Source organism: Acinonyx jubatus, chromosome C2 (genome assembly GCF_027475565.1).
Source record: "Acinonyx jubatus isolate Ajub_Pintada_27869175 chromosome C2, VMU_Ajub_asm_v1.0, whole genome shotgun sequence".
Lineage (NCBI taxonomy): Eukaryota > Metazoa > Chordata > Mammalia > Carnivora > Felidae > Acinonyx > Acinonyx jubatus.
Window position 1 is genome coordinate 53482123 of NC_069384.1, and position 576716 is coordinate 54058838.

The following is a 576716-nucleotide window of genomic DNA, read 5'->3' on the forward strand; positions in this document are numbered from 1 at the left end:
ATACAAATACCTGGGGTCGCCTGGATGGCTCAGTTCGTTGGGCATCTGACTTCAGCTCGGGTCATGGTCTCATGGTTTGTGGGTTCAGGCCCCCTGTCGGGCTCTGTGGTGTCAGTACAGGGCCTGTTTCAGATCTTCTGTTTCCCTCTCTCTCTCTGCCCCTTGCCTGCTCGAGCTCTCTCTGTCTCAAAAATAAATGAATAAACATTTAAAAAGTGTAAAATCAAAGTTAATAAACGTTTAAAAAAAAACAAACCCCTGCCCCCAAATACCTGTATAAGAATTAAGCAACAAGAGGATCATAAAACGATACCCATTTCCTTCAGTTAAATTTTCTTAAGACGTGTGCTTTATTTTTCACCTCTATCTTCCCCTATGAGTTTGGTGATTAATGATTAAAATATATATCCTTTTCATAATAATTGCATCAATATGCCTCTCCCTTTCATCCTACCTACTGGAAAAAAAATGGAGGAAAAAATATTGCAAAATAAAAATATAAAAAAAGTTTGATTCAAAACATTTTTTTTTACCTTGGGTAAGAAAGGAGAAAATTGAGCATCACTGCCCTAAATAAATTATGTAAGAATTACATGTTATATTAAGTTCCTTACATCTTTTAAATCTTACAAGGTTTTAACCATCCCGAATGACTTCCTGAATTGAGCTCCTTTTTAACAGGTAAAGAAACCAGGTTTGACATGATTCGGGGTATCTATACAGCTGGGGTGGGGGGCAATGACCGGCAATTCCCATCTCTTCGCAAATAAGAAGTGATGTTCACTGGAGGTTTCCCTGGAAAGGCCGAGTAGTGAGTAATGATCAGATACAGGGTTGCAGAGGTGTCCAGGGGTTTATAGTATGAATATCTGTATGTGTGGGCATGGTGAAGAGACTTCTCAGAGGCCAATGTTCAAAAACACTAGAAAACACCCACTAGAATTATTACTGCCTCTTCAGTTTTAGGGCTGTATTTTCCTGATTAACTTGGTAAATTAAACTGTTCTTAAGTGAGCAGAATAGAAGATAGGTCCATGACTACACATAGTTCTTTTGTGTTACAGAAACAAAAGAAGGGGTTTCATGATCCACTGTGCCAATGAGTGGATTCATGAGGAGAATTAGTCTAAGTATCACAAGAAAAGGAAGGGAAGACTAGGAAAACCCTCACAACATCTCCACGGCTCCAGTTCATTTTATACTCTCTTCTATTTCCAATCTTCCTTGAAGAACAAAGGACCTGATTTCTTGTTTTTCCTTAGGTCCATTTTCGGTATTTGAGAGACATGGGTTTGCCAGCAAGAGCTCTGCAGTCACCATGTTATATTGAATTCAGCAGTGTGACCCAAAACTGGCGTCAATAGACTTGACTATGTGACTGGCTTGGAACAGTGTCCCTGGTCTCAGGGCTTTGAACTTCTCTCTGACTCTAGGTGTGTAAACCTTCACAAGGGTATCATTTGGTGTACAAACTTCCAAAGAATGTACAGTGTGTGTGTGTGTGTGTGTGTGTGTGTGTGTATAAATTTTTTAATGTTTGTTTTGAGAGAGAGAGACAGAGCACAAGTGAGGCAGGGGCAAAGAGAGAGGGAGACACAGAATCCGAAGCAGGCTCCAGGCTCTGAGCTGTCAGCACAGAGCCTGATGTGGGGCTCAAACTTGTGAACCACGAGATCATGACCTGAGCCTAAGTTGGACGCTTAACCAACTGAGCCACCCAGGATCCCCACAAAATTTATATTTTAATAACTCTATACAAAAGTTCTAGAATAGGGCTGTGAAAAACCAGCTGCTCTGCTTTTAGAGACTTTTCCCATAGATATTAATTAATAGGAAAATTTAATAATGGCAAAACTTTTTGAGAAATTTAAAAATTAGCAAATAATATTTGACATTTTTTTCTAATTGTGGATTCATCTAACAATTAATTCCTGAGTACCCACTATACAGCAAACATTCTTCTAGACCCTAAGGTGACAGCAAGTGATACAGACAGAATTGTGTCCCTCCACTCCATTCATATGCTGAAGCCCTAACCCCCAAATAACGGTATTTGGAGATGGGACCTTTGGAAAGTATTTAGGGTTAGATAAGGTCATGAGGGGGGGACCCTCATGATGGGATTAGTACCCTTATAAGAGACAGCAGACGGCTTGCTCTCTCTCCCTCTCTCCATGGGCGCCTGCACAAACAAGTCACACGAACACACAGAGAGATGGCAGCCCCCTATAAGCCAAAAGAAGAGGCATCAGAATGAAATTTGCCAGCACCTGCTCTCAGACTTCCAGCTTCCGAACTATGAGAAATAAATTGATGTTGTATAAGCCAGCTAGCCTGTAGTGTTTTGTTGTGGTAGCACAGGCAGACTAAGACAGCCAGGAACAAAACTGACAAATAACACAGAAGTAAAATCTGTAATGTGTCAGGTGGTTATAAGTGCTGTGGACAAAAATAAAGCAAGGAAAGGCAACGGGGCAGGTGTTATAATTTGTTAAAGAAGACTTCACTGAGAGGGTGACCTTTAATTAATGACCTGAAAGAGGTTAAGAAGCCAGCTCTGTGCCGCATGGGGAAAGAGCAGGCCGGGCAGGGAGAGAGACAGCAAGTGCCCAGGTTCTGAAGCAAGGGTGTGCCTGGCAGGGAAAAGCAGGGGGTGAGTGTGGCTGGAGTGGATGGAGGAGATGGGGTCAGACGTAATGAGTGGGCAATGTGGATCAGACGTATAGGACCTTGAGGCCATTTGTTGTAAGGGCTTGGCTTTATTCGGAGAGCCCTAAGAAGGTTCTGGTCTTCTGTTTTATAAGGAGCACTGTGTCTGTGGAGTTGAACTAGAGAGGGCAAGGGTGGAAGCAGGGAGACAGGAGCCACCGCAGTGGTCAAGGTGAGAAATGATGGTGAAAAGCGGTAGCAGGAGAGGGAGTGACAAGTGGCATAGGTATTTGGAAGGTGGAGCTCACAGTATTTGCTGATAGCTTGCATGTGGGTGTGAACAAGAGGAGTTAGAAAAGACCCTGAACTTGAGAGGCAGAGCAACTGAAAGGATGAAGTTGGCATTACCTGAACTGAGGAAGACTGTATGAGGGGCAGGTTGGGAGGGGAAATTTGGGATTTTTTTTTTATTTTATTTATTTGAGACAGCATGAGTAGGGGGAGGGACAGAGGAAGAGGGTAGGAGACAGAGAATCCCAAGCAGGCCCTGAGCTGCCAGCGCAGAGCCTGATGTGAGGCTCATGAACTGTGAGATCATGACCTGAGCCAAAACCAAGAGTCAGACATTCAACCGACTGAACCACCCAGGTGCCCCCAAATTTGGGATGTTTTAGGTTCAAAATGTCCCTTACGTAATTTAACTAGAGATATTGGAGAGGCGATGGGATAAACAAGTTTTGGAATTCAGGGGAAGTTTTCTGATCTGAGCTGGAGAAATAAATTTAGGAGTTCATTTAAAGCCCTGTAAATGAATGTAAGGATGGTATTCAAGATATTTAACAACCGGTATGCTGCTGGATGGAGCTAACCAGTCAGAAGATGCTGCTGTTCTAAAAGGTCAAGCGTTTACATTTTAGAAACTAGATCACCGGTAGGTGTGAGGGTTCCTGAGTGAGGCCAGAGCCGTGGAAGCAGGCAGGGTAGAATCAGAGAGCCAGAGAGCAGCTCTTTACTAACTTGAGTGGAAATATTTCAACATTTCATCAAGCTGTATAGCATACCAGTGTGAGACAGGTGGAAAGTAGACCTGAAGGAATATAGGGAAGGAGGAGGAGAAGGACGAGGAGAAGAGCAAGAACAAGAAGAGGTTCGAGGATGCCCTGGAAAGTCCAATATCTAGAGGTGGGGCGAAGGGGAGGACAGCAAAGGGGACTGAGGAGGAAGGGTCAGTGAAATCCAGGAAACGCAGGAGGGTGTGGTGTCCTAGAAGCACAGTGTCCGCATGGTCCAGTTTGCCTAAGCTGGCCCAAGTTGCTATCTGTGTCAGTGTGATTACTTGTTGTGCTCATCATTCATTCTCAAAAATGCCTCTATCCTGAAAAACAGCTACATGGCCTCCCTGCAAAGAAGCAGTTTAAGTGAAGGAATCGTCCGCTATTTAAAGTGCTGCCAGGTGAAGTAAGAGGACAGAGAACTGGTTCCTGCATTTAGGCTCATATTGGCCACCGGGACCTCATCAGGAAAGAAGTTCCAGTGGTGCAGCATGCATGAAAACTGGGAATCAGGGGAGAGGAGGAGGAGAGTGACTGATGACAGTAAACAGAGACAAATCTCCTAAGAAGTTTTGCTGCTAAGAAAAGAAGGAGAAAATTTATGGGGAGCAGGGTGGTTGGAAGGGAAGGTGAGTCAAGACAGGGTTTAGATGATGCTATGGACTGAATGTTTGCATGTCCCCAAATCCAAATGTTAAAGCCTAACCCCCAAGGTGATGGTATTAGGAGCTGGGGCCTCTGGGAGGTGATTAGATCCTGAGAGTAAAGCTTTCATGATGGGATCCGTGCCCTTAGAAAAGGCCCTAGATGTTCTTACTGTATAAGAATGAATATATTAACATTATGTATTAAAACCTTTTCTTTGACCTAAAAGTTCCTATTTGTCTTTTGACTTTAAAGGGAATTAAACATTTTCATGGGCCCATCAAAGTAAAATGGGTCGCAGGTACTGTGATGGCTGTGCCTGCAGATCGATGGCCCTGGATGCTAAGTAGATAAGGGGATGGGGTTAGTGCTCAATAGAGTGCTAGCCTAGGAAGAAGTCCTTGCTGCTCATCCACAGAAACAGGAAAGAAGGCAGAGAACAGGGATGCAGAAAGTAGGTAGATACAGGGCTGGGAATTTGTGCAGGGTGGGTTGTTTTAATTTTTGTGTTTTTCCCCTGGACTGTTTCCATTTCTCAATGAAGTAGTAAGCATAATCATAAGTTAAGAGTGAGGATGGAGGAGGAGGAGGCCTGGAGGTTTGAAGAGAGAAGGAAAGAAGAAAACAGCCACAAAGGAGTGTGGGAAAGAGGCCAAACTGGGGAATGCATGGTAGAGTTCCAGGGCAGTGCTAGAGGCCCCCTAAGGTTAGGTGAGGAATTGAGAAAGACACCAGGCAGCATGAGTTGTGTGGTTTTCCTCCAGCCACATTCAGCTGCCAAGTGCAGGGGTGAGGTGTAGGAGGAGAGCTGGATTCAAGCAGGGATGGAGTTTACCAAGTAAGTATGGAAAAGAGAGAACTGGCAGGGCAGTTAAGGTACAAGCACAAGAGTGATTATGATAATGCACCTTGGAATTGAAGCTGGGTAAGTGTGGAAGTGGGGACAGGAAGGGAGGGGAGACATTGAATGATGGGGATCTTGACTGTAGCTCCTGGTGGGTCAAAAATAGAGTTAAGCTCTAGAGGAAGTGAATTGGAAAGGTGGCCAATGATGGTGTGAGAACTGGATGCTTGAAATACAGATTATGAAGGGATGTGCAGTTATCATTAATGAGGAGGACTACATATAACACATGACTATCTATCATGCAAAATTTAAGTATCTCGCATCTCCACACATTCTCCAAATGTGACCACTGTTAACAATTTGGTATGTATCAAATGTATGTGACATTTACATATTACATACAAATACACATTGCTTCAGTGTTGGTTGGTTTGTTGTTGCTGTTTTAAGATTTTAAGTACTCTCTATACCGAACATGGGGCTCAAACTCACAACCCCAAGATCAAGTCACATGCTCCACCAACTGAGCTAGCCAGGTGCCCCTATTTGTTTTTTGTTTTGTTTTTTTACATAAATGGGATCATGCTATGTTATCCCATTCCTTATTTGTTTTGCTTAACAATATATTCTGGCATTTTCGTCATTGTTTACATAAATCTATCTCATTTTTTAATGGCTTTTTTTTTCTTTTTTATTGGAATATTCTAGATATGTTTCATGTTTATAGTGGCTGATGGAATGTGAAATTCAGGTTTCTGGGTTCCCTTTTACAGACCCTTTCCAAGACCTTTGTAGGGGTTAACAACATGTCACAGGGCCATAGATTTTTGTAAAATTTGCAAATGTGATTCCTTAAGACTACAGTCTCTGTTCGGATTTCCTCCGTGGTACCTTCCCTGTTTTGGGTGGTATTAGAGAGGCTATGAACATTAAAATAAATATTCACTTCCAAATGAATTCAAATCTGAATAAATCTGCATTTTCATAACTAATTTTGAATTCTTCTTAAAGAGCATCTTTCAGATTGCATAAGCTGTAGGTCCTTGGAGCCTAGCTCTGCCCCTACAGGTTAGCAATTCTTCTTTAACAGCCTATTTCCTCAGTGTTGTCTAGATTCCTGGATACTTCCTGGGGCCCCAAACATGTATTGCTGAACTACGGAGCAAAAGTTCTCTCCCTCCCCACCTCTCTGAAAGCCTATCCTGAGGTGACCAGAGGGGTCTCACTTCCCTGGATCAAGTTAGTGACCCTCAAACCAAGTTTAGGAAATTATGAAAATATACAAGTAATTCTGATTGTCTTGAATGCTATAATTTGGGGTATTTCTGTCATTGTTGCCTTTATCTCTGTATCAAAGCAGATCATAATTAACTGAGAATTTTGATATATAAGATCATTTCAAGATCATCTAATCCTGTCCTCTCATTTTACAACTTTGAGCGCCAAGGCCCAGAAAAGAAGGACCATGACGGTTTATAATTTTATAGTGAAGGCAAATCATTTCTTAAGTAAGGCCAGGCCCTGGGTTAAGTGGGAGGTGTGAAGATCAAGGAGGCAGGTCCCAGCTCAGAGACAGAAAACTGTTGGCCACACACCCTTGTAAACTTCAAGCACATTCTCCCTTGCTAGCTAGCAGGCACTAATGACTATAATAAATTAAGAGGGATTAAGTTAGGCAATAAACAATTACACTTGACAACAGAGTGTAAACCTGATGCCTTAATTAATGTATTGACCCATAGCTCTTTCTAGGTTAAGAACCCTGGTACTAATTCAGCCATAATATCTGTTCTTTCTTTCTTTCATCTTTCTTTCATCTTTCTTTCTTTCTTTCTTTCTTTCTTTCTTTCTTTCTTTCTTTCTTCCTATGCACTAGGACTACACTATATTCAATTTTCAAATAATAATTGCACAGAGCAACATATTAGAAAAATACAGAGACTCAAAATAAACCCGGGTTTGGCCACCCTTTCCTCTAAGAGTGATGATACTTTGACTTACCTCACAGTATTATGAAGATTAACAAGATTATGCCTGTAAGTATTCTAAGCTCTTTGGATTTAAAAACTGCAGTTGGCTGGCAGCAACATTTTCTTTATGTCTAGTCTGCTTGGTTGGTAATGAGATATGACTTTAAAGAGAGTAATGTTGGACAGGCATATCCCATCAAGACTTATGCATCCAAACCTGCTTTGTCCCGTTATATGGTCACCGTGGGAGACTACTTATTTTGATGAGGCTGACGTTGCTTAAAACATTTTCTGAACTGCTCCTTAGGAACCGCTTTGGAGGCAGCTTGTAACACATAAGAGAAAAACAGCCTGCTCATGGTTTAGGGCAATTGTGGAAATACAGAAAGGTCTTTATAAACAACAACAATTCAGGTAGTGGGTAACTGAGTAGCCCACACAGATAAAGTTATGTATGTCTAGCAAAGTAGCAATTTCATAAGAAGATGAGTGTCAGGTTAAAATTCCTCAGCAGTTGTTATAAGGCTCATCAAAAGCAGTTTTAAGCACATCCAGGCATGTGACATTCTCCCGGAAGATAGGAAGAGGAATTTTTTGAATATGAAAAGTCAGACATCTAGCGTTCAGTGATTTGACAGATCATATGCTGGCCAATGATTTTAGTAACAGTGAACATCTGAGTAGTAGTACATTATAATTATTTAAGCATTTTTATGTACATTGGTTCATTTTATCTCCACAACAACCCTAAGATATTGCAAAAATAGACAGTATTATCATTTTCATTTTACTTATGTAAAAAATCAAGCTCAAAAAGTTAAGAGATAAGCCCAAGTTGGCCAATTCAATAAATGAGGCAGACCTCAGATCCACCTCTAGTAACTTCCACTCCGAATTCTTTCAACATTATAATTACTGTTCTCTAAAGTGTGTTATAAAGGATTCTGGACCTCAGTATGGTCCTTGTAGTGATTTGAAAACAGGCCCACAAATCCTTTGACATTGTTCTCTTCAAAAGTTGGAGCCTAAAAAAAGACTGGAACCTAAGTCATCTGCCCACTGAGTGTGGGGTAAATTTGGTAACTCAAGGGTAGGTGTGACAGTGTGTGACCTCTGAGACGAGGTCATAGAAGACATTATACCTTTCTCCTTGCTCTCATGGATCATTCACTCTGGGGGCAGCCAGCTGCCATCTTGTGAGGGTATTCCACCAGCCTACTGAGAATGTGAAGAACTAAGGGCTCCTGGGGTGCCTGGGGGGCTCAGCTGGTTCAGCCTCCAACTTCAGCTCAGGTCCTGATCTCACACCTGAGCATTGGGTTCTCTGCTGTCCGCTCAGAGCCAGCTTTGGATCCTTTGTTTCCTTCTCTCTCTACCTGTCCCCACCCTCCATCTTCTCTTTCTCTCTCAAAAATAAATAAACATAAAAAAAAAAAAAAAAAAGAACTAAGGCCTCCCACCAACAGCCATGTGAGTAAGACATCTTGAAAGCAGATCTTTCAGGCCTGCTCAAGCCTTCATATGACTGCCCCAGCCAACATCTCTGCTGCAACCTGAAGAGAGACTCTGACCTGGAACCATATAGCTAAGCCACTTCCTGATTCCTGATTCTCAAAAACTGTATAAGATAATAAATGCTTGTGACTTTAAGTCCATGTTTTGGATAATTTGTTATATAGCAATAAATAACCAATATATTTCTAGGATCAATTAAGTTTGGGAAACCCTCTAAAATCCTCTTAAATATTCATAATGTCTATTAATATACAAAGGTTCTTGAGAGTCCTGCAGCAGAGAAACCTGTTTTTACTTTTTTTATAATATAGTTCCAAGTCCCCTTTAATAAAATATCTTTCACAGAATTGGTTTGGGATACTTTGAACTGCAACAGCTATTTCAGTTAGTTGTAAATTTCCAAGTGAGCATTTAGACCAAATACCAAAAACTGCTACAAATCTTGTAGATGTTTGGGCCTCTATTGGACATTCTACAAAGCAATGGCTTAAACTCTTTAAAAATGTCAATATCCTTGAGGCGCCTGGGTGGCTCAGTCGGTTGAGCATCCAACTTCGGCTCAGGTCATGATCTCACGGTCCGTGAGTTCGAGCCCCGCATCGGGCTCTGTGCTGATCGCTCAGAGCCTGGAGCCTGTTTCAGATTCTGTGTCTCCCTGTCTCTCTGACCCTCCCCCGTTCATGCTCTGTCTCTCTCTGTCTCAAAAATAAATAAACGTTAAAAAAAAAATTAAAAAAAAAGTCAATATCCTCAAAGACAAAGAAATTTAAGAAATTGTTGTAGATTAAAAGGAGACATAAAAAAAAAAACGTGTCAGTTAAATGCAATCCATGATTCCTCATTGGATTTTGGATCAGAACAAAAAAATAGTTATAAAGGACATTATTGAGACAATTCGGGGAATTTAAGTTATAGACTGTATATTAGATAATATAATTGTATTAATGTTAAATTGTCCAGTTATAAGAATTATACTCTGGGCGTGCCTGGGTGGCTCAGTCAGTTTAAGTGTCCAACTCTTGATTTCTGCTCAGGTCATGATCTCATGGTTTGTGAGTTCATACCTCATGTTGGGCTGCGCTGACAGCACAGAGCCTGCTTGGGATTCTCTCTCTCTGCCTCTCCCCTACTCACACCCTCTCTCTCTCAAAATAAATAAATAAAAATTAAAAAAAATTTAACGGTTAGTCATTTTTGAAAGACAGAGTGCAAGCAGGGGTGGGGCAGAGAGAGAGGGAGACACAGAATCCGAAGCTGGATCCACACTCTGAGCTATCAGCACAAAGCCAGATGTGGGGCTTGAACTCATGAACTGTGAGATCATAAGTTGAGCCGAAGTCAGACACTTAACTGACTGAGCCACCCAAGTACCCCAAATAAACAAAACTAAAAAAAACAAAAAAGAATTCTACTGTGGTTATGTAGGGAAATGTCATTTTCCTTAGGTGATAAATGTTAAAATGTATAGGGCTACAATATCAAAATATAACTCTCAAATGATTCAGACAAAAAGTGGGTGTGTATTTGCATGTGTGCATACAGGAAGTGTGAAGATGAGTATAGGGCAAATGTGAGCAGAAAAATATCAAGGCCTGTATCTGGAGGTACAGCTCAGTGTTAAGATAGGGCAGAAGACATGAAGGCCCTCATCATGATTGCTGAGTTTCGGGGTCTCTGCTCTGAGGCAGCCCTGAAAAACCGGTGAGGGAAGTGAAACACCTGTTCTCTTCTTTTTCCAATACCGAATCCTCCTAAACCTTCTGGTTACAGCAGAAATGTTTCTTCCTGACCATCCTATCTGAAAAGGTTCTTCTCAGTCATTATCACAAAGAACTTTAAATCTCATAACACTTTCTGTTTTTAAATTTCAGATTTATTTATTCTATACGTCTTCATTGCTCATCTTGTCCTACTAGACCATAGGACATGAATAATGCCTCTTACACTTACCCTTCTTCCAGTGCCCTGCCCAAAGCCTGGCCCATAATATGACTCACAATATTTTTTAGAGTAAATTAACGTTCTTGTCACTTTCTTTTCTACTGCATGGTAATCCTGGGTTACTTCTCATATTCAGTGGACACCAAGTGCTTTTATGCTACTTGTGGAAACACAAGTGGAAACACGTGTACACACACACACACATACACACACACACACACACACACACACACACACACACACCAGTATCAGTGTCTCCTATCATATGATGATTTGTTGTCTCCACAACCAGATCTTTTATAGAGGTCAGCTGAGCATCTAACCTTAATCCATAATGTACTGATTGAATAGTGTTCCCCAGAAATTCATGACTACCTGGACCTCAGAATGCAACCTTATTTGAAAATAGGGTGTTTGCAGATGTAATTAGTTAAGTTCAAATGAAGTCATACTGGGTTAAGGTGTGCACTAATCCAATGACTTGTGTCCTTATGAAAAGAGAAAACAGAGACACACAGAGACACAGACACAAAGAAGAGAATTGCACATGATAATGAGGGTAGAAATTAGAGTGCTACATCAACAAGACATGGAACACCCAAGGTTCTTGGCAACCACTAGAAGCTAGGAAGAGGCAAGAAAGGATTCTCCCCTAGAACTTTCAGTGAGGGCATGGTCCTATTGACACCTTGATTTCAGGTACGTAGCTTCCAGAACTGTGAGACAATAAATTTCTGTTATTCTAAGCCACCTGGTTTGTGGTGATTTCTTATGGCAGCCAAGGAAATGAAAACAGATGGTTTGCACAGATAGTTGTAAAACTGAACTAATGTGCTCTGATATACCCTTCCCAGGTAAGCCTCCACTCTAGGTCTATAAACCTACCACAATAACTGGCCCTATGAGTCAAGTGCACAGAGACTGACCACAATGTAAAGAATTTTGATAATAAATCCCCAGCCTACCAACTTGTTAAATAGGGGTTGACAATTTATTTGCCATTCCTCTCAGAATACTTGCATTTTAATAGGATACTCAATCATTCAATATTCATGGATCCATTTACTCACAAGGGTTTACCGAGTGTACCCTACGTCAGGCATTGCTACAGGTCAGCCAGAAAACTATTTTAGGATACACAAACAGCTTTCCTTGAATGCTTAAAATCACACCCTGGAGATCTCTACCTACTCATTCAATGAGCTCGAAGAACTTATTGGATATTCTACCTGGGGAGTACAGCATGTATATCTTCTGCTGAAGAAGAACATGCTCTATATTCTATCAAAGTGTCTCTGTGTGAGCACAGTTTGGGGAGATATAAACAGAGTAAAGCAGATGAAAAGCCACTAGTCATATAACCAGTCGAGCACGGTTAGGCTAATCAACACTGGAGAATCTCACAACACATTCTTTCTTGGCTTTGTTCTTAGCTCTTTGGCCTCTTGTTTTGCACCTTCTTTAAATGCCCATCTTCTTCTATCCATTCTGAAAATGTTGATGTTCTTCACCATTTTGTCCTGGGCCCTCAATCTTCTCCCTGGATCTGACATACTCTCCCTGGATTTTTGCATCCGGCTCCACTGGTCTCAATTAGCATGCATTATATGCTTATGTCTCCCCAATCTTTAACTCTAAACCAGAACTTCCTCCTAAGCTACACCCCATTAAATTCAACTGCTTACTAGGTAGCTCCCCTTGGATATTCCACAAATATCTCGAATTAAACATCTCCAGAACCCAACCAATTGCTTTCACCACCAAATCTGCTCTTCTGTCACTATCCACCATGTTGCTTAAGCGAGAAACCTCAGTGTAATGAGCTCCATACTGTTTAGCATTGTATTTCCTTTATTTGTCCTAAATTTAGTTCTTCCAAGCTTTGAGGGTAACCCAAATTCTAGTTCTCTCTGATTTTGTGAATATGTTTTTGTTTACCCTTTAACTGATCCACCATTTCTCCTTTCATAATCTAATCTTAATTTCCAAAAAGCCCATCTCCATTTTTTTTTTGAGAGCTTTAATAATCACCTGCATCCACCCCAACTCTATGTAAAAGACTAGGAACAACCTAAATTGCTAATAAGTCTGGCTACCCAAATTATGATACGTCAATATGACGAAGTATTAAAAAAATATTCTAGATATATACTTTATACTCTAAGAAATGCTTGTGACTTAACATTATAAAAGTAGGTTTTTAAATGACACAGAACACGGTGATAACTTTTGTTCCAAAAAAATGTATGACCACAATAGCCAGGTAAATATTGCAGACTGAACAACATTTTCCTTTATTCCTTCTTAAAACCACACTAAAATGACAATTCCATGAAGAAAATAAAGAGGATGATAAGAGAGTAACTGCAGGTGGCAACCTAACACATGAGGTCAGGGAAGACCTCTCTGAGACAGCGATCTGTTATGAAAAGGATGCGAATGAGCAGCTGTCTGTGTGAAGAACTGAAGAGAAGCATGCCAGAACTAGGGAACAAGTGCAAAGGTCCGGAGTTGGGAAAGGGCTTTCATTTTTGAAAAATAAAAACTAGGAGAAGGCTTTGCGGAATTTTAATTTGGGGAGTGACGTGATCTGATTTATGTCTTTATCTCTTGCTGTGGTGAGGAAATCTAATGAAGCATAGTAAGAATGATGGCAGCTGGGTGGTAAGGAAGCCATTCATGTTGTCCAAGTGAGAGTCATAATATTGTTTGCACTTTGGGGTGGCTATTGAGATAGAGAAATCTGAGATAGTTTTTCGGCGGTATCTTTTGATGATATTGAGACATTTTATGCTGTATTTAGATATATTTTGCTAGTATAGCCTATTTGGTCAATAGGACTTGGAGTTGGATGTTGAAGAAAATAAGCATCTTTAGCTTAAGCAGTGTGGTGAAAGTTATGCCATTTGCTGGGATGATATTTGTATATCGAAGATATCTATTATGATTGAGCATAAATGAAGCGCCCCTTGGTGGAGATGAAGAAGTTCTTAATTGCTTTTATTGCTACATGTATAGACTACAAATTATCTGCACAAATCTTCTAGTTCAGGGAAGAATTATTTTAAAGGAAATTCTTAGTTATGGAAATAACTAAGTAGCCAAGGTTTTAAAAGGAGGGTGTAATAACAACTTTCAAAAAATGTTTCAATACCATCTGCCTCATTGCTTCATAAAGAAAACTTGTCCTTGGAAGGTGATGGATTGTTTTGCAAAAGGAAACCAGACCTTCTGCAGCAATGGGTCCAACTTGTCGAACTCTGCTCCTCGAAATTCAAAGTGAAGTAGACTTGGAAGGTGGACAGGGTGGTCCTGACCAAGGCTCAGGAACTGACACTCTCAAGGCGGCCCCTGAAATAACCTTGAGAAAAGGGCAACTTGAGGGTAGTATCCCAGGCTACACTTGTGGAGTAGTCTCCACAAGTGTGTGACTAAGGCTAGCTATAATGACATAGTGACACATAGAATGTTTTGTTGTGATGAACAATGGCAGAAAATCCGAGTGCAAACTGAGAGAGCCGTAAGTTCCAAGCACAAGTTTAGAACCCCATTGTGAGGCTGACAGGCATCCAGACCAGCAAGGACATCAAGCAGAGCAGACAGGCAACTGTTAGACTTTGGGCACAGTCCTAATAATGACACTAAACACCAACCAGAAGCATTGGCAATTCTGAGCTAATCAGTCATCCCAGATCTCTCTCTCTCTTTTTAATATTTTTTTAAGTTTATGTATTTATTTGGGGGGGAGGTGAGTAGAGAATGCATGGGGGAGGGGCAGAGACAGAGGGAGAGAGATAATCCCAAGCAGGTTCTGCGCTGATAGTGTGGGCCTATATCTCAAGAACCTAGAGATCACGACCTGAGCCGAAGTCAAGGGTTGGACACTTAACCGACTGAGCCACCCAGGCACCACCTAGACCTCTTTATACCTAGCACTAGGAGCAGGAATGGCCCTGCCCATCAATGCATCCTCTGCCCTGAGTTCATTTTATCCCTTGTATTCTTGGGAAATTGGCCAGAAGAAAGGAGAGGGGAGGGTGGGTGGAGAAAGCTTCCAAAGGGCAATATTCACTCTCAATGACAATAAGCTCTGTAGATATATTCAGTCAAACTGGTTCCAAGCCTGCATAGACCATAGACCAGCCTCTCTTCACCTGGGTACATGCACCTCTGAGCCAGCATTTCTGGAAGAGTAGGTAAAATCCTTATAATATTGGTTCTCATGTTCCACCAAATAGAGGGCTTTGGTTTCTAGTATCTTAGTGACAAGCTTTTAATTCACTTTAAAAATGTTAATAACCATTTATATTATTAGCAAGATCTTTTTCTTAAAAGTTTCCAAATGTCTAACCTTTTTTGTAAGAAAAATAGACCCTTTTTTTTCAGGAAAGAAGGAAAATTTTACTTTGCCATAATACATGGCATGAGTCATGGAAAGGGCTTGAATAATTTGTAGACACATTGCTATTGAGTCATCATGAATGATACAAGACCACTTGAATACTGATGAAGTCAAACTCTTTATAATCTGTAAGAAATAAAAATACTACTACTTTATTTCACAAAGCTCAATTTCAGTTTTACCCTAGATAAGACTCTGGGGCTAGATTGCAACAAATCTCATTCATAGATGAGCAAGCTTGTTCCCTAAGAAGCCAAGCAAGATCTTCAGCAAAGAGAAAGAATCAATGTATCATGCAGAGTTTAACGCAATAAACTCTCCTTGTCCAATAGGCTCCTTTCCTTTATAATAGGTAAAATATTATATTTAAAAACAAACTGGCCTAATTGTGACTAAAATACTCAGAGATCTTGTAATTTTAAATGTTTTAAACACTATAACTGATGGGTTTGATGGGTACATTGGAATGCTGGTGATTTATTATATAATTTAAGTGCCCATCTGTGCAGCTCGGCAAAGACATAGCTGATGAAAATATCAGCTGTCCAGCTGTTTTCTCTGCTCAACAGAGGTCATGAGGATTGCTTCTCTGGCTGCCATCACCACTCCAACAAACTCATCTCTGTCAGGAGGGCTCTTCATTTCCATATTCTCTTGAAAAAGCTAGCCAACAACACTGGTCCTTAATCCTGAAGAATATCCCAGCTATTTTTGAAGCTAGTTGCAACTAAATGAGCCTTGACAATGGTTAAGGAAGTCATTTTCTCAAACTTTGTGTCACTGTGCTTCATCTCTCAGCTAGCTGGCCTGGAATATGGAGGAGCTATGGTCTGACTTAGTTTCCTGGGTTGAATTTCTGGCTCTTTACATTTGTTTTTCAACCCTTAAAAAAAAAAAAGAATGAATTATGCAATACCAACAACAATCTATACCACATTACCTTCCCACCTTTCATGTGCTGCTTAGATACTTCATCCATTCTCCATGGCTCTGGGACTAATGACAAGTTTGGGGACTGTAAGAAGTGGAACAGCAAACCTAGAGATAATTTCCAGTGGATCCTGCTTTGTTTTAACATCATTTACTTGAGCCATATGGACCTAAGTGACTCTACTTATCATCCTTTCCATTGAGATAGTTACTAAGTGGCAGGTGTTATGGTTGGTATCCAGTATACAGGTATGAACAAGATAGAAAGGTGAAGAAGATAGTGAGTTGTTTGTGACTGGTAAACAGGACTAGAAGAAAGGACTGAAAATATATAAAGTGTTTCTATACTATGTTATAGACCCAGTGGGTATTAAAAATTCTTACTACATTGATTGCCTTTAATAGTAATTTGGATACACACTGGAAAATTGAGGAGTTATGATTAAGCAGTCATTGATTTCATAGCTAATGAGCCTTTTATATGCCTTTCAGAGCCCTAAGTAGCAAATCTGCCCCAAGTACAAGGAGTTCAACAGTATCCTCAAATCAGTAGTGTGGGGAAGAAAAGAGAAAGAGGAGAGGCATCCTAAAGGCACTAATAAGATTCCTAATCTTGATCTCTGGTCTCCTGCTCCATCATCTTAGCTTGCTGCCAAGGGTGCTGGCCCAGGGCCCAAAACATTTGCCACCTTGAGTAGCAATTCAGGAGAGGCCAAGTAGAACTGGCTTAAAATTTTGCGTATCTTTAAGAAGCATTATTTAAATACAGAGAGAGTCTTTCAATATCAGTGCTTTGGGAAAAGGCCTGGTTATCCCACTCTAGTTTTGGTTTCTGAGACGTGTGTGTGTGTGTGTGTGTGTGTGTGTGTGTGTGAACAGATAACATGAAATCTATTCCCTTAACAATTTTTTTGAGTGCACAATAAAGTATTGTTGACTATAATCACAATGTTGTAGAGCAAATCTCTAGAATTTACTCATCTTGTATGACTGAAACTTTATACTCACTGAACAGCAACAACCCGTTTTCCCCTGCCCCCTGCCACTGGCATCCACCATTCTAATCTTGGTTCTATGAGTGACTATTCCACACACTTCATACAAGTGGAATCACAAAGTTATTTGACCTAGGACTGGCCACTCAGCACAATGTCTAGGTTCATCCATGTTGTCACATATAGTAGGTAGATTCTGACATTTTACCTTCACTGCTTAGAACGCAGCCCCCAAATACTATGCATCTTGTAAGTATATGCACAAAGCATTCCTCAACATCGAATTAATTCCTAGTAATCATAGGAATTGTTAATGATAAAGATTCTTCTATGTAACTCATTCAGAACAAACATATATAAATGTGATGGGAAGATTATAGTAAAGCAACAGAAGACAGCTAGATTTTATTTGGAGCATTTTGCTCTCAGTTTCTCTGAACCTCTGTTAACTGCTTGTTTGAGGCGGAGCGGGGTGGGGGGGGATGATACAGTTCTAGAGGTTTCTCTCGAAATTTCTCCCTAGCTTGTCACAATAATAATGAATAATATTTGAATGGTGCTTTACAATTTGCAAAGGATTTTAACATTAATTTTCTCATCCTACCTTCAGTGATGAAGGAGTTGACATCCCTTTTCACAGATGATGAGACAAAGGCTCAGAAAAGTAGTGATTTACCCAAAGTCATCCTCTAAATCCTAGCTGGTTTTAACTATATCCTAAAGCCTTTTATGCTCTGTCATTTTAACTTCAGGTATTTCTATTGCTTGAAAAGTAAACTCTGATGTGGGCAATTATAAGTCAAAAACTTTCTAAGTAATATCAATAAAATTAATTAAAATTAATAAGTTCATAATTGCTTATCCTCTCTCACCTGCAGGCTTATTCATAGAATTGTCATTCAAAGCAAAATTAATAGGGGCATCTGAGTGGCTCAGTTGGCTAAGTGTCCAACTTTGACTCAGGTCATGATCTCACAGTTCATGAGTTCAAGCCCCACAACAGGCTCTTTGCTGTCAGTGTGGGGCCTGCTTCAGATTCTCTGTCCCCCTGTCTCTCTGCCTCTCCCCCACTTATTCTCCCTCCCTCTCTCTCTCTCTCTAAAATAAACATTTTTAAAAAAGCAAAATTATAAGCATGGCCATAAAACACATGTATAGCACTAAGTAGGTATCTCTGTTATTTATTTTCAGTGTGCTAAAATTTACATACAGTCCTGACATATAAGGCATGCAATAATGTGGCAAGATATTGTTGTAGGCTGAATTTTATCACCTCAAAACTCATATATTGAAATCCTAACACCCAAGTACCTCAGAATGCAACTGTATTTGGAGATGGGGTCTTTAAAGAGGCAATTAAGTTAAAATGAGGTCATTAGGTAGTTCCTAATCCAATCTGACTGGTGTCCTCCTAAGAGGAGGAAATTTGGAGATGGACCACACACAGAGGGAAGACCATGTGAAGACACAGGGAGAAGACAACCATCTACAATCCAAGAAAAGAGTCCTCAGAAGAAAGCAAGCCTGTGGACACCCTGATCCCAGACTTCTAGCCTCTAGAACTGTTAAGAAAACAAACTCCTGTTTCTTCACCACCATTCCGTGGTACTTTGTTATGGCCCTAGCAAACAAATACAATAGCTAAAACTTAGTTGCTTGTATAGGTTAATAACATTACTGTCTTTCAATGTAATGTATGGATGTTCAAATGCCATCGTCCTCAATTTTCAAAAAAATGACTATATTTGTTAATGACAGGGATATGTCTATTATGTTTTGAAGAGAGGCACTGCTCATTCGGCACTCACAATCAATGCATAAATAAGCACATGCAAGTTAAAGTGACACATACAATGATAATGTTATATTCAGATTTTCAGATCAATTCTAGATGAGATGTAAGAGAAGTTTTCACTAAAGTGGTGTGATTTACACTGAATATTAAGATTAGATAAGGTTTTGACGTAAGTAGCTAAGGAACAGGATAAAGGAAAGGGTATAAAAATGAAAATCATAGAGAACACTAAATAGGCCAGTTTCGCTGGGGCAGAAGAGATTGAGGAGACTAAGTTTGGTTTCTGGGAAGAGAATTGACAGTGACAAATAATCTCCTGATGAGGGGATGGTGTGAGGATGCGCTGAGCATATCCACTAGCCTCAACTTAGAAGTCAGTCTACCACTCTATAAGAACAACTTGCTGGTCATATAATGCTCCATCTTGTCACTGCCTTAGTCATGTATTGAATCCTTTTCCAGAAATATCCAGAGAAACAGATGCTTCTATTTATGGCAGTGACTCCCAGAATTTCATGGAGGGGTTTTATTCATTATCCCCACCTTAGATATAGTCAAACCAACCCCCTAGAGCAATGTTCTCAACCTTGGCTGCATAATAAAATCATCTGAAGAACTTTGAGGAAATGCTGATGCCCAGGCTATAGTCAAGACCAATTAAATCAGATAATGGTGGTAGAAGACAGGCATCAGTATGTTTCTTAAGCTCCCAGGTGATTCCAATGTGTAGCCAAGTTGGAGACTCACTGCCATAGGCAATAGAGCCGTGGTATCAGTGCTTTTAGTAGACTCCCCAAGTGATTCTTTCTAGCCAACCTATGGGAAACATTTGATCCTCAGCACTAAGCATACATCTCCCATTCCTCAGTTAGCTTTCTTTAATCCTCTAAGAGAAAACAAGCATGTCACCTCTTTTTTTCTCTTCTCTTTCCTACCAATAATCTCATTTGCTAAACTTACTTCCCAATTTGATAGGATTAAAAGGGGGTGTTATACATAGAACTTACAACATAGGAACATAGGGATGGGGTTCCACATTCAAGTTGATATCAAGACTGCAGTAGCTATATTATGAAGCAATGAGTTTAGAAAATACAGTATTGAAAAATAAGATGGGGCACCTGGCTGGCTCAGCAGAGCATGTGACTCTTGATCTTGAGGTCGTGATTTCAAGCCCCATCATGGGCACAGAGCTTAAGAAAGAAAGAAGAAAAGAAAGAAAGAAAGAAAGAAAGAAAGAAAGAAAGAAAGAAAGAAAGAAAGAAAGAAAGAAAGAAGGAAAGAAGAGAAAAGAAAAGAAAAGAAAAGAAAAGAAAAGAAAAGAAAAGAAAAGAAAAAAGAAAGAGGAGCACCTGGGTAGCTTAGTCAGTTAAGTATCCAACTCCTGATTTCAGTTCACGTCACGATCTCACAGTTTGTGAGACTGAGCTCTGTGTTGGGCTCTGTGTGAACAGCGCAGAGACTGCTTATATTCTATCTCTGTCTGTCTCTCTGCCCCTCCCCCGTTCACCATGTGCTCTTGCTCTCTCTTTCTCAAAGTAAATAAACATAAAAAAAAAAGAAGAAGAAGAAGGGTGCCTGGGTGGCTTTGTCGGTTAAGCGTCTAACCACTGATTTTGGATTCAAGTCATGATCTCGCAGTTCATGGGTTCGAGCCCTACATTGGGCTCTGCACTGATGGTGTGGAGCCTGCTTGGGATTCTCTCTCTGCCCTCCCCCACTTTCTCTCTCTCTCAAAAAAAAAAATAATAAACTTAAAAAAAATTTTTTTTTAAAGAAAAAAGAGAAAGAAAGACAAGAAAGACATGGCCCAGATTACAGAGGGGCTAGTCTTTCAGCTGCAAAGCCAATGGTCTTGAAAAAAATAACTCAACAGGAGAGTAACAAGATTAACACCAGAATTCAAGGAAATTATAAAGAAGAGAACAATGGGACAGAAAAATATGAAAGAATGTAAAGGAGGAAAATTAACTAATAGATTAAGTATATGAGAAAGCTGGGAATGAATTGAAGATGTAATTCTGAGGTTGTAAGCCTGGGTAATAGAAATTACAAAAATGGGGAAATGATGAGAAGATGCTGAATTTTCTCTGAAAGAAAGCGGAAAAGGGAAGTTGAATTGGGTTCTTGGACTCATCTGAGATAACATGACATTTAGAAAGAAAGGCCAGTCTAGAGACAGAGATTTGAAATCTTCTGCCAAGAAATCTCAGTTGCAGCCAAAAGAGAACATTGGGAAAGATGAGATGAGAACCAAGGATGGAAAGTTAGGAAATACCATTGTGGAGATGATGAAGCCAAAAAGAGGTGTCTTATTAGAGACACAGGAGGGGAACCTGGGTAGGGCTACAGAAGAGGAAGAGAAAGGGGAAGAAGGAAGTGATCAGCGGTGTTAAATGGCTAAGGAGAAAGAGGGCCTAAGATAACACATATGATGACTGCTCATTTCATGGCAGTGCCTGAGAGCCACTATTGGCTCTCCATCACCTACAGAATATTAGCCCGGCAAGAAAAAGCCTTTATACATCGGCTGTAATATACTTTTGTGGTGCCTCATCTCTCAACCTTCACTGCACTATATACTATTCTCCATGAAATATGCTCTTTTAGGCTTCTTTATGTTTATATAAGCTACTTTCTTCCCTTGAAAAAATTCTACTCATTACTCAAGACCCAGCTCATAACACCATTTTCTCTGTGAATCCCTGTGCACCCTTAGTTCATAGGCTAATGCTGTATACTCAATGCTTCCTCGATGCTACTTCAGTTTGTATATAGTTCATTGATAGCACTTACTACAGGCATCATAATTTCTTTTTTACCCACCTGTTTCAGTTTTCTATTGCTATGCAAACATCCACTCTAAAATAGAATAGTGTAAACAACAGCTAATTTTTTATCCCTAGAAACTCTGAGGCTTGACTAGGATCAGCTGCACAGTTCTTCTGTCCCATTGATGTGAGCTGGTGTTACAGTCAACTGCAGGTTCACCTAAGCTGAGGTTCCAAGACTGTACACCCATATGTCTGATGCCCTGGCTGACATAGCTGGAAGAGTGGACTCAAGTTGGGATGCTGAGAAAATGGGACTTCTTTGTTTATATGAGTTCTCTCCACACGGTCTTTCCACATGGTCTCTTCACCAAGGTAGCCCAACTTCTTACACAGCAGTCCACTACTCCCAAAGAAGAGCATTCCAATGGAGGGAATCAAGAACTATAGGTTCTCTTAAATTCTAGTCTCATAATTCCACTACTATTAACACAAGTCATGGGCCCAGAGCTACTCAAAGGTATGAATACCAGAAGGCACAGTTGTGTGGGGGCCACCTTTGGGGCTATATCCCTTATTAGTCTGCCATTTGTCTGAGGGGCAAAGATTAAGTTTGTTTTTTTTAATCTTTGTGGCCCCAATACGTAGCATGGAACTTAACACACAGTGGACATTCATTGAATGATGGTTGAGTGGGAGAACAGAGGTGGAAATGGGGAACTGAGGACTAAGCCAGGTTAAGAAAAGTCAGAGACAGGGTGCCAGGCTGGCTCAATTGGTAGAGCATGAGCCTCTTGATCTTGGGGTCGTGAGTTTGAGCCCCACGTTGGGCATGTAGATTATTTAAAAAAAAAGAAAAGAAAAGAAAAGAAAAGGAGCGATATAAATTCAGGGGTGGGAGTGAAGCGCCTCATAGTTAAACTTCTGATGTTATGTCAAAATGAGGTCACACACATGGTCATCAATTCTGTGTCTGAGTTTAACGTGTTAAACTGTTAGTATAAACCTTTAAAATATATCATAATTCGCACAACCCTGTTTGGCCTTTCCATATTTCTTATATGGAAGTGGCCTGTTAAGTATCTCCTGACATTTGAGAGTCCTCAGGAATAACCAGTTAAGTGTATGTGCTAGGTAGTCACTTTTAAATTGTGTTGCTAAGAGATGCCGTAATATTTCAAGTGGAACTCCCTCAGGAACCACTTCAGTAGGGATGGGAGAGAAGGGTCAGAACTGAGCCTGTAGGCTGTGGGCCCACAACCGGATCCCTATTCCAACCAGGGAAGATTTCATTGGTCTCATTCATTGGCACAAGAAAGGCTTTATTTGGAAAAGTAAATAAAGGCAGAGTTGTTTTTTTTTTTCCCTTTTTCCCTACTAAATAAATTGAGAAAATTACATGTGAAGAAAGAGGAAATGAATAAAAAGATTAACCATGAAGACTTAGTTAAAGCTGGACAGCCTAAATTGGCAGCAAGCCAGCTCAACGTGGTCCTATATGGCCGGGCAGGTGTAAGAGACATTGAGGTGACCAGGGAGTCTGGAGAGACAGTTTAGAGGAGGGACAGTGACATACCTTGAGTGTGGGGTCCAGATTTTAGTCCATCTCTGTCACTAACTGGCCCTATAGCTGGGGTAAGACACTTAGCCCTTTTGGGCCTCAATTGCAAAAGGTCACTAGTTTAAATGACTTCCAAAGTCTGGGGTTCGTACTCTACAACTGTGATTCCATGGAGTTAATGAAGCAGTGCAGGTGACTGACAATGATTTCCAGACTGCACATATTATCAAAGAAACCATTGGTTCCACTTGCTAGTTACATCACCCAACACATTATAACCAAAGAAAGCTCATTATTTGCAGGGTATGGAGACCAAAAGGGAGAAGTGAAAGGTTGCAGAGTTTGATAGTGGAGTATAGAGTACTCAACTCGGAAAAATACCTGTTAAATTAACTAAACAAGTGAGATATCAGACTAACTGGCTCTAATGCCTTAGGTAACGTACAAAAGCAAACCAAAATATAAACCCGTAAATGCCTCCAGGTTACAAAACTGAAATCTAAGGACAACCAATTACAGCCAAGTAGCCTTTAAACCCACAGCCAATCAATAATTTCCTTACTTTGCTGCTGTCTTTTCTCTAGAAGTCTTTCCCCGAATATCTGTAACCACTTCCGGTTTACCTCTGCCAAATTTGATCTACTTTTGCTCTAATGAACTCAAACTATGCTTCAGTTTATCCTCTAACATACTTAACTAATATAGGCTGTGCATGAAGTACTGATATTGTACTCAGGACTTCGCGGGAAAGATAGCATTTCATTCCCACATCTCCATCAGATAGGTAAATTGTTACCACCATTTTAAAATTGAGGAAATTGAAATTAAAGAGATTGCCATTTGCCTAGAGTCACTCAACTATGTAAGGGACAGAAGAGGGATTCAAATGTAGTCATTTAAGTGAATATCTTTATTTTCCCCTATTCATACAAAATCTGCCTGTATTATGCCCTAAAGAACTAGAATTGTTATCAGCTTAACTCACTTTGTATAACCATAGCTCATGCCTTCAGGCAGACAGACACCTAGTGAGTGTCCTTTTATAATGATGATGCTTGGAGTACTGACAATGTTCTTGCTGGTTGAAGAGAATTTGTCTTTGAAACGCAAGTTAACAAACCAAATCTAGTATTTTATTATCATTTCTACCACAGCATTGTTACAGAATTCTACCGGAAGCTCAACCCTTAAGAAGAAACTATGAAAAGAATGAAAGCATTTTCACAGAAGCTAACAAACTCTGGGTGCTGCTCTATCAAGTAGCTAAATGTGTAGGTGGCAGAAATATTTCGCATGTTCTCGTCTTGACTTATAAATTTGTAAAATAGGTATCAAAAATAATAATAATAACATCTTATATTTGTAAAACATTTAACCAACTACAGAGGACCTTCCTTCATAGACATTATTTCAGCTGATTCTCACAACTCCTTGAACATTATCATACCCATTTTAGAGATCTCAAACCTGAGGTTTATAGAAGTTAAACTTTTTCTCTAGGGTGATGTAACTAGCAAGTGGAACCAAATTTTAATCTTCGGACTCCAAGTCTGGTACACTTTCCAGTACACTACAATCTATTTTATTAAAGCAAACATTTTATATTATAGTAAAATATAGTAGATGTTATCGGCTACATAGAGTAGAATTAGGGGCACCTGGGTGGCTCAGTGGGTTAAGTGTTGGACATTGGCTCAGGTCATGCTCTCCAGGTTCTGAGTTTGAGCCCCCATCGGGCTCTGTGCTGACAGGTCAGAGCCTGGAGCGTGCTTCAGACTCTGTGTCTCCCTCTCTCTCTGCCCCTCCCCTGCTCACTCTGTCTCCCTCTGTCTCTCAACAATAAATAAATGTTAATTTTTTTTTTTTAATAGAGTAGAATTGTCTGGTTTCGCCCTCTAGAGGAGGGACCTTCCAAAGACTTGGTCGCTAGAGGTAACAATGTATAATCACAATATTTATAATCATAGTATTACTATTGTGATAGATATTGATTAAAATATGTGGCTATTTTATTTTTTAATGTTTATTTATTTTTGAGAGAGAGAGAGAAACAAAGTACGAGAAGAGTAAGTGCACAGAGAGAGGGAGACCCAGAATCTGAAGCAGGCTCCAGGCTCTGAGGTGTTAGCACAGAGACCTTATGTGGTGCTCCTGAACCACGAGATTATGGCCTGAGCGAAGTTGGATGTTCAACCAACTGAGCCACCCAAGCACCCCATCTGGCTAACAATTTAAAAGAAGCAAATAAATATAAATCCAAATGTAAGATGATTTTTATTTTATTAAGTAAGTTTTATGCCCCTATGGAGCTTGAACTCACAACCCCAAGATCCAGAGTCCCCATGCTCTGCTGACTGAGTCAGCCAGAGGCCCCCTAAACAAAAGAATACTTTTTAACTTAGGACTGTGAGCACAATTAGTGCTTTTAGTGTACATAGGTTTGGGTCATCTGTTGATATCTGAATGTCTTTTGGTGTAAACTTATTCATAAATTAGCCCAAGGGATCAATAGCTTATGGTTGAGCTTCTGGTAGTTACAATGTTTAAAGAGCTTAATTTCCTTGATCTCAGGGAGAAAGCCTGTATGGGGCACATTCCTCAAAACCAATGCAGGTCTAGAATTTCCTGTAGTTCTGTGGCCAGCCATAGGTGTGACCTTGAGGAAATGCATTCACCTCTGATTCTCAGTTTCCTCAACTGTAAATGGAGTAATCATTCTTATATCATCGAATTGGCTTGAAAATTAAACCTGAAGGTGTAAATAAACAATATAGCAAAGGATCTAGCACTTGACAAACATTAATTCTCTTGACAGACTTGGAAGTGTTGGTATATTGGGCTTCATATGTCTGAAAACAAAACAAAGAAACAAACCCCCCAAATAGAAACAAAACCCCTTCATCTCTACTTAGATCTGACACTAAAGACAGGGCTACTTAGTAGCTCTCCTGTTCGTGCTCACAGCCAGGAACTTGGTAGATGCCCGGGAAATGTTTGAATTAAACTGAAATCGAATTACCACCCGCCCACCTCCAGGGTCTCCAGTGTGTAATCAGAAGCCCGCCATAGACCGAATCTCAGCGCCAGGACTGGCCCATATACAAAAGGACGCTGTCCTTTCAGCAACCCTCCTCGGTCTCTGGGCCTTGCTTTTTTTGTCATGGCTCATTCCAGCTGAACTAAGATTTCCCCAAACATGACTGGAGCGACGGGCCGAATCTAACAAGATTAAGTTTAATAGGGATAAATGTAAAGACTTATACTTCAGTCCAAAAAGAATCCTGTACAAGTACTAGATAGGGAATATGGGGATTAGTAGCAACATGTGTGAAAAAGACTTAGGGGTTTTAGTTGATATTAAGCTCAATTAGTCAACAGTGTGCATTTGCTAACAGGGAAGTTGATGTGAACTGAGCTTGCATTAACTCCTGCCCAAGCCTGGTGATTACCCTACTGCTCCAGTTCTTTAGCTTCAGCAGAATCACCAGGAAGGCTCATTAAAACCCAGATTGTGGGCCCCATCCCCCAGAGTCCCTGATTCAGTTGGTCTAGGGTGAGGCTGGAGAATCTGCATGTCTAACGGGTCCGGTTGCACTCCCCAGGTCCCTGCATCACACTCAAAGGACTGCCTGCCTCTGTTCTGCCTGGTCAGGTACTCCTGGGAGTGCTAGTAACAAGGACAGTGAAAAAACCAAAAACATAAAAGCGACAAGAAAAGAAAGAGAATCACTGGTTGTCAGGCACCGTAGTCATATTAGTAAAATTAATAGTAATAGTTAACTTTACTTAAGGGTTTATTGCAGGTTGGAAGTTCTACCAAACATGTTATACAGAATTAATAATAGTAATAATAACAATAGGAATCACTATAACAACCAACACCCAAAAGCATTTACTATGTGTCAAATTTTATTCTGTGTGTTTTACATATTTAACCCTTACAATAATCCTATGAGGTACAGATTACTATACTCATTTTGCAGATGAGGAAATAGTTTGCAAGAAACATAGCTGAGATTTGGATCTAGATATGCTGACAACAAAATTCCTGTGATATCATGAGGCCTCCCTGGAGGCATGAGTGAAGAAAGATTGACTTTAGCCTAAAGAAGACAAGAATAAGAGAGAAAGATAAAACATTTGGTAGTGAATGAATGAATAGAATAGGGTGTATCTAAACAATAGAATACTACTCAGCAATCAAAAATGACTATTGAGGGGTGCCTGGGTGGCTCAGCCAGTTGAGTATATCACTTTGCCTCAGGTCATGATCTCACAGCTCATGAGTTAGAGCCCCGCATCAAGCTCTGCGCTGACAGCTCAGAGCTGGGAGCCTGCTTCTGATTCTGTCTCCTCTCTCTCTGCCCCTTCTCAGCTTGTGCTCTCTCTCTGTCTCTCTCAAAAAATAAATAAACTAAAAAAAAAAAAAATGAACTATTGAAAACAACATGCAGCGTGAATAAATCTCAAGATAATTATGGTGAGTCAAAGAAGCCAGACAAGAAAAAAATCAGAAAATGGTAACTAATCTACAGTGACAAAAAGCGGATCAGTGGTTGGCTAGAGATGGCTGGAAGGGAACCTTGAGAAGATGTGGGAGGGAAGGATTACAAATGGGCACAAGGAAATTTTTGGAGGCGATACATTCCCTATCTTGACAATGGTGATGCTTTCAAGGGAGTTTGTTAAAATTTATCAAACTGTACAGTTTAAATATACACAGTTTCTTATATGTTGATTGTAGTGCAATAGAACAATAAAAAAAACATATTTGGGCTTAAATGTATTAATTAAAATCCACAAATCCAATATTTGGATTTGGAAGTAGACCATTATTATTCTTCTAATAACTGATGGAAGAATGTGTTTGCTATAATTCCACACCTATAAAACACCTTTTTAATGTTTATTTATTTTTGAGAGAGAGACACACACAGAGTGCAAGTGGGGGAGGGGCAGAGAGAGAAGGAGACACAGAATCCAAAGCAGGCTCCAGGCTCTGAGCTGTCAGCACAGAGCCTGATGCAGGGCTCCAACCCACAAACTGTGAGATAATGACCTGAGCTGAAGTCAGAGGTTTAACCAACTGAGCCACCCACGTGCCCCCCTTCAGCATTTCTAATGTAGACCCAATATGTCTTACCAATGTCTAAGTAGAAATATCAATTAAATAATAATTTAGGTTCTATGAAAATCTAACTCAATGGAAAAATCTATTATTAAATTCTAGTTCATTAAAAAACAATTGGGCCTTAAGAAGTCATGGATTCTAAAAACCAAAATAATACATAAACATAATTACATAGTAGAAATAATACCTTCTTATTAAATTTCCCATTTAAAAAAATTGGCATTTTTCTTCTAAAATAAAAAGATAGATAAGATTATTCCCATTTAATAGATGTTACTATTTAAGTTGTCCCCAAAATGGCTTTTAATAACTTTTTTCTTAACCACTTTTAAAAAAATTCTTTTATTTGAACAGTTTTTAAAAGTAATCTCTCTGCCTAATGTGGGGCTCACTCACAAGCCCTCAGATCAAGAATTGCATGCCCTACCAACTGAGCCAGCCAGGTGCTCCTCTTCACCACTTTTGGGAACAAGAATCACAATGTGTTTGGAAGTTGGCTTTGCTCAGTGTCATAAAATGACACTGGTTTAAAATTCACTTGAATGTCTTGGTTTGTCAGAGGAGCTCACCAATATGCATAATAGCCCATTAATGAAAAAAATTACAATAAAATTAATTCACGCAGCCCATGTGTTTTTAAGACTTTGAAGAAATATGATGGCAGTGAACAAAGATTTCTAATCAAATTTGGAGTCATTCCTATAGAACTATTCTTGGAATTTTTCAGGATTACTAATACATGTTGTTCTCAAATTATCTGTGACTTAGTAGATACATGAAACCCACTTGGCTCAGGAACACAAAACTGACTGTACAGCAGAGGCAGATCATGTACCCACTACATCGTTATTCTAATTCCAAAAGAAAACATAAATTGTTCAATTCCCTCACTCTATTCCCAGGGAGAGTAATAATACAAGCCAAGGATAAACTCAAGGATACAACTGGGCCTCCAAGATAAGGAGAGGAGTGGAGTTTGGGTCAGGAGGAGAAAGGAAGACCAAGTTCTCTAACTCATGAAACTGTTCTCATCCCTCTACCCCACACCTGGGAGTGAGGTGGGAAGGAGGAGAAGGTCTAAAAGAGACTGCTCCAACCTCCCTGGTGCATGGCCCTGAAAAAGAGAGGTTTAAGGGCTCAGTTTCAGCAAGAGAGATCAGGGAGGGATTTGTGAGAAAGACCACAGTGAAATAACAACATGGGTGCATTTGCCATTTACCCTTTGTTCCCAATCACTGTGGGAGCAGGTGATTGCCTAAAACCTCAGGATTCCAAGACTGGGGACTGGGCTTTAACAGGTGACAATCAAGTGCGAAGAAAGGAGAGAATATCCTTCTAAGATGAATTATTGAGGTTCTATAAGAACGAGCCCTACCCAACAAATCTCTGATGTTTTTCAGTATGGTATGGATAGGTAGAAATTACAGAATCATGCTTACGCAGCCCTTCTCTAGGTTCAAGGATACTTTATTATAATTCTTTTTTTTAATCTTTATTTATCTTTGAGACAGGGAGAGACAGAGTTTAAGCAGGAGAGGGGCAGAGAGAGAGGGAGACACAGAATCAGAAGTAGGCTCCAGGCTCTGAGCTGTCAGCACAGAGCCCAACCAGGGGCTCAAACCCATAAACAATGAGATCATAACCTGAGCCAATGTCGGATGCTTAAGCAACTGAGCCACCCAGGTGCCGCCCCCCACCTTTTTTTGAGAAAGAGTGACAGAGCACTCAAGCTGGGGACAGGGACAGAGGGAAGGAGAAGGAGGATCCTAAGCAAGCTCAATGCTCAGCATGGAGCCCAAAGGGGGATGGATGCCATGACTCTGAGATCATGACCTGAGTCAAAACCAAGAGTCAGATGCTCAACCAATTGAGCCACCCAGGTGACCCTCAGGTGTACTCAGATTTCAATGTGTGCCCAGGAACACTTTATTTGGTCAAGAACCACTGTGAATGGCTTGTGGAGAAGGATTTTGATAAATGGAAGGTAACGAGGACTAGCCCTGTGGGCACAGGACATGCGTGTTCATACAGGCTCTTCTCCCACAACTTGGCTTAAATATCTGCTGCTGCTGCTGCCCTGAAATTCTGAAATTCTTATTTGTTTGTTTGTTTGTTTGTTTATATTTTAGAGACAGAGAGAGCACATGTGAGCAGGGGACAGGAGCAGAGAGAGAGAGAGAGAGAGAGAGAGAGAGAGAGAGAGAATCCCAGGCAAGCTCCATGCTCAGCACAGAGCCCAAAGGGGGCTGGATCCCAGGACCCTGATATCATGACCTAAGCTGAAATCAAGAGTCAACTGGCTGAGCCACCCAGGAACCCCTGTCCTGAAATTCTTGATAAGTTCTGAACAAAGACCTCTGGGTTTCCATTTTGTATCAGGCATCAGATGATATAGCCAGTCCTAAGTGTAACAATGTAATATCTGGATGGCAGATTTCTCCCTGTTGGCAAATCTCTTCTGCCTGGGCACCCTCCTCTTGGTTGAGATATTTGTCAAAAGAGACATCATTGAATGCAACTGCTACTCCCTGATGACCTCTGTGTTCTATTGTTCTTTAGCAATAATTTTTTAAACCTTTTGGAGTTCAAATTTATTTAATCTAAAGTTTCTTTTACATTAAAAAAGAATGCTAGAAGGGTAATCCTGTGAGTATAGTTTCATGCAGAATGTTTTTTTCTTTATATATATCTGCATCATATCTGCATTCCTACTCCAGAATCACTGCTTATGAACTACCACTACATCCACAAACCTTCTGCCCATATCCACATGCACAATACATTAAAAAATGTCTGACTTTGTCTTTTTATGTAAAGTCATGCAGATTTGTAGATCATCCAGGGACGTAAAGTGAGTACTGACTGACCCCTAATTTGTCCCTTCTTGGCTGCAAATGCCACTGGCAGAGGAACCTCTGACACTATTTCCTAAGGGATGAGGCCCAAGTGAAATTATGACCTCTCAGGACTTGCTGATGATTAAAGAAAGCTGAAATCCCAAACACAGAAAGAGTTGCTTTATAAGGAAGATACAACTGGGTCCAGGACATACAACAGTGATTTCCTCCCTCCCCCCGTCCCATTGTTTTGTGTTCTTTTATTTCTTTTAACTAAGCTAACTTTTAAAGGGTTATGTCTACAGCAGCCTAGGGAACACACACAGCTGTGTCTGTTATGGTGAATTAGATTTTCTGGCTGCAGGAAAAGTTACAAGATCTGTAGACTGCCTCTTTGGAGTGGAGAGAGAGCTCAATGTGAACAAATGCTGCATTAGAGATGACAGCAAAAACAAAGAAGCTGAAGGATGAAGCGTACAAAATTAGGATCTTCAGAGACCATTTTTTTGTATCACACACTCTTTCTACAAGACTCATTTCAATAATTGTTACTGTAATTTCATAAGTACAGTAAAACCCCATTAATTTGGAGGCTTTCAACTTAAAATTTATATAAGTAATATGATAGAACTCTGCTGGTTTACTTTTCTATAGTGGGCATAAAAATGACTAGTATAAAGATGATTATTGAAAAAAAACTATGTTAAAAAACATTTTAAAACACTCTTAGTGCATTTTTTTTTATTTGAAAGAGAGAGAGAGAGAGAGAGAGTGCATGCAAACAGGGAGAGGGGCAGAGGGAGAGAGAATCTTAAGCAGGCTCCATGCTCAGTGCAGAGCCCAACTGAGGGCTCGCTGGGATCATGACCTGAGCTGAAATCAAGAGTCAGATGCTTAACTGACTGAGCCACAAAAGCACCCCTGAAAACCCTCTTAAGTGCTTTATAACCCATGACTTTATTTAAAAATGTTTTTGGAGGACACATCCAGCTGGCTCAGTAGAGACAGCATGTGACTCTTGGACTCAAGGTCATGAGTTCAGGCCCCATGCTGGGTGCAGAGATAACTAAAAAAAAATAAAAAAATAAATAAATAAATAAATAAATAAATAAATAAATAAATAAATAAATAAATAAAAATAAACTGGGGCGCTTCGGTGGCTCAGTTGGTTAAGCATCTGTCTTGATTTCAGCTCAGGTCATGATCTCATGGTTTATGAGATTGAGCCCCCCCACTGGACTCCCACAGTGCAGAGCCTATTTAGGATTCTCCCTCTCCATCTGCCCTTCCCCTGTTCAAGCAGGCTCTCTCTCTGTCTCTGTCTCTCTCTCTCTCAAAGTAAATCAACATTAAAAAAAAAGTTAAAAAAATTTTGGAGTTGACTACATACTGTGTGTACAACATCAGGCTAGGTAGGGCCAGTACTTTACAGAAGCATAAAGCAAAGGCCTGTTTTCAGTAAGCTTTGAGGCCAGGGGTTGAAACAGGAAAGGTATAAGGAAATATGATTCCCAATGTCAAGTAAGTTGAAGAGTATGGAATAAAGGCAACAAATAATTTGCTCATTTGTTAGAGCAAAGCTCCTAAGGTGTGAATGGTCATTGCTCTGTTACAGAGCTCTGTTAAATACTTGAAATTTTTAACTTTAGTTCCGTAATGCAGACTTTCCTCTTTATTCAGACACTTCCACTCAACTTTTAGTTGTTGAGCACCTACTTCAAGTAAGAGATGATACTAGATGTTGAAAGGAACATACAAGGAAGATATCATTCCTAACATCAAGGATTCTGATAGATTCCCAAATGAGTATTTCCCAAGGTAAATAGCCCAGGAAGCCTACTAAATGCTTCCTGTGTGTTACTGTTGGACCCCACCAGGAGTGGACCCTGAGACAAGACTGTGTGTGCAAATGGTCTATTTGGGAGGTGACAGAAAGCACCAGCTGGGGAGCAGGGAAGTTAGGCAAGGAAGCAAGGTAGCAATAATAAAAGGTGATTGCTCAGCAGATTCCTACTGTGAGCAACTGGGTTCAGTCTTGCTGGGGAATTCTGGAGACAGTACAGAAAGAAGATGTCTCAGTTATCTGAGGACACCTGGGTTTGTATCCTTCAGCTTGCTTCATTCATTGGTTGAGAACTACTCTTGGGAGAATAAAGGAACACCAGCTCTTATGGCCTGCCCAGCTCCGGGAACAAGAGGGAGGTCCTCAGGCAGCTGGTCACAGCTGGAAGCCCATTTGCTTGGGGTGTGTGGAAATGATGTTCCCAGGGTTAAAGGCAAGGGTGCTAGTGGCACTTGCTCTCCAAGGGGAAAATATGATTCTACATGTGATTAAGAGAGAAGGGGTGTTTTAGTAAGGCCACCCAAGATGAGGGTGGAGGGTGGAGGAACAGCAGCACTGACAATCTAAGGGCAGACTATAAGACTAAAGGCACAGGGGCACCTGGGTGGCTCAGGCGGTCAAGCGTCTGAGTCTGGATTTCGGTTGAGCTAATGTTCTCAGAATTTATGGGTTTGAGCCCAATACTCGGCTCTGGTCTGACAGTGCAGAGCCTGCTTAGGATTCTCTCTCTCCCTTTGTCTCTGGTCCTCTCCCACTTGTTCGCTCTCTCTCTCTCTTTCTCTCTCAAAACAAATAAATTAACTTAAAAGGAAAAAAAGATTAAAGGCACAGAGATGGAGAGGGGCCACTAAAGAGTATAGCAGCCATTAAAGATAAACAGCCCTGGGTACACCAAGTTTAGGTTCACAAGGAAAGAGAGATAAAGGGAACTGTGACTAAAAAGGCCAACAATAATCAGAACAATAAGGTCTCCTTAAATGTTTAATGTCTTGTCTAGCAAGTTTCAACTCTTTCCCGGCAGGTCTCAAGGAGACCGAATGTTTGATTACTGAAGTGACATGATTAAATTCTTATTTTAGCAAGACTGCTCCAGAAACGTTGTCACAATGTTCAAAATGGCATGGAGAAGGTAGACAGGAGACTACTGTTATAGCCAGGGTGAGACATAATCAGCGATGGTACAAGGAAACTGACAGTAAGAGCAGAGAAGGGGAATAGGCAGGAGGTTCTCTGAGAGAAGTTCCCAGGGCTGCGTGCCAGAGAGGAAGATGGAAGGGCAGAGGACCTTCTCACAAATGAAGCCTAATGACTCATGGGATTCACATCTTTAAGTGAGATAATACATGAGAGCAGGAAGAGGAGGTTTTGTGGTTGGAATTTGGATTCACTGAACTCACAGTAGGCGGCTAATCTGGAGAGATCCAGCAGACAGTTAGAAAGATGCATCCAGAGCCTCAAGAAAGAGCTGGAGCCAGAGGTATATATTTTGGATTCATCCAAAGGAATTTGCCAAGGGGTGCCTGGTGGCTCAAGCGGTTGAGTGTCTGACTCTTGATTTTGGCTTAGGTCATGTTCTCATGGATATGAGATCAAGCCCCACATTGGGCTTGGTGCTGGGTGTGGGGCCTGCTTAAGATTCTCTCTCTCTTGCTCTGCCCCTCCCCTGCTCATGCTCTCTCTCTCTGAATGAATGAATGAATGAATGAATGAATAAATAAATAAATAAACAACAACAAAAGACAAAAGAATTTACCAGGGAAGAGGATAAAGTAAGACAGTTCCAGGTTGACAACTCCCACATACTCAGAATTAGTGATCCTCTGTAAGTACAATCTGGGATAATCATTTCAGAATACTCACTAATTAGGATATAGAATTCACCTTTCCAATTTTTCTTTTAAATATGAAGGTAAAAAGCTATGGAGCCATCAAATATAAAAGCTTCCTTCTCTTACCAAATCAAATTTTCTCTATGAATCAGAATATAGAATTTACAAGTATAAATTGAGGATAAATTGTGAATGCACTGTTCACATCTTTGGGTAATGGCTGAAAGTACCTGAAGCACTACATCCTGACAGGAGTGACTGGCTGATTCTAGAAACATTCTAATTGTGTTCCAGGAGGGGAGCTACTAATTTTAAAGTATAAAATAAAGCAGTCACCCACTTCATATTTGCCAAGCTCTTCAAATATTCTAAATTGGCCACTTGACTTCCTTTTCCAAAGGCTATGTAACTGGTGATCTGCACCTCCAAAGGCTCTGAAGAATATGTCCTGAGCAACTGTAGGCCATCTTTCTGCTGTTTTCCTTACTAAAGCCCAGTAGACATTTTTTTTTGAGAGAGAGAAAGAGCGTGCAAGTGGAGGAGAGGGGCAGAGGGAGAGAGAGACAGAAAGAATCTTGAGCATACTCCATGCTCACTGCTGAGCCCAATGCAGAGCTAGATTCCATGACTCTGAGGTCATGACCTAAGCTGAAATTAAGAGTCAGATGCTCAACCCACTGAGCCATGTAAGCACCCCTAAAGACCAGTAGACAATTGGTGAAGAAGACCTGTGTTTAAGTTTGTGTGAAGACAATTAATAGCACTACTTACTTGAGTTCTGGGTCAAAAGATATCAGCCCAATGGAGAACAACATACTACCTTTATTATTATCATAATCATGATCATTATCACTACCATCATAAACATCATCATTGATAAAGACCAAGTTAGAAGATGTGGCTTACATGAAGAACAACAATGGGCATCCTAAGGCTGAACCTCTGAATTAGAAAGGTTTATCCATCAACTTATAATCAAAAGTGGACAGCCAAAGGCCTCCCCAGGTGCTAATCTCCCTTGTAAAACAAACTTAAGGCATGAAAAAGTTGACCAGAATGGATGCTCCCAGCAATTTATTCTCAAAAGTAAAAGAGAATGAAAGGGGTAGAGCCATGCATGCCCCATTCTTTAACCCATACTCACCAACAGTTTAATTTGTTCTTCAATCACTTTATGTACTCGAATGTCCCATATCCTGAAAACATAAAGCCATCTGAAAGAGATTCCTCTCTTCTTTGTCACATCCCTCCCTTCTCTACCACTCACAAACTCATAATCCAAAAACTTAGGAAGATGTAGAAAATAGAATTTACAGTCAGAAAAGTCCTCTGAAATCACCTAGCCTGACATGTCAGTGCAGGGAGATGAAGTGACTTGCCCAAGGTCACACAGTTAATTAGGGAAAGGTCTTAAGATAGTATCCCTTAAGTTTAAAGAAGAGATCTGGAAAAACACAATGTTACTTGATTCCATAACTTTTTGTACCATTCAGAGGTATCTTTGAGCAGAAACATAAGCCAAACGGTGATAACTTTTTCAAAGAATCTCTATCCCAGGAAGGGAACTTACTGAAGTAGCAAATGTTCACATGGCCCTTATTTATCCTGATCCGAGCAATATTTTCTGAGGCCACTAGTTGTGTTCCTTCTCACTCTTGAAAGACAGTCTTTTCTACCTAGAAAATGGCAAAAGACTTATTCTGTCCATTGGTTGTGGAATCACCTCCCAACTAGCACAGGGCCTGGCAGATAGTAGACACTCAATAAATGGGAAAAGGTGAATGAATGAATAAATGAACAAGTGAATGAATAAAGTTTCCCTCTCATTCAAAAAGAGTGTAAGATAAAAAATATTAATGCTGTTCCACAGGCAATAAAAAACTCAATAGGGAAATGCATCAGTTTACTTTCTAAAAGCTTTTGCCTGAAAAAACTCAAATATGAACAGTTATCATTCATATTGACTTAAGTGGAGAAAATGGAAAAGAAAACTGAGAGAAAGGAAACAGCAAGAGAAAGATCCAACTTAAAAAAAAAAGTAGTCAGGAGAGCTTCAATATGTATGAAGGACAATCCTGACAACCTCACGATTTCCAAGATTGACAAGAAAACAGTAAGCACTAGACCAACTTTACTCTTGAGCAAATACTTCCCTTCTGAATACTAGCCCTAGAGCATTTGAAGTCTGTATTTGTGCCAGGAACTTTACATATGCTATTCTATTCCAACTTTACAAACACTCCATGAGGTAGGGATTATAAACTCTGTCACAAACTACACATGTCATGGACCTTCTCAAATGTTAAATTGAAATACCAAGCTTATGCTGTATAAATCTATCCTTAAGCTCACCTCCTTCTCTCTCCTTTGGCTAAAATTTTTTTTCTTGCTCATTCACATGTCAATTCACTAATTTCAAAGGTATTTATTACACAAAAAGTGGGATAATAACTTGTATACACAGGAAATTAACAATTCAGTAATGACATTGAGATACAATTCTATTCAAAATAGCATCACAAGGAAAAATACTTTGGAATAAATTAACAAAAGAAATGCAAGGCTTGTGCACTGAAAAATTTAAAGTTTGCTAAAGAAGATCTAAATAAATAGAGATATTTCATGTTAATTGAAAGAAAGTCTTAATATTGCCAAAATGACAATTCTCTTCAAATTGATCTATAAATTCAATGCAATTTTTATCAAAGTTCCAGCAGGCCTTTTTACAGAAATTGGCAAGCAGATCCAGAAATTTATATTGAAATACAAAACATCTAGAATAGACAAAACAGTTTTGGAAGCAAACAAACAAGTTGCAGGACTTTCACTTCCTGATTGAAAACCATAGCATAAAGCTACAGTTATCAAGACAGTGTGGTAGTGGTATAAAGACAAATAGAGATCAGTGGAACAGAATTGAGAGTCCAGAAATAAATTCTTATAGTCAATTGAGTTTTGTTTTATTTTATTTTTGAGAGACAGAGAGAGTGCACATGCATATGCACAAGCACAAGTGGGGAGGGGCAGAGAGAGAGACAGAGGATTGGAAGCAGGCTTCACACTGACAGCAGAGAGCCTGATGTGGGGTTTGAACCCACTAACCACGAGATCATACCCTGAGCTGATGTTGGACCCTTAACCAAAAAGCCACCCAGGCACCCCCCCCGCCCCCCCGCCAATTGAGTTTTGACAAACGTGACAAGACAATTCATTGGGGAAAGGATTCTGTTCAACAAATGGTGCTAAGGACACAAGCAATATCCACAAGCAAACAATTAACTTATATCTTCACCTTACACTATGCACAAAACCTAACTAAAATACAGGAGAAAATCTTTGAGATCTTGGGTTAGGCAAAGATTTCAAACATGACACCAAAAGCACATATGTGAAAAATATACATATAAATGGGACTTCATCAAAATTCAAAACTTTTGCACTTTAAAGTACATCATTAAGAAAATGAAAAGACAAGCAACAGGAACTCCTGGGTGGCTCAGTCAGTCAAGTGTCCAACTCTTGATTTCAGCTTGGGTCATGATCTCGCTGTTCATGAGTTTGAGCCCTGCACTGGGCTCTGCACTGACAGTGCAGAGCCGGCTTGGGATTCTCTCTCTCTCCCTCTCTCTCTCCCCCTCCCCCACTCTGCTGTCTCTCACTCTCTCAAAATAAATAAATAAACTTAAAAAAAAGACAAGCAACAGACTAGGAAGAAATATTTGCAAAACTCATGTCAGATTAAGGACTTGTATTCAGGATATATAAAGAACTCTTACAACTCAGTAAAAAGAAGACAACTCAATCAAAGAATGGGCAAAGGCATGAACACATAGAGTTCATCAAAGAAGGCATATGAATTGATAATGGCCATATGAGAAGATGTAATAACACTATTCCTTAGGGAAATTCAAATTCAAACCACAATGAGATATCATTTTACACAACAGAATTGCCAGAAGACATAATATAACAAATGTTGGCAAGGATGTAGAGAAATGGGATCCCTCATCCACTGCTAGTGAGAATATACATGGTACAGCCCCTTTATATATGTACTGCCAAAGCAAGCATGGGATAGCCCCTTAGTAAAACAATTTGGCAGTTTCTTAAAGAGTTGAATATAAAATTCCCATGCAACCCAACAAGTATACTACTAGGTATCTACTTCTACTCAAGAGAAATTAAAATATGTCCACAGAAAGACTTGAACTAGAATATTCATACCAACAAATACTGGAAACAACCCCAATATCCATCAACTGGTGATGGATACATAAAATGTGGTCTACCTGTACAATGAAATACTATTCAGCAATAAAAAGGAACTATGTGATGGATGAACTTCAAAAATATGTGAAAAATAAGACAGACACAAGAGACAACATACTGTGTGATTCCATTTATATAGCATTTCCAAAAAAAGAAAAATTGATACAGAAAGTAGAACAGTGGTTGCCTGGAGCTGGGGTCTGAGCTGGGATTAACTAAAAGGGCAAGAGGGATTTTATTAGAGGGATGACCATGTTCTAAAATCTATTTATGTTGATGAAATAGATTTTTATCACAACACTTGATAGTTACTACAAATCACTGAATTTTATACTTCATATAGGTGAATTATGTATGCAAGATATACCTCAAAGAAGTTGCTAAATAGAAAAACCCCTAAATTTAAAAATAATAACAGCCAATGTATCATTTGGATGCAATACACATTATTTACTTAAGCTCAAATCTTAAAGTCATTACAGAAACATTCCTCTTTTTCAAGGTCATAAAAGTCAGATATCTAAGGCCTTCCTTGTTTTTATGATCTTTACTGCATGAACCCATCCCTTTATTTTTTTTCCTGAAGCCATCCTACTAATCCAGATTTCCCTCACTTTCTTACTTAATTTTGTTATAATTGTAGGTGGTTTCCCTAACTCTATTTACTCCCTGTAGGTTAAACAGCATTAATTGCTAGATTAACTCTCCGGTAACATTGGTTTTATCAGGTTGTATTTTCAATCCCCAGACCTCTAATTGTTTTCATTGTAGGCAGTACACTATGCAAACAATGGCTTTCCTATTTGGACCCACCATATATTTCCAATTTTATTTTTCACTCTTACTGCAATACCTTTACTCTATCAGATTGGTTTCCTCACTGTCCCCTATATTAGTTTCCTAGGGATGCCATAACAAACTGCTACAAATTAGGTGGCTTACAATAACAGAAATTTGTTCTCCTATAGTTCTGAAGTCCAGAAGTCTGAAATCAAATTATCAGCAGAGCCATGTTCCCTCTTAAGAGTCCAGGAGAGAATCCTTCATTGCTTTTTCCAGCTTCTGATGTTGCTGGCAATCCTTAATATTTTTTGGGTTGTATACACATCTCTCCCATTTCTGCCTCTGTCTTTACATGAACTTCTGCTCTAGGTGTTGTGTCTCTTCTCTTTTCTTCTAAGGTCACTTGTCATTAGGCCAACCATAATTTGGGATGATCTCATCTCAAGATCCTTAATTCAATGATATCGGCAGGACCCTTTATTCGAATAAGGTCACATTCACAGGTTCTGGGTGGACATACATTTTGGAGTGCTACCATTCAATCCACTACATCCTATGTCCTTTATATACCTTTGGCCATGTTATTTCCACGTTTGAAATTTCTCTTCTATTGTCTATTCCAGATTCTGCTCAGAGTCTGAGTATAGCTCACAAAGCTTCTCCTAATCAGAACACCTGATTGGCTTCTCCTTTTTCTGAATTTCTGTGGCATTCACTGTTTCCTTCATTTCTGCACTGTTTATGTTTATGCTTGTAGGTCCCATTTGCCAACCAGATTTTAATCTCCTGTAAGAGGATCTCAAATTCTATAGCAGTGCATCTCAGCTTTGGCTGCATACTGGACTCATGGGGATCTTTAAAAAGATAGTCTTATTTGTGTCCCACTCTCAGAGGTTCTAATTTAACAGATCTGGGGGTGTGGCCCAGGCATGGGTATTTTTTAAAAGCTTCCTTCTTTCATTTACTATGTAGCCAAGACTGAGAACCCATTGTTTTAAAGCCTATGCTCTCAGTTGGTTAAGCATCTGACTCTTGATTTCCTCTCAGGTCATGATTTCACGGTTTGTGGGATGAAGCCCTGTGTTGGGCTCTGTGCTGACAGCACAGAGTCAGCTTGGGATTCTCTCTCTCTCCCCCTCCCTCCCTCTCTGCGTCTCTCCCTCTCTCTCTGTTCCTCCTCCGTTCACATGCGTGAGTGCTCTCTCTCTCGCTCAAAATAAATAAATAATCTTTCAAATAAAATTTTTAAAAAGCATGTGATCTCAATAGGGAAGGCTAAAATTGGTTCATGGGGCGGGGGTTCCAAAATCTTAGGTATTACAATGGTTTGTAATCCTTGCAAGCACCCAAGTATAGAAACAGATATATAGTACATATACCTATGGTACTAAAATTTTATGAAGGGGGGGGGTAATTAGAGAAAAATGTCTAACATGGCTTCTTAGAGGGGCTAAAATGAAAACTATTGGGAAGCTCTGCTCTAAAGTATATCACCTGTGGACCTTGAAAAACTGCATGTGGCCAAGCCCCGAGAGATTCTGATTCAGGAGTTTGGGTTGTGGCCCAGAATTTTATGTATCAAGTAACAAGTAACATTCATTATGTGCTTACCATATACCAAGTTTTCTCCTGACTGCATCCACACATAATTTCATTTTACAGATGAAGAAACAGAGGCACAGAGAACAATTTATCCAAAGTCACTCAGCTAGTAAGTGACAGGAAAGATATGAATCCAGGCATTTATGCTCATGTAGTTAACCCCTAATCATACACCCTCAAATACCAGAGTTGGAGAATCACTGTGCTAGAGGGTAGGACACATGCTTCATAGTTCTCTATTTCCTTCCACTAGAAACAGAGAACTTCATATATAGAAGAGGCTGAAGAGCATTTGTTGAGTTAATGACTGAGACACAAATAAAGAACCATAGAACTGCCAACCAGACAACAGTTGGGCACCTAGATCAAGATCATCAGTCAGGACCACAAGGGATTGGATTCCTTTGGCTGCCTGGGTTAGTTATTGTAACACTGGTTAAATGGTAAAGGATGAAGAAGCCTCTGTCCTTAGTCTGAAAGGTTTAGGTAGTACTTAGGTAGTAATCTCCAGTGTATTATGATGATTATTAACACAGTTAAACCAACACAAATCTCAAAATCTTCATTCTCATTGTTTCAAAGCCACTTGATGGTTTGAGATTCCTTCTTAACTTTTTGTAAGTTTTATGGACTCCTGTAGCAATCATATGTGAAATCATATAACATATATCTAGAAAATTATTCTGAGAAAGGCTTATAGACCACTTCTCAGAATACTGTTTCTAATGTATAAAATAAAGTCATGAGATTACAAAGGTAACCAACTAATCGAATTACATTTATCAAACTATCTAAAAAATGCGTGATGGGAGGCACTTGGGTGGCTCAGTGGGTTAAGTGTCTGACTCTCGATATCAACTCAGGTCATGATCTCTCAGTATGTGAGTTCGAGACAGTGTCGAATTGGGATTTTCTCTCCATCCCTCTCTATCTGCCCCTCCCCCATTCTCTCCTTCTCTCTCAAGGTAAATAAACTTCTAAAAAATGTGTGAGAGGGTAATATCTGTGTTTCCTTATTAACATAAAAAATATCTAGTGACAAGTCTAAAAACAACTGTAATTTGAAGTTGTGATGAGTGTAAATAATATTTCAGGATATCCATGACTAAAATGTGACACAGGACTAGCTAATTTCTACTGGTGACAAAGAGTTACAGGTACTGCTAACACTCATGCACTTTGTTGCTAAATTCATAGTTGAAAGACATGCTAATTTTCAGTTAAAAGTTAGTGAAAATAAATGTGCAAATGTTTTCCCATGCATGGACAACACAGGGAGACTACTGGATCCCATGTTAAAATCCCTGCTATAGAACTCAGTAGCCTAGCCCTATCTGTTTAATCCTGTCCAACTTTGCCTGCCTTGATTTAAGGAAATGCCATCGACCAGCTCCATCACTGTCAAAATCTTTTGGCCATGAAAGTTCTTCCAGAAGTTCAGCATACAGTCTCTTGACACAGCAGCAGCTTTGGACACAGTGACCCTTACAATGACAAGAATTGAGGTGTGTTGTGGGGAAGGATTAGTTAGAAACGTGTTTCTGGAAAGCAGGCTTTATCTTTGCTGAACAGTCAACTGGAGGATACAGAAAAAATGCAGATTCTTGGACACTTCCATACCCCCTTCCAAACACCCCTTGAGCTAGCTTCTAATTCAGTGGGTTTGGGGGAGGCCCTGGAATCTGCATTTTAAATTATCCTGCCAGATGATTAAGCTGTTGCTGATTAGGTACATTAGCTTATAGTCTAGCTTACCAGATACCTCTTGTGAGAGCAATTTGTGTTTCCAAATGGAAAAGAAAGAAGCAAGCAGTGAAGCCTTTCAGACTATTTCCCAGCAGCTGCCAGGCCAACGGCTCAGGTGGCTGGTTTAGAGCAGCCAGCGGCCTAACTAAAGATTCAACACCAGGGCAGAGCAGTTTATGGTTTCTATAGAATGAATATCATGTGACTAAATTTTCCTCTTTTGAGAAAAGGAAATATTCATCCTCTTCCCCACCTCCTATTTTTCTCCCCGCAGGATGGTGCAAAGACTAAAGGATTCACAGAGAGGCTTGAACTTTTAACAAAGGTGCCAAAGAAACACACTGATGTTTCAGGAACCCCATAACTCTGGAGCACACAGGGTAAGGATTTCTTGGACGCAGAAGCTTGCTGTTCCGCAGCATATGGGATATAGCCTTTATCTTACCTGCAATAATTTTCTCTGCAATCTGGAAGACAGCTTCAGACTGGGTTAAGAGAACAATGATATAAACCTCTCTCTGTCATTCAACCCTTGACCTTTCTCTGGAAGAAACACGGGAGGGAGGGTTGTGGCTTCCTGATCCTTTCATATCTTCAACCTCACCAGTCAAGACTCCATTAGAAACTTAACTAAAGCCACATAGACTCTATCTAGCAAACAAATGGTGAAAGTCTTCATTTAAGACCAAATTAACCCAAACTGAAAGGTTGGAATAGTAGTTTTTTGTTGTTGTTAATAAAGAAGCTATTAAAATAGCCTATTTTCCCAACATACTGAACACATCTTTTATATATAACACGATGCTAAATTATATTTAGCAATTACAGTGTGATTTATTTCCCCCCTCTTGTTATAGGGCTATTTATAGCTCCTGGCAGTTAATTTATCACTGTTTTAAATTTTTAAAAGCTTCCTATTTAATAGATAGATTGGTCAGTGAAATGTATACAGAGTTTATGGACTTCTCTCCAGTGTTCCATTCACCTTCCATAAATAACAACAGCACTTATTACTACTTTTGTGTCCCCCCTCCACCTCAGTATATCTCCAATGCTTACAACAAAGTCTGACACAGAACACAGACAGTATTTGTTGAATAAATTGAGCCAGGCACTGTATTTACTACTTTACTATAGTTAATTTCATTTAATCTGATTAATCAAATATTCCTCATTAAATTCTATGAGGCCAATTAGAATTTTTATCACAACTTCGTATTATAAACTAAAAAACAGGAGACTGAAAAACATCAAATGAGTTTCTAAGATTTCAGAGAATCACTGGAAAAACTACCACCAAAACTTGAAGGTGGGTAGGCCCAGGGTTTTGTAACTGTTTAGTCCAGGGGTCAGCAAATTATGATTGAAGGCCAAATCTGGCCCACTGCCTGCTTTTTTGGAACACAGCTCACTCATTTCCAAGTCTGAAAGGTAATCTGAAATAAGGAATACTACAACTCCAAATCTTTATTTCCCAAATTTCAGAAAAGAATATACATGTTGAAACTATTTGGCAATCTTATTAACAGCATTTTAATAGTAAACTGTGTTTATATCTGTCAGATTAACTTTTTTTTTTAATTTTTAAAGTTTATTTATTTTGAGAGGGAGGGAGGGAGGAAGGGAGGGAGGGAGAGAGAGAGAGAGAGAGAGAGAGAGAATCCCAAGCAGGCTCCATGCTGTCAGCGTAGAGCCTGATGCAGGGCTCGAATTTATGAACCATGAGATCATGACCTGAGCCAAAATCAACGAGCCACCCAGGCTCCCCTTGTCAGATTAATCTTAGGCATCTTAAAACATTAAAACATATGGACACTTACTAATTTATTTAACTCTCTGTCCTGATGTTCAAGGATCATTTGATGATAAGAAAAAGCAGCACACTGGAGAAAGCTTAAGTAAAGACTGAATACAAGGAAATTGCAGAATCCAAGGGCAGGAAGGATCACTGAGTCTCACAGCTGGAATGGACTAAGAACTAGAACCCTATCAGAGCCCATGGCCACTTACTGCTCCAGCTCTCCCTCTTTCCAAAAGCATATTAATGCTCCTTGCCTGTTTATCAACACACATGGCCCACAATGAGTGCCCCTAAGTGGTGGCCTCAATGCAAATGACCTTATACACTTAGCTTTTGTGGCCATTAACACAGTCTCTGTGTCATATCCCTTATTCAAACATCTAATGCACTATTGCTGGGGAAATATGTGATATAAAGATCTCTCTCTTCCTGGGGCACCTGGGTGGCTCAGTTGGTTGAGTGTCTGACTTCAGCTCAGGTCACGGTCTTGCAGTTTGTGAGTTCGAGCCCCGCATTGGCTCTGTGCTAACAAACAGCCTGGAGACTACTTCAGATTCTCTCTCTCTCTCTCTCTCTCTCTCTCTCTCTCTCTCTCCCCCTCCCCTGCTCATGCTCTGCCTCTCTCTGTCTCTCAAAAAGAAATAAATGTTAAAAAAAAAAAAAGATCTGTCTTTTCCCATGTTATGGAGGGTCAAATTCTCCAAAAAGACTGTATAGAAGAGAATAAATGGTTGACATCGCTAACATGCCCTATTAAAATGATTCACAATATGGAAGGGTGGATGGCTACCTTTCAGATGGCATTATAACACTGTAATGAACTAGTATTACTCATAGGAATATATCAGGTCCTTTAGTTTTGCTTCTCTGGATAAAAAGGTAGAAAACCATGCCCTAGTGTGATTTATAATAATGTACTATGTTAAAGAGAAAAGGCTTTGTTATTTGCAGAAATATTATATTTAGAACTAATGTAAACATGATGAATGTCATTCCTTAAAACAATGAACCTGGTATATATTCTTAAACATAAACAACTTACAGTTAAATGGAGTTGAGATGAAGATTTGTATTACTTCTAGATATGCTTGTGTCACTGTTTTTTGCTTCTTAATCTGACCTATATATTTGCTTCTCTTCTGTATATTTCTTGTAATATTTATGCTTAGAAAATAGGAATACCAATAAGTATCACAATTTTATAGGCCTATCAACAGCATATTGGCAGACTTTAATGATATTACCATGTCTCTGTCCCAGTACACCTTGTGGTGATTTTCCAGCACATTCTTAAGTTTACCTTAATAATGCAGTATTAATCAATTGACAAACTCAGATCTGAGGTCATTATGCTGACCTACAAAATTAACAGTATACTAGTGTTATTCATCCAGCAGCTAAGTATAACCTTCAATTATTTTATAATTGTTTTGATGAGTGTAGTTTCTCTCGTTCATGAAAATGATAATCCTTTTAGGGATTGTTCCCCCATGTGAGACAAAGATTCACATTTGGAAATTAGTTGATCCATATTGGTGGTGTTTTCACAGACCAAATTATAGTATCTTCCTCTATAAAATTCTAATTTATTCTAGGAATGAAACTGTGATTTTGGACTGGATTATCATGTGTCTTTGCATCACATGAAATTTACTGAGTACCTATAATATTCAAAGCATTTTGCTAGAAGTTTGAGGTACAAAAATGAATAAGATAGTCACTGCCCTCAAAGAGCTTCTCTTTGTTAGAGAACAGCCACTAAATCCTCTAAGCCTGATTAACTGTAGCATGTGTTATAATAGTCTGGGGATAGGAACAAATGCCTCAGGGGAAAAAGAAAAAGACTATTAATCTGGGAGTGAGACAAGAAAATAATGAATGTGACATGAACTTTGAGTTTGGCCTTAAAAGATAAAAGAAAACCTCAGGCACAACGTGAGAAAGTATGGTGATGTAAGGTAAAATTAGTAAAAGGATTGTGTCTAGGATGACTGCACTATATTGGGGAAAGAGGCAATATATAAGGCTGGATAAATAAGATGGAACCATGGTATAAAAAGCCTTGCATGCCACTGTGAGGCATTGGAATCAATAATAAGGACAATGAAAAATCACTGAAATTTTTTCATTTGGGGATTTATAAAAACGTATTTATGTTTTAGAAACTAATATGGCATTGTGGATGACTGAACAAATTGCAATAATTTCCATAAATATTCATCTAGTATCAATCAAGTTTTCCTTCATTTTGCAATAAAGATATTTACCCAATTACTCAATTAACAGCTATCATATGCCAAGAATCCTATTTTAAGTTATCTTGACCAAATTCGTATTAATACCATTGATTGTCTAATGGCTAATTTTTTTAACTTTAAGACACCCTAATATTCTTAGATTTTCTTTGTACAGATTTTCAGTAGTAGTCAATCTTCATTTATATCAAGTTTGCTTCCTGCCATTTATAATTATGCAATATGGAGGTTATACAATATTAATCATTATTCACATTTTAAAACTTTCAAAAAGAGAAAAGACAAATTACCAATATCAAAAATGAAAGAGGAAACATCATTATAGATTTTATATATATTAGGAAAATATAAAGAAAATTTATCAACAACTTCATGCCAATAATTCCAACAACTTACATGCAATGAACAGGTACAAATGATCAAAACTAACAAGAGAAGAAACAGAAAATCTGAATCATCCTATTAAACAACTAGAATAACATAATTCAAAAGTATTTCACAAAGAAAACTCCAAGTCCAGATGTCTTCACTGGTAAATTCTACTCAATACTTTGAAAATGATAACAAATGTACACAAATTCTTTAAGAAAATAAAGTAAGAGGAGTGTTACTTTCCAACTCCTTTATGAGGATAGCATTACTATGATACCAAAACTAGACAGGAATAATACAAAAACAAAAACAAAACTACAAACCAATATCCCTACAAACTCAAAAGTTCTCAGCAAAATATTGGCAAGTTGAGGGGTGCTTGGTTGGCTCAGTTGGTAGAGCACATGGCTGGTTCTTCATCTCAGGGTTATAAGTTTGAGCCCCACGTTGGGTGCAGAGATTACTGAAAAATAAAATCTTAAAAAAATATTAAGAAGTTGCATGCACCCATGAATGTGATATTATATCATGACATAATGTGGTTTATTCCAGAATGTGAGTTTGGTTTAATATTCAAATTATTTTAAAAGTTTAAAAGCTGAGATTTTAAAGCTTCAATAAGCATGCATAGGGTAAATGACTGATAGAGGGACACAAATCCTCAAAACTGATGTCTTATTTTCTTATTTTCTGAATGGACTCAGACCCAGTGAGACACATAGTAAGGGCTGAAGAACCCAGGCTAAGAGTCTGTGCATGACCCTCCCCTGGCCAAATGATTGGTTTATATGTGAGTCCAGTTAGAGTGAAGTCTAAGAGTTCTGTGTGTTAGCTAAGCAAAGAGAAGTCTTCTCTGATTCTGGAATCTGAGTCACACCTCCGTTATCTCTAGAACTGCTGCAGCCATCTCGTTGAAAGACTGAAGCTGACATATAAAGGCCAGTGACAGAATCATAAAAAGAAATTATAGAGATGAAGCCCAGATCAAACCCTTTTCACAAAGCCCTTTTACATCTGAACTTTTTCACAAGAAGCCAATTAATCCCAATCATAGCTGGTTGGATTATTTATTATTAGCTAAAGTAATAAATAACCATAGAAGAAAAATGTGAAAATACAGATAAGCCTACTCTATTTCCATTACTTTTGCACTTACCATAGAAAGTTTCTTTTCTTTTTTTTTGAGAGAGAGTGTGCAAGTGGGGGAGGGGCAGAGAGAGAGAGAGAGAGAGAGAGAGAGAGAGAAAGGAAGAGAGAGAGAAAATCACAAACAAACTCCATGCTCAGAGCAGAGCCCAACAGGGGGCTAGATCCCATGACCTTTGAAATCATGACCTGAACTAAAATCGAGTTGGACACCTTAACTGACTGACCCACACAGGAATCCTTAACCGTAGAAATTTGACCATAATATTTAACTTATAAAACCTAAAATTAAGCTCCTCAACAATACAACGTCTCTAGAACACTTTAACTCTGACAATCTCTTATGATTTATAGCTTTTTATATTAGGTATGTCTTTCTCTAGCCTCTCAAAATTATTTTTTGACATGTTTGCTTACATTTACCCATGTTTTTACATTTTGTTTTATCATCTCTTGACTCACAGATCACCAATTTAGAATCACTTTCTTCCATGTAAAACACATATTTTAGAATTTTCTTAGGTTAGGGATTGGTGATTGCAAACTCAATTTTTTTGGTCTGAAATGTCTTCATTTTGCCCTTGTTTTGAAGTACAGTTTTTAAAACATTTATTTATTTTTAAGATTTTATCTATCTATTTATTTTTAATATTTTTAATGTTTATTTATTTTGGGGGGGGGGGGCAGAGAGAGAGGGAGACACAGAGCTCAAAGCAGGCTCCAGGCTCCAACCTGTCAGCACAGAGCCCGATGCTGGGCTTGAACTCACAAAGTGTGAGATCATGACCTGAGCCGAAGTCAGATGCTTAACTGACTGAGCCACCCAGGCACCCCAATTTTTAAGATTTTATGTTTAAGTGATTTCTACACTCAACGTGGGACCTGAGATTACAACCCCAAGATCCAGAGTTACATGCTCTACTGAATGAGCCAGCCAGCCACCCTGAAATATATTTTTGAATGGTATGCAATTCCAGGGTAAGACTTATTTTCATTCAGCACATTAAAATTATTCTTTCTTTTGTCTTCCATGGTTGCCCTCATTTTAGTGATCTTTTCTTAGTTATTTGCTTTTTTTCTTTTAAGAGCTTTCTTGCTGCTGGTATTCCTCATTTATCTACAAGGTGGCTGGGTGTTCTGTTGTTTTAAAAGTTTATTCTATTTGGGAATTGATGTGCATTTTGAATATCTGGATACAGAGTTTTCATTAGTTCTGGAAAGTTTTCTACCATTAACTCTTCCAATATTTCCCCTGAGCATTCCACCTTTTATCTCTTTCTGGAGTTCCAATTTGATGTATGTAAAATCTTGACACCCTATCATTTATGTCTCAATGTCTCTTCATATTTTCTGCCTCTTTAGATCTCTGTACTACATTCTGCATAATTTTCAGTACTATCTTCCAGTTCACTAATTCTGACTTCAGCAGTATCTAATCTGCTTTTAAACAAACCTATTGGATTTTTTTTTCAAGTACTTCATTACACTTCATTTCTAGACATTCTATGTGGTTCATTTTCCAATTATATCGGTTATTCTTTAGTCTTTTATTTCTTTAAATGTATTAAATATACCAACTGTGTTGTTAATTCAAATAGTTAAAGCTTTTGTAGGTTTATTGATTCTGCTGGTTCTTGCATATTTTGTCCATATTTCCTGGTGTATTTTGTGATTTTTGATGGTGACCTAGTAATTGTTGGGATTTATCTGTAGGACTTTTTTTTTTTTAATTTCTGGATTGAAAATACCTTCCTTCTATAAGGATTTGTGTTTACTTTTTCCAAACCCTACAGGAACACTACTAACTCTAATTGGGCATCACTTTATTATTTTTTTTAATATTTATTTATTTAAGTAATCTCTACACCCAACATGGGACTTGAACTCATGACCTTGAGATCAAGAGTCACACACTCTTCCAAATGAGCCATGCAGGTGTTACAGGCATCACTTTAAACTTAATATTCACCTTGAATTTCTTCAGACCATGTGGGTGGTATGAATTCAGGCTGTAATCCCTAGGGCCTGGCTTGTGGTTATGAATTCTGAGGAGAAAATTTTCATCCTTCAACCAGTGCCAAAGTTTGAACATTACAATTTTACTTGCAGTCTTCTTAGGAAATGGGTAATAGGATGGGTTTATTTCACTGTCACACTGAATAAGGGTACAGATTCACTACCAGTGTCTAGTTTACTTTTACACCGAGTATCCTGGATCCTAATGAAATGCAAATCTCAAAATTAGATTCTCCATTTTGGGAGGACTTTGGAATAAATCATGTGTCCCTTGTACTCAACACCCAAAAGTGAGATTCAAGTTCAAAAGATTCAGCTATTGCCACCAAAATGAAAGATATTTTCAGTGTTCATCTTTTCACTTAGGTTTGGCATCTATGTATCCCATTACTTGCCATCTCACTGATGTATTTAAACATAAGTTTCTTATTTTTCAATCCAGCATATTTAGGAGTTTCTCTTTACTTGTGTTATAGTGGGAATGCCAGTCTGGGTATCTGGTCCATCGTACTGCCAGATATAAAAGTCCTCTCTACATGTCTTCTCTCATGCTCTTCTGCTAGGTAGAGGACTTTCTTTCCACACTGTGCCAGTTACCAATTTATCACCTCCATTCAAAATTCATTCTTCATTGCCTGCTGTGCAAAAATTCAGGTGGACCTTTCAAAATAGTTGCTATTGGGGCGCCTGGGTGGTGCAGTCGGTTAAGCGTCCGACTTCAGCCAGGTCACGATCTCGCGGTCCGTGAGTTCGAGCCCCGCGTCAGGCTCTGGGCTGATGGCTCAGAGCCTGGAGCCCACTTCGGATTCTGTGTCTCCCTCTCTCTCTGCCCCTCCCCCGTTCATGCTCTGTCTCTCTCTGTCCCAAAAATAAATAAACGTTGAAAAAAAATAAAAAAAAATAGTTGTTATTTTCCAGCTGACATAATGCTAAGCTTCATTAATAGATGGAGATGGAGAAACACTGCAGGAAGGGAATTTCTTCCTGTTCTTGATATGCTTCTTCAGTAGCCTTCCGCAGCATGTGCAGCTTCTCCAGCCCTGGCTCCCATAGCACTCATGGCTTCCCCATTGCCTGGATCCTGTGGTGCACATGGCTTCCTGGGCACCCACTTCCTGCAGTATGTACAGCTTTGCCAACAGCAGGTTCCTGAAGCCCAGGCACCTTCTCCAGTACAGGGCAGCCAGCGGCAAGAAGCAGCCAGTAACCTTCCCCTGCACCTGCTTGGGCTGTTTCTTAGCAAAGTGTCTTCAGTGAGATACCTTCTTGTGATCAGCTTTCCCCTGCACTGCAGAGGGTGTATTTCCAGGACTTCCACCCCAGCAACTTCTCTGCCATGCAGCAAGTCATGGATGTAACCTTTTCTGGATGTCAGATCTGGAGTGGAAGGGAGGAGTTCTTCCTTGGGTATTCCATATCAGTGCCAGGGTTGGATCATTACATTTGCAAATTCTATCTGTGGTCTGTAGAACTCTCTTTACTTCTTACTAGTTAGTTCCTCCTTAGTCAGATACCCAGTTTCTTTACATTAAATTTTTCTTGTGCAGCTCACTGTCTAGTTTTTGTTTCCTGATTCAACCCTAACTGATAAAAACACCTTTATATGTGTATGTGTTTTTTATTTCCCTCCTCCTCAACATTCACCATCACCATTCTGGTTCGGTTATATTAGAATGAATCATGTAAAAATGCCATTTCTGTTATATTATTACTTTTTTATCTTAGAGAGAGAGAGAGAGAGAGAGAGAAAACACAAGCAGAGGGGGGAGGAGCAGAGGGATACAGAGAGAATCCCAAGCAGGCTCCACAGTCAGCACAGAGCCTGATATGGGGCTCAATCTTATGACCCTGGGATCATGACCTCAGCTGAAATCAAGAGTCGGATGTTCAACTGACTGAGCCACCCAGGTGCCCCCAAAATGTCATTTTTGTAGATCAACAATAGTATTGGCCATTCCAAGTGATTCAAATGAATATTTTCTCTGTAGTTCCCACTGCATACCTCTGCCAGCACTTATCCTATTAGTTGAAAATATCAATTTTTTAATGTAATGTCACCTACTATAAGAATATGTACTTCTGGGAGTAGTTTTTAGTCTTTTATTCCTAATGCTCAAATGCTTAATCCAACTCATGGTAATTACTATATGCTCAAAAAGAAAAAAAAAATGGGCTTGTTGAATGAACTGAATACTGATAAATCATTTAGGCTCTCTAATCTTCAATTTTTTCCTCTTCTAACTAGAATCATTAACACTTGCTCTATTTAATTCAAAAGTTCTTACAATGTACTAAATGAATATTTGTTCCTATTTCTTAGTACAACTGAGGGTAGATCATGTTGCTGACTGTGTCATGTCATGCGAGAAAAATAATTGAAGAATTACTCCTTAAGAATATTTTATTTTTTTAATATTCCATTTAAATTGTAGAGTTATTTTAAAAACATAAAAAATGCAAAGAAAATAAAAATTATTCAAAGTCCTACTAACTAGAGATAAAATTGTCAATACTTTCATGTAGTTATTTCTAGTACTTTTTCTAGGAACATTTTAAAAGCTAAAATTGAGACTACATATATGGTTTTTTACCCTGTTTTTGTTTTTATTCAGTGTAATGTTGTGAGCATTCTCCTGTGTCATTAGTCCTTTAAAAATATGTATTTATTGGCTGAGTTATATATCATATGAATAACTCATCAATCATTTATCAAGTTATTGGGACAATTATGTTTTAATTTTTTTGTAATTAAAACAGTATTAAATTTGTATTAAGTATACAAACGTTTACACACATCTCTCATGGTTTCCTTAAAGTAAACTAGTGGGAGGACATACTGGGTCAAAGCAAGCAAATATTTCCATGATTTTTTTAAACTATTGCCAAATTTCCTTTCAAATACTATGCACTAATTTGCACTCCAACATAAGAATTGCATTTCAACGCACACTCAGCAACACAAAGGTTTGGGGAAAAAATGCCAATTTCATTGTTGAAAATACTATTTACTTACATTTGTATTTATTTTATTTTTAGCATGGTTGTACATGTTTTCATATTCATTCCTTTTGATGTTAACTACCTATTTATATACACCTTGTTTGTTTGTTTGTTTGTTTGTTTGAAGTAATCTCTATGCCCAAAGTGGGGCTTAAACTCTCAACCCTGAAATCAGGAGTCACATGCTCCACTGATGGAGCCAGCCAAATGCCTTATACTTTGACATTTTTTTTTATTAAGGTCAATATATTTTTACTAGTTTTTAAAAGTCCTTTATAGCTACTAATCAATTTTTCATATATTTTGAAAGTGTTTATTTCTTTTCATTTTAGTTATGATAGGTTTGTGAAATTTTAATTTTTTATAGTCTGGTATCTTGATTATGTATCAAATATGTAATTATTCCTTCTCCTAGTGTTTCTTGCATTGATTTTATGTTAAAAGGATTCTTCACCATCCCAATATGAGAGTGTCACCTCTATCCTATCCTTTTTTATCCAGTCCTAGCTTTTATTATTTCAATTTTTGTGAACCACTTGAGGCAGAGTACAACTTTTTTTCTAAAAATCTAACATATTCATTATTTGATGATTTGAAAGTTAACCTTAATATATTTGCAAAATCTATAAACAATTCCAGGCATTTTATAGGGGTAGGGATTTAGAGAAACTGAGCTATGTGCTTTACGAGAAGCTAATATAGTAATAAATATGGTTTTGCTTTATTTGTTTTATGATTGTCTGATAAAGTATATAGTGCCCATAATGGGCCAGCCTTTACAGGTCTTTTATTATTTATGGTTTTCATTAAAGATATCATTCTTCTCAATATGTGAGTGAATCTTGTTTGCTAAAGTGAATTTTCCTAGCTTATTATCAAGGTAGGTATGTTGATAGTCAATTGTCTTTAGAATTTGAAATACTATCTTTGCTGAAGAAACGTGTATGTGTGTGCACATACTCACACACACATGTCTTATGTTTGTGAAATATCTGACAGCAATTCCAGTGGAGCCAAAGGAAATGAATGGTAGCTTTACAGAGTGCAAAGTGCTTCTCCCTACCCCATTCTGGCTTTCAATACATTCTGCGTTGCTTGTTTGCCACAACTGATGGCCCTCTTGCATTAGTTTCTTCCTCTCAACCAGCATCTCAGACATCCAAAGTCCTCGGGTTAGGTAGTAGGAGGACAAAGGAGGTTTCTGGGGTGTTCTACTTGGGTATGACATACACTTTCATGTAATGTATTAGAATTCCCCAGGTTTTGGATCCCCCAACCCTGACACTGGAGTTTGCTATATATTTCCCACAAGCAACCCAAAATAATTATCCTCAAGTCTACTTGGAAATCCAGAATGGATCAAAGGTCTTATTGAAAACAATAAACTGCCATTCTGGCTAACTTACTCAGAAAAAAGACCTTCACTTAGAAAATATTTAATAGCTCATGGAATCCCCAAAAGGCCTGATGAACCAGGAGTAGAAGCTATCCTGCCAGGCACAGTGCCCCAAAACATGCCACAGAACTAGCATCATGATGTGGTTGCCACTGCCACTGCCACTACCCACTACCAGGATGGATTCTGAGTAGTTCCTGTTTCTTTGACTCAGAGACCAGAGCGGGTGAATCTGATCAGTGGACTTAATGACAGCTGCAAGGGAGGCTTGGAAAGTGAGTTGCTGGTATTTTCAGTGTTTAAGATGAGGGCTGCCCATTTTTATGCAAAAGGAGTTCCCATGCTGGGTAGATATGAAGAATGTCAAATGTCCATTCCCTAGACTAATGCGGATGAACACCCAGTGTTCTTAAAAGACTCTGGACATTGGGTGACTAGAAGTTCTCAAAGGGACTGATAGCCTCTCCATATACCATCTTGAGTTTGAGATTTACTAATAGAAATCTACCATGTGCCAGACATGATATAACACATAAACAATTCTTGCTATCCTCAACAGACTATAATCTAGATGTGGAAGTAAGACTTATATCAACAAAGTTTTAAAAGGCCTATTTAGTTAAACAAGGGCAATAAAAAGTAGTGCATAACTGTTGCCTTAGTTTGGACTTCTCTCAAAGCAGAAGCAGAAGCAGAAGCAAGAACTTGGGTCCCAGTCCCCAGGACTTGGTCCCAGGAAACAGGAGTGAAGGAATATAGAAAGTGGCGCATGGGAAAAAGAGGAAAAGCCAATATAATAGTGCTGTTTAAAGGTCATTATTGTAGACAATGGCAGCTCAGTTCTGACAGTATCTTTAAGAAACATATAGACTAGAAATGGTCACCTAAAAACAGCAGATGAAAATATTTATCCACAGGTTCCCACACCCTGTGGATGGAGGGTTTTCCCCAGAAACAATAACTCCCCCACGCTGCCAGGCTGGGCTTATCCACGGCACCAGTTCCCCTGTGTTGGAGAAAGACCCCAGTGAGCAAGTGCCTCAGGTGTGTGAAATGGGATGCCCACTGAGTGAAGTGAGAGTGGGCTTCCATAGGGCTCTTCTACCAGTTCTGCAGCTGAAATCAGAGGTGGGTCAAAGGGATGTGACAAGGGACCTAGGGATAACTGTTATAACTGTCAACCTACAGAAACACTTAATTGGGGTGATGCATTCAAATGAGTGCAAGGTCACCGTAGGCTGCAGTGTTTGGGGAGGCTTCCTTAAGGAGGTTGGATTCCAACTGAGCCTGGAAAGAATTGACAGAATTACTCATGCCAGATATTTTTGCAGCACATCAGGATCTGGCTGTGCTGAAGGCACCAGTTACATATTCCAGTACACCATGCCTCTGTGATTCAGTCTATATTCTATTTGCAATACGGAATTTGCAGTAACATTACACTGAGGTTATAGCATTTAGGCATCTTTCAAATGCTTGTCCAGGCTTTGACACCAAAATATATTCCCCCCATTTCAAGTGATTTTAGAGTACTAGAAATTCTGATAAAGTTAATAGGGGTTATTTTAAGACTCTTTATGTACAGAAAATACAGGCTATGATAATTTAACTTAGTGATGATTCTGGTAAAATAAGCTATTTCTACTGAGTAAAATAGGTAACGTATTTTTTCCCCTTTGAATTTTTGTAATCTTTTAAGGTATCTGTAAGATAAAAAATAAAAATAAAATAAAGAACTTGTGTTATATTTAGGAGCCAGCAATTATATCAAAGTGTATATATTAAAAAAGCATTTGTAATCTGAATATAAAATATTGGCCTATCAAGAGTTATATTTTTTTCATCATTCACCTGATCTTACTTATTGCTGTCAATATGTTCTACTCATTATATTGGAAGACATAAAACTCCATTTCTCTTACAATTTGTACAGTAGAGACTTTACCTCAACCTGTCTTGCATAGTCCTCAATTATTTCTAAGCCAAGTGTTTTCAGACTTACAAGTGACTGATTTACAAACAGTCCTGGCATAAGGCTGATTGGTTGTCTGCTTTCTTCCATTCCTCACACTGAGTCACTCCTCTTTCTCCTCCTGTGACCAATCTCTTCACAGATAACCGCTAATCTGACCTAAGTTGATGATACCGTTGAATGGCATAGAAATATGTATAAAAATCCCATACACCAAACCCCATTCATTCCTCTTTTTTCCTCAGGTCAGTGGTGGTCCTGAGTGACTGCTCTGAGGTCTTCCTGCCCTCCTCCCTCACTACTTCATCACCTCAGATGAGGGGTTTTCCCCACAGAGATAACTGCTTACACATACAGGTTCTTTTAAAACACCTTTCTGTTTTCCTTGGCTTCTCCAACTTTTAACAATTTCCTCATGAAATCCCTACCTCTTTGCTCGATGAAATGAGATCATGCTCTTGAATGTAATTTGTAAACTATAAAACAGTGTACAAAGGCAGTTTATTGTTGTCACTGAAGATCTCCCAAGTAACCGAAGTCAGGTCTGATGAGTAGTGTTCATGATGTGTGTTTCAGAAAGCAGAGTAAAGTCCAAAGTTTTATAAATAATATTTCCTTTTTCATTCTGAAAGTATACATGCTGAGGAATGTAATATTCTATAAAAATGGAAAATAAATATTTAACCTAAATCTGACCATCCAACATTAGCCATTTTGTCTTCCTTTTTGTCTTTGCCTATTTTCTTACAGGTGTGGTCATATTATATTTACAATTTTGGATCCTGGACTTGTCCATTAACATTATAATAGAAAAACTTTTAATGTTATTATATATCCCATAACATCCTATAAAATGTAATATTTTATTGAAATTCTACACACAAAAATGCCAGTACCATTAACCTCTTAAACCTTTGAAGGTATTCAGAAGTTTCCCTTAAAACACCCATAAATTTTTCCAGCTATTCCCTCTAATTAAACTTGCCTTTACTCAAACTTACTATTAAAAATACATACATGCACATTAAATAGGTTAATTGCATGGTATATAAGTTATATCTCAATACAGCTGTTATTTCACAAACATTACAATAAAAAACAAATACTAATCCATTCCTTCCTAAATGTGATTACATTTTAATTACTTGATAGTGTAGCCAGATAATTTATTGAAATATTAATTTGTGTTTTGGCCTGTGTATTTTTCTCTGCCCTCGATCCCAAATGTTAGTCTAGGATTTTGTATGTCTTTTCTTCAGAGGTAGAAGCTATATGAAGTAAATTTTCCTTCCAACTTCAATAAAAATCTAAATTCACTGAAGAGTTTCTGCAAGATTTCCAAGAGAGGGAAGGGAGAAAGGGAAGACCATTTGAAAGGACCAAGACAGGAAAAATAAGTGCTGTTCTCAACTCTTGGAGAAGCCAAGGGTAGAGAGGGAACAGGATTCTGGGTAGGTGGCCTGGGACTGGGATACCTGGCAGGGCCAGATCCCAGGTGTCAACATAATCAGCCTCACCCAAACTTGCCTTGCCTTGGCAGTGTCAGCAAAACATCAGAATTCCTGAGGCAATAGGTCCTCATGGATCGGCACAGGTCCCAGGGGAAACAAAGGCTGACCCTAGGGTAATCAGAACCATTTTCCAGAAGCTCTGTGAGAAAATTCAAGAGAATCTGGCAATTGTGCATGAAACCTTTCACGGATAGGAAGTCCCCACAATCACAGACTGGATCTTTCACCAGCCTAGAGGCCAATGATGTGGGCTCAGATTTAAACTGGTTTACAGGATGGAAAGAAATGGAATGATTTTTTACTAAGAACATTCATAATCACTATACTCTAGTGCTGCAATTGTATAGACTGCAATTATTTTGTAAATATCACTTCAGGTATGATATTACTAATCAGTTTCTTAAAGGGAGGATTTTTTTCTCCCACAGTGGAGTAGTACTGCTCTATTTTAAATCTGAAAGAGGGGCAGCTGGGTGGCTCTGTCGGGTAAGTGTCCAACTGTGGATTTCGGCTCAGGTCATGATCTCATGGTTTGTGGGATTGGGCCCCATGTTGGGCTCTGTGCTGATGGCAAGGAGCCTGCTTGGGATTCTCTCTCTCTCTCTCTCTCTCTCTCTCTGCTCCTCCCCCATTTGCACACGCTCTCTCTCTCTCTCTCTAAATAAATAAATAAACATGAAAAAAATAAATTGAAACCTGAACGTGATCTTGTAGATCCATCCCTGTCATTTTATAGATTAAAAACTTGAACCCACAGGTTTGATGAATTCCCCAGAATCACAGAGGTAAACCTGAGCTCGAATCAAGTATCCTCACTCCTAGGCACATATCCTCCACTTTCTCAGAATAGTTGCAGTCTCCACATTCTGGCACTGGCAGGCATTACCAAGTCCTGTCAGAGTAATTATTTACTCTATGGATACAGATTTTGAGTTGGATAATCATCCTATGTTGACTTATAAATCTTGGCTTTTCTGTGATTCACCTGAGAAGGGTGGGCTTTCAAATTTGTATATATCACCAGAATAATGCCATTGCCACCTAAGTCACACATTTTTCCATGGCCTTTCTCCTAAGAACAGTGGCGAACACCTGTCATCGTTATATATTGTATAAGAAAAGCACATTATTCCAAGATTTGTCTCTTTTAGAGTTCCTACAGTGATTTCCAAAAGACACACTCTGACCTACATTTTTACTACTTCTTTTTTTCTTATGTTTATTTATTTATTTTGAGAGACCAAGAGAGCACGAGCAGGGGAGGGGCAGAGAGACAGAGAGAGAGAATCCCAAGCAGGCTCTGTACTATCGGTGCAGAGCCCTTTGTGGGGCTCGATCTCATACACTGTGAGATCATGACCTGAGCCAAACTCAAGAGTTGGACATTTAACCGATTTGAGCCACCCAGGCACCCCTATGTTTTTATTACTTCTATAACATGACAATGAGGTAATTCGCAAGTAAGAACTAGCAGAAATGACAGCATAACGTGTAAAAGGTCAGAAATACTGTGAAGCAAAAGAATGATATGCTGAGCAAGGGTGAGTTTTACATAAAGATATGCAAATAACACAAGAGTAAAATGAAATAGATGCTTTCACTTATTGTACATGAGCTAGAAACATCAGTATGGAGTGGCACGAGTATGCACAGTTTATTATGACACTTGCAGAACTGTTCCCTTCACTGTCATCCCTTGCATACTGGTTAAACATTTGTTACACATTTTATCACCATTTAAGCGCTTTTCCTACTCACTAGCTTAGAAGCAATTTAAGCAATTTTAAATTCCTGCTCTGAGAAAATAAAACTGCCATTAGAAGAAAACACATTTACTTTGATTTATTCCTATCAATACTTTTTAATTCAAAAATATATTTTCTGGTTCCACCTTTGTTTGATAATTGCAACTACACATTATGGTTTTTGTTGAAGGCATCAACAGATAATTTTTTTATGTGGTAACCTCACTAAATTTTGTACTCTAAGGTTTGGGCTTTATTTATGAGAGTGGTTTTCTTCGTTATATAAATATGTTAACAGTTCTCTCTGGTAAACAGATTATGTTGTCATATTACCAGGTCACCAAATGCTGAAGTTAAAGTTCAGAAATAGGGATGTCAGGGCACCCGGGTGGCTCAGTAAGTTTGGTGTCTGACTCTTGATATCAGCTCTGGTTGTGATCCCAGGGTCATGGGATCGAGCCCTGTGATGGGCTCTGCACTGAGTGTGGAGCCTGCTTGGAATTCTCTCTCTCTCTCTCTCTCTCTTCCCCTGCCCCTCTGAAGTGTGCTCTCTCTCTCTCTCTCTCTCAAATGAAAGAAAAAAAAAAGAAGAAATAGGGATGTCATGTGGACAACCTGACAGCTCTGACAAGAACTTATAGGATCAACAACTTTTGAGAAGTTTCCTCAGCCAGTATCGGGTCCTAAGTATTCTGAGACTAGAAATGATACTGTGAACATACTCAGATTTAATCAATTCAAGTAAGTAATTCATATTTAAGAAATTTAAAAAATGTAATAAATATAAAACTAATCTGGGGCACCTGGGTGGCTCAGTCAGTTGAGTCTCTGATTCTTGATTTTGGTTCAGGTCATGATTTCACGGTTCGTGGGTTTGAGCCCCGCATAGGGCTCCATGCTGACAGCACACAGCTTGCTTGGGATTCTCTCTCTCCCTCTCTCTACCCCTCCTCTGCTCATAACTCTCTTTCTCTCTCTCTAAATAAATAAAAATTAATGAAAAAGTAAATAAAACTAACCTATAAAACCAGATTTACTCCTTTATAATGGTAGGAAGAACTTGGGTGATGAAGTCAGCATAACTGGGTTCTGATCCAGCCTCACCACTACTAACTGTGAAGGCAAGTTACTGAGTATCTCTGAGACTCAGTGTTTGCATCTGTGAAATGCAACATCATGAGGATTAAAAGAAATATATAAAGTACCTAGCACAATGCCCAGTATTAGCGCATGGTGGCTGGCTATTATGATGAGCATGATGATGATAATAACAATGAGGAGGAGGGGTTGGGGGGAGGAGAAGGAGGAGGGGGTGGCTGTAGGAATCACAGGGATTAAAGACTCTGTTGGCTCATCTGCATATTTTCTTCTTAAGTTCAAAGACACTCAAGACAGAATTAGAAGGCACTTGTGTACAAGACAACCAGAGCAAAGTGAATTAAATGGAATATTACAAAAGCTTAAACCTTCATGCCATCAGGATCTGGTAGATTCATCTGTACTCTAGGTCCTTACCCATTTGGCAGATAGGATAAGTTTTTTTTTCTATTCCAGTGCCTAGAACACTGCTTGGCAAATGGCACTTGACTAATAGTTAATGAATAAATACGTTCAGTACCCCAGTCCCAACAGTGCAAGAGATAGTGATAATTCCTTTATCTTTGGTTCACCTATTTCTGAATTCAACAAAGGTATTGCTCACTTCTATTTCTCTCCAATCCCCACACTATATGAACACAGAATTTCTTCAGTAATACAATCAAGGGATCCACAGATTTCTCTGTTACATCAATCACATTTAGACATTGTCTAATTAAACTCAAATCACTTTGTCATTCACTGCAATCATATTTCCAAATTCTGCAAGTTCTGCCTTATAACCTAACATAAACTTATGATAGAGACTGGCTAGATGCTCCTGAAACTCATATTTTCTTTGTTCTGGAACACAGCTAGATTACATTTCTCATGACCAATTCAGTTATGTGTGGCTACATTATGGAGCTCTAACCAGTGGAATGTGTGCACAAGTGATTTACATTTCCAAGCTTGGCCCTTAAAAGTACCTATTTGCAATTCAGTTCTCTATCTTCCTTTGTCCAAATGAATGTAGAGAATCTAGTGGCCCTAGAAGATGGTGGAGTCAATGAAAGGAAAAGCCCTGGTTCCCAGAAAAGTCACATGGAGCACAGATTTCCTTCCTCCTCACCATCACATGTATACATGTCTACCCTCATTGGATTGTGACATGAATGAGAAATATATTTTTATACTATTAAGTCACTGAGCTTTGGGGGGTTATTTTTTATGGTGGTTAGCCTGTCCTGAGTAATTAGAACTATACTTATATCACTCTACTGACTTTATTTTAAATATATATACACCTTGAGTACTTGGAATGGTTCATTTTTGTCCTGTAGTCCATATTTACATGGTTACCTAAACATAGCCTTTTTCTTCTGTTCTCCTAGTCACCCATATAACCAAATTGATCTATAAGCAATCAATTTTTCCCCTAAAATTCCATTTGTCTTCCTTCCCATTACCTATGTTTTGTTTAATAGAACTCTGATTTTCCCACCTGGATCACTAAAACAGCCCCCTATATTTTCTGCTTGTCCCGAGTCTTTCATTCCTTCAATTCATCTCCAAGTCCTTGCCAGAGTGATCTTTCTGACACGAAAATCTGATTTGGTCATTCTTTTGCTAGGAATTCCATAAGTCCCCATCACCTCTTGATTAATATCTAACTAAATGAGCCTTCTTTTAGAGTCTTTTTGCTTGTTTCTCCTTCATCATACACCCTGAATATTATGGCTCAATGGTTCCCAAGTGTGAATCTAAAATACCTAGGTTCTGGGGCACCTGGGTGGCTCAGTGGGTGAAGTGTTTCGGCTCAGGTCATGATCTCATGGTTCATGAGTTCGAGGACTGCATCAGGCTGTCTGCTGAAAGCACAAAGCCCACTTTGGATCTTCTATCCCCGTCTCTCTGCCCCTCCCCTACTTATGCTCTCTGTTTCACCCAAAATAAATAAATAAACTTAAAAAAATAATAATAAAATAAAATACCTAGGTCCCCAGACATCATGGAAGAGTTCTGGAACACACAAAAAAAGTGGTCTAGGCCATTATTTGTTGATTGAACAAATGATACAGCTTGAATATATATGCATTACAATTAAATTAGTTAATGTACATAATGCATGCAATAGAGATCAGCTATTGTTAACACCGTCATCTTCCAAATGTATGTATTTGCTACTGTGATTAACAAAATAAAAATTTACTTAAATGTAACTATTTGCAATATATTTCTCAATCATAGGATGTTAAAATATAACTACTGTCATGTGCATTAGGGGCTCAACATTTTGAAGTTAAAACACACTTGACTGTTTGGGAACTACTACTCTAGCCATCCCAAGCTATTTGCAATTCCTTGAACGGACAGTGACATTGATTCTAAAAATGTGGTGGATTCTGTGGCTTGGCTTGCTCAACTTCTCTAGAAAGCTGATGCTACTTTTCTCAACTTTTTTTCTAAGTTTTATTTATTTATTTATTTATTTATTTATTTATTTTTAAATAATCTCTATACCCAACATGGGGCTTGAACTCACGTGCCCAAGATCAAGAGTAACATACTCTACTGACTGAGCCAGCTAGGCATCCCTTGACTTCTTTTGCAGCAAGAGTTTTAAATGTATAAAATAGATGTACCCCTGTGAGATGTAGATATTTAAAACAGAGCTGAGGCCATGGTCCTGCTCTCCTGCCTGTTTTTCTACTGGCTAGCAATTTTGTAGAGATCCTTTTCCCTGGCAGAGTTCCAGCAGCAGCATCAGTGGATGGCAATGTGTTCTTGGACTGAATAATTCCAGTCATGGCCTCAGTATGACAGTACTGTAGTCTTTTGGGAATCAGTCCTGGTGGGCCAGCCCGTAGCCTATTTTTCTGGCCCTTCCATAATTTTGTCCTAATTATCCATGCATCCTAAGTCCTTTCCTTCTTAAAATGACTACTTTGGTTTCTCTTTCCTACATTGAACCCTGACAAATACAGATCTTGGAAAGTACAGTAGTTTCCCTCCCCCCCCACACCCCCCCCGACTGCTTATCCATGGGGGATACATTCCAAGACCTCTAGTGGATGCCTGAAACCATAGATAGTACCAAACCACCAAACCCTATATACATGCATATATGTATATATGACTTTTATGTATATATGTTTTTACCTACACATATACACGTATGATAAATTTTAATGTGCAAATCAGGCACAGTTAGAGATCAACAATAATAATAAAATAGAACAATTGTAACAATATACTGTAATAGAAGTTGCATGAATGTGGGCTTTCTCTCTCAAAAGATCTTATTGCATTGTACTCACCCTTCCTGTGATGATGTGGGATGATAAAATGCTTACGTAATGAGAGAAAGTGAGGCGAATAACACAGGATTGTGACGTAGCATTAGGCTACTACTGACCTTCTGATGATACATTAGAAGGAGGATCATCTGCTTCCGGACTACGGTTGACTGAAGGTAACTGAAACCACAGAAAGCAAGGCCACAGATAAGGGTGGACTACTGTATTGCTCTAATATGAAATGTATGTTCCCTCCCCAAACTTCATCCTCTTCCCGTCCTCAGTTCAAGTGTCTTCCTAGGAAGCCTCACCAACCCCCTCAGCTGAGCCAAATACTTTCCTTTTTGCCCCAGTCATAATCTTAGGGTGGTGCTTCTCACTACTATAGAATAATGGTTTATATTTGCCTATTACTTGTCTCTAAAAATGAACTAGTCAAGCTACTTTTCATTAGTTATGCTTTCCCAGGCAGGTGCGCCATAAGGACTTGTGGAGTGAATGAATGAACAAATGAACAAATAGGAATGTCCAAAAATAACAAGAACCAACGAGTAACCAATCCATAAAGGAGGAAATGCAGCAACATGGGAGAAGACATGTGTAGTTTTCTTGGTACCCTGTGCAAGTATATGTAAAATAAGGCAGAGCTGAAATGCCATGAGTCTACATATGTTCTCCTTAGACCCCTAACAAAGACACCCATATGGTCTGGACCAGGGATTGGCAACTTTTTCTGTAAAGGGACAGACAGTAAATATTTTAGGCTTTGTGGGCCATATGATTTCTGTCACAACTACGCAACTTGGCTATTTTTGAGAGAAAGTGGTCATATACATAAGCAGATAATATATAAGTAATGGGAGTAGGTGTGTTCCACTAAACCTTTATCTATGAACATTGAACTAGAAGTTTCAAATAATTTTCACGTGTCACAAAATATTACTCTTTTGATTTTTCTCAACTGTTAACAAATGTAAAAACCATATAAAAACAGGTTTGGGGGGAAGGAGGGAAGGGAAAGCAGATTTGGCCTCCAGGCAGATCCTTAGTTTGCCAATCCCTAGTTCAGAAGATTAAGGAAAGGTGTGGGTTTGCGGAATGGAGTCACTTTGATATTTTTTTAGTAGACTTTTGTGTGCATTTCAATTTCTTGCCATGTAAAATGGAGGTTATAATATATACTTATATTACTAATATAATTAACTCTGATATAAAAATAATGATGATAAGTAAAAATGGGGGCTTTGAGACCTTGAGGGCATGCCTTTGTCACTTGTAGGTCTCTCTAGGTTTATAAATACTGAAATATTTTAAGTGTTTGATAGATAACATCTGATGGTAAGGCCCTGAAATTCCATGTATATGGCAAAAATGCTGATGAGCAGGGGCGCCTGGCTGGCTCAGTCAGTAGAGCATGCGACTCTTGGTCTCAGGGTCATGAGTCCAAACCCCAAATTGAGAAGAGAGGTTACTTAAAAAACTAAAGAAATCAAATAAATGTAGGATCTCTTTTTTAAAAAAATACTGATGATGGTATTTTTAAAAAAAAATTTTTTTTAAAAAAAATACTGATGATGTAAAAAATACAGTATGTGGTAAGAAAGCATTCTTCCCTTCATTTATACCATGAAAAGTAAAGAGGCACAAATAGTATGAGGAAGATTACCACTCCACTTTTGTTCCTATCCAAAAATGGACAAATCACCTTAATTGCAGTTTTCAATAAAGTAGATGTCAAGAGATTAGAGGCCCACACATTATACCTGTTTTAGTTTCTAGGAGAGAAATTTTCTTGGAGCTTTTCAAAGACTCACAAAATTAGAGAGGTGGAGGAGATACCTCCTCCCACCTGCAATTCCCAGCTAAGAAAGTCTTGGACACAGAACTGTCTCATGATAGCTAGTGGGCAGACCCCAGACTCTGAATTCCACTGCAGGGATCTTCCTCCATTATTAGCCTTAAGAAAAAATTATGCTACTTTGTTTTAATAAAAATTGTCTGAAGTTAAACCCAATCATGGCTTTATAACTAAATCACAAATGTTTCCCTGAGTTGCAAAGGATTTCTGTTACATAAAACACAGAGATGTAGCATAAGAAGCCCTAATTTCTCCTCTTTTACTGATAATATTTCCTAAGGTGTTGAGACATGAAACCAAAGGGAGAAAGGGAAGAACATTCTATGGCCTTAGAGACAACAGGTGAGTCAGGTCAAAAAGAAAATCAACAAAAACAGTTCTTGCCACCGAATGGGCGAGCATTACTAAATTCCTTCTGCTGGCTTTGCTGCTGTGTTTGAAAAATTAAAGAATGAGGCTCCACTTCCTTTAGGCATTCCAGCCTCTCACGTTTACCTAGTTACCCAAGGATAGTGAAATCTGTATGACTTCATGGCATTTCCCATTCCTTCTGTGTTTAAACAATAGAGTAAGGCCTATCCTGATCATCCCCATTTAAAATTGGAACACCTCTACGCTCACACATAGTCTCCCTTCCCCTGTTCTCTCTTTTTCCATAACACTTATTCTGTTGGCATATTACGTAATTAGCTTATTTACTCTGTCGTCTATTATATTGCTCCCCTCAATTAGAATGTAAGCTCCATAAGGGCAAGTATTTTTATCTGTTTTGTTCTCTGATTTGACTAGTGCACCTTGCACAGAGCATGCACTCAGGAAATATTTGCTGAAAAAAAGAAACTGAGAAAATGAAGAATAGGAAGTTAGGCACATCTTGACATATCACATGGTTACATTCAAAAAAGTCTTGCACAAGGTGCAAAGCAAAGATGGAGACAATAGAATCCTAAGAAGACAGAAGAAAGAAGTCTGAGTGAGAGCTACCGCATGCCAGGCATAACACAAAGAGCTTTCTATCCATCATCTTACTCTTCTCCCCACAGCTACGATCAATCTACCTTACAGTTGATGAAACTGAGGCTATAGAACTTGTATGGGTTCACACATCGGGTGAGGGGTGGACCCAAGACTAAAAAACCCACATCTGACTCCAAAGCCCATGTGTGTAACACTGTTTGGTGCAGACTATGTAATTCTATCCCGTGGAGTGTGGATGCGGCCGTCTTAGCACATAGGCCAAATTTTACTAAAGTGGCTAAGTGGACAGGTTTCTTTTGTAGGACACTAGCTGATTCATGTGCAAGAGATTTTGCTTTCCTGAGTTGCAATCTCCAAATTTACTACCTAAAGAATGTCTATTTAGGAGGTGCCTGGCTGGCTCAGTTGGTAGAGCATGTGAATCTTGATCTCAGGGTTGTAAGTTCGAGCTCCACATTGGGTGTAGAGATTACTTAAAAATAAAATCTTAAAAAAAAAAAATCTAGGAGGATCTCCTAAAAGTATTCTCTTTTTTTTTAAAGTTTATTCATTTATTCATTTTGAGAGCGAGACAGACACAGAGCACGTGAGTGGGGGAGGGTCAGAGAGAGAAGGAGAGAGCGAGAATCCCAAGCAGAGCCAGTGCAGAGCCTAACATGGGGCTCGAATCCATTAATTCATGGTTTGTGGGTTTGAGCCTTGCATGGGGCTCTGTGCTGACATCTCGGAGCCTGGAGCCTGGAGCCTGGAACCTGGAGCCTGAAGCCTGCTTCAGATTCTGTGTGTCTCTCTCTGCCCCTCCCCTGCTCGCACTCTGTCTCTCTCTCTCTCAAAAATAAACATTAAAAAAAAATTAAGGGGCCATTGGGTAGCTCAGTCAGTTAAGCCTCTGACTTTAGCTCAGGTCATGATATTGCGATTCCTGAGTTCGAGCCCTATGTCGGGCTCTGTGCTGACAGCTCAGAGCTTGGAGCCTGCTTCAGATTCTGTATTTCCCTTTCTCTCTCTGCCTCTCCCCTGCTTGCAGACACACACACACACACACACACACACTGTCTCTTTCTCAAAAATAATTAAACGTCAAAAAAATTTTTTTTTAAGGTAAATCACCATTGTTTCACCAACCAATCACTGAAACCACAGAACTTCAAATATCCAAATCTGTCATGTTGTCTGGGCAGTAGAAAATGGCTTAGCAAGCTCAGTGTTCACAGATTCAACATACTGGGGGCAGCAGGCATCAGATCTGCCTCCATGGCTCATGCGTCTCTTTGCCTGTAACCATGTAGGTCAGGCAATGTAAAGGTAGAGATCTTGCCCCTGCCTTCATAGGTGTCTTTCCCTCCCTCTCCTCCACCCCGAAACTCCCATTGACACTTTTACACGTACACAGTATTTCTTTTCTGTTTACAAACTGGAACGTGGAAATATAATTTTTTACTGCCTTCATGGCTAACAAATTTCTTCTAGAAGCAGAGTCAGGGAGCAAGTGCAGGTATCTGGCCTGACATGATCAAAATGGATCTTGAGTAGTGATCAGGACAGAAGGGTCAGGGATATGTAGGTTGGGGATAGCGTGGGACTATATGCCAGGAGTATATAAGACTTTAAGGATTGGGGAAAGAAAGGCCAGATTTAGCAAGTTCAACTATGGAGAAGTTTGTGTAAACCAGGGGTTCCCCATGGACTCCAATCATACATCTAGTACATTTGCCCCACCCTCAGCCCTACCACAGTAACAAAGATAAGGTAATAGTTTAGCTGTTACCACCACAAGCAGGGAAAGGCAAATGTTTCTGAAGGCTATGAGAGAAAGTAAATCATTATTAATCAAGTGATTTGGAATGGTGGTTAAGGCATAGAGAACAAAAAGCTTTATGTCCTGTGAAGATGTTAGGGTGTGTCCCATAAATGTTTCACACAAGTTACTATTTAAAGAAGAAGCACAACCTGACAGAAGGAGCTTCCAGAGTACAGCTCACATGTGTGTGGTCTAGTCATTCTTAAACTGAGGTGTTGATAAAATTCAGCTGGGTTGGTATATTTATTTGAAATTCAGAGACTTCTTCACACGTCAGGGCCAGGAATCTGAATTTTAAACAAGTCACCTGGGTGATTCTGATGAACCACATTTTGAAAAATGCTATCATAAGACTGCTGAGTGCTAAGGGTGCAGCGGTAATGTGGAGCTAAAAACGAATTCTTGTTCTACTACTGACACATGTTAAGAATCCTAAACAAGTTAAGCCAGAAGTGCATAAATACTCTGAAATTCTTCAGTGTTACCTAAATAATTGTGAACACCACTATGTTGTAAAAAAACAAAAACAAAAACCAAGAAACCAGAAGGAAATATTTAGTTTTTTCCATCCATTGCAATTACTGTGCCACCATATTAAATTTTAGCAATCTTCAAAGAATAGCCCACCCAAATTTCTCAAGCATTTCAATGATCACCCCATGGGAAATAAAATTTCTATTTATCTTCCAGTGCTCCATATCATTGGACACAAAACATTCCTCTATATAACAATCCTTAGTTAAACAAAAGCTACTATTTATCGTCAGGGATTGTTTTTACATGCAGCATCTTGTTTAATCCCCACAACAAGCTGTAGAGGTAGGAATCACACTAATCCCCATCTTCCAGTTTAGGAAACTGAGGCCTCAGGCTTGGTAGGTTTAGGAAGTTTGTCCAACGTCATACAACTAACTAGTAAGTAGCAGAAGCAGTGTTCGGATTCAGATCTTTCTGACTCCAGAAGCCCCAGCTCTTAAGCTCTAAGCAATTCTGCCTCCACTGGGAGCCTCAGTTCACACACACACTATGAACATGCACAGATAAAGCAAATATCAATACAAATTGCAAAGCTTACTGAGGATACACGATCCCAGTAGAGTAACAGGTCTCTTCCATAAGAAATGACATAAAATCAAAATGTAATTATGCCTCTCCAAAATATAAAAAAATCTAAAATCTACATCAATATCCAGTGTTTGTTATTCTTACCAAACATGATTTAACTATGGAAATAGTCATTCTTATTGCCAGCACATAAACTTTCTTTTTTGTTCAATGTAGCTGCCACCTGAAATCTCCCATGTGTAGTATTTCCTAACATACCTTCTTATAATTACTAATACTTCTAAACTTTTTTTTTCCTGAATATTCCTAATACCTTTAGCCTTTTATTGAAATTTCTGAAGCAAACAAAATAATCTTGGGGCGCCTGGGTGGCTCAGTTGGTTAAACATCTGACTTCAGTCATGTCATGATCTCACAGTTCGTGGGTTCTAGCCCAGTGTTGGGCTCTGTGCTGACAGCTAGGAACCTGGAGCCTGCTTTGAGTTCTGTGTCTCCCTCTCTCTCTCTGCCCTTCCCCCACTCACTCTGTCTCCCTCAAAAGTAAAATAAACATTAAAAAAAATAATAATAATCTCTCCCAACCATTCACTACTACACACAAACCCTAGAATTTAAAAACGAATAAAACTGACCACAAAAATTATAAAAAGGACATGTCCAAAAGTGCCATTTTCTTTCACTTAGAATATAAAGCCAACTTAAGAATCTATATATCTCATAATTCAGCCTTTTTCCTTCCCTGACTAAAGAAAACCTCTTTACTCTTTAAAACAGCTAAACCTTGGGCAGCCTCAGATCCTGCAATTGTTCCTTCAGTTTTAGATTCTTCCAGCACTGCGAACTGGTTGTTCTGTCTCTCTTTCTGAATCCAAGGAGCATTGTTTTAAATGTTTATTTTATTTTTGAGAGAGAGAGTGAGAGTGCACATGCACGCGTGTGTTAGGGGGAAGGGCTGAGAGACAGGGAGACAGAAAATCCCAAGCCGACTTCATGCTGTCAGTGCAGAGCCCAACGCCGGGCTCGAACTTGTGAGATCATGACCAGAGCTGGAATCAAGAGTCTGATGCTTAACTGACTGAGCCACCTAGGCGCCCCCCAAGGAATGTTTTTTATTGTGTTGTATATCATATCTGTCTCCACTGCTAGAACATAAGCAGGAACTGCATCTGCCTGGTGTCTCTTGCAAGAGCCACCGTACCTGGCAAAGAGAAGGCACTTAGTAAATGTTGAATGAATTAATGAATGATTGACCCCATGAAACTAGTGGCTCCTAGAGCTTGGTTCTTTCTTCCAACCTCACCGGAATAATAGGTGCGCTTTACTGAATGCCTCTTTCTTTACTTCGCTCAGGATTGCAAAGCCATGATTTCTCAGATGACCACCAAGACCATGGACCAACACTTCTCCATTCATCACTTTGAGATAACTTTCCAATTGGTGGCTCCCATTCTTTTGGAGTGCTAGAGACCACTCCAATCTGTGAAGGTTGGGAGATCCAGCCCCCAAATTAGGAAGGGAAGCCTTGATGGAGTGGTGGAGGATGAAAAAGTGAAGGCTTTCTGCTGCCTGTTTTTCTCCTCTAAACAGAACCAAGTCTGCCTGGAGAGAAGGAACTCTGGGACTCTACTTCGCAATTAAGGCTCGGTAGGAAGGACACACATTGTCTAAGTCAGGATGACGACAGGATACCTGTTCGTGTGCAGCCACTGACTTGGTGATGTCTACAGTAGTTGGGCACTTAGAAGGCAGACAGACCCTTATCCCTCTGTCCAAGGCTAGGGACCCAGGTACTGCTGAAGAGGCTTTCTGTCTCTAATTCAGAATTATCTACTTAGAGAAAGGTTTTCTTGGTATTTACTGCCTCCACCTCCCCAACCCTTCTCGGGTCACATCTGAATGCAAAGTCAGAGCCAAGGGTGGGTGGCTTCTGAACTCATCTCAGCCTTACTTCCTCAATTAAGTCTTTCTTCCTTCCCTTCCTGTTTCTTTCCTTCTTTTCTCTTTTTTCTCCCTTCTCCTTCAATGTGGTGACAAGCAAAGTAACTCATTTCAGTTTTTCTTTTTTTGAATACATCTGGCCAAAGGGCAGTACTTTAACAAACTTACAAGAGTCAATCTGAAATTCAGAAAGACAACTTCAGCAATTCAGCAGATTAGAAAGTTTGTTTTTAAATGAGGAAGAAGATAGTATTGTAAGAAAAAGTGTCAAGCGAGAGAAAAGGAAACCATCACTTTCCAAATAGCAAAGTACTCCTAAAACCTGGACTCAATTCTTTGGTAAAGAGACTTCAGCCTAATTTGAGGAAGTGTATTTAATGCCGCCTTTTCAAGCACCATCACACTGTTCTTTTTAAAGCTGTCCTTTCTGGTAGGTCAACTTCAATATATTTGCTTGTTTGTTTTCAGGAACTCCCATATGGTGAAGGTGAGCCTAGAGGTGAATTCACACAAAACCCTTCATTCAACACAACCCTTCCCCTTCCCTTAGTTTTATCTCTTTTAGCTCAAGAAATCACTGTTTTAGTTAACTTCTCCATTGTATGCCTCTCCTGTCAGTCCTATTCCACTTCAGGAAAAAGCAACCTTTCTGCCAGCTGTACTTCCGGCATTGCAGCTGGACCTTCAATGTCCCCGGCCTAATGCCTACCTCCACTTCTTTTGGGGTTTAAATTATAGCTGTTGTCCCTTGCTGTAACCTTACCTGTGCAGTGAATCTAACAAATCCTCCTTTCTTCAGCTAGTTTGAGTAGCTTGCTACAGAATGTAACAAAGTAAAAAATATGTTAAAAAAAATTAAGAGACCACCTAGGCACTCTAAATGAGTTGAGAGATCCAAGATCTATTGAATAATATCTGAGAGTCTAGGGAAAACATGTAGTAAAATTTGAACTGTTGAAGACCAACTGAAATCCTCTCTGGAAGGAATCAAGGAATATAACAAATAAATGTACAGTATTAAGAAATCACTTACTTCTGAACATTATGTGGGTATGAAAACCAGGCCATAAACATTCTGAATAACTGCACTGAAATTTCTTAGGATTAAGAGGAAAAAGGTGGATTCTGCAAATTATAGGTGGTAAATGAGACACTGGGTCTAGATAAGATTCTAGAAAGTTCTAGGTAACAGAATTACTCCTTATAGCCTCCCATTCTGGTATTTACTTAAGAAAACTGTTTCTGTCCATAAACACCAAAAGGGCAGCCCTCTGAAACAGGTGAATACTTGCCCCTGACCTGGGGACAAAGACAGCAATTAAGGTAATGCACTTTTGTTTCCAAGCCTGATTATTCTTATTGCCCTTGAGTTCTGCGAGAGACCCCAATATTTGCACAATTAACTTCCCCTTTTTCTTAAGCTTATCTGAGTGGCTTTATGGTCCTTGAAATGAAATGAAATGAAATCTAGGGTAGGTAAAGGAAGGAAGAAAATCTGGGCACACTTAGACTCGGCATACGGTCACTGAGACTAGCCTAAGCCTATTTTTCTATTCTAACAGGGTTCATAACTTGATAGCTTAGTTGCACTGTGGCTGTTGGAGATGTTACAAATCTGTTTTCATCTGCCCAGCATCTATTTGCCTTCTCTTACTAGTGCTACATTTTTACTTTGGGAAACGAAAAGCCTTCTTCATATGCAAGCTTCTCCCCGCCACCCCCCCCCACCCCCCCACCCCCCGCTTTTCTTTTTTTAAAGTTTACTTTTACTTTCAAAATATATTTGCTACATGCAAAAGAATAATGTAACATCTATGTAAGTTATCAAACCAACACCTGTGAGTCCACCAAGAACAAGAATGTTACCAATATGTTGCATCCACCTAAATTTTTCTCTCCAAACTCAACTCCCTGAAGCCTCCACCACTGGCCTATCTTCTCTACCCCAAGTAAACATGCAATCTGGTTGGGAGAGTCAAGCAAAATGTCATCTTCTATTTAACAGTTCTTTTTTGTTTTTAATGTTTATTTATTTTTGAGAGAGAGACAGAGAGAGAGAAAGAGATCAAGTGAGGGAGGGGCAGAGAGAGAGGGAGACACAGAATCTGAAGCAGGCTCCAGGCTCTGAGCAGTCAGCACAGAGTCAAACGCAGGGCTTGACCTTGTGTGGCTCAAACTCACCAAGCTCTAGATCATGACCTGAGCAGAAGTCAGACGCTTAACTGACTGAGCCACCCAGGTGCTCTGCAAAATGTCCTCTTCTAACTGGACAAAGGGTGAACTTAAAACTTGGGTAAAGGTGATTGGACTCTTCCATTCTATTCTCTTTGGTGACATAAAGAAAGGATGGAAGGAGTTTGAGCAAATTCATCATAATGAGAACAAAGATATTCTCACCTTAAAGTGCTCTCCTTGAGTTGACAGTATTCTTGGGCTTTCTGGGATAAGTTCCCTAGCTTTTTTTTTATTTCTAAGAGCCATTCCATATCCTTCCAAAATTACCTGTTTTCACTGTAATTAATCAGTTAGTATACCCCATTCACCAAAGAATTCTTCTCTAACTAACATTAGTGAATGAAAATTATGAAAATTTCATAAAGCCTTTTCTTTGATAAAGCCACATCAGGTATTATCATGAGTGGGCTGCAAAAAAAAAAAAAAAAAAAAAAAAAGAAAGAAAAAAGGTAGGATGAGAGTGAAATTGAAAAATAATGGTCACCTCTGGGGAGAAATGGAGAGGAATTGGAACACAGAAAGGGGCTTCAGTTGTATATAAAATGTTTTATTTCTTTTTTCTTTCTTTTTTTTTTTTTTTTTTTTTTTGCAAAGTAGGCTCCACTCCCAGCATGTAGCCCCGCACAGGGCTTGAACTCATGACCCTGGGATCAAGACCTGACCTGAGATCAAGACCTGAGCTGAGATCAAGAGTTGGACGCTTAACTAACTGAGTCACCCATATGTCCCTAAAATGTTTTATTTCTTATAAAGAAATCTAAGGCAATTAATAATATGTTAAGAAATAAAGTGTCTACGTTATCACCATATTAATCTTTATACATTTATTTAGGCTTAAACTTTTTTTTTAAGTCTTATTGTTTATTTTGAGAGACAGGCAGCAAGTGGGGGGTGAGACAGAGACAGAGTGAGAATCCCAAGTAGGCTCTGCACTGTCTGATACAGGGCTCCATCTCACAAAGTAGAGACCATGACCTGAGCAGAAATCAAGAGTCAGACGCTTAACCAACTGAGCCACCCAGGCGTCCCTTTAGTTTTAAATTTTTTAAATTTAGGTGAAATTAGGTGGCTCTATCACAGGTTCAAGAATTGTGGTCATGGGAGTGCCAATAAATAAATAATGTTAACCTTTTGGGAGATACGTGCTCTGGGTTCTGCCTTAGACAGTGCTTTAAACATGACTTGGAAAAATGTAGAGAAGGCATCAGATTTGTGAGTGGATGAAAGACGGTGAGATCAATAGCAAACATGTTGAATGAAATCGTCAGCACACAAAAAAAAAGTTAGCAAAAAAAAGTTAGTAAGTGCTGAGCAAAGCTTTAACCCATGTTGTTATAAATCCTGAGCCTCAGTTTTTAACCACTGTATAACATCAGGGTTATACAGGCTTATGCCTCAGTTTCCCCAAAATAAATTATATGATACAGAATGGAGGAGGCATGGCTTAACAGCCCACATTTAAAAAAACATTTATTTTTCTTTTGTGAATAAGCACAATATCAGTTAGCAGAGAGATGTGACTGCCAAAAAAGCAAGTTCCATCTTAGGCTGCAGTAATAGAAATTTTGTATCAATGATAAGGGAGTCATGGTCATGCTGTACTCTACACTGCCTCAGTCTTCCCACCCCCACCCCCACCCCCCACCTGCTCTAGATGTCCCACTTGAAGGAACACCAACAAAGACAATAGGCAGTGTTTGAGAGGAGACCAAGAATTGAAAATGGTGACCTACGAAGAATGTTCTAAGGAAATAAGACTGTCTGAAAAAGACACAACTCAAGGCAGGAGGGGACCATGATAGCTGTGTTCACATATTTCAAGTGCTACATGGAAGAGGGATTAGATTGTTCTGTGTGGTAACAAAGGAATAGGAAAAAGAACAATGGATAATACTTAGAGGAGAGAATTTATGTTCAATATCAGGAAGAACTCTGTGGTGGTCAAAACTGTTAGAAAATGAAATAGATGGTTTTGGGAAGAAGGGAGTTCCCAGGAGTTGGATTTGTCATATTAAATGGTCCTCGTTGGGGGTATTGTTGAAGCTTGTCATGAGATGCTGGCTAGAAAGACCATCTAATGCTAATGTCAGTGCTTACTGGTTTTATTATCAAATCCATTAGTGTAAAATCTTCATCCACTTAGAGACCTATTTTTATAGTATGATCCTTAAGAGACTCCTTGGTGACTTCCCCTCCTTCTCTCTCCCGGGGCAGAGGGTTTGCAGAACTAGCTGTCTAGAACCTTAGTACTAATTCAGCTTTGCTACTAGTTGTATAATACTGAGGGAATCATTTACACATTACTTGCTTTAATTTTCTTCATCTTTAAAAAGAAAGTCCCTTTCTCTGTCTCACCTAGCTCATGTGGATATTAGTGAATATGCTAGGCCATCTCACATGTATCTAAGATATCTCAGATGGGTAACTCCCCATTTTGTGAGATACCCAACTTTCTCTGGCACCACTCTCATCTCTTTGTTCTCTTTGATCCTTCTTATAATTTATAGACTTTTAGTTTGTTTTTACTTCCTTTGTTCTTTGTTTTGCAAATCTTCCTTGAGTTACTGTTACATGTTAGGCAATGTGCACGTTATTATGCTAGCCACTGTTGTAAAATAAAACGATCAGCAAGACATCATCATTTCTTTAGGTGTTTCTTTTCTTTACCCACAAATAATGTAATACAAGGCAAGGCATTTGAATGCCTTAAGAGTAATCTAGATCAAATGCCATAGAAGATCACAGGAGAGAGGGAATTCCAAGATACTTTGCCAAAAATCACTCTAGGAAAGCTGGATAATCTCTTCCTTCATTGCTATCTTCAACTCTGCTGGGATCTAGTATAAGGTGGTTCTCTTCACAATTAGGAATTTTTGCATTGGTGCTAAAAAGTGGTTCAACCGCCCGTTTCAATTTTTAGTCCCTTTGATTTGGCCTTGAGGAGAGAGGTATGCTCTATTTTTTTTTCTTATAGAGGAAAAAAAAGGGAAGCTAGCAAGGTCAAGTACAAGTCAAAAACTGTTATTTAAGGCAGACCCTCATCACTGTAACGACCTAAAGTTTCCAAGGGCAAAACAAAGCTGGTCTCAAAAAGGGATTTATTACAAGTTTGCCTTTTTAGGTGCCTAGTAATGCTCACTCAATGGGATGTTTGCTTTAACCTGGGATCTGTCTGACATCCCTTTAAAGTACAGAGATGCTGGAATTGGCAGAATGGAGGCTAAAGGGAAATTACAAACACTGGGTGAGTAAGTTGCAACAGGTTCCATGAACTCTATTTGATATTCTGATTAAGTCTTAGAAAACTTTCTGTAAAGCAGCTGTCATTGGCTGTTTCTGTGTGAAATATAAATAAAATTAATATTTACTGAATGTTCAGTAGGTTCCAGGCTTCAGTATTCTACATGGATTATTTCATTTATGGTTAGTCTTACCATCCCTATTTTACAAATAAGAAAACAGAGTCTTAGAGTGATTAAGGAATTTTTCCAAGGTTACAGAGTTAGGAAGTGGTGAAATCAGGATTTCAATTAGGACTGTATAAAGAAGCAGTGTATAAATAAGGAAATAAGGGTGCCTGGTTGGCTCAGTTGGTTGAGCGCCACACTCTTGATTCTGGCTCAGGTCATGATCTCATGGGAGATTAAGCCTTACATTGGGCTCTGCACTGACAGCGAGGAGGCTGCGTGGAATTCTCTGTCTCTCTCCTCCTGCTTGTATGCATGAGCACATGTGCACACGGACGCTCTCTCTCAAATATAAAAACTTAAAACATTTTTTAAAATAAGGAAATGAATGTTATTTATAGACATGTTTACATAAATATATACTTATACATATGTGTATACACACATATTTAAATTTAGTCTCCCAAAATTACTTTGTAATAGAAGATTCCTATCAAATACGATTAAGAAAATGGACAATCAAGGCCATGAGGAGAAGTGTGCTAACCTTGTAAACTCCACTTTTGTTTGATCATCAAATCTGAAAACAAGAAAGGAAAAATGTAGACCTTTTTATTTTTAAAATTTTTTATAGAACCTTTTAAATGTCCTTTTACAGAGACAACAATCAGTTGTTTTTATTTTAATAACCTTCTATTATGAAAATTGAATAAACTCTATAAAAGTTATTATTTTTCTGGATCATATTAAAAAATGTTTCATTTATTTTTGAGAAAGTGTGAGCAGGGAGGGGCGGGGCAGTGTGGGGGGAGACAGAGGATCTCAAGCAGTCTGAAGCTCTGCTGTCAGAACAGAGCCTTATATGGGGCCCAAACTCAGGAACTGTGAGATCATGACCTGAGCCAAAGTTGGAGGCTCAACCAACTGATCCACCCAGGCACCCCTTTCTTGATCATATTTTCAATTTTTGAGTATCACTGCCATTTAAAATGTCTTAATATTTATTCTCAAATGAGAGTATAAAAATATAAAAAGTATTTCCTAAATGGTAAAATACCATATTATATTAAGTTCTAAGCCTCTTTTCCTTAGCGGTGAGGTCTTATCTATTATACAGGAGACTGATAGTCCATTCCATTGCTTCTCCTAAGAGCAGGCAATTTTCCTTTTCCAGAATCTGGCATACACAAGTGTCTAACACATAGATCCCTCTCAATAAAGGATCTGCAAAAGAATATTGAATGATAGCTTATACTGCCATATGATGCCTAATACACCACCAATATATAAAATGCATCTTAAAAAATGTGTCATTCTCCCAACTGAAAGCCTCTGTAGACTCACCAGTTTTCCAGTAACAGTAATGTCTTGCAGTGAGATATTTCTATGCACTTCTATATGCTCTCTTGCATCAGTCCTGATCAACATCTTGCACTATCAGAGGTCTCTAAAGTTGAATGCAAAACTTAGGGGCATGTGCTAAGACTGTATCACAGGAGTGTAGGAAGAAAATGAAACTCTTAATTTTATTTTTCAGTTCATGCCTTTTCATTTTGTTTTCGTGAGGATATGCTTTGTATTGGTAAATATTATATCCATGTAGTGGTGCACTTTAAAGACACAAAGAGGGAGAGACAGAGATAGAGAGAGAGAGAGAGAGAGAGAGAGAGATGGAGAGAGAGAACATGCTCAAACACTTTGCTGATAGCAACATGTGATCTAAAAGTTTGAAAAGTGTATCTGTAAATAATTCTGCTAAGCTAAGCATCATTCAGCCAAAAACAAAACAAAACAAAACAAAACAAAAAACAAAAACAAAACACAACCCAATCTTTGCAACCATAAAGAAATAAAGGATGTTTTCCTATGGTTGGGGTTGGGGGTTAGGGGTTAGGGGTAGGCTGGTCTTTTATATTTTTCATAAAATAAATACCCTAGCAAATAATCACAACATTTAACTCAGCAATTAAATACAGCAGCTTGTTTTGACTGTTTTTTTCCTCCTCAGAAAAGAGCACAGTGAAATCCTGAGAAAGTTTTTCAGATTTTCCTCCATTTGCCTCTTATCCCTGAAGTTTGTCATTTGGAAGGAAGGAGTATCAAGTTACTCAAAACTAAAGTCCTGGGTTTACGTTCCTTCTTCACTGCTATTCTATGTAATATGGAGGAGGTTATATAATTTGTCTCTGTCTCATTTCTCTGATGGGTAAAATAGAGATAATAATGCTGAGCACCTACCTCATTGCAGTGTAGTGTGGATAAAGAACACTTTGTTCCATCTTTCAAATAAATGCAAAGTGTCATTAATACAGTTTTTAATATTATCAGTTTAAAATGCAGTGGTTTCATGTACTTTTTTCATTTTAAAAGTTATTTTCCTTTAAAAAATAAACGAAATAGCACATTTCTAAATACCACTATTTGTTTTCTAAACTTCATAAACTTAAATGTTCTCTCTGTTTCTCTTTTCCACTCTTACACACACTCATATATACACACGCTCATTTGATAACTTTATGGAAGTGAGAGAAAAACCTTAAGATGGCATCAAGGAAATAAAAGGAATTTGAAGTAAGTTCTCTTCAGTTTTCCTTTAAGTTTTAAAGCTATGCATCTAGGCCATAAAATCGTTGTGTTTATTTAATCTTCAAAATGTTTGTGTTTAAGAATAATTCACAGACTCTTAAATCAGAAGGAATCTTAAGAAAACATCTGGGGTCTATGATAATGTCTGGCACATAGTAGATGCTGAATAAACATTTAATGAAGGGAACTGGGGGGAGCTTCTTATTTTAATCTTAAAAGAAAAAGAAAAAAGTAACCCCAAACCAACTCCAAGCGTTAAAGATGTAAGTTAGTTGCTCTAGATTGTTCATCTAGTTTAAGCATGGGGTCTAGAATTTATTCCTCTTAATTTCCAGCTTTGTTACCCCCCCCCCCGCCCCCCAACCACCCAGCAGTCTGTTGACTTGTTTATATAGGACTGCCAAATGTAATCTGCCAAAGATGGATCACAGAAAAAAAAAAATCAGAAAGAACAGTCTTCTTTGCCTTCACCATGCCCAAAAGTCATCCAGCATGTGATGTTCACGTAGGATATGAAATATGTAAAGTAAATATCATATACAATATGCAAAATATAAATCATATATCGAGCGACTCGAAACGTCTATTTTTAAGGGAAGGGGTCAATAGACAATCTTCCAGGACTTATTCTACCTTATAGCACCGTTTGTATACCCACGCAGGTGATTTGTGGTAGTCTGACTAGCTATAAGTAGACAGGTTTTTTCAGCAAAACGTTTATCTTTGTCTCTGTGTATTGTTGTATTGATTTTTCTGAATTTACCTACGAACGAGGCATTAACAATCTCAATGCATTATAGCCCCAATAAACTTATCTTGCACTATTTTGGCCTAAGTGATAGCTAACCCATTGACCAAAGAAATCCAGGCTGCTAAAAGCCTTTCTTGGCCACTTGTTAGCCAGGTCAGGCTGTAAAATCATAACACAATGCACGCCTCTTCCATGGGGCACCACACGGCAGCGATTAAAAAAAAAAAAAAAAACCCTCACTTCCATATCCAGTGGAGTTGTAGTTTATTACTATAACCCTCCCAAGTCAAAAGGACACCAGTTTCAAGCCTAGCAACTTGGTGCAGACAAGGTTTTTCCTCCTTACCCTACTCTGCTGGGCCTCTGTACCTGTCCTCTCCTACTGTCTACAGGTCCCGAACATTAGAAAATAGAAAATGTGATGATCTTTGTGTGTCTCTGTAAAATGTGTGTATGTGTGCGTGTGTTTGGGTGTAACGGGCCTTCTGTTTGGCCGCGCGGCCTGTCTGTCAGGCCGCGGGCCAATGGCAGGCTGCCTTATATAAAATGAGTGTTTTCAGTCTCTCCGGGTTGCATGTACTGTATGTGGAGCAGTGTACAGTGAAGCGGAGGCAGAGCGGCTCCGCGAGCTCCTCTCCACTTTCCCATAGAGGAACCCTGACTGGCCGCTGAGGGCAAGCCACACACACGCCCTCACGCCCGGCGAGCCCGCGAGGTAAGCGCCCCCCATCCCCAGCCCTTCCCGGGCGCTCTCCCCGCACTTTCTGTTTTCCTACTCACTTGCGAGCCGCCGGGCTGCAGCCCCAAGGACTCCGCGGCAGGAGCAGCGGCGGCGGCGGCGGCGGCGGCGGCAGCCGGTAGGGTGGACTTGAGGAAGACGGAGGGAACCCCGCGCGACCGGAGCCGCCGCTGGCCGCTCCGCTCCCCGGGCACTTTCCCCCTCCGCCAAAACTTTGGGTCGGGAGAGGTCGGGGGCGAGGGTCGCGGCGGCCGCGCCGGCGGGGGGCGGGGGGCGCGGAGGCAGTGCCCTGCGGGCGGGAGGCTGGGGGCCGGGCTGGGGAGTAGTAGGCCAGCCGGTGCCAGGCTGCGTTTGCAACCAGCACCTCTCGACACACAGGCAGCGCCGCCCGAGAGGGGCACGGGAGCCGGGGCGCGGGCAGAAGCAGCCCGAGGAAAACAACAACAGAGCCAGCCCTCACGCCGGCGGGCGGCTCGTGGCCGCCCGGGGAGCCCCAAACTTCATCTCGGCGAAAGTACGTGGATCCCAGCCTGCCGGGGAGGTGGGGCCTGGGGAGCTGGGGCAGGGGAGGAAGGTACGAGGAGCCAGCCCTCGGTGGATTTATTGAACGTTTCGTGTGCGTCGGTGACCGGGAACAGCAGCCCAGTTGCTCGTTCATCTGGAGAGTTGGGATTTGGGTGTTCCGGCCCCGCAGATCGGTGCCCTCTCACCCCCCACCCCTAACCAAATGCGCGGCGAGTAGAGAAAGTGCTGTTTTAGTGCCAGAGTAGCCAGGAGGAAGAATAGGGGGAGAGGGGGAAGAGGGCGAGGGAGAAGGGGAGAGAGAAGAGGGAGGGAAAGCGGGAGGGGGGGGGGACGAGAGCGAGAGAGAGAGAGAGAGAGAGAGGAGAGAGGAGAGAACGGGAGGGAAGAGAGGAGGGGGAAGAGGAGGAGGGAGGCTGTGTCAGGATTTTGCTTGAATGTGGGATTATGTTGTGTCAATAAGTTTAAGGTGGAGAGAGCGAGGCTGGGGGTGGTGGTGGAGGGGAGGAGGAAGGCCTTCGCTGTTTAAAGTCTTATTTCTGAAGGTAAGTTATGGCATTGCATGGTCGCGATGACAGAAAACTTGCAGATCCTTTATCCGGGGATGGGGTCGATGCCTCTAGAAAGAGCTCCCCAGTCGTCTTAAGCCACACTCGTGTTACACTGTTATTTGCTGCGATCCGGGTCGCTAGTAAATTACAGAAATCAGACTCGAGGTTTCTTTTCCTCCTCCACCTCGTCTCGTTCGCTTACCCTCAGAAATTTATTATTTTTTTTTAATTTCTTGGTATTGTATGAAACTTAACGTAACTGTGACCAAACCCGAGTCCAGTAATTTACAAGGACCCTAAATCCAAGAATCTGGAACACGTTTATGTGTGAAATATCCGCGATCATTTCTGCTAAATGAGGAAGGTAAAACGAAACGATGCAAAAAGCTAAGACACAACATGTACGACAGAGGGGGGGGGGGGGAGAGACGGAGAGAGAAGCTATTTTTTGCTTTCCTTTCTGTAGAAAGGAAAATAAAGCGTGCATTCCCCTTCCCTCCCGGTGTGTAGGGTCTAGTCAATATTTTAACTGTCTGAGGACAAATTAGTCCAGGTGGATCTTGTTGAAAAGTTTTCGCGAGGTGGGGTGGAGGTGGGGGCGGTACGAAGGGGAAGGTGGGTGGAGGTTGTGGGGGATGGGGACGGAGCGAGCTCTGCCACTGCTAATGGTCATTGGCCTGGGGCTTTGAAACCATTGCCTGTCCTGCTAATGACACGTCCAGTTCTCGTCTCCAGGCCGCCGACGCCGGGCTGCCGGCGACTGGGGTACTTTCCCCACGCGGGGAGGGGCTTTCTTCGCCATCCCCTGGGGTTGCCCACTCGCGGCGTGGGGGCCCCACGCGCGCCCCCTCTCCTGCGCGCCGCCGCCACCTCTGCTCGCGCGACTTTTGTAGCTAGCCCGCGGCGAGGGGGCGCGGGGGTCCCCAGCGCGGACGTCCCCGCGCGGCCACCCCGCGTCGGGCCCCACGCGCGCCGCGCGGTCCAGGCTCGGAATGGCAGCGCCTGGCCGGGCGGCGGTGCCTCCCCGGGGGGCAGCGGAGGCAGCGGCGGTGGCGGCGGGATCTTCGCCGGGGCCCGCGGGAGGAGGAGGAGGAGGAGAGGGAGGAGGAGGAGGAGGAGGGGAAGGAGGAGGAAGAGGAGGAGAGGGAGGCGTTTTCTGCCCAGACCGCCGCCAGTTCGAGCGGGCACGGGGACGGGGACACCCCACTCGTTGCTCCTCTGTTATGGAAAGGTGTTTAGCAGACTTTTACGCCCGGAGTGTGGGATTTGTACTTCATTTTTTCTCTCCCCCCTCTTCCCCAAAGCAAGATGGACTCTATTCCCTTTCTCTTTCTCCCTGTGCCTCTGCCTCTGTCTTGTCAGCCTTTAAGATCGACATTTTGTACTAAGATGCAAACTTGATGGTGACCAGCAACAAAGGCGGGGTGGGATCCCTCGCTCCCTTCCTCCCTCTCGGTTTCCTAGCTACCCCCACCCCGACCTCCAAGACCTGGTGGCCCTGCACTTGGCGCCCGGGCTCTGGCGAATGTGTTTCCAGGCTCGGTTCCGATCTCCAATCTCGGGATTGTGACTGGGGCCGGGCGTTTGGGCGACGGCTGTGGCCGCCCCAGGTCTGCAGGGCTGAGGGCTGCGCTACCTGGACCCGCTGCCGTCGCCGTGCTACCTCCAGCCGGCTCCTGGGCACCGTGGAGGCTCGGGCTGCCTATCGATTGCTATGATTTGGTTACTGGTGTATTTGTCCTGGGGGCGGTGATCACTTGTGCAAGTTGATGAATGATCGCGGTGTGGGTTTTGGGTTTGCAGACAGGATTAACTTTCAGCTTTGTGCATACGGGGAGTAGGGAGTGAGGGTGCTGGAGACACCCTGGAATGCCAGCTGGGCTACCCTCAGCTCTTTGAATACAGGGAGCTTCTTTGCTTGTATTGCTCCACAGTTCGCGCGTGGGGGTGGGAGGTAGACGGGGGGGGGGGAGGGGTTGGTGGGGAGCTGAACTCCTGGGTTTTGAGGACCTTCCTTCAGAGGTGTTGCAGGAGTTGGGACTCTATTGTAAAGCTCTACCATACTGATGATGTACCTTTATTTGATACTTTATAGGTCACTATCATATGACAAAGGCTTTGCTGCAGTTCATCTTCCTCCCTGTGTACTTTCCATTTGCCTTCCCGGGTAAGTAAGCAAACTCTTTCTACAGGGAAGCTGGATGGCTATTAGCAATGACCTGAGGGTCCTTACTGTTCACATAAGAAGGTGGCTTATTGGGGTTGCAACACCCCAGAAAGCTTGTCTCCCTGAGTTTCCCACAGCAGAAATCAACTTATGATACTTAGTATTTAGAATTCAGTTGCTGTTATTATTAAGATAGTTGAAATGTTTATTTCACATTTATCTGCAAGTGTCATTTGAAAACTTATTTTCAAATAGTCATTTAGTTGATAATGAAATTTTACAGAGTTGAAGGCCTAGGAAATTTAATACTAGATAATATTGTAGAAAGAATGCAGCCTATGAGTGGAGAGAATTATTAAAAACCCAAAGAAGCATTGTGCAGAATGCCTCTCTAATTATAGTGACTGACATTTGCTTACTCTTTCTTAGGTGCTCTGTCTTGGGTAACTTGTGCTGTTTGCGACAGTTATTTTTGTGGTGGGGAAGGGTGGACTAGGCAGTATAGTAAATCTAGTATTTAGATATAAAAGGCCTGATACAAAAGGCAAATAAACATTTCCAAATTAATCATAATTTTCTGCAAAATTTATATACTTAGAGAAATTGGGTATATTTTAGCAGCCTATATATGCAATAAACAACGACTCAGAAGTCCCTTAAGTGCCTTTTTCAGACGTATGCCCCCAAATGGAAAAATTGCTGAAATAATGTGTGGGGCAGCAAGTGCCTGAAAAATTAGTTTGTGAGAAGTAACAGTGTAGGTGAGGGTTTACAGAACATGCGAAGGTAGCACGGTGAGCCCCAATTGTTTGCAATTTGCCCCTCAATTGTAAAGAACACCTCAGGTATTCCAAATTGCTGATAAATTCAGAAAACTGGTTGTACTAAATGTGTAAATCAGTTGTAATACTTAATCATGTTACTGTAGTGAAGATGGAGTTTGTATTTTGTGAATGAAAATAGACTTGAACTCAGTTTTCCATAAAAGAAAAAGGAAAGGGGCCTTATCTCTTTGGGATATTATATTACTATTATATTTGTTGCTAAAATGTGGTTTTAATATTAAGAGGAACTGAGGACCATGCCTCTCTGGTAGTTTCCGTATAGTAGCAAAATGTACTTTGACATTGCTGAGAACCTTAGGTGATTAGAAGCTTGGTGTCCAACATCTTTCATGGAATGTAAATATCACATTATTTCAGATAGTTAAGAGAACCTCTTAATGTGTCACATACATAACAGTCTGATTGGAACAATCAGAATGAGATGGTTCTGTAAGATGAATTTAGTGCACACCAAAATATGTGGATTTCAGTGTCTTTGATTTTTTTTTTAAGCTTGTTTGCAAGAGAAGTTTTTCATTTTTGAACATATGGCAAGAGTATTCAAAATGCATTCCTGATTTACTAAAGAACACCACATTTATACATGTGAGGCACATTATTTTGTTCACTGGAGCAAACTTTTAATGTCAGTTTTTTTCCCCATGGAAATATGTTTGACCAATTCAAAATTTAAAATGGGAATCAGTAATTTCCAGAATAAAAGCGATCTGATGAGCTCTTGAATTTCTTTGAGATATCAAACAACTGCTTCATTAAAACAATATTTTCAAGAACTGGTTTGGTCTTTGAAGTCAGAGTAGTTTTTGTAGTGTAAAACTTGTAATAGTGATCTCAAAGAAGTCACCCTGACAATGAATTACCAGATATTTGCATCTAAAACATATTTATTTGATTTGAAGCTAATTATCAAAATAAGAACTTAGATAGAGGTTTTGCTATTTTATTGCCAAGAGTTTTCAAACTTCTCATTTTATTATTCCGCATATCTATATTAAGTTTTGAAACTGAAGTCTTAATTTGCACTTCACATTTAATGCTAGCTATTGAAAAAGGGGTTCATATATGTTGTTTCTTAGTGCTACGTCCTTTAAAGGTACCCTGGTGGGTTAAGTCCACTAGAGACTTCGATATTAACAAAAACTTGCAATTTTGACACCTTCCTTTTTTTTAATTCATCTGATCTTTGCGTCTAAATTAAAAAATAAAGTTCTGGGTTTAGGAATTTGTGAGATGGTTTTGCCTTACACATATAGCTGTGCTATACAACTTGGAAAGTGTATACCTTTGACCTACAGATCTGATCTTTATGCTTAATCCATTGAAACAGAGATTTGTTTAGACATTGGAATTAAAACACAGCTTTGAGTGAAAGCTAATATGAACAGGTAATTATGGTTTGCTTATGCTGTAACTATGTAATTGATAAGGCTTTTTGTATGTAATTAAAAAAGAAGGAATAGTCTCAAAACAATGTGGCACAATTCATGAAAATCTAACTCAGCAACTAAAGTATAAAGTCATACTTTTCAGTAAAATTACAAACATAATTTCTAATTAATCATCAGCCAACATGCTAAAAGTTTACATTTTCCTAGATTTTATAGAGCATGGGTAAAACAGGGACCATACTTTTAACTGGATCTTAACATGAGTATCAACTACTTTTATATTAGAAATCTTTAATGGAAGTAATAAAGACTTCATAGTTTAACCCTACTAAAAAAAGTCTTTGAAAATAGCCTCGTTATCGACATACTTGTACTAAAGGAAATCCTTGATATTATTAATGTCTTAAAAAGTGCAGAAATGTTTAAAATTGTGATATTTAAATGTTTTAAGTTACTAAATTTTTTTAGGCAATTAATTTTGGCATATTGCATCATGACCAGTATGGCACACCTGTATTTTGAGATTTAATCTCTTTTTTTTTTTTAAATGCTTATTTATTTTTGAGAGAGAGAGAGGGGCAGAGTGTGAGCAGGGGAGGGGCAGAGAGAGGGAGACACAGAATCCAGAGCAGGCTCCAGGCTCTGAGCTGTCAACACAGAGCCCAACGTGTTGGGCTCCCAACTCACAAACCACGAGATCATGACCTGAGCTGAAGTTGGATGCTCTACCTACTGAGCCACCCAGGCACCCCAAGACTTAATCTTAAGCAGTGCTTAAGAAAGAGACACTTTTCTTGAATTTGCAGCGTGAAGTCCACCTCATTTTTTAACATTTTACCAGAGGGCATCTTTTAAAATAGGTCCGAGTGATAGCTTTTTTATATTTTTCATCAACTTTCTTCCTCTCACTGAGAAATGAAAACAAACCCAAATTATAAAAACATTGTAATTTTATTGTTTGGTTTTTATCACGTGCCCCAGGTATACTGGATACAGGTGGTCCTCAGGCTATACTTTGAGAAGCACTGCTCTGGAGGTACTAAGGATTGAAGCTAAAGATTGAATGAATCTTCCGGCTAGAAGATTCTGTGACCGTAATTCAGTCAGTGGGTTTGTACTACCTCAGGGGCAGTCATCACATACTGTATCGAATTGTAGGGATTTCTATATATTAAGTTACACCTGAGGAAAGCACTTTTTGAGTACAGCTTCACTCAACATTCATATGTGTTCATATTATCCTTTAGAAGGCAATTACAGTTTCTTGAAATGCCAGGACATCATGTTAAAACTGTAAGGATATATGCAGAAAATCCTCATGTATTAATGGGGATTGTTTACATTTTTTTTTCTTTCAAAGGAAAAGATGAGATGAGAGAACTGGAATAAGTATCAGTTACACAATGGAAATACAAAAGAAGGCAAACCAATAACAAATTCTACCTAAAAGTTATAAATACAAAGATGAAAGACAAAGGGAGTGAAAGACGTAAAGGATTGATTATAGACAATGAAGCATTGACACACCTACCAAAATATAAACTTAATAAGTTAAAATATGTGAGTCACTTCAAGGATCTAGATAATGAAATAACTTCAGGTTCTGAGAAGGTTGTATAGAATACAAAGTAAAAAGAATGAGTTGGATTTTCTCAAGTCTTAGAAAAATAAAATGACACTGTAAAATATTGATTAAATAATTAAACCAATAGTTAAACATGGCCCTTAGGTGAAGATTAGGGAATAAAACAGAAGTTCCTAGAATGGAGTAACTGAGATCATAAAATGGACACAGAATGTTGGGTTTCTGGTAAAGGGAATAACTAAAAAAAACCATCGATAACTTATTTCAAAGGAGAAATAAGAATGAGGGTAAAATTGTTTAAAGCAGTTGTATTAAATGTTTTTCACTGAGATGTATGGTAAGAAATACCTTTTATATCCTAATCCATGTATAAAAACTGTAACAAAAGTTTCCTTGAACAGTATTAAGGGCAGTGCACTCTGATATTTTTTATTCCTATCTAATCTTTATAAATCTGATGTGTTCCAAACTATTTTATTTAAAAAAATCATGATGTTATTCACTAAATTAATCTTAAGATTTACATTTTGAAAAACACAAACCTGGAGGACTTGTTAAAAATGGAGGTCCCCAGGAGTGCCTGGCTGGCTCAGTTGGTGAGTGTGCAACTCTTTATCTTGGCGTTGTAGGCTCGTGCCCCACACTGGGTGTAAAGATTACTTATTATTATTATTATCATTATTTTTAACATTTATTCACCTTAGCGCACGTGCAAGAGAAAACCACAGAGTGTGAGCAGGGGAGGGGCAGAGAGAGAGGGAGACACAGAATCCGAAGCAGGCTCCAGGCTCTGAGCTGTCAGCACAGAACCCAGGTGCCCCGGGTGTAAAGACTACTTAAAAATAAAATCTTAAAAAAAAATGGAGGTCCCATATCTAGATAAGTGTGAGAGGTGGGGCCCAGGAATCTGCATTTTAACTAGTGCTTCAGTGATTCTGAAGCAAGTATAAGGCACTCTAACACACTTTGAGAACTCTGGTGTAGGGGACAGGTGGCTAAAGAGTGAATAGGAAGGAGTCATGCACTGAATGTGGGGTTAACGTTCTTTGATGAGTTCTCTTCCAGCTTCAGTCTGTGACTGTATTTCAGTCAGCACGTTTGCAATATTGAGAGAGCCCCTGTCACCCTCTGTTGATATTCCTAGAGTAGCAGGTGTAGTACAAGGAACAGAGGCTTTGAAGCCAAAGATCCCTGAATTCCACTACTGTTGCCCCTCTTGCGTACTGACTGAGGGAAGTTAAGCATGTCACTACAAAATAAGCTTCCATTATTATGTGCAAAAGCACGTATTAATATTTACCATGTAACAGAAGGAGAATTACTGTAGACAGTAATGTCTGCTATGACCCTTATTTACAGACAGCACTCAATATGTATATTTTTATAGTTGTATCTCACCTCATCCCAACTTCCACTAAGTTTGAAGTTTCTTGAAGCTGTGCCTTTTAGTTTTTTTTAACATCCTTCTCTTTCTTTTTCTTTCTTTCTTTCTTTCTTTCTTTCTTTCTTTCTTTCTTTCTTTCTTTCTTTCTTTCTTTCTTTCTTTCTTTCGTAAACTCTATTCCCATCATGGGGCTCGAACTCACGGCCTCAAGATCAAGAGTTGCATGCTCTACCAACTGACCAAGCCTGTGCCTTTTAATTTTTGTTTTCTATAAAGTACAATTGACCATTGAACATTGGGGTGCTAATCACACCCCACTCCTGTGCAGTCAAAAATCTGCACAGAACTTTTGGTTCCCCAAGAACTTAACTACTAATAACCTATTGTTGACCAGAAGCCTTACTGATAACATGATCACATAAACAGTCGATTAACACATAATTTGTATGTTATATGTATTATATGCTATATTACAATAAAGTAAGCTAGAGAAAAGAAAATGTTATTAGGAAAAGCATAAGGAAGAGAAAATACATTTATAGTACTGTACTGTAAATATCCATGTATAAGTGGACTTAGTGTTCAAGGGCCAACTGTAATTCTCAACCCTGGTGTCAAGAAACACTGGTGCATTTTTAACTGGATGTGAGGTGTTAGATAAGCACTTTATTACTGAAGAAGGAAATAGTAAGAATAACAAGGATAAAAGATAAAAGGGTAAAAGTGACGAATAACTGAGGCATGCCATAGTTAAGTATGGTGCCCCTTCTAATTTGGGGAATGATTTCCCTGCCTCTTTAAAAAGACAGCACAGGACAGGAGGATAGCTCTTTTCATATTTCAAAGTGGTTAGTCAACAGCACTGGGCATTCTCTCTGGTGACTTTAGCCCATCTTAGAATGTCTTAGAGCATCAGTTCTCAAATTTTCTTCTGCTAAGACACATGTGACTGATGTTTAACATAGGGTGTTCTAATGTCCCTGGTTATAGACTTAGATAAATTATGTGGTAGTTCTCAGTGTGAGAAAGTCACTTCATTCCTTATCAAGAAAATATATCAGAATATAAGTGAGAGTGATACATTATAATGAAAACTTTGAATACACCCATATGCAAACATGTCAATTTCTTTATAAACTGTGGTACTTTGTTCATAACTAATTACTTGAGCATTCCTCACAACCAATTAAAACTTACTCTTGTGTCAAGGCATGAAGATTGAGAAGCGTTACATCCGGAGTGCGTAACAAATTACATTGCACAGAATAGGCACTTAAATAAAAAAGAGGGGCAAGCTAAGGAGAAGATGAATGGGAAATACACAAAATCCCTGAAATCTCAAACAATGTGAAAACCAAAAGCTAGGAAAAATGCAACATGTGGTTAAATGCAAAGGAAGTACAAAAGACTATGAGTATCAGGGTTCTCAGACTTTCCTATCATACTCAAGTACTCATTGCCTCTAACATAGACATTCATTTAATTTATTTGAATAAATTAAAGTTAAATAACTTTGTATTTCCTAATTTTTAAGGTTACATTTGCCAGGAACATCTTTTTACTTTGCTATATTTTAATTTAGCTTACTTTTTTTTTAATCTCTAATACATTAATAAACTATATATTTTGCAAATGTCTTTATACTTTGATGTGTAATGATATTGGATATACATTCACAGTCCTTTATCTAAAAAAAATCTCTGAAAAACTAATTTTTTTTTTCCTCCAAAAGTTTGGCTTCAAAACTCATTTGGTGGTAGAACCTGACCCAAACCGTCATGGCCTTGTTTGAAGTAGTTGTAAAGCCTACTTAGAAAGGATGTTTGCATATTCTGCTCTAGAAATAGTAATGTATTTGGCTATGAGGTGCTATCGTAGATCTAGCTAGGAATGTTACGTAATATATGCTGTCCTCTCCATCTGACCTTTAAGACTCACAAAAATCTGAAGCATACCTGGACCTAAGGGTTTCAGATAAGGGACTGTGATCCTATTGTATTAGCTTTCTTAGTTCACAGAGTGAAATTGTCTGGTATTTCTACCCATTAACTCCGTGAATATCGTTTTGCTGATTTTGATCACTGGTCATCTGAACATGTTGAGTTCATTGTAAGCTGGTGAATCATGTAAGATAGCTTAACAAGACATCCAAACATTATATATTAACTTAGTCAAACTGTCTTTTGAAACCCTGTGGCTTCAGTCATGAGGGTGGAAGGCATCAGAGGTTATAAAGTCAGCTAACCAAAATGGTAGTTGACGTTTGTACCTCCTAAGTTGAGTAAAGCGAAGGGCTCCTAGGTAAGGAAAGATTAAACACACACACACACCCACCCCACTCCACCCCACCTGTTAGTTGAACTTCACCTGTCCATTTTGACATTGTGATTCCTCTTTTGTATTTGTTGTAGTTGTTAGTTTATTAAACACACACACTGAAATCTGTACTTGAAACTTTTACTTTGTTGGACGTTTCTCATATAATGGTGAACAAAATTTAGGCTACTTTCATTATGGTTTACTGTTATGAGAGGTTTCATGAAAGGTTATATTTCCTTTATTATATTGCCACTTGCACATTTCTTCTATCAGAAAAGTAAAAAACAAAGTGTTTTATGCAAATTTAGTCTAAGGTGAGAAGGCCTTTGAATTATATCGTTTCATATTGGTTCTAGATACCTTTATTTTCAATAATTAACCGTGAAACGCTAAGTAAGATTTTTCCTTTGTACTTTTTTTTTTTTTAAGTAATCTCTGTGCCCAATGTGAGGCTTGAACTCACAGCCCCAAGATCAAGTCAGATGGTCTACTGATAGAGCCAGCCAGGCACCTATTTTTAATTTCCTATAAAACTACTATAGAAAAACGTAAAGTGTGATGTGAGGAAGAGTACACAGGACACTCTGGGAATAAAGTTAATAGCTGGATCATGATAAAACTTCAATCAGTCTTCATTTATTATGGACTGAGATGGTTAATGGCCAAAGAAGGTTTTTCTTCTTTAATTATTTTTTGATACAACTATATCCTTTGGGGTAGGAAAACCACAGGTTGAGTAATTCAGAGGGAGTCTTATTAGCAATGCTGATTCTTTTAATCTTAAAAAAATGCTGAGTTGTTTTTCAGCTTCTGGTGCACCTCCTAAAACTCACCCAAGTGTTGAGTTCTCAGTGACTGCAAAGGGAATGTGGTAGAGCATGGAACAAAATAAGAAATTAATTCTCTACATCCAGCTGTCAAATTTTGATTATCTTTTGAGTTACTGAAGTTACATATTTTTTCTTTCTGATCCCCCCTCCCTTCTTGTTCCTGCCCTTTTTTTCCCTTCTTTCTTCTCCCTCCTTCTCTTTTCTCTCATCCAAGTACTAACTAGGACCAATCCTGCTTAGCTTTTGAGATAGGTGGCCATGGACTCTTCTCTCCTTTCTGTCCTCCCTGATGTCTATTTTTCTGTCTTTTCTTTTTCTTTCAGCCTTTTATTGTATTCACTCATGTGCAATCTGTGATACTACCTACAAATATTTGAGAATGAGAGTATGGAATTGAACTTTTTTTCTTTTTACCATTTGATTTTAAAGATTTTTTTTGTAGTTTTGAGTTACTTTAGTAATCATCACTACTCATGTAATAAAGTTGTTAACATATGAATTTGAGACTTACACAGTTCCCTACATAGAAATGTCAATTAGGAAGGGATTATGTGAGTCAAAGTCACCTGTTATTATTATGAAATAAATTGAAGTAAACTCCTTATCCAATCATTTTTGTGTTTTAGGGTGGTAGGATGACTATATAGCTTCATTTATATTTAAGGGAAAGTTAAAAGCAGATTTTTAGCAGAGTTTCCCACATACTATTTTACTTTGGGAGGAATTGAGAAAGATAATCTGGCCTGAGGGTGTTCTTATGAAGCACAAGTTTTATTTTTACTACTTTGCTTTTCACAACAGTTTTCTGATGAGAGGTAATCCTATTTTAGTGGCAAAGAAACTAAGTGTCAGGTTAAGTAACTTGTCTGAGGTCACACAGGTAGCAAGACACTGTCAGGATTAGGAGGGCTGTAGTCTCCTGGGCTTTTTCTGTATTTGCCTCCTTTAGGGCCACATTCCAAGAGGTTAGAACTGAAAGGTTTGGGCAATTTTAGCCAAGAATTCCTCCCAATTTTTCTTTTTCCCCAAAAGTAAAATCTTCATTTTGAAGTCATCGGGTTGGAACACTACTTTTTTTTTTTTTTTTTTTACGTTTTTTAAAGTTTTATTTGTCAGCCAGGAGCCTGCCTTGGGGCTGGAACTCATGAACTGTGAGGTTATGACCTGGGCAGAAATCAAGAGTGGGACACTTCACCAACTGAGCCAGCCCATTTATCCCCACTACTTTATCATTCTTAAGGGAGAGATAGATGAGAAAGTTTCTGAACTGGGGCCTACTGTCAGTTCTCCTCAGTGAGATCACAGTCAAAGACTAAACCAGCCCCAAACTGTGTTTATAAATTGACATTTAGTGAACTTTCTTCCTGGTTGATCTATCTGTTATAGAAGTGTCTAATAACAAGTTACTGATTTTACTGTTTATTAATTCCTCTGGTACATCAGTAGAAATCATTTATTCTTTCATGAAAAGGTGAGTTTTCCAAGCTGAATGTTCTGTGATGTTTTTACTCTGGTACTTATTTATTTTATTTTAAGCAAATATATACATTTATCTGTATAGATATAGGTACCTTACATACTTTTTTTGTTATTGACTTGACAGTTCTATGCATTACTTAGTGCTCATGATAAGTATAGTCATCATATGTCACTATACGATGTTATTACAGTATTATTGACTATATTTCCTATGCTGTACTTTTCATCTTGGTGGCTTATATATTTTATAACTGGAAGTTTATACCTGTTAATTGCCTTTACCTGTTTTGCCCATTTTCCCATTCCCCTTCATCTGGCAACCACCAGGTTATTCTCTGTATTTAAGAGTCTGGTTTTGATTGGTTCATTGGTTTGGTTTGGTTTGGTTTTTTAGATTCCACATATAAGTAAAATCATACGGTATTTCTCTTTGATATATTTCACTTAGCACAATACCTTGTAGGTACATACATATTGTTTCAAATGGCAAGATCTCATTCTTTTTCATGGCCGAGTAATATTCTGTAGCGGTGGTAATGGTGATGTGTGTGACGTCTTTATCCATTCATCTATTGATGGACACTTGGGTTGCTTTCATATCTTGGCTAGTGTAAATAATGCTGCAGTAAACATAGGGGTGCGTCTATCTTTTTGAATTAGTGTTCTCTTTAGGTAAATACCCAATAGTGGAATTATTGGATCATATGGTAGTTCTATTTTCAATTTTTTGAGGAACCCCCATACTGTTTTGCAGAGTGGCTGCACCAGTTTGCATTCCTGTCGAGTCAACAGTGCATGAGGGTTCACATCTGTCCACGTCCACGCCGACACTTGTTATTTCATGTGTTTTTGATACTAGCCATTCTGACTGGTGTGAGACTCTGGAACTTTTTAATACAGTAGAACTTGGTTTGCAAACATAATTCATTCTGGAAATATGCTTGTAATCCAAAACACTTGTATATCAAAGTGAACTTCCCCCTCAGAAATAATGGAAACTCAGATGATTCTTTCTACAACCCAAAAATATTTATATAAAAATGATTACAATACTGTAATACAATACAAAATAATAAAGAAAATATAAAGAAAATTTTTTTTTTCAACGTTTATTTATTTTTGGGTCAGAGAGAGACAGAGCATGAACGGGGGAGGGGCAGAGAGAGAGGGAGACACAGAATCGGAAACAGGCTCCAGGCTCTGAGCCATCAGCCCAGAGCCCGATGCGGGGCTCGAACTCACGGACCGCGAGATCGTAACCTGGCTGAAGTCTGACGCTTAACCGACTGTGCCACCCAGGCGCCCCTACACTTACCTTTGAAAACCTTCATGGCTGATGTGAGGGAGATGAGAGAGGAGGGTTTTTTTTTTTTTTTATGTTTGTTTATTCTTTGAGAGAGAGAGCGAAGAGGGGCAGAGGGAGACGTAGAATCCGAAGCAGGCTCCCGATTCTGAGCTGTCAGCACAGAGCCCGACTTGAGGCTCAAACTCAAAAACCACGAGATCATGACCTGGACCAAAGTTGGTTGCTTAACCTGCTAAGCCACCCAAGTGCCCTGAGAGGAAGGTTATTGGACAGGATGACTTTCACTGTCACTAATGGAATCATTACTATCTATTGGCTCAATGGATCTTTTTCTTATGGGGACCAGTGAATACACCTGCATGGATGTTGACTACAGTACAGTATTAATAAACTCTTATCGTATACTGTATTTAATGTAATTGACAATAAGGCAGCAGAGGAAAGGGTCTCTCTGCAGGCAGCCTGACCTAAAATGAAGCAGAGCATTCCTAAGCTTACTCTTGTATGGAAAAGCAAAGGACTGTCCATAGATGCTTTGAAGTGACAAAAAATACATGAGTGCCAGTTGTGGGCACCTTTCAACGTTCTGAAAAATCACTTATTTCTGCCAAACACCACAGCCTGAGACCGAGCATCCAAGCATGAGAGATGATCGCCCACAATCCCAGAGAGAAAGGGGGGGGGGGGAGAGAGAGAAAGGAACCATTGGCTCAGTTGTGATCATGTGATGTACAGCATCACATACTACTCATATTGCAAGACATTGTTCATTTATCTAGTTAAAATTTATTAGAAATGTTTGCTTGTCTCTAATACTCGCAAAACAAGTTACTCTCAATCCAAGGTTTTACTGTACATTTACCAATATAACACGGATGGTGTTACAAAATAGTTTATGTCATTTGTTTTGAAAATAAGTTCAATATGAGTAGAAAACTTAAGCACATTCATGGACTTTATCATTTCAGAGTATCTGATGATCAAACATGAATTAGATATAGAGTTAGTCAAAAGTTATCCTGTTTTTAATTTTTTTTTAATGTTTATTTTTGGGAGAGACAGAGCGTGAGTGGGGGAGGGCAGAGTGGCGGAGACACAGAATTCAAAACAGGCTCCAGTCTCTGAGTTGTCCTTATAGAGCCTGACTCCGGGCTTGAACTCACGAGCCGCGATACCATGACCTGAGCCATGACCAGCGCTTAACTGACTTGAGCCACCCAGGTGCCCCAAAAGTTGTCCTTTTTGAAGTGGCTTATGGGTGCTTTGATTTATTTTTACCGAAGAAACTTATTTCTCCTGTGATTAAGAAGAGATCTGATAAATTACACATTTATATACAAGAAGCAAATCATTTAGAAAATACAAAGTAACTTGTTACTTTTTTTTTGTACGCCAAGCCCTATTCATCTGAAATTAGTAAATTCTATCTTTGCAAATTCAGCAAAATCAGAGATATACAGATATAGAAGATAAAAAAATTGTCATTCTTGTTGTTTTTTTACTGACTTGTCTTTTTGCCTGATCTGTGAAACATGTAAAGAGGATACTTACCTATTTTGGCAGGGTAATTTTTGTCAATGATAATCTTACTAAGGATGTGCCCTTGAATTGTTTTAGCCACATGATACTTTTTCAAAGGTGGTGGACTTCCATTTCTTGTGTTTCATTCCCCTCCCCCACATAAACTACTTCTATACTGTTCTTTTTCAAGTAGGTGGGTTTTCTGGCACTTGACACCCTTCTTTCTACTTGTTTTCTTAGGTCATGTTCAAAAAAACAGTTTGCACATTAAGAAATTTGATCAAGTATTGGTGAGATTCAGGTAGCAAAACAACTATCGGTTTAATTAGCTGTTTATGGATCGAGTGCCTGTGGTGTGTTGATGCTGACTTCGACTTTGAGAATATAAAGATGAATATGGAATAGCCCTGTCCTTAAAGCACATGAAGTCTAACGGCTGGAAAATTCCAGTAGGTGTAAATATCTATCATACAAGTTATTCTGTGTTAATTGTTTTAACAGATACTGCATAAAATAGTATGGGATCAAATACCCTGAAAAACTAGCTAATTGCAACATAGGAGCTGAGCATTGAAATATGGGGGGAGTTTCTTGCCTGTTACAGTGTTTGTCCTAATTGTTATTGAGGTTGTAAAACTAATTTGGTCCAAGCACTAGAGTGGATTTAAAAAAATTAGGCCTCTAACCTTCATTTGGCTTTTATTTAAATATTAGTGCATCATTTTGTCTTTTGGTCTGTTTTTAAAAGGCCAACTACTTTGTTTTTTGTTAAGGCTTTCAATTTATATTAGAAAGTTAAGTTTCAGTCTCAAGTATTTTGGACTTCCTTTTAAATTATTTTTCCTTAAAAAAATGTTTTTTTCTTAATGTTTATTCATTTTTGAAAGACAGAGAGAGACAGAGCACAAGCAGGGGTGGGCAGAGAGAAAGGGGGACACGGAATCCGAAACAGGCTCCAGGCTCTGAGCTGTCAGCACCAGAGCCCGATGCGGGGCTCGAACTCACGAACTGTAACATCATGACCTGAGCTGAAGTCAGACGCTCAACCAGCTGAGCCACTCAGGCGTCCCAAGTTATTTTTCCTTTTTTTATTTATTGCTATTAATGTCACAATCTGTGATGACAACACTTTTGAAGTGAAAGGAAATGGTTGAGGATTCCAAATTATGTTAAAAGCACCTTACCTGGAGTAAGTTTGAACTAGACATCTGAACTAGGAGTCCAAACACATGCCAATAAAAATAGTATAAACTGCAATACCTGAGACTTATTTTACTAGTTAGGAGTGTATTAATAAGATCTGTAGCCCACATATTAAACACAAAATGAGATTTTTCTAGAGAGAGAAAAAAGTGCTTTTCTATTCATGAGAGATTATAGATTAAAAGTGATGCCCAGATTTTCCAGTATGTTTTCTTTTTTTTTTTACGTTTATTTATTTTGAAAGAGAGATGAGCATAGTAGAGGGGCAGCGAGAGAGGGAGAGAGAATCTTAAGCAGGTTCCGCACTGTCAGCCCAGAGCCTGACACAGGACTCAATCCCACAAACTGTGAGATCATGACCTAAGCTGAAATCAAGAGTCAAAGCTCAACCAACTGAGCCACCTATGTGCCCCTAGTGTGTTTTCAACCTGTGTTTGTAACTGCAGTTTCTCTCGTGGTTTAGTAAGCCATGGCCTGGAGGGTACCCATAAGTTTGGCTTTTTTTGATCTGCTTTATGCTTGGTGATCTAGATCTGGTCTTTGGAGTCCCCTTTGACTTATCAGACTTTCAGTATCACTTCTTAATCATCATTTTTGTGTTTATTTCACCTCAGAATTATATGCATTTTCACCTATTTTTATTTGTGGCACTCTTTTGACTGGTCATTTCACAATATCAGCCCAGTTTAGATTAAAACTGTTTCTGAAATATTCTGCTCAGTGTTCCAGTTGCCAACCTTGGGTGCTTTAATACCAAAGAAAAGACATTCATAAAGAAGAAGCTCATCTGGGAAAATATTTCTTCATAGGCTCACAACATTGATAATGACCCTAATGTTTACATTAAAGCAGCAAAGAGGAACAGAGATACACAGAATAGTAACTTGTGAGTCCTTTCTTCTATTCTCTTTCTGTTTGGCATCACGGAAGTACAACTATTTAGATCTCATTATTTATCAGTCCTCGTGGTAATAATGAGCTTCTTTGTAAGTTTTGTGTATGGATATGCGTTCTCGTCTCATTTGGTGCCATATTTTAGCTGGCCCTTGAATAACATGGGGGTTAGTGGCGCTGATGCCTGTGCAGACAAAAATCTGAGTATAACTTGTGACTGTCCCAAAACTTAACCTAATAGGTTACTGTTGACCAGAAGCCTCACTGAAAACCAACAATTAGCACATTTTGTATATGTATTATATACTGTATTCTTAGAATAAAGTAGAGAAAAAAAAGTTAAGAAAATAAAAAATACATTTACAGTACTGTACTGTAAAAAATCTGTGCATAAGTGGACCCGTGCAATTCAAACTTATGTTTAAGGGTCAGCTGTAGTCCCAGAGAACATGCTCAGGTTTGTTGTCAGTCCAGAGTTTTGTTTTATTTTAATAAGTTTTCACATATAGTCTCTACATGAATAAGGCAAATCCATGCAAAATTTCTTATAGCTTGAAAGGGTTTAAGGAATGGGATCACAGGTGAGGACAGAGTTATATGTGTGAGGACCCGATCTCACATACAGTGATGAGTTTACTGCATAAGGAATTATGATCATGAGTCAGTTGTTAGGAAGTGAATGTCCTTTACTTTAATTTTTTTTAATGTAACTGTATATGTCATTCCTGACATATTTCAAATACAGCTAGATGACCTTAAAGTCTAATATGTAGGTCTTAAGAATTTGGATAATTGGAACTTCATTAAAGATGTTTTCCTTGAAGTTTTGACTTAATCAGTTTTTCAAAACTATGTATTTTTATTGAGAAACTATAATCTCAGAATGCTTCATGTGTGTTTCTAATTGATCTTCAATTAGCAGTGGCTACTGATTTTACAGATTGAGCAAGTTTTACTATTCCCAGGTCCCTATGTAAGTAATTAATGATCTGTAAAGTACACATGGGGGTGCATAAAGGAGTACAGTACTAATCATTTTATGAAGAAAAGCAATCAAAGAATTGTTCTCTGTCATATCTGTTTGGTAATTCTGGGTTCCATATTTGAATTGTCATTATTTTTTGCAACAGGTATTTATTGAGTTACCCCCAATACATAGGAATTCTGGGGTTTGCAGGATAAAAGGATAATGGCTTTGGTCTCAGGATGTTTCTAGCATAGTAATGATGCACGTGTCCCAAATGTGAATGGCTAGTAAGAATGCTGTACTATGTATGACACACAGGGATGGGAGAGTATAGGCAGTAGGAGTTGATTAGGGAGGAGAAGTTGGGATGGACTTGAACTTTGGTTGTATAGCTTAATGTTTAGACATCCTTGCAAAATGCTTATTTGGGTCTATCAGAGAGAAGATTAATCTAGTGGACAACCCAGGCTAATCCCACCTTAGCCAGACAGTTCACTCCAAATGTGTCATCATCAGTCAAGCCCACTAGTGGCCCATGGGCTTTTAAAAATGCTATTTCCCTCTGCAAAAGAATTTGAGCATGTATCCTTGCTGTGTGTACATTTATTTATAAATTATATTTACTGGGTTATTCATATATTGTGTTTTAAAAATATAGATAGCTTAGAAATAAAAAAAAACATGAACATAAAGAAAAATGCTAGTATTATCTACTCTAGTGGACTTTTTCTTGCTCATCTTGGAGTCCAGGAACCCCACTTTGGAGACTATTGGTTAAATTTGGCAGTATCACCTCAAATTTAGGTTACTGTGAGATCATGGTCTTCTTGATTCGCTCACGTCTGTTTCCTCAGCCCCTAGAACATGGTAGAGCTCAGTAAATACTGTTGAACGAATAGGCAGAATTAGGCTGGTTGGTAGGGGTGACAGTCTAGCTCAAGCATGAGGGATCTGGCAAAAATAGAGACCATTTCTGCGCATAGCATCATCTCCCATACCTATAAAAGTGCTTGCTACATAGTAGGGATTAAATAAATACTAGTTGACCAAGTACGGGTGTGGACAAGCATGCAGCTCAGCATGAGGGATCTGGCAGAGGCTATAGATCCACCGGCATGAAAAGGTTAAGATCCAGGAGGTCCCTTCAGCAGGGAAGAATATGGAGATGGACTACATATAGGTAGGCAGAAGGGGCACAGCCCCTGAGGAGGACACAGTGTTCACAAGAACAACTCTGAGGAATGGCTTCGATGGCCTCAGATGTGATAGCAAAAACTATGACCTTTGTAAGCATTAAAATCTGGATTTTACTCCTGCCTGTGTCCATGGCATCTAGGACATAGCTGGTAAGTGATTAATTTTTATTGAATTGCTCTGTTTTATACTATCTGTGTGCTGGATATGGGAGACTCTGAGCCTTCAAGCATGGGTCACCATCAAGATCAGAGGCCTGTAAATGAATCCTGCCCTCATTGAAGCAAAGTCAGCGATTCTGGGTTTGCCTCATACACAGATGTGTTTGTTTGTTTTTTTTAATTTTATTTTTCATTTTTTAAAATTTACATCCAAATTAGTTAGCATATAGTGGAACAATGATTTCAGGAGTAGATTCCTTAATGCCCCTTACCCACTTAGTCTATACCCCCTCCCACAACCCCTCCAGTAACCCTCAGTTTGTTCTCCATATGTATGAGTCTCTTCTGTTTTGTCCCCCTCCCTGTTTTTATGTCTTTTTGTTTCCCTTATGTTCATCTGTTTTGTCTCTTAAAGTCCTTATATGAGTGAAGTCATATGATATTTGTCTTTCTCTGACTAATTTCACTTAGCATAATACCCTCCAGTTCCATCCACGTTGTTGCAAATGGCAAGATGTCATTCCTTTTTGATTGCTGAGTAATACTCCATTGTATACATATACCACATCTTCTTTATCCATTCATCCATCAGTGGACCTTTGGGCTCTTTCCACACTTTGGCTATTGTTGACAGTTTTTGCTAATAAACATGGGGGTGCATGTGTCCCTTCGAAACAGCACCCCTGTATCCCGTGGATAAATGCCTAGTAGTGCAACTGCTGGGTCGCAGGGTAGTTCTATTTTTAGTTTTTTGAGGAACCTCCATACTGTTCTCCAGAGTGGCTGCATCAGCTTGCATTCCCAACAGATGTGTTTTTAAGCATTGGCAGTGTTGCCTCCACAGAGGTGTGCTCTGGTGACCACAACTACCAGATCACATTTAGTTGTTCATTTAAACATCATTTTTAACATGTTGCTCACATACTGTCAAGGAAGAAAATGGAGCTTATGATGGAATTCTTTCTTTTCTTTTTACTTATTTTGGGGGAGAGAGTGTGAGCGGGGAAGACAGAGAGAGAGAGAGAGAGAGAGAGAGAGAGAGAGAGAGAGAATCCCAAGCAGACTCTGTGCTGTCAGCACAGATCTTGACATGGGGCTAGATCTCACGAATAGTGAGGTCATGGCCTGAACCGAAATCAAGAACCGGTTGAGTCACCCAGGCACCCCCAATAGAATTATTTCTTATATGCTATCATCCCATTCCTTCTGTCCTCATCACTAAAGCTGGGATATGTCGTGGCACCTGCGTGGCTCAGTCAGTTGAGTGTCTGAATTCAGCTCAGGTCATGATTTCACAGTCCGTGAGTTCGAGCCCCGCGTCGGGTTCCGTGCCGACAGCTCAGAGCCTGGAGCCTGTTTCAGATTCTGTGTCTCCCTCTCTCTGCCCCTTTCCCGCTCATGCTCTGTCTCTCTCTGTCTCTCAAAAATGAATAAAAGTTAAAAAAAAATTAAAAAAAAAGCTGGGATATTTCATGGATCACCCCAATATATACTTTTAAAATTAGTACTGAATTTATTTGCAAATAAATAAAACAAAGTAGTTTGCATTTTTTCTCTTCCTTTTGGAATTTTATTATTTAGACTTTCTCTTTAAAAGGTGGTAAAAATTCCAGTTTTGTGGTCATAAAATAAACCTGTCATGCATTTTATTTAGCGTTGTCTGAGTGGGGAGAGCAAACATTTCCTCCTTGACAAGAAGCTGGCCAGACAGCCTTATTTTGGCTCTGCCACACCAGTCAAGGCAGGTACTCGCTGGTCCTTTGACAGTTTAATCTCATTTGGGACATGTTTATTTAAAGCACTTTTAAATCTACACAATTAATAAATGACTATGCTGTAATTCCCATTTCTGATGTCTTGCAGTAAACATAGGAAGTTCCCCTTTGCCCTGACAAAACAGTTTAGTCGCCCCAGCTTCCTAGAGGTGGACAAAAATTTCTTCAGAGAGCACTCCTGAGTCTGTAGCATGGTCTCCAGATAAAAGCTTAAATAGTTAAAAACTTTTTGCTCACATCCTTTTCCTCGTTAAACCATCAAATCTTTCTTTATTGCAAGGCTGTTACTGTTAAGACACAGCAACTGTAAAATAGGTCTTGCGCTTGTTACTGCTATCTAGAGTTTACACTGTGATTTCACTGACCTCTTACTTGATCTTTCTAACTATGCCGTGAGGTAGATGGTAGGGTATCCTTATTCCCATTTTACAGATGAAGCAGCAGCCTGGGTCAAGCGGTTTTACCCAGGTCACTCAGTTTGCACTGACTCCCCTCAGAACAGAACCCAGTATTCTGGCCACTCCTCCGGAGACCTGCCCACTGTGCAGAGCAGAATTTATTTTCTTTGAACTAAGATTTATTTTTTTTCTCTTTTCCTTATTTTCAGCCTGAAAAGTAACTGTAAATAAATGGAAGAGCAGTGGCGTAGACAACATGGTTGTTTAATTAGTGAAATGGGCCTTAAATTTCTGGTGTACTTAAATCTCTGTATTTAAATAAGTGTTCTCAGATCATATGGAACAACCGTCCATTTGACGATAACTTTTTTACAGCTTGTAATGGAAAATTAAATGCATAGGGAACACACACTGACAAAGAATGTGCTTTGAAGTGTATATTAGGATTCTTAAGTGAGATTTGGATTATGTATCGGGGCCATTTTTTTTTCCTGCAAGATTTATTTCTGAAATTATAAGAAAATTAATTGGAAAATATGAATTGATATCTAGATATCTGAGCTACACCCATTTCTGGAACACATTCATATTATAATTTGAAATCAACTGGTGTTTTGAAAGAAGTGGAGGTAGGTGCTGAGGGTTTTTTCTTTTTAACTTTAAAAGGCATTTAAATTTGGCACTCTAGGGAAGGAATGCTTCACAGGCCAGTTAGAGAATTCAATATAGCACCACTGCCAACTACAAAAGAGAAGATCTTTCTATTCAAAAATTACTATAAGATCAATTATTCAATTAATGTTTTACATAGTAGAAAAGTTTTATTTGTTAGGATCTTATCTCAAAGGTCCCCAAGAGTAAAGAGGCCCACTAATTATCTTACCATGCTGAATGATAAAATATTGATTGTGTTAGAGTTACAGAACATTTTTACTTAAAAGATTTAAGTTCTGGGGCACCTTTGTGGCTCAGTCAGTTAAGCATCCTACTTCGGCTCAGGTCATGATCTCACATTTTGTGAGATCGAGTCCCGCATCGGGCACTCTGCTCTCAGTCCAGAGCCTGCTTTGGATCCTCTGTCTCCCTCTCTCTCTGCCCTCCCCTGCTTTCTCTTTGTCTCTGTCTCTTCCTCTCTCTCAAAAATAAGTACACATTTAAAAGACTTAAGTTCTGACCCAAAAGCAATTTATTTAGCATATTTATTTGTATAGGTTCCCTTCAATTTTTTATAATTTGTATTTGAATATTTATACTAGCTTTGGCACATGGTGTAGTATTGATGGCTGAAGAAGAGGTTTGTTAAAGAATTGCAATTTGAAAAAAAGCCAGAATGTGTGTGTTTACTGAAGGCGTATTAAGAAGGAAGGAGTTAATAACTATGAACTTTCTTTTCTTTCGTTTGACTTTTCATTTAAAATAGAGTATGGAAATAAAAGTCATGAGGATAATTAGGTGCAATTCCTCCTTACCCTCAGCTGTTAAGCAGTGGAATGCAGTGGTCTTTCTTTACCTTGAAACAGCCTGTGAGGAAAGAATTATCATCTCCATTTTAGATGAGGGAATTGAGTCTCAGAAGCTAGGCAGTTTGCCCAAGGTCATTCTTCCGGTAAGTGGTGGAGCTGGCATTCCATTCCAGCTCCTTCTGTCTAAGGAGGCCATGCTCCTACTCACTCCCTTACACTGCCACACTGCCTTTTGTGCTGCCCGCATGGCATTGTGCCACTCTATAGTGCCATGTACCTGTTTTGACTCCCACTGAGTTGTAATGCTGAGGTGCTGGCTCAGGATAAAAGTACCTTTTCTCTATTTGTGTTCCTACATTGTCACACAGATAGCCATAAACAGACTTGCTTGTTAATAACTATTTCTTGAGTCATTCTAAGCATATGGTAAACCTCTACAGTTTAAAAAATTAGTATTATTAAATAGCATTCTAAGTGATGAAATACCTGATTTTTTTTTAATAAATATTGTGCCATCACATAGAAAAGAAAATAAGTTTTGGAATTCAGAAAACTTAAACCAAAAGAGAGTAATAGAATTTTAGCTCTAAAAGGGATATTGTAAATGGTCTTAGCATAGTCTAATCCATCATTTTAAATTCGAAGGAAGTAAGGCACAGAGGAAGGATCCTGGCCATGTGAGTGGCAGAACTGGAACCAAACCTAAGACTGCTTCGTTTGGTGTTTTGCTCTAGAAATCTGTTTAGCACCAAAATGATGTAGAAAATATTGTTTGTCAATTGATGGCACCATTTTCACAGCAGGAATATGTGACTTTTCTTTGTGCTGTTGTTTATATAAATGGTAAAAAAGATCAAAGAACTAAAATGTTATTGTTAGCATAAAGCTGTATGTAATGCATTATACATACTAACTTCGAAATCATGTTATTATCTGACTAGTTGACTTCTAATTTATTTAGTAGTATAACATAATTTTGGTAGCTAATAGATAATAAACTGAAACATGGCTTTGGTGTAGCTCCCTGTGTCCTGAAAACAGAGGAAGAATTTGCAAAACAATAACACATTGTTAAATGGCATGCCAGTTTATCAAATGCCATAAGTTTATTACAGTGTGGTCTTAGGAAAAACCATCCCAGCCTTAACAGCAGCTCATCCTAATCTTAAAGGAAAAGGACTTTTAAAGTTATTCTAGGGCTGTTAGCTTTTGTTCCATCCATGAAAATATAAACTGTTCATAACTGTTGATTAGGAGAAATAAGTTTGTAAAACCACAACAGATGTAGTTGTGAGTGATTGAGCTGATTTGTGTCCTGGAACGCCTCATGGTGGCCTTGTTAAGAAACTGCTGTAGTGAAACATAGTGACCACATACCTTGTAACTGACCAAACCCACTCAAATGTATGTGGACTAAACATGAGTGAGTTAGGACCCTGGATGATATTTTCAAGGCTGGTATTTTTAAGTTTCATTTGGGAGAAATTAACCTCTCCTCTGCAGGGAGGAAGCCTGGTATGTCTTATCAGAGCTCTGCTTCTGGGAGATCCCCTTGGGGACTGGTCATCATCTAACCCTGACCTTCTAGAGAATAAGGACCAGGTAGTCCCGGAAGCTGCTGGCCTACTTTGCTTGTGTTAGAAAGTTAGGAAAAAAGGTACCCTTTTCTTGAGATATTCTAGTTCCAAATGTTGAAAAATTGTAACAATAGATTGATTTACTTAGAACAAGACACTTTATTGCCTTCTGGCAGGAAGCCAGAGCATAGATCTGTGCTCTGTGATGTAAGTGGCGCCCCCTAGGGTTGTGCATAGCACAACTCGCCCAGCTTTTCACAGAGACCCTGCATTTCTATCCAGGGAAATCATCTGTTTAGATCTCAGATATTAAGACATCACATCAAATCTAGAAATCTATAAATACAGTAATTGAGTATAAAATGCTAGTTATTTAGGAAACCATTACTTTTTAAATCATAAACATACTAGAAATGGAATTAAAAGACTGGATAGTGGAGACATTTCTTTACTTCTGCAGTGCACAACAGAAAGCTCTGTATTACACATACCTTGGCCCATGCAATCTATTTTCAAAGTTCGTCTGTCTTTTAGAGTTCTGATTAAAGAACAAAATTTTCTGACCTTTATAGAGGAGCTTTCCTTTATTAGATAGGTGCAGTAATAGAATGCAGAATGACTTTATGCATCCACCTCTTTTATCCATCATTAAAAGTTAATTGTCACATCATGTAAGTGCAACTTGATGGGATTTTTACCGTACCAAAAATTGGCAACCTGCGATAAAGAAAGCATGCTCTGTGAGGACTTGAGAATGAAAGGGAAAATGAACCTTTTATAAATCTTAAGTGGCAGCTAAGTGGAAATAAAAGCTTTTATTTATTTTTAATTTTTAATTTTTTTTTTTTTTTTTTTTTTTTGAGAATGGTGATAGCAGATCAGTACCTTATGTTTCGTTGGAAGAAGGTTTCAGAATGCAGCTTGTCTGACTACAGGGTGGTGGCTTGGGTGACTAGGGACTGTAGACGTTTAGTCTTCTATACATTTGGAAGGATAATAATGCATTCACTGTCTTCGTTCTGGTCCATGGAATTATTTTAACAGGAGCAATAATTACCTTTCTCATTCTTATTTAAGGAGTGGCAATTGGTGAGATATTCAGCAGGAAATCCATTACCCTACTTGTAGTCTGGTGCTTCCCTGGTTGAGTTTAAGTCTTGCCCAGTAGGTAGTGATGATGCATTAAGTAGTTAAAACCATGGTTGTACTGGGTCATTCATTCAGCTCAGTGACATGTGATTGTAAAATAAAGGAGGCCAAAAAAGATTTTGAAATGGTGCTGTCTTACCAATCCTCACGGTTTGGGAGAAAGGGCAGTAAAGTGTTGCTGGTTTGTAAGAAGGAGACTGCTTATTTACAGTAGCTCAAAGGTGTTAATTATTTCTAGTAGGAATATTTCACCTGAAACCTCAAGGTAATCCTTAACCTTTTACTCTTATTTGGGTCCTGCTGGGCAGTGACGGGTTTTCCCACACTATGGCACCTCACCTGTCTAGAGCTTTCCTGCTGGATTCCTGGCTCACAGCAGACTGATTAAATAATAAGTTTGTTTGAATCAGCGCCCTTTTCTGTACCCTCTGAAAGTCAGTTCTATTTAAGACTTGGGAGCCACTGACCATTCATATTTTGATTCTTCAGTTCTTCAGACTTTGCTGAGATAACACTGGTTCTCTAGCCATTCCTGCCCATAAATTACTAGTGTTTACATTTTAATTTTACCATTGTCATAATTTTAGGAAATGTTAGTATTAATAACTTAACAACTTTTAAAGTTCTTTGTAAAGTACTGGTTATTTTCTTACTTTATTGATTAAATAAAATCCGGATTTCTTAGATTACATGCCACATTAAATAAAGCATTAACAAATAGTTTAAGTCACAAATCATTTTAGGAAACGTAACAAAATCATTTTTTCTCACATGAGACAGATAATTGTTCAAGAAACTTGTATCCTGTCTTGGTGTTTTGTTGTTGTTGTTGTTTTTTAACCTTTTAGGTTACGAAAAGGATCAGAACTTCTGGAATTAAGTAACAGAAAAATGTATTTTATCTTCATAAGAATCCATAGTAATCATAACATTAATATGAGGAAATTTTTTTTGTTAAATATGTCTTATTAATTTAAAATGTATAAATTAGATAGATTTGATCATGATATTTGGAAAATGGGGTGTCCTGCCCAGCCTTTCATTTAGCATACTTAGAAAACTATCTTTATTTTATTATAAATGTGGTACAGTTATTGAAACTGAAAGTAATGTATGCGTCCTTTATATCCCCCCAACTCCTGCTGTATTTTCAGAAGGAAAAGTAATTCTATTGGTTTGCCGAGTAGCTTCTTACCCAACCAGTTTCTGGGATGGTCTATTAATGTAACTGCTCTGTGGGTTCATTTAATCTGACTTGTGGGCAATGAGTGTTTTAGGTAAACATCATAATGTTCAGGATAGTTTACTTATTTCCTTGCTTTAAAAATGTGTAAATGCTATGTAAGTAACAATTATCTAAATAATCTGTTTTATATTATGAGAGAATGCTAGAAGAGTATTCGTTCTGACAACATGAAATAAAATTCAAACATTCTCAGATTTTTTCTGTTAAGATTTGTACCTTTAAATCTTAGCTATAGTTAGGATGATGGCATAATTTATAGTTATCCTGCAGAACTTTAAGAAAAGTTTGAAAGAGTTTATGATGGTTCTAAACATCTTTAGTAAATTAATGGTATTGGGGATAATTTACTAAATAACCTGTTCAGTGAATGAAATTATTGAACTTGCTCTTATTTGTATAAGTTATGATTGTGCCTTACATGCTTGACAGTACCTGGTTCAATACCTGTCAAGTCAAGAGGCATTCAGGAGTTACTGAACACATGAATGAAACGTAAGACTGAATTTAGCGTCTGCAGGCTCTTCTGACATAGAATTTTAAGATCTGATCGGTTTTTTTCTCAGATTCTCATGAATCTTGGTTTTCTTTTTGTTTTGCATGTGTCCTACCCTTCAGGAAATGAGTAAAATATGATGTTAAACATAACACATATTTACTATCCCTTGTATGTTAAGTGCTCTTCTGTGTACTTGCAAATAATCTTACTTAAGTTAAAAATGATAACAAATCTTGCTGATAGATATAACTCATCCAACCTCTCCCACTTCTTTTTTTCCCTTTCCTTTCTCTTCTCTCACAGATCTTGAAACTGAGGTTCTAAGAGGGTGAATAACTTAGCTAGGAACATACACAAGGCACCAGCATCTAAGTCCAAAGCCAGTTTCCTTTCTAGTGTCCTCACTCATCCAGGGAATCTTAACACCTGGACTCTTAATTTCGGATTCCTGGAACAACTATTTTTTTTTGTTTGTTTTTCATCTGCTGGGCTCTTCTTTTCTGTGATTTAAAGCTGAGTTCTAGGCCTAGCCACTCTCTTAGACACCTAATTAAGTTGGTCTTTTAATATCTACCTGAGAGGCAGCCTGATGTCAAAGTATTACCGTGTGTCAGACGAACCCCATTTGAATGTCATCTGTGCTACCTCTTAGCTGTGTGACTTTGGGCCCTGCCGTTAACCTCTTGGAACTCTGTTTTTCTCATCTCTACACAAGAAAAATATTTTTATTTATAAATAAATAAGAAAGTCATTTTGAAAGTCATTTTGAAAAATAAAAGCTACAACCTATGTAAAGGAGTCAGCTGCTTTGCACAGACTCAGCAGCTATAAATTTATACTCCTTTGTAGAAAAGACACTCCTGCCTCTGTTAGTTATATTCAGTGTGTCCGTGTTTATGTCTGTTCATTTGTCTGTTAGTAAGCCTAACGTGTAATGTTACAGTTTTGCTCACTTACGTATTAAAAAAAAAATGGTTTGGAAAACAAGTGGTTTCCTCAGGGGTTGGAGGGAATCCTGAATAGGCAATGGAACACATTTAAGGACCTGTGAAGGCTAGTTGGCCTGCAGAGAGAGCACTGGAGGAGGCTTGGGTGGGCAGTAGTAGCATCAGGTGAGGAGACTCTTCCAGCATCAGAGGACGGAAATAATTAGGAACTCATCTAGAGCGGCCACAGGATCGATGAGGCGCAAAGGGAGCCGAGCGATATTTTACAGGCCCAGTTGACAGCACACTGAAGTACTTCATCTGTAGCTCAATAGAATGATGGTGAATGCCTCCTTTTGCTACGGGAACTCCTTCTGAGAAAATGAAAGCATCAAATCAGATTCACTGGAACAACTTTTCTAAGAGTGTAGCACTATCTAAGTCATGCTCGCAAGAGCCCTTCTAAACACTGTGAAAGCAAAAAAATGTTAAGTAAAGTTAATATGTCAACGTTTAGGTAATTTACAGTGGAGTTCAATTTTTATATACTGTAAATATATTTTTATAGTTCTTTGGGGCCCTTTGTATATTCTGTATTATAAATACACACACATCGGGAAAGGAGAGAGGAAATACAGAAATAACCACATATCAGTTTCTTATTTGATGATGCATCTTGAATCAGTAATGCAGCCCAGTGATAACACTGTTGATTTTTATGTGAAAATTCTTTATGATCATCAGTTTTATAAAGTAGTTTCCAAGAAAGCATTTCAGGGAGGTTTCTTTTTTTTTTCCTTCCCCCCCTTCACCCATTTAAAGAAACATTTAGAATGATAATGGTATTTAAGTTTATTTAGTACAATACATTTTTGTTAGGAAAAGCATTCTTCAGAAAAATCATATCAGCTTTTGCTTTCACATCTAGCATAAATGTAGAAGGCTGTGAGAAGAGACCATATAAAATTTAATATGTATGATTTTTTTTTCCTTCCAGCATCATAGACCTCAGTAATACACTTGTGTGTTAGAGTGTAAGCCCCGAAAATTGATAAACCCAGATTCCAGCCCTGGCTTTTGCACCACCGAAATGTGTGCATTTCAGTGCCAGACATTTTATTTCAACAGGCCTCAGTTTTCTTACCAATGAAATAGGGACTGGCTTGGAGTGATTAGGAAAGGTCCTTACCAGGATAACTGCTAGTGACTCTGACCTGTTAGAGCTGCAAGGGAAGAATCTCCCATAAATGCTGACAAATTGTAATTCAGATTATTATTCAGTATTCTTCAGAAGTTTTCCTGACCTGCATCTGTTTTCATGTTAGGAGGCTGAAATGCCCGTGGTTACCTGTGTTGGAGAACGTTGTCCTTTTCTGAGTAGAGTGCAAGGCATGTGAAAGGATGCCCCCAATTAATAACTGCTGGATTTCTTTCCTTTGTGAGAGATATCAGACTTGATCTGATCCTCTGCCAATGTTAGAGAAGCAGTTGAAACAACTCTTGCTATATTCAGAAGTAAACTTTTTAGTGGACAATCACAGAAATCTTTATGTTCACTCAGTGAACATTTACAGGGGTCCTTCCTTTTGCCTGGCTGGCATAGTATTAAGCTCCAAGAATATAAAGTAAACACAAATAAGTTCCTGCAGGGCCAGCTTCTATAGTAATAGAGAATATAGGCAGTAAGGACTTAATACAAATTGGTATGAGTACAGTATTACAGATGGAAAAGTGTGAAAACTGAGTGACTAGTCTCTAAATTGTTGTTAAAACTAAGATTGTATTAAAAAAAAAAGTCAAATCAGTAAAAGTGCTTGAAAAAATTAAAAGAGAGTAGGACTCTTTCCAGCTTCTCCTCCCCCAGCTAAAGGGTCTTTATCTTGAAGTGAGTTGATGAATTCTCATCTGGGTTTCTTCATATTTCCCTTGTTCAGGTCTGAAAACAGGGACATTTCAGCTAGTCTGAACAACCATGACAAGAGGCAGGGAGATGTGCAATCTCTAAGGACATTGCAGCTCCAATTATTTAGGGATTTATAGATCAAAGCCATTTATAGTCATTTTTGCTGAGGTGGCAAAGACCTCATTTTACTCACCCTTTAACTTCTCTATTTCATTTGACTTCATAAGGAGAAAAAAATCTTTATTCCAAAAATTTTGTTTTGAAGTAACAGTAACCTTAGGTTGGTAAGGATCTGCTAAATTTGCTGAGTTTGAAAGGACTGGCCGGTAGTGAAAAGTTTGACTTAATTGATACTTAGATATCCCATTAAAATGAATGATGAAAATTCTCACTGTATTATATCAATGGATTAACAATTTTTATAAATTCTTCTCTATTTATAATAGTAATTGCTACTGTCTTATTGAGTATTATGTACTGGATAATGTGATAGGTATTTTAAATCACTTTATTTAATCTTTATAGGAATATTAGGAGATAGGTATTATTTTTCTCTGTTTTACCTGTGAAGAACCTAGGACTCCTGGTAGTTAAATATCTTTTCCACTCAATGGTTTCTGTGCTTCAGGATGTGAATTCTGGTCATTTGGACTCTAGGTTTTAAGTCCAATCTGCCTCAAGTATTTACAGCTGATGTCTAGGCCTGTGCTTTTTAATGCATGTGCTAAAGGACATATTTTGGGTGGATGAGCTTTTTGCCTGTGAGGGCAGCATGAGGAAGGAGAGACTGGTGTTTAAACAGGAGAGGTGCATTGTAATGTTTTTTATTTTTATTTTTGAGAGAGTGCAAGCTGGGGAGGGCCTGAGAGAGAGAGGGGGACAGAAGATCTGAAGATCTGAAGGGACAGAAGCTCTGTGCTGACAGCGAGCCTGATGCGGGGCTTGAACTCACCACAAGATCATGACCTGAGCCGAAGTTGGATGCTCAACTGACTGAGTCACCCACGTGCTCCAAGAGAGGTGCATTTTACAGGCTGAGATTACAATAAGATTGCCATAAGTAGCCAGCAGTAGAACCCAAGACAGCAACTGAAAGATACTTCTCATACACTAAAGGGAAAGGTGAAGAGGTAGGTGAAGGGTAGGTGAAGAGGTAGATAGATGAGGCCTTCAGATGTAGCTATTACTGCCCCAACTAATGCCTCCCAGGTTTACTTCTGAACAATTGGAGTCTTCCGAGTAGGATCTGAGAATTTGTATTGTTCACATGTCCTGCAGATGACTCTGATCTGCGCAGATGCTAGTGGTGTACCAAATAGGTACCTGCGAGCCTAAAGTGGATGAAATATGGGGGATGTGGGATCTGAACCCAGGAGTGCTGTCTATGTAAATGGCTGTTTCTTTTCTGAAGAACAGAAGCTGAGGATCAAAGAATAAAAATAGACAGCGGTGAGGAACTATTGATTACAGATTTGGAGTATTATTCATTCTTAATTTTTAAACCCTTTTGTGGCTATTATTTGTAGAAAATAAATTGATATTTTTCTCTCACATTTTCTGTATTTAAAGTGGGTCTATTTTTTTTTTAATTTTTTTTCAACGTTTATTTATTTTTGCGACAGAGAGAGACAGAGCATGAACGGGGGAGGGGCAGAGAGAGAGGGAGACACAGAATCGGAAACAGGCTCCAGGCTCTGAGCCATCAGCCCAGAGCCTGACGCGGGGCTCAAACTCCCGGACCGCGAGATCGTGACCTGGCTGAAGTCGGACGCTTAACTGACTGCGCCACCCAGGCACCCCAAAAGTGGGTCTATCTTAAATGATGTGGTACCCAAAGAGATTTTGTTGCAAATAGACTGATACCATTTCACTTCTCTTTTTTGCACAATATTAATTTTAAGCAAAAGACACGGTTTACTTACTGAGCTTAACATGTACATACTTTATTACTTAACTTTTCTAATTATTGTGTGTATTTGCATTATGTCTTCAACTGTGGAACATTTATTTTCTAGGTTTCTAACAATAGTGGACTGTGTTATTTCAGGAAGATGGTAATATTTTAGGCTTGTTTTGTGATCTTTTTTTTTTTTTTTTTTTTTTTTTTCAGTGCTCCAGACACACAGTACTATGAGTGATTCTGGATGTGTGGTTATATCTTATGGTTTGTAAATACATTAAACTTGGTAACAATAATTTTTTTTTCTTTAAAATCTGGGGTAATTAACAAAGATGATATGGAAGTAAATCTATGGTAAGAAAATTGAAATGTAATATCGAATTTACTGATAGGCCTATCTTCAGGCCTTTTTATCCACAGCAATGATTATATCATCATTTTTTGCCTCTTCCATATTCTGTAAGGCTCTCTACCACATAAAGAATATTTTTTTTAGCAAGAAATAAATCCGTACAGATAACTGAGAATGGCTTTATCTTAACATGGAAATCCAATTAAAAAAATACCTTTGTTTTCTGCTTTCTTTTCAGAGTATTTATTTATACTAGAACAAAGCCTGTTTGAGGTTCAGTTGCTCAGTTTCCCACCCCCTGCGCTACTCTCTCTACTTGCTTGCAGACTAACAGTTTTGAGTATGAGAGGTTGAAAACAGGATGATTTGACCAAACAGTTGGAATACGTCTGTTGTTTAAGGCTTTAGATGCGTCCAACTCGACAAAGGAATTTGTAGATTGCCAAGGGCACTTTAGCAAAGGAAAAGTGATGTACAGAGGTCAAAATAATCCACATAGATCATGAAAAAAGCTTGGGGAATGCTTAACTTTTTCAAGAAGACGTTGACTGCTATGATCATACCATTGCAATGATCATAAAAGTTCAACAACAAAAATACTCATCAAACGGCAGAAACTGAACCAAAAATACTGTCCTGCTCACATTTAAGAACACGACCCCCAACTTCTGGAAATACACTATTCATCTCTAGGTTAGAAAGATGTGAATTAAAGAAGCCTCAAGAAAGGACATCTGAGACACCATGGGGATAGAGAGCCCTAGTTGAAGGAGGCTCTCCTTTCAAATGCTGAAAGCATCTCTGGTTTAAACCTGTGAAATCATGGATAAAACCAGAAAAGAACTGTCCTCCCAAATTCTCGTGAATTTGAATGAGTAGTAATTTCTTAGAGTCCATAAAAATTTCTGGACAAGTAACGACCCCCACATGCATGACTGTCATAAACATTAGCACAGAAATGTTATAAAACTGTTGTCCCTAGAGAAGATAAAAATAGCAAATACAAAATATAATTTTAAAAAAGTTATGATAGAAAAATAATGGGGCATTATAGCAAGTAGGAGGTTTTGGAGTTCATCCATAATCTTGTGGGGTTGATGTCAGGGGAGAAGCCATATCCTGCCACAACAAGCCCTTGTCTCTACTGTCGGATCGAGTGCCGGCCTGGGTGGCTCAGGGCCTGCTTGGCTCTGTTATTCACGTGCTCTGATGTTCTATCACTCTTGATTGCTATCCTGCCAAGTTCCTTCAAGATACTAGGATTTTGCTTTCCAGTTTAGAAAATTATTGGTTAATAGAATTCATTGCCTATGAAGCTCTGATTCAATAGATATTTATTGAACAAGTTTATGTGCTTCTTATTATATATAAAATGTCTTATATTAGAAAGTTTGGAGGTGTGTGTATATATTATTTTACTTTTTTGGATTAGATGTTGTAGTTTCGGGCCTTGAGCCAGACCATTTTGCTGAGCAAACTTTCAGAGCCCTTCTCTCTGTAGGGAAGTATTACATGTAAATGCTGGGTGTTAAACAGCTTTAATAGGTATCTGGTAACTTTCTGCTGTTGTAATTTTAATTAACAGAACCAGTGTGACCGTCCCCCTGGACCTACTGTGATTTTGGTGATTTTCTGGCATTTCTTTTGAAGAGATTGCTTTAGGAAATGTGTGTTAAGGCACAGACAAATCTTATGTGGTAATCCTACCATGTCACCCATTTAAATTTCCAGAAAAGGCTCCTACATATTTTAACCCAGAAGTGCTGTTTGAAATTATTTTCCATTAAGAAAATTGATACCCTAAGAATATTTACCTTTTTTAAAAAAATTTATTTATTTTGAGAGACAGAGAGAAATTGCAAGTGGGGGAGGGGCACAGCGAGGAGAGAGTGAGAACCCCAAGCAGGTTGTATGCTGTCAGTGCAGAGCCTGATACCAGGCTCAGACTCACAAACCTTGAGATCATGACCTGAGCCAAAGTCAGATGCTTAACCAACTGAGCTACCCAGGCTCTCCGAATATTTACCTTTTTTTATTTTGTGGCTTCTACTTGTTATACCATTTTGTGTAATACCACTACCCCTGAAATGGTGGTAGTGGACATGGTATGGTTATTTCATTTTAAGAACTGCAGGCTTCGTCACGACAGCTGTGCAAAATGGTTGTACGTCTTAGTGGACTTTAAAGTCTACCTTCAGCTAGAGAAGTTGATTAATGCCTATTGTTCACCTAAATACCAAAAAATTCCTACTGCTCTAGTTGCGAATAGTTTATCAAGTCAAGCAGTAGGTCTATGGCTAAGAAATTGAATATCCCTTCACATGCACTGTTTTGCTGGTACTCTTAGAGTAAGGCCTATTCACATATATATGATCTCCCATTTAGTTCCTTTAATATCCTTTTAGGATAACAGCTGACACTTTCCTTTGCAGTAGTCACCCTCCAGGAATCTGACTGATGACCCGCTCTCTGTGTTTTATTCCCATTTCTTGAATTCTTTCTTGAGCATTGCCTGCAACTATAACTGCAGATTTCTTCACTCAGATTTTTTCAGAGAGGAGATATTAAAGCTTCCTTTCAGTAGAGAGCAAATTTTAGTTATTATATCTAGTGCAACACACAATATATCAAGCCCACTAGATTGATTTCAGTTGTAGGTTTTGCTGTTAGGTAATATAAGAGATACATAGGGATAGGGCCAATGGTCAAGGAATGTTTAATAGTATTAGGGGAGCTGATGGTGATTACTAATATTTATTCAGAGCTTTTTATGCACTAGGTAGTAGTCTAAGCCTATTGAATGTATTATCTGATTGTATCTCCACAATAATCATTTGATTATTAATAATAGACCCATTTTATATGTTAAGAAGCTACGTGTCTTAGGACAGGTTTCCTAGAAGTAGAGCCTGATACGCAGATTTTTATGCAAGTGATTCACTTGGGGAGGGCCCTCGGGCTCTCAGGAGGAACCTGAGCAAGGAAGGGAAGCGGGATGCTGAGGGCAGTGGTCCCTGGACCTGCAGTGTCAGCATCACCTGTTAGAGATACATATTCTCAGATCTCACTCAGTAACCCTGGCACAGCAACTCAGGAGTTGGGAAGTAACCTGTGGTTTAACTACTCTTCCAGGTGTTTCTGATTGATTGTAAACTTTAAGAACCACTCTGGTAGAGGAAGAAGCCAGGTAAAGATACAAGTTTTGCAAAAATGTAGCCTCGGTGGGATCCTTTGAGGAGTTTTGGAGCATGAATGGCACTGTGAATGGCACTATAGGGCTGCCGTTGAGAAGAAAGTTACTTTGGTACTTTGATCTGTCAGACATTGACTGTGGGGGACTTCCCTGGGGAACAGCCAGTGAGGGAGGGGTATAATTTCCCAAAGTCTCTGGAAGAGGTAGCCCTTGTGTAGCTGTGAGCCATTAGCATCCAACACCCTTGGCAGCTGGGTATGCCCACTCAGAGGAATCTGGATGGGGCATCCTAGCTTCTGCTACACTGAGGCACAGGGAAGTTATGTAAATAGTTTAAATTCTCAAAGCTAGTGATGGGATTTGAACTCAGGCACTCTGACTCCAGAGTCCATTTTCCTAGTCATTAGGTTTACTCTCTCCCATGGTTGGAAAAGTAATACCAATAACAACATGAACATAAATGCTCAAGAGACAATTTAGAGAAAGAAGTTGGTTCTGACTGGGGAAAACAGAAGCCCTCAGGAAAGAGGTGTCATATGATGTTTGCCTTGAAGTTGGATAAGGTCTGGACATGTAAAAATGTATGTAAGAGCTTCCTAGGTGGAAGGAATAGCCTAAGAAAAGGCACAGTAGCATGCAAATGTGGGTTTGTTACAGAAAACCAGTTATTCTGTTTGACTGCAGTTTGGCTTATTAAAGAGTTCTGGGAGAAAAGTCTTCAACCTTGATTTGAGGCCAGGTTGCAGAGATCCTTAGATGCCAGGCAAGTGAAGATTTTTAATCTGGGAAGCAGTGTAGTCAGAACTATCCTTTAGGAAGATTAATAGGACAACAGGTGTGTAGGTTGAATTTTAGCATGAGAAATGGGATAAGCTGAAAGGAAACAATTCTGGAAGCAATCAATGTAGATGATGAACTAAGACCTGCTCTTGGCTGTGGCAATTAAACCGGAAGAGAAATGGGTAGAAAGGATACTACAGAAGAAGTGGTATGGGTGTTGAGGGAATAAAGCAGAGCAAGCCATTGGAGAAGCTCCCTGCCTAAGAGAATGCTAGTCCTTCCACCCAGGGGTGGAGCTTCTGCAGTGGAGGGTGTTTAAGAGTGTGCAAAGTACAGTTCAGGTTCAGGGGTGTGAATTTGGTAGGGGGCAGCCCATGTGGAGACGTCAAGCAAGTAGCTGGACTGCTGAAATAAAACTCAGGGGTGCATATGTAGATTTAGAAGACTTCATTGTAGTAGCAATTATTGAAAGCCACAAGGTCTGATAATAAAATTGCTAAGGATGGGAGTCATAAGAGAGGGTCAATGTCATTTAGGATTAAAATTCTTGGTCCCTTCTTGTTCAGTTTTTTCATCCATTGACTCATGTGGCCTCCAAATGAATAATGAAATTAAATTACATTTTGCGTGTTAAATCAAGAGAAAGTCAAACACCTAATGCTTTCTAACTCAGGGTAGGGAATATAATGGGAAAAACAATGGAAAAAGAGTCTTCCCAGGTGAAGGGAAACCTGTCTTTTCAGCTCTTCCTAGGTAGTATCTTGACCCTTTATCTCCTTTTTTTTCCCTTTTTTTTCCTTTATCTCCTTTTTTTTTCTTTTGTTAATTAGAGGTAATTAAATAGTTTGGCTTTAAAAAATCTTTCTTGTTTGCTTGCTCTTGCTATAGGCTTATATTTGTAAATAAAAGAAAAGGCAAAAATATCAGCCAATTACTAGGTAAAGTCAACTGGGAAGTAAGAGTAAGATTTCTTTCTTTTTTAAAAAATATTTTTTACGTTTATTTATTTTGAGAGAGAGACAGTGAGCAGGGGAGAGGCAGAGAGAGAGGGAAAGAGAATCTCAAGCAGGCTCCATGTGGTCAGCACAGAGCCCGATGCGAGGCACGAACTCACGAACTATGAGATCATAATCTGAACCAAAATCAAGAGTCTGATGCTTAACTGACTGAGCTACCCAGGCACCCCAGATTTCTTTCTGATAAGTCATGAGACTCCGATTTAGTTGTATTTCCAGTTGTTTCAGTTTAGATATGTATAGTCAGTTATTTCAGAAAGAAATGTTTAAGTACTCTTGATTAATGGGGCTTGGAATGGCATTTTGTGCTGTAGCTCATTCTTATTCTGAGTCCAGCTGTTAGTGATGTCAGAAGATGCTTCCACTTCGGGTGTCCACTTATTATTATCTAGAGAACGATTTCGTAGACCACAAGTTTCTGGAATTTGTAGTTGGCCAAGGAGTGAAAGTGAATTTTTGCCAGAACAAACTAGGTGGACATTGTCTTCTTCAAAGGTAATCCTGGGGAAAGTGAGACCTCCCTGGCCTCCAACCACTAGTCATGGCATTCCCCTAGTCATGACCATCAGAATGCCTCCGAGGGGGCAAAATCACTTTTCGTTGGAACCACTGTGCTAACTGACCTAAGTGGATCAGACAAGAACATGGAAGTCTGTATGCTCTGAATCTTAAGTGTTGCAAGGTGTGGAATAAATGAAGTTTTGCATTTTAGAAACTGATTCCTTGAACACTGTGCTTGGGACAGATTTTCCTGGTTATGTAGAACCCATTCCAAATCCATACAATTTGATACAACTGTTAGAGGAGCAGTCTGTCGATATCAAACAAAAAATGAGAAATACAGCAATTTTACATCTACTCATACCTTAGAGATACTCAAACATCTGCACAAGGGCACATGTTTAAGGACATTTATGGCAGAGTTGTTTTGTAGTGGAAAACTGGAAATGGCATCATTGACCACCAAATAAGGAAACAACATACATGGTGGGGTAACTGTGAACCAGTAACAATGAATGAAGTGAATTAGTGTGGATCAATCTCAAAAACAGTGTTGACAGATGGAAAGCAAATTGCAGAATATTTTTTTATATCTTCTGTATACATTTTAGAAAACACACAATGCTATACATTGTTTAGCTCAAATTATGACAGTGTCCATTTCTGAGGAGGAAGGGATGAAGATAAATGGGATCAGGGAGAGAAAAATGGAAGATGTCAATTTTATTTACATTGTTTTGTTTATTTTTTTTAAGTCAAGTATGTGCTGCAGAATGTTAAGTTTTGGTGATACACCCGTGCAATTTATAATTAATCATTCTTTGCATTTAAAAATTTTTTTTCAAATGAAATATAAAAGAAACACTTCAATATTTGATGGGCTTAAATTGATATTCTCAAGTTCATTGTGGGATATATTAAATTGTACCTTTTCCCGCAATACCTTTTAGATTTAATGTTCAGCAATGTGTTTGAAGAAAGTGATTGTTCTGTGTGCTATTTCCTTGTCACATTTCCATGCACTAAGCCATGGATGGTTTCATGATTCATTCTTGCACAAACACATGTAGATCTGGATTCTCACACGTTGAAATAAACGCAGCTGTGTTTATTTCAGTGAGATTACATTCAAATAAACACACATGTGATCCCTTATGAGCGTGAACCCGTAAAACACTTGTTGATTTGGTTCTGAAATTGTATGTTCAAATAAACACACTTGTTTTAAGGGAAGTTTCATTTTACTCAAGTGTTCATGCCTTGAACATGTGTTTTATAGTAGGCAGATGCAGACAATGAGTGTCTTAAAAGAATAAATAGTTCTTTAGAGTCTGTCATTGCTTTAGACAAATGCAGGTTCATTTAATGGGATGTTTAGGTTTTTTTTTAACATGTTGGTAGTTGTCCTATATAAGTAATTAATTAAAAATAGTCTTTGAATAGCACAGTTTATATAATCCATTTATTCTTGACAGGTTAACTGAGTGGAATAGATTTTGAACAAATTAAATAATACATAAAATCTATTTATGAGTATAGTTTTAAGAAGTATTAATGATAAATTGAAAAGTGAAGGAGCTTTTTAAATTTTGGAAACTGCTTCTTCGTTAACCAGACTTGTAAATCTGTGTTTTTATATTTCAAATTTTAGAATAAAAATAGAGATAAGTTCCAAACCTGGAAGAATACTATTCACATTTATATTAATGCTGAAATGACTGTAGGTAACCCGAAAATAAATGAGTTAACATGCTTCAGCCTTCCAGAAAATATTTTAATCAAATAGAATACAATGTAAAAAATACCAATACTATCTTTTTTTTTTTTTTTTTTACCATATGAACCACAAGACTATAGCAGTCAGAGGTCTTTTTTTCCCCTTACAAAATATGGGGTAAATTTTTCTGTGATATTGGGCAGATATTTAGGAAGTAGACAAACCGATATCTGTTTTTAGCCTGGAATCCTGAAAGGTACTTTGCTGCTATGTAAGGTTCTTTAGTTTAGAAGTCCTGTCAGTCTCATAGCCTTGGGCTCTCTGATGGCTGGAAGGAGCTCCCGGCAAGGGTATGTGGGGGAGGGGATGAATGGGAGCGTAGGAGTGGCAGGTTTTTAATGGAGGGACATCTTCAGACAGTCTCCTTTGCCCACTTAGGGCTTGAGTATGGCATCTGGGCTCTTCCCAGCCTTTTCCTCAAGACCTGTCTAGCTTGCTCACCATCTCCGTGAAGCTCAGTGTAGCTTTTAGCTCCATGTCTCTGGAGCAGATATGAGGTACAGCCTTCTGCTTGCTGCCACGTACCTTGCCACAAAGTCTGTATTCCTTTTATTAAACTCTCTTTCCTGGTCACTCATTGCTTTGCTGGATTTGGCCTTTTAGGAACTTTTATTCAGGCATTTCAGAAGGTTAAATATTGTTATGTGCATAAATTCCCTAAATGTAAACTATTATACAGAAAATAAACTTACAAAGTTTAAAAAATTAATGTTTCTGTTTCACAGGTAATGCATGAATACATCTTTTTTCATTTATTTATTTTACTGCTTATATATTTTTGAGAGACAGCGCATGGGCGGGGGGGGGGGGGGGCAGAGAGAGAGGGAGACACAGAATCCGAAGCAGGCTCCAGGCTCTGAGCTGTCCGCACAGAGCCCAATGCGGGGCTCGAACTCACAAACCGTGAGATCATGACCTGAGCCAAAGTCGGCACTCAATCGACTGAGCCACCCAAGGCCCCCCTCCTCCCCTGCCTTTTTTTTTCTGGTCAGAGACCAATACATTCCATAATAAATAGTTTTATTTTTTTTTAGTATTTACTCATTTCTGAAATTAATATAAAAAGTTTTTTAATTATTTGTTGGCTTACATGTATAGAGCCTATCTTCCTTCTCCCTGTAGAAAAGAAGCTTCATGAAAACAGGGCCTATGACTCTTTTGTTTGCTGTATATATATAGTACTTAGACTAGGGCCTGGCACATACCAAACACACAATAAAGGTTTGTGAATTAATGCTGTATGAAGAACAGATACAAACTTCCTTTTGACTTTTATTCCCAGTGTTTTGCCACTTACCCCACCAGTCCCTCAGCTTGAGCTTTGATCAGTTAGGTGTGTAGCCTTTAGAACCCTTCAGTGCATTCACTTATATGTAAATTTTCATAGAAGAAAGCAGAGCATGGTCCCTATTTTCCTATACCTTTACAAAACTTGGTATTATTGAACTTCTAAGATTTTTCAAGTCTAATATGTGAAAATGTTATCTTGTTTTACTTTGAATTTTCCATGAAATCAAGCATACTTTCATCTGTTTATTCATTTTTTCTTTCCTGAAATTACCTGCTTATATATCCTTTGCCCATTTTGTTATTGGGCTTTCCTTTTTTTTTTTTTTTATTTTTGGTATTGCTTTTGGATGAACTTTATATATGTAACTTATATATTAATGTATTGTTTCTTTCTCTAATATATGTTAATACATATGACAAATATTTCTCACAGTTTGTTTTTTTTTTAACTTTGTTTATAGTGTCATTTCTCCTGGGGATATTGACATTTTTTACGTAGTCAACTTCATCAATCTTTTCCTTCTTGTCTTTTCTTTTTGTGCTTTGTTCAAGAAGGCCTCTCCTACCCCAGTGTCAGTAGCACTCCCTTGTGTATTCTCTTATACATTTATCTCTTTCATTCTCATGTTTAAACCTTTTTTTATTCCTTTTTTTTTTTTTCAGTTTATTTATTTACAGAGAGGAGCAGAGAGATAGGGAGAGAGAGAATCCCAAGCAGGCTGTGCACTGACAGTGCAGAGCCCCATGTGGGGCTTGATCTCACGAAATGCGAGATCATGACCTGAGCTGAAATCAAAGGCCAGATGCTTAGTGGACTGAGCCACCCTGGCTCCCCATGTTTAAAACTTTTAAAAAATCTACTTACAAGGTAGAGGAGAATCTTTTTACCCCTCCCATCCCTCACCCCTACACAAAGGGGCAGCCAGATGTTCCAGCTCTGTCTGTAGAGTAAGTGTGTGCTTTCAAATACTTTTATGATGTACCAATGTTTTGGGGTTGATTTTTGAACTTACATACTGTGTTCTCTTGATGTATTTTTCTATTTCTTTGGAAATAGAAGATGGAATTGTAAAGCTTCATAATGTCCGTCTTACTAGTTTTACTAGTTTGTCAGTTGATTCTCTTGCAGAAAATCAAGTCATGTGTATTTTCTTACAGAAAATCAAGTCGTAGGTAACTAATGATAGTTTGTCACTTTGTTCAGTCTTTTACCTTTTCTATTTTTCTTTATTTCTGTTTCTACTTTTGGTTAATGCATTGACTAATACCTGTGGTATAATATTGATTATAACTCCTAGTGGTAGCATACACCCTTTTTTGTGTATATTTTTCACGTACTTTAATGTAGCCAATATTTATTTCACTACTCCTAGATCCTGTTTATCATAGGTTAAGGAAATCCTCTCCTATTCTTGGCTAAGAAGTTTTATTATGAATGTGTGGTAAAATAGTTTGTTGACTGAATTGTGTCATTTTCTTCTTTTACACTATTAGTGTAGTGAATTGAATTGACATTTTCTGATGATCATCCTTGTATCTGTGAGATTAATGCTACTTGATGTCACTCTTTTTATACATTGTTTTATTATATATTTTTTAAATTTTACATAAGAATTCTACATCCATGTTAAAGTGTGATTAGACTTTTTTTTTTTTTTCTTTTTTGCTATTTTTACCTGGTTCTAACATGAGGTTAAATGAACCTAAGCTTACATAGTTTTTTATACCTTTAGATGCTAGGAAACAGTTTGTTTCAGGTGAAAATTTATTTTGAATGTTTATTAGAATTCATACAAAACTGCCTCAAGCTAGTTCCTTTTTTGAGGATGTAGATCTTTGGAAACCTTTTAAGAGGTTTCTCTTCTTTTCTTTTTTTTTTTTTTTTTTTTTTGACTTTGGTTGTTGTGTTGTTTTCTGCTTGTTCTTTGGGAAGTTTTGATAACTTGTATTATGTTAGCCAGCTGTTCATTTCATGTAGGCTTTAAAGTTTGTGGTATAAAGTTGTTCTTAGTCTTCTTTTAAAAATTTTTTTAAAGTGTTTATTTTTCAGAGAGAGAGAGAGACAGAGACAGAGACAGAACATAAGTGGGGGAAGGGGAGAGAAAGGGAGACACAGAATCTGAAGCAGGCTGCAGGTTCCTAGCTGTCAGCACAGAGCCCTATGCGGGGCTCGAACCCACAAACCATGGGGTCATGACCTGAGTCCGAAGTTGGATGCTTAACCAACTGAGCCACCCAGGCACCCCTATTCTTAGTCTTCTAAAGCTTAATCTTTTCTCTGTCTTTAGTTTTTCTCAAGTATTTATGAATTTGTTTATCCTAATTAAATTTCTCTTTTTATCCTTTTTTTCCTTGTTCTCTTTTTCTAGTTCTTTTGAAACATTTCATCTGTTTTTGAACTTTTATTCTGACATGTCACTTGTTGCACTGTTTCCTAGGAGTACCGTTTTGATGACATCTCACAAGTTTTCTGATAGTGTGTCATTGCCAGTTTGAAATATTTAAAAACTGCACTTTGATTTATTCTTTTATCATTATATCACTTAGAAATGAGGCTTAAAATTTGCAGTTAAATATTTGGGGGGGGCTGTCATTTTCTCATTGATTTCCTATTCTCATTTGTTAGTGGATGGCTTATAGGACAGCAATATTTAGGAATTTGTTAATATGATCATTCTCTGAGTATTTCAAATGTCTTTGAAAAGAATGTGATTTCTTCACATGTGGAGTTCAGAGTGCTACATATTTATGTCTGTTAGGTTAATATTATCTTTTAGGTTAATTTGAATGTGTTATTTGTATCCTTCATGGCATTACCTATTCTGCTTTGAATTTACCTGTTATTTTCTGAGTGTGCCTGTGATTTGTCATCTTCTGTTATCTGAATTGTTTTTTCGGTATATATTTTCCAGCTGTGTTGTTAAATGTGTAAGAATCAATGACTGTTACTCACTCTTGGAATATTATTCTTTTGGCCAAATAAATACTTCTTTATCCCTTTTAATGATTTTCTCCTGGATTTCTTCTTTGTCTGTTGTTACTATTGTTATATGTACTTTCTCTTTCCATTTGCCTGCTGCATAGTTTCACATCCCTGAATTTTAAAACCTCTGTGTGTCATTTTGTTTTAGGTGTGTCTCTAATGGATACGAACATAACTAGATTTTACTTTTTATTTTAATTTAGCCTGAACATATCTCTGATTTTTTTTATTACTCTCTCTTTATTTCTATTTTCTAGACATTTTTTGGAATGATCGGTTTTCTCTATTCTTTCTTTGCTCTGCTGGTTTGAATAGTATACATTTATTTCCTATTTTGTGGTTACTGCTATTTATTTTTTCTTTGAGTTTTAATGAGATACAATTGACACACAACACTGTATAAAGTTTAAGTTGTACAGCATAATGACTTGACTTACATGTATTGTGAAACGTCCATTACCTCATAGAGATACAAATATATATACATATATATTTTTTTTAACTTGAGATGAGAACTTTTATGATTTACTCTCTTAGCAGCTTTCAAATACCACAGCAATATAATATAGTCATTGTGTTATACATTACATCCTCACCACTTATGTATCTTACACTGGAAGCTTGTGCCTTTTGACTACATTTATCCAGTTTTCTTGCCCCCTAATATATTTTTAACATGCATATTTAAGCATGTTTTTCTAACATTGGTAGCTTCTCTCTAAACAACAGAATTTGGATGTGCTCTTACTCTCCTTCGATTCTGTCTCTTGGACCTCGTAGGTTGATAAAGAGATTTCCCCTGGGATTATTGTTATAAGTTTGGTATCTCTTTTGTGGATTATCCTTTCTCTAGTTTTCTGATAATTTTGAATATTTTTGGTTTATTTTCTTTACTCAAAATTTCTCTTTGATACATTTTAAGCGTTTTGTTTTTAATTTATCCCTGTTGGCACTCAGTGGCTCCTTTCATTGTGAGGCTCTGTGCCCTGGGAATCATGTTCTTCAGTTATGTCAAATTCTCAAATACATTATTTTCATATATTGCCTCTCCTCTACTCTCTGTTCTCACCTCTTGGAATTGCTAATAGATAGATGCAAAATAGATCTATCCTCTCTAACTTACATCTCATAACTTTTTATTTCTTTTTCCCTTTCTGTTGTGTTCTGGAGAAGTCTTTGGCTCAGGTTCAAGCTCAAGAACTCATTCTTCAGGGGCATCCTTTTAATGATGCCCTACTATTCAGTCTTTTAGTTCAGTAAATGCATTTTTTCATTTTCAAGCTTTCCATAGTTTTGAATCTAGGATTCAAGATTCCTTTTATATACAGCCAGAAGATTTTGAAGTGCATGTAAAGTATAAGGCTGATGGGAGCATATAGATTCCAGCAATAACACAGACCGGTGTTCAGATCTTGTCTCACTACCCCTTAACTGTGTTATGCTGGTTACTTGATGCCTTTGTTTAAGCTTCAGTTTTTTAGCAAAATTTGATTAGAAATGCCACTGTGCTGTGTGGTTATAAGGATGAAATTCTGTACCTATAATATTAGCTAATTTAAGTCACTGTGTGCTAAGAACTGTACTAGGAACTTTACCTCCTTTAATTCAGCAATTCCTTTACAACAAGCCCCTGAAAATATCCATGGTAGTTTCTTGATACCTTATTCCCCTGAAAGCAACCAGTCCTGTCCCTCTGGTTGTTGAAATGTATTACAGAAGCACACCTCTCTCCATCTCCTACTTACTGGCTTCTCAAACTTCCTCAGTTACACAGTATTTTCAAGAGAGGTGTGTTTGGCCTGTCCTTGACAGTTTTTCTTATTTAGTGTTTCTTACTTAGAGTAATTTCTTTCTATCCTTGTTTTTCTGCTCAGTGTTTGGTCCTTGTGTGTACACGTGTGCACTTATGCATCATTTAATCCACTTACTGAGATTCACTAGTTGAGTTAGGTACCACTGGCGTGTGTTCTCTCCTGCTTGCCATTGTCTCTGTAGGGGATTTACCCTTTTTGAAAGGATAATATACTTATTTTGTGAAGAAATCATTTAGCAACTCAATATGAAAAAGTAAATAAAGGTTATGGGAAATTAGTATCATTCTAGACTGAGACCGAAAATGTTTCCTAGAAAGTACACTACTTTTTTTTTTTTTAAAGGTAGTTGGGGATGGTATAGTTATTTCTAACATAATCACTCTGTGCCTGGTGACCAGATCTGAAACTCTGTGTCTCCTAAACTTTTCGGAAATGCTATAGTCAGATGATTTTTTTCTTGTCAGAAATTAATAGTGAAAAGATTTGTAACAGTCATTTATGTTTTTAAGTAAGAGCAAAAAGTTAAAACTCATTACATTCTCTTGAGACAATTGGTGCCTATCAAAGGGTTATTTTATCGGTTTTGTTACTTTTTAGAGAAGCCCAAAATGTCTGAAATGGATTGGGGATTGTCATGTGTTGAAAGTAGTTGCATGTTAGTTTGTCTTTGTATCTAAATGGTTTATAATTACAAGTAAACTCTCAACATATTACCTCCATTCTTCATAGCCTCATTATTATTAGTTTGTTTACGAATTCTTTTTAAAAGTTGAAATTACCATCAATATAGTATAATCATTTTAGTATTTATTGTTACAGATGTGGAAACAAGGTGATTTTATTTTATTTTTAAAATTTATTTATTTACTCTGAGAGAGAAAGTGGGGAGGAGCAGAGAGAGAGAGAGAGAGAGAGAGAATCCCAAGCAGGCTCTGCACTATCAGTGCAGAGGGGCTCGAACCCACAAACCTTAGTGAGATCATGACCTGACCTGAAATCGAGAATTGGACACTTAACTGACTGAGCCACCCCGACGGCGCAACAAGATGATTTTAAAAAGTAGCATTTACACTATCAGTCATTTAAGTGAAAGATTATCTATTGAAGTATGACTAACAAAGTTAAGGGTTTTTTTTTGAAATATACTGATTTACCTTTGTTTTATTAAGAGGTCCATTAAATGATGTTATATGAGCCACCCCGTTTGTTATTTTGTCTTCAAAAAAAGTTAACACCTTTAATTTACTACCAGGGTACCAATACATGTGTTTTCTGGCTTTTTATAATTTTAAATTTGTAATTTATATATTAATTTTTAATGTTACCCTAATTTAGTAATAAACAGGTTAACAAAGTAAAAACAATGAAAAAATCTTAACACTCATTACTGGAATAAGGTCGTATTCATAATAACTAAACTACATTAGTGAAACTTTTTCAGTGTTTTACAATTATGATTCTTTAATATGTACATAGATTAAAGAACAACAAAAAGTATCAAGTAAGTTATGTTTAATGGAAATTAAAAGTATTCTTGAAGATACACTAAAATCATCTGGTACCTTGTATAAACCCAAAGTTTCTTGAGGTACAAATAATAAAATGTTTATGAAAATATGTAGGCTTTAAAAATGAAACTAAATTAGACATAGTTCTTGCTTTGTTGACTATTTTCAATAGATTTTAGGGGAAAAACACAGTTTTGGTTTTTCAGGACTGTTCTTATATAAAATCTCTCTTGTTTTCGTAAGTACACTAACATTTTTCATACCAGGTGTCTCCAGTTTTGGTTGTAATGTATACATTGGCAATAAAAATAATTTCATAACTATCATTTATTGAACTCTTACTATGATAAGGCAATATAGTGTCAAGGATTATATCACTTCTTCTTCCCCAAAACTGGTGGTAAGAATTATAAACGTCCCCATTTTATAAATGAGAAAATTGAGATCTAGGAAAGTTAGGTAACTTATCCATGATCACACAGCTAACAGGACTCCACATTCAAACCCAAGATAACATTGTGTTAAATTATATATGGGTACAGGTTGTTTTACTCTTCTTTGCAATATAACAGCTTTAGATCTTTTAATAAATATAATTTCAAGTACATATTTTTTATTATCTATTAAAGATTAGGCTACTCTTTGGAAATTATGAAGGATAAAGGATCATATCATATATGTATTTTGGTACTCTATAACACTTAGCACAGTGTCATGCATGATAATAAGCACTTAATTATTTGTTAAAATGAAGTTCCTCATTACGAGATTAATGAATGAAATGGCTAAAAAAGTGTGTAACAATATTTAAAAATCCAGCTTCGAAGTCCCCATTATTAATTTGATTTAGAGATGAAGCCAAATGCCAAAAAGAGTATCTCTTGACTCTTTGTTTGGTGTTGTCCTTCCACATTACGCAAATACAGATTTATTTTTCAGAGGGATGCCTCAAGGCTGTAGAGGGCAGTGTAAACCAACTCAAGTAGACTTTCTGGGCTAGTGAGGTGTTATCATAGTTGCTGTTGTCCAAATGTCCAGTTAGATTTTAATACCCCAGTGATCTGATCACTGACTATTAGAATTGTTCTCAGATTTAAAAACAGAGAAGGATAAATAAAAGGTGTAATAGAACCACAGAGTTACACAAACCCACAAATGAAGTTAGCAATTAAACATACGCTGTTTCTACCCATACAAAGTCTAGTGACAAAGCCAATACCATTACTTAGATAATCTAGGCCTAACAGCATTTTTGTCTTCATGAACTAGAGGATAAAGTTTCTTGTAAAGAATTTTCTCTTCTCTTTAGTTGTCAAATTGTAAACTTTAATTAAAAATAGTAAAACCCTCAGTTGTCTTTCCCTTTTCTCTTTCCTCCCTCATCACCTTATGAAGGCATAGACTATTTAGTTGTGTATCAAATTATAAGCCATACTAAATTTAGAAAGCATTTAATACTGTCAATGCAAGTTTACTTGACATTCTCTCATTCTGTTGTCTGTATTCATAGACAGTTTGATTATCAAGGATTTGTATGATTGTGTCACTTTTCTGGTGAATAAGATGCTTTTGGACTATATTTCACAGTCAGTGGTATAGGTTTTCATGTAGGGGAAAAAACCCTCAAAACTTACCAGCTCACAAATATTTCAGTTCTGGCAAAATTGCCACCTGTGTTGTTCACACTGGTCATTTGATGGAAATGGATATCTGTGGTCTAAAGAAGTAATGGAAGTAATGGAGAGGATTGTGTTAGTTATAATATTAATTTTTATTATGTACCACATTATCCATTCATTTCTTTTAGGTTTTTGGTTTTGGCTTAAGATAAACATAATTTCCATCACTGAAAATTTCATAAGTAAAAATCACATCTTTGGTAATTGCTGATAAAGTACTGGTCATTGGCCTGATTTCCGTGGGCAATCATTTGTACTTGAAATAATCTTAAATAGGCATGTCCCTGAGTAATAATAAAGTTTTAATAAATGTGTTTTATTAAAGTCCTTAAGTAAAAACAAAGTTTTTTTTTTCTTTTTAAAGTTTATTTATTTATTTTGAGAGAGACAGAGGCAGCGAGAGTTAGGGAGCAGAGAGAAAGGGAGACGGAGAATCTCAAGCAGGCTCTGTGCTGCGAGCACAGAACCCGAACCCACGAAATCGCGAGATCATGACCTGAGCCAAAACCAAGAGTCGGATGCTTAACCGACTGAGCCACCCAGGTACCCCCCTAAAACAAAGTTTTAATAAAAACGAAAAAAAAGGTTTTTTAAATGTAGATAAGTGAAGCACGTATGCCAGAAATTGTAGGAGTGCTGACTTCAAGTCTGACTTTTTAAAATGTGATAAGAACCAATGAATATATAGTTCAGAAGAACTGACTTTATATTTTTATATCCTGTCCATATTCTCATTTGATTTTCAGTACCACCTATTGGTACAGTCAGGGCCGCCTTTATTATCTTTGCAGATGCGGAAAAACTGGGTCTCAGGCAACATGAGGGATACACTGGCATTGAGGTGGCTGGGAAATCACAGCACTCCAACTGGAATCCAGTCATTCCTACGGTGTTTGCTTAGAATGAAATGGCTATTTTATGATTTTGTTGGCACAAACATTACCTATATTTTGTACCAGAGAATGTTATCTGGTAATTCTTGATGACAATGTATAACTTCAGTTTATTGACCTCACCAACTCACTAACTGTAGGTCAATTTTCAGTTTTTGGTTTTGCTTAGAGGTCTTCTTTTGTTTGATCTAAAGTATAGTTTGAAGCTTGTTTGTGTATTTCATGCATACTAAGGCCAGAATTTAAGAGGATTCATAGAACTATGAGCAAGGATGTGTTAACAGGACAACATTATAAGCTGAATAAATTTGTGATGCAGATTTACTTTCTGACATTCAGTATTCCTTAGGTACAAGTTTACATTCTGAGGATTGATCTCTCTGGTTAGTTAATTTTTACCTTGTGAATTTTGTAGTAGCATTAGGGGCTTGTGTCTTTGGCTACAAGAGACTGACCAAAACTTTTCTTAGGACTTTTTGTTTTTCCCCCAAAGCTCTTTATAAACATTAAATCACAAGAAATTTATTTTTTACTGCATCTCTAAAAAGACACATAAAATTTGTTTCCATAAATCCTATTAATTAAAATCCTAAAAAGGATCCCTAAAACACCTGTTCCTCTCTAAAGGGAGGGAGGGGGTGGACCAGTGTGTGGTACGGTTGGTGAGTGTGAAGCAGAATGTGATTCACCTAGCAAGGAAGTAGATGCACATTTGTGGTTTTAAATTTATCAAAACACCGTTTCCAAAGAGAAAAATTAGTAGGAATAGAAGGAACGATTAGAAGATGAAGATATCTGCTTCTGTCTTCGGAGGAGGAGAGTTTGAGGCTTGCTTTAAGTGTATATGACTGTGTAAGTTAATTAAAGTCCAAGTCTCAGTTTCCTCATCTGTAAAGCAGGATAATAAGTACCTGTCTCACTGACTATTGAAAGGAACAGTGAGCTAAAATATACAAATGCCTTCTCTACCTCTTAGCATATGGTACTCCCTAAGTAACTGATAGTAATAGCAGTAGCTCTTGTTGTTGCAGCAATCTTCAGTAAAAATTGGTACCTGAAGTTCAGTGGAAGCAAAAGGAGTGGACAGGAAAGGTTAAGTGAGTAGAATAAATAACTAGACTCCATAAGGGCTTAGCAACTGGTATGATGTGGGAGTGGAAGTAAAGGGGTACCAAGGTGACTATGGTGGTTCAGGCATGGGGGCTGTTAAAGAGATGGTGTCCTCCCTGACCCAAAGAAAGTAGGGCTTTCAAAGAAATATCAGTGAGGTAAAGCAGTAGCTTAAAAAACTCAAGATAAGTTTTGTTTTTATTTGACACACTTGTAGTAAATTTGTGTTTAACATTCACCATTTTTAAATGCTTTTAATTAAAATGCCTTTTGCAGGGATGGGGGGAATAAGAGGGTGGTGTTCTCCTGCCTGAGTTTTCGGGACTAATTTGTTTGGCTAGTGAATGTTCTGCCTAAGCAGTCAAATGGCAAAATTTCTATTTAAAATAATCAGATCTTCTTTAAGACAAATAGTATCTAGAAGTGTGGCCAGGTACATTCGTTGCACTGTAAGAGGGAGATCGTGGGGGGTTGGGGGGAGTAGTCAGGAAGCATGTAGGTGGGAAGGGTTTCCTGTTTCCAGGCAACAGCGAGGAGCTCCAGAGAGAAAGCAACTTGAATATAAATTCATTCAGGAGAGGACATTTTACCACTCTGCCTTCTAGCCGGTGGGGACACAGACTTGATTCTGGAAGATAGGGTGGAGTTTAAACTTCATTTGTCAATGGGTAAAGTTATTGGAAGCCTATTTCTCATCAGGTTTTGTGTGTACAAAAAATACCACACACCAGTGGCCCGGTTAGAATTTTACAGTATTTTGAAAACAGTAGCACCTGCGTGTTCAACTCCCTTCTCCTTTTCCAGAAGCACGGGGCTTTCTGTGGCCTCATTTTCCCCTGTCTGCTTAGAGAGCAGAGGGGCTGTTGGCCTTAGAGCTGGCTCTTTCCCTGACTGCCTCCATCTGCAGGAAGGAGGGAGAAACACAGCACACACAGCACGCTGGGAGCTGCTTCCTCCTCCGGAGAGGCCAGCCCCACAGTTTCACGGTGAGCAGATGGGAGAAGAATCCCTCCCGCCCCCTGGGCCATGGAGAGTGTGGGCCGGTCACCTCCCAGGGACATTGTCCCTGTCCCATGAAATTCAGGAGAGTGGTGGATTTGGAAGAGTGGAAGAAGACATTTGCAGGAGGTAGCTACCTGATCGGGGTGGGTAAATCTTGAGGCTTTTGAGATAACAAGAAAGGCAGTTGTTTAAATATTGGTCCCTCAAAGATTTTATAATTGATACAGTGACTCTGTGAGCCCTGAAGGACCCTCTTATTTTATATTCCAGCCCTCGAGGACGTGGGTAGTCATAAGCAGTTGGACACTGGGGAAGGATTACACAGGCTGGGAAGAGTTGCCTGTGTAGAGTGCATGGGTTCTCTTTTCTCACTTACACGTTGTGTTCCCTCTAGAGTTGTTGAAGTGAGCTACTTTGCTTTTAAAATCGGCTTTTCTTTGTTTCACTATACAGCTTATGTTTAAGAGTTTTCTTCAAAATCTAAATCCAGTGATAGGTCTTGTAAAAAGGGGTAAGTACCCTGGCAGATCTTGCACTGGATTTGTCCTCTGCTTCAACCAGAGGAGAAAAGCAGGTGCTCTTGTTTGAGGAAGAGTTGTTGGTTTTATGGCTCAGTCTGGAGCCTCCTTTAGTAACTTACCCTGGGACTGTAGGTGGCTTTTGCACACTGGTTAGTTACAGGGCTTCACCATGAGCTGCCCAGACGCTTAAGCAAACATGCAGAATCCAAGCTTTATATTGGATCCCCCTCTCGCCATGTGTCGGAAGATGAATCATCCCTTGAAGGGTCTAATCTGTCTCCTTATTGTCCTTTCTGGAAGGGTCACATTATTTAAGTGTAACTCCTGAAAGCCTGGCAGGTCTTTTCAAACAAATGTTGATGGATACTCTGCAGTCCCTCCCATCTCAACAGACTTCTTTATGCTTCTTTCTACATAGACACTTAACCTATGTTGAGGGTGCCTCTTTTATGACCAGAGAGAAGAAATTAAAGGAGGTTAATCCTCATGGTTTATACAGTTTGTTCTTCTTCAGTTTTGCACCAGCTTTTAGTCAGATGTTGAGACATATCCCTCTTTTTACCTCTGTCTTCATTCTGAGAACATTAAGAAAGAACCTATATGGGTTGAATATCTTTTAAGTTTTACTATCATTTTCTATAGAGTTAAGTTTTAAATCTAGTTTTAAGGCAAGAGTTGGTAACTTCTAGGGTATTTTTGTTAGTTGCATAATATAATTATATATTTATGGCAGTGGGTTTTCCCAAGTAACTTTGCATTGTATTTGAGAAGGTCATTTTCAATCAGTGCAGCAGATTTTAAAAAGCCAATGATCTTTTATGTAAAATTTGAGTTACTTGTGGCATTATTGTAGGTAATTAATTGCATCTAGTTCATTTTAACTGTTTGACACCATCTATAGAGTTCTAGTTCAGATATAGGAAATTATGAAAGATTAATGTAATAGACTATCCATCATTCTTGTTTAAAAATGAAAAAATAAAACATTTAGTTTACCACAAGTTTATGTTGACTGTTTATCTGATTTTGAAAGACAGTGCTTCTGTTGTGCTAGTATTTTGGCAGAAGATGTCTCAAATCCAAAGGTTTTTTTGTTGTTAATTTTTCCCCTTATTATTCTTGTCACTGTTCTTCAGTGTTGTCACCCTTGCTATTTTTTTGATGTCCAGTATTGTTGTGTTATGCTGGCACATTCACGTAATTAACACATATTAACAATTTGTTTTATTTACTGAAGAGTCAGAAGTAACATATCCACATGGGATTTGGTTTAGGAAAAGAACATTACCTTTTGATGTCAGTTACACTAAACTTTAGTTGAATTCTTAATAGTTAAGTATTTACCAAAAATATGACTGATACAGGTATGCTATCAGGAAAAAAAATCCCATGTTTTTAAAATATTAAACAGTCAATATTTTAAAGAGAAATACTGAATTTCATGATTTAGTCTTCTGTAATTATGCAAATAAAATGTTTAAAATATAGAAGACCTAGGGGTGCCTGGGTGGCTCAGTTGGTTAAGCGTCTGGCTCTTTACTTCGGCTCAGGTCATGATCTCATGGTTCGTGGGTTTGAGCCTCACATCGGGCTCTGCACTGGCAGTGCGGAGCCTGCTTAGGATTCTCCCTCTGTCCCCTTCTCTCTGCCCCTCACATGCTCTCTCTGTCAAAATAAATAAATAAACTTTAAAAAAAATATGGAAGACCTAAACTCTTCCTGATCTGAGGCTGACCTTTTTAATTGTTACTCATAAATAAATTCCTGAATGAATTTTGCTTAAAGATTAGTCTATATTTAGGAGCAAATGTAAACCAACTTTTTAATTTCTCCTGGAAGCTGCTAGTTTTGCCTTAAAATATCTTTAATCAGACTTTTACTTAGCTTTTATTGAGTAATCACACTTAAGTTCTGAAGTGTGGAATGAATAAAAGAGACATCTAAGACATTTCCCCTGCACCCTGGGAAAGGAGTAGTAGCCTTTTCTCTATTTCTGCTGAATCTCTTTTGGTGATACAGGCTGGTCTCTTTCAGGATTCCAAAATTTGGGGATTTCCCTTCTGTGATCCTCTATTAGCCAAGTATGAAGTGAAGGGGGACCTTTTTCCCTTTATTTTTCTGTCTTGCAGGGCCTAGCAGTGCTTTTGTACATACTACACAGATAATAATTGTGGAATTAAGCAGAGATTTTAAAAAAGCAGCTTTGAGAATGGAATTATATGCCATATTATAATTAGTTTGCTAATTGGACCCCTCTGCTATGGGCATGAGCTGATGTTGTTCCATTTTTATACATTGCATACATCCTTGGTACTTAATATCCTTGAGTTGGCTATTTGCAAACAGAAATTTAAGATAATAAAACTTACTTGAGTTATACATAAAGAATGCACTTTATCAGCAAAAAGGAAGAATTTGTAGAGTTCATTAAATCGAATACTTATGTACTATTCTCTCGAAGAGTAGTTGTCTGAATGTTTTTAAAAAAAGAATTCTACATCATTATTACTACTGTTAAACATTTTAGAGTTTAGATTCTATCAATTTGTATACAGTATTAATCTATAGTGGCACTTAGTTATTTTAGTACAATATGTTTATATATGAGCCAAAGTATTTTTTTTTTAAAGAAAAAAAAATCTCTAACTTAAAATTCTTTCAAAGATTTAGGCAGAAGCAATAATTTCTTCTTAGCTTGTTAGGGCATCAGATATTTGGGCAAACTTTGTGTTTAATAAAATATTCACATTAACCTGGCAAAAGTATTTTTAAAGTACTTTCTGTAGCTAGCAATTGTTTTGCAAAATTGTATGCTTTTGGAAACATTGGGCAAAAATTTGTGCAGTTTTAACTTAAAGAATTTTCATCTCTTCTGTTTCTAAGTCACATTGTATTTAGTTTTATACAGGTGTTCAGACAATGTTTATAAAACTAACATTTTTTTTAAAGTGTTGATTTTGTTTACAAAAATATTGAAGGTTATGTCTTTGTGATTGAAAAGTTATTTTCGTCTGTCAGTTAAGTAGCCATCTTAAAGATGGCTTAAAACCCACAGCCACCCAAATGCCAAACTAATTTTAATACTGATTTCAGGACAGCCTCCAGATATGAATTTCAACAAAGGAGAGGACTTTTCTCTCTGTTTTTTCATTGTTTTCTTGTTCGTTTTCAATCTTCGATGAATAGTTCTTTGCTTACTAGTGTCTTACTAGTATTAGTATCACTATTACTGCCTTACTAGCATTGTCCTACTTTAAAGCCACTGGCATAGAAATAAGGTAGTACTTCCTGTGCTAAGGTTTTGTCACTGGGACTATAAGGCCAGTTAAAGTATAATACTTGCGAGTTTAAGTTCTAGAGTCTTTTGTTTTTTATTTATTTTATTTTATTTATTTATTTATTTATGTATTTATTTATTTATTTATTTATTTTTTAACGTTTATTTATTTTTGAGACAGAGAGAGACAGAGCATGAACGGGGGAGGGGCAGAGAGAGAGGGAGACACAGAACTGGAAGCAGGCTCCAGGCTCTGAGCCATCAGCCCAGAGCCCGACGCGGGGCTCGAACTCATGGACTCACGGACCGTGAGATCGTGACCTGAGCTGAAGTCGGACGCTTAACCGACTGAGCCACCCAGGCGCCCCGAGTCTTTTGTTTTTTAATAGTTTTTAACTCTTAGAAGTTTAAATTTAAATGTTAAACTTTCAATGATGATGTATTTTCCTGCCTTACTAAATAGAATTTAATAAACATAATTTTACTTTCTTTGATAATTCATAATCACTGTTATTACTGTTAGGATTAATGGAATGAGTTATGGAGATCTGTTGTGCACTTTGCCTCACTACATGCTCTATGTTGCTGTTCTTTAGAGAATGATCTGTGCTTTAATCTTTTCTCCTATTGCCTTTTTCTTATCCTGTTTCCTTTTTGACTCTTCTCAGTACTGTTAGCATTCTAGTTCTATGATTTGCTACTAAGATAATGAACTATGTATCGCAACAGTTATCAAAATAAAAATGAACATGTTGTGAAGCTTAAAGGCCTGTCTTTAAATATGGGACTTGTTGGGTATTAATAAAATAAATGAGGGCTTTCTGTGCTTTTTTAGGCTTATAATTATTTGTATTTTGAATAGTCAATGGTCTCAGAAGCAGAGTTTTTGATTAACTTGAGTGTTATTGTGTTAAGTTTCTGGTGTAACTCTTAAACTTTCCAAAGACTCGGGAAAAACCTCACTCATCAGGTACTCAACTGCTTATTTTATGAATAAGGAAACAGAATGAATGAATGATTTGCAGCAGCAAATAGGCATATATAGGATAGGCATATATAGGATAGGATAGGCAGCATATAGGATACTAGATGTTTGGAGTAATTAATGCTTTATCATTTTAAGAGCAAACTGGAGTCATTGAGAGTAGTTTGAAAATGTTGATTCATGTTTTAAAAATATTAATTCTAAGGTTTATGCTTTCCTTCATTATAGCCTGATTTCTGCTAAGCCTGAGTAGACTAATGATTCTGCAAAATAGTCTTCAGTTTTGATTTCTGGAACTATTTTTTCATAAAGCTGTTTTGTTTTACAAATGTGCTAGTCATTTCAATTTTCAGGATAAATTGTACTTTTAAATTACATATAGTATCTCTAATATTATTAGTTCTGAACTTCAGCTAATTTTGCAGCTGGTTTGTTTTTAACATCTGAATCCAATTACTGAAGCTATACTATTTTTTTTCTTTAGTTTTACACACCTTTTAGAGTCAAAGTTAATGGTTATTAATTTAACTGGGGTGCCTGGGTGACTCAGTCTGTTGAGCATCCGACTTTTGATTTTGGCTCAGGTCACGATCCCAGGGTCAAGGGATCGAGCCCCATGTTGGGCTCTGTAGTGAGCATGGAGCCTGCTTCAGATTCTCTCTCACTCTCCTTCTGCCCCTCTCCCCCATCCCCTGCTCCCACACACTCTCTCTCTGTCTTAAAAAAAAAAAGTTACCTATTTAGTGATCAGTTACCAAAACACACTTTTCCCTTTCGCTCTGCCTTCCTTTCTCTGTTTCTTCATTTCTTCCTTCAAAAGTTCATTTATAGACTGCTATGTGGTGAACACCAGCGAGCACAAGCCCCTTAACCTTACATTCTACTGAAGACCGTTGATGTCAAATAATTACTTATGCATTACACTAAAACCTTGGTTTGGGAGCATAATTCATTTCGGAAACATGCTTGTAATCCAAAGTTCTTTTATATTATACCACATTTCAAGAACCAGATGTGATCGTGTGACTTTCAGCGTCAAGTATTGCAAGACATGCTCGTTTTTCAAGTTAAAATTTATTAGAAATGTTTGCTCACCTTGCAGAACACTCGCAGAAGTTACTCGCAGTCCAAGGTTTTTAATTCAGATTGTCATAAATGCTTAAAAGCATAAAAGTGGGGTGGGTAGTAAGAGAATTAGTGTAAGTGAGGAGCTGACCAGGTTGTTAGGAGCAGGGCATGCTTCTTTGAGGAAATGATGTTTCAATTGAAATCTTAATTTAGTAGGCTTTTGAGAGACAAAACTGCAGGGGAGAGTATAGGAACAAGGTTGAGCAGAGGGCAGATGGGGTGGCATGAGCCAGTACAGGAGCTGAGAGCAGGCCAGGAGGCAGGAGAGAATGTCTAGTCAGTAACCCAAGAGGGGGAAACAAAAAAGTGTGTGTGTAAACCCACCAATTCATTTAGCAATCTGTAGGCCACTGGTGGTCTTACAGAAAGTCATTTTTGAAAAATGGAGGGGGTGAGAGCCACCATAGAGCAGCGGATTGAGGGGCAAGTAAAAAGGGAGAAAAAGGTGATAGTTGCTGTTGACAATTTTTTTGAAAAGTTTCACTTGGAAAAGAAGAAGAGGGAGCGCATAGAACCTGGAGATGGAATTTGGAGCTGATTATTTATGCTAAGGTAAAAAGGAAATATCTATATTTCAAAGTGGAAAAAAATAGCTTTTCAAAAGGCCCATACTGTACATGTAAAAGCAAATACAGTTAAAAGCTCTTGAAATTATTATGTTTTTAGTAATGTGGATGTTTATAAGAAACCTTTTTTTTTTTCCAATTATGGGGCTAAAAAGTTAACTCAGTACTGCAGAAATATGATTCTGCTTCTTTTTCTGTGGTTCTTTATTTTCAGTGGAACATATTTTATCAAAATTTATCATTTTTAGTGATGCTACGTTGGCATGAGCACTTGAAATAATAAGAGAAATATTTCCACAGTAGGAAGCCTATGTAGATACGTGAGACTCTTTGGAAAACTAAAAATTGAACTTATTTTACTTATGTTATTAAAACACAGTAGGGGATGCAAGAAAACAAGATATTTGGTTATATTTATTTCACAAAGGAGGCCAATAACTCATAAGCTAACAGGTTCCAGAATCTTCAGATTTCAGTCTATGATTACTTTTATTGGTTATGTTTACACTTTATTTACAGTTTTTGGACATTTCTGTGAAGGAACAATAAAATATCAAGTCTCAGATATATTTTCTGAGCTTGTCCTTATAACTTAAATGTTAAACAAAGGTTTCATTTTAAGAAAACTTAATGTAAAATCAGAAATGTTAATAATAAGTAGAGGATAAATAAATAGAGGATATTTCCTTGGCCAAAATAACTCATCCACATGGTTCTCTTAAATATCAGTAATCTATTTAAAGAGTTTACTTATATATTATTAACTATTTTTCTATCAGAGAATGCTAGCTGTTAGGCAGAGAAATTTAAAATTTTAAAGTTTTAAGAATCACTACTATTTGAATATTAATCAGGAATGAACTTTGATTAAAATAGTCAGTCTGGGGGCACCTGGGTAGCTCAATGGGTTAAGCTTTCAACTCTTGATTTAGGCTCAGGTCATGATGTCACGGCTCTTGAGATCCAGTCCTGCTTAGGGCTCTCCACTGATAGTGTGGAGCCTGCTTGGGATTCTCTCTCTGCCCTTCCCCTGCTCACCATCTTTCTCTCTCTCTCTCTCTCTCTCTCTCTCTCTCTCTCTCTCAAAAAATAAGTAAATATTTAGAAAAATAGTCTGTTATGTATATATCTCCCCACAAATATACATGAATTCATTTCTTAAGAGATACCTTTCATTGTGTGTGTGTGGTTTTTTTTTATGTTTGCTTATTTTTGAGAACATGAGCGGAGAGGAGCAGAGAGAGGGAGACGCAGAATCAGAAGCAGGCTCTAGGCTCTGAGCTGTCAGCACAGAGCCAAGTGCAGGGCTCTAATTCACCAGCCCTGAGTTTATGACCTGAGCCGAAGTCTGAGCTTAACCCACTGAGCCACCCAGGAGGCCTTTCATTGTGTTTTTTTAGATCTGGTTTCTTAAACTTGAGTCAGGTAATAGACATATCCTCAGGTGTTAGCCAATTCTTTTACTTTTTTTCTGTTTATTTATTTTTAATGTTTGTTTATTTTTGAGAGAGAGAGAGAGACAGAGAGACTGAATGTGAGCGGGGGAGGAGCAGAGAGAGGGAGACAGAGAATCTGAAGCAGGCTCCAGGCTCTGCTCTGAGCTGTCAGCACAGAGCCCCATGTGGAGCTTGAACTCCGGAACTGTGATATCATGATCTGAGCCAAAGTTCAACTCTTAACTGACTGAGCCACTCAGGTGCCCCCCACTTTTTTCTAATGTTTACTTTTGAGAGAGAGCACGTGTGCAAGAATGTGCTTGGGGGAGGGGCAGAGAAAGGGGGACAGAAGATCTGAAGCTGACATCAGAGAGCCTGATGTGGGCTTGAACTTAAGAACCATGAGATCACAACTTGAGCCAAAGTCAGAAGCTTAACTGACTGAGCCAGGTGTTAGCTAGTTCTTAATGAGAATTAAAAAAATTTTTAATGTTTTATTTAGATGATAGATACAAAATAAATAATGTGTTTTCTAGGTGTTTTGATTACTTACCTTATAACCGAAATTACTATTGGATTTTTGTCACAAAGTTTGCATTTGTGTTTATGATACTGTTGACAATTAAATGTGCACCCAAAGTGAATTTTTTTAACTATTAAGACCATATTCCTTAGACTGGAGTCCACAGTGTTGTTTGTGGATTTATGTTTGTTGTCAAGGCTAAGTAAGTTTGAGAAATGGTGTCCTTAATTATGGCCTGTGATTACGGTGTCCAGTGATACAGGCAGGTGATTTCACACTGTTGAGGGCTTTGCCACTTTATCTTGCTTTATTTAAAAATATATTCCACCACTTTTTCTGAATGTTTTGAAATCTTTCACATTTTTACAGATAAATGAGATTGTTGTAAGCTATTGAGATTTTAGTCCCATTAACTGGAATGATTTGGATCTCCTTGCAATTTTATGTAATCTAGACTAGAAATTGCTATTATCAGAATTGCTAAAAAAGTAGTGAAGAATATGTTACAAAGCTTTTCAAGTTGCTATCTACTGTTATTAAATGTTCGGACCCTGTCCTAAAGGAGAACTTATATTGAGGCAGATGCTTGCAGGAGGCGGGTGGAGAGGGTGACTGTGGGACCTGGGTATGGCTAAGCTGATAGGAGATGGGGGGATCATGCCTTAACTGGAGGTGCCTGCTCTAAAATCACTCAGGTTCATTTTCATCCTCCCTGGTCAGACCAGACCAACACAGATTTGTGGGCTATTGATCCTCAACCTAATTGGGGGAACAACTTGGTTGGGGAAAGCAAAACTTAGAGATAAAATAGTTCTTTTACAGTTTGAGTCGAATATTAGTTCATTCATTCATTCATTCATTCATTCATTCATTCATCCTCCTGCCCATTTATCATTTCATCCATCCTCTTCATTTATTCATGTATTAATTTACTGATTATTGAAGTACCTATTATATGCTGGGCTTTAGACATAAAACAGAATCCTTGCCTTTTGTAATTCATAGTTTTACAACAAGTTGGCAGGAAGCCAACCTGAAATAGTACAAGAAATCACCTTGTTTTAATAATACATATCACTGCCAAATTATTATTATCTTTTTCCTTATCTTCTCTTCTTCCTAGGAGATTAGAAGCCTTATCTATTTTGTTCTTTTTATCCCAGTGCTCAGAACAGTGCCTGGTATATAGTAGATATTAAGTAATTATTGAATGAATAGAATGAATGAATGAATGTTTCGATTGTTTAGTAAGACCTTATGGGAGGGGAGGGGACATGAGCCAGATTACTAAAAGATAGTGTTGAATAGGTGGAAAAAGAAGTAAGTAACCCACAGACAGAGCCATGTGAACAACAGGTCACAAAGTAAGAAGAGGGGCCTGGAGCCATGGGGGGGAGGGGATGGAAGGGGAGAGAGTAGGATTAGTAAGGAAGCCAGCCTGCATTGAGCAGCCATTTCACCTTGGAGAGAAGCCAGGAGCTAATGTGGTTGAATGAGATGTATGGGGAAGGAGTGTGCACTCAGAGAAGTAATTTGGTTACTACTATGGAATCACACATTTCAGGTTCAGATCCTAGTTTGCCACCTGTAAACTGGGTAACTTTGTTCAAGATGCTTTATTTCTCTGTGCCTGAGTTTCTCAATTGCAGTAAAAAAATTAATTTGGCTATTAAGATTATGTCCATCAATATTTTTAATAACATCAGGAAATGCTTATGTTATTTTTCCTAAAAGTAACATAAGTGAATAAAAAAAGATGGAGTAAGAATTGAACATACAGCATGTTCTAAAGGCAAAGTAACTACGTGCCAGGCTTTGCGGTTACAAAAAAAAAAAAAGACTGGGAGTCAAAAATGTCAAAGGTAGTATAATTATAGTTAATATTTACTTTAACTTAAAAATCACATACATAGGCTACTTGGGAGCATTCATGAATGTGAGAAGTTAAATCTTCCAGATTAGGTAGGAAATAACATAAATGATGTTTAAAAACATGTGTATTGTCTGAGTTAGTGATGATGTATTATCACTAACCCATTTATCCTGCCCCGCGAAACTTCCATTTGGCCTTTTTGAAAAATCCACTTAGAACCATTAGACACCATGTTATCCTCTTTCTCCGATTTAAAAAAAAATTTTTTTTAACGTTTATTTATGTTTATTTATTTTTGAGACAGAGAGAGACAGAGTATGAATGGAGGAGGGTCCAAGAGGGAGGGAGACACAGAATCTGAAACAGGCTCCAGGCTCTGAGCTGTCAGCACAGAGCCCGACGCGGGGCTCGAACTCACGGACAGCAAGATCATGACCTGAGCCGAAGTTGGATGCTTAACCGACTGAGCCACCCAGGCGCCCCAATTTCTCCGATTTTTAATGCAAACTTGATTTTATGGGGAAAACGTGAGGAACCACTTCATTTTATTATTTGAGTTTATTAATTATACTCGAGTAAATATCTTTGAACACGTACCATTTGACAAATTATCTTGTATGTGTTCTTAGAAGATAAAGAAATGCACTTGGTGTTTTACCCTCCAAAAACTTATAAAAAGAACTGCTAAAACAAAACTATTAGGTAGAAGAAATAATTAGAGAACATTTGAAGTCAAAGCTGTTTAATCCTAATTCAGAGCTGTTCTCCAGGTTTTCTGCTCCCTAATCCGGTGGTCTTTCCCTTGTTTCCAGAGAGCCTTCTTGATCAAGCTCCTTGGTTCTCTAGATAATTATTTGAAAACAAAAATACAGCAGAGAACACTAATTCATGTACTCCAGCTGCTTCCCCCTCATCAGCGCTGGTTGAAGCGATCAAATGGTTCTTGGCACTGTTTCAAGAAGTTGCACTGGAGGAAGTAGGGAAGCCCAAGTGGTGACTTAGTTTTTGTGAAGTGCCACATAGTAGTTCTACTTTTTCAGAGTTTTAGAAGTGGAATTCTGCTCTTCATTTTCTGCGGGAAGATATCTCAGAAGGCAGTTGAACCTGACCATCGCTCCAGTACAGAAATATTTTGGTATTTCTATATGCCTTTTTGAGACACTTGACCTTCTTAATCATGGAAAAGGCACACAGATGTATTTAGAGAAAGGGCAGGATCTAGCAAAATTTGTTTTAAAAGAATGATTTCCACAGTTTGGCTAGAGATTTTGCATCACACTCCATGAATTTTGATTAGTTCTTTCATGTCTTTGTTTTAGTGCTTTCCATCATTTTTCATTTTCCCCCCCAGGACCGTATAGCTTCATGTATAGTACAGAGTTTATAGACATAATATATAGAGTATAATCTAGAGTTTTACAGTTTCAAATATACAGTATTTAAAGTAAACCTTTGTAAACGCTTTCGGAAAGATTTTCATCAATAACCATTCTGTGGGACCGGTGTGTTGTACCAGCTCTAAGCATGAAGAGTTTATAAATCAAATAATTAGTTACATGCTTTATAATATGATTAAGCAGAAAATTATTTACATAATGTTTATGTATATGCATCTATTTACTTCAGTTTTCTAAATGTTCACCCCTTTTATTTTACCAGTTGCTCTTTTATTTAAGTGACTTTAAACTTTAAGCTCCGTCCAGAGCACCCCCTACTTACATAGGTGACTCCCTCTGCTTGTTTCTCCCTCTCACTTCTGAGATCTTGTTTACTCACTATTTACTCCATCATCAAAAGCCACACCAATGGGCCTGTGACCAGCATTCGATTTGGAAGAGAGTAGGAGGTCAGGGGCTTCACTTCTTAATAACAGCACAGCTTGTGTGTGGTCCCAGCAGAAGTCAGGGCTTTGCCTGCCCCACTATTACCGGAAACTTTGTTACTGACCCTTCATGACCTTGCCTCCTTAACACAACCCGTAATACCTCCAGCTTCCAGGCATTATCTACTCTTGGGAATTGGCCAATTTCCTAAAGGTTAATGCCTTTCTGGAGAGATTTTTTTTATTTTCCCATAGTCTTAAGGACAGAATCAGAGATTAAGTATAGAATCCTATCATTAGCTTTCAAGGTATATATATTCCTTCTTCTTTGGTGCTTCTAAAAGAAGACTTTTTTTTTTTTTTAACTATAACACCCATCTAAAAAAAAAGCGAACTTAAATAATTTTCCAGTGATCTTCTTAACATTCTTTATTTTTCATAGGACAGTGAGGAAAGTCATAAAAATAGTGAAAGAGTAAAAGGGATCAAAACAATGGTTAGAGAAGTCAGGGAGCTCTGCAAGTCCAATAAAAGGCTTAAAAAGATTTGGTTTAAGATGCAGAAATAATCAGGGGCTCAAAGTGGGTAGGAGGGGAAGGAGGCATTTTGGAAGCAGGTAGGCTTCCCCCTCCCTCACAAATTTTACACTACATTGGTGAATGAATATATTTCTACACTTCCCAGTATATGCCAAAAGCTCCTGATTTCAAATAAGAAAACCTAGTTCAAGTCTTAGTTTTACATCTCATTAACTAGGTGAGATGCTTGATTTCTCTTGATCTAAGGTTATTACTCCATGAAATGGAAATAATATTTATTTCAGTAGTTTTCTCTCAATTGAAAATGTATTGTAAAATATGTTTGCTAAATTTTCATCAGTAAAATGTTAGTGTATTATAGACCCATCTTAGATGTCTGTGTAACTAGAAGGGGCTTGCTTAAGCATTGACAAATGATGACTTTCAAATAGGACACATCTTAGAGCTAAAGAGATGTTAGAGTACAGGAGAAATAAACCTTTGAGGGGAAAAGTTGTCAGGTTAAAAAGAAAACCCAAATAATCTGATTTGAGGGAATATATTTCACCAAATATGATTTATTTATTTGTAAGGGACTATAAAAACAAATGTTAACAATTTTAAGTAATAATACACAGTTAAAAGGAGTACTGAAATCTTATGCTTGATAATATTATATTTATTTTAAAGGGTCTTAATACTAATAAGAATGTTTCCGGGGCACCTGGGTGGCGCAGTCAGTTAACAGTTAAGCGTTCGACTTCAGCCAGGTCACGATCTCGCGGTCCGTGAGTTCGAGCCCCACGTCAGGCTCTGGGCTGATGGCTCAGAGCCTGGAGCCTGTTTCCGATTCTGTGTCTCCCTCTCTCTCTGCCCCTCGCCCGTTCATGCTCTGTCTCTCTCTGTCCCAAAAATAAATAAACGTTGAAAAAAAAAAAAAAAAAAAAGAATGTTTCCTTGAGACAGAATACTTAACTCTAGGTAATTGAAATGTCTTTCACGTATGTGGTGAGGAGAAATTGTAACTTGCTAGTTAAATTACGTTGTTTTAACCTTGCTAATCATTGTGGTACCTCGAATTTGTTTTGCATCCAGTTTGCATCCAGTTTAGTATGACTTTGAGATTTGGGGAAATGTGTAAGCCTGTCGGCCTGCAAAGTGTAATCTATTTACAATTCCTTGTTTGTTTGTTTGTTTAATTTTTTTAATGTTTATTTTTGAGAGAGAGAGAGAGACAGAGACTGAGCATGAGTGGAGGAGGGGCAGAGACAGAGGGAGACACAGGATCTGAGCAGGCTCCAGGCTCCCAACCATCAGCAGAGTCTGATGTGGGCCTTGAACCCATGAACTGTAAGATCATGACCTGAGCTGCAGTTGGACACTTAACCTACTGAGCCACCCAGGCGCCCCATACAATTCCTTGTGTTGTTTTAAAGATGTTTTGGGTTTAAAAAACGTGTATTAAGATCACCAGGTGTTCTTTATGAGATTGTTGATTTTTAAAAACATCTTAAATTGAGTTTTAGTATAATAACAGCCTTAGCATTGAACAGAATGCTCAATCTTTAGTCTCTAGGAGTCTAATAATGCAAAGAGATCTCAGGGAAATTTGAAACATTTAAAAATAGATCTCTGGAACAACCTGAAGTTTTCAAGTTTATGTGTTTGTTTATTTTGCTGTGTGTGCCAGGACACAAACAGGTTTTATTAATAAAAGGGGCATGTGCAATTTTGGGGAGCCTTCAGGTAACTTCTTTAAATAAGTATGTTTAGATTTATCAAAATAGTAATCGGGTTTGGTGAATTTAAGAAATACTGGATGATTATTGATCCTAAATTTCTCTCCCCCATTCACATACCTTAAGGACCAACAGTTTCTGTTAGATTGTGCCATTTAGTTTATGGGAGAGTGTTTTGTTTGGTTTTTAGGTTAAGCTAAAAGGTTCTCTTAACCTTACATTTTTGAAAGACCTTCATATGGAAAAAAGTAGAAGTATGATATTGGGTGGATTTTTTTGATGTCTGACTACGTTTAATTACAATTTTACTTTTCTATACAGTGAATTATTTGATCTTAGAGACTAACTGATGTTTTGTTAAATCTTTTAACATACTTGTTGTACTTCAAGGATGGTCTACATTTGGCCTGTGGCAGGTCTAATAGCAGCAGTCAATTAATCAAGCAATATAAAAGTGTTTATCTGACACTGACCTTGTGCCGGATATTATGGGATTAACAAAGCCCCTTGAGCTGGTCAATAAATTTTAAGTGATTATGACCCTGAGGCCTCTCTTTTGTCTGAAAACTGAATGCTGGGCATAGGTTCAGCAAAATGGATATTGAAACATCAACCCAAGGGTGCTCCCTTCTAATTTCCCCAACCAATTGCCAGAAAAGTCATCACTAATCCACTAAATCCTAATCAGTTTTGGTGATTTAAGATTATCACTATCTAAAGAGATAGACTCCTAGAGTAGTTCAGTGGCAAAAGAAACTCTGGAGTCAGAAAACAGGCTTGAAAGTTTTCAACTAATGTTTTAACATTTATTGGTGCAACATAGTGTAGTAGGTGCTGGGGTTCTAAAGATGAACAAAAACAAGATTCTCTTCTGTGGGATCTTACAGGATAATGGGGAAACCAGGTCTGTATTCAAAATGAGAGCCATCAAGACTACCAGTGGCACACACAGAGCTTTTGGGAACACATAGGATGCAGTCTAACTGTGCATGAAGGAAATGGACAAACTGATTATTTCTAGTCCCTTTAAATGAAGAAATGAAACAGAACAAAACAAAGAGCCTTTAGATTTAGACAGTAGCTATAGAGGAGAATAATATGGACTCAAAGACCGAAACCCAGTTATCCAAAGAAACTCAGAAGTAACATTGCATGAGCTTATGATTTTAAGATTTGCCAAAGGAATAGAATTGCAATTTAGTAGTTGAAAGGGACATTTTGCTGAGCTCTGATACTTTTTGATGTAAATACTTTTCATTATACTTCTATCAGGTCGTCAATGAGAGTTGATTAAAATCATCACATTTCCCCTCTGGGTCAGATAACAATTATTAAATAGATAGGGAGTAGACCCCAAATTCTATCACAGGCCAGGTTTTTGACATTTTTCTTCTTAGTGTTCCTTTAGGCACCTGATAAAATTTTATAAATTTGTGTTTCTTTCTTTTTTTTTTTTTAAGTTTATTTATTTTGAGAGAGAGAGTGTGAGGGAGGGAAAGGGCAGAGAGGGCGGAGGGAGAGAATCCCAAGCAGTGTCTGCCCTATCTGTAGGATTGCATTCTAGTTTTGGCTTTCTTGCCTGTTTTTGTTACCTTGAGCAAGTCACTTAAATATTTTTGTGGCTCAGATTCAGGGTCAAGTGAGACTATAATAATAGTAGTAACCAAATAATAATTCATAGAATTAGGTGCCTAGCCTACCATATGGACATTTAAAATAGAACAGGTAGTATTAGTTAATTTTTAGAAAACCTTATCTTCTTTTTGATGTTGTTTGAATGCTGTTTGCTACTTTTGAAAGTGAAAAGTGGTTCCATCGTGTAATGGTTAGCACTCTGGACTCTGAAAGTGAAAAGTGTATTTTGTGCTTCTGGAAATGAAGCTAAGATTCTTGGGCACTAGATGGACTAGTAGCTTGGAAACTGAAGCTTTGGAGTACCAAATACCTAATAAACAAAAACATTTAGTGAATAGTTAGTAAAAGCAACATGCACCTGCGTGTTGGTGATTGGGAGTAAGATGGGTTTGACACCAAAATGAATGAGGGTCACAACTTAAGAATGTTAAGCCTTACTCTTCAATGAAACTGCTGTTATATCAGAGCAGACTGAGTTTTTGGAACATATATAGAGTTAAATCTGTGTATACATTATTCAGCCATCCAGCCGTGTTAGTGATCCAGAAACTATATGATCTCTCAAAGTAAAGTCACAAACTTGATATGTTTAATAAAAGATCTCCATTGTTGACTTAAGCAGTTTTCATCAGAATTAAACAGATCTAGTTAGCTTTTTGCTGATTTCCACACTTTATAGCAAAGGATAGAAAGGGGAGCTTCATGCAGACACTCAGTGGTGAGAAGTGATAGGCAGAGCCTGACTAAAAGGGAAAAACATCCCTTTAAGTAAAGTGTATTCACTTCTGTGAACTCATCTCAGTTTTGTGAGGTAGTTTAGGAAGGTGAAATTAACTTCTTTTTATAGGGAAAAAAGTTGGAGCTCAGAGAGTTTCAGTACTTCAGCTCATGGGCTGGCAGGTTATGATTGGTGGGCCAAGAATTGAACCCACATCTCCCAATTTGCTGGCAGGAATCCAGAAAGGCATCCAGGAGGAGCATCCATAGGTCTCAGGGGCACTATATGAACAGTCCGCAGGATTAGAGTTAGTGAAAACTGTGTGGGAAACATTACTAAAAGGTTAAATCATGTTGGTGTGGTCTAAGAAGATGAGAATGAGTTCCCCATTTTGAGAAGAATTTCGTTTATAGTGGTTTAAAATTAGGAGACAAAACTGTTGCGGTATTAAAAGAAGAACCATGGGTAACTGGGAAGCTTAGTTGCTTGTTTCCTGAGGTTCATTCTTCTCTTCACTTGTTTTTTTTTTTTTTTTTTTTTTTTAATACTCTGTAGTGACCCTTGAAAGGTGCTTTGGAATGAAAGAAGGGTGACCAGCATAGTGGTCTTCAAACATTTTCACTCCAGTAAAAGAATTTTGAAAACTGTGGATTCCCTCATGTATTTCTTCATTGACACTTGAAATTTTTGTCATAAGTTTAAATCATTTGCTAAAGTAAAATTGTTGTTGAGTGTAATTATTGAATTTCTTAATAAAATTGTTCTATCCTTCTTAAACATATTTATTTGAACCAAAAGCCAAAACTATGTAAAACTACCACTATCCATTTACAGCTACTCTTCAGCAGTCTGAAATTTTAGACTGTTAATTCTTCTCCTTGAGGTCTTTGTTATTACACTTTTGTCACTAAATTTTTATCCTTATGTATTATTATGTTTAAAAATCGACCTTTGATCACCTTATCATACTTATGGTAATGAAATTTAATTTACTGTTACCATAAGACTAATATTTTTTTAAGTTATTGCAATGATTTTTAGTACACAGTTGATCAGAATAACGTGGTGAATTAGAAATTTTGATAAGTAATAATAGAAGGACATTTGTATCAGTGCTTTATTGGTGCATTCCTTTTAATTCATGTATCAATGAGATTATTCATTGCAGAAAGTTTAGTATGTTTTTCAGTCTTTTTAATGTATATATTATGAAAATTTGTTTACATAAATAAGTTGAAGAAGATGTAAGAGTATTAATATAGCAGTGTCACATAATTCTTTGAACTTATGGGTTCTTATTCAAAATCTCAGAGATCTGTCATTTAAAGTTATGATTAATGATTTCTCCGCTGACAACCAAATTAGGTCTTGCTACAAGTTTATTCCAAGCAAAGAATTGGCAAAGCCACCTGAGTTGTCAAAGGACCCCGATTAGGGCTGTATACTTTTTCACCACCAGTATTTCAATGTCCCCTTGCGTCCTGCCCAGAGGTTTTTCCTACCCCAGCATGAGATTTGTGATGGGTGAGCTGTGTGCCTTGATTTTGTAAAGGGGGATTAGGGGGATTGGAAAAAGGAAAGTGGAAAGGGGCAGGGGAACCTACTCTCTAGGGAATTCTCAGCACATCAGTTCTAGGAAAGCGTACTTAGAAACATTGGTCTGGAAATTGTTTTATCATCTTTGTGCCTGAGTATTCTTCATACCCTTTGGCAGCTCTCATGAATGTACTTCCAGGAGTTTGCCCACCCTAATTTGAATACTGTGGTGCTAGTAACCAGTGTATTGTGTGTTCATAATTAAAAATTTTTTTTCTCTCTGGTGTGTGTGTGTGTGTGTGTGCGTGTGTGTCTCCTTTAAACTTAGAACATTGCTGACTCAGGTAAATAGTTTATGTTGTTTAGGTAATGTCCTAGTATTAACTGCTTCCATGCATCAGCTTATAAGTTGTCCTGTCCTTAGCGCGAATCTTCGAGATCCTAATGCTCTATAATTCTCCAGATCAGGATTAACACTTGAACTGCCTGTAACTTTTTTCCCTATAAATCTTTTGCTAGTCCTATTCACATTTACTAGTACCTGGGTAAAGCATATCTTAAATAGCTTAACAGAAGGAGTTGCTTGCAATTTTTAGTAAACAGCAAATAGTTGACCACATTAGATTGCTTTTTTGCTCTCGGCTTATTTCTTTTGGGTATCAGTTCATAAAATTACAGCAGTACAAGAGACCTCAGATATAATTTATATTAACTCTTTCCTTTTACAGAAAATGAAACCAGAGAGATGAAGCCAATCGTCCAAGGTCACAGAGGTGGTATTAGAATAGCAGAACCTGTCTCCTAACTCCCATTATTAAACCCTTAGCTACATCACACCTTCTGCTGCCTTTGGCTAAATTGCATTTCTCACCTCAGTCCTATTTAATATTATTTCTCCTGGGGACTGACTAGCTTTTTGTCGACTCAGCATTATTTTCTAAATAGGCATTTGCTTTTTCATGGAAGACTTTTCTGAAAACAAAAATACTCCTTATCCTCTGGCAAATACTTTCTGGTGCACGTAGGACATAGCTAGGCAAGCCTGGGGCCCCGCAGCCCCCTGGCAGTGGCACCGGAGGAGGGAGGGGATGTTAACAGGTCAGAGTAGAGGTGGATTGGCAGAGCTGGGGCTGGTGGGAGGTGGGAAGCTTACATCATTTCCCTGCAACTGGGCTCTGGCGAGGCTGTAAGGCCTCACTTTCCCCTGTGCAATAGTTTACCAGATTGACAGAGATTTGTAAAAGAAAGAAAAGGTACGGTGGGACGGACGCTCCCCATTCATAAATCTGTGCTCTAAGATGAAACTGTCAATAAGTAACTCGAAGCAGCAAGAACTGTCTGTGCTTCGCTCTCCCCCAGCTCAGTTCCTTTCTGCTCCGCCCCATCCCTGCTCTCTCTGCTGCTCAGATCAGCTTCCTGCTTCTCATGAAAGCTGTTCTCCTATAAAGCTGGTCTGCTTTCACTGAAAGCATTATATTCATAAGTCTGAGTCAGGTTTTGTGGAAGTATTGTTGGTTTGGTTTTCTTTAGGGGGACGGAAAGGGAGGGAAGAATGTAAAAAAAGGAGGGGGGCAGACTGAAAAAGCAAAATCATCATGAATTTTGTTGTTACATCGTGTCGGTGTTATAACCAGCTCTGTAGACTGCCGCACTGAAAACATTTCTGTGAGAGGTATGTGCTTGAAAAATGGAAAGGTGACTGTTGGCCGTGGTGCAGACTATCCACCCAGCAGCTGCTCAGATGTCTGTGAGGCTGTTATTTTCTAGTGTTTTGATACAGAAAGAGCAGTCGTTACATGAGACAAGGTACAGTTAGCAGCTATTGATAAGATGTTAAATCTTTGCTGCGTCCCCACATCAGGACTCCTGAAATGCTTCTTCGGGCTGCTTACGTCCAGTCAGATCCACAGTGTTCTTCCAGGCTCCTTTTGGTGGTGATTGTAAACAAGATGATGATCTTTAATACCTCTCTCATTATTTATGAGCCACATGACAAAGATTAACGAGTGAGACTTCCAGGAGCCTAGAAGAAGCTTCGGATTCATTAGGAGCTTTTTTTTTTTTGCATTGGCAGATAACAAAAGTAAAAGGAAATGGTTGATGATTTACCGTAACTCAAAGTGAAAGTTTTTTTTAAAGTTTAGAGGGTGTGTTATGTTTAAGTGGAAAAATCTGGAGGGGTCACTGTGAAATTTAGAAGCATAACGCCACCCACTACAGTGGGTGCCTGACCTATATTAAGGCCAGAAGGTTTGGGAACACATATGGATGTATCTTTTCAAAGGAGATTAGGAAATGTGTATGAACATTTCTATTCAGTGGTCCTATTCAGAGGAATAGGATTAAGAATTAAGAATGTAACTAACACTGAAGGAAATCTATATTTGTTATGAAAAATCCAGGCTTTTCTGTTAGGAAAAGTTTTAGATAATATTTAAAGTAGAAAAAATAAAATATTTTATCATGTACATTGGCTCAGCTACTAGTGACAGAGACCATTCAAACACCAAAGGACTTTCTGCCTGATTTTAAGAGTTCCTTTATCACGGGAAAAACTTGAAGTCTTGAATGTCAGCATGCTTTAAATTTATTTTACAACACTTCGGAGTTAAATTGTTTAAGTTTACCGACATATGAATGTGCCAGGACTATTGTCCTTTTCCCCACTACTTTAAGTAGTGCTTAAATTGTAGAAAGCTCTTATTCATGAATAGAATAGGCTAGCTATTATAACTCAACCTGAATTCTTCCCTTTAAGAGACTGTGCCATTTAAACTTCACTTCTTTTCAGATATTTGCAACAAGCGCTAATCTTCATGATCACAGAGGATGTTGTTAACAAGTTAAAAGTATAAAAGGTTCTAGAACAGAAACAATTTGGGAAATAAAAGGCTTCTGAGAAGGAATCCCCTCTATACCACACACAGACAGGTAGCCACCCTGATTGTATTTACCTTGGTCATTGTCAAGTGTAGCTGCACATTAGAAACCCCTGGAGAGCTTTTAATATCTACCATTGCCCAGGCCCTTCCCCAGAGATTCTAATTTAATTGGTTGGGGGTGGGGCCTGAGCTTTGATAGATTTAAAACATCCCCAGGTGTTTCTAAGGTGTAGTCAGAGTTGACAATAGTTGCATTACCTGAACATCCTGAGTGCTGAAGCATCCCATTCAGTTTGGGGTTCTGTATGTATTGACGCCAGATCTGCTTTGGTTTGTGTCCTTTTACGTCTGAACTTTGTCACTAGCTGCTCATTAGATATTGAATATCATCTCTCCCCTAAGACTTAGCTTTCCCAGGCTAAACAGTCATTTCTCCAGTCTTCAGGACTAGTTTCTCATCCAGAAAGGACCCTTTCCCTTTCTGGTCACTGCCTGTCCTGGAATCACTCTTGTTTATCAGTATCACCCTTAAATAGGGTACCCTTGGGACAGAGCCCATAACTCTAGATGCGAGGTGCCCAGCACAGGGTGCAGAGAGTACAGGAAAGCTGTAACCCTCTCAGTCTGGACACTGCACTTCTGTTATCGGTGGCGAAGATTACGTTAGCTTTTTTGGCAGTCATGTCACACTGTTGACTCATGTTGAGCTCGAAGTCAGCTCAAGCTTTTAGTTCTTTTTCGCATGAACTGTACTTAAGTCAGGCCTTTCCTACTCCATGCTTGCAGGGTTTTTTTCCCCCCACTGTATTGCCAGGGTTTACATTTATATAAGTGAAACATAAGAGGAAAACCCACTGAATCAGTTGTTCCACACAGGGAGAGTGATGTATTCAGACTGAATGCCAGAAGTTTATGATGTGCATAGAGCAGCAATTTTAAAAAGTGATCTAGACCATTCATTCGGATCCACCATTAAATTTAATCTTAATTCAACCCATCTTTGTAGCGTTCCTTCTGATTTATTACTCAGTGCTTGCTGTTCAAAGTTAAGAACCCATTTGAATATGCAGACTGTTTTAATGTTTGCATTCAATAGTTAGTCAAATGCCTTTACAAAATCAAAATATATTATATGCATGGCACTCCTATGAACTGTTTGTGTAATGTCTTTATTTTAAAAGGAAATGTGTTGAATTTGTTATGGTATTCTTGTTTAATGACAGAAATGGAAGAAAATATTTTGCAGATGATCAGGTGACTTGTCTAAGATCATACATTTTGCTCCTGTCAAGACTAGATGCTGATGCCCACTCCAGACCACAAATGCTGATGCCATCTGTCATTTAGGATAAGACTTCAAAGGAAACCTAAAGGAATTCAAGCCTCTGAATGCTTCACTGTTTCTTTTGGGGTATTTAATATTTAATCCCTTAACATGTAACTCAGTCAACTCCTGATTTGTTATTCATTTAGTGTCCTGCCCAAAGCAATAAAAAGAGGAGTAAAATGACTAGCCAGCATTCCTCAGTTAACTGAGGAATAGTATTCTTAGGAGTTTGCACATCCTGCGTCCCCTTGGAAAGTTATTTCTCCTAACCTCCCTCGCCCAACACACACACACACACACACACACACACACACACACACAGTTGTTGGTAGAGTAATATCCGTTTGCTCATAATGAATCACAGCATGGGAAGCTTTTGTATATTAAGGAGAGGTATATATGGACATTCTTTGAATTTTGCAGATAAGGAAACTGAGGCACAAAGCAGAAAAGGCTTCTGTAGCCCTGGTGCTTAGCAGCATATATACGCGTATATGCATACCTAGTAAGTACCTGGATACTGCACAGCACTCTTCAGTATTGGTTTCTTCTCCACATAGGAATTGGATTTTACCTTTCTTTTCCCCCCAGCTGTGCCCTTAGGCACTCATTTCCTTAAAAGTGTTGAAATGGAAGAGATTTTTCAAGAATATCTATTACTTTAGAAAAGCTCCAGTGATATAGTAAAAGCTCAGATAACCAGGTTTATTTTTCCTGCCTTTGACACACAGGAAAATAACCTTCTTTCCTCCCCTTTAAAAAATTGATTCTAAACAATTTAGTTTAAAAAAAAAAAGATCTTCAAAGAATGAATAGCCGAGGGCCAGTCTGTATACGTCTGGCCCAAATGTCCACATTGTCATTAGGATCCAGCGAAACTGATACTTCCAAGACTGACCCTAATGTATGATAAGCCCTGCAGTCACCAGTGACTTAATTACATTCACTATACTGTACTTACTAAAGCAAGAAAGTATACTTTAATACATTCTAGGAAGGGTTTCAATAGCAGTAGTTGAAATAAAAAGGCTTTGTAAGTAAATGTAGTCAGTCAGACTAGACTACTGCTTCAGCCTTTTGGTTAATATAGGTTTGATTGTATGTCTTCCTTCACACTTTGAAAATACCTGGCTTTATTAACTTGAGGCTGGCAAAATATGACCAGTAATATTCTCTGAAACTGCACTTTTAGAGCATCCACTCTTCTTTTCCAGAGTAGTCCCAAATGTCTATTTTCTATTTTGGAAGCATATTTTGCATTACTTCAGTTAATACTGGTTATATCTTTTGCTTGGCTATTCTTCTTATCTCACGTCCTGAAATCCATTCTTAGGAATCCTTCCGTATTTTTATGCTTCATAATGATGCTTTTAACCAGATGGTTTTAACAGTAAATGAAGATTAAATGTACACAGAACCATGAACCATGTACACATGAGCCATACAGAAGCATACATTTGGAAACTAATATGACAAATGGATGAAGGTATGATTATTACTGGAATCCATTAATTCTTGAGTAGTACTCAGTACAAAGTATCCATACTTAATTTGGAATCAAAGATGGGATATCAGAAAAAATGAGATTGGGAAGCACAGATTCATCACAATTACTTTTTGTTGTAGAATTCTAAAATGTAAAGATGTAAAACTCTAATCTCTCTAAATTACTGTTCAGAGAGTGCTTATGTAGACATGTCTTCCAAAGCTTCAGACAAATTACCTAAAATATTTTTTTCTTTGTTTGTTTTAAATAAGCTTTACTCCCAAAATGGGACTTGAACTCGTGACCTGGTGATCAATAGTTGCATGCTCTACTGACTGAGCAAGCTAGGCATCCCTGCCTCAGACAAATTCCTTTTTTTTTTTTTTTCTTGTTAAATGTTTATTTTGAGAGAAAAAGAGAGAGAGAGCACTGGATGCATACGTTCCCATGAGCAGGGAAGGGGCAGAGAGAGAATCCCAACCAGCCTCAACACTGTGAGCACAGAGCCCTACCACGGGGCTCAATCCCACAAACCATGATCAGATCATGACCTGAGCTGAAATCAAGAGTCGAGCAGTTAACTGCCTGAGCCACCCAGGTGCCCCAAAATTAGTTTTTATAAGGCACATCCCAACAGTCATTTTCCTATGTGTGTTTTTCTTTTTTATTATTTTTATAACTTTTAAGACTGGGTGAAACTCATCAGACTTTCTTTAAAAATAACAACTTATTTCTCTTAGTTCTGGAGGCTGGAAGTCTGAGATCAGGGTGCCATCATGGCCAGGTGAGGTCCCTCAGCTGGACTGCAGACTTCTTGTATCTTCACATGATAGAAGGGCCAGGGGAACTCTCTTTTTTTTTTTTTTTTTTAAATGTTTATTTATTTTTGAGACAGACAGAGACAGAGCATGAATGGGGGAGGGGCAGAGAGAGAGGGAGACACAGAATCGGAAGCAAGCTCCAGGCTCTGAGCCATCAGCCCAGAGCCTGACGCGGGGCTCGAACTCACAAACCCTGAGATCGTGACCTGAGCTGAAGTCGGAAGCTCAACCGACTGAGCCACCCAGGCGCCCCCAGGGGAACTCTCTTTTAAAGGACACTGATCCCATTCATGAAGGTGCCACCCTCATAACCTAAGCAACCTCTCAAAGGCCCTACCTTCTGTTTTCAGCATGGATTTTGAGAGGGCACAAACATACAGACCTTAGCATTCCACCCTTGCCCCCCACCCTCCAATCATGTCCTCAAATTCAAAATGCATTCATACCAAAGCATTGCTTCCAAAGTCTTATTAGTTCTAGCATCAACTCCAAAGTTTGTCTAAATATAATTTATGTCAGATATGGATGAGACTCCAGCTATGATTCATCCTGAGGCAAATTCCTCTCTAGCTATGAACATGTGAACTCAAACAGGTTATGTGCTTCCAAAATGCAATGGTGGTAAAGTCATAGACTTAAAACACTCCTGTTCCAAAACAGAGAAATAAGAAAGGAAGGGTTGATAGGTCTCAGGAAACTTAAAACCCAACAGAACAAACAACATCAAATCTTAAGACTCAAGAATAATCTTTACTTTGATGCTGTGCCTGCCAGGCCCGTTGTGGCAGGGGTCCCACCTTCCAGACACACTAGATAGAGTATTCCTGTCCCCATGGCTTAGTTGGGTGCAGTCTGCACAACATCCCTCCTGGGCTGGAGTGGTATGATGGTATGCCTGTCACTCTACTGGTTGGAGGTTATGCAGTGCCTGCAGCCTCTCCCCCACCCCCACATCTTGGCTGAGCTTTGCCCTTGTAGGGATCTCTCTGGAAGCCTTGCTCTCACTCTGCTTCTGTCCTAGCTCCTCATGGCTCTATCCTTTGAAATTTAAGTGAGATAGCTGCTCCCCCTGCTTTGGGTGGGGTCTTCTGGTTTGTTGAAACCCAAGTGATGTACTCCTCCTTTGGAAACCAAGGAAGAAATCCTGATAAGCTCTGAATTGCCTTTGGAATTCTTTCCTTGTCCAGAAAAATGTTGCACATTTGAAGCAGTGTGGCTCTGTGGTCCCCGATTATGAATTCTAAGAAGTTATAAAACCAGCTTTCATTCCTGTTTTCTCCTTTAGTTCCAGTTGCTCTTTTCTCTCTGGGGTGGCTGATAAAATCCCTAGTTCACACCCATACTAATCTCCTTATCAAAAGATCTCTTAGCCACACCCTTAATGGTCTCTTCCAAATGTGCTTGCTCGCTTTTTGTAGTAGGGATGAGCGGAGACTTCTCCAAATTTTAAACTTATGCTTCCCTTTTAAAAATTCTGTCGTTTCTTTCTTTTTGCATTTTACTATAAGTATTCAAGAGAATTGAAGCTGCATCTTCAACACTTTGGTTAGAAAAAGTTCAGCCCAGTGTCCAATTTCATTGCCCACAAGTTCTATCTTCCATAAAATACTAGGACATGAGCATAATTCAGCCACATCCTTTGCTACTTTATAGCAAAGATGGCCTTTCCTCAAGTTTCCAATAACATGTTTCCCATTTCCAATGAAGCCCTCATCAGAATGGCCTTCTTGTCCATATTTCCACAAATTTTCTGTTCAAGACCACTTAGGTTATTCTCTAGGAAAATTGAGGCTTTCTCTATTATCTCTTCCCCTTCTGAGCCGTCACGGGAGTTGTTTTTAATGCTCTGTTCAAGGTATTGTAGACTTTCCCTGGCATGCACTTCAGAGCTCTTCCAGCCTCTGCCCATTACTCAGTTCCAAAGCTACCTTACGTTTGTAGGTATTTGTTGTAGCGGAACCACAAGTTTGGTACCCGTTTTCTGTCTCAGTCAGTTAAGGCTGCTATGACAAAAATCACAGACCAGATGGCTTACCAGTAACAAATACACATTTCTCACAGTTCAGGAGACTGCAAATTCAAGATCACGGTCCTAGTTTGTGAATCACAAAACGTCTTACTAGGATAATTATTATTATTGTACTTCGTATTTAGAAAGCTCCGAAGGAAAAAAAAAAAGACAAAGAAAATGGATGTCAAATGTTTTATCGAGTAGGCCCAAATTAACCTAAATCACCAAAACAAGTATGTATGACTTCTGTATTGAAATATATTGATTTATACTTTTCGATATTACCTTTGTATGAATCTTAGAATTATTTGATTGTTTTTATTAAAATACTTTAATTAGATGTCTTTGAAGTTGTATAGGTGTCCCTTTCTTTATTTAACAAGGGCTTTCCTTCATCTGGGAGCTCAGAAAAACCCATCTTGGAGAAGATGATGGATTAGATAAGAGCTGATCAGTAGATCTGAGGAAGATTGGACTGGGAGTGGTGGGAGGAAATGCAGAGGCTGTGAGGTGCGGAAGGGCAGGATACCTAGGAGAACTGGAAGACTCTAATATGGCTTGAGTTGGCAAACAAAAAGGGCAGGAGCATGCAGGTGGAAACCAGAATATGTGGGAGTTTGCTTTGATTAAATTATGACAAGCATGGTGGGAACATTGGAAAATTTACAGCTGGGGAGTGAGGTATTTGGATTCGCATTTTGTGAAGATCAGTCTGGTTGCCTCAGGAGGTGATGCTTTTAAGGAAGGCACAAAAGGGAATGCAGAAACCATTAAAGACATTATAATAGTGGTAGCTAAATAGGTGGTGGCAGTGGAATGGGAAGAACATACACTTAGGGACTTGAATTAGTGGTGTTTTACGATTGACCAGTTGTGTACATGAGATGGGAAACCACTCCATGTTAGCATCTGAGTGCCTTAGACAATACAGTGGCAACTGCCAAAATGGGGAAAGCCCCAAGAGAAGCAAATTTGGGGGCTGTAGGGAAAGATGAGGTGTTTAAGTGTACACCTGTTGAGATTGAAGTGCCTGTACCTAGATTGAATAGTCATTTATCAGTAAAATATGTTTGGACTTCAGAAGAGAGGAAGTGGTTTGAGATTCAAATTTGGCAATCATTGGCATATGGTGATTGAAGCCTCCAGAATGAATGAGGTCAGCCAAGGAGGAGTATGGAATGAGAATATAACCTGATTTGATAACCCTAACCCAAGGCCCTGCAGACGAGACAAGGAGTGAGAACAGGAAAGGAAAACATACATTACTCACCTGCTTTTTATTTTGAGATAATCATGAATCTATTTGCAGTTATCAGAAGTAATACAAACACTTCATCCATGTTCCCCCATGATAACTTCTTGAAAACTATGGCGAACTATCCACAAGAGTATTTACCTATATACAGTCATCTGCAGAACATTTCCTTCACCTCAGTGTCCCTCGTGTTGCCATTTTTATAATCCTATTCACTTTCCTCTTGTTCCACCCCTTTATAATTCTCTGTAACCACAAATCTCTTTCCATTTCTATAGTTTTGTCTTTTTAAGAATGTGACAGAAATAAAGTCATATAGTATGTAGTCTTTTGAGATTGGCTTTCTCAGCAAAATTCTCCAGAGGTGCATGCAAGTTGTATCATTAGTTCTTTTTTACTGCCAAATAGTATTCTGTGGTGTAGAGATACAACAGTTTATGTAACCACTCACTTGTTGAAAGACATCTGGGTTTCCAGTTTGGGGCTATTGTGAATAAAGCTGCTGTGAACATTCATGTACCTGTTTTTGTATGAATAATTTTTTGTTTCAACTGGATAAATGCCGAGGAATGCAATTGCTAGGCTGTATGATAGTTGTGTGTTTAGTTTTTAAAAGAAACTGACAAATGTGTTCTCAGAAAGTCATTATTTTACATTCCTGTCAGCAATGTAGAATAGTCTAGTTTCTCTGTATCATCACCAGCATTTGGTGTTGTCACTTTTTTAAAAAGCTGTTTCAATAAATGTATAGTGATTGGAATTTGCATTTCTTTGGTGACTAATAATAATTGAATATCTTTTCATGCATTTACTTGCCATTTATAGTCTTTGGTAAAATATCTTTTCGTGTACTTTGCCCATTTTCTAATTGGATTGTTTTATTATGGTTGTGTGGTGAAGTCTTTTTTTCTTTGTCTGTGGATGTCTTGCACTCATTGAGTTGCTTTTGTGCCTTGGTCAAAAATAAGATGGCATATTTTTATACAGGTTTATTTCTGGATTTGCTGTTCTCTTTCATTGATCTATGTGTGTGCTTCTCCACCAATATCCTACATTCTTGATTAACTGTAGCTATATTAAACCTTGAAATCAGGTAGACTGTTTCCTCACACTTCATTCTTTTTCAGAATTGCTTTAACTCTTCTAGTTCCTTTGCCTTTTCATATAAAATCTAGAATGAACTTGTTTACAACTATTGTATCTACAAAAAATTTGCTGGAAATTTTTAGCAGTTGTGTTAAATCTGTACATTTTGAGGAGAATTGACATCTTTATTATGTTTAGATTTATTTATTTATTTAATTTGAGAAACAGAGCAAGTACATGAGCAGGGGAGGGATGGAGAAAGAAGGAGAGGGAGAATCCCAAACAGGCTCCACACTACCAGTGCAGAGCTGAACATGGGGCTCTAACCCACGAACCATGACATCATGACCTGAGCCAAAATCAAGAGTCGGACGTTAACCGACTGAGCCACTTAGGCACCCCTAGTCTTCCAGTTCTTGAACACAGTAAGTTCCCTCATTTATTTACATCTTCTTTGCATCTTTTCTTTAACATTTTGTCAGCACACAAGCATTGGACATGTTTTATTAGATTTATAAGTTAACTATTTCATTTAAAAAATATTGTAAGTGATATTGTATTCTTAATTTTGGTGTCTACACATTCATTGCTAGTGTATTAAAATTTTGATGTCCACGTGTTCATTGCTTATATATAAAAATATAATTGATTTTTGTGTGTTTCACTTATATCTTTTGACCTTATAAACTCACTCATTTTAGGAGTTGTTTTGTAGATTCCTTTGAATTTTCTACATAGACAATCATGACATCAGCAAATAGAGATAGTTTTATTTCTTCCTTTCAGATCTATTTGCCTTTTATTGCCCTTGATAGAACTTCCAGCACTAGAACTTTCAGTTCTAGTCCAGAACTATTGCAGTGCTAATAAGAGTCATGATAGTGGACATCTCTGTCTTGTTCCTAATGTTAGGGAAGAGGCATTCAGTACTTTACTGGTACAATTTAAGCTGTAAGTTATTTTTAGATACTCTTTATCAAGTTGAAGAAATTCCCTTCAGTCCCTCTTACTGAAATGGATGTTGAACTTTGTTACTTTATCTGAGTCAATGGATATGATCATATGATTTTTCTTCTGTTACTTGTTAATATGGTAGATTGTATTAGTTGATTTTTGAATATTGGACCATCCTTGCATTCCTGAAATAAATCCCTGGTTATGTTGTATGGTTCTTTACATTGTTGAATTCTTTCACCAATATTTTATTAGAGATTCTTGCATCTATTCTAATGAGAGATACTGGTGTGTAGCTTTTTTTTTCCGTGCTATTTTGTTTGGTTTTGGTGTCAGAGTAAATACCAAAATCATTTTTCTGTTTTCAGTTTTATTGATTTCATTATTATTTCTGTAATTTCTGCTTATTTGAGTTTATTTTGACCTTTTTTCCAGCTTTTCAAATTGAGTTTTAATTATTGATTTGTAAGATTGCCTTTTTCAAAAACAAAGCATTTAGTGCTACACATTTCCCTCTAAGTACTGCTTTTGCTGTGTCCCCAAAATTTTGATAGGCTGTATTTTCATTTTTATTCAGTTCAATGTAAAAAGAAAAAAAATTCCCTTGAGACTTTTGATCTGTGGATTAATTATAAGTATACTGTTTAGTTTCTAAGTGTTAGGGAGTTTTCCTGTAATCTTTCTGTGTATGATTTTAAATTTGACTCCATTGTGATTAGAGAACTCATTCTGTATGATTTCAATTGAAAAAAAAAGTTGTTGATGAACTTGTTTTATAGCCTAGCATATAGGCTTTCTTGGTTTGTATTCCATGAACACTTGAAAAAGAATGTTTTTCTTCTGTTGTTGGGTTAAGTGTTCTATAAATATTTAGATCCTGTTGGTAATATTGTTGAGTTCTTGTATATCCTTTCTGATTTTTTCCTCTAATCATTCCATCAGTTGCTGAGAGGATTGTTGATGTCTTTCACTTTAATTGTGGATTTACCTATGTCTCATAAGTTTTTACTTCTATATTTTGTAGATCTGTTATTAGTTAATACACATTTAGTGTTTCTATATCTTCTTGGTGGCATGGCCCTTTTATCATGATGTAATGTCTCTCCCTGTGTCTGGTAATACTCTTAGCTCTGATGTCTACTTTTTCTGATAAATACAGCTCTCTTTCTTTATTTTGATTACTATTTCTGTGATATTCCATTTTCATTTTTTTTTACTTTCAACCTACCTTATTTTTGAAGTGGGGTTCTTATATACGGCATATAGCTATATGATGTTTTTTAATCCACTGCTAATTTGTCCTTTTAATTAGTGCATTATTTTCCTTTTCTTTATATTCCTTTACTTCCTCCATCTACAATACAATTGTCTAAAATACTTCACATACATTTAAAACCACATCAGACACTTATTTGTTTAAACCATCAGACATAATTTAGAAAACTCGAGAAGAAGGAAAGCCTATTGTATTTACCATATCTTTGTTTATCGTGTTTTTTCTTTCTGATATTCCAAGGTTCTTTTTTTTTCTTTTTGTTTATTGAACTTCTTTAGCTATTTCTTTATTTAGATCTGCTATTGAAAATTTTCTCAGTTTTTCTTCATGTGATAATATATTCTATTTTCTTGTCCTTCCTGGAAGATTTTCACTGGGTGTAGGATTCTAGGTTGACAGTTCTTTTCTTTTAGTACTTGAGAAATGTGTCACTGTCTTCTGCTCTCATGGTTTCTGATGAGAAATCTGCTGTGATTTGAATTGTTTTTCCTCATGTAGGTGAAGGTCTCTTTTTTCTCTTGCTGTGTTTAAGATTTAAGATGGAGGTGGGGGTAAGATAATTGCTTTTCAGAAGTTTGACTATGATGTGTCTTTCTTGATATATGTCTCTTGCCAAATTTGGAAGTTTTTAGCCACGCTTTCTTTGAGTAGTTTTTCAGCCCTACCCACCCCCCCCTTTTTTTTTTTGGATCGTAAAGAGAGCAAGCGCAAGTGGGGGAAGGGCAGAGAGAAAAGGAGAGAGGAATTTAAAAAAAATTTTTTTTTTAACGTTTATTTATTTTTGAGACAGGGAGAGACAGCATGAACGGGGGGAGGGTCAGAGAGAGAGGGAGGCACAGAATCTGAAACAGGCTCCAGGCTCTGAGCTGTCAGCACAGAGCCTGACGCGGGGCTCAAACTCACGGACCGCAAGATCATGACCTGAGCCAAAGTCAGACGCTTAACTGACTGAGTCAGGTGCCCCCCCTTTTTTTTAACATTTATTTCTGAGAGACAAAAAGAGACAGAGCATGAGTGGGTTAGGGGCAGAGAAAGAGGGAGACAGAATCCGATGCAGGCTCCAGGCTCAGAGCTGTCACAATAGAGCCTGATACGGACCTCAAACCCATGAACCATGGGATCACGACCTGAGCCAAAGTTGATGTTTAACTGACTGAGCCACCCAGGAGCCCCAAGGGAGACAGGAATCTTAAGCAGCCTCCATGTTCTGTATAGAGTCTGATGTGGGGCTCCATCTCATGACTGAGATCATGACCTAAGCCAGAATCAAGAGTGGACAGATTGAGCCACCCAGGCACGTCTGCAATGACATATTTAGATCTTTGGTTATTATTCCATAGATCCCTGAGCTCTGTTTAATTTTTTCAGAATGTTTTTTTGTTGTTGTTGTTCAAATTGGATGATTTCTATTCAGTTTTCTCTTTTAGTTCATTTATTCTTTCCTTTTCCCCCTCTGTTCTGCTGTTGAGCTCATTCATTAAGTTTTTTCATTTGGTTATTGCGTTTTCAGCTCCAAAATCCATTTGGTCATCTTTTGTATCTTCTACTTTTTGTGGAGACATTTTGTTTTCATTTGTTTCATGCATGTTTGCAGCTGTTCATTGAAGCGTTTTTATGAGGGTTGCTTTAAAAATCTTTGTCAGATAATTCTAACATCTCATCTTTTATTTATCACCTACTGATTGTCTTTTTTCATTCAAGTTGAGATATTCCTGGCTTTGATAGGAGAAGTGACTTTCCATTGGAACCTGGATATTTTGGGCATTATGTTGGAAACTGTGGATCTAATTAACCTGTTGTAGCTGACTTCCTTTGACAATGCTGTAGCAGGGGGCAGGGATGTGGGACCATTTTATTGCTGGCAGATGGGAAGAGAAGTCTAGGTTCCCTGCTTGGCCTCCATTAACACCAAGGGAGAAGGTGTTTCCTGGGTATTTCGGGCAGAGGTGGGAGTTGGGTAGTGTGTCTCCCTGCCCCCCCCCCCCCCCATCCCAGGTCTATGCCAGTATCACACTAGCTTGAAGAGACAGGAGTGTCTCATTACTGTTTTATACATGGCATCCACTGATGCAAAGGGCTAGAGTGGTGAAGTGGTCTTATTACAGTGGTCAAATCTTGATACTCCACTAGCCCTCCTCTCATACCACCTGAGTGGGGGAAGGAGGCAGACATTTTTACTGCTAGATGGAGGATGGAAATCCTGTGTCTGCACATGATGTCCACTGACTCTCCCTATTAGTCCACCTTATTGTGGAGGTTGTGGCTCCTCTTTACATCCTGGTGAGGGTGGAAGTTTAGGAGATTTACTCAGCATTAGCTGGCGTTGGTGGGTGCGAGGCCACTTTTTAACATCATGTTTGGCAGGTGGAGGGCAGTTATTGTCTAAAAGTTTTCTGTCTTCCTAGACTGACCTTTTCCTGATACTTTGTCTAGAGAGAGCTGGCTTTTTTGTTGGGACTTTTTTGTCTGTGTCTTATTGGCATTTCTGGGTTGCTGGCTTCTTTAGTTCCAAGTTTAAGATGTGGGGCAAAAAGAAAGTCTAGGGAATTCACCACAGAGTTGTTCCTTGGGTCACAGAGTCCCTACCTAGTCTGCGTTTTCTCTATTTTTCAGAGTTTTCTTATGATTGTTTTATATATATATATATATATATATATATATATATATATATATATATATATTTTTTTTTTTTTTTTTTTTTTTTTACATATGTATATATATATGTAAAATGTTCTGTGCTTTTAGTTGTACTTAGTGAGAGCATTATGGGCAAGTATGTATGTACCATCTGGAAGTGGTATTCCTTCACCTGCTTGTCATTGTGGCAATAAATAAAAATAAAAACACTCCGTAAATGGTATTATGGAGAACATACCCTAGAATTTCAGGGAGAATTATTAACATTGGATTAGGTCTTCCAAAGACAGAGAGATTCTTATCTCAGGTAATTCAGATATCATTCAATTTGAAGACCTGAGTTGCTGCCTGGTGACTGACAGTGACACAATGTTCTTTGATTTTCTTTCCATGTGCTATTTTAGTCTTGGTTTTGTATATGCAGTACAGCAGGAAGCATATTGGGTAGGATTACACCGTTGTAAGTCATTTTCAGTTCTGATGTGATTTAGGTTGATTCCACTGGCCTTTGGTACAATGGGCCAAATGCCCTTTCAAATCAAATTGATAAAACTTATCTCTTGTAAATACTTTTAATTGTAAATACTCCAGCAATTTATTTTTGTCTCTCTTTTTTAAGCTTTGGGCTTAAACTTTTTTTTTTTTTTTTTTTTTTTTTTTACTTTTTAGATTAATTAGCAAAAAAACTGGCTTTTTTGCACAGTCCTGTGAACTTTAACACATGATAGATTTTGTATACAGTTCAGTGTTAAAAATTTAGAAAGTTGCATCACCTCAAAAAATTTCCTTATACTGTTTATTTGTAGTCCTATCCTCCTCCCAACCCTAACCACTATTCTTTCACTCATGACTATACTTTTGTCCTTTGGTGCATTTAGTATAAAAGGGATCATATGGTGTGTTACCTTTTGGAGGCTGGCTGTTCTTGCTTCCTATAATTCCTGATACTCACCCAAATAGCATCAGTAGTCCATTCTTTTTTTTTTCCTCTTTCTGCTGAATGGTATCCTACTATATACATGTGTCTGTATTATAGTTGATTTATTTGTCCATTGGGTTGTTTTCAATTTATAGCAGTTACAAATAAAGTTGCTTTAAACATTAGTATCCAGATCTTTGTGTGCGTATAAGTTTTGATTGGAGTGAGATAGAATGGTTATATTCTAAGTCCATGTTTATGTAAGATACATCCAAACTGTTTCTAGAACAGTTGTATCATTTTATGTCCCACCTCCAAATCCTACCTTTTCATCCTTTTCAAAAGTGTTTGCCTTTACTTGTTGGAGGATTTTTATAAATCTTCTTTAAAAATTTTGTCTGGTAATTCTATTTATTTTTTATTTTTTTAAATGTTTATTTATTTTGAGAGAGAGAGAGTGCAAGCAGGGGAGGGACAGAAAGAGTTCAGGACAGAAGATCTGAGGTGGACTCTGTGCTGACAGCAGAGAGCCTGATGCGGGGCTTGAACTCCTCAACCATGAGATCATGACCTGAGCCAAAGTCAGACATTTAACACACTGAGGAACCCAGGCACCCCTGTCTGGTAATTCTAACATTTTCATCATTTCAGAGTTGGTGTCTATTGCCTTTTTCTATGCCAGTTGAGATTTTTCCTATTTCTTTATATGCTGACTAATTTTAGATTTTATCCTGGACAGTTTGGTTATTATGAAAGACGAAATCTTTTAAAAATTCTATGGAAAATATTGATAGTTTGATTGTAATAGGCAATTGATTCAGCTAGCTTCAGGATTAAAGTTCCAGCTAGACCTCTGTGAATTGTGGTTCCTATGTCCATGTAGTTTTCAAAGCCGTTACAGGGTTACTTGGATTTGTCCCACTTATTTGCCACCCAGTGGCTAATCTGGGAAATTATCAGAGCTCTATCTAGTAGTTCAGTTCTAAGTGTCCATGTATACTGTTTAGCGTCAGATTTATGCATGTGTAGGTTGGGGTGAAACCAAGAGTTCTTTTAAAGAACTCCTGTCTCAGGGTGCCTGGGGGGCTCAATTGGATAGGCGACCTGCTTCAGCTCAGGTCATGATCTCAAGGTTTGTGAGTTCAAGGCCTGCTTCCGGCCCTCTGCTGTTAGCACAGAGTCTGCTTTGGATCCTCTGTGTCCCCACATTCTCACGCTCTCTTTCTCTCAAAAATAAATAAACATTAAATAAAGTAATAAAGAACTTCTCTCTCTGCCCTCTCCCACTTTTGTTTTGGTTCTCTGGCTGGGCAGCTGGGGCTTTAGTTTACTCTGCTCTGCTGTGCAGTTCCCATGATTGTGCCCATTCACTGGAGATAAGTGATTGGAGGATAAAATGACAATAAAAGTTACAGTGGTTTGTCCCACACTCTTGGGACCAGTATTCCTCCAATCAGAAATGAAGATTCCCTCTTGCTCAGAGTTTTTGCTCCTGTGGGCTCCTGTTTTTACTGCCTCCTTCTATCCTAGAAATGCTTGGGGGCTAGCAACATGAGAGAATGGAGAAAATGGTACTCATAATTTATTGTTCTTCCTCTATTTCCCTGCTGCTTAAGTAACTGCAACATACATCCTGTCCAGGTTTTGTAGCTACATTTAGTGAGACTGACAAAATGGAGTATATTTACTCCCTCTTACCGAGACTGGAATCCATTGGGCTTCCTTATCTATTGGGTTTGAAATAATTAATGGGAAGAGAAAACGTACATCTAGGTTTTGTGGAGTCTTAAGGTCATACAGTGGGGAAGTCCTCTGTAAGAAAAGGAATACAAGTTATGAATTCAAAATTAGGCACAGTGTTTTGGATGGGGCTATGAAAGCAGAGGACCCTAGAGCTTAAGCTTCGTTGGCTTTAATAAAAATCTGACTCTGGGGAACAGATAAAACATAAATGAATATTGATTATCGGTTGGGCATTTTTTTTTTAAATTTTTTTTAACGTTTATTCATTTTTGAGACAGAGAGAGACAGAGCATGAACAGGGGAGGGGCAGAGAGAGAGGGAGACACAGAATCTGAAACAGGCTCCAGGCTCTGAGCTGTCAGCACAGAGCCCGACGCGGGGCTTGAACTCACGGACCATGAGATCATGACCTGAGCTGAAGTCCGACGCTTAACCGACCAAGCCACCCAGGCGCCCCTCGGTTGGGCATTTTAAGGACATTTTTTATTCATGTTTTCACTTAATATTCATTAAAATAAAAACACAACCTATTTTATCCCCACCTTATGGATGAAAAAAAAAAGATTTAAAAGGTTAAATCATGCAGATATAAGGGGTTTTATAACTCAGATATTCTAATTCCAAAGCATTTGGTATTTCTCCTACCTGTCGAACTTCATTAAATAAACAAATCAGGGATTAGGAGAGACATATAGGCTGTCAGTTAAGAGCATAAGCTCAGAAGCCAGACTGCTGGGGTTTAGTTTGGCTCTGCCATTGATTATGTGTGACCTCAGAAAACTTCCCTAACTTTTCCTTAACCTTCCTCTAGATGTCTGTAAAATGGGGAGAATAGAACCTACCTTCATAAGGTTGTTATGAGGATTAAATAAATGATTACTATAAAGCATTTAGAATAGCTTCTGGCATATAATGACTGCTTTTTAACCACTGTGTGCAACTGTGCATTCAGATAAATCAAATTTTATTTGCTTTGTTAGCAGCCTTCTTGAGCTACAAAGACAAGTAACAAGGAAAGGGGATTTTTTTTTCACTTACACATAAGTCATATTATGTATTTGGAATATATACTGAGAAATAGGTTACATATTATGTAATTAGTAATAATTGTACTTTCTGTTAAGAATTAATTATTTTTTTTTTAAGTTTGGCGATGTTATTCTGTTTAACACACAAAGCTAGAAGAAATTTTGTTCTATATGTTTGGTTGGAAAATCTGGACGATTACAGGTTAAATGTTTTGGGGAAATGGCCAATTAATAGCACAGAGAGGTAGAATAGTTAAACAAAAAGAAAAATATACTTTTTCTTAGAGATAAAGTCTTACACACTCCCAGACTCTTTGTAAAATGGAGACAGTAATATCAATCTGCATTAGTTATCTTATTGAAGTGTTAACAAACCGTCATGAAATGTAAAACAATAAACATTTATTATCTCACAGTTTCCATGGATCAGGAATTTGGGAGTAGCTTTCCCGTGTGACTCTGGCTACAGTCAAGATGTCGGCTTTGGCTGTGTTCACGCGAAGCCTTGATTGGGGCTGGAGTATCAGTGCAAGGTGGTTCCCTCACATACTTGGCAAGATGGTGGTTCATGGGGTTCCTGTCAGGTCATCCCTATTCAGTGTGGAAGGGGGCTACTAGGAGGGGCCATCGTGGAGACTGGCAGTCACCGTATGTTCTAAAATTACTTTAACATTTAAATGAGATCGTTCTAGGAAAGCCTTTGGAAACTAGTAGGAGCTACCTGTTTGATTAGTGTGTTTTTCACCATTGGTCTGTCAGTAGAAATCAGTTTCTGGTTGTTTCCAAAATACAGAGGAAGATGTATGTGTCTCTGTGGAAAAGAGATGAACACTGCTAAGGAAAGTGTGGGTTGTTCTTGTAATTGATCGTTTGTTTAGAAGCTGTGCTGGTTTTTACTTCAGTATCAAGTGATGGTAGCAATTAGAATTTGAGACCAGAATATTGATAAATGCTATAAGCAACAATTCTGACCCACAGTGAACTCATTTAATTACTACCATGATCATTGTGTTGAAACAATGTGTTTCAAGTCTGATACATTCTTTGTGTGTGATGGAGTGTCATTTAACTTCTACTTTCTCCAGGGTTAAGCATGTTAAGCAGAAAAGAATTTTTTTTTCTTTTCTAAGTAGATTGGATCTTAGTATTGCTAATGATAGAAGGATGGCTTATTTTGAAGAGGACACTTATTAAATTATTTAGAAAATGACACATTACAAGCATGTATAATCGTTATTTCCAGTTGTGAAAAAGAAAGAGAACTCTTTTTTCTTTAAATGGTAATATATAAATATTTGGCCACTGGAGGGCTCCATATTTTAAAAACTTATATGAAAGATATAAGTGCTCACTATAACAATTTTAAACAGTATTGAAAGATATAAAGGACTCCATATTATTTGGCAGAGATAATAAATCAAGTAGTTGCTGATTATAAATAGTTATGTGCATATATAAAGTGTAGGTGTTTGCTTCCTTTTCTTACATTGGAATGAAAATAAAACACATTACATAATTTCTTCATAAATAAAATATCTGACAACTCTGGTGTCAAAATACGAAACTAGTTATTTGAACGCCGCTCAGTAAACAAAGAAGTTGAGAGATTACTTTTTTTCTCATCTTTTTTCTACAGGTACTATTTTTATGTGAGGAAACTTCTTGTTTTAGGATTCATTGAGGTTATTTCCATTTAGTTTAATAAACTCTATAGTTATTTCAGTGAATACTGTGACATAATTAATAAAATTCACAGAACAACAGGAGACATTTTGAAATTGAGCCCAAAACAAAAGTAGATGTTACATAAAACAGTTGGCAGTCACTGGTTTTTATGCTTAATACTAGCATTTCTTTGGTCCAGATGTGTACTTTACATTGTTTTGCACTGAACTCTGAGCATCAGGGTTTGTTTTCCAGTTTTAAAGTAAAATGGAAACTTAAAAAAATTGAGAAATTAGAAACACTTATAACAGGTACCAGTACCTGAGGGAAGTTCTCCTTTTCTTTCGAAAAATTCTAGATAGGAAACTACTGTGTTCCTCAAAAACAGCAATTTTACTTCCTTGATCTTTCCCACTTGAAAGAAGTGTTTTGATTTCTTTATAATTCTGAAGTGTTTACTTTTTAAATGTTTGATCTGAGCTCAGGGAAGCCTGCAATTTCTAGAATAGTTCAGCATTTTTTTCCCCTGATAAGATGTAGGTCTCTTTGTACTGAGCTTGCAGAGCTGAGGCTGTGTGTTTTGGATGATCTGAGTAGTTAAATTCCCCAGTTAGTCAGTAGCCTTGTCCTTGGCATCTCCTCTTCACAAAGGAAGCAGTATTGCAAATTAATTGCTAATGACGAGGAAACAAACCAAAACCAAAATGAAAAAACAAACAAACATCTTTTATACCTGTTCATTTGAAAACTGTAGTTTTCAAAGAATATATATATCTAAGGGGTCTAAGAATATATAAATCCCTACTGATTTCTACATATGAGGCCCAACTATTACTATAGGGACAAAGATGCCAAAAACTCATGAAGGATGCAGTCTCCAGGTTAGTACTAATTATGCACACGATACTAAGTATCATTATGGAATGATTTTTTAAAATAAAATTAATATATTAATTGTCAAGTGACAAACTGTGAAACTGTCAAATTTGGCAATTTCACCAGGGGTAATAACCTTCTCTCACTACCTACTTCTTCCTATTCTGCCCACCATCCATTCACACTGCTTCTTAGAATGTTAGACAAAAACCAATGTCCTCAACTTTGGGCTGTGAGCTGTTAGCTACATTTTTTCTTTCTTTCTTTCTTTCTTTCTTTCTTTCTTTCTTTCTTTCTTTCTTTCTTTCTCTGTTTCTTTTCTTTTCTTTTCTTTTCTTTTCTTTTCTTTTCTTTTCTTTTCTTTTCTTTTCTTTTCTCTTTCTCGAGAGGGAGAGAAAGCATGTGTGCGGGGGTAGGGCAAAGGGAGAGGGAGAGAGAGAATCCTAGAACAGGGGCTAGATCTCTACCTTGAGATCATGACCTGAGCTCAAATCAAGAGTTGGACGCTTAACCCAGTGAGCCACCCAGGCGCCCCTACAGTTTTTGTTTCTACAGACATACTGCTTAGTGTCTAATGTGTTGTATCTATTTAAGTAGTAATCATAGCGCGTATCTGATTGTAGCCTGCTGGCATGTCGAAAATTTCTGCCCTTCTACTCTTGTAGCCACAGAATGCATCTTTGATAATAGCTATGTCGCAAAACATGTTTCTGGCTAAAAGGTATGAGAGAGGACATGGGACAGAGCATGACTGACACACACACCACAGTATCTCCTTCGTTGCTGCCTCATGAATGTGAAAACAGCTCTCGTTGCTTGTGTTGAGAAACTTGGTTTCAATGCCTTTTTCACACAGATCCATTCGTATTATTAATGGAATAAACTGGTGAGATGCCTGTCAGGGTAAAGATAACAAGCCTAATTGGTCTGATTCGTTATTACCTGTGACCATTTTAGCCCTGTGCTGTAACCACCAGAGCTCACAAGCACTGTTAGTTTTTAATGCTTAATTTATAGCACTCAGTCCTTAAAAAAATAAAAAATAAAACTGTTTTTAAAAAAAAGAGCAACTGGCTGGCTTAGTTGGTAGAACATGCAACTTTTGATCTCAGGGTTGTGACTTTGAGCCCCACTGATGGGTGTAGATATTATTTAAAAAATTAAAAAATTAAAAAATTAGAAAGAATGTATATACGTTACTCAGTCCTTATATATATATGTATATATATGTGTGTGTGCGTGTGTATATATGTATATATATACATGCACACACATATATATTGTAATATTTATATTTATTTATTTATCCATAGTTCTCATACGTGGCTGCACCTTGGAATCACCTGGGAAGCATTTAGTCTTCTGGATTTCTGATATGGACCCTACACACTATTCTCACTTAAGTGCTTTAGGATAGGAAGTGCCTGCGCATCTGCATTTTTAAAAGTCCTGTGTTTTTGCTTCGTTGTCTGGGTTGAGAGTGATTGATTCAAAAGGAAGCTGCATTGTAGAAGCTTTTTGAGGCCCCTACAAGTTCTGATTAAACAAATGCCTCAGAGGAAATACAGCTATTCTTTATAATTGAATGTACTCTCTCCCCACCACCCTACCCCTGAAGAAAAAAGCCAACCTGGTATAATTTTGGTTGCTGACAGTGCCTAAATTATTTTGAACTGAACCACTTAAATTTCTGGGGTGAGGAACTGGGAAAGTGAAGATCTAACTTCAGATAGGGTTGGCCCCATCCTGATGAGTTTGTCATTTCTGTCCCCCCACCAAAGCAGTCAGCACTATCCTTTCACTTTTAAACCAGTTCTAATAGAAAATAGGATAGGGGTGCCTGGCTGGGTCAGTTCTGTAGAGCATGCAACTCTTGATCTCCAGGTTGAGTTCAAACCCCACGTTGGGGATTGAGATTACTTTAAAAAAAAAAAAATATATATATATATACACACACACACACACACACACACACACACACACATACACAACATATATTTATATTAATTGTTTACATATATATAAGTAATCTGGCTAAGGGAGCATAATTCAGTGAGTGAAATATGCTTCGATGTATAGAGATCTTTTGAAATATTGGGGATTGTAAACGTAAGGAAAAGTCATGGAAGAGCAGTATATGCTACAGGCAGGCCGTAGCGTGTTCCCATAGGGAGTGGGAGCTTCAGGATTAGCACATCCTGACAACAAGTCACACCAACTCCTGAAAATACTCCACAGTGGCAAAAGAAAGACTTCTTCCCTTCCTCTTCTCTCAGTGCTGAGGCGAAGGAACTGTTGAGAGATCAGACTGTGAGGGTTCCCTGCGACTTCAGTCCTTGAGCTCCTGTTCTCCTCATTCTCAGACGACCTCTTTTGTTTAGACCATGGGTTTTAACCTGTGTGGATTTGGATGATTCACAAATCCTGCTGTCCACTCAGCTGTTTTCTGGTTCATTCCATGGTAACACTACATGTAAAAGAAAAGAGGACAAACTGGATCTCTGCCAACTAGAACAAAGTGTTTAGCTACCTTCTTACTCTTAACCACCTGGACATCCAGGCTTTTCCATGATAGTAGGGTATTACCAACTTGTCACTCTGTTCAGGACTAAGCCCTTGGGCTCAGTTTTGGGCTCATCTCCCTCCTCCCCCCATTTCACTCAGCACAACTGAATGTTGCCTAATCACATCTACCTCACAAAGTGCCCCAGGCCAGCAGTGCTGATAGTAAACCACTTAGATGAAAATAGTGAAGATATTTAGATGGAAAGAAGGAATGAGATGGTCACCACAGAGTATCTGTGCAGTGGAAGACTTCAAATAAGTCTCCTGGCTTATGCTATCTGGAAGATTTTAAGCAAGCATTGCGTTTGCTACATAGTATTTAAATTTCATTCTCCCATGTTTGGACTAACACCATTCTCCTTGCTTAGAATTAGCTCAAAACAAAACAAAAAACCTAAAAAGAAAAAGCTAGTAATTTAAGGCAAGTTTAGGTGTTCTGTTTTGTTTTTAAATACAATGCCTTTATTAAAAATGAGGGTCTCTTGCATATAAATATTACCAGTGCATGCATTTCTTTTGATATTTGTGCATTGTCCTGATGACATTTCAATCTCAAGTCAGTTTCCCTTAGCTACTAAAGACCCTTTTACTTCTCTCCAGTTGCCACTTGTCTCACCTGTACCTACAAAATAAAAACTTTACTTTTAACCATCATAAATAGCATCAGTAATTATTTAAAATTTTATGTATTTAAAAACTTTAAAAATTATGTTTGCATATATCCTATTATTTTAAGAAAAATCATTTATGGGAAGAGATCCTTTGCTCAATTCCAAACTGAATCGAAAATGTTTTTTGGAATACTTAATTAGTTGCCTTCCATTAGCACTGGCAGTCAAGAGCCTGTCCCTTTTACAGATCCTAGTAGGAACCCTTCATGAAGTCTTAGAAATACTTGTTTTCACTTATTTATTTGTCCTTTTCACTTTCTCGAAGCATCTAAGTCTACATACCTGTAATTTTTTTGAAGTTCATTTTTATTGAGGAAATATGATTTGAAAAGTTAGGGTTATGGGATTTTGTGTTTTTGCTCTTATGTTAGATATTTGGGATAACCTTCAGATAAGGGTTCACATAATAAAAATGTTCAGTTACAGAAAGAGCTCACCAGGCGGGTATTAAGTAGTTATCTGTACAATGGAATTCTAACTGAAAGGGAATGGCCTCTGGCGGGGAACAATGGCAAAATCCCTCAGGAAGTCAATTATAAGGTATGTTAATCCTACCAAAATATTAACCTCATGATCTTCAATCCCAGAGTGCCTTCTCCACCCTGCAAGTTCAGTTAAAAATATGCTGAAAGGCAAATTTCCTAAGATAATGAAATAAAAATGTGGACCTAAGTCTGTAAGATACAAATTAGAAAATAAGATCCCTAGCCAAACGTGAATATCTGACAAATTCTTTGCTTTCTTACAATTATTAGCCTAGTCTTTTGGGATGTTAATAAAGTAATGATTAAAAATGCGCCTAGAGAAGCCTTGTGGTTGAATGATTTACCCATCTGATAATTTTTACTCTGGGAATTTTTTTTTTTTTCTTGTGAAGTTGATAAGTCTAACTAACTATTATCTTCTTAACATATAAAATAGGAAAAAAAAACTTGTTATATCAATTACTAGAATAATTTTTTTTTTTTGTAGATTTAAATGTCCATAAAGTGTTTTGGATTCCAAAGAACATTTCTGTGAATATAGATAATACTGTTTTCTTTGAGTTTCTTTTATTAATCAGTTTCAATTCATTGTAACAATATGAACATAAGTTTAGGAGGTGGTAATTGAATTGTATTAATATTAAATCTTTGATTATATGAAAAGATCTATATTGTCTTTTAATTAGAAACTCACATATGATCAATTTCTAGTTGTTTAAACAGTTTGATTGCTACTAGCATTCATTGTGGTTTAAAGTGCAAATAACTAAACTTTCCTTTGATATGTTATTGTACTAGCACATTCGGTAGTTGGAGCAAGGGGATAGAGCTCTAGTTGCTGGGCACCATGACTGCGGAGCATAATGGATGTCAAGCCTCATGGCTTCCCGCTCTCATCTGCTTTGATTTCAGAAAGCTAGAGAATCTTGGAATGCTTGAATCTTAGACTAATGCATAGAGATCAGCCCTCAGTGCCCTGTACAAATCCCCATACAAGAACTCCTACTAAAGTTTCTGCTTGAACATCTCCATAGATGGGACAATATCCAAGAGGAACTCACTCAATTTTTGGATCAATCTGAGGGTTGGAAAGTGTTTCCTCATACTGAACACCCCAAACTGCCTCTTGGAAACATCTTTTAATTGATTACAGTTTTAAACTCTGAAACCACCCCGTAAAATGATGCCTCTTCCTTATGAGACTCCAAAAGGATATGAAAACAGCACTTCTTCTTTTCCAGAGTAACATTTTTATTTCCTTTAGCCATTCTGCCCCCAAACAGGGTTGCTTAGCCTCTGTCCATAATCTGGCAATGATCTGGTCCAGAATCTCTTTGAGTTCTTTCTGTCCTCACCTGAATATAGACAGCACTGGCTAGAGTGGCCTCCCAACCCTTCTTGCTGGATGGTGTAGTTCTTCTTGTTTTTTTCTTTTTCTTTTTCTTTTTTAAATGTTTATGTATTTTGAGAGAGAGAGAGAGAGAGAGAGAGAGAGAGAGAGAGAGAATGCATGCATGCGTGAGCAAGGGAGGGAGAGAGAGAATCCCAAGCAGGCTCCATGCTGTGAACACGGAGCTTGATCCCATTAATCCTGAGATAATGACCTTGAGCCAAAATCAAGAGTTGGATTTGAGCCACCCAGGCGTCCTGAAGGTGTAGTTCTTCTAAGTCCAGTTTTGTTCTGAGTACTTCACACTGCCATCTTATATTGCAGTTGTCATTTTACATGCTTTTCAGTTCAGGCAGGCATCTTCTGTTCTCTGCTTTCAGACTTTTATTGGTGACAATTGATGCTATAAGTTTAGACTATAGGTTTTATTTTTCAGTGATATAAACAAAGATGACAATGCTTAGTTACAAATCTATGGGTGTGCTTTCATGTAACTTAGTACTTTTATTACTCCACATTTAGAGATTTTTAAAAAATATATTCTTTTAAATTTTTTTTATTTTTTTATTTTTTAAAATTTACATCCAAATTAGTTAGCATATAGTGCAACAATGATTTCAGGAGTAGATTCCTTAGTGTCCCTTACCCATTTAGCCCATCCCCCCTCCCACACCGCCTGCAGTAACCCTTTGTTTGTTCGCCATATTTATGAGTCTCTTATGCTTTGTCCCCCTCCCTGTTTTTATATTCTTTTTCTTTCCCTTCCCTTATGTTCATCTGTTTTGTCTCTTAAAGTCCTCATATGAGTGAAGTCGTGTGATTTTTGTTTTTCTCTGACTGACTAATTTCACTTAGCATAATACCCTCCAGTTCCATCCACGTAGTTGCAAATGGCAAGAGTTCTTTCTTTCTGATTGCCAAGTAATACTCCATTGTATATATTTACCACATCTTCTTTATCCATTCATCCATCGATGGACATTTGGGCTCTTTTCGTACTTTGGCTATTGTTGATAGTGCTGCTATAAACATGGGGGTGCTTGTGTCTCTTCAAAGCAGCACACCTGTATCCCTTGGATAAATGCCTAGAAGTGCAATTGCTGGGCCGGAGGGTAGTTCTATTTTTAGTTTTTTGAGGAACCTCCATACTCTTTTCCAGAGTGGCGGCACCAGCTTGCATTGCCACCAACAGTGCAAAAGAGATCCTCTTTCTCCACATCCTGGCCAATATCTGTTGTTGCCTGAGTTGTTAATGTTAGCCATTCTGACAGGTGTCAGGTGGTATCTCATTGTAGTTTTGATTTGTATTTCCCTGATGATGAGTGATGTTGAGGATTTTTTTCATGTGTCAGTTGGCCATCTGGATGTCTTCTTTGGAGAAGTGTCTATTCATGTCTTTTGCCCGTTTCTTCACTGGATTCTTTTTTTTTTGGGTGTTGAGTTTGAGAAGTTCTTTATAGATTTTGGATACTAACCCTTTATCTGATATGTCATTTGCAAATATCTTCTCCCATTCTGTCAGTTGCCTTTTAGTTTTGCTTATTGTTTCCTTCTCTGTGCAGAAGCCTTTTATTTTGATGAAGTCCCAGTAGTTCATTTTTGCTTTTGTTTCCCTTGCCTCCAGAGACGCGTTGAGTAAGAAGTAGGTGCGGCCAAGATCAAAGAGGTTTTTGCCTGCTTTCTCTTCAAGGATTTTGATGGCTCCCTGTCTTACATTGAGGTCTTTCATCCATTTTGAGTTTATTTTTGTGTATGGTGTAAGAAAGTGTTCCAGGTTCATTCTTCTGCACGTTGCTTTCCAGTTTTCCCAGCACTGCTTACTGAAGAGACATTGGATATTCTTTCGTGCTTTGTCAAAGATTAGTCGCCCATACATTTGTGGGTCCATTTCTGGGTTAGAGATTTTTTTTTTCACTTAAACTTAATATGTATTAGCATTGCAAATTATACTCCTCAGTTTATATTGTAAATACTCTCAGTCATTCATGTAAGAGCAGGTTTTGATGTAGAGGATGGTAGAGTGAAACTTACTGGTACCTGTGATGAGGTGAAGACTCTTTGGGAGAAAGTAGATTTGTGAAGAAAGTTTGAAGACCCCAAACCTCAGCGTTAATGTTGCTTAGGATCAATTCTATAGTACTTTTCTTCTAATTTCACATCATCGCGTCACACATAAGCAAACAGTTGTATGTTTGTTGAGACTCTTTGCTGGGTAGTTGAGGGTTCATAGGACAGAAACTATGGTGCTTTCTTGGAACCTTACAGTGAAATTTACGATGAAATTTAGATGGTGATAGCTGCTTTGTAGTCTTCCTGAAACAAAAGTCATATGGTATGTTGGGTATTGTCAGATTTACATTAGCCTTATCATTTCCATCTCTCTTCCTGCTCTAATTCCCACCATCCTCTTTACTAAGAGTTAGGAGACCCCAGTTCAAGGTGGTGGTGAAGGTAAAGTGGGCAGAGAGTTGAATCTTCAACTCCATTTTGCTCTGGAGAAAGAAACATAGCTCAGAAAATAAGTGCAGTTGTTATTTAAGTTCTCATATTGGAACTTTAAAATTTCCCTTGTAATAGCATCTGTCCTCTCCTCTACCTTTGTGTATCTAATATACCATTCTCTGTGTAAAATTACCACACATTCAAAATACTCAGTAAGCATATTAAAATGGTAGCTTTGGAGGGGGGGAAGGGCACTGGGAGTGGAGTATGTAATAAAAGGAACCTAATTCGTTAATTAAAATTATCTTGTTGGCAATAGTATTTAACTGTGTTGCAGATTTTACTATAAACAAATAGACTTGGTTTCTAGTCTATTCAAGTCGGTATCCTAGACTATATCCTAAAGTTTTCTCAAAATTCATTATACAGAACTCTTGATGCCTACTAGATTCCTTGAAGACTATGAACTACCTGCCCGAATGAGAATCCACAATGTATTACTAGTCTTCCTGTTACTGTTCACCTCCAAAGTAGAATAATTGATGTTGAGTTTTAACTGTGTTGTTGACACAGGTTTTGACATTTTCAAAAAATGTAAAAATATTGTTGAAATAGCTGGTGTTTAGAAGTATATCCTAGGTCTGAATTTGCATTTAAATTGTATTGCTTTCTTTGTATCTATCTTATCTCCAAAGTAAGAAACAAGTATTTGTGTTGTTGCTTTTAAATTATAGCAAGCACTGTCTGGAATCTGAGTAACTATAGAACTCAGCACTTTGAAGTTGAGACTTTTGGTTGTGTGTGTATGTTCATAGGTAAACACACCACATATATTTTCAACTTTTTTTTTCTTTAAGTTTATTAATTTTGAGAGAGAGAGAGAGAGAGAGAGGGAGGGAGGGAGAAAAAGAATGCAAAGCAGGGTCTGCACTGTCAGCATGTAGCCTGAAGTGGGCTCGAACCTATGAACTGTGAGATCATGACCTGAACAGAAACCAAGAGTCGGATGCTTAACCCACTGAGCCACCCAGTTGCTCCCATTATGTTCAATTTCTATGAAAGAGGCCTGGGTCAAATAAGCTGATATGAGAGATTTTGTGAAGGAAATAATATGATACCCAAATCTTTGGATCTTTATTGACTATGACTATAAACACAAGTCAAGTTACAAAGAAGATTCCCTTTAAAACATTATATTCACAACAGTTTTGGTGTCATATTTTAATTCTTCAAAAATTGATTACATTTTTTTCCCCAGAAACATGTATGGTAACTATGACAAAGCAAAACACTGTATTCCCAGCTATTCCAAGTTATGTTTTTACCCTTTCCTCCTAAATCTGAGAGAATATATCTTCAGGCATGGAAAATGAATTATGTGCCACTATCTACTTAAGTGTAAAGCACACATAACAAATTTCAAGACATTAGAAATGTCCTTAGAATTGGTTTTAGATGTTAGATTAACATTAGCCACTTTTTCAGTGTTTTTGTTGAAACCTGAAGCTTGTCTTATAGGAAATAGAAATTGAAACAGAAATTGGTGTTGCAGGAGTACAGATTGAAATTTAAATATCTCAAACTATTATATTTGAATGGCATTATGTGCCAAGAAATTGGAATTAATTTGTTGAAATTAGGATTTGAACTAAAGTAAAATAAATCCATGCTCCCTTTCATTTCTTTTCAGGAGGTAAGTATGTGGTCCAATCCTTTTATGTTCTCTTTCTCTTATTGCAACAAAAATGTAAACCATTCTACTTTCTTTTCTCCTTTCACTTCAGGTGCTAGTAATAATAGAGTGTAACACATCTGTTATTTTGTGTGTTGTGCCCTGATGCAGGTTTCATACCCAGTTTTCACCCAACCATACTGTCCAAGAAGATAGAATAAGCTGATTAGTGAGCCTGGGTAGTATTTCTGTTCTGAAGCTTAGGTGGAATTAGATCAGTCCCACACAGTGTACATGGTCCATGAGTAAGGAGGAGTATTTTCCCAAAATCAGAGTGCTTTTATCAGATAATGGGAGATACATGTATACTGGTCAGGCAAAAACATTTGTGTCTCTCATAATCTACTTAAGAAAAGCCAGTATAGAAAAATGCACTTATGTGCCTGATTATTTTCTTATTTAAAAAATGCTCTACAGGGGGCATGAGGGTGGCTCAGTCACTTAAGCATCTGACTTCGGCTCAGGTCATGATCTCCTTTGTGAGTTCAAGCCCTGCGTTGGGCTCTGTGCTGACAGCTCAGAGCCTGGAGCCTGCTTTGGATTCTGTGTCTTCCTCTCTCTCTCTGCCCCTCCCTGCTCACGCTTGCTCTCTCTCTCAAAAATAAATAAACATTAAAAAATGCTCTACAGTGCATTTCCTTTGTAGCTTGGAAGGTTACACAATCTGATTTTTGTTAATTATAAAAAAGTTAAAATTTCAAAATATTTCCTAGCAGTTTTGTAAAGCATAGCTATTACAGATGTCTCTTGGGCTGCTTCAGGATAGCCTTTTACTATTCACTTGGTATTCCCTGTAATTGGTGGCCCCTGGGTTGTAGAACACTGAGCTCTGAAGGGTTGCTATACTAGAATTAGTAACAAAAGGTGGCTTTGTGTCTACCAGTGGGAATATTTGGAGACTATTTTCTTTGTGTTTTTTTTTTTAATTGGCTTAATTTGAACCAAATATTATATATTACTATTTTATTTTATTTAAGATTTTATTTTTGAGTAATCTCTACACCCAACATGGGGCTTGAACTCACAACCCCAAGATCAAGAGTCGCATGCTCCTCTGACTGAGCCAGCCAGGCACTCCTATATTTCTTTAAATATTGACTGCCATAAGAGCAGTAGCAACTAATGCAGAGACATTTAAGGATTAGTGACCAGTGGAGTATTTGTACTATATAGCGGCTGTTTTAGGGCATGTGCTTAGTTTTAATGGAGGGCATAGTTGGTACTGGGTGTTTCTAGTAGGAGTGAGCATATTTAAAGGAGAATTGCTCTTTATATATTCTCAACTGTCATTACCTTGGCATTTTTAGTCCATATTTAATTTTAATATTGTTAGAACGAAATACACTGACATTTGCTTTTTTTTTTAAGTTTAATAAACTATTTTTTTAGGGCAGGTTTAGGTTCACAGCAAAGCTGAGTGGAAAGTACAGAGTTCCTCTAGACTCCCTTCCTCCATGCATGTAAACCAACTTTAACGCTTAACTCCAACGTATTTTTATAAAAATATTTAAAAAGACAAATATTTTAAATGCTCATTTCTACAACTAAAACAGTGTTGTTCTCTGTCTTCAAACTGGGAGGGGGAATGTGTTCTAGAGCCAAGAAGCAGTCTCTGACCCTCTAACCTTGCGAGTGAGAAGTTAGGCCATGTTTTATGATCCTTTTCCAGTTGAATGTTGCTTCTCTGAAGACTACAGGGAGAATAAGGATCTCTAATGTAACTTGATCTGGAGCATCCTGTTGTTCTGTGAATGGCAAACTGGAGCCCTGGGTTCTGGCCTAGCTCTGACTCTAGCTTGTTGTGGTCAGAGGGGTTGAATGCAGGAGACTCCAGCTCTCATCTGCCTCCAGCATTTTGTGATTCCATGATTTATTGGAATCTCTAGTGGGGAGGACATCAAATCCTGCAGGTTAGCAGCATGGAATCATGGGAAAAGCACTGTGGTGACCTGAGGTATTTATTGGTCACAAACCAGCTGAATGCCTTTTGTCCCATCACTTTACCTTTTTGGGTCTGCCCTAGTTTCAGCTGTGGAAATGTGATTGGACTTCTCTGTGTCCCTCTAAGAAAAGTTTCTTGGATCTTTCTGATAACACAGTAATCACTGTGTGGTATTGTTTGTCCCAGGAACAACTGTTGGGTGAATAAATAACTTCAAAATGGAGTGTATTGACACTGACTGTGGATCACTGATGAGCAGATTCTTTCTGTCTTCATATCAGGAATATTCTTGCAATTAACATATTTGAAGCAAGAGTCTCTCTGCAGCTAAGCTTTTACTAGATATGCATTAGGTACTTGAAAAGGACAGGGATTATTTCCTGAATAGTAGTTTCTCTTAAACAAACAAACAAAAAAAAAACACAATGTAAAATATCAATAGAAATGTACTTTTTCATAACATCACACGATTTTAAATTGTTTTTATGATTTCTTTAAATTGTGCTATTTAATTAATTAGTTAATTAAGGGAAAAAAAGGGAAAGGCTAGTGCCCTTTACTTCTCAGAACAGAATATTTTCCATTTAAAATTTATGTAAATTGCAAATGACTGACTTCCTAAAACTGAATGACTTTGGACTAAATTGTTTAAGTAAATGTGACTTTCTGTATATTGCGAATTACTGCTGAAGTGAAAGCAGGTTTAAAGGAACCCTTTCTTACCTCAAAGGACAAGGTGGTTCTAAGGCTTCTCCAGTGGGTTTTATTCACAGAACGCCTCCCTAAAGGTTCAGGCTAATTCCTGAAGTGTGTAGGGCAGGGTTTATTTGGTCTAACCTACCTAAAGTATGGCAGGTTATCCCACAGGGCTGGGATTATCCTAACCTTAAATTTTCCAGCTCGGTGCTCAGTGGCTTGATAGAGCTAATGAATCTTCCCAAAGTACCTGGGGTTTCCCTGTTGGTATTCCTGATGTAGCTGCTAGCAAGCGTGTTTTTATACTCTTCCTGGAAGTGAAACTCCTTCTGCCTTAAATGTGCAATTTCCCCTGCCTGAGAAGGTCAAAGGCACATTTATGTAGTTCACAAGAGTATAAAAGAGGCATTCACTGCTTCCCTGCCAAGCCATCTGACGGGACTAATGCCTACTCATTTTCCACCTCTACTTATGGAAACTGCAGAAATTCATGGTTCCACCATGGTCTTTGAAACAACATTCTTATGGCAAATGAGCATTATAATGAAATACCCATATTATCAAATCAGCAAATGTACCTCGAAATTGGTAGGAGTAAAAAGTGGCTTCTCAGACGGTCAGAGTTAAAAGTATGTTAAAACCACCTAAATTAAAACAGAATCTACAGTGAAATCCCACTGGAAAAACTGGCAATTTACTAGCATCCAAATGCTGAGAATATTCAAGGCAAATTTCAGTGTGTTCACAATGTAACTTTATTAAATGCTTTTCTGTCATTTAGTTTTAACTCCAGTGAGATTACGGACATTTATTGAGTATTTACTGTATGCCAAGCCCTGAATATCTGTATCTTCTAATAATTTAAGGCAACCTTTAGAAGTGGAGGGATTGTTATCTTCATTTTGAAGGTGAGGAATGGAGGCTCAGAGAGTCCCAGGAATTGACCCACAATTGCAGGGTGGTAAATGGTAGATGCAGGGTTTGGCCCTAACTAAGGCCAGTGTGCTTTGCAGAACACCATGCTGGTAACTGTACTCTATTCTTTGAGACGATGGAGAGGGAAAAAAAAAAAAGCAAATTGCATTACTTTCTCATCGGCCCACGTTTCATGTTCCACTTTCTGATATGAACCCTGCACTTCAGCTAGATCTGCTTCCTGTCCCTTCCAGCATGCTTCTTCCCAGTACTGAACTTTGGCTCATCCCGTGCCTGTAACACACCCCTCATCTGCTGTCTCCCCATATCCCAAATTGCCACGCTTCAGCTTCAGGTGCCAGCTTTAGTCACTTCCCGCGTAGATTCCCTTGTGCATCCTAACTGGTTTGAATTCTTTGTTTACCATTTTGGCATGCATTTTTCTCTACTATTATTTAACATTGTGTGTGTGTGTGCGCGCGCGTGTGCATGTGTGAGAGAGAGAGAAAAAGAGAAAGAGAGAGAGAGAGAGAGAGAGAGAGAGAGATTACCCGACTAGATCATCAGTTTCTAAAAACCAGCAACTAACACACTACTATTTGCAGTGTTAATACGTGGTAAGTCATTAATAATTTCTCAAACTATAAAAGGTTATATCATTTGTATCTGTGTGCTGTTGGCATATAGATAGATGGTAGGTAGTTTTTAAAGCATAATTTTATAATTGGTCAGTATTGAGTCCTGAAAAGGAGAGGATTTCCAAACCTTTCATCTTTTTTTTTTAAGTTTATTTATTTTGAGAGAAAGACAGAGCACAAGTAGGGGAGGGGCAGAAAGAGAGGGAGAGAGAGAATCCCAAGCAGGCCCTGTACTGTCAGTGTCGAGCCCAACATAGGGTTCTATCTCACAAACTGTGAGATCATGACCTGAACTGAAATCAGGAATGGGAAGCTTAACTGACTGAACCGGCCACCCAGGTGTCCTCCAAATATTTCATCTTGCTATCATAAGAGGTCCGTGTCAAACAATGATTGCTAGAACGTTTTGTTTCTGCCTGCTAGTGTTTTCTAACAGCTTACTGGGAATTCCAAACAGATGGACAAATCTGTAATGACTTAGATATCTAGAGAACTCTTGTTTTGCCTGTATTACTATACTATATGTAAAGTTCCTTACCCTAAAGGCCCTGGGTCATGAGGAAATGCAAGGGCCTACGTGGGAAGATGACAGAGAGGTACTTCAAATTTGCATTTTCTCTTAAGAGATTTCCATTTTCAGTATAGCTGACAGTTGTAATTTCTGTTAAAGATTGGTGCCTGGCCAAAAATGCCTGTGAAATAGCTGTGGTTTAAGCTTCAAGTATAAAGATTTTAACGAAAGTGTTGGCAATATATTGTATGAATAAAGACGGCACTTGTTAAAAAGCATATATATGTGTGTATGTGTAGATTTGTATGTATGTATATGTGTGTGTGTAAGTATATATCTGCAGTTATCTTTGTCTATGTGAAGATATTTTATTTCAGGAAGTGATTTAACTGGAGGTCAGACTATCAGCTTATTATTTCTAGGAAAAGCATCCTTTGGCCTATGGGTGAACCACAGTGACCTAAAGCATGGAATTCATTGCCCAAAATTGCAAAACAGCTAATGTGCATTTTCAGTACTGTACTATTGAATAATGTGTGTGATGCCACTATTGAGGAGATTGGGTGAAGACCTCAGGCACACACAGGACAGGGAAGGCTTTTGTTAAATCAGTGAGAATCTTTTATTTATTTATTTTTAATTTTTTTTTTAAATGTTTATTCCTTTAGAGAGAGAGAGAGAGAGATCATGAGTGGGGAAGGGGCAGAGAGAGAGGGAGACACAGATTCTGAAGCAGGCTCCAGGCTCTGAGCTGTGAGCACAGAGCCTGATGTGGGGCTCAAACCCACCAACTTCGAGGTCATGACCTGAGCAGAAGCCAGATGCTTAACCAACTGAGCCACCCAGGCACCCCAGTGAGAATCTTTTAGACTACAAATAATGATATATTACACAGAAGTAATAGCTTGGAGTTTGTATTTAAGTTTTATTTGTAAGCATGTAGTATATAAAAGAGTGAATTGAGGAAAATATAAGAATTGTACTCATGTAAAGAAGTAGTTTTAAGACAGAAAAAATCTTTTAAGAAAACCTACATCATAACCTATGGGGAGTGGAATACATGTTGCTGGGGAAATGGAGGAAACCAGTGAAAGATTTAGCAAAAGAGTGAGTATTAAGACCATTTTTTGTGACTTGGACTTGTTTTGGCTTTCAGAGGTCATGCTGACTCTCAGATTAGAAATGCAGTCTCAAAGCATAAACATTGGAAGTAATAATTTTCAATTGTGCTTTCTTGGGTTCTCCATTTTGTTTTCTTCAGGTGTAAAACCAAGAGTATTCTATTTTTCAGGAGAATGAGGAAAAATCTATTTCCTTTTCAATTAGTTTGGCTATTTTTGTTGTTGTTGTTTATGGTACCATAAATGGAGAGACATCTGTACCATGCATTGTATCATGACTAACAATTTTTTTTTCATTTGAATGTAATTGTTCTTTAGCAAATAATTGCAGTCCAGAATGACTTTTATTGAGCTTGATTGAATTAAGGTTATGTATGAAAATGAGTTAGTTAAAGCTTAATCTATTATCCAGAGAATTGATGAAAACATCAGAAAAGCAGTCATTCGTGGGGATTAAATATTCTTCCATATAAGTGGGCAACATGGTTGCCTTGGAGTCTCTTCTGAACTGACGGGCTAGTAATGACATCAGGGTGCAAAACACCCAGTGTTGGCATAGAAGGGGATTTTACCATGATGTGCCTTTGAATGTTATACTGTACATTAACACTAATTGGGAGTCTGTCTCATTGTAAGAAGTGGCACCTCACCTTATTTTAGTATAATAAGCTTTTCAAAACATAGCACCCCAAGGGGCAGTGTGTAAGCCGTGCCAGAAAGCCAGTTGCTTTGGGATCTTTCAGTGGTTGCTGAGGCCCATTCTTTAAGATAGGTTTTTCAAATGCCAAGTCAGATGCCCAATTTGCAGTAAGAGGTAAATAATAGATATTTAATAGATAGTTCTCCCACCTGCCATGAAGTTTCTCAGGGGGAATCCTGAGCTGTGCCTGATCAGTCCTGCTAGGTATGCATCCCCTGGGGGTGGCGGGGTCACTGGGAGGAAACAGGTCTTGAAAAGGAGAAGAGAACAGATTCTTAACGAGGCAGTGTGAGCTAAGGATGAGAGTGAGCGTTGAGAAGAAGCCAAAGTGGAACTCAGAAAACACAGGCATGAGCTGGCTGAGGTGAAAATCTGCCCTGGCTGTGGAAGAAGGGCACCTTCAAGCCCCCAATCTGCAGGGTTGTGTTCGCACCTTGGGCATTTCTCCCTGCTCGCCCCGCTCTGTCCTCTGACACCTCACACAGCCATCCATTTCCATCACATGATAACACTTTGTGAAGTATTTGTAACTTTACATGTAGAGCAGCTTATGCTGAAACTGCTTTTTCTGAAGCTACTCATGTGGGCATTCATAAGAACCAGATAAAATCTGGAGGCTCTAAGGTTGGCTATCAGAGAACTCAAAGGGAGTCTGTCTCAGGCAGAAGCTTCAGCCTTGAAATTGACCTCTACTTCGTGGCTGATTCCCTGGCTTCTCTCTCCCAGTCAGTTAAGTCCAACAACATTTCTCTGTTACCCTAAGAGTTTTAAAACCCCTACTGGCCACAGCATAGTCCGCCTCCTTACTGTCCCTCCCCACTTATCCACAGATAGATGCATCACAGTTGATAAATTATGGAATAATCATCAAAATAAGGTGTAAAACTAGAGTCCATTTTTTGATATGTATATGTGTATTTGATTATATGAACAAACACATCGACAAGGGTACCCAAAGATTAGGGAAAGTTTATTTTTTGGCTCCTAAAAGAAGTTATGTGTATAGGATATATTAACATATTTTATTTCTCACATAGCATGTGCCCACTTCTTAAACCAAAAAGAACACAATTCTTTAAACCAAAATAAGAATTAAATCCACACTGTTAATTAATATTGGACCCTCCTTTCCCATTTTTGGCAGTATAATTTTTTTTTCATTTATACCAATTTATTTACCTAACAGTTTTTTATAATTATTTATTAACGATTTTTACCTATTTTTACAGTGTTTTTCTTTTCTTTTTTTTTTTAACAGTGTTTATTTTAATGTTTCTTTTCTATATTGACTTTTGGGTTTATATGAAAAAAATTAGGTGATTAAATATATGAGATAATGAATTTTTTTAAATAGTATTTTTAAAAATGTCAGTTGTCTATTTTATGATAGCTAATAATAGACTCTACACCACTACTTGGTTTTGGAATTGTACACTTAGTAAAAACACAGTCATTTAATTTGAAAGTATTCATATGGGTCCTTTGTAGTTTGCTTCAAAGATCTGGATTTATCGTTTCATCCATACTCTTGTTTTAAAAAATATGGGTGTATGAGTAGTAACTTGTATGAAGCCACATGAGACCATTTAATATTTTGTTCATTGTTTGCAGCTGTTTTCTTCAATAGCACTGGGTGGTAACTGAATTGTCTTAAGTCTAGATAGGATTACTCAGATGAATCATTACATATTTTTGGTATTTAATGTAAGTGCTTCCATGTCATAGTGGCTGATTCGGTAAAAAGCTTGAGTTATGTCACAAAATGACTAATAATATTGATAGAGCTATAAGCCAGTACATGATATCCAGTTTCTAGAGTACAGAGTAGCTTGCTGATTGTAAAGAAATACAACCGGCAAAGGGGTAGGAAATTCTGTCTTAGTTGAATGTGAATTTAGTATTACCATTAGAGCATCCTAGCAACTAAACAAATGTATCTCACCTAGAAACTGAAATAACTGAATTCTTAAAAGTGATACAACTTAGGTATATGTCTATATTTGCAGTATTATTAATGTCAAATGTTCCATTTAGTTTTTGTGAACAACCTTTTGCTGATTTTGATCCTCTTTCCTATGTTTACTTCATCACTTTTAGCTAGAAAGTAATTTTTTTGGTAACATTTTTTTCTCTGTGGACGTCTCCCCTTACTCCTCACCTTAAAAAAAAAAAAAAAAAACAAAATAAGACAAAACTGTGTTGCTTCACTCATCTTTAAAACATTTAAAAGAAAAATTATAAGATTAATACCTGAACCACAGTTTATCTGGTTGGATTGGACCAGTCATTTAAAATAACTTGTATCTAGTTAGAATGTCAGTTTAATGTCATGTTTTTCCAGTGGATTTGTATGTAATTCTACACTTATTTTAGCCAAAAACCTGACAAGTTATTGCCTATCTATAACTTTAATCTCAGAATTTCCGTTGAATAATTTTAGTGACTGTCTTTTGTTAAATTAAAATTGACCATAAACATTTTAGGCCACTTTCTCTAAATCGTGTTAGCATAGGAATTTTTATTAATTTGCCTGTTTTGGTTGTTTGGCCATTACTCATTTTGGGGGTATAATTTTGCTAAAGGACAAGAAGTGTCAGCTTTTTTGAAAGTCCTTCACGACTCACCATTTGCTTTTGGTCTTTCACAGAATCCTGCTGCATCACAGAAGCTGGAAATTCTGATGTTCCATTCAAATCACAATGGAAAGTCTTGACTTGACCGGTAAGAGCAGCATCACAGGTACATCATACTTAGCTGGAAGCAGTGAAGCCGGCAAGAACTATGTGCTGTCCAAGCTGGTCTCCGCTTTTTCCTATCTGATACGTTCACCTTCCATGGTGATCAGGGAAGGGTGATACCTTTGTGTGGTTTTTGTCTTTTTTAGTGAGTCACTTTTTTTTAAAGTGACATTTTAATCTCCATCAAGTAAGTTAAATTTTCCTTTAAAATCATGAATTTAAAAAAATTGTGTCAAAATCTCTGATTAGTTTCCCCACAATGACCTGTTGGCGGAACGTCCAATTTATTCAAGTCCTGAATATGTAGAGGTTATGTACCTAAATAAGTATTAAATGGGTCTAGTCCCCATAAGTTATTTTTGTTTGCACTGCCTTTGGCTTTAATTGAAAAATGAATTTGTATCAGAGCATTATGGAGTATTTTTTTGATCTGTTAAAAATAATAGAGGCAGGTGTAGCAGCATTATGAAACTATTTGAATATGAAAACCACACAGCGAAGAAAAACTTGAGATTGTAAAATATATATGTGACAAATTATACCAAACTCTAAAACTCACAGATACTATAACTCTGTCCTCTTGTATATAAGTTACTTTCAGAGGAGAAGAGTTTTTTTTCAAGGGGTTTAAGATATGGCAATAGTATTTTAAGATTAATCTTAATAATGGCTACTTAAATGCATAGAGTTGTCTCTTTCTGTGACTCGAAGGTGTGATTGCTGATGTCTGAACACTTTGTGGTGAACTGATGTTTTAAAGACAGGAATTTGATGTAAATTAAAATGAACAAATCTAGTAGATATTGTTTAGTTGTAGTTTTTAGGGTTTATTTTATGAACTTATTCTTTAATTTTCTGATTAATAGAAAATCTTAAATCTTTTCCTGTTTTTAATTATTTTGATTTGTTAGCTTTTCAAATCTGTCTAGAATATCTGTGGCTACCTTCATGTTTTAGTAAGTATATGATTGAATATTGCTTTTATGACGTGGGTATAAATGTAAGGCTTCTGAGCCCTTCTGCTAAATGTCATTGTCTAAGATTGTACATGCAGTAACCCATGTACACCTTAGCTTGAATGTCTATTTACTTGGATATTTAAACGCCAGCAAAATCTTAAATGCCATTGAGAAGTTGGGACTTGGTTATCATTTTTCCTCCTTTCTGTGCTATCCTTGAAGGCACAATTAAGTTTCAAATACAGATTCTGGATTTAAGACTGCCAGTTTAGTGCACAGTTGATTTTGGTTTTACTGGGTCAGCAGAATAGACTATAGATATTTGAATATTGATACTAAAATTTTAAATTTGTTCTTCTCCATTGTTAATCCTGAAGGGAGTTGAATATAGTGAGGCCTAACGAAAATTAAATTTGTGGCAATATTCTGAATTTGCTAAATATGAATACATATCTAGAAAGTAAAGCTGGAAACTTTATCTGATCTGTTCAGGAAACTAAATTGTTCATCAGCATTAGTATGGTGGTCTTGACTTAAGTAGCCCTCTGATCTGTGATTTCTGAATGTTAATCAGATAATTTCAATAAAATGTTTTTTATTGACTATAAGAAACTGACATAAATTCAAATTGCTGATAAAATTTAAGAAGCCTAAATGAAGATGACTAACACTATATACTTCTTTCTAGCTTACATTTATGATCATCTTAAATACAGTATTAACTAAGTAACAGAAAAGATGCCGTGTGAAACCAAGAGTAATTTAGGAAGCAGATCCTGGAAGATGTTACATGGCAAAAAGATGCTAGAGTCCAATAAATGTAGGAAACATGATGTATCATTCAGTTTAGGCAAAGTTATGTTTCATTATCCAAAGAATTCCCAAATCTGAGTGGTTTATAGCAGTAAAAATTTATTTCTCACTCTTGTTCATGTTCTTGATGAATCAGCTGCCACTGTGCTCAATGTCCTCTTTGTCCCTGGACCAAACCTAAAGAAGCAACCTTTCTGGGATACAGAACTTTCTTTCTTTTCTTTCCTTTTCTTTTCCTTCTCCTTCGTTTATTTATTTATTTTGAGAGAGAGAGCACGAGCAGGGAAGGGGCAGAGAGAGAGAGAGAGAGAGAGAGAGAGAGAGAGAGAATCCCAAGCAGTCTCTGTGCTGTCAACCTGGAGCCCAAGGCGGGGCTCAAACTCATGAACCGTGAGATCATGACATGAGCCAAAATCAAGAGTCAGACACTTAACTGACAGAGCCACCCAGGTGCCCCTGGGATGCATAACTCTTAAAGTGGAAGAAAAAAAAGAAATGATCGTGGAAATGTGAAAAACTGTTGGTTGTAAGTGGTACATGTCACTACCTCTCATTTCACTAGCCAAAACATGTCCCATGGTCAAGGAAAGGCTGATTGGGATGCACAGTGCATATTTTACCTGTAATATCTGAACCTATGGCTCTTTTGGAGAGACAGAGTGCATGTAGTATTTTAAGCTTCCAAATGTCCATTCATTCTTTATAATGAATCTCTTTAACATGTCAAATTATTTGACCATGAATCCCTTCATTTTTATTAATCCAAAAAGAATACAGTGAACTATGGTACCCTATCTGTGACAAGTTCTAAGGAGTTTATTGATGTTTCAAGCGTTGGAACTTGTCCCATCATAGAGTAAGGGGTTCTAGTATATTTAATAGACTTATTTGTATTGATCTCTACCTTGTAGGACTGTGAGAATTAAAAGAAGTATGCCAAGTGCCTGATGTAGCACCTGGCACATAGGAAGCACTCAAGAAATGGTAGTTAAAAAAAGAAAATTTTGGTCAGAGTTTAAGAATCTTGAATGCACTATAAAATACCTTTCACAGACATCTGACAGTGTATGTATATGTAAAATGTGTGTATATTTATATATAAACACAGAAGCATACCTCCAAGGTGTTTTAATATATTGTCCTTAATGTGTAAGAACCTATATATTCTCCTACAGTTCTACTGAAAGTACAGAGTCGTTTTGGCTTTATTACTATTATTTTTTGAAGTTCATTTATTTTGAGAGAGAGAAAGAGCAAGTGTGTGAGTGGGGGAGGGGCAGAGAGAGGAAGAAAGAGAGCATCCTAAGCAGGCTCTGTGCTATCAGTGTGGAGCCTGACCTGGGGCTTGATATCAGGACCATGAGATCACGACCTGAACTGATGTCAGGAGTCAGACGCTTAACCTACTGAGCCATCCACGTGTCCCAGAGTGGCTTTATTCTTAACAGCAAGAGAAAGAGTAAATCCTGCAGAAATATTAGCCCACCCTATGATCTAATAATTCACTTCTTACACTGAAAATACAGGAGTTTTAAGGACAGTGTGACTGCCAAATGTAGATATGTGCCTTTCACTCTGAATAGTAATAAGGTCCGGATTAAATCACATTTGATGAAATCTTGATGCAAGGTACAAGAACAGGAGAGAGTTCCAATGAAATTTTCTTTACCATGTAGAGTAAATGCCGTTTGGTGTCAAAAGAATCAACATTTCTATCAAGATTTTATGTAACAATTTACCTTTTTTTGTTTGTTTCAGTGGAAAAATGTATTTTTATTAAAACATGGGGACAGCACCCAAGGGCAGAGAGAGCTTCCTGTTTCTATTTTCTAATGAGGGTTAAATTATTTAGACTCCTTCAAGACCTTCTCTATTGATATTATCCCCTCCTACTCTCAGAATCAGGTACACCATAGTTGATACCTCTTATGGGTCAAAGCTGCATGCTGTCTCTAAAATGACAGTTTCATTTGTTTAATTTAGGAAAACATGTAAAATAATTTGAGGGAGTAAATTACTCTTCAAATTGTTCCAAATTCTTCACTTTATAAATGGGTTGTCTTTTTTTTTTTTTTTTTGTCGTTTTAATTTAGAGGGAGAGTGTGTGCATGCAGGTGGGGAGAGGGGTAGAAGGAGAGAGAGAATCCTAAGTAGGCTCCCCACTTGGCACAGTGCCTAACATGGGGCTCCATCCCACGACTCTATGATCATGACCTGAGCTGAAATCAAGAGTGGACACTCAGTTGACTGAACCACCCAGGTGCCTGTATAAACGGATCATCATTGTAACTGTCTGTTATTCGACTGGATTATCAGTAAAAACTACCTAAAAATTGTAAGCTCTTTAGTTTTAGAGATGATCTAGTCTTCTTGTGCTGCCATAATAAAATACCACAGACTGGGTGGCTCAGACAACAGGGTTTTATTTTCTCACAGTTCTGTGGTCTAAAGTCCATCATGAACAGGATACAGGCAAATTCTGTTTTTGCTGAGGTCTCCCTTCCTGGCTTGTAGATGGTCACCTTCTTGCTGTGTACCACATGGACTTTTCTCTGTGTGTGTGGAGTAGCAAGCTCTGGGGTCTCTTCCTCTTAACAGGACACTAGTTCTGTTGGATAGTGGTCCTACTCTATGATCTTACTTGACCTTTACCTACTTTTCAGGCCTATCTCCAAGTACAGTCACATTAGGATGTGGGGCTTCACCCTCTGAATTTGAGGGCTATTAAGTCAGTTCATAACAGAAGTAATCACTTTTTTGTACCGAAGAGTGAAGTGAAGGTTAAAAAAAATACTTTCTATGAATCTATAAACAAGAAAACCTCACTTATTACAGTTTAAAATTCTAAAAATATCATTGTATCTTTGAGGTGGGAGACATTTGGAATCACTAATTCATATTTCTTCCACTTTGAAGTCACCATGCATGAAAATGAGTTTCTTACAAGTGAAAGAATCAAGTCTAAGAACTGAAAATCAGAGTGATTTGTATAATGGAGGAATTACATCATTGAAAAGTTGATTTCCATGTGTATTCATTGCTTATAGGAATAGAATATATTTGAAAATTAGTATGAAGAGTAATTCAGTTACTCTTTTGGGTTATACCTTTTTCTGTTTACTATAATCAAGCCAATTCACATTTTTCTAGGCAGTGTTCTTTTACTTTGAGTTGTTTGTGAACTCAAACAGGGAAATGGCATGTAGAGTTGTCCTTTGAATAACGCCGTTATTAGGAGCACCAACCGCTTACAGGTTGAAAATCTGTGTGTAACTTTTGACTACACAAAAACTTGCCTACTAACAGCCCACTGTTGACCAGAAACTTAACCTGTAACATAAAGTCAATTAACACATATTTTGTGTGTTTTATGTATTATATGGCATAATAAATTTTAACTTATTAAAATTTAATAATAAATATATTAATAAATTATTATCTGCCATAATAAAGCAAGCTAGTGAAAAGAAAATGTTATTAGGAAAATCATAAGGGAGAGAAAATATATTTCCAGTACTGCACTGTATTTATCAAAACAATTTTGTGTATATGTGGACACACATATTGATCAAGAGTCAGCTATACTTAAGATTTTGGCAAATGGAAAGAAAAGATTATGTATTTAAAGTAATGCCAACAGAAGTCAAGAAGTCCTAAATCTGTTATGTCTCCCTGTTATATCTACCTATTTACCTCCCTCACTCCCTTTTTTATCCCTTTTTTCCTTCTTCTTCTCCCCTTTTCTCTGATATCAGCTCATAAGTCAGGTAATGATTGCTAGGATTTCTCAAATAATAGTCTAAATATAATTCATTGACCATCTGTGTAGTACTTCTTTCTTTCTATATGTAGTGTACCTTTTCTATTAGATAAATCAATTGGTGGATGTTTGAGATTCGTTATGGGTTAATAGTACATTTACTTGTTGGATATTGATATAGACTCCACCTAAGTCTCTTAGTTTTATCTTTGAATTATTGTAAGTGTACCTATTGTATCTCTTGAATAATTTCAGTTTCTGATGATTTGATGCCTGTCTAAAACAGAAAATTTAATCAAAAGAAACAAAATTCGGAGACTTAAACATCTTCGTGTAAAAATAATTTTAAATTGATTTATAAAATTTATCATCTCACCTTTTGTATTTATAGACTAAAGGATAAGCCATTGAGCAGTGGTCTAATTTTGTGGATGTTAGTTTAATTGGTTGAAAGGTATTTTAACTCTTATTTACTTTTTATTAAGGTTGTTTTTTTTTAATGTTTGTTTTTGAGAGAGACAGAGCGTGAGCAGGGGAGGGGTGGAGACACACACACACACACACACACACACACACACACACAGAATCAGAAACAGGTTCCAGGCTCTAAGCTGTCAGCACAGAGCCTGACGTGGGGCTCAAACTCATGAACTGTGAGATCATGACTCGAGTCGAAGTTGGACATTCAACTGACTGAGCTATCCAGGTGCCCCATTTTTTAAAAGTTTTTAAAAAATGTTTGTTTATGAGAGACTACATGGCACATGTGCAAGTAAGCAGGGGAGAGGCAGAAAGAGAGGGAGAGAAAGAATCACAAGTAGGCTCTGTACTGTCAGCACAGAGCCCACTTGGGGCTTGATCTCATGAATATGAGATCATGACATGAGCAGAAATCAAGGTTTAGATGCTTAACTGACTGACCTTCCAGGTGCCCCTTGATTCTTATCTACTTTTGATTTCAATTTCACTCTAAAACTATTTACAAGAATGACTCAAACTCAAAAGCCTTGTATATAGTACATTTTAGTAGAATATTTCTTCTGAACAATAAAATTAGTCTACTGATTATGGTATTTACTAGTTAAGGACAGTATAAATTCAGGCATGACTTCATTCCATGCATTAATACTTCCCTGAAATGTCAGGAATAAATTAAATTTTTATTTTTTTCATTTAATTTTTGTTTGTTTTAGAGAGAGAAGGTGGGGAAAAGAGGGGCAGAGGGAGGGGGAGAGAGAGAGAGAGAGAGAGAGAGAGAGAGAGAGAGAGAGAGAGAGAGAGAATCCCAAGCAGGCTCCATGCCTTGTGGGGCTGAATCCCCACGATCCTAGGATCATGACCTGAGCCAAAATCAAGAGGCTGATGTTCAACCAACTAAGCCACCCAGACACCCCTAAATTAAGTATTTTTATCCTGACATTGGTATTCCCTTTGATCTCTATTATAGAGAAATGTGTTTTCCCAGGAAAATAAATGGATCTAATGGCGCCAAATTTCTCATAACATACTTGTCAAAATTTCCGTGTATTTTAGTGTAAAATATATACTGCATTTACTGGATATTCTGTACGTACACATTTAAGTGTAAGTAGTAAGTATATATGAGTGTACGCATATAGTTTCTTCATATAACCTCTTCAAGAAACTAAGGAACTTAGTTTTACACTGGAGTCTTTTTGTTCATGGCTGCATCCCCCAAATCTGGAAACAGTGTTTGGCATATGGAAGTTGTTTTGTTTAGTAAACATTTGATAAAGTAGTATTACCAGAATTCATGTTTCGTTGACCCTATATTCATTGAACTTGGTGTTAATATGCATCCCCTGGTCTACCTGCAGATAATTATTTTTCCCAGTCTGAATTGAGGGAGAATTAAGCCATTCTTCAAAAGTAAAAGTCTCTCTGTGCTTTTCAGTTGGCAGTTAGTCCTATAATCAATAAATGTTAAAAGGGCTGAAGAACTTAAAATGAGCAGCAGAAAGTTTCTGGGTGCCTATTGACTCCTTTATAGCATGCATCGAGTCAACAAGGTTTATTAAGACCTTTGCCAAGTACTTCCCTAACAGTCAATCAGCAGCCCTGCGAGTGGAATGCATGTGAATGTCTGAGATTTAGGGGAGGGAAGTTGGTTCAACGGGGCTTGAAGAGATGCTGTGTGTATGGTACCTGGATTCAGTTAATACATACCAAAAATGTAAGCTGAAGTCCACAGTTAGGTGTTTTATTCTTGCAGGGCGGGGGGAGGGCAGTGGTGGTGTTTATCTTTAGGGCATTTCTGTATTTGAGTTAATCCGTGAAGATGATGGATAAGAATGTTGTGTCTTGGTTTTATATAGACTTGTACAATTTGCTTAGTTTAGTTTGCAGTTCTGCCTCTGCCATTACTATTCTTAAAAAGCAGCTAAATCATGTAACTATTTCAGGGTTCCTTAACATTTACTGTAAGACCATTTATTATCAAGTGTCTCTTCATGGCCGAAGTGGTCCACTTCAGGTGATGTTTTAAGGCACTAAACATTGCCATTAGGCACTTACAGTGCACAGGTTTCTTGAGAGAGCCAGCTGCATGGGGAGGAAGTGGCTCTAAAGAAGGCTTAAATAATAAAAGGCTACCGTTTATCTGATGAACACTGTCCTAAAACATTCTCAGTTCTGCCACACTAATTCCAATGAAGAATTGCCAAATTAGAGAGACACTGAAACCTACCAAATGTGAGGTGCATGCATGCACAGAGTAGTGTATGTCCTTCTGTCCATCCAGGCACCACCTGGATGGACACATACATGAAACTCTGAACCATGCCCTCAAAATAGTTTTGAATACCTACTGTGTTTTCAGCATTATTAGAGTCCCCAAGTCTTCACATTAGGTACATGATAATGTAAAAGAGACAATGGTAAAGTTTGAAATCAGTAGCCGCAGACCATCTCCTTGTGAAATAACAAAGCTCTTGCTGTAGCAGTGGTTTTGTCTCACTGTTTGAGGAAGCATATGACTCATGGTTCAATTCATTTGGTGATGTGAACCCTTTTTAAAGGAATGATAGCTTTCAGGTTTGAAACGTTAGTTTTTTCTCTTAAAATGGTAGGTGTTGCCTTTAGTAGTCACTGAAGAGTTTCGCTTTTTAGAGAACATAAGATAAATCTCTCTAATAAGGCTTTTATAATCTATCTTGTTCATGGTAAAGGTGTACCAGTTTTGTCTCTTTTTATGAGTTTTAATCATCACAATCCTAGAATTTTTTATGGATTATTTCTATTGTAATAAAATATTTCATACATTAGAATTTATAATGTGCCTAAGAAAAAAATACTCTAGAAGTTTTACTTCATATTGCTTATACACATTCTTATTCTTGCCTCTAGATTGTCAACTGCATAAATACTCACTATTGCTTCCTGGAGATTAATATGGATAGGCAAAAACGTAAAGGTTTTCTTATGGAAGACAGATTTAAATGTGTCACTTTTGTTTGTTTGAGCTGTAGCTTGATCCTTAGAAATGAGGGCTGTGGATTCAGATGGTCTCAAGACTAACCTGAGTCTGCTTTTACTGTGATTGGGTTGTGGGAAAGTTACCTAGGTTCATCTGTGAAATGGAGGGAATACTGATCATATAAGGTTGTTGTGAGGATTAAAAATGCCAGAAGATGCAATGCCAATCCAGAACTTGACAGGCACTGTTGAGAAAATGTGTTTGTTCTCAAAATGGACAGTAAGTAAAAAGTGGAATTTGACTTTTTGGCTTCTTAACCATTCCTTGAAATTGAATTTCAGGCATTTTATTGTCTCCATTCACAATAAAAGAAATGTCCAGCTTCATCGTGTACGCATCTTTATTCCATTGGAAGTCTTTATTGAATACAGGATGGACTTGATTTGAATCATTAGGAAAGAATAATGTTTGTGCTTTATATGGTTAGATACTTTAAAATATTTTCTACACAGTCATATGTGATAGAGGTTTGATTTTTAGATTTCCCCCAGTTTGTTTTGCAATTTATTAAAACCTAATCAAAACTCAAGCATATGAAAATATTGATGTCATCTATCATTAAGTGGATTGTAGTTACTTTAGGATTATTATTGCTTTATATTCTTGGTATTAACAATTATTACCTGAAACAAATTAAGTATTACAGTAAAGTTTTATAAACTTTTTTTTTCAAATACTATTTTAGCAAGACAACGAAATGTATTATGAGTTCTTAATGGCTTTTAAAGTGTGACAGCCATTTCATAAATTGGTTCTCTGAACCTGATAACTATAAAACATTTAAAAAATTTAAATACCTAATTCAGTCATGAGTTAACTCTACTAGTTTATTCATAAATTAGAGAAGCAAAATTTCCCTTCATTTTTAGGTCACTGGTTTAACATTTCACAATTAATTGATCCAAGAGAAGCAAGTATTTTTCTACATTTGCAGAAAATGCTAACTCTGTGAAAGTACTTACTTCATAATAATTTTCATGCACATGAGCATGAACTAATACAACTTGGTCTTTGTCACTAATATCAGTAGGTATACTAATTAATTTTGAATATAATTGATATATTTATTAATTTTGAATATTTCTGTAGTTGATGTATCTAAGCTTGTTTTGAAGATAATTTAGTATCTGTGAAAATACCTGATTCCTTCTAAAAGCTGTTCTGTAAGCTAGCATGAATGTATTAGGTGTTTGTGGTCTTTTATAGCAATTTTGCCTTTTCCTAGTTGATTATGTGTACATTCTAACCATAAAAACCATGAATTTTATAGACTTATTATATACTTTTCCAATTATTAGTGTATATTAAAATTCTAAACCTTTCTAGCCCATCTATGAGCATGTTTGCATTCTTCAGCTCTGTCTTATTTCTTTAATTTTTTTAAAAGTATATTTATTTTTGAGAGAGAGGAAGAGAGAGAGAAGCAGGGGGAGAGGGGAAAGAGAGAGAATCCCAAGCAGGCTCCACACTGTCCACGCAGAGCCCAATACAGGACTCAAACTCATGAACTGTGAGATCATGACCTGTGAGATCATGACCTGAGCCGAAACCCAAGAGTCAGACGCTTAACCAACTGAGCCACACAGATGCCCTGTTTTGTTTCTTTTTAGAGCCTGAACGGTCTTCAGTAATTTTACTGGAAAAAATGTTTTGTGTAAAAGATAAAGTAATATATTTTCTGTTCCTCTGTTTAATAAATATTTAGTGCTATGTGGAACTATTTAGTATTTAGGAACTACTACGTGCAAGTTATTGTTTTAGACAATGTCAGAGTTACAATATGATAATAGGGGAAATCTAAGCAGGAAAGAGAGACAAACCTCATTAAGAATTGAGGAAGGTCTTAAATCTCAGGTAGAAAAACTAAGTAAGACAGGGGAAAATACTAAAGTCTGGACAAAGCTAATAGACCCCTTTTGCCATTTGGGATGGGCTGTGTATAAAGGTAAAATGGAAAACCTAGAAAAGCCAAATGTAAGAGAACCTTGAATGTCAGGGTAAGTTTACTGTTTTTTCTCCTTAAAAGCAAATGGGCCACTGGAAAATTTTGAGCAGGTGATATTTAAAAGGGATGGATTGGAAGGGAAAAGAGGTAGGCATTGGAAAGATTGGTTTAAGGGACTTAGCAAATCCTAGGTAAGAAGAAGTTGTTCTTCTGATAGGGTTTGCATGTTGTAAATGGAATCACTGTGAGAGACATGAAGGTTATACCCTGTCTGGATGTAGTTCAAAATGTTAAATTGAAGTATTCAGCTCACAAAATCAAATAAGTCTTTTTTTCCAATTTGCAGGGCAAATATTAATAGATACTCAGTTTTAAGGATTCCTTCAATGAAGATTTTCTCAAACGCTTGGTACCAACTATTCAACTTGTGTATGTGTGTCTGTGTGTATTTCATGATTATAAATTCAGCTTTCACTGTGTTTCTCAAAGAATACACATCCTGTCTTGTCACTTGAACCAAATTACTAATCTGTAGGATTTGGCAACAGACAGAACTTGTGCTGAGGCTGCAGAGGGTATCATAAGAGGGAAGGAAGCAGTGGGGGTGTTGAGATAGGTTTTTAATTTAAGCGTAGGTGTTCAGACAGTACTGCTACCAGGAGAGAGATGGTGGTAGAAACTGATTTGGGGAAGGGGGTGGGTACAGTATAGAATGGATTGGATTTGAAATGCAGAGAGGATATGCATGGGATTATGTATAGGATGTAGTTATAAATTGGTAAGAGTTTGGGAGAGAGTCAGGCTAAAGATAAATGTAGCTTAGGAGAGGTAGAGCTTGAAACTGAGTATTGGTGAAAGTAAGAAATATGGCTGGTTAAGACAGAACGTTGGAAAACACCCACCTATTCTCTGTTAAGAGAAGTCTAAAGGAAAGAAAAGCAATCAGATCTGTGGTGGGAAAAGCAAGAGTATAGTACCAAAGAAGATGGGGAAGAGTTTCCAACAAAAATGTTGGAAAATGTAGAGTGCTAACTGCCCCAAACAGTGTTTGGGTTAGGGTGATTCAGGAGCCCTTGGGGGAAAGCAGTTTTTGTAGATTGGTCAAGGCAGCAGAAGCCACTTGTATAGTGTTTCCAGTATTCCCTGTTTTACATGTTCTTGATTGTCTTTTTAGCTGAAACTATATGTTGAGCCACTGTTTTCATGGAGTAATCTATAATGACTTACAATTCTGCTCCCTGGGAGCATGGAACTCCTCTTCTGTAAATGTAGTTTTAATATTCTTTCCTTTAAATATGTTGCCTTAGACTCTTTCAAATCAAAACTTATCCAGGTGCTAATATCATTTCCTCAAATGCACTGAAGTGACTTTGTTTAAAATATCAGCAAACTACTTTATAAATGCCTCTCCTGTAGGACTTATATTATAATTGACATTACAGAGGGATGAATAATGAATTCCCTGTCATTGCCAGCTCTTCTTTTACACTAAGTACAGTGATGCTTTAAATAAGGCCCACCGGTTTAATAAAGATCCTGTCGAAAGCTCTTCAGAGTAGTAGGCCACCTGCATATGAAATTTCTGGGTTAGAATCTGATATGTAACCACTTTTGTTTCCATCTGCAGAAAATAGACTCACCCTAATTGCTAGTAATGATTTAATGATGAAAACTCCACTTGTCATCATTTGCATTTTTCCTTCTGTTGTGTGTGTGTGTGAGAGAGAGAATATAGTTTTTCTAGTCTTCACAGTGACTCTAGACATGTGTAGTTATCATTATTCCTATTTTCTATAGAAGGGAACTGAGGCTTAGAATCTTGAAATTGTCTGAGCTTTTTGGCTAATTAAAAACAGAGCCAAGATTCAAATCAGCATTTTCTGACTTTCAAGACCATGTTCTCTACGTGGCCCATGCAGTTTTGTGAATTACTTCAAAGTTGAGCTATATTTAACACCCTTGATGGCAACAATTCATTCTGGTGTGGGGGCTCAACTTCTCATTATTTTCTTAGCCTTTTCCTCCAAGTAGGGAAGAAGAGATCACTTTCATTTGCTTGAACATATTGCCATTTGCCATTATTGGTTATCAGGTACTTTTCTGTGTATTTAATGCCATTATGTATATATGTTAATTTTCACATCAGCTCTATGAGAGGTGGATTTATTTCCTCCAACATTTTATTATGAACATTTTTATTATGAACTTTTATTATGAAACATCATTATACACTCATATACTCACCATTTAGATTTGACTGTTAATATTTTAATTATACTTATTTTATTACATATCTGTAACCTATCCATCATCAGTTCATTTTTGACTTAGTTGCAAGTAAACTAAAGATATCACTACACCTCTGTAAATACTTCAGCATACCTATTATGGAATACAGTTCAATATTTACAACTTGTTAATACAAAATTTACATTTAGTGAAGTGCACAAATCTTAAATGTACATTCTCTGAGTTTTGATAAATGCATACACCTGTGTAACCCAAGTACCTATCAAGATATAAAACATTGCTATTGGTAGGTGTCTCTTCTATTCACATTTTGTAGATAAGGAAACTGAAACACAGAGAGGTTAGTGATCTGCCTGAGGTCACACTGCTAATAAGTTGCAGAGTGGGAATTCAGACTCTGGCAGTCTGGCTGCAGGGTTTGTGTCTTAAGCACACCACCATACTGTCTGGGGATTATTCTCACATACTCAGGTATCCTTTTACATTTATGTGTACAGATGTAATATTTATTTTTTACATAGGTGTGTAGAAGTAGTATGTTTGGGATTAGAATAGAAATGCTGTTCTAGAAATGCATCATTTCTTTGCAAGCAGTTTATAGCAAGAGAATCTAAGAGGGAAAAATACCTACTTTCATTGAAATATTTGGGTGAATTGAGAATACAGAGTGTGTATAACTCTGTCTTACCTGGATCCTTGATTAATGTTTCCATGTAAAGTGATAGTCAGTTTCCTAATGACAACACTGAAATTCAGGAAAATCCTAAAGTGTCACTTGAACAATGAAGGGTAAATGATGTTCAGTATAGTTTTTTCTTCAGCATATTTTTGCCCTATTATAATTAGTAGAAAATTGTTCATCTATGTGTGGTGTATGTAGTACTACTCACGTTGATATCTCAGTCTCCCCAATAATGAAATTAACCAATTTGGGATTTATAGTTATGAAATTTGTGAAGTTTCTGACAGGAGTATAATTTTCTGACTTTTCTAAATAAATTACATAAAAATCTGAATAAGGACTGGAATAGATTATATTAATGTATGTGTGGTTTTTGTTTTTGTGTTTTTTTGGTTGGCAATGCTTAGGTGTATCGTCCCTATGAAAATAAATGGTATCTCTTTCCTACATTGTGTTCAAAGCACAAGCTGTATCTGAAACGTTGACTAGTACTCTTTATTCACTGTCCATGTTATGAAAAAGCAGCCGTTATATGTATTAAAAAATTCTAAGTATTGCTTAGAAAGCAAATTAAAAAATAAATAAAAGCATGTAGTCAGCAAAACCTAGCCAGTCACTAGAGGGCAGAGCAGCACTATATTTTAGGCCTCATTTGAAAATTTCTGGTTTAAAAATTGCTGAACATAGAAAAATATATTGATGCACAATTAAATAGAAATTTCTTTGTATTCTTATTATCTTGTCTTGCTGTGAAATCCAATAACATGCTTACCCTTGTATCAGAGGAGCTTTCTGGCAATTACATTGCTTTCAAAAGCAATGATTATTTAGAAGAGTGTAAGTATCCCTCAAGAGAAAATACTAAAGCAATAGTAATAGAAAGAATAATGCATTAAGTGATTTCTTTTTTTAATTAAAAAAACATTTTTAATGTGTATTTATTTTTGAGAGAGAGAGAGAGAGTGTGAGTAGAGGAGGGGCAGAAAGAGAGAAAGACACAGAGTCCAAAGCAGGATCCAGGCCCTTGAGCTGTCAGCACAGAGCCTGACACGGGGCTCGAATTCACAAACCGTGAGATCATGACCTGAGCCAAAGTTGGACACTTAACCAACTGAGCCACCCAGATGCCCCTAAATCATTTCTACTATAGTACCCTGAAATCGAATTGCATGCAGTATAGACTTCAGTTGAGACATGAGAGAATAAGTTTGAGACAAGCTTACTAGTATTTAAATCTAAGAATTCATTGAAACATGGAGCATTTTTTGATCTTTCAGCTGAAATGTGTTGAATCATTAAGACTTTGAAATTACCAAGTTATAAAAGCAATGAACTAACTCTAGCTTCTTTTTTAAATGTTAAAATTTTATCAAGTGGCCATTCACTTAATTCACTTAATTCGTTTGAAATTTTCTATCATTCTGATATAGTTTCATCTTGACTTACTTTTTCTGATAGATTTTTAAAATAAATGAAGCACTGAGGTAGTGTCCTAGTGAGTAAACTGAGTAGTTCAGTGTCTCAAAAGAAAATTTTATTTTGAATGTGTAGTTTGGATTTATATGATTTATACAGGATTTTTTTTTTGAAGTTTATTTATTTATTTCAAGAGAGATAGAGATATTGTAAGCGGGAGAGGGGCAGAGAGAAGAGAGGGCGAGAGAACATCCCAAGCAAGCTCCATGCTGTCAGCACAGAGCCTGAAATGGGGCTTGAACTCATGAAACTGCGAGATCATGACCTGAGCTGAAACCAAAAGTCAGATGCCTAACTGACTGAGCCACCCAGGCACCCCTATACAGGATTCATTTCTAATAGAGAATGTGGGATATCAGAAAAAGCATTGGATTTTGGAATCAGAAGAATTGGGGCTCCAATTATCATCTTGCTTATGACCTTAAACAAGTCACTTTAGCCCTCTGGAGTAAACATTTTCTAAGTTGGAGATTTGGAAAAAGTAAATATATATATTATTTACAGCTGGGTCATTTTGAGGATTAGGTGTTTGTGTCTGTGTATGTGTGTCTCCAAAGATGATATTGTAAAGACAAATTTTAATAGATAATGATGTAAGCTCAGAAAAACCTTAGAAATGACTTTGAAATGATTATCTTATAAATGTAGTAACACGAGGGCACCTATTACACACTGTAGAGTACCAAAAATGTAGTTTCCAATCCAAAGTGAGATTGCTGACTTCCTCCCTGTCTCTCGAGTGTCTCTGGCTGCTTAGCTTCTCTGTAACTCTTGACTCTCGCTCCTCTTACACCGTGCTCTGTTTGTTTCCGTGTTTCCTCTCTCTGTGTTTCTCCTGACTGTCTTTGGTCTCTCTCTGTGTTTTTCTTGTCCCAGGCACCCTCAGGACGACCCCAAGCCTCTAGCAGTACCTGGTATCATCTCCAGCATGTTTATAGATGTGGAGGATTCACTGGGATATTGAGAAATACCAGAGGCGAGTTGTTCTACTGTAGTAAGTCAATCAGCATTTACTAAGTGACTACTGTTTACAGAGCACAGTCGGTGATGCATTGGGCAAAGAAGAATGAGTTAGGGCATAGCTGAGAAAAAATAAATCTGTAATCTCTTCTAAGTGGTCCTTGCAGGCTAGACACACATGCAAATGAAAACAGCAAAATAAAAAGCTGACAAATAATTGCATAGCTGAGTGGTGTGGTATGTGTGCTGCACAGGCCCAGAGTTGATGGAGTAGAGAAAACCAGGTGGTACTATTCAGGTTTCCTGCATGAGTTTAAAGTAGGATTGGAAGAAAGATACAGGAAGAGAGGGTGGAAGTGAGTAATTTCTGTGAGGTTTGGCCAGCCTGTTGGATTGCCTGTGAGTGAATTCCTGATGGGAGGGTAGTAAAATAAAGAGTGCTAAGCTATAGCCTACCAACAGCTGACTTGCCTTAAACTTCTTAGAGAAATTCAAGTTATGAAAAGAAGTACAGCCTAGTTGAGACTTCCCATAAACATAAGTGGTATCTGTTGCCAGTTTTAGAATTTATAGAGTTTAAGGGTAAATTGTGACTATGAAATAATAAAGAGGTACCCTATGACATAAAATGACTACATGCCATTAGAATGTAATCTAGGGATGCATTTAATTTTTTATTTTTATTTTTATTTATTTTTTATTTTGAGAGAGAGTGTGTGAGTAAGGGAGAGGGGCAGAGGGGGAGACAGAGAAAATCTTAAGCAGGCTCCACGCTCAGTGTGGAACCTGATGCGGGGCTTAGTCCCACAACCCTGGGATCATGACCTGAGCTGAAATCAGGAATCGGAGCCTTAATCGACTGAGCCACCCTAGGCACTTCTAGGGATGCATTTTAAACATGAAGATGAAATAAAACAGTAAACCCTTATAACAAGTTGTTTTTGTATTAAAATTTAATTTTTGCCCATATATTTTAGACAGTCTTACCTACAGACACACCATGATTTTCAAAACTGGATATGGTTTGAATACCACCCCTGCTAGCTGTGTAATATTGGGCAGTTTTCATAACTCTGGATACCAGTTTCCTCATATGTAAGCTAAGGATGAAAATATTTACCTCAGAGCTATTGTGTGAATTAAATAATTTTATAAATTCTTGAATGCATGTTAGGTTCTTGTTACTTACACTTAAAAAGCATCTTTAAAAGTTTCTTTTTTTTTATTTAAAAAAATTTTTTTTAATGTTTATGTTTATTTTTGAGACAGAGAAAGAGCATGAACAGGGGAGGGGCAGAGAGAGAGGGAGACACAGAATCGGAAGTGGGCTCCAGGCTCTGAGCCATCAGCCCAGAGCCTGACGTGGAGCTCGAACTCACGGACCGCGAGATCGTGACCTGAGCCGAAGTCGGACGCTCAACCGACTGAGCCACCCAGGCGCCCCTAAAATAGTTTCTTAAATATAGTGTTATTTCTGAGAACTTTTAAAAAATAGAAGCAACCCCATAGTATTCAGAAATGCTATATATACAGGGAATATTTATAACATTGGGAGAAGATACAGACAATAACATTAACATGAATAGCTGAGTACTACCTACTACCAACTTAGGAGACAGAGCTGCTCGCCTGGATGGATTCCATTACTTCTCTTTAAGATCACGCCCCTCCCCCTGCCCTCCCAGTCCTGAATGTTGACTTTATTACTTCCTTGTTTTTCCTTACAGTTATTTCACATATTTACGTATCCCCTACATTGTTTTCCTTGTTTTTGAATTTTATATCAGTAATACAATATCCTGTTTTCTGATGGAACATGTATTTTTGCCGCCCAGCATCATGTTTGAGTCCTCCTTGCTTATGCTTGTAATTCACTTATGATCACAGTTGTATTTCATTGTCAGAAAATAATACAATTTATTTATCCACTTTCTTTTGATGGTCATTTTATTTTTTATTTTTTTGTTTATTTATTTTGAGAGGGTAAGAGAGAGAGTGCATGTGAGTAGGGGAGGGACAGAGAGAGAGGGAGAGAGAGAAGGCTCTGTGCTGTCTGCATGGAGCCAACATGGGACTCAAATCTCACAAACTGTGAGATGATGACCTGAGCCACAATCAAGAGTCGTATGCTCAACTGACTGAGCCACCCAGGCACCAGCCTCCCTTCTTAATTAGTTTTATCCTTCGTGGCAGCTGCTTTTATTTGTCACAGTTTTCCACTTGTACCTTCTCTCAAACCCACTTGAATCAGACACCCTGAAATAGCTGGGTGTGTTTGCTAGCTAAGTAATTCTCCCAAGAAAACCACATCATAATAGTGTTGTGTTCTCTTACATTAAATGAAAATTGTTAGCTGTTCTTGACTTCTGAAGACAGTTGGGGCAGAGAAATAAACGTACACATCTTTTACTGATTTCTTTTTTCCTTAATTCGAGTTGAGATAGAGAAAGAGTAACCCACAGAGACTGTATGCAAGCTGCAGTGACTTAACCTGTTTGGTTCTGCATTGCAAAAGTCCCCAAAGCTCAGGGACTTGGCTCTACTTGTACTGGCCACTCTTTCCCCTTTTCTGTCCCTCATCCACTTCTGTTTTTCTCAGCCAGTGGTTCTTTTGGTATCTGATTATACTTCTCCACTCCATTCCTGTTTTCATATTATAGTTCTTCCAACCTTATACTTTGCACTTAGTGGTCTGTAATTTTAGTTGGTTGAGTTCCATATTTTGCCTGTTGTCAGACTGGTTGCTCTATCAGCCACATTCATTTTCTGAGGTTTTCCAGGAGTGTACCAGGATCTAGCCAAGTGCCTAGTGTTTATTATTCATTAAATATTTATTGAATGAAGAAAGGAATGGTGTAAATGCCTGAAAAGCACTGAAATGCCATTTCCTTGCTTACCAATAATAATTTCCCCAAAAGCAGTGGGCAAAAATCATGCATACTGAAAACAGTTCTGCCCTTGGGTAGCTTTCTAGACCATAAGTAGTTTTTCCTTGAGTTTCACTCTGGTTTTTTGGAAAAATGAGAATGGTAGACCAGTGATCTGTAAGATTCCTTTTGACTCCAGCATTTTGTATTCTCTCTTCAATTGAAATGGAAATTAGTTTCTCTCTGGATGTCTAGGCACTACTACCAAAGCCTGAATCCATCTACCTTACTGGGCTTTAGGCCCATGACTGTGTCACAGCAACCTGGCAGTTATTGTCTCCCATAACCACAGCAGGTGGGGCATATGTCGAACTTTCCTTTCCTCTCTTTGTTATTTAGGGTTGATTTGTTCTAAAGAAAGACTACATTTATCATTCTTTGTAAGAGTATATTGAATGCCTTTGACTTCCCAGGTTCATTCACCAGGCTGCCCAGGCATTGTTCAGTGTACAACCTAGACTTTTGCACACTCTTACTCTTCCTCCCCTTCCTTCAACCCCCAAACCGTGTCCAGGGCAGTTTGTCCTACCCTTTGTTATTTGCTGTACAACTTAACCCCATGTCTTTTCTCATATAGTTCAGTTACCATTTTTGAGTCAGTGTTGATTTTTACTGTTGGGCCTTTCCTTGGAGGCAGTGAGTGTGTATTCATCTGGTGCTAGCAGAAGCGTTGTCCGTTCCTTTCTCCTGTGGCTTCTCTGCTAGGGATGTCCCAACTTCCCATAGATGGCAAGTGAGGGCCTGAACTCATCCCCTCACTACTTTCACTCGGACTTCCCATAGCTCTTGCAGGGACTCTAAATGTATTACTTGTCCAGATTTCATTTTGTGACTGCCTCTGAACTCCATGGATCAAAGGCCAGGGGCACCAGAGAGCAGACTACATGGAGAAGGGCACAAATTCTGTCTTTGCTTTCTATAAATTGTAAGTAAACATTGCCCAGTCCCTCCTGAGGGTTCTGGTCTTGGACCTGTGTGTTTGACTATGAACTAAAATTAAGCAGGTTCCTTCTGACTTTTATTCAGGAACACAAAATAATGTAATACTTCCACAATGTCATGAATCTGCTTTGTGAAAAATCCCGCATAATTCTGGCAAATTTTAAGAAGAGAATGGGCCAGAGAAGAATCTAACCAAAAAAAAAAAAAAAAAAAGGAAAAAGGAGGAAAACTTCTTTAATGAAGGATTTACTTTTAACAGCATTAACATAATTAGAAATCAGATTTGGAATTTAGAAAATCTTTGTAGGGTGTTTTTTTTTTTAATGTTAAATTACTTATTACTGAGAGCCCAGTGGTTAACCGCCTGCCTCCAGCCTCCATACACATAAAAGATTCGAGATTTACTGGGCTCTCCAGCCATGAAAAATAAGAAGCCAGACTATCTGTGATAATTCATCCCTCCTAACTGCTTACTTGACAAAACTCTACAAAAACATATTATGCCAGATGTCCTATTCTCAAAAGAAGCAGTTAATACCATCCTATCTCTAGAGGAACAGATTATGTTTTGTTCCTCAGGAATGCAAGGAAGCATCCTTTTATGCTTATAAGGGAAAAATGGGAGAAATTACCTGACGTGAAGACTTTACTGACAGGAGAATACTCATTCTAAACTAGTCTTAAATTGTGTCTTTGATTAATGTAAAAGGTTTGACCTATTAAGTATTCACATTAATATTTTAAACAATCAGCTATAAAAGTCTCTTTTGTAATACTAATTCACTTAGTATTTTATTAATTTAGACAGGCTTGAAAGTGCTTCAGGAAACCTACAGTACTTATTCAGTATTCTTGTTTTACTTTAAAATCACTTGAAAGAGAACTGTATATTCTCTAATAATTAAGTTCCAGCAAATACTAATAATACACTATTGTGTTAATAATGGATTGTCCTTTAGTACAGTAAAAAGTGTATAAATACATATAAACATCTGATATAAAATTTCCCTTCAGAAGCTAGGAAGTACATTTATTACAGATTTTGCATTGAATGGGCTTAACTTGAAAGAGGCATTTTTAGATGCTGCATTAAGAATAAACTTTAAACTAAATATTTAAGTTTTACTGTTGTGTTTTATCTGTTATACAGCAAAGTTAGTAATTCATGTAAAAGTAAGCTCAAAGTTGGGCTTTGTGTAATTAAACATGTAATTATACAAAATATCAACTTTAAAAATAGTTTTGAATAACTTCACTCAAATGTAGGTGTTGCTGGAATAACAATATTCATTTTGCCTGGTAGTTTATATCTGGCTAACAAAACAGTGAAATGTTCAGATGGGTCTGTAATTTTGAGGAAGCAGAGGTGGTCTGTTTTCCTGAAGTTAATTTCCCAGTATATTACCATTCGTTTTCTTAGTTGCAAAATTCACATTTCTAAAGGGCTTTTACTAGGTTTTATTAAACCCGAAAAATAAATCACCAAGTTTTTTTTGTAAAAATAGTGGAGAAGGAAGTGGAGCACCTGCACTTTTTTTGTTTCTTCTTGCCTTGAGGAATCAGGACTCCTCCAGGAAGCTCACCTGACATCATAGTGTTGTTAAAGATCACTAAATGTGGTTTTCTTTTGTGTGTATTTGTCCCACCAAATCTTACTCAAAATCTGTGTTTCTTTTGTGCTTAGCCAGTGGACACTTCACTCCCTTTCCCTGTGCTAGCCAAGCACCTTGTCTCACTTGAATGATGGCATCATTGCCCTTAGGTTAAGGTTTGTTTTGAGCTTAGAGGAATCTTGGCTGCTCTTTTCATCCATTTATAGTTATTTGCTGTTACTTAACCCTTAACACTGGTCAGATGGCAGTGTTACTTTCTGTGAGTCTCAAGCTGCCCTGTATTGTGTGTTCATCAATTAATAACCTGCCAATTACTAAGAACCACTAGGGACCTAGGGAAGGTGGTGCTTGGGACCTCTTGAGTCAGAGAGGTAAATCTCCACACTCAGGAGGGGTGGGTCTGATTTTCGCTAAATGGAGTCTCCCTCCCAGTCAGCTGTTCTCGCCGGATTAAAGCTCATGAAGACGCCTTTCTTCTCTTACTGGAGCTTACTCAAGGATCGATTTGAGTACGTTTCTTTTTGCTTCAAACTTCTAAAACTGTGCCAGAGATTTTGTTGATTTGTTGGTAATTATTTGCATTTAAATGATCTCAAAGACCCTTTTCATTAAAGGGTCCTGGCTCTTTTCTCTTAGTTGTTAGTAAGGATGGTGAAATCGTGATGGATTGTTTTCTCCTATTTATTCCTGTACATTTTTCTGGAACTTCAAAGACCAATAAGGGATACCCACCCTTTCTCACCCCCTCATTTTCAGTGAGAGTTTATAGTTACAGGGAGGATGAACTGTGGACCAGTTATAGGATTTAAATCTGATTTTCAGTAGACTTTATATTGAAGACTAATTGTCTATAATTAACAGGTTGCTGATGATTGATGATGATGTGGAAGTGTCTGGAGTGGAGGTTAAAACATTAAGAGCTCAAGAGTCATGGATTTACTACAATCATTTGAGGCACTAATAGAAGAGGGTCACTAGAAAGTTACGGTTCATGCTGTAGGAAATTAAGAAATTTGGAGGAAGTAGGTATTATTCTGCCCAGGATCATGGAGAGGGAGAGAGAAGGAGCATTTTAAATAAGGTGCTCTGGGCAAGCAATGAGATGCAAAGAAGTACCCAAATGCCAGTAGCTGGGCCCTGAATGCATCTTACAGGACATAGAGAAGGCAAAGGAAGTTTGGAGCCAGATTTTGCATGTGTCTCTGTGTGTATGTGTGTCTTTGTGTGTGTCTGTGCTGAAGAGAGAGAGTGAGGAGAGGCAGGGAGGGGGCAAAAAAGATGTCAGTGCCAACCTAAACAATTACATTCTGAGAGTAGACTATGAAGTGCCATTGAAGAGTCTGGATCCAGAGAGTGAGAGGCTCAAAGCATGATTGTGTTTAAATCTACTGATAGAGGTTAGTTTGGAAATGGGGATTATCATTTAGAAGCTACTGTAATCATCTCTTGGGGGTGAGGTGGTACCAAAGGACTTAAAGAAGGAAGAAAATACATTCATTTATGTTTTTTTTAAAAAATATTTACTAAGTATATGTAAAATATATTTTATTTACAGCATGTGTGAGGCACTCTGAAGGGGTTTCCCGTATTATCTGTGTCTATTCTTCCATCCTAGGAAGTAGGTACTAGCTTCCTTTTATAGATGAATGAACAGACGCCCTTGAATTAGACAGCAAGTAGTGGTAAAAATCCATGGCCAGGCCTATCCGGCCACTAATACTCTTTGCTCTGGCTCATGAAGCATGGAAATAGAGAACAGATGAATGTTTTATCCCTGATTTGATTTTTATCCTTTATTTGGAATTATTAGATGGATCCAAATTAGGACTCTATTCATGCATATTCTTATATACATAATTGTATGTCAATACACTGGAGTTTGGATTTGATACAGATATTATTATATATTTGGCTCAGCTATGTCTCTCTCACAGCCTGTAGGAAAATTCTCTTTCCTGATAATTTATTTCACTTTATTTTATTTTGTTTTATTTTTATTTTCTTTAATGTTTATTTTTGAGAGAGAGAGAGACAGTGTGAGCAGGGGAGGGGCAGAGAAAGGGGGAGATACCAGAATCCAAAGCAGGCTCCAGGCTCCAAGCCATCAGCCCAGAGCCCCACATGGGGCTCGAACTCACAGTCTGTGAGATCATGACCTGAGCCGAAGTCTGACGCTTAACCGACTGAGCCACCCAGGCGCCCTGATTTTTTTTAATTTTTATTAAAATTATTTTTTTAATGTTTATTTTGAGAGAGAGAGTGAAAGAGACAGAGTGTAAGTGGGAGAGGGGCAGAGAGAGACACACACACAGAATCTGAAGCAGGCTCCAGCCTCTGAGCTGTCAGCACAGAGCCCAACGTGGGGCTTGAACTCACTTGCTGTGAGATCATGACCTGAGCTGAAGTCGGACGCTTAACTGACTGAGCCACCCAGGCGCCCCTCTACTCTGATAATTTAGAGAAAAATGTCAGTTGACAAAACTTGGGTCCATATTATGTTTTATACCAATGAATAACAAATAGCAAGAGATTATATTTCCTACCAAATAGTAATTTTAGTCTACAAGAAATGAAATCAATGTCCCACTTTCCTAGAATAAAAATTATAGGATAAACTGGAATATTTAGAAAAAGAATTGTGGTTAATTTGTTTGCAATGAAAGTTAACTAGAAAATTTTTAATATCTGTAGATCATTGCAGAAATGTTAGTACACAACTGAATTTCTTGTTAATAGTAGACTGAAGTTTATTTTTTCTTTAAAGTTTATTTATTTTGAGAGAGAGAGAGGGAGAGAGAGAGAGCACAGGAGGGGCAGAGAGAGGGGGAGAGAGAGAATCCAAAGCAGGCTCCGTGCTGTCAGTGCAGAGTCCAGTGCGGGGCTTGAACTCAGTAACTGAGATCATGATCTGAGCCAAAACGAAGGCTCAGACGCTTTTAACTGGCTGAGCCACCAAGGTGCCCTGAGTGGAAGTTTATTTTTTAATGAGAGGATGATCTTGGAGTCATCACTCTAGTGATTAATAACTGTTTTATGGTTTAAGATATACTATGTGGATGAGGTTGGAGATTTGAAGAATTGTAGGTACTGACAGCCAATGAATTGCCCACTGTCAACACCAACAATCTTTCTGCCTCCTGCCTAACATTTTCCGGGAGGTTATTTTATTTTATTAATTTTTTTTTAATTTTTATTTTTGAGAAAGAGAGAGACAGAGTGTGAGCAGGGGAGGGGCAGAGGGAGATGGAGACACAGAATCTGAAGCAGGCTCCAGGCTCCGAGCTGTCAGCACAGAGCCCGACTCAGGGCTCGTACTCATGAAACGTGAGTTCATGACCTGAGCCGAAGTTAAATGCTCAACCGACTGAGCCACCCAGGCGCCCCATCTGAGAGTTTTTGTTAAATTGATGTTAGTTTGTTTTTATAATTTGTTACTTTATGCTAATTGCCCAAAATGTGGTTGAGGAACATCTATTAGTTTTATTTTGGCTAAATGAGATTGTATACATATTTTAAGTTACTGTTTTATCCTCGAACTGTGCTAAAAATAAAAAGTGAGGGCTTCTGGGAGGTTTTTTTTGTTTTTTGGGGTTTTTTTTTTTGTTTGTTTGAATCCTGATTCTTATTTCTCTTTGTGTAACCTGCATTTTCTTAAAGCAAAAATAGTTTTAGGTTCACAAATAGGAAGCAGCTGTCTGAAATATGTTCATTGACTCAGCTGAATGTCTTTGTTGCCCAACAAAAGTTATTTGATTTGGGTAGTGTAAAGAAATAAAAATAAGCATTCAGATTCGATTTTGGCTGCTGTAATAAAAACTTCTGTCTGTAACTTGAAGTCTTAAAATCTACATGTAGTGTAATCTTACATTGCAATTTGGAGAGATTTGAGTCTAAACACTACTGAGACTGCTAATAAGAGTAAATGATAATATACCTACCATTTCTTTTAACTTATTTCCTTGATCCTCAGAGGAAGACAAATCGTCATCTGAAGATTGGCCTGACAAGGGATACATCTCAATTTTGTTCACAATATGAAAAAAAAAAAGTAATTTTCCGTGTGTGTGGTGTTTGGCGAAAAGCAATGAACTTCAGTCCAAAGAAAAAAATCAGTCCAAAGAATGAAATGGACATAGCCAGAAGCATATGGAGAATGATGTCCCAAAACACTTTTAGGAACTGTAAAATTGAGTGCAGTGGTATAAAACTATTCACACATTTTATTAGGTCCATATAGGACTGCAAACTGATTGTCTTCTTGAGATACTGTTGCTGTAAATATTTTTTGAGAAAAAGAGTGTTGATAAGTCTCTGGCATTAACTAAATATTCACAGTGGAACAGTGTCTTAAAGAATACATTTTATTGCACTTACAAATCCAGGTTAATTTTATGATTCTGTCTTCTGAGATCCTTTTCTTGAAAATCATGTGTCTGCAAAGTTGCTACTTGTGACTTGTTCATCCTTGATAGGTACAGAAGATTAATATGGTTGGGGAATGTCCTAAAGACCAAATTATGACCATTAATAAAACCCATTATTAACTTGGCGAGTTGGAAATGCTACCTCCTGTTTGATGACTTTCAGACGAAATGTTGTCTCTTGTTCGGAATGTTGAATTGAGAATGAGAGCAGATGTCTTGGAGTTATTTGTTTGAGACTGTAAAGATCTCTTCACCTTAGATCTCCAAGTATAAAATAGTGTATTAATTATTTTATATATTCTTATATAACTCTTAACATTGGCTACGTAAGAAAGATTGTTCTTATTCCAAAGTCACAATCTGAAAAGTAAGTACTGGGAGAATTTGACCTGTTGATAGCAAGGTTCTAGCTACTTTATGTAGACATATGACAAAAAATGGTATTTTGAGTTAAAGGAGAGCTAAGATAATGGGACTGCAGTTCTCAAGCATAATTGAATATTTTGTAGACCAGGTAGAAACTTCTTGGATAGTTTACAGTGTTTTTGTATCTGTGTTGTGCTGTGTTGTCACCCATTTCTCAAGCTAGCATCCTCTAAGTGTAAGGTGTGAATTGTTTAGAGGTTGAAATTGGGGATGATATGAAAGGACAGCTGGGAAAGAGGAAGAATGTAGACTATGGTATTTTTAGTAAGCACTGTAGTCTGTTGGAATTGGGGTGACCAGTTAATTAAACCTTTCCAGGAAAATACTATGATCTTGTGACAAATTCTCTCATATGTCTGAATGCCTTCTTAGTTCTCATATATTGTTTGGCCTTTTTTTTCAAGGTACCTGTCAAGGCAGTGGGTGCTCAGTATATTTATGTTGAATGGTGAATGACTGTTGGTCATTTTAATGAAATGAATTTAATGACATGAATTTTAATGAAATGAAATTTTTATATTTTGTCAAGGGTGTCAATGATTTGCTCTGTGTTTTAAAAATGTTAAATGAATAAACTTCAGTTGCCTTCAGAAATGTTACCTTTTAGACTTTCTCAGTGATGAATGAAAATGAAAAATTAACACAGGGACACCTTTGTACTGGTGTCAGCCCTTTAAGCTTTTTTTTATGTTTGAGAGTGTTTTATTTTATTTATGTATTTATTTTATATATGTTTTATTTATTTATGTATTATTTATTTTGAGAGAGAGACAGTGCAGGGGAGGTGCAGAGAGAGAGAGACAGACAGAGACAGAGACAGAGAGAATACCAAGCATGCTCCTTGCTTTTGGTGCAGAGCCTGAGGCCTGGCTTGATCTCACAAACCAAGAAGAGATCATGACCTGAGCTAAAACCAAGAGTTGGAAGCTTAATGGACTCAGCCACCCAGGCACCCCTCAGCTCTTTTATCTTGAACAAGTTCTGCGACCTTGAGCCAGTTTCCTAATTTGGACTTCCAATTTCCTCCTCTTTGAATGAGAGAGTTAAATTAGATAACCTTTATAGTTTGTTCTAACTCTATAAATCTGTGATTTTGAATGAAGAACAAAGTAGAAGAGTGCAAAATGAGTACGAGTATTCCTAAATCAAGTTAGAAGTGTTTAATAAGAGAAGCAGGCACATTCAAAAAGTTTTTAGCAGAATTTTGATGAGGCAGAAAAGTGAACAAGTTGGTAGAGAAAACCTTCCTTATAGGAGAAATGGTGCAAGGATTTGCATAGTAGCAAAAGCTTGCGGGAGATGTCAAGACAATGAGATTTGTTTGCTTAGAACGAAGAGTTTTTCTTGGGGTAAGATGTGAGTTTTCATATTCTCTGTCTAAAAGGTCCATTTCTGATAAAACGGCCATTTAAAATCCGTTTTTAATAAAGTTTTATTCAACATTTTTTTAAAAGTCAGGATTTTTGCTACAGTACCCACCTACCATCCCACCCGCTGCCTCTCCAAACCACAGGAATCCTATTATTCATTTCCTCTTTAACTGAGTTGTATAGCTTCCTCACAAAATTCAAAGTATAGCCAAAAGTTAAAAATTCATTAGGCTGTTGGAGAATGAAAATAATACTGATAAAGGTCAAAATGTGTCTCCTTTATATTTTCCTTTTTACAAATTGCTCTTGATAAGAATAGATTATTTTAACCGTTTGACCCATGTCAAATTTTGTTTTCCTTACAAATATCTCTTATTCAGGATAATGTGTGTCTAATCTAAACTTTCAGACATTAGCATAGCATATTGCATGCAGAATTCCTTAAATTCAAGGAGCCTATTTAGAAACACATTTCTTCTAAACATGTAACTTTTCTTTTTATTGGTGGTTTCTTCTCATCTGAAAGACTCATAGAACATTTTGTGTAAAAAAGCAACTATCTTCAGTGAGTCCTCAAGTATTTAATTTATGTTGGAGTAACAAAATGAATTCAGAGTGGTCAGACCCCAAAATGTAAAGTTCATCATTCTTTTTTTTGGGGGAAAAAATGCATTCAAATTTATAGATGATGTAATTTGACCAAAACCATTAATAATACTTATAATGATATATTTTTTAAGGGAAGCAGTCTGCAAGTAAATCTATCTATAATGCCTTAAAAAATTGGAAATAATGGGGCGCCTGGGTGGCTCAGTCGGTTAAGCGGCCGACTTCGGCTCAGGTCATGATCTCTCGGTCCATGAGTTCGAGCCCCGCATCGGGCTCTGTGCTGACAGCTCAGAGCCTGGAGCCTGTTTCAGATTCTGTGTCTCTCTCTCTCTCTGACCCTCCCCTGTTCATGCTCTGTCTCTCCCTGTCTCAAAAATAAATAAAATGTTAAAAAAAATTTTTTTTAAATTGGAAATAAGTGTTAGAGGAGCCTGAAAATAAGCATTTTTATGTAAATATCTTTGAAAATTCTGACTGTAAGTAGTATTAAAAAGTATGCCTGTTGATTTTACTTGATTCTTTTCTTTTAATAATTCCCAGTAGTGCCTTTGATCTGAGAAGGTGTCATCTGAATGTTCTTTCAAATACACACATTGTGTAATTCCTAAGTCATTATCTCACTACCCTTTTTCATTTTTCTCAAATTATTCCAAGCTTATAATAATAAGGTAAAAAGATCTCCTTTGTAACAATTTTAAAGCTAAATCATTGTGGAAGTTTCATACTGGAAACCTTTGCACTAGTAATGACTTCGGGACTCTTGACATTTAGCTGGATGACTGATCCTAGTGTATAGCTGCCAAGTAGAGGGAAGACATTGAGGCATGCGATGCGCAGAATTGCTTTGACTCACTCCCGTCCCCTGGCAGCGGTTGCAGCCTGGAGGCAGCAATACCAAATCTGTACACTTGCATGTCTGAAAGCTGCTTTTCTTAGGCTCCCACAGCAGTTTGTATAGACGAGGAGCCAAAGTAAGATGTCTACAGAGACTTTCTCAAAAGCAATTCACTTAAAACCTACAAAGAACTCCTTTGAGATTTGGTCCTATCACTACGCCCCTCAGACTTGTATTAAAGCCTTTGCTGGAGAAGTAGTGTTAGGAACAGGCCTGCTAAGTTCTGTTGTGTTGAAATCTGTTGTAGAATGTTTCAAGAAATATAGCTTAGAATAATTTAGAGCTGGAAGGCCCTCTCCAGGCACAGATGGAGGGAACCAGAGATTCAGAGGTTAGATGATTTAGTTAAGGCATGCTTCTGCTTTGACTCGATATTTGAGTCCAAGTTTTCAGACTTTCTCTTATGGGTGTTTTTACCATTTCGGAAATACGTTCTGATGAGTAGGAAGAAGTAAATACCAAAACAACAACAAAAAGGACACTTTTAACTGTAGCTTAAAAATTAAGGAGAAGTGCTTTGCCTCAAATTTGACAGGAGGACACAGATAAAAGTTTCAGACCCTGGAAATGGGAACTGATTCAGAGCTAAATATGTGGTGCATCTGTACTTACTCTGTGAGATGAGAAGTAAAAGATGGCAGTTCTGAGGGAAATCAGAACTTTTCCTCTCTATTAAATTCTAAAGGTTGACTTGTGAACTTCTACGTATGGGTCGTCACTTTTTTGGCACTTGTTGAGGAAATGGTGTCTCCTCAGCTAATGCAAGCTGAAGGACAATACTGGTGGGAAGCAGAAATGGCTCCTTTTACCCTGTCTATGAACAGTAACGGTTTCCACTTTAGTAACTGCTAGGTCTGTTCCCTTCTCAAAATCACTGATGTAAATTGCTCCACAGAAGCTGCGTTGTCCCCATTCCACTAGATTTTCTTTGATGATCTAGAAGAAACTCAAAGCTTTAATAACACCTCTGTTTGTCTTTCATGCATATGTGGGCAGTAGTTACCCACATAGACCTTTAAAATTTCAAAATAAAAATGCAGCTGTAGTATCTAAGAATAATTTAATGGAAGCATCCCATTTCTACTTAGAGAAGAATAAAAAAGTAGTATCAGATAGTGGAAAGGGTTCTAATTTTGTGGTCAAGAAACCTGGATCTTACCTCTGCCACTAACTTGTTTGGTGAACTTGAGCTAACCTTTGATCCCTATGGGTCTTGGTTTTTTCCTCACCTGTAAATTGGAGGACACAGTGACCTGCAAAGACTAGATTTCCAATTCCTATCAATTCTACAAAATGGAGCATTTCATTTTAGGAGAGTAGCTCCTTAAACAGATATTATCCTATAAATTAAATACGACACCCAGGAACAGCAGTAAAACATGCATAGTTTCCTAAGAAAGTCCATTATGTTGGGTTTCAGGCAACTCTTTTCAAAGTCAGAACTTTTCATTTCTTCAGTGGGTAGGAAGCTCTCCAAATAAATTGATCATTTCTTCTTACAACGTGGGAATCTGGAAATATCTAGATAATTGGAAGCTTTTAAAAATATTTATAGACTCTGCTTCTGAAGGCAAAATATTGAGTCTATATCTAGGAAGATTTAGGTAGATGTAGATTTCATCTGAGTATGTCTGGGCCTACACTTTTATCTGAATTATCACAGACTGAAACTATAAATATCTGGTTGGATAACTCAGCCTTCTGCTTTGCCTTATGTATTTATTCCACATTAAAGAATTCTTCTCGTTAATTTCATTTTAACTGGTCATAACTTGTGTTATTGCCACCCCTAATGGTAAAAAAAAGTCCTTCGCAGCTTGGACCTACAGGAACATGGTGCTACTTTGAAGGTTTTGCTAGAAACTCTACTGATTTTCAGATATCAGATGTAGCTTATTTAGGCCAGTGAATTTGTTTTCTATAGGATTGAGCAGTGGTAATAATAATTACTGTCCTAATATAATGATGTTTACCTTTGATTATCAAATGAAGTGAAGGATAAAAGCACATTTGTGAAATTGGACTTTCTTTCTAACTCGTGTAGGCTGTCCTTGTAGGTCCTGGACCACTTAAGAGGTAATTGGGCTCTTCCTTATTCTCTGTGGTGGTGGCAGAGGTTCAACTTGAGAATCAAAATCAGTGTTATCAGTCAGAGGTGTATTTTTTTTTGAAAGCTTAAAATGAAATGTAATTGACAAAATAATAGTTTCAGTTGTGCAAACATTTATATACATTATGAAATGCTCACCATGATAGTTTCCATCTGTCACTATAGAAAGTTATTACAGTATCATTGGCTGTATTTCCTGTGTTGCACTATTTTATCCCCATGACTTATAACTGGAAGTTTGTACCTCTTTTTAAAAAATGTTTGTTTATTTTGAGAGAGAGAGAGAGAACAAGCAAGCAGGAACAGAGGAGGGGAAGAGGGAGAGAATCCCAAACAGGCTCCCTGCTGTCAGCACAGAGCCTGACATGCTCTACCCCACAAATTGTGAGATCGTGACCTGAGCCGAAATCAAGAGTTGGGACACTTAACCAACTGAGACACCCAGATGCCCCTGGAAGTTTGTACCTCTTAATCCCCGTCACCTATTTTACTCCCCTCCCCTCATATACCCACCAGTTTGTTCTCGTATTAATGAGTCTGTTTCTGTTTTGTTTGTTCACTTTGTTTTTTAGATTCCACATATAGGTAAAGTTATATGTATTTGTGTTTCTTTGTCTGACTTTATTACTTAGCATAAAACCCTCTAGGTCTATCCAGGCTGTCAGAGATGGCAAAATTTCCTTTTTAATGGTTGAGTGATCTTCGCGCGTGCGTGTGTGTGTACCATAACTTTTTTATCTATTCATCTGTCAGTGGACATTTGTGTTGTTTCCATATCTTTCTTATTATAAATCATGCTGCAAAAAACATGGGGTGCATATGCGTATCTTTTCAAATGAGTGTTTTTGTTTTCTTCAGGCAAATACCCAGAAGTGGAGTTACTGGATTATATGGTAGTTCTATTTTTAACTTTTTGAGGAAACTCCAAACTGTTTGCTACAGTGGCTGTTCCAATTTACATTCCCACCAATAGTGCACAGGGGTTCCCTTTTTTCTACATCTTCACCAGCAATTATTATTTCTTGTCTTTTTTTTTTAAGTTTATTTATTTTGAGAGAGAGAGAAAAAGCACAAGCAGAGGAGGGGGGAGAGAGAGAGAGAGACAGAGAGAGACAGAGAGAGACAGAGAGAATGAATCCCAAGTAGGCTCTGTGCTGTTAGCACAGAGCTCGACATGGGGCTCCATCTCACAAACCACATGATCAAGATCTGAGCCGAGATCAAGAGTCAGATGCCTAACCCACTGAGCTAGCAGGTGCCCCTCTTGTCCTTTTGATACTAGCCATTCTGACTGGTATGAGGTGATATCTCACTGTGGTTTTGACTTGCATTTCCCTGAGGATTAGTGACATCGAGCATCTTTTCATGTGTCTGTTGGCCGTCTGTGTGTCTTTTTTGGAAAAATGTTCAGGTCCTCTGCCTATTTTTTAATTGCATTGATGTGCTTTTTTTTTCTATGTTTAGTTGGATGAGTTCTTCATGTATTTTGAATACTAAGCACTTATCAGAAATATTTTGGCAGATTTTTTTTTTTTTAATTTTGATGTAGTCCCGATTGTTTGTTTTTGCTTCTGTTTTCCTTGCATGAGAGTATAGCCATAAAACTCTTTCTGGAGTTTTACGGTTTTGAGTCTTAGATTTAGGTCTTTAATCCATTTTGAGTTTATTTTCATGTAGAGTGTAAGCAAGTAGCCTGGTTTCATTCTTTAACATGTAGCTGTCCAGTTTTCCCAACACCAAACAGGTGTGGTCTTTTAAAAATGAACTGATGTCCAACAGCTCAGATCAGAAATGGTAAGGAAATGCTGTAAAGGATAGCTATTTCCTCATACAGATTTGCTGTCTATTTATCTACTTAATTTTATTCACATATGATTGACTGATTACATTGGTTTCAGGATGTGATATTTGTAAATACTGGGAAATGGTCCCCACACTTAGTATAGTTACCTTCCATCACCACACAGAAGTTTTTTGTGTGTGTGATGAGACTCTTAAGATCTACTCTTAGTAACTTTTTACAGATATACAATACATTAGTATTAACCATAGCCACCAGTCTGTGTATTACATTCCAGGACTTTATTTTTTAACTGGAAGTTTGTGCCTTTTATCCACCTAGAGTAGTTTTTCTAACGACTATTCCATAACATTGAAGTGTAAGCAGAGAAACCTTATGAAAACATCCACTAGATGGCACTTTATAATTATGTTTAGAATCAGCCCTCCAGCATTCTTGGCTAGAGAGTATAATTGAAAAGGAGTAGATCTTTCTCTGAAAGAAAGATGGTTGTTGGTGACTACCTTGGACTCATATAAATCTTAAAATCTTCAAGTGAAAAGTTTTTAATCTGGCATTTTGTTGTATCTCTCATTTATTGTACAGAACATATCTACAGCATCCCTGACATGTTCCCAAACACAACATACCTTGTAACCTATATCAGCATCACTGAGAAGCCTGCTTTCCTAATCATTTAAAATTAATATGGCAAGTATAGAAAGAAAGTGGTTTTCGTTAGCCATCAATTAGAAAATAGCACATGTTTTCTGCTAGGTGTCACACATTGATAGAGATTATATATTTTGTATGGTTCCAAAGTTCCTTTTAAGGTTCTAAGCATCACTGACTTCATCCTGTGGAGCATTTTTAGCATTTGAGTTTATTTTCCAAATAGTTAATTATTAACATGTTAATAATGTTATTCTTCTTGGGGCGCCTGGATGGCTCAGTTGGTTAAGCGACCGACTTCGGCTCAGGTCATGATTTCACAGTCCTTGAGTTCGAGCCCCACGTCAGGCTCTGTGCTGACAGCTCAGAGCCTGGAGCCTGCTTCAGATTCTGTGTCTCCCTCTCTCTCTGCCCCTCTCCTGCTTACGCTCTGTCTCTCTCTCCGTCAAAAATAAATTAAAAAAAACATTTAAAAAATTAAAAAAAAAATCTTATTCTTCATAGTGCATATAAGTATGTGAATGATTTGGTTAATCTGTGTTTAGCCAATTAACATTTTAAAAAGCTTTTTGTTGCGGTGCCTGGGTGACTCAATTGGTTAAGCATCTGACTCTTGATCTCAGCTCAGGTCATGATCTCATGGTTTATGGGATCAAGCCCCATGTCAGTCTCTGCTCTGACAGTGTGGAACCTGCTTGAGATTCTTTCTCTCTTTCTCTTTCTCTCTTTGCCCTCTCCCCCTGCTCTCTCTAAAAAATAAAATAAAAAGCTTATTGTTTATGAAAGCCTACAGCATACCCCAATGTTTTCTTATTTTTTTGGTTTTTGAATGATTTGTATTTTAAGTTAGAATTACAATATAAAATTTCCAAAAACAAGAAGAACTCATCCATAATCTTGTCATATAGAATTAATGTTGTGAATAATTTAACGTTCATTCTTCCAGGTTTTTTATTTTATGGTTGTGCATATATTAGCACATATTTATACTGTCTTTTCATAAAAAAAGAAATTCTTTTTTTATGTCCCATTTAACCTGTCCCCCATTTTTTTTTACCTAAACATCTTTTCAATGCCAATAAAAGTATTTACACAGAATTCTTAGTCACTTAAATTGTGTCTTTTAAACTGTTCTCTCACTGTTTATATTTAGGCTTTTCCCCATTCATTCTACCAATAGAAATTTGGAATGCAGAGATATTCCTTTACTTGTAATATTTACTAACGAGAGCACTGGATTAAAGTGGCATAGATGAGGGGCACCTGGGCGGCTCAGTCAGTTAAGCATCTGACTTCAGCTCAGGTAATGATTTCACAGTTCGTGGGTTCAAGCCTGGGGTTGGGCTCTGTGCTGACAGCCCAGAGTCTGGAGCCTGCTTCCGATTCTGTGTCTCCCTCCCTCTCTCTCTGCCCTTCCCCCACTACTGCTCTGTCTCTCAAAAATAAATAAATGTTAAAAAAAATTTTTTTAAGTGGCATAAATGAACTTTATATTCTGTGATTAATCATTGCGATAGTAACAGCAAACCTTCAAGGTGCATATACACTTTTTATATGCAAGGCAGTACTCTAAGCAGTTTCTGTATATATAATCCTCACCATGTGGTAGACACTGCTACTATTCCTTTCTAATAGATGAGATGCCAAGGCACAGAAAAGTTAGGTTACTTTTTTGCCCCAGGGCACACAGTTAATCATCTGTTGATCCAGGTTTATTAATCCAGGAAAAAAAAGAGAGTCCACACTGTTAACCTTTATACCAAACCACACAAAGCACTAGATACAGACAAAGTAGAGTTTAGCAGGGTAGTATGGGATTTCTTTCAAAGCTGAATTTATTTTTAAGGTTAAAAAAAATAATGACTATAGATTTATATGGTTCCTGTAAAATCAGTATTACCAGAATTTCTTACTGAATGCACTCCTGCAAGTTTTTTAAAGTTTATATAGATTGTAGTCTTGCTACACAGCAGATGTCTTATTTTGTAAGGATGACTCAAGAGATACATAGTTTTTTAATTTGTATGGAATTTACAGACCATGGTAATAATTTGATCTTACTTGGAATTTAGGCTCCAGGAGTTTTCTGGGGTTTGATTCAGAGCAGGCTTCTCTGAAAGTGGAAGGTCCATGGCTCCCTCGCTCCGGATGGATTTATTTCATGAACATTTATTAAGTACCTAATATGTGGCAGGCACAGTAATGCCACTGGGCATATGCAGATGAATACAGTGTAGCCTCTTTAAGAAGTACCTAATATGTGGGGCCTGGGTGGCTCAGTTGGTTAAGAGTCAGACTCCAGATCTCAGCTCAGGTCATGATCTCATGGTTCTTGAAATTGAGTCCCCCATTGGGCTCTCTGCTGACAGCACAGAGACTGCTTAAGATTCTCTCTCTCCTTTCTCTCTGCAACTTCCCCACTCATGCACTCACTTTCTCTCAAAATAAATTATTAAAAAAAAGAAGTACCTGATGTATGGCCAGCAGCATTGAAAAGATCCCAGGAGCAACAGACTTCTTGATTACTTGCTTTTGGATTGTGTCTTTATGAAATGGAAAAACTAAACCAAACAGGTTAATAAATGAACAAACAAAAACAAGATATCAGTACAGTCCATGCTTTCTCTTTCCTTTGAACTTGTCATGAGGGAAATCTATAAAAGCCCTTATCTTGATGTCACATGCTTAAAATTCCTCCATGAAAAATCAGCCATTAAAAACTACTCTTTCCTGGGGCACCTGGATGGCTCGGTCAGTTGACGGTCTGACTTCAGCTCAGGTCGTGATGTCATAGTTGGTGAGTTTCAGCCCCACTTCGGGCTCTGTGCTGACAGCTCAGAGCCTGGAGCCTGCTCCGGATTCTGTGTCTCCCTGTCTCTCTGCCCCTCCCCAGCTCACGCTCTGTCTCTCAAAAATAAATAAAAATGTTAAAAAAAATTACTCTTTCCCAAAACCATTTTTTAAAGAATGAGTGTTAATTTATTGTGACTTGATCCCATTGTCTCATGGAACAGCCCAGTCTATGACAGCCTGGAGGAGCTGGAATGAGCATTTTATTTTTTTATTTTTTATTATTTTGTTATGTTTAGTTTTGAGAGAGAGAGAGAGAGAGAGAGAGCGCACGCGCGCGAGCGAGCGGGGGAGGGGCAGAGAGAGAGAGACACACAGAATCTGAAGCAGGCTCCAGGCTCTGAGCTGTCAGCACAGAGCCCAGCGTGAGGCTAGAACCCACAAACTATGACATCCTGACCTGAGTTGAAGTCGGATGCTCAACCGATTGAGCCACCTAAGTGTGGAATGGGCATTTTAAAGGAGAGAGTCTGGTAGCAATGAAAAGTTCCAGTGAGAAAGTCAAGCCCAAATCCCAGGGGTCAAGGAGGGCTGGAAGGAACAAGTCTGTACCAGAACATAGTTCAGGATTTCAGGTGCGTTTGGCTGAGCCCATAAGTATGGCTGTGGCCAGAAGGCAGTCAGACATTGACAAGTGAGTCCCAATTTTTGATGATGGAGGACGGAAGAGGCCAAACCTTGCTCACTGGCCACGTGGGCAGTTTGGATTGTAGAAAGGTCTGGAAAAGTTGTTTACAGTGCACAGTTGAAGGGTGGCATAAATGAGCACATCTGACTTCCCTGTTTAACTAGATCTATCTCTGAGTGGACTTATTTACCATCTCAAAGAGTATCTCTTCCCAAATTTTCAGAAGCCTAGGCTTTCTAAAAAGAAGATGAGGAGTACAAGAGGCAGGAGACACACAAAAAGCAAGGGTGAAGTGGTTTCCAGTTAAAATGAGAATGTTGATTGGCTTGACTGGTTACAGAGCCAAATGATGACAGCTTTAGGACATGTTGCACCTGCCAGCAGGAGGGTGGGTTTTCTTTCAGAAACCACTAAAACGATGATTTGTGTAATATTTACAGGAGACATTTGTGATTCTATTGAATTCCTAGAACTTGCTATTCCAGTTTTTTAAAGGCCCCTTCAGGTGTTGGTGGGTCCTACAGAACATGCTGCACAGGTAAATAAGGGACGCACTCACGGCTCAGCTTCCTCGCTAAGTGATTATTCAGCTCTTATATCTAATTTAAAAAAGTACAGGTTTACAGTTCCAGATAATCTTTCATTAATTGAACAAGTTGGATCTTTGTTGCTCTTCTGGAAGTTTTAGATTTGCACCTCATGTTTTATAGGTGCCTGTCAGCTCTGCTTTGCTTGGCTGACCAGAAGGCCCTAAACTTGCAAAACTATTTCATACTTAGTTTTGGAGTGTGTATCTATACATGATTCCTCCCTTATTGTAGTACTTTTTTAAAGTAACTAAGTAGTGGAAGCATGATGGTATTACAAATAAATAAGGTTTTAGAAACCTATTTTTTAAAGTATTTTGAGAGAGAGTGTGTGTGCAGGCATGAGTGGGGAAGGGGCAGAGAGCATGGGGGAGAGAGAATCCCAAGCAGGCTCTGTGCTGTCAGTGTCAGCGCAGAGCCCAACACGGGGCTCGGTGTCACCAACCATGAGATCACGACCTGAGCCAAAATCAAGAGTTGGATGCTTGACCAGCTGAGCCACCCAGGTGCCCCTAGAAACCAGTTTTAATAAGGCAAACTGATTTAGATAGTTCATAGGTAATCAACGCAAACAAGACCTCGAATATTAACAGGAATAGAAGTTTTATGGCATTAGGATTATAAATGACCAGAGGTCACATAGAAAGTATTCAGTTGGGGGCACCTGGGTGGCTCAGTCGGTTGAGCGTCTGACTCTTGATTTCAGCTCAGGTCATGATCCCAGGGTTGTGGGATCGAGCTTCACATTGGACTCTGCACTGAATATGAAACCTGCTTAAGATTCTCTGTCTCTCCTTCTGTCCCTCTCTCATGCTCTCTCTCAAATAAAAAAAAAGAGAAAAAATATTCAGGCTAGTCAAGAATACCTTATGAATACAGTGTAGGCAAGCCTTTCACATTCCTGGGAATGGGAGGCTTGCCTTGGGGTGATGGTGGTGTTGGTTAATGTAGTCATTGAGGGATAAACCCTGTGAAGCTGGTTTTTCTGGGAGTTTAAATTACCTTTAAAATGTGATTTTTAAAAATTGATTGATTGATTCATTCATTCATTTTGAGAGAAGGAGAGAGACAGAGAGAGATCGTGGGGAGGGGCAGAGAGAGAGGAAGACAGAGAATCCCAAGCAGGCTGTGCACAGTCACACACACACATGATCTGTGACCTGAGCTGAAATCAAGAGTTGGATGCTTCACCAGCTGAGCCACCCAGGTGCCCCTATGTGATTTTTTAAATATATTGGGCTCATTTAGAGGACTGATTCTTAACTAGGGAGTCATACCACCTCCCAGGGAGTATATGGAATTTGTGAGACATCATTTATCTCAGATTGGGGGATGCTACCCCCTGGGGTTGAGGGTTGGGGTGACAGGAAGGGGTAGGAACTTGAGATGTATGTTGACTCAGCAGTGAGTGAAACGGTCTTGCCTAGTAAAGAATGGTCTCACCTGGAGTCTCAAGAACTTCCTCACTAAGAAATGCTGATTTAGAGTATAGGATATTCCTGCAAGTTAAACAGAACAAGATTAGTAACTGGAAGTCTCTGCTCTTTGGGCTCTGAGGATGCATGCCCCATGCATAAAGAATAAGAGAGGTGGTACTGCAGTCCTGTAGAAATTCTGGAGATCTCTGCACTCACTGTTTTGTTAAGGTAAATCGTCTTATGGGTAGTTTTACTCATTTGCTTAAGTGAGGGTAAATTTTATTTCCTTAGTCACAGTGTAAAACTAGCAACAGGGGGGCTATAGGTATAAATTTCCAGAGTCTAACACCTGCTGGCCATAAACGGCAGTCTAGATCATAGAAGAAGCTACACCTAAAGCATGTTCTCAGCAGCTACTGGTAACGTAATAAAAAGACAAAATAAAATGATAGACATTCATCATTCTTTGCAACAGTACAGTGTCATGAAATCCAAAAGATAATTAGTAGTTAGGGAGGAAAAATGAGGTTTTAGATAGATAATAGGTACACACACACACACACACACACACACATTTGGTTTATTTTTATTTTGTTTTATTTTTTTATGGTGAAAAAAAATACATGTTTAGATTTAGCCAGCTGGACTCAGTTTAGATTATCCCAATTTTGTTGGCAACATCCAAAGCATCATAGTTGGGAGCCAGTTGAACATATGCTTTCTTTTCTCCATTGGGCCTGATGAGAGTGTTGACCTTGGCCATGTCAATATCTTAGAGCTTCTTTACAGCCTGTTTGATCTGGTGCTTGTTGGCTTTGACATCCACAATGAACACAAGTGTGTTGTTGTCTTGTATTTTCTTCATGGCTGACTTGGTAGTCAGGGGGAACTTAATGATGGCATATTGGTCAAGCTTGTTTCTCCTGGGGATGCTTTTTTGAGGATACTTGGACTGCCTTCGGAGACACAGTGTTTGGGGCTGTCGGAATGTGGGTGACGTGCAGATCTTTTTTTTTTTTTTTTTTTATGATTGTGGATGCCTTTCAGCACTGCTTTCTTGGCCTTCAAAGCCTTTGCTTTGGCTTCAGCTTTGGGAGGGGCAGGGGCTTCCTTCTTTGCCTTTGGTGCCATCTTCGTGAAAGGGCTATGAGTTTTTCTTTTATTTTTTATTTATTTATTTATTTATTTTTTTTAGTTTTTTCTTGAGAGACAGACAGAGACATAGCACAAGTAAGAGAGGGCAAGAGGGAGAGGGAGACACAGAATCCAAAAGCAGGCTCCAGGCCCCGAGCTGTCAGCACAGAGCCTGACGCAGGGCTCCAAGTCACACACTGTGAGACCATGACCTGAGCCGAAGTCGGACGCTCAACCGAATGGGCCACCCAGGCGCCCTGAGGGTTTTTTTTTTTAAGACAGATGTTGAATAAATTCATGAAGATGTTAGGAACATGGGTGGATTGGAATAGAGTTGAAGGAAGGAAATGATTTCAGGTGTTAGCAGTCTTAAGGAAGGAACACTTACTGGTTTTCTTTCAGTGTTTTGCATTCTTGATAGATTACAGATCATTCCCTCTGATTTCTCAGATATTTGTCTCCAAGGTTAGTTATTTCTAGAACAGTTCATTCATGTATTTATCACTTATTGAATGCATTCTTAGTAGTAAACATGCGAATCAAGTGTGAAAGACAAACCTGCAAACATAAAAATTTCAATCCAAGGTGAAAATGTCATAGTAGCTATATGAATAAAATACTACGGGGGCCAAGGAATGCACTCTAGCAAATCAACTTTTAGCCTTTGATCACAATATGGAAATCACGTAAGTTACCTGCAAATGAGACAGAGCAATGTTTCTACTGTCTCACTAGACCCAGAACATTGACTAATGAGTCAGGATAACTGGTATAAACAGAGAATGGAATTTGTAGATTCACTTTTAATTTGGATATGATATGTGGAGAGTCTGCTTTGTTTCTGTGTATGTAGTCAAGCATATGCTTCACTTCTTAATACTCAAACTATAAAACCTTCTACAGTAATTGAATTACAGTCCAAAAAGGCCCATTTGCTATAGTTGCAGTTATTATGTAGTGAAGCAGTTAATTTTGAGCAAGTGTGAAAAAATGTCACATGGTCACAGACAGGATGAGAAAGAGAAAATGGCTTTCCACTGCAGTGTATTGATTGGGTACCTCAGAAGCCTGCCACTTTGTTCTCTATTAAATTACACTTAACATATTTGATTTTAAAATAACTCATACTGGCTTTCTTTTTTGTTTATAAAATTAACATGTCAAAAACACTGAAAAACACAATGTCAAAATAAAAATCCCCCTCAATGCATATACAGCTCCATATCCGTTGTGAACATTTTGCTCCTTATTCTTCCAATATTTTTTCTAGGCATGGATACAGTTTCACAGTTTTGTTTTCTTCTAAATTAGAATTGTGGAGTATAAATCTTACTCTGGGTGTATTTAAGGAAAATGTTTTTTCACTCATTGATTTTATGATCTTAATTCCCAATGTCCTTTCTTGTTAGTGTTTCCTTCCTATTAAAAAATTTTTTTTTAATGTTTATTTTTGAGAGAGAGAGAGCGAGAATGAGTCAGGAGGGCAGAGACAGAGACAAAATTCAAAGCAGCCTCTGTGCTGTCAGTGCAAAGCCCGACATGGGGTTTGAACCCCCATGAACAGTGAGATCATGACCTGAGCTGAAGTCAGACGGTCAACCCGTCAAGCCTCCCAGGCACCCAGTTTCCTTCATATTGTAGTGTTTCATATGTATTTCACAAAAATGGCGCGATTCAGGGTTTGGTATCCTGTGGAGTTGTACGTTTTATGAATGTATACTTCTTTATGTGTTCCCTATATGTCTGTAAAATCACTGCCATTTGATAAGGTTTCCTCTTTCAGGGAAAAGAAAATACCTCTTTTGTTAGAGTGGAAAATCTTCAGAGTATTTATAAGGATTTATTTATGCCAACATTTGCCTGATGCTGACAGCGTGACACTTTGGGTTATCATTCTTTCCTTCTGCTTCCTAGGACATCACTGCAGATGCTGTGAGTGTCCACGTGTTCACATGCCCAGGTGGTTCATGCTCCTTTTTGAAGCTAAGCTAGCATTCGACCAGCCAAGAATATACTAAGTGCTGGCTCTATGGATCAGCTTCAGAAGTTAGATTTGGCTTTTGGGGACATGTTCAAACAAAACTGTATTTTCCGAGAGCATGAAATACTGTACTGTCCGAGTGCAGATCCAGTTTTCTAATACCTATCAGTCTGTCAGCTCTGAACTTAAAGAGAGTCTGGGTATGTGCATGTGTGTGCACACATATACATGTGTTAACTTTAAAAGCATAGTTCTTTTCCATGGAGGATTTTCTTTTCCTTATTGCCCAGGAAAATTCTAATACCATAAAGGGGGCTTTTCACCTAGGATTACAAATCTTCCTTAGGATTCAGTTAGACGCTACTGTTAGTCTTTACCTATTGAGCTTTAAGGACTTCGTTATTGAAGACCAGAGCTTCCCCCATAATTTTGTCATGTCTGTGTTTCTTATTTTCTTTTTGTATTAAAAGACCCACAAGCAATAGCTGTGGAAATTAAGGAAAATATTTTTTGAATAAACGATATAATGCTGTGCTGTTCATCTTCCCTATTTGTTTAAAATGGAACAGAGGAGACACTAGGGATATTTTTAATGTCTTAAAAATAGGCTTGTTTCATTATCAGAGCTACGTATTATTATTAGATTTTTGTTGTAATAGGAAATGGTGAAAGGTCAAGAGTAGATCTCTATTTTAAAATATGAAACTTCAACTCTGTTTAGGTTTAAGGTCCTCAAAAATATCTCTTACAGTTGCAGTATACTTTCAGTGAGATAATAGAACAGTTCCTGTTTCAGGAGCTGCTGAATGACTCTCCAGGACTGTGTGACATCACACAGTCGGAATTGAGAGGCTCTGCCAGGGGGTCAGATGGGTGCTGTGGCTGAGAAGTTCTTACCTCGTCATAGCCGGCAGCAGCGGTGGCAGAGCCTAAGCAGTTACTTCTAGGCTGACAAATAAAGCTAATAATTCATGATTGAATTTTAGGGAACATTTTTTCCCCATAGTTGGGAGTGGGGTGCCTAACTGAACTATTAATGTCTGCTGTGAACAGTGAGAAAAATGCTTTTCTGAGATCAAAGACAGATACTGTATTTGGAATTTGTTCAAGAAGAATAACTTTGCAAGTACAAATATACTTTTAACTGCAGAATTTTGTTATCTGTCTTCAAAGGAGAACTGCTTGTTGATAGTTAGGCCACTTCCTGCCTTTCATCTTTTTTTCTGTCTGTGGACAAAGGAAAAAAAAAAAAGCAGCTCTGTAGTAATGACAGTCCTTTTTTATGAGTTGTTTTAAAACAGAGGCAACTGAATTAGCTATTTTAGAAAGTACAGTTGGCTCTTGTAGAAATGCAGTCCTAATTCTGTGGTAGGGTCACTACAAATGGCTTTCAGATAACTTCCTGTCAGATCAGTAGACGAGGTCAGCAGTATAATCTATAGAGAAACTGGAGAGTGGAAAATAAGAATTTATAAGCTTTCGGAGCCAGGACCTTCGGTAGACTGACAGGAGGCTGCCAGAATGGAGAAGCAAGTTTTAAGAAATAAGAAACCCTTCTAACGGGAGACAATATCTGACAGAAAATAGACACTGATTTGTCAGCTTGACAGGTTCTTGTTCTTGGAATCAGCATGAAGCTACCTTGAACCACGTAACTAGAGGGTATTTAATCTGGTATTTGCTGAAAGGGATGTCAAGGGCCGCAGTTTGCGGCAACATTAGGCTAGTTGCAGCGTCACACTTGAACAGCCTAAGCAAGATGATTTTTCTGAATAAAATGGAAGGAAGGGAGGAAAGGAGGGAAAACCCATCCAGGGTTGAAACTCATCTGCGTTTACTGAAAATTACATGTAAAAGACACACCATTCCTTCTCTTCCTCAGTCTTCATTTTTCTTCATCAACTCCTGCCAATGCTGCATCTGTAAGAGGATAATACAGGCTACCATGCCTGAGTAATGGACCCTGATTTCCACCCTTCTGATTGCCCACTGTCTGCTCCAAGTAATGCCTTGCAGGAATTCTCGGTGTCCTTGAGCACTCTAATGTTGTGTTTGGGCAAAAGTTCCAATAACCAGAGAATCCTTCATTCAACTTTTCTGATTTTTATCTTTACTGATTTTCAGTTGAAACTCTCAATGCATGATTTTGCTCTCCTACATTTTGTGGCCATAAGGCCTCTTGTTGGTATGCATTTTTTTCCCCTTGAGATATTATATTCTTTAAAATAGTAAGGAACCTGGAGAATTGTAAATTGCCCTCAAAATAGATCATTTTTTGCCTTCTCCATTCTTCAGTGACTTCTCTCATTAGGATAATAGAATAAAATTGCCTTCTAGAAGCTTTTCCTATATTGATCTAGTTCATTTCAGAGGCTGAAAGTGGAGGAGAAGAAAGAAACCGAGAGGTCATTCTGTATCTTATTGTAAATAAATGTGGCAATTTTGAATTTTAAAAAGAGCAGTTTATCCATTTGTCTTAATAATACAACTTCAAAGCAATCAGATGTTTGTAATTTAGTACAAAAAAAAAAGTAATGAAACAACACCAATAATTATTTGCTCAAAAGGGACCCAAACTTTATACCAACTCAGAGAGTAAGAACATTTTAGTTTTAAACTTAAGCTCTTGTGGACTTAGTTTTATAGATCTTTAAATTGATGGGGTTGCACTCTGATTTCTAAGTCCCTTTCATCTCTGACATTGTGCAGTTTCATTAGTGAACACAAATTTATATTTCATAGAATTCCAATATCTAGAAATAGCCATAAGAACCCTTCTGGTTTGCTTCTCTTTGTTTTAGAAATAGTAGAGTCCAATTTTAATATACGAATAACTGATGATGCTTTTCCCCCCTTTTTTTAATGCATTCTGAAGAATTTCATCTTTTTGGTGTTTGGTACTAGGCCAGTGACTTCTGACTGCAGGATGTTTAGGGAGCATTCCAAACAGGTACTAGAGTTACAGAATCCCCAAAGCTAGCTAGTGGTAGTTGCTCAGATCCTGTTATGTTTATGAAAGAAGTAGTTAAAGCCGCTGCATACTCCTCTCCACCCCCAATACACTTTGCTTTATCCCACCCAGTTCAGGGGATTTGAAATAATAGAGGAGAAGTTAGAATTTAGGGTTCCATGTAGCTGTTTGGTTAAATGAATTATGAAATTTTGGAAACTTAGTATAACATGTACTCCAGTATATTATTTGGGGAATACTAAACAAAGCAAAGCTCGGTTGTAAAATACTTAACCAATCGGCCAAAGAGTGGAGAAAAAAATCACCCAACAAAATATGTACCTGGTTTCTGTTTGTTAATATTTACTTGTTACATAGAAGTCATTAAATGAACTCAAGGATATGTAATACTATGACCCTTATAAACTACCAGTGCAATGATTTAATTGTAGTTCAGGCTCATAATGCTAATTAAAATGAAGTTAAACCCTGCTGAGTCACTTTAGCAGTCCATGGTGCATGGCACTTGAAAAAGAAAATCACAAGTTAAAGCTGACAAAGGTAATCGTAATGTGTTTTACCTCTGAGCCCCCTGATCTTCAGAAGACTTAACAGGAGACTTTTTCATTGAATCCCATTTTTAAAAAAAGTACTGCAGCAATTGCCAGGTTTACTATTAGCCCGCCTGCTTCTGTAGCCACCCACATGTAGCCAAGAAGCATTGAACATTAGTGTACTATGGCAGCCGGCCCACTCGAGTCTGAGCCCTGGTGTCCAGTGTACTAGTTCCTTAGGTGTGTTACCGCAGGCAGTCTCCCCACCAAGCCTCAGTCGCCTTACCTGTAAAATGTGCATTATTTTGGTTCCTACTCCGCAGAGTTGTTTTGAGGATTAAGTGAATTAATGATTATAGTTAGAATAGGACCTTAAGTCAAGAAATCAAAACATAAAAGGCATATTTAGCCTCACTATTCTCTGTGCTTTGTTCTACGTGAAAATTCTATTTTCAGTTTTAAACTACAAGTCTTACAATCAAAATGCACTTCACTAAATTGAAATTAAATTTCTGAAAAAGAAGTGTTTATTATTGTTTCTTTAAATGGCGTTTTTAACTTTGTAAATCCAAAATATGAAGTATAACGTATTATGATGATGACTTCTAATACTATAAATATGTAATTTTTAGGTAGAAAAGTTTTTTTGAAGTGTTCTGGAAGATAGGTGTTGAAAGCATAGTAACAGTAGTTGGCTGGACTTGGTGCAGTGAATAATTGAGCACTTTGATTTGTCAAGGACAGACCCCTTTGTCTGCTCTTCAGGTGTGGGGCGCTTGGAAGTCCCCATTTATCTTTCCATCATGAAGGAGCTCCGCAGTGGTCCAGCTAGTTCCCCTCTTGGCACATGAATGGTTTGGATTGATGTAAAGTGGCCAGGATTTAAAGGCCCACGTTTGGCCACATTTATTACCTGTCTGAGCTGAAGATTGTAGTGTTCAGATTTTTCAGTGTCCTAGGCAGAGTTTTGCTCCAGGTGTGGCTCCTGTGATTCCTAATAAATGCAAAAGTAGGGCAAGGTGGTTTGATCCTGTCAACCTGTTATCAGCCTGTTAGTGATGTGAACCTTTTACTCTCCGAAAATTTAACTCCTTCGTTATAAAAAACACACTGAATTATTTATAAAGTAATTACTAGGGGGCTTCATGGCCTTGATTTGAAGCTATTAGAAATTGACTTTTTCTTTTAAGGAAAAAATACTTATCCCGTACACTTTCTAAAAAGATATTGGTAGAGTTTTATTGAAACATTAGAAAATTTAATTTTTTCTTATTGTGGGATTCTAAGAAAGTGCATAAAAAGTGTTTAAAATATTGGGGCTCCTGGGTGGCTCAGTCTGTTAAGCGTCTGACTTCTACTCAGGTCATGATCTCACCGTCCATGAGTTCGGGCCCTGTGTTGGACTCTGTGTGGACAGCTCAGAGCCTGGAGCCTGTTTCATATTCTGTGTCTCCCTCTCTCTCTGCCCCTACCCCACTCACTCTCTGTCTCTCTCTGTCTCTGAAAAATGAATAAACCTTAAAAAAAAAAAAAAAGAAAGTTTTTAAAATATTAATAGTTAAAAAACAACATAGTGAAGATACACAAAATTCGAATTGTATTCAATTTCTAAAGTATAGAATTTATACTATATATCATATAGGTATATATATGTTAATGAATGGTGGAAGGGGATTGGCATAAACTGAGAAAAACAACGTAGGGGGAAATGCATAAAACAGCCGTTGAAACTTTTTTAAGCCCACAGATACTAGCGAGAAATTGTCATCAGTGTAAAGGCTGTGTGAGGGCTGTGAAAGCTGATTTATTGTGTCTTCCTGGTAGGAGGTGAGAAGGGGGAACGGAGGCCCATGTACAGGAGGGAGGTGGTGGGCTCTGTGCTACAGGCTGGCCACAGCTGAAGATACAAGGTAAAATCAGCAGAGTGGTATAATGGGCCTTCAGGGTCATCTAGAACAACTTTCCGATGCTGAAGGCCTTCCACGGTTTTCCTACTCCGTCAATTGCTAATTTTGTCCTTAAATAGACCTGGTATTAGAAGGTTCTCTTTTTGCAAGGTGAAAGCCAGGGCTCGATGCTGGGTACCTTCAGTCCCAATCAGTTACTGTCATTGGTCTTCTAGTTCCCTGCTTCTCTCCATGTAGAACGAGTATGAGAAGCATGAGAAGCACGGTTTTACACCACACCTCTCTCAGATCATCTTTGACCAGTTCCTTATGAATACCAACACCATTCCAGTTCTGTTCTCCTGTAAGCATCATTTTCCCATAAAGTCCCACCAATTCTTCTTAAGTCAAACCTGAGATTTCAGGAATGGCCGGCCACCTGACTTCCTCCCAGCTGTGTCATCCTCTGGTACATTGCAGACCCTACCCTGGCCTTAAATCATGGCAAGGATCTGACTAATTTTTTTCAGGAGCTTTTCAAATGGCTATTTCTGTGGTGCCCAGAGTAAGAGAAGCCAGGTCAGAGTTGACCAAAGGTGCAGTGACAGGAAGCTCCCCAAACCTGGAGTTCACCCCTGGCTGTGTCCTTGTTGATGGGAATGAGTTCAGCCATTAGTTTAAAGTTAACAGTGGGACAAATTGGGGTCACCAAAGTGAGTTAAGAGAATTGCCTCAATTCTTAAATGGCTTTTGTAATTGCCAAGAATCTGAGTGTTAAGAATGTCTTATTATTATTATATACTGTCTATTCCCTGATGGTTTGGACTGCATTTGTTGCACTCTATTACATGCTGTCTAACTCCCAAATTGTTTCATTATTATATAGACTCTACCTTGCCAATAAGTCCTTTATTGGCCCAACTCATCTTTCATAATCAGTGTCATCTCTCTTAATACTAGTCCATTAATAGGTCCTTAAAAGATTGACTTAGGATCAGGAAGTCTCCTTCTGGCAGCTATATAAGAGCTGTAGGAATCTGCCCACCTCTCAAGTACTGATTTGGTAGTTCTCAAATCCCAACTGATTTGGTAGTTCTTGCTGGGAGAGCTCAGCAAGCAGAATTTTTTCAATGAGCCTTGCCTTCCAGTTTGAGAAATGCTATAATGGGATATAGATAATGTGTCTGACATTTGCTGTTCAATTGTGATTTTTAATATGCACCAGACAGTGACAGGTTTTATTTACCTTTTTCCTAAAATCAGGGTGATAAAGCATATTTTATTTATTCCAGTTGGTTCTTTTTCAAATTCTTGCCCAAACTTTTTTCTCAAAGTATATTATTACATATATTATTACATATTTTTAAAATATATATTATTACATATTTTTTAAAAACCAGTAAATACTTGGGCATATGCATAAGGACTTTTTTTTGTTCTAAATATGTTCTGAATTACTGCTTGTGCTTAAAAATCTGTGTGGCAAACATGGGAAGTTGTGTGCTGCTCTGGGATTATATGGCAGATTTGTAGTACCCTTCTGTTACATGTGTTGCATATGGAAATGACAAGCTTTCATGATACCCGTGAAACTGTAACCTGACTATTGTATTCAGTGCAAAATGCTGAAGTTAGTTGGAAATCATGTTGTTTGTTTCACCCTGTCTTTCAGAGTAATTTGATGGAGTTGCATGTGCTGTCCATCAATAAAGCATATTTGTTTTGAAAGACACAGCACTTAGGGCTGTCAGTCATAACGACGTCTGAGAGCCCGTTAGGAGCTGTAACAACAATATTTACAAAATGCAAAGTGAAGAAAAGTACATTGAGTCACAGATACACATGCTTTCTTGTGCCCTGATTCTCCCCTCCCACAATGTATTTAGTGTGGCTAAATCCATATGAAAGACGATTTGGAAATATGAATGGAAATTTGGGAATTCTCTAGCTAAAGTAAATACCAAGAGACTAATTAAATGCTAAAAAGGTTTGTAAATCAATTACCTTTCCTTCTATATAAATATATTGATTAAAAAATAAAATCAGTGATACAGTTAGATGGAAGAAAATACCTTATTTTGGGATTAAAGTTCAGAGTTCTTAGGCTTGTCCTTGGTTTACCCCTTAATGGCATTGGGAAGATTATGTAAGTATCTCTGAGGCTCCTCTCACTGAGCTGTAAAATGGGCATAATTATACTCACTTCTTAAGACTGTAGAATGTTAAATAAATGAATGTGTATAGTAAAAGCTTTGCAAATCACAAAGTGATACATAATGAGAGGTAGCAATTAAAGTAGATTAGGAGGTTTTAATAACTACCAATTTTTCTTACTAGAAAATGTTTAGAACTTATTAATGCAATGTACTCAAATTCCATATTGTAAAGCACTTTATTATAAAAATCAAAACGGAATTTTTTAGATATGTCAGTAAAACAACTGCCATCTGGGAAAAAAAAAAAAAAAAGGTGGGGAGGAAAGCAGTGTGGGCTCATGGGTAGCAGTGTAGCCCCTGGCCAGCTCATAGAGCATGCAACTCTGATCTTGGGGTCATGAGTTCGGCCCCATGTTGGAGGTAGAGTTTACTTAAAAAAAAATTTTTTTTAATTAAGAAAAAGAACTTAATGAGAAATGGTCTTAGTAGAATTAAGAATCTTGCTCAGGGGGGAAAAGATACTAAATTTGAAATGTTCTTTGTTTAAACTCAGTACTTTACTTCTCTCTGAAATCAGCAAACACAATCCTTAATGATGTAGAAAAGATTTTTAAATGACTTGTCAGGTTTATATAGTTTATAATTCTTTATAGAGGAGCTTTTGTTTATACTATAAAGCATTACCTTTGTATTTAAATAGGATGCCAAAAGATAAAAATTCGGCCAGCAGAGGGAGATTTATGTAAATTGGGCTGTAGGAAAAATACTCCAAGGTGCCTCAGTAAACATGTATCTTGTGGGTAATAATGCCCACTCTCACACTGTGAATAAGAGGAAAACAGAAGGAAGGAGGATACTAAAACGACTCATACTAAAATTTCTGTTTGTATTCTTTCTTGGGTGAATGATAGAAAAATAGAAAAGGAAAAAAGGCAAATGATATACAAATAGAAACTTCTTTTTTGTGTGTGCTAATTCTGTGGTGTGAAGAACTTTTTGAAACAAATGTCATAAAGTTAATACATTTTTTAAAATAAAAACAAGCTTTCAGTACTTGGCACTGAGGTCAGAGCACATTCAGCCCAAACACGTTAAAAGAATACCACCTGAAATGAATGTAAAGGGAATGGCTAATGTTCTGAACAGGACTTAGCAAGCAAGTCTTTTGTATCATGCACATTATGTCAGAAAATTGGAATATATTTAAGAAAAAAATTTCACCAGTAGTGAAACAAGTATAAAACACAGTTTTCTTCTTAACTCCAAACAGAAAATATAAATGTATCAAAGTTCCCTATGCATTCTAATTAATTTCCTTAACAAATGTGCAGTTTGATACAGTATCATTAAATTCACAAATTTTAAGCAATATTTATTAAATACATATTATATTAAAGGCAGTATTCTGAGTATTTGGGAATTTATTATTTTTTAATTACTTTTTAAGTTTATTTATTTATTTTGAGACAGAGAGCGTGTGTACTAGCGAGTGAGCAGGGGAGGGGCAGAGAGAGAATCCCAAGCAGGCTGTGTGCTGTCAGCACAGAATCCCACATGGGGCTCAATCTCCTGAATCGCAAGATCATGACCTGAGCCGAAATCAAGAGTCTTCGCTTAACCAACTGAGCCAGCCAGGCTCCCCTAAAGTATTTGGGAATTTAAGGATCAGCGACATCCTACATCCTTGTAATGTGTAATCTAGTAAATAATGAGTTACCTCAATTCTAGCATGCCAAAGTGTAACGCAGGTAGGCATTGCAGAAGCTAGGATAAGCTCTTTCAATAAATACTATCTATGACTACTAGCATAAGATATATCAATGTTTTTTTTTACTTTGGGAAAAATTAAGATTTTTGTTTCATAGCCATTAAAACAAGAGGTTTTGCTTTATTAAGTAAAATAAGTTTAACTGTAACTTAAGTTGTTTGCTGTCTTTTTAGAATAAAGAGCAGTAGCTTAGGAAAAAGAAATTCCAAATAGAGATATCACAGATTGTTGATTTTTTGCTGAATCACAGTTTCTGGGTTTTTTTGGTTTTTGTTATTTTTTATGTTATATTTAGAGAGCAGGATGATGGAAGACATCCAGACTGATTATTATTTTTAAATGAAAAAAAAAAAAACAAAAACTAAGTCATATAAACCAAAGTGAGTCAATCATTTTAGATGAAGTATAATACATTTAATTTTTTTAAAGTTTATTTATTTTTGAGAGAGAGAGCGAGCACGAGCGAGGAAGGGGCAGAGAAAAAGGGGAGACACAGAATCCAAAACAGACTCCAAGCTTCGAGCTGTCAGCACCGAGCCTGATGTGGGGCTTGAACTCATGAACTGTGAGATCATGACCTGAGCCCAAATCAGACGCTTAACCTACTAAGCCACCCAGGTGCCCCTACTACATTTACTTTTTAAGAATACATGCGATCATTCTTAAAATTTAAAGGGCTGTCTGTAAACTGATGCACAGAAGATTAATCAGTGTTCAGCAATGGGTACAAGAGAATAGGGAATGGATAATTATTTCTCTTGTGAGGTCAAATTATTACGAGTCATTTTGACATCTGAATAGAAACTATTTCTGAGCAAGTAAAATTGCCAGGTTTTATGGTTTGGCAGTTTGAGTATGTTAGTTGATTGGGTGCTGGGAATTTTGGAGCTGGAAGATCTCAGCAGGAAAAAAGAGCAGGGCATACTGAGGATGAAGTAGAAAAAGAAGCGGTAACAATGAGGAGAGGGGACAGAATGATAGGAATAGACTGCAGGGAATAGTCCTGGAGCTCATTCATTGAATCAGTATTTGCCCACAATGTGCCTGGCTCTGTGTCAGGCCCTGAGATGCCATGGTGAACATTATATAGCCTCTGTTCTCTGTTACAGTCATTTGGGATATAAAGAAGAAAACAGGCGCCTTCATTGTGGCTTATTGAGTGTAAGGTGTTTGAGGACTCACGGGGAGCATCTCTCTCAGACTAGAAAGGGCCAACAGGCCTGAGGTAAGATCCAACCTAAGCCCCGAAGCAGGATTGAGTCCCATTGCAAGGAGACACTTGTGCGCACGCTGAGAGGTCAGAGGCCATGGCAAATTCCAAGTGATGGCATGTGGCTCCATGTAGGCAGAGCTTTTAAAGTGATAACAGAGCAGAGAAACCTGAGCCATAAAAGCAAGCAGGGACCAAGACAGGAACAGTCTTGTGTGTTAAATGAAGGAAGAAGGTTGGACTTTTTCCTGAGAACATTAAAGTACTGTTGAAGAGATTCATGCAGAGCCTGAGCAGACATTTGTGGTGTGGAGAATTGAAGTCAGCACAGCTATAGTCCGGAAGAGCTGACTGCTGAATCAATGTGGTAGGGCTGAATGAGGAGTGGACCACATACATGAGGCAGAAGGGGCAGAACTTGGTGAGAGGGTATCAGGGCAAGAAGGCACTCCAAAGATTTGAATTTATGGTGAGGAAAAAGAGAAATGTCTGTGTGTTCTGGAGGTTTATGTCAAGGGGATGGAATGTCCAGTTCTGTGCACCAGGCTCTGGCATTCTTCCCAGGTGTATATGGTGGAGTCGGAAGCCTGCCCCAGATAAGGTATTTTCTCTGAGAGGCTCAAAATCAAAGGTGTGAGTGCGAATAATAGTGAGGTAGAGAAGCCAGAGCGTGTCTTGAGTTGAAATGAGTTGGAGAGCTTTCTAGGAAATTAATCCTGGGGTTTAGAACCAAGAAGATTAGGAGCCCAGTCAGAAAATAAGGTGCAAGGTCAAGCCCGTGAACAATGTTAGCACCAGGCAAGCCAGTTCTTGGCTGCTAGCTACATGGCCTGGAGTTAGGCAGTCTTCCTGGCTTGATGGCTGGAGGCCACTTTGTACAAACTAAAGAGGACTAGCCAAAGGGAGGAGGGGGATTCAAAGAGTGTTTTAGTCTTGAGATTGTCTAGGAGAAGGTATTAACTAGAAGGAACTGTTGACAGTTTATCAATAGTTCATCAAAGAAAGAAACTGAAAGACTAGTGGCCCAAGGTAGCAGGATAAGAGATTAAAAAGCACATAATGAGAATGAGAGAAGTTGACCTTGAATCTCTGCCTTTGAGAGAAAATGGAAGAAGAAAGATGCAAGTTTTGGAATTGGTAGACTGAGAGCTTGTGGAGCTTTGGGAGAGCTCACACAAAGACGACCTTCCTGTGAACCAGAAGGCGAAAGCATTTTCTTAGAATGGCTAGCATTGTGGTGGGAAGGACAATAGGGAAAAGTGATGGAATGCTCTGAGGGCAGAAATCCCAGGTTTGAAACCCGGCCCCTCCTCCACGTGCTGACAGAGTGGCTCAAGCATGTTGCTGAAGCTTTGTCATTCTTAATTGCTTCATATATAGTACCTTTCTCTCAGAGTTGTATTGAGGATTAAAGAAGTTATTTAATGTAAAGTGTTTATTAGCCTGTAGCAAACATTCAATAAATTTGGTTATTAGAAGGCAATGTTGTATAATGGGCAGGAACAAGAGACTCTGAAGCTAGACCTCCTGAGTTCAAATACTGGCTCTACCAGTTATGTGCTAACATTGGGATCTTGGACATCATATAATTTACAAACAATGTATGGCTCATTAGATGATCAGTAAATATGTGTCCAACTGCACTGACAGCAAATGAGACTCCAGGAGTTTGTCCTCTTGTGACTCAACTTCTTGCCAGTGTGATTATGTCCTACCCATGTGACAAATGCATATAATAAAAAATCTCGTTAATTTGTAAACAAAAGAGGCAAATTATATGTTCTATGTGATTCAGTTTTCTCATCTGTAAAGAGGAGATAATAATAGTACCTACCTCTTAGGCTTGTTGTGAGTTAAGAGAATTAATATAAAGCTCTTAGTTTCTGGTCTGTAGGAAGCAACATATACAGAAGCATTATGTATATAGAAGCATTTTATATATGCATATATATCTCATTATTACTGTTATCTTCACTCATCATTAATAGGGGTTGAGGAAAACCTGAGAATTCATAATGGGAACTGTGGGTTGGTTAAGACTGAATAAGACGAGTGAGAAAGGGTTGCCGATGAGCCTGAAGATCAACTTGGGATTGGAAACTGTGTGGTAGTGTCAGACCAGGGGAGCAGCCAGCAACCTGGGGCAGACCTAGGGAAGAGAAATGGAGGGGTTCAGAGTTGGGGTTTATTACCATCCAGTTCTGAAAGGAAAAGAGAGCTATTGAGCTGAAGGTACTATGATCTGCTGTTTGAGAGAGTAATAAGAGTCATTGACAAATAACCAGAGATGGGAATAAGGCTACTTAGAACGTGTCTTTAGACTAGTATCAACAGCTGTTTGGTAGTGACTTAGATTTCATTATATTTATTACATCTCCTTGTCAATTTGCCTATTTCTTCTGGTCTCTCCCTTTCCCTTCTGAACAGCCTTTCCTGGGGCTTTACTTTTCCTTCTCTATTTCCTGTTCAAGTCTTACATAACTCTTCTTTTTTTAGTAAAACAATGTAAAGGCAAGCATAATTAGAAAGGTTAAAAGTATCATTTCTGTGTTTGCTTCTTCATGTATTCTCCGAGCATCTCCCTGTCTAGTATGGGGATGTTTGCTCTGACAGATCCAGAAAAAAAGCATCTGGCATGTTCATTACCTTCAAGGGTCTTTGTGGGAGGAATTCACATGAAATCATTATGCTGTACAGAAAAAAATGATAATTGTTATATAATCAAGTGTCCAAAAATATGGCACAGCCATTAAATGTGGTGGGTCAAAAAGGTGCTTAGGAAAGAAAGAAATAGGAATTGGGGCAAATAAAGACAGCTTTTTAGAAATGGCAGTTCAGAGAGGCTTGTAGAATAGTGAGTCCAGGGTGTCTGGTGTGCAGGTCTGGGAGAGCAGAGGAAGTGCAGTTCAGAAGCACCAGGTGGGTGTGGCGAACAGGACAGATACCTACAGGCAGGAGGGCAGTGGGGGGTGGTGAGCTGAATGGGAGGTAAGGCTAAACACTTAACTCCCACAATGCATAGCTCACCAGGTGATCAATAAATAATGTGTTCAGCTCCACTTAGAATACATGAGGAGGACACTCAAGAACTTGTCATCTTGTGCTTTAGATTCTTGTCAGTGTGATAATTATGTCCTAACCTTTGTTAATTTAGAAGGGAGGCAAATGTGTTATGCTAGGCCTGTTGAGCAATAGAAATTTGGTGACTTTCTGATTAAGGATGTAAACAACATAAAATTATAGGAAAACAAAGTTAGGCTTCTTGAGGTACATGTATGTACCTGTTGAATTCTGTATGTAAATAGCTTTTTCTCCGTAAGTCACCCCTTTTGATACTTTATCTCTTTTAAGGTAGCTATTGTCTGTCTCTGCAGCCTAGAGCAGTGTGTTAAATTAAGCTCTTCTAAGGATAAATGTCATGGAGAGGAAGTGTAGTAGGGATCTTAAAATACATACTCCTTCATGAAGTAAGGGCACAGGGACCCGAACTACCAGTACAGCTAAGCCCTTTAAATAGGGGGTGCCTTATTAGTATTCATGAAGAGCATATAGATAACATCTTGACAGAGTTAAAGTTTCAACCTGAAGAGCTACTGCTTTTCAATAAGGAGTGCCTTTAAAGATACTCTTTGCATGAATAGAGTAACTGAATTGCTTCTATAATGAGAGTATTACTTTATTGAGTGAGGTATTTTTCATTTAATCTGTCTACAGTTAAGAAGAATTGTCATTAGAATTATAATAGTAAAGATGAGCACTTGTAAGGCTTTTATCTTCAAAGAACTTGAGTTAATCTAATTTGTCACTTAGAGTCATCAGAGATGTGCACTCACTTTTCTGCTGTGAAGCCTGGAAGTGTTCACTTTCCATCCCCTCGGCGCTCCCTTTTGGTATTTCCATGGCCCATTAGCTACTTTGTCCTATGGAAAGTGCCCCGAGAGTCAACAGATGGAAGGCTTTCCGTTAGATCCGTTTCCTGTGTAAGTGTTTGGGCTCTTGAGTTAGGCTTCCTGGTTCTGATGCCATCTTCTCCGTGGCTAACTGTGGGACCCTAGGCAAGTTACTTAGCCCTCAGCTTCTCTAGCTGGGATTCATAGTAGTACCTGCCTCAGAGGTTTCTTGTGAGGACTAAATGAGATAATGAACATTAAGTACATAGGAACTATAAATAGTAGCTGCATACTAGTATTGTTTTAAAAATTATTGCTAGGAACACATCGTTCTGGGCAGTTGTTATATGTGGTTAAGTGTTAGGTGCGGAAATGATTAGCAGTACTTTTTCAGGGCCTGCTGTGTACCAGGCTCAGTGCCACTCCCTGGGACTGAAAAGGAAGAAACCATGGCACCTCCCCTGTAGAAGTTTGCATCCTGGGTTTTTTGGGGAGTGGGTAGGAGGTCGGCACAGGCAAAACAAACTGTAAAACACTGGTGTGCTTGACCTAATAAGATCAAGTACAATCAAAGAGCAGAGAATGATGGATTTTTAAGATTTTTTATAGAAAGCCTTAGAGAGGAAGGGATATGTGACCTGGGCCTTGGAGGATGAGAAGAACTTTGACAGAAAATGGGAGAATGTTGCGGGGAGCAAGGGCTTCAGAGTTGGTGTGTTTGCCAGCTTCTCTGTCAGCAGGACCCCATGGAAAGACAGAAGCAAGGTGTGTCTTGAAAGCAGCAGGGCTCCCTGTAAGGAAGATTTTAAGCAGGTCAATCTAGTTTGCATGGAACTCTGCAGCCACCATTTGTCGCTGTCTCTTTGGGTGGTTTTTCCTCTTCTCTGTAGACATGAGAGAATTGTGAAGGTTTGCCGTCCTAGTTGGACCTAGGGGAGGCCTTATTTGTTGTTGGAATGTGTGGTGTCCAACACTGAGATTTCATGGGCCTCTTTTACCTTCCCCTGTCTCACTGGGTCTGAATTTCCGTTAATATGATTTGGATGGGATTTTACTGGGACATTTAGGAAACAGTTTAAACTCTAAAATGCCCGTGACAGCATTCAGTTCACACAGTGTTTTAAAGACTGAAGTGTACTGATTGCCGACGTTGTAAGACAAGATGATAGAAAGACTAAGAGGATCTCATTCACAAAATGTATGACTGTGCCAAGAAACTGTTTCTGACTGTATATCACACAGACAAAGGAAAGGAAACTTTCCATCTTTCTTTTTCAGTTTTGGAGTCTCGGGACTCTATCATCTGGGAAGCACGTGGGCTATGGTTAAATGGAAGACATGTGTTCTCTTTGAACAGTATCTTCGGCTGAGTTTAAGCAAGCCGAGGCTGTCAGTTAAAACCCATACTCCCTCTAAAAAGCCTGTGGGAAAAGGGAGGATTTACTAACACAGAGTGAGAGCTTTCTGGGTGCCAGATTCTGTGCTGGGTATTATACATAAAGTGTTCTCACAGTAGTGCTATTATTCAGTTTCAACATATGGGGAAAGGTTAGCAAGATTAATAACTTTATAACAAGTAGTTAGTGGCAGACGCAGGATTCCAAATGAAACCTGCCAGGCTTCAGTGTCCATTGTTTTCTTTTGTGAAGTGTGGTGTTTGGTTTGTACCGTTTCTTTTGTGACATTTCTTCTTTAAAATCCTCATGAAGGATTTTGACCTCAGTAAAGTCTTCATGAGTGAGCTTACTTTTGAGTAATACAGTTAAGGGGCGCCTTGGTGGCTCAGTTGGTTAAGTGTCCGACTTGGGCTCAGGTCATGATCCCATGCTTTGGGAATTCGAGACCTGCATCAGGTTCTCTGCTATCAGAGAATCAGAGCCTGCTTCAGATCCTCTGTCCTCCTCCCTCTCTGCCCCTCCACTGCTCATGCTTTCTTTCTGTCAAAAGTAAATAAACATTTAAAAATAAATAAAATGAAAACCTGAATAATAGTTAAATTAACTTTTTTAAAATTTATCACCAAGTTGGCTTGTATTTAGTTAAACAGTGATTATCTAATTAGAGTCACTCATCTTGGCATAGGAAGGCACACACAGATTGGTTTGTTATTACAAGATAAATAATATTCAGGATTTTGGATCAGGACCTTTAGCTTCTGTGATTTGACCATCTCAGCAGCATAATTTGATGGTACTGAGTCTTTCAAGTAGAGTCCACTGATAGTTAAATAATCTGATTTCAGTTATTCTGGAGTTGCAGTGCAGAATGGAAAATGACCCCTTTTAAATAAAGTCTGCCCGTTGCTTCGTTTGTTGTGTATAGATGGTTAGCTTAATTTGTTCTTGTTCAAGAACAGGAAGTCAAACTTTATAATACATGGGGTTTTTAGTGGCAAAATAATTACAAGTGTAAGCCTCTGTTACTGTCAGAAATTAACAGTTTTCTCTTTATTGTTGAAATAAGAAGAGTAATGGGCTTAAGTCTCAAAAGTCTGCCTTCTTTGTCTCTTCTACTTTTTCTTCATCCTTTCTTTCATTGTCCTTTCTTATTTTCTCATTACTTCTGACTGATCATCAGGAGCATCATTTCCCCCCACTCTTTTGCTTCCTTTCAACCATTTGAAAACTGATCTGTAAGAAATTAAAAAGTAATCAGATAACTATCAATTATTAAAGTATCCAGTTTATAGTTTGAGGTATTTCACAGTCATTACATCAGTTACACGTTTCCTGACTATTTTGTCCAAAGTATATCATGTCCAGTTCATTTGTTCACGTTTTCATCTGTAATGAATGGTAAAAGTATTTCTGTCCGTCTTCCTTTGTTCTTCTTCCACAGCTCAGGTGGCCGATGTCTCTTACACACCACATGCCACCGCAGCTCGCATGTCACAGTTACACGCAGTTTTCAGTCACCCTTTTTTTCCCAATCAAGAGAAAATATCTGAATTCAGGGGAATGAGAGATACGGGGGTTAATTTTTAAGCCATTTGGATGTATGAAAACAATGAATTATTACCATTTAGTGCAGGGATTCATATGGTTGCTTGTAACAACTCTCACAACTGTCTGAGCCAGGATGCTTCTGAGCACATAAAGGTAAATAGTCTTGGATCATTAATAAAAGGCCTAGTGAGGGAGGTAGGATGTATCCATATAATTGTAATAAAGGGAAAATGTGGTGTCGTTAGCCGTGCAAAGTCTAGTGGATTTCTGGGGAAGGAGAGATTAACTTGCGGATTATCAGAAAAGACATACAGTATCTATAGTGGCATGTCCACTACATGGGAAAGAAATCACATGTGAATGTGATTATTCTGAACCCCAAAGCCACATGTACCGTCCATTAATTTAATTCTTGATATATACTATTTTGTCTTTGAATATTAAAATTATATATACACACACACACACAGGCACATGTACTTAAACACAGTCACACATAATTAAATAGCATAATTAATTAGTCTCCCATTGATTTATTTTATTATTTAAAAAGTGTGTTACAGGGGCGCCTGGGTGGCTCAGTCGGTTGAGCATCCGACTTCGGCTCAGGTCATGATCTCACAGTCTGTGAGTTCGAGCCCCGCGTCGGGCTCTGTGCTGATGGCTCAGAGCCTGGAGGCTGCTTCCGATTCTGTGTCTCCCTCTCTCTCTGCCCCTTCCCTGCTCATGCTCTGTCTTTCTCTGTCTCAAAAATAAATAAAAACATTAAGAAAAAAAATTTTTTAAATAAAATAAATAAATAAATAAAAAGTGGGTTACATAAACAAAGATAGGATTAAGATGCAGAGTAGGATGATTCTGAGCTGACCTCCTCCCACAGACCACGTACTCAGACTACAACTATATATGGAACAACTCTCTCTGAAGACTAGCAGAACAGGTCTTCCACAACTAAAGATAAAAAGAAAAAGCCACACCGAGAAGGGTCGGAGGGGCAGACACAGTAGGGATATCACCAACACAGAGGTTCTCTCTGAGGAGTAAGGAGGTCCAGCCCCACATCGGGCAGTCCCCTACTCCAGGAAGATGAGCCCCCATAATGTCTGGCTTTGAAAGTCAGCAGGGCTTAACAACAGGTGAGCAGAGGGCTATGGGAAACTAGGACTCTGCTGTTAAAGGACTCACGCACAGTCTCACTTGCGCTAAGACCCAGCAGAGAGCAGTTTGAAAAACACCTGGGCCATACATGAAGAATGTTTTTTGACTAATTTTTAGGGTATATGCCAGAGCAGCAGGGATCTGTAGGAAATTTCTCTGGGAATGGAAGCACTCACTGGAAGGCACCATTTTTCTTTCCTTTGACCTAGCTAGCCTGTCGCTTGTGGGAGCCATTTCTGATACTCTCCATCTACCTTGTTAGCACTGCTCATTCCTCCGCCTGCATTCCTCTGCTGACTCACCCCAGAAGGCATCCCTCCAAAGGGGCTCCTGCCCTGGTGGGCAGCCTTCGCTGAGACTGCAACCCAGCAAAGTGGCTCCCACTCTCCTGCCACTCCCCACCACCAGGCAGCCTCTGTCCCAGCAAGTTACCTTGGCCAGGACTAGCACCCCCAGCCTCCCCCAGAGTGGGTCTACCTCACTACACTCAGCAGGAGCCCTTGGCTGAAACCTCTGTGTGTGTGTCCCTTCCCCCCCCCCCCCCCTGCAAAAGATCCTGCCCCACTGCACCCAGCCTACAGCCTCAGCCTGGATTAGAGTCCCCACAAAGCAGCTGGCATTCAGGGAGGGAGGCAGTCCCATTCACTAGCATGACCACAATAATCATACCCAAGCTTCCCAGCCAGCCACACAAGGGGCCAGCCCTGCTCAGCAATACCACAATAGCCAGGCCTCTCAGCCAGCTACACTGGAGTCCAGGCCCACCTATTAGTGCTACCATAGCATGGCCAGACACTGCAGCCAACCAGGCTGGGGGCCAGCCCTTTGACTAGAGCACCTGCACCTATTCCAATCTAGCCACTACGGGAGGTTGTACACCACCCACTCGGGAGACACCCCTGGAACACTTGGTCCTGGTGACCAGGGGGCATTGCACTTCTAGGCCCCACAGGAAACTTTCTATGTAAGGCCACTCCTTCAAGACCAGGAGACTTAGCTGGCCTACTAATACATACAAACAAACACAGAAAGTCAGGCAAAGTTATATGTTCCAAATGAAAGACAAAACCTCAGAAAAGGAACTAAATGAAACAAAGTGTGCCTGATAAATAATAGTTCAAAATAATGGTCATAAAGATGCTCACCACACTTGGGAGACGAATGAATGAGCCCAGTGAGAACTTCAACAAAGAGAAGGAAAATATAGAAAAGAACCAGTCAGAGCTGAATACAATAACCAAAATGAAAAATATACTGAAGGGAATCAACAGCAAAGTAGATGATGCAGAACAGAACAGACATCTAAAAGGCAGGGTAGTGGAAATCACCCCAGATGAACAGCAAAAAGAAAACAATTAAAAAAAATAAGGATGCAGTAAGGAGAGCACTTGTTGGGATGAGCACTGGGTGTTATATGTAAGTGATGAGTCACTACTCCTGAAATCATTTTGTAAAAAATAAGGTTTAAGGAACCTTTGGGACAGTAACAGGATGCTAACATTCACATTATAGGGGTGCCAGGAGGAGAAGAGAGAGGGAAAAACTTCTTGAAGAAGTAATAGCTGAAAACTTCACTAACATGGAGAAGAAAACAGACACACAGAGAGCACCTGACCAGATGCATTCAAAAGAGATCCACACCAAGACACATCATAATTAAAATGTCAAAAATTGAAGAGAATCTTTTCTTTTTTTAATTTTTTTTTCAACGTTTATTTATTTTTTTGGGACAGAGAGAGACAGAGCATGAACGGGGGAGGGGCAGAGAGAGAGGGAGACACAGAATCGGAAACAGGCTCCAGGCTCTGAGCCATCAGCCCAGAGCCTGACGCGGGGCTCGAACTCCCAGACCGCGAGATCGTGACCTGGCTGAAGTCGGACGCTTAACCGACTGTGCCACCCAGGCGCCCCCAAAATTAAAGAGAATCTTAAAAGCAGCAAGAGAAAAGCAACTAGTTACATACAAGGGTACCCCTATAACACCCATCAAATATTTAGCAGCAATATTTGTAGGCCAGAAGGGAGGGAGTGGCATGATACATTCAAAGGATTGAAAGGGCGGCGGGGGAACCTACAACTAAGAATAATCTACCTGGCAAGATTATTCTGAATTAAAGGAGAGATAAAGTTTCCCAAACAAACAAAAATTAAAGGAGTTCATAACCACTAAATCGGCCTTATAAGAAATGTTAAAAGGATTTTTTTAAGTGGAAAACAAAAGGCCATAAAAATGTTATACCTCCGAAAATATTGGGGCCACCATATGGGTTTACTTGCCACTCAAGCAGCTCATCCTGAAGTGATTAATAAGCCACAAAAATAACGGCTTCCTCTTCTCTCTACATAGCATTGGTATTTTTGGAAATTGGGTTGCCTGTGCCAAATTTTATTTGTAGATAGAATGAGAATTGTTAAATGGTCTATGGTCTATCAGTTCACGAGAAACCTTTGTTGCTTTTTAAGAGCATAGCAGATAACTAATTCCATTTAGAGTTTTCAGTAACTTTTTACACTCTTGAGGCAGCCACATGAATCATATAATTGCTTCAGAGACTCAGCAGAAGTTTCTTGCTAAAAAGGCCATAGGAACATGTTTTTCTTTTCCTCTTCCTCCTTCTTTTGACTAAACATAGCTTTTAATAAATTGAAGATTTTTATAAAGATGGAGATTTAAAAAATTTTATTAAAATAAACATTTTACTGCAGCAGAAGAAATAATCTGATTATCAATACTGGAATGATTGAATAAATTGCAATACATTTTTATTTTGGAATATTCTGTAGTTATTACAAAACGAGGACGGTAAAGATGTATTGGCTTAGATGAGCATGATCTGTGCAAATTAAAATTTCTAAATGGCTGTGTTTACTGCTGTATTTGTATATAAAAGAAGATACAGAATGATGTAGTCCCTAAGGTTTTTAAAATTGGTCAAAGGATAGGCAAACAGGTTAGAGGCAAATTATCATTGACAGAAGAGAATCCAGAAATAGATAGTAATTTAGTGTAGGATAAAAGGGTCATTTCAAAGGAATGAGAAAAAGCTGGATTAGTTAACAAATGCTGTTGGGAGAGTTGGCTAGTTATTTGGGAAAAAAAGAATAAGATCCTTATTTCCTTTATCAGAATGAATTACAGATTGGTCCAGTATTAAAATTCTTTTTTATAATGAAATCATGCCAGTTCTAGAGAGAAATATTAATGATTTTTTTTGTTTTGTTTTGAAATGAGGAAGACCTAAGCATGAAACATGAAACAATGACAGACAGGATAAATTTGCCTATGCCATGTTGTTTCAAAGGCTTCAGAACAGAATGAATCTTGAAACTTTATGAAAATCTAGTTTTAGCAACATGGCATTAGAAGTTTATTGATACCACTTTGCAAGCATTTGGACCAATGCACACTTTTACTGACCAAAAAGGCTATACTTTTCTGTGATATCAGCAACTGTGTTTGTGTTTGTAATCGTCAACATGAACCATTTAAGTTGATAGCATTTGGATATTTGAATTTTTGCATGAGTACATATGGACAATAATTTGTATATTGTTACTTAAAATGAATGAATGAGAACTGTTGAACTAGGAAAATACTGTGAGAATGCATATAAGAAATTGACATGTGTGATTTACCTCTCGGCTGTGGTGCTGGGTGTGATGGAGAATGCAAACCTCATTTTGTGCTATTTTTAGTGCTATTTTAGAATGTGTGTTGTTTTTATCTTTAAGAAAAAATGTTTTTCAAGTCATCCAAAAGTAACTTAGTTTCTAGGCTTCTGAAAAGATTTTGTCACATCATAGGCTGGTCATTGCTTAGCTATTTTAGCCAATCACCTTTTAGGGGAAGAGCAAGAACAAAAAGCCTAGGGAGCAAAACTTGGTTACTGGATTCGGGTGCATATGTAATGAAGAGATGCAAAATATTTGATTATGTGTGTCACAGATGGGAGAGAGGGTGCTCATCTTGCTAAGTGACCTACAGTGACTTCATGCACTGGGTCCTTGGAGGCTGCACACAGCTACTTTTTAAAAATTGTGTGTCATCTTGTGAAATAGTTTTATTTTAATCCAAACATTTGATTCTTACAGAGTATTTTTTCTGCTTACTAACCCTCCAGGCTCAGATTTATCTTATGGTAGAGTGCAAAACGTAAATTATTACAATAAAATGGGAGCCATTGGAGAATGTGTGGAGGGCCACCTCTGTGAGCACCTCTTCTCTCTATCTTTTCACAGTGTTCTGATGCACAGCTTTGAGAAACACTACCCTGAGTAAGTGTGAACAGGTGACAGTAACTTGTAGGCATCCTACTGCTGTATTCGGGTTTTGAGTTCTGAAGTTAGGGAGTGGAAGGAAGTAGATTTCACAAAAGGCAAATTTTATTAGCTCCATTCAGCCAACTAAAATGAATGTTTGATTATGTACTTAGAATTCTTACTGAATCCAGTAAATGCCTGAGCTGGTAGATACTTTAGTCATTAAAACTATAATCCAATTAAAGCTAAGGAAGCTAAATAAACAAATTTTAATCAAATTTACTTTGATTTCTCTCTGTTTCTCTCCTTTTTTTCCTTACCACAGGTCACAGTAATGAAAGGCAGTAATAGAAATAAAGATCACTCAGCAGACGGAGAAGGGGCTGGAAAACGACCAAAACGAAAGTGTCTTCAGTGGCATCCATTGCTAGCAAAGAAACTGCTTGACTTTTCAGAAGAGGAGGAAGAGGAAGACGAAGAGGAGGATATTGATAAGGTAATTCTTCTGTTTAACATAGAAGTTTTGAATATTCATTCCAGAAACTACAGTGATTGGTGAGAAAGATGCATTTCTAAAAGTCTGTATAACTTGAATCCTATTTACTTAATGTATATGTTTATTCCAGATATTGAGGGTTCCTAAAGTATCTGTACTTCCTAATCATTTAGACAGAAACAGATCTTCTTCAGTGGTATTTCTGTCTATTAACTAATGATTTTCAGGTAATATGGTAGCACTCCAATGCAGTGGAGATGGGGGTATTTATAAAATTTGATGCACTTGCCTGGCACCCACCTCGTTGCCCCTCTGGCCTCTCTCTACTTCAGCCTAGCCCTGCCTCTGTGGACAGTCTTGCAGCTGCTCCAGCCCTCATCTCCACTGCCTTCATGACATCTGGCTGTTTTCACCCCCACCAGTCCTCCGTGGTCAGTCAGTCCTCTCCGTCCCCTTCTCTGGTCTCATGCTTAAGCAGCCAGCTCTCATTTAGAAGGTCACACAGCCATGCAGGTGACTTTAGAAAGCCACACATTCCTCCAAGTCTACGCGGAACTGGTTCCTCCTCCTCCTCATTCAGCTCTCAGCACAAGGACTACCTCCCCAAGAGATGGGGCTTCATCATCTCAGGTGACCCTCCCACCCAACTCATTCTATGTCCAAGGATTTCCTTCCTGGCATTTCTTACCATTTAACTTGCGCTTAGCTGTATACCTGTGTATGTCTGTCTTGCCAGACTAGAATATAAGCTCAGTAAGAGCAGAGGTATTGCCCCACATATCCTCCTCTTACTCCTTGGAACCTAGAATGATGCCTGGCACATAGCAAGTATTGAAAAGATGTATGTTCAATGGAAGAATAAATGAGTACATATTTCGTGTCACTACAACTTTTATAAGCCTGTTTTTAGTATCCTGCAGACCTTTGACATCCATTCAGTCTTTTGTTCTAGGCTTGGGTCAGCTTACATTTTTTTCTGTTTTTCCTGTTTCTCAGACATCTTATCTGGATCCTCTTTATAGTCCCTCTCACTGTTGATCTTTTTCTCCTCTTTTACAGAGAAAATAGAGGCCGCCAGAAACGATTCCTTCAGCTTCCTGTACTCATCTGTATACTTATTTCACTCACCCATCTTTTCCTTCCCCTTCTCTTTTCAGAGAGACCACTGTTACTCATTCTATTTGAGGACATTGCCAAGTTGATACTGATTTGATCTTTCTGACATATTTGTGCCTGTAGATCACTTGGTCCTGGAGGCTGCCTTCTGTTACTGTTTCTACTCCCAGCCTCACCTTCCTACCTTCATTCTCTTGATGCCCCTCCATTATTCTGCCCTCAAATATTGGTGTTCTCTGGGCTTGTTTTAAGAAAAAATTAATTTTTGTTTCTTTATTTTTTGAGAGAAAGAGAAAGAGTGAGCAGGGGAGGGGCAGAGAGAGAGAGAGAATCCCAAACAGGCTCCTCACTGTCCATGCAGAGCCCAGTGTAGGACTCAAACTCATGCACCGTGAGATCACAACCTGATCAGACGCCCAGACGCTTAACCCTACTGAGCCACCCAGGTGGCCCACTGTGGGCTTCTTAATTTCTTTCTCAATCCTTAAATTCTACACTGATATTTTTGACTGTTTTCTTAACATATCCACTTAGATCTCCAATCAGAACCTCCGTCTGAATGTGTTCAAAATGAAACTTTGAACCCCATCATCCTGTATCTTCCCTTTCTCAGTAAATGGGAGCCCCCAACTTTCTGGTTGGTGAGATCAGAAAGCTTATCTGTTTTCTTTTGCTCATGTCTCATATGCATCCATCCATCTATTTGCATATTCTCAAGCCATACCTTCTACATATGTTCTCAGTTTGACTCCTCCTTAGTAAGGTCACCACAGCCTCCTTGGTCCAAACCACCACCATTTCTAGTGCAGATTAGCATATACTCTGCTGCTCTGCCTGCCTCTGCTCTTGCTTTTCCAGTCTTTGCTCAACAGAGCAGCCAGAGGGATCTGTTCAGAATGAAAGCCTGGCTGTGCTGTTCTTCTGCTTCATGAAGGCAGGGAATTCATATGCTCATGGATTTACCCGCACCACCTAGAACAGTGCCTGGTCCCTATCAGTTGCCCAGTACGCAGTTACTGAGAGAAAGAATGGAATCATTGAATTCCCTTCTCTTTTCAGTCCACACCTGGTGATCTCATCCACTTTTCTAGTCTTGCCTTCTTTGTATTCTTACCTCAGTTCATAATCCCAGCCAAGACTTCTCTGCTGAGAACCACCTGACATTTTGCCTACCCGATACCGATCTTTCTGCTCCCAACCCTATCTGATTTCTCTCATTTGAGAAAAAGCATTCTCTGGTGTGTATGAAGGAATCTTGCCACTAAAGGTAGAAGCACTCTTCCTTTTTTAACCGTTAAATCCAATTGGATACCAACTGTCTTGGCTCTACCTCATAAATAAATACTGTCTGTGTTCTCACTTCTCCATTCTTATCATTACGGCCTTAATTCAGCCCTGTCTCCTTTCTCACCTGGACAGCTGAAACAAACTTTGAAATGGTTTCTCTAGTTTGGATTGCTTCTCGTTTTGATATTATAATTCATGCTTTACACTGCTGATAGGAGTTATCCTAAAGTACAAATCTGGTGATGTCTCTTCTATGCTGAAAACCACTCATGGCTCTCTATTGCATCCAGCTGTGGTTTCCATATCCTGGTCTGGTACAAGTGTTGATTTGTTACAAAGTATTACTGGGCCCTGGTGAAAGAAAAATTTAAGTCCAGATAGAGAGTTTTTCACTTTTATATAATTTTATCTATTTATTCATTTGTTTATTCGTTTTGGGGGTTAATTTAATGAGATAATTGTGACATTAAATAGTAGTTGCCAACATTTTTTAATATTCATATTTGGCAAAATAAATAATCTAGTAAAATATGATAACCTATGTTGTTCCCCCTAAGGTGTTTTTTGTTTTGTTTTGTTTTGTTTTGTTTTGTTTTGTTTTGTTTGTTTTGTTTTGTTTTGTTTTTTACAGTCTGCAACTACTTATTTATAGGATTAAATGCATGTTATTTTAGATGACAGAGCACATTCTTCATGAAGTACGTCCGTCCATACCTACTTCTACAACCTCATGTCCTGGGTCCATGTTCTAGTCTTATATCTACCAGTGCTATTGAACTGTACATCAGTCAGTCATCGAGCCTTAATCCTTTTTCGGTTTCCGTGTCTCTCCATTGACTACCTGACACATTCTGATTCATCTTTCAGAATCTAGCTCAGACAACACGGTTTCTAGGGAGACTTTGGTGAGCTTCCACCCTTCCACTAGTGCTTCACTATAACACTGGCTCCTTGTAATAGTCATCATACTGCTTTTTAATTAATTTGCTTTTCTCTCTTTCTCCCCCCCCACCCCCACCCTCCACAAACAGTAAGTTCCTTGGTCCAGGATCTTGTCTTATTTATCTTTTTTTCCAGCTCTTGGCTTGAGTTTTATAACTTAGTAACTGAATCAAAAGTTATTCTTTTCTGAAGGGAAAATGTAATTACTTCTTCAACCTACGTAATATACTTTTTATGTCTTGATTTTTCGTAGCTTCTTAGTTTTGAAAGCTAACTAAATATCCCTTTTTATTTAGCATTCAGAATGCTAAATAAATATTCCTTAAAAATGCAAATCATTGTTAATGATTGTATACATAATGAGGAAGTGAAATCTATAGCCTTCACTCCCAATAATAATCTCTAATGTATTTCCAAATCAGATAGCTATGACTTCAAGATTGTTCCACCATATTATTTTGTTTGAAGATAATTGATGGTTAATTAAATGCATTTGCAATATTTAATTTAAACTTACAAGACTTTAAAAATACCAAATTGGATTAAGCTAGTGATTCATACTAGAGTAGCTGTCGCAGTTTCCCAATAAACATGATGTAGAAGAACACCGTTGCCTTACAGTAGTGGTTCTCGGAGTGTGATCTTCAGACCAACAGCATCAATATCACCTGTGAACTTTTACAGATATGAATTCTGGAGGCCCACTCCAGACCTACAGAATTGGAAACTCTGGGAATGGGACCCAACAACCTGTGTTTCATTTAACAAGACCTCCAGGGATTCCACTGCCCACTCAAATTGAAGAAGTAATGCTCTACTATATGATGCAGATTAACAACTACCTTAGTCCTTCTTGATTTTAACTATGAAACAAGAAATTAAAGACATAGCTTTAGTAAGCCTTCTGGACTTCTGTTTGTGGTTGTACTGTTTTCAAGAAATCTCATAGAATCATATTTTAGCCTTAGAAGATATTTAACAGTCCTAATATATTCTGAGATTCTGTGATCAGAGGTATCTGCAGCCATGTGCAAGAAGTACCGAAAGAGATTAGAAGCAGAAAGACTAGGCCTGGGGCACTTGCATGGCTCAGTCTTTTGAGTGTCCAACTTCGGCTCAGGTCACAAACTCATGGTTCATGAGTTTGAGCCCCAAATCAGTCTGGCTGCTGTCAGTGCAGAGCCTGCTTTGGATCCCCTGCCCCCCCCTTCTCTCTTCCCCTACCCAACTTGTTCTCTCTCTCTGTCTCTCTCTCTCAAAAATAATAAGCATTTTTAAAAATTAAAAAAAAAAGGAAGTAGAGAGACTAGGTCATAGGCTCAGGCAGCGGGATTGACAGTTACACAGATGGGATGGGTGGGATCAGAGCTTTGTGGAAGTCCTTGAAGACCAGGAATTGAATGAAATGCTGAGCGAAAGGGGGGATTCAGAATCTATTTTGAAGGTTTAAGCCCAAGTGAATTTACTCCTGTCATCATAGCATTTCACTAAGTGATATTTACAGGCTTGAAAATTTACTACATGGTTCCTCCTTCAAATAATGTTAAATGTCTATTTTGATTTTTACAATAGGAGGCTCCACTTGTGATGTGCATACATTACATTTTTTTACCTACTTTTATGTTAAACACTTTCATATTATTAGCTGTAGAAAAGCACTTTCCAAACAGGAGAAACAACTAATATTCATATATTTTTGTGTGTGTGTAAATGTTGTTAATCTTGAAATGCATATATCACAGCATGAGTTTATTTATTTATTGAGCAGTTAGTTAGGTACTGATGTTGTACTAGCCATTGAACTAGATGCCGTGGTTGTAAAGGTAAATAACTTTTGTCCTCAAAGAGTTCACTGTTTAGTGAGGGGGAAAATGTTAGCAATTATAACATGATATATTCTGTAATAGAGACATGCACAGGTTGCTATAGAAACTAAGCAGAAGGCATTGTAAGTTGGTTATCAACCACTAATAGTGGCTGATGATTAATTTTTTTCCAATTTGTAAGTTGTTTAAATGAAGGTAAAAAAATACAATTTGAAAGCCAAACTGATTGTTAAAGCAAAATTGTCCAGCATGTGTTAAACATCTGGCTTTTGTTTTGGTTGGTAATAGGTTCAACTTCTTGGGGCCGATGGCCTAGAGCAAGATGTTGGTGAGACTGATGATGAATCACCAGAACAACGAGCCCGGAGACCAATGAATGCATTTCTCTTATTTTGCAAACGTCATCGCTCCCTTGTACGACAGGAACACCCCCGGCTTGATAACCGAGGTGCTACCAAGATACTGGCTGATTGGTGGGCTGTTCTAGATCCAAAGGAAAAGCAGAAATACACAGACATGGCCAAGGAGGTAGGTTACAATGACAAGGTTTAATGGTGGCTGTGAGCAACCAATCCCATACCCCTGTCAGCAAATGTGGAGTCTCTGCCGAAGGTCTAGCAGCACAAAGGTGAATCCTGAAGCAAGTGTTCAGTGAAAACATAAGAGCTTTGTTCCTATTCCTGAATTCCAAGTCCACCTTGCAAATGCTGGTGGAGGTGCCAAGAACAATTAATTACCAAGTTTTTTCATTGCATATACTTCACGGATTGATGTAGAGGGTTGATTTTTATGAATGGTTATTTATTATGAATGATGGGTTTAAAAATTTTTTTCTAGGAACCCAGCTTCCGCTCTCAGAATGCCCATGGTAAAGATAATAATCTTAGGTTACTCTAGTTGTGTCATGGGAAAAAGTCTTGATCTAGTCCTAATGCTAAATAACCTTGTGACAGTATCTAAGTCAATTTCTGGGTCTCAGCCCCCTTCTTTTTTTAATGTTCTTAGAATGAGGAAATTGGACACCAATTTATATCCTTTCCACCTCCTTTTTTTGTAATAAGCACCATTATTGTGCCTTTGACTTATTTCTGTTCTGTAGGTATTGCAGCATGCATATTTAAAACCAGTAAAGGAATGCATGACAGTGAAACATGATAAATTGTGGTATGTGCAGGCATGTAAACACTGTATACACAGAAACACTTCCTTGCAGGAAGGCTGTTTCGAGAGGTGGGACATTAATCAATTCTGAAACCCTATCAGTGACTAAATTCCTTCAAAAACTGTATACCAGTCTGTTGTTAAATTACTCGGAAATTAATGTGAATTCATCATGCTTTTTAAATGTATTATGTAATGGATTTAGCAAGTGAAGGAAAAGCAAAGCAATGTGGTTGTTAGGTTAAACTTGAAAGGAGTAATTCTCACAGTGTTCCTTCAACCTTGTAGCTTGCTAACAATCTTGATTCATGAAAACCCCTGCCACCCAAACATTTGGTTAAGTTCTATGAAAAGTTGAACCAGCAGGGGACAAAAATACAGAGTTTCAAGTGACACATTTTATTAGACATCTCAGTATGTGGGAAAATAATTCTTCCAATTGCTGTGGTTTTATTGAGTTGTTTATCAGGCTAACATGTAACATAAATATTTCTTATGCAATGTTAAAGGATATTTGAATCCAGAGTATATGATTAGCATAGTTGTTATGTAATTAATGATCGCACAGACTTTGTCAATTGGCTGTTGTTAAAGGCAGGATTTCAACTATGTGGGGCACCTGGAAAATTAAAATCAATTCCAGTAGCCCACATGATTTTAAATGTTTCAGTAGATTTCAGCTAGTATAACAGTAATTAACAGTAGCACTTTCCCAGTAAATGGCCTTAGATTTTTTTTATAGTCATGTTTATATGGTAAAATAAACAATTATCTAAAACCTCATAGGGAACCGCATTAGCTTGCTATAATTAAACACTTGAGTTTGTTTTTGGATTGCTGTTTTTTGATAACATGCAGCCTATCCTAAGTATATTGTTTGCCTTTTCTTAAATACCGCTAATTTACAAACCCAATAGGTGGCCATTTTTAAGAGGAGGAAGTATTATTTTCATACAGGAAATCTCTTGCTAATTACTTACTTAGGTTCACAATATTTGTCCTGGTGGCACTGTAATGAAATCTGTTAGGGTGGCCTCCTGCAATCTACTACAGGTGGGGGTGGATCTTCCACCTTGCAATTTGCCTCGTTTCCAGTTGCTCTTACAAACTGCTCTCATTTGTAGTTAAAAGTGTGGAAGGTTCAGCTACTTTCTGAATTATTATATAATTGGTTTCTAGCCATAAGTGATACTGACTTGTTTCAATTTATTTACTAAATGGTTTTGAAATTACATTAAAGTGCACGTAATTGTGCTGGTGCTTTTTTGTGTGTTAATATTGCAGCCTTAACTGCAATGTCAGCTTAAGCAACAAAAGCTTATCGAGTGACTTGAGTATACCAGGTCTTGTGGTGGTTGCTAGTGACGAATAAGGTCTCCGTTCCTCAAGGCCCTCACGCCCAGGCAGGCATTTTTAAAAGTTTCATATGTGTAACCTCTTCATTTTAAACACCAAATTTTAAATGTGTTCTCTAAAGGAAGAAGACATATTCTATCAGTATGGTTTTTATGTGAATGTGAATACTTAAAAAGGGATATATTTTTAAAACAGAAGTGATTAGTAAGTAATACAGCTTTGGAGAGTTTGTTTTTTTTATCTGTTAAAACTTTCTCTGACGCTTTGCTTGCTCCTGATTATCTTCTATTTTAGTGCATCTGGTGAGAGGAAACACCCATTGTGGGATTTGTTTTCAGTTTCTTGAATTACTGCCCGGTACTAGTTTGCGTTGTTGAAAAAAAAACGGGGGGGGGGAGGGAAAGGGTTGAATGAGGGTTTCATGTTCTCTGATGAATCTCATTAGAGCAATAACTGGTTATAAGTAATTTTAAAAAATACTATCTTAAGGATATAACCTGGGTTGTTTTCTTCAATTCAGCAGTGTGCATGATGGTACAGTGTTGTGGATGCTCCCAAGCTCTAACTTCTGACTGTGTGACTGACTGCTTGTTAGGGACACAGAAACAGCCTTCCTTTTCCTTTTCACATCTTTATGTCCATACTCTTACAAATACAGAACTACAAGTCTGCATTTTTGCCCAAAGAATTGCTGGAACCTTCCACTTGTCACTTAAACTAATGATCATAATTAATTAATTTACATTCATTTTAGAAGATTGCATACTAGACCTTCAGGAAGAGCAGAGTGAGTGCAAAGAAGAGGAGAGGATTTGGAAAGTTAAAAATAGTTTTGAGAAAAAAAAATAGTTTTGAGTGACTTTGTAATACCCCCTCCCTTCTTTTTTGTAGGATCAGGGGCATGAGGCAAAATGCATGCATTTATTGATTAATTGGTTCATTCCAAGCTTGATGTTTTACATAAACACAAGCCTGTTAAGTCAGAAATGATTTTCCCCATTCTTCAGAGCAGGGATCTAAGGCTCTTGGGAGTTAATATCTTCATCAGTCATGCACTGTGGAGCTGGGATACTCTTGACTGTTTGACTCCCATACTCTTCATATATCTTGCTCACTTAGATGCCTATGAGATAAGAGGTTTGAGTAATTATGGCAAAAAAAGGTAACAATAGAGTGCATGGGCTCAATTGGTTAAACATCTGACTCGGTTTCATCTTAAGTCATGGTCTTGTGGTTTGTGTGTTCGAGCCCTGCTGATAGCACAGAGCCTGCTTGGAATTCTCTCTCTCTCTTTCTGTCTGCCCCTTCTCCATTCGTGCTATCTCTGTCTCTCTCAAAATAAATAAATAAACTTAAAACAATGGGAGTAATAAAATGTCACAGTTGTAATGGGAAAAGTCTGCTTGTGCTGGGGGCAGTAGGGATATTTCAGAAAAGGCTTTATGGAATTGATGGAATCTGTCGTAGGATTTAGTATAGGATTCAGAGAGAAAGGCAGGGATAAAAGCAGATGTGGGATAGTAAGAACAGTTTCAGGAACAAGAAAGGTTGTTTTACCCCTGAGCTTAGAATATGTGCAACTAACAGGAAATGATGATGTAAAGACATAAAGCATGAGACCAGGCTGACAAGTTTGAAGGTTCAGTTGTATGTCAATAAAACAGTGATGGAATTAAATGCAATAAAATGCAACGTGAAGGTAAACTATAATAGCCTTTTGTAAATGTTGGTATCCGTTGCCATCGGTACTCTAGCAAAGATTCTTGTCACTATAAAACTCCATGGAGTTTTTAGCAATTAGTTCTTGCTTCATATTTAAGATAAAACTAACCTACTTATTCCCTTGCTTGGCTTTATTAGAAATGGATTCTTCTCCAAAGAAGGTAGACTCTCATTTTCTCGTACATTATAATTGTGGAGAGAATTTTTGTTTACTATCACATATCATGTACTGCACAGTGTCTGAATTCTTAGAAGCATGCTGTGGCACCTTGCATACTACTAAACTAGAGTGGAACCTCATTTTTCCAGCATCCTTGAAAAACTGGTGTTACACATAAGTGATTTCCAGGGGGATGAAACTTTGCTGTTCCCTTAAACACTTTATCTTATATATTTATTCTGGAAACTTTATTTAAAATTTTGTTTATATGTGTCCTTACTTAAAGCATTCAGAATGCCTTTTGAATTTTTTTGAAAATTCAACACATTTATCCCAAACAACAATTACTTTATAATTTGTAATTTGGTGAGACCTATGTGAACAGTTAAGTTACAGTCACATTTTTCTCCATCTGTTAAATGATTCTTTTTTTTTTTAAGTTTATTTATTTATATTGAGAGAGAGAGAGAGAGAGAGCGAGCGTGTGGCGAGAGGGAGAGAGAGAATCCCAAGCGGGCTCCTCGCTGTCAGCATGGAGCCCACCTTAGGGCTCAATCTCAGGAACTGTGAGATCATGACCTGAGCTGAGATCAAGAGTCCAGACACTTAACTGACTAAGCCTCCCCGGTGCCCATGTGTATTAAATAATTCTTAACTCTTCTTTTGAATTTCCTCTTTGCTTTTCCATGAGAAAGCTTTTGGGTCCACCCTCAGCGGCCAATTGACATTTCTCTCCTCTGCCAGTCACTTTTGGCTATGTCTAATGAAATGACTTATTTTATAGAGGATTTTCTGAGTAATTAGGGTCCCCACTACTTTTGGGGGATGTGGGTAATTAACCCAAAGACATGGGACTCCATGCTTCACAATAGGCCTTGTTTCTGAGACCTTTGCCATTCCTATGTTCCAGATATCAGGACTTTCTCACTGCATTAGAAAAAAATATTTGAATGTTTATTTTTGAGATGATAATAATCAACTTTTGAATATTGCTTTATTCTTCCCAGAGTTCTTTTATAAATATTTAACTTAGAATAATCCCAGAAGGTAGGTGTTTTTTGGGGGGGAGGGGGAGAGGTTGTTTGCAAAAGCTAAAGATGACACTGAGATCCAGAACACTTGTGTGATTTATCCAAGGATGCAAGTTAGTAGTAATAGAGCTTGAGCTCTCATACTTGGCTTTCTCCCTTCTCAGACCTTTCTGAGTTTCCAGCTCTGTAAAAGGTCAATAAAGATGCCCGCCCTCATAGGGTTGAGTAAAATGCAAATAAAGCGTGTACATACAAGCATTCTGTTGTAGAGCTTAAAATGCTATAAATGGTAGTTTTTTGTTTTAAGTTTATTTATTTTGAGAGAGAGAGAGAAAATGCACAACTGAGGGAGGAGCAGAGAGAGAGAGAGAGAGAGAGAGAGAGAGAGAGAGAGAGAGAGGGAGAATCCCAAGCAGGCTCCACACTGTCAGCATAGAGCCCAATGTGGGGGTTCACCCACAAACTGAGATTGTGACCTGAGCCGAAACCAAGAGTCAGATGCTTAACCCACTGAGCCATCTGGGCACCTCTAAAATGGTAGTATAGTTTTTATTCCTGATAAGAAAACTTAAGTTTGTCTGTATTTGATACTTCTTTACAAAGTAATTATTTACTATTTTTATCAGGGCATGTTAACACAATGAAAGCCTACTAAAACACAAAGCTAAAACACAAGAACCAACAAAACTAATTATATCATTTGCTCAACTTGCAGGTACTATTCAGTGTGATTGATAGCCTCTAACCAGATAGATAAGTTAAGATAGTTAAGTGAGCTAACTACTTGATTTTGGAAATATCAGTCCTTTTAGTTAGTAAACACTAACAGTTAAATATTCAAATAAAATAAAATTATAAAAACTTTATAAGGAACCCATGACTAGTGACAAAAAATAGATCCCACAGCAAGTGATATACTGAGAATTTAAACTGAGTCTCTTAGAACTCATTTTGGTATTGGTTTCAGATATTAATTTTTAGATTGATGGAGGGACCTCATACTCCAATATCCTGTAAGATGTTACTATAGTAACTCTTGATTACTTTGAAATTGATGATCATTCAAGGGATGTAGATAAAAATTAATTTTTGTACTGTTTGAAAAATTAAAATTCATGCTGCAAATTGTTTTGTAAAGAGAAAATCTAGGGGCACCTGGGTGGCTCAGTCGGTTAAGCGTCCGACTTCAGCTCAGGTCACGATCTCGTGGTCCGTGAGTTCGAGCCCGGCGTCGGGCTCTGGGCAGATGGCTCAGAGCCTGGAGCCTGCTTCAGATTCTGTGTCTCCCTCTCTCTCTGCCCCTCCCCCGTTCATGCTCTGTCTTTCTCTGTCTCAAAAATAAATAAAATGTTAAAAAAATATTAAAAAAAAAAAGAGAAAATCTAAATTAGTATGCCTTAGTGAGCACATATTTTAGAAGAAAACTCACATTTTACAATTCAAATTAGTTAATGTATGAATTGAGTAATACATTTTCAGAAATCAAATAATGTTTTCTTTACCCAGATCCCTATCTACTTTTTAAAAATTAGCAAAATTACACTTTATTTAATTCATTTATTTTAAAAGTTTATGTATTTATTTCCAGAGGTGGGGAGGAACATAAGCAGGAGAAGGGCAGAGACTGAGAGGGAGAGAGAGAGAATGCCAAGCAGGCCTGACGCAGGGCCCAATCTCATGAACCAGGAGATCATGACCTGAGCCAAGGTCAAGAGTCAGACACTTAACCTACTGAGCCACCCAGCTGTCCCTAAAAAAATTATATTTAAAAGAAATTCTGAAATTTGTGCTAATTAAATGTACTTTTCCCCTGATTTACCTACATTGGAGTAAAGTAGTCCTTTTAAAATTTTATATATGAAAATGAACTAATCTTGCCATGATAATCTTTACAGCCAATTTAGGTAACCATATCCACAGCCAACTCAGTTTTTCCTTTATAACTTTCCTATAGTAGAACCAAACAATTCCCTGGTCACTTATTCAAGTCACTTTTTGACGTATATAATTTTTATTGGAGTGGCTTTATCATGAAAGTCTTACAGGTTAATGTATGACTTAAAATATTTTTATTCTGTCAAAACCATAAACTTAATTCAGTGTTCTGTCACATAATATAGTCTAGTTTTCTCCCTATTAAAAATACCTAGTAAAAATAATTCAGGTCACATAGTGCTGTTGAGTTTTATTATCTAAGTGAACAATTTTGTAATTTTTTTTTAACGTTTATTTATTTTTGAGACAGAGAGAGACAGAGCATGAACGGGGGAGGGTCAGAGAGAGGGAGACACAGAATCTGAAACAGGCTGCAGGCTCTGAGCTGTCAGCACAGAGCCCGATGCAGGGCTTGAACTCACGGACCGCGAGATCATGACCTGAGCCGAAGTCGGCCGCTTAACCGACTGAGCCACCCAGGCGCCCCTAAGTGAACAATTTTAGAGTTAGAACTCCTGGAACTAAGACCGTACAGATTGGTGCCACTTCTCAAGTATCTCCCTTCCCTCTTCCACCCTTGTGTAATGTGATTTCTGCTGCCCCCTTGAAGAGATACAACTGTTTCAAAATTTATTATGCTGGGGGTCACTTAGACCCCTGCAGTGTTATAAAATAAAAAAATATGTTCTATCTCTTTTTTAAAAAATCAGATAATTTTTATCTCCACGGTTCTGGTAGGTTTGTTTTTGTTTGTTTGTTGTTTTTGTTTGTTTGTTTTTTGTTTTGTTTTGTTTTTTTATCATAGTGGTATTTCTCATATTTGCACCAGAATCAGCTGTCTTTGTTATTTGTTTGTTTGTTTATTTGGGGGGGGGGGGTAGAGGAGCAGAGAGAGAGAGAGAGAGAGAGAGAGAGAGAGAGAATCCCAAGTAGGTTCCGCACTGTCAGCCCTGAGCCTCAAGTGGGGCTCAATCCCATGAACTGTGAGATCATGACCTGAGCCGAAATCAAGAGTCAGACCCTCAAACCACTGAGCCACCCAGGTGCCTCTCAGCTGTCTTTATTTGTATAGACATTTACAGGATTCTTTATTCCTGGACCTCACCAAGGTTGCCATTCTCTTTTCACTGTGCTGAAGAAAATCTAGACGGCAATAATAGCTAGAAATATTACTGGATTTTAGATGGCACCTCTCCCAACCACCATTAAAAACAAATAATTGGAGAACAGTTAGTACAGTTTTCATTAACATTAAGGTGCTTTTTAGGGTCAAATTTCCTTTCTTATAAATGATCCAGAAAAATACTTAATGTTGTGACCCAATTTTTAAAATATTAACATAGAGTATCGTTTTTTGGTATATGAAAATGTCATTGTCATATATGAAGTTGGCAAAATACCATGACAAAGGGTATGTATTTAATACCACTCTGAATAACAGTGATTTGTTACTACTGCTAATACAGTGTTGTGGTGGTTGGGGTCAGAGAGAAGAGAGCCCGCATTTGCTGAGGATCATGTATATATAAATAATAAACTGTGTCTGTAAAGTAGATGCACTTAGGTTATCTAATCAATTGGAAATTTAAAGAAAAAAATTGGAAGCCATGATGTGAATTTTTATTTTAATGGGAAATTTTTGAAAATCGGTATTTTAGCAAGAGGTTAGTTATCTGCGAGATTAGACCAATAGCCTGTGTGATTGATGTTCTTGGATGAAAACAGGTCTCCCTCCCATGCCCAGCATGAAGAACCCTGTCCCAAAGATCCAGATGGATGGGGCGTATCTCTTTGACCCTTTAAATCCTGTAATGATGGATTTTTGTCAAAGAGTTGACCAGAATGCGAAGTTTCACTCAGCTGTTTGCTTCATACTGTATACAGTCTTCCTTCATTTTGCCGTTACTCAACCTTCTCTGTAATCCCTTTCTTGATAACCTCACCACAACAAATGATTAAGCCTTTCTGTTGTTTCTTATAGTTGAATCAGAGCAAGTGATTAATGAGGTGCCCAGTTCCAAGGACAGAGAGACATCCTCATACCCCAGGGCTCTTTCTGCCTCTGCCTTTATTTGGTGTTCAAGTGTGTCTTTACATGAATTTATGACATCTCCATGTAAGCTTTAAATTCCTAAAGACAAGGAATGTGTGTTCTTTTCTCTGTCCCCCACATTCTTAATGCTTTTGCTCAGTATATTTCTGATTGAGCTAATGAATGTTGTCTTGTTACTGCTCATTTACATCAAGTATCTGCAAGCTTAATATGGTGTTACCAGAGTATTGACCCTCCTAGTAAATTCTCAGTTACCATTTTCCATAAAACCCCACATGCTCCATGCCTTTCTCTTGCCTTCTGTTCTTCAACCCATAGGCCACTTCCCCTTTTACAGATCCTGTTACAGAACCAGGGGAATGCTTACAAACCACATGTAAAAAGAAATAGTATGTTTGTGTGACTAATTGTGGATTGTAAACAGTTTGAAGGCAGAGACTTTAATTCATGCTTTTAACCAGTGTCTGTCATCTAGTCCAGCATTTTTCACAACTGGGAATTTTTTTCTTTAAAAACTACATTTTTTTTTCCCCTCATGGCAAATGTGTTAATTTGTTTGAAAGTCTTTTGTCATTTTATGGAGTGGTGACCTTTGTCCAGATGACTGTTCATCTGACAAACCCAGCCCATGTGCCTTTTACTTGGACACAGTAATGATGCATGTGTCTGCTACTTCCATTTGCACCTCACCCTACCATTTGTCACTTTCCACCTTCAGATGGGAGGCAAGGCTATTTGTCTGCCTCAGCCTAAAATGTGAATCCCCCATGCAGGTGAGTGCAGTAGAGTAGGGTGTCTCTCAGATCACATTTGATTCCTCCAAATCTATTCTGCTGTTGGTGGTAAATTCTAGTTTCGTTCGCCTTGCATCCTATTTTAATTATTTTTGTAAGAAACGTGGAACTGTATTTTTCCATTATTTTGTGTCTGCCTTCCTTCTGCATGTACCCGTGTATCAATGTGCAAATGTACAGCTTTTAAGTTTAAAAAAAGAAAGTTTATTCGGAAAACTTGACTTAAGGTAATTTGGGAATAATTCTAAACCATTGATTATTAACATACGAACACTTACATTGTATTACCTACAGTACAGTTTTTGTTCATATGATCTAAAGTGAAAAGATAGAAAAAGGTTATTGGGATTATATACACTTTCTTATACCAAGGATAAAAGAACCATTTTTCCTGTTGGGTTAAATAAAAAGCTGTTGGGAGTGCATACTAAATTAGTTTACTTTACACATGGTGTGACCATTTCAAAAGGCAAGCTTATGGGATTGTAGCAGTTGTATTGATTTAGTAAAGTTTCCAGCAGTTAGTCACATATAATTGAATACATGTAAAATACATTTTTATTAGTTGATATGACTTTTAGCACTATATAATGAATAGCAGTGAATGTATTTCATTTAGTTCTATGGTCACAGAAGGGGAAAGAAGCATCAGAGTTGGGAGAGTTATAGGAGGCAGTCACAGAAAAGTAAAGGGGAAGGGAGGAAGGGAGGATATTGTCAGTGAAGGTTGAAACCTCCAAGACATAGAGTCTGATGGATTAACTGCAACACCACACATCGCAGCTCTTAGCCTGCTCACACTTGCAGTCGAAATCCTGCTATGTTGATACTTCACACATATTTCATTTTTTACCAAATGACGTTTTATGGCATTGCTCTTTACAGCAAGACTGTCGGCACCTTTTTTTCCAACAGCATTTGCTCACTTCATGTCTCTGCCACCCTTTGGTAATTCTTGCAATATTTCAAACTTCTTCATTATTATGTTTGTTGTGGTGATCTGTGATCAGTGATTGATTACAGTTTGCTGAAAGCTCAGATGATGGTTAGCATTTCTTAGCAACAAAGTACTTTTAATTAAGATATTTCATTGTTGAGGAGCCTGGGTAGCTCTGTCGGTTGAGCTTCTGACTCCTGATTTCAGCTCAGGTCATGATCCCAGCGTCGTGGGATCAAGTCCCACATTGGGTTCTATGCTGAGCATTGAGCCTCCATAACACACACTCACTCTCTCGCTCTCTGTCTCTGTCTCTCTGTCTCTCTCCCTCTCTCCCTCTGCCCCTCTCCCCTGCTTGCTCTTTCTCTATCTATTAAAAGAAAGGCGGGGGGGGCACCTGGGCAGCTCAGTTGGTTAAGCGTCCAGCTTGGACTCAGGTCATGATCTCACAGTTTGTGAATTCAAGCCCACCTCAGGCTCTCTCCTGTCAGCTCAGAGCCCACTTCAGATCCTCTGTCTCCCTCTCTCTCTGCCCCTCCCCTGCTCTCTCTCTCTCTCAAAAAGAATAAACGTGAAAAAATATATATTATTTTTTAAAATAATGCTACTGTACACCTAATAGACTGTAGTATAGTGTAAACATAACCTTTATACACATTGGGAAACCAAAAAATCCATTTGACTGGCTCTATTGGGACACTCCCTTTATTGTGGTAGTCTGGAAGCAAACCCACAGTACCTTTGAGGTATGCTTGTGCTCTTTCCTCTACATGGCCCAGCGTCTTCAAATAACTAAAAAGCTATACATCAGTTTTCCCTACCTTGTTCCCCTTCTCCCACTCTTGATCTCAGCTTGTTTATCCCCAAACTGGTCACTTTGCTCTGTTAAGTGTGCCTGTATTTACCTTACCCGTATGTCAAAGCACAGATTTAATTTTTGCCATACTTACCAAATTAAGCAGTGAACAGAATCTGGTTTCTGGCTCTGGTATTGACTAACAGTTTGTAATGTGTACCTGATACCCACTTTGAAGTTGGTGCCATGCTGTACACCCTTGTTTACAATGACCCTACATATTGGTGATATTGTTCTCAATTTATGGAAACTTAAGGGTGAGACCCAGAGAGGTATGTTCTGCTTCTTTGGTCACATAGTGCTAGGGTTTGAACTCTGATGTTTCAGTCTTTACCTTACAAATAACTCCCTCTTAATCATGGTAAGACATCTTTTTGGATGCTTAAAAAAAAAATGTGGGGGGCGCCTGGGTGGCTTGGTCGGTTAAGCATCCGACTTCGGCTCAGGTCACGATCTCGCGGTCCGTGAGTTCGAGCCCCACGTCGGGCTCTGTGCTGACTGCTCAGAGCCTGGAGCCTGTTTCAGATTCTGTGTCTTCCTCTCTCTCTGACCCTCCCCTGTTCATGCTCTATCTCTCTCTGTCTCAAAAATAAATAAATGTTAAAAAAAAATTAAAAAAAAAAAATGTGGGTCGAAAGAAACAAATGTGCTGCCTCTGTACCCTTCTTCCACAAATGAACTTTCTAGTAGTTAAATGCATGCTGAGATTGCCATTCAATAAGTAAAACCACAGAAGTTATTGAAAGTAATTTTTCCTTCATTTTGTAATGGAGGGGGGATGAGATATGAAGTCTGTTAAAACTTTCAATGTATATATTAATTAAAATCTTATCTGTTCTTTATTTATAGTATAAAGATGCATTTATGAAAGCGAATCCTGGCTATAAATGGTGTCCTACCACAAACAAGCCTGTGAAATCCCCAACACCCACTGTTAATCCACGAAAGAAACTGTGGGCCTTCCCATCTGAGTCTTCAAGAGATTTGCCAAGCCCCAAGAAAGCAAAGACCGAAGAAATGCCTCAGCTAAACTTTGGAATGGCTGGTGAGTTTAGACATTATTTCTATCTTCTACCTGTTCTTTTTTTTTTTTTTTCCTTTCTTTCTTTTTTAGGGAGAGAGCTCAAGCAAGGGAGAAGGGCAGAGGGAGAGAGAGACAGAATCCCAGCAGTCTCTGTGCTGTAAGCACAGAGCCTACCATAGGGCCCAATCCTACAAACTGTGGGATCGTGACCTCAGCTGTAATCAAGAGTCAGACACCCAACTTACAGAGCCACCAGGTGCTCCTCTACCTGTTTTTTTTTTTTTTTTTTTTTTTTTTTTTTTTAAGGATAAGGCAATACATTTAGGTAGTACTTTTAATAAATAATCTATAGAGAGAAAGAGAGTGAAGGAAGTAAAATTTATAACCAGTGTGCAGCATTGCAAATATAGCATATCTGAAAGCTTTGGAACATGATATACATAGAATGTGTATGTATAACTAAAGGAAGTGTGAACCAAGTAGTAGAGTCATACATATATGTGAATTTCTGGCATTGACATTATGGAAAGCAGACCGCAAGGTGGAGATTAAGAGCTCAGGGCATTTTATAATGTAACAAGGTAGCTTAAACATACATACACACTATTAGCTATCCTAGTAAGTATCTTAGTTATCATGGGTTCTTATAAAGCCATAATTAATGTTGATCATTTGAGGATCTGAAACCTCAAGGGCAAGAATATAAACAGTTCCATCACAAGTCTGAGATGAATCTGACAGCTGTTTCTTAGAGGGAATTCCCATTCTACCCGCCATCCCCCTTCTGCCCCCATTCCTGTATGACCCAGGCAAATGAAAACTTCCAGATGGCCCCATTTGTTATGGGGCCTTTAATACTCTTTGGGTGGTAAGGAATGCTAGAGCATTTATTACCATGAAATAAAGTACTTACATTCATTCTGCACATGGCTCTGTCTTCCCTGCCTGTTGCAGTGCAGTAATCAAGAGAGAAATTTTCCAGGATGAAGTTGGGAGATTGAGCAGGGTGGAAACTATGAAGTTGGTATAAAGCTATATGGTTCCTATTTCATTATTCATTATAAACAAATTTTCTTCAAAATGAGAGCATGAACCATTTACAGTATGGGGAACCTGGGAAAGCAGGATGAACAATATTGGGATTAACACCTTTTTAATCCAGTTTTATTGAGCAATAATTGACCTACATTAATGTATAAGTTTAAGACCTACAGACTGATGGTTTGATTTGCATATATTGTGAAATGATTACAGTAGGTTCAGCTAACATCTATCTCCTCCTATAGATAGAATAAAAAAAGAAAAGGGAAAAGAGGGAAAAAATTTCTCCTTGTGATTAGAACTCTTACAATTAACTCTCTTAACAATTTTCCTGTATGTCATATAGCAGTGTCAGCTGTACGTATAATGTTGTACATTATATCCATAGTACTTTCTTATCTTGTAATTGGAAACCTGTGACCACCTTTCCTCCAATTCTTCCTTCCTCCACGCTGTTTCTCTGCCAATCACAGGTCTGATTTCTTTCTGTGATTTTTTTTTTTAAGATTCCACATATAACTAGGATCATATAGCATTTATCTTTCTTTGACTTATGTCACTTAGCATAATGCCTTCAGTGTGCATCCATTTCTTCACAAATGGTAGGATTCCCTCATTTTTTATGGCAGAATAATATATCATTGTGTATATATGTGTATATTAAATCGCATCTTCTTTATTCATTCATCCATCAGTGGACACGTAGGTTGTTTCTATGTAAACATGGAACATTTTCTACAATAGACCATGTGTTGCCACAGAACAAGTCTTAGTGAATTCAAGAAAATTAAAACCATACCAAATGTCTTCTGACCACAATGGCATGAAACTAGAAATCAAAAGCAAGAGGAAACCTGGAAAATTGAAAAACTCATGAAAATTAAACAACAGTCTATAGAACAATCGATGGATCAAAGAAGAAATTAAAGGAGAAATAAAAAAGTTTCTTGAGATGAACGAAAAATGGAGACCTAACACTGCAGAATTTGCAGTTCTAAGTGAGAAGTTTATAGCAACAAATGCCCACATTAAGAGGCAAGAAAGATCCCCAGAACAACCTAACTCTGTGCCTTAAGAAACTAGAGAAAGAAAAACAGAGCTCAGGCTAGTGGAAAAAGGGAAATAAGACAGATTTGATCATAAATAAATGAAATAGAGAACAGAAAAACAAGAGAAAAAGTTAATGAGACTAAGAGTTCATTCTTTGAAAAAATAAACCTATAGCCAGACTAACCACAGAAAAAATATAAAGGACTCAAATTTAAAAAAATTATAAATGAAAAAGACATTGCAACTGATACCACAGAAATACAAAGGATCAGTAGAGGCTACTATGAACAACTATATGCCAACAAACTGGACAACCTAGGAGAAATGGAGAAATGTTTAGAAACCTACAACATACCAGCACTGAATTAGGAAAAAATAGAAAATCTTAATAAACCAATTATGAGTAAGGAGATTGAGTTAGTAATAAAAAATTTCCCAATGAAGGAAAGCCCAGGATCAGATGGCTTACCTGGTAAATTTTACCAAACATTTAAAGAATTAACACTAGTTCTTCTCAAACTCTCCCAAAAATATCAAAGAGGAGAGACAATTCCCAAACTCATTTTATGATAGCCAGCATTATTCTGATACCAAAATCAGAAAGGGACACTACTAGGAAAGAAAACTACAAACCAATATTCCTGACAAATAATAGATTCAAAAATTCTCAAAATACTAGCAAACTGAATCCAGCAGCACATTAAAAAGATCATTCACTATGATCAAGTGGGATTTATCCTGGGGATGCAGGGATAGTTCAACACCTATGTGACCATCTCAATAAATACAGAAAAAGCACTTGACAAAATCCAACATCCATTCATGATAAACACTCTTAACAAATTAGTCACAGAAGAAAGGTATCTTAACATGATAAAGGCCATATAGAGAAAGCCCACAGGTGCCTCATAATAGTGAAAGGCTGGAAGCTTTTCCTTTAAGGTCAGGAATAAGACAACTGTGTCTACTCATCACTCTTATTCATCATCATACTAGAAGTGCTAGCTAGAGCAATAGGCAAGAAGAAGAAATAAAGAAAAAAAAAGTTTTGAAAAAAAGTAAAATTTTCTGTTTGGAGATGACATGACTTAATATTTGGAAAATCCTAAAGACTTAACCAAGAAACTATTGGATCTAATCAATGAATTCAGTAAAGTTGCAGGATATGAGGTTAACATATAAAGATAAGTAGTGTTTCTATACACTAACAACAGATATTCTGAAAAAGGACTAAATCGATCCTATTTACAATAGCATTAAAACAATAAAATAGTAATAAATTTAAATAGGTAAAAGATCTTCAAAAACTACAAGAAACTGATGAAAGAAATTGAAGAAGACACAAATAAATGGAAAGGTTTTCTGTGTTTATGGATTGAAAGAATTAATATTGTTAAAACAGTACAACCAAAAGCCATCTATAAAGAAATCCCTACCAAGATTCCAATGGCAGTTTTTACAGAAATAGAAAGGACACCCCTACAATTTATATGGAGCCACAAAAGACCCTGAATAGCCGAAGAAATCCTGAGAAATGAGAACAAAGGAGGAGGCCTCATACTTTCTGATTTCAAGCTATAAACCCATAGTCATTAAGACATAAAAACAGACATATAGACCAATGGAAGAGAATCAGGATCCCATAAGTAAACCCAAACTTACACAGTCAACCAATATCTGACAAGGGAACCAAGAATACTAAATGGAAAAAAGATCGTCTTTTCAATAAATGGTGCTGGAGTAATTGGATATTCACATGTAAAAATAAATGAAACTGGACCCATATCTTAAACCATAAAAAATTAATTTGAAATGGATTAAAGACTTAAATACGAAATTTGAGACTATGGAAATCCTAGAAGAAAACATAGGAATAAAGCTCCTTGACATAGGTCTTGGTAATGGTCTCTTTTGGATGTGGCACCTAAAGCACAAGCAACAAAATTAAAAATCCAAATATCCAAAAATCTGTAAGTAATTCCTACAAGTCAGTAGTAAAAAACAGAAACAAAACCCAAGTAAAAAGTGGGCAGAGGACCTGAATAGACATTGATCCAAAGAAGATGTACAAATGACCAACTAGGTACTTCAAAAAACACTCAACATCACTAATCAATAGGAAAATGCAAATTAAAAAGCCACAATGAGATACCACCTCAGCTTCTTAGAATGAACATCATCAGAAAGACCAGCAAGAACAAGTGCTGGTGAACAGGTAGAGAAAAGGGAACCCTTGTGCACTGTTGTAAATTGGTGCACCCACTAAGGGAAAAGTGTATGCAGGATCCTTAAAAAATAAAAGAAAGAACTTAGTGATTCAGTGTGTGATTCATGGTATAACAAAGTATGTGGTGTTGTCATATATGAACACTAAAAAATGCAGTCTGACGGGCACCTGGGTGGCTCAGTTGGTTAAGCATCCAACTTTGGCTCAGGTCATGATCTCACGGTTCATGGGTTCGAGCCCTGTGTCGGGCTCTGTGCTGACAGCTCAGAGCCTGGAGCCTGCTTCCGATTCTGTGTCTCCCTCTCTCTCTGCCTCTCCCGTGGTCATGCTCTGTCTCTCGCTCTCAAAAATAAATAAACATTAAATAAAGGGGGGGGGGGGGGAAGAAATGCAGTCTGACATAATAGCATCCTGAGGAAACAAAATCTTCAGGTAGTTGTCATGTAGGTGTCTATGGTATAATTCTAGGTAAACCACCAAAATGATCCTCCTATGTATCCCAGAAGAATCAAAATGCAGGGCTCTTACTTTTAGCTGTCATTGTACAACTGTAGTTTCATTCTCCTTCCAGCAGTCTTGGTGAGCCCTGTGGACTTTCCAGATTAAATCAGTTGCAGTGTTTCATAATAAAACATTTTATCATCAGGATCATAAAAGACTATATGGATAATTGGCTGGCAACGGAATTCCTTTAATTATCGTTTGTCTTCCACAGCTTTTGCTCCCAGTTCTAAATCAACAACAGTAGGTGTTTTTCATACAATGGCTCTTCACAAACCAATAATTGTAGATAAAGCTATGAAACCTTCGAAAACTATGAAAGATGTCTGTTTTTTATACCATTTTTGACAGTTTATTTATCTGCCTTTCATGCCTACAAATCGAACTGTCTGAGACCTAGACATCAACCAAGATTTTTACAGGTCAGCTTTACAAAAACAATGTTCTTTTAAAGTAAAATAAGGACAGAAAACACCTTCTTGAGTTTGTGTCATTCTGTGAGGGTCAGTGACATATGTTGGTACTCCATGGTCATGGCCTTGTTGAGTTGATGTATGTATAGTGGATAACACTGTTGTGATATTTCCAGTGGTATCTCTCACAACACAATGAAAGCAAATAGATTTGCCTTTAATTAAAACATGGTGCCTAGGGCTGCCTGGGTGGCTCAGTCGGTTAAGTGTCCGACTTCGGCTCAGGTCATGATCTCAACGGTTCGTGGGTTCAGGCCCCACGTCGGGCTCTGTGCTGACAGCTCAGAGCCTGGACCCTGCTTTGAATTCTGTGTCTCCCTCTCTCTCTGCTTTTCTCTCTCTCTCTCCCTCTGTCTCTCTCTCAAAAATAAATAAACATTAAAAAAATTTTTTTTTAAACATGGTGCCTAGCTGTTTGAATCTGAGGGATCCTTACAGGGCCTTTAAAGGACAATTTAAGCTTTTCCTCAACATGGAGCCTCTTCTGTTTTTCCATTAGTCCTTGTCACATGAGATTTTGCTATTTTCAATAATCCCAAAGCAGCTAAATGTATGATTTCCAAGAAGGGAAAGTGCTATAGAATTTAATTGAGTACAGGCCTTGTTGGTAAAGGGAAAGCATGCTATCTGTATATTTTTGATGTTCTAGATAACATTATGTAAGTGTAAATTAATGTAAAGGATGATGGCAATTTTTTGGTCTGTGTTTTATTATCTGTACAGCAAACTTCTTGAAAAGTTACATTGGTACATAACTGAAATAAATCGTCAGGTGAGCATGTTCCTATTTTACTTTATATTTGAACTAAAACATTTTTATTTCTATTAGAAAGCAATCAACCAGTCCTCCTGATCCCTAGAATGACAGCTGTAAAAGTATTTAGCTGCCCTGAAGAACCAAATTAAAATTTTACTTTCTGCTGAATTTATTTCCCCCTCCTTATTTTAATTTTAAACAGATTTAAGTGTCTAGTTTAACAAAGCACAGTTCTTAAACTCAACATTTAATTAAAAGTGGAATCTTAAAACAACAGCAAAGTGCCTTGTTTCATCATAAAAGCTAGAGTTCCTGTGTTTTCTGTATGTGTATCTTCCTGTGTGGCTACTTTCCAACACTGAGCTATTTCTAGACCACCTGATAATTTGGTGGCCTGTTTTCCCCTATGATAACCTTTTTCTTTTTTTTTTTTTTAATAACCTCAGATTATTTTTTCAATTTTTAAAAAAATTTGTATACAAGATGTGGTCAGAGTTGCTTCATGAGTAAGACAGATTATATACAAGGATATACTTAAGGTCATATCTTTAAACAGAAAAGAAAAACACCTCAGTGTCTTCACGCAAGAGTATGCCTGATTCTCTTTAAAAAAAAAAAAATGTTTGTTTATTTTTTAGGGGGAGGGGCAAAGAGAAATAATCTCAAGGAGGCTCCATGCTTAGCATGAAGCCCAGTGTGGGACTTGATCTCACAACTCTGAGGTCATGACCTGAGCCGAAATCAAGAGTTGGAGGCTTAACCAACTGAGCCACCCAGGCGCCTCTGATTCTCATTTTTAATTTAGGAGAGATTCCTAAAAATAAAAACGTATTTATTTAGGACCTATATGCACTAGGACAGGCACTGAGTTAGGCACTGTCATATATGTTATTTCATTGCAGATCTAAAACTTAATTCATTTAAGATAATCTTAAAGGATATAGGTTTGTTATTGTTTTTAATCCTTTACTTGTTTAGGGGCGCCTGGGTGCTCTGTCCGTTGGGCATCTGATTCTTGATCACAGCTCAGGTCTTGATGTCATGAGTTTAAGCCCCACGTTGGGCTTTGCACGGGGCATGAGGTCTACTTAAAAAACAAAACAAAACAAAACTTGTTTAATTATACCTCTGGATTGTAGATCTACCACATTGCTGTTTTTATTTTGTCCTTTTGTTTCCGTTGGTTATTGAAGGAAGAGAATAAAGACCTTCACTAATATAAAAAGGATTCATTTAAAATCTTAAAAGTATTTCAAAGAAGGGCCTGACTATACTCCTAAGATTTAAAATATCAAAAATACATCATTATCTAGTGTAAATTTGTTTTTGAAAGTTTTAGAGAAAGATTATTTCAACGAAGCCCACTAGTAGATTTTGGAAGGCCCATTTATAAAATTTGTCTCTGTTCTGTAGTTTCTCATATAGTCTGGTTTTTGTATCAGCCCTAATTTTACATGGTAGAAATAGTTTGAGAATGACAATATCAAACTTCTTAGACATTAAGTATAAGTACTCTTTTGGTTTGTTTTTTTTAATCCATCTAAATTCCCCATTCAGTAAGGCATGAAGCATCACATGAGAAGATAATTCATTTTCTAAACAACTATGGAACTGAAGAACAGGTTATGTTGGAATGGTGGGACAATAGTTGAATTTAAAAGGCTCACAAAAGTATGAGTACATACTTAAGCACATATGCTAGGTTATTGCTATATAAAGAGTTTTGAAAGTTTTCTATAAAAAGTTATATATGGTTCTGTTGGATTCTGAGTCTTTGTTAGTATTCCCTTTCGACTCTGTGGATTGTATGTACCTCATGCTTGTGGATTGATGATTTATTTCTTGTTGACTTTTTTAGATCCTACTCAGATGGGAGGCCTGAGCATGCTACTTTTAGCTGGAGAACATGCTCTTGGAACATCAGAGGTAAGGTGGTCCTCATCCCTGACCGCTCTGCTCACGCTGGGGCTTGAAAACACAGACATCTGTATTCTGTTCACAATGTTTTGTAGTTTCACTGTTTATAGCTCATAAGCAAACTTTACTTCTCTTTTTCTTTTCTTTTTGTCAAGATCTATTTGTGCTTTGTATTGTGCCTTGAGTATAACAGTAGTGGTATAAATAAGTCCAAGAGGACACAAACAAGAAGTCAGGTGCAGATTTTTGAGGTTCTGTGAACCTGAGAGAAAGAAACGGAATATACCGAATGTTAGCATCTGCCATGATTGTGTCATGGTCTGTAGGGCAGGTCCTAGGACTCATTCCATCTACTCATAACATACCCTGTTTTTTGTGATGTTCTCATGTAGACTTGCTAGTGAAAAAATGAGAGTTTAATTGTCAATCTCTCTGGTACCTGAATAAATCCAGACTCCTGTGTATGAAACATGGCACTCCAAGATTGCTTTATTCTTTAAAATGGAAAACAAAAAGGACCCAGGCCCTCATGACCTTGGTTTTATGATCTCTTATTTTCTTGCAGTTTCTGGACTGCTTTTACAAAACATTTTTAGGTATGGTTTTGATGGGCAGGTAGTAGCAGTTAAGCATGCATAGTTTGCATTTGTGAAATTTCTTGCTTTTCCAGGGCCATTTAACAGAGGCCAGACAAATTAACCTGCAGGTCATATTGTTTTACCAACATCAGCTACTTGAGATGGAGATTTTTCAAGCCCGACCAGAATCGCTATTTACAGCAACATAGCAGTCATCTCATTCTACTGCAGATGCATGTATTTTCTACTTTTTTAAAAAGTTACCAGTATGCCATACAGTGGATACTTATATCACAAAGGCCATTATTATGTGTTGTTTACATTTGTGATCCATAGTTGGTGACCGTATATTCAGTTTAACATAATTATTTTGATTCCATTCAATTCAGTGTAGCAAAAGAATATGTAAATTGGTATTCTGGTAGTTACTTACGTGGTACTAATCCCTAGCTGAAAAAAATAGACATGTCACTTTGTGCCTTTTCATACTTGTTATTCAGCATGTTTTTACTTCCTGACACACTAGAATTCTCAAGAAGTCATTTCCCTTTCTGACACATGGCTGCTACCTAATAGGAACCAGACTGACTCTCACTTAGGTGTAGAGTATCCCAAGCATGAATCCCAAGCTGAATTTTGGAATACTAATGCACACTTGACCTTTCAAGACAGTATGACTCATGATTCCCAAGAATGTGCTGTATTGTTAAAGTTGGCATCACCTTTTCTAACAGACTATACTATAATGATGTTTTCTTCCCAACTTCTGTTACCATTCTTTCTAACTCTCAGGAACATGTTTAAGTAAATAAACATCCATCCATAGAACTTACAGATAGATAAAAATAGTAAAGACTGCTTCCTCCCCCCCCCCCCCCCCCACACACACACACTTTTGATTAAAGTTTACCTCTTGGGCTCTTCTCAGTGAGAAGTTCTCCTCCCTTTTAAGAAGAGCAGGCTTTTGACACAAGTAATTTAAACAGTGCATTGGTCAACCTTTTATTTCTGAGGAATGGGAGCTATTTTGAGAATTCTCAAGCTAAAGAAATTTAAAAAGGTAAATTACTTGAAGAAGTGAACCATGTAGGAGAAGGGAATCTGTGCTCCTTGGGAGGAAGTTGCCAGCAGTTAGGTCTTTAAGAACCACTTCTAAGAATACAGCTCCTTCTTCATATTTCCTACTTCTCATCTCAGAGATATATTTAGGTCATTATTGAAACTAGTCTTGAGATACTGAAACAATTAAGCAGTGAGTATTGTACAAAATTAACCTATGTCTAAATATGATTCATTCTGAGAGTTCCTATCCTATATATCCGTGTACTCCATTTAGCACCTATTTTCTGTGCAAAGACTAGTCTTATTCCAGATATACAAATGTAGTTGTACAACTTTAGGGGCTCTATGTATATACAACTCTATGTACATAGACAGATGATGACCGTAAGACAAATGTAGTAAATATGTACTTACATTTTCCTAAGAAAATTATCAGGATAATGAGATAAGGAGAGAGTTCCAGAAATTTCATACTGCTGACATTTGGAACAATTACTGTGATGTCTGTTTACACTATGAGGTAAGACCAGTCAAATAAAGTGACATTTTACAAAAATTCTGCCACAGGAAAAGTCTAATCATAATGGCTTTTTAAAATGCCATGACAGAATTCTTATTCTGAAATATTATTCTTAGAGGGAGGAGAGTTTCCTTTGTTCATTATCCTGAAACCTAACTACATAGAAAAAATCCTCAAAAGTCTATATTTTTAAATGTGGAAATTTTAATATACTAATAGTCGTTTTTAAAAAAATAATTTTAGAAGGTATCAAGGCTTCTTATAAATAATAATTTTTCAGATGTAAATGATATATCTGAATATCTTCCAATATCTGAAGTAATAAAATTCCAGATTAAAAGCTTCTTTGGCCTGTAATATTTTCTACATCTATCTGAAGTAGTCTTAGAGTTTTAGAGAGAAATTATAGGTTCTTGAGATATCAGTGGGGAAATAATGACAAAGAAAATGTTTGAATTTTCTCTTTTTCCTGAGTCTCCTGATTAACTCTGAATTTGCCAGAATAAGTTTATTGCATTCTGAGGTATACATTTTTACATGCTGCTGTGATTGAGGCAGGCTTTCTTCTGCAGTTTCAATTGTGGTAACTTTTCTGACAAGTAAAAGGGATGAAATTTGTATTTACAGTTATTTTTCACATAAATGATTAGCTCTCTACTTCCTTTATATCCAGAGCACATTGAAATGCATTAAGTAACTTTTTTAAGTGTTTGTCATTAATTTATGGATGAGGAAAGAAAATAGATATATTAACAGGAAAGACACTAAGGAGTGACCCGTGGCTCAGAATGCCAGACTGAGCTTGTCTGTGTTGAGATCCACTGAAATGTAAGCATAGAAGTCTCATTAGGAAATAATCCTGTAAGAGGGAAGGAAACGGAAAAGGATGGTACCAGTGAATATGAGATTTAAGCAAACATATTTAAATCAGAAACCAAACCCAAGTTGTTTTATCAATAAAACACAATATAATGATCAGCTGAAAATAGGCCTACAAAGAAAGGGCTGCAGAGGAGCCCATCTGTTCAACATCAAAGTAACATTCACATTAGGAGCACCTGGGTGGCTCAGTCAGTTAAGCATCTGACTTCCACTCAGGTCATGATCTCGGGTTCTTGTGTTCGAACCTCACATCAGGCTCTGGAGCCTTCTTCGGATACTGTGTCTTCCACTCTCTCTCTTAAAATAAAATTAACATTTAAAAAAAAGTAACATTCACATCAGACTCTGGGAAGAGCTAAAGAAAAGGCAGTTACATAAAGAGAGTTAAACCCTTACATTTTATATCAGGGAGTTATTATCTAAAGATGAAAATGCAATAAATAAAGTTTATAATGATTATTTGATCTAGAGTTTGTAGAAGTGATCTCCAGGACTAAAAGTCTTCTATACTTTTTTATATTTGTTACTTTAATAAAAATGCAAAGCTGAATTAAATTACAAAATAAAGGCAGAGAGTGCTGCATTTCAGAGAGTGTGAAAGGGACTGTTAGTCAACACATTATATATAGAACAGCTTGGATTAGTATTGGAAAAGACAACACTCAGTATTGGACCTAACTCAGCGCCAAAAAGTCAGAAAGTCATCTTAACTAGAACAGAAGGGATAGTTTGGGGAGTAATGGAAAATTTTAAAAGTGAGGCACGATAATCATAGCTGATAAAAAGGTTTGAAGGCATCATTATCCTTTTAGTTGTAACTGAAGGCAGACTTTTTTTTTTTTTAACATTAATTTTTGAGAGACAGAGCGTGAATGGGGGAGGGGCAGAGAGAGAAGGAGACAGAATCTGAAGCAGGCTCCAGGCTCTGAGCTGTCAGCACAGAGCCGGACTGGGGCTCCAACCTACAATTGGTAAGATCATGACCTGAGCCGAAGTCAGACACTTAACCCCAGGCAGACTTTCAAATGTGTGGGAAATGTATCAGATTTTAGGTCTGTGATTTTATTTTATTTAAAAAAAATGTTTATTTATTTTGAGAGAGAGCGGGTGCGTGAACTGGGAAGGGGCAGAGAGAGAGAGGGAGAGAGAGAACCCCAAGCAGGCTCCAGGCTGCCAGCACAGAGATCTATGCGGGGATCAGTCCTAAGAACCGTGAAATCATGACCTGAAATCAAGAATCGGAGCCTCAACGGACTGAGCCACCCAGGCGCCCCTAGCTCTGTGATTTTAGAAAGCCTAGTTCTTTTGTTAGAAGTGTAAAGTTCTGATCAAGCCACTTTTTTCTTTGCCTTCCATCCTGTAAAATGGAACTAATAATAATACCCACTTACCTCTAACCCTCAAGACATCTATGAAGATTAATGAAATAAAACCTGTAAGGTAGTTTTAACTCTGAAAACTCCTGAAAAGCATTACTGCAGGCACCTAATATTATCACCCTATGTTATTCTAGGCCTTTCATACTTAACTTGAAAGTTTAAGTTATGTCGTGCATCGCTTCTACAGGATGTTGTGTGCGTTACCAACAGCGCATGCATATGCGCATGCACATATGCAGGTGTGTGCGCACACATGCAGTTCTTTGTCCATTAAAAACTTGTAGGAAAGTACAGTTGTGATTTACTCTCTATCACTAGGTGCTCAAGAAGGAGACAACTTTTTAATACCTGGGAAGAAATCACTGTGTAGGAAGTATGACTTCAGCAGAGTAGCTGAGTTAGCCTGGAAGTTAGTGGAGGAGATGCTAGCAAATGATGGTACACCTCCATTATGAAGGGACTGTACAGGTCACACGTAAGAATTGAACAGTGTAGGAACTGTGTGCCATCTTTGCACACATTCAGTCCTATGACAGTTATTTGCCTATGCTTACTTTGTGCCAGTCGCGTCAGGAAACAAACCCAGACACAAGTCTCTGCCCTCGTGGAACTAATGATATAAAAAGATACAGGGGCTTATTCTTCACATGGTATTTCTGGCTTCAGAGGAAATCTGAGTGATTTTTTTGATCACCATCTGCCTGTTCAAAAGTAAAACAGTTTATCCAAATTTATATATGATTGAACTTTGAAAATATTCAATAGATTTTGCTTCATGTTTGTAATATCAATCTCTCACTTCCTCCAAGGGGCCGTTCCTGATTTGTTGAGCCAGATTTGATTCCTCTCGTTCCTGATAATTGCTCTGTCAGTGTTAAAGCATTATAGCTCTTGATTATATTTAGTTATATTCTTTATTATAAACTATAATAAAATTCTTAAAAAAATTTTTTTTTCTCATTGTATTCTATGTTTAAGTCTTGATTCATCAGAAGACTTCAAACAACTGAGATAGGAGCAAAGATAGAATTTAAACTGCAGGACTCCTCGCTTGCAGAGTAGTTACAAAACTATCACTTACTGAGCACTTCCTTCATTCCCGGTACTGTTCTTAAATGCATTACTTAAGAGTAACTCTTGATCTTCACAACAATCCTGTGAGTTAAGTCTTGCTTCACAAGTAAATATTAAACCATTAAATGAGGAAGTGGAAGCAGAAGGGCTAAATAACCTGCTCAGAGTTGTGCAACTTGAAGTGCAGAACTGAGATCTGAACCCAGGAGGACTGGCTTCATGCAGGATACGGGGCCTTCAGCCCCCCACCCACCTGACCTCTGCTCAGGCCACTTCTGCTGTGGTGTCCTGTGCTGGACCTTTACAGGGGTATTTCAGGAATGCTTTCTGGCCCAGGCACTATGCTAAGCACTTAGGCTGATTATCTCATTTCACTCCAAACAAGCCCTTTGAGGTTGGTGTATTATTCTTATCCCCATTTCATAAATGAGGAAACTAGGCTAGAGAGGTTAAATAGCCTCTCCAAGATCGTAGAGCCAGGAAGTCACAGTGCTAGGATTTACATTATGTGTAAGGTTTCTGGTCAACAGTAGGCTATTAGTAATTAAGGTTTTGTGGAGTCAGAAGTTACACATGGATTTTTGACTGCTGTTGGCCCCCCTAACCCTCATGTTATTCAAGGATCAAGTGTATTTGTTATGTGAATGAAAGATTATGTCCATGTTTTAAACACTGTGAGTTTTAAGTTTTTAAAACCTATAGATTTTGATAAAATTGAAAGTTCTCACCTGTCTTTATTATAATTTCTGACATCAGTGAAGTAGGCGAAATTATTTTCATACCTGTTGGTACATTTGAGCTCGTTTGATATGTGCCTTCCTTAGGCTGCTAATTAGACTATTCCACTATACTTAGATGCATTGAATTCCACAACCTCCCCCAACTCTTACCCCTTCCCATCAAAGCTTTTATTCCCTTCTCACAGTTTCATAGCTTCTAAACCGATCTGATGAGGAAATACACTATATTTAAATTTTACATTAAATAGCAAATGGGCTTTTTGAGCTTGCTTTCTCTTCTTTCTTTCTTTCTTTCTTTCTTAGTAAAGTCACTGTTCACTGCCCATTTTGGCTGGAACTGTTGTCTGGTCTCTCTTTCCTTCCTTCTTTCTCTTTCTTTCTTTCTTTCTTTCTTTCTTTCTTTCTTTCTTTCTTTCCTTCTTTCTTTCTGTGTTTCTTTCTGTCTTTCTGTCTTTCCTCCCTTCCTTCCTTCCTCCCTTCCTCCCTCCCTCCCTCCCTCCCTCCTTCCTTCCTTCCTTCCTTCCTCCCTCCCTCCCTCCCTCCCTCCCTCCCTACTTCCTTCCTTCCTCCCTTCCTTCTTTCCTCCCTCCCTCCCTCCCTCCCTCCCTCCCTCCCTTCCTTCCTTCCTTCCTTCCTTCCTTCCTTCCTTCCTTCCTTCCTTCCTTCCTTGTTAAGTCACTGTTCACTGCCCATTTTGCCCAGCCTCTTCCATATGTCAGCAGTGTGGGCTTGAGGCCCAAAGAAGCATCTACCCTTGCTGAGTTCCCAGGCCACACTGCTCAAGACAGTGATGAAACTGCATGGGCTCTTTAGTCTCCCAGAGGTGGTAGGAAGGGGTGGTGGGGAAGGTGGGCCGCAAGTGAGCTGGGATAGAAAGAGGAGGATGCAGAACACGAGGATAAAAGGGAAGGGCGGTTGTGGGCACTGTGCTGTTGAGAGCATGTTTTTATACACTGCTGCGTTCTGGTTTCACATTGTCCATGGAAGAAGGCAGAGTAGTACTGTTAACTACGTTATCATGTGAAGAAACTGAGGCAGGAGAGATGCTGCTGTCTCAGTTGCTATGGCAGTGATTTGTAGAAGTGGCCCAGAGTCTGTTCCGGACTCCATAGTAGTGCTCTGCCACATGGCTTATAATGATAGGCGAACTTCACTCAATGGTGCTGGATGAATACCCCGGTAGCCCTGGTGCCCTGAGTGAAACCACAGACTTATTCTTCCTTTCAGCCACATGACGTGTACTCTCAATTTTGGGAGCGTGCAGGTCTATGCGTTGTTATCTGGTTATGCTCCCCAGGGTAACCCAGTGTTCTCAGCTGTGGCTCATTCCTGGGATCAGCTCGCCAGGTGCAGTGCTTCACTACTCAGGTTCTCTTTAACCTAATTTAGGTTTAATTAAGAGTGGCTTTATTTTAATCCTCAAAAACGTTTTGAAGGGACTAACTTGGAAGTAATATGCTTACATTTAATTCACCTGTGTTTAAGCTCAAGTCCATTTCAGAACTTCATTTAACATCTCATATTAAATGCAAATTAAATGATCACTCAGGTACTCTGTTATAGAATACTTGGCCAAAGAAAGCCTCCAATTGTAGGAAAGACTGGGTCATGCTGAATGAGGGTGAGAATCAGATCACTGGCCCTTGGCATCACAAGGGATCTTTATACTTAAACTCTGAAATGGAATCCTCTACTCCCAAACCCTCTCCCGTAGAAGACAACCCCCTACACCCCACCCCCAAACCTTTCTTCTTCAAATTCCCTCTTTCAGTGAAAGGCTTTGTCCGACCCCTTTCCCTCAGCCCTGACATCTTTCCAGGCAATTACTGGGGCCTGGCAAATACCATCTCTGATTTAATTGGAACCCCACATCTCAGCTAGTTTATTTTTTTAACCTTCTAATTGGTCTCCTGCCTCCAGTCGCTTCCCAGCCAAGGTCATCCTGCACTCCACTGACAGAATTATCTAACTATGTATCTCTCATCATGCTGCTCCACTGAGTGAAAACTTTGGCTGGTTCCCCAATGCCTTCAGCCTAATTTTCAAACTTTGTAACATGGAATTCAAATTTCTCTCAGTTCGATTCATCTCCCACTACACTCCCAGGCTTCTACTCTTCATCCATACTGAGAAAGTCATTGTTTCGCAAACACACAGGGCAACTGCCTCCATACTTTTCCTTCTGCTGTTGTCACATCATTTCCGCAATTCTGGTGCTGCTTCTTGGGATATCTCAGACATTACTATCTTGACGTCTCCCTGTCCTAGAAGGAGTGAAGGCTGCTTCTCTGTGGCAGTTCACCAGTGTGCACATACCTCTTAACTGTGTAGCTGCCGCCTGTACTTGGATCACAAGCCACATTCCCTTAGTTACCATTTTATTCCCTATCATGTAATGTGTACTAGTGGAATGTAAGCTTCTTAAAAGCAGTCAGCAGTCTTTGTGGCTGGCACATCGTAGGTTTTTATTGTGTATTTGTCGAAGGAGTGACTATCAACAAATGTTTGGATTAGCAAGGGAAGAAATGTATGGTTCAAATAGAACCGGTGCACTTACCCCTTTTGTTGACCATATGTGTGCATCAGAATCCCACTGTGTGTAGCTGTGGTCTTGTGCCTTGTGAAGTGGGAACAGGCTCTTGCTAATATCTAGCTTTCCAAAGCACTTACAATGCATCTAACTGGTGTGATCTTGTTTTATATCGGGAGGCTGGATCACATTTCTGTATCTACTGGTTTCACACTATGAAGTATACTTATGAAAGAAGATACTACTTTGTTGTAATTCTTCATTTGCTAATAATTCCCCTTAGTTATTAAGAATTATAGCTAAATCATAGAGAAGATTGAATTTAAGAGAAGTTAACAAAATTTTGCTTTTAAAAATCCCATTAGCTGTTTCTTTCTTGGGCAGATAGCTACACCTAGTGGCTTTGTGGATTATTTCAGAGACTCTAGGAACAACTTTTTGGGTATTTTTTTCTCCCTTTATTTAACCTCTGCTTATTTGGTATCTTTTATTTCCTTTTAATTGGTGAAAAGATGTTTTTAACTCTCTTTTATTCTGTTATTTTTAGAAGGTAAGCTGATTCTAGCATAGGAATGGAGATAGAGGAATTCATGTTTGTCCATAAAAAGCATGTCCCATGTCATAAGTAGAGTACTGTAAATACAAATAGCAAGGCAATTAGGCCCAGGACCCTCTGATACTTAAATAGGAGCCTTTTGTGCAAAGTACTCTCTTTCTGTTATGTGGATATTTCCCAGATTTCTTTGCCAGATGTGTATATTAATCAGTATATGCACAAATATACACTCTTGCATTGGATGCCGTATTTATCAAGCACACAAGAATAAATTCTACCCACATACATTTTCCGTGTCATTGTACCATATTTGTATTTTGAGATTTTTGATGGAAATATGCCTAGCATGTATCACACACATTTCTGCCTTTTAATAAAGGCTATGTTTTATAATTATCCTTATCTTGACAACTTAGAACCATAGTTAATAAATATTAATTGCTGCAGTGAACTGAAGCCTTCAGGAGACACTTAGAAACTCTTTGCTCTAATTTCTTTTAGATAGACTACAGTGCTTTACAAAACATTTGTGTCTATTCTTTACAGTTTTTCTGTCTTCTCCTTGTGTCTCTTTGCTACTGGTATTGTTTCTTTTGCAACTCTCCTTCTTTTGCAATTCTATTGCTATTTCTCCTACTCCTGTCCCCTTCTGAATTGTGTCTTCTAATTCTGCTGTGGACTGGAGAGGCAACTAACCACATAGCTTAGTAGTAACTCAATTCTCCTGGCTTCTACTTTTGTGCCCTTACAGTAGCCTGAAAATATATACTAAATCCACAGTGCTTTAAAGTCAAGAGTAACTAACGCCTTAAACTCGTGAGTAAAATTAAGAGTAACTAGATTTTGAGATATTGTCCACTAGAGTAAGTTGCATAGCCTTAGAGATTCTGTTACTACTATTTTAACCATTGGTCAGTCTTTGTTGTGTGATTCCTGGCCAGGTCACTGAGTTCTTTGTATCTATACACGCACAGAATTAAGTCAGAGTCTTCGTTGTACTTTTAGTATGCATCAGGTACATGGTGGGCACAAACTTGCATCTGTAGACTTCTTTGATAGCATAGCACAATTGATACAACATTCAGGATTACAGTGCCTTGATAATTATTTACATTTGAATTCTCTATTCAAATTTGTTTAAGACTGTCCATAATAATGATTTGCAGAGGTTCTCACTTAACTTTAAAACTTTGTGACTTATGTAATTATGGCCAGATAATTTATAAACAGAACTTGAAGAGAAAGTTGACTTTTCTTTTTACAGTTCATATGATCTCTAAGCCACAGGGTATCTAATCTCCTCACGAATGGTACCTGCATGCAGTGTAGCTACCCTAAATCTATTAGATTCCAAATATCTTTTGAAAATTCTGTCACCTGTGTAACCTATATTATTAAATTTTAAGACTCTTTATAATCTTAATTTAGTCCTAGGGTTGATTTTAAATAAAATTTTGATTATTTACCAAGATATCTAGGAGCTAGACTTAAAGGATTTCTTTATAAACCAAGAGAGTATTGATTTTTTTTCATCATTCCTAAATAAAACTATTTTTTGTCCAAGTATTCTTTTCAATGAAGAAATTCTTTGTGGCCAGTAATTTTGGGATTCATTGGCTTTCTTTTTGATGCATTTTTTGTCTCCTTGACTTCAAATTCTTGGGGAGTAGGACTGGGCCATTTGGCATACAATTTGTCAAATAGTCAAGTGGCAGTGAGAGAACCAGGCTTTGGCATCCAGACCACAGGTGGAAAATTAACAAAAGGTTCTGCACTCTTCTCTGGAGTTTAATATCATTAGAAGAAGGTGACCATTACTCTTTCAAATCCAAAGGTGACAAATAAAATTTCAAATGCTGGTTCCTGCCCGGTGACCTGTGACACGATTCGAGAAACACATCTTCAGTGTCTAATGAAGAGCTTCATTGAGAGACTCCATTTTTAGAAACGAAATCTGGGTGGCTGTCAGGTGTTTCCACAGGATTCAACCACCTAACATAATCACATGCCACTATTAAAATACATTGGAAAAGGTTTGATAACACAGGAAAAATAATGTATTGTTTAAAAAAGAGCATTCTTTAACTGTATTACAGTACCTCATTTTAGTTGAAAAATTATCTTATACAATTAGAAGAATATATATGAGTATTAATAGTGCTTATCTTTTGTAGATAGCATTGCAGATGATTTTTCTTCTGTATTTTTTTTTCAGATTTGCAACAATGAACTTGGATTATTTTATTGTCTGCAACATGTTATTAAAAACTGTTTTTAACTTGTTTTCCCTTTATAGTGAAAGAAACTTTTCCCCTAAGGCTTCCTAACATTGTCATTTCGAAAAGGGGGACAGGGTACACTGATTTAGCATTTAGAAGACGTGTCAACTTTTATTTAATTTATTCAAAAAATACTTGTTGACATTGTGAGCAGGCAGTGTTGAGGATTCTTTATTAAACTAGGGCCCCAGGAGAAGATGGACAATAAACAAATATTTATGTCTTGTGGTAAGTGCTAAAGATAGGGAATAAAGGGACTACTGAATGTTGCGGAGGGGAGGTGTCTTTTATTTTTCTGGTCCTAAGTTTCTTAATCTGTAAAAAGGGTCAGATCAGAAGAATAACAATATCCTTCTCTCAACATTCTGTGACTTTCCTGACTTTTGAATTACACTTGGCTTCCTAAGCAATTATATCACCCAAATACAGAAATAGGTCCTTTTTAGCAATGCGATAAAAGAGGAAGTATGTGTCTGGACAAGAGTACTGAATAAATAGCAAAAAAAAAAATTTTTAATCCAGTGGTATTTCTATAACTTATTAATAATAAAGATGGCAAGTGAAGATTGCAGAACATTAAATGTGTATGTAGTGAGTAGTGCAAAAGAAAACATGTTTTAAAAGAAATTACTCTTAGGTAAGTAGTAACTTTTCTGTGATTAACATTTGTGTATAGACACACGAACACCTAGAAAACAATTTGACTTTAGTTTTGCTTTCCCAGAAGGTTCATATCATCAAATCTCATTTGCATTTTCATGCAGTTAGGTGATATAAAATATTGGGGAAACAAACAACATGAAAGAAGTAGAGTTCTTTTGGAGTTGGTGGCAGAAAGCCAAAAGATGAAATGGACATCATTGGAGAAATTCTCTTTGATGAATATGAACTTTTCTAAAATGCATTGTCTTATCCATCTCCTGTTTTACTGCATTTAGCTGTTGGATGGCACCTTGTATAAAACTTTGCAGACTAGAACTACTTTTTTGTCATTGTTCGCCTCAAATTAGGGGAATGAAAACTTCTTTCCTCAAATAGGAATGATATAGGTGGCACTTGTCATCTCTTGTCTTCCAGAAACTATTCCTGTGATGCCTCACACCATCTTTTCTTTGTTTCAGATATCCTCTGGCAGTTGTAGGCAGGATGTTTCAGAATCCCCTGAATTGCGTCAGAAATCACCATTATTTCAGTTTGCTGAGGTAATATGTTACAATTTATACTTAATGAGATTATATTGTGAGCTTAAATTTAGGTTGATGGCAGTAACTTAAAGCAATGAAGAATTCTCCTTAGCTCAATTAACCATAGATAGGAAAATAGAATCAAATTTTGGAACTCCACAGTCTGTCAATTAAGGAATAACTTTATGTTTATAGAAGCTTCTCATTAAGTCGTAGTAAATATTACATTTAAACCACATCACTAATTTTTATTCATGGATAATAAAGTTAAGAATACAATTAAACTATTGTTAGAACTTAGTCATTTATTAGCTGTTAATTTATCAGTTGTTAAATCAGAAGATGGAATCAACTCATGGTTATTGGCTATGCATTACTTTCTTTTAAAAAAAAGAAAGTGCACTTTGCTCTTAATTGAAACTTTAGCATGCTGTTGGCATTTTTCAAGGTCTTATGTCTTGTGTCAAACTTGTTTGATTCCATGTGTTTCCAATGTTGCTTCAGAGATGATGTAGAAAAGCACATTGTCCTTACGATCAAATGTATAAAGTTAAGACAACTTCCCCAAATATCTTCATTTGCCCTAGAACTCAGTACGGAGCCATCATTGATTAATTTTTTCTAAACATTAAAGTGGTTTTCCCTTGATCATTTGAATTGTCTTTTACTAGACCTTCTCTTGCACTGTCATCCTTCCTAACATATGCCATTGTGTTAGGTGTTGTCCAAAGAGAACATATTTTTAGTTTCAGATTCTTTTCTTCTCTAGTGCCTTTTCCTGGTGGATCTCAACATTTCCTTGGCAAAACTACAATTCACAAAGGCAGAGGCCATTCCTTTTGAGACATTGTTTATAATATACATAAATGCCTTGCTAATACACCAGAATGTTATTGTACATATTTGCTCACATGATATTCCTTACCTATCACTTTCCTTTCTATATGTTTGAGATACGCTGTGTGAATTCCAATTGTTTTATATATTATTTCCTCAAGAATTTAAGGTTACAGAGGATTCACTCTGCACTCAACTTTTAAACAGTAGTTATAGACATGTTAAATAATGTTGGTCCCAATTTTGAAAGCATAGATGCATGGCCAGTGATCCCTGAATCTAAAGATCTAATGAAAACCCTAAAATTTCACATGAAATTTTGTATTGACATATGCGCATTTTTGTGGGCTCTATAGCATACCTAAGAGATCCCTGACTCTGTTAATTTATAGAAAGGGTCCCTATTCCTGATCTGATATTTCTTCAGGAACTCCCTATTCATGTCATTGCCTGAGTGTCTCTATCCCAATAATAATTTATAAAGAAATTCCCTTGTTTAGAAACTTGTGAAATGGCTTTCAAAAATCTGAGGGGTTGATGTCAGTGGTTTCTGCATTTCCTTCATTGTCTTATTTAATTTTCAAAGAAATATAGGCTAGGCAATTTCCCTTACATAAACTGACTATTTTCTTTAACTTTTATAGAGGGTTGATAGGAATGAAAAGTGCTCTCTGAAGTTAGACCTACTCAATTCATAATTCCCAGGACTTTAGGAAAGTCCTTGTGGACTCATACATGCAGTCTGTCACACTTGTACATGTTGTTCGTTTGAAATGATAACATTTCATGATTTGACCAAGAAGCATACAATTTTTCCTTCAAATGTCTTTAAAACACTTGGTTAAATTTTATTCACTCACAATGATGGTTTTATATCTACTTTATTAAATAGGATCTGGATCTTTTTTTCTTTTTACTGATGTTTATTCTAAAGATGCTTCTATGTCTGATTATAGTGGCATTAAAATTTTCTTAATGGCCTCAGCAGTGAATAAAGTCAATAATTCCATCAGTCACTTTACTAATTCTTTCTCATCCCTAAACATTACTTTGATACTGTATCACCAACTGCCTCCATGGTTTTTCTAACCAGCTTAATTTAATTAAGATGAAAAAAATTGACTTCTCTGGTTGAAGGATTATAATTAAGGTGCATTTTATTGCTTAGTAAGTACCCTTTGATGGAGTTCATGAGCACAGTTAATTGAAGAACAATACTTTTATGGGACTGGGAATGGGCTGAATTCATAATGCCTAAGCTTTTTGCTCTTGTGAGTCACTTTCACCCTATTTTGTAGCTGGATGGAAGTATTGTTCACTTTGGAACCAAAATTAGTAACTGACATTGTTCTCAAAAGATCTTTGAGAAGTACTTCCAAGGGCCATCAGAGCAAACTTAATAAGGCTACCATATACTAAGTGGAAAAGAAAGGTCTCCTAGTTGAATCAAGTATAGTATGGCAGAGTCCTCCATCCACTGTCCGATGCCTGTAGAGTGAGAGGAAGAGGGAGAAAGAGAGGTGTGTGTGTATGTGTGCACATGGATGGTGTTATAAAAGAAATGCTGTTCCTCTTCAGTGAATAATTTATTGGGTGCTGGTACTATGCCAGGCAGTGTATTCTGTAGCTTGTTTTCTTTTCACTGTAATCCTGTAAAATGGGGATTATTCTCTTCATCATCATTGTCAGTTTACAGTTGGGAAAAATAAGTCTTAGAAGGATTAGCTGAACTGCCCAAGGTCATGTAGCTAGCGAGCAGCAAGCTAAGATTCAGTCCCAGATACCCTGAGCCACATCCATATGCTTCTCAAACACTGTTTCCCAGCTGCCTCTAAGCAGAGAACAGCTTGAGGGGAGTGATATAGGAAAGAGAGTGACTGACTTTCCTGCAGCTTCCAGCTTTTAATAATATTTTAAAAAATATATTGAAATAAAGCAGTTCATCTCAACGCTCCTCAACTGCTGTTTGCAACATACCTGATACCCTACAAGAGACATGGCAAATGAGCCAGTCGTGGTCTTTTGTTCTTCCAATCATCTGTTTTTAGACACATGGCCTTTGTCTTCCTTTATCATTTATACTGTTCTTCTAAAAGGCATTAAGGGTGATGATTCATGTCTTAATCTTTATCAGTGTGTACAGTGGAAATACATGGCTGAATCTATTAGTCTGATATGGGAAAATGTCCTTGTGCGTTAAAGATTACTTGTTTCCTTTCAGATATCTTCAAGTACGTCTCACCCTGATGCTTCTTCAAAGCAGTGTCAAGCCTCAGCCTTGTTTCAGTTTGCAGAGGTATGACCTCTTTTTGTCGTTGTTGTTGTTAATGATTATTGGGCTCAGAAACTTACTGAGCTCAGGAAATATTAGAATAGAGTTTTAATAACATATAGCGAACTTTAGGCATGCCTTTCGCCATTACGAACATAATGCACGTAAGGGAATACTTCATGCTTTTTGCTGCCTTTGCTATAATCATAGATCAGCTCCATATTTTGTATTCATTTTATAAACATTCATTAAGGAGTTCATTTAGAATAGACCCTTTCCACTAATTCATTTATTTAATTTTACCTTGTTTTTATTTTAAAAGCTTGAAAAAAACTGCTGTCCACATGAAGGCCTTAGGATTCCAATTTATTAAATTTTTCCAGTAGTAACATTAGATGCTGTAATTTATGAATAACTCACAGTGGATGCAGTGGTGAATACAACCTGTTAAATCATCAGCACTTAGCTTTCTATGTGATGTAGCTTTAACCAGCGTTTTTATTAGTGTTTAATCCCAGGCTTAGATCAGGTCAGCTCTTACAGGATCTCAGATTTCTTTGGTTTGTCAGCCAGAGAGAGAGCACACACTAGAGAGTGCTTACTTAGTGTGAAGAGGCACATCGGATATGCTTGATTTTACCACAAAAGCCCTGGCCTCAACCATATGCTGCTCATTCCTAATGAGCCTGTATGACAAATAATAAAATGCAGATTGATCGTGAAAATAATATGGTGTCTGCTTTCGGTCTTTCCCCTCTTTCCTCTTTTATTAATTCCGACCAAAAATACATATCCTAAACTAAGCAGTTTTTTAAAGGGTTGAGAGAAAATGACAAGCAGGACTGTTCTGTTTAATATTGATGTATTGAATCACTTTGATTCATTTGAATAAAGAGTGCTGCATAAATGAAATGTAAAATGATATCCTTTTGGCAAGAGAAAACTCAGCATCTTACTTTGAAAATGAGGAAAAATTACTTTCAGCTTTTACATTAAAAAAAGAAATCCTGCTTCCTCTTGGGACACTTATCTCAACCACTGTGACTTTATACCACCAGTTGGCCTGCTTATCTGTTAGGCTTCTCTGACACAGTATTTGCTTTAGTTGTTGAGGGCTATTCTATCGACTGGTAACGAAAATATCATATGATGCTACTACCATTTATGAAGAACAATTTGCTTGATGAATCTGAATAAATTAGGATTTTATTATAATTTTTCATTATGATAAGCAGACTGTTATTTCCAGTCTGGGGAAATCGTTTTGTTTACTTTCTTGCTTTCCTTTAGTTGTTGGCATCCATTTATTTGATACGAATACTTTTTTTAAGAGTTTAAAAAAAAATTGTGGTAGTGACTAAATTTGTTTTTAATTTTGATGCCCGAGCCAGTCCCATGCAACTTTTTAGAAATATTTTCCTCAAAACAGAATGTATTTGCCATATATTCTGTTTGATTAAATTTTACACTCTCTAGCAGGAATATAGTGGCTCATCTTTGACACACCTGACAATGCATTAACTACCAACAGTATTCAGCTTCATTTAAAATGTCAGTATGGGATATCACAGCTGGTGTTTCCAACAGTTATCTTCACTCAGAACGTGATTGTTATTTAAGTGAAACTATTATCATATTTATGAGGAGTTCCCTGAAGCCCTGGGCAGCTTTGAGGAACCAGTTTGCTGATGTAACAGGGGCTGTCCTGTGCTTGTGGAGAATGAGATCCCAGCCTCTCTTAAAATAGTCCTTGCTACTCAGTATGCTCACTCCTTAAAGCAATGAGAAGTTTTTTCTTTTTTAATATTTTTTTAATGTTTATTTTTGAGAGAGATAGAGCACGAGCAGAGGAGGAGCTGAGAGAGAGGGAGACACAGAATCAGAAGCAAGCTCCAGACTCTGAGCTGTCAGCACAAAGCCCAACGCAGGGCTCTAACTCACGAGCCCTGAGTTCATGACCTGAGCGGAAGTCTTGAGGCTTAACCAACTGAGCCACCCAGGTGCCCCAAGAAGGGTTTGTTTGTTTGTTTTCCAAGAAAGAAAAGAAACTTTTCTCTCTTGGGAGTTGTGCAGGGATATGTTTGCAGATTTCACTCCTCTGCTCAGTAGCATCAGGAGACATAAAAAGTGTTAATTTGAAAATGATTAGAGTTACTGCAAGACCTCATAAGAGAGGAAGGTATGCATTGTGGCAAAATCAAAATATTTTGCCCTAGAATCAAATGCAATTCCCTCTGTCAATCAGTGTATTATTTTTGCTAGTTATATTTTGCTTAGATTGGTAATATTAACACTTTTCATTCCTAAGTAAATTAAATTATTGCGTGCTTGTTTATTACTTGTAACTGTTATATATGATTATACAAGAGAAGCACACGGTTCCCTAAGGATATGTAACTTCTCTGGTCAGTTGCCTCAGCTGGCCCAAGAGAACCCTAAGTTTCAATCTCTGACATCTTATGATCTGACCACATTGTTGGCCTCATTTGAGGCTGGTTTAATTCAAAGCTAAACAAGATCTAACTACATAAACTGATAAAATTATCTACTAAAATCTGCTATGAGCACAGGTATTGCAGAAGAAATAGAATAGGTTATAATTACTAACTGTAATCGTATCCCTAAAACTTTTATAATTATTTTGTATAACACTCATCACCTTTGAGAAAACATAAAGACTCTTGAATTCTTGTTTTAATTAGTCTACAGCAGAGGTTCTCAAACTTTAAAATGCATCAGAGTTCCCTCAGAGGCTTGTTCAAACAGATTGCTGGGCTCTACTCCCAGGGCTCTGATTTATTAAGTCTGGGGGCAGGGGTGGGGAAAGGTGCCTGGCAATTTGCATTTCTAACAAATTTCCTGTTAGAAAACCGCAGTTCAAGGTCACTGCTCTGTAGTTTGTAATTGTTACCGTGAGTTATTGAATCGTCATTGTTGAGGCACTTCCTAGTATGTCTGGGACCTCATAGGGAAAGGGTGAATTGAAAAGGGGATGGACATGTAATGGAAATCTATTCAATGGCCCACTTACAGCCCCACCTCTTTTCAGAGGGATTTCCATCCTATTATGTGCACTTAGAGAAAAATGGGGGTTTATGTGATTTAGGAAACAATTTACTCCTTAAAACTGTTTAGCTTTGTGATGTTATTTTAAGGTCGGGCAGGCAAAATGCTTAGAGACCATTCCTGCTAATTTGATTTACAAACATTCATAACTTTGAGAAGAGATTAGTTAGATCTTCTCTTGGCAGTGGGTCATTTATTGTGTCAAATAATTATCCTAGGAACACATTGTTTAAGAAACCGTAAGCCCTGGGCAGTTCTTTAAGTTGAAGTTTTTTCTTTCACACTAAGTCCTGGGTTTCTGCTTTGCAGGCTTAGAAGGATGTTTTTCTTTCTTAATCAAATCTGATAGTTTGAAAACTCGTTGAAGTGAACCTGCATAGTCATGAAACTGAATAAAGAACATTTTGTTTGTAGATTCCCCACGAAAGCTTACGTTTAAAGAAAAATATACCTGCTTTGCAAGATCTAGGAAGAAATACAGAGTGTAAAGCCTGTTCACCGCCACCCCCCTCCATTTCAGCCTGTCTCCATTCCTTGCTGATACCCCTAATTCATCTGTGTTCACCTTGGCCCATCTGAAGAGCCATCACTCTGTTTCCTGGCTCTGATCCATTACATTGGTCAGAATGAGTTTCCTATCTGCATCTTCTGTTGTTTACAGGTAGAGTGACACATCCATCACATTTTAGATCTCATTTACTGAAGACTAATGACCACATGTAATGCCAGAAGGGAGCTATTGTCTTCTATCATTTAACAGGTCTGGAAGCCATGACCAGTTCACATACTCTCTTTTCCGTTGTGTGGCTGACTCTTACACCTACAATATATCTTTGCATTGAAATATATTTACTTTGAAGACAGAGAACTAATCTAGATGATTTAGACCAATAAATTTGGACATTAAAACTTCCCTTAGAAGGTATTTACTTTGCCAATATAAATACAGCCATAATCTCCTCAAATTTAAAGCAATGCCACAATTGGATAGATGCAATAGGTGCAAATTTAAAGCATTCATTTTCATCATGGACTGTTCAATATGTTACAGAATATTACACTCGACAAAAACTGCATACTCACACTGCAGCTAATCAGTGTGAAAGTATCACGTGTTTTTATTGGAAGCATTAATATTTCTTTTAAGGTAAGAAAGACCAATCATCCCATGTTGTTCATTTGGGTTTTTAAAATTTTTTTTATTCATTCAATAATTATCAGTCATTTCCTCCCAGACTACAGTGTTTTATGATACCCCTCATAACTCCAGAACACTTCCTCCATTACCTATTTTACTTTTAATCTTTACTACCTGTTTCCGTGGTATGCTTCCCTACCTCAGGCAGCTATAAAATTAACAGTTTAACATCCAGGGTGATCATTTTCCTTAGCACATTTGCTCTGCGTCTTGTGCTATTACACGCACTCTGTTTATCAGAACAGTACATGCTGCCAAAGGAGAGACTATGGAGTTAACAGATTGGCAAGCACCATCTAATTTGAGGAAAATAAAAAGCAAAGCCAGGAATGTACTATGCAGTATGGCCCACTAGGGTCCCCTACCCATAAGTATAACATAACCTGCCCTTCCTCCACTAGCCGACCAGACTTTGAAGAACATATTACTGTGATGTTCATACTTGAAAGGATGCGTAAGTCTCTTAAATAGGAAAACAATGGGGGAAATGAACAGTGGTATAAACAGTGGTATAACAAATCAGCATTGTAGAAGCTCTAACAAAGCTATCAGAAGAGATCAGATTACTGAAAGAAATGTATAAATAAAAAGAGAGAAGGCCCTAAGACAAAACCCTGAAGAAAAGCATTTAAGGGGTCACCAGAGAAAGGAGAGCCAGCAGAGGAGAACAACAAGGAGTGGCTTGGGGGATAAGAGGGAAATAAGACAGACCCTCCAGTAATGGAAGTCCAGAGAAGAGTTTCCCAAAAAAAAGGTTAGCCATATCAAACGTTGCCAAGAAATCAAGATAAGGACCAGCCACAGATGTTAACATATGTCTAAAAATTAAGAAGCCCAAAGATGCTTTTAGAAAGCATATCTCCCTGGGAAAGCAAGCTGGTGCAGCCACTCTGGAAAACTGTATGGAGGCTCCTCAAAAAACTAAAAATAGAACTACCCTGTGACCCAGCAATTGCACTACTAGGCATTTATCCACGGGATACAAGTGTGCTGTTTCGAAGGGACACATGTACCCCTGTGTTTATAGCAGCACTATCAACAATAGCCAAAGTATGGAAAGAGCCCAAATGTCCACTGATGGATGAATGGATAAAGAAGATGTGGCACATATATATATATATATATATATATATATATATATACACACACACACACAATGGAGTATTACTCGGCAGTCAAAAAGAATGAAATCTTGCCATTTGCAACTATGTGGATGGAACTGGAGGGTATTATGCTAAGTGAAATTAGCCAGAGAAAGCAAAAATTATATTACTTCATTCATATGAGGACTTTAAGAGACAAAACAGATGAACATAAGGGAAGGGAAACAAAAAGAATATAAAAACAGGGAGGGGGACAAAACAGAAGAGACTCATAAATATGGGGAACAAACTGAGGGTTACTGGAGGGGTTGTGGGAAGGGGGATGAGCTAAATGGGTAAGGGACACTAAGGAATCTACCGAAATCATTGTTGTACTGTATGCTAACTAATTTGGATGTAAATTTTAAAAAATAAAAAAATTTAAAGAATAAAATAAAAAGAAAGCATATCTCCCCACAGTCATTCCAGGAAAACCATACTGGTTGGTAATTATAGAAATGTTGGGCTACTGGGGCGCCTGGGTGGCTCAGTTAGTTGGACTTCTGGCTTCAGCTCAGGTCATGATCTCATGGTTGGTGAGTTCGAGCCCCATGTTGGGCTCTGTGCTGACAGCTCAGAGCCTGGAGCCTGCTTTGGATTCTGTGTCTCCTTCTCTCTCTCTCTCTGCCCGTCCCTCACTCACTCTCTGTCTCTCACAAATGAATAAACATTAAAAAAAAATTAACAAAAAAAAAGAAATGTTGGGCTGCTAAAGTACATTGACCCTCCCCCCACACAAGCTCCTTTGGAAATCTTTCTTATACCTACAGATAGGTCAAAGTCCTCCCATGGGTGATGAGGGAACTAGTTCTTACTAGACATAAGTAGTAGTTCCTTTTGAAAGGTAAAGAACCATTCTCAGTTCTCTACTTAGACAACTGTGCATTATCTCAAATGGCAGATAATGCATCCACACAGTCCGAAGTTCTTCATTGAGCCCCGCAGCCTTCCGTGCACAGAGTGTGTGGTAGTGAACAAATACTTAGTGTCGAGGAGCATAAACCTACAACAAAAGGAACAGCAGAGGGAGTCAGTGTAAGAACTAGAACCACTCCGCGTTGTGGCTGTGTGGTGTGGGATTACCCAGCCTGTCCTCTAGTGATTCTTAAGAGTGTCATGTGATTATGTGATAAATTTAATATTCTACGAATTACTAAATTTCATGATTATCCTTTAACATTGCAATTTTAGTGTGTAACTAATTTTTGGACTATACTAAGAGAGCTTTATGTTTATTCAAGTTACTGTTGATAAATTCTTGTTGATAATCATTGTACCACTTATTGAGAACACAATATGGGCTCAGCACTGTGCCAGACTCAGTGTCACTGACATAACATCTAATCTTGACAACAATAATATGGGGCAGGTATTATTGTTTCTGTTTTGAAGATGAGGTAGATGAGACTCAATTTGCTTAAGTTGACAGAGCAAAAAGTAATGAAGGTGTGTCTGACACAAAAGTCATGTTCTTTCTTTTATACAGCCTGGGTTCGAGACGCTGGCAATTCTGTATGTTTGGTACTTCATTCCCTCAAGTAATTGGGAGGTGGTGATTATGTGTCCATTTCTCATAGTTCAGTGATAAGGTGATTTATTAAATTCATCTTGTCTAGAAAAAGTAGAAGTGGCGTATATCAGAGAAAAATTAGGTAGAAGAAAATATTCCAGACTTAGAAAGATTGAGCCCCATTTAGTTAATTTTCTTTAAAAAGAAAAGTGGTTTGGCGGTGCCTGGGTAGCTCAGTCAATTGGTTGAGGTCATGATCTCACAGTTTTGGTTTGTGAGTTCGAGCCTCACATCAGGCTTTCTGCTGTCATTGCAGAGCCCACTTCGGATCCTCTGTCCCCCTCTGTCCCCCTCTCCAACACTTGTGTGTGCTCTCTCAAAAATAAATAAAACATAAAAATTTAGTTGGGATAAATTGGAAAGAACTGTTAAAAATGATAGTACCTAGGAAGAAAAAGTGCCTAAAATTTCCATAAACTAAATTCTTCTAAATGGCCCAGGTAGCTTGTTAAACATTTTCCTCGACAAAAGCCTCTCGTTCAGCCGGTATTCTAGGAAGAATTCCATTCAGCAGCAAGCTCCCAGTCTCTCCCAGAGCTGATGGCTCCACAGAATCCCCTGTGGGACTTGGGGTCACCTGTGAGTATACACTCAGCAGGCAGGAGTGCCTGTTAAACTGAACTGAGAAATACTTCTATCTTAAACTGAGAAAGAATTCAGAATCATGAGGAATATGAAATGCTTAAGCCATAGCTAGCTGCTGTAATGACAGAACTTCTCCAGGAAGAAGAATATTTGTAAAGTTCCTTAAGAATGTATGTTCTCAGCTTTTTTTTTTTTTTTTACTGAGTTAGGCTAGAAGTTGAAAATGAAGTTTTCATATAAAAATGAAAAAGGACATTGCAGTTCGTTGTTACCAGTGCCTGGCCACTGTTTGGCCAAATTTGCAGAAGAACATGCAGTTGATATAATGTTGGATATGTTGTGCCTCAGCATAGGCCTTAACTGCATAACTTATTTAGATTTGTGGTCTTGATTTTCAATCTTTGTGTGCACTTTAGAGTAGCCTCTCAAAGCCAGGGCTAGTGTTTTCTGTAAAATTCTTGGCTTCCCCAGTTCCTATCGTATTGCCTACGACATTTATATTGGATTCTTAAAAAAATATTTGTTGAGGGACACCTGGGTGGCTCAGTCGGTTAAGTATCCGACTCCGGCTCAGGTCATGATCTCACCATTCCCGAGTTCGAGCCCTGCGTCAGGTTCTGTGCTGGCAGCTCAGAGCCTGGAGCCTGTTTCAGATTCTGTGTTTCCCTCTCTGTTTCTGCTCTTCCCCCACTCTGCGCGCTCGCGCTCTCTCTCTCTCTCTCTCTCTCTCAAAAATAAATAAACATTAAAAATAATTATATAAAAAAAAATTTGTTGACTAATGATGCTATCTTTCCCAAATAATTTTAGAGATCCTAAATATATTCCTTAAAAAAATTAGTCACTTCGGTGCATACAAAATGACTCTAAATCCCTCATATTTGGTCAGTTGATGAGTTGGTGTTTATATGGAAATGGAAATGCAAATCTTGTTTTAAGTGGTAGAGTTTAAAGCCTGGAGTGTACAAGACAATACTTCTGTCATTAAACAGCTGTCCAAGCCACACCTGGTTTTTGTTACTGTTTTTGAGGTTGTTCACCAAAGTTGGTTTCAAAATTATAATCCCAAGTATGACATCTTTAAAGTTACTTGGTACTTGGGAACAATGATGTTCTCGTAAACTAAAGAAAGTTCCTGAATGTGTATGAATGAGAAGCAAAGATTCTGATGACACAATTAATATCCTTTATGTGAATTATTTTCAATACAGATTTCTTCAAACACTTCGCAGCTGGGTGGTGTGGAACCTGTGAAACGCTATGGAAAATCTGCACTCTTTCAACTGGCAGAGGCAAGTTTCTAAGAGTATATGGAGATAAGATCTGCAGAGGTGGAAAAAGTTCATAATAACAATGTTCTTTAAACTGTACCCTATCCCCTGTGACCATAAAGTGTGTTGTTATATCTCATTTTCAACCATGAGAGGGTAAAAAAGGAGTTTTGCTACTAAAAGTCATTAAGCATTGGAAAAGGGTACTCAAGAAAATGATACAATCTTTTTCCACAGGTTAGTATTGCCAAATAAGGTCAGTTTTTGTCTCAGACTGGTGATGTAAGTCTAGCCTAAACCCAGAAGAATGGCCTGGGTCATTTTTCTCTTCTCTGATTCTCTTACAGTGTCTATAAATTCCTAGAAGACACTACTTTTAAACTAGGTCATGGATGTTTTAATTTGGGGGTGTTTTTTTAGTGAAGAACTCAAATGACTCCAAATCTGGTTTTGTAACACCTATTGGCTGTACATGTGTTGTGACATGGGTATAAAATGCTGCTGTTCCTTTGGTAAATGTGCTTTCGTAAATCTGTGAGGGCCAGAACCCTCGCTTGGTGGGGGATGGGTTGGCAAGAAAGGTGCCAGAAGCAGTTGTTGCTGGGGTGGGCACCTACCAGGCTTGCCTCCGCCTACCTGTGACCGCTCTGCCTTTCTTTTGTGAAAGAAATGTCGTCAGTGCTGGGACACTGCAGTAGCCGTTTTCTCTTTTGGTGAGACAAATTAGGAGGGACAAGATGGGTGACCAGAAATCTCTTACATTAAACTTTTTCTTTTCTCTCATTTTTCTGGCTTCCTTCCAATGAGTTCCTTCTGAATTGTTTTTTTTTTTTTTTTCATTGTATGTGAGTGATACCTTCTTTTTATAAATCCTTTGTAGTTTGTTAAATTTAATGGGGCAGCCTATCTTCTAAATTTTATGGTAGCTTATATCATTAAAATCTAGGAGTTCTAAACATGTTTAAATTAAGCTTTTAATGTCTACCCATCTCCACATTAGAAATAGAAAAACACAAAGGCCAATGGCCTAAGAGAGTAAAGAAGTATATTAACAGTGGGACACATGAACCCTTTGTTGTCTGACATTAAGCTGACATGCTTCTTATAGGACAAAATCAGATGCAGATAGAGGTCTCCAAATGACTAGAGAACGTCCAGAGACCACAGGGAATAGTTCAAAAAGAACTGAGTGAGTCAGTGGCAAGTACTACTTCAGATAGAACTGAAATGATAATGACCTGGCAACACACGTATGCCTTTGGAGTTAGAGCAAACAAATCTTAGTAAACAGAGGCACTACGAGGTATGAATTTATCTGGTATTTTTAAGACCCTATAGATTGGCAAGACAATGTTTTTGAAAGAAGTGATTATTTTTCTTGAATAATAAGAATGTGTGGCCCTCTCTGCATTTCCTGGTGTGTGTGTGAGCACACGCATGTGCACTTTCATATGCATATATCTTCATGAAAGAGTTTTATATTTGAAATGTATGGACCTTTGAGGTACTTTAGTATGGAGGGTGCAAGAGATGATTTTTGTCTTCTCATTTCCTTTCTTTCACATAACAGTTATATAAAAAAAAGGATTCCCTATTAAATCAGAGCTCATTAAAAAGAACATTCTTCTAATTTGTAGGGATGCATCCCAAATATGAAACAGATGCTATGGTTTAACAGATGTTTGAATGCTGGTATCATAATTTTAAAGGGGTAAAATGACTGCAATAAGCCTATTCCAATTATAGCAAATCAGCTTATACTCAGACTTAGTTTCTTATAACATCCGAGTAAAAATATATGCTTTTGATAAAACAGGGTCGCTAAAAAATAGTTTACCAAGAAAATCCTCTCACATTATTATTTGCACTACATGAATATGATGCCATAATGCTAATAGACTGTGTTTTAGAATAACATTCTAAATCCTACCCAGTTTCTAATTAAACATAAATATATGCACAATGGATTAATCAGCATCTCCAAATAATCACCAATAGAAATATGCTTCCTCAATTTTTTATACCATGTATATTTGATATTCATTTTTCTTAAACTGCATATAATATTTAATTATTTTGGGTGCCTCTTCAAATAAGTATAACAGGATACAGAGGAAGATTTTTCCTCTTGCCCAGAATTGGTGCTACTGTCTGAACTATGAAAGAACAGCTTTAAATTTATGCATTTCAAAAGGAAATCTACCAGGAAGCCATCTTCAATTTGGGCCAGATCCTTCTCTTGGGATTTCTAAAGAGATGGTCCAATCCAGCTACTATCCCATGTACCCCTCCAGGGGTTCTCTCATTCCCATCCCAGCCCGTAAGTTGTCAGTGCGCAGGTGGCTATCAAAAACTATCCAGTCATCTGGAATATTTTGATTTTCCTCCCTGTCCTGAAGAGAGAAGAAAGGAATTGCTTTTCACTCTTCATCCCTGCTCCCTGTCAAACAAAGTGAAGGCAGCTCTAAGAGAAAATTTGTTCCCAATTGGGGTGTATCTGTAAGAGGTGTCTTCTCATTCTTTGGTGAGAAGCTAGAAGTGTTTTAGACATAGACTTATTGCTGTGCCCTTCACCTATCTGACCAGGTGAAGAAAAGAGCTGGAGGAAGTTGGCAGCAAGGAGAGGTTTGGAATACCCTGCTGTACTCTCTGTTTGGGCATTGTAAAAATGCATGAGTTTCCACAGGTCATGTGACCAAATAGAAAATAGTTCAGTGTGATCAGGCAAGAGGCCGTGGGACAGTCATGGGGGGGAGGGGTTGCAGAGAGCAGGCCTGGGGCAGCCTCTCTCATTAGGAAATACACACTTAGAGACAGCTTCGCTCAGGACACTGAAGAGCTCCCACAGGTAGGAATGATGTTCAGTCAGTTTCCATCAGTACAGCTGTCCTGGTACTAACATTACCAAGCACTTCCCATCGTCAATAAAAGGACCCAAACCCCCTAGCACCCTTGCTGCAATTTCCCCAGCATCCCTGGGCTCCCCTGATCCTTCCAGCAACTGGAGGACACTGCGAGGGGTCTGCAGGACCTGTTCCAGGCCCTGGACCACATCCCTTCTGATCAGTTTGCATCCCTGCCTCTTAAATAATTTGTATATCATCCCTGCCCTTGGCATCCCCTGACAAGGTCATTCAGTCTTTTGTAGTGTTAGCAGGAACAGATAGAAAAAGACAGGAATAACCATGGGCAGTGAGTTTTGCCTCCACTATTGCTTCTCCTGTTTTTTACAGAAGCTTTAGAACTCGTGAAGGGAAGGGCCAGCAACCAGCCCAGGAACTAACTTCTCCCCCTACCCCACCTCTATTCCTACAAGCTGACACAAGGGGAGAGCTGAATAGTAGACCTCCCAAAAGTATAGGGGCTGTTGCTTGCAAGAAGTGTCTTCTTGGTGAGAAGCAAGAAATATTTTAGGCATGTTCTTATTGCTGTGTCCTACACCCACGTGAGCCGGCAAAAAGAAAATTGGAGGAAGCTGTCAACAGACACAAAGAGACTTGGGTTGGCCTGCACTCTTGGTTTTGGCATTGTTTTATTTCTTTGGACCCCGTAGCCGGGAGATGCCCTGGGGAAGGCCCTGCTTCAGGCATTTGATTGGCATTTTAAGCTGGGTGGATTTTTAATAGCTGAGAGGGACCTGACAATTCTGGGATCTGTTCCAGGTATTTTTCAGGAATCCACTCCAGCTAAGAACGGAGTTGGTATAGTGCTGCTGAGGTCAGGGGATTGAGAAAAAAAATACAGTCCTCTATGTGTGAACCTCCATGAGGTTCGTACTGTTCAGTTAATCAGTTGTTTAATTGGTGCAGGTACTATAATGTGTTTCCTTTCATTTTGAAATTAATTAGGTCAGATCATACAAAGAGTTGCAAAGTATCTCCCTGGAGATGATTGTGTATTATAGCTGCTATATAGTTGGAGGACACACAGACACATCTTTCCCTGTATATTTTAGGAAAGAAAATTCTACACTTAAAAGATCTCTGGTATCAAAATTGCCTAGTATAATAAAATGCACAGTTGATTCATTTATTCCAATAAGCAGTAATTATTAAGGGTCCATTCCATGTCCATAACCGTGAGGCTGCTGAAGTTACCTGCATATGGATGTACAAATACTGTTTCTTGTGATAGGGTAAGCTGTGAACCTGCTTGTGAACCTCCTAAGGTCAGTGGTATGAGCACACTCTGCCTCCAGGTGCGGTTTTGGTGTTGGAGACTTGCCATGAGACGCCAAAGCATATGCCTAAAAATATTATTCTTTGGTTTTACTTTTCTTTTTCTGAAATAATTTTATGTGTTCTTTAAAATAGAGTCTAAATTTTAATAGCAGAAAATCAGTTGTATTACCTAACTTAAGATAATAATGACTTTAATTCTCTGCTATGTGGTAGGCACTTTCCTAAGTATTTTATATGTGCTCATTGAATTTTCACACACATCCTCTGAGATAGGTATTATCACCGTTCCTCTTGTATACATTAGGAAAGAAGGGCAGAGAGGTTTTGTGACTTGCCTAAGGTCATGTGCACAGGAAGTTGGAGCCTCAGTAGAAACCCAGGCAATCTGTCTCCACACCCAGGCTCTTCCACACTGGGCTGTTCTGTCTCCTTGTTTAGATGAATGTAAAAGACTCTGCAAGTTGCTTGTTATAGGACTTTGCGTATTATAGAAGGCTCTATGGAAGACAGCTTACTCCTACACATATATGTGTATGGCTGAATAAGATGACAGATTTTTCAAGACTGCTGTCAAAGAAATGGAGCTGATATTTCCTTTTTAAAAAGTGTCTGTACTTTTGAAACTGCCAAGATACATCTTACACCCTTAAATAAGTAAGTGCCTGTTTGTGAATATACTTTGGAAGATATTGAGAGGAAATTATGGAGTAGGACTCCTGTTCTCCAAGAACTTCTTCTCCAGTTGCAGAGAGATAAGATACAAAAAGTTAAGGGATGAGAAATAAGTGTGCAAATGGTTTCACAGGGAACCATGCAGTGAAATGACAAGGCTCTACTTGTGACGAATGATATACAAAGTGAATTTGTGAAGACAAGAAAGGGAGAATTAATACTAGCAGGAGTGCCATGAGGACCCAGCACAGAGAGCACGAAGAAGGTTCTTGATGAAAGACTTGTTTAGAAACTGGGGTTGAAACTAGCAGCCTCTGGGCCACATTTAACTTGCAGAGATGCTTTTTCAGGGGCACCCAATTTGTTGACCTGTATTATACTCTACATTTCAATTAGCGGCTAATATTTTAAAAGTGGAGATTTCAAATAAATGTCTGACTTCTCATGAAAATGTAGAGAATCTAGAGACACTGATCCAACCTTCCCACATGAGAACGATTGGTCAGAGCCGATAGTGCCTTCCCCCTTAAAGACACCATCACTGTGCTCTCCTTTCCCTCTGGAGCCCTGGCTCTGAGGCCAGCAGCCCCTGCCAGCATCCACCTACCCTCGTGCACCTCCCCCTTTTATACCCGCACACAGTGCAGATTGTGACCTGCATAATCAAATGGAGAGATGAGAGAGATACAGCAAAGGGATAAAGGGGTAGAGGCAGGAGGCATGAGGTAGGCGGATGATGAGATCAGACGGGCAGGAGTAGTGGGCTGTGCTAGGAGACTTGTGGAAGGTGGAGTGTGGCTGCAGTCAGAACTGGGAGAGTGTTTAGTGTAAAGCAGAGAAACTTGTGCTTGAAGACCATGAGGAGCAAGTAAAGATTTAGGGCAGGGGCACACAGTGGGAAAGCACACTCCCTTGGCAGCTATGTGTAGAGTGGAGTGGAAAACTTCTGGGGACATCTAGGTGTGAGACGATAAGAGCCAGGATTGGGGAGGGGTGGTTTGGCAGTGGGAATGGGCTGTAGAAACAGACACCAGGGATGCTACAGAGGATTTAGTTGGATTCCATGATTGGGTCCATGTGAAAGGTAAAGCGAAAGGGGAGCTGGAGATGGCCCCAGCTCTGAACCTGAATGCACCGGGGAAGAATGGAAGATCGGAGCCCTACTTCAGGAAGCCCGGATGTTTGTGAACAAAGAGGAAGCCCCACCAGCAGAAAAGAAGAGATGAAAGATGCCGAGGGGTGGGGAAAACTGAAGAAATCCAATACTGAAAGAGTCAAAAAGAGAGGGGTTTGTTAAGGTAAATGGTCGACTTTGGAAAGCCAGAGGCCCATATTCTCTGAGCACAAAAGGAAGAAAGGTAGAGAACAGTCACCACAGGGTTGCTGAATTTGGTCTGTGATACCCATTTTCTGAGTTCTACTTCTTTACTTCAGTTTATGAAACTAGTAATGTGTTATTAAGATGAAGGAAGGGTGCTGGATTTCTCCACATATACTCCTACTTCTCATGTATGAAAAAGCAAGATTGCAGATCTGGTGCTTCCAAGGGAACTGGAAACATTATTTAACCCTATTTATTAAAAAAAGATGATGACATTTTCAGACACCTTGACTGCCTAGTTTTCCTTACATTCTAACTTGTAAAAAACACTTATAATTAAAACCAAATAGGTAAAGACAAATTTATTCTGGTGTCTATAAAAATTAAGTCCTAGGAAGGATGTTGGCTTATTTTAAGAAAAGCTGAATTATGATACAATTATAGAGATTACATACCACATTGAAAACTGTAGGAAATGCCATCCCTCCAATCACATTAGCATTCCCGACTACCAGGTATGGGTGGTGTTTGACCAAGGTGACTCCATTTCAGTTTTCTGTGTGTCCTCACATACTATTGACGCGCAGTATCCCCACCACCTCCTCATAGCCCCCTGAAACCTGGAATCTCGGCACACAGCTCTCAGCTCAGCCCCTCCTACGCTACTGTCATATAACTGAATCCCAATACCTATGATATATTTGAGGGGGTCTCTTTTTTTTAAGTGGTGTATTTCTTTCCATAGCTTTTTAGGCAGAGTTGTGAGTCATTTTTAGAAAACTCCCATCCTAAACTTTTCATTTCATTCCCAATTGCATCAACTTATTTTTGGAGGAACTGAAATAATAGGAATTCTCCTAATGACTTCCTTTAACACTTCTGGGGGAGACTTTAATAGATGGCCTATGGAACAAAGGCCACCCCACCCCATCTAGAGTCTTCAGAATGGGTATAATTTCTGAAGAAATAGTAAAGAGAAATATTTAAGCCACCTTTTCACCTGGTCGTGTTTCTGCAAACCAAATAGAAAACTACTTAATATGCTCAGATTTCAGTGTTGAGAGATGCTTAGACCACTGTTCTGTGACCAGTTATCTTTTATAATAAAGAAAATTGAATTTTCTTAGCAGCAGTGCTATTCTTTATTCTCTGAGACCATCAGCCAGTGTATGTTTATGGCAATAACATTCTGATTTTATTTAATTATGGGAGAAGTGCACATCTTGGAAAACACTGCTAAATGCCATCCTAGGGTTATGTCTACACTGTTTTGGCAGATAATAAGCCAGTACAAAATGATTGTAAACATACCTTGGCTGCAAAACATTTATTTTGTACTAAAAGGCAAAGATTTTGAAATTGAAACTTCTTGATTGGTGTCAGTGGCTCTGTTTTCACGCTGCCTTGTTTTTAATCGAGCTGGATCTTTTACAATAGACAATGAAAGACAAAAGGTAATTAAGAGTGTAATAGTATGGTACATTTTGGAGCAACTTACCCATTCCTTTGTACCAGTTAAAGAACATCTATTTCTGTGGTATTATTCTTATCTAGTACACATGATTAATTATTTTTTGCTGGTCATTTCACTGTCTTTTATAGCAGAACACATTAAAGAAATGAATCAATATTTAACATTTGTAGAAAGGAACACATTTTAAAATGTCTTTTGATTCGAAGAGGTAAAAACTTGTCACAACTCAGATTTATTATGTCTCTGTAGTCCCCCATAGCAACCCCGAGCCTATGGCACAATCTTACCTGAACTGAAAATGGCAATCTTCTTGAACCCAGGAACATAAAAAATAATCCCTCCACTGCACATTTTATCTCACCTCTTCAATATTCCTACTGAAATTTTTCTTTGTAATAATTTTGAAGAGGGTGATTTTTATATGTCTGTCCAATATGTGCATCCTTTAGAATCTCCAGTTTCAACATACTCATTTTCATTTTTCTTTTGGGGGTAAGTTACATTTCTTCCAGCTCATCACTGACAGGCCATTCTGACTACACAAAACAGTGAGAAACTTCAGTGAGGTTTCAGTTATCAAAGTAAAACTACAATATTAGTGATTAATTCTCACTGGTGCTCTTGGGAAGCATAAGTAAGGACAGTGTGAATGCTGGTCTAGGCCAAGCAATAGCGTGGTCCTAATTAGCATTGTTTTTTATAGACATGTAAGGTAACTTTCTTGGTATGAATCAGATTGCATTTTAGACTCAGAATTAATGAACCATTCAATTCAACACAATTATCTACGAAATGCCTTCTTTTTGAAAGGTACTAGGAGATATTCTTGGAGGAGAGTACAGAGGTGAACAGGATCCATTTTGTGCCCCCTGAGTTACAGTTATAAAAAATATGGTGCCTGAGGGAATAGACCGTAGATATCAAATATTTATGCCAGGCATTTGATTTAAAACATTAGCATTCTGACTTCTTGGAATACAGCCATGGGAATTCGATCTAGAAGGTGTCCTGCAGACATTTTACATCCTCACTCTTCAAGGAGTTTATTGTTCAATTTAAAATAATAATAAAAGAATAAATTGTCATTTACTAAGGCATATTCTATTTCAAGGCTTGATTAACAACCAACCCTCTATTAAGGGCAACTTGACTAATTAATAACAGACATTAATTCTGTGCGTCCCACAGTGCAGTTTTATTCACCTGAGTTCACACTGATTTATGCTTCTCTGTGTCCACTGTGTGCTTATCTGTATGCATGTCCATGCATGTGAACAGAATGTAGTTTGTATGCAGTTTCGTAAGCCCCACTAAAGTTAGTTGATAAATGCACTCAAGTAGATGAAAGTAGATGTTTGTACCCAGTAGTAGAACTGAGCTTAACTATATGTTTAATGAGACTAACTTCTTGAAAGGTAACTGATTTAAGATCTCCTGCATCTAATTTTGTTGTTTATGTTTTTTTCCCCAATTACAGAATCGTTCAACCGTAGAATGAAAAAATCAAAGCAAAGTACTTAGTGTACCAGGGCCGTGACGTGCCACCAATGATATCCATAAGACTGATTCTACTACTGTCAGAAGCTAAGATTTATTCTATATGGCACAAGGCTACAGAGGGATGGTTGTCAGAATACATTTATTCTTGCTGTGAACTAGGCACTATTTTAAGTGCTGTACATGTCCAACTCATTGAACCTCACAGTATTCCTAAGAGAAATACTATTAACATCCGTGTTTTATAGATGGGGAAACTAAGGCACAGAAACGTTTATAGAAAATTAGCAAATCAGAGGCAGAGCCAGTCTCAGTCCTAGACAGTCTGGCTCCAGCATCCCTCCCTTTTGGAATAGCTTCTCGATATAGAATTTGCTCACATCTAAGAGTGATGGCATCTTCTAAGAGTTACTACATCCATAGCTGTTCCCAAGCTGTTTATGTGGAAATATAGACTGTTAATTCCTAGAGGCTTTTGAGAATTCTAATAAAATGTTTGATCTCACAGAAAAGAAGGTAAAAACTGGGTGCTCTCCCAGAGTCTGTTTGCCCTGGAAGACAGTTCATTTCCCTGGTGGCTGTAGACTGCCTTTTCTGGGTGCCTATGTCCCCTTATACCCAGCTGGGTCCAGCCAGTGGGAGACTCCGGTGGGAAAATATGGAATGGGGGGAAGAGAATGGCCAGGATGTGCAGGGAAGGGGTGAGGAGGGGTGGGGGCAAAGCAAAGGTAACATCTCTTCTACGTGTTGAGCTCCTCCAGTTAGGCCCACCATGGTTCTGTCTTCCTCTGGAGGCCTTCCCCCATTTATTCCTGTTGTTGCTAATCTCTGGATTGCCTCACCAACCTCCTATTTGGGTGTCTCAGTTCTTTATTACCTGGGTAACCAACCTGTTCCCTGCATTAAATTCCTCCTGCTGGATATGCTTTAAGTTGTTTCTGTTTGCCTAGTTAGACTCTGACTGGAATACAAGCCATTTTCATTTTATATTTAGGATGGTTATAAAATTGGCCGAGAATGCTGTTGGCATACTGTGTCCAGATTTTAGCAAGACTTTTGACAGATAATCTTACCATGTCCTTGTGAACAAAACAGGGGTAATTTAGATTGGATTATAAAACATTCTTAGATTGCTGAAGTTTATTAATGTTCAGATCAACCTGATGAAAGGGCTCTAAAAGTCTGCCAGAAGGCTCTGTCCTTAGCCATGTTCTAGTCAACTTACCACAGATTTGGATGAAGACATAAAATGCAACTTAATCAAATGTGTCCATAACAGAGCTGGAAGGTAATGTAATTCAGAGTTGGAAAGGATAAACTTTATAAGGAAAAACGGAAAATCTCACAACTATATACAAGAAATAAATTATAAAAACATAGAATGGGAGAGACCAAGCTTCCCAGCTAATTAGGTGGGTAAAGAAATCCAAGATTGTTATTGACCACAAGCCCAATACAAGCCAGAAGTATGACTTGGTTTTTGTTTTGTTTTGTTTTGTTTTTAAAGTGGCTGGGGGGAGATCCATCTTTGGGCCCCATTAGAAGATAAGTATGTTCCTATCATCTGACAAGTATGCAGTTCTACTTCTCATGTAGAGCATTATGGGAAAGCTAGGAACTTACTCTAAGGAAGATATTGCTAAATCCATGTTCCCTGACCATTGTAAAGCTTTATGTGTAAAGTGTTGTGTCTGCACACATTTATTCACTTTTGTATCACAGCAACCCAGTGGAGCATGTCCTGTTACCCCGTTTCTCAGCCTTTATTTCCTCATATGGATTCAAGTCAAAGTTACATAGCCCACAGTGCTCTAGCCTTAGGCAAGCACTGTGGTACCTCCTCCTGAACCCAACTTACTTCCCAAAAGCCCAGTTCTTGGTTCAGGACACCGTACTGCATTTAGGTAAGAGGGGCCCAACTTTTGAAAGGTTGGAAAGCCTTACATGTTAAGGGAACTGGGACATTATACCAGGAGAAGAGACTTACATCTGTCTCCTAAGATTTGAGAGTCTGTCATATGAGAGAAAGCAGAATTCTTTATGTGACTTCAGAGAACAACTAGTATGATGGAGTGGTAGTTTTTTCCTCAAATTTTAAATATTTCAGAGAGAACCACCCTCTAATACGGTCAGTGTCTTTGTGCAGAAAGTTGGATAATTAAGTCTCAAGAATATTGTAGTAAAGTGAATTTCTACATGGGGAAGAATGTTAAATTAGATTACCTAATATGACACCCAGCTCTGAGTCTGATTTGTGTTTATTTGGGTTTTTGGTTAGTGAGATTTATGATTTGTAGTTTTTGACTCGGAGTTATTTGTTTTATTTTTATAGTTTCACTTCTAGCAATATAATTGTTTTTCTTATAATTTAGGATTAACATACTCTATTTGTGGGAGAAAAAAACTTTTAAGAGCCCGAAACAAGGAAGTAAAGCATGACTAGTGCCTGGTGTAATTACCTCCACAAGAAATATTATGCTATTTCCTGGAATATGTCCCCAGAGTGAATGTCTGCATTTGTTCCATTTCATTCCTAGCTGTGGAATCCTATCAGGGGTGATGAGGAGAATCATTTTGAAATATATTGAAGCAGAGAATGGAGTTTGCAAAGTATTATTAGGTTTGCTCAGATGAACCTATGCAAATACAAACTGTTGGCATGCCACTATAAAACCCAGTGCCTCTATGGGACATGGCTCCTGCAGGGACTTATTAAAGGTCGCCAGAGTGACAGTGGCTGAAAAACCGTAAAATTTACCTTGAGGATGCCTTTCCAGTCTTCTTTCCAGAACTAGTATTGTCTCTGCCCCCATGTAAGATAGTTCTTCATGAAGGGCTAGGATAATCGAGAAAGGAAAATAAAAATCATTTCAAAATCAATGAAAAAACAGCACATTGTCCAACGAGAATAAAATATGCAGGGAGAATTAAATGTGTCAGTGTGTCAGAATTAAAATAACATTTTTGCTTTGAACTTACTTCTGGTAAGTTTTCGCTAAAGGGGAGTTCTCAGTCTTCGTAACTACTTGCTAAGGTCTAAAAGTTAACTTACGTGATTTCCCAAAAAAGATAGTTCCATTGTGAATCCATACTATTTCAGATCTTCCCTGTAAAAAAATCTGAAGATTGTCATGTTCATTTTTTTTTAACGTGCGTGATCTGCCTCCTCTCACCCTTCTGCAATTTCTTCTCAGGCTTATCAATTATAATTCTCACAGAAAGATTTGAGATGCGTTGAAAATACTAAGGGGAAAAATGAAGTAAAAGAGGATCTCCTATTTAACTGAATGGCTTATCTATTTAAAAAATGAGTTTTAGGGGCGCCTCGGTGACTGTCAGTTTGGCGTCTGACTCTTTTGGCTCAGATCTGATCCCAGGGTTGTGGGGTCAAGCCTCATGTCAAGCTCCACACTGAGCATGGAGCCTGCTTAAGATTCTCAGTCCCTCTGTCTCTCCCTCTCTCTCCCCCTCTCTCTTTGCCCCTTTCCCCTGCTCGCACTCTCTCTCTCTCTCAAATTTAATTTAAAACAATTTTTTAAATGAGTTTTATATACATTAACATTTCTGACAATTTTCCATTTGACACAATGGTAAAATTTTTTTAAAGAATCAGTTTCCTAACTCTTATGCTTGATTTGGGGGCTCAGCAAAACCCAGTACTCTTTTTCCTCTAAGCTGCTAATACAAAATTGGTAAAATGAATAATGGGAAGAACTCCTGTTCTGCCCTTGGCCTGATCAGCATCGTCAGCCTCATGATGAATCCTCAGAGGCAGAGAGGGGAACTTATTGATCTTTGTATTCTTTTGTTTTTTGGTTACATAAATCAAGGCATTTATTATAGGCCGGCAGTGTTTCAGATGGTGGAGCTTCCGCTGCTGGTCTTTCATCTCCTTCAGGCATCTGGAGGTAGACCTTCCTGTGGTGGCAGAAGGGGTGCTGTAGGTCCAGGCACATCAACTGCCGTTTTCATGCCTGAACCACAGTGCCAGATCTCCACAGCTCCTCTTTTCATCTTGATTTTGCCACAGAAGGAGCAAGTGTACTCAGCATGCTGGCTAATTTCAATGTTCTTTACCATTTTCCTGAGAGAAGCAACAATAACAGGTCCCATATTGACCGATCATTCCAGCCTTCTTGATGCATTTAACCATGTCCTCCCAAACTAAGTCTGAGCCCAGAGAATGGTCTTTGTATCTTTAGGGTCCTCCCATGGGGCCTGGCGCTTGGGAGCATTTCAGGGAATGTTTATGAATGAAAGTCCATGTATTGAAAATGAATTTTACAAAAGCTGCAATTTCCCCTTTCAGAAAATAGCTTTAGATTGAATTTTCGAGGTACCTGGGAACTGGAGAGGAAGATGGCAAGTGTTTCCTATAAGGTCCTATGTGTGAAATTTGGGGAGTTTTAAAACATAACCAGATTGCTGCCAGATGTGTTTTAGTATTCAGAATTTTTCAGATTTTAGAAAAATGATATAGTATATGCATCTTATGCTATGCAGTTAATTCCCACAGGGCATAATGCAAATGCATGAAGATGCTGCTAGCGAAAGCATATGAATAGTCATGTTAAATGTGAATTAAGATGTTAAGTAATTTCACATTAGTTCTGGTCAGAATTTTTAGGCGTGTAAGTTCAGATTAGATCAAGTCTGCTATCAAATGAGTTTAAAACAAAAAACACCATCACTTAGTTTTCACCACTTTTATGATCTTCAGGTTATCTGTCAGCATCTGAGGCCTGTAACGTTTTTGTTTTTGTTTTTGTTTTCATTAACCAGAATCCTCTGTAGTTATTTAATGAATCATCTTCTCATTTCTAACTTCAACTGGGTAGGTACAAAATGTTGCTCTTTTTCTCGTTTCCCCAAGAAAAAAGAAAAGGTAAACATCTAAACATTTGGGGGATTATTTAGTCAGTATTGGCATCAGTATATCATCTCACTTAAACCTCACAGAATCCTCTGAGACAATCATTCTTGCCATCCTTTTTATTTTACAAAGACAGCTGAGGAGTGAACAGTTGAAATGTCTCATTTTAGGCCACAGAGTTAGCAAGTAGCAAAACTAAGACTCAAGCTCAGGTCTTTCAACTCTAGAACCCATCTTCTTTCTACCAAATCATGTTTTCATAGAAAAAGCTTCGGATGAAGCTGGAAAATGAGAATTTGAGTACATGCTTATCTAAAATGTAATGAATATATTATAATGCCTACAGCCTTTTTAAAATTTGAGTTATTGAAATTAGTTTGGCAGAAGTGGGCTGATTATTGTAAAGTTTGCTTTGATTACTTTAAAGAGGGATAGACTTTTAAAGTTTAAGCTAATTTCAAGTGTATTTCAAAAAAATTATTATTTTGTCATTCTCCCATTTTTGTTTGAACCGTTTAGATGTGTCTGGCATCAGAGGGGGTTAAAATGGAGGAATCAAAGCTAATGAAGGCAAAAGAATCAGATGGTGGAAGAATTAAAGAATTGGAGAAGGGAAAGGAACAAAGAGAAATAAAAATGGAGAAAACAGATGAAGCCAGGTCACAGAAGGAAGCAGAATTTGAAAAATCAGCTAAGGAAAATGTAAGAGATTCTAAGGAACTAAGAAATTTTGAGGAGCTACGAATGGATGATACAATGGATATAAAAGTGGAAGATCCCAAAGAAATTAAAAAGGAAGAACTAGAAGAAGATCAAAAATGTAGTCACTTCCCTGATTTTTCTTATTCTGCCAGTAGCAAGATAATAATAAGCGATGTTCCCAGCAGAAAGGATCATATGTGCCATCCTCATGGAATTATGATCATTGAGGATCCCACAGCATTAAACAAACCAGAGAAACTAAAAAAGAAAAAGAAGAAAAGCAAAATGGATCGACATGGAAATGATAAATCCACACCCAAGAAGACTTGCAAAAAGAGGCAGTCTTCAGAGTCTGACATTGAGAGTGTTATATACACCATTGAAGCCGTTGCAAAGGGAGACTGGGGCATCGAGAAACTTGGAGAAACCCCTCGCAAGAAGGTCCGCACATCTTCAAGTGGCAAGGGAAGCATTTTGGATGCCAAGCCACCAAAGAAAAAAGTGAAATCAAGAGAGAAAAAAATGTCAAAGGAGAAATCCTCAGACACCACCAAAGAGTCAAGACCTCCAGATTTCATTAATATTTCTGCCAGCAAGAACATTTCTGGTGAGGTGCCAGAGGGTATAAAAGCAGAACCATTGACCCCCACGGAGGATGCATTACCACCGAGCCTATCTGGACAGGCCAAGCCTGAGGAAAGTGACTGTCACAGAAAAATAGAGACTTGTGGCTCCCGGAAATCTGAGAGGTCTTGCAAAGGTGCTCTTTATAAAACCCTGGTGTCTGAAGGCATGCTCACCTCTCTGCGAGCTAATGTTGACAGAGGTAAGTAACTCCCACAAAAGTGAAAAGAATATGGAAACGTAGCAAATGCCTCCTTTAGACTCATTGAGAAGAGCCACCATAAAGAACAATGTGGCATCAGAACAATATATTTGTACAGTTCTTTATGGTTTATAGACACATGTGTCATTTTACCTACATGTTTTCTAGCACCATAGAGCAGATCTTATATTCATTTTGTAGGTAGTTCTCAGGATATGTGTTCAAATAATTCAAACTTTTTTTTTTTAACCTGGTATGGGCTGGCTTCTTGTTTTGAAAGATAAGCACTACATGTTTAAAGTTCTTATGGCTTTTAAAACTGAAGGAAAGAATTTCCTGAATCAAGCAAATCTGTTGGGCAGAATGTTGATCTGTAGGCTCCAAAAGCAAATAATCTGTCTAGCCCTCTCCGTAGGTATTCAAAACTATAGTTGAAGGGAAGGCCTCTTTAAAACATAAAACCAGTTAATGTGTATACCTTTATTTCACAGAGTGTTTTATATAAATTCATCTGTTTTAAAATACAGCATCTGGCTAGGGGACTACCTCTTGCCAAGCTAAATTCCAATTTAGAGATGTCTGAGAAAATGGGTCTAACAAGCCCTGAATGAAGATCCTTGGGAGTACAGGGATATCATTCCAGTAAATCTGAGGGAAATTCACATTAATAGTGCCCACCAGCAAAGGCTTCTACACCTTAGTCTGATTCTCTAATGGGAAAGGTGATAGTAGTTAGTCTGTCTCTTGAGTCACACAGTATGCACAGTACCTGTTGAGTTGTGATAGGAAGACTTATCCCATAGCTGTATACTTTTTTTTGCATGCTGTATTATTAAGGGTGGTCCATCACGAATCGCTTAGAGGACACCAAAACTGAAATAGTTACAAATAGCATCATGCAGACGATACCTAAGGGGTCAACAATTCACTTGTGAAGCAACCTCATCCCAATATACCAAGCACATTCTGTCTCTCAAATTCCCTTAGGGAAACGAAGCTCAGGAAAAGGAAACTCCTCTGACCATGAAGGGTGTTGGAATGAAGAAAGCTGGACGTTTAATCAGAGTGGGACCAGTGGGAGCAAGAAGTTCAAGAAGACCAAGCCAAAGGAAGATTCTCTCCTTGGGTAAGTGTCTGTGAGCACAGTCAGCACACTGCATAGACACCAAATGTGGTAGGTTTTCCAAGGTAAACCTAATTCACTAACTGCTTCTTCTGGAGTATTCATTCATTCTGCACTTATTACAGTCTTAGCAAGCGAGAGCACAGAATCTCCGCATACCACAGGGTTCCTGCTGTTAACGCGGTTGTGTGAGTGACCGTGCCATCTGCATTTCAGGTATAGTACATAGTATGTAGATTTGAGATGTAGGCTTCAGTTTGAATTGAGGCCCACCATGTATTAGTGCTATGACATCGTAAATCCTTTAATATTGCCAGGACGCATTTTTCCATCTAAGGTTTACAATGGATATTATGTAAGCATGTTTAAGCGTAAACATGTCTATGTAAGCATTTTGCCATTTTGCTTGCCATATATACTTTATTTAATATTTCTAAAGGTTATGCACATGTATTTATAAAATAATAATGACAGCTCAAAAGGGTAAGGTAAATAAAATTATCCTTCGACCTCTATCTAACCATTTGTGTCGAAACCATGTTCTGTTGCTCTAAGATAAAAATGTTAGATTGACTCTGCTGCAGAGAATAGTCAGTTATTAATTATGTGTTGAAATGCAGTATCAAGCAATAGCATGTACATCGAGATAAAATCATTAAGAATTACTTCATTTTTAGTGTTATTCCAAAGACTCTTAATACCAATCTTAATATACAGGAAGGTATCTGCATATTCAGTTAAACTGTTAAAAATCCTTTGAGATTTCTTATTAGCCCAATTTGAAAAGAATATATTGAATGGAAATAAGTACATTTTTACATTTTCCATATTTTTTCATAAGTGTGTTTAAAGGTATGCAGATTTCATGGATCGGAAGTATTTGGTTTATTCATAAGTATTTGCATTTCTGTTAGTGGAACAATATGTTTTTTCCTTAGAAGTTACAATGCTTTAAAATCTGGTAATTTTAAGGCTCCAGGTCATCAGAAATGGGAGATTGGAAATTATTTATCTTGTTAAATTCCTCAAGATGATTTACTCAGATGATATTTTTTTTAATTTTATGTATTTCTTTTCTAATACTTTATAAGTCCAAAGTAGTTCAAATTAGTTTTGCTTACAAACTCAACTTATAAATAATAACATAAAAATTCTCATACTCATCATTGTCAAATGATATTTTCAAATGCAGAATTTCCTTAAAAAGTGACCACTGAGTGTCAGGACCAATGCTCTGTATCTTCTAGAACTACTAGTGCCCTGTGGGTCTGCTCACTGAGAGAGGAGCAGGTCTCGCGCAGACAGTATGGGGTCCTGGGGAAATAAAGCAGAAATTAAGACTCTCAGCAGAGAGGTCTCTGATGCTTCCATTAGAAACTGCTGAGAGCCGTGAGAGAGGTGTTTTTACCAATCTTCTTTAGGAACAAGAAAAGTGAAACAATATTTTGAAAGTCTATCTCTGAAAAGAGATTGGTGTATGGGTTGTTTTTGTTTTAATAATTTCTAAGGAAGGCACATGTATGTAACTGGGAGTGTGGTTTTCCTATAGGCTTAAATCTCTGGTCTTGAACCTCTGGTCTTTCCTGTCCCCCACCGACCCCCCACTCCCACCCCCGCCGACATACGTAGGCCTTTCAGAATTAGACTATCTGGGTCTGCTTTGTTTGGAATATACCAACACAGCGGATGAGCAGTATGAGATGCCAGTTCCTATCAGTCTTCTCTGAGATTTCTAAATAGGCATTTTAACCCCTTTTATCACAGAAAATATGCTATTTGTTGCCAAGAAAAATTCACTTAGTATTGGCAGTTCTAATCTTACAGATCTCCCCCACAAAAAAAAACATGGATGATTATTATAGTTGAAAAAAGACAAGGAAAAAAAAGTCCCAAGGGACCTTACGAGTTATAAGTCGCATTTTCATGATTTTCTTTTGATTTTTTTCAGATTATCTGAAAAAGTTATATTATAGGTAGCTTTCTGATAGTATCTGATTACTATCTGATTTTTCCATTAGTTACAAATGTTTTTTAACTGGATAGAAAAGGTGATTTTATTAATGAAGCAGTATCACCCCCACCACCCTCCCTGCTTTTTATTTTTTTAATATTTATTTATTTTTGATAGAGAGAAGGTGAAGAGGGGCAGAGAGAGGGAAACAGGATCTAAAGCAGGCTCTGTACTGTCAGCACGGAGACTGACATGGAGCTCAAACCCATGAACTGCGAGATCACAACCTGAGCCGAAATCAGCGCTTAGCTGCCTGAGCCACCCAGGCGCCCACCTTCCCTGCTTTGATAGAACTAATTAATGGCCTTTTTCCATTGACCATTCTTTGGTTATCGGACTGTCTTGTCTCTGTTCCCCAACTTGTGTATATTCCTCCAAACAGAATAGTTTTAGGTGGACACACCTCAAGTACATCCTGTAGGTAGCAGCCTAACACATTAGCTGTTAGCTTCTTGTGAGTTGACTCAAAGCTGCCCTCTCCCCAGAAGGCTTTCCATTCTCCATCCGGCACGCGCCACCATTCTGCTGCAGCTTCTCCCATCTGTTTGGGTTTCATCTTAGTTAAAAAGTCTCAGTAAGTGGAAGTCAGAAGCCAGCCAGTGATCCAGCAGGCATGCTGCCATTGCTGCGTGGGGGCCTTCGAGACCATCAGAAGCAGCCCAAGGATTTCCCAACTTTGCTGGTGCCGTTTCTGCAGTCGTTCCTGGTTTGCGTGAAAGTGGTGCTGCCTGTCTGCCAGTGTGTTCATTGAAAACTGGCTTTCCTTGTCGTTGAGTGGTTTAACGCCATCCTGGTCAACTCTCCAGAATTTGTTTTTATGATCCTCAGAATTTTTGTGTTTTCTTTGTGTGTAGAGATGTTTTAAGCAAGTACTAGTCAGTAAATATGTTTTTAAAAAATAAATCTTATAAAATCGCTGATGGTGATACCCCATCACCAATAAACTTGCCTACACACACACAAATCTTTACAATGAGAAACTTGTGTGGATGGAATATGCTTTGTGTTGAACTTAGTGGAAAATGTCCATGCCAATGGAGAGAACTTCAAAAATATTCTTATATTTTAAATAATATCTCTGCTTTTCTAAGGTAACAAACAAGGCAACCTTTCTTGTGAGTTGACTGAAAAAAACTGTGCTGGTAAATCTTTTCAAGCATTTCTGAAAAGATGTTTTTTTTGTCCTGCCACAGAGTTTATCAACAGTGCCCTAATTATCAGGGACCCTGTTTTTAAAATGGAGTATCTTAAAATAGGTCTCATATAATTGTCTGTTTAAATATTTATGTCACGTGCTGATTGATTCCATCCCCCCTCTCTTATTAGCTCAGCAAAGCTGGATGAAGAATTTGAAAAGAAATTCAACAGCCTCCCTCAATACAGTCCTGTTACATTTGACCGGAAATGTGTACCTGTCCCAAGAAAAAAGAAGAAGACTGGAAACATGGCCTCGGAACCGACTAAAACCAGCAAAGGTTAGATGTGTGCTCTACAGTGCTCTACAGATGTGTCCTCCTACGGTGTGGTCAGCATCTCAGCCCTCTTCTAAGCTTCTGCAACTCCCTTTAGATACGTAACTGGATTTAGACTGAGGCAGTGAGGCAGCTGCCATTAGAATTTTAGCTTGCTTTCCAGGGTTGTTTTGGCTCCCACCTCACTTCTCTCTCCCTTCTTTCTCTCCTTATCCTCCTCAGCCTCTCTTCTTTGACATCCCAGCCCGAGCATTTGCCCTTAAATATGTCATTTTTTTTGAAAATGTTACACATGGTCTTTGACTTTCTGCTCTTCAGAATTCTAACCTGGAGATGTTAAGCTTTTCTTGAGCAGAAACTGTTGGCCGAGCCTCACCCTTCTACTCACTCTATCTGACAAGTTGAACTCTGGGACTATGAAATTGTTCTATTTGCGTAGTAAGAAGACTCCATTCTTTACTGGCAGTATGAACCAAATGAAAATAATGCTCTGGCAATACCTTTAAATTGGTTTTATTAAGTTTAGAAAAATGCTATTTAGCATATTCGTTTTGAAGAATATCACCATCTTCCCTTGTACATAAGGGGAGCTTTTATATTATCAGCATGACTTGGGTGGATCTCAGCATTCATCAAGGGCAACACTGTAGTTCAAAGAACGGTGGTAAAGAGTGTGAAGACCACTTTTACATGTGGGGCAGGGACTGGGATTCTAAACATAGTAACCTGCTCAGGACATTTCAAGCACAATTAAGGACTGTCCTACCCAAAATGACAGCATTGCTTTTATTGAGAAACTTGTCTTCTGATTTTACTCCAGTCTAAAAACTGGTGGGAAAAATGTATCTCTAGTTTTCCATACAGATGTGAAAGACGTCATCCATTTAGTCACTTCCTGTAAGAACAGTGAATGGAGAAATGAAGAACTGGTGTGGCTGAGTTTTTGTTGCTTGTAGGATCTGATGGAAGAGTTGATGTAATTTACCCTGTACAAGTGGCTGCCTCCTGCCTGTTCCATGTCAGATCAGATACTTTCCCTTTTTGTGTGCATTTTAGATGGATGGATGGATAGATACAAGATGATACATATCTTCACATGAATCTTGCTAAATTCTAGCATTCGTGGATAATCAGCGATAAATATTAATGAGCAGATACAATTGCATGGATTTAGAGGGACGATATAAGGTCTAGGAAAAATTATGGTTTCTTTGAAGAAATTTAAATTTTCTCCCTCTAGACCTAAAACCTTCTTTGGACACCACAGTTGACACAACTGAGGACAGTCACTTTGTGATCTGTATCTCAAGATAGATCTGTATGGCTGAAGAAAATTCTTCCTTCGTGATTAAAGGTGGAGAGGAACATAAAAGTGATTTCAGAATTAGCTTGGTTTTCCTCTGTGGTCAATAAAAACAAGTCTAGTGAATAAAGAACTAAAAAAGAAATGTTGCTTCACCAAGTTTGCTCATCTGGGAAAAGAAAGTAGGGTTATATCGAGATCTTCCAAGATAAGTAGGAAAGAAATAAAATAGCCTTGTTGACAGGTAGGTAGCTGAACACTGTAATGGATTACCAATGAAATGACAATCTTTGTGCCCTAGGGATATCTAGGAATAGGCAAAGTAGTCCATGAGCCCAAAGATGCCAGGTATCATGAGCTCCCATAATTCTTGGATGTAAAGTTACTGATAAATACCTGACAAGCCAATAAAGTGGAACTTAATTGATTGATGCACAGGATGTATTCTCTTCCTCCACTCCTGGTAGTTGGAGACATTCATTTTCGAGCCCTGAAGCTGGCCAAATTATCTATCAGGGAATGTAACAATAGATTTATTTTTGTAAAGCTATAAAACCCTGAGTTAGGATCTATTTTCATGAGACCTTCTCTTGGGTCTTAGTTATCTGTTATATGTTTTTCCTCTCCCAGCTGAGATTAACAGTATTTCTTTTGATGTGAAATAGGTTTTTGGAGCTTTGGATTATACTTCATACAATATCATCTTAACGCTTCTGTTATGCCTCTCAAGCCCAAAGTCACTGGTTCTTACAGTGTATCAGTAATTACGTGGGTAGGAAGTCTTTCAAGACTTTAGATTTTGCTCTGCATTCTGACTCATGGAGCAAAATGCAGTTAAAATAAAACAGACACTAAATGATATATTCTCTATTTAGCAAACTAAAGAAATAGTATTTGTAACTAATTGTAATTTGGCATTAGCACCACCAGTGCACTGTCCCACAAGTTATTAATGAAATTATCATACCAGCTGTGCTGTAATTGCCTGATCTTTAGAGGATAGAGAAGATTGTTTTCTTAGACTCTAGACTCTTTGCATCTGTGCATAATGAATTGTTCAAAGCAAAAACTGTGTATGAAATCATTAGTTTATTAGCAAAAGAGCATGTGTCCATAGGAAACCTCATTTCTTCTTCAGCAGTTTAGTATTTTGCCTTTATTTTCTTATGTGTTTATCATTCAACATTTATTATATTTTTTTCCTGCCTTATACTGGGTATGTTTTTTAGCTACTCAAGGTTATGTAAAATATATAGAATTTTTCTGAACTGTAGTATCTAGAGGAAATGGTTATGTATGTATGCATTTATACAGTCACATATCTCAACAACATAGTATCTGCATGGGTTTATGATTCTGTTTTCCCAGTTGTCTCCTTATTTATATCTGCATTTCCAAAGACTCTCTTTCCCTTGTCCATTGTCCCCTCCGCTATCTTTGCCCTATCCCTCATGTCTGTATACTGGGTCTTGTCAGAAACTCTACAACAGAAACTCTACAACTCTACGACTCTACAAGTAGGTAACTTGGTTAAGTGTCCAACTCTTGATTTCAGCTCAGTTCATGATCTCGCAGTGAGATTGAGCCCCGAGTCAGGCTCTGCACTGACAACATGGGGCCTGCTTGTGATTCTCTCTCTCCCTCCCTCTCTGCCCCTCCCCTGCTTGTGTGTGTGTGTGTGTGCGCGCGCGTGCGTGCATGCGCACTCTCTCAAAATAAATAAACATAAACTTTAAAAAAGAAAACTAGGACAAAAAGGGTGAGCATAACTAAATGATACCTTCCTCTGACTGGGCTCAGGCTATATTATAGTAGGCAGAGCACAACGACTTAGGAAAAGATTTTCCCTTGCTTCTAAGAACAAATTACCCAGTAAGTTGTAATGCATCTAACTGGTACAGTTCAGTTCAGGCAGCCCAGGCCTATAGTGTTTTCTGGTTTATCTCCCTTAGTTACTTGTATATATTCAAATAAAAGCTTTAAATTATAAGTCTAAACTTAATTGTAACTTAAGGGATAGGTTTTGACACATTATTTTAAGTATATTGTTAATTTATGAAGCACTTTTTACAAAAGTATCAGAAGTCAGAGTGCTGTACAGAATAGTAATTTTCAGACAAAGTCGGGTCATGAAGAAAACGTTAATTGAGTTGAACTTAGAGTGTTTAAGTTATGCCCCAGCTTGACCCTTGACTTCACTTTTCCCCTGTATATCTTCAATCTTCCCACATTGTTCCTTAGCCCATTATCACACATGCTGTTGATCCTCATATTTTAAAATTGGAATTCCAAATGATTAAAGATTTTCAATTTTAAAAAATCACAATGATAATAAACGACTCAGGTTTATAAAATTAAAGGTTGAGGACAGAATCCCCCATTTGGGATTGAGCCAAACTGAGGCTACATTCAGTGTTACCGCACCTAGTGCTGATGTCAGCCAGCCCAGCCCTTCCTATCAAGAAGTTATAGCTTCCAGGTTGGGCAGAACTCTGTATTTTGCCCTGTTAACCGAGAGTCTTCATTGCCACCAGATGTTTTCAGGAACATGGGGATAGCACATTTGCAGATGTAAAAGGTATACCTAATATAATCCTGAGTTCCTTCACAAGGCATGCATGTCTGGCTCGATGAGGTAGCTTCTTCCCCTCGTTGAATCCTAACTTGACTGTGGCTGGCTCACCCAGACTTCCTCAAGTCAGCAGATCCACATGCCCAGTAGCTGGGAGCACTTAGCTGTAAATTATCACAAAGGAATTTATTGTTTCATTGTGTCTATTACAAAAATGATAGCCAATTTTAGAATAAAACTTCTGCTTTTTTTATAGCTTAGAAACATGAAACCATTGAACCTGGGCATAAGTCACCACCATTTGAGTTATGCATAACATTTGTTCCCTATGACAGTTTTTAAAAAGCAAGGTTTACTAAATCACCTTACCTGCTGACCTTAAAAATTTATTGTAACAGGCTAATACTGAACTGGCTCCTGTGTCACTACAGCTCTTTACCCCCCCAAAGTGTCCTGTGTCACTACAGCTCCTTAACCATGAACAACATTAATGTTTTGGAAAGGTTATTTATTGTTAATGTCTCTGTGGCACTGCTCTTATCCTCTCAGGCGGAGGTTTTCTGTTGTCTACCCAGCTATGAAGTTAGGTGCCAAGGAGATGGATTTTGTCAAATTACAGGCCATCCTGCCTAAAAACTTCAGTGGAGTCCTAAGCTAGTTTATATGCCAGCAAGAAGTGATTTTTGTCATAAGGAAGTAGAAGCTGATTCAAACGCTCCTTCAAGAAATTTGGTTTGGCGATGTGGGAGAGAAATGGAATCAGAACTTGAGGTGGTAGTTTAGTGAAAGACTGTTGAAGGTTTTTTTTGAGTAATCTCTTCCCCCAACATGGGGCTTAAACTCACAACCCCAAGATCAAGAGTTGCATGCTTTACCAGTGGAGCCGGCCAGCACCCCCCATTGGCAATTTTTTTGGTTTCTGAACAATGGCTTCTGAAATTCTCTTCCCCGCTTTTCACTTCCTACCTTATTTTCCTTCCATGTATGTTTCTGCATTAATATAATTAACTGAGGGGGAAAATGGTAATAAATTTCCTTATTTTTGCTGTTTATTACAAATTTTGGCTTTCTTTCCTTTAGACAAAATACCACACATATGTACGTGGTGAGCAGAAATTGTTCACTTCTTGGCTCTGAAATTGCTGCTTCCCAGTGACTGCAATTATATCTTCTGTATTACTCCCTTCAAGTTTGTCACTTTCTTTTTTATATGAAATTGTCATTTACTTAGTTTTATTTTATAGCTATAGTTTGGGGGATGGCTAGGAGCAAGGAAGTTTAAAAATAAAAGTTTACAGAAGCTCCTCTATGTACCAAATCACTCTGGATGTTCTTTTCTCATGTTAAAATTGACAACTGCTATCTTTAGTTCTATCCTTAAATTGTACTTTTTAGATTTCTCTGAGTATGGTTGGGTCTGAAAATATGTATCCTTTTCTTCTTCCCTAACTCATTCCATCCCTCCTTATGGTCCTAGGAGGTCTCAGAATTGTTCTTCTGCATTCTTCCACTTCTGTTTTTTGTGATTACCTGTGTATCATTCAGGGCACCAGGCTGAAGTTTCCTAGGTTGTAGAAAATATGTAAAGCAGTGATTGCAAATGGATTATAGAGAATACCTGTAATATTAGTGTAGTACATACACATGATATATATTTTTTATATTTGTTAAATTTATTTTCTTTCCCTTCTTGCTCACTTTTTCCCAAAAAAAAGTCAACAAGACATTTTCTATTTCTATTTCAAACCACCACCGGCTAACTCAGAAGTATTTGCTTGTGGTTATTTAAAAAGGATGGCTTGGTGTAGTCATCAGAAAATGCACAACTTTCTGTTATCAGTAACAATAGCAACAACTGTCATTTCTTGAGCTTTTACTTTGTGCCAGCCAGTGGTTTAAGAACTTTGTTCATGTAACAAGTATTATTCAGAACCAGTCATATGCTAAACACCATTCTGGCATGTAGAATATATCTGCGAATGAAAACAAAGGATTGTGCTGCCATAGTGGTTCCTTATGGCAGGGGTACCAGGTAGTAAACAAGCATAAACAAAAAACAAAGCATATAATGTGTTAGAAGGTGAGACATGCTGTGGGGGGTGGGGGGGGGAGGAAGAGTAGGTTTGATAGAACAACTAGGCGAAAGATCAACGAGGAAAGAGAAGACTTGAACAGGTAACATTAACTAGTCCTAAAAAAAAGTACAGGTATACCTCGTTTTATTGCATTTAGCAGATACTGTGTTGTGTTACAAACTGAAGGTTTGGGTCAACCCTGTGTCAAATATATTAGCATTCTAACATTTACTTACTTGATGTCTCTGTGTCACACTGGTGATCTGTGATCAGTGATTACAACTCAGATAATAGTTAACATTTTTTAGCAATAAGATACCCTTTTATTAAGATACGTGCTTTTTTGTAGACCTAATGTAATTGCACACTTAATAGACTATGGTGTAGTATAAATGCAGCTTTTATATGCATTGGAAACCAAAACATTAATTTGATTCACTTTATTGCGATGTTTGCTTTATTGCGGTGGCCTGGAACCAAGCCTGCAATATCTCCAAGCTGTGCCTCTATATAAAACACTCCACCCATCAATAGTAGAATATATATTCTTCTGCAGTGAACATGGGAACAGTCTCTAGAATGCACCATATACTAGGCCTTAAAACAAACCAATAAATTTAAAAGGATTGAAGTAATCAAATTAACGTGTTCAGACCACAGTGGAATGAAATTAAATGTCAACAGCAGGAAATATTTGGGAAACTCACGAATATGTAGCAATTAAACAATACAGTCTAAATAACTCAATAAGTCTAAATAAATAATTAATAATTCAAAGAAGAAATTCATAAGGAAATCAGAAAATACTTTGAGATGAATAAAAATGAAAAAACAACATGCCACAATTTATGGGCTACAGCTAAAGCAATGCTTTAGAGGGAAGTTTATAGCTTTAAATGTATATGCTAAGAAAGAGGAAAGATCTCAAATTAATAACCTAGCCTATCTTGAAACATTGTAAGAAAAAGAGCAAACTAAACCTAAAGAAAGTATAAGAAAGGAAATGATAAAGATGAGAGAGGACATAATAAAATTAAATAAAGAATAGAAAATCAATAGAGAGTCAATGAAACCAAAAGCTGGTTCTTTAAAAACAACAAATAGGAGAAATGTTTAGCTACACTGACCAATTAAAAAAGAGAGAAGACTAGGGGTGCCTGGGTGATTCAGTCGGTTAAGCAAGCATCTGACTTTGGCTCAGGTCATGACCTCATGGTTCGTGAGTTTGAGCCCCTCATTGGGCTCTGTGCTGACAGCTCGGAGCCTGGAGCCTGCTTCAGATTCTGTGTCTCCATTCTCTCTCCCTGCCTCTCCCCCACTCACATTCTCTGTCTCTCAAAAAATAAATAAATGTTAAAAAAATTTTTTTAAACAAAAAATAAGTATATAAAATAAAAATAAAAGAGAGAACAGCAAAGTTACTACAATCAGAAATAAAATTGGGGACATTACTACTGATCTTACAGAAATGGAATGGATTATAAAGGAATACTATGAACAATTATATATCAATAAGTTAGATAACCTACATGAAATAGACAATTCCTAGAAAGAACTCTAGCAAAACTGACTTAAGAAATAGTCTGAATAGAACAGTAATTACTAAAAAGATTGAATTTAGTAATCACAAAAATACCTGGGAGAGGAGGGAACCAACCCTAGGCTTCACTGCTGAATTCTACCAAATGTTCAAGGAAGAATTAATATCAGTTTTTCAAACCTACTCAAAAATTAGAAGAGGGAACACTTCCTAATTCATTCTATGAGGCCAGCATCACCCTAATCTCAAAACTAGACAAAGATATCACAAGAAAGAGAAACTACAAGATCCTATCTCTTAAAATAATGGACATAAAAATCCTTAACAAAATAGTAGCAAACCAAATCCAGCAACATATAATAAGAATTATATACCATTACCAAATGGGATTTTACTTGCAGAATGCAATGTTGGTTTCATATCCAAAAATCAATTAATGTAATATACTATATCAATAGAACAACAAAAAACCCATGTGATCATCTTGATAGATGTAGAAAAAAAGCATTTGACAAAATCCAACACATTTAATGAGAATACTCAACAAACTGAGAATAGAAAGTTTCTCAACCTGCTAAAGAACACCTATAAAAATCCCAAAACAGCATATTTAGTAATGAAAGACTGAATGCTTCCCCCTAAAGTAGGGAACAAGTCAAGAATGTCCATTCTCAGCACTTCTGTTCAACATCATAATTGAGGTTCTAGCCAGGGCACTTAGGCAAGAAAAAGAAAACAAAAGGCTTCTGTATTGTGGAAAGGAAGAAGTAAAACTCTTTCTGTTCACAGATGACATGATATTTTATATAGAAAACCTAAGGATTTCCCTAGAAAACTACCATAGCTTATGAATGAATGAGTTCACCAGGGTTGCAGAGTACAAGATCATTATACAAAAATCAGTTGTATTTCTATACAGTTTCAATGAACAATCTAAAAATATTGGAGAAACAATTCCATCTACAGCAACATCAAAAAGAATAAAGTACATGGGAATAAATTTAACAAAAGAAGTACAACAAATTGAAAACTACAAAATATTGTTGAAAGACAAATAATTGGAAAAACATCCCATGTTCATGGATTAGATGACTTAATATTATTAAGGTGGAAACACTCTTTCAAATTGATACACAGATTCAACCCAACCCCTGTTAGAATGTCAGTTTAATTTTGTAGATACTGATAAGAGATTCTAAAATTAATGTGGAATTGCGAGGAATTCAGAATAGCCAAAATTTTTTCAGTTTCAAAACTGGCTACAAAAACCAGTAGACAATTCAGCATGGTGCTAACATAGTTATATAGGTTAGTGGAATAGAATTGAAGGCCCAGAAACCAACCTGTACATCATTGGTCAGCAGTTTTTCAGTGACGAAGCCAAGACTGTTCAAAGGGGGAAAGGAATCGTCTTTTCAAAATGGAACTAGGAGAACTGAATAACCACATACAAATTGAATAAATTGGACTTTTTCAAAATTTTAAACTTTTATGCTTCATAGGACACTAATAAGAAAGTGAAAAGAAAATCCACAGAATGGGAGAAAATATTTGCAAATCACATATCTGATAAAGGACTTTTATCTAGAATATATAAAGAACTGTATGCATCAGTAAGAAGAAAGAAAATTCAGTTGAAAAATGGGCAAATTATCAGAATAGACATTTCTCTAAAGAAGGTATGCAAATGGCCAGTGAGCCCAGGAAAAGATGCTTGACATCATTAGTCATTAGGGAAATGCAAATCAAAACTACAGTGACAGAAATACATCCTTATGATGGTCATAATCAAAGACAGATAACAATGTGTTGGTAAGGATGTTTAAGGGCCTGGCAGTTCCTCCAAAGGTTTATAAACATAGAGTTACCATATCACCTAGCAATTCCACTGGTTAGGTATTCTATGTCCAAGAGAGATGAACACACATGTCCACACTAAAGCTTATATGTGAATATTCGTAACAGGATTATTTATAACAGCCAAAAGGTGGAAACAAGCCAAATATCTATCAACTGATGAGTGAATAAACAAAATGTAGTATAATCCACACAGTGGAGTCCTATTCAGTCTTAAAAAGGAGTGAAATGCTGATGCATGCTACGACATGGGTGAACCTTGCAAACATTATACCAAGTGAAAGAATCCAGACACAAAAGACCATATTACATGATTCATTTATATGAGGTTACCAGAATAGGCAGATCTTTAGAGACAGAAAGTGGATTAGTGGTTGCTTAGAGGTAGAGGGAATGCTGAAATAGGGAAGGGTGATAGGTAGCTACAGGATATGGGATTGATTTTTTGAGGTAGTAAAAATGATCTAAAATTGGCAACAGTTGCAGATATGTGCAAACATAAAAGCCAGCATGTTGTATACTTTAGGCAGGAGTGTAGATAGTTTGCCTTTGGCAGGAAGGCAGCATGTGTGGGTGCAGATATTGGCAGGTGGGTAGGTGCAACAGGGGCAGCTTATAGAGTCTCCAACTTTTTAAATCCTCACATCAGCTCTTTGAGTTAGGCACTATCGTTATCCCCATTTACAGATGAGCAAACAGAAGTTATGTAAAATGATTTGAGTCCGTTTCACAAAGGAATATGCAGAGGGTATAGAAAGAAACCTGCTTTGGGGAGGTCAGTGCTGCCGTTGACATTTCCGATTGGTGATTGAAAATCTTAGTTCTGTTTTCTTTAAGAAAACAAAGATACAATCTGAGACTCCCCTCCCCGCCCTGATTTTTTTTTTTTTTTTTTTTTTTTGGTAAATATCTCTCTATCTTTAAAGCAGGTTTTCTTCCTAAAATAACCACAGAAAAGGCTAGAAAGCTATCTGATGCTAACAGGCCAATTATTGTCCTAAATTGCTGTTCTTACTATGAAAACCAGTTTCTAAGAAGAGAAGAAATGCCCCTGCCATCCTTTCCTTCATGATATTTAGATTTAGGAATCTAAATCTTTATTGAAGAGTACAACTACTGTGCTATTATGGGTTGTAGTCTGTCTCTAGTCACTAAATCTGCAGTTTCTGCTTAAGGAGTCCCAGCCCTACTAGGGGCTTCTGCCCAATATATTGCTAAGGAAAATTTCACCGGGTTTTAAATAAGCCTAAGGAAGGGTGTTGAGCTCTAGTTATGAGTAAAGAAAAATATGCAAGATGACCTTTCTTGTGACTCAGTTTGCTTCTACCATAGGTGGGAGGAGGGTGTAATTGTTGAGGAACACACAGTATTGTTTTATGAAACATTGTGAATTTAAAATATATTTATATTAATATTGTCTGTAGGTCCTTTCCAGTCTCAGAAAAAGAACTTATTCCACAAAATTGTCAGCAAATATAAGCACAAAAAGGAGAAGCCTAATGTTCCGGAAAAAGGTATTGGTGCCTTCCATCCTCCATCAAGGTTTCTTGGCCACCTCCATTGTGAACCATCTTTGAGTAACGCTTCTGTGCACCACCTTTGCCTTTTCCTCCCCTTGGCTTGCTTCAGTGTCATGGGCTCCTAATGCAGGCATATTCATTATTTCTAGACTCCACAGCTAATTGCAAAGAGAGATCTCCTTCACTTGGGTTCCTACTCAAATCCCGTAATGTCTCTATTTTCAGTGTTCCATATGAATCCTAAAATTGCTTTGTTTTCATCCGTATTTGGTGCATTTTGTAACTTAGTCTTCTTGAGCTCTTATCCACTTATTTTCTTTGACTTTTCTTGTTTTTCTCATGTTTGGCAGCCATCAAAGCAGGACCACGTTTTCCTATCTCCTGAAACCTTAAGAGTTCCCTATTCATATGAAAGTGCCACCATTTCTGTACTCCCTCTGACCCTTGAGGATTCTTATCTAGGAGGATTCCACTCCTAAGTCGTAACCCATCTTTTTCCAATCTATATTACTTCGTTTGCCAGACTCTTCCCACCCCCTTCAGTCACATAACTTATTTCCAGAGGGCACTAGAGACGCATTGCCCTCCACCATCTCTTCACTCTGAGCATCTATCTTATTGTTATGATTTTGATGGGCCCTTGAACCTCTTCAAGGCTCATCTGAAGATTTCTGCCTTCTCATAGTTCAGGACTCCTATTCTTTCACACAAAAGACAAATGTTCCCATCTGGTTCAGTACAGCCACGTGGCCTGGAAGTTAGGCTTTCTTTAGCATCGCCCTGCATGTTACTTTCGTGACTATGAGCCTACTCATCCGATGCCCATTTGCATTCTACTTGCATGGCCACTTGTGAAGCCTTTTATGTTTCTGGAATGAGGCTTAAAATGCACCTGTCTTCCATGTGTAGACATATGTGCCTCCGTGTTCCTATGTGTAACCTTTTACTTAATTTGGGTTTTATTTTCACCTCCACTCTAGCCTCTTAGTTTTGTATGTTACTATTTTTTGCTCTGCTTCCAGTAGAGAAACATCACTTTTCAGGTAAAAATATTGGCTTTTATCATTCCCTTTGAACTGATCTTCAGTCATCTTAGTTAAAGTCATAGAAATTATCCAGCAGTGTGATTTCATAAAAGGCGAATTTGTTTATTTTTAATCCATTTCCTGTATAGCCTGATTATTTTAGTTGGCAAATGTCATTTTGAAAATTAAATAGTTAAAATAAAACTCTGCTTCATTTGTGTGACAATGTGTCCTATATAAGCTCTTAAGTGTAGTCTTATTTTTATAGTGTATGTGTCTATCCTGGGAATAGAGTTTCACTTTCTTTCTCTCATTGTTTTTAGGAAGTGGGGATAAATGGTCAAACAAGCAACTCTTCTTGGATGCCATTCACCCTACAGAAGGTAAAAGAAGCAATACCCTTTGTATCATTTCGGGTAGTCTGTTTTGGAAAGGTTTAAAAAGGCATAATTTATATAGGCTCAGCCAACAGCACTATACCTGAGGGCTCATAATTGTGTTGTTTTAAATTTTCAAATCAACTGACAGATTTTTGACCCTGTTAAGGGTCAGGCAGTGTGTCCTGTGGAGCTTAATTTGTCAAGGGGGGCACTTAAAACTTTGAACCACATTCACCAGAAATTAGAGTTTCCCATAATTAAATATATTCAATATTGCATTCATGTTGCAGGCAGGTGCTTACAGGAGTCAGAATAGAGCCAGCATAGGGTTTTCCTGGTTGGCTGGACGTGGGCATGTCAGCAGCGTTCCTGTCCTGAACTTTGCCCAGCCCACCTCTCAGTACCCCTAAATATGTTCTAATGAATGCTCCAGAGGCTTATGGATAGCCAAGGAAAGTTCCATGTTGATTAACATAACGTTACAGTTCCTAGGTGCAGATTTTACTTCAAAATTTCCCACAGCCCTATTTACTTGTGATGTGTACCTAATTTCTGTTAAATATTGAACCCTCTGGTGAGTACTCATTTCTGTGATGTGTAGGTAGCTGCCCTCTTCTTCCCATTGATTCCTCTTTTTTTTTTTTTTTTTTTCCATTGTAGCCATTTTTAAGGAGCTGAACATTTTGGTAGCGCTTAATCAGGAGTCGCTTCATTTAAAACCTAGAAGCAATCTTAAAGCTTGTTAAGTCCAACCTCTTTGATTTACTTATGACCAGAAAGGGGAACTTAATGAAGAAGTCCACATCTCTTGATTCCCAGATACACTCTCATTTGTATCCTGAAAGAGAGAAGAAAATTAAAATGCACATTTGGCCTAAGTCATTTATCAAAAACACTCATATGTTAAAGATATTTCTCAAAAATATTCAAACTTGGGTTTATGACAAACATGAAATTGTTTGTATTCGGTAGGCACAGCTCACATGAGCCAGATGTCTGCTTTTATGTCCTTGCACTTTTACAAAAACTGCCAGCAGTGTATCTGTTCTCTGACCTGTTACCTCACATTCACCACCTCTCCAGAGTATTGTTTGTGCTCTTAGCTGGCACAGTCAAATGTGAATTGTTGTGCTGGTCTCAGCATTAAATGCTAACATCCAAAATGTGATATATATTAGCTCTTGTGTATTTTAAAGACATATTCTGCTCACACTTGGTAAATGTAAGGCACTGAGGAATAGTCAAAGAAGTCTAAGAGGCACTTAAGACCATATTACTCTTTACTTGGAATGACACTGTTCTAAATGTTTTCTTTTTTAAAGAATGAAACCGTGTCTCATGTAGAACATGGTGTCATAGCACGTGCATTGTGGTAGAAAGAATGAATCAGGTTGGAATCAGGAGACCTGGGTGTTAGTCTTAGATCTGCCACTACTGAGCAGTTTTCAGCGGGACAAATTGTGTTTAACCTCACTAGGTTCACTCTCCGTATGGGTACCAAGTGTGTGTGTGATGCGTGTGTTTAGGGCTGGGGTGAATGATGAGAGGTAGTAATACATCAACCTCAGATGTCTTTTCCCCACTCCTCCTTGCATTATTACCATGGTATGAAGTGGGTTGATGAAAGTTACCTTATTCTGCAGCCCTAATTCTGCCCTATAGGGGGCAGAAAAGTAAATCAATTTCAGTCTTCTAGGCAGTCCCAAGGGTTTAGTGGGAATAGAGCTATTATTGGTGCTATTATATTTATCATTAATGTATATGAATACATCATAAACTTGGAAGAACATGCACTGAAAATTGCTTGGCATGGAGTGCATATTCATTTTATGTGGCCAGGAAAAAAGGAATCCGTTTGTGTATCAGAAATTACCAGTAATTTAAAGTGACCTTTTTTGGCTATTTATTTTCATACCTTCCCCTGTATTTCCTTGTTCAGGTGGTGACTGTGTACTTTGTGAATTATCTAGGCCCTTTACTTCATCCTCTTTCACCTATGGTCATACCATTGCTTGTTAAAACTTTACCTTGGGAGAGTACAAATACATAAGGACGGAAGATGAAACTGTTAATTGGGAGAATTTTAATACATGTTGGCCATCCTAGTTAGAGGTTAGACAGGAGTTGTTCGTAGCTGATGCCTATACTAGTTCATTCAACTGAGGGCACGCAGCTGTGAGCTGTTCCAGACTTTGGTTCAGAGGGGATGACTTAAAGTTTACTATGCTTTCTTGGCATCATGCTGAGTATAACTTTTTTCCCAAAATTCATTTTTCCCCAAAATATCAGAAATCTTTAGGTGCTTAGAAATCATACCTGCCGTTTAAATGCTAAGCCTATAATCTGTTTTAAGCATTTTCCCCTATGCTTTTAAAATTCAAAATCACCAAGCCATTTCTTGAAACTTTTGCAGATCATAAAAAAAGATTGCCTATCAGCCTAGAATTAAAGGTTAACTTTTCAGATAAACCAGGGTGACTTGTATCTGCCACTGTGTTTATCTTTCTACCAAGTTACGGTGTCCAGTGCTCATGCTTAAGCTGGAGGTTTCTAACTGTCATAATAATGATGATGATAATTAATACTTAATATTACTTTATAGTTTCCTGAGGGCTTTCACAATAGTTTTTCTAAAACTAATCTTGGCAGGAGACCCAGTGAATTCAGGAGGGCTTATTAGCCCCAAATACGTGATAAAGAAATGAAGCCTGACCAACATAAGCGGGAAAGGAAGAAACCAGCACTCTTTCCACTAAAGTACATTGGCGGCTTACAGTTTGGGATTTTCAGGCATACCTGAGCCCCTCATTTGGCTCAGATGATGCTATTATAAATGGCATCCTAAAAGGAAAAAAATAAAACAACTCAAACCTTAGACTAAAAATCTCAAGATTAGTTCCCTTTGCAGTATATGAGTACGATTACAGGGGAGAAAAAGTATTTAGAGTTAAATTTTCAAACATGATCCACAACACTCAGACAAACCTTGATCTCTTTTCTCAAGTTCAAAAGAGTTGCTATGTAACTCCAGCAAGGTCTCCTGGGATCTTAGATAAGGCTCATTCATTTGATTCTTTTTTCTGTGTTCCATTCAGCATCTGACTACATTTTCAACTCAAGGGAGGCCAACCAAAGGCAGTGAGATTCCAGATTTGGCTATAATAATTTCAATGCAAGTTTGATCCCCCTCGTTGGAATGTGAATTCATGACTCTGGAGCACTCTGGTGGTTCAGTACAAGCACAGTGCTGCTATCTCAAAAAATTTACCCCACATTTTGGGAGCAGAGTTTGGAAAACAAGACAGTCTCTTATTGCCACATTCCTCATGTTGCTCCAGGAGTGAGCTCACATTATCTCTCTCAGATGATACGCTCCAAGTGTGTTAATGATTATCGTGGAGTGTAAAAACTAGCCCTGTGGACTTGTTTTGCAGTGCTTGGGTAGGTTTGTGTGTTCAATTACAAGCCGAAAGAGAAATGACTAATTTGTTTTTAGAGGACAAAAGCCTTTCTTTTCTCACATTTCCATTAGTCTGGCGGAAAGGACAAAAAAGGAACTGGCTTGCTGTTCCTTGGTGCTCAGCTTCAGGCTGTTTTTGTCTCTGAGCTTTTTCCATTTCCTGTCTCTCACCACCAGGCCTTCCTTTGCTTTGCTAACATTGCTGGGCTCAGATGTACTGTCGTGTCTCTCACAACCACTTCTTTGACTTAGCCTTACCTGCCTTCCCCAATTCTTCTTCTTAGGATAGGGTTCTTTCTGAGTGCTGACCCTGAAGGGTATCAGTGGTCCTGGCCTCCAGACAGCACAGGATGTTTTGCAGATAGGTAGCTCCTGGGTCAAAGCCTGGGGCAGACTCACCCTTATTCCCTTTTCCAAATTCTAACAAGATCTCATCACGTACCTCTTCAAATGTGGATGATCTGCAGGCCCCATGATTGCTTCCTGATCTGGCATTAAGTTTAGAGGAGACAATATCTAGAAAGGTGACATTGCCTCCTTTTTGGGGATTTTTGAGAATCTTCGGTGTATTCTCACATTTTGCCTCTTCCAGTTGGCCTGCAACCTGATTCACTCCTTTTCTGTGTCCTAGTATACCAACCTCTGGGACTTTGATTGTTCGTGTCTCTTGGCCAGTCTCCCTTCAATGCCCCCGGCATCTTGTCTGCTGGTTTCTGAGCTTCCCCTCGTCCCAGTCTGCTTTTAGGCCTTACTCTACCTCCCTTTTGCAATCCCTTTGCAGCCATCCCCTTGGTTTCTTACTGTGTTTTTATCAATTCATCTGGAATATATAGGAAATGGAGCAACTACTGAAAAGAAATGAAACCGTTTGAAGGTTTACCACAAGCAAGAGAACTAACTGTCCTTATCAAGGGTGTACTTATCCCTCACCTTAAGATTCTGGAGCTGGCTGGAGGCTGCCTAGGCCCCTGATTCTGGGTAGCACATGAAAAGAAATTTGGGGCTGATGGATCCTTTAGAGCTCATCTAGACCAACCTCCATCTGTACATGAAGAAACTGAGACCCATGGTTCTGCAGTTAATAAATTAAAAAATCAAGAGTAGAATCCAGGTCTTTGTGTAGAAATTAGCTCATCTTCTCCTAAACCACTTGGTCTTTTCTTTGACCTCCTGGGTTCCTTCTTTCTGTAAGCAGTTCTTCTGATGTAATTCACCCTTCATCTTTGTAACCCTGCTACATCCTTATTTCCACAAGTTCTAGATTTTCCTAGGAAGGAGAAGAGGGAAGAGGTTAGTGCTTTTTCTGGAAGGGCCGTCTATAATGTTGTGATCATACTGGAGGGGTGATTAACATTCCCCCCTCTAACTAGAAGGGACAACTGATGGATCTGGGTAAGAAACTAGATAAAGTTTGAAGCTTGTGAATATCTAATAGAGGCTATTTATGCTCATTGTAAACTCAGATTGTAGCTTCTTTATACCTATAGGAGGCTTTGAATTTCAAGGCTAATGAAGAGTCATGGAATATTTCTTCCTTGGAGCATTCTAACCAAATTATCTTTTATTTTGCTGGCAGCTTTTATTGAAGTTTAAACTAAAAAAAAAAAAAAAATCTTAAGATACATAACAGCACTGGCCTATGGTAAGCTAAATATCAAAGTATAAATACACCAAGACTGTTTCCTGGGTACAGATCTATAATGTAAAAGGAGCCTTTTTCCTAATTTTTGATTACTTGCTTGAAAAGATATTTGGGAGCAATGCCAAGTAGTTTCTTTTTAATAACTATTATCTTAAGCCAGTTCCCCACATAGCCATCTATTATGCTATATTGAGGTAAGGCCAAGCCACAAATCATGGTATGATTTCTGCCTTATATCCTTTCTTTTGATGTAATTGTAATGATTTCCCACTTGTTTTGGAGTGGGAAACCTGGAATCAATCTCTTGAGGGCAAAGATCTTACAAATTCATAGCCCTCCTTTCTCCAGGATGTACCTAACCTCATTAAAGACCTAGATGAAAATTGTTAAGTGAAGCCTATGCAAGTGTTTATGCCAGCATGTGCATTTTTTCACATCCTGAATCATTCTCATTCTGCTCTCCTCCTCTTCTTTTAGCTTTCTTTCCCTCCTGTGCCCTACATACTGTTGTATTTCCAAGGCCTACCTCCAGATCCACCTGCTGACCAGCACCTTCAGTTTTCTCCTCCAGTTCAGTTTGCACCAAGCATGTCATGTCAGACCTTGACTTCCAGAGCCACACTCCCCTCTCTGTCAGAAACTGTTTCTGTGCCTGTCTTAAGAGATTGGATGGCTTTAAAATGGAAAGATGCCTCCCTTCCCTGCTTAAAAGCCCTTAGACCACTGGAATTTAAAAAAAGTAAAGAAAGTTCCAATCGCTAAACTGGACTACATGTATATCTTCTTAAAAGCTGTACTCCTATCTACATTTACTTGTCTTTTATTTTATTTAATTTTTTTAGTTTATTTATTTATTTTGAGAGAGACAGACCACACAAGTGAAGGAAAGTCAGAGAGGGAGACAGAGAATCCCAAGCAGGCTCCGTGCCACTAGTGCAGAGTCTGACACAGGGCTTGAACTCACAAAACCAAGGGTCGGACACTTAACTGACTGAGCCACCCAGGCGCCCCTACTTGTCTCACTGTTAAACTGGGAGCAAGGAGAATGAACTCCTGGAGAAATGAGGATATAAGAAGGGATACAGGCACCCCCAGCCTGGCTGAGATGGGAGCAAGTGTGCTTCTCACTCTTGACGCAGTGACGCTTAGGTACAAGAGTGTGCTGCTGAGTGACTTACTGGGATTACAGTTAGAATCTGGAGAAGCTATAGTAAACCTTCCCAGGAGCCCTGCTGCCCTGTGGTACTTCGTTAAGTTATCTCACTGAGCACTTTCCCTGCTTCTAGAATTCAGTGACAGAGTGTTTCATTACATGCTAGCATCACCAGTGTCTGTCACGTCCTTCCTGAGCATTCTATACAGGTAAAAGAAGGTCAGGCCTCACAGTTTCTTTTCTGATCAGTCCAGCCCGGTGATGGAAAGCAAATGTCCCAATGATAACTGTGAATTTAAGAAGCACATATCTGGGGAGCCCAAGTGGCTCAGTCAGTTAAGCGTCTGACTCTTGATTTTGGCTCAGGTCATGATCTCATGGTTTGTGAGATCGAGCCCCGTGTCAGGCTTTGCGCTGACAGTGCGGATCCTGCTTGGGATTCTCTCCCCACTCCTCCCCCACGTTCTCTCCCTCAAAATAAATAAATAAACTTAAAAATAAAAAAGAAGCACATATTTAATTAATCTCAGTGTCCTCAGAAGAAGAGAAACTTGTTTATCATCTTCTCCAGACTAGGTGGCCAAGGGAATCTCAAATAGGGACCCTGACCACATGTAGAAATTACAGTCTGTTGGGACACAATTCACTCAGATTCACATATGCTCTCTTTCCCACCAACCTGCGAGATCTAAACTCTTAGAAAATGTTGTTCTGATGGCCTCTTGGTTCAGTATTCTGTTAAAAGAGAGAGAGAGCATCTTAATCCTGTGTACTTAATTTATCAAAGCAAACATAAATAAGTATTTTGGTTGAAAATCACGGGCAGTGTTTTATTTCTTTTTCTCATCAGTACTTTGAAAACTCTTAGGTTCTCCATTCAGATAGCTCGGACATTGAGAAATGTTTCTTTCCAAGAGCAATGTTGATGTCTTGTGTTTTTGTGTGTAATCATATATGATCTGTCTGTCCTATTTCAGCCATATTTTCAGAAGACAAAAACACCACAGAGCCTGCTCATAAGGTTAAAAATGCCCTATCCATTCCCAACACTCCAGAGCCAACAACAACTCAAGAACCCTTGGTGGGCAGCCAAAAGAGAAAAGCAAGGAAAACCAAGATCACTCACCTTGTCAGGACAGCAGATGGCCGGGTGTCACCAGCAGGAGGTACTTTGGGTAAGAAGAGGGAGCCTTAAATGAGAGATAACCAGAGCAAGCCGGTGACTGTCATGGCCCCATTGGCCAGCAAATGACGATAAGCCAAGTATGGGTCCTCATTGGAAAAGGGGTCTGTTCTGTGGGTTTGGTCATAGTAACATTTTCTTTCTCTGGATCTCCTTGAGAGCTAGTTTTCCACAGACTCCCAGATGTACAAAATGTGCACATTTTAAAATCACAGCTCTTTTTCCAAAAGCATTCTTAGAAAAGAAAGGTAATTTTTAGGACTGTGTGTTTCTCCTTCTCTTTCTCAGCATGCACAAAAATAGTCTTCATTAAGTAAATTCCCAGAGATCCTAGACTTTTAAAAATACTAGCTGAATCAGTGTTTTGTCCTGGTTCATTGTTTAAGTCACTACAAACCATATTATCAAATATTTCAACCAATGGATTAAGCAACCTTAGAAAGCATCCAGTCCTTCCTCTAAAGCTGACTCAGACCACTGAGGGAGCCTGAGAATGCTCCTGGATTTCTTGAGTTCTCTGGGCTAATCTTGAACTAGATCTGAACTTACTGTGAGTTTCTCCATGTTCAGTCATGGCCTGTGGTCTATTGCTGTTTCTCATGGCCTCCATGGCAGCAGAATTGCCAGAGGGACCCAAGTTAAGGAATGGAGTCAGAGAGTGACACTGAGCAGTCCCCTCAGATCTTGGGGTGTCATTAGTGATCTTAGCTGTTATTGCCTTTTTTCTGCCGTTCAGCACCCCCAGCATCTCATTCCATCAGCTTTGAGTTATCCCTCCCCCTTCCCTAATCCAGTTTCCAGAAAAAGGACACAGGTCCATAATGAATTCTGTAAATAGAAAAAGAACGTTTAGAGCAAAGGAAAAACAAGAGTGAAAGACAAACCAAGAAACAGACTCTTAACTATTAGAGAACAGACTCATGGTTACCAGAGGGAGGTGGGTGGGGGGATGGATGAAACAGGTGATGGGGAGTAAAGAGTACAGTTATCGTGATGAAAAACTAATAAAATGTCTAAAAAAATGTTTAAATGAGTATTTTTTGAGAGGGATATTTTAAAATACCTGATTAAGGTTAATGTAATTGCAAATAAAGATTCATTGCTGGAATAGAATAGGAGGACAATTAGTGAGTTTTGTGCACATTTTCTTGTGTGTAGCATATGCAGATTGTTAGGGCAGTAAAGCACATTAAATACCCCCATTTATATAAGAGATGAAGATCAGAGACGTAAGGTTTGGTTTTTGAATACAGTGGACTACTTAGGTAGAAGATAAGGACTAGAATCTATTTTTCCTGATATTTAGTCCGGCAGGCCTGTTGCCCCTTCCCTTTCCACTCTGGGTTGTGTTCAGTGATTTTGATTTTTTTTTTTAATGTTTGTTTATTTTTGAGAGAGAGAGACAGAGAGCAAGTGGGAAAGAGGCCGAGAGAGAGGAAGACACAGAATCTGAAGCAGGCTCCAGGCTCTGAGCTGTCAGCACAGAGCCTAATATGGGGCTCGAACCCACAAACCCCTGAGCTGAAGTCGGATGCTTAATTGACTGAGCCACCCAGGTGCCCCTGTGATTTTGATTTTATAAGTTGTTATAGCCTCATTTTCACTTACAGAAAGAGTGGAAGAATGTAGAAAATATTACCTTCATGTAGAAAAGCACATAGTACTGTCATGTCCTAGTATAGGACATTTATGTTCTTTATCAGTTGCTTTCTATTTTTAAAATGTTTTAAAAACCATGATAAAGATTCCTCCTCCTTTATAATGGCCATGTAATCTAGAAAGTGTACTCCTTCCCTGCAGGTAGATTTTCATAGCATTTAGCACCTCTTTGTAAATACCAGGGGGCCCTTTGTCTTCTTTCCAGTAGGTCTTCAGAACACAAATAACAACTTGGGATCTCACTGGGATTAGTTCAGTGCTGGTGATCCTAAGTGTTGGTGTAACAGCGTACCGAGTGTACAAGTTGCCATTGCAGGGCATCCTACGGCTTCATCAGAAACGTTTGCGCACTTGGGTTTTAGGGGCTTTGTACAGCATCCACAGGCCCCTTTGCAGAAGTCCCATCGGTTTTATTTTGGCCAAAGCCCCTTTTTCCCTCTCACTCTGAGACTGACCTGTTCTTTGACCTTGAATAAAACTCAGCTTCTCTTCCACCTAGCTTCAGGGCATAGCACTGTCCATAGTTGCCACTGAGCTTAATAAAAGAGTTTTGTTACCGTGGGAGCAGAAAATCCTTGATAAAAGCCTTGGTATTCGATGGATGACAAAAGTGAACAAAGAATATTAGCTCATTTCACATGGTCTGCACAGAGTTTTCTCTGTGTCCCTCCTCTGGAGAGAACATGGTGATCCTCCTGTGATCAATTTCCCTGTCGTTACAGATGACAAACCAAAGGAACAACTGCAGAGGAGTCTCCCTAAAGTGACCGAGTCCGGCTGCGGTGACGACTGCTCACACAACACTGAGGCCGCGGAGACGCGGAGCAGCACTCCGGAGATGCCAGCTGTGTCTGCGTTCTTCAGTCTCGCCGCGCTGGCTGAAGTGGCCGCCATGGAGAACGTACACAGGTGAGTGGTGTGCTCCCCCAGGATATGGGGAGTCCCGTTCATCCTCACTCCTGGGCACGGAAGAGGGATGGAGAGAGCAATGTGGAAGCCGAATCACTCTCTCTGATGTGATTTGTGGCCTTTTTCACAATGCTTTGGGGTTCACGAGACTTGGTTCAAGAGCAAGTTATGTGACATGTTCCAAAAGCATATGTCCTAATTAGCAGTGTGGGAAAATATAAGATAATATAGTCAGCCAGGTATTGCATTTTAAATATACTATCCTGTGGCTAAACTTCATTTCCATAAAAACCTGAAAGAGCAGAGAAGCAATATTCTCTAATCATTAAGTTGGAGCTTCGAGGTCAGGCTTCAGAGCTGGGTTTGAGCCCTACATCCTTCACCTGTAAATTGCAAGGTCTTGAGCAAGATCGATCATTCACCTCTCTATCCTTCAGTTTTGCTTCTATAAAATGGGTGTAAGTGACACTCATTTCATAGAGATGTTATGTGGAATGAACTAATGTCCCAGTGCTGGTACATGGTAAATGCCCTGGTTAACGATGGTGTTGGCAGCAGTCGTGATGGGAGTGGAAAAAAACTGTGGTCAGGAAAAAGCGTCTTGGCATCTGACTCATGGATGGCAGAAGGTCTGGATTTTTCTTTAACTGTCAGTTTGCTACAAAGTCATTTCTCTCGGTCTCGGTTTTCTCATCTTCCATGGAGCATAATGATAGCCCCAAAGAATCACAGAGCTGTAAGGATCACGTGAGATCATAAATCTGAAAGGCTTTTGAACTCAGTAAAGCCTCACAGAAAGTATATTAAAGTTCTACGTGTATAATTGGGACTCTACTATTTAATGGATCCTTTGGGAAAGCAAAAATAGCCATTTGTAAATTTGGGTATTTCGTACTTTTATTCAAAGTGGATTACCTACAGGTGAGCTACTTTCCCAGACTTCGTCTTCAGTACAAAAGTTTTAAATCTAGCACAACTTCCATACCCTCCTGTTGGGCTGCACTGTCCCTTTCCACATCCAGGTTCAGGAGGCCCTTTACCTGTCATGTTACAGTTCTAGTGCTTCCTCACAGATAGCCTCTAGATAGTTCCAAGAAGTCAAATTCCTTTTCCTGTGTGTACTGTAAGTGCCTAACGGCAAGAGAATGCTGACAGACCATGTTAAAATCTGCTCAAATCTCTGAAGGAGATCATGCACAGATATCTCCACTCATACAGAGGACAGACTCCTACACGTGTGAGAAGAATGAAATGCATGCCCGCATGTTACTAAGTGTCCCCATAAATTTCAGATAAAAGGCAATGTAAAAATTCGGAGAGGATCATAATGCAGGGCTCAGCAAGGTCTACCACACAGTCACCCGGTGCTGCCTCCAGCATCCCCTTCCAGACACAACTGTGGTCACACCCTGGCTCTGTTAACCAACCTTCCGTGACTTCCAGTTTGCAACAGCAGAAAGCCTCACCAAACCTTCCCACTCTCCTCTCTGCCCTGCAATCACGTGGGATCAGTCGCTGCCACCTGGATAAGCCGGGTTCTTGCCTGTGTGCCTCCCCGTTTCCGCGAACTCCTGGTTCTCCTTCCGTCGCTAGTCCTGTTTTCTGCTCTGTGTCTCCCTCCTGAAGTCCCTGCATACTTTCTATACATGCTCTCTGAGACCAGCTGCCACACTGGGCTGTAATTATTCCTTGATATGTCTGTCTCTTGAATTTTGAAAGCAGAGCGCTGGTTTTAATCCTCACATCCCCAGCTTCCTTAGTTCCTGCTACATCAATGGATGAATGAAAAAATGAATGGGTGAATGAATAGATGAGATGTTCTTAAAGTATGACCACCTACGTTCACTAGCAAGCATAGAAAAAAGATTCTTTTTTTTAAATCTCCCATTAGACAGAACAATATTGCATACTAGAATCTTACTATCAATCTCATAAATGGTTAGTGTTCTTAATATCTACAAAAACAGATCCCCCTTAAGGGCCCTTACCTGTTAAAGCAGAACCTCCAGACTGCCATCTACCTGCAGGCTTAATGTACTTTTACCTGGGTTGTACACCCATTGACTATTGTTTTCGCATCACCTAGGTTCATAATTTTGAGGGTGATGAGCAGAGTTGGGGTGGAAACATATTACCTGCATTCTTGCCAGGAGAAATCATAATGTTAGGTTCAGAAACCTGACATAGAAAGGCAGTTTTGCAAAATGCAGGAAATAGGAAGTTGGAACAAACCTTCGTTGAGAGCCTGTTTGTTTACTAGGACTTCCATAAGGGGAAAGCTCATTAAACTGAGTCCTAAAATGAGCCCTGCCGGGTGGGTCTTTCTGATCCCTTTTTAACGAAACTGCAGACCATTAACTTGCCAAGAACCCACATCTAAACTGAGTTAAGATTTGAACTAAGGTCTTTGAACTCCGGTGTCTTTGCCTTTGCTCAGACATGCTGCTTAAGCAATCATCTGTCATGTCCTAGAAAGTCACGAAGAGTCTCACCAACCCTTACGCTGGGAACGGCAGCATCCGTTATTTGTAGCCATTCTGGGCTCCCCCCTCCTTTGCTTTTGTTTTCTAATTAAACTGGGCTTTCACCCTAGTTGCTCTCTGTCCCTGTTGCTCTTTTTTTTATACTGTACTTTTCATCTTTCACTTTTTTTTTCTTCTTCTGTTTCCTTTTTTCAATACTTAATTAAAATTCTTTTAGCTTTTGTAATATTGTTACATATTCAGTCGTAAAGGTAAAAAAATGGCATTTTAATTTCATCTTTCTTGAACAAAGAGTTGAACATGTTGAACAGTTGGTGCTTACAGCATCCCCACATGACTGAACAGATTAATCCAGAGGTTTGATTATAGCACATGTTTTGTTTTTCTGAAATCCTAGTATCTGAGGCTAAGTGATTATTGGATTCTGAAATCCCCAAATGTTGTAATTTATCTACATTATTTTTGTGTGTGTGCATCAAGAGAAAGAAACTTGGATTTAGTTGTAAAAAAGGTACAATTTGAATTTCTAAAAAGCTGCTTTTGTTCCGTGTCATCTGAAGAAGATACGATGTGGAAAGGGTCAGGCCACTGGAAGCCTTGCTGCTGCATCACAGATTTTCAGCCCAGCGCTGTGCAACACAGACCACTGTAGGCCAGAGCAGTGAGCGCACCTTGTCCAGTCTTTGGTAGGCCTGTTGGGGAATGTCAGGGAGGTGCCCAAACCTGTCTTTTTAGAATGAGAAGCTCTATGGAAATTAACCAAGAATTTGAAGGGTTCTCTTACAACTGCGAAGTAAATTTTTTCCTACTCATTAAACAAAAGCAGAATAAAAAATCGGCTAAGTTTGGTGTAGTTCAATCCAAATGATGGTTATTTATATGAATTTTCTTGTCTTGTCTAGAGTTCTGTCTCTGCACGTGTTGATTTTACCCAAATTGTGCGGGTTTTCTCACACTTTAAAGACGAGTCACTGCCTGCCTTCTTCCCTTGCACTCCTGCTCTCCATGTGCCTGTGAGACTTTTCTTTAGTTAGGAGGGTTTCAGTGTTTTCATTCATTTGTGTTAGGGTCACAGGCCTCTGGTCTCCAGCCATTGCTTTAATTACACTTAAGTTTTAATATTACAGGCACCTGGGCAGCTCACTTGGTTAAGCGTCCCACTGTTGGTTTCAGCTCCGGTCATGATCTCACAAGCCGTGAGTTTGAGCTCCACATGAGAGGCCCTGTGCTGACAGCATGGAGCCTGCTTGGAATTCTCAGTCTCCCTCTGTCTCTGCCCCTCCCCCCCCCCCCAAATAAATAAACACTTAAATAAATAAATTGCGTTTATTATTATATGTCTTAGGAAATAATCCTGGAGGTTATCAATTAGTAGAGGAGAATTTTCCCCTTGGGCAGCTTGAGGAAAGGAATGGGTCCTGTTTTAATATCAGTGGATCAAGAGACTATTGTCTTAGAACCACTGCCCTTGACTAAAAGTTTTCCACTTCTTAGGGAGTTGCCCCAAATCTGTTGGTGCTTCAGATTTCATCTCTGCAAAATGGAGATGGTTGTTTGGGACACAGTGTGTTGTTGAGTCATGTGAGGTGAACTGAGATAAGAAGTTTTTCAAAAAACAATAAAAGCAGCAGCTAACAGTTTAAATAGCATCAGTAACAAGTCAACATTAGCTGTTAAACAAGATATTGGAAAGCTCTTATTGGTTACTCATCATCCTCTCCTGTGTCGGATAACATACTCTAAGTGGGTGATTTCTTTTGTTCTTCCTCTTGTTTTGCAGAGGTCAGAGGTCCACTCCGCTCACCCATGATGGACAGCCAAAAGAAATGCCACAGGCTCCTGTACTTATTTCCTGCGCTGACCAGTGAAGCGCCCTTTAATTGTAAAACATTGTGCTTTACCTACTACCCTAGCCTTGTCTTTACGGAGGGATGCTAGTGAGTCCATGTGGTGGAAAATATAGACTGCAAACAAGTGCTTGTTGCCCTACACGGCCCAGATTCACTTGAAGCAGGAGTTAGCATCCTGGGCCCGTTTGTTCTTTTGGAACCCAGAGTCTTTGAGGGTGAGGTTATCTGTCTGATAATGAGCAGAAACAGAATGATCCTGGAGCTTTGCTTTCTATTGAAGGCTTTTGACGGTAATAGGTGGTAACTTGGTAAAAGGCTGCCTTTACTGTAGCTCATCCAGCGTCTCTTTTACCAACCGGAGAGTGTGAAACTAGTTTCGTATATTACCTAGTTATTCTTTCAAAACAAAAACAAAAAACAAAAAAACAAAAACTGACGCACTGCACTAGTTATTATTAGATATTCTTAGTCTTTTTTGTACATGGAGATTTAAGTTCTAAGATGGTTTATATAATAGGTTATACCTACATTTATATTGTAGAATAATATTAAAAAGCCTGTTCCAGAGACCCCCAAGCAGCACGGGCAGGCACATGTACCATTGTTAGCGGTGTATGCTCGGCCTCGTGGTCCATATATTCTGCACTTTTATATTTGCCACCAGAGTGGTAGTTTGCTGGTGAAAAGGGAGAGAGAGAGAGAGAGAGAGAGAGAGAGAGAGAGAAAGAAAGAATTACAATTCTTACAAGCTGAGTTTTTTTCTTAGCCTTGAGTGACTAAGAAGAATTTGCTTGGGGCAAATTGTGGCAAATATTTTCCCAGACAGGGGAAGAGTCCTACAGATTACAGATTACTGATGTTTTCATGCCTTGAGGATTCTTTTATTTTTACACAGGGGTCTATGTGACCAATGGATCGTTCATACAAACAAAAAAAGAAAAATATTATTCAGAAGTGACCTTAGTATTACTTCACTATCCTAAACACATTGAAGACACTCACTTCATGTGGACTTTGAGCTACAGACCTTTTACATCCATCCCAGACAGACTGGACGGGTAGCAATTGCTATGCACAGCCTAATTGGCACTGCAGGTGTTTAGAGCCATTTTGAGTTGATGTTGTCAAGGAGGTGTTGAATGAATAAATGCCGAGGGAGGGATGCCTGACCAGAGTGGGATTCTTAGTCACAGATCCACCTGCAAGTTTGTTTCCTTTTTGTTTTGTTGCTTTCGGACATAAAACCAACCATACATATGCCAGTGCCAAGTGGATTACCTGGCTTATCTGAACATTCGACATACCCACTTAACCACCTGACATTCACAGTGTCTTGTTTCCTAGCAACACATGCAAAGTGATAAATCAAAATTAGTCGGAGGCTACCGAGTTTACAGGGTATTTGTTCCATAGCACAAAGTAGATCCCCACTCTTGCATCACAGCACAAACTACCAAATTTTAATTATTGGATTCCAGCAATAATTTTTATTGGTTTTCAAACTGGCGGAATTTTGATAGCGTTAGTTCGAGTTTGAAGCTTTTGAATTAGATCTCTAAATGATGACAGTTTACAAGGTTTTATCTAGCTTTCTTATTTATACTTGACTGAATTGTAATGATGATTTTTTTTTTCTAATCGTAATCTGACCTAATAGCCATACAAAAAACGACTCTATTAGTACTGACTAGATTTAGCTTTTCATAGTTGTAGATATTACTTCAGTTTCGGTGCTGGAAAATATGTACAACATACTAACAATTGAAAAGAATATAGGGATTTGTTTGGGTTGTTTTTTTCTTCAAAGCAGGTAAAGAGGACAGCAGAGCATTGGAATGGTGTCCTCAAAAATGCATAAACATTGTGGGCGTGGAGGAAGAAGGATTTAGAAAGCTAGTTAGTCCGAGGTTAAAGCTTAACCCCATTCACGTAGAAATAAATCAGGTGAGCAGCCCCAGATTTTAGCATAATATTTTTACTATGATGCTGTTTTATTAATATTTTCTAAATTTCAAAACACAAAGTGAATGTTTGAAAATTGCTGGGTCCCAATGTTGGTGGCTGTTGGAGTCTTTGGACCACTTGCTAGCAGTGATTTAAAAATTATAATTAGCTAAAAATCCAAAAACAAAACAAAATGAAACAAAACAAAAACCAACAACAGAAATTGTTTGGTGCAGAACATGCACCTTGACAATGGTACTAACTTGTTATTCTCTAGAACACGTTAGAATAGATCTATTTTTGCCAGAGCACCGTCCTTCAATCCTCCAATTACATTTCACTAGATTTCCTTAAGAGATTGCTGTATATTCATGGGACCTTTTTTAAAAAGAAGCAAAACAAAAGATTACTTTTTTCTATGTGATTAATATCTTACTTGATCTGCTTTTCCTAAACCTCAGTGGCTTTTCCCTTAGGCAGGGGTGGGGTGGGAGGGCAACCTACTGGATATGACTGTTTTCAGATACTTAAAAAAACAAAAAACACACACAAAAAAAAACTTTTTGTAGAAATGCTTAATTTTTAAGCGGTTAGGCACTGAGAGTAGCAGAAATCCTGCAAAGCTTTATAGTCCTTTAGACACTCGCCTTGTTGTTTCTCTGAGTGAAGTCTTGATTTCAATACTAGTGCTTTTCTCATGCCCTGAATCCACTGATAAGGGGTGTTGGCATTTTCAGGTAACAATATTTGTTAGCACAGATATTCCCAACCAACATGTAGTGCCCCCCCCCATCTACCATTTTCATTTCATTTATCTTATTCTTTTATATTTTGGAAAATCATATTGCTATGGTGTGTACCTTAATCTGCCAGCAAACACCATTGACACTAACATTTGTCCCACAAGCATCCTCAAGAGAAGAAGTTCTTGCACCTTATGTATATCTCAAGCAAACCAAAATACGATGCCTGCTTTGTTTTATTCTAAATTGTTGTATCATATCTTTCTGAAAAACCATTCTGAATCTAGTTGAAATTATCGATATTTATGCTTTTAACCTTAATTTCTGGATTCAAACCTGTATATAAATCTTTTGAAAAAAATTGTCCTAGCCCTTCTCTGTGATGCCGAAGTGGATGATTTAGTCTCAGATGGAGACGCAGTACTGTTCCAGTTTTCTTTAGCCTTTTATTTATTTAGTTGTTCTGGGTATTTTCCTATGTAATTTTGAAGTGTGTAGAGTATATTATAGTAACTGAAGCTGCAGCTGTAAGAAGCTGAGTGAAAGAAAAAAAAATACTGTAAGACATCCTTTTTAAGTTTTTATTTGTTTGGATAACTGTAAGGAGATCAGGAGAAGGAAACAACGTCCCACAGCCACATTGACGATACAGGTTCTTATCCCCAGATTAGGTTAGTTCCCAGATTTTAGATCAAACTGTAATTCATCAAAGCCCTTTTATAAGGATGAATCATACTGTTGTAATTCTGACAGTCTTTTTCCCACAAATACCAGAACTATGTTTGTTTAATTCTGTCAGAAGAGCTTTCTACCAATGCCATCTCAAAGCCATGCTGAAATCATTCCCATATTATCACTGATTCTGGTTCCTGCGATGGAACACTCCGAACAAAAAGGCGCATCTGAACTGGTCCGGTTATTTATATTCCAACATGTTTATTCCTTGTCACTTTCTTAGCAAGTCAGATGCTACTCCGCCTAAGTCATTTCATAAAATTTTGTTTGCACTCTGCAGTCTTTGGCTCATCGTATGGAAAAGTTTGCACCTATGTAAAATCTCAAGCAAATTATAAATTGATCCAGAACCAGGAGTAAGCTGGAAGCTGACACGTTTTGTTTATACAGTGTGGGAGGGAGGGAGGGTATCGAATAGCTCTGTTCCAAGTTTGGCGTTTGGCATTAATGTGAAGCAGTGGGACCATGCTGCCTGCTAAACTACTGTATGAATCCCAAGCGTTCTGGAGACCAGCAGCTGGAGCTGGAGGCCGGCACCCACCCAGCAGAGGAGAAGAGCCACCGTGGCCTCGCTGGGGAGAAGGCAGGAAGTCCCGCCAGGCCTGGAATCAGCATTTGCAAAGGGAAAGTCGGGGTGTCCGTGATGCTGTTGAGGAGACTCACCTTTGATTGCACTGCTCCATAGAGCCCTCACATAAGGCCAATTCTAATGGGCTACCTCGGCTTTAAAAGTTAATTTCAGTAAGTCCTGTTTCAAAGGTCTGTCTTTTTTTTTTTTTTTTTTTTGCTTCTACCTTCAGTGCCACTGTTTCCCACTGCAGTGTTTTGACTTCCCAAACCACCTTCTCCAGAGAGAACAATGTATTGCTGAAAATGGGCAGCAGAAGCAAATGTCATTATTACATTTGACCTATAAAGTATTCAGAGTGACTGCTAGGTGGAAATGAAAATTTAGCTCTCCCCACATAGGACCTTGTTTTGCACCTTATAAAGAGTGTACTAATTGTTAATTAGATGTTGCTTTTATTTATACAAGCATTCCCAAAGAGTTAGATTTGGATTTTGTTCTTACTTGAGTTTTGGGGGTTTTTAAAACTCATCTTATTTAGATTAACTAACATCATACTCACGTTAAGAAACAAGTTGTTCAGTTTATCTTACCAGATATGTCTGGTGAAGTATTCAGGGTTTGATGGACTGCTTTGCTTTAGTTTGGAAGTGATAGCTAAGTTTATTATACTCCATATTAAGTCACCTTGTCCTTTTCACTGGGGACATTATTTTCTTTCTATTTCGGATCAAAGAAGTGACAACAAAAATAGTGAACAACAAGACAAATATATTTGATTCCCCCGATATAGCTCCATCTGTGCTATGCTTTCCTTAAAAAACGTAAGTACACATTTTCTTCACACACAAAAAATACAAGTTTCGTCTCCTGGCCAAATTTTATTTGCGATGGTAGGATTTATACTAATAAGTTGAAGGAGGAAACCGTCTACTAAGTTCTCTGGCCACTGTTATCTTGTTGCAGTCAGTGGTCAAAATTGATCCTGCCCTCAATTGGTTTTTGTGCACAGAACTAGTTGTCATGAAAATTACTACTCCTTCCAAAGATTGCCCGGTCACTTGGGCCATAACTGGTTACTGAGTAACAAGGACCTAATTCAATGCCTCCGAACCCTCCCACCTGCACCGCAGTCATACCTCACAGGCTCTAACGTGAATCAAGGGCACGTGTGTTTCACCAACTAACACTGCTGGTCCTTGGCAGTTGCCGGGGGCCGGCCCATGTCCCTGGACGCCTCAGGTTAGCGCCTGGGCTCTCAGAACAGCAGAACTGGGGGTGGGGCAGGTCTGTGACCTGGAGCTCGGCACACGCTCAGCAACATTCTTCGCGTTTCATTAGCACTAAACAAGTCTCTTGCTCTCAGGAATTTGTCCAAAAAAGAATAAAAACCACCTGAGACTCCATTGTTCCAGATTATGAACTTTTCTCATAGGTTTGAATTGCTTACTTACATGTCCTAAATTAACCATGGCTTCATTTGACCACCAGGTCTTAAGTCTGTTGACAGTTTCAGCATGACTGAATTGCTCATTTTTTTGCTTTCAGAAATTGGCTTGGTTCTCTTTAGAGTTGGTGTAAACATGCCATGTAATAAATGATTTCCACTTAATGGTACAACAGAATTATTGCTTTCTTAGATGTATGTGTAGTAAGTCAATATACACATTTATATAATTTCTTTCTTCAAAATCTTATACTTAATTTGATATTTCTAAAAATTGCACATGTAAGTCATGTGTATAACATGCTAAAGTACTTTAACTGTGATCTTAAAACTGAATAAAAATATTTAATAAAAATTTGAAATATTTTAAAGATATTATTCAAATATCTTTCTTTACATTCACACCCCTGTCTGTAGAGTAAGTGCCTTCAGTATACCCTGTCTACTAAAAACAGTAGGGAAAACACTTTAACAAAAGATACTTCAGCTCTTTCAGAATGCAAATCATGACCTCCCCCAAACTGTTTCCTGATAGTCCCAGTGTTTGAGTGGCTTGGGCTACTTCTCCCTAATGGGGAGAGGAGAAATCAGCCTGACAGAAGAAAGATCTGCTTCATTCTGCCACTTAGGAGCAGGGCCTCCCTGGGAAAAGCATGACCTTGAACATACCAACTCTCCCTGAACTGTAATAAAACTATGGAGGTGATAACCCGTAACCTAAAGTATAAATTCAGACCTCAGTCTTGCTGGATGCGATGTCCTGAACCTTAGAACTTTGGCTATGTTGTTTTAATCCTTCAGAAGAGCACACAGAGATAGTATATAAATACAGAGTATAATGATACCACAGGCTTTGTTCAGACAGAGTTGGCTTCAAAGTCTGGTTCCACTTATCCATTTATCATTGGGCTTTTCGACCTCCTTGAACCCCACTTCAATTACAAAATGATGGTGGTGATAATGCCTCCTCACACTTCTGCTCGGATGAAAAAAAATACTTATGAAGTTAAGGCCTGTAACAGAAATGTTCATCAAATGGGAATTGTTGATTTTATGATTTTTTATTCTGACTCAAAAGTTGATATGTTTATGTATATTTGAAAGAGACCCTAAGTATAGCTAGCTTCCTGTTTAAACTTGTAAGGGCCTGCTGCATCAGGAGTAAGCTATAGCAGGAAATACAATACGGTGGAAAACTCAATATGTTAAATTCACATTAGGCAACTCACGCTTGTGTATGTAGCACTATGGGATTTTTTCCATAAAATTAGTCTGCCTGATGAATTACATGTCCAGTACTCCAGGACACTTTTTTTTTTTTTTTTAATTACTAGGAATGAAATGTGTTGTAGTGATGATGGAAGCTCCATACCAAAGAATATAAATTCTATTAGAAAAAAAGATTACGGGTTAGACGTGTGTGGTTTTATGGTTCTATATGTATTACACAGATCTGTCCTTTGGGGTAGAACATAGTCTCTTGCAAGGAAACAAAACAGCACTAAGTGAGCTAAAAGTAATACCACTGACTCCATTCCATACAACTGAAAGAACATAAAATCGTTAATTGTAATTTTTCAGCAAACTTTTCACCTTTTGAAACTATGGAAAATTTCAAACATGCAAAGGTAAGAGGCTAGCAGAGTGAATTCCATAGACCCATCACCCACCCAGCTTCAACAAATACTAATATTTTCCCAATTCTTGTTTCATTTGTATTTTACCCATTTTTCCTTCATTTTATCTCCCAACCCTAGCTATGCATATCCAAGAAGTGTGATTTCATGTATAAATACTTCATATACAGCCTTTAAAAACAAATATTTTGATATGCACAAATTTTCTTTTTTTAATGTATCGCCTCCTCACGCTTCCAAAAATATGTTTGTTTCCTGCCCAAAGCAAAAGGAATCCGTGAGCCACAGGAAGAGTCGTGCTGGAGGGAAGATAATTTGGAATTCGGTTATGCTGTTCCCGCTGAGTATCTCTAGATTTACCTTTCTTGACCCAGTGTTCTGAAGAGAGCTTCATCGGAGAGACCCTTTTCTTGGCATGTCTTTATTTGTTTATTTTCAGCCTTGCTTTTTATGACCTTTCCCTTTTTTCCAGACAGTGTCTAAAAAGTCCCAAGGGCTAAAACTTTTATAATTTTATATAAAACTTTAACAAACTTGTATGTCCTCTACACTTTTCCCTCCACTGCTGTTCCCACTCGGGTTTTTCTCTCTCAGACTTACAAGAGTGAAATCTGTGGAGGGGAACAGTGGAGACAAAATTTTAGATGAGCTCTGGAAAGCGGGTTGCCAAAAGGTTGAAAAAACCTGGAACCCTGAGTCAACAGGCCAGAAATTAAAAGCGTAAAATGAAGTCGCTCCTGGAAGAGAGAAAATGGTAACTCCTACTTTACGGCTCAACCCACTTGGAGATCCCTCACCCTAGGGAATTTTGTAAAAGGTCATTTTGTCTCAAGGTTGTGTATTGAAGAAGTCAGAAAAGAAAAATGTGAAGATTGAAAGTTTCTTGAGAATGATGGAGGGTGAAAGGGGAAAAGGGAAAGTTCAGACAAACAGGTCTTTCAAGTTCGATGTCTGAAAGTCAAAATGGTTTTAAAGCCAGCATGAAAATATTTCCAAGAAATGTACTCAAGTATCAGTGATTACATTTTCCTGGTCTGTACTACTATTGGGCTGTGGAGCTTATGAAAGGCACCTTGAATACATATGATTCATATCTTCCAGAACCAAGCATGAAAGTACTGAAAAGATATACAAACAGTGGAAATATACTCGGTAGATGCAGAAATAGGCAATGATTTGCCATCTAATTTGAAGCATGTATTTGAAGTATAATAGGAAAGCAGTATGATACAATTTTAAATTATTTTTCCTCCAAGATATTTATTCTATAATTCTTGAAATGAGAAATTCAGATGATGTTTTATAATTTTAAATTTTCATTTCTCCCATACTATCTCTTAAGCATTTATACATTTATAAGTATACTAGAAATAAAAGAGCAATATTCTGCACAGTCCTAGAAGAGCTAAACCCTTTTTGTAAATAGAATATGAGGTATTTAACACACTGATGCTAGCCTCACCTTCATTAAAACTGTTATTGTATATCAATCAAAATCAAGACTGTATTGTTAGAATAAAATTGCTTAAAAACCCTGCTCTGTTCCACTTCTCTGTTCAAAGCCCATGAAAATTATTTCACCTCACTTGCTTTGGCTCCAGGAGAGTTCTTTGTGATCCACACCTCACGTCCATTCAATAGTTTACGTCATGCTCCTGTAACAATCTAATCATTCAGCAGAACTGCAGTGGATGACTGCTATTGGATACCTGCTAAGTACCAACAAGACAGTCTTCTGGGGTGTATAGTCTAGTGGGGGGGGGGGCGTGTGCTCTGGTGGGGGCTAGAGATATGCATCTTTAATTGAAATGCAATATGGATGAGGTTGGGCATGAGAATCAAAGGCTGTCAGGAAGAAGCTACATATAAACTCATGAGAAACATAATATGCATTTTGAAGGCTTTAAGGGGAGAAAATGGGAATGTGTTACTGTTCTACTTCAAAATTTTTATTTTTTTAAAGTCCTTTTTCATAGAAGAGATCTTGGCACAAGAGCTGCTAAGACAAGGCCACAGATCTCTGAGAATGACAAAAGTGAGACAAGTGTTTGGGGGAGATCCATGATGCTGTGCACTTCCTTTTGGTGTGTTGAGGCATGGGGCATCCCAGCTATGTTGACTCCAGGGCTGATGTGCAGTTAGCACATCAGCTCAGCCTTGACACAGCCTAGGAATATTTGAAATGGTAAGGTCAAGCAGCAGCATGATTTAAGCGTTTGGCCTTAAGAGTCAGAGGTAATTTTGATAGCCAGAGAGTGTGATTCTCTGACTTCTTTTCCTTCTCCCTTTGGCTGTATCCTTTCCTCAACCTTAGTCCCAACTCTTGCATGTTACTGAAGTGCAGTCTTTACAATTGTTGCACTTGTCTTCAGCGATAGCACACCTCCCTGCTTTTGCACCCTGTGCACACAAAAGCTGTATCTGATGGCCCTTTCTTCTCTACTGGGGATATTTGTAAGATCTTCATGGCGGGGTGAATGACTCAAGAACCCCTTTGCTCCAAGAGGATTCCTGGAACAAGATGGGACCGTTGTGAAGGATTTGGGTCTGAATTTGGGTCTGAACTGTACATGTGAGACTTTATTTGCTAATCCTCGACCATTGAAAAGGACTTCACTCCAGGAAGTACCTATTATCTAGTAGGACAGCAGGATTACTTCCCCTTTGGTAGTATGGAAGGTGGTGTATCTACTTTTTACATTAAATGTTCATCTCAGTATGGCCAAATCATACTGCCTCCAGCTTTTTAGGGATTGATAGTTAAAGGAATTCTTTTAGCTCCAAAAACATCTGCTTTAAAAAGCAGGATGATCTCCCTCAGGTTTGCAGACTGCACTGTAACTCATGCATGAATTCAGAAAGGTTTTAGAAATTTAAAGAGTTTAATTTGGAGTTCATCAGGCATCTGTCTGTGGCCCCCCAAAGACCATCAGTGAGATCTGTGTTGCCAAAAGGCTTCATTGGTCTTCCTTTCCCCACTTCCCAAACATCTAACTTTCCATGAGTGGGTTGCCCATGTAGCAACATTTCTTAGGGACCTAGTTGTGCTGAGGACCCAGCTGAGGCAGCAGGAGCAATGACAGTCTTCACCTCCACAAGTCCACCTGACAGGGCACCTGGAATTGGAAGGCAAATGCAGAGCATGGACTGTCAAGCATGCCACAGTCCTCTGTAGGACACTGTTCAAACTAGAATCAGACTAACATCTTTTATATATGAACATTTATCCATGTGAATTCCTTTTTTTGGGTTCCTCTTTCACTCCTACCCACACATCCAATATTCCATATGCCTTCTTTTAAGAAACAAATGGTTTTCTGGTCCGGGTGCGCACTTTTCTCTTCCGAGTTGCCTTTGGGTGACATTCTAGCCTGCCGCCACCACCTGCTCCTCAGCCAAAGATCTATTTTAGGTAGAATCTGTCCCAGTGTTTCAGCCTACTGCAGAGAGCAGCATCAGTAATTGGTAGGACAAATGAACAGAGTCATAAATTAGCCGATGAATACTATTTCCTGGGGCAGAGCAGGCTTTCGCGAGCAGTCAAAGACAAGGCACAGCCAACCAAGTGGCAAGACTGCACAGCAGGTGGGACCCTGGAAGACACCCCAGTCATGGAGCAGGGAACCGTTCATTTTTCCCTGACGGTTCTCCTTCCCCTGCTGAAGAGCACTGGCTGAGGGGACAATCTTCCGGGTCTTAGAACAGAGATGAGATTTCTGAGATTAAATTGCTACAGATGAGCAACGCTGTTCACACCTCCCGGTCACACTTTTATTTTTCCTCCCAGTCAACTTTATGTTAGGGTTAAAACTTTTTAACTTGAACGTTAACCTTATAATAGCTTAAGCCCTTACCATACACACACACATAGTTATCAGTTTGAAAATCAGGCAGAAGAGTGATCCATTTCATGTGTCAGGGAGCAAGAACGTCCTGTCCCCTCTCTGGCCGGACTAAGAACCAATTTGACACGAGACAGATTAACAGGAGAAAATCAAATTTAAGAGTGTACCTACGGGGATCCACACGGAGACGGAATTCCAAAGATAGGCAAACCAAGGTATAGATGTCATCCAGAACTAAGGAGAAGCGGGGAGGGGGCTGGCACTTTGGAGGAAAAGAAAGCAATTCACAGGAAGATGAAAAAGAGTAAACGTTTGATAAACACGTTTGCTGGCAATTCAGAAACGATGAACATAGAAGACTTGGATCAGTCAGGCCCTGCCAGGTTCCTCCCTGTCTACCACACCTAGTTCTCATCCTAATGTAAGGATCTATGGTGACAGTTCTCTTCCTGGAGCAGGTCTTCTATCTTAATTCTTTGTAGGCATTTAAAGTAGAGATCAAGAGCTTTTCCGAAATCTGTTCGGTGTTGACTGCTTTTTAACTCAACGTCATCTTCATGCCACAGTGGCCCATCTTGTGGCAGCCTGCCCTCTCCCCCCAACACATGTAAATAAGACCTACCTGTGGTCCCAGGACACAAAATAAAACCTAACAAATGGGCACTTCTATCCTCTACCTGTTTTTAAAAATAAAGCTAGTCTTTAATAGCACTTACATGGCACTTACACCCAACATGTTTAAATAGAATTATATGTGCTTCAAATTCACTACAGTCTGAGCCACATTTTCCAGTTTTAAAGGTACAATTTTTCCCAATTGCCCATGAGCTGCCTGTTTCACTGAGCGATCTGCAACAACATTGTATAAACCTAATTATGTTCATTTCTGTGGGGCCATTTGTTCCTTGACATCCACACCAGGTAAGTGTAACTCAGTTTATAAATCATCAGTTTATAAATCTTCTCCTCTAACCTCCTTGCACTTCTTTAACCTGAGTTGAAGGACCTACTTCTCACTTACTGTCAGAGGCAGAATGTCTGGCTCCTTCCCAGATCAATAGATGCACCATCGCCTCACGACAAGGCCTCCAGGGAGCCGCAGAGAGGACAGAGCTACCAGACGCCTGAGTTCATTTGCACTTTCCACTTGGCTATGATTATCAGCCAGAGAATATTCTCCTGAGATGGATGAGATCGGGTCTATTTCAAATGACTTCGAAAGGACAATGCTGTCATCGCATACTTGAGGAAATTGCCGGCTGTACAGAGGAAGAGAAGTGACTTTCTGAAATGTGATAGTGAAGCATGACTGTAAAATGAAAAGCAATTTAAATGTATTACTGGACAAAAACCATTAGCCCAATGAACATAAATAACCTTACTGAGGAAGGGCACCTGTTTCCAAATAACTTCTTAGTTTCAGAGGAATTTCTCTCTTACTGGAAGGCCCTTGAGTGTCATTAAAGGTGTTTGCAACTGAAACATGCTATCAAGGAGTCAGATTTTTCCACTTGTGTAAACAACTCCATTGAAATTACTGTGACTTTTTTTTTTTTTTTTTTTCCAGGCAGGGAAGCCAGTAACAACTGGTCTAACTAGAACCAGGCAATTTCGCTTTCTGAAAGAAGGGTTGTCAACTCCTGATGATTCCTCTCGGATTATCCTCACAGATGCTGCCAAATTCCTGTTGACATCACCCACACCATTAGCCACTCCATTAAATTCTTTGTATGGTTAATGCTGTCTTTATTTAAACCGATTCAGCAAGAACTAGAAGAGGCTTTAAATCTCAAAGCTCAGAAAAGATGCAAAACGCAGAGATGCCGATGCCGCCTTAGGCTGGACCTGTGAATCCAGGTAGGTAGACGTTTGCATGTGGGTCCCCATACCTGGATGATGTCATTGGAGTTATCCACAATGCAGAGTTATCGTCATGATTTCATAACTACCCTAGCAGTACACTGAGAGTTTATGCAGTTTCCTAACATGCCCCTAAATCTCACGGTGTGGTACCCTCCTCCCAGGAAATTGAGACTGTAGAGTAAGACTTGGGCGGAGGGGGAGGGGAATTGTTGGCAACTCTAGCAAATGTGTTCACCACTGAGCCAAAATGCAATACATCAGTTCACAAAAAGAGAGGGTTCACTTTTTTGTTCTAGTATTGTTTATTGCTGTTTACTTGTTTGCCAAAAGAGGAGAGGGGGTTTCTAGGACCATCATCTTGGAATCTCTGTCTCAAAATAGTTGCTCCCCAAGGGGACCCGGACTACAGGCACCCCAAGATGGAGACTGATAACTGGAGGAGAGAGGTCCCCCACATGAGGAAAGTGGGGTGAGGACTGCCAGGTGCAAGGCCTCTGAAAACCAGGTCCTCTTGAATATAAATCTTCAGCCCGGCACAAACAGAAAACAGACATCCCCACTGGAGCCAAGTTGCCAGGAGGGGGACCCATTCTATACAGTTCTGTGCACTCACTAGTACTGTGCCAGCACACGACAGGCAACCAGAAAACCCCGTCTCTAATGTGAGCACCACAACATCTACTTCCATTTTATGGATGCAATGAGATACTACATTTGAACAAATTTTGTGAACTTTAAAATGCTACCTACCCACCTACCTACCTACCTACCTACATACATACATACATACATCAAATACTATATACAAATGTAATGGTTAAAAAAAAAATGGAATTCTTTAAGAGAATAAAAGACAAGCCATAGGCTGAGGGAAAATATTCTCAAATACATATCTAATAAAGGATGTGTATCCAAACTATACAAAGAATTCTTAAAACTTAAGAAAAAAACCAGTTAAGACAAAAGACCTGAACAGACACCTCACAAGAGAAGATGTACAGATGGCAAAAAAGCATATGAAAAGATGCTCAGCATCCTATGTCATTAGGGACTGGCAAATCAATAAAACAACATACCCCTATATTCCAATTAGAGTGGCCCAAATCCCAAATAGCAACACCACCAAATACTGGCAAACATGTGGAACAGCTGGAACCCTCATTCACTGCTGGTGGGAATGCAAAATGGTGCAGCCACTTTGGGACAGTTTGGCATTTTCTTACAAAGCTAAACAGAGGCTGACCATAAAATCCAACGATTGTCCCCCTAGGTATTTACCCAAATGAGTGCAAAACTTATGCCCATACAAAAAGCTGCACGTGAATGTTTATAGAAGTAAATAAATAAATGCTGCAAACTGGAAGCAGACAAGATGCCCCTCAATAGGATGGAGGGATAAACAGATGAATACAATGGAATATATTATTCAGTGCTAAAAAAAGAAGAAAGAAGAAGAAGAAGAAGAAGAAGAAGAAGAAGAAGAAGAAGAAGAAGAAGAAGAATTGTCAAGCCAGAAAAAGACATGGAGGAAATTTAAATGCACATTGGTAAGTGAAAGAAGCCTATTGGAAAAATCTACAGGTTGTATGATTCGAACTAATGGTGTTCTGGAGTAGGCAAGACTATGGAGAATGTGAAAGGATGTGTGGTTGGAGAAGAGGTAAGTAGATGAAGCATGGCTCATTTTTGGGTGGTGAAAGCATTCTGTATGATACTGTCATGGGTGATATATGACATTATGCATTTGTCAAAACCTATAGAATATATACCACAAAAGTGAGCTTTCATGCAAAGGATGAACTTCAGTGAATAATGATATGTCAGTATTGGATCACCATTGTAACATGCATACCACTCTAACGGCAAAATGTTGATAATAGAGGAGCCTGTGGGGTGGAGGGCTGAGAGAGTGAGGGGTTATGTGTGTATTCTCTGGATTTTCTGTTCCATTTTTCCTATAAACCTAAGACCAGTATAAACAATAAAGTCTCTGGGGCATCTGGCTGGCTTAGTCAGTTGAGTGTCTGACTCTTGGTTTCTGCTCGGGTCATGATCCCAGGGTCATGGGATCAAGCCCCCTGTCGGGCTCTGGGCTGAGCATGGAACTTCCTTGAGATTCTCTCTTTCTCTGCCTCTGCCCCTCTCCCCTGCTTACACACTCTGTTTCTAAAAAATTAAAATTAAAAAAAAATCTATTAATTCAACAAAAAGTTAGAAAGTATCCTCCATGTGTCTCCTTCACAAATATCACAAAAGAGGAGTTTAGTGGCTGAAAAGCCATGTTGATTTCCTCATTGACATTTTTCTGTTTAATGAATAGGTAAACTATGTGAAAAAAGAATTTTTTTTTCCTACCATTTTCCTCCTTTGGGATTCAATAAAGTCTGAGGGGTTTTTTTCCCCAGTTTTGGACAGGAAAAATAAATTATTAATAAACTTTTCCTTGTCCTGAATTGGCCCAATACAAAAAAGATTGGGAAATACTGCATCTAAACGAAAATAAAAAGAAAGTTCTCTTGTGGGGAAGGATAGGTGTCCCGTTTTACACAGGTGCTCCAGCTTGGGTCCAGATATAAAAGTTTCACAAGTATAATCATCAGCAAGTCCTGATACCTCTCAAAGGGAAGGTGGTTGTCCTGTTCTGTTTGACTAAACCACTTTCATATTTTAGATTTGGAGAAATGACTCACAAACTTTGCCACTATTCTGACACCCATTTCATAGCAGGTTTGGAAACAATACAACATTTATTAGGGCCTAGAAAAAAATCTGAGAGGTATGAATCTATTTTGAGAGGTGATAGACCTTCACTCTCTCATGAATTTATTTATCCGTCTGCTCAGCACATATTTACTCAGCCTCCTGAAAACGGGGGCTTGAGCTTTGTATGGGAGATGGAAGGAAAGGCCTCGTTTCCACCTCAACAAAGTCACAATCTGTTGGGAGCTTGTAAGACAAGAAACTTGAGAATTATAATATGAAATAATGTTATATTTTAGTGCCTGAGAAGCACAGTGAAGGAAGCCAGGAAAGGGGATTTATCCCAGAAGAGGGGATTTATTAAGCATATAATCAGGGCAAACCATCTGAACTCTGCGTCTGATCCATGCAGTCAGCAACCATACTGCAGAGAGACCTGTCTTTCACTGAGGAGAGGGGAATAGCCTCTGCTTTTTTGTGTGCGTTTTTTTGTTTTGGTTTGGTTTGGGTTTTTTGCAAGTAGCAGACATCTCTCTGACATAAAGAGAGAGAGGGCATGGCTGGACTTCCAAGAGGGCACAGACATTACAAAATCTGATAATTTCACCCTATTTCTTCTTCACAATATTTGGACTTTTTACAATGTTTCAGCTGGCAATGCTAAAATCTCCATTATTTTTCTTTAATTGGATTTTCATAATAAAAGTATGATCTTCAGTACTACTAAATTAGAAATCGTAATCATTTTTTAAGTTTTGGTAAGAAAAGTATTGACCCTTTGGCCTGTTGCCATTCCCATGCTGCTCTTCTGTATTGTCTGCCCAGGGCCGTCTGGACTGGACTGCGTCTGCCGCGTTCCAGTGATGTGGGGCAGAAGCTCTCACCCAGGAGATTCGAGACCTGTTTGCATTACAGATTGGCCCTCATTTGACTCTCTGGGTTACCCAGGAAAAAAGCCTGGGATATTCTTTTTTTTTTTTTTTTCAACGTTTATTTATTTTTTTGGGGACAGAGAGAGACAGAGCATGAACGGGGGAGGGGCAGAGAGAGAGGGAGACACAGAATCGGAAACAGGCTCCAGGCTCTGAGCCATCAGGCCAGAGCCTGACGCGGGGCTCGAACTCACGGACCGCGAGATCGTGACCTGGCTGAAGTCGGACGCTTAACCGACTGCGCCACCCAGGCGCCCCAAGCCAGGGATATTCTTAAGGCATCCACAAATTTGGGGCACTTAAAGTAACATTTAAGGAAAAACGTAGTAAAAAAGAAAAAACCAAAAAACTAATTTGACATTTGCTGTTGTATTAGTTAAGTCCCCGGAGGAGAGAGATTGCACAATGGAATTGGGCAATTTGAGTTTTGTAAGGAAACTACTCACCAACGTGTAGGGAAACACAAAAGAGTGCAGGGTCCATGGGCTGATAACAGAGGGCCCTGTAATTTTCCTCCTTCCCAGGCCTGAGGAGGCCGGGTCCTGGAAAGGTAACTTGCACTTGAAGACACATGGAGAGGGCAGGTGATGGACACTGTCAGGCATGGTGACAACAGCTTTACTCTCCTTCCTCCCTCTGGTCTCCTGCTCTGTTCCCCATTAGCCAAACCCATCTGGTGCCTGGAGCAAGAAACCTTGCGGGAAAAGTCAGTTCATGTAGCCTCCCAGGACACCAGAGCAGGATGGAGAAAGGTGAGGGAGTGGAATAGGCCAGCAAACAAAAGATACCTGGCATGGGATACTAGGTATTCACTGATGGCACCAAATCTTGACTTACTTTATTTTATTTTATTTTTTAAATTATTTTCCTTCATTTTTATTTAAGAGAGAGAGAGAGACTGTGAGCATGGGAGAGCAGCAGGGAAAGTGAGAGAGAGAGAGAGAGAGAGAGAAAGAATCTTAAGAAGGCCCCATGCTCAGTACAGAGCCTGACATGGGGCTCGATCCCATGATCCTGGGATCATGACCTGAGCCGAAATCAAGAGTCAGACACTCAACCGACTGAACCACCAGGCATCCCTAGAGTCTTGACTTATTTTACATCATAGTACATTATTTTGAAATACATGCTGGGGGAGAAACCCTAATTTTTCTTCATGCTCCAGGCACCTGAAAGTCTCAGTTGGGCCTCCCTGTTCGGTGTGTCTGGCCTGAAGAGGAAGAGTGTTAGAACTTGGTACTTTTCAGTCAGCTCCAGCCCAAAATATCAAAGGCTCCTGAGGAGGGACCATATGTCTTGCTCAGCTGAGTGCACTGGGCTCTGACCTTGAGAGGAGCTGGGCTGTCAGCCTGAAGGGCAGGGCAGAGCCATAGCCTGCTGGTCAGGCCACACACATGCCCTGTGACTGTGTTCTGCATCTGTCTGGTGATGGTGGCACACCGCAGGCCTGTCAGAGGCAGAGAGAGGCATACTTCGGGAGGCCAGCTGTCCTGCTGGAGGGGGAAATTAAAAACACACAGAGTCAACACACACTGAGTTTAGAAAAAAATTGGGGTCAGCGCATGGCACCCCAATGGATTTTTCCAGGAGAAAATGTTTGTGGTTATTTAATAAAGTTGATATCTCTCACTAGCTCACAGCAGGGAAGAGCACAGAGCACCTTCATCTGTACTGGGTACCAAAACAGAACGTTTGTATTTAAATATTTGAGTTAAACATATCTTGTGTTTGTCGAGCATTAATGCTGTTGACATTGTTCCACAGCCACACTCTTCAGGGAGTTGAAATCTGTCTTCAATATTAGTCAACAGACCTTAGAAAACATTTGAATAGGAATCAGGACTGTGCACGCATCTCCAAGGGGACCTTGAATTGGGGAAGGGAGATGAACTCCAGCATCAGGGAAGGCAAGGATCGGAGACACACGTGCTGGCTGCCATTTTTGCTCCCGTGAATCTCACCTTGGAGGACGCGCATCATCCTGCACGGAGCCTCCACTTGCACGGCAAGATGCGTCTCTTCTCTGGAGTGAAGCATTCTGGTTCCCTCCCGGACCAGCATCTACCTTGAATTCCTAGAAAACTCATTTCTAGCCTGTTGACACTGGCCTCACACACTTGACTCCACTTCCCTCTGCTTAACCTGGCCTCTAAATTCAGAATCTATGTCCTAATGTCTTGGGAGGGAAGGTAATTCACCAGTGGGGAGCTGAGCCATTGAGCAGGTGGCCGAGGTGCTTGTGCTGATACCCTCCTCTGCATAGGTAGTGTCCCTGTTTCACTCCTCCTTCCCCTGGCTTGTACCACGGGGACCCTCCGTGACAGCCGAGGTCCAAGGCTGAGAGGGCTCAAGGAAGGGGCCAGGAGGAACTCCTCACCATCTTTTCTATTCTGACCATGTAGCCCTCTGGGCCGATTGTGTTTTAAGAGCGTAATGTCAAGAGTGCTTAACTTAATGGGCCTCACGTGGGTTAAAAAGGATATTAGAGCACCAAGTGAGACCTGTAAATTTTCCTCCGTGACTTGGGCCTGACCAGGGGCAGCTGGTTTGAAGGAGAGACTAGCAAGATGCCATCTGGTCTATGCAGAGGCTCAGAGTGACATAGCACGATGGTAAGGGAGGGATAGAGGGTCTAGTGTCCTAGGGACAGACTCAGCTAGAGCCAGAGATGAGATGAGAATGGTTAACTCTTCCCACCCTGCCTTTTCCTGCTCTCCCCAGGCTTCTTTCCTTCCTTCTCTCCAATGCCTCCCCAACCCAAGTCTGGGCCTGGAGGAGGAGTGTCTGTTCTCCAGGACACTATGTTCTATGCAGGGGAGGGGAGAGGAGAGGGAAGAATCCACCCTTCATTGCAGTTTGGGACCTGGGACCAGTGGGGAGCTGTCACATCCCTTTGAGAATATGTGTCAGGCAGCTCTAGCCCAGCACCCAGGTCAAATGGATGAGACAGATGGCAATGTGGTGCTGGACTTAGGGTTAATTGGGAGATGATGTGTCACTGTCACGTATCAGGGCCTAGAGACATGATCTGGGCCCTCATCTTCTAACTCTACTCCCCAAAGAGAGATATGCATGCTAGAGAAGCAGCCCTAGCCCACCCAGCTCCCTTTCTTTAACACCCTACAAGGGACCCAACCCTTGGTTTCCCAGCCTTGGAAGCCCCCAGGGACCAAGTAGCCGATTCTCACCCCCTTGAGCTATTTCTTCTGGAGGAGCACCCACTTCTACAAACACTGCCGCTGTTCCCAAAGCCACTAATAACCTAAACCCCCACATCTGGGGGTGTGACCGCACAGCTTATTGCCCTTGACCCTCAGCAGCGTTCCGTCGGTTGACTGCTCTGCCTTCACAGACTTCTCCTGTTTGACATTCTTCTCAGCCTCCTGGCCACCTGCTTCTACCTGGCTGGCTAAGCCCATCCTGTCACCTTCACTAGTTCCACTAGGTTATTGAGGCCCTTTGGTCATGAGTTCCTTCCACCAAATCAGTGCCCAAGGCTGCTGCATAACAATCTCCTTCCTTGATTAGAGCATCTTAATTATGCTCTAGGAATTTGCTTAAACGGATTAATCATTCTGGAGGACAAATATAGAAGCTGTGCTTGCTGAGGGCTCTGCTCTGAATATCCCCTAGGAAACTCTGATTACACCTGCCCACTGGGCCTCTGCCAGGGCTTTGGGTGCATCAGGGACCTAGACACTGGTGGAAAGCTGTGTGCCACTCCTGCATGCCTCTCTTTGCTCCTGCGGCCAGCAAAGCAGGCTCTAAAGGGGGGTTAATGCCTGGTTGTGAAATTGAGGTTGGGGATTGGAGGTGGGGGCGGGGCGTCCTGGTGCTCTCTCCCCTCTAGGGTACAGTCTGTACCCTGAGGAGTGGAACTGGGGACTCTTTCTCAATGAAATTAAAGTCTTGGTCAGTGTACTTACTTGTGGCAACCTGGGCCCACAGTGGTTCTCATTAAAATCCCTCGCTTTTAAAAACTACTGACATTGGCACCTCACCGCAGACCAACTTAATCATAATTGCCAGGATCCAGCATCTTTATTTTGAGAACTCGATTGGAAGAGCATACCAAGTGGTTCCCACATACAGCCAGGCAAAGAACCACAGCAAAATTTGGTTTTGTTTCTGTGCATGTAAATACGGGAGGGAGCCGGTCCAGAGCCTTTGATCTTGAGAGCAATTCTGAAACTAATGGAAAGTAATGTATGATCTATCCAAAGTGGGTTTTCACAAACCCTTGAAGCTGGGGCAGCAGTGTTTCACGGTGGTTAAAAGCCAGGGTTTTGGATCAGACTATATGGATCTGAGCGCCGTTCTATCATTTCCTAGCTCTGTGACCTTGGATAAACTACTTAACCTCTCTGAGCCTCAGTCTTCTGATAAAGATTGTACCAACTTCATAGGGCTGTATAGGGAGGTGGGTAAAATTATACAAGCAAAGAGCTTAGAGCGGTGCCTGGCATATAGTAAGCTCTCAGTAAAAAATAGCTATCATTATTTTCCTCCTTATTCTCCTCAACATCACCATTTGGTTCAAGGATAGAAGAGCATGTTCATAAGAAGCCAGGTCAGCAGACTTTTCCTAGTGTGTTTTCAGGGTTCTCTAGAGAAATGGAACCAATAGGATGTGTGCATAGAAAGAGAGAGGGAAGGGGCGCCTGGGTGGCTCAGTTGGTTGGGCATCCAACTTTGGCTCAGGTCACGATCTCACGGTTTGTGGGTTCGAGCCCCGTGATGGGCTCTGTGCTGACAGCTCAGAGCCTGGAGCCTGCTTCAGATTCTCTGTCTCCCTCTCTCTCTGCCCCACCCCGGCTCGTGCTCTGTCCCTCTCTCTTTCTCTCAAAAATAAACAAATTAAAAAAAAATTTTTTTTTTAGACGACAGAGGGAGGGAAGGAGAGAGAGAGAGAGAGCAAGAGAGAAATTTATTACAGGAATTGGCTTATATGGTTATGGAAGCTGAGAAGTCCCACAGTCTGCCCTCTGTAAGCTGGGGAACCAGGAAAGCAGGTGGTATAATTCAGTCTGAGTCGGAAGCCCTGAGGCAGGAGCTCCCCTGTCTGAGGGCAAGAGAAGATGGATCTGCCAGCTCAAGCAAAGAGAACGAATTCGTCTTTCCTCTGCCTTTTTGTTTTATTCAAGCCTTCCTTGCTTTGGTGTTAAGGATCTTCTTCACTCGGTCCACTGATTCAAATGTTGAACTTTCCTGGAAACGCCCTCACAGACACACCCGGAAATGATGTTTTAGCAGCTATCTGGGCATCCCTTCGCTTCATCAACATGGCACGGGTACAGTTAAGCACCGCACATCTTCAACATGCTTATCCGGAAACAACTCGATGACGCTTCCTTTGCCAGTATTCTCCTCGTGTAAGGAATAACCAGGAATTGAAATGTGGTCTTTTCAGGGGTTTATAGCCACAGGAAGAGCCAGATTACTCTATTGTTTGAAGATTGTCTTTTGGAAATTTTTTAATTGTTTGGAAGAGAACCAAAAATAAACAAATAAGGCTAATCTACTCAAAAGAGTGAATTACAAAAACAAATGTAAATAGAGCCTTCATTAAAAAAAACCTGTGTTTTTCAGGTCATCGCAGTCCTGGTTGAACTATGCTGTACCTTTAAATCTTAGTATATAAGAAACTGCTAATATCCGTAGTTTTACAGGCTAGCAGGGCAGGAGAACTTGGAGGTGCTGAAGAAGGCACCAAGTTCTGTGTGGGGTCAGAGTGAGATAAATGAGCAGAATCGTGCATCCATGAACCATGCCAAGGAGTATGCAATTGAGTCTGGAGGCCAAGAGATTCATTTTATTGTGTAGAAAGAGTAGTGTGGAAGGAGTTTATAGACAGACCTGGAGGGGGAAAAAAATCCGAAGCAGAGAAACTGATCAGGAGCATGTTTAATCAAGGAAGTAGAAAAATGCAAAATATTTAGGCATTTGTTAGTATTCTGTTTGAAGAATATAAGTGATCCAAGTTTATAACTAAGACATATCTTTGGCACCAGCAACTATATGGAATGTAAGACCATACTTTTTTTAAAAAAAGATTTACATTGCTACACTAAGATAATTTTCTTTTTCTAATGTTGCTTCTATAGGAAATTAAATGTAAAATAAGGATATTTGACTTTTCATTTCACATTAATAAATATTTTTTGGGCATCTCAGTGTGTATGATACTATGGGAAATATTAGACCAAATTAAAGATATGATCTCTGTCATTAAAAAAAAATCACATTTAAGGGTGCCTGGGTGGCTCAGTCGGTTAAGCATCCAACACTTGGTTTGGGCTCAGGTCATGATACCACAGTTTGTGAGTTCAAGCCCTGCTTCAGGCTCTGTGCTGACAGCTCAGAGCCTGCTTGGGATTCTCTCTCTCTCTCTCTCTCTCTGCTCCTCTCTTCCTCGTGCTCTCTAAAAGATCATAAAAGACTCGAAGGTGGCATCATGGAGAGGTGGAAAAAGGACAGAACTTGGTATAAAATGATCTGGGTGGAGCCCACCAGTGACTAGCATTCTGAGTTCTGAGCTCATTCGTGGTTTTCAGTCTTAACTTCCTCTTCCATATATTGGAGCTAAAATATGTGAAGGGTTAGTGTATTTGTGGAGGGATTAGACATGGTCCACGTGACCAGCGCCAGAAGCAAGATAGATATGGGCAATAGAAAGATAGAGAAAGAACCGATATGGAAAAGAAATTTTCTAGCCTTCAAAACAAAAATAGGAAGCACTCTCGGTGTCAGGAGGGGTGGGTTTCGTGTCTCTAGAAGTGTGTAGAGAGGACAGAGCAGAAATGATTCAAGCATCAGAGGATATCTTTTCCAGACACGAAGTGGAATTAAAAATGGCACTAAATGAAGTCTCATCAACATGCAATGAGAGTACAAGGCAGGAGGCGGCCTTCTGGTTGAAGACTAATGAGAAGGTTTCAATTTAGGAGGTTTTTACTGCAGTGAGCTGACTTTGAATCTAATACCTTTTTTGTCTTACTCTTTTCTGAGATAAATCTATTTTAACTAATTCTTAAAATATATTGTACTGGGTGCAAATATAAGGCCTCCTTTATTTCTGAAGGAAGTGAATTCAATGAAAAGCTATTTAACCCTAACGTGTCTGCCAAAGGCTTAACTATTCAACTATCAACTATTGAATCAACTATCAATATATTGATAGATGTATTTAACTGATCCATAGGGAGAATTAAATACGTCTTTTATTTGTTAAGGCATCTAACTGACAAGAATTTAATTTAATAAGGGGAATTAATTGTAGGCAATGTAAGCTATAAAACTGACTCAAATCAGTATTTTTCCACATGCCTATCATCAACCTCTTAAAGAGCCACTCCTCAAGAGTTTTGAAATAATTATTGAGAATGTTTTATTGTATTTCATCCGAATGCTTGATGAAGTGGAAGCATTTATTTGTTTTGTAATAATTATGTATTTATCAAAATGTCTTTCCAGATACTCACTTAAAATATTTATTTCAATGAAATTTATTAGGTAAAAGTTCCTATAAAATATTATGTACCTGAAATCCCCAATTCAACACTCTGGTCCAAAATACTCTCTCCAGGCAAGGCTTTAATACATCTGACTTTGCAGTTCGGTCCTGAATCCTGCTCAGTCATCCTTATCACCTTCACCTTCGTCCTGACCATGAGGAGCAGGTCTGTGTGACAGGGCCATGGGTAATGTCCCATCCAGGGAAATGGCCTTGTCTACTCCAGTCACTAAGCATGACTTCAGCAAGCTACACTGACTGGTTTTCTCCACAGAGGTGCATTTGGGGTGTAGGAGGCAGCTCCCCTAAAAATAGGAGTTTGATGAGTTTTTCTGTTCAAGCAGTTTCTTCACCCTGCTTTTTTTTTTTTTTTTTTTGACTCTGAAGTCATATTAGCACTACTATCCCAGTGATTCTCAGCGCTGCATGCATGTTTTAATCTGGGGAAGATTTTGAAAAATACGAATGTTGGTACCTAAAGCAGGTGGTTCTTGAACTTCAGCATCAGAACTACCTGGAGAGTTTACGAAACACAGATGGCTCACCCTTCAGAGTTCTGATTCAGTAGGTCTGGAGTAGGCCTGAGAATTTGCATTTCTAACAAGTTCCTAGGTGATGCTGAAGTTCTCCATTCAGGGACCACACGTTGAGAACCAAGATCTAAAGATTTGGAATTAATTAGTCTTTGATGGGACCTGGGCACTTACCATTTTAAAAGCTCTTCTGGTGAGTCTAATGGACGATTAGAGTGGAGAGTTATTAAATCTGGTAGAGTTCTTTCTTAGAAACATTTACTTTTAAATGTTCATATCAAGGTTAAGTGTGATGTGGAAAATCTTAATGCTAAATAGCAAGGTAGCATAACACCAACAGCCAAATGTTGAGTGTGACCTAATTTAAGTGCTCTTACTTACGCTCTTACTTATTATGCCAACAGTAGCTTAGCTGTTACACACATAGTACTTGCAAGGCTATGCATTTCTTCCTAAATGAATTCTTCCTGTCTTACTTAAAAAAGACAACAACAAGCTCACGGAATTGCATTCCCAAATATTTTTCAATTCGTTCTACTCCGACGTCACTAAGCTCCTTATGAGAAGCTAACAAAGTGTTGAACAAACATGGGAAACTAAACAAACAAATGTTATTGCCAGCAACCTGGGAGCACCATCAAACACTTTAGATGGAGCAGGCTCATTTGAAATTAATGCCATCACTAAAGAGCCTATAAAATCTTGATTTAGAATTAAATCTTACATTATCATGTATCACACTGGATCAGTACAGACACAATAAGCAAAAATGATTTGGGAAAACATGCTTATCTGTATTGATAAGTCACTGAAACAGAGTATTGGGTAGATGTCTTTAAAGGCCCAAGGGTGTGTTTCTCTACATACATGTCCTGGGAACCACACATCAGCACTTGCTTTGTGTGTAACAAAGCTCTCTCCTGGAAATTATCTCCTGGAAATTAACACCAACATTTGGCTGTTGGTGTTATGCTACCTTGCTATTTAGCATAAGATTTTCCACATCACACTTAACCTTGATATGAACATTTAAAAGTAAATGTTTCTAAGAAATTAACCAGAAACCTGAAACATCATATTTGGCATGCAGTTTTGCCTGTCAGGGATCATTGGGACTCTGGTGTGACTACTTTGTAATTTCCTACAATAGGTATGTACTCCAAATGGAATTCTTTTTTTTTTTTTTTAATTTTTTTTTTCTTTAACGTTTTATTTATTTTTGAGGCAGAGAGAGAGAGAGCATGAACGGGGGAGGGGCAGAGAGAGAGGGAGACACAGAATCGGAAGCAGGCTCCAGGCTCCGAGCCATCAGCCCAGAGCCCCATGCGGGGCTCGAACTCACGGACCGCGAGATCGTGACCTGAGCCGAAGTCGGCCGCTTAACCGACTGAGCCACCCAGGCGCCCCCAAATGGAATTCTTTAAGATCAATTTGATTAAAAATATGGGACATCTAGCTGGCTCAGCTGGAAGAGCATGAGACTCTTGATCTCTGATCGTGAGTTCAAGCCTCACGCTGGGTGTAGAGATCACTTAAATAAAAACAAAACTAAAAAAAAAAATTCATAACTTTAAAAAATACATGGATAAAGGGAAGTTTCGAATATGAAAATAGTGTTTGAATTTTAAGCATGTTTTTGAAACACAAAAACCTAAAGTGAGTAAATAGGTTCCTTGTGAAAGCTACTTGCCGTTAGAGAAAGGTTCCTTCAGATGGAACATAACAGCTAATGCTTGCACGGCACTTTACAGTTTTCAAAGCATTTCTACATGTAGTACTCTTTATATATATATATATATAAAACTTTACATATATATATAGGCTTTATATATATAACTTTTATATATATAGGCTTTATATATATAAAACTTTATATATATATATTATATATATTATATATATATATATATATATATATATATATATATATATAACTTTTTACAAAAACTATCCTGAAAAAGGGACATAGAATATAATTTTCCTTCTTTTGTTCAATGATATTTATCCACGATCTATGTGAGTTTGTTACCGGCTGAAGCGGAGGTGGAGGGAAAGCGTTAAGGTGGGTGGGGATTAGTGGGCGTGGGATGGGGGTGGATAAAGGATAGAGTTGACCCTGGGTAAGGTATGGGTGGAAGCCCACCGACCCGGGTGAGGCTATCCAAGGACATTCAGGTCCAGTGCGAGGCTGCAGACGACCGGGGCCAAGTGAGTGCAGAACCAGGGCTAATCGGGGCACTATCATTCACCAGAAAGGAGTCCAGAGTCAGATGGATGAAAGCGGACTCTTGAGAGAGTTTCAAGATCAAGGACAACGTAGCCAGAGGTGGGTCAAGATTAAAAAAAGAAAGAAAGAAAAAGAAAAAAAGACCAAATAAAGTAAAATGAAACAGGAGGACCCAGTGGAGCGGTAAGAGCCCGGGCACAAGGTCACCAGAGCACAGGAGCAGGAGAGCGCAAGGTCACAAGGGTGCAGGGGCACGCAGCTGTGCACTACGGCCCCGCCCACCTATGCTCAGCATCTTCCAGCGCGGGGAGGAATCAACACCGCCTTTTGCGCCTGAAACTTTTCCATAGGCTCTTGTCTCCACTTCAGGAGGGAGACCGTGCCTTGGGTAACAGTTTCGTTTTAGTAGAAATCTATTACATGCTTTCATATATTTTATCGCAATCATAGACCACCATCTCAGATTATCTGAATATGCTTAAGTCATATCTTCTGATAAAATTAGGAAATCTTGTTGTTTCTCGTGGTTTTTATGTAGTAGAGAGATGGAACCAGGTTAATCTGTATCCTTTCCTATTGTCATAGAAAATAAGAAAGAGCCCACACAATTCTGAAAGCACATTCTTAATCCTCTTCATTACCAAACTAGAAAGGGTATCAATTCCCTTCTTCCTACACATACAATAATGAGTCCCAGGCGTGAGCCCTTATCGCCCTCATTCCTCTGCACTAAAGAAGCTTACCCAGCTCCATCCTGGCCACGTGACCCAGCTCCCTGTTCCATCGCGGGGAAAAAGTATGATGCTGCTTCCTATTTGCAAGACCTATTCCTTTCACTTTCTGACTCACATTTGTTATCTCTCTTTTCACAGGAGCTGATTCAACAAACACATAGTCAGTTATACCTTCCCCTTCATCTCATGCAGTAGCAGAAGCGGAGACGGATGAACGTGGCATTTAAACCTGGGCACTGAAATGCCTTTGCATGAGGTTTAAAGAGCCCACTAGGTATTCCTGTACCAGCATCCTTGTGACAGCTACATCTTGGTAATTGAGTAGTCATTGCTTCTTGAATGGATAGGCTGGCTCTGTCCTTGCAGCCATGCTCCCATTGTGCTTAGTGATGCTTAGAGGAATGTGCCCAGAGGTTCTGAAAGCAGCAAGGCCAAATGCTGACATCAGTTTTGTACACTGATCTAACCCTGTTGCTGCTTACAACACTGAGAACCTGAACCGGACCTCTCCCGCAGAGCAAGTTTTGGGAAAGGGCGTGGCTGCCAGTTGAGGTTGGTGGAGGCTGGGGAAGTAGGGAGGGCAGTTAGGGCATGGGGTAGAGGTCCCGGGGCTTAAGCATGCCCCAGCCATACAAGAGGCAAAGAGGGCCTAAGACTGCAGGAGAAGCAATCTGACAAGTGAGCTGTGCCCACCAGTGGGAAGCAAGGCAGGCCCTCCAAAGGCATAAAAGTGTGACAGGGCTGGCCTCATTGGCTGACAGCTCGTGCAGGTGCACAGGGACCTTAGCTTGGCTCTGTTCTCACGGTCTTGAAACTGAGTAATTTTTTTAATGAGGCAGCTTAAGTAAGATTGAGGACTGCTGACACTCAAATGTTTTGGGCTGCCTAAGAGTGATGTCCAAGTTGGCAAGTGATACACTTGTGCTCTAAAAGTAAAACAGAAATGGAAAGTAATTGCACTAAATTGTTCTCACCCCAGAAAATTGGTGGCGGCTTCCAAAGTTTCACAAAAGCAACTACTGATTGGACTTGCCTGTGGGGCTTGATTTAAGAACCTACTGGTGACGTCATCCTGCAATAGTTTAGGATTGTCATAAAACTAGCTTTTTTCAATGCACTTGTTGTTGTCTGCAAATGCTCTGTGCTCCTGAGGCCCTGTACCCATGGCCACAAATCCTTTTAGGGGCTGCCTGACCCTGGAGTGTGCCTTGGACCTACGGGGACAGGGCTGGTCCTTTGGAACTAACGCAGAATGTTCTGAAATGAAACAGCCTTTTCCCTTCTGATCTGAGTGTCTCCAGTCTTTCCTCATCTTTGGATTTCCCCCAGCCTCCCTCCCCCTGATATGCATGATGAACAAACTTGAATGGCTGTAGCTGTAACCTCCATAAGAAATGACTTGATAATCTATAAGCAAACCTGATAAATGTGGAGGCATTGAGCACAGAATAGTCACGTTGATATCTGATGGACCAGAATGACATATTTGGGGAAATAGCTAAACCAAGAAAGGCCTTCAATACGGGCAGACCTGCTGCTCTGTCCATGATTGTCACTTTTCCTGGTTTCAAGTTAGATAGATACAACTTTCTCCCTGTCAGTCCCACCCCCAGAGTAGGTGAGGAGGTCAAAGGTCAAGCAACCACTGGGTTTATCATTTAGGCAGGATGCAAGTTTCCCTTAAGGAGGAGGTTATTTCTCATGTTTGATCTTTGCCTTCCCTACAGTATAATGGTTAAGTCCAAGGTCTCTGAAGTCAGCATCCCAGCTCTAGTTGTGTCACCTTCAGCAAATCATTTAACTTCTCTGGCCTCAGTTTCCCTAACTGAAAAATTAACTCCTGCCTCATTGGTGAGGATTAAATGCATTGGTCATCTTGGTCGGTTTGGGCTATTATAACAAAAATATCATAAATTATGGGTGGCTTGAACAGCAAGCATTTATGTGTCACAGCTCTGGAGGCTGAAGTCCAAGATGAAGGTGCAGGAAGATTCCGTGTCTGGTGAGAGCTGTCTTCCTGGTCCATAGATGACTGTCTTCTTGTTGTAACTTCATGTGGCAGAAGGGACAAGAAAACTCTCTGGGGCCTCTCATAAGGGCCCTCATCTCAGTCACCTCCCAAAGGCCCCACCTCTTAATATTATCACACTGGGGTTTAGGTTTCAGTGTATGAAATGTAGAGGGACACAAACATGGAGTCTAGCACTAATACATATACAAAGTGAAGGTTGGTGTGTCTTAAGAATTCAGTGCACATTGGGGCACCTGGATGGCTCATTTGGTTACGGGTCTGACTTTGGCTCAGGTCATGATCTTGTGGGTCACAAGTTTGAGCCCCTGTTGGGCTTTGTGCTGACAACTCAGGGCCTGGAGCCTGCTTCCGATTCTGTGTCTCCCTCTCTCTCTCTACTCCTCTCCTGCTTGTATTCCCCTCACTCCTCTTTCTCTCTCTCTCAAAATAAAAAATAAATAAATAATAAATAAATAAATAAATAAATAAATCAGTACACATTGGGGCCCCTGGGTGGCTCAGTCAGTTAAGTGCCTGACTCTTCTTGAATTTGGCTTATGGCATGATCTCACGGTGTGTGAGTTCAAGCCCCGCATTGGGCTCTGCACTGACAATGTAGAGTTTGCGTGAGATCCTCTCTCTCTCTCTCCCTCTTTCTCTCTCTCAAAATAAATAAACTTACAAAAAAGCATTCAGTCCATGTGGACTACTGTCCTTCTGTTATTCTTAGCACCAAGTTTGTCAGCTCATTTCTTGATGGGGAAATCAATTCCTTTTCTCATTTATCTCCTTCCTGTTTGGACTTCCCACTCCAAGGCAAGGCAGCGGGCTGAGTTATACGGCAATTCTCAATTATTAATCCATTATTTAATCAATCAGTAAAGGTCTCACAGTTTATACAAAGGCATAGCATGAACATTTTTCATGCAGGAAGCAGACTGAAGGTCAACTGACCTCTGAAGCCCTGGCCTACTGATTATGTCTGGCTGAGCCTCCTGCCTATTAGGCAAAGGCTGTTCAATGCAGGGACCAAATATAGCATGTGAGAAGCAAAAAGAGATGGACAGTTACTATGGAGTGCATTGCTTATGATGTTCATTTAGGGTTCCCTAGAGTCACATCAAGCCTAAGGCTCACTGGAAAGAATGAGAACCAAATCAAATCCATATCACAGTGGAATATCTCTTTCCAATACACCTTATAACCAGGCATAACTCCAAGTCATGTAATCTGCAAAACAGAGATAATTACACCTGCCTGCTCCGTGTCGCATAGAGACAGTTTGAGGATTAATTAAATAATGACTGCCAAGAACACTGAACTCCTTTGAGATAAATGCTCTACAAATGCAATCTTAGATTATTATTCAGAACTCCATTCTGTAAATATCAAGACAGACCTTTAGCTTATGAGAGCAGACCACATCTGCACTGCTGGAGCTCCACCAGAGTGCAGGAAACCTGTCTGGAAAATTCCTGACCACCACACTGACAATTGTTAGACAGCTGCTGGCTTAGATAGTCATATACAACCTGACAGATGCTTTCTTAACTGTTATCAGAGTCTTGCACCAGGCCCTTGCTTTTGGAGTTATAGCTTCAATAGTAACATTGCTCCTTTCAGAAGAAAATCTCTTCCATGGTTATGACCTCATTCAGCTGATTCCACTTCACGGGATTTTATCTTTCTCACTACAGAGTTCGCCCTGGATACGGAACTTTCAGTGCTAAAATCGGGATAGTTCTGGGGAACACTGAGCTGGTTGGTCACCCTAACACATGCTGTTAAATACTAATGATCCTACTGCACTTTGTGACGTTGGGGAATTTACTTCTGAGTCTTGGGAAATTGTTCTATAAAATATGAAGTTTGGAACTGAAAATAATAAGAAATTATTTTGTACAAGGTACAGTTCTAAGTATTTTATGCTTAATACCATAACTCCTACAGGAAGACATTATCATTTCATCCATCTAACAGACAAGACACATGGAAATAAAACAATTTGCTTAAGGTTACACAGCTGGTAAATGGGCAGGATTGGGGTTCCAACCCGAGTGATGAGGTACCAGGCCTCTTCCTGAGCACTAAGTGATACTCCCTCTCTAAGGACCTTCCAAAATGCAGAATTAATGATTTTCCTAAAAAAAAGAAGCCATTTTTTCTTTATGTCTATCTTGATAGCTCAAACTAAGGGTACAAATACTCGGGGATATTTTCTCTATTTCTCTAATTAAAAACTACAAATCAGCTTAGGACTCCTTATGTCAGGTGGTCAGCAAATCTACTACCTCCCTTTTGAGTGGTCCCCTCTCACTGAATTATCCCAGGCTGCGAGCTACCCAGGACACAGGAGGACTCAGCCCGTCTAATTGTAGAGCACTCTGGAAGCCTTCTGCCACCTTTACTGCCATTGCTTTTTGCCATTGCCCATTGGCTCCACTGAGAGCTGGCCCCACAGGCTGACCCATCACAGCAGCTGAGCCATCACTGGCTTGGCCTTTGCTTTCTGAGATGGACCGGACCTTCTCAGTGCCAGGGATGGCCAGACATGACATTTCTTATTTGACTTGCTGGGGCCACAGCTCTCCATGCACTGGGTCAGAATCATGTCAGGCATCTGCCCCTGTGCATAAAGACCTTTCTCCCTTTACCTCCTCAAGACTCATGTATCTTGGAGTCAAGTTGCTTTTCCTTTTTCAAACTTAAACAAAAAAGGTGCAGTTGACAACTCTTTTCCACTACAGTTGTTATCTGCCCATAGTCCTAAGGGCAGTGGGCTTAACTCCACAACAACAAAATACTGGGCTGGGTGGGGGACAACGGACATTTATTTTCTCACAGTTCTGAAGGTCTGAGATTGAGATGCCAGCATGGTTGGGTTCTTGTGAGGGCTCTCTTCTTGGCTTGCAGATGGCCGCCTTCTCACTGTGTCCTCACACGGTGAAGAGAAAGTTTCGGTGGCTCCTCTTTTTATCAAAGCACTAATCCCACCATGCAGCTCCACCATCTTGACCTTATTTAAACTTCATTACCTTCCAAAGGCTCCATCTCCAAATGTCACCACATTGGAGATTAGGGCTTCAACATATGAATTGGGGAGGGGTGTAAGAGGTCACAATTCAGTGCATAGCAACAACTAACTTCTAGGGGCTCTGAACTCCACCCCCTCCCATAGGGGATAACTTGGGCAACTTAAAGGTGATTTATTCCCCTATGGTGCCCTCGTCAGAGTGACTTGCTGAGCACTCCCATTTTTGCAGAAAAAGAGAAAAACCAGCTTAAACCTCTACCTGTGAAAATAGCACCAAAATGATGACCTAAGTTACTAGTTCAGGGCTCAGTGACTCAAGGATTGGATGGTAGTTCCAAGTGGCCTTAGCATAGACCCATGTTCCTACCCTTGATTTTGAATTCAGACTTAAGGTTAAAGTGGCTCAATCAAAACAAAGTATTATTTCTTCCATTCTAGAATTAGTCATCATCATTAACTAGATGCCAACTTCCATTTACACCACGTTCAGTGCTTCTGTTTATGCAGAAGCGCTGGCACCAATCACAGAGCCCCAAACACATACCATGTGACGTGGAGAAGGATGTGATTGGGTTGGCAAGATAGGAAGATTAGGCCTCCAATTACGTGAAAGCTGACAGATTAGAGGTGTTCCATACATCAAAAATTCCACTGGTGCTTCTGGCATCTGCCTTATTTTTTGTTTGTTTTCATTGTCATGCCCCATCCACCCCACCACTCAAGCTTCAATTTCATGGGGAAAAAACAAAAACAAAAACAAAAACAATACATTTAAAGCTTAAAGTGTTCTTTTGGTGCCGTCACACCTCCCTGAAAATACCATTAATACTCTGCTTTTTTAGAAGGGTGAAAAAAACAGGTCAATTATGACATCCTAGGCCAGAAATGCTAACCTATCCCTGCTGCTTTTTTAGTTGAGTGTCTTTGTCTGAGGGGTATTGCAAGAATTAAATAAAATAGTGTACATAAAGCACTTAGCATGGCATCACGCACAATGAATGTTTATTGATTTTATTATTTTCTTTCTCCTGGGGGACAAAGTTGTTATTTTCTTTTTTGTATGACTTAAGAACAGACAGATAAATGAACATATGTTGAATGAAGATTATCTAGACCAGTGGTTCTCAGAATTTTGGATTTCAAGGTCCATTGAAACTTTAAAAAAGAAATTAGGATTGATATAGGGCTACTTCTTATTTTTCTAAGCTAAGGCATGGGAAAATTAATTTCCAGCTACTAGCAACAATATGGTGTTGAAAACAAAGAAATTGTATTACAGATATAATCTATAATTAAAGTGGAATAAATGTGACTTATGGAAAAACATGAAATATTGCTTATATTTTTCTCATTTTGCTGAGAATGGTGTTAGCCTGATGGTCTGGCCTGGGGACCAACATTTAGAAATCACTAATCCAGCCCAAACTTTTGCCTCGGTAAACCATCTGAGCCAAGTGGTTGTCTCTCCTAATTTTAGGGATGAAGATTTCACAGTCCTCCTGGCAGCTTGTTTGAAAGTTTAATCATGCTCAAGTTATATCTGAGCTGCCAGAGGATTGAATCAAATCAGTGAAGAAAAGCCGCCTGACCTGCCTGCCTTCTGGGGGGACTCTGCCTTCAGGGGTGTTCACATTTATAAGAAAATATCCTCGTGGTCATTAAGAGTTGAAGACAAGCCCCACAACAAGACCTCAAATTATGAAAATAAGTAACATATGACTCTCACCACAGGCTTTTTGACCATATTCTTCCTCTTCTCTCTAGGGACACACAAGTATTCTGGAAGTACTGGAATCAGTATAAGTCATCCCTCCTTCAAGTCGGGAGGTCTTCAATCAGAGTGAAGATGAAACAAAAGCCAGCTTACTGCTGTGACCTGGTGTACCTCTACCTGAGAACCGACCAGCCATTTGAGCCACCAGATATGTTCTACTTTTCATCCAAATTTCTAGGCCTCAAAAAACCCTTTGCATAGTTACCGAAGTTGTAAGAAAGTGAAATCGGAATAGTCCCACTTGAGATTTGTAATAATTAGTGCAAGAATCTGAAGTCCGTTGCTATTCAGAAATGTGCGGTAACCTTGGAGGGCCTAACATTCTGTTTGGGGCAAGGTCAAGACAAATAAGATTGGTTTTATTTGTTATGTAGGTTCATTCATGCTACAAGTAAGCTTCACATAGTGCTGACTTTTCTTTATCCTTTAAAAAATTTTTAAAAAATATTTATTTATTTTTGAGAGAGAGAGAGAGAGAGTGAGCATGAATGGGGGAGGGGCAGAGAGAGAGGGACACACAGAATCCGAAGCAGGCCGTCAACACAGAGCCCAATGCGAGGCCCAAACCCACGAACCGCGAGATCATGACCTGAACCGAAGTTGGACACTTAACTGACTGAGACACCCAGGCGCCCTTTCTTTATCCTTTTCAAATAAAGTTACAATACCGAGTATCCACCATTTTGTGTTTCTTTTGAGTATACGCGAGTATACGCGAGAGCTAGTTACCCATGTACTTCATTGTGTGCATCCAGTTGGTGTCTACATCTGATGGCAGAATGATTAGAAGATTACGCAGAACACAAGTTTAATTTGAAATAAACGTAGGAGCCAATCAAGAGATTTGTTTGCTTCAAAACTCTTCCTAGTATAACAAATGCATATTTTGAAATGAAGGTTGGGATAAGGCTTTTCTACATTTTGTGTATTTTTATCATGTTTTACAGGAGTCCAGTCTTCACTCCTTACCTAAGGTGACATCTGTTCTGGACCCTCAAATCAGCATAAGTGATCTAACAGCTGAACAGAATATTTGAAATTTTGATTATCCTTGAAAATTCAAGATGTGGGCCACCTTATCTGAATGTGAGCAGAAAATGAATTTGTAAAATATCAAACTGTCGTCTCAATGTTCAGGGTACTCATTTATATATTTTTGGTTTTTTAAAACCACCTTAGTTTGAATCAAATAAGTTTTTATACATACAGACAGACTCATACACATTCATGCTGTGCACCAGAGAATTGACAAAAACACACTTCCCTTTGTTGCTAAATGTTACCGTTACATTAAACATTTTTCTAGTTCCAAATAGATAAAGGTTTATATTTTTGAGGAAGGTGCTCCCAAGAATCAGACAGACAGCTGAAAGCAGAAAATATGTCAAAGTTCCTCAATACACACACCATTTTGAATGAAAGCATCAGTCCTCAGAGAGGGAGCGTGCTTTGGGGAAGGCAGAGGTGAGTTGTTCGGTAGGGGAATGCTCTTCATGCAGGTGAACTTTTGCAACACATTTTGAAAACTAAAATTATGCAGTAAATGCAGATTGCCTGTATGATATGTGGGTATTTTAAGTAATGGCCTAATTTTACCCTTTTGTCCTCCTTTCTAAAAAAATAAACATTAAACACAAAACAACAGAGAAGGGTCCAATGAGACAAGAATTCACGCAATAGGACTCTTGCCGAAAGGAAGATATATCACTGTTAAAATAGAAATAGAATTGGCTCTAGTGGGCTTTCACAAGCCAGTGCCCCTGCTTTTAGCAAATTCAAGAAACCAGGACATTACTAGGTCCATATACTATCAACGGATTATCTTTTGAATACAAAACACACCCTAGACTGCATGAAGGACACTAAAGCAAGCCACAGAGACACCGAGCACGGAGAATAGTAGTAGTGTTTAAACGAAGCCTTTATTGGGTGGATTGGAAAGAGAGACCATGTGGGGATAACACTTTCCGGGAAACGTTTAAATTATAATCCTCAAAGGTACAGCTATCCATGTGTGTATGGACCATGTCTCCATAACGCTGCCAGCCTTTGCTGATGTATTACAGCATTAGTGCTATTTATAATCAACAGAATTACTAACGCTGTAATCATGCAAGTTTGGTGATAGTAATTATGACAGAATAAATTGCAGTCAGAATGCCTTGCTTCAGTATTGATGTTGATGACAAACAGCCAAGGAAGGGTTCCCCCCGCCCCCCGCCACCTTTTGCTTTTAAGGGAAGCCTTCCAAGAGGGCAGAACCTGCAAATGTTTGCCAAGAGAAAGATCTTATATACCATTTAAAAATAGACTTCCTGAAGAACTGGGATTTTTGAAATGCAGATGGGGAAGAAAGGATGAGCGGAGTATACATTAGAATCTGGTATGTGATGTCCTACTTGCCTTCCAAAGTCAAATAAAACTCTCCTTTGTCCAACAAAGTGAAAAATAAATAGAATAGACTTCCCGAAAGGTGTCAGAAAGGTATTTGCCTCTTTAAATGATTTATGAATAGTTCACTTATTTTTAAAAATAATCACATATGTGTTTATATAAATTATATATGCAAACATGTGCTCACCAGTCCCCCTCGTGGAAAGGCTGTGGCTTATCCAAGTTTGGCTCTGACAGTCTTTCCTTGGTCCCCTCTCCAGTGAGAGCAGGACCGCTGCCCCACCAGTGCCATGGACAGCCTTCCTTTGGTACTGCTGTAAGGAGTTCCTTACGTGTTCCTTACATCGATGCTGGGTGAAAAATAAAATCCGGAGACTTTACTACCTATAATTAAGAGCTTCACTGTTACTAGTGATATAAATGGAGTTGTTTGAGAAACAGACATTTTATCTGGTCGTTGGTTTTATTTCCTCGTGGCTTAAATTATGGGTGAATGTTTTTCTTATTTCTTACTTTCCCTGTAAGTAGTCTGTTCAGCAGAAAAATTACTACTCATTCTTAATAACTACCAAGCAATAAAGTGAGGTGTCTATTTGGGAGATGGTGGGTGTGCATTCCAATTATTCTGTTGGTCACGATTTTAGGATAGCAAAAGGCAGGGATTTCCAGAGCTTCTGAGAGGGTGGCTTAAAAGACTACAGGAAGTTAGTGTCAGTGCTCCGCTACTTGATGAAGGAGTGGGCTTCATGATATCTCTGGGATTGAACAGGCACAGGCAAATAAAATAAAATCAATCCCCTTACAGTTAGGAACTCTGTTAAACAGGGCACTGGCTTGAGCTTGTTTAAAAAAGTCTATGCCCTTTGAGTCAGCAATGTGTGTTCTAGGAATTTATCCTAAGGAAATAATTAGATCAATGGCGGAGATGTACATTCAAGGACATCCTGTACATCATTGTTTATCAGGGTCCCTATTTGGGTTCACAGTCTGAAGGAGGACTTGCCCAGATACAGGTAGTTTATTTCCAAGATAATCCCAAGAAGCAGGAGGGAGAGAGAGGAGAAAGGAAAGCAAATATAATGAAGTGGATGCTTTTGGCTACAGGGGCTCAACCCCGTGTCCTCAGGCGCATTCCTCAGAAGGGCAGGAGGAGGGAACAATTATTCACCAGGTCTGTCCTGTTCTGTCTACCAGTGGTTGAAAGTTGCCTGGGGGCTGGGCGACAACTCCCTCACCCCCCACCATCTCTTACATCAGCCGCCTTTAGCACTGGAAAAACTCCTGTGTGGCTTGCCCCCAGGGCACTGGTACCAGGTGGGTCTGAGATCCTCTGACACACTTTATTGCAGTTGTGATTGAAACCACAGGGAGGACAAGGAATGGGAGTCTGGGAACGACAAGGCATTACCACAGCTCAGTGCGCAAGCACCCAAAGTGTCTCCCAGGTGGAGACTGCTTCAACAAATTGTTATAGATCCATAAAATGAAATATTTTGCAGTCACCAATAACTCTGATGTCTGTACTTATTTACTGACATAAAGAGGCATCTGCCAACACCAAAAAAAAGCAAGTTACAAAGCACTATATCCACTATACATTTATTTTTATTAAAAAAAAAACAAACTATAAGTATCAGGGCGCCTGGGTGGCTCAGTTGGTTGGGCATCCAACTTCAGCTCAGGTCATGATCTCACGGTTCGTGGGTTCGAGCCCAGCATCGGGTTTTTTGCTGACAGCGCAGAGCCTGGAGCTTCCTTCGGATTCTGTGTGTGCCTTGCTCTCTGCCCCTGCCCTGCTCACGCTCTGTCTCTGTCTCTCTCTCTCTCTCTCAAAAATAAATAAACATTAAAAATACTATAAATAAAGAGATACTCCCCAGGTTATAGGATGTACGACAGACACAAAGTTATGCAAATTGTTCCATAAAGTATCTGATTTCATTTCAGAGATGTGGACAATTCCAAGTCTAGTATGCAGCAGAGTAGCCAGTGCAAGGGCTGGCATGGGAGGGGCGGGTCAGAGCCCACAGCAGCTTCCCCACCTGTCCCCCTGGCTCCATCTGTTACCCGCTGGCATCTCCATGTGTCAGCCACACACCATTCCACGTTGTTTGCGTCATCCTCCTCCACTGCGTACTCACTGCCGCTGCAAAATGCTGATAAGGCAGAGGCTAGCAGTCTATTTGAAGGCATAAAAGGGAAAATACAACATCCATAGTACAAAGTTTGTGGCTAGTCACGGGTGGTTCAATAGTTTTAAAGATCTTGTCTCTCCTTTTAAAAATCATTTTAAAAGGGAATGGTTTAGACTGTTAGCGCTGATACAAAAGCGGTAGAAGGAAATCTAAAGCATTTCAATGTATATGAAATGTGATTTACTCAAGACCTTTGAAAACTAGAAGATTGCATAAATTGGTAGAAGGCTACATTCCTTAGGAAAAATGGTTTTCTCTGCATGGTCGAGTCTCAAATTATAGTCCTTTGTTGGTTTTTTTTCTCATACATCTCCAAAAATTGTGTTCGTTGAGTAACAAAGCATGATGAAGATGAACGGGATGGGGGAGAAAGATTAAGCATCTTCTTTGTCACTTAAAGTTTTTGTGGGAAATGGCCATGAATTCCAGAATATCTGTATAGGAATCTGTTGGGAGGAACAGGCTGAAGCTGTGTTTCACAGCACTCTAGATAAGATCAAGACAGTATCAGTTCCAACTATCTGTATGTCAAAAATGAGGGAGAGTAACTTACAGGGATTATGGCCACTTTCCCCTCCCCCACTTCTACCTGTCCTTGACATCTCCTCTAGCCACCTTAGAGGCTGACCTCCAAGTCACAAGAGTCTGGGTGGGGATCTCATCTATCCTCATTACTGGACAAAAGCAGATTTCTGGCTTCACAGAAGAGACTGGATTGTGACAAGAAGCAGACTTCTTTTTTTGATGTTTATTTATTTTGAGAAAGAAAGAGAGAGAGAGAGAGAACCTGTACATGAGCAGGAGAGGGTCAGAGAGAGAGGGAGAGAAAGAATCCCAAGCAGGCTCTGTGCTGTCAGAGCAGAGCCTGACACAGGGCTCAATCCCTTGAGCCATGAGATCATTACTTGAGCCAAAATCAAGAGTCAGAAGCTTAACCAACTGAGCCACCAAGGTGCCCTGAAGCAGATTTTCTAAAAAGCCTTTCTCTGCTCCCTCCAACGGCACTGGTCAGGGTGGTCTAGCTAGTGATTCCCCAAATGTAAATAATTCTTGTTCTTTTTTTTTTTTTAAGTTTGTTTATTTATTTATTTATTTAGAGAAAGAGAAAGAGAGTATATTCACAAGGGATGGGCAGAGAGAGAGGGAGAGAGAGAATCCCAAGCAGGCTCCACACTGTTAGCACAGAGCCCAACTTGGGACTCAAACCCATGAACTGTGAGATCATGACCTGAGCCAAAGTTGGATGTTCAACTGACTGAGCCACCCAGGCACCCCTGTAACTCTTATTTTTCTATGTGAAACAATGTCAACTGTATCTTACTGATCTAAGGTAAACCTGTTGATTGAGGGCCCTCATTCAAGAACCACCTTTTTTGGTTATTTTATTGAGCTTGGTAGTACCTTGTTTTCTTAAAATAAAAACATAATTATTTCCTAGTTATTTTCACATGATGCTATTTTTAAAGTGCAGTATGTTTTTAAAATATGTGTGTGCCCTGGCTAAATGCAACTATAATGAATTCTGTAAATAGAAGTTAATAAATATTTAGAGTTTTCAGTACATAAAAATGGCTGGTGGGCACTGAGGAAAGGGACATTCTGTGAATTTTATACATTTCAGGAGAAGACATGGTTCAGTTGTCCTCCCTTCCTTCACAGCAATGATTTTCAGGCTTAGATTTCCAACACCCCTGGTGTCACTAATTATCCCAAGGGAGGCCACAGAATTGCCATTGCCTTGTGTTCAGTTCATCGCATTCATTGATTTAATAGGTCCACCTGGAAATTTTTCAAAGACAGTAATTTAAAATGCAGCCTGACAGGTTAGCAGGAGTGGTGGGACTGGACGGGGCCTAGGAGGCAGGGGTGGGGCAGAGGAGGTGAACACTTGCTCATCAGCCAAGGGCATCACCCCCACAGTGACCTGAACATGGGAGAGCATAGGACAGGTGCTTCTTTCTTCCTGCTACCGTCCAGCCCCAGGGCTGGGCTCAGATGTGGAAGAGAGGCAGGAAAGTCACATGACAAAATGATGTTGCCTCCAGAGAATCTAATCTAATAAGGTTTGAAAGAAGCCATGCTATAGACCCTGTGTTACTTTCTCCTATCCTCACAATCTGAGATTGTCCTCCCTTCCCTCCTTCCTTCCTTCCTTTCTTCCTCCCTTCCCTCCTTCCTTCCTTCCTTTCTTCCTTCCTTTCTTCCTTCCTTCCTTCCTTCTTTCCTTCCTTCCTTCCTTCCTTCCTTCCCTTTTTGGTAGACTATCTCAAACTAATCCAGATATATTTCTACAAATCCATTATTATTGTTGGTAGCAGTGGTGGGATGTTAACTTTTATAAAATATTTGAAGTTTTATACTTCATATTAACTGGCATTTCCACCACTCTGTCAGTATTTTCCACTGCTATCTCCATCCCTCCAGGTATGCAGGTGATTTTGTGCTCATTACCTCAAAGGAGAATGTGACTCAGTGGAGAGCCAGGGAGGGAAGGGCAGCAGGCTAAACCCAAGGCCTTGGGCAATGATGGAATGAGGAAAAGCAAAATCTTTGGGAAAGAGAATATTATAAAGAATTATAAGGGAGGAAGTCTTCTCTGGCACCTGGGGGTGGTTTCCCTGGATCCTGTAAAGAGACCAGAAAGCAGAAGGCAGAGGTTGCCTTCCTGTTAGTAAGTAAGAGCCTGAGAGGCATCTTAGAACGAGGTGACAGATGAGAATAGGTGATCAGGGGGCCCCTGGGTGGCTCAGTCAGTTAAGCAGCTGGCTCTTGATTTCAGCTCGGGTCATGATCTCAGAGTTCGTGACACTGAGCCTCACATCGGTCTCCGGACTGACATCATGGAGCCCGCGTGGGATTCTCTCTCTCCCTCTCTTTCTCTGCACACCCCTTTGCACTTTCTTTCTCTCAAAATAAATAAACATTAAAAAGAGAGAGAATAGCTGATCCAGCCCAGAGACAGGAAAACCCTAGAGAAGGACTCCAGAGTAAAAGGAAAGAGGGTCATCACACTGCCTCACAGGAAAATTCCCACATCTCCAACTAGGGGGCAGACACAGTGGGGAGAGTCGTGGGATCTAAAGGTGCCCATGGGACAGAAAGAATATGTCACTGGCGACCCGCGTGGGTCAACCACTGAGGACAAAAGGGTTCCCCAGCAATACATCTGTGTGGAGACTCTTAAAGCCAGGTGCCATATACTGTCACCATACCCACACCTTGGTCCTCTGTGAGCCCCCTGAATTTACGCTCGCCTTTGGAGGAAGGAGACACAAGAGCGACTGAGATCGGCTTTCTAGACTTGAAGCAGACATTACATTTAGTGGTAGAAAATAAGTTTGGTTTTAGTATATCTGATTTATGAACAAGGCTCATGTCACCTATGGTGTTACTCATCCTTCGTCTGTTGTGTCGATGGTAGAATGATTACATGTATGGTTGTAGATTTTACCATTTCAAAGAATTTCTATGAACTGATTAAACGTGTGACCTTCCTCCAACGTGTGTGAAAGGACATTATGCTCGTATCACCGAGGAGGATGCTGGAAACAAGGTGAATGAGGCAAAGGAACTTGTTCAGCCTCACCCAGCTGCCCTTCACTTCTTTCAGCCCATCCTACCATCATCCTTTTCCACCAGCACTACGGTACCCCTGCCCTATGATAGCCATGAAAAGCGTCATGTCTTTTTAGCATGCTTTTTTTTTTCTTTACAATTTTTTAAAACAAATTAAATTGTGTATTTAAAAGAAAATCAAAACAATGGGATAGGGACTTGCTTTGCTTTCAAAATCTGTCCTACCTAACCCCATTATTCTTAAATATTATCAAATTGGAGTGTACTCCAATTTTTGAGTGCAAAGACCACCTCTCATTAACCTTTGCTGTGTTTTGCTTGGGGTCAAATCAGGGAGTCACCCCCTGATTGGTTCATCCATTATGGAGCTGTCAGGGTAACATCAGCTGACAATACCCAGAGGGCTAGGGCTGGGAAGATTTTGGAGATCACCTGCTCAACACCCACTGCATATGTAGTGAGAAATGTAGTGAATGTTCAAGGTCACGCAGTCAGAAAGAGACACATCGAGTAGTAATAAAGCCTGGTCCCCTGATTCTTTGTACGCTGCATTGACCGCTTGAACAAAAATAAATGTGAACTTTGATGAATTTAACAATGTCCCCTAAACTCCATTTATTAAAAAAAAAAAGCCCTCAACACCCCCCTCCAAATTTTTAGTACATAATGTTCTCTTTACTTGAGATGCTTTAAAATTTCTTCTGCAGAGAAAAGTAAGTCACAATAAATTTCTCATATTGAAAATGTCAAGTTCCTATTTGTTAAATGATGATGTCAGTGACTATAAAATATGAATTTCTGGTTGGATATAAACTCTACAAAGACTTGGATTCCAATATCTGTAGAGATACGAGTGATAACTAGGAAGTTGCTTTCCGTGAGTTGTTTTGAAATAGTTGCTATGACTGTCATTGTTTACAGCAAGGCTGTATATGTGCATGTCTGAAAGAGAGATTGCGACTGCTGATATTTGTACTCATATTTGTCACTGTCACACAACTCCAGAGCGGATATTGCCAAAGGGTCTCATTCTCATGCAAGAGACTGTGGCTGACAATAGAAAGGACAAGGCACCAATATTTGTGGAGTATCTAATATGTCTAAGGGCTATGCTAGGAGGATTGGTACTTCTATTTCTGTAGGCGACTGGCTGGCCTGTAGTGGCTTGAACATGCTATGACTAATTCACGTGTCATTTACTGATACATCCATTCAACAAATAATCTACAAGGATGCTCTGGGCTCCTAGGTATTGTTCTAGGTGCTGGGGATACAGCAGTGAACAAACCAGACAACTTTGTGTATTCTCAGAGCTTACATTCCAGCGGCAGGAGCAGGGTGGGGGGAGAGACAATAAAAAGTGAGCAAATAAATGAACAAGCTAATGACTTTCTTTCTATGCTGTGCTAAGCACTTAATTGTACCATATCATTTAATTATCAGAACAAGCCATGTGGGTACTACTATCCATTTAATGCTACAAACGAGTAAAATGAAGTACAAAGGGGGTAAATAACTCTTCCCAAGCTCTCACAGCCTAGGAGTGACAGAGATGAAATACCCAGGAAATCTCATCCCAGGGCTCATGCTCTTAACCATTACACTCTACAACCTAAAAACCACCTCTGAAATGCTAGAACTTATCTCACAGGTAGGGGAAACAGCTGACATACTTAGCGAAATTTCAGTAGGCACTCATAGGATGGACAACACATCTAGAATAGGGGTGCCTGGAAAGGTTTTCCAGAGAAGTTGAGGACTGACCTGGGTCTTGAAGAATAAATGGGAAAAACCATGGAAAAGCACTGCCAGCCAAGAGGGCAACTTTACTTTATGCCCTGGCTATGGAGTGTGGGGTGGCCATGAGACAGGAGGCCTGAAAAGCAATCAAGGGCTGCATTCAGAAGGGTTTTAGGTGCTACCACAAGGAGCAGTTTGGACTTTTCTTGTAAAGGTAAAGGGAACCAGTGACTGATTTGAAGAAAAAGGATAATAGGATCCCATCTGTATTTTAAATGGTTCCCTTTGGGCTCCTTGTCTACTAGGGACTTGGTAAGAGCTGAACCCCTTTCTCTCCTATCCCCTAACCCTAACTTCCAGGGACAACGTGGGCCGGGTCTGTAATACTCACCCAGCACATCCTGCCACCACTAAAACATGCTGTTATTGATACAAAGAAACAGATTTTGAACTGGAATGCAAGCTGGCTAGAAGATCTCGTGGCCAGAAAATATTCTGGATCATGGGTCTTCTCTTTTTCTTCTCCTGCCTTTACCCTACCTAATGTAAACCTTGAAACCAACAAGCCAAAAGTTTAATTTCATAGGATCCTCTCAGCACTCATCATCAATCTTAGAGCCTGAGGATTTAGCGAAGCCGGGAAAGAAGAGCAGCTGGGGAGGAACCCAAGATGTTTTCCTAGCTTCTCCTTAGTTAAGACTGATTTGGCAGTGTGGAGAAATCTTGAGCTTTGAAGTCGGATACTACTGGATTCAAACTCCTCCTATGAAGACACAAACTGCAAGGTAGCATAATGACTTTTTTTTTTTTTTTTTTTTTTAAAATAAACAAGGGGGCTTAAACTCTTTATTCACTCTTTGTTTTCTATGCGTGAATGGACCCGGGAAGGATACACGGAAACCAATACCAAGTGGCATGGGGGCTGGGAGAGTAAGAACTGAGAAGATGGGGAGTGAAGGAGAGAGAATTTTTCATCTTCATGTGTATATATCTTTAGATCTTTGAATCAAGGGACTAAATTACCCATTGGAAGATAGCTCATCTCTAAAAGGGGTATCAACACAACCACGTGTTAGATGGTGGTGAGAACTGAGATAAAGCATGAGAAATAGTAGGATACTGAAACAAGATAAAAGAGACCTAGTCTTTGACCTTCAAGAGGTCCATGTAGCTCATTATGTTTGGATTTAATGATGAGGTAAGCCTAGGAATGCACTTCCTCTTGGAGCAATGCAGAAGGCACAAAACAGTACCAGGGGAAAGCTATGGATTTGACCAGGAAACTGCCATTACACATAACACAGGAAAATGGCAGTTTTGTCTCCCAGAATGATCTGTGAGCAGCCACCTCTTTTACTTTGCATGGTCACAAATGGATTTGTGAACTGGAGAAGTATCTCATTGTTTCCACATGGGAAAAATGTGGACACTTTCATCTAAAAAAATCTGCCGAAGTGGCCAGAAGTACAGTGCATGATTTCCTTCCAATGCCAGACTTTCTGGTTAAAAGCCTATTTGAGAAATATGTGGTTGAATGGCAAGTGCAAAAATCAGAAAAATGACATCTCAGTGATTGAAGGCAATAGTTGTGAAATTATTCGAATTCTTTGTAAAAGATGATTAACAGCCACAGTGATTCATGGGTTTGAGTGTGACTTAACATTTGCTTCTAGTTTCCTTTTAGCAAATATTTATGGAGAGAGAGTCCCCACGTACCTAACACCGTTTCAGATGGTGAGTCACCTTCCCAAGAAATACTGCATAGAATCCAGTCCCTGTCCTCCACACGTTTGTAATTTTTTTTCCTCCTTTTGGCAAAAATATACCAAGCATCATGTAAATGATGTAAGAATGTAAATTATTACTTACATGTAATAAAACACCAGGGCAGGAAGAAAGCCATGTTGGATGGAGTTGTCATGGAAAGGGGGATCCTTAGATGACTTTGGAAGGATTAGGCGTCTCGGCTGTGAGAAGACAACAAAATGAATTATTTTCAGTAATAACATAATCTCCATTTCTTCATGGTGAGACAGACTCAAATGTTAGTTGTACTTTGTGCCAGAAAAATTAAGCAGCGGCTATAAAACCATGCAAACATGAGGACAGCTAATCTTCCTGCTTAACCATTTGTTCCTTAAGTCACTGTTTATATAATGAACTGTTATGAGAAAACTGGGGGCAGTAGCTGGCTTCTGAAGACAGAAAGTAAACTCTCTGAGGTGTGAAAATTACATCTCCTGCAGCTTTGGACCTTGGAATTGGGTGGGCCTGGACAACAGGAGCACCCCGCTAGGGGTTGATAGGAGCTTATCGTGACCTCCCTTGGAAGAGCCTGGAAAAGTAATTAAAAGTGAGGGAAGTTAGTTTGAATATTCACCATTATGTAGATTATGAATTTGGCAAAGATTCTTAAACAATTGTGACTTTTCTTTTTTAATTGTTATTTTAAAGTTTATATACTTTTGAGAGAGAGAGAGAGAAAGACAGGGAGACAGAGCGTGAGCAGGGGATGGGCAGAAAGAACGGGAGACACAGAATCTGAAGCAGTCTCCAGGCTCCAAGCTGTCAGCACAGAGCTCCACGGGCTGGCTCAAACTCACAAGCCAGAGATCATGACCTGAGCCGAAGTCGTACGCTCAATGGACTGAGCCACCCAAACGCCCCTGTGACCTTTCTGAGAATAATTTCTTTTGAATAAAAAAAAGGATACACACACTGTTATACACACATATGTACACATATGTATATTCAAATTATTTCATAATTTACAAAACAGTAATCCATTGGTAAAGGCTGGTCCTCCGATATCCTGAAGCAACAAATCATAGCACAGTGGAAACTTTGCCCCTCCCCGCCTTCCTCAGGTTGTGGGCACCCGCAGGTTCCCATGCGGGGGCCTTGGCAGTCCTGAGCACTGGAGGGAATGAGAAACACAAGGCAGGATAGTAGTGCCGAGCAGTGAATAGTCGAATCGTCATCTTTGGTAAAGTGCACCGCCCTCTCCATACGAGACAGGCTGTCTTTAAGCCTGTATGCCAAGGGCGATTCCCTCGAAATAGGCCAGTGGTCACCATTGTGGCTCCAATAAAATTAATGAAATGACTAATTAGATGCAGAATATTATGCTATTGTTACAGTCCCCTAAGGAGTAAAAACGTGACAGTCTTTGCTTGGGAAGCTTATGGCCTAGAGGAAATACAAACAGACCCCAATTTCCTTTTTCCTCACTCGAGTGAATATATCTCACACCCTTCTGTCAAATCAGAAAGGCTCTGTCAGGGAGAATAAGCTCCTTTTCATACGTACGCAGAAAGAAACCTGAGGAGTGAGAGCAGTGAGCACAACAGAGTCACCGTCTCCAACGGCGGGTAAAGGTCCATGACACGAATCAGCTCCAGACAAGGGAACGTCCAGTCCTCTCTCCCCTCGTCCTGAAGCCAAAGCACGGGCTGTCCACCTGAACACTGAAAAAAGTCATCTTCAAAAGACAGAAAATTAATGGTTGCAAACCCTTTAAAAAGAGATTTTATTTTATTTACTTAAATGAATATTCCATTATGAAATCTTGGTACCTCCCACCTGGTGACATAAAGCTGAACGCTGGGTACCTGAAGGGAGAGGCTCTGGGCACTGGAGGAGAAGAGCCGTATCTTAAGGATAGAAATGTCAACCGTAATGCTCTTCTCGAAGGGCAATCCTCTAGTTTCAATAAGAATAGAGCAACATGGTGTTTGTATGTGAAGACGGGCCGGTTGTGAATGAGAGAATCAGAACATTTCTGAGAATAAACACTGATGGTACTTCCCAGGGTGGTTTTCCCTAGGTTGTTTTTCAGTGAAAATTCAGAGGTATTTGTTTTAAGAATCTGTTCACTGTTTTCTGTGGGTGCCCTCCTTCCTTGACCTGCTGTCTGGGAGATACTCCTGCGCCTTCCTTTTCTCTCATATTCCCGAGACTGACACCAAATGTGTGGGGTTTCTCCCACACCTACCAATTCTCTGACACCAGCTGAGTGCCCTACAGTTCAAGTCAGTGCTGACACTATCTACCTGCAGTTAGCGTGGATCTCACAGGTGAAGGGCTGACCCACAAGGCTGCCTCCACTTCAGACATGAACCCTAAATCCCACATTGTCAGCTGTATTTCTGACCAACTGGCTAAAAATGGAGGTTCCCACAATCTTCTCCTTGGATTTGATAATTTGCTAGAAGAGTTCACAGAACTCGGGAAAACACTTTCCTACATTTACTTTTATTACAAACATATAATAAAAGATATAGATGAACAACCAGAAAAAGAAATACGTAATGTGGGGGTGTGGAAGGGTCCCAAGTGCAAGAGCTTCTGTCCCCATGCTGTTGGGGTAGACCACCCTCCCAGCACATGAATATATCCAGCAACCCAGAAGTTCTCAGGGCTCCGTACTTTCAGGACTTTTGTGAAGACTTCATCATATAGGCATAATCAATCTTAACTCAATCTCTAGCTTCCTTCCCTTTCTGGAGAAGAGTGGTGGAGTTGAAAATTTCAAGCTTCAACCATGATTTGGTGTTTCTGGTGACCAGACCCCATCCAGAGGCCCACCAGGAATCACCTCATTGGAACAAAGGAATTCCAAGAGAGTTAGGAGTTCTGTGTCAGGAGCTGAGGTCAAAGACCAAATATTAGCAGGAATCAGAGGCAGAGACCAATATATATATTTCTTATTGTTTCACACCTACTATGTCAGTTTCCCGAGGTTAGAGGCCAACAGCATATGGCCTATTCAGGGATTGGCACTGAATTCGTGTACATGAAAGAAGGAATGTGTTAGGGCAAGGCAAATCCTCACACATCCTGTCATTTTGCTTTAAGATTAGGTAAGATTGGGTGATCACCTGGTGTCACATGGAAAAACCTACCAGAGAGCCAAAGATCCTCAGAGTCAGTTTCCAGAACTTGTATTGTCTTCTAGGTCTCTTTGACCTGGTCCCCTCCCACCTGGAGTGTGATTTGCATTTGTGCTATTTGATGCTTGGATTTCAGCTTCTGCTTTGATTCATGACCCACCTTCCCCCAGCGCTATGCAGTTTTCTCTTTTCCCAAAGTCCCTTGATTAGGTAAGGTCAGCCCTTATTGTCTGCTTTTGTGTCTCAGGCACACACGTGGCTCCTTCTCAATTATCTACTCTGAAAATCTTCAATTTTGTAACTCTAAGGAAAAATTCAATAACTGGGGTGACGAGCCTGTTGTAGACTTTTTAGCACCTCCCAGATACCAGCGACAGGAGCGGGACAGCTTGCATGTGGCTTTCACCTTTGGGTTCCTGGCAGCAGTATTTTACACGAAACTGGGTACTCTGGTTGGTGTTAACTTTTTGGGTTCCGGTGTAGAAAGAAAGCAGAAAACAGAACAATATGTACACCAAGAAAAGTATTTTGAAAAAATACTTGAAAACATCTGGGTTCTGTGATAAGGTATGTGATACAAATTGTTTGATTAGCATAAAGGCTGAATATGACCAAAAATATGTAAGGCTACCTAACATCTGGCTGTTAATGGAACTTAAAGATCCTTTTGATAAAAAAACAGTCCTTAGTGTCCTGTCATTGCATCTGAAAATTCACATTTTCATATCCAGAAGGCCTCTGTTCCAATGCAACCATTTTTCTGGGTATTACACATACACATTAATCACCATTAATGTATTAGATGAGGTAAGTGACACTGTGTCCTAGATGAACAGGCTCTGGAAAAGTCAAACATAGACAAGGAGTGTTTTTTTTTTTAATTTTTAAAATTTTATTTTAGAAAGAGAGCAAGTGGGGGAGAGGGGCAGAAGGGGGGGGGGAGAAAGAGAGAGAGAGAGAGAGAGAGAGAGAGAGAATTCCAAGCAGCCTTCCTGCTTAACATGGAGCCTAATGAGGGGCTCAATCCCACAACCCCCGGGATCATGACCTGAGTGGGTACCAAGAGTCAGGCACTCAACTAACTGAGCCACTCACGTGCCCCTAGACAAGGAAGGCTTTAAACACAGAAGGAGTGGAGAAGATTTTAGAGTTGTGCTGTTGAGGGTGATAGCTACTAGCTATGTGTGGCTGCTTAAACTTAAATTCCAATTTAACTTAATTAAAATAAAGTCAACAATTCAGTTCCTCAGTATACTAGCCACATTTCAAGTGCTAAGTAGTCACATGTGGTTACCATATTGGACCGTGCAGATGTAGAACATTTCTGTTATTACTGAATGTTTTATTAGACAGCTCTGGTCTAGAGTAGTGGGGACTTAGTGGAGGGGGTATGTCTAAATATACTGTTTTTATGTTGTGCTTAGAATCCAGAAAACAATAAAGAAAGTACTGGGAAAGAGGTGGAGAAGTATAAAAGCATAAAATGTAGAGGTAGAGTATTGGCAAAGACTCCAATAGAGAAATGAGATCATACAACATGGAGCTGGCAGGGAAACCAAAGACAAATATTGCTTACTTTGCAATTTTGCCAGGAGTCTCTTATGTATTCTACTAGGGAAAGGCAGAATTTTCCAGCAACTCACCCCTGGGTTCAAATTCCAGCTCCGCTAAACACTAGTGGGGTGGCTGTAGGTAAGTTATTAAATTCTTCTTAATCTTCCCTCATCTGTAAAATAGAAATTAGAATTCCTACTCTGCACGATCATCAAGAAAATTAAAGGCGTAGGGCTTCTGGGTGGCCCAGTTGGTTAAGCGTCTGACTTGAGCTCAGGTCATGATCTCACAGCTCTTGAGTTTGAGCCCCATGTTGGGCTCTGTGCTGACAGTTCAGAGCCTGGAGGTTCTTCAGATTCTGTGTCTCCCTCTCTCTCTGTCCCTCCCCCACTTGTGCTCTGTCTCTCAAAAACAAATAAACGTTAAAAAAAAATTTTTTTAAGAAAATTAAAGGTGAGATACATGGATCTAGTCCATCGTTGGTGCTTGATAAATTGGAGCTATTACATCCTAGAGCCCATTAGCTTGCCTTGGACCACTGGCCATGACTCACACATCTTTGTGTCTGTCTCAGTGCCCAATACACAGTGGGCATTCCATAAATAGTTGGTGAGTTTAATGAACTGGAGTACTTCCTATCTCTCTCTTTTATACTTTTGCTTTCACTATGAAGAAAGATCCTGTGAAGGCAAGATGCTGTGCAGACTTTGATGTTATTGGTATTGCAAGAGGAATTAATATGAAATAGGACTAGAATACAACAATACCTTAGTAGCTAATCCTTTTAAGTTAATGGAATTGAAATATTATAATTCATGAAATAGCACTTAAATGGTACTGCTTGGACAGTTACTGCCTGTTATTTATATTTGTTGAATTTTTAAAATTGCACCCTTCACAGAATCTCTTGAGGGCACAAGTACAAAGAATTAATGCATTAATTATCATAAATGAATCATTACACAACAACAGTAATTAACAGCTTAAGCTAATATATTTTTAAAAATCTGTTTCAACAGTAGTCTCAATGTCCCTCTACTGGAAAAGTTGGCTCCAGTAGGGGTTGATTGATGGAAATAGAATCAGGTGAACTCATCTCGTCCATTCCACTGACTTCACATTTAAACCAATGTGGACAGATGATCCCTCATTCTGAAGCTTTTTATAAGACATCTTATAATCTCTTATAGGCCTGCACTTGTTGTAATATTTTTTATAATAGATATCTACGAAGACTATTTATTAATCCATTCCTAAGCACTAATATGCAGCATCTGGGTCTCCACTTCCTAATCTATCATATGAAACATTTGAATCTTTCAGATGAGAAGTTTTTCACCTTGGCTTCAGGAAGGCCAGAACCACACAGGGTCTTGGAGGACAGAAAGCAGGATAGAATGTGTGAACAGCCATTAGTCTGGATTTCCCATTTCCAGCCCCAACACTGCCTTCCCAACCTTTATTAAGCCAGCACAGCCCAAATTTATGTACTTAATTAGTTTGCTTTAATTGGGTTTGAAGAAAAGGCTCAACAATTTAAAAATAATTATTTTAAAAATCACCTAATTAGATAATTCTAAATTTTCTGTTCACTTAAGTCCTGTAGTTCTCAACTCTCAATGCCAGATTCTACCCCACATATTCTGATTTAATGTATTTGCTGGGGACCCTGACATTTAAAAAAAAATGCCCCAGAGGACTTTAGCTTGCAGCCAGAGCTGAGAACCACTTTCTAGTTCAACTGCATTGATCTCTTTTTCAGTAGAAGTGAGTAGGGGCTATGTCTCATTTTTTTTTCCTTGCCAGAGAATAGAGTTTTGCCCAGGAGAATTAATGTTTATGGAGGCTATTTTATTCTTTTTTCCCATAGTCTTAACATAAATCAACATTCCCACCTTGACACTCAGAAAGAATAACTGCTATGAACTCTCAAACCATTTCATTTCACCATTTAACTCTACTGATTTATATCCATTATCAAGAAAAGATATGTTTCATTCCATTAAGATGGTCTATTTTGTAAATCTGTAAGTGCTCATATATAAATGTTAGAGGCTGCTTAAACAGTGTTAGAGTGTATTTTGCCTTACATGTGTAAATTTTTATGCCAAAATTGAACCTATTATTGTGCCTTGCACACAGTAGGTTCACACTGAATGATTGATGTCTCAATAGGAACCCAGACATTATTCTATTTAACTATCACAACATGTGTAAACATCCATAGTACTACTAGATACCATGTGCTCAGAGTTGGGTGTTTGCCATCACCACTGGACCAAGATCAAGTTAATAAGATCAGTATTCCAGGGCCCTTTTCTTACCACGTTTTAGTTAAGTGGCTACAGATTTGGTAAGCAGAAGCCAGGTGAATAAGAGAACCTGGTACAATCTTCTGTTCTGAGCATGAGACAGATAGCATTGGAATGCGTGACTCAGTCAGAGAGAATAGAATCTCCTTCCTTCCCTCCTTTCTTCTTTCCCTCCTTCTCTTCTTCCCTCCTTCCCTTCTTCCTTCCCTCCTTCTGTCCTAGGATGTTGGCTCTTGACTCAGATTTGTTTTTTCCATCTCTCATTTCTCCTTTGCCATAACTCAAGATTCCAGTTTATGATCTCTCCTCTAGAGAAAGGATTTTGCAAATCTTGTCTCCTTCTTGGTGATATAGTTTGTTCCTTTTAATATATAGCTCAGACCTGGGAACATATCGCAGTTAAATCTCCACAACTACTTTGCAGAGCTATGGGATACCTAAGTGATTGATCCTTAGGACTTAAGTTGCCTCAGTGCCTTAAGGTCTTATGGTGGTGGGGGTAGGTGGGGAGATGCATGTGAAGAATTAAAGGATTCTGTCAAATATTCTAGTTTCTTGAGTTAAGTCACTGGGAGAAAGAGTTGAGGGGCATGACTCTGCAACTTGCAAGGAGGAAACTTACTATGTTGGAACACAGAGCCCAGTATCTTAGTATTTTAATGGAGCACTTTATTTTTTTATTTTTTTAAGTTTTATTTATTTATTTTGAAAGAGAGAGAGAGAGTGCACAAGCACGAGTTGGGGAGGGGCAGAGAGAGAGGGAGACAGAGAATCTCAAGCAGGCTCTACACTCAGCCCAAAACCTGATGTGGGGCTAGAACCCACAAACCGTGAGTTATGACCTGAGCTGAAATCAAGAGTCAGACACTCAACTGACTGAGCCACCAATGTTCCCCTGGAGCACTTTATTTTTAATTATTTTTAAACATTTCCTTTTTCTTGAGTGAAGAATGCTAAAACCTTCATTTCTAGGCTTCAAGTTAAAGTCCCTTAACAAGCACAGTGGGTAGGGGGTTCCTGGTCCCTCACAAGGAGTTGCTCATCCAACAGTCTTCTGAAACTGAATCAGCAAGTGGTAGCTGTGGAGAACAAGCTAGGGTCACCCATACAAGAGGTTGATTAATTCAAGTACAAATGAAACAAAAGAGTCAGCAATTTGCTACAAGTTCCTAAGATGTTTATACTAAAGAATGCCTTTTCCTTTTAGAAAGGCTTAGCTGGTTGGCTTTAAAGAAATCTTGTAAACCTCAAGTCCTTAGGTGTATATTTCTATGTAAACATGGGGAAATAGTTAGTGATAAGAAGAAAAGCAATTTCTTAGTCAATGTTTAAAGTAAATTTCCCGCAACAATTTACTGATCTAATAGGCTTTTATTCAGTGGTTCATGAATTGGGCGGTATCCAATCTAGCTAATAGAGAGAAGCTCCAATAAGCTGTACAGGGCAAGAGACTTTTGTAACCAAAGTGAGTAGGAGCAAGGAAGTTATACTGGGCATTTGTTTTTTGGTTAAGGTAGGTTAAATTTTCTTATATGCAGCAAAGGGAAGTCTTGGAAATGGGTCAGGTAACTTGTGCCAAGCAGGCAAGTGGTGATTGCTTGACATAGGCATTCCTCTTCTGGGAAAGCCTACCACAGAAACTTACTTAAGTTTTGGTTTGCTGACCTGGTGTTTAACATGCATGACTCCATTTTGAGCCTCACCGGTTACTTTAACAGTAAGGAAAGAAGAACTTTTGGTTATGGTATTATATATATCCCTTATGGGCTTGAAAGGAAGTAAAACATGCCACCCCAAAATATGCCTCTTTGGCATAAGGATTATTTTGAGCAATAGACACAGAGAAGCTTAGAAAGCAAAGCAGAAGTCATCCTTTTGTAAAGAAAATATATATTTATAAAGGAAACTTCTACTTGTAAGGGTGTCTCCCTTTGTACCAGGAAGAAGGGGCTGAGCTAGATCACCAGAAACTCATATCAGTGGAGAAGTCACAGGCTTAAATATTCATAATGATCTTACCCTTCGTTTCTGTGCTTTGCCTGGTAACCTCCCATAACTGGCCTCCCCTTCCTCCAACATCTTCCTTTTGGTCTTTTAGCTAAAGATGCTATTTAATGTGGTGGCTTGGGCCATCTCAGAGAGTTGCTCAGTTTTCCTGGGTATCTCTCATGTATGTTTTTCTCTTGTTATTTGTCTCTTATTATAGGGGGTCTCAGGCTAGCAGGGTAGAGGGAAAATATTTTTTTCTCCCCTGCAGGCTCACAGTGTCAACCTTTCAAACTGACTAAACCCTTAAAGAAGTCAACTCTCCTTTAAGCCTGTGACAGTATGAAGTTCCCAGTCCTTCTTTCCAGTGTCTACTGCAAACAGAACATCTTGTTAGTGCCTCTCACTTCATTGCACCTTTCAAGACAGACTGACTAGAAACAAAGTGTGCAAGACTACAGGGAGACCGTATTTTCTGACCAGTGACTCTCTTACCTTCCTGCGCAAAGGAATTTCCTGGAACTAGCAGGTAAGTTGTGTTAAAGTATGTGGTCTCGATTCTCAGGCAGAAAACTGTGGATTTTTTTCCACTATGAACTGAAATGAGTCAGAGGCCTTGCAGGACTTTTTACCCCTCGTTTGAGAGACCCAATAGGCTCCTTTGTATGCTTGCTTTTCCCTGGGACCTTGGGGGCTTTGTCTGCTTCCCTTTCCTGTTAAGTTACCCTGTCTTTTTTAACGAGGCTGGTTCTGAGTAATCATTTCAGCATCAGGTGGCCTTCACCACCCTTGGGAAGCTCCCCAGATTCCTGCTCCCCATTCCTATTGTCCATTTCAAAGCCTCTGCCCTGGGGCCTCCATGCTACCCCAGAATCATCTCCTTGAATATCTGTCTCTCCCCTCAAGCTTATGAGCTCCAGGAGGGTGAAAACTGTCTTAACCCCAGTTTTCTTTTCTGCTCCTTAGCACGTGACATGCAAAACAACACAATTGTTTTATGTAAACTTTTTCGTTAAGCATCACACGACACAGAAAATGACACGAATCACACGTGGACAGCTCGGCTAATTTTCTGATAGTGAACAGTGAACACACCCATGTAACCAGCACCAGATCAAATAACAGGACGTTTCCAGGACCCCAGAAATGCTTCCTGTGTGCTCCTCCATCGCTGCCACTCCCCGAAAGCTGGCAGCTTTGCCAACTTCTAACCTCACACATTAGTTTTGCCTATTTTTAAACTTTATATAAATGTAATAATACGGTTTGTATTCTTTTTTTAAAAAAAATTTTAAACTTCATTTATTTTGAGAGACAGAGAGAGCGGAGGAGAGCAAAGAGAGAGGGAGAGAATCTCAGGCAGGCTCTGTGCTGTCAGCCCAGAGCTTGATGCGAGGCTCGAACTCATGAACTGTGAGATCATGACCTGAACTGAAACCTAGAGTTGGATGCTTAACTGACTGAGCCACCCAGGCACCCCCAGTTTGTATTCTTTTGTGTTTGTGTCTTTCATAAAACAGTATGTTTGGAAGATTCACCCAAGTATTTTTTCTATAGATCTGTAGTTAGTTTGTTCTCCTGGTTTGATAGAATTCCACTGTATAAATATATCACTGTTTATCCAATTCACCATTGCTGGGGATGTAGGTCTCCAATCTGGGGCTATTATGAGTACCATTGCCATGAACATTCTTACACATGTGTTTTGGTGCACATGTACTTGCATTTCTAAGTGTTAAAAAGAAAACCACAGGCCCAAGATGGAGTCATTTATGTCAAGGTCCCATGTCACCAAGATTTGATACCTAACCTAACTGCGGTTTCAAACTCCTCAGGAATGTACCCTCTAACCAGCCAAACTGAAATTTAGCTTATCCCCGAGACACCCCTTCCTTCTTAGGGAGGGCAACCTCACCTAAATAATGTATTCCTTGCAAACAAATCCCCCCCCTTTTTAAAGTCCCTCTCTCTGTCTTTAAAACACTTTCCTTTTCAGCAGTTCAGCCCAGCTCCCTATACTTACTAGGTGGGATGCTGCCTGATTCGTGCATTATTTAAGAAAGCTCATTAGATCTTCAAATTCACTTGGCTGAATTTTGTTTTTTAACATCAGAAGAATATCGATGAATCATTGGTTTTGCATATTTTCCACCTCTCATAGAAATCATCAAACAGTTTTCCAAAGTGGTTGTACCAATTTTCACTTCCAGCAGTAGTGTGCGCAAGTTCAACCAACATGTTTTGAATACTTTAATCATCGAGACAAGGAACTAAAGTGTTTCTTCCCTAAGTGTGGCTCCTAAGGGGGACACAGTGTCTCCACCTGCCCTGGGGGGGGGGGGGGAAGTCTTCTGTTCCTTTCTTTTTAATGTTCTTCTTCTATTTGTTAATGAGTGATTTGCAGTACGGCTAAATGGGAATGTAGATAAATCTACCTGTGAGAAAATCCCTAGGTCATTTAAATAAAGCTATAATGTGGATGCTTCCTTTCTCGTCTTTATATTGTAACTGCTGATAACTGTTCTGGGAACAATTAGCTTTGCTAGAATATCAGGCTGTGAATAATTCTACAAGTCTATTTAACTTCAGACACGTGTGAATAATAGGTGTCTTCCTTTGCGGGACTACTTTCAGACTCTCCTCTTGCTGTACACACATTCTAATCAAAGGTCATCGTGAAGATAAACGGTGGAATTACCAGTTACCATGTGCTGTGTGAGTGCACCGGTGCCAGCTGGCCCTCGGTGATGGGGCTCTGTTCTGAGCCTGGCGGCCACATTACACTAACTGGTCTGAGCATCCACGGAGCTCAGCAGGTGAGACAAATTGAGTTACAGGGAAAAAGGAAGTGTTGGTAAGATGTGTGGTAATTTCAGGAATGAGCACTTTTCTGAGAATTGCTACTGAACAGGCTTCTTTGTCTGAAAGTCTGTAATTTGCTGGAGGGCAGCTTACTCTTGAGCTTAGAATCAACAGAGGATTGGCCTTCTCAGTGTAGCAAAGTTTCACTTACAGGGTCTGTCTCCTCCGTGTTGTGCCTCCGGGGAACTGAGGCAGCAGTCTCTGTGCAGGCCCTGTGTCGGGCCTTCCCAAGCAGCCGTTGCCACTGCTCTGCTAAGAGTTGCCTCAGACCTGATGAAAACCTGGGTTAGCCCCGCCTCAAGCCACCAGATGTCTGCGGCACCTGTTCACACTTTATGGGAAAACCTGGTAAAATGGGATTGGCAAAGTCTCAGTGGCTTAAAGATTAGAGAAAATGTAGTGGCCACGCGCAAAGATTTTAAATCTTTGGGATTTCTGCCGTGCTCTAAACGTGGGCCTGACAAAGCAGGGGATGGGGAACGGTGTGATGTGCTTTTGCCTATGGACATCAATACTGTAAAACACTACTCCATTTCTTAACTGTGGTCTCTAGTACAAATAGTTCATGTAAGTGGTGAGATGCCAGTTGAATTAAACAGGCCAGAGAGTTTCACTGACTGTTTGTTTGTTTAAAAAAATTTTTTTTCGTATTTATTTGTTTTTGAGAGACAGAGACAGAGTGTGAGCAGGGTAGGGGCAGAGAGAGAGAATCCAAAGCAGGCTCCAGGCTCCAAGAAGTCAGAATGGAGCCTGATGAGGGGCATGAACTCACGAACCCGTGAGATCATGACCTGAGGTGAGGTCGGTCGCTTAAACGACTGAGCCACCCAGGGGCCCCTCACTGTCTTTATTTATTATTTTAAAAATGTTTATTTATTTATTTTGAGAGAGAGAGAGAGAACTTGAGTGGGAGAAGGTGCAGAGAGAGAGGAAGAGAATCCCAAGCAGGCTCCATACGGCCAACAGTCAAGAGTCAGATGCTTAACTGACTGAGCCACCCAGGCACCCCTCAATCTTTAAATTGGATCTTTATGGATTAATGAAATTCAACTCAACCAATACTTATTAGAAACACGTTGTGGAAGAGACAAATACAAAAGTACTGCCTCCATCAAACTTTTTTTTTTTTAAGTTTATTTATTTGAGAGAGAGTGAGTGCAGGAGGGGCAGAGAGAGAGAGAGAGAAAGAGAGAATCCCAAGCAGCCTCTGCATTCTCAGCGCAGACCATGAGATGAGCAGAAATCAAAAATCAGATGCTTAACTGACTGAACCACCCAGACTCCCCTCCATCAAACTTTTAATCTCATGCTATGTTGACATAAAAGAGGTACCCATGATCCCTATTGAGTCTGTACCTGTCTTCTCTGGAAATTAAGCTTTCTCTACCTCGTGGGAAGACCAGTCAAGAAGACTTTGGGACCCATAGTCATAGACCCATGGATTAAGACTTCCAGAATGATGGGGTTCAGGACATGCTACACTTAAATATGACACCTTGACATATTGAGTACCTCAAGCTGAAGGAGTTGGAGAAAAAAGAAGTAGGAAGGTCAGTCTGACCCACCCCACCCACCCTTGTTCCCTGCAAGCAGGAGATAAAACTCCCATGTGAAAGGTGCCCTCCCTGTAGGAGGAAGAAGTAAGACATTCCTATCACCACAGACAGGGAATTTGGGGCCAGTAATTTGTACAAATAAACCTCATAAAACGAATCCTTATTTTCCTAGTTACTTCTTCACCAAGTATTGCTCCTAGCCCATACCCCTTTGTCTTACCAATTCTTTGTCTTTATTTATTTTATTGTTTCTTTGTCTAATAGGTGTAAAAGCTTCCTGCTCTGATCACTTCTTTGAATCTTCATTCTCTTGTGAAGCCTCTCATGTACATGTAAAAATTCAGTAATATTTGTATGCTTTTCTCCTGCTAATCTGTCTTATATCAATTTAATCCTTAGGCCCAAAGAAGGTAGGGAAGAATTTTTTTCTCCCCTACAGATCAGTTAAAAAAACAAAAAACAAAAAAAAAAACCCAGTGAATTCTAAATCTTTTTGCGGCCTAAACCAAAGCAACGCTAGCCATTTATATATATATGTCACTAATATATTAATAAAGAGAATTAAGAAATAATGTACTAAATAGATATATTTAAGTTATTTTGTACTGTTTTGTATTGATAGGTTTTTAATTTCTATATTCATGTGGGCAGGAGATTTCCTAGGCTGGGGTAGATCATTATTACTTACTTATTGGTTCCCCTCTGTCCTCTCTTTCCCCTTGGAGTGATGGGATGAGAATATTCTACACATATGAAAGTCTGTACTGTGGTGAGGAACCTCCCACCACCCCTAAATATGAATCTGGGAGCTATCCCGAAGCTGGTGTGCTGGACAGACAATGTGGACAGACATACAGAGATAAAGAAACATGCTAGGGGCCTAGAGAAGTTCCAAACTCCAGCTATCTGAGTTTTTCCGGCCTGACATGTGAGGAGCAAACATTCAGAATTTTCTAGTAGCAGCCATCATGTGACTACAATTGCAGGAGACACCCTAAATGAAAACCACCTGACTGAGTCCAGTCAACCTCCCAAACCAAGTGGGTTAATAATAAAATGATTTCAGGGCACCTAGGTGGTGCCGTCCCTTAAGCATCTGACTCTTGGTTTCTGCTCAGGTCATGATCTCGAGTTTTGTGGGATCGAATCCCGAGTCAGGCTCTGCACATACAGCGTGGAGCCTGCTTGGGATTCTCTCTCTCCCTCTCTCTCTTTGCCCCTCCCCTGCTCACTCTCTCTCTGTCACTCTCAAAATAAATAAATAAACTTAAAAAAAATGAAATGATTGCTGTTATTTTATACCACCAAGCTTTGGGGTGGCTTGTTATGGGCAATAAATAACTAAAACATTCTTTGATTGCTAAACTAACAAAAGCAATTCAAAACAGGATGAGATCACCTGCAGGAGTAGTAACATTAGATAATAGCTCTTCAGTGTGGGGCAGAGGTGAGTTGGGAACACCAATTCAATAAGGGCAAATCTCAGGGGGAAAAACAGGTATGACTGTAACCAAGAATGCTTGCTTCTGTCAGGGATAATGTACCAGAGCTAAAGCAAGGCTAAAGAGTGGGGAGCATGGAATCCATAGAAAAGAGAGTTGCCAAAAAGAGTTTACTGGTTTTTACCCTGCACTCTCCAATAAACAAAGGCAATGATTTTGGTGAATTATGAAAATGGAAATGGTTGATGAGGCTTTTACAATGATCTGGATTGTATATCCTATAGGACTAACTACTCACCCTCACATGGATCCCCCCTACCCATGCAGGAAGCTGACTTGTATCAGGCTTCCCTTTAAATCAGCCCACAAGGAGAAACTGTCATGACACGGCAAGTGGTAGTCATCATTCTGTGGGTGAGTGATGCTGCCTTTACACATCAATGCCTTATGAGATTAGTTAATGTCAATCAGTCTTCTATAACCTTGTCAATGCCCAGTGAATGGATAAAAACTGACTTCCTAGATGTGCAAATTTGACAAATGGAAAAGGATCTGATAACTCCTCAGAGGTCTGGTCACCCTGGCCTCGCTCAGAGTTGGCATTACACATAGCACTTTGTCAAGGTCCAGCTCATATTTGATCAACAAAGCTGCTATTTGTAATGATCATTATTGTTTAGCAACATTCCACCTAAGACCTTTTACTTTATTGAGTTAAAATATTTTCACTATAGAAACAATGCAAATTCTGGACTATTAAATACACCAAATCCTAATCTATGTTCTACAGTAAATAAAACTGTCCCCAATTTATTAATTTTTCCAGACTATGGTCAACTTAGACACTAATACTGACAACATTAATAATAATTATGGTAACAACAACTAACAGTAAGTGTCTATTAGTGCCAGGCACATTGTTCAAGAAGTTTAAAAAAAATTTTTTTAATCAATGTTTAATGGTATCATTAGCGATTTTAAAAATCAGGTTATTGAGGTACAAGTTACATATAGTAAAATTCACCCTTTTATGTATACAGTTCTGTGAATGTTGACAAATGTATACAATCATGTCTCCACCACCCCACCAAAATAGAGAATATTTTCATCCCTTCAAAAAGTTCGCTTGAGCCCCTTTGTGGTCAAACGCCTACCCCCACTTCTAGAACCTGGTAACCACTGAATTGTTTTTGGCTCTTACAGTTTGCCATTCCCAGAATGGCTTGCCTTCTTTCACTTAGCATAATACTTTTAAGTTTCACTTATGTCACTTCAGTTGTTTGCTCCTTTTTATTGCTGAATAGTATTCTGCAGTAGAGATACACCATATTTTGTTTAGCCATTCAGCAGTTGATACTAGGTTCATTTCCAGTTTGGGCAATCTTGAATAAAGCTGCTATATTTATTTTTTTTTAATGTTTATTTATTTATTTTCAGAGAAGGAGAGAGAGAGAGGCAGAAAAAGAATCCCAAATGCTGTCAGGGTAGAGCCCGGCACAGGGTTTAATCCCACAAACCATGAGATCATGACCTGAGCCGAAATCAAGAGAAAGATGCTTACCCGACTGAGCCACTCAGGCATGCCTGTATAATGCTGCTTTAAAAACCCATTCGTGTATAGGTTTTGGGAGTAGCATATGTCTTTATTTCTCTTGGGTAAATATCTAGGATTGGGATTACTGGGTGGTATGACAGGAGTCTTAAATATAGCATGTCATTTAATCCTTACCAGCTGTCATTTGTGGAAAGCGTTATTGTTAGCTCCTCTGTAGACATGAAAGCTAAGGCTTATAGAGGTTATGTAATTGCCTAAAATTACATGGCCAGTGGGGAGAAACCTAGGCTTATTTGACTGCAGAGACCTAAGTCTTAACTACTACTTCTTCTGTAGCTACTCCTAAATGATTCCCAGCTAACAGCTAACCACTCTGGAAATTAAAGTATGCAGTGTGACCTCATCACCCCTGTGATGAAGTGTGACAAAGACTTGATTTCAGGTGGAACAATGGAAGGGTGAGAAAGAAGACTATGAAAAGTATTCATAGAATTGATTTGGGGGGAATTAGCATGAATCACAAAGTGACAAATATATGAACATGACAACAAGAGTCGATTCAAAATTCAATTTAAAGATGAGTCATGATCTTTACCTTTTTATCAGTTCAAAGAGTACAGGATGGCAGCAGGCTCCAGCATTGAAATAGAGCTCTGATCGATGTTTTCTCATAAGCCTGCTGTTAACGCCTACTAAATATCACGTTAGCGCTAAAGCAAGCATAAACAGTATATATCCCCGTGGCACATACTTACATTTGTGAATTTCTAATGTTCTTTTGTCAACATAATAATAGTAGTAAATTTGGTATATAAATAATTAACATCTTTAAAAGTTGCATCTTATATTCAAATGCATATGTATTGCTTGGATTCCAAAATGATATTCATAATATGAACAAGGGAGAAATTGTAGTGAAGATTAACCTCTAAAAATGTATTGTGGAGATTTTGGAGCTCTTCTGTAGAATTGGAAATAATGGGAAATTGACAGTGAAATATAAAAGTAGATCATGAATAGTTAATACCCAATTCTTCTGTGATGATGGTATTAAAATAACAACTAAGTAGTCACCACAGTGACAATTTAAGACGAATTTGTCTTCCCCAGTGCCTAGCACAAGATCTCACATTTATTATGAGCTGAATAAACATTTGCTGAGTTGAATTTAATCTTTCAGAGATGAATGTTTATAGAAATGGTGGCGAGTACCCTGTGAAAGTCTATGGGTTCAGCATTATTAAAGGCAATATATTTTTGTCTCACTAACATAACAAAAAGGAAATACAAATGTTATCATTAATATGGTAACCAGCTTCCCAAAGAAGTCCAGAGTAAATTGTTGACAGTTGTGACTGACACTTGGCTTGTCTGAGACATTTGAGCACTGGTGTATTCTTTTCTCATAGAAGGTAGGTACTCAGGAAAACGCCCAAAATCCTTCTGAGGATCATACATGAGACTGCTGCAGAACACAAACAAATGCAAAGAATCTAGTATCTAGAATCTTCCACCTTATGAGGCAGAGCTCACTTCCAGTTCTAGAGATTGAAATTGATAGACGGGAACACTTCCGCCTACCACTTCCTTTGCATCCAGGGCTCTGCAGCCACTGGCCCTTGGTTGATTGGGAACCCAATGACTTGAAGAAAGAACCCTACAGAATCCGCTCCATTTTTTATTACGGGGTGGGATGACATTTATGCTCCAGTGTCTGTGCCCATTGTTGGTAACAGTGGTGTCCTCATGTGACTAATTCTGTGGTGGAATGTTAGGTAGTATTCAAGGATGCTTACCCTTTCAATTTGGAATTAAAAACCTAACTGGTATGTGACTTTTTATAAAACAGCTGCAAACAGCTAAAAAATATAAAATATTCTTGAGGAATAAGTAAATGTAGTCATGTTATTAACTCAAGAGGAAAAGAAAAAAAAGGTGAATAATGGCCTAGGGCTCAAAATCAGTGGGAATAAGAAAAAAAACACAGGAAGAGTTTGTTAATAGTGCAAAAGGCTCATTTGCCCAGTAGTTGTAAAATAAGGACCCTGCCTAGGTGCTGATCATAGAAGTATTTTGTGCAGCCAGCCTTCATCGTGGGCTTATGTTAGGTCAGTTGCATGATCCAGTGGACTACAGTAAGAGTCAACTCCAAAAGTTTACTGGTCTGGGTAATGTGAATTGTTTCTTCTTCCTAGGAGAAACATTTAAAAAAGCATCACAGGAAAATCTAGTGGTTGCCCCTCCATCATTCATTCTCTCTGTCCTCTGGGACCCAGAGCTTCCTCTCCTTGAAGGCCAGTTGGAATTGATCTCCTAACAGCTCTAGGGATGGCATCTCCTCATGTGGTTGGGATAAGATTATGATTCAAATGGTGCCAAAGAGACAAAAAGGAGATGTTTGATGGGTCGCATCAGGAGAAGAAAGCTATTCTTTCCTTCATGAATGCTAAGAAGAAAGATTCTCCTTTCTTCCATTGTTTGTGAATGAGGAAGCAGTTAGCTCCAGGTGATGCTTGTGGCCATGGTGCTATCACGGAGAGTGACAGCCTTAGGGCTAATCTGCCACTGAGGAAGGAAGGCAGAGAGACAGAAAGTGGACCTTGTGATGTTATTAAACTGCTGAACCATTCAGGTCCTCTGGTCAGTAGACATGGAGAGGAGTTCCTAGTGCCCAAGACTTATTGGCTTAGTACCGGAGGAAAGTAAAAGTGGAGCAAGCGAATTGGGCAGTGAAAACCTGTAGCCCTGTGATTCAGGTCTGACACCTATGAAAGCAGGGGTGGGGAGCCAGGATTGGGCAGGGGAACCTACACCCGGATGTAGATTTTACAAAGTCTTGGTCAACCCAACAAGGAGCCTTAGAGCAAGGATTACTTGTTGGTGGCTTCCCACATGGAGCAGAAATGCCCAAGCCCTCTCTCCCTTGCTGTGCTTGCTACTGGGGCTGCCCTGAAAGAGTATGGTCCCAGCTCAAGATCTTGCAGGACCCTGCTTGTGGGTGGCTATCCGCACTCCTCACATTTAGGCAGCTGCTTTTTTCTGGAAAGGAGAGCTGACTGGTGTACTTCTGTCTTTGGACTCCGTAAATTACTTGAACCATTAAATCCCTTTCTTCTTGTTGTTATTGCTATCATTCTTATTATTAAAACACTTTGACTTCAGCTTTCTGTTACTTGTGATCAAAGGAATTCCAACTAGTATGTGAGGTAGTATATTTACATTTAAAAACATTTTCAGCTCAGTTCAGCACACACTTAAGGAGCAAGCTCCTTTGTTTATATTATCTATCATCTTCAAAAACAAATAAATGAACAAACTCTGCACATACCACATGCACTGACATGTAGTTGGTGCATAATAAACTGTTATAATTACATAATTACAATTATATTGCTCTTCAGTGTTTAATAATGGTAACTGAGTTTTTAGTTGCAAAAGGTGTTTTTGCACAAAAATATTTATAGTTCCTTATGTTTGTGTTAATATGCAGCTTATACAAGTCATAAATTTTGTTTTCCAGTTTTATAAGCCTTTACTTTCACAAATCTTGTGACTATATTTGCAAATCTAATATTGTATTATAATTGTAAGCACTTTACTTCTTATTTAACTAATGCTATATTAGCTTATAAATTTGATGGTTTAAATCTTTCAAATATTAACACTATTTAGAAACTTTATTAGTTAGGTGTTCTTAGACTATCATTGCCAATTGGGTAAAGGAGTTCTCTTGAGTATATCAAATACCTAATAAGGCAAAGTTATAAATTTAATGTGCAAGATATTTGTAATCTTTATAAAACTCTCCAAAATTTAATAAATTAGTTTATTAATTTAATAACAGATTATCTTATCCATTTCAAAAAGTTCAAGACAGATAAAGAATATACAAAGGAACACAAAAATTATAACACAGCTTACACAAAAAGATCAACTCTATTTAAATTTATGCCTTCCTGGACTTGCATCCTGGACTTATCTAGCCAGAGGGAGTAGATTATCGTTAGGAGCCTACTGTGTGTGACAGAGAAAGACAAATCCTATATGATCTGACTTACATGTGGAATTTACAAAAAAGACAAAAGAAGTCAATGCATAAAAACATGGAAACAGTAGAATGGTGATTGCCAAGGGCTGGGAGGAAGGGAGAAATGGGCAGAGATGCTGGTCAAAGGGTAGAAGCCTTGAGTTCTAAGATGGATAGGTTCTGGGAATTAATGTACCGCATGTTGACTATGATCAATAGTACTGTATTGCATACTTAAAATTTATTGAGAGAGTAGATCTTAAGGGTTCTCACATACACAAAAAAATAACTAGATGGGGGGATGCATGTGTTAATTAACCTGATTGTGGTAATCATTTCTCAAAGTATACATATTTCAAATCATGTTGTATACTTTAAATATATAAAGTTTCATTTCTCAATAAGTCAATGACGCTGGAAAAAAGGAGGTGGGGGAGGGAGAGAGTCTGCTGTGTTGTATACTTAGAAATGTAGGCCCCTGAGAAGGTTATTGGTCCAGGTCAGGGTAGAGGATGTGGCCTGAGATCAGTATCCAGATAACTGCTTCCGGTGGCATCTGTACTACGACCTGAGCCTCAGAGTCCCTCTGAGTCCCTTACAATCTGGTTTTAGTGGCTTTATCCTTGGCAGACTCCAAGCTTACAGTTTTCAGCTGGGGTGACATTTAGTTTTATATCCAACATATCATATATGGTCTCTTGTTTGTCTTTCAAGTTTCATCCTGACCCACATTTTCAACTTTTTTGCTATTTAATTTCCATGGGCAAGATTCTAAATCCCCTACCTAAATTGCAACTTACCTCTTTGCTGTCTCATTAGAGATAACGAATTCAGCACCCTCTTTATAGTTTACCTTTTTGTTTATTTCAGCTCTCTCTCTCTTCCAATGTAATTTGTTGAGAAAAAAAAAATCTTCTCTCCCCTAAGGAGTTATCTTTCTATTGGAGACAGCTAAGACATGTACATAAATCACCTACAAAAAAGGGCAAAAACAAAGATTACTGTTAAAGAATTACAAGCAAATTTTTATGAAGTCACTGTGGTTAACAGAATTCCAAGATGGTCCCCATGAGCTTTTCTCCCGATGTTATTCATGTTGTTATGTTATCTTACATGGCAAGAAAGATTTTCCAGATGTAACTAAAGTTACTAATCGGTTGATCTTGAGGTTATCCAAGAGGGCCAACCTAATCACATGAGCCCTATAAAAGCAGGGAGTTTTCTCTGGCTGCTGGCAGAAGGGGAATCAGGGACCTTGGAAGCCAAAGGAATGAACAGCGAAGGAAGCTGTTGTTGAGATGAAGACACCCTCAGAGCAAGGACCTGAGAGTGACCTCTAAGAAGTTGAGAGTGTCCCTATGTGACAGCCACCAATGAAGGAGAAACCTCAGCCCTATAACCAGCAAAAACTGAATTCTGCCAACTGTCTGAGTTTGGAAGTCATTCTTCCCCAGAAGATCCAAATAAAGGGCCAAGTTGGACTGACCCCTTGATTTCAGCCCTGTGAGAATGTAAGCAGACAGTTCAATGGAGCCTGCCCAGACTTGTGACCCAGAGGACTATGGGCTAGGAAATGGTTGTTGCTTTAAGTCACTGTGTTTGTGGTAATGGGTGTGCAGCTCTAGAAAATAAACATAATCACATAGATAAAATTTCTACTCAAGCCCAAAGGTTCAGTTTATGAAACTTTTAGTTAATACATACATAGATTATATACATATATATATATGTGTGTGTGTGTGTGTGTGTGTGTGTGTGTGTATCTTCTCTCCCCCTTTATATACATGAAGTAAATATGAAGGCATCTTTAAGGTAGGGGTATCTCAAAATAAAAAATCTAATGTTTTATGGGTTTTCCTGTTGGAACTAGGAAATGAGACAAAGCCTAGGAAGGTTTAAGTCTTGCTCGAGTCAGAGAGAGTTTAGGAAAATGGGTAAAAATGTTTAATTGGAAAAATTTCAAAGGCCCACAGAGTTTTGCTCTATTGGCTTTGCCAGAAATGTCTGTGCCACTTTCTTTACGGCATAAATCATCAAAAGGAGCTGTCTTCTAGGATGGATGACACACTTTGGCATTTATCAGTGAGAAACATTTTAGTGTATAATATTTATCCAATTGGCAAGTTACCTAGCAAGACTCTTGAGGATGGAGTTCAGGGCAGGTAAATGCCGGCAGGGGAGGACAGGGAGAGACAAGATCAGGACACGGGGTGCTTCCTGGGAGACAGGTACAGGTGGGGTCTACACTGAGGAGCCCTGGAGCCTTGGAACCATGCAGAGGGAGGACACACAACAGCAAAGGGAAGGAAAGGTACAAGAAACGTGATGCAGGAGGATGTGTGAGTACACTGGCCTTTTGTCCAGAGCTTGCCCGCACCCAAAGAAACATGAGCACACACCCTGTCTGCCCTTTATTTTCCCCATGAAAGCCCGTGTACAAAGGAAAGGAAAGAAAGTTCTAAAACACCCACTCTTACATTGTACATATTTCTCACCCTTATCCTTTCTGAGTAGTAATGACCTGCTTCTGCAACATCCTTAACTCATATAGCTCTTTAACTTTTTCAAAGCACAGGCTGTACAAAGATCTTTCATTTCCTGACTGGACATGAGGATGAAGTTTATAGTCTTTTTATTGCTATTATTTTGACATTTTTATATACTTGTTCCCACATAGCATAGAACACGTTACCCCCTATAATTTCTTTTATATACTACTTGACTTAAAGATTGTTTCAAACCTTCTTGCTTCTAAATCATTTTTATTTTTAGGCAGTCAGAACAAGGGTGAGGTGGTTTTTAAAAAGTACCAGAGTGTTCGAGTTGAAGGTATTGTTTTTTATTCCTTTCTTAGGTTCACCTACCTAAAATGATACTGATGGTTTTTAAAGAAATGAGACAAAAGATATTTTGAGTTTTATCTTATTCAAGTCCAATTGTTATTATAAAATGAGTATACTTAAAAATATATATATTTAAATATTCATTAGGCCTTCTAGATTAGCTTAGCAGATAATATAATTTTGAGGTACTTTCCTAAGAGCTTGTTTTTGCATTAGCTAATTTTTTTTCCCTAGGGTTTAGATTGGATGGTGTGTCTAATGATCTCATCACTGGTATTTTTGTAAGTGATAACTACAATTAATACCTGTGAAATGTCCTTAGTGCACCAAGAGTTTTATAGAATCTATAACATGGCAAATTTCTACTCACAATCTTATTCAAGTACATATTATTCTATACCCTATCATTTTAAATGGTGAGAAAGAGACTTAATTTTGCAAAATATTTTATTCCCAACTTTTTACCATAGTCCCCCACTAAGGTTTTACTTCATAATTTTTTAAAATTAAAGGTCTCATCAATCTTTATTTAAATATAGTTTTTGCTATAAAAACCCTAACTCAGAGTAACAATCATAAACATGTACTTTTCATAACAGGAGTCTAAGTTCTTCATAGACCTGATTTCTCAGGTTCACAGTCCTTGGCCTCAGGGGCTCAGATGGTGCAAAGGAGAAAGGAATGTAAAGTAACCTTAGACCTGTATTCATTATGCTGTCAAAGATTATGTACACACTTTTTTTTATATAGAAATAGCTATATTGAATGACTATATAACAAATTTCATGAATGGGAAAAACCAAGTTCTCTAAGAATGTGAGAAAGGCGGTTTAGATGAGGGGGACAAAGTAGAGTCATTGCCATAAGACAGATCGTGGGGCTTATCCCACCTCTGACCCTTATGAAAGAGAACTTGGACATATTATTACTTAACTTTTGTGGATGTTGGTTTCCTCATCTGTAACAACAACAGCAGCAGCAGCTACAATAATCACTATTATGTATATAAGGAAGTTAAGAATTAAAACTCCTGATATCTACAAACTGATCAACAAATATTGTTTTATTTGTTATTAATTTGTTGTCTGTAACGTCTCCAAAAAGAAAACTAATACTAAACTTTCTTATAAAAAGATTCTGAGGCCAAAGCACATGTATTACTCTACTTAGGCTGCCATGACAAAGTATTGTAGACTGCGCAGTTTAAACGATAAAAAATTATTTTCTCACAGTTCTGGAAGCCGGAAGTCAGAAATCAGGGTGCCATCATGGCCGACTTCCGGTGAAGTGTCTCTGGCTTATTGATGTCTGCCTTCTCTCTGTATCTTCACGTGCTGGGGAGAGAGAGAGCAAGCTCTCTGGTGTCTGTTCTAAAAGGGGCACTAATCCCATTGGACCAAAGCCCCACTCTCATGAACTCCTCTAACTCTGATTACCTCCCAAAAGCCCCAGCTTGAAATGGTATCATATTTGAGATTGGGGATTCAGTATATACATTTGTGGGGGGGCGGGAAATATAAACATTTAGTCCCTAACAACAAGTTTTGATACTGATATCAAGTAATAAGACAATGTGAATGGAGAGAAAGGAGCATGTTTGGAAGTTCTTCCAGATGAAATTTTGTTATAACTTATTGATTAGCCATGATACATTGATATTTTCTTTTTTTTAATTTAAGTTTATTTATTTATTTTGAGAGAGAAAGAGAGAGAAAGCATGCAAGCAGGGGAGAGGAGGAACAGAGGGGGAGAGAGAGAGAGATAGAAAATCCCAAGCAGGCTCCATGCACAGCATGGAGCCCAACTCGAGGCTTGATCCCACGACCCTGGGATCATGACCTGAGCCAAAACCAAGAGTCAGAAGCGTAACCAACCGAGCCACCCAGGTGGCCCCACTGACATTTTCTAAACCAAAAATTAAAACACAATTTCTGATTCATGGCATATTTTTGAAATAGGAATGACTTGGGTTGCTAATAATAGATAACCCACTTGATAATATCTTCATCAATGAAGGCATTTGGTTCTTTTACGTATCATCGAGTTCAAGGTAGGTAGTTCCAGGTGTAATCCCATGACTCAGTGACATCACTAGAGACTCAGGTTCTTTCCATCCTTTCCCTTGACTATTCTCAGTGGAATTGCTTTTATCCTCAAGTTTCCCCCTCAAGATCACATGACTTCCACTACAGTGGGGACATAAGGTTCCAACACCAGCATTTTAAGCAAGAAGGAATGGGCAGAAGCAAAAGCTTTTGCATCTTTTATCCCGTTGGGAATAAAAGCTTTTCCAAAAGCCTCTTTTTGGCTCATTAGCTGGATCTGGGTCACATGCTTGCTCACTCCTAGCTGAAAGAGAATATGAGAAAGCAAATCGTCTCACTTTTTCAGCCCCTATGGTGGAAGGTGGATGAGGAAAAATGAGGGCTGAGAATAACTGTCACATTAGTCAAGTAATAATGTTAACCACTGTATGAGAACAAGACAGAAATCAAGATGCTTTTGGAAACTGCTGGACGTCTGATCTACCACGGTAGAAATGGGGACTAAAGCAGAGGAATTGCTGAGATGCCTGGAGTTTGGGGCATTATGGTGGCAGTATTTACAGAAATTGTAATGTTGTGGAGGGAATTGGGCCAGGAGTTTTAAATACTGTTTTTTCTTCCAGGACTGTTCTAGAAATAGAAAGATGATGATGTCTTTGATATAATTGAGAACCTTTTGTAGAACCAGGGCTGGAGAATGTCCCTGGGAGCATCTCTTCTAGTCTGGAGTCCTTTACTACTCTCTTGCCTTTAGGGAGGAACAGGTCTTCCTGTATGTTCATAGTAATTACCACTACAAGACATTCTGGAATTTTCTCTTAGAAAAATTACCCAGTAAAAAACCACAATGATAGTTATATATTACATTATATAGCATCTCAAAAGAGCTCAGAACCACATTTTTATTCATTTTCTGACCATCATTAGAGAAGAAATGTGATTGTAGAAATCTCTTTTACTAAACATTAGGAGAGGAAAAAAAATCTCCCGTTCAGAGCTATGTTACTGCATAGTTGTGATTCAAGAAATTATAGGTCAGTTTCCTGGGACTAATGACATCTGTGGAACAGAGTAAGCACGTTGAAGAGAACAATGAGATATTTGATTTGCGGTTTTTGTGTGCCCTGACATTTTTGCTTCCTGTTGCTTCTAATAATACTACACATGAGGTTATTTAGCTCTTTGAAGTTGTAAGTCAAGAAGCACTGTACTAACATTAGCTTAATAGCTATGAGAGCCTTGAATTGAGAGGCTGTTTTATATAAGTGGAAGCTGTGGATCCTTCTCCTTCTTAATTCAAGGCAGCTCACATTGTCTAAGTGAAGTTTGAGTGACAGGAAGGAATGGTGTTGTGAGATCATGGTCCTCTTTCTATCTCTGCCCCGAAATTGGTGCTGTTCTGTGATGCCTGGAAGTGACTGTTCATTGCTGGACACAATTGTCTTGTGTGTGGGCCTTTGTGACTTTCCCAGTCAAAACACATTACATGATATCAGCACACAAGCAGCACCGCCTGATTGTTCCTGACCTCTAGGAAGGCATTACTCCAGTGTGAAATGTGATCAACTAGACTCGTACTGCATTTTTAGAAAGTTCGAGATGAACTGATGCAGGCCTCACAGACATCACAGGAACAATCAGCCTGACACGTCAGGAGAGGTTCTTTCAGATTTTCACCATGGCTCCTGAAACTAGTCAGGGAAGGCAAGAAGCCATAAATTCTCATCTGAAAGTGTGAGCATATAATTCTTTTATAACCTTTGGGAACAGCCAGGTGGGTTCTCCTTTACCATTTGTATTATTCTGTACATAGCCACAGAACAGGGTCATGACTCCTATTTCTTTAAAAAAAATTTTTTTTTAATAACGTCTTTATTTATTTTTGAGGGAGAGAGAGTCAGAGCACGAGCTGGTGTGGGGCAGAGAGAGAGGGAGACACAGAATCCAAAGCAGGCTTTGGGCTCTGAGCTGTCAGCACAGAGCCCAATCAGGGCTGGAACCCACAAACTGTGAGATCATGCCCTGAACCAAAGTCAGACGCTTAACTGACAGAGGCACCCAGGCGCCCCATGACTCCTACTTCTAACGCAGTGGTTCTCACACTTCACTGTACATGAGAATCCTGGAAGGCTTATCAAAACACAGATTTCCAGGTCCATTCCCAGAGTTTTGCTTCAGGAGGTCTAGAGTGGGGGTTGAGAATTTTCATCTGTAATGAGTTCCAGGTGATGCTGCTGCTGCTGCTGGTCCAGGGGCCACACTTCGAGAACCATTTCGGAAGGAAATGATTTGAAGTTCTGGTTCTACCCATATCACATTTTTTGGTTGAGTTACTAAAATTTAACATGGTCTGAACTGCTTTTTCAGATGACAGCGGGTCTAAATTATTCAAACACTTTAATTGTGAGTCAGCACTGGGAAAAGGGCACTGGCAATGGCATTGGCTGTGCTAAAACGTAAAGGTTCCATTTGTGCCCTGTGTGAAATCCAGCCACGCCGAGGCAAAATGGCTCGGTTCGGGAGAGGCTGCGGGTGTGCGACACGCACGTGGACCTAGGTAGGCGATGGCAGCAGTGCCACGAAGAAGCCCTCCTCAGCTCTCGATAAGAAAACGCATTTCCTCTGCTCAGCGGCAGGGTTTTTCATACATCTTTGGATGGAGTTTGTAGGAGAAATGACGGGCTCCTAAGGAGGTGTTGCTGCCTTTGAGCTCTCAGCGGTACAGCAAATTATATCTTTCCACAGGTTAGATCGACTTGATTTGAGGGGGTTTGCACTTCCACGTGAAGCATGGTTCCTTCCTGGGGCACAGAAACTGCTCCGCACACCTACCACTGTTTTTTTGTTGTTTTGTTTTTTTTTATAACAGGGGATTGATTTGTCAGTGAGTGTGCGTGTGTGTGTGTTTAAGAAAACCTCCAACACCTTAATTGCAGGTTTCTTAATAACACTGTATGAAAACACCCAGAGCTTATAAGCATTTATATAATCTGGGTCCTTAGAGAATCTCTTACACAGCTTTTTGATCTTTGAGGTTTTTTTTTTTTTTTTTCTCCTCGTTTACTTTGCTTAACTTAGACAAAATTCATTTTCCATCTGGGCCACAAGTTTCCTGTTAAAGTGTCTGAAAATTTCTGGCTGGGAAGAGCATGATGAGACTCTAGGTTTTCAACTATTCTGATTTTCTGTGATATGCACCTTTCCTTTTCATGTCTGTAGCTGTCTGTGGAGAGGGCACACTTAGTCTCTGAAAATGAAAAGAACTCCACTTGATGCCGCGGAGATGAAAATGAGAGGTTTATCATTAGAAGTCAGTGAGTGATCAACTCGAAAACCTCAATGAACAGGGCGTAATTAATCCTCCCCTAGTTCTGTGCTTCATATCGTAGTTCCTCTCCCAGAGGGCCACTGTGGTGGGGTCTGAAGGAGGGTGTGGGTGTCCGCCATTACATCAAACTCAGAGGACCATGGATGTCTCCTCCGAGCAAGAATCATTTTCCTTAATAACCACGTAGGATTCTATCATCATCAGGCAGAGTGACTGACACAGAATAGGGGCTCCTAGGTGACTTAGGAATGAAGAAGTGAATATCATTCATAAATACAGTTAAGCCCTTCCTGAATGTAGGAATACATTCACATTATTATACCTCATCGGTTAATTTTGTTCCATGAATTTACTTTCTGCCTTGGAAAATATTCTTTTTTTTTCTTTTTCCTTAATGTTATCTTTTCCAGGGGATTTCAGAGAGGAAGGAGAGCCTATTTCTAATATTCTGGGAGTTGTTCAGAACAAAAAACCCAATGCATATATTAATTATATTTTGCTGTGTAAAAAATTAGCCCCAAAGTTTATCAGCTTAAAACAACAAACATTTATTACCTCACAGAGTTTCTGAGGAATGGCTTTGGCTCAGGATTTCTCACCAAGTTTCAGTCAAAGTATTCTAGGGTTGCAGTCATCTGAAGGCTTGACTGGAGCTGGGGAATCTGCTTCCAAGATGGCTCGTTGCATGGCTGTTGGCAAGATTCTTAAGCTACATACCACGTGGGCTTCTCTGTAAGTAACTGGAATGTCCTCATATGGCAGCTAGCTTCCCCAGAGCAAATATCCAAGAGAGCACAAGCAAATGAGGAAAAGCCACAGTGTCTTTCATAATCTAAAATGCTGGATTCTACTGCTACCTCCACCTGGTTTTATTCCTTAGAAGTGAGTCAGAAAGTCCAAGTCATATTCAGGGAGAGGAGAATTAGGCTCTGTCTCCTAAAGTGGGAGTAGCAAAGAATTTATGTATATATGTTAAAACCACTGCAATGAACAATAGAATTAAGGGATAGAAGTATTTTTAGCACATTTAGTGCCCGGCAAAACTAAACAGCAGATGTATAGGACCTCATTACTTTCTGCAGACACTGAAGGTGTCCTACTGGGGGGGGGGGGGGTGACGTGATATTTTGAAGTCGGAGGGGGCTTCTTGGCCCACACATGTTGCTCAGGTGTGTTAAAGCATATCTAGGCTACACATGTAGTCAATGTTTGAATTCCTTCTACCAGCCTCTGCCTGGACCAGGGAAAGGAAACTTTCTGCTTCCTGGGGAAGCTCAGTATATTTGAAGAGAACTTTAATGAAGTACATTCATTTGTTTTATCTTCATTCATTCAGCCTTCACAGAGCACCTACAATGTGTCAAACAACCCTAAAGTCTTTGGTATACAAAGCTGAATAAGACGTAATATCTATCTAAGAGAAAGTAAAATCCAGTGGAAGAGAAAGTCATGTAAAAAAATAACTGACCAACTGGCATGAGAGCGTTTTTGTATGTATTTGATATAGAAGGAGCTGGACCATAACCGCAGAGGGAGGTAGTAACTTTGGTGGTGGCTAGGGTGAAAGAGGGTGGGAGAAGGATGAAGAAAATTTGACAATATAAGTGATCTTTGAGTTGAGTCTTGGAAGATGAGGAAAAGTGCACTAGGGAAAGGAAGGGTAAGGAGACTTCAGATAAAGCAAATGTACAGAGGCAGAAAGCCATGTGGATGGATTCATCCAAGAATCACCAAGTACTGTTTTCTGGGTAGAGCAACCGTGGAGGAATGAAACATGGGGCTTGGAAGGTGTTCTGTGGCCAGTGGTTAAAGGTCTTGTACATTATGCTATGGAGTTTGAACCCTGTTATCAGTAGTGTTCAGAGTGGGTAAGTCTACCCTAGAGAGTGATCTACTGCACTGAGGGAAAAAGAATGTTATGGACTGAATGTGTCCCCCCAAAATTCATATGTTGAAACCCTACCCCAGTGTGATTATATTAGGAGGTGGGGCCCTTGGGAGGTAACAAGGGTAAGATGAGGTCATGAGGTAAAGCCCTCATGAATGGATTTAGTGCCTTTATAAGAGTAACGAGAGAGCTTGCTTCTGCTCTCTTTCTGCCATGTGAGGATGCAATGGGAAATCAGCAGTTAGCAACCTGGAATAGGGTCCTCACCAAGAGCCTGAATGTACTCCCTGATCTCAGACCCCAAAGTTAAAAGAAATAAGCATTTGAGAGGCCCCTGGGTGGCTCAGTTGGTTAAGCATCTGACTTCAGCTCAGGTTATGATCTCGCAGTCCATGAGTTCGAGCCCCGCATCAGGCTCTGTGCTGACAGCTCAGAGCCTGGAGCCTGCTTCGGATTCTGGGTCTCTCCTTTCTTCTCTCTGCCCCTCCCCCTCTCGTGCTCTGTCTTCTCTCTCTCTCTCTCTCTCTCTCTCTCTCTCTCTCTTTCTCAAAAATAAATAAACATTAAGAAATAAGCATTTGTTATTTAAGCCATCCAGCCTATGGTACTTTGTTACAACATCTAAGGCAGATTAAGACAAAAGCATTAGGACTTCTACTGATGCTTATTTATCTCAACAAAGAAGAAAGAAATTAAGCCTTGCTAATATGTACTGTATGACCAGAGACACTGGTATATTAGGCAAAAGCTTTTTTCATATAGTACAGATATTTCTGATATAAAATGAACAGAAGTCCATGCCTGAGTCTTTACAGACATGATGGCTCTGAGATTCCAACTTTGAGTAAGGAAATGGCAGTACTACTCACTGCACACATTGTGCAGTGTGCACTCACCACAGAGACATCCAGCAGAAGGGACCGTCTTCCCTGAGTACCACTGTCTGATCTGGTGTAGGTCTGAACCAGTCTAGGGAAGGGTGCCTTTTGGCAATTCCCCCAAATCCCAATACGTGTCAGTAAGGGCGCTGGCAGTGGTTCCATTCATTGGGACAGAGATCGAGGAGGAGTCCGTTACAGATGCGGGGAGAACCTTGAGTTTAATTTTAGGCATATTGTCTTTATTTAGAAGGGACAGTCAACTGGAATATCCAGTGGAAACTGAAAGTATGGATCTAGAGCTCAGGGTAGAGAGGATGAAGAGAGCAGAGAATGTTGGAAATGATTAGAGAATAGGCTGTAACTGCAGTCTTGGCACGGTTCAGATCATGGGTAGCCTAGGATGCAAGCCTAAGGATATCCTTGAGGTAAGGATAACCTAATTGAAGGGGCAAATGGAGGAGAGGAGTTAGAGGAACAAGAAATAATCAGAGAGACAGAAAGAAAGCCAGGGAGGGGGCATCCCAGGAGCTGTGGGAGGAGAGAATTTCAAGAAGGGAATGGCCAAAGGAAAAAGATCAAGTAAATGAGAAGAAAAATTTTTCTATTGGATTTGGAGTTAGGAAATTGTTAATTCCTTTATTTTTTTTTATGTTTATTTATTTATTTATTTATTTAAAAAAAATTTTTTTTAACGTTTATTTTTGAGACAGAGAGAGCATGAACGGGGGAGGGGCAGAGAGAGAGGGAGACACAGAATCGGAAGCAGGCTCCAGGCTCTGAGCCATCAGTCCAGAGCCCGACGCGGGGCTCGAACTCACGGACCGGGAGATCGTGACCTGAGCTGAAGTCGGACGCTTAACCGACTGAGCCACCCAGGCGCCCCAAATGTTTATTTATTTTTGAGACAGAGAGAAACAGAGCATGAACGGGGGAGGGTCAGAGGGAGGGAGACAGAATCTGAAACAGGCTTCAGGCTCTGAGCTGTCAGCACAGAGCCCGACGCGGGGCTCGAACTGATGGACCGCGAGATCATGACCTGAGCCGAAGTCGGACGCTTAACCGACTGAGCCACCCAGGCGCCCCACAGAAATTGTTAATTCCTTTAAAAGAAGGCACATCTCTGGAGTAACGAGTGCAGATACTTCATTGAATGACTGAAAAGTGAAATAGAGGTGGAAAAAACCAAAACTGGGAATGTGAAATACATACATTATTAAGAAGTTTGACAAGAAAGGAAGGCAGGAGATTAAGTCCATATGAACCCTTTAATACTCCTTGGGGTTTCTTTGACTGAGAATCCATCCTCTTAGCCCCATGTTCAAGATGTAGATCTATTCTCACGTGTGAAGAGAACTTCTTCCTTCCGCCAGATCCTCCCTCCTCGCTGGCTTCTCTACATTTCTTCATGTCCAAAATGGAAGCAGTTTTTCCGACATGTTTTGTGCAAAGGTTGAAGAATATTTTCCATTTTGTTTCCGATTCTCATTCTAATAACCAACAGAACTTATTTTCCTTTTTGACTTTGGCAACACATTGGACTCACGTCCTTAGGATGCTTTATAATGCAACTTCCTCCCTTTCCAGGGTTTTGCATACATATACTTTGCACATAAAAGACACCGAATATTCATTATATGGACAGATCATGTGAAAGTCTATAATTTCATAGGTAATTTTTGTTCTCTCTTTTTTCTTAAAGGTCTTTCCTCTGGAGTTACCCATCCTGAAGCTCAAATGTCACATTTTGGCCCTTAAGGAGGCAGTTGTTTACCATTAAACTACTTAAAAACCTTTGTCTTTATTTCCTTGAAGGTAATCTGTCTTATGCTCTCCCTCTTCCTGAGCACTTATAAAATATGTTAAATAGCACTTTTTCCTGGAGACTCTGCTAATTAAGTTTCTTTATCCAGAGTATTGTTTGCCCCTAACCCTGATTTCTGCCTCAGAATCTGTATTTCTTGCAAAACATTCTCCTTAATGGGTCCCCACTCCAACTCCGGCTGTGTTGTTTTAAATGATCTTTCAAATAAAATTTTGTTGAAGTTTTTTTAAAATAAGGAAATAAAGCAAGATCCCTATCATCTCATATTTTCACGCCTAATACCTTGAAGCAGTCTGGTGGCTCTATCAGCAATAATTTCCTCTGATGGAAACTGTGTTGCTTTATTTGGGATATGTACTTAAATGTTCAGTTAATCTACAGTTTGTGGTATATTTTTGCTCAGTTTTCTGAGGTCCATCTGCCAGGGACCTCATCGACAATGGCAAGATGCCTGCTTTGATCAATATGTATACATTCCAGCTATAAATTATCTCAAAATGCTTGGGTGGGTGTCCATGATTTATTTATTTCCGTTTGCCAATTAGGTCTGGGGAGTCATGCTAATAGACTCACCAGAAAGGAACAGAAAGCAACCTTGGAGGAAAAGAGCTGAACCAAAACGGAAAAACCTTCCTGCTCTCTAAATTTAGAAGAAATCCATTACCATTTTTGTTTTACCTCAATTAACTTTATCCCTCTGAATTTCTCTGGTCTCCAAAGAAATCTTATAGTATGGAGACTTCCTCTGTCAGTCTTGACTTTCAAAGTTCTTGTGAAATGTATAGTCCACGTGATCAAGGAATCTGAGTATATTGGTAGTTCATTATTATAATGGTGCTTGTGGGCGTCAGGAACTATAATGCCTGTGTTTAATGGTATTTGTGGCTTGCCTCTGGCTTTCAATTACCAGCAAAGTGTAGTGGCTGGATTGAAAGCGTGATTGCAGCAGCCCATTTTAAGAGGTGTCCTACTGGCTCCTTGATGATAATTTGACCTACAGCTTGTGTGTGTGTGTGTGTGTGTGTGTGTGTGTGTGGTGCACTGTCATTTCCTCACTCTTTCTAAGCAGTAAGAGGAAACTTCCCGAGGAATTGAACAATTCAGATAATAAATTTCTTCAGTATTGGCCTTGCTTAGTCACCTGAAAATTCTTGATGAAACCGCCCTCGATAATCCTGAATCCACCCCTTATGCAAGAGACACCCAAGACGTGGAGAACGTGCTAAGCTTGCATGTGGCCATGCCTGCAGAAGGCTATGACAGAGTTGTCTTGTCTCAGGAGGGCTTTATTGTTAACAGGGCTTAGCCTCTGTCAGGAGCTGCAGATGACTTACCCATTTTGTATTCATTTGTCTATGGTGAATAAGGCAGCAGCTGTTACCTTTTTACACTCTTTAAAAAAAAAGAAGCCCTGCACAGCTTGGACAACAAAGCAAGGTTGCCCCCACCACTGATGGTGGAAATATTGATGTCGCTCTACACAGAGTTGGCTGTGAGCACAGTAGACACAGGACCTCGGATGCCCGCTGCTGTGCGGAGGCCAGATGAACAACTTGTGCAAAAATGCATGCAAATACGCAAACCTCAGTCCTCACACCTTCTGTTTTTGAGTGGAGCAGTGGAAAGCTGATGGCTTTTGTTTTCATTATTTTATTTCTGTTTAGAATGGAAATTAATTAAAATGTCTGCCGGTTATTAAGAGTTCATATGTTCCAAAGAACCTTTTTTTAAGGTTTTATATGCACTTTTCTCACTGTAAAATCATCATATAATCATTATAGAAAAATTATAAAGCAGGAATAGGCAAGATAAAACAACATAAATATCTAATACTTACATTGTCTTTACTATATGCTAGGCACTGTTATAAATGATTTTATATGTTTGCTCATTTAACTCTCAAAGCAAACTTCTCTGGTCGGTTTTTACTTAGCCCCCCCTACAGGAAACTGAGGCACAGAGAGGTTAAGCAACTTTCCCTGTGTCCAAAAACAGCCTGGCTTTAAAATCTCTGCTCTTTGCCACACCGTGTATTTCTCTCTGTAACTGCCGAAACACTACCCCTCACCCCTTTTACTATTAATATAAAAAATGAATATATGATTCACTAATATATCATATACTTTCAGGGCGCCTGTGTGGCTCAGTTGGTTAAGTGTCCAACTCTAGATTTTGGCTCAGGTCATGATCTCATGGTTGGTGAGATTAAGCCTCAAGTTGGGCTCTGCACTGACAGTGTGGAGCCTACTTGGAATCCTCTCTCTCCTTCTCTCTCTGCCCCTCCCCTGCTCATGCTCTATCTCTCTCTCTCAAAATAAATAAACGTAAAAAAATATATCTTCTGGGGCACCTGAGTGGTTCAGTCCGTTAAGTGTCTGACTCTGGATTTCAGCTCAGGTCATGATCTCACAGTTTGTGAGTTGGAGCCCTCGTTGGGCTCTGTGCTAGCGAAGCAGAGCCTGCTTGGGACTCTCTCTCTCTGCCCCTACCCTACTCACACTGTCTCTGCCTCTGTCACATAAATAAATAAAATAAAGGGGCACCTGGGTGGCTCAGTCAGTTGAGCGTCTGACTCTTGGTTTTGGCTTGGGTGATGGTCTTGCAGTTTATGAGTTCGAGCCCCACATTGGGCTCTGTGCTGACAGTGCAGAGCCTGCTTGGGATTCTCTCTCTCCCTCTCTCTCTGCCCCTCCCCTGCTCACTCTCTCTGTCTCTCTCAAAATAAATAAGTAAAACTTAAAAAAAATTAAAAAATAAATAAAATTTTTAAAAATGTATTTTCTATGTATATCGTATTCTTTCTAATATGATTCAAATAGGAACTTTTATTTTTCCAGTCTTATGAGTTCAGAAACAAGCTTCAAGCAGCTGAGTAACTTGCCCCAGACCTCATGGCTTTGGTGGGAAAGAAAACCAACAGGGTTTTCCAGGTACGCCAGCTGTCTCCATCGCAGGACTCTTCTCTTCTCTGCACTAGCTGCTTCACTAGTTTTCTTTTCTTTCTTTCTTTCTTTCTTTCTTTCTTTCTTTCTTTCTTTCTTTCTTTTCTTTCTTTCTTTCTTTTTTTAATATAATTTATTGTCAAATTGGTTTCCATACAACACCCAGTGCTCATCCCAACAAGTGCCCTCCTCCCTGCCCATCACCTACTTTCCCCTCTTCCCCACCTCCCATCTACCCTCAGTTTGTTCTCAGTCCTTAAGAGTCTCTTATGGTTTGCCTCCCTCCCTCTCTGTAACTCCTCCCCCTCCCCCATGGTCTTCTGTTAACATTTCTCAAGATCCACATATAGGTGCTTCACTGTTTTGCAATTTTCGTTTTGTTGGAAGCACCTTATTTGCTTTTGTGTGATGGATCTCTGGGTGGGAGGTGATCAGGTGGTATAATGGGTCCTTCAATGCCCCACTCAGATCTGCCCTACCATTTGGCATACCTGTCCCCCAGATGCTGCGGGGCTGGTTTACGATCACTTCTAGCCTCCACTTCTCTAGAGAATTGCCTTTGGTCAATCAGGGTCTGCATTGAGGACAGCTGACTTGGGACAGGTAGGGAGCTGACAAATACCCTCTATTGGGCAGAATTCAGCTCCCATACGGAGGTATTATCTTTTGGAGTTCTGCAACAAGTTTCATAATTTTTACCCATACAGTTTGCCTTGAATCTCTGGACTCTTTTCCTCCAAAAAGTCCGATGACTATTTTTTCAAAATGTTTTATGAAAATGTTTTGTTAAAGTGACTCATATGGACCAGAGAAAGCCTTAAAAACCACTTAAACTCATTTAATTCAGGGTCATTTCTCGTGTTTGCATATTTCCAAGTTTTAATGCTTTTCTATTTCAAATCAATTACTTTCTATTCAGTCTTTAAGCACACATATTTCAGAGTTATAACAGAAGAATAGCTACGAATAACTACTCCGCTTCCTTCTTTAATTTTGCCGCACCCCCATCTGCCTTCCATCTCCTTTGCTGAAAAGTTCTTTGTCTCCATCACCATAATTTCACAGTTAGCTTTCTCTCGCCAGCCTGCACATCCAGCTGTTAAAGTCCTCAGTGGTGGAGCCACCTCCCTGGGCCTGCTTTTCTGATGCAACACTTCCACGCCTGCCCTGACTTTTCTCCTTTGAAGCCATATGTAGGTATGAAATCCAAAATTTCTAAGTTGATTCTTGAATAGAACTACCGTCATCATTTCATGACCTGGAAATGTTTGAGCAATCCTGCAATTTTTCACAAGTGGAGATTCTATCACCATACAATTTAATGGTGTTTGAATTTTCCTATCTTTCTCTTTTTATCTCCATCACAGCTGCCCCATCACTTACTGTTCATATTATTGCAAGAGCCTCTGAGTCGAGCTGCTCGCCTGCCTTCCCGCCCACATCAATCCATCCTCTTTAGGACTGCTAAAATAATCTTCCTAAACCTCATCATGGCACATGCATGCTCAAAAACTCTCCCCTGATTCCACTGCCTGTAGAAGACCATCTTGAAAACTCTTCAGATAAATCTGGCAAACCCCAGACATTGTAGGACTGACATAAGTATATAAATGAGATTTCTGGCTTACCTTCCTTCTTTTCACACCCTCGACTCCATGCCACAACAAGGGGCCAAGGAGACCCTTGGCCCTGTGGACACCATCCAGCCTACAATCAAATTCTGCCCATAACCCTCTGTCCTCCACCTGCAATAGTTACCCTTGGCCATTCTTGGATCTAGGGGTATCCATCAAATGCTGCTGATTAAGTTAAAATATACAGTGCAATTGGTTGAATGTCTTTTAAGTCCCTTTTCATCTATAATTTCTTCCTCCATCTCCTTTCTACTCTTTGCAATTTTGTTTTTACCAAAAAATAAAAAACTCATAGGATTTTTGTCTCACAGGTTTTCTCACAGTCTGGACCTAGCTGAATGAACCCCATGATGTCATTTAACATGCTGCTCTATCCCTTGTATTTCCTGTCATTGCTGAGAATGGAAACTCCCTCAGAGTCAGATTTTGTATTTTTGGCAAAACTACTTCTCTAGCAAACCCCCCAAATCTCAGTGGCTTACTAGGACTAACACTATTTATTCTTCCCCAGGTTTGCCGGTCAGTTCTCCTGTCCTCGAGGCTGTGCATTACGTCCAGGTTTCCTGACACATCTTTTCACCTTCTCACTCTGGCTCTCAGAATGAGGAAGCAGCCACTACCTGATGCTGATGCTCACTGTTTCCATGGTAAAGGACAGAAGCTCAAGAAGGGTGGAGCCAAATCACACATTTGCTTCTGTTTGGGGATAGCATATGTCAGGTTTGCTCACATTCCATTATTCAAAGGCAGCCTCATGGCCAAGCTCAAAGTCAGTGGAGCATTCCAGGAAATCACAACTAGCTTGGAGAAGAAATGAATAATTACAAACAAATCAATGTTCCATAGTTCGTTTTGATTTTGTTTGTTTGTTCTTTGGAGATGTTAGAGTCATTAAATCATAAGAGCTATAAAATGGTGCCATTCTAGTGCTACCATTTTTCTACTTTTATGAGCTTCTTTATTAATTGTCCCTTCCCTTTATTAACTGTTTATCTTAAGATATAATTTGTAAAGGAAAGATCAGATAAATACTTGATACTTTCTCTTAAATAGCTTATTATCAAAATAAAGCTCATTTTCTGGTATCTTTCAAAGTAACCCAGGAGCTCTTTGTAGTTGGAGGGGTATCACTGTGAACTCATGGATTTACACATATGTGATGCATTTCAGTCTAGCAAAGTTATCTTTATGGATGTTATCCTTGTTAAATGATCACATTGTTGATGGGAGCCAGTCCCTATTCCTGAAGCCCTTTGGATGTTGCCACAGTGTTCTTGCACACTTTCTTTGCTTTCTGGTGTGTGAGGTTTCAGGCTCATCTTGTTTATTTTCTGCCTTAGACCTGAAATCTGACATTCCTCCAAGAAACTCTTCTCTTTTATTGGAAAATGGTATTTAGAGTCTATAATCTTGGTGCTAGAAGTGTTCTTTGCTTCTGGGCTAGTCATTGTTTCTAGGCCTTTTCAGTGTACAGATTTTTTTTTTAAATTTAGATAAAATATCTCAATGGTTTTAGATAAAAACACATTGTGAATTCACATCAATACTTCAAATTAAACTCAGAGTTTGTGCCTAATCTCTCATATACCCCAAATCTGATCCTGATTCAAACAGCATGTAATATGACAAAACACTGAATGCAATTTGATGGTATTATTACAAATTATTTAGACGTGATAATATTACTGTAATTACATTTCTAGAAAAATCCCATGTCTTCTGGGGATACATGCATTCAGAAATATTTATAGATAAAATTTCATACTATATGGAATTTGCTTCAGGAGAGTCCAAGTGTTGGGTGGGAGGAGTGGATGAGAGAAAACTGGCCATGTGTTGTTAATTGTTGAATCTGGGTGATGGATAAATGGAAATTCATTATTCTACCTTCTCTACATTTTATATGTTTGAAATTTTTAATAATACTTTTTTTAAATTTATTTATTTTGAGTGAGAGAGAATGTGAGCATGAGTGGGGGGGGGGTGAGGGGAGAGAGAGAGAGAGAGAGAGAGAGAGAGAGAGAGAATCCCAAGCAGCCTCCACACTGTCACAGAGCCTGATGTGGGACTCAGTCTCACGACTGTGAGATCATGACCTGAGCCAGAATCAAGAGTCAGACTCTTAACTGACTGAGCCACCCAGGCACCCTATTTTAATAATACTTTTTTATTAAAAAAAATTTTTTTTTAACGTTTCACTTATTTTTGAGATAGGGAGAGACAGAGCATGAACAGGGGAGGGTCAGAGAGAGGGAGACACAGAATCTGAAACAGGCTCCAGGCTCTGAGCTGTCAGCACAGAGCCCGACGCGGGGCTCGAAATCACGGACCCGAGATCATGACCTGAGCCGAAGTCAGCGCTTAGCCAACTGAGCCACCCAGGCGCCCCAATAATCCTTTTTTTAAAAGATACACTAGAAGAATATTTAATGACATGGGACAATGTTCACATTATATAAGTCAATGGAAAGTTAGGTTTGTTACTTTTGTAAAACGAGCCCAAATTTGTAGAAGGAAAAAAAAAGCTTAAGAAATATACATGTGTATGTTCTTGAGCTGCAAGGCCTTACCATAAATGATGAATGGTCCTCTCTCTGTTATAGAGTTTCATTTTTGTCTTTGTGTTTTTCTGTATATTCTAATTTTTCAGCATGAACATTTATTACTTTCATAATCAGACAAAAAGATAAATGTTATTGACTAAGTGACTTTAAAACAATGAATACTTCACCACTTCCTGTTTGTATGCTTTTATGATAATAGCATCTCCCACTTTCAAGCTATTACCAAATGCTGTTATACTGCAGCTGCCTGGAAGCCTGTGCATTCTTGTCGCCACCTGTCATTTTCCTCTAAGTTGAATCTTCCCTGCGTCCGGCAGCCCTCATCTTTCTTCCACTGCTCAATGTCCACAGTCATGAAAGTCAGGACCTTAACTCAGAGTAGAAAAGGATACAACTTTACTTCTCCCTGCTCTATGTTTTTCCTCTGTTCCTTTTCTGGATCATTTCTTTTCTGAGACTCTATTTTTTTAGAGTAGTTTTAGAGTGGCAGGAAAATTGGGAGGGAGGTACAGAGACTTCCCATATACTGTCCCTGTACACTGTCTCCACACATGCATAGCCTCCCCATCCATTATCAACAACCCCCCCCCATCCGACCGGTACGTTTGTTACAACTGACGAACCTACATTTGACACTATACATCATAATCACTCGAAGCCCATAGTTTGTCTTAGGGTTCACTCTTGGTGTTGTATATTCTGTGAGCTTGGACAAAAGTGTAATGACACATATCCATTGTAGGGAAATGTTAAAAAGAAAAGCCCGGGCCCAAGATGGTGTCACTTAGGTGAAGTGACCAAACTGGAGCTTAATACCCTACCTAATTATAGTTCCGACCTCTCCAAGTAACGTAGTCTTAACTTCCTGCTCAGCACCAATAAGGCAGTCAGTGTAGGGGCCAAGAGCAGGCTGCTCTAAGATGGGCCACTTTGACATGAAGATTATTTTGAGTTAAAAAGCAGTTAAAACCCAGCAGATTCAGGAAAAGCTCTTTACCTCCTCTCACAACTGCCTCAAAGAATTCAGAGGACTTGCTTCAGGTAGATAGCAATCACCATGGATCTCTACATGATGAGGGATAGAGAGGAACCTGGCAAGGCCTGTTTGAGCAAAGTCCTCTATGCCCCATTGTTTCTGAGTGGCCCAGCAAACATGTTTACCAAATATTTACCCTTCCATCTTCCTGTGAATGATCTTCCTTTCCTTTGAAGCCCCAGACCCCTCCTTTTTCTCCTTTACTCTGAATGGCAAGGAAACCTCAATTGCCTGACTGCCTGTGGGCCTCAATAATCTTAGAAGCCCTGGTATGTACAATATTAAACTTGATTTTCTCCTGTTAATCTGTCTCTTGTCAATTTAATTCTTAAACCAGCTAAAAGAACCTTGAAGGGTAGAGTAAGATTTTTTTTCTCTCCAAATATGGTCATTACAGTACTGCACAGAGTATTATCACTGGATTAAAAATCCTTTGTACTTTTCCCATTCCTCCCTCTGCCCACACTCCCCTCCCCCACTGCCCTCAACCTCTGGCAAGCCCTGGTCTTTTCATGGTTTCCACAGTTTTGCCTTTTCTGGAAAGCCATATAGTTGGAATCATATGGAATGTAGCATTCTCAGATTGGTTTCTTTCACTTAGCAATTTGCCTTTAAGTTCCCTTCATGTCTTTCGATCACAAACTTATTTTTTTTAGCATTGAATAATATCCTATTGTTTGGCTTAATTTTTGTCATCTCTAGTTTTCTGTTTGATGTCTTATAATTTTCATTCATAATATTAGTAACAATACATGGCATTTATAGAGCTTTTGCTTTTTCCAGGCACTTGGCTAATTATTTGGCATACAGTAATTTATTTAGTCTTCAAAACAGCCTTAGGATTTATTAATGACTTCTAATCTTTACAAATCTGAAATATAGCAATTTCTACCCATGCTGACTAGGTGCCGCTGGGAGGCTTTATAAAACATGTCCAGCCACACTTCAAGCAGAGTTGGTCCACATTCATGTCTGTCTAGGTCCAAAGTTCAGGGTTTTCCCACTCTGCCCTGCTGCCTTCTTTTAAAAAGAAAAGAAAAAAAGGGGAAAAGCCTCTCAAATTACCCTAAAGCAGAGATCTGCAAAATCTTATATAGGATTTAAAAAGGGATTGTGTTGGGGCACCTGGGTGGCTCAGTCGGTTAAGCATCTGACTCCAGCTCAGGTCATGATCTCGAAGTCCGTGAGTTCGAGCCCCGCGTCAGGCTCTGTGCTGACAGCTCAGAGCCTGGAGCCTGCTTCAGATTCTGTGTCTCCCTCTCTCTCTGACCCTCCCCCATTCATGCTGTCTCTCCCTGTCTCAAAAATAAATAAACGTTAAAAAAAATTAAAAAAAATAAATAAATAAAAAGGGATTGTGTTGTATTTGCTTAATTATTCTGTGTCCTATGTGAACTTCACATCAGCCCTATAAACTCACTTTGTGGTCTTTGGCTTCATTGTAATAAATGTAAAATTCAGAATTTGGGGTTAAATGGTTTTCTAAGGAAGGATGCAGCGAAGCAAGCATGCTCTGTGCAGAAGAGCCAGAGTGAGTACCAAGAGGGAGGAAAGAATCAGAAAGAGAAAAGAATTACAAACCCCACAAATAAGGAAACCCTGGAGTCCTGGGGCTGTGCCCGTCTCAGGGCTTATAAAAGCAAGCAAAGGAACTGAACAAAGTATATCCGTTTCAAGGAAATGTCTGCACATCAACTTTAACATCCTGAGTAATGTCAGCTTTGGCATAGTGTTACTTAATGAAAACATGTTCTCCCAGGTTGTAAAACATCAGAAAGTCCCTAAAACATAAAGCATGCCTTTAAGAAATTAAAACCAAAACTGAACAGTCTTTCTTATGGAGGGCCCTCCGCCAAAATATTGAGTGTATCTTTGGTCTTTTCCAATTTGCCCTTTGGGGCGTCTGCCTCCATTTCCCCATCTGATGGCAGAATACTGCCATGGTCTCAGTCCTGTAGGACTATTTGTGGCCACCCCCTCTGCAGCCCCTTCCCTTGGATGGATGGAGCCTGTTGGGTGAAAGCATTTTTCTTCCCATGGCATCATACCTCTCCTTCCTTCACAGACTAATTTGGTGCCCTTGGGACCCTGCTGCCACACTGCATCGAGTGGGAATGTGACAAGCCACGGGGATTTTGTCAGCAAGTTACCTTTCCCAGGAATGTATTTGCATTTTTACAGGAGTCTTGGGGAGAAGATGCCTCAAACCAGAGGAAGGGTTTTAATCATGGAAATTTCAGACCTTGGGAGAAACTAAAAGAGGTAATGTTCTGGGGTAGATATAGCCTCATGCACTCATCAAATCACACTGTATATAAAGCATGGACAAGTGGACACCAACTCTTTAAACAGTAACACTTTTCGCACTGCTGTCTGTGGACATTTTTATTACATTGAAAGAGCTGAGAGATGGATAGGGCAGTAGGGTAAAGCGGGAAAGGAAAGAGAGGAAGAGGGTATTCACAAAAAATAGTACAACACCAGAAGTGCACAGAGAGGAAATGACTTCTAAGTAGTCGGGGCGGGGAGGGCAGAGGGAGGGCTTTTAGGTTGAATTCACCCAGGGAGTTTTTCTCTCCTCACCAAAAGCTAGGAGAGTCCACATTCCACCAAAGCAGGGAAAGTGGGAAAAGCCAATTCCAGGAAGCTATGAGCAGAAATTTTGAAGAACTTGAGAAAAGACCCTACTCCAAAGACATAAAAATTGCCCACATCTTTGCAGTAGCACAAAGAAAAAGCTGGATATAGTGGAACACAGCTGGAAAAACAAAAACAAATACAAACAAACAAAAACCTAGGCTTGAAAATTGTGAACTGTGAACAAATGCAGGTACGTTCTCTGAAATGTAACTCATCCTTTTTATAAAGACCAGACTCATTTGGCATGAATTGTGATGGAACATTGGAAAATATGGACAAGAACAGCATTGAGAGAAGGATCAGAGGACAGTGTAGAATGAGACTTCAAACTAAAGCTGGAAGCAAGTCGGACCCTGAAGGCACTTTTTGCTAATTACTTTTTCTTAGTAGTGGTATTTATTGAGTCTTTACTATGTTTACAACGTAATTCCATTTCACGACACTTAGAAGTAGGTATAATTTTTATCCAATTTTACAGATAAATCCTTTTTGACTAAGGAAGAGATGAGATAATTAAATTTGACTAGAGTCATGTAGCTAGTTAGTCACAGAGCTAGGACTCAAAACCCAGGGAGTCTTAGATCCAGGGCCGGGGCTTCACTACCGTGTGATGTTGGTACACTTCCAGTTGGAGAAATCCCACCACCATGGGCCAGCTTGGAAGCAAAGCCAATCCAAAGTTTCATAATTCTGCTTGTTCAAGTTCAACTTATATTCCATATATCAATTTATCAGCGGTGGAAAACAGAACCATATCCTAGTGTCCTAAGTCCAAAGCTTAGAAATACAAGACTGATTATGTACCCCTTCCCCTCCTCCTTAGAAATCTCTTTCCCAAAGGGACATGAACGTCTTTAGTGCTAGCCCAGCCCCTCCTGTGAGTGGTTGTACTATTCCTTCCTTGTCCCATTTCCTTTGTCCATTTACGTAAAACTTTAATGTTGCCATTCCTCCTGGGAATGCAAAATCTATCCAGTCCCTCCATTACCTCCTCCTGGGATATCCTCCCTACTCTACTTTGCTCAAGACCAATGACTCATTTCTTGAATACATTCCTATGATATTTCCCCTCTACAAAAGGGCCAGTAGCCTTTCAGGAAGCTAAATTATTAAGCAATGTTGACAAGACGCTGAAGGAGAAGGGTTTACGGTCTCCTTCAAATCTTTGGAAGGCCAGGTCCTTTCTAACAGGAAGCATCAGAGGTACACCAAAGATACAACTCTGTATTATTCATAGTTTGTTGTTCATTTAGCGAAGCACGTGGATTTCCATTTCATTGCTCTGGTTCAATAACTCTTAGTTTTCTTTTTTGTTGTTTTTGTTGAGTTTCAGGGAAAAGAGCATCTTTAGATATTACAAGGTATACAGAGAAGTAGCTGTGCCGGATTGGCCACCTTTTCCCCCACTGCTGTCCCCTCCAACCATGGTTCACAATGAAAATTCTGGTGCCCTGGGTGTGCAGGGAACATGAGCTGTAGCACCCCTTCCCTGGAGTGGTGCCTAAACAAGGCTGATTCCTAGTTAGAGAATCTGCTGCTTACTCTGTCTGGCAAAGGTAAGGCAGGACAGACCCTCCGACTCGGAGCCGCTTTCACACTTCCGCATCAGCGAGAAATTGTGACGATCAACTCAGGTGATGGTGTTCTGGCTGAGGGGACCTGCTTGTCCCTTTGAGTCTTGAAAGGGTGGAGAATCCGAGCCTGGCCTGCAGAACCAACCTCCCCAACTTGCCCGCAGGTGTGGGGACAGAAACAGCACTGTCGTCCGATTTCAAATGACACAACTGAATGATGTTTCTCTTGGCTTCCACATATAAAGGCTGGTGTCCAGGGCCAACTGCGGGCCAAACAGAGGTGAGGGAAGTCTTTCCGTCCTGAGATTCCCAGTATTCTCTTCTAATCCCATTTTACTCTTTTCCCACACCAAATCCCTCAAGCCTTCTCTTTGTTCTTTACTGTATCCATATCTTAACTCCAAAAGAATCTGAAACCTATTCACCATATAGTGAAAGTGGCTGGTAATAGAGCAAAACTCTTGGGTTTGTTGCCGTTATTATGGTTTGTTTTTGTTTTTGTTTTTGTTTTTTTTGTTTTTGTTTCTACTGAAGGCTGTGACTCTCAGGCTGGCTAAAAAAGGCAAATTCTGGGGTTGCAGATCTTCTGACTATTTGGAAATTGGATCTTTGCTGATGTGATCCAGTTGAGATAAAGTCATCATGGAGTCGGAAAAGCCCTGCCTGATGTGACTGCTCCTTCTACAAAGAGGAGAAGATATGCAGAGACACACGCAGACAGATGCGTGAAGAAACAGGGGGCGAGTGCCCTGTGACGTCGAGGCAGAGACCAGAGTGATGTGTCCACAAGACCAGGAATGCTCAGGGTTGCCCACAAACACCAGAAGCTAGAAGTCACAGGGAAGGATTCTCCTCTACAGTTTTCAGAGGGAGGGTAGTCCTGCTGACAATCTGCTTTCAGACTTCTAGTCTCCAGAACCGTGAGACGATAAATGTCTGTTGTTTTAAGCCACCCAGTTTGTGGTACTTGGTTATGGCAGCCCTAGGACACGAATACACTCTCCCCAAGCAAACTATCCCCTCCCCGCTCACATGTAGGCAGTCGCCTCCTCCACTGCTAGCCTTGCTGGTGATTCAGTCCTAGCAGTTTATCTTCATTGCTGCCTCATTCCCAGGACTGGCCTCTGGCACAGCATGGCATCCATGACCTTGGGTTCCTTCCTGACGTTCCAGAGGAAGATGAATAGGATGTGGACCTATTTGGGCACTTTGGGGATTAAACCAAGGGTCCATCAGCTGGGAAGGAAATCAGAAGAGAAGCCAAGTAAAGGTCTGACTTTAATCCGAAATTGTCTGTTTCTCTGTGAGAAAATGGCCTTTCTGCCTCTAGCAGGGCCCTGCCAGGGTGTCACATGCCTGCAAATTCTCTGTGGTCTCAGTCTTCATCACAGTGAAGTCTGCATTTCCTCTGGGATGTGTGCAATTTGTCACAGAGGTCGCTGACTTTCCGTGCAGAGGGAGACAAGGACGAGGGAGAGGAGCGGAGATTGCAGCAGGGCTCACTCTAACCTTCTCCAGGTCCAAACAAGCTATAAACATTAAAAGGGGTTCTTGTAGAAGAGAGGATCACAGTGATTATTCCAGAATGCCTGTGGTCTGTCTCATCTCACTTCACTCTCCGATACTCTGGCTCTTGAACTATGCAGCTGTACAATGTCCCGGAAAGAATAATTGTCACGGAAACTATCATTTATCAATTGCCAAACATTTTACACCTATCATTTTGTATCCTCACAGTAACTCTGCAAGGCAGACACAACCCCTATTTTACAGGTTAGGCTCAAAGAGACTATAGAATTTGCTCCAGCTCACAGAGCTGTGAGTGGCTAAAGCAGCAATCAAGGGCAGACAAGACTGGCTTTCCACTAGACGGCACCACCTGTCCAGAGAGACAAGCGCTGGACTAGCCTCTGGCCCCAGAATTCTCTGGCGGTCACTTGACCTGGAGTTAGGATAGCTACCCCGAGGCTTAGCCCTTTCTTTAAAGTGCTTGTAGCCTTCATACCATATGATTTCACTCCTATGTGGAATTTAAGAAATGAAACAGATGAACATAGGGGAAGGGAAGGAAAAATAAGACAAAAACAGAGAGGGAAGCAAACCATAAGAGACTCTTAAATCCAGAGAACAAACTGAGGGTTGCTGGAGGGGAGATGGGTGAGGGGATGGGCTAAATGGGCAATGGGTATGAAAGATGGCACTTGTTGGGATGAACACTGGGTGTTGTATGTAAGTGATGAATCACTAAATTCTCCTGAAATCATTATTATCCTATATGTTAACTAACTTGGATTTAAATAAAATCTTGGAAAAATAAATAAAGTGCTTATAGCCATTTTCTCAGGAATCTTTCTTCTTTCTTTCTTTCCTTCCTTCCTTCCTTCCTTCCTTCCTTCCTTCCTTTTAGAAATATGACATAGGGGCACCTGGGTGGCTCAGTCAGTTGAGCATCCGGCTTCGGCTTAGGTCATGATCTCATGGTTTGTGGGTTCAAGCCCCGCATCGGGCTCTGTGCTGACAGCTCAGAGCCTGGAGCCTGCTTTAGATTCTGTGTCTCCCTCTCTGCTCCTCCCCCGCTCATCCTCTGTCTCTCTCTCTCTCCTTCAAAAATAAGTAAAAACATTAAAAAAATTTTTTTAAAGAAATATATACACAGAAAAAAAAAAAAGTAAATACATTAAAACTCTCCCAGGTCAAGCAGAAACAAAAAAATTTCCCTGATCACCTCATGATCAGTTGTACCTCATTAAAACCCAACTTACATTTTGGGGTGCCTGTGTGGCTCAGTGGGTTAAGTGTCCAACTCTTGGTTTTGGCTTAGGTCATGATCTCACAGGTTCGTGAGTTCAAGCTTTGCATCGGACTCTGCGATAGCAGCAAGGAGCCTGCTTGGGATTCTCTATCTCCTCTCTCTCTGCCCCTCCCCCACTTGCACTCAAAATAAACAAAACTTGAAAAAAAAAAAAAAACAACTTGCATTTTCTTTTGGAAGCCCTTGTGTTTGGTGTCCTCTCCATATAGATTGCCCAGAGCATTTGCACACATCCACATAATGTTGTGAATGTAGGGGAGCAGAGCGTGGAAATGGTCTGAGGCCCAGACTGCATCTCGGTGCACCCCACTTCTCTAATGTTTGAGGGCCTCTAGTGAAGGAGAAAGTTTGTCTTCCTTCTGAATTTCTAAAAAATATTTGATCAACACTTTAGGCTTTTGCATATGTATTCCTAATTTGTGAGCCTGAACAGGCAATTAAGCATGTGTGAGACTTGTAAATTTTGGTTCCAGATAAAAGGGAGAAAGTTAAATCAAGGGGATTAGACAAACTGGGTTATTTAATTTTACAAGTGGTATTTAAGACTTCTCATATGAACTTTACTTTTAGAGATGGCTCTGACGGGAGGTTCTCTGTCTCCCCAGAGGCTATAACTCAGGAAAATGACCCTCTATTGTTGTGCACAATTTCGGCTAGTCATGAAATAGAGCAGTGGTCAAGAAACTTCTTGTATAAAGAGACAGAGAAATATTTCTTTAGCCTTTGCAACTGCATGTACTCAAGTCTGCCATTTGAGCGTGAAAGTAGCCATCAATAATGCACAAATGGATGAATGCCTGTGTTCTAAAAAAATCTTATTTACAAAAAAATGGTGGGTTTAGCCTGTGGGCTATAGTTTTCTGACCACTGGTACAGAGCAACCAGACGAGAAAGTTATATAAACAATGGAAGAGTTGGCTGAGATGTTCCATCATAGAAGGTTTTAAAACCAGAGTGGGTAGTCACGTGTTTGAGTTGACTTACACATGTTAATTCCTCCATTCGGCACCACTGTCCGAACTTTGCTTTAGGGAGCTCTGCATACCACACACATTACACAGTTCTTGCATATAATGTTATATATTGGTGCCTCAAGTCAAACAATCTTACATTCAGTGTTATTACAGGGCTACCAATTACAGTAAGCTTCCTTCCTCATGAATACCATTCAATCATGTAGAGAAATGTTTCTCTACATATCATGTCCTATGTCCTCGAAACAAAGATGGCATCTGTGGGAGGGACATGTGTGAAGGACATGGTAGCCACAGAGTAGGGGAGAATTTGAGCCTTGTGAGCAGTTGGGTAGGAGAAAATGCAAATGTATTAACTTGCCAAATCTTTTCTCCTAGATAGCATCTTATAGCTCTGGAAAGGAAGTGCTTGAAAAAACACAATAAGATATGTCAGATGGACACAGGAGCTAACTGAAAGAACTCCCAATAGCCAACGCTGGAGTAATTTGACCACCAAAATGTATCATATAGTATTGGGTTAAAACCCTAAGTATAAAATAAATACTGATGAGTCCATATTGGTATAAGTATATAATTGAATATGTAAATAAATAAATAAATGCAAATTTCCCAAATAGAAGTATTCTAAATAATTTATTCAGATATTTTACCTGAGGGAGGAGAGTATTTTTCCCCATCTTTCAAGGGTGGGTTGTGCATAGTGACTTCCTTCCAAAGAATACATTATGAGAAGGAGAAGAAAAGAGTACGTGTGCAGTGGACAAACATAACCTTCGCCATGTGATCAAGGTTAAGTCATGTTGATAACGTGTACTCTTGATGTGATGTGATGAGAATGGCACTTTACTTCTGTGGTCTGTTCCCCAAAACCCACAACTCAAGTCTAATCTTGTGAAAGATACCAAACTTCAAGTGGGAGACATTCTATAAAGTCATAAGCCAATATTCCCCCCAGACTGTCAAGGTCATCTAAAGCAAGCAAAGTCTGAGAAACTGAAACAGTCTAGGGGAATCTAAGGAGACATGACAACTACATTTAATGTGGTATCTTGGATAGGACAGAGGGTCGGCTGAGGAGGACATTAGGCAAAAAGAAAGGAAATCAGAATACAGGGTGAACTTTAGCTAATAATAATGTATTGATATTGGTCTATTAGTTGTAACAAATGTGCCATACTAATGTAAGGTGTTAACAATAGAGGACACTGGGTATGTGCTATTTAGGAACTCTTTGTACTGTCTTTGCAACATTTCTATAAATCGAAACACTATTATAAAATAAAATGTTTATTTAAAAAAAAATGAGCAACAGATTTGAACAGATTCTTTGCCAAATAAGACATACACGTAACTAATAAGTGCAATCTTCAACACCATTATTTATCAGGAAATGCAAATTAAAACCACAATGGGACACCACTATACATTCCCCAGAGAGGTTAAAATTATAAAGACAGACAAAAACAAGTAAGAGTTGGCAATGATGGAGGAACTGGAGTTTTTATACACTTCTGGTGGGATGAAAAATTACATAACTACTTTGGAAGATTTTGGCTGCTTTATACCATTATATGTACACTATCATATGATCCAGTCACACTCCTAGGTATTTACCTACGAAAAATTAGGATATATATCCAGACTTGTACATGGGCCCACCGGGGTGGCTCAGTCAGTTAAGCATCGGACTTCTGCTCAGGTCTGATCTCACCGTTTGCGAGTTCGAGCCTTGCATCAGACACTATGCTGACAGCTCAGAACCTGGAGCCTGCTTCGGATTCTGTGTCTCCCTCTCTCTCTGACCCTCTCCTGCTCATACTCTGTGTGTGTGTCTCTCTCAAAAATAAATAAACATTAAAAAATTTTAAAAAAGACTTGTCTATGGATGTTTATATAGCAGTATTATTTGTAATAACTCAAAACTGGAAACCAAAATATCTATCAAGTGAATGGATAGTAAGTTGTGATATATCCATGTAACAGAACACTATTTACCGGTGAAAAGAAAAAAAAACAACAACACAGTAATACCATGGATGAATCTCAGACACATTATGCTTAGCCAGGCACAAAAAAAGTACATGCCGAATTATACCACTTATATGAAATTCTAACAAATCTCAAGGAATAAAAAGCAAATCAGCCGTTGCCAAGATGAAGAATTGACTTTAAAGAGGCAAAAGAAGACTTTTTGGACATATGAAAATGTTCTACATCTTGAGTGTGCTAATTGCATGAGGGGAGGCATTTGTTAATATTTATCCAAATCTATATTTACAATGAAGCGTTTTATCTTATGTACATATACTTTAATAATTTTTTCTGAATAGAGGGAGTCCTGGCAGGAATTCTGATGGTGCTCTTCTGAGGTCCTGTAGCAATGACAAGTTGACTTCTCCTGCTCCATTACCCTTCCACCATCCTATCCCATCCATACCACAACCGTCACCACCCCAGGGAGCAAGGGAGCTACTTAATATGTCTTTGTGGATTGAGGGTTCCTGCTCTTCAGGTGACTTCAGAAGGCAGAGGCTCTGTGGAGTAATCTATGCCAGTGGGGCTCGAAGAGATTTTGTAGTGTGCCTGGAAGAGAGAGGAGGAAGGGGGCACACCTTTCTCAGTTCTCCGCGACTCTCAGAAGGCACAGGAGAAGACCACAATGCCTGATGGAAACACAAATTAGCACACAGGAGTAAAGCCTCTTGCTGGGGGTCAAGGGAACACACAGCTGTCCTCTATGAGCAAGGAGTGCTCCCTGAGGAGATTGGTGTGAGACAAAATGTGTTCTCAGGAAACCGCACGTATCATTTATACTGAGACTCCCGAGCAGCAGATGCCACAAAAATTAAGTGACATCAGATTGGGACCAGGTCATCTGCTCCCCACTCACGCTCTCAGGCAAACACAAAAAGAGGATTTCTCTTTCTTCTCTGCTATGCTCAGAGTTGGAGATAGTCGAGTAGACCGTGTTAATTCAGAGACAGGAAGCTTGGAACTATGAACAGTGACAGCTAATAATATTGAATTTTTACAGAACATTCAACCGAAAGGGCCTAAGACTTTAATAACCAGGTTAGATTATAAAAATCAACAGACTAGACTAAGGTTTAAACAAGAATAGGCAAAAAGAAAGATGTATGCTCGGGGTGTATGGGAAGATAAGTTTTGAGAACATGGCAAGCTTCATTTAAAAAATATTTGCATTGGTACACCTCAGTCCAATTGTTATATTTGTATATGAATAGTATTTTTATAATATACCATTTTGTACCTGCTATTTTCACTGGGCTATATATCAGGAACATTTGTTCCTGTGATTATATAGTCTTATACAACATAATTTTTAGTGTCTATGCTGCACTCCTTCATATAAATGTACATATTTTACTTAACTAGTAGCTTATTGTTGGACATTAAGGCTCTCCCAGTTTTCCAAGGTTATAAATAAATTTGATGAAGAATCTTGCACATGTATCTTTTCACACATCTCTAATTATTTCCACAAAACAAATTCACAGTTAAGGAATTGCTGGGACATAGAATATTCACATAGAATCTTCACATTTTAAGACTTTTAACACACTTTAGAAGGTTCATACCAATTTGTACTTCCTTTAGAATTTAACCATTTTTAAAAGCTATTTTTCTATTTATCCGTACTTCTATTCTGGCTCAATGATGATCCAAGCTGGCTAAAAGAAATGGTCATAAACCTATCTTCCTTTCATTGTTATGTCATATTTAGGATGAATTCAGTGCTAGTAAAATTAGCAACACTAGCAGCATTGGAGTTTACCCTCAGTTTAATACAAAAATGACCATGTCCACATAATGATAGTAATAGCAATGACGTTAACCTTTACTGAGAGATTATTATACAGCAGGCAGCATTTACATTACTTTACCGCTACTAATAGTCCTAAGAGGTAATAAGTACTATTATTCCTTCCATTTTAAAAAAGAGGAAATTCTGTCATAAGAAAGGTAAGTGCTTTGATCAATGCATTTTCTCTGTATTAATATGTATCAACGTAACCTGGGCTGTTTTAGTATCTCTGCACATTGTATTTCTGTTAATTTGCAACAGATTTTACAGAGTTTATTTTCTCTACAACAGATTAAACACTGACTCATGGAGAAACTTCTGCTCTGAACATGAAATACTGTGCTTTCGGTCTCGGAGCCCTCTGGGGCAACATCCTGTAGACTGTCCCTCGCGTCATCTTGAAAATGGGAGTAGATTACGGCTCTAATTCCCAAGCACAGTGTTGTGACATACTGTTCCAGTCAGTTGTGAAGTTTGCCACAGGCAATTTGTTACAAGTAAGAAAGTTCTGTGATTTGCAAACGGGGTACTTCTCAGGTAAACTGGAGGGGACGTAAGATTATCCTTGTACTAAGGTCACCCATGTTCCCACCCATTCCAATGTGCTTTCAGAGAGGGACAGAAGCAAGAGAGGAAGAGGAAGGCAGGAAATCCCCAGACCATTTTATCTGTATCCTGGGAGTGGATAGCACATGCCTATGTGGGTTTTCTGCAGGAAAAGCATTGGGAACCACAGCTCCAGACTGAAAGAATAAAAAGGGGTGGTAATTCAAGTGACTGAAGAGTGGGGAAGGTGTTTTTGTCTAAATACAACAGAAACAAGTTTTTAAACATTTTCAGTCCCAGTCTTCTTTCCTTAATTAGCATTAAGAAGCCGAATTGAATTCCCTACCAAAAACAGTCAAGACAAGTGTGCACAGCAGGGAGAGGTGGCGAAAGCACCACGTTTATGCTTGAGCATGTCAGGGGCTATCGAGTTGGCCAGGAAAAGAATAGAACCTCCTGAAAACCTTGTGGTTAAAGAAATGTTTTCTCATCAATGAACAGCTTGCCAAGGCCAGATAAGCAGCATGAAAAGCAGGGGAAAAAATGCTTCTATTTGTTTATTCAGAGAGTTGTTCTTAAAAATTCATTTGCTTATGACTTCCAGAAGGAAATTGCCATGCCTGGCTCGTATCTGGGTGGGAAAAGTCTGCTTACACACTGTTGAGTTGTCCTTTTCCTTTGCACCTTGGGTTATGAATGTTCTTGCTTGCTGGTGAGCAGTTAAGAGTCCCTGTCTCCTAATGAGGTCAAGGCCATGGACCATAAACCTAATTAGGACAGTTAACTCTTTGGATTTCATAGTTACAAACTGGATGCCTACTGCCAGACAGACATCCCTCAATTTAATGCCTCTGTTCAGGGCCAGCAAAAGCCCCACCTCTACTGGAGAAATAACTCAAAGCAGTGTCATTTCAGTGTGTATGTTGGTGGGCAAATTCCAAATAACTGTGATTTTTCAAAGAATAAACTTTTTTTTTTTTTTCCTACTGAAGGGCAGGCAGCCTGATTAAAGTATTCCCAACTCTCAAGCTCTTCCTATTGTTTACATGGCTGGCCCTCCCTGCTTTTACAGGCATTTTGCCCCAAATGACTTTTGTTGGAAATTAATATCAAAGGAGCATCTTTCCATTAGGCAACAATCTTCTGATTTTGAGGTGGTCTTTTTTTATATGGGATGAATTTTCTTTAATGCTTTTGCTTTTTTCTCTTAATAAAAGTCACATATAGGTTCAGTTGGCTAAGCGTCCAACTCTTGATTTCGGTTCAGGTCATGATCTCACGGTCTTGAGCTAGAGTGAGCCCACGTCAGGCTCTGCGCTGAGCGTGGGGACTGCTTAAGATTCTCTCCCTCTCCCTCTGCCCCTCTGTCGCTCACATGTGCATATGCATGCTCTCTCTCGCTCTTAAAAAAATCACATGCATGCAATGTAGAAATAATTAAAAATGCAGACAAGTATAAATAAAAATTAAACCTCCTTTAGTCAACATGGGAAGAATTGTTTCAAGGAGCTATGACTGAATACTAAAGGAGTGTTTAGCATTTAAGTGAATTGATTAAACTACGGATAGTTCTCTGATTAAACTCTATATTGTAGGAACGATTCATAACTATTTCCTCATGCCATTATTTTTACCCCGCTGTTTATCTGAGAAATCATTATGCCTATTTGCTCTTGCATAAATGTCAATCTGCTGAGAAATGCCATCAGATGCTTTTCTGAAAATCACAGTTTGGAATGTGGTCTTCTTTAGAAAATTACTGACATTAAATATTACTGTCCTTGTAATAGAGACTGTGATAATTCTGGAAATTAAATATTTCAGAAGGACGTTGTGTAAATATAAACAATAGTATTTACTGCTTGAAAGCATTATGCTATACACCTTAAACGTACACAGCTCTGCATGTCAATTATAGCTCAATAAAATTGGGGGAACAAGATTTATAAACACATAAATATTTGCCACCTGAAGAGATTAAAAGGAATCAGTCATCTTAATCCAACTCCTCTATTTTCTGAATGATGGAACTGAGGCTGAGAAATGATTGGTGATTTTCCCAGGGTCAAATCGGAGTGACTTAATAATTCCTCAGAGGAGACTTCAGGGCTTTTTTGGTCTACCATATTGTTCAAGAATACAATGAACGTGGTTTTCTTTGCGGTGATGAAAATGTTTTGGGTATAGACAGAGGAAGTAGTTACACAACAATTTAAATGAACTCAATGCCACTGGATTGTACACTTTAAAATGGTCAATTTTATGTTATATAAGTTTCACCATAATAAAAATATCTTTAAAAAAATAAAAGGAAATAGCGAATTTGAGCAGTGAGGACTATTTATACATAACACCTAAGATTCATAATTATTAAATACCCCCACTAATCATAACTGTGAAAATCTTTATTTCAAAATGGTGTGATAGATGGATTTAAACCATTTTCACCTTTCTTGTTTTAAATTGGTAGTAGTAACTTTAATCATATTTCTACTCCTGATAAGTCGAAGTTGTTGGTCAATTGATTGCATCTCACATTTCCACACACAATAGGAAAAAAACCAGACACATCCATGACTCTAAAGCAGAAGGGCTTCTTTGGCATAAGATAATGATTTTCAGTTCCGGTCCAATTCTAACATTTTCAAATAAAGGAAGACAAGAAAATAGAATGGGGAAGGAGAGGAACAGCTAGTGTTTACTTCATTAACTTAACAGAACTCTGTAGGTAAAAGGTCTGTGCATAGCAGGTGATCCATTCCTCCTTTATAATTGGGAGCCTCCCACAAAGGCGAGAGTGCATCCTACCAGCACTCTGAAGGAAGGAAATAATCTATCCATCTCTTCTGACACAGGGAAGAATGATCTGTTGCCAGGAGCTGGTATTTCAGGCAGCACTGCCTGGCCAGATGCCAAACTCTGAGGTGGGAAGTTGGGGTTCTTGATCTGGAGAATTGCAGAATGGTAGGAAGACTCTGGGACAGGCATTTCTCATGGAATTTGGATGGAAGTGTAACAACAGTCCAGAAATCTCCTTATGAAGAGGCTTGTGTGTCTAAGAGAAAGTCTTAACTGCTGAAAGTAAGAGCCGCATAGAAAAGAATCAGAAGACCTATTTTTTTCCCCTGTTCACTTACAGATTTGCTGTGTGATCTTGGACAAGTCACTTCATCTCTGTGTCTTTAGTTTCCTAATGGGTGTTAATGTGATCTTTTCTAACTCTGATGCGCCATGATTCTCTTCATATGTGGGCCTGTGAACCGCAGGGCTGCTGACTAGCCCTGCAGATCCTTTTCCAGCCAAGAGTTGCTGCTGGTTGGTTCTTCTGGTTCCTTTGGAGCTCATGCACTCCCAGTTTTATAACAAAGCAAAAACATATATGACGCCTCCTTGTTTTCTTATTCGATTTTACTCACAATGATATTAATACTTATCTTTTTGACTGTGGAGGTAACAACAAAAAGATCATTTCCATGAGGAAGTGGCCAACCATCCAAAGCTTCCTTTTGAAGTCTCCTTTCTGTCTGGATGGACAGCAGCCTTTACTCTTCAAATAAGAAAGACTCGTTAAGCCAATAGTTGGCCCAGCTTGCTCCTCTTTTAGGGTCTGTTGGATGTGTTAAGGATGCCTCATTCAATTCGGTGCCTCAAGCCAGAAACTGGGAGAGGTGTCTGACCCCTCGCTATTCCTCAGTTCTCCTGAGGGATCCAGCCATCATGAAACTCGCAACTAGGTCATCCACTTCTCTCTGTCTTTAATATGGCAGCCCTCATCCAAGTTGCTGTCATCTCTCCCCTGAGCTACTGTACTAACTTCCTGATGGCGTCCCCATGCCCATGCCCTTGTCCTATCTCCCACCCATTCTTCCCATCACAAAGTAATCTTCCTAAAATGTAAATCAAATCACTTTACTCTCAAGCTTAAAACTCATCAAGGGGTCTTTCTTCCTTCCCATTGCACTTAAGATGATGTCTGAAATCCTCACTCGGGTTTACAAGACCCTCTGTGAGCTCTACAGAGTTCTCTCCCATTCATCACCGGCTCCTCCTCAAAGCCTTCCCTGTCTGTCTGTGGTGTGCTCATTCCCATCCTCTGCCTGGCTAATTCCTGCTCTCCACGTAGCTCCGTGCTGGAATGTCATTTCCTCAGACAGGCCTGCCTTATCTTCCCCTCCCCAAATAAATCATGTCCCTTTTACAATCATCACAAATCACAATTATGGGTTTTATTGTTCACTTATTTATGACCTCCTCTCTCAGGAGTTCCCATGAGGTGATGGACCATGTCTATATTCTTCCTTATAGTATCCCAGTGCCCACCACTATGGCCTGGCCACTGGAAGCAAATACTTGCTGAATGACTGGCCAAGTGAGGGCCCTTTACTGAAAGTCTCCTTCTTCTGGTCACTTTATTTCCAGCTTATAAGCTACTGTCAGGAACAACGCTTCAGATGAGAATTTCTTTGTACATTTTTCACTTTTTCAAGAGCTCACCCTATGAAGAGGCTTTTGGTTTGGCCTAGCTGCCTACTTGAGAATTGCCATCCTGTATTCACACATGGCCTCCTGTGCTTAGAGATGCAGAAAGTTTAAGACTTTGCCAGTAATAGGCATGTCTTCAAGGCATGTAGCATGGTGATCAAGAGCGAGGGCTCTGTGGTCACTCACTATTGAGGCCGCTCTTTTCTAGCTACTTGACTTCACCTCAATTTCTTCAACTATAGAATGGGGATAATAACAGAAGTTAACTGATTGGTTGTCTTAAGGATTTAATGAGGCAACAAATGTAAAATGGTTAGTAGAATGCCTGACACAAACATCAGCTTTTATTGATATGTTTCAGCTTCTCTTGATATGTTTCACTCAACCCCAGAAGGAATGTCCAAATGCAGAGTTCTAGGTCTGGGGAATTTCTGGGGAGCCATCTTTTCCAGTCTTCTGTCTCCCTTCTTAACCACATATAGGTTGCCCTACAATAGTTTGTGGTCCCAAAAGGTGGCAACAAAAATGTAGATAAGCTTTACTTTCCACACTCATTTGAAGTCATAAGCAGACCTGAAATTTCCAAGCTAGCAGTCAGTATAAAACTGCTGATGACCATTATTTATATACCTTGGCCAGATGAATCATGTTTGCAATAACTAATAATATTTTAAAGGCATGCCACTCTTTCCTAGAGAGTGTTGGTCCCCTGGCATTTGGTGACAGTTCAATACTGAGACCCTGGAGGTGGTCAATAGGTGACACTAACCTAAACAGAAGCCTCAGCACACCCGGTGGCAGGGTACCAAGAGGAATTTAACATTCCACTCCTACCGCCCTCCTCCGCTTCCCGGCTTCCGCAAAGTGGTTTTAAAATCAGAAGCACATCCCTAGCGCTCTGTGTAGGTGGTGACGTGGGAGGGGGTGAAATGCAACCTTTATTTTCCTAACTGCCTGTCATCCAATTCCCCGTTTCCCTCTGACTTTCATGAGTGATGAGGTCATCCCGGCGCAGAAAAATCAAACTCCTATTTTTCAGACCCAATAAAGGCCGGCATTGTGTGTCTGCGTAAACACAGGCCAGACGGGCAGGGCGGCGGGGACACGAGTGGCCCGCCCTCTGGCGGTCGCAGGAGACGATGGTGCCCCGAGCTCCACCGCCCCGAACAACGGCAGGGAGGCGGAGAGGGTGCGTGCTAAAATGTAAGTTAAAATTAGATCAATAGTCAGCTTGGCTCTCTCAATCAATGCTTCGCAGGGCGAGCGTACAACCAGCTATTTATACGCTAAACCCGGCATTATCTTCCTCTTTTAGGACGCACAGATCCATTACTGCGCGCCGTAGGGGAGAGGATGCTGCAGGGAGCTGATGCATGCCTCATTTCAGCCCCGCGGGCTCCGGGAGGCTGCATCCGGCCAGCGGGTGCACGAGATGGGGAGTGGGAACATACCTCCTGCCCCGGTGGCCCCACGGCTCTTTACAGTATTCCTTCCCTGGCCTGCCCCGCAACGACTCACTCCCATCCATTCCTTACCTCCACGGAATCCCTAGGGTTTACACGGGGAGTTGCGGGGCGGGGGATGGAGGGGGGGCGCTCACACCAAGGGACTGCATTACGCAGTCTTCGCTCAGACAGTTGTTGCTGTAAATAGCTGCACCCTCCCTCCACCCCCGTCCAAGCAGGGAAGGGAATGGGTTTACAGCAACCTGTCTGATTGCATTGTATTTCAGGCCTTGGTGAGATGGACTTGTGCTCCATCCAGCCCCTGACGCGCTAAGATAACTGGGCATTCCCAGTCCCCTTGCCCCAGTGGGTGGAAGTTATCTCCCTTACATGAAGCAATGTCCACATCTGGTGTTTGTGTTGATGTTGGGAAACTTTGCAGTTTTCAAAAGGTGCTACAGAAAAAAAGCGGGGGGTGGGGGGCGGGGAGGGCACAATCTGATATAGCACAACCACCTCAGAAACACAAGATCAAATCGTATTTCCGGGGAAAAATGTAGGCATTCTAGTCTTAGATATGTATACAGCATATTTTATATTATATATAGGTATATAGTTTTTCTTAATTGTTGCTCTTCTCTTTTTTTGCAATTCTTTAGTAAGCATGTACTACCCTTAAAAAGCCAAAGAACTTTAATAGTAGCTTACATGTACATTAGGTATATTTATAGAATTAATTTATTGTTTGACATAAAAGGATTTCGAACTAAAGATAGACACTGAGGCCTTCTTCTTTTAGAAACAACCTTTTTCCTCTTCAAATTCTTGTTGGCTTACTGCCAAAATGTATCCTGCATCTGTCCCTCTCCCCACATCTAGCTGGCTTCTAGCTTACTTACAAGTCACTATTGCTTATCCTTCACCTGGATTGCAAAAATAGCATCTCTTCTGGTCTTCCTGGATTCCCTCTCTCTTCGATGCAGCCTACCCACTCCACATAGCAACCAGATTGCTCTTTTTAAAATGGAAATCAGATCACATCTCCTTTCTTTCTTGGCTTCCTTGGCTCCCCACTGTGCTTCACTTAGATCCCCCCAGTTCTTTACACAAGAGCAAAATGTGGTATGTGGTCTGGCCCCATCCACCCTTGCTGGGCTCTCAGCTCGCTCACTTCCTCCCGTTTTGTCAGAGCACGCTTTCACATGGTGCCTTCTTTCTGAGCCTTGCGCCCACAGACTCCGGGCTCTTGTGCTTCATGCATGCTAGGGAGAATTCTCTCTCAGAAGCTCTCCTCCAAGCTGCCTCGGTGTCATACTGGCCTCAGATCAGATAACAGAAACCTTAGCTGACCACTGCTCATTCAGAACTCATTATCACGTTACCCTATTTTATTTGCAGCAGAGCAGTGAACTCAGATTGGTTTGTTTATCCTGTGGGTTATGAGATTATTCTCCCTTTTTGCACATTAGAATGTAAGCCCCATGAAAACCAGTTATTTAAAAAAATTTTCTTTTCTACTGTTTTGTTGGGTTCTAGAACAGTGCCTGGCCCACAGCTGTTATTCAATATATATTTATTGTATAGGTTACTAGGTGTAATTCCCTAATATACATATAATTATGCATATTCTGCCTTGCATCTTATAGTTATTTTTATACCTGTATGCTTCCTCCTTTCAAGTGTGAACTCCTTGAGGCAGGATCATGCTTAGTTCATTTTATTCTTCTTGGCTTTACGGAGTCTGGCACATCACAAGTGTTTAATATGTTTATTAGATTGAGTTGCAATAAGTGAACAGTTAATAAGCTGATACAATATGACTTTACCCCACATCTAGCTTTCACCAGGGAAAATGAAAATATATTTTGATATCCAAAGGGTGACATTATTGCTTTGATCCTTATAACACCACACAGGCACACACACACACGCTTTTGATATTTCAAAGAATGCTCATATCCATTATTTTATTTGATCTTAATACCAGCTCTGTGAGATAGGCCTTATGATCCACACTTTACAAATGTGGAAACCAAAGCTCAGTGGCATGAAGTGACCTGCTCAAGCTTGAGCAGCTAATATGAAGCAGAGACAGGACTAGAGCCTGTTAATTTCAAATACCTACAAATATGGTTGCATAAGAGCACACGTGCATACATGTCTGCACTTGCTGGCATTTTTTCACCTCCACCACACTCGTGGTTTGGACCAAATGGGATCATAAATACAAAGTATCTTGCATGGAATGTGGCATATGACAGGCTCCCAATAAATGACCGTTCCTTCCTCTTGCCTGCACTACGGGTTGCCATAATCTCTCCATCCCAAAAAAAGAAGAATGCGTCTATCTTCACTTTGTTCTTTTTATTACTAGACTAACTTCCCGGATTCTTCTATTGTGAAATATTCATGCATAATATTAATTGGATACTTTCGCAGATCTGAACAAGAGTAAATGAATTTTTGCTAACTGGCAACCTATTGCTCTTTCATCTTTTACTCTGAATACAAATCAATGAAAAATATTTGTGAATACCTACCAGAACACAGCTTAGCTTAAGTTACACAGTTCGGTGTCAACAAGGAAATGGCACATTAAAAATGCCAAAGCTTGTTAATCATGAACAAAAACTAAACATAGCACAGCCAGAGGGGTTAAGTAACATGTAAAATTAGTGTTACAATAGGCAAAATAAAGCAAGAGCTTATTCCGACCATTCATTCATTTATTTATTTGTTGAGTATTTTTTACGTGCCAAGAACTGTACTAAGTATACTAATTGATGAGGTCTCTACTAATATAGGTCTAGTAGAAAAGACAGACTTAAACCAAATAACCACACAACAGAGATCAATGTTGTGAGAAGGCAAAACAGGAGGAACTGATGTGGGAAATTCAGGGGAGAACCCCTTGAGGAAGGGATGGCTGAGCTCAGTTATGTTTCAAGTTCCATACCACCAATGGTTACTAAAGAAGGAAGAGGAGGAAGAAATGACCAGACAAGCAAATAATAATAATGGTCACTAAGAAAAAAAGTTCATTTTTTTTGAGAGAGAGAGAGCCTGCTCGTGCACGTGCACATGTAGGGGAGGGACAGAGAGAGCAAGAGAGAGTGAGAATCCCAGGCAGCCTCTGGGCTGTCAGCGCAGAGCCCCACGCAGGGTTCGATCTCATGAACCATGAGATCATGACCTTATCCGAAATCAAGAGTCAGACATTTAACCGACTGAGCCACCGAGGCGCCCCTAACTTTTAAATTCTTTTACTGAATAAGTATTTTTTAAGTGCCTACTATGTGCCAGGTAGATGTCTAAGTGCTACAGGGCATAGTAAGGGTCAAAGACAAAAATCCCTGCCTTCATGGGCTTATATTGTAATGGGAGAAAACATACAACAAACTAATAAAGAATTTTAATAGAAAAAAAAATTAAATGGTGATTTCTTCTAAGGAAAAACATAAACCAAGGAAGTAAGACTGGAAGTGGTGAAATAGTGAGGTACAATTTTACATAGGGTCATCCCAGACACCTTCACTGAATAATGGATTTGAGCAAGACCCAAAAATGGTAAAGGAGCAAGCCATGCTGATCTGAGGGGTGGGATGGAGATTGCAGAGGGAAGAACTCTCCAGGAGGAGGACTCTGTTGGTGCAATAGCCCTGAGAAGGTAGCGTACCTGATTAATTTGAGGGAGTGCAAGGAGACAGGTGTGTAAAGTAAGTGGCATAAACGAGGGGGTAGCTAGTAGGTGAGTTCAGAAAAGGTAATGGATCTTCGTGGACCTGGTAGGTGATTGTAAAGCTTTGGCTTTTACTCTGTGTGCAGTGGGAAGACACGAAAAGCTTTTGAGCAAGTGATTGTCATTATCTGATTTATGTTTTAATGGTCACTCCAGCTGCTGTGTAGAGAGCACTCATGTTCCAGGCAATGTGTTAAGTGTCTTAATAGATGATCTCATTTTTGTATTCACAATTCTGAGAGGTACCCATTCTATAGGTGAGAAAACCAAGGTGTAGGAGTTTAAGTACTTACTCAAGGTCACGTGGCTAATAAATGACAGTGCTGGAATTAAAAGCCAACCAGTGTGATTCCAGCACCCAAGCCATTAACCACAATATTACAGCTCCTCCCTAAGAGAAACTGGGATCATTGGTGGTGGTGATGACAGTAACAGTAATACCTATTACTAATTGAGGCTTTTCTAGCCTGTTTTGGTTTTTCTCATTAACTTTATTTCATTCCCACAAAAACCCTTTCAGATAAGTATTATTGCTCTTTTATTATAGATAAGGGAACTGAGGCTCAGAGAAGTTATGTAACTTACCTATGTTCAAACAGTTTATAATTAGATGCTAGAATTCAAACCCAGGGCACTTAATCTTCAAAGCCCTTGCCTTACTCCTCCCAGATAAATATATTAAACTTTAAAATATGTTTATTATAAAGGGCCTATAATTGAGTCTTGTGTTTTAAAAAAATCCATTTTATCTTTCCTTTTTGATTGGAGTGTTTAGTCCATGTATGTATAAAATTACTGACACAGTTCATTTAATTATTTCTACTTGTTATTTTTTCTATTTTTCCCATTTATGCTTTGTTCTTTTATGCCTTTTTTTTACCTTCTTTTGAAGTATTTATTTTCCATGTTTCTCCTCTAGTAGTTTCTTATTATACATTCTTCATTTTCTTATGTCTTTTTTCCTAGAAAATTATTGTGCCTTCCTAGCTTCCCAATATATCTTGTAGGCTAGCATTTTTACCATTTCACAAGTAACTCAAGAAACTTACAATAATAGTTTAATCTCATTTAGATCTTCTGGTTCTTTGTGACACTAGCTAACATTTGACTCCTACATTATACTCTCAATAATCTTTTCTTATTTTTCTTTTAAAAAATTGATATTAAAAAAATCTTGTACACATATTTATTCTTTATAGTGCTCCTCATTTCTTCCCATAGTTTACTATTTCCATCCAGGATTCTTTTCCTTTGGCCTGAAAATTTTCCTTTAGTAAATCTTATGGTTCTTCCAGAGCCAAACTCAGTCAAAGTTACTTTGTTGGAAATATCTTTATTTTGGGCTTAACTTTTGAAGTACATTTTCACTTGATATAATTTTATTCAGTGTTGCATTTTTCTTTCAGGTCTAATGACGTTAAAGCATTATCTTCTGGCTTCCATAGTTTCTATGTTTTTATTATTATTTTTAATGTTTATTTATTTTTGAGAGAGAGAGAGAGAGAGAGAGCAGAGGAGGGGCAGAGAGAGAGATGAAGACACAGAATCTGAAGCAGGCTTCAGGCTCTGAACTGTCAGCACAGAACCTGATGCGGGGCTTGAACTCATGAACTGGAAGATCATGACCTGAGCTGAAGTCAGACGCTAAACCTAACCGACTGAGCCACCCAGGGACCCCTCCATAGTTCCTATTGAAAAGTCAGCCATCAGTCTCTTTGTGACATTGAACGGAATGTGTCTCTTTTTCCTTTGGTTCTTTTCAGATTTTTTTCTTAGTCTTTACTTCCCAACACTTTGAATATGATGTCCCTAAATGTGGTTTTCATTGTTTTTATTCTTCTTAGTGTTCCCTGTTTCCCTTCCTTGAATTTGTGAGTGGAGTGGATATCGTTGATAAATTTCAGAAAATTCTCAGTTGTTATCTCTATAACAATTGCTCTTTTCTAGTCCCCTTCTCGCCTCCTTCTGGGACTTCAATTATACGTGTATTGGATTTTCTTTTCTTTTCTTTTTTTTTTTTACTGTGTACCATATGTCTCTTATATTTTATTCTGTTCTTTTTACTCTTTTCCCTCACTTTTGTGTTTCAACTTGGGCTACTGTTTTTAAAACATGATCTTGTCTTTGAATTAAAAAATCTGTGGTATATGTACTGTTACACTTACCCAATTAATTGTTCAATTTAAATAATATATTATTGTATTTTTTCAGTTTTAGAATACCTATTTGATTTTTTAAATTTTTTTAATGAAATTTATTGTCAAATTGGTTTCCATACAACACCCAGTGCTCATCCCAAAAGGTGCCCTCCTCAATACCCATCACCCACCCTCCCCTCCCTCCCATCCTATTTGATTTTTTTAACAATTTCAATTCTCTGTTAAAATTCTTAATCTTTTATTTCATTTCTCCTATATTTTTTCATATCAAAATCTTAATGATTTTAAAATCCTTTTCTGCTAATTACCACATTTGAATTATCTGTGGGTATGCTTCTATTATTTGATTTTTTCCTCCTGATTATCAATCACATCTTCCATTCATTTCTCATGTTAGTAATTTTGAATTGTATTATAGAAACTGGGTATCAAAAATAATCCAGAACAAAACAAAACAAAAAAATCCCAGAATGCTCAGATGAAATCCTGTACCATCAAGGACTCTTCCCTTCCTTTGGTAGGCAGACAGGTAGGGATTGAGCTGGGTGTGAGGCTGGGTTGCAGCTTTGAGTAAATCTTGGTAGATAAACCATTTGCCCTCCAGTTGGTCCCTGTTCTCGGCAAAGGGCATCTTTGGGCTTTCAATGGGGAGCCTGGAAACTCCTTGTATCCTTAACTCTAACAGTTCTGCTCTTCAGAGGTTAGGAGCCTGCAGAGATTTGGAGACTCCCATTTCACATAGGTTCAAAATCTGGTAAATGGTTTAAAGGGAAGAACTGTAATCCATTCATCAAAAACTCTTATTTCTAGTGGGATTTTGTCTCCTAGACACTGCAGATTATAAAAAAACTTATTCTCCCTTTCTGGGTTAGCCCACATAAGCTTTCCCCACCATCCTTAAGGGAATGGATCTTATATTTGGCACTTCTCTGTTTTCTAATCCATTACTTCAATCCTATACCAAATACATTACTTCAATCGCATTTCACCAATAGTCCTGCTGTGTTCCTATTTTCCCAGTAGAGGCCTGCATGGCTCAAATCCAGCCTTCAGCCTATACCCACAGTGGGCAAATGCTTCTTGGGAAGCCAGCAGCTGGTGATTATAAACTCCTTAGGAATTTCAGTCTAATTTCTCGACATCCATCACTCTTCAGTGTTTTTAATGATGTCTTCAATGTACCTATTTCTTTTTCCTTCTTGCTACAGTATTGCTGTTAGCTTATTGGGATCTTTACATTCTGTCCAAAAGTGAAAGTCCTCAGATAAATGAATGGTTAGAAATTTTGGAGGTGAGGAGGACTTTGGCATTTACGTGATACAGCAATCTCATTGGACATTTAGAAACATAGATGCTCAGAGTGGTAAAGTGATTTATTCAAGGCCCCAAACTAATGAGGCTAGAAACTAGATCTGAGGTAAATCTGGAGGCGGAGGGTTTCCTGATCCCAAGTCCAGTATTCAAGAGGAGGGAGGAGAGAAAGAGACAGGCAAAAAGACAATATAGCATGGAAAGGACTCCACCTGAAATGGAGAGCAATTTTGGAGTCTTGGCTGTAGCAGTCCAAGTGATCAGCCCTCAAAAATTCATGTTAGAAAACTTACCTGAGGTTTTATAAGTCAATCATAGAATTGAATACATACTTCTCTCTTTTTTTTTCCTCCCTTGTTTGAAAACAGAAATTAGAATCAAGTACCAATGATAAGAGCTTTTCTAGAAGAGGTTACAGATGAGGCACACAGTGTGGTAATGTGAAGGATAGGAAAGGCTGCTATCAAAAAGCTGAGAATGTTACCCTTGGCACAGGGATATTGATACTGATGGGATTTCAAGGTGTCATAGGCTCATGAATTTCTCTGCTCAATACAGTAACAGACAAAGACTGGGTTGGTGCCCTTTGAAAACACACGATGTAAATGTTTCTGTCTTTTTCTATGTAAGCAGAGTTTATCACTACCACCTTTCTTTTCTCTCTCATTGTTGAGCTAGGCAAGATTTGAAAGGCAGGGAAGAGAAAGTGAAGAATTATTGATGAGATGGAAATCTGCAACCAAGAGCACAGAGACCCGTCTCTTCCCAAGATGATACTCACCCTTCCACCAACACACCCAGCTACTGTGGTCAGCCCTCACCTTACACAAGGGCTATGAAGAATCATCCAAGGTCACAAAAAGTCAAAATCATGAGAAGGTACTTTAAAATAAATGTGATTTTTATGTCTACACCCAACATGGGGCTCAAACTCATGACCACAAGATCAAGAGTCACATGTTCTTCCAACTAAGCCAGCCAGGGACCCCTGTCCTTTTCTTGATTGCACTGTTTTATCTCTACTTAAGACTAGAAGAGGGGTTGCTAAGCAATTTAACAATGTAAACAAGGGGGTGGGGCTCAGCATCAATGGGAAGTAGTACCTTCAAACTTGTTAGAGGAACAAACTGCATTTAATGATATTATCACATTATTGTCTACATGCAAATGTGTGCTATTTGTAAATGAATCACATCTCTTCATTAAGGAAGGACATCTTATTTATCATCCTGGTAGCAATTTCTGTGACAAAGTAATCCCCATTTATTTTAAATTGTCCACTATTGATAATAGCTAACATTAAAAAAATTTTTTTTAATGTTTGTTCATTTTTGAGAGAAAGAGACAGAACACAAGCCAGGGAGGGGAAGAGAGAGAGGGAGACACAGAATCCGAAGCAGGCTCCAGGCTCTGAGCTGTCAGCACACAGCCCGATGCAGGGCTCGAACTCACAAACAGTGAGATCATGACCTGAGCCGAGGTCGGACACTTAACCCACTGAGCCACCCAGGGACCCCAATAATAGCTAACATTTTTTGAGTACTTGCTATATACAGGCCTTTTCCTAAGCAAGGAACACTTTATGCAAGCTTTTGCATTTACTCTTTACAGTAAGTTGTGTGAGGTAGGCACCACTATCGTTCTTCTTTTTAACAAGTGAGGAAACTTGAGACTTAGCAAGGATGTATAATAACGGATAGGGCTTGGTTCAGTCTGGCCCAAATGCCCACGTGCTGATGATGGTCTTTCAACGGCTCCAAACTAGTGGTGCACATCTTTCTTTTTCAGTGATGGTCAACTCGTGGCTTTGTTCCAAAACAACTCTATTCCTTCTTTCTGCTCTGCTCAGCCAGTCCCCTTGGGTACAGTCTTCTCTCTCAGTTAGTGGTGGTCAAGGTGAGTTGCCTAAAACATCAAAGAAGGAAACGAATGGTTTTTGGAAGCAAGACTGACCTGGTATCTTCTCTGCAGCAGCCCCCTTGCTGGGTTCCAGCACATCCCTTACTAATTGCATAGCTTAGGGTTATTATTCAGTGTTCCTTATCTGTAAAATTGGAATAATATCCCCAACCTTGCAAGGTTGCTGGGGAAATGAAGTACTGTATGTAAAGTGCAGACACAAGATAGTATGTGTCAAATGCAAGTTCCTGTTTCTATCTTTTATGCATCCTATGGGATGGATATCTCTCTTCAAAGTTAGCACCTTGTCTAGGAGATACTTGAGCTCCTTGTTGACATCCAGACTTTGCATGTAACTGGGAGAAGAAGTTTGTGAGATGACAATTGTGTGTCATCCTCCCTCCTTGCTCTCCCCCTCCCCCGCCCCCAACAAAGAAATCCCATGATAATGTACCCAAGAAGTACAATTCAGGATTCCTTCTCTTTAACTGGAGTCATCTGAAGTTGAACAGCCGCCTCGCCTGGAGGCCATTTTTCTTCTGCAATAAATTTGTCTTCATAACAAACCGAAGCCACTGACCTCCAGGTGGAGCTCCATGAAAGAGAGACAAAAGGAAAAAGAGAAAAAACCATGTTGGCGCCCCAGAGAAGCTGATAGCCTGAGGAAGACACAATGAAATGTAAAGATGGGGTGTGGTCCTTAATGGATTTGCAGGGAAGAGAGGGACATGTGGAACGCATTCAGCCAGTTTAATTCCACAGGAATTTGGAGAGACTGCCAAAGGGCTCAGCCAGCCCAGGGAGGGGTGCGAGAGAGAGGAGACATGGTCTAAGGAGCTGGCAGTCTCCGGGAGTGGCAGCACATGCACTGGAGGAGGAAGAGCAAAAGATCAGTTACATTCCTTGGTCAACTGTGATGCAGCTTAGGATGTGGTTTCACAGGTGAGAGAAGGACTATTGTTGTTTTTTGCATGCTGCTGTATTCCGGGCACCAAATTAGATGAGTTAAATGGATCATCTCATCTAATTTAACCCTAAAAACAAACCTTTGACATGAGCCCACTTTGATGGTGAAGAAATTGAAGTGTGAAGAGATTAAACCTGCCCAGGATCCACCAGCAAGTGAGCTAGAGGATTTCAACATACATCTGTCTGAATGCAACACCCATTCTCTCAGGAGGCCTTAGAGCTCCTTGCTAACTGTAAGATTAAGCCCTTCTAACCTTCCTATGCCTCAGTTTCCTTATGTGGTGAATGGAGATAGTCATGCTATACTAGAATTGTTTGCGAGGTAAGCTTTGCTCAAATCCTTTTCTCTGGCAATGGCCACCTCACTTTAGTTCCTGATAATGGGTTATCTTTGTATCCCAATCATACTGCAAATGTTCAGACCATGGTGGACACTGACTCAAGAGAGGGGTGGGAGTAGAGAGTGACAGTTCCCGGAACTACCTCAGTTTTGTCTCGTCTGTCCTGAAGCCTGATTGTTCAGTTTTTCTTAGATCCAGTGAGACTGTACCTTAACCTTGCAATAATCCCCAACCTTCATTCTTCCCTGTTTTTTTGTTTTTGTTTTTGTTTTGTTTTGTTTGAGCTGAATTGAGTCTGTGTTACCTGCAACTAACAGATAGATCCGTGACCAGAACGAATACTTTCCTCATGGACTTATTGTGAGGAATCCATGAGATAAGGGAAATTACAAAAAGCAAATGACTGAGACTGTAGCTTTTTATCTTAGTAAGTAAAATAGCAATTTGGCCTTTATAATTGGGTGTTAAGATTTTCAGTTTATGAAATGCTTCATTACATCAAAAGGAAGATTTGCACAAATTTCACTTCTACTCTTCCTGCCAGGAGGAATCAAAGTGGCTAATAGTCATGTCAAACTAAAGACGCACAGCTCTCAAGTTCTCTATGTTGGGGGTTGAGTGGCTCTAGGCCGGTCATCTGGTAACCACTTTAAACCAGGTTTCCACTCATTCCCAACTGTACCCTGTAGAATCGTCCAGAGGGCGTTGTAGATAGCCTGACCGAATAACAAACCACCTGACTGGCTGGCTGGTCGGCTGGTCAGCCACACTGCTGTCTTGACTCGGTTGAGGGTCCTGAGAGGAGAGTGTAGCTGAAATTCAACATGCTATCACACCAGGAGACTTCTTACCTGATGTGGTTCAATTGCCTTGACTGGTCACGTCTCTCAAAATGGCCAGACTGCATGGGCACACAAACACAGCCTGAGAATACAAGGCTACTTCTTTTAAGAAAAAAACAAATTTCACACTGGACATTTTAAGACTGGGTTATTTAGTATCACAAATGCTTTGCCTTTGGGCAGATGATTCAGTAGGTTTGAAGAGCTGGCCAGAAACAGCATATTTTCTGCTGGCAGTCTTATTTGTCACAAAGCTGCATATTGCTTTATTTTTTATGGACCTCAGGATTCCAGGTCTTCTTTTCTTTCTGGATAATTTCAAAACCTCTTGGTTAGAGGCGAAGCCATCCTAACCTGATTCTCTCTCCTGACCACCTCCACATGCACCCCACATTCTCTGCTTTCTCTGTAGATGGTCTTGCTTCATTCTCCACCCACCAGTCAGGCAGCAGAGGAAGCAATTTTTTTTTACGTAAGTTTTCCTCCATGGCTGCTTTATTACTTAACTCATACCATGTAAATCACCAGTCGGAAGGTGGCCTTTGGGTGAACCTCATTCTGAATCTCAATTGGGTGGTGCAAAGATGGTCAGTATAATTTCCTGCTGCTTTTCACGAATCTCACTTTTCTCAGCTTTTGCCCATTAAGATCGGCTATGATCCTTTAAAATAAAGTGCCTATTGTTTGTATTATTAGCGCCCCCCCCCCCTCACCTCCACAGCTCTCTGCAATAAAGCAGCAGGTCAGAGCTTTCTCTGGGAGAATTTTGGAAAAGGTTCACGGGAGGGCATCTGGTGCCATATACATACTATGATAACCTTTAATACATATGATTGCTTGGAAGAGAATCTGAATCCTGCTTTGTGGTTGGTGTCCTTTTACTGCCAATGTCTTCAGAAAAAGAAACTGCACCATAATCTGATATCAGTGGATGACATTGTAGGCACCACACAGAAATCTGTTTTTGGAGCAGCCTTCTGCACGGTGGGCGGAGGGGGTGGGGAAGTGGCACTTTCCCAGTTATCTGCTCTTTTGCTAGAATCTTGGTGGCCATAGGTCAGGTAGGGTTTACCCAGACCAGATATCTATTTACAACCATACTGGTTGGGTTAATCCAACCATTTAATGCCTACCAAGCTTGTGAATGTTAAATATATGCAAGTATAAAATAACAGTGAACCTTTATCCAGTGTTTACTGGATGCCAGACGTAAATCCTATCTCATTATCTGAGCAAACCCTGAAGTTATAATCACAGCTACAGTTTACTGAGCTCTTACTAGGTGCCCCCAATTATTCCAACTACCATCCATGCGCAAATTTACTTATTTAATCCTCCCAATAATCCTATGATGTGGGTACAGCTTTTCAACCCATTTTATAAATGAGGAAGCTGAGCTACACAGAGAGGTTAGGCAACTTGCTCAAGGTCACACAGCTGGCAAGCTGCGAAGAAGCCACACCAAGCAGTCTGATCTCAGATCCCACGTGATTAACTACAACTGCCTCTGCAAAAGATCCATGGGGAACCAGGGAAAATTTCCAGTTCCTTCTGTGACTAAGGGAATACTCACTGCTTCCGCATGGCCAGGACGCCTCTGCTTTCAGGTTCTGCAGGTTCTCACTATGTGGCGGTGCTGGTATGGCGGTGGCTTTTGCTGGGGCCTGTTACTACCTGCAGATTTTTTCCATCTCTGCCGGTGTCATTCCTCAGATTTCCCTTTGAATACAGCCTTTGTCTGTTGATTTCTACAGACATGGGCTCTTCCAGTACCTGCTGCAGTATCCCCACCTCCGACTGCCAAGACAGGCCTCTCTCTGGGATTGTTTACCTGGCACCGTGGCTCTGTCTGCTCAGACTATGCCCTCCATGCCCTGTCTGTGTGCCTCTCCTCTATTAGCATTCTCTGCCACATGAAGGCAGAATGTGAAAACAGCCACCTTTCTCTGCCTTTGTTAGGAAGAAACATGTTGATATTCGGATTTCAGCTAAAAAGGGACCGTCCCATTAAGCACCTCTAGGATACAACTAAATCTCTCTCAGTAATAATAGCTCGGGTGTGTTCTGATTAGTTTTAAGGATTTTATACCCAGTATCAAGTAGGTTACCTAAAAATAGGAGTCCTGCCTTCTACATGGAGACAAAACAGTAGAGAGGCATGGATGTGGACTTTGGACTCAAGCGCACGAGTTTGCCTTTCAGCTCCAGCATGCACCTGCTGTGTGGTGTTTGACCACTTCACGGAACCTCTCTGAGCTTTTTTCTTCCATTCAAAAAAAAAAAGAAAGAAAATGATAACACCACCTCAGAGAACTTTTTGAGGATTAATAATGATAGTAGATGTGAGGTTTCTGGCATAGACTAGACAGGCAATTGTTTTTCTTTTCTTTCATCTAATTTCCTATTCTGCCAACATTTGTCTGTGACACTTCTCTCTCTGGAACTTTTAAAAAATGAGGTATTAGGATAAGTTGACTGTCAAAGCCCCTTCTAGTTCTACGTGTCTCCTATATCAACCTGTATCAAACCTGAGTGCCTTCCCGTGTTGCCTCATGCCATCCTCTTAACAGCCCTTTGAGTTAGGTCCCATTATAATGCGCATTTTACTGTTGAGGAAACTGAGACTCTGGAAGAATGAGTAAATGGCTGGGGTTATTTAATGCATGTCAGCTAGGAAAGGAGGACTTGAACCCAGATCAGTGTGCTGAACTGCAGGGCTCAGACCCAAACCCAACAGATCCTGGGCAAATGGCTGCTCGGCGATGGCTCTCGGTACTTGGGAGCGTTCAGACCATGCATCACTTACGCTAAGCTGTGGTGGGATGGGTCCTTGGGTCCTGCCCAGCCGGTGTGTCAACAGGACATACATCCAGGAAGATGGGAATTTCATTGGAATGACGGGACAGCGCCACACAGGACACAGGCAGATAATAAGGTGTTACCGAATTGCTGACTGACGGGCCAGCCATCTAACCAACCTGGACAGATACTGAAGACGGTGAGCACTGAGACTGAATTGCCTGCTGAATGAAATCTTTGGCAAGAACATCTATGTCACTCTTTGGTGATACCATGGCGCCTTCTGTAGCAGCCCCACTCCTTTATCTAATTTCTGGCTGGGAATAAGCCATGGGTTCAGCAACCAGCTAACTAAACTTGTTAGATTTGTGTTTCCAGTAAGGGAGCCTAAGCGGTGCTCAGGGAAGTGTGAGGGCTTGGAGGGTAGGATATTTCCATGTCATCAGAGAGAAGGAAAAGCCATTCACAATAATTTGAAGCCTATCAAATGTTTAAACTAATTTGCATACACAAATACATGGATGTTGATGCCTGCTATACCCACATTTGGCTCTGTTTAAATGTTCTGTTCCTTGTTGATCTCATTCAAATAGTGGCCATATTCAACTTTTGCGAGTAACTTGCCTAAAAGACCAGGTACTGACTCCTGGCAATTGTATTGGTGTATCTTTCAGGAACCCACAGTGGCATTACAATTATCTATTGGTAGAAAGCTAATACCCGCTTTCTGGGCTTTGTTATCTTTTTTTTTTCTTCCTTCTGCAGATATATTGGGTTATAGTTTAGCAACGCTGCAGGTACACTCTCGTATGCTTAGGTGATTCTAATGTGTTATTTTCTTTAACTTACTGAATAAAAACTCACCCATCATCAGTGTTTCAGATCCCATTGAATTTTTATTTCACTTTAAAACCTTAAAAACCACCAGGAAAATTGTGCAGTAAGAACACGAGTGGCAGCCAACATCTTTCATCAAAGAAGCTCAAAATACTTCCCAAACATTAATTAAATCCCACCACATGGTAGACGAGTTGTATGCTGCATTTTTTTTCCTTAAAAAAAAAAAATCAATGCAAGCAAGTAGGTGACAGATGTGCACAGCAGAGGAAAATGAAAACTTCTTGAGGAAACAAATTTGAGTTCTCAAGTACCAAGGGTATCTACTCTCTCTTAATAAAATGATATGCTGGTCCCTGATCACATTCAACTGCTCTTCGTACATATAGAGCTGTTGATCCAATCTCTTTCTATGAGCATTATTCTCTTGGCACAGGCAGGAACATTTGCTTCTTGCTTTTGTTGCAATCAGACGTGGTAAGGGAAACCTTTACAGTTTCTAAGGTAACAAAGGAGTTGGAAACATTCCTGGTGCACCTTGTTCACTAGGAACTGAAGGATTCTAAGCCAGGTTGAGTCCCTTGCAGTTACCAGGACCTGTGGAATGAGAGTTGAGGCGTAGACCTGGCTTGGAGCTTTGAGGTCATACAAGGAACTGGGATGTAGCGAGATATAAATTCGACTTGCCACTCCCATCACCGCTCACCCTTGCAATGCTGTCACAAGGAAAGCTAAATTGCTAAGCATGAAATTGCAGAGTCTTTTCCCAGAAATCCTCTGACTCACCCAAGCAGTGGTACCACCCTTAAAGTAGATGTTGTCTACAAGTTTGGTAGCATTTTTGGTTGTCCTTGAGTCTAGTTTATTTTTTTTTTTTTGAGGTTTGTTTTATTTACTTATTTATTTATGTTTTTAAATATATGAAATTTATTGTCAAATTGGTTTCCATACAACACCCAGTGCCTTGAGTCTAGTTTAATTGCTTTAATCCTCATCTCCCTAGACATATCAACTCATGCCTCCTGGTATCTTATGGTTTCATGCCTACTGGATTCAATATCTTGGATATGTCTTCTTCCTCAATTATTAGTTTTTGCGGGGCGCGTGGGTGGCTCAGTCAGTTAAGAATCCAACTCTTGGTTTCGGCTTAGGTTGTGATCTCACGGTTCTGTGGGTTTGAGCCCTGCATCAGGCTCTCCGCTGACAGTGTGGTGCCTGCTTGGGATTCTCTCTCTTCTTCTCTCTCTGCCCCTCCCCCACTTGCACTGTCTCTGTCTCTCTCAAAATAAATTCAAAAAAAGTATTAGTTTTTGCATCTAACATATGAATGTTAGTTGTTGCTGCTATGATTATTATCATTATTACTATTAGTGTCCTTGACATGATAGTAGTTTAATCACCAATCTTAAAAAACTAGGTACCATATACAACAATATCTTTCATTTTAAAAATGCTTTTACAACTTGTACCTCCTATCTTGGATTCATTTCTTTATTTGCTCATTTATTCACTCATTCAGCTGAGAGACTTCTATGGTCTCACTGGGGATACAACAATAATTAAAATGTGGTTCCTGGTTTCAAGGAGCTGACAATGTACAGGGGAGACCAGACGTGTAAACAGATGCCAAGAAGACAAGTTCTGTGCTTGAGCTGATCCTCAAATCATCTTATTTACCGATGAGAAAAAGAGAGACAGTAAAACAACCTTCTCAAGGTCACACAGCTAGCTACTTGAAGAATAAAAGCTAAAATGCAGCTTTCTGATTATTAAGCCGTTGCATTTTGACAGTTTTGTCATTTAGCTTCCTTGAGAGCAGTGGTTCTCAAAAAGACTTGGCCTTGGTCCCCAAACACCAGCAGGTACTTGTTAGACATGCAGATTCTCAGACCCCGCCCCAAACTACTGAATCTGAAATTCCAGAAGTGGGGCCCAGAAACTGGTATTTCAGTGTGCACTCCAGGTGACTCTGATGCACTAAAGTCTGAGAACCCCTGCTCTGTATCAGTGCTCCTCAAACTTCTATGTGCATAGGACTCTTCTGGGGTCTGGTTAAAAATGTGGATTTTGATTTGGTAGGTCTGGGGAAGGATTTTTGACTCTGCTTTTCTCCTAAGCAACCTGGCTATGCTTTTGCTGCCAGTCCTTCTTGAGAAGCAAGAATATACAGAGAATTGACACCAACAGAGAGCACTGATCAAGCCCAGCTGATGAGTAATGCTGCGTGTCAAGAGTATTCAATAAAATTATTCGCTGTCATCTAGGCCATCAAGGAACTTAAACACTAGCACAGACGACGTTCAGATAAATAGACTTTCAGGGCATAAAAGCTCTCAAGTGACAACTAAGTGTGTGTATGCGCGTGTGTGCACACGTGCACGTGTGTGTGAGCATCCCTATGCAGGGATGCCCATGCATGTATACACACACAGAATGGGCAAGTGTTTAAAGAGACAATATTACACAGCAGCACCTCTCTTATTGAGAGATCATTTGAATATACAGGTATTGCAACCAAACACAGTCAAGAACCAGGAGGCCAGAAACATTTATGTGAAAATAAATACCACAAAGTCCACCATTTTTATTGATAGCTTCATCCTTTAAATCATTATTTAGAGTTGTTTAGTTTTACTTTAGACAAAATCCTAGCATAGTCACATTAAAAGCAGGTGTTAAAGAGTAAATTGGATAGGCAAGGCCAAGATATCATAGGTGGCCATTCTGTCAGTAAAACACTCCCAACTGGCAAGAGGGAGAAAATGTGTGTGTGTGTGTGTGTGTGTTTGCATGCACTTACAAACATAAACTTAGCATACTGGAACCATTGAATATAGAGGAAACACATGAGTAAACATTAACAAAGAGCATTGTATAGAAAGCAGAATGTAGTAATCACAGAAACATGCAGAAAATATTAAGATTACAAAGTGTTCAAGATATTTGGAAAGCTTGTAAAACATTTTAGACAGTTTCCCCAAAAAATGGTAGGGTTACTAGATTTAGCAAGTAAAAATATTTTATTTGGCAATACAAAAATTGGCTAAAAACAAGAGGGCTTGATAATCTCTGGGAATTTCATTGATGTGAGTTGCCAGGTTTTCTGAAATGACTGTCAAGCATTATCATAAGGGGAGATGGTGGGGGCAACTGATATTCGAGCTGTAGGAGTTGTGTGTTTGGACAAGTAAGTCCCAGGCAAGTTTACTTTGGGCCTCTCCATTGGTTAAGAAGGACATATCTGGAGGCACCTGGGTGGCTCAGTTGGTTAAGCATATGACTCAATTTCGACTCATGTCATGATCTCACAGTTTGGGGGTTTGAGCCCCGCATTGGGCTCTGTACTGACAGTGCGAAGCCTGCTTGGGATTCTCTCCCTCCCTCTCTTTCTGCTCGTCCCCCACTAACACCTCCACTCTCACACACTGTCTCTCTCAATAAGAAACATTAAAAAAAAGAAAGGCATATCTGTCAGGATTGTTCCCACCTGCAAGTAATGACGCCTGACAAAAGGTCATGTAGACAGGAAAGGAGTTTACTGTCTCATGCCAGAGCAGATCTGAGTTGGCATCCAAGACTAACATGAACCAGCAACATCATCAAGGGTCCAGATTCTTTAAATCTTACTATTTCATCATCCTTAAGATTACATAATGGCTGCTGTATTACCAGACACTAAGTCTAGGTCTTAAGCAAGAAGAAAGGGAGGGGCACCTGGGTGGCTCAGTTGGTTAAGCATCTGACTTTGACTCAGGTCATGATCTCACAGTTCAGTTCATGAGTTCGAGCCCCATGTCAGGTTCCTTGCTGACAGCTCAGAGCCTGGAGCCTGCTTCAGATTCTGTGTCTCCCTCTTTCTCTCTGCCCCTCACCTGCTCACTCTCTCTCTCTCTCTCTCTCGTAAATAAACATTAAAAAATAAAATAAAATAAAAAAGAAGGGGAAAAGAACACCAAAGTTAAAGGGCCAAAAGCACACCAGCTGAAATTGCCTCTGAAAAGTTCCTGTGAGTTGTACTCAGTGCATTCCTCTTTAATCTCCTTGGCCACAACTGGATCATAGGGCCATTCCTAACTGCTGGGAGTCTGGAAAGTTGTTTTAAATTGGACACATACACCTTCAAAAAAATTAATACATTCAAGGTTCAGTTGGTGAGAAAAAAGGGAGGAATGAATGAATATTAGGTAAGCAATTAGCAAGCATCTTTTTTTTTTTTTTTTTTTAGAGTTGACACACAATGTTATATTGGTTTCAGGGCTACAACATGGTGGTTCAACAACTCTATACAATGCTATGCTCACCGTAAGTGTAGCCACCATCTGTCACACACAACACTACTACAATACCGTTGACAGTATTCCCTGTGCTGTACCTTTCATCTCTGGGACTTATTCATTCAGAAAGTGGAAACCTGTCTCCCACTTTCTTTCACTCATTTTTCCCAACCCCCCAAACCCTTCCCCTCTGGCATCCATCAGTTTCTTGTCTGTATTTACAGGTCTGTTCTATTTTTTGTTTGTTTGTTTGTTTGTTTGTTTTATATATGTCACATGTAAGTAGAATCACATGGCATTTGTCTTTCTTTGTTCAACTTATTTCACTTAGCATAATACCCTCTAGTTTCATCCATTTCATTGCAAATGGTAAGATCTCATCTTTTTTTGGCTAAATATATTCGTATTATTGGTTGAATTGTCCAATTCCAAGATCTGGAACATGTCATTTTGCCTGATTCTCTGTACCCCAGACTCTTGGAAAACAAGCTTAGCGCTGTGTGACAAGTTTCACATATTTATTTGACACTTAGTTATTAGTAGACCGTGTTGCTTCTCAGTCTAGTTTAATTTGAGAGACATGGAAGGAAGGCAAGGTCTCTGGGCAATTGATAATCTATTACAGGGTGCACCTTGTGATATGACATTATTTTAACCACCGTTACAAGCAAGATGGGAGCATCTTTGTGGTTTTCATAGCATCCTCTGCTTAGACTAGTGAAATCTGTAATACTGTACATAACAAATGACTAGGTTGCATTAAGAAAATATTGAGACATTGGGGAAAGCTTCACAAAATAACATTTGAACCAGACTTTAAAGGATGGGTAAGATTTCACCAACTGATACAGACACAGAGACGCTTCAGGACACCGCATTGTTAGAGAACTGTTAAATTACCTTGAAAAGATGTATCTTGCTATGTCAAGAAGATTGAGTCACCTATCTTGTAAAGAAAATTTTGCAAGAAAAAGTAGATTTCTCAAATGCTACAAAGGCTTTCTGCTTTAATTCCGATTCAATTATCCAGAAAATAGCATTCCGAGTCCTTTGAAATAATCAACCTTTTACCCAAATCCTAAAGCATCTTTCTTGTCATGCTGTGTTTTGTGAACATTTCCTTCCTTTCTCTCCTGCAGATATTATGTGTAGCCCAATCTTGTTCATGTCTTGACAGGTAAAAAGGTGGCAGTCTCTTATTTCACCTCCGTCTAAGCAACAGAGTTAGGAATTGTTCCTCTGGCTTGATATTTGTATTTTGAGGGGAAAGAAAACAAAAGGAATGAAGAACAAAATCGGGAAACGAGGTTAAGAACATGTCGCTCCAGACCCTGGGAGCAGTCAAATCAAGCTGCCAGCTGCAACAAGAATCTCTCTAATAAGGAAATTAGAGCATGATCATTTCTGGCTATGTGACTCTGATTCTAAATAGGTTTTACAAATAGATTGTGATTGAACTTGGAAACATAAACAAATTGGCTTTGCGGAATAAAGGCTGAACTACATTTTGGTTAGAGAATTAAAATGCTTTTATGGGAGGTACTCTGGGAAAACGGACAGCTATTTTAATGACAGCATATGCATTTCTGAAACATACCGGCTTTGCTGGCTTCTCTGTAGAGAATCAGGTCTGATAAACTCAAAAGAAAGTTTCCCAACAGAGTCCCTGGGAGGACAGCTGATAAAGGCAGGGAATGGGCAGTGTGTGTTTGAAATTCCCCATTCAGATGCTGAGAGGAGAGGTGCCATTTAAAAATAATAGATTTTAAAATATCAGTGGCTTAAAAAATTCTAGTAAGCTATCTCCCTTGGACATTTCTTTTGTCTCTTGGAGGGTTGGGGATAGACGTTCTTTAAGCTCTATTAATACATTTTCTCTTATAAATATTCATGCAGTGTTCCAGGGGCCTCCCCCATTGCCTCAGTGTGGGCTCTCCACCCTAGCAAGAGTGATGCCGGAGGAGATGCTAAATTTCTAACAAGGCCCCAGGTCAGCCTCAGACAACCCAGAGCCATTTGAAAGCACCAAAGACTTTTCAGTTGAGATAAAGGGTTATAAATGTCTGTGTGTCCAGGCTTATATTCCACATGAGAGGATTAGTTTTCACTTTCTGTAAACTCTTCCAGTCGTTGGAAGTAGTGATGATTTTGTGTGTTTTGTGCTTCACACAGGGAGAAAACAGATCTGCTGGTTGGAAAGACGCTTTTTTATTTCCTTTTTTCTCAATCCACTGATTACTCACTAAGGCCTGATCCATTATTGAGCGCAAGTCAGCAAAATCTCTCTGATAGCAATAGGTTTGTACATTTAGAAACATAAAGTGTTCGACCTGGGATCCCAAGGTCATTGGCTTGCTGGGTAGGAATTTAGATTCAGGTCATGCAGAGTACTTTCCATTATTCAAAGTGCTTACGCTATGGAAATTTTTCCAATGATCTAACCCTAGATCCTTTTGTGCTGTTCTCCCTACATCAGGGCATGTTACTAGGAAGTGGATGAAGTTTAGAGCTGCGTTTACTCATTCCCCCTTATTGGGATATGGATCTCTCACACCGCCAGGGCCTGACTGGTTAATTTTGCCCACAAAATGCTTTCCAGGCCCAAGTGGTGAGCATACAGAGCTTATGTCTGTGGTCCCACTTTTATACTTGTGCACGTTTTTTCTTAATTAAAAAAAATTTTTTTTAACATTTATTTATTTTTGAGAGACAGAGAGAGAGCATGAGCAGGGGAGGGCAGAGAGAGAGGGAGACACAGAATCCGCAGCAGGTTGCAGGCTCTGAGCTGTCAGCACAAAGCCCGAAGCAGGGCTCGAACCCACAAACCACGAGATCATGACCTGAGCTGAAGTCAGACGCTTAATCAACTGAGACACCCAGGTGCTCCTACACTTGTACACGTTTTAAATTGTGGAGGGTAATAAAATATTTTACTAAAAGAAGCTTATCTTGTCTTTCATTTTTATTTCAGAGATACTTTATTTTCATTTATGATTCAGCTTTAAATGGTATCTGGGCCCACTCTTTCAGTTCTCTGCTGCTGCTTTTTCTGTCAAGCAGGTAGAAATTTATAAATGAATTACCAGGTGAGCTCCTTATTTAAGTGGAACTCACATTAATTCATTGTGAAAATAAAATGTCTGCTCTCCTTAACTCACCCACTCAGTTTATTTTCTTGACAGTGTGTTTTCCTTAACCAGCACAGCACAGCAGAAAACACATCAAACTGGGTATCCTGTGACCTACACTGTAGACACAGCTCTTCACAAATGGGTAAACCTGACAAATCATACATAAAAGGATGGGGTTATGCTAGGTGCTCTGGAGGGTGAGCTTCTCAGACTTTACCATGTATATTAGTCTGGGTTTTCCAGAGAAACAGCACCAGTAAGAGAAAGAAATATAAATATAAATAATATACAATATATACATAGATCTATATCTATCTATCTATCCATCTGAGAGTTATTTTAAGGAATTGACTTGTGTAATTATGGAGGTTTGGCAAGTCCAAAATCTGCAGGGTGGGCTGGCAGATTGGAGACCCATGGAAGAGTTGCAGTTTGAGTCCAAAGATGGTCTGCTGGTAGAACTCCTTATTCCTAGGGGAAAATCAGTCTTTTTTCTATTAAGGCCTCCAAGTGATTGGACAAGTCCCATTCACATTATGAAGCATAATCTGCTTTACTCAAAGTTTATGTATTTAAATGTTAATCTCATCTAAAAAATTTGTGTAGAGAAACATCTAAAATACTGTTTGACCAGATATCTGGACACTGTGGCCTAACCAAGTTGAGACACAAAATTAACCATCACACCATACATAAGAATCACCTGAGATACTTGTTAAACATAGATTCCTGGGCTCCATCCTTAGAGATTCTGATTCTTTTTTTTTTTTTTTTAATTTTTTTAATGTTTATTTTTGAGAGAGAGACAGAGAGAGAGAGAGAGGAGAGTATGAGTGGGACAGGGGCAGAGAGGGAGAGGGAGACACAGAATCTGACACAGGTTCCAGGCTCTGACCTGTCAGCACAGAGGCCCGATGCGGGTCTCAAACTCACCAACCGGGAGATCATGACCTGAGCGGAAGTCGGAGGCTTAACCAACTGAGCCACCCAGGCGCCCCAGAGATTTTGAGTCTAATTGCAATTCTAATAAGCTTCCAGGTGATGCTGATGCGGCTATTTTAGGAATTACTTTCTGAGTGGTATTGGTCTTGGTATGCTATCGTATGATCATGGGCCAGACTCTTCTGCAGATGGGGACACTGAAGCCCGGAGTTATAAATGGGCTTGTCCAAACGCTCTTATATAGTTAGATATTCTACCCCAAATTTTAGCCCAGGGCTCATTCTTCTTAACATACTTATCATACAAATGAACTTTCTTAGGATGAAATCTAGCTTTGTAATTGAGGTTTCCTCAAAACCAGTGAACTAATGGGATTTTTCATAGAACTTGGCAACCTGATTCTAAAATTCATGTGGAAGAGAAAAGGCCAGGATTAGTCAAGGCACGTTTGAAAAAGAATAAGGAGGAAAGACCCACACAACTATATCCGCAGGTGTTCTATAGAACTATAGCAATTAAAGCAGCATAGTATTGACAAATAGACCATTGGGACAAACCAAGAACCCATTGCCAGACCACGTATATTTGAGATGTTCATGACTGAGGTAGCATTATGAGGAAAAGATAAGCTATCAATAAATACTGCCAGAAAAGGGCCATCTATGTAAGGAGAAAATATACTTACTACTCATAAAAAATTAAAAATACAAATGGATAATAGAAAAAAATATTTTTAATACATATAACCATCAAAGGATTTTACACACACATACACACACATGCACACTTACAAATGAATATGAAAAAGAAACAATTCAATAGAAACATAAGCACAGATTATGAAGTCACTTCATTGAAAAGGACAGTCAAATGTGTATAATTGTATGAAAATATTCATGCTATGAGACATAGAAATCAGTATAATCACTTTAGAGGGCAATGTGGCAATGTCTAGGAAGGTAGAAGGTGTACATTCCTCATAGTCCAGGAAATTCTTTGTACTTACAAAGATAGCTTTTGCAGAGTTGTTCCAGCAAAAAATTGGAGATAATAGCTCAGTAAAGAAATAGTTCAACAAATTGTAGGATAATTACATTTTGGAATACAAAATAGAGTAGGTCTTGATAGATCTATACAAAGTTAAAGAAAACCCAGTGTTGAGTGAAAAAAAGAGAAGTTGCAAAATGACACATAACATATGATACCACTTGAGTAAAGTCTCAAATCTCACAAAACAATGCTGTATATTGTTACAGATGCACATTGCCATAGGATATAGATCAACTTCAGGATATGATTATCTTTGGGGTGTAGAAGGTGGGCAAAGGGAGAGACTAGAGGATGAGAAGAGGGATTTAGCTGTATGTTTGTTTTTTTTTTAAATCTCAAGGTGACATGACAAAAGAGTAAAACGTTTATGTTAAACTGTGTTAAATTTGGGTAGTGGGTATCTGAGTGTTTTATTATTTTTTATATGTTTGAAATTGTCCATAATGACATGTTTTTAAAGAAATAAAAACACTACTCCCACAGTTATTATTTTTAGTATACAATTGTGTTTTTTCTGAGGCCTAAAATGTATGCACTTTCTCCTTTCTATGTATTATTTTTTCTTAGGTATCCTTTTCCACTTATTATAAAATCTTTGAGTTGGAAGAAAATTTAGAGGACATTTGTTCAAATCTACCACTTAAGATGGGCACTTCTGGATTCAAACTGGTGTTCCAGGTAAAAACACTTGTTAGAGTTTTCTTATAAGCTTAATAATCTGGAAAATATGGTTTTGGTTAACTGGAAATTTTGTTTTAACTGAGTCAAGGTCCAGGGATAATGACGTTTTTTTAAAAAGTAGAATATAATAAATTACACTTAACATTAATACTATGCTGAACACATAATTTTAACTGTAATGACACAGAAGGCTGTGAAGATTTCAGGGTCATCATCATAACCATCAATTATCATTATTTTGGTAATATGTGGAAGTGCCAATTGAAAGAGATCTGATTGGCAAAATGTCAGTTAACATGGAATAAAAAGAATCCATGTAGAAAAGGGAATTGTCACTTATGGAGGTATTGTGGGGTGTGCTTTAGATATATAATTTCATTTAAATTGTTCAGCGATCCTGAAATGTAGATATCCTTACTCTTGATTTTCAAATAAAGGCATCGCAGTTCAGAGAGAGAGGTAATTTACCCTAAGTCCTGTTGGGAAAATTATCCCAAACCTGAAAATAAAGCAAAAAGATACCTGCATGACCTTCAATATCATACTGGAGCTTAATCTAATTGGAGGCCACAGAGTATTCATTCTGTAGGGGAATGTACTCTTGTGTGACTTCTTATTTACTATTGATTAGTACCAGGCTCTATGAACTTATATGAAGTTATAATTTAACTTGTGAATTTCATTTCATTTCTCTTTTCTTTTCTTTCTTTTGTCTTTTTTTTTTTTACCTTTCTTTCTTTCTTTCTTTCTTTCTTTCTTTCTTTCTTTCTTCTTTCTTTCGTAAGGTCTGTGCCAAATGTGGGGCTCGAACTCATAAGCCTCAGATCAAGGGTATGGACTCGGGCGACTGAGCCAGCCAGGTGTCCCTAACTCATGAATTTTTGTCGTGAAAATGCAACTGATTTTTGTCCAGTATAAAATGCAATTCCAAAGATCATTTCAATCTATCTGTCTTTCTATCTATAGATACAGATTTAGTCTTTCCAATTATTGAACCAGTTTTACAGTCCCACTGTTTCCTTCGTTAATAGGGCAAATGAATTTTGGCATGTGTCCTCTGTGTATTTGTACAACAGTCAAGTTTGTACCTTATTGAAAGTACTTCGGGGGCCCACAGCTAGAGGCAGAGCTTTAGAGCTAGAGTGCATGCTCTTGCTCTCACACTCTCTCTTTTTGGCCGTATGTAGTGTACTTCATTATGGAGAATCCAAGCTTGATTAAGGAACTGGTCCTCCTAAGTGGAGGCAGGGAGAATCTCATTGTTAGAAAACAATGCCAGTTTTCATTAATCTGAGAGGTAGATACAATATGGAGAAATCTCATCTCTGGACATGCATCTCCTAATAAGTAGAGGTCTTATCCCCTGGACCCATACATACAATTGCTACTTCCCCCTGCCCAGTAAATAGGATAGGATGGTGATCCACAATTTAGTCCTAATCTGTGTGACTAAGTGTCCTGTACATATACACAAAATATAGTGTTTTGTATATGTGCACAGAATGGTTGAGCTTTGTACTGTCTTGCGTTTCATAGGCTGGATTCAATAGATTGTGCTTCTGTGGGTATCGTCAATGTCCCTATCTATAATTTCTATCACAATCTCCACCCAACTGACCTTAGCTCTATACTGAATCCCTATGACCCAAGTCATTTTACAAACATAGTTCTATTCTATACACTCTAATAATATACATTCACAAACATGTACCATGAAACCCTGCTCATTCCGTATAATAAAGAAAGTGGACTGAATTAGTGAATATGGAATTGTGGACCATTTTTCAAGGACTGAAGTAGCATTATTTTCAAGTACATATATGCTGGTATTTCAGTTATGAAACTATACCCAGTATTTGCCCTTAGGGGCTTAATTAACAGGGAGATAAAAGTGGTATGTAATTAGCTTATCAACAGAAGGAAGAAATGGACATTTCTTAAGTGATTGCAAAGGTAAGCAGGTTAAACAATCTTAGTTTCCTTGTAAGCCTTTCTAGACTATCAATTGAAACAGAATAACCTTTCTTGATAAGAAAAACCAACAGAATTGTTTCAAGTCCAAAGAAAGGATGTGGACTGGGGAGGTTCCCATGCTTTTACATTTCCCCTACAGGTTACTTCATTAAAGGAGCTAATTGGCTTAGTCCACATCCATGGTAACATCTTCTTGAAGCAAAATGTGGAACAAGGTCTCCTGGCAACTGGAAACTAGTGGCCACTGCCCTTTTGCCCAGAAAAAAGGGGGCTATCGTTGAACCAGGTGGAACCCAGAGGACACAGGCAGGCAGTCAGGCCGAGCTGCTTGCTGATGCTAATTATCCTAGCCCAGTGCTTCCCTTCTGGGGAAGTAGGAGGAGAGAAATTCATGCCAAGTTCTTGCACAAGGTCAAATGTTTCTGGAGGAAGGCAGCCAGGGTTAAATTAGCAGTCAGAATGAGGTAGAAAGCTGGGTGGAGAAAAACAGGCTGGGAGAAGGGGGGAGAAGTCTGGAAATTCAAATAAAGACAGCAGTAGAAAGTAATTACTAACACATTTCCCAACTTGGAAAGCTAGCCACATCCCACACCAGGGCCAGACTCAGAGCTGTTCTGTTCCAAGAAGGTTGGAGCAGGCTCAGGCACAGGAAGGGACTGTGCAAGCCAGCTGCCTGTCCCTGGCTTTGGAGCTGTGCTCCCCGAAAAGGAAAATTCATCTTGAACGAGAAAGCAAAGGACATTGCTGCCTAAATTCTCCATTAAGATCAACACTCTCCATACATTCAATATATCTGTCCTTCCAGGACTACCCAACAGCAAAAAGTCATCAAACATCAAAACAAAGGAAACAGAAATCTTCTAGGAAAATGTAAGCCTTTGTGAACCTAAAATATTTTCCTTCTCTGCTGCTCATCAACATAACCGGAGGAAAGAAACTGTTTGTGGGAGGGACAGATCTCAGGAGAAGAGGAGGAGGTGAAGGAAAAAAAAGGAAAAGAGAAGCAATGCTCTCTGGTGTCAAGAAGAAAATCATGATTGGATTGACTGGAATGAACTGTTTTGACAGTTGATTTTTATTATTTTTTCCCCCTCCAACTTCAGAACCATGACAGACAATTGTGGAACATCAAATTCACGAGCGAATACTTCATCAGATCTGGTTGCCTCAACAACTAAAATAGCCAAAATGTTAAGACAGTCAAATAAGATTGATTATTTCTGATACAATCTGTGGGTGGTTGACCCAAGAATTCTCAGCCTAATCACACATATAAACACAGAGGCCGTCGTTTCAGCAGATGCAGAAGCAGGCAGCGGACAAGTGAAAAAACCGTCAATCACCTGGATGGATGCTCATCACTGCCGTGCCACGGAGCAGTGTGAAGAGAAACACCCAGAAAAGCCTCCGGATTGCTTCTGGGTGCTGGGTGTCATAGGAGGCAGCCAGCCTTAAAAAGCTGGGAATTCTGATCCTTCCGGTTTCTAGCAAAAAGACAGAGTCTGCTTGTAATGGAAAAACAGATTCCCTCAAATTGTTGTCTAGAGGTGCTGAATCATGCATGAATGTCAGGAGATGACGCCAACCACAGCATCATTTCATGGGGACTTTATCTGGTGTGAACCAAGAGAATTGTACTTTATGAATTTTCTTTAAGCATCCACAGATAATTGTTGTGCTGGGTCATATACCAAAAGGGAAATTAAATCTCTCTCATAATTGGATTTGGTATTTGCAGCCTTTCCTGAAGACAAGGGAAAGGAAATTCATTTCAGAATTAAAGAAAAATCTTGAATTAAAGAATTGCAATCACCGTATCAGGTGCCTGTCTGAATTTAACCCACTGCTTGCAGAGGGATGAACGCCTTAGGGTGATGGCGCAGGTACAAAAGGTTCCTGAGCGTCACACTTGTTTGTTTGTTTGGCTAAGTTTTTCCTTTTCATTGTGAGTTCTAAGAAAATTATTATTTGATAGCTTGGTGGCAATGCAGTCTGTGTTGAGAAAATAGGAATTGATTAAGAAGTGAGAGACTGTGAGAGACTGAAAATGAGTGGGGGAAAAAAGCCTACAAAGCATTTACAGTGTAATTTTCCAATACAGATTTGAGCAGATACCACATGCAGTTGGAAACAGATGCATTTTCAATGCTTTATTATTGAACGAAGAATAATTTCTGTTTCCCTCTTTTTAAAGAGAATCCAAGAAAATACAATGCTAAAATCTACATATTAGCATGGTATTCACTTGAATGCCTAATTGCTTGAAACTTGAAGGATTCTGTTTCGACTCAGAGATCCTGACATGGCTAGCATGCAGCCAGATGTTAGGGAAGAATATTTGCAAGAATCATTTATGGAAACAAAACATTAATCTGTAAAGACGTATGCTAGATTAATTAGCAAGGATGTTAACTTGATATGTGGATTTCTAATGAACCTGGGGATACATCTGAATGTATGTTTAAAACTTAATAGGGGCACCTGGCTGGCTCAGTCAATGGAGCGTGTGACTCTTGATCTTGGGGTTGTGAGTTCAAGCCCTAGGTTGGAAGTACAGATTACTTAAAAAATAAAATGTTTTAAAAAAAATAAAATAAAACATAATGTCACATCTTCTTCAATAACTTTGTATTTTATAATACTTTTTGCTTTTCTGTTTTAATTGATCTGCACCGCAATCCTTGGGGGTCAACATCTACACTGGACCATGCTGATGAATATATAGCCTTGCCTGATGATTGACTGCCCTTTTCTTCCAGCTAAAATTGTAAGGGCTGAGAGCCTGTCTTTATATAAGAGTGGTTGCTAAGTGACCCAAACAGATAATCCACTGTGAGGCCAGAAAATTATCTCATTCCTAAGAATTTGAACCAGGATCTTCCTAAAGAATAAGATAGTGGTGAGAGCCAATGTTGACATGTCTCTATGTAGAGGGAAGTTGGAGAGGCCATGATGCTCGCTCAAGTTCTAGGAAAGCAGAAACCATGAACCATTAGAAGTGATAAGGAGAGTCGAGAGACAGCAGAAGGTGAGCAGGAAGCAAGAGGGAGAAACTGAAAGGCAAAGAGTAGCCAAGTCAATAAATGCAAGAGGACCAGAGTGGGACTCCATGACCTCCACTTTCAGTTCTGGGGCAGCTGCCATTCCTACCCTTGGTTTTTTTCCTGGTAACCCTTGGTAACATGAGTGAGTCTCTATTCCTTGCATCCTATGGAGTTTGACCACAAAGAATTGCTATCCTCCATGTTGCCATTGAGGAAACTAAAGCAAAAAGAGAAAGCAAAAATCCTTTCCTGGTACAGCATAGGGAATATAGGCGATAGTACTGTAATAACACTGTATGGTGACATAGGGTGGCTACGCTTGTTAGCATAGCATAACACTAAGAGTTATTGAATCACTATGCTGTACACCTGAAGCCAACGCAGCGTTGTGTGCTGACTATACTTCAAGTTTAAAAAACCCTTTCCTGAAAAGATGGGTTGTATTATTACACATGTAGAAAGTAGTAGAGCCAACACACATGCCCAGGCTTTTCTAAAATTGATGCTAATTTCAATTTATCACACTATGGCATTTGAGAAACATGATCCCTAAATCCTCCCATTTAAGAGGTGGTATCTATGTCCCCTACCCTTGAATCTGGTGGGGGGGGGGGGTGGAGCTTGTGACAGCTCCAACCGAAGGTGAGCAGAAGTAATGAGTGATTTTTGAGACTAGCTTAGAAAGGATTTTGCAGCTTCTACTTGGCCTTCTGAGAATGCTTTTGGAACCAACAGCCATGTTTTCAGGAAGCCCAACCTAGTCCTCATAGACTGGAAATCTGCTGAGACTATATGAAGAGAGAAAGAAAAAGAGAGACAGAGAGAGAGGTCTTGCCAGGTGCCAGCTGTTCCAGCCCCCCCGCCCACCCCCCCCTGCCTTCCCTTTCACTAACCCCTCCAACAACCTCACCCCACCACCCCTCCCACCACTATTCAGAGCCTAACCATTGTTGGACTACAAGTACATGGGAGACCCAACCCTGACCCACCCAACTGAGACCTTCCTGGATTCCTGTCACACGTTAAGTATGAAAAAAATAATTACTGTTTTCAGCTAAGTTTTAAACAGAGCAATAAACATTTGGTGAGAACATTATTACCAAATGTGTACTACAGCCAGAACCTAAAGAGATCTAACCAGGCAGTGTGCTTCTCCCTGAGTGGTTGAAGGGGTAATATACAGTATTTTGTTCTTTTTACCTTGAAGAAGATGTCTTGGCGTGCTCCAAACCACTAGACAGCTGAAAATTTCATTGATGTGGTAGGTCCCTGGATCCTCATTAGCTATATCTTCCACCTTCTGCAGTTCACGTGTCTTACCAAGGCCTCCAAAATATTTGCCACTTCGTGCTTATTTGAATGGATTAACATGATGTCACCAACAAAGTAGACAAATATATGGTTCTCTGGAATACCCAAACAGGCCAGTCACCATATTATGAGAGAGGGAGAGAGTTAATATAGCCATGGGGCAAGATCATGGCTATGTCCTGTTGTTTATATTATATCCAGGTCAATGGCTGTATGCCATGTACTAAATGCCATACTAATCGGCTCCAGCAAAGATACCACATTTGGTACAGCAGCTACAGATGGCCCTACTACTTGATTGATTTGTGGCAGCCCACTGTCATACTGCAGGACACATCAGACTTTTGTAGGTACAAGACTGGTGATAAATGGGGGATAGCGTGGTAGATACCAAAAACAAAGGAACCAACGCAAACATTCTGTCAGCTCCTTATTCCAATTGTATATTCAGGGGCTGGAGAAATGACCAACAGTGTACATACCCGATGCTCTGCTGACCTGATGCTCTGTCATCACAGAGTTATTGAAATGTTTGAGTATCCCCCTTTCCCTAGCACAGGGTTCCCTAAGCAGATGATTGTAGATCCCTCAGGAGAAGGTCTGGGAGAATTGTTACTATAGTACTTGCCATGATCTTGCAGGGTCCTTTCTTCATGGGACCCAGCCAGTCTTTCAGCTGATGGGCTCTGGGTTGACACCTAGATCAGATTCAGAAACCCAGAAGGGATTGTGACGTTTTATTGGGGCACCAGCCCTTAGCCTTTTTTTCTTTTTGTTGTATACATTGAGAAGTGATTGTTGCCTGCTCATTCTGTTTTTGACCTTGGAAATGCTGTATTCCATTCACTATCTCCATAGCACTGTAGGTGTCATGTCTTCTTGCCCCAAACTTGCCACTCTTTACAGTAATTGAGCTTACTTTACTTCTGATAGTTAAGTGCCACCACCTGGACTGTATTTTTTCAGGAGTCTCCCAGCACTTGGTTGTCTGAGAGACAGTTCTGCAACAGCATCTTCCAAAATCAGTCCTGATCTATAGAGGTTAGCCACCACAAAGATTCTTAACAATGCTGGTGTCCCCAGAGAATCCCATTTTCTTTGGTAAATGGAATGTCCTCTGAAGTCTCTCACAGAACATAATAAGCTAACAGGTTTTCTGACATTGCACGATACAGCCACATTAACATGCCCACTCTCCCTTGGCCTTTCCATCCCTTCCTCCATCATCTGCCACAACAATGTTGGCATGTTTCCTGAGGTTCTTGCTAGGATCTTAAATCCTGCATCAAGGGCAAGTGCTTCTGTATCTAGAAACTATTTTTTTTGAGCTTATTTATTTATTTTTTAGAGACAGAGGTGGAGAGAGAGAGAGTGGGGGGGGTGGGGAGAGAGAGGGAAAGACAGAATCTGTGCTGTCAGCAGCAGAGTCTGATGTGGGGCTCAAACCCACAAACCGTGAGATCACGACCTGAGCTGAGATAGAGTCAGACGCTTAACTGACTGAGCCACCCAGGCACCCCTCTATAAACTATTCTTTATCCAACTTTATACTCCATCCTCCTTAATCAACCCCCCGGCCCCAAATTCCAGCCCATTCATTCATTGTCCCTTGCCAACAAATGGTTGGATTCTTCAGGTCCTTAGGTGTATAATCCCCTTCCTTGATTTGTAATCCCAGCACTTCCCCAAAGGGGCTACATTATGATTTGACCCTAAGTTATTCTTCTGGTGATTATAAGAGGTGGTGGAGTAGATAATAAGGGGTGTATATTGCCTTGAAAGGTAGAGTCTTCTGCATCACTTTCAAGTAAGAAAGAAAAATTAGCCTTTAATAAAAATGAATGCTCTACCTTTTCTAGGACTAGATAGTCCAGTGGAATCGGAGGGTTTAGATTCTTCCTCATCCTGAGTCTCAGGGTCCCCCTTCCTCCAAGCAGGGCCATGAGCTTAGTGTAGGAGACCTGCCAAAGTGAAATTTCAACCTCCATGTAACTCCACTACTCTTATACTTAAATCCTGGCCCTGATCCTCAGATTTTTCTGCCATCTTGCTGAATATGGGAGTCTCTTTATATCCTGCCCAGTAGGCTCTGTGGCTTTCACACTTTGCTTATATTGGTGGTTAGTTGCCTTCAGCCATTCATTGCTGTCATCTCATGCATGGATGGTTCTAGCAAATAGTCATCTGGTTTCAAAGTCCTTATAATTAGTATTTACCACAAAACTCAAATGCCAGAAATACTGTCCTTGCTGGTACAATTTACTTCCATCAGCATCCTATCCCAATTCATCACTGGTGAAAATTTTAATGATTACTACACGTATGTGATAAGGGCAATTAATGCTTCATCTCCCACCAGTTATGGAGTCATCATTGCCAGCTGGCTAAAGTCTGCTCTCTTGGGCCCCTTCTGGTACTATTCATGGCAGGTCAGGTTCCGGAGGAAACAGGTTCTGAAATTCTTAGAATTGTGTGCAAGAGGTTTATTGGGAGATTTCCCTCAGGAATAATAACCATGAGAGGTGAGGGGGGTGGGGAAGGCTAGGTCTAGGAAGAAATTGAACTGTGGTGAAATTGCAACAAAGGCCCTGACCAAGTTTTAAGAGGAGTTCTGGAACATCAAATGGTCCTTTGACGTTGTTCTGCCCTGAGGCAGGGAGGTTGTACCTTCACAAACCTTCCTCTCTTACCCCCCAACTCAAACATCTTGCCACCAACATCTTGGTGGGGGCAATTCTCTTGGGCTGTTGCCAATTCTTGGAAAGGAACTTAGCCAAGAGCTGCCCAGAATCTGGGGGAATGGCAACTCTGGCTCTGAAAGACAGATCTGGTTGGCATATCACAGCACTCATTATCCCACAAGATGACGTTAAAAACAAGACAACAGGCCCCAAATGAAGTTGCTTATGCTAAGCTCCACGTGACCAAACCAAGACTTAACTTAATTACAGTTTCAGCTCTCCCAGAAATGGAATCTTAAACCAGACAATCAAGAATTGCCTGATCAGCACTAGTTCAGTAAACTGCTTGATAGACCCCTGCCGTCTTTTAACCTTTTTTTTTTTTTTGCCTAGAATAATTTCTTTGTTCCTGCTACTTTCTGCTTAAAAAAGTCTTTCATTTTATACATCTCCATGGACTCTTTTTTTCCTGCTATATTGGATGCCGCTCAACTCATGAATTGTTGAATAAAGCCAATAAGATCTTTAAGATTTACTTAGTGAATTTTATTTTATTTTGTTTTATTTTATTTTATTTTTTAACGTTTATTTATTATTGAGAGACAGAGCACGAGCATGGGAGAGGCAGAGTGATGGGGAGACACAGAATCCGAAGCAGGCTCCAGGCTCCAAGCTGTCAGCACAGAGCCAGATGCGGGGCTCGAACTCACAAACCGTGAGATCATGACTTGAGCCGAAGTCGGATGCTTAACCGACTGAGCCACCCAGGCACGCCTTGAATTTTATTTTTTTAACAATGATAACTATTTTCCATCTCTGCATTAAGGCCTACCAAATATTCCTGATAGGCCGACTGCTTACCACACGCTAGGCATGTCAGAGCAACAGCATGGGTAGAATTAGAGAGTGAGCACTTGGCATCCTGTGATCCCAAAGCACACAGGAAGTGGTCTTCGAAAGGGCATTCTATTCCAGGCTTTCTGCAGGTTCTTTATCAGATTAGATATGTTGCACAGGTCCAGGTGGTCTGCGAAGTAAAGGAAAGGATACTTGTGACACTGTAATTTATAATAAGAAATATATATTTGGCTTTCATCCACTTTTCTTAGCACAGGGCTCCTAGAACCCATGGAATTTCCTAATGGAAGAAATCGATAAAGGTGTCTTTTGTTAATGAGGTGACTTTTGAAAAGTCCCTAAGTAACCAAAGGATGGGGGCTGGTTGCCAGGGGAACCAACCAAGTGATTAAAGGGTTGTAATTTTCAGTTTCACCCCCAGCTCCAGGGAGGAGAGTGGGGCTGAGACTGAGTTCAATCACCAAGAGCCGAAGATTTAATCAAACATATCTGTGTACTGAAGCCTCCATAAAAACCCAAAAGGACAGGATCAGAAAGCTTCCTTGTTGGTGAGCACAAGGAGATCCAGGGAGAGTGGCATGCTTGGAAAGGGTATGGAAGCTCTACATCCCTCCCCATTACCTTTCCTATGCAGCTTTCCCACCTGGCTGTTCCTGAGTGAGTACATCCTTTTTATAATGAACTGGCAATCTAGGAAGCAAAGTGTTTCTCTGAGTTCTGTGAGCTGCTCTAGCACATTAATCAAACCAGAGGAGAAGGTCATCAGAACCTCCAAGCTATAGTATGTTGTCAGAAGGAGTGACTATCCGGACTTACAACTGGCATCTGAAATGAGGGAGACAGTCTTGTAGGACTGAAGCGGGATCTGGTGCTATCTCCAGGGAGACAGTGCCAGAATGGAGTTGTTTGGTGGTGTGGAAAAAAGAACGCATATTGGAGTATCAAAGCAATAATATTTGTGCTTTTAATATCATTTGAGCCATAGTCAAAGGATAGCAGCAAGGTGTAGTGGGAAAATCTATTGCCCTTGGAACCAGAAGATACAGAAATTTGGAGTCTAGACCTGGCTTTGCCATGCATTGCTAAATACTGTGGAAAAAATCACTCAACCTCTCTGAATCTCAATTTTTTTTTTTTTTTAGCTGTATAATGAGTATAATATGACCAAGTTGTGTTATACTCATTTTACAGGTGGTTGTAAGAACCGGAGGGGCAATATTTGTAACATATAAAGTATTATTGTTTTGGTTGAAAGTTGCATCTCTTTAAGGATTGTAACAGGGCTCTAAAGTGACTTTATTTTTATTCTTCACCAGCTTTGAGTCACTAATTGGTGAATTTTTCCAAATTATATTGTATTATACCTTAAATAGGTTGATTTTTTCCACCCTATGGGACTCTGAAGATAAACCCAAAGGAAACCTTGCCAGGTATGACCTATTGACAGTCAGTCTAGGATGCTTTGCGTTGGAAACCTCCCCCTGATAGTATAGAAAGGACCAATTTCAAACAAATCATTCAAAGGAGATGGTCATTGTGCAATATAGCAACCAAAAGCAAAACCTCAGGCAATGCTCATGAAGTCTCCGACGATAGCGAAAAAGAGAGAGAGAAAAGGTAGACAGAGGGGAATGATAATGATACTTTATAGGCATATAGATTTTTCCCACCATTAATTTTCAGGCATTTGGCAAATTTTAATTGGCTAATCCCCGCATATCCCTTTGAGGGTAAGTAGGCAGCAAGTATTATCCCTGATGTTCAAATGCAGGAATAAAGGTACAACAAGCTCACGTGCCTTGCCTGAGGTCACAAACATGGTCTAGGGGATGAGGGCCAGCGACCCCACTCACAATCCACAGACCAGACTTCAAGGTCTCCCTCTACAGAATCATTTGGGTCTTTTGTAGATCTTTCTGAAGCAAATTCCTTGCCAATTTGTTTCCCCAAAGCCAGAAGACGTGTCTTTGTTCCTCTGTAGCACTTGCTTCGGATCAGAGGCAATGATACGTATTTTCAGGCGTGATGAACCTTCCTACAGTCAAGCAAAACTCAACGTGGGCAGTAAAGAAGCCTTTTGTGTGTGTGTTTAATTTCCAAGTAAGACATTGATGTTCTTTTCTGGGGCTGAACACTCTTTGAATCCAGCAGCCAGGCAGAGCCTGTGAACAAAACCCTTCCTATTCACTTCAAACTGTAGTATCTTTGCTAAACATTCTTTAGAGAATTCCCAGCTTTGTTTTGCAGATTACCAAGGTTTCTCTTCAAACTTCCCAGCTGACCCCTGTTCATCTAGTATCCTGGATGTTGCCAGGAGAGAGACTGTCCTCACCAGATTAAAGCTTTCTGTGGGATAGAAGACAATTTTGCATTAAAAAAAAAGAAAAATACTCTGACGAGAATTGCAAAAAGCCTTTAGGAATAGAAGCAGGTAGAAAATCTATGACTCAAGTTAGAATAGAATTATTTCACCTTAATGAGACTCACAAAACATTGAATATTTTAGAACCGAGTCATTATGTGGAGAAAATGAAATTTTCATGCGGATTCCATTAAGCGCTGTGGTGTTCAGGACATCCTGCCTTTGGCTTCATCAGAGTCCTGAGGCCCTTCACTTTGAGGCCCATGGCACCCATGATGCTATTACATGTCCCTAAGGAAAAAAAAACCCCGAGTTTCTTTGAATTGGAAGGTGCAGAGAAAGAAAGAGGGAGGGGATTTGGGGGTGGGGTGAGGGGAGGGGAGTGAGGAGGAGAAAAGGCAAATTGTAAAAGGACGATTTGGACCGCAACAAATTGATAATAATTCCTAAGCCTTATATTTAAGTCAAACCATGTCCAGTGTCTGGTACGAGCATGGGTATGTTGTGTTAGAAGATAAACTGAGGCATATTAAACATTTTACGATGGCATTTGAGCATATCTCTGTTTGAATGGGGCAATGCCAAAACCCCAGGTGGTCAGGGGTGTTCCGATGGGGAGCCAGGGGAAAGGCTTATATAGAAAACATGCGGAAACAAAACAAAACAAAAAAAAGGAAATAATTGACTGGCTGTAACTGAAAGCCTAGTTGCCTGTTTGTGTCTGGTCTTCCCTAGTGTTTCGATTTTGTAACCTTGAGGCATTTACAGGCTTGGATTTTTGGTTTGCTTATCTAGGCCACCGTGGCATTAGACCCTCATCAGTCTAAAGGCTCCTTGTTTAATTTAACAGGAGGGAGTCTAGAGCTCACTGAACTAGTTATCCTACCTAGTTATCTACCTAGTTATGAACTACCTAGTTATTCTGGGTTGGGGTCAAGCTCTGCTCTGCACTATTTCTGTGAACCTCAGGCAAGTTTTTTGATGTTTATGGCCTTCAGTTTCCTCACAAATCAAACAAGGGAGCTAGGGGATTTTTAAGGGTTTTTTTTTTTTTTTTTTTTTTTTCTAATGATCTCTAAATGACTAGTGGCCAAAACAACCAATTAGCTCTCCCTTCCTCTGTCCCTCCTTCCCTCTTGATCAGCTCGTGGCCTGAAATAAGGCCGGTATTCTTTGTAGTTGGGTTGCCCAGACTTGCTTCTTGCATTTTAGAGCATGCTGTTTCCTGAGCTGCCTGCCCAAAGCTGCCAAAGTCTATCTCTGGGGAAAATTGGAGAAAGAGCACTTTGGGAGAAGGAAGGAAATTGTCTTTGTTGATGGCTCACTCTCTCAAGCAGGCCCTTTACATACAAATCTCATTTGCTCTTCAACCCTGAGAGGAAAATGTTGTTAAGATCATTTTCTAGATCAGGAAACTGAAAGTCAGAAGAGATAAAGTGACTTGTTGAGATCACGCAGACCTAAGAATAGAGCCAAGGCTCTGCAACTGGTGAAGCCAAGGGCGAACTGAAAATGCAGGGCCCTTTGTTTCAAGATAGCAACAGCAGAGGGTTGGACCAAGCGTGGGTCCTTCCAAGCTCAGGCCTCTGTGACCACAGGTAGAAAATGAGTGAGGCCATCCCTGAGGAGAGCCAGAATACAAACTTGTTCTCTTGTGCACTTTGTGTCTGTATTTTCCCCATTTGCTCCATCCGATCCATTCCACCAAATCACGCTCCATGCCCCGGAGGCTGAGCTCTAGGACATGCCCCCTGGTTCTGGTTCGGTTTGGCCAAAGGGAAGCACTGGCAGGAAGCCAGAGGGCAGGGCAGTGTGAACTTCCTTCCTGTCCCGTCAGGCTACAGTTTGGCAGTGGCCCTGTTCTCCCTGATCCCTCAGTCCCACAAGGTCACATGACTCTAGCTTGGTCAGTCAGACTCTCCTGATCTCCCTGGCCACCTTGACTGCCTCCAGGATGCACACATCTCCTGAGGACATTTCTGCTGAGAGTCTGTCCCCTTCCTCCGAGGAGTCATAAAACTTTTTCTGTTAAGGGCCACATAGTAAATATTTTAGGCTTTGCAGGCCACATAGGGTCCTGTCTCATAGGCTTCTTTCTTTGTTTACTGTTTTACAACCCTTTAAAAATTTAAAACCATTTTTAGCTTGCCATGTGTGGAGTTGCGGATGTACAAAAGCAGGCTAGTAGCTTGCAGGTTCCTTGGGGACATAGTACAGAAACAATGAAGCAAAGAGCTACTTTCAGCATTGTCTCTAGTGGTATAAAGGAAGCCAGCATGCGTGCGTGCACACATGTGCTGAACAAAGGACAAATTCTGGAACCACTGAGACTTCCCCAGGCATCACTAATGCCCTGGTTCTGCAGCCCTTTCTTCTCCCTGTGAGCCACACAGCACTGTTCCCAGTGGCTGAGCACACCTGAGCTAGGATTGAGTTGCGTTTCTATTATTTGCAAATGACCAAATCCCTGCTGAGTATCTTACTAACTCACACACAGCCAGCCCCTCCCTGGGTTCCAATGGTCTCAGAGCAATCCCGTGCAGCCCAGGACCTTGTACAACTCTTGGTCAAGGACACCAAGGGTGACAACGAGCACTCCTGCTGGAAGTTTTACACAGTGGACATTTTTGGCGAGAGAACATTGGAAAATAGGAAATGATTACCGAAAATAAGGGTGAGGTCTCTTTGCGTAAACGTTTAGTGCCATAGCTCACAGCCCAGACAGCATCGTTGTTTCTAAACAGGCCCTCAGCAGTGCCACGGATGGTAACCAGAGGCCTCTGACCAGGAAGCCGGGGCTTCGGGAGCAGCAGGACTCGGTCTCTAATTTGTCGGTCCTGGTGAAGGGCTGCTGCTCTCTGGCAAGTAGGCATTGCGGGTCATACTAAAACACTGCCGTTGCAAATGACCTGGGATCCTGTGTGTACAGTGGAAAGAAACAAGCGTTTAATAGGCAGGGCCTGTGATGTTCATTGAAGGGGGGGGCGTCCACCCCAGTTTGACTCATGGCCAAGCCCCATCAGTGCCGTGTCTGACCCCCCAAAAGCAAGGTGGGAAGGGGGAAGATTCCTCTGGGGGGGTGGTCTGTAGGAAATCTTTTCTTCCTTAAAAGAAATGTTTTGGGAGAAAGGCGTATAAAAAGTCACCACAAGGTCTTATCCATGACTTAGGCTGGGCTTTTTAAAAATAATGCTCCACACTTTTCAGAAAGAAGAAAGCAAAATATCTATGAAATGGAAGTTAAACATGGTGATGGGAAAACTCAAAGTCAGATATTCTGTCCCCTTGCTCCCGTTAAGTAAGTTCCATATTTCACACGACCACAGGTCTAGTCTGGGGCTGTGGGAAAATGTTTATCACAAGGAGAATGTTAGGAGAGATTGTTCTTCTGAATAAAACGGGCTGGTTGGCCCTTTCAGGGAGGTGCAAAGTGTCGACCACAGGGCCTCTAGAACCCAACCGTGTGTGGAAATCTCCTGGGGATCTTGCTAAAGTGCAGAATCTGATTCAGCAGCTCAGGGGTGAGGCCTGGGACTCTGCCTTTCTAATAAACTCCCAGCTGACGAAGATGAAGTTCATCTGTGGACGCAGAGTGAGAAGCAGGGGACTAGCCGTGCCTTTTTGCTGGTGACATTTGGTCACTAATAAAAGTTAATAATAATAGCTAAATGTACTGAGTATCAACTGTGAGAAATAAAGTCACAGAGCTAGGAAGGAGTGTTGATAGAAACCGTCTCTAAATCTCACGCTTTTCCCGCCACTCCAGGCTGGCCCTCTGCAGAGTAGAGAGGCAAGGGGGACGCTCAGGCACTCTCAGTCCAACAGGAGAGCCCTCCAGCCCCAGGAGCCGGTAGCCCAGGTGCAGCACCGGGCGGAAACTTCCAGATGGAAGCTTGGCCGTGTTCAGTGACAGGCATCCCAGGATTTAAGAAAAAGTACATCTGGCATTTCCAGATGAACGGGCTAGTCTTTCCATTCAGCCAACCTGACTGTGCAGAAACGAAAGCAGGAAAAATCTGATTGAAAAAATGGCTGATTCTGTACAAAATACAGTAGAATGATGAGGTGCTCCTCCAGGGCAAATGTGAGATGTTTCTTTATCGCTCACCTGAATCCCTCGTGCGGCGGCACGGTATCCTCAGAAGATAGATGCTAAGAACCCGGTCTTGACTCCCGCCTTTGCTTCTCCAATTGACAGTAAAGCATGGGTTCATGAGGAACAAATCTTCCAGAGGGGAGCTGCATATTTCAAGCAGTCTGACTCTGACAAGCCTGGATTCCAGGAACTTTTGTGGAGTGGGTTTATTGTCTCAGTCTTTGTGCTGACTGGATGTGGGTGACGGTGGGCCTGCAGGATGGGTAAGAAACACAATCAGCTTTTCAGAAATGTCTACCCCTGGAAAGCTTCACAGAGGAGTTTCTCCTCTTTGGCCTCCTTTCTGAACAGTTTCTGTGGTAGAGCTTGAGGCAAAAGCAGCTCTGGGCAAAACTGGGACACAGGAGAATTTCTCACTGACATTTTCCCACCTCTTCCATCTGGTCCTTCCTTCCTACTTCCAGCCTCCTCCACTCTTCCAATGCCATCCACAGGCACAAGGTGAGTATATTTGTAGGAGAGGGAGGGAGTGGGAACACTCACTTAGGTATTACATGGATTTGTATTTATTTTCTGTATTGATGACCACTTGGCCATTTCTTTTAGTTGTCACAGAGCAAATAGAACCATGATTTATGCTTTATCATTTATATAACTGATTGCATGTACTTCTAAAATTTTTATCAGATTTCTGACGGTTGTGAATCATTTTCCCTATCTGGAAAGATGAAGGAGCAGGTTCCCCCCCTCTTCTGCCCAGCAGCAGTCATCTTGGAGTTTATAGTTCCACATTGTTTTTCAACAACAGTCTTGAAATAAAATTCTTGGCCCAAGAAGGAGCACCCCCTGCCTAGGGGGCCACGTCAGCCACCCAAAACGTAGGCAGCTTTTATGTCCTAGTAATGTCTAATCAGCCATTCCCCAAACACCAAGCCAGCTCTGGGCTCTGTACTTACTTCCTTCTCTTTATTCTGTAAACACTTCCTGCCTTCCACCTCGCAGTTCTCCAGATGGACACATCCACTTTATGAAGTATTAAATAAAGTCTGTTTGTGTTACCTAAATTGTCTTCTTCAATCATTTTTAGCATTAGTAATCGGTTATCTGATGTATTTACTGGTGAAAATTCAGGCTGTGTGGATCCCAAAGACTATAAAGCCTCTGGGGGCTTGGAAGAGTCAAGGGACAGACAAGATAACCCCAGGTCATTTGCACCTCTACTCCATCAATATAGGGCAGTGTAAGAGACCCTGAGGAAGCCAGGCAACCAAAAGTTCTGCAGTTTTTGAGATTGCCTTCTATTAAGGGAAAGATAAGTATTTGTGATAAACGCACTTACTCAACAAAAAGCTTTTACGGCAACAGTGAACAACTGGAAGTAATTATCCCCAGTTTGGGGAGTTGGTCAAAAAATTATGAAACTAGTAAATAAATCATAGAACTGTTAAACTATTAAGCCATTAAAACAATGAGTGAGATCTCTAGCATATTTGTAAATGAGGAAAAATCAGAAATGTGTAATTTGCTCCTATTGTTTTTGAAAGCTCAGAAATACTGGGTATCTATATAACATGTCTGGAGTAATACATAGACAATATTAATAATGGTAGTCACTGGTAAGGGAAGCTGGTGCCTTTAATATATACCCTTTTATGAATTCTTGCTATTATTTATCATAATATTGTTAACATTTACTGAGTATTTGCTCTGGGCCAGGCAATGTTCTAAGTGGTGTGTATTATCACATTTAACCATCCAAAACCATGTGGAGCAGATTTCATTATTTTTAGTTTACTTTTGTATAAACTGAAGCAGAGAGATGTCAAGTAACCTGCCCAAAGTCACAGAGCTAATAGGGGGGCAGAGCTGGTATGTAAGCCTCTAGAGCACTTAGAATTCATCACTGTGCAATGGTATTCTGTTATCTCCTGATGTGTTAAGCAGGAAAGCCTGGATTCAAACTCAGATAATTCTATTGACTATGCTACCTGCTCTCTTTCTTGTACCGTTTAAATTCTCACCAAGCAGATGTATTAATATTCAGATGTAAAAGATATTGACAAAAAGTGGAAGATACTCTATAGATTTAAAAATTCATTGAGAAGCTACTACAATGTTAGCTCCATGCTAGGAACACAGAAACAAACTAGCTTGGCTTGCCCTTCAGGCCTCACCATGGAATGGGAGATACCTCCAAACCCAGTACTAGAGAGGGAAGCATAAGGTACTTTGGAGGCCAGGCTCCAGATCCAGGCTGAGGAGGAGAAGGGAAGGAGGGAATCTCAGACCTATAACATCTGAGAGGAGTTCTCACAGGATGAGTAGAAAGGAAGGAGTGGTCAAATAAAGAAGCTGGTGAATGGGGGAGGCAAAGACAGGTGTAAGATAATAGACACCTCCCATTTCCAGCACAAAGTTAAGAAGTCTGAGTAGGTAGAAATCAGACTGAATAAGTGGCCAAAAAACCCAGCAATGCGTTTCAACTCAAGAGTTATTGGTCTCTGGATGAGACACTTCCTCTTTGGATAAAATTTCTTCTCCCATTCAGGATGTTTAGCATCCCTGGCCTTTGCCCACTAAATGTCGGTAACATCCTGGTCACTGAGAAACCCCAAATAACTCAAAAGGGATAATACTGCTTGATCCCAACCTCCTTTGAGAACCATGACATACAAAGTGTTATGGGCCATAGGGATTAAGACTTATCATAGGGGCACCTGGACGGCTCAGTTGGTTAAGCGTCTGACTCTGGTTTTGGCTCAGGTCAGGATCTCACAGTTCATAGGATCGAGCCCCATGTTAGACTCTGCGCTGACAACAAGGAGCCTGCTTTCAATTCTCTCTCTCCCTCTCTCTCTCTCTCTCTCTGCCTCTCTCACTCTCTCTCAAAATAAGGAAATAAACATTAAAAAGAGACTTTATCATAAATACAACAGGACACATCAAGAGGAACAACCTTTGGATTTGTGTTTTAGAAATATTTCTCTCGTTGAAGGATTCCGTATCATTTGGAGGTGTGAGAAAATTGGAGGCAGGGAAAACAATGAAGAGATTGTTGTTGCTCGAGGGCAAGTAAAAATTCTGAGGGCTTAGAAGAGGGCAGGGAGGAAGTAGGAAATAAATTAACCACCATTAAGGAGATAGTAATGTATGTGTCTAGAGGTAAAGATCAAGGAGAGAGCAGCCAACCATGTTCCCTGGGTAGATCTTGGTGACTTTGGGCAGACAGTGGAGCCATTTGCCAGAAGGAATATGGAATAAGCAGGTCTGAGAAGAAGAAGGTGATTTCATTTTGGACATGTTAGATTTGAGGTGCATTTGTCATATACAAATGGGCATGTCCAGTGGGCCAGGAGAGGAGCTGAAGTTGGAGGTACACACTTTAGAGTTATCCATTTCAGTATTTGGGCAGTATTTGGAATCATGGTATCGAATGAGCCTCTTGAATGAGAAGAAATTTTACCCAAAGAGGAAGTGTCTTATCCAGAGACCAATTGCAGAACCAATGTGATGTATACCCACGCTGCTTTCAGCAGGAAGAACCTCAGGCGAATCATGAAATTGCCAATTCTTAACTGTTTTTATGACTTTCAGGAAAAGAATTTCATATGGTTCAAACTAAGAGGAACCTCATCCTTACAACTCATGACACTGCTTTCACCCTCACCTGCAATAGGGATTTAGATAATCTTTTGCTTGGGTACAGGGAGGCATGGAAGATGTAGGTGTGCCACGGGGTGGAAGCTGGAAAGCAAAACTGCAGCTTGAAAATCTGAGGCCCTTGCCAGGTCAGACAGGAGAAAGTCAGCCCACAGTGAGGCAGGGGGGGTCATGATGAACCGCTCAACTGCACTGTCAACGAGGGATTTGTTTTGGGGGCTGAGTTCCTCCACACCTTAAAGAAAAACAAACTCCCTGTCTTCTTTTTTGGGAAGCCCAGGGAGATGGTTGTTAGCCAAAGAGCAGTGCGCAGACAAGTCAAAAGCATTTTGGTCCAAAGAAAGTGAGCAAAGAGCCAAGATTTTCAGGGCCTGGACTTCCTCTGATTGGGGTGGTCCAGCCTGTCTCTAGGCCAAGGAAAACTCAGCAAGCTAGCTACACATCGCAGCAAAAACGTGTACCCTTATACTCCAACTGTAAGACCCCATGCTTCAAGAGTCTCATTCTGTTACAGTCCTTTGAGAAAGAGGGAGTTTATCTCATGCCTTCCATTGAGCTGTCCCCTGGGCTGATGCCCTCTCAATTTATGTCTCTATTGCCATTCCTCTGACCACCATTTGTGTCACAGCCTGGAACCCCTGGACTCCAATGACCCTTAATAGAATGTTATTTCTCATAGGTGGTTGATAATAGAGGGATAAATGTGGAAAGTAGCCACACTTCCCTTTACTGCTCTTTTTTCTATTCCCCGAAAGACCAATATTTGGGGTGGTATAATTATATAAAATGTTCCTGAAAATCTATGTATAACTAAAAAGATTCTTACTGAGGGAGGGTAGTTTTATTTTACCTACATGTTTTTGTTGAGAGACAATTCTCCACAAATATCTCACATTTCTTTGGGCAAAGACATTTGCAGCCAAATTAAGAATGTTTGTATTAGGAGACATCTCAGGATACTAAAGCTTAGTGACATCTCCCTCCCTAGAGATGTTTCGAGGTAAGGAAGATAAATACTTCCCCTCCACTACCAAAAGATTAGCTTAAATTCAAGATTATAGTTAAGGTTTTTTTCTCTCCAGAGAAAGAGGACATGTAGGTTGCCAGCAGCCTTATACAAGAGCAGAGTTTTTGAACTCTGGAGGTTCAAAAACTATTGGAGGTTATCTCCAATAATGCATCCCACTACATGTGTGGGTGCCATTTGGCCCTCCCGGCATAAACTTTGGGGGATATTTCTCCAAAATGCTGCATTTGACGAGAGTAATAAATGGACTTTGTCATTGACCCAAAGATCTCATGACTTCCATCTGTGTGTTTGTCTGTTTTATATATATATATATATATATATATATATATATATATATATATGTATATATATATATGTGTGTGTATATATATATGTGTGTATATATATATATACGTATATATATGTATATGTATATACATATATATACGTATACATATGTGTGTGCATATATGTGTATATAGATACATATATAAATAAAAATATATATTGTGGTACATGTAAATAAAACTGTGGCAGTCTAACTTGTTAGCTTGCAAGCAAGATGAAACCTTCAGACCCTTCATGGATTCTGACTTACCAGTTTTATGTGTAGATTCCTCCAAGGAAATGGATTCCCTAGTTAGAAGGATCATTCTGACCTGGGATCCATCTTTCCCCCAGGAAGTCATGCAAATAGGGACTTTTAGGGTATTTCAGGTTGGATTTTGGCATCCCAAGTCCAAGGTGATTGGTGGTATCCCTACAGGTATGGATTGTCTTCTTAGTATTTAAAGGTATCAATAGGTACACACTGGATCAGATACACTACATGTTCACACCTAGATGAGGCCCTAGAACAGCCATTAATATCAGACGGAAGGTCCTGAATCTCACCGAGGAGGAGACGTGGTTTCTGAATGTCAACACTCACCCTGCAACACTAACACTCCCCTAGGAAACTTCACACTTGACATGGATTGCAGACTCAGCCACCCCTTGTTCCTCTTCCAGCCTCAGACCATACCTCAGGGCCTACAGATGTCAAAGAAGTGACCGTTCTTCAGGCGCTGTCACTTAATAGCCACCTCTCAGCTACACAAAGACTTGGCAGCATCAGCAGCTCTGAAGTTAGCCTGTGCTTATCCAGAAATGCTTTCTAATTATAAGCAGGCCTCAGCTCCCCACCTAGAACATTCTACAATTCCCAGAAACTCTCGGCACTCATTGAGGCCCAAGCAAGTGAGGGCACTGAAGGTCTATTAACTTTACAGAAAATGCACATTCGTTTATATGTTTTCCCTGTTTTGAAACAGGGAAATGTTTTCCCTACTTCCTTGAAGTTCTCCCAAATTTCAATGTTTAAAATGAAACAAAGTAGGTAATGCTTTCTAGTAGAACTTCGTTATTTCTGGTTATTTCTGCTCCCTGTCCACCCACATTGTTCCCCGTCTTGTTCCCCCACCCCCCACCTCCTCACCACATGTTTGCACATCTCCATCTAATGAAGCCAATCTGGACCATGCATGAGATGGTCAATGTGGCAGATTCTAGGCTTGCCCTTTCAGAGACAGCAAGACTATTCTAATTATCACCTCCATAATTTTCTCCAGGATGAAATTCACACGAACCTCCCAGTTATCCGCCCGGCCATTCACTCATAGAAAAGATTTTGTGTTAATCCTCTTTCTTCCGTCCAGGAAGGAAAAAAGAGCTCATCTAGTTCCTGTTGTGCAGCACCACCTGCCCATTTGTGCAGAGCCAAGTAATGATGGACTTGGAGCTGGGGGGATAAATGGGAATGGTGTTTATTTTATGAGCTGCAGAAAGTTGGCTGGGGAACCCAGCGGGAAGCTTAGCTGGAAAAAAAAAAATGATTTTCTCTTATGCTGTGTGTCTGCTGTTTAGAAAAATATGTGGCCTTATCCTTTCTTGATCCTGGGAAAGAAAAAAAGAAGGAAGACGTGTTCTCCAAATACTGGGTTTGAGGCCTGACCTTCACAGGGCCTTTCTCTGTTTTCGAGGAGGCTCTGCCCAAGCCCAAGGCCTCCTGCTCAACTGGGCAGTGGTAGAAGGAAGGATGAGCACATGGGGGTTGGGAGCCCGGGGGAAGAGGGTCCCTGGGCCAGTGTTCAGTGGCCTGGAGAGAATCCTACATTACTGGCAACTTTTTTGAATGGGAGGAAAGAGCAGCTGTCCTCAAAAATGGAGACTCTTTCCTCATGGCAATATTCTGGCATGCATTCTTGTGGAAGTCACCACAGTTACCTCAAGGAGAAGTCAGCTAACCGATTTAACCCAGAACGGCTTCAGAGGATGTCATGAAGAAAAAAAAACACACTGAAGACTCCGCTATCGGTTTTGATTGATTGGTGAGAGACAGCTCCTGTGTTGTTTTCTTGCTAAAGCAGCTTCCCTGAGTTTCATTCTGTACAAAGTCCAGGCTGACCTCGTTGTGGGAAGGGGACTCTGGTGTGCACATTCGAAGAAACGTCTCACTGCCAGTTCCTGGCTGACGAGCTCCTGGGCAGGAGCGAGGTGCAGAGAGGAAGGGGCATTAGTGAGGACACGTCCTTACTGCGGAGAACAAACAGTGCCAACAGAGTCAGGCCAGGGCCTAATGAAATTTTATTCTTAGTGTAGTCGCGACTGCGTGCCTCATTTCCCACTCTCTTTTAAAAAGTTATAAAATTTTGGTTGACATATAATTTATATACAACACGGTATTCGTTTTAGGTGAACCACGCAGTTATTTGATTTATGTATACTTTGCAAAACGATCACCACAGTAAGTGTAGTTAACATCATCGTTCACAGTCACTACCTTTTTTCTTGTGATGAGCACTTTTAAAATCTACTCTTTCAGTAACTTTTAAATATACAATATGGTATTGTTAACAACAGTCATCATGCTGTATATTACATCCCCAGGGCTTGTTTATCTTATGATTGGAAGTTTGTGCCTTTTTGACCACTTTTAACCTACTTCTTCTACCCCCCTAACCCCCACCTCTGGCAAGCACCAATCTGTATTGGTATCTATGAGTTTGTTTTTCCTCTCAATGCCACAGAAGAGGAGGCTGAGAGTGATAAGGAAGGAGAATCTGGAGGGCAAATGGTAGTTGTTTTGGACTAACAACTGTCCCTTTTGTTGCCTTAACTGCCCAGGCTGTGGGTCCTTGACCATGTTGGATAAGCTGAGGGCCACTGCTAACCCATACAGCACTTCTGTTCAAATTAGAAAATGCCCCCTTCTTCCAGGTGGCAAGGTTGGGGGAACAGAGTAAGGGCTGAACTTCAGCCTCTCTGCACCCCCTGGGATGATGCCCTTGTGTGGTGAACAGTCCATAGCGCTGGAAAGAAACCACTTCTGTGGCTGAGGAAAGGCCCATGAACTTGAATGTCTCCCTTGGGGTCAGTCTTCCTGGGAGTCCCAGCCCTCCAGCCCAGAATACAACTCCAGGACTTCAGGGTAACACAATTAGGTGACAAATGTCACAGCTCATAGTGTCTCCCCCACCCTGCCCCCATTCTTCAGTAAGAAGCCCTTTTCCCTCAGAGGCCACTGTAATTAACTCGAGAGAGAATAACCATTGTCCGAGTTAAATAAGAAGCTGCTAACAGTTTGACATAGGCAAACGTAAACCCTCTTTTCAGGGCTCACCCCATGTATATGTCCTTCCCCATGATGTAGTTGATGTAAAAAAAAAGAATAGCCACATTAGTATTCCATTCTGCCTCCACCCCATCCTCCTGAAGGAGCTGTTCTGCTCATTAAGGAATCAGACAATGACAATCCCATCGCCTGAGCCAGGGTGGGTGCAGAGCTGTGAGCTCCTTTGTCTAAATGCCACACATTGTTATAGTTTCACTCTGCACTTCAGTGTTGGCGTCATCAACCTTTCATTGGCCAGAAGGCTCTGCTATTACAACCAGAAGGAATAACAGCATTCTCCATCCCTGTCCAGTTTTGAATATAATTATTTGTCAGAATCATATTAACCTGATGTATGACAAACCCATAAAATGGATTCATTTAGGTCTCCAGGAGTCCTCCCTCATTAACTCTGATATTTATAGCCATGGCTTCCATGCTGCAGTCCCTCCTCCTGTGCAGCATAGAGCAAGGATGTCATATTTTCCTGACGCTGTTAGGGGAGTCATTTGTTTTCCAATGTTGCAAAGAGGGGCGGAATAGAGCCGGCCTCCAGTCCAGGCCCTTTTGAAGCTTGACTGACTCCCTTGCCTGTTCCTCTCTTTTTAGGCAAGAGAAAGAAAACTAAAACTAGACACATGTGTACAAATCCTATGAGATTAATAACTTTCCCAATGTATTGAGACAGAACCAATAAGACTGGAGTGCTCAAAGGGCTGGTTCTATGGTCAGACTGCCTACAATCAAAGCCTGGTTTTATCACTTACTAGCTTGGGCAAGATGCTAAATTTTCTTAGACTTTGGTTTCCTTGTGTGTAAAATGGAGGTATTAATATTTCCTAACCTCGTGGGGCTGTTGGGGGGGATTCAGTGAATTAACATATATAAAGTGCTATTTGGCACATAGCAAGTGCAAAATAAATTTACTTAAACGAATATTTATAATTGCTATTATTACCTTGGGCAGTGGCTAAATCAAGTTTCCATTCTGCAGGTATACAGTCTCACCCAGCTGGTTTTACACCATGTTCTAGGGAGCATTGAGCTTGAGCAGAGGTGCCTCAGTTTCCCCAGAGGGGCAAGTGTGTTAGCTGTGGAAAGCACAGTAGCCAAAGGCCTGTCAGAAAGGATTTCCTACGTTCTTTTGCCAGAGCCTTGACACTTTCATCATTTCATGTATTGGAATTCTGGATGTGTTTTCATTAAAGAATGAGTTCTTTATATTCCTCCAAACTCCAAAACAGGTGGAAAGATGCAGCTCTAGATACCTGTGATCTGTATAAGTTCCCCATCTAATGTAAGGAGCCCTGGGAATGCTGGTCCATATTGCTTACCCAGAGTCTTTCATGAAACTGTGGTTGTGAGGCCCTCAAAAGTTTTCTTTTACTGGGGAGCCTTGGTGGCTCAGTCGGTTAAGCGTCCAACTTCGGCTCAGGTCATGATCTCGTGGTTTGTGAGTTCGAGCCCCACGCCGGGCTCTGTGCTGACAGCTCAGAGCCTGGAGCCTGCTTCAGATTCTATGTCTCCTTCTGTCTCTGCCCCTCCCCAACTTGTGCGCCGTCTCTCAAAAAATAAATAAATGTAAAGGAAAAAAGTTTTCTTTTATTTTGTAGTTACCAAGACAGGATCCCAAAGAGTGGCATCTGGCCTGGGGAGACAGAGTCCTGCTAATCAAACTCTTCAGTCATCTGGAAATCAGAATGCTTATTTTAGAGAAACACAGACCATTCATAAGAGCAGACTATGTGGATCTCCTATCCAGGATCTTCTTGCTCCCTGCATCAAGATGTCAGGGAACCTCAGCTGGTCATCAGGAAGTTGACTAGACATTTCAGCAAAGAGAAAAGATAGCCGTGCAAGTTGTTTAATATGGCTTATAGTGAGAACTAGTTATATACCCCTTCTCTCCAAAAGGAATGGGGACCTTAGTGACCGAATGCTCTGGTCCCTAAATTCAGTGTCTCACTATTGGTTACTGTCATCAACCATAAAAAGATTTGCTTCCCTTTTCCCCCATTTCTTTAAGCTCACAAAACTTTTCCCTTCTATGACTTACTAATTTTTACGTTTTATTCAAGAAATATTTGTTGAACATCATTTACTATGTGCCAAGTGCTAGGAATATAAAAGTGAACAATACCCTAGATACCTTTACACCACTGGTTTTACTATATAGGCAAGTTTTGATATAGATCTAAAAGCCATTCTTTGTTTTTAAGGTGACTTTGGTATATCTTATCTTACCAATATTGGCCTTGGTATCAGAATGCTGCATAGCACTATCACCTGACTTTCCTGAGTGAATGTCTTGTTGCCTCAATAATATTTTAAGCTCCTAGAAGGCAGAGAACAGCTTAGTATATCTCCTGGTATCCAGGGTATGCTGTGCACATAATAGGAACTAAATATCTGTCATTTTACACGAGACACCATGTTTCTTACCAGTCATAAGGGAAAGAAGGAGGCAGTCTTACGTAGTTTTATTTCAGAGATTCCCAAACCAATGGCCCATAAGTTAAATCCAGTCAGCAAACATGTTATATTTGTTTGGTCTACACTACACTATATTTGTTTCTATGTTTTTGTTTTTTTTTTTTTTTAAATGGAGCTAACATTAAAAAAATTGATATCTCTAACACACACACACACACACACACACACACACACACACACACTGAGAATTCCAAGCTTCTCTGGATTTTCAATTTCCCTGGAAAAATTAGAAGACCTGCAACCCTTAGCCTCATACCTGCTGAGCAGAAGTGCTGGCATGAGATTGTGCTGAACCACTTCAGAGACCAAACATTTCCCGGTGGGCTGCAGTTCCTGTCGCTCTGTGTTTCATCACACTTGGCCTGCCTCACTTATATAATGGCTGAATCCTAAGGCATTTGAATCCATGACCTTTGTTTTACATGAAGCCAGTATAGTGGGAAAGGGGAGAGAAAATAGCCCACTCAGCCCGCAGAAAAATAAGAATTCTGTGCCATTCCCATGTTTCTTGGCACTCTGAAGGTGAGGACAGGCTCCCAGGCTGGACCTGCACTTGGCCGGGGACCTTCCTTACAGTCAGTCTTTGGAATGTTGGTGTTCCCTGCTGGGGAAACTACTGGAGATCCAAATGGCCTGTCTCATCTAATCCAAGCTATCTGCCTCCCAGGCTCTTCTCCAACTCACCCTGGACCTCATCTCAGCAGCTTTTTGGCTCATTGCTTGCTGACACGAACCACTCTAATCCTGCCAAGGAAATCTGCTTGCCTCGCTGTCCCTTCCCCCATGCCCATCTTATTCCTTCTCTCTGGGCATCTCTGAATGGAAAATGATACTTAAGAGGAAAGTTTAAAAATAAAAAGGGAGGAAGGAAGAAAGTAAGGGAAAGGGGAGAGAGAGAGAGAGAGAGAGAGAGAGAGAGAGAGAGAAAGCATTTAGAGAAGGCATTTTATATACTTGATACTATTTAATCTCAGGTCTCTGTCCACATAGATTTTGGTCACGTGTATGGGTGTTGTCGGTGAGCAAAATTGCCACCCCAAAATGTGTCTCTTTGTCATGTCGATTATTTTAGGCTGAGTATTTTTAAGGAATGGAAGGCTCAGGAAAGTCCCATGACCTAAAAGAATGCCTAAAAGAATGTACATGGAGGACCTGTTCCAGGAAGGGAGCTATCACCATATATAACTACAGTGTAATATGAACTAGGGGTGGTAAACAAGGAGGAACCTAGCAAGTCTGTTTGTTAAAATTCTTCCCTATGTCCCATTGTTTTTGTATAGCCAAGCAAAGTTTTTTTTAAAACCAAATATTTATTCTCTTTCATCTTCCTGCGAATCGTCTTCCTTCCTTTTGAAGTCCCAACTCCCTGCCCCCTCCTCCTTAGCTCTGGATGGCATGTAAGTCTCAAATGCCTGACTGCCTGTGGGCCTCATATTCTTATGGACCCTGCACATATGTAATTAAATTTTATTTTCTCCTGTTAATCTGTCTCTTGTCAACTTAATTCTTAGACCAGCCAAAAGAACATTGAAGGGTAGATAAAAATTTTTCCGCTCCAACAGTGGGTTTGAGTTTGTGTGTGTTGTGTATGTGGTGTGTGTATAGTTTTTCATGAGGAGAGGGAAGAAAAGGAATAGAAAAAGTAGATTTACAACTATTATTCAAACTAGAAAAGGGAAAGCAATAAGAATATGAAGCCTGGGGGGCACCTGGGTGGCTCAGTCTGTTGAACATCGGACTCTTGATTTCAGCGCGGGTCATAATCTCATGGTTGATGGGTTCAAGCCCCGCACTGGGATCTGTGCTGATTGTGCAGAGCCTGCTTGGGATTCTCTCTCCCCTCTCTCCCTGTCCCTATCCCATTCACGTGCTCTTTCTCTCTCAAAATAAATAAACTTAAAAAAAAAAAAAGAATGTGAAGCCTGGAACATTTGTTGCAGCCATTTTGCAAGGGTGGGCTGCTTTCCTGTCAACGCACCAAATGTGTGTGTGTGTGTGTGTGTGTGTGTGTGTGCATGTGTACATAGGATATATGTGCACATGCATACATACACACATGGCATTTTTTCTTCATTTTTTTAAGTGGCTATTTATTTATTTTGAGAGAGAGAGAGAGAGAGAGAGAGAGAGAGAACAAGTGGGGGAGGAGCAGAGAGAGAGAATCCAAAGCAGGTTTTGCACTGACAGGAGGGATTTACCTTGTGACACCAAGATCACAGCCTAAGCTGGTATCAAGAGTCAGATGATTAACCAACTGAGCCACCCAAGCATCCCAGCATTTTTTTTAAAGTTTACTTTTATTAATTTCGGCAGAGAGATAGAGAGGAAGCAGAGGAGGGGCAGAGAGGGGGGAGACAGAATCCCAAGCAGGCTCCACACTGTCAGCACAGAGCCTAATGTGGGGCTCAAACTACAAACCGTGAGATCATGACCTGAGCCAAAATCAAGAGTGGGGTGCTTAACTGACTAAGCCACCCAGGCATCTGCAGTATCTTTTTTTAAGATTATAAATTAATCACTTGCTTATGTAGAAACTTAAAAAGTAAAATATAAAAAAATAAAGGGAAAGTAATAAAAATCAAACAATCTTATCACTCAGAGAGAATTTTTAATCTATTTTATTATTTCTATACATAATGTATATTATTTATATAGCCAAGAGTTTATATTGTATATTAAACTCACTAGCTTGCTTTTTCCCTGTTAAAATTTTATCATAAACACATTGTTTTAATAGTTCTGTTACATCCGTAAAATGGATTTTCATAATTTACTTCACCATTCTCCAATTTTTAAGCACTAAGACTAATAGAAGCCTTTTGACTTTTATAACTAACATGATAATAAACATCTCTGTGCACTTATCTTAGCATTTAGCATTATTTCTTTAGGATGTTTCCAAAAAATGGAATTACTAGACAAAGAATAAAAGTACTTTAAAAATTCATGAGGTGTATATTGTGAAATTGCTTTCCTAAAGGTGAAACTATTTTATCTTCCCAATACTCCTATATGAATGTGGTGCTAGAAAGCTCACAGAAATGTTCAACTGGATACATCTAGCTAAGATGTCCAACACTACCTGAAGAAATTATTTTATTATATAACTTGTGAGTGTCAACAGAATATATAATTAAAGGTAGTCAAAACCACTAGATGAAAGGTTTTTGCCCAGACCACACCACAACTCAGTCTTTGTAAGAGAAATAAAAGAGTAACTCCTTGGCTTGTCCCCAGGTAGAGCTACAGGATCCTGACCCCTCGCTAATTGTCTCTTTGATCCCAGGGCGGACCTACAGCATGCCACACAAGTGACAGTGAAAGAAATAGCCTGTTGCCTGTGACTGCCTACCACACTACAGGCCAGAGGAAGAAGTCCCTAGGTCACTGCCACAGGAGTCCCCTGCAGAGCCCGTGGGACTCCATTTTCCTCGACTGCCTGCTTTGCTACAAATTCTCTCTTGATCTGCAATGTGTCATCATTGTCTTTTTTCTTTTCCATAGCAAACTTCTCTTTCTGAAGTGAAATGGAAGAAATTCCTCCCCAAGGGATACTTTAAGTTTTCACAACTGTGCTACATTGGTCCTTTAGATACTCTGCGTGTTTCCTTATTACTGTTGTTATTATCACTTGCTCTTTATCTCCCAGCCTTCTCTCCCTCATGGAACTGGTCCAGCCGGGGCTGGCTTGGCAGTCAGTCTGGCATCAGCCATTGAACTTTCATGCCTGAGTGAGCTCTGACCCCAGCTCTTCTGTTTCTCTAGGAGGGAATTTTGCCCCATCTTGTTCACTGTCTGGGCCAGATGGGAGGAGGGTGTTAAGAGGTAACCTTTGTTTTCCTTTGGCTTAAAGATGTTTAGATCCAAAGTTTAGTGGTCCCCTCAAAATGTCTAATCAATTTTCCATGCCATGAGGCTTCTTGGTCCACCATGTGAAGGACAGCTTGAAGTTTGCCCATAGGTCCACTAGGCATTCCAGAAGTTTCAGTTTATCTAGGATGTAAGCTTTTACTGGAGACTGTTATGGACCATTCAACATAAAATATACAGTGTGATTCTGATGTTAAAATCCAATCTCTTCCTCCTAAGAAATGGTAAAATATCTCTGCTCCTGTTCTTTCTTGGGGATTGCCATGCTGATTTTCTATCTTTTGCCAGCCCTCTTATATGTTCACTCAGATAGCAATCTGTTGCAAATTGGTCATTTCCTTAATCCTAGGAATTTTTATATTAATTGCAAAAAAAATCTCAATCTCCCTATCTCTGAGCTTCAACTTTCTCTGAACTTCATAGTATGTGAAAGGTTTTGAAACCTCCTCCTTCATTGGTCAGCAAAGAGCAACTTTTAAGGCTGAATACAACTTGGAAAGCATTTCCCTGCTGTTCAAAAATTATAGATCTATGATAAATTCTGAGTTAAAACATACATCATTTCCCAGGGCTACAGCCCCATTAAGATATTACTGTTTAACTGAAGTTAGTCTCAGGGAGACATGCTGTATATCCTGGTCTTCAAAGTTCCAGGTCCAGAGTAATGACAATCCAGCTGATGAGACAACTTGATGGGATGTCTCCCTTTGTGTAAAAAAAAAAAAAAAAAAAAAAATCCATCACTGAAGGTAACCCACATAAGTTTCTTGCTAAGTCAAAAAGGCCTGTATACTAAACTCAATAACTATTTTAATTTTTTTCTCATGTTATAAACATAATTCAGGTTTATTATAGGAGATTTAGAAAAAAATTATAAAAAACTCAATAGATTAATAATAATAAATACATAAATAATAATAAATTAACAATAAATAAAATAATAAAAATTACCTGTAATTTATCAGAAATACTTAATTTTTCATATACTCTTCTAGACATTATATATATATATACACATATATATATGATTACCAAACAGTAGGATGCTATATATATAATATACATATATATATACATATACATTACATACATACATACATATGTATACATGTATACATACACATGTATACATACATATACATTATATATACATATATATATAATATAGGTATTATATATATAGCATTCTACTGTTTGGTAATCCTTTCTCTTTTGCGGAATAACTAATGTCTTCCTCGGATTTGAACATCAAACCCAAAAGTGAGCATCCTTAAATTTTATCTATAGTAAATATATTTTTCCTAAAGTCAGGTGAGAACAAACCAAGAATCAATGCAATAACTTATAGCCTAAGTTTTGTATTGTTGCACTTCTTCCTTTCCTCACTTTTCTTATTTTAGTAAACAAAAGTAAAGATGAGATGACAGAGAAAAAAGAAGACAGAGGGGAAAAAAAGAGACCGGATTAAGTCATTGTGTTGTCTCTCTCTACATGAAGTCTTATTATTTTTATCAAGAAAGTTGCTTCCTCTGGGTAGCATGGAAGGTCTTATGTAGTGTTGGGGAAGAAAAAATTTCCTCCTGTTCCTCTTAGTTCTTTTGACTGGTTGAACAATTAAAATGACAGAAATTAGATTAAGAGGAGAAAAACAAATTTAATTGTGTGTCTGGTGGGGAGCTCCTTAAGAATATGAGGCCCATAGGCAGTCAGGTAATCGAGGCTTATATGCCATCCAGAGCTAAAGAAAAGAGAAGGGTCTGGAACTTCAAAGGGAAGGAGAACAATTCACAGGGATGATGAAAAAGAGTAAATTTTTGGTAAACAAATATTTGCTGGGACTTCCAGAAACAATGGGATATAGAGTAATTTTAACAAACAGACTTTTCCAGGTGCCTCCCTGTCTACTACCCCTAGTTCAGACTGTTCTATAGTTACCTATTGTGTTAGCTCCCATATTGTAGCAGGTCTTCTCTGTAAATTCTCTTAGGCAGTTAGGAGAAGGTCAACGATTCTTTCTGAGCCTTCTGTTTCTTAAATATATTCAGCCTAAAATAGTCCACATACCAAGATGACACATTTGGGAGTGGCAAATTTTGCTCTCTTGCAATAGCTATGAGTTCTTGGGCAGGCAAGAGTTTATGGTAACATAATTCTGTAATAGGAAGTGGTCCATAAGGTTGCCTCGTGTTGGAATACCATTTTTGGACTTGCAAACATTCTAATGGCTATGATTATGACATGGGAAATGATGACCAGAAGTCCCAGCCAGAGTGTGGGCCCCATCCTCTTGACCCACTGATATGACCGTTTCACTTGCCTTTTCTGTCTGTTGGAACCCAAAATTGCAGAGCTTTTTCAGTAAGTATTTATTTTAGTGTTCTTTTCTGCTATCATCTTAGGCAGTTTATAGAAGTGAACTTGTTACAGTTTTTTAGTTTATAATCATCACAATCCATATTAAGAAATATTTCCACAGCTGTATTGTATGAGATTGAGCTTACCTTTATTTTAAAGGCTAACATTTTTGGATAGTTTAAATCATGACACTCAGACAAATAAAGAATGTACATGTGTCAAAGATTTCATTTAACTCATTAATTAATGAGAAAGTAAAGAAGATGTTACTGAATCCAGAACAAATGTTTTTATAAGCAATGAGGAATACTGAAATAAATACATGAAAAATTGGTGACTATCCACAGGGCAATAATCAACTACATTCGGGTAGACAGAAATTGTCTGCATTTCTATGGATAAGAATCATTTGCATTGTTAATAGTTTTCTATACCTTTAGCAACTGTAAAATAGCTCAAAGACAATGAAAGATGGAGATGACCCCTAGACAGCATACCCACTAATCCTTTTTGCCCATTTCAAAATCCTTTACATTTCTAATTGGAGTCTGTGTCACCCTACAAGACTTGTTTCAGTCTAGCTGTGTGCCATTAAGTAACACTGGTTCAGGAAAGGAGAATATGATATCTGGTGGGGAAGCTGCCCTTATGGAAACTTTTACTGCCATTAGACCTCAATAATCGACTATTCCACGAGTGACTCCACAGAAGAAATAAAAGATGTAGGCTTCTTGGGTGAGTTCCATTAGTGGCAGCAAAATATATGAACATTCACCTGGGCTCCAGAGAACAAAGGAGACAGAAATCTGAAATTTGTCCCTTGGATCCTCTTGTCCCAACAGCCCCAGGGTTAGGGGCTCTTTTGATGGAGTGAAACTGTGAGATCAGGGAGACCTCTGAGACCGAGCCAGAGCATGACTGCAAGGGGAAATTGACCACATTCACACCATTTCAATGCACAGTTTTTACAGCCTAAACAACTTAAATACTTTAAATATTTAAATCACTCCTGCCAGCATAAGCTTCACTGGGACTGTAACATCATCCAATTTTAACCACTACATTAAAAGTATCTTCAAACAGTCCTACCAATGCTCAATTTAAATCATCTTGTGAAAATCATGGGTTTATAGGACTACTCAGCCTAATAAGTGGCCTCTGGAAACCATGGAAGGGGGAAGCACTATGAAATTTCCTGTCAGCTATAGCAAACCAGCTCTCAAGGGGATTTCCCAATCCTCCTAGTAATACCAGACCTCTTGGATGGGGGCAGAGTCCTCAAAAAGTACATTAGATATTTGTTTTGGAGACACTCTACTTACTCACTAGGAATCATCTCCTCTAGGTTAGTTCAAGTGTAGCTTGATTGAAATAAAACTCTCCCTGTATACTTTCCCTGAATGTGAGTTATGTGTCTCCAAGAAAAAGGTGGGGTAAGGAAGAAGTCTTTTATCATTCTGACACCAAGAAATACTCTTTACTAAGAAGATGCAGGCTTAACAGAAGAGTTGAGCAAGGACTTGGGTAGAGATATTGGACAGCTTCCCAGCAACCTGTGAGTCAGGCCATTCCAGAGCAGTTTCATCATTTTATTTGAAGGGAATTCCCAGAACTCTAACCACACTCAAGATTGTTATGGTTATGCAGAAAGGCACTCCAAAATCAAACACAGTCACTGTGGGACTTTCCGCCCCTCTACTTCTTGCTACCTACTAATATAATTAGGAAGTGTATGTTAGGCTACACATTTGTATGCTCTTGCATGTGGTTTGGCTCTCGAACTAATCTGAGGGCTCAATAAGCCATCTGATCATGGGCAAGTTTCCTCTTGACTCTACATATCGATGCACTTGTCTGTGCACTAGGAATAGGGTAGCCAGATTGTCTGCCAATCCTTCTGACTCTACGTATACATTTGCAATTCTCCAAATTAAGTCCTAGTTCCTTCGGAAAGCTTGTCAAGAATCCTGGGCCTGGCCAAGCCCTTGGAGGACAATGGCATTGCACTTGATCCAATTACCCAATTAAAACAAACTGTTACTTAAATAATTACATAAAACCTTGGTTTGTGAGCATAATTCATTCCAGAAACATGCATATAATCCAAAGCATTTGTATATCAAAGCCAATTTCAAGAACCATTGGCTCAGTTGTGATCATGTGTTGTTTTGCATCATGTACTACTCATATTGTAAGACATTGCTCATTTATCAAGGTAAAATTTGTTAGAAATGTTTGCTTGTCTTGTGAAACACTCTCAGAACAAGTTACTCACAATCCAAGGTTTTACTGTATTTATTTAGGGTCTGGTCTCCCTTGCTAGACATTAAAGTACAGGAGAACAGGGCCAATAGGTATCTTTCTCACTTAGCACTATTTCTGCAGCACCTAACATAGGGCCTGGCACATTCTTAGCAGCCAGTAAATATTTGTTGAACAAATGAAGAAGGACCCCAGGGACTTGAAATCTGATCTCCACAGTGGCAGTGAGGAATTGGGAAAGCTGAAGAGGGTATGACTGGGTAAGCTTTCTGAGCTGCTCTCACCTCAAACACAGGAGAAGCTTCCAGACAACTGTGATCACTGTGTGGACCTCTTCTGACAGCTGAGGCTGCAAAATCTGCAATATTCAATCCCCAGAAACCTGCCTAGCCATGACGTTGCAGCCTGGGATAGACAAAACAGTACACGAGTTGTGCTGCTTTATGCTTGAGTGGTGTCTTCCTGCAGAAATTCTGGTTGGGCCCAGGATTCAGAGGCCTGCCTCTCACCCCTCCACTCTGGCCCAGGCCTGCCAGACCAACCTTGACTCCCAGTGCTCACCCTCATCTCCCCAGGGCTGGGTATGCTCACTAAGATCCCAGTGCAACTCGGTGAGTCAGAGCCACCCCTGAGGGCACCCAGCCCAGGGGACAAGTGGTGTTTGCAGCCCTGCCCAAGTTCCCTGCACCACCAGTAAGTCCTTCCTGGCATACCAGCTGTGTCCACCAGGAGGAAAGGGCAACCTTGAGGGCTGTGGTTAGGGTTAGACCAAGTCTTGACCCAGAGGAGTAAGTTTTCAATACTTTGCACAAAGGCAGCCCTGCCAGAAGCATCCTTTCTGTTTGTTTGTTTTTTTTAGCTCTAAAGAGCTAAACGTCCTAAACACATTGGTCAGTCACTATATATTATACAAAAGTGCAGGATTTGATTTTTATGTAAAGTGTGGGACTTGCTCCATTCACTTCTGCCATTGGGTTGACAGTTGGCTGGCATGGTTAAACTCTCTTCTTCCAGGCTCAACTCAGAGGAGAGGGCAAGCCGAGAGAAGGCCTGTGAAGGCTCCTCTCCCCTCTGTGTCTTGGGACAGCATTGTGCCCAAAGGCACTGAGAAGAACTGTGACTGTACAAATATATATATATGTCATCTTATCAGCCCACAAAGCAAGATATTTTCATCTAACATCGAGTTAAACTTAATAACAGTTTAAGCTTAAAAGCCTCCCTTATGGTCTCCACAAGCATTTTGTTTCACTCTTGAAACCTGTGATCTCTACTAGAGATTGCTAAATTTAATACTCAGAATGCAGAAGAGCAGTGATTGGGTGCACACTGGAATTGGGTGGGGGCGGGATGGCAGAGAGGGAGAGCTCAGCTGTATTCTGACAGGCTCACTCTGTGTCCACAGGGTGAAAGGCTTCCCAGGACGGAACTGATTAACATGTGATTGTCCATAAACACTGTCCACACATAGATGAGGATCAAAGGCAGTGTGCACTTACGCAGAGAAATGTGAAAGTGAAGGCATTTTCTTTCTTTCTCTTACTGGATCTCTTCTTAGACTCATAATCCTAAACCTCGGGGGATGTTTGACAATGTCAGCAGCCATTTTCAAATGTCCAGCAGTTGACACACACCTCCTGGATGGGAGGAAAATGAACAAACTGTATCTGTTTTGCAAACCGCTGAACAGATGACTTGTAGTTATAATATGTACCTGAAATTTGCATTGAAAAATTTTTATTCAGAACATACAGGGGCAGGAGAACATGGGATTTTAAATCCATGTGTGTGTGCATGCACACACGGGCGCACAGACTTGAGAAAGGATGAGGGAGGGCGAAAGGACAAATGGTAGCAGTAAGTGCTTCTCTTTTTAATAATAAGCAGCAGAAATGGAGATGATTTGGTCTGGGAAGCCTTACTGTACTTCCGCGAAGTGATTTTTGTATTAACTGATTTGCATACTGCTGGGGCTCCCGGGTCCCTGTGCTGCATTCCCCCAGGCCTCTTCTTGCCTGCATTCTTCCCACGAGGAGGATGGTAATAATTAAGCTAGCAGGGAAACAGAACAAAAGACACAGCAGCAGGGGCTCAAAGTCACCTCTTCACTTTTAACTCTGTAAAGATCTGGGGACAGATCTGCCCTGTCAGCTTCTCAGGAGAAGAGTCAGACATTATTTTCTCCCTTCTAGAAAGGAAACCCATTTGAGGGATTATGAATGTTACTCTGTGTCTCAGGCTGAAGTTTAAATCTTTTCAAGCATGCAGTTATTAAGATGCCAATTTGCCTCATTTAATTACAACCTTTATTATGGTATTGAATACTTTAAATGCACTATTTATCACACCTGAAGAGACGAGCCGTTCTACCTTAATGGACCACTCTCAGTGGGCCATCTATTGATTATCTTCTCTGCTGAATTAATTCCTAGTAATCGCCTAGTGAACAGTCATTAAACCCAGCGCCTCCTGCAAGCGCACGGCTGGGGCCCGCGGCCTGCGATGGGCCTTTCAGATCACAAGCAAATTTTGCCCCCTCACCACAATTGGAGTCCACGCAGTTAATGATCAGAGGCCTTGAGAACAAGTTGGTGTCTTCACTGTAGAAAGGCTTTATTTCCAGGTGGCCAGGGCAGGACAAATCTGTTCTTCCCTGAAGAGTTTCTTCGAACTGAGCCAATGCTACTCTGTTGGGATGCCCTTGAAGGCTCCAGCTTCGAAACGCTGGTCTGTTGGAGAGTCCAGCCTCTGAGGGGGCATGCCCTGGGCGTTTCTTCTGTGGCCTGGCAGCTGCATTGCCTCTTTTCACTGCATTTGATTCAGTTGTTGAAGGAGTCCCTCATTCGTGAAGTTCACTTCAAAGAATATCTTATTGGTTCAATATTTGGATGAGGTATGCGAGGTTCAGAAAGTCTGTCCAAGCCAACAGTAGTGGGCAGGTGGTAGCTGCCTGATTTCAAGGAGATGTGGAGAAAGAAGGCAGGCCGGTAAGAGAGGCCGGAAGATGAAGTCCAGAGTTCTGCCTCTGCCTTTGCCGGGTGGAAGAAGGAGGTCCCCACAGACCCAGCATCTCCGCATCTCCCAGGTGACCTCCGCTGTCTTCTCTTTTTACAAATCCTGCTTAGGGCTCACTTACAGCACAGGTGGAACAGGCTGTCACTAGCCTTTTACAAATAAACTGTCTTCTCTAATTCAATTCCTCGGCCGTACCCAGCGGCTAGTGTGGAGGTAGATTTGCAAAGCCAAAGGGTGGGCAGTCTGGCTAGGCGCCTCCTTTCAAACTTCCAGACCAGACCCAGGTAGCATGCTCCCTTCCTTGACCTCCTCTTCCAGAACCAAGTCACAAAAGGTGGCAGAATGAGTGGAGACTCTGGTCAAAGATCAGGGATCTGTTCTGAAATTTGAGATGTTTCTAGACAAGCTGCCAGGTCATGGCTCTTGTGCCCTGTCGGGCCATACTAAGCCTAACACAAAAGCTAGTGGAGTTAGATTTGGCCAGCCTAGAATGTCCCTAAGTCAGTATTTATGACCTCCAGTCTCCCTCCTTGCCTCCTTTTCTCCCTGTGTGGTATCTAATAATAACAGCAGCAATAATGATAATTAAAATAATAATAATACCTATCATTTATTAAATGCTTATTAAGAACCAAGCACCACCTTAGAGCATTACATACATTATCTCACATAATCCTGACAATAGCCTGGTGAGTTTAGCATGATGACTTCATTACTAACAAGAGTCTCTGTTTGTTAGCTCTAAATGCATATGGTAGGCACTCAGGAGTTTTTGTAAAACATGGCCCCATGGAGATTGTTTTAGTTGCCTGGGTGGGGGAGCCTGAGAACTAATGGCTCTTAACAGTGGCTGTGTGTTGGAATCACCCAGAGAGCTTTAAAAAACATACTGATCCTTGCTCCCACCCCTACAGATTCTGATTTCATTGGCATAATGCCTGGGCTTTGGGATTTTAAAAATTTCTCCAGGTGAATTTAATGTATAGTCAAGGCTGAGATCCACTGTGCTGAGTTGAATACTTTGCCCAAGATCTTTAGAAGTTGGGATCGAGGTTGGAACTTGAACTGGCTGACCTCAATTTGCTCCTGAGGGTTACACCTCTTTCTTTCATGGACCATTCCAACACCCTGTCAGGAGCCATTCGTTATTTACGCTTCCAGATGAATGGGTCCCAGGAGCAGTTTAAACCCCCCTTTACCTGTTTGAAGAGGTGAAATCAGCATATTCCATGAGAAGCATTTTATGACCCTGGAGGTGGGTGGAAGCATTTTGGAGGTTTGGGGGAACAGGGGTCCTGCCTGCTAAGTCTCTCACCCCACATTTACGTATGACACAGAGGTCATGAATCCTGAGGCTTGGGTGTCCCATGGCAGCTAGGAGCAGAACAGAGACTCAGTGTGCCCTGAGCCCACTTTCTCCTCACCTCATTCCAGCATCATAGCTGCTCTCACTTTGCAACTTAATCCTTACTCAAGGGGTGAAAAAAAAAAAATGAATTCCAATATTGTTGCACTTTCAAAAAAGGTAAAAACACTCCAGTCTCAGTGTTTGAGCTTTTGAAATCTCCCTTGCTAGACGTGGATTTTCACAATCCCTTTGTTTCTAAAATTTGGCCCCTGGCAATGGCTACCCTGGCCAAGCCAGGGGCTATCCCAGCTAGGGGTGGGCTGCCACTCCTCTTCCAAGGTCTGAGTGGAGATGGGCAGACAGGCCTTCCCCAGCCCAAGAAATCACCATGCAATTGAAGACCTACCAACTCTCTTTCATTGGTGTTATCTCAGGCCCCAAATGCAGGCTCTCTGGTCCAGCATGGTTGCCACCATGGATTTCTGGGAGTTCCCAGGGGGTGCCCTGCATTCAGGGATGAATGAGCCCAGTCTGACATGTATTTCTGCTTTTTGGTGGCCCCCAGAAAGCCCTGTGGGACTGTGGGAAGCAGGACGCACAGCCAGTGCCACACTTTGACAGGAGGGTTCCAATTTGGTATAGCTCAAGCCAGAGGCCCTACCGAGATTTAGTGGAAACTCTTTCAGGCTTTATTCACATCTTTCTCTCTCTCTGGGACCCAGGCAGAAGTCAGGGGAGGTCCAGGCTGGGAAAGAACGTCAGAGTCAGACATTGCACTTGCCGATTCTCAAAGTACTCCCCACTTCCCCTCTCTATTGCTAAGGACTGATTATCATTGGTCTGGTAACTCATACCTCTTTACTCTTGTGGAAACTGCTCTTCTGGGAAATGCCTCAGTTCTTTGGGTAAAGTGACTCTGGCCTCCCTCCCCTGTCCTGGTGCCTTGGGTACACCAGAGACCCAGGCTCAGATTGATTGCAGCTTGGCAGTTCCGGGCCAGTCTCTAGACACACCTTTGGAATTGCCCTTTTTAGGATTGCCGGCCCATTGGTCACTGAAGCTGTGTCTTTATAACTCCAGGAAAACGAAAAGCTAGAAAGTTCACTGAAAAGAAATTAGACGAAGAAGCCTTAGTAATACCAGCTTTATTCTTCCATTTGTTCTTGACCAAAACTTCCCCCACCCCTCATTCTACTGGTCAACAAATCCTGAGGGTTCTATCTTCAAAACACATCCAGAGTCCTCACATTTCTTGCCACCTCTGTTGCTTCAACCCTGCACCCAGACACCAGCATCTCTTGTAGGAGCTCCTGACAGCTTCTTTTGTCTTCCACCTGTACTGCTCTGTGGTCTAGTCAATGCAGCAAAGTGATGCAGCTAAAGTTAAATCAGATCATGCCGTTTCTCTGCTTAAAACCATCCCTCCAAAGGCTTTCTACCTCCTATGGGGTAAAGCCAAAATACAATGGCTTCATGGTCCTATAAAATCTGTCCCCTTGGGACCTTTCCTTTCTGTACAACTTGTCTACTGTTTTCTTCTAATTCATTTCACTCTGGCCACAGGGCCTTTGCATGTGTTACTTCCTTTGTCTGGGGATGTTATTCTCCAAAATACATGCATGAGTCACTGACTGTTGAGTTTTACTCAGATATTTAATTGTTCAATTACTTTGTATTGCATTGAATTCTAAACCCAGGTATTTGATTTTAAGCCTTTGTCTGTCATCAATTAGTTAAACCTATATGTAAAGGACAGGGGAGAATTGACCAAAACCTTCACAGGCAACTTTTCCCCCACCCTTCTTTTTAAAAAAGAAGCCACCTGTCATCGAGCTATGAGATAATTACACACACATACACACTATTTTGTATTTGACCACATGTGGGCTATATATTATGGCACATGGAAGAAATCTGTCTACTTGTTAATAAGTATATCTCAAAGGAATATCTAGATGAACCCTGGACAAGTTCTGACAACCATTTATGACCACTGAGAATCCACTGAAGTGTGAGTTTCGTTTGAAAAATGACTATTAGTAATGAAAATGTCAAGTGAACTCTGACTTTCTATAACCAGAGTAGATGGATTCACATTTTTACAAAGCGTCAGCATGTAAAACAGGCTCTGATCTTTCACCAGGAAAAAAAACCTTTTCAAGGCTATGGCTGGAAGCCCATAGTAGCAGTAGCTCAGGGAGGAATTTAATGGTTTTTAAATTATAGTTTCGGTGCCTCTAAATTATTCTCAGATCCTGGATAAGGCCAGCCTGACCGCTCCAATATACTCATTTTCACAGGTTGGCTGTAACATGGAGATAAAATATTCATACACATATGTGAAGTATGCATTTCTGTGCCTTCTCAGTTTGTGACTGTCTATATAATACATGGCATATCTATGACTAAGTAGGAAGGGGCGCCTGGATGGTTCAGTTGGTTAAGTGTCAGACTCTTGATTTTGGCTCAGGTCATGACCTCATGATCGAGCCCTGTGTGGAGCCCCGTGTTGGGCTGCTTAAGATTCTCTTTCTCTCCCTCTGCTCCTCCCCCACTCTCTCTCTCTTTCTCAAAAAAAAAAAAAAAAAAAAGCAGGAGAAAACTTAGAAAATACTGATTCAGTGCCAGCTTGAATTATAGACTCCAAGTAAAGACAGTTTAAAACTCAAAACAAAGTATATTGGACCCAGCCCGCTTTTTACTCAGTAGTCGCATATTGCTGTATGTTTCTTTAATTATTTATGTCCCCTCGAAATCTACACTATGACAAGTCTTCAATAGTCAGTGCCAGAATTTGAATCTATTATGGTTTACTCTTATGTATCAGGTGAAATTAAAAACAAAACAAGACAAACAAACTAACAAACAAAATACCCAGAAAACACTTCTGTATTAGTATAGCCCAAGGCAATGAACAAACACTTGATTTTGCTCATCTTCAGGAAGTGGTACCCTACGGTTACTCAGGTATTTAATCATTCTTACGAAACCGAGCCTTCAAAAGGAAGAAAATGTAAAAGGTTTCTACATTTGTTTTATATCTTAACTATTGCATATATGATGTCCTTCTCTGATATAGCAGTCATGTTGCTGCAGGGATTTCTTTGAGAAAAAAGTCGTACTGTCCTCTTTTGGATAAACTATGTTAAATGAAAGGGCTAGCTGCTTGCCTCTGGGGAGAATAAATTTAAATTGTAGTTATTTTTCTATTCTCATCCAATGATATGTCACCTCTTCTTTTTTTCTTTATTTTTGGCTTTTCCATATCTCTTCCAAATAGGGGTAAAAATTGGGGAGGCTTGAAGTGAGCTGGGAAATCAAAGGTACTGAAAATCTGAAACTTGAAAGGAGATTCTACATGAAAATATGCTTTTCAGGTTCTCTCTACATCATCTCCATGTCCTTCTGTTTGCTTTTCTTTCAAATTCAGTATGCACCATGTGGTTTGCCCACTGCTAGTCATGGGAGATGTTTCAAAAATGGAGACAGGACCCCAGCCCCAAAGGACTCATCATGATGCGGTGGCATACATGTAAGTGATCATTACAACCTGGCCAATCACTGAAGACACACATACACAGAATTAAAACTCAGTTGTATTCCCATTGCATTGAAAATATTATATAGTAAAGGTAAAATGATAATTTCAACCCTCCACTTAAAATGAAAAATCTTCAATGGTTCCAGACTTTTTCCATATCAATAGTTATGTGTTTGTGTGTTGGGGGCCCCCAAGACCACCCCCAAGTTCTATGGTTTTCTAGGAGGACTCACAGGACTTAGCATTTAATCATGTTCACAAGATCTATTTACAGTGAAAAGATTTGCAGCAAGATCAACAAAGGGAGTGGGTGTACAGGACAAACTCAGAGAAGCCAGGCACAAGCTTCCCAGGGTCTCTCCCAGTGCACTCACCCAAGACATGCTTAATTCTGCCAGCAATGAATTACGATGGCACATATGAAATGCTGTCTGCAGGGGAAGCTCTTTAAAGACTCTGTGTCTGGGGTTTTTATGGGGCTAGTCACACAGGTAGCCTCTAACTGATACATACCAAAATTTCTGACTCCCGGAAGGAAAGCAAGAGTTCGTGTGCAACCACATTTGTTGTACAAGCAGTTTAGGCACAAGTGAGCCACTTCGCTCAGTTGGGAATAGCAGAACTCTCCTGAATTCTAAGTGCCCAGATACCAGCCAAAGTCCAACCTGCTAAACAGAACTTTCAGAGGATTACTATCAGGCCTGCTTTGTTAACTCTTTCCTACATAATTCATGTTTACACTCTATACAAAATGCTCCATCTGTCTATATTCTACTGTCTGTCTGTCTGCAACTTTTCTTTTGAAGACAACCCTGTTGGAGACACCTTCCTATGCCAGATCACACAGGTTGACCTACTTCTTTGTCATAGTATTCCATTTGTGAGACAGTTTCTTTTATTCCTAGATAGATTGAGATTTGGTTTGTTTGCAATTTTTGATATTACAAGTTATGATCAATGAACATCACTTTTCATATACTTTTCACATATCCATGCCTATTCTTTCTGTTACATAGGCTTGTAATTGCTGTGACGTATGTTTCTAGAAATGGTATCCTGATGTCATTTGATTTAGGAAGGAAGATCGCTGTGTTGGAATTTTGTACTAAATGAAATGTACTAAAATGAAGAGAGTTTGTTGGGAAAGAGGGCTATTAAAAAAGCCTGCTACAGTCGATCAGAGTCAGTGGCAGAGAGTTTGGAGAGGGGTGGATTTAGTTTGGATGTTGTAGATTTAGTCTGAAGGCAATATAACAGCTCCTATCTGTGGATGGCTAGTGAAGCGTGAGCCAGGAGAGGTAAGGATGACTCCTAGTTACATGATCTGAGGGACAGCAGTTAAGTGTCATGCAAGGAGAGCAATTAGGAAGTAATTATAACAACTCAGGGAAGAAATGACCGGGGTTCAAATTTCCAAATGGTCATTCATTCATAAATGTCAAGCATCTGCTAAGTATCAGCTACTCTGTTAGCTGTTAGCACTAGTGCATCTTTTTTTCTTTATTTGGCCAAGAACATTGAGATAGAAACTTGATGCAATATAGATTCAAATAAACTTGGCCATTAATTAATTTCATTGTTATTCTTTTGTGAATGGCACAAAGCTTAATAAAAGCTGTAGAGAGTAATGGTGAATCACGTCCCAGATGCTTGAATAATATGCACACACTTTAGCGTAAAAATAAAAAGAAGGGGGGAAAAGGAATTATGAAAGAAAATAAGATCTCTCTTGTGTCTAGATTTGAAGACAGACTGTCTCCCACGCGCCCATCCCAGACAAATGCCCTCAGCAAGCAGGAGCGGGCGATCTTCCTCCTCACTGCGCCCAGAGAACATTCTCTCCTGCACAGTTCTGAGTATCACTTGTGAGGGCATCAAGTGTGATGTGAAAAAGAGAGGCCAGGAAGCATTTCTTTTTATTCTTTTCACTGATTTGCTGTTCCCTTCACATCTGCCCCTCCTCCCTTGTCCATGAGCCTAAAATGCAACTTCTTATTGTCTGAAGACCAGACACATATAAATCATAATTTGAATGACAAGGGGAATTTTATTTTTATAGGGTTTTATGCATCCCTCAATAGAAATTGACGTGCTTTTATGCATTTTGTTTCACGACATGCTTGAATTTATATTGGAATCTGCTTTCTGATTAAGTTTATTTGACTAGGCAGAAAAGCCCCATCTGCATTCATTTGCACTCAGTATATGTAAGGAATGTGATCTCACACATTCTTTTAAAAATTGGTTTTCGTAGTCTCTGAAGCTCATATGGGGAGAGGGGTACACATTTCTTTCTTCCTGCATACTTAAATCTCTTTATTCTCCTTTAATTCCTGTAAAAAGTCAAGTTACATTCTTCAAAGAAGATATACGAATGGCTAATAAGCACACAAACAGATGTTCAACATCACTAATCATTAGGGAAATGCAAATCAAAAGCACAATGAGATACCACCTCACACCCAATAGGATAGCTATTATTTTTTTAAAAAAATACAGAAAATAATATGTTGGCAAGGATGTAGAGAGGTTGGAAACTTGGTGCATTACTGGTGGGAATGTAAAATGTTGCAGGTGCTGTGGAAAACAGTATGGCGGTCTTCAAAAAATTAAAGCTAGAATAACCATGTGATCCAACAAGTCTACTTTGAGGTAGAAATTTCTACTCAAAAGAATTGGAAACAGGGATTGAACAGACATCTGTACATCAATGTTCATAGTAGCATTATTTGAAATCACCAAAGGTGGAGTCAACCCAAATGTCCATTGACAAATGAGTAGATAAACAGAATGTGGTCCATACATACAACGGAATATATTCAGCCTTAACAAGGAATCAAATTCTGAAACATGCTACAACATGGATGAACCCTAGGAGACACTGTGCTACATGGCAAAGCCAGACACGAAAAAGCAAATATTGTATGATTCAACTTGTATGAGGTTCCTAGGGTAGTAAAATCCATGCAGACAGAAAGTAGAACAGTGGTAGCCAGGGCCTGAGAGAGGGGAAATGGAGAACCATTGTGCGATGGTATAGAGTTTCTGTTTGGTAAGATGTAAAATTCTAGAGATGGCTGGTGGTAATGTTTGTTATAACAATGTGAATGTATTTAATGTCACTGTGCGCTTAAAAATGGCTAAGGTGGTAGATTCTATATTAAGTATATTTTGCCACAATTTAAAAAATGAAGTAATCAAGGCTACCTGGGCAAAACTGTACTTTTCATCAGTGGTGCTTTTTCCTCATTTTGAAGGATTTTCTCTTTTTTCCATTTTTCACCCAGCTTCCTCTTTCTGTGTTGGTGCTATTTGCACTCCTCTCCCTCATCCTCATTTACCAAACTTTCTCTAATGACAGATTCTAATACAAACAATGATCCCCGAAGGTATTCAAGCCAAAATGATAGCTCCCTCTGGTATATTTTCATTTTAAGACTTAGCTCTAACTGAAAATGTTAGGTGGCACTTCCTGGGACAGGAAGCCTTCTGGGGGCCGTAACATCTCCATGCTTTGGCCCCTGTGTCCCTGCAGAAGACTGATGTTCTGGTGACACATTCAGTCAGGAAAATGGAAGTCATGGTAGGTATTTCGAGTAAAAAGGGATTTCATACAGGGAGGAAAGTTTCCAAGTGGTTGGGAGAGCAGGAGTGAAAATGAGGGTGGGAGGAGTCATGTGCTTCAGAGACCCGGCACCAGCCCTCCAGCCCCGTGGCCTCTGGGCCCACAGATCTCGCACCCTTATTGCCTGCATCAGCTGCTGCCCTGCAGGATCCCTCTGCTGCTGGAACTGCCTCTACCACTGCTCTTAGATTGTTGCCATGCATGCTGGAGCCAAAAAAAAAAAAAAAAAAAATTTCCTCTACCTGCCACCTGCTCTCATGTGAGGGCCTCCTATGGGTGGAATCTAAACTAGAACCAAGATGGCAGGGGAGTCTGAGAAATACTGTTCACAGGTTTCCGGCCCTTATGATTTGGGGAGCATCGAAATGTAGTTCCTGAGAACAGCAGGCAAGACCTGGCACAGACCTGGTGTTTTGTGAACTTAGTGCCTTCACAGGGACAGGCTGAGCCCTGCATGACGAGACAGCCTCAGGCTCCAGAAAGATCACGCCTCCCAGGTCAGATGGACCTGTCCTACAGCTCTTACCTAGATCTTGGGCAGTGATAGCAATGAACATTTGCCAAGCCCTTTCAGGAAGCCAAAGGCTTTGTGAAGTGCCTGAGACCTCACATTAACAAGCCTGTGAGGTAGGTTTTGTCCCTTCCATTCTACAGATGAAGAACCTGGAGTGGCGGTGGGGTACTGAAAATCCAGCTCTCTCCATGGGTCCTGTGTCAGCAAGCACTTCTGAAGAGACCATTCGTGATAAGGTCTCCTCCCCAATGCAACTCCCCACCAGGATCTGCACAGTGTGCTGGTCGATACCGCTGCCTCCTGGTTCTGGCAAATCATCCTAGTCCTGCACCTAAGAGGGACGTCAAAAGACTTGAAGTTGTTTCTGCTGCTGGGTAACTTTTTCCTATTCAATCTGCATTAATTTCCAATGGCTGCTGTAATAAATTACCACAGATTTGGTGACTTAGTGGAAATGGATTTTCTCACAGTTCTGGAGGCCCAAGTCTGAAATCAAGGTGGCAGCAGGGCCACTCTCCCTCCAGAGGCTCTAGGGGGAGATCCTTCCTTGCCTTTTCCAGATATGGTGGCTCCAGGCATTCCTTTGCTTAAAGTCATGTGACTCCAGTCTCTATCGCCGTCTTCAAATCGACTTCTCTTCTGTGTGTCTATTTAATCTCCTTTGGCCTCACTCTTCTAAGACTACTTGTGATGGCAGTTGGGGCCCCCCAGACAGTCCAGGTTGATCTCCTCATCTCAAGATCCTTAACTTAGTCATGTCCACGAAGACTCTTCTCCCCAAATAAGGTAATATGCATATGTTCCAGGGATTGGGATGCGGCCATATGTTTGAGGACACCATTCAGTCCACTGTATCCCTCCCAAGGGAGGAAAGAAAAGCAAAGAGATATTTTCTGCTATCTCTTCCCAGGAGCATATCTTTAGACACGGGCTTTTCTCCTTCATTCTGTAGCATCTTCCTTCTAATACCTTTCAGCCAGCACCACCAAAAAAATCACAAATCCTGACACACACACTAAACAGGTGGATATTGACAATTACAGCTTTTGGTCTTCTTTGGTTGAGCAAAGTTCACAGACTCAGGCCTTGTTTCCAGTTCAGGCCAAACAACACTGCCTTTAGCTCCATTGTCAAAAATTCCTCCATGGTTCTCACCTCAGAGAAACTACTCAAATTAGTCTCCTCCTTTCTGGTACTCTGCCCTATAAAAAACAGAAGAAAGATTTCTCCAACTAATTTATTCCTCTCTGGTTTCGTTTTCCTGGACTTTATTTCAGTAAAAACTTCTTCAGTATTCTTCAATTTTGGAGTTGTGTCACGTAAATGGGATTAACATCCAAATTTTCTGTTTCCTTCCTTCCAGATCTCCATGTCTTGCCCTGCCCCACCCCCTAACATTCACTACATTTTCACTTCTCACTGTTTTCCCAGGATGTCATTAATAAAAGCATAAAACACAGGCATTGGACGACTTGGTGATACTGTCCTGGCCCAGGAAGAAAGGAGGTGATTACCCTTCATTCCCACACAGTATTTGGGAGAGGGGCGGTCTCCACTCTCTGAAACCTCAGTGGAAAGATGATCAGCAGGCTTGGTTCTCTGCTGTCTCCACCTGGAGCAAAGGACTGGAGTCAGTTGGCTCACCTCTCCCTATGTGGGGTTGATTCCATATGAAATAAGACTTGCAGGTTCTCACAGCTTGGCTCCCAAGCTGAAGTAGGGGTTCCTTGCTCTGTTAACCATTTGGTAGATAGTCTCCTTCACTTTATACCAAGGACCTGGTCTCTTGATTCTCATACATCCTTTGAACACCATTTGAAGAGCTTCCATTTGTACAGCACTTCTAATTTTGCAGAACTTTGCACAGAGATTCTTATTTGATCCTGACAACAAGCCAGTGAAGCAGGTGGCTGGATGTTACTGCCCTCACTTTACAGATTAAGAGACTGTGGTTATGTGATTTGTACCAAGCCACCAGCCTATAAGTGGCAAAGCGGCCTGTAAGTGGGACCCCAGGTTAGGAACTGTGGTTATAAAAGTAGTTTGCTTCTGCTCCTGGCCTTTTCCTCTTATTCTTCCCCTCCCCCTTCTTTTTCCTTCTTTCTCTTTTCACCTTCTCCATGCCCTCTGACTCAGTTCCCTACTATTCATCTTCCTCTCTATTCTGATTATTTCTGCCAGTCTCCTAAACCTGAGTTTCTATACTAACTTTTTTACTAATAACTGTGTAACCTTAGATATATTTCTTAACTTCTCTGAGCCTCAATATCCTCATCTGAAAACAGGGTTAATACTGACTTCCATGCAGGGCCATCGTGAAGCTTAATAAGATTTTATACATACATACATACACACACACACGCGCGCGCGCGCGAGCACACCCACACATATCTATAGAGACAGAGAAAGACAGAGAAATTAATAATCTGGCATTTGGTTGGTAGTCAACAGACATTTCCTTTCTCTCCTTTTTCAGTAGTGTGGACACATAGCTAAGATTGTACATACATTCTTGCCCCCATTCACCTGTGTCATCCTTATCATAGAACTGTTGGATTTGATTTAACAGAAGACCCTGGCTGTGCATCTGTGACTATGAACCGTGGCCAAATGAGAAAAGCCTGATAGATGTGGCTGGGGTGATTAATAGCAGCCTGTCTCAGAGCTCTGAGAGTGGTGAGTGAGACGCATTGCCCTGGCTCTACTTCTAATTCTGTGTTGTCATGTGCGGCTGTTTGCCCAAGAGGAAGCCCTGTGTCCACAGCACGGCTTCTGGCTGCAAGCCCTGGATTTCTTGGGTCATCAAGACAGATTCTCTGAGTGGAAAAGAAAAGGATACAGAGCAGTGGTATTTACCCAGAGAAGGGTGTGAACACAGGGTGCGTGTGCGGGTGGACTTTGATCCCTGACCAATCTCATTGCTGGACACAGTAGGACCCAGAGAAGACACAACAGAGCCATGCCAGTGCTGGTTTGCCCCCATTCCCATGATGCCAGTATCTCCTGCTTTCCCAGTGAGAAATTCGTCATTAGGACAGAATGCCTAGGAATGGAAGAGCCCAGAGATATGGCTTGTTTTCAAATGTGCTATTTACTGACCTTCACCCATCTTCTGCAAATGAGATAGTGTTATTTTGCAAAGCCAGGTACTTACCTGCTTCTCTTCTGCATTTATCTAACTGCCTTAGCACAAGGAGGTTTAAACAGAAAGAATCTTGGGCTGTGTCATCATTGCCTACTAAAGTTAGGATTTTCTCCCCCCACCTACATGTCTTGAACATTGTTGTCAGGCTGGAAATAAATCTTGAGGCAGAGCATTGATTCCATTCAAGGGGAAACAACAGTGAATATGACGTATTCTTTCAAAGGCCAGTTGTCAGTTTCTTAAACGGTACTTCCAGGGCTGTGATCAGCCAGGAATCGGGAAGCGGGGGTCCTGGTCTGCTGGGCCAGTGTCCCTGATATCAGCCTCACTCTGGAGTTGGATAAAACCCACAGTTCCTATTTGAAATTGGATAGTTAGATGATGTGTCTCTTGGCTTCAACTCTGAAGGCTGGTGCCCAGAGCCAATCTTTGGCAAAAGGGAGAAGAATGAAGTTTGTTTCTCCCTCAAACTTTCCCAGCTTCCCTCTCCCTCCCCTTTTCTCCTGTTCCTCTCCAAGTTCCCAGGACTTTGTCCCTCTTGTACCCCATCCACATGTGGACTCTGAGAGGATCTGAGGCATAGTTTCTACATGTGCAAGTGGATGATATCTATCATCCAGAGCAGTGCTTCACAACTTTAAAGTGTGTACGGATCTCCCACATTATTAACATGCTGGTTCTGGTTCAGCAGCTCTGGAGTGGGCTCTGAGATTGTGAGTTTTTAACAAGCTCCTGATGATGTCCATGAAGCTGGTCTGTGGACCACACTTTGAGTAATGTGTAGGGAAAACCTGCAATCCTCCTCTTTTGTTTCTTCATTACTCTGACACCACTACCACACTGACAATGCTTCTGGGACACCAGTTGTGTGGGCTTTCCCCACACCACCAGGCAATTCTGTGACACCAGCTGGGCGTTCTATAGTTTAACTCAATTCTGACACTGTCTACCTGAAGATAGTGTCCGATCCCCCAAGGTTAAGCACTCAGTTCCATAACACTGTCCCCCCTCCCCACCTGATATGCCTCTCACAAGTAGTGGGTCCCTAGGTTAACCACAACTTCTGTCCAACTTGACTACAAACTGGAGGTTCCCATGACCTCCTCCCCTTTGGATTCAACACTTTGCTAGAACAGCTCACAGAACTCATGAAACACTTACTTATGTTTACCAGTTTATCAAAGGATATGAAAAAAGATATGGATGAACGGCCACAAGAAGAGATACATAGGGTAAGGTCTGGGAGCTTCTGGAGTGCAGAACTTCTGTCCCTGGGAATTGAAGTGCATCACACTCCTGGCATATGGATGTGTTTACCCACTTGGAAGCCCTCTGAACCCCACACTGCTGGGAATTTTTTGAGGCTTCGTTACAGAGACATGATCAGTTATTTATTCCATTTCCAGCCCTCTCCCCATTTTGAAGAACGGAGGGAGGGGGCTGAAAATTCCAAGTTTCCAATCATTACCTTGATCTTTCTAGTGGCCAGCCCCCAGCCAGGAGCCCACCCAAAGTCACCTCACTAGAACAAGAGATGATTCTCGTGCTCTTATTATTTAGGGATTTCTAAGGGTTTCAGGAGGCCTGGTCAGGAACTGGGGGCAAAGACTAGTATATATAGATATTTCTTATTATTTCACAAGGACCAAAGCCTTAAAACAGCCCTAAGGGGAGATAACAGGAATGGAAGAATTCCCTCCTTTTCCTTTCTGGTTTAGGGAAGAGTGTGTGTGTGTGTGTGTGTGTGTGTGTGTGTATTTCTCACATTTCCTCGTTATTAGGTATATCTGTGTGCTTTTTTTAGATCCTGCACAACAATTGGTTTGCTTGATCAAAATTTTAAAATTAATTGTTCAGGTCAGTTCTCATTGATTCATACCCACGATAAATATAATTTTCACCTAGAAACCTCTCAAAATACCCTGATCTCTCATTTTGGTAAAGATCAATTAAATTTAAACTAAGTTCCTTACAAATTTTGTTACCACAGTGTGTTTTCGGGGCAGGAGTTAGGAGGGAGGAATCCAGAGATGGGGCCAGTGAAGATGGCCCGGTTTATGCCTTACCCACTGTTACAAGTTAATGAATCTAGTGAACCGCCAGGGCAAATGATTTGCCTGAGAAACTGAAGAGCCTAAGGTGGGAACTCATCTTGGAAGAATCCAGCCTATAAGCCAGACCCAGAACCAACACCTTAGTTCTCAATAAATCAGATGGGTCCTCATCCCAGCCTTCTACTGACTCAATATTCAAATCACTGGCTGTGAGCAAATACAAAACGCTATTTTCCTGAATTATTCTTTAAGAGATTAGCTTTGCCTTTTAACAGAATGGAATGCATAAAGGCAGAAGTCAACCTCAGGGTCTCCCCATCTCCACTGCCCTAGCAAGGGTACTCACTGAAGCTGAGCAGGGCCTGCCCAGGCTGGCAGAAGTGCCCAGCAGAGGCAGTAACAAGGCCTGTGGGATTTAGGAACACATTGCCTAGAGCCCAAGGGGGCAACAAGGGCAGGAGGAGAGGGGAACAGAGTGCATACAACACAACGGGCACATGTAGGGAGTTGAACGATATCAGTCATGATCATTGAAAGAAACTCTCTGGAGGCTTCCAAGAATATGAAGGAAGAGGTGCTGGTGAACGGGGATTTGGCTGGGGGCCAAGGCTCTGCATTACCAATAGGAATAAAAGCTGAAGACCACTAACTGAATTTATGCAAAATCCCATATGTTTAGGCCTCTACTGTGTAATCTATAAAACCAGAACCTAGGACATGATGAGTGGTTGGGGTCTACACTCATGCTTTGGTCACAGCAGCTCTGTTCTTACCTGTTTCCTCTTCTTTCTTTTCTTTCTTTCTTTCTTTCTTTCTTTCTTTCTTTCTTTCTTTCTTCTTTTTTTCTTTTTTCCTTTCTCTCCCTCTCCCTCTTTCTTTCTTTCTTAAAATGTTTTTATTTATTTATTTTGAGAGACAGAGGGAGAGGGAGAGAGCACAAGCAGGGGAGGGACAGAGAGAGGGAGGGAGAGAATCCCAAGCAGGCTCCAAGCTGTCAGTGCAGAGCCCAACTTGAGGCTCAGACTCATGAATTGTGAGATCATGACCTGAGCTGAAATCAAGAGTCAGACACTTAACTGACTGAGCCACCCAGGTGCCCCTTGTCTGTTCTTTCTTATGGGGGCATCCATATGTGATTTTATTTGATGACAGAGTTCCTAAGCTCGAATCCCTGAGCAGGATGCTCCCTAAGGGCCCAGCCAGCACTAGGACCCTCCTGCTCTTCTTCTATGAGTAAGAAAGTAATAGTGGATGGTTTGATAAGGTTTCAGAACACACAGGGCTTCTGGGAGCCAAGACCAGGCCCGGGGAGGTTGTAGCCAGAAAGGATTCCCAGAGTCTGAGCCCTTGTTAGATTAATAGCTCTAAATGTTGACCAAGTCCAATTCCCTGTAGACACCTGAGCCATTTAGCACAGTTGTGGCAGTGTTTAGGGCCAGGGGAGGATCTTTGGGACATGAGCTGAAATCCCTGGAGAAAACGAAGGTGGGCAAAGCCCCAGACCTCACAGGCTATTTTTAACCAGGAATTAAAAAGCTCTTGCTCACATTCCTAGCTTTGCAGTGTTCACATTCAGGCCCCATCACCAGCTGGCCTCAGAAGCTCTGAATGTCCCCAGGGAAGGAGGCCATTTCCAAATTAACCAGGATCCAAATCAGAGACCTTATTCTACCACGATTGAAATGTTCCGAGTAATAGGATTTTGGATAATTTAGTTATTCATCATGAGAGAGGTATTACAGATAAATACCATACCTCATTGCTATTCCAAGCTGTCCACTAGTCATCTCCTTTAAGGAGAAAAATAGAAGAATTAACATGGTTCTGAACAGTGATCTGCTTAATAATTTCAAGGTTTTTATCTGGAGAAGATTTCAATAAACTACTTTAAAAGAAGTGGAAGCCCCAAAAAACCCCAGAAAACCCCAAAAAACCCCTGTGTGAAGGGCTTGTATAATTGCTGAAAGGTTGGTTCTCTAGGTCTAGAAATCAACGAAAAGGGTGAATGTTATGGAAAGATTTTTAAGTAGTTATTCAGAAGAAACTAAATAGAAAATCAATCAGGAAAATAAAAAATTCATAAATCCAATTGCTTCTAATTGGCTCTGAACATAGTACAGAATTCAAAATGTTTGCCTATGAACAGCTCTGTCTCTTGAAATTATGACTCTTATCATAGGAAAGAGCATTTAGGTTACTTTTTTTTTTTTCTATCAAAGAAAATTCATCAAGGGCAAAGCAATCCTGCAAATGGCTTGAGCTAAAAAACTCTTCATTATGGCTATTTATGGAGAAATTCCTACCAAAGATTTACTCAGACTAGGAAGAACACACTTTCATTTCAAGCCTTTAAACATTTATTAAACCCCTACTACGTACACACCACTAAGCTGGGCCCTGTGGGAGATAAACAAACTTAAGAGCTAGGATTCCTGAGAATTCACAATTTCAAAGGGGAAAGAGATGAATGCTTAATTTTTTTTTTTAATTTTTTTTTTCAACGTTTATTTATTTTTGGGACAGAGAGAGAGCATGAACGGGGGAGGGGCAGAGAGAGAGGGAGACACAGAATCGGAAACAGGCTCCAGGCTCTGAGCCATCAGCTCAGAGCCTGACGCGGGGCTCGAACTCCCGGACCGCGAGATCGTGACCTGGCTGAAGTCGGACGCTCAACCGACTGCGCCACCCAGGCGCCCCGATGAATGCTTAATTTAAAAAAAAATTTTTTAACGTTTATTTGGTTTTGAGAGAGAGAGAGAGAGAAACAGAGTGTGAGTGGGGGAGGGGCAGAGAGAGAAAGAGGGAGACACAGAATCTGAAACAGGCTCCAGCACAGAGCCTGATGCAGGGCTCAAACTCACAGACCGTCAGATCATGATCTGAGCCAAAGTTGGACACAACTGACGGAGCCACCCAGGCACCTAGAATGTCTAATTTTTAAAAAATGTTTATTTATTTCTTTTGAGAGAGAGAGAGAAAGATATATAGAGAGAGAAAGATATAGAGAGAGAGCAAGTGGGGGAAGAGCAGAGAGAAAGTGAGAGGAAGCAAGAGAGAGAGAGAGAGAGAGAGAGAGAGAGGATCTCAAGCAGGCTCCACCCTGTCAATACAGAGCTAGAACTCACAAAACATGAGATCATGAACCTCAGCTGCAATCAACAGTCTGAAACGAAACGGACTGAGCCACCCAGGGGCCCCGAGATGAATGCTTAATTAACTTTAGGACAAGCATTAATACAGTAAGGGTTTAATAATAGAGATATCACCACACAGTGTAGGAAGAGAGAGGGGCACAGATGGTTTCTGACGAAGGAGATCTACAAAGGTTTCTTAGAGGAGGTGAAATAAGAATTAAGAAGATACTTCACACAGAGAGAACACTCTGAACGAATGTCCAGTGCAGATGTGGACTAGGCTTGAGGAACACAGAATATTTTATAATAACTGAGAAGAACTGGTACAAGGTAAAGTCCTGAAGAGTATGATATTTATGTTTAGCACTATATTCTCTGCCTCTCCCTCTCAAACTTTGGGGGGGCAGCCATAATTTGTGTCCTGCTCTCATGTCTCTTGTTAGGACGAAAATTTCCCAATAAACATATACACTCTTAAATGTTACTGACTTAATAGGTTACCCCTCCCAAGGAGTATTTGCGCTTTAAAATAATTTTAATTTTTTATTATGTATTTATTGAAGGTATAGAAGAATTCAAGATATGGAAGTACTCTTGATTTCAACAGTAAACATACCCTTAAGAATATTCTGTTCCCCTTTTCTTTATCGTGAGCATTTTCAACATTCCAAAGCTTGCTCAGTGTTTGTTTTTAAAACAGGGGCATAAGGAAAAAAACACATTCTGTTCCAAGGTATTATCTTTCCTCTGGTAGAGTAATTTCAGGCATCTGTGTGAAGATGGTATTTTTCAGGTGGGAAGATTTACCTAAGAAAGCCCTCTGGGCCTTACTTAGCATTGTGGTATGAGCACATGTTTTAGAGACAGAAAGTCCTGCATTTCACTTCTAGCTATGCTTCTTAGAACGTCGAGCCTGAGGCAGACAGTTCTGCCAGGACTTCCATGTGTGCAAACGGGAGTGCTCTCTGGCCATTATCAAGTCCAGAGTGGGGCATAATATTCAAACCACGACAGCAAGTCACCCCTAGCACAGGTGCAGAGACAGTGAGGGGCGGATGGAGTCCCCAGAACAGGTATAGGCCACCAGGACCTCAGGACAGCTCCCATAGCCCTCTCCCACTGCCCTTGCTGACACCCACACTCTCTCTTCCCAGCCAGTGTCTCCTAGCTGGACTGGGCATCTTTCAGATTTCAGAGGAAAATTATTTCTTCCAGGGGACTTTGTCTTATCGTCCAGACCCAGTCTCTTGTCATTCATGGCAGCTTCTAATTTACTAACATTTAGTGTCTACGTTCCTTGCCTGACTGGAAGATTCATGAGACCAAGTATCAGATCACTACAGCTTACTGCCTGGCCCCTGGTAGATGGCCTCAAATATTCTTGGATTACTTAATAAAAGAAAGAGAAAAGGAAGGAAGGGAGGGAGGGAGGGAGGGAAGGAGGGAGGGAGGAAGGAAGAAAGGGAGGGAGGGAGGAAGGAAAGAAGGGAATGGCGGACCCTGTTAAAATTTACTCCATTATAATCAAATAAGCCATCTAGAGGACTGAAGAAGGGTGTGTTCAGACTGATGTGGCAGCCACTGAGGAAGAATTAGGCGTAGCTTCCATTAATATGCTATGATCTTCCTGAGAGAACAAAAGGCAACACTGGGGCCCACTCATTCTTACATATGTCAGCTTTGCTTTCAGCGCTATTCTTGCTAATGTTTAAATGCCAACATCATGACCCTGGGGCCTCGTGAACTGCACATGATAAATTCCCACGAACTGACACTCTTCTACGGCTTGGCAGAGAACTTCATAATATCTTTCACCTGCTTTGCAAACTGGACCTCTTTTACTGAGTATAGTAGATGAATATTTTAAAAGAGTCTTTCAAGAAAATATAATAGAGTATTCCATCAGAAAACATTCTGCTTCTGTTTGAAATTCAAAATATTTTATGGGGTATAGGAATGGAAGATTTGGATTATTCCTTTCATTCTTATCTTGACTTCAGATAGGATTCTGAAGAGAAGAGTTATGTTAGAGAGAAGTAAGGGTGCAGTGATAAGAGCTTAGCAACGGGATTTAGCATTCAATTCAATGCAAAGAACATCTGTTAAGTACTTATTGAGTTGAGTGTTCAAAATAATACCAAGGGTCAGACACTGCACTAATAATTAAAATGTTTCATGCAGTTATGATGTCAGGTAATAAATTGCTTCATTTAATCCTATTGGCTCTATAGTTGGTACTGTACTACTGTTATCCCAACTTTATAGATGAAGATAAAGGCACAGAGATTAAAAACAAAAACCAAACAAACCAATGAATTAAAAATAATATCCCCCGGGGACACATAAACATTAAGTGGTGAGGCCAGGAGTCCAACAGGGGAAGTTAACTCCTCAGTGTGTACTCTTAGTCACTACAGAGAGGGGCAGGGTGGGGTCTGAATGGGAAGTGTTGGTGAGAAAAGATTTTACTCTACCCTTCAAATTCTTTTGACTGGTCATGAGACAGATTAACAGGAGAAAATCAAATTTAATTGCATATGTACAGGGTCCATAAGAATATGGAAGCCCACAGGCAGTCAGGCAACTGAGGCTTATACGACATCCAGAACTAAGAAGAAGGGGGCAGGGGTCTGGAGCCTCAAAGAGAAGGAAGACAATTCATAGAAGATGAAAAAGAGTAAATGTTTCATAAACAGAAGCTTGCTAGGCCATATAGAAACAATGAAATAGACAGAGAACTTGCTAAGTTCCTCCCTGTCTACCTCCCCTAGTTCATATCATAATGTTGGTATCTATGGTGACAGATTCCTGTTGGAGCAAGTCCTCTATCTAATCTTCTAGGCAGTTAGGGGGAATGTCAAAGGTTCTTCCTGAGCCTTCTGTTTCCTTTTCTCTCTCTCTCTCTCTCTCTCCCTCTCTGTTTTTTTTTTTCTTTTTTAAATTTACATCCAGGTTAGTTAGCGTACAGTGAAACAATGATTTCAGGAGTAGATTCCTTAAGCCCCTTACCCATTTAGCCCATCCCCCCCCCACAACCCCTCTAGCAACCCTCTGTTTGTTCTCTATATTTAAGTCTCTTATGTTTTGTCCCGCTCCCTGTTTTTACATTATTTTTGTTTCCTTTCCTTTATGTTCATCTGTTTTGTATATTAAAGTCCTCATATGAGTGAAGTCATATGATATTTGTCTTTCTCTGACTGACTCATTTCACTTGGCATAATAATACCCTCCAGTTCCATCCCTGTAGTTGCAAATGGCAAGATTTCATTCTTTTTGATTGCCGAGTAATACCCCATTATATATATATATATATATATATATATATATATATATATATACCACATCTTTATCTATTCATCTGTTGATGGACATTTGGGCTGTTTCCATACTTTGGCTGAGCCTTCTGTTTCTTAAAAATAAACAGCCTAAAATAATCTGCATGCCAAGGAGACACATTTTGGGTGGCAAAGTTTGCTCCCATACAGAGGACAGAGATATTATGAGGAGACAGAATCTCAATCATTGAGAGGCTTGCAATCCATCAAAGTGTCTCACAACAAAAACCCAGATATCATCATCCTTTTAAAATGTATTTAATTTTTTTAATTTTTAAAAATATTTATTCATTTTTGAGAGAGGGAGACACAGTGTGAGTTGGAGAGGGGGAGAGAGAGAGGGAGACACAGAATCCGAAGCAGGCTCCAGGCTCTAAGTTGTCAGCACAGATCCCGATGCAGAGCTTGAACTCATGAACTGTGAGATCATGACCTGAACCGAAGTTGGATGCTTAACTGACTGAGTCACCCAGGTGTTCCCATCATCTTTCTTTAAATGTTTTTTTAATTTATTTTTGAGGGAGAGAGAGAGCACAAGAGTGTGTATGGTGGAGGGGCAGAGAGGGGGACAGAGAATCTGAAGCAGGCTCAGCACTGACAGCAGAAAGCCTGATGCAAGGCTCGAATTCACAAGTCGTGAGATCATGACCTGAGCCAAAGTCGGTCATTTAACCGACTGAGCCACCCAGGCCCCCTTCCATCATCTTTTTAATACTTCTTTGTAGTTAGAAAGTCCTCCTTCTGGAGTTGGAGAGAAGTCTATTTTGTCTGCACCTGACATCCACACAACTGCCTCTGTTTACCTGATCCTGCCATCATGCCCATGGCTGATCAGAACACAAATGCAAAGGAAGGAGACTACTTTCTAGGAAGAGAAAAGAGCCTCTGAGAAATCCCTGGTATAGAATTTTCCAGGAACTGAGAAAATAGTGGTATATAGAGAAAGACAGAGACAGACAGAGAAAGAAGAGCAAGAGGTGAGCAAGGCTGGACTGAATCATGTCTAGTCCTGTGGTCCAATACATGGCACCCTTTAAAACTTTGTTTTTTAAATATTTACTCAACATTTGTTTATAGCAGAAGCTGAGAGCTCTGCTTGGGAAAAGGGCAGAAGAAGAGGCTGTGCTCATTTGCTCCATTGTCACAATTTAGCTCTGACCCCAACCATTACATCCAACTCAGCCAAACAGAGGTTCTAGGGTAACTAGCAGCTTCCTACTTCATATCGTCCCTCTCAACTGACCCCAGGTCTCATTCTAGCCATCTTCTGTTACTTCTCCAGCACACTCCTTGGGGTGTCATCCTCTCCCCACTGCCCCAGAGGGTCACAATCTCCCTGATCAGCTCCGGTCAGGATCTTGAAATATTTTAAGATCTCCAAACACATGCCATAATCTCCAAGAGGGGATATTTCTCTGGTAACGAGTCGGTGCCTGGTTATATTTTGTTGTCTCCCACAGACAGTACTCCAAGCCTGTCCTTGTTTCTGAGATGAGGATAGATGGACTGCAGTGTCAAGTTTATAATCCCATGGGGCATTGTCCTAAGGGCATTGGGAGCATTGGAGGGTTTTATGCAGAATGAAGCGGCTTGTGTTCTAAGCAGACTACCCTGGAGGCAGAGGACAGAATCCTGCACAGGCCGTGCTTGGTGGGTCTGGAGAACTGAGGATGGAGAGGGCTGACGGGGACGACATTGGCACCTTTCAGTCTCCAGTCTGCCCAAATCCCCCACTCTCTTCCTTTTTCTTTTCTTAAAAGTAGTCATTGTTGCCATTGTGATCACCTTCATTATTATAAATTGCATGGCCCAGGATAAAATAAAAATGCAGAGTCCCTTGTTTAACAGTTATTAAGAATTTCAGGGCAAAAATTGCAAGTTGAGAGTTTTTTTGAGCCCAGTGCTGTGAGACTGCACAGGTCACACATCTGTGAAGCTGGCCTTGCTGGTAGCCACAACTTCTCTGTTCTAGTATTTTCTATGACAGGAACCCAGCTACTTACTGTTTCAACTTCTTCTTTGACTCTTTATTGACTCTACTCTATTTTTTCTGCTTAATAGTTTCTGCTTGCTGTTTTCTTTCAGTATGTCATTTGGCCTCCATCCTGCTACTGACTAATGATTTTCTCTGAATATCCTGTTTTCACACCCCACATAAGAGGGTCTGATAGGTTGGAATAGATACTATCTAGGAGAGATTGTTTTTGTTGGGAAGCGCCCCATCATAATTACACTCAAGGTCATAGGCTGACCTTGACTCAGATGTCCACTTCTGGCCAGGCTGGCAGTGACACGTGGACAGAAGGGCATCCTGTGTAGGGCAGGCACAAGTGTATAATAGATTCCTCTCCAATAAAAAAAAAATGTAGGGTTGAACCCTTGTCCGGGTTCTAGAACTATAAAGAATTATAGGAAACCATGATAGAGTCTCTCTTCCTGCACTCTCAGGGCTTATAAACTTACTGGAGGAAAAGGAGATAAAAACCTACATCACACTGTGAAAAACCTTACAGGACTGTGATAAGAAATACACCTCACTGGTTACCTGTGCCCCCATGCCCCTTGCTCTCCCAGTGGTAGTTGGGGAGTCAGATTGCCTGTATGGCATTCCTGGCCCTGCCACTTGATTGTTATGTGTCCTGGGGCATGTTCTTCTTCTTTGTGCCTCAATGTTCTCAAATTTGAAAAATTAGGACAATAAGAGTACAGTCCCAATCTCAGAGAGTTTTGTGAGATTATATGAGGTCATCTATTCCTGGTAAATAATTTGGCCTAATACTTTCTACCATAAATCTTTCTCTTCTTTGGGGTGCCTGGGTGGCTCAGTCCGTTAAGCGCCTGACTTCAGCTCAGGTCATGATCTCATGGTTCATGAGTTCAAGCCCTGCGTTGGGCTCTGTGCTAACAGCTCAGAGCCTATAGCCTGCTTCGGATTCTGTGTCTCCCTGTCTCTCTCTGCCCCTCCCCCACTCTCTCTCTTTCTCTCAAAAATAAATAAATAAATAAATAAATAAATAAACAAACATAAAAATCTCTTTCTCTTCTTTTATTTATAAATTTCTCCTCCCCTTCTCGGAAAAGCAAATCATCTCTCTCTTGGTACTGAAGGCCCATGCTCCTTTCTGATCTTATCATTTTGCTCAGAGTATTTCCACAAGAGATTTATCTTCACAGGCCAGCTTAAGTCCCAAGGCCTTTATGCAACTTTTCTTGATTATTTCAAATCACATATGGAGACTCAGAGAAGAGCTGAGTGTTGAAAGGACTTAGAACTCAGAGTGCTGCACCTCTTTACAGCTCAGGAAATTGAGGTTCTCAGAGCCCAACCTCTCTCTTTCCTAATCTACTTACATCACTCATCTCTGGCATCCATAGTCCTAGGACTTCAACGTCCACTTCCTCTGGTCCTTCTGCTTCCTGTCTTAGCCTATAGAGCACAGTTTGAGTGACTCCTCCTTATCCTTCCTCTCCCCAGAATAGGTTAATCCTACAGACTGCCTTTTTGCTGAACTGCCTGTTCTTCCCCTTGGAAGACTTCATCAAAAAGCAGTTTAGGAATTACTACTGTAGTTAGTGGTTTAATACTCCTTCACTCACTGGAATGAAAGCTTTTTTGTTTGTTTGTTTAATCAGATATTTGCTGGGTGTCTACCATGTGCACGGTGGTATGCTGTCTGTTGGAGATTTAATGGTGAACTGGACAGGTCTGGTCCTTGCCTTCATGGATTTTAGATAAAGCCATCAGATTGAAAAGTGAAAGGAGCTTCTGGAACTTTTGGGAGCTCTCATGGACTACATGTAGCTAAAGAAAATGAACAGTACTGGAAATTTTATCCCTGCTAAACGGAAGCAAAATAGTGACGTTATTTTTACAATCAAACATAAGCTAACAGAAATATCTCAAGTGATCCGAGTAGCACAACAAAGAACAATGTTTTGAAAATGAAATACTACCTTCTTTAATCTAGAATCCTCTTTCAAAGGCCAAGAATCAACATTTACTCCAGTCTTAGTTGTCTAAGCCACTCTAATCCTCTGTTTTTTCCAACTGTTTGTTTCATAAAACCAATCTAGTTCCTTGTCACACAAGTGGCATGAACCCTGAGCACCTGAGCAGTTATCTTCCTTTGCAAACTAATCTGAGAGCAAACAAAGCCCTTCACTTGAAGGTCAAGAGTTTCTTTTGTCCTTTAAATAAAGAAAGGAATCAAAATCTGGTGAAATGACACTAACTTGTAAACATCCAATCCATTTAGGGTGAGACTAGTAATTTTCTAGGCTTCAAATTGTCCACTTAGGGAAACCACCTTCCGCTAGTCTGTTTGAAAATACTCTACTTAGAGATTACAACATTCACGCCATCCTTTGAATGTTAGGTTTCAATTGCCTAATGGACATTTCTGTTTCACTGTCTCATAGGCAGTTCAATATCAACAAGTCCCAAACTGAATTATGATCCAGTCACCCTCTTTTTATTTTTACTATGTGTTAATGACACCTCTGAACTAGAAATCCAAGATTCAGTCTCTTATTCAAAAACAAATTCTACACTTTTAACCTAAATGTCTCTTGAATTTGCCTCCCAATCCCCCTTGCCATCCTGCCTTCTGCTGCTGGCTCAGGTCTTCACATCTTCATCAAGCCTTCACTGTACTTGGGCTGTGGCTTCCTAATTTTTCTCAAGCCATCACTCTCCTCTTCCTGTATCTTACATTCCCATTGCACCACAATGAACTGTCTGAACTTCCCCTCCGGTCATTTACCTGTTGCAACCCCATCAGGGATTTTGTATTATTACCACCAGTTTTTCTCAAGATGATGGGACTCTTTTGAAAGTTTTTGAGGGACAAGAAATTCTTCGTTGTGCTGGACAGTCCACTGACACCGTAAGACATTAAATGTACCTGGATGCGGGCTACTAAGTGCCAGTAGAAACCCCCTGGTCTTTGTGACAACCAAGAAATGTACTCAGACAAGCCCTGGTACCAGCCCTGTAAAAGAAAAGCCTGTACTTCTCAATGTGGTCTAGGAAGCCCTCAAAGACCCAACCCCTCAAAGACCTAGACTTCTGGCTGCTGTACTTCTACTGCACACTGGGTTCTCTTACACTGATGGCTGTGCAGTGTCACCCATGTGACATCTTCTCCAGCCTTCTTATCCAGTTAAGTCCTCATTCTTCAAGACTCAGTTAAGGGTCTCCTCCTTCCAGAGGCCTTCCATGAATATCTTCCTTTACTTTGTCTCTCTTTGTCTCTTCCTTTTGCCCCACCCCCATTCCAGCACCAACTGGACAAATGCTCCTCCTTTGAGTGCAGCCCACACCGTGCGAATACTATCCCAACACCGATCAAGTTACAATGACATTTCCATGCTTGACTGCTCCATTAATGTTTCTGTGCACAGGGTGGAGAGACAGATGAACCTTCCAGGTTCCCCTATATTTGTGTCCTAAGGCTGCTGAAACAAATTCCCAAGGACCAGTTGGCTTAAAACAAGAGACATGTATTCTTTAAGACCTCTGGAGGCTGGAAGTCTGAAACCAAGGTATCAGCAGGGCCAGACTCCTTCCAAATGCTCTAGAGGAGAATCCTCCTTGCTTCTTCCAGCTTCTCATGGCTCCAGGTGTTCCTTGGCCAGTAGTTGTATCACTCCAGTCTCTGCTTCTATCTTTACTTGGCCTTCTCCTCTTCTCTGCCTCTTCTGCTCTTCTGTCCTTTATGTGGACACTTGTCATTGGATGTAGGACCTACCTGGGTAATCTGGGATGATCTCGTTTCAAGATCCTTAACTTAATTACATATGCACAGACTCTTGTTCCAAATAAGGTCATAACCACAGATTATGGGGTTTCAGAGGTGGACATACCTTTTTCGGGGAGCCATTATTTAACCTGCTGCACCGTCCAACTGTGAGAAGTCTGTTTGGCAAATAGCCTCAGGCTGTTAGCTTTTTCAGGGACTGAGGGATCAGTTCCATTAGGAGAGCTCTGTTAGACCAGGTTACCTGATCATAGCAAAGTGGGATGGGTCACTGAGAATTAGGCCACCTTATCACCTGGCACTGATTGGAAACACCCATAACCAAATTCTTTCTTCTTTACTTTAATTTCCTTATAGAGTAGTCTCCTCCCAACACCCCATGCCCGGCAGTTTCACTTTCTGTGGTTTCAGTTACCCGTGGTCACTGCAGTCCCAAGGCAGATGATCCTCCTTCTGACGTGTCATCAGAAGGTCAATAGTAGCCTCATGCTATGTCACAGTGCTTACGTCATTCACTCCCTTCATCGCATCATGCAGGTACTTTGTCATCTCACGTCATCACAAGAAGGAAGAGTACAGTGTAACAACAATATTTTGAGAAACAACATATTGTTATAATTGTTCTATCAGTTGTTGTTAATCTCTTGCTGTGCCTAATTTATAAAATCACAGGTGTGTATGTACAAGAAAAAACAGTGTATATAGGATTTGGTACTACCTGTGGTTTCAGGCCTCCTCTGGGGGTCTTGGAACATGTCCCCTGCAGATAAGGGGGCTGCTGTACTCATACTCACCAAGTGTCTTTCAATGCAGGTATTTGTGGAGGGCCTTCTGAACCTGACACAGAATGAGACACTGAGGTTGCTACAGAAAAAGCCCCCTAGATTCCCTTGTCTTCCTGAAGCCAACCTTCCCATAGGGTAGATGGGAAGCAGGAAGAACACAGGCAGCTGGCGAGTAAGTGCCATGAGGAATGGGAAAGTGGTGACTTCTGAGAGGGGGCGAGGTTGGGCTCTGCCAGCCTCAATTTCTTGAGCTGTAAAGAGGGCTGCGCTCTGAAGTCTAAGTTTTCTCAACACTCGTTTCTGCTCTGTGAGTCTCTAGATATGGGTTGAAATAATTGAGTAAAGTTTTTTTAATGTTTATTTATTTATTTTGAGAGAGAGAGAGAGAGAGAGAGAGAGAAGGTAGGGGAGGGGCAGAGAGAGAGGGGGAGAGAATCCCAAATAGGCTCCACACTTTCAGCACAGAGCCTGACATGGGGCTTGAAGTCATGAACCGTGAGGTCATGACCTGAGCCGAAACCAAGAGTTAGACACTTAACCAACTGAGCTACCCAGGTGCCCCTTGAGGAAAGTTTTATAAGGGCCTTGGGACTTAAGCTGGGATGCCAAGGGTAGGTGGGGCTTAGAGAAGAGGGAAGTGAAGGGAGGACAGCCCAGCCTGAAGGAAAGGATGGGGGCAGGAGAAGCATGGATATCTTTAGGGAGGGGGGTAGGATGTGCCTGCCCCAGAGGAGGAGACATGGCTGGGGAGTAACATCAGGGCTTCAGATGTGAGACAGCAGGCAATGAGGATGGGAAAATGGGGCCCATGTGCAAGGCCTCAAAGGCCAGTTTGCTGACAGTGAATGGCCCTTCACAGAGCCATTGAAGGAGTTTCAGAAAAGAGAGGAGTTGAGGTTATAAAAGTAGTATTTTTCTTTTTTTACACGTTCAAGACATGGTATAGGTGAGAAAATGTGAGAGACCAAACACCGGAAGCCAACTCAAGATGTTGTGGTAGTTGCCCGGGTGTATGACAGAGGAGGATTGGGAATTAAGGCAGCAGTACTATTAGAAACCCACATGAGTTGTAGGTTTAATTGCTATGAACTTTAAAGAGAGAGGAATCCTAAATGATTCCAAAGTTAAGATCCTGGGAAACGCCCAGAAGTAGGAACACTTGGGAGTCCAGATGAAAAAGACTCTGACCTTGCTTTGGGACATGCTGAGTTGTGGTAATGTCAGGACATTCAAATAGAAATGTCCGGCTGTTTGTTAGAGATGCCTCATTGCGGCCCTGTCACTGCGGCAGCACTGTCCTGTCACAGTCTGTCCTAATGGGCTGTCTCTCCATTGCTCCTGGGAAGACAGCCTCCTGTTAACTCCACAAAGGCATTCTCTGTCTTATCTTGAATGTGACCTTTCCCTCAATGTGTAATATCTTCTGGATCTTTTGGTGTGTTAGCATCCGTTTTCCAGTCTCTGGTGGCTGAAAAGAGGCAGAGGAAAGGAGGTCAGGGCAGCATCTATTTATTTGGGCAACAGGTATTTATTGAGCACCTCCTGTGTGCCAGGCATGGGCCTCTGAGAGGAGTAAAACAAACCGGGTCCACGTGGGGGTGGGGAAGACAGATGGTAAATGAGGGTGAAGAGGGCAAGAAGGAAATTGTAGGATTCTTTGAAGTAAGGCAGGGAGGCCTGGAGAGCCCCGAGGGGTTACGAGAGTTTCTAAAGGAGCAGCTTTTAAGCAAAATCTCAAAAGGTCCTCAGGAATTATTCAGGGCAGGGCTGCACAACCGCAGGGGGTGCCTTTCACATTGTACTCTGTGTAACTGAACCCCATGGAGATAAACAAGAAACTGGTGCAGGATGAGGGCTGGGCAATGTGATGGGGTAGGGGGCGGGCGGCTGGTGGTGGGATGGGACTTTTTTAGTTAGAAGAAAATCTTGGGGAATTTACTGCAGCTCAGTTCTTGCAGGGACCCTGAGCTGATCAGAGTTAAGATACTGACTCATGCTAACTAAACTCACAAGGCATTAATAAATATAAACCAGCATAGTTATTTGCTCATTTCCATGAGAAATTAGAATATATATCTGTCACGCAGACCGGAGATTGACAGCTTTGAGGTGCTGATTCATGCTAACTAAACTCCCAAGGTATTAATATATGCAAGCCAGCATGCCAGTTTGTTAATTTTCTATGAGAAACAGAGTTGATCTGGCAAGGAGACTAGAGATTGACAGCACGTCCTCTCCTTATGTGGGGGGCTCCCTGGGAAGACCAATTATCCCAGGGTTTCGTGGAGAGCCTGGGATCAGAGGAAAGAGCAGTTAGCGACACAACTTGAAGACCTAAGGGACCTCGGGCTTTATGTCTGAAGTGTCCATCTCTTGTTGGGTTTGGCTCAGTGGGTTTGTCAGGGGAGAGGGGCGAGGTAGGGGCTCAGCCTACCTTGACCTCTTTGCACCTCTCTGCTCCAAAGCTTATTAAACTTCCTGACCCTCCCACTCTTCCTTTAAATGTGTGACTGCTAACGGTAGCTTGGGATTAACCCATTTACTGCATAACTTTATAAAATCAGCCTTTCATGCGGGTTTCAGTAATTTAACTCTCTGGTACTCCCATTGTTCAAGTTCTCAGTGTCACCTTTCTGCTGTCCTCAATGCACTTTTACAAGCCAATTTGGTACCTTGGATTATTATAGTAACAGTACAGTAGTCTGTGGTTTTAGGGCAAGCTGAATGCAAATCAGCCTTTAATCAGGTGAAAAGCAGGATAACTTTGGGGTCTAGGTTAAGTCACCCCTTCATTATAAGAACTCACACCTGTTGATTTCGGCTCCACCCTCTCGTGGGTGCCTGTGCAGGCCTGGCTAAGCACTGCCCTGCCACCAGAAGCTCGGGCGTGACCTACACGGGCTCCTTCTCAGTCTGGATACTCAGCGTGAAAGGCAGAGTCATAGCCCCTCCCAGAGATGGCCATGTGACCATGTCCCTCCCACAGCCAAGGGACTGACACAATTGAGGATTTTGAGATGGGGATTTGGGGCGGTGGCTGGGGATTGCTGTGGGTTATCTGAACCCAGGGTAATCGCAAGGGGCCTTATGGGGAAGATGGGAGGCCAGAGAAGTGAGAGAAAGAGACGTATTGATGGAAGCAAGAAGTCAGAGAAAGGGAGAGGTGGCGGACTCTGCTCTGCTGGCTTTGAAGATGGAGGAAGGAGACCCCAGCCATGGAGGGTGGCAGCCTCTAGAAGCTGGAAAGGGCAAAGAAGGACTGTCCCATGGAGCCTCTAGGAGAAACACAGCCCTGCTGGCATCTTGATATTAGAATTTCTGATACACAGAACTGTAAGATAATAAACTTGTGTTCTGTGTGTGTGACACCACCGAGGTTGCGGTCATTTGTTGTAGCGGCGATGAGAAACTTATATACTCAGCTTTTCTTGTCTCCAGGACCTACCTGGCAATGTTCCTCCTGCGCTTGAAAGCCCTGAGACGGAGCAGAATATGGGACCACTTTGGCGTGTGGACTATTTTGAGCTGATGGCAATCTTAAGTCCTAACAGACTCAGAAAGAGTTGCGTTTTTCTCTCTTTCTACCTCCTCCCGCCCTCCCATCCTTCTTCCCTTCCTTCCTTCCTTTTTCTTTCTTTCTTTCTTTCTTTCTTTCTTTCTTTCTTTCTTTCTTTCTTTCTTTCTTTCACCTCTCCCTTAACTGCTTAAAAGAATTTAGATTAAGGGCTTATACCAAGAAGAGAGCTATTCCCAAAGATAACTTTTTTAAAGTTTATTTATTTGAGAGAGAGAGAAAGAAAGAGAGAAAGAGAGAGCACCAACAGGGGAGGGAGAAAGAGAGAGGGGGAGGGAGAGAATCCCAAGCAGGGGGGGTATGCACTGACAGCACAGAGCCCAATGCAGTGCTCAAGTTCATGAACTGTGAGATCATGACCTGAGCAGAAACCAAGAGTCTGGAGCTTAACCAACTGAGCCACCCAGGTGCTCCCAGAGATAATTTTTAAAAAATGTTTATTTTTGAGAGAGAGAGAGAGAGAGAGAGAGACAGGCAGAAAGAGAGAGGGAGACACAGAATCCAAAGCAGGCTCCAGGCTCTGAGCTGTCAGTGCAGAGCCTGATATGGGACTTGAACTCACAGATCATGAGATCATGACCGAGTCGAAGTCATATGCTTAACCGACTGAGCCACCCAGGTGCCCCGAGATAGCTTTTTATATCTGCATGGCATGCAAACATGTGTGTATCAAGCATTGGCTTTTCCCAGCTTTCTATGAATTGTCTTCCTCCCCTGTGAAGTCCCAAATCCCTACCCCCTTTACCTCAGCTCAAATTGTATACAAGCCTCAGCTGCCTGGCTATCCGAGAGCCTCATATCTTTGGGGTTCCCATACATATGAAATTAGCTTTTTTTTCCTCCTGTTAATCTGCCAATTTAATCACTAGACTAGCCAAAGAATCTAAAGAGAAGAAGGGTAGAAGAGAAGGGTAAAGAGAAGAAGAGTAGAGACCCTACAACAGCGTCATCACTCAGGATACATCCGAGAGTCTGTTGGTGACGGCCAAGTACCCAGTGTTTATGTAGGGTGACAGTTATGCTTCTCACAAATAGTACAGCATTAAAACCTCCATCTCGCTGCTGCCTGTTGGTAAGTGGTGGTCCCATGCCCTGGGCCCAAAATACAGTTGCGCTGTCCCTGCCTGTGCTGACTCGGCCCTCCTAGGGTGCTGATGAAGACACTGGCTTCCCCTGCAACTACTTGTTCAGATCAGCTCTATGGGGGCCTCAAGCAACATGAGAAATAGGTCCAAGATTCTCATCATGATGCAGGTTTTGTATCAAAAATGCACAATCAAGCGACTGGAACAGGAAATAATTAATCAGGACATTACAGAGCAGTTAAGTATAATTAATTCATACAAAAGAATGTGAGTGTGCAGTTTTAGCTGCCAGAGTGATTTTATTTCCCTGCAAATTTAGTTCAAGATAAACAAACATCAGAATAATCTTTTCAGGTTTTTCATGACTCATGGGTTATTTCCTTCTTTCTAGTTACTAAAAATATTATTAAACTTGTACACTAATAACACCTCTAAGTTGATCATAATCCAGAGAAAGAGCTCCTTGCTCCTAGGAAATGAGAAATTAACCCTGTAGTAGAAATTGCTTCCTGCATTTGTGTGTGTGTGTGTGTGTGTGTGTGTGTGTGTGCGTGTGTGCGTGTTAGAAGGTGGTGCTGAATAAAAGCTGGAAGGAAATTTGATTTCTGCCCAAACATCTTAAAATCTAAGCAGGATGCCTAAAAGATTTATGTTGTGAAAACACCATCTAAGAAAGTGACTTAATCTCAAGGGTAAACTTACTGATATTGTGTGGATTTTCCTTTCCTCTTATCCTTTCCCCCCCCCTGGCTGGGAGTTCTTTATAAGGAAAGAGGTGAAAAATGTAAGGCAGTGTGAGTTGGGTGCACAGCAGTGCTTCAAGTCAGTTCTCCTGTCATAGTGGGGGCATTAAAAAACCCAAAAAGACAAGACCTATAAGCAGGGTTTTATGTAGAGGTGGGAGAATTTATCATGCAGGAATATTGGAGGGAATATTTTCTCCCCTTTGTGGCTCCAGAGAGCACAGTGTGCCCTGTAGAGCTAGAACAATAGAACTGGGTCCATGTGATGGATGGTTATTGTTTAGAAGTGCAGATCTGTCACAGAAGCAATAGGAGAGGCTGGGCTCCAGATGTGCGCAGGGGCGGTGGGTTCCTCTCCCTGATAGACTCACTGCTTGGATCAACCTAATCCCAAGTGACAACCAAAGAGCTGTCTGATCACCTGAGCTTGAAATAGTAGCGTCCTGTTACGTGACAGACATAAACATGCTCTAGCTTCTGATCCAATTCGCAGTGTAATGATATTCCAGTCTCTTAAGAGTCTTAATTCTTACATTTGGAATCAGTCTAGCTCCCAAGAACTTTACTGTCACGCCCTGTGATTTCCACCTTCACTGCAGGGTTATAGTTTTTAAGATGAAAGTTATGACCCATCAGTGGGTTTTGAAATAAATTTGGTGGGCCACACCCAGCATTCTTTAAACAAAGGCATAGGATTTAAAAAATCAGAATATCTCACACAAAGCAAGGGTGATAGTGTGTGAAACTTGAGTCTGAATGATTAGATGTGTGTGGAAGTGTGTGCATTTATATATCTATATCACAACATACACTCACCTACATACCTGCACTTGTGTACTTGGCCATGATAAAAATTTATTAAATAGTGGTCAAAAAGTTTGGAAGTGTCTGCTATATGTATTGGGCATTCTAATGGCCTGTCTCGGCCACAGAGATATGCAGAGTAAAGCCTAACGAAGCTAGTCTATACTGGCAAGAGACGTGCACAGAGCCAAGAAGAACTGAACACGCACACTGGGGGGCTACTCTGGTCCCTGCAGTTGCCTCAGACCCAGCTGATGCCCCTGGGAGGTCTGCTCACACACTTGGCACTTTCCCTGCATGCCTGTAAGATCCCCATGTTTCTTATTGCTATGTGTGTGTACACATGAGTTTCATATGATAAACGGAACATTACATGACTTGATTAACTAGGGGACATGCACAGACTCTTAAGACCAACGCAGAAGTAGATAATGTGGGCACAGGGAAGGACCTGTTGCTGAAGAGTATCAACCCCTTTGTTCTGCAGAGGTGAGGGAAATGTGTAAGTGTTACATAGGTGATGGCCTGTGACATTATTCTTGAGCAAGAGTCAGATGGAGTCCCATGCTGCTTTTTTATGTGAACATTTAAGTAACCTAGCTCTATACTTGAAACTATAAATAGTGATTTTGTTATAGTGATTCTTACAGTCCCCAACGCTCTCCCCATTAAAAAAAAACAAACAAAAAACAAAAAACAAAAAAACAAAACAAAACTGAAACACAAGTTTCCATAATGCTGTTTTGTTAGGGGAAGGTTGCCTGGGTACTGGACTCTCACATGACCAGAAATGACTGTGCTTCTGTTATTTGGGCCAGCCCAAAGGAATTGCTTTTCCTTGTCATCAAAAGAATCCAAGACTGGGCTGCCTGGGTGGTTCAGTCAGTTAAAGGCCAGCTCTTGATTTCATCTCAGATCATGATCTTTTTTGTTTTGTTTTGTTTATTTATTTTTTGACAGAGAGAGAGACAGAGCATGAGTAGGGGAGAGGCAGAGAGAGAGAGGGAGACACAGAATCTGAAGCAGGCTCCAGGATCCGAGCCGTCAGCACAGAGCCCGACACGGGGCTCGAACTCACAGACCTTGAGATTGTGACCTGAGCTGAAGTGGGATGCTCAACTGACTGAGCCACCCAGGCGCCCCACTCAGATCATGATCCTAAGATTGGTGGGTAGGAGCACCAAGTTGGACTTTGCACTGACAGTGTGGAGCCTGCTTTGGATTCTATCTCCCTCTCTCTCTGACATTCCTCCACTTGTGCTCTCTTTCTCTCAAAAAAAAAAAAAAATTGAAAATTAAAAAGATTCTCTCCCTCTCTGTCCCTCCCCCGCTCATGCTAGCTCTCTCTCTCTCAGAATAAATAAATTAACATGAAAAAAATTGGACCTAAGATTGAACAGGTAGCATATCCAGCATCTCAGACTCATTATTTTTTATGGAATATTTTTGAGGTAGTTTTAGTAAATGGAAGCCATTTCAAAAATGCTAGTCACAACTTAATGTTATGATCATTAACAACTAATAATATCCAAAGACAGAGACAACCAGGCATTATGTACTTCCTAACGCAAGTACCAAAAAAAACCCCAAAAACCAAAAAACCAAACTAAGTTTGCGCAAACCTCCTGCTCTTAGTACCTCTTTACAGGAAATACAGAAGAGAAGGAAACAAATTAAACAATGTCAAGAGGGTGTCATCAGCAGAATCCAAATCGTGGGAAACTACCAGACAAAGATAACTGTTCCCTTCAACAACAACACAGCAAATAAGAAACAGGAGTATGCACTTTATTTGGATTCTGAGCAAAGGAAATATGAAGAAATAGAGAGAGAAAGCGCCAAGAGAGAGTGAGCGAGTACAAGGGGGACTATTTATAGGATAATCAGGGGAATGTAAATACTGAATGCATATTCCATAATATTAAGGACTTATTAGTATTAATTTTAAGGAGGTCTGATGATTGTTAGAGAGGTGTGATAATGCTATCATCATTGGTTTTAAAAAGGGTAGTTCTTGTCTTTATAGATAACATGTGGTAACATTTAGCAATGAAATGCCCTGGCATCTGGGATTTGCTTCAAAACAATGTGGGGCAGGGAGGGAGCAGAGCAGGAAACAAGATAGGTCAGAAGTTGAAAACTGTGAAGCTGGGTGATGAGAGTTCATTACAATACACTATACTTTAGTATACTTTAATATACAAATTTTTCCTATTAAATAATCCAGTGCCGGGGTGCCTGGCTGGCTCAGTCAGTGGAGTGTACAACTCTTGATCTCAGGGTTGTGAGTTCAAGCCCCATACTGGGTGTGGAGATTACTTAAAAATAAAATCTTAAGGGGTGCCTGGGTGGCTCAGTGGGTTAAGCATCTGACTTCTGCTCAGGTCATGATCTCCCGGCTTGTGAGTTTGCCTGCGCCTGCGTAGACTCTGTGCTGATGGCTCAGCTGGGAGCCTGGAGCCTGCCTCGGATTCTGTCTCCCTATCTCTCTGCTCCTCCCTTGTTCACGCTCTGTCTCTCCCTCTCTCTCAGAAATAAATAAACATTAAAAAATAAAAAATAAAAAAATAAAATAAAATCTTAGGGGGCACGTGGGTGGCTCAGTTGGTTAAGTGTCCGTCTTTGGATCAGGTTACAACCTCACAGGTTCGTGGGTTCAAGCCCCGTAGTAGGCTCCACTCTCAGTGAGAAGCCTGCTTCAGATCCTGTTTCCCTCTCTCTCTCTGCTCCACCCCCACTCTCTCTCTCTCAAAAATAAACATTAAAATTTTTTTTTTAAATCTTAAGAAAAAATTCAGTGCCTATTTTATTGAGATATTGGTTCTTTTAACAACATATATTGAAATCCTATTGCACATACAAAATAATGGGGATATTAGAACCAGTTTGTGTTCTTCTGGCCAGACTTATCATTGCTTCATATTTCTTCTTTTCTAAGATTAATTTTAATTAATTTTAAAGACACACAATTGTTTAGACTGCAGCTTTTGAATTCTCCCAACTTGCAGGTCAGAGCTCAGTTGGGGTGTGGGAGAAGAAGAAAAAAGATTGTGCCATCAAAATCACACACTGATTTTAGGGCACACCTTGATTTCAGAGTATCCAAACTATGTATCTTGGAATAAAGGAAGAACAGCAGTTTTTATCTCCTTTTGGATCTCTAGTAAATATTTGGTTGTAAAACCTGAAGGTTTCCTAGGACAAAATATGACTGTGTTCAGTATAACTGTGGGTTTTGTCCTTTATGGACCTTTTTTTCTTTTTTGTAAGTGTGTCAGAATCCAGCCATCAAGTTGAAATAGGTTAATCTGGTCTTATCACCAGCAAACGCATCTCAGTCGTCTGGAAGAAGATGCTGACATAAGAAGTAAACTACAGGTATGCTCTTTAGAAACTATGTAGCTGGTTTAAATGCTTCCGGTGACTCAAGGTGAATTCAACGTCTGAGACAAAAAAGCTTTCTCCAGCACAGCCTTCCCAGGCACAGCTGCAGAGAGCAGAGCTGGGGCTTTGAGCCAGAAAGAACTGGATTGAAACCTGGCTGAAGCAGTTACCACCTGGGTGACCTTAGGTGTGTCTCTTACCCTCTCTGAGCCTCACATGCCTCATGAAGAAAATAAGCTGGAGAAACCTACTGTTGAGTGCTTCAAGATTGAAATGAAGTAACAATATATAGAAAGGTGGTAGGACATAGTAGAAACTTAAGTTCTTACCATTTTTTTCTGGAACCCAGTTCAGGCTCCATTGGTACATGTGTGGATTAAAGTTTTTTGTGGTCTTTTGACTGGTACCTAAAGTTAACTGGTCATTCTGCAAAGCTATCATTTGGTGAATTCATTGCCAAAGAACAGAGTTTGGGTGATGTTGTTGCAGGATTCTTTACCACAATACCTGGCATTCGTTGTCTCACTGCTTTGAAGAATGAACTGGTGGACGTAAAGTGAACAGCAGGCAAATGTTTATTAGAATATACGATTAGAAAGTAAGAGTAGTAGGAAAGTAGTCTTTACAGAGAGGGGACATTGGAAAGTAAATGCCCACCGACAGTAGGCAAAGGTCCTTGTTTTATAAGGTTCCGGTCGCCCCCCGCACCCAACCCCATCCTTTCCTCCTTGTTCCTTCTCAGGTTTTACCTTTATTGGCTGGATAACTCTAGGTTGTCCACTCCTGACTGGCTCATTTCCATTGTATGAGGGGTGGTCTAGGCCCATACCAGTTCCTTGTGGGTCATATGTTTTATGGTCTATTTATTTTTAGTTAGGTTTTTTGTCAAATTCTTGAAGCAAACCTCAGGGGGAGTCACTTGAGGGGGTTGGCTATGGTCAGACATTCTCAGCATTGTTTCAAAATATGTCTTTCCCCACCCAGGGACCTCAGGTCCTAATCCTTTAGCTCTCTGCCTATTTCATCCTATTTTTTTTCCTATCATATTCTCCCCTCTGAACATGTGACTCTTGAATGCTGTTAGGAATTGGGGTGATGATTGATCTTAACTGCTTCCTGGTGAAGGGGGGGCGATGATGGGGAATGGCAGTCAGGGCAGGTTCAGAGGTCATCCAGAGGTCCTGTATAATGGGAGGGTGTTTGGAACATCTGGGATACCAGAATTTTCTTGGATGTCTTATTTTTCTGGCATATACAATGGCATCTACGAATGACATATAAAGAGAATTAGAACCAACAAGCATTAATATTCCAAATGCAATGCCTTTTAGGGAGGAGGTCACACCATAAGAAGGAAAGTTAAATTGTAGCCATTCAAAAAGTCCCTGACACATCTGGTGATATTTTTTATTAATTTAATTATAGTCTTTCCTCCCTCTTCCATACTTATTTGGATTTGTGTGATGTTGATTAGAATAATTAAGCACCTGAACTAGTTTTTCATTCTCAATCCTCAATTTCTCCTTTGGCCATCCAGTTTCCATAGGAACAACTCCATAAGGCATATTTAGTTCTACCTTACGAAAAGATTGATCTTTAATATCCAGATTATACTATAAGTTTAGGCAATTGTTTATCTGTTCTGGACGTATTAGCACTATCATCCCAAACTTAGTCATAATGTCCCTTCCTAGCAAGGGAGTGTGGCTCTCTGGCATTCATCAAAAAAGAATGTGAAAATACCAAGTCTCCCCATATGCACCCCAGGGGCTAAGAGAAAAATTTAGTCATAAGTTCTCCAGAGATGGCTTTAATTATACTGCATTTGGATAGTGGTCTGGGAGTGGAAAGGAGGACTGAAAAGGTGGCTCCAGTGTCAAGAAGCAAATCAATCAGTTTTCCTTCTATTTCTAGTTACCCAAGTCTCTGGGTTTCCAATAGACCGTTGGTTCAGGGGAGCCATCAAAAAGAGCCCTGGGCCCCATCAATCCCTTTCAGAGACATTGGTTATCTCAGCCCTTGCAGATTGAGGACACTGAGGGTATTTAGATCTCTAGTGATGGTCTCCACACAAGGGGCATGCCTTATGGGGTTTCAACATTGGTTGTCCCCTCTGAGGACATTCTGGTTTCCAGTGTCCTAAATGGCCACATAAATGGCACTTGGTGCCAGAACCTCAGGAAGCCTGGTCTGAAACAATATGTAAAGATGCGACTAAGGCCTCAGATTTTTTTTCTTTTTTTTTTTTTTTTTAATTTTTTTTTCAACATTTATTTATTTTTGGGACAGAGAGAGACAGAGCATTAACGGGGGAGGGGCAGAGAGAGAGGGAGACACAGAATCGGAAACAGGCTCCAGGCTCCGAGCCATCAGCCCAGAGCCTGACGCGGGGCTCGAACTCACGGACCGCGAGATCGTGACCTGGCCGAAGTCGGAGGCTTTAACCAACTGTGGCGCCCCTTTCTTTTTTTTTTTTTAATTTTTTTTTTAATGTTTATTTTTGGCAGAGAGAGACAGAGCATGAGCAGGGGAGGGGCAGAGAGAGAGGGAGACACAGAATCCGAAGCAGGCTCCAGGCTCTGAGCTGTCAGCACAGAGCCCGATGCGGGGCTTGAACTCACAGACTGCAAGATCATGACCTGAGCCGAAGTTGGACACTCAACGGACTGAGCCACCCAGGTGCTCAGGCCTCAGATTTTTTCTTAAGCTTCCTTTCCTGTTCCTTACTCTCCTCTTGATCTTGGTTATAACATACCCAATTGACAGCTTGAAAGAGCTCCTCCAGGATCCCTTCCAGACCTACAGCCAATTTTTGCAGCTTTCTCTGAATATCTGGGGCAATTGAGATTCTGTCCTTCAGAATCAGCTAGGCCTCGGGTGTTAAAGGAAATGGCTGTATATTTAAGGAGAGCCTCCCTTAACCTCTCTAGGAAGGCCGCCAGGTTTTCATTCTGCGTCTGTAAAATAGTGGCTAATTTAGCATAATTTATTATTATTATTATTATTATTATTATTATAATGTTTTTATTTTTGAAGGAGAGAGAGACAGAGCATGAACGGGGGAGAAGCAGAGAGAGAGGGAGGCATAGAATTTGAAGCAGGATCCAGGGTCTGAGCTGTCAGCACAGAGCCCAACATGGGGCTCGAACTCACAAACCGTGAGAAGTAGGGAACTGGAAGTCCCACAATAACGAGTTATTCATCCCCATTTCTTAGCCGCTGCCAGAACCCCACATTTCTCTGTCTCATTGAGTCTTGATTCAACAAAGACATTATATATTTTCAGGTCAATTAAAAAACGTACGTAATATACTTCTGAAAGACCTCTATATACTTAACCAGATCAGAAAATTTACTTAGATCTCCTTTTATCTTTCTTAAATCTTGTAAACATATCATAGTGGTGTCTCCTTAAATCCCTTCTGCTGGCACTCTAGCTTCTTGTAGAGGACACATGACTGTTACATTACAGAGAGGGCCTAAGGTGGGCAGCAGGGAGAAGTGCACGTACTTAAGTCTGGATCTATGGATCAAGGACCCGAGGAGGAGGAGGTGGAAGATTTCTTTTCCTCCTTCTCTAAGTCTGCTTTGGGCGCAGGCAAGGAGCCCTTAATTTCCCCCTCCTGATTGCTGGGCTTTAGAAAGGGTTGGCATTCAATTACGATGAACCTTACATTGCTTACACATCTCGTTGTTTTTTCTTAAGGCCCCAAAACACTGAACATAGGAGCCTTCTCCCCATTTTCCCTCATGTTTGCAAAACAAGTCCAAGTATAGGATAGTGTTATAATTGATATTTCCTGGGGGCGCCTGGGTGGCTCAGTCGGTTAACTGTCCAACTTCGGCTCAGGTCATGATCTCACGGTTTGTGAGTTCAAGCCCTGTGTCAAGCTCTGTGCTGACAGCTCAGAGCCTGGAACCTGCTTCAGACTCTGTATCTCCCTCTCTCTCTGCCCCTCCCCTGCTCCTGCTCTGTCTCTCTCTCAAAAATAAATAAACATTAAAAAAAAAATTGATTGATATTTCCCTCTGGCATCCAGGTTTCCTCCTATCCCAATTTTTCACAATGCATTCCAAAGGAGTACTGAACTTGGTGGGGGAATTGCCCATCTACAGGTAGAAGGAAGAAAGGTGTCCCTTATCTCAATTTCCCATAGCTGGACAGGAGAAACCTCATGTCCTGACCCCGTGTTTTGGCTGGCTATGCTACTGGCAGTCAAAAGTCCTGTCAGTCTCACGAGGTGCTGGTAGTAGTCACTCTAACCGAGGCTTGATTCTACCTCTGCAAGAGCTGACTCGTCTTCCCTGATGTCTCCTATGCCTCCGTTTCCCACCTGCAGGACCTTGGGAGTAAGACTGTGACCAAGCAAGATTCCCCTGGTTGTAGAAGGATGCACTAATTTTATTTTGGTCCAACAGTAATTTACATATCAATCAACATCCATTGAGGGGGGTGTTAAAAGGGCCAAAATCAAGGTCTATTCCCCTGCCGTTTTCAGCAATGCCTATATAAATATGTTCCAGCTAGGTGGATATCCATTTTTGGCATACACTGGGCTAAGTTGAGCAAAATGGCGCCCATGTATCTTAGTAAAAGCCTTTCCTATATCTTCCATCCCTCACATGGCACAGGTGTCCATTCCTCCGCTAAACAGGAACGACACAAATGTGGAGCATTTGGAGGCTGGTGCAAGGGTATTGCCACCAATTCCCCAGCTTTTGGATCAAAAGTAGGGGCAATTTTAATCTTATACCAGTGTACTTTAAAAAAAAACAACAACTTTTTTTTTAATGTTTATTTGTTTTTGAGAGAGAGAGAGAGAGAGAGAGAGAGAGCATGAGTGGGACAGGGAGAGAGAGAGAGAGGGAGACACAGAACCTGAAGCAGTCTCCAAGCTGAAAGCACAGAGCCCAACACGGGGCTTGAACTCACGAACAGTGAGATCATGACCTGAGCTGAAGTCAGACGCCCGACCAACTGAGCCACCCAGGCGCCCTACCAGTGTACTTTTAAAATCCATTTCATTTTAACCTTAGTCCATCCTGACCAGACATAAAGTTCCTGTCCAAAGATTTCCCTTCACAAACCTTCTACAACTTTCCTTTGCATTCAGATTTTGTCCCAAGCCATTTCTCTCCAAATAACTGGTCTCGTTTAGGACAAAATTACTTTCTTTTACCTTCAACCAAAATGTATTTCCATTCCTTATATCTTTTTTACACATCTACTTTTTTACATACAGAATTGCTCTCCTTGTTTCTGTCAGTCTTAACTACATTGTGCAGAATTTTAACTCTTAGAAACCTTAATCTTCAGTGAAAACTGTAGTAACCAATTGTAACCAATTGTAAACTGTTACATCAGAATTTTTAGATGGCAAATTTATGAATTAATCAAACACAAAGCATGTTTTCCCAACAGATCCAAATATCCTTAGTTTCTCTGCAATAAGTCAAAAGCACAAACCTATGTTTAGTAAGCCATGCTTTAATTTAGCATTCCATCCAATCTGGAAAAGGCCTAATGTCCAATGAATTTAATCCAGTTTATCATCCAAGCAAAACTTTAAAGTTTCAACAATTACCCATGAAAACTTTGAGACAGACAAAATTAACCATCATTTTAAGTCACCTTTTTGCTGACAAATTGCAACAGAAATAACACGAGTTTCCTTGACCTTCAGCAAATCTAGGTAGAACAAGTTTTATATTTAATGCTGATAACTCTAAAGTCATGTCTATCTTAATTAAACCAGACTTAAATTAGTTTAAATACCAATATGTTCCATCTGTGTCCATTTAAAAGTCAATTTGTGCTCCATTGTCAGTTTTACCTGGGACACCAGTAGGGAAATCTGAACCTGGGCCACCAGGGTGGTCCACGTGGTGTGCTCTTCCCTCCCAGAGTGAGGGTGGGAGGAGGAGCCAGTGGTGCCTGAGGCACTGAGGATGGTACAGGAATCAGTTTGTAGGCCCCACCCAAGGTGGTGCTGAAACAGGAGGAAGGAGAAGGCTGATGAGGTAAGATGCCACCAAGAAGCCTGGAGGCAGATAAAAGTCCAGAGGGCAAAGAAAGAGGTCTCCTGGTCCTAAAGCCTGTCATCTCAGAAAAGATGAGAAGATGCAGATTTTCTCTCTTTTCTTTTTTTTCTTCCCACCAAAAAGTGGAAATGGGTGATCCATGTTGGGCCAGAGAGGACAGGGAAATTCCTTAAAACAAAAGGAGTTTCTGCAGCTGTTTGGGAATATTCCTTAAAGTCCCCATCCCAAGGCAGACTAACCAGAGATGGTTGGCTCTAATTATCATCTGCATCTTGTGGGAGGCTGCCAAATGTCTTCTCTCCCATCCCCACTGTGGGCATCAGGAGGAGGGTGAGCCCAGAAGATGTCGAAGTAAGCCCTGCTCTCCACTCTGCAAGAGGCCTTTGCAAATGAAAGGTCCAAAAAATGGGGACCTGGGAGGTGATCCAGGCCAGAGCGTTAGAAATAGAAGCAAGCAGAGGGCCATCTTCTACTGTAGTTGGGACCTGTGAGGAGGACCCCTTGGTAGGTCCTGAGTAGGTCACTCAGATCACTCCTGGGAGGATATCTGAGGGATCAGTTTGAGCTTCTCTACTCATTTCCCAAAGGGAGAGGCTGGCCAAGACAGGAAAAGAAAATTCCACCAGATACCCAAATGGGATCAGGTTCTGCCAATAGCCTTCAGGCATCCAGAGTAGAATTGGTCAGGCCCTAGAAGTTGCTATTTCTCCTCCTGAGTTCAGTGCATCCGGGGTTTTTTCCTGAAAGGAGATTGGGACTCCACCACACCAACGTTCCCAACTATGATGGGGGATCAGCTGGGAGGAGATCCAAGGAGCCTGTCACCCGAGACTTGAGAACGGCAGTTGCGCTATTCGCTCTTAACTGGCTGACGGGTGCCCATTGTTTGGCTTGAGAGCTTTATTTAGAATAGAAAGAAAAGATGGGGTGCCAGCTGCTCTTTACTTATGGCTAGAAGATGTTGATATCCTGGACAAGCCCCCAAAGAAATGTTGCAGGGCTCTTTATCACAATACCAGGGATTCATTGTCTGGCCACTTTGAAGGATGAAGAGGTGGACACAAAATGAGCAGTAGGCAAATGTTTATTCGAATATAAGATTAGAAAGTAAGAATAGTAGAAAAGCTCTCTTTGCAGAGAGGGGACATTCAAAAGTGAATGCCTACCAATAATCGGCAACAGTCCTGGTTTTATAAAGTTGTGGTTGCCCTCCCCCCTCCCCCCGCCTTTCCTTTCCCCTTGTTTCTTCTCAGGTTTTACCTTTATTGGCATGATAACTCTAGGTGCTGCGTTGTCCATTCTTGATTGGCTTGTTTCCATTGTATGAGGGGTGGTCTAGGGCCACACCAGTTCCTTGTGGGTCATAGGTTTTATGGTCTACGTATTTATAGTCAGGTCTTTTTGTCAAATTCCTGAAGCAAACCTGAGGGGGAGTCACTTGAGGGGGTTGGCTGTGGTCAAATACTCCCAGCATTGTTTCAAAATATTTCTTTCTCCACCCAGGGGCCTCAGGGCCTAATCCTTTCCCTTTCTTCCCATTTTATCCTATTTGTTTCCTATCATAATGTCTCAGTCACCTCGGGCTGTTATAACAAAATACCAGAGACTGGGTGGCTTAAACAACAAATATTTATTTCTCACAGTTCTGGAGGCTAGGAAGTCCAAGATCAAAGATCTGGCAGATTGGGTATCTGGTGAAAGCGCTCTTCCTGATTTGCCTTTCCCTTTTTATAAGGGAGTTAATCTCATCATGAGGGCCCCACCCTCATTACCTATTCTAACCCTAGTCACCTCCCAAAGGCCCTACCTCCAAATACCATCATATTGGGTAGGGCTTTGGTATATGAATTTAAGTGGGGGGGGGGGGGGCACATTCAGTCAATAGCTGCTGAATTGACTGCTTTAACACTGACTTGGAACTTCAGACACAGAAGCCTCAGAAGTTAGTCGGGATTTTCTGCAGATCTCACTCATGCTCAGCAAATATGCTCCCCTGTGGATTGTGTGGCCTTAGCCAGGGATGCTGGGGAAACTGTGTCTGTCTAGGTACCTAGCACTTCGTAGGTTTTGTACATAATTGGTGCAGAGTAGATGCATATCACTATGAATACAGTGATACACAGTAGTGTGTAGTAGGTGCATATCAATAGGGACTGAGAGTGTGACTGGAAAAAGGACCCTCAGAATCCACATCCAGGGTCGTATTTTTGCCTTGTCAGTGCCAATGCAATGGGTTGCTCTTTCTTTAGGATGTTTATATACACTCCAAGTCCCATCCATGATATTACTAATCTTGCTTCTCTGCATCTTGGCAGAGTGGTCTCAGCTCCATTTCTGAGCTCAGATGAGTATTTACCCCTTTCCTGGTGCTCTCCCTCCTGAGAACTGGGTAGCACTGGCCAGCCCTACATAGAAAACTAGGAGACCTTCTGGCCTGTCCTTGTCCACATGTGGCCAGGTGCTCTGCTGAGGACTCCAGGCCCCTGCTCTTCATGGTCAGGCCTGCTTGGGGTGGCTGGAGTGGCTCCCCCACAGGCAGCAGGCCTGCGGCGGGCAGACACCAGCTGGCTCCTCTCCCCACACTGCCCCATCTGCTGGATGAAGGTGACCTTGGGGGTGGGGGGTGGGGGGCAGAGATGCTGGGCAGTTTACAGCCTGAGGGCTAAGTGTGTGTGCTGGTAGAAGAGAGAAGGAGGTTGTGGGGGAAGGGCACCTTGCTTCCCCTGGAGAAAGGAGCAAGAAAACCTCCTTTCCCCACACCCCTTCTAGACCAGCCGGTGCTAGAATTCCACCCTTTCAGCAAGTTACTTACCTGTCTGAGCCCGAGTTTCCTCATCTGTCTGAAAGACAGGGAAGATCATAATGGAAATTCATGTTATTAGTACTTCAAGCAAAGAAGCTAAATTAGTTTGCCAAATTCCCACCTGCCTTAAGATGAGACTTAAGTCTGTGGCAGGTGATGAAGCAAACAAGGGCTAAGGACAACCAGAATCCTGCCAAGATCAGGTGCCAAGGCAATCCTGCCGTGACCTTGAATAACTCCAGAAGAGGAAGGGCTGGACAGAAGTTGCAGGCTGTCTGCAGATTTCCATCCTCCCAGTTTTCCAGGGAGAGGACAAGAATAAAATGCCTTTAAGAGCCAGGCCAGGTAATGCAAATGAGTGGAGTATGCCGGGGATTGCACAGAAAACACTAGCCACGTGCTGCACTTCTACAAAGATGTGTTCTCGACTTGCTGATAAAGCAAATGGTCCTCTGGGTATGTTTTATTTTCTCACTTTTTGTGGATTCATGAGCTCAGAGAAATTATTTCTCTACCACAAGCAAAATACTAAAATACAGGCCTAAGTAACAGCTGTGGAAAGAGCTATAAAGACCTGGGGAATGCGTGCCCCCCCAACCCCCCAGAAGAGCAGAAGCTGGTAACCCCGGCTAATCCATGGGGGGTGAGCATGTGGGCTCAAGGTGGCCAGATCTTCTCCTTTTTTTATTTAACAGAAGCTGGAAATCCAGACTTTTTAAAATCTGGAATCTCCTGTTGTTTGCTGGGATTTCTTTTTCTTTTCTTTTAATGGAACAAATGTTGTTTACAACTTTGTACACACCGAATAAAACCCACCTGCCTGTGGTCCATTTGCATCCCACCTTCTACATAGTCTGCTGAATGTTGAAGTGTTCTTGACAAATTACTCCAAATTCGGCATTCCTGGGAGGGTTTGCAGCTGGGAGGGCCATGTCTTTGACCTTGAGTTGGGCCTTGTATCCTCAGGACATTCCAGGGGGCTGGTGCAGGCTGGACAGAGGGGCAATCTCCTTTTGTCAGCAGAATTTCTTTCCTGGTGTCTTTATGTCACCCTAAGGTAGTCACTGGGGCACCAGCTCCTTTTGTAGGCCACCTCCTGACCTCTCCTTGGGTAGATATTAAAGAAGAAACACTTCCGATTGTCCTGATCAACTTCACAGCAGAGACGACAGGCCAGCAGCATTGGGGGGAGCCCTGGTGGCCTCTAGGCCCAGCCCCTCATTTTAAGCATATAGAAGCTGAGATGCAGGAAGCCCAGCCACCTTGCTGGAGCCCCCAGCTCCTCAGTGACAGCTAAGAAGTGAGCTCCTAGGCTTCCTGCCTCATTGTCCAACAACCATGCCATTGCCACCCCCACCATGGACACTTAGCCCCTTTAGGCCTTCTGTAGAGGTTACCTGGACATTGGAACAGACTAAATGGCCAAACTTCAGAACTGAGGCTGGGAAAACTTGGGAAGGCCAGAAGAAGAACAGGGGTCTCTGCATGTGGGCAGAATTCACCCAAGATCCATCCAGAAGAAAGGTGTGTTGATTATTTTGTTACCAGGATCTGGGGTCACCCATGCCCTGGAACTTACTGGACCATGATGCCAGGCAAAGCCAGCAGGAGGGCAGGCCTGGAAGAGGCATTTCCCTGGGTCTGCACAGGTTTTCCCAGAGCTGCTCCCATGGGCGGGTCAGGGAGGCAAGCTAAGGCTCTCCCTCCACCCTCCTCTCAGGGGGCTTTACACCTGCACACTTTTCAGTCTGGTGGAGGGTTTGCGTCTTCTGATGGAAGGTTTCTTGGAGGGAAATGTGGCCAAAAAAACTGTTAATCCTATGATTCCTAACCTGTGATCTGCTATTTGATCTTAAATCACTCACTTTTAAAAATGAAGAGCTTTAGTGGCACTGGGGGTGGCTTTGTCGGTTAAGCATCTGACTTCGGCTCAGGTCATCATCTGATATGAGTTCGAGCCCCGCATCAGGCTTTGCCCTGACAGCATGGAGCCTGTTTGGTATTCTTTCTCTCCCTCTCTCTCTCTCTGCCACGCCCCCCCCCCCCAACCTCTCTCTCTCTCAAAATAAATAAACTTTAAAAAAATATCAAGAGCTTCAACTATACCCACCAACAATCTTTTTGAAAAAGGTATAAATTATTAAGAAATTGGAAAATGTATTCATTTAGATTTTATTTCTTTCACTGCTTATGATTGACATTAATTCAACCCTGGTTATAGTTCCCTGAATACCTTTGTATACCTTATTTCATGGAGTATTCAAAGCATGTCTCGAAGGTGGGATTCTTATTTTTTACTTTTATTCCTTTCCTATGTACCCTTTGGGGGAATCAAGGCTCAGAGACAGTAAAAAGCTTATTAAATTATCCACCCCAGCTTAGAAGGTCTGTCTGTCTCATTCTGGCTGCATCCTCAGGCTCTGACATGGTGCTTACGTGAAGCAGGTGCTCAGTAAGTAGTTGCTGATATGTAATTCCCCGGGTGGAAGTGCAAGTGGGTGATGAGACTTTCATGAATGATGAACAAAGACCTCATGGGATGAAGAAGGAAAGAAAGAAGTTTGCATAATTAAACAAAGTTTTAATGCTTATTTATTTTTGAAGGAGAGAGAGTGTGTGAGGAGGGGAGGGGCAGAGAGAGAGGGAGACACAGAATCTGAAGCAGGGTCCAGGCTCTCAGTTGTCAGCACAGAGCCCAATGTGGGGCTCGAACTCACAAACCGGGAGATCATGACCTAAGCTGAAGTTGGACACCCAACGGACTGAGCGACCCAGATGCCCCAAGAAGTTTGCATAATTAATCTTGAAATAAGAAATGACTTTATATGTCACAACTTCTTTCTTCCAAGAACTTTGAGGTGTTTGACAGGTACCTCACTTGTCTGTCCACCCATCCTGGCAACATTTCTGGCCAGTGAGGAGACACAAGCCCGACATACAGTGATCTCCTGCCTCTGTTTGCTCCTGCACTGCTGGAATCTTCAGGCATCTTGAAGGAGAGGCCCTTCACTGCCCCATCACCTAGGAGTGGCCATCACTGATTTCAGCAAGGAAAATTAACTCAAATGTCACCTTGGCCTCTTAGTAGGTGTAGAGAAAACAACTTAACATTGATCGTGGTAGGGTATTTAGAGAAAACATGTGGGCACAATTCCCAAAATCTGCCTTCCACTCAAAATATGACCTTTAATGGATACTGTGATTCCTAGAACATTGCAGGAGATAGAGTTGAAAAGAAGCAAAACCTCAAGTAAATGCAAAACATTTCTGTAAAGCTTTATCAGAAAGCAACATACTTCTAATTTTAGCTATAGCTGTAGATATAAGCTTTGCTTATATTAATTCGTCCGATATGGTATCTTTTCATCAAAATCACAGAGAAAAAATAGGGGAAGTGACTTTACAGTCACAATATTCCTGGGATATTTCTATGTCCAAACTGGAGATACAGAAACCTGTAAATTGCACATCGTGGGAAGTTCACATGAGACTCCTGAATTCACCATTGCCATGACCTGTCTTAAAAGTTGGTATGAGACACAGAAGTCTCAATTAAATGCAGATGACAAGGTGTCCTGAGTTGATTTTTCTCACTTAACATTAGACTTTCTTAATTTAAGCAGCTCAGTAAGAAAGAAGACATAATAGAGTGTCTTGCTTTTAATTAAACATATATATATATATATATATTTTAATTTACTAGTTTCACTGAGATATTGCTTAATTTCCATTAATGCTGTGGATTTTTTTTCCCTTTCCATAGAACACCATTCTTATTAATCTTGCTTGGATACAATTAGTTGTGCTGTGTTTATCTTCCTGGTTCCACAGTTAATTTCAGCATAGAACCAATTTATTTATATTTTTCACTGCTCAGAACATCCTTCCCACCGAAAATTCATTGATAGTGGCACAATTCACGTTGTACTTTTATTTTGGGTGGAATAAAGAGAGAGATTGGTTTGGAGGAAGAAACGAGAGGGAGGTGTCTATAAAATGCTCTTCATCCGGTAGCATGGAATAGCAATGTTCCTAATGGAGGATACTAGCGCCCACTTCTTGGTGTAATTATGGTGCTGTGATCGGCCCTCTGCATCACTTTCTGTTCCCTCGGAAACAGATGACAGACTAAGAAAAGACGCCAGTATAGTTATTGCATTTCTAAACACCCAACAAACATAAACAGCGAAGCATCTTTTAACAGACTATGACATATTGATTCACCACACATCTCTTGCCAAGTTAGGAGTCAGGAACTAAAACATTGACATAGGACAG

At 39.6% G+C, this 576716-nt stretch overlaps 2 protein-coding genes, 1 long non-coding RNA gene and 1 pseudogene across 12 annotated transcripts; 2 read left to right on the forward strand and 2 right to left on the reverse strand.

Moving 5' to 3' along the window:
- Window positions 1-64444: 64444 nt before the first annotated feature.
- LOC128315169 (protein enabled homolog) lies at window positions 64445-82871 on the reverse strand. Its single transcript, XM_053220804.1, has 2 exons — window positions 82103-82871; window positions 64445-64883 (listed from the first exon to the last, which is right to left on the reverse strand). The coding sequence occupies exons 1-2, from the start codon at window positions 82717-82719 to the stop codon at window positions 64757-64759; spliced, it is 744 nt and encodes a 247-aa protein (XP_053076779.1). The 5' UTR covers window positions 82720-82871; the 3' UTR covers window positions 64445-64756.
- BBX (BBX high mobility group box domain containing) lies at window positions 81881-362912 on the forward strand. 8 transcript variants are annotated; one of them, XM_027077662.2, is made up of 19 exons: window positions 81882-82037; window positions 85230-85301; window positions 193807-193880; window positions 210155-210272; window positions 259707-259877; window positions 265337-265576; window positions 277903-278098; window positions 285985-286052; window positions 298765-298845; window positions 301886-301960; window positions 310709-310789; window positions 325306-326314; window positions 327302-327440; window positions 330775-330923; window positions 341692-341781; window positions 343136-343195; window positions 350425-350622; window positions 353012-353198; window positions 357462-362912. In XM_027077662.2, the coding sequence occupies exons 5-19, from the start codon at window positions 259716-259718 to the stop codon at window positions 357547-357549; spliced, it is 2823 nt and encodes a 940-aa protein (XP_026933463.1). In that variant the 5' UTR covers window positions 81882-82037; window positions 85230-85301; window positions 193807-193880; window positions 210155-210272; window positions 259707-259715; the 3' UTR covers window positions 357550-362912. The 8 variants fall into 8 exon arrangements, with proteins under 8 accessions (XP_026933464.1, XP_026933463.1, XP_026933458.1 ...); XM_027077663.2 differs by lacking the exon at window positions 210155-210272 and having other exon boundaries at window positions 81881-82037; window positions 350425-350613; XM_027077657.2 differs by lacking the exon at window positions 210155-210272.
- LOC106972262 (60S ribosomal protein L23a-like) lies at window positions 233939-234620 on the reverse strand (annotated as a pseudogene).
- A 99570-nt stretch (window positions 362913-462482) lies between the features above and the next one.
- Window positions 462483-492734, forward strand: LOC106972263 (uncharacterized). 3 transcript variants are annotated; one of them, XR_003426829.2, is made up of 3 exons: window positions 462483-462905; window positions 488008-488118; window positions 490235-492734. It is a non-coding gene; the product is annotated as an uncharacterized LOC106972263 (long non-coding RNA). The 3 variants fall into 3 exon arrangements; XR_001429830.3 differs by having other exon boundaries at window positions 490901-492733; XR_003426830.2 differs by lacking the exon at window positions 462483-462905 and adding an exon at window positions 472831-473197.
- The last annotated feature ends 83982 nt before the right edge of the window (window positions 492735-576716 follow it).

Bases quoted from the DNA above. Each gene is read 5' to 3' on its own strand.
- LOC128315169 (XM_053220804.1), bottom strand. From the start codon at position 82,719: ATGAACGAGCAACTGGGCTGCTGTTCCCGGTCACCGACGCACACGAAA. The intron at 64,884-82,102 runs GTGAGTAGGAAA...CTGTGGTTTCAG, and splicing joins TGCAGCCCGGCGGCTCGCAA to TTACCTTCAGTCAACCGTAG.
- BBX (XM_027077662.2), top strand. From the start codon at position 259,716: ATGAAAGGCAGTAATAGAAATAAAGATCACTCAGCAGACGGAGAAGGG. The intron at 310,790-325,305 runs GCAAGTTTCTAA...TGAACCGTTTAG, and splicing joins CACTCTTTCAACTGGCAGAG to ATGTGTCTGGCATCAGAGGG. The intron at 330,924-341,691 runs GTTAGATGTGTG...TATTGTCTGTAG, and splicing joins ACCGACTAAAACCAGCAAAG to GTCCTTTCCAGTCTCAGAAA.